The following is a 576,716-nucleotide window of genomic DNA, read 5'->3' on the forward strand; positions in this document are numbered from 1 at the left end:
TAAAATTCCTACCATATCTTGTAACACTATTAAATTACTGTGATTGGTTTTATTATAAATCCTTTCCAAGACCACTCTCCAACACAGATTAAATGACGTGAAATCTGCTGACAAGCCTTGATTAGAAATAATGAACCCGGTTAAAATCAGGAACTACTTAAAGTGTCATGTTTCTGTGCATTAAGAACTTCTCATATAGCTTCTTCTTTCTTTTTCTTTGTGTCCTTGAAATGACTGTGACCCCTTTAGACAAAAACTGAACACAAACCAAAAATCCTGCAAGAAATAATCACCCAGTTTCTGGAGTACTGGGTAACTGTTCTGGTGGCTTGCCACGTATTCAGGTGCAAAATTTGAGCATTGCCCTAGCGTTGCCAAAGACTTCCTCTGCTCTACCCAGTTGTGAACACATACCAGTCGCTTAGACTGGAACGTCAAAAGCTGCCGGTATGATGATTCCCACATCACACCTTTTCGTGGCGCTGCTTGCAGGAACTCCTAGCTTAACTATATACACTCCAGGTAAAGTAAGTAAGCCTCTGAGCTTTGGAAAACACTTAGTGAGGTAAATGGTATGTCTACATGGCTGTCTGAGCACAGAATATCACCCTGCCCACCCTGCTGTATGCGGGACAAAGGGACGGGGCACAGCTCTCGTCCTGCAGCAAGCAGTTCCATGGGGGCAGGTCGGGTGGTCATCCAGCTCCCCACTGCCTCCTGCCACATTTTAGTAGAAGGCAGCTGCTGGCTATAGATGCTCATAAGCCTGTTTCAAGGTGAATTCTTCTAATGTGACCTAAACTTGACTGATACAGATTTGGTCACATTTCATATTCACTTTCAGCTGCCAGAGTCTTAAAAAGCTATTGCTCCTTTCTTGACACACAGTGTTTGAGTGTGACAACAGGAACGTGTTCAACGCACACCAGTACATCAAATGGATGCAAACAGTCTGTGATCTTAAAAGTACCATACGCAAGCCCAGGACAGAAAGCAAACTTCCTACATAGATAATTAGCATGGAGCAAGAGACACCACATCTTTTAGAGGAAGTAAATGGTCACATGCTTAGCTTTTCCCCCTTTAAGGGATTCAAAGTACACCTGTCAGTTTACCAAAATCTGCCGTAAAAGATGCACGATTAATCTCACGGTCTAGAGAACTGCATTTATGAGCAAAAGAGTCTATCTCTGGTTATGATGAGGACGGTATTTATGAATCCAGTTATGATTCCTCTTTTCCTTATTATGAATCCTTTTTTTTTTTACCCCATTTTTACCTTTTTATGGTCTTGCAAGCCTCATAACCCAGTTTGGGAATCACAGCTCTACTTTAGAAGCAACTATCATAAATAATAAAAGGTGGTCATGTTACCAGAAACTAATTTCTCAACTCTGTCACAAGACAAGAGCATTGTAGTTGTGATGACCACTTATAACTTGCATTGAACCTCAGGGGTACTGTGGAGCCTTTAATCTAAGCAATGAAAAGATCTTCATATACCCCTATAACCCAGTGAAATAAACCATTTGGGATGGTGAAAAAAAAGCATTTATGCATAAAGCAGATGGAATTTCCATGGATATGTTGAAAATAAGAGTAGCCCAAGTGTTCTGTTTAAGATAGCTTTTATTTTGATTTGGGCTGGGTTTTTTTTGTTATTTACACAAGGCTTTTCACATCTTGTAAAGAAGAAATTCGCTACAAGGCAACTGTAATGATTCTGTGAATTACTGGAAGAAATATAAAGTGAATACTTAGTAAGTTATCAACTTTGTTTTCTCCTAAGGCAGTAGCCCCTTCAAAGTTGCATATAGTTTTAACTTAAAGATGATACTTCATAGCTAATCTTTAAATATCTGGATATAAAAGATGTAAATTCGGTGCATTCTCCAACACTTAAAAAAATTGCTAAATGGAAGCAAAACACTGCTGACATTTTTAGCATCATCACTTCATTATAGGACAAATCTTAATTGGCAAATGTTTAAAAAACAAAATACCCTGAAATGAAGGATTTCCTAGGAAAATGGTGTTGGAGACTGGAATGCAGGTGTTGTAATGCTTGTAAATAGATTATTACTACACGCTCACTAGAGAATCTTCATGCTGAGAGAGAAGGAAAAATTATAGCAGGTCAGAAAACTGTGAAACATGCGCCCTCTCTTCTCCTACCCTCCCTTTAATTATTGACAGCCTGTCATTTAGGTGCTGTGGTACAATGAATAATAAAACAGAACTCAAACTGCAGTTCTCGCCGGGATTCACTCTTCCAAATCAAATACTGCCATCTTCAGGGAGACCGTGTTTCATGTTTACCAGCTCGAGGGCTTTTTAATTGCTGAGCAGATCATCACCTCAAAGAAACAAAAAGCTCGTTACTTCCATGGTCTGCCAGACAAGGGATTGATACCTTGCATAAGACGGAAGGGGATCTTGAGAGGTTCTCTTCTACCTTAGGGTATAGGTTTACCACTACCTAAACACACCTAGCTGTTATGCTGAGCAAAACATTGATGAGGACAACAACCAACTATTTCTCTTGTTGTAATGAGAGCTTAGCAGTTAAGATTATAGCCATACTTGAGATGCTAACTGCTGAAAGATGATAGCCATACTTGAGATGCTAACTGCTGAGTACTTTCGAGTATGCAGACTGCATGTTGTCAAACACATAAGCAGGTCATTGTAGAAGCAGAGTGTAAATTATTACAGTTAACTGGGTTAAAATTATGTGTCAAATTTACATATTTTTTTCTACCCTTCCAATAAGTAGACCTTTAAGATGGAATTTGAATAACAGATGTTTATCTCTGCAGTACAAATCAGAAAAGGCAATTTACCCCAGCAAACAGGTAAATTGTTCAATATAGACTACCCAAGTATTCAGCAGAGCACTGATATTACCTTTCCTTTTACTTCTACAATGCCCTGAATTGAGATGACCTACTGTATTCAGCCATAAAGATCACACAATGAATTAGACAGTACAATAGTTGAAATGAAGACTAAGTCTGTAAAGGTATAGATAAGCAGCCAAGTCTTTCTTTTAAACACTGAAAAACAGATTTTCTAAATTCCTTATTAGAGTGCAAAATCAGATATTTCTGTTTTCCCCAAAATATTTTTTTCATAATGTGAACCACTGCTGCTCTCTTACTGTACTGGCAGGATATGATATGATAATACATACATATTGTATTCAGTGCAAACACATCAGAATGCCAGCCAGCAAAAAACAAGTCAAGAGCAGCCAGATCCTGACCACTGCTTTCAAACAGGCCTGCAGGCCAGTTTAAATTAGGCAGGCTTTTTATGTTCCTTTATATCCTATGAAGGAAAAATCAAATTCTAGGCTACGTCTTCACAGATTTTATGATGTTTCACGTCTTGTTTGTGCTGTTTCTAACACTGTAATCTGTTACTAGGTGTGAGTTCTCTGATCTCTTATCTCTCCTCTATGCTGAAATATTCTTTCATACTTTCATATGCTGCCTCTGTGTTGGGGAGCTTATCCTTTAAAGTGACTCCTCCCACCCCCCAAAGAACTGCTTTTTTTGCAGAACAAGAATTTTATGATATAATTCATCAAACATATCATGACTTCAAAAATCTTCTTCTCCCCAACTTCTCCACCTAATCCTGAAAAACATACTGAAATATGAAACTTCCACACTGCACAGAATAAGATTTGAATCTCTACTAAGTTTTCAGGATAACAGCCATGAGACATTAGTCCCCTCAAATTCTGTTTCTTCTGTGGGCCTACTGTAAGAGCAGGCCCTGTCTCGTGCCATTTTCCAAATGTTTTTTTACTATTTCTGCTTAAGCCTTTTGTGTCAGAAAAAGATCTCTGACTTCTTTTAGTCTCTCCTGTACTCCCTTTTTTAATTTCCTTGTATTATGAACCAACTTGTAAACTAGATAGAGCTCTCAGGTGTTCAATAGTTGTTCTAATTAGCCCTCGTGGCTGCCTCCCTGCATTATTACAAGGCATGTAACATGTAACATGAATGTTGTTGAATTATCTTTTTGTTTGGAGTTTCCTCATCCTGGAAAATTGCCTCCTGGTCCATCAGGAGCAGGAACTCACAACCGTTGCTGAATCTGACTCTTGCACAGAAAGGAAGAGCTTACTTCTTCAGGTCCTTAGTAGTGAACGTTTTGCTCTTTGAAATATGAAAATTTGACATTGTAAACTGTTGTGAAGCAAAGTCAGTAAGAAATTTCATATGAATTTTTAATATTACAAAATATCAGATAGTGATACTTGATGGGGTGAGGAGGAGATGGAGAAATAAAGTATTCTTGTGTACGCTGAATAAAGGTCCAAGGAGTTTAGTTTTCTGTGAACTAACACATAAAACTTTACGAAAATACTTGCTTTCTCTCATGTTTTCTGTGATACAGTATGTAAGTAATCTAAGTATAATAACCTGTGGTTATTGGTCTTAGTATACCAAATACAATCACCACAGGCCTAAATAACCTTTATTAATCATTTCAGCATTAGAAAAATAACACAAAAGAAAGGCAAATTTACTTTATGAAAATAATGCTTTGAAACTCTGAGCTTAGTACTTGCTTTAATAGTTGTAGAAATCAAAAAGTAGGCAAATGAAGATAGCTGAAACTTATCCATTGTCCTTTCCCTCAGCTGCAGCATTGGGTGAAAAAATGAACATAATCAGCCTGCTGTTAAGGAGTTGCTCAAGTAGCCCAATGCTTTCACTGTGGAAAAATAGGGATAAAGTTTACATGCCCAAATGTACTTCCACAGTTGCAGATAAAATGGAAGTCTGTGTTACTAATAATTTCCAGCCATGATCACAGTTATGACAGGCACTTATGGAGGTGGGTGCCATCTTCCCAGGTAATCTACAGCTAGGTCTCTGTCGCTTCCTAGAAAAGCCCAGCAGTTTCATGCATGTGTACTGCAAATCACCACACATAGGGTATTTGCAGCTTCACAGTGGAGATAAATCCTGCTCTGCTTCCACTCATCTAGAAGAGCTTCTTCAGGATCATTTTACACTTATAGATAAGAATTTAGATCTTCTATTTCATAAGTAAGACAAAATACACTTCCTGTCATCCATATTCTGTAGGATGTGAACGAAAAAGTGCCTTCACTGTCTTACATGATCTTCTGGGAGCTGCTCTGAGCAAATTCTGCTGGATTTAGTCAGCATACAACACAACGGACAGCAATGCCCGTCAGCCTGCACCCCCTCTACTTGCCCAAGAAATAGGCTCACCTCCATTTTTATTCCAGGGCCAGGAGAACTAGGCAAAGTGAGAAAAACATTGTAGAGGGATAATTTGAAATTTGAGGCTGAAGGAAGATCTTGCTCTTGCAATCAGCTCTTGTCTTCTATCTCTTTCCTCCCTTCCCTTTTTCCTCACTCCTGTGCCTGAAGTTCCATACCAGTGCTCATCCAGTACAGCACAGTGGACCACATCTCTCTTACTGCCTTGTTGCCAGCTAACACATGTCTTTCTCTGTGGAAAAAACAGTCAGGAGGAAGAGCACTTTCCCCAACCCCTGCACCATGCTCTTCACCAGCAATAGCTTACTGTTCAGTATTGGTGTAACCTTTGCAGCTTGATAAAAACTGTAGGTCTACAGGAGTGGAGGACTGGGGAACCTCCATTCATACTCATGTTGACTGAGGGTATTGTTGTGGTTTAATCCGGTAAGTAGTTCAGCCCCATGCAGCTACTCACTCAATTTCCTCCCAGTGGGGTGACGCAGAGAATCAGAAGAGTCAAAGTGGGGAAACTCATTGGTTAAGATAAAGGCAGTTTAATAGGTAAATGTGCAAGCTAAGCAGAATAAGTAATTCATTCACTGCTCCCCATGAGCAGGCAGGTGTTCAGCCATCTCCAGGAAAGCAGGGCTCCATCACACCCAATGGTTATTGGGAAAACAAATGTACCCCCTTCTTCCTTCTTCCCCCTAGTTTTATTGCTGAGCATGCCACTATATGGTCTGGGGTATCCCTTTGGTCAGTTGAGGTCAGCTGTCCCTGCTGTGTCCCCTCCCAGCTCCTTGTGCACCCCCAGCCTGCTCGCTGGCGGGGTGGACTGAGAAGCTGAAAAGGCCCTGATGCTGTGTAGGCACTGCTCAGCAATAACTAAAACATCCCTGTGTTACCAACACTGTTTTAGTCACAAATCCAAAACACAGCCCCATACAAGCTACTATGAAGACATTTACCCTATTCCAGCCGAAACTGGTACAGGTACCAAAGGCAGGTCTGTGCTAGCTCTTATTGTTGTGTAATTTATTGCAGGCTTTGTGGCTTATCTACAGACTACATACATTTTTCTTTCTTTAACAGCACATACCCTTCAAAATTTGTATTTCAGTCATGACTGCGGTTCTGTAAGGTTTCTATAGCGCTCTATAGAAACAGAAAGAGAACAAGGAAGAAAGAAGTGAGGCTACTGAGTAGACATCCAGATAACATGGACAAGGTCACCTCTCTGCAAAGGATCTTCTGCCTCTTCCATTGGCTTCTGCTAATGCTTCTGGGACCTTGACTCATGTATTTCAGGGCTGGCCATTTATATTAGACATCATTAATATTTGCTGCTCTGTAGTTTCTTCCTCTCACCCAAGAAGGATTTTATATGACATTCAGCCAAAGAATTCATCCAAAACTCAGTGTTTTTTTTCACGTAGGACGACAAGTAACAACAACAATACTGAGTGTTGGTGACCAAACGGCACACAATGGCATCTAGCAATCCAAAACAAATATGCAGCTTCCATTTGTATACAACTTGTCAGTACCTTGCATCTCCCTCTTAGATACAGTTTTCTATCATCCAATTATCTGCTTAATATTATCTTTTTACATGAAGCACGCACTCAGACTTCAGTCCATTACAGTCCCATGTGATCAACTCATGTTGTTTATCTTAAATTCTTTATTTTCATAGCTGGTCTGCCCATCCTCATTGTATCAATATCATATATGTAGTGTGTACACCTCATTAATGTTTCGAATGTACACATCTTTCTTGTTTAGTCTGTTACCTAACTGCTTACCAATCATCGCTGCAAGCATTCCAGCATATCAGTTGCATAGCCACAATAATTAGACTTCCTGTTTTTCAGGTTTTTTCAGTGTTGTTTTAGCTTTCGCTGAGATAAAAGCAATTGCAAAGCAGTTAACACACTACAGGCAAAAGAAGAAAGCTACGCTGATCCCAGAATTTAACAAACTAAGCTGCAGATCTAATACAAATAAGCTATAAAGGCATGAAATTGGGTTCTTAATGGACAATTAATAAATTTAATCTGATATCCAATCATGAAAAGTGTGAGATTGTAGTATAGCTTTTTCATGGGCGTGGTCAGACCAAAAAAGCTTTAAAATGGAGATTGGTAAATGTAGTCAACAGGATTATGCAATGTAACTACCCATGATTGAATTGACTCTGGAGGTGTCTCACAGACCTGTATTTTCATATAGATTCTGAAAAGATGAAACTTGATTAAACATATGCATATGATCAGAAAACAGGACATAGTTTTTAATCTGTCATGTTAACACTGGATGTCTCAGAACGTGGATATTAGGTCATTATTCCTTTTACACAGAGACCACCTGTTTATCAGGCATTACATCTTGCTGTTCTCAGATGAGCAAATGTTCAGATGAGCATTCGTAGCATAAGTTACTACTTTCACATTACAAACTTTCCACTGTATCATACCACAGATTTCAAGCTCTTCAGAGCCTGAAGTGCACATAAAGTGCCTGGGAAAATGAGGCTTATATCTCTCTTGAGTTTTCTATGAGCACGCTTCCAAGCAGATACCATAACTTACTGCCTTGATAAAAATGTTGCAAGTTATCCATACTATAATTGCCATATACACGAACTTTGATGAGAAAGTTACAACAGATTGTTGTAAAAATAGCAATAAAACCAAAAATATACCAATAAGGAAAAACTTCAGGTCTCTACTTTGTATTTACTTTTATGCTGTTTCTAAACCCAAGGTGCTGGGGTTTAGCAATTCTGCTACTTCCTTCCATCTATTCCTTAATCATGTTCCTAACACACCATTTAAAAGCAAATCCATGCCTTAAGAACCTGTTCTCATGAATTGGTAATTTTATGAACTGTTGGTGGGATCAACCAGCAACAAGCTATGGCAATATTTCTCATAGACCCAGTTTCCTGAAGGTCAGTCCTGAAATCCAGATGAACATGCACTTATGGGTATCAGGCCCAGATAGAATATGATAACTATTTTTTGAATTTTTATTTCTTGTGTTCTTTCGCAGCTCAAAAATTAAATACCATCCTACTCTTGGGTCATCAACCTGTGTGGCCTATTTAAATATGCACAGAGATAACATTGAAAAATGCCACAATCTATTGCTATATATGTAATAAACCTTTAATATCATAAATTTAGGGGATTTTACTGCTTAATTTCTAGATCGTGTTAGTTGTAACTTTCAGGCTTCCAACATTACTGGTTTTATGACTTCTAATTTCATGAAATAGATACAGTGATAATGAAGAAATGAAGTGTTAGTTATATCTTCCTTCTGACATTAATGCGATGAAGATTTCACAGCTGTTAAAGATCATGTAATATTTCATCCTGCTTCTACAGCAAGCAGTTACCATGCTTCCCTTGCATGAAGCAATAGTGACATCCAGTGTCAAAACCCTTGCACTGATCAGAAGCACCATACACTTCTCTATGTTTCTCACTTATCGCTCAACGTTATCATTTAAAATTTGTTCAGCTCTTGCTGGCTATCAGAAAAAGGACAGTCTACCATCTTGAAAAGTGGTCTAAAGCCTCCCTGTATATGTGCATGTTTGTATTTTAAGTCTTGTCTAGATTACTAAAAACAAACTAAAGCTTATTTATCGTACTGACACCATTTTCCTTTTGAGATGAGATCTTGATCACATCGAATTTGTTTTACAGTTCAGAAATTTTAGCGGATGGTGCCTTGAGAGAAATGGGTTTCAACTTCAGATGGAAGAGTGAAAGCAATGGAAATAATCTGGCTGCCTACAAATACTACAAATCCTTGAGGAACTTTGAAAACCTACTTAATTGAAACAGCTAGATGACTAGACACAGATACGTATGTTTAAGTAACAAAGATACTCCAAAAGAATGCTGTTAATTAGGATGTGGGTAAAGGTTACATTTCATCACAGCTGGTGAGTCCCTGCCCTGCCCTGCCTGCCCCATGGGGACCCCCTGTGGGCCCTGATGCCCGGGCCTCCATGGCATCTTGACAGCACCATTGGCTTGTAACTTGCCTACTTACTGTGTTCAAAAGTTCAAATTTCACTACATGGAGCGATTTCAGAAATAATATAATTTCTGATACACATTATGTCTGCTAAATCCTTTGTGGCAGTGGCCCAGCTGTACAAAATATTCCATTCTCAGGTAACAGTGGCATAAAACCACTGAGAGGATCAATCTACTTAGAGGGGAAGTAAACATACTGAATGTATTTATGGTAAACACGGTTGTTGGGGTTCAACCCTGGCCAGCAACTATGCACCACACAGACCCTCACTCACTGCCCTCCTCCTGCTCCCACCCCAGTGGGACAGGGAAAGAATCGGAAGGGTAGAAGTGAGAAACAAACTCATGGGTTGAGATAACAACACTTTAATAATTAAAAAGAAATAATAATAACAACAATAGCAATAATAGTAGTAGTAGTAGTAATAGTAATAATAAATTTGTAAGGAAAAGACGGAGGCGGGGACAAAGAGAGAGGAAAATAGAACCCAAGAAAGACAAGTGATGCAAATGAAAACCACTGCTCACTACCAACCGATCAATGGCCAGCCAGTCCCTGAGCAGCAGCCCCCCCCCCCAACCTTCCCCCTAGTTTTATTGCTGAGCATGATGTCTTGTGGTCTGGGGTATCCCTTTGGTGAGCTGGGGTCAGCTGTCCCGGCTGTGTCCCCTCTCACCTTCTTGTGCACCCCCAGCCTGCTCGTTGGTTGGGGCAGCCTGAGAAGCAGAAAAGGCCCTGACTCTGTGTAAGCACTGCTCAGCATAAATGAAAACATCCTTGTGTTACCTGCTATTTTCAGCACAAATGAAAAACACAGCACCATACAAGCTGCTATGAAGAAATGTAACTCTGTCCCAACCGAAACCAGCACAACAGCGAAACAAATAGGATTTTGCAAAGAAGGCACATGGCTTTCTCTACACAAGAGAATACTGATAGGTAAAAAACCTATCTGCTGAGACTCCATCCATTACATGGGGGCATTCAGCTGTCTAAACAGGGGATGCCATAGAGCAGCTGGTGCCCCTACAGGCCATAGCTATGCCCTCTGTCACATACCCCGTTCCTTTGTGGGCAGCTCTGTCACTCAACACATCTAAGAAAGAGCTACAACTATTCGTAGGCAGTTGAATCCCACCCTCTGAAACTTCATCCAGGTGACCTTTTCAATATCAGATGACCAAAATACATGATTCTACATATAAATGACAGAATTGGCTAAATCCTGATCCTGACAACATTGGTGAGATGAATTCAGTAAATTAAAATAGCAATATAACAGATGTGCAGAGGAGGCAGTAAAAATGAGCAACAGCAGTAGAAATTAGAAACACAGTACTCGAGGTGGGGCCTCACCAGTGCGGAGGACAGGAGGATGATCACTTCCCTAGTCCTATTCACCACACTGTTCCCAATGCAGGACAGGATGCTGTTGGCCTTCTTGGCCACCTGGGCACACTGCTGGCTCATATTTAGCCAGCTGTTGACGAACACCGCAGCTCCTCTTCTGGCAGGCAGTCCTCCAGCCACTCTTCCCCAAGCTTGTAATACTGCATGGGGTTGTTGTGACCCAGATGCGGGACCCCGCACTTGGCCTTGTTGAATCTTATACCATCGGCCTCAAACCATCAGTCCAGCCTTACCACAGCCCTCTGTAGAGCCTTTCTACCTACAGCAGATCCACACTCCTGCCCAACTTGGTGTCATCTGCAAACTTACTGAGGGTGCACTCAGTCTCCTCATCCAGGTCATTGATAAGGATATTAAACAGAGCTGGCCCCAATACTGAGCCCTAGGGAGCACCACTTGTGACTGGACACTAACTGAATTTAACTCCATTCACCACCACTCTTTGGGCCCAGCCATCCAGACTTTTTTTTATCCAGCAAAGCACATGCCCGTCCAAGCCCGAGAATTGAAAACTCTATCATTGCTATGCCCAAGATGGCCTTCAGCCACCACAACACTCACAGGTTCTCTGTTCACCAAAATATAAACCTTGAGATAAGATTATTTTTCTCTAAACCTTATTGTCTCAGTTTCTCACTCCTGCTCCGTGGACAGTTAAAATTCATTTCTTGTATCTCGTGCTGGAGCAGACAAACAACATGTGCTACACCGATTCCGCAGAAGTGGTTCTGAAAATGTTTATGGTTCTAATATCTGCCAATACAACTGCCAGTGGAATAGCTCCGCTGCCATCTTTAGGGCCAAAATCTTGTTACCGGATAAGTGACAGTGCATAGAATGAGTAGCATATGAAAACTGACCATTTATGATCTTAGTTTTCTTTCTTTCTTTTATTCTGCAATCTTTACAGCAACAAAAAAAAAACCCCTCAGGAGCAGTGTCCCAAAGACCAAATTCAAGGATTGAGCTGTAGTTATCAGGAGAAAAATGACAAGAATTACGTAGGAAAATTATCTGAAGGTGAAATTGCTTCGGAAAGACAGATGAGATGAGACGTGTCCTTGTCTGTGTTCTGTGCAAGTCAACTTATTTCAAAAGGAGGTAGCAGAGATGGATCACGTCAAGGTAAATATTAGAGGAATGGGAAGAATTCCATGATATATATGTGTACGCATGGTGTGTATACATCTCAAAATAATGGGTCAATATATATCAGACATGAAAGTGACATGCAGAAGTCAGGCACCCTTGACAGCATTTCTGTAGGAAAAACTAGTATGTGATGATATAAGTAAAGACCATGCCACAATGACTATTCAGAAGCTGCACAGCCAGATTTAAAAATTATATTTATTTTGAATATTTGACATTGCAAACATTTATTCTGAATGCCATTTAGTTTGAAGGCTTGACTTGGACTTCCATCTTCTCTTAATGTTGTCTTTGTTTGTTCTTATTGAAATATACATTTCAAAGCTGAGGGAGGAAAAGACCTTGCCAAATTTTTGCCAAAATTTGCTGCAGTTTATATTGATGGGTCTCAGTGACTTATAAATTCAGATAAAATATTCTACTGCTCTACTTTTATTCAATGGTATATTTAGTATTTTTCTCATAGCAAACGTATTTTTACTAAGCTGTTGAAGACTAATAATAATATAAGTAACAAACAAAAATAATAGCGTCACAGGTATTTTAGTCCTAACATAACTTGTTCCTGGGAAAAAAGCAAAAAGACCTGCTTCACAGTATGTAATACTGGGCATTTCTTTTGCTGCTCTTTGTTATCTAATAGTGGCACTGCACCATACATACTCTAGCTATAACTTGCCTTCTCCATCCTGAAACACCTTTTACTAAAGACAACATTCAATATGTATTTAAACCTATATATGTAAGTCAATTTACACCAATAATTTAGAACTGAGTGCTGAAACATGCAAAGGAATTTTGCTAGGCATTGAGGATAGTCCTAATTGAAGCATTATGGCCCATTTTTGCCAAGCTTTATATACTCTGGGCACCTGCAGGGAGGTACAACATGCTGCATTTGGAGGTGAGCGTCCAAGGAGCAGGGGCGTACAGGGATGGAGGCCCTGGTTCTGGCTGAACAATGATTTAAAACAGCAGAAAACAGGTATTTGCTGGAGCACGTTGGTGGGAAGAAGGCATTGACGGAGAAAACTTGGTGTGGGTCTCAAAGCTTGTGCCACCCTGTCGCTCCCAAATCCCAGCCGTGGTCCTGCACGGATGTGCACCTCAGGCACCAGTGGGCAGGAGCCTTCTCATCCTTCCCTACAAACTGTGACCAAAAAAGCCTTTATTTCAGGTATTCAGAAATGCGTTACGTATTCTATACATATTATATACATATAATAATACACGAACATGCATATGATATGCTTAGATACTGACTCCATACATCTGGATTTATACGCACAGTGCATTTAAACAATGCGTACGCTGCACGCAGTGGCTACGCCCGCCCGCACCCCAGGGGTGTGTGTGGCAGTGAGTGCGTGTGGGGCGTGTATGCGTGTGGGGCGATTGAAGGGGTTGTGGGTGGGATGGGGCAGGGGCGGCCCGCGCCCCCCCCGCGGAGCCGCCACCGGCTCCCTGACGGGCGGCTACGAGGAGAGGCCGCCGGGCCCGCCTCTGCCGCCGTGCCCCTCAAGGCCGCTCCCCGACGCCGCCGCTGGCGGCTGCACCGTGAGGCGGCGGCCCGGTAGCGGAGCGCCGCCCCCTCGCCTCCCCCGAGGGAGGTCAGGGCGGCGGTAGCGGAAGCTTCTCCCTCCCGGCGCCGCGTCCCGGAACCAGCCCCGCCGCTGCCGCCTCCTGTCCTGTGCCGGGCCCGCCGGCTGCCGCCCCCGCCGGCAGCATGACAGCGCCCGCCGCCGCCTCCCGCAGGTGACACCCCGCGGGCCCTTCCGCCTCTGCCGCCTCCTATATGGGCCACCTGCTCTCCAAGGAGGCAAGCAGCCTGAGCCGGGACCGCGACCGCCGCTGCCGCCGGGGGAGGAAGGTGCCGCCGCGCAGCCGGAGCTGCTTCCTGCGCGGGCCCTGCATGCTCTGCTTCATCGTGCACAGCGCCAGCCCGCCCGCCCCGGACCAGCCCCTGCCCGCCGGGGACCCCCTGCTGCCACCGCCGCCCTACGCGACCCTCGCCAGCGCGGAGCAGCGCGCCGCCCGCCGCCTCCTCCGCCTGCCGCCCGCCGCCTGGGAGCCGCGGGGCCGCTGCCAGCGCCTCCTCCTCTCGGGCCTGCTGCCCTCGCCGGTGCGGGGCCTCCTGGGGCCGGTGAGGCCGCCCGGAGAGGTCGCCTCCGAGATGGTGTGTAAGCGCAAGGGGGCCGGCCTGCCCGCCTGCCCGCCCTGCAAGCAACCGCGCTGCGCGGCCGCTGCTGCGGCGGAGCCCGAGGCCGCCGCCTGCCAGTGCCCCGGGGAGGCGCAGCTCTGCGCCCTGCCCGCCGCCGACAGCTGCGCGGCGGGCGGTGGGGGAGCGCCGGCCCGAGGGGCCGCCGGGGACAGCGGCGGCGGGGGGCAGCCCACCTCGCCGCCTCCTCCCGCGCCGGAGGAGGAAGGGGAGAAAGAGAAGGAGAAAGGTGGCGAGGAGCCGCTGGAGCACCCCGGAGACTGCTGCCGAGAGCCGCTGCCGCCGCCAGCCCCGGACATTAACCAGCTGCCGCCCTCCATCCTCCTCAAGGTGGGTCGGGACGGGAGGGCGGGCTGGCCTACTCCCTCCCCGAGGGGAGGAGCGGAGGGACGCGGAGGCCCAGGGCTTGGCCTGCCCGCGGGGTGTCGGTGTCCCTGGGCGGGCTCGGTGGCTTCTGGGGCCCGGCAGCCGCCACCTGTGGCGGCTGCCGGGACTGAGGGGAGGGAGCAAGTTGTTAACTGGAGGTGAGGACAAGGCCATACTGCTGGAGAAGCTGCCCCGTTCTTCAGCCTGGAGAAGGGAAGGCTCCGGGGAGACCTTGTAGCAGCCTTCCAGTACCTAAAGGTATTACAAGGAAAGATGGGGAGGGACTTTTACAAGGGCATGTAGTGGTAGGACGGGGGGTAATGGCTTCAAGCTGGAAGAGGGTGGATTTAGGCTAGATATCAGGAAGAAATTTTTCACTCTCAGGGTGGTGAGGCACTGGAACAGGTTGCCCAGAGAAGCTGTGGATGCCCCATCCCTGGAAGCGTTCAAGGCCAGGCTGGATGGGGCTTTGAGCAGCCTGGTCTAGTGGGAGGTGTCCCTGCCCGTGGCAGGGGGGTTGGAACTAGATGATCTTTACAGTCACTTCCAACGCAAACCATACTATAATTCTATGACATATTTTTTGACTCGTACCTGTTAACTTTGTAACATGTCCTTCACAGATAGCTTATTTATATCGCTGATGGAGTACTCAGCAAGGGGGATAATCACTGTATTTAGTGCTTCTGTGTAGGTCAGAACTACATAGATAAGTTTTCAGTGTTGACTGGGGGGAAAAAGGTTGTATTACTGTGTATTTTGAGTCAATGTTGGGTTTACCGGTTTCACAGTCAGCCTGAGTATTTGTAGCCCTCTTGAATTGCATGCTTTCATAACCTCTTACCCTGTACCTTCAAAGAACAGTCTCGCTTTTTTTCCTGTCCCTTTTGCTTTCTTTTGGTTCCTTTAATACTACTTTTTGTTGAGAACTACTTTTCAAGCTACTCTGTTGATCTAGTCAGTATGCTGCCTTTCTGCAGCTAAGCCTTAGGTAAAAGGATGAGTCTGGCTGTAGCTGAAGCCTGTGATGTTTTCCACAGTTTGATGCAAGTACATCTTTAAATTTTGGGGAACAGAGTTTCAGTATTACGGCAGCTTGCTCTGGGGTAAGATGGCTAAACTTAAAGCAGGGCATGATAATGGCGGAGACTCTTCTTGTTCTTTGCACACTGCAGCTTCTAGAACCCCAGTGTAGAAACTACTTCCTTTACTCTTTTGTTAACAAACAATCTACTTACCTGTCTGTCTTGCAGATAAAATGAATTCTGTGGCATTTTCAGTTTGTTTGTTTTGGTGTTTGTTGTTGTTTGGTTTTGGGTTTTTTTTAGGTACATGTGAATGTGTTAGTAAGGGTACATCATATTTTATAGATGCACTATCCAAATTCCTTTTTGGCAAATATTTAAAACTCTTCTATTATTCTTTCAAACTATTCTTTGAACATAACTTTTTCTTTGATATTCAGTTGTTTTAGGATTTCAAACCGGACTGACTTGATTAGTGTGGCTTATACACTTTTTCTGATCAATGGTATGAGTATTTTCTGTGGTTACTTTAGTACTCAGTTTCACTTTTTCAAAAATAATAACCTGTAACTGTCATAATTCGTTTAATAGTGAAGGTATGTCATGCCCATCTCACTATGGACTAGTTTAAATATTTTTCCCATGTGGTTTTCTGTTTTATATTGACACAGTACCTCATTTGTATGTGTAATTTCAAGGGTTTTCTTTGACATATTCCTCACCTCCTGCAATGATTTTGTCTCTTCAGTCTCCCTGTAGTCCAGCAGCTTCTGCAATGTTTTTGAAAAAGGCTGCACTTAATTCCAGCAGCTGGAAGCAACCTACTCACCTGTTGGGGGGGTGGGAGTGTTGTGTGTGTGGTTTTTTGTTTTTTTTTTTTTAAATTATGTCACACACACACACCCCCCCATTGTTGCCCCCTCCCCCATTTGCCCTTCAGTCCTTAGCTAGACTTGTGGGTTGGGTTGGTTGTTTTGTGGTTTGGGTTTGGCTTTTTTTGGCTGCTTCCAAAACATCCTATTCTGTTATGGGATGTATAATTTCAGATTTCTGATCAGGTGTCTTGTTAACTGTATTATGCGGGTGCCTAAAGGCCTTCATGTGCTAGGTTTTGATACAGATAGACTATCCCAAATAGAATCCTTTCTCCAAAGGTGCCATTTTACTATGAGAGGGTGGGAGACAAATATACCCAAAGTCTTTACTAAACTTTTCACAGTAGGCAGTGGAGACACAAACCTTCATACAGGGACAAGAGATTCCACCTTCAGAAGTCTTGGGAGGAAGGTCCTGGGTTTTTGTATGTGTTCCTTCCCTTAATTCCCATCTCTGCGACCTCCTGACAGCACAGGAGTGGCTATCACACGTGTCTTTATGTGGGCTGGAGAGAAGCCCAAAGAAACATTTTAGGATTTCCTAAGTAACAGCTGGCTGCTTAGAGGTGGCACCGTGGCCTGTCAGGTACTGTTCTGTTGTTAAGCAGTTGTTAAGTCTCCCCTAAGTGAAGGATACGGTGCTGGACGGAAGGGTTTGTCAGACTGAACTTGGCCTGCAGGTCGTCGCATGGGTGCTACTGAATCGGGAAGTTTGTAGTGCATTGTGCCCGTTGATCCTGTTCCCCTGGCTGGGAAGAGGCCTTTTCCTCAGCATGGGGGGCCAAAAGCACAGATCAAACACGCTTACAGATTGCTTTGCTTTTCATTTGGTCACTGAAACATATATCAAAAAAAGTGTTATACAGTGGGCAAAATTTCATCTGTAAGCTTTGTAGATGAGGGTGATTACCTTTGACTAAAGGGTAGTTTAAATCCATAATCTTTAAAATCTGAGGGGAGCTAAGGAGTTACAAATCAGTTGATTTAACTGTAACCTAGAGGGATATGTGAATGAAAGAAAATAAGGGAGCTATTTGTAAGTGTGCAATGCAGAAGATTACAAAATCTTGTGCTATATATCACTAAGTTTTCAAAACTTTGTGCTGTATATCACAAGTGTGGACCTGCTGCGATTTCACTGCTGTTTATTTCTGGAAAGCAGAAATTAATCTTCCTGTTGTAGTACTTGCCTTTTTGCAGTGCTGCTGTTGAATAAAAAAGTTAACTGGTGTAAAATGGTCTGCAGACTGAGTGAATTTGGTAATGCTGATTCAAACACTTCGGATTTTCTTTTGAGCTGTATTAATAGGAATTGTGCATGTAGAACAAGGTACAGAAGTTCTCTGCTGTGCTTGGTGCTTTTAAATCCTCTGGTAGAGTACTGCATTAGATTGTGGGCACAGGGGTCTCCTTAAAAAATCCACAGACAAATTGGAGAGGCATCAAAGGAGAACTAGAGGTCGTGGAAACATGGCCTGTGATGGTAGTTGGAAGATTCTGTTCAAACCGAATGACACTTCTGTTCAGAGGGAAGACTGAGATGCCTCATAATCTCTTATTATGAGAGAATAGATAAAAAGTCCGACTGCGTTCCTGTCCTTTGTCAAATAAAAAGAAATCATAAGCTTAATTTGATGTGAGGGAAATTTAGGTGAGATACTTGGAAAACAACACTGTGAGAAGATTTATGTCTTGACAGAAGTGGTTTCCTGTTTCTGAGTTTATATGAGGAGTTGAGATTTTTATGTATTAATTCCTTTTTTTTTTTTTTTAACAGCAAGGAGGATGCCCTTATCAGGGATGTTCTAGGCTTACTTGAACTTGCTTCAAAACAGAGAAGGGTCTAGAATAGATGACCTTTTCAATGTCATCTTTCTTGGTTTTGCTGCTTTTATTTTTATAAAGCATGGACACATGCTGCTCTGCAGCAGAGACCTTGCGAGTTTTAGCTTAGAGCTAATGCACTATGAACAGACAATAAGTGTGTGTATGTATTTCATTTAACTTAAAGTTTTCATAAATGTATTATTATTTGAGTCACTACTAGCTCCTTTTCTTGCATATTTACTCAACATTTTTTACTTATTTTTCTCATTCTTCCCTTGCTGTAATAACTTGCATGTTTGCTTTTGTTGCTGTAATAACTTACATGTTTGCTTTTGATAATACTGATATTAAATGCAGTGCTGGCATTGCTAGCAGCACTGCATGTAAGATTATTTGAGTGATATGAAGTGGGTTTGATAGACAAGAGCTAGACCTTTAGTTTTGTCTTCTGACTTCTGAATGCTGGCATTTATTTTTAATAAACTTGCACCTGAAAAGACTGGATATACTTGTTACAGTTGCACTGTGATTTTATTTTTTTATTTTTTTTTTAATTTTTTCTGGCCTAGTCAGGAGGCAGAGGCATCAAAATACATCATTTGGATGTATTCATCCACAATTTCATGGAGTCACTATTGTAATACCAGCTTTTTTTTCCTTCTTAAGCTGGCGTTCCTATCAGTTCAGTCATGTAGAGTTTGCGTTGAGCCTTACTTTCAGCTCTAGCACTGAGAAAAATGGAAGGGGTTTTGAAACTTTGTGGCTGATGCAGGGAGGTAGATGTTCTTTTATTTCAATCTTAATTGTTCTGCTGAACTCCTTTTTCTCTAGCAATGGACAACACAGCAAGATCGCATTTCCCCCCCCCCCCTTTTTTCTTTTTTTTTTTTCTTTTTTCCCCATGAAGCTTACTGTCACCCTGTGATTGCAGCAGGGAAATGAACCACCTTTAACTTCACTGTGCTGGTGCTGGGCTTCTGGAAGTGCAGCTGAAGGGTACACTTATAAAGGAAAGGTGCGCCAGTAGACTAGTAACAAAAGCAAAGGTAGTGTATGGACATTACTTCAATGATGAAGTTCTGAAAGATGTCCTGATACATTTTGTGATTTGTTGCATAATTATAAAAATAAATAAGTATTTTGCTTTCTACAGGGGTGTGTGTAAGGGTGACTTTTGTGTAAGCATGTATGTTTTCACATTACAGAACGAGAGTTATGTGATGGAGGAGACAAATATCTTGGAATTAAATTTTTGCTTTTTCCTGAAGGCAGATACCTTGACACTCATCTCACATGGCTGACAAAATTTTCTCCTATTGTTGTTTAGGTGTTGCTTGGCTTGCTTTACATCCCCGAAACTATGTACTATTGCATGGAGAAAACTAATGGATTGCAAGATGTGTAGTGTTTGAATGCAAAGTAAATTAAATATAGGTCTTGCTTTCATTTCCTATTCATTTATTGGGTGGCTGTTTTTGTTCAGGGTGCCTGGACTGTGTTTGGTCTTTCACAAATTTTTTGTATTTCGGTGTCTTCGCTTTTAAACTGTTGTGATTCAGAAGCAACACGGGTGTCTTTTAGTGAGGACAGATGGACAGTGGAGGACATGTTCTTTTGCTGTTAAGGCTATGAACTTTTTGGTTTCAAAACAAATCTAGTTGATGCAATGTAATGAAAACAGTATCATAGATATCTATTATTCTTGGATACGGAAGATTTTTATTGAGAAAACTTGATTTGCAAAAATCTTTACCCTTCTAGTTAGATTGAAAGATCTTTCAAATGAGAAAAATGGACAGAACTAGGAGATGTGTGGATTCACCTTTTACAGTCTGTCTTCTGCCATGAGGCCTATGGTCTATCTTTTGTTCATGTTCTTAAAGTTCATGTTCAGAAACACACTCATCGTTCTTAAAGTTAGTATCTTTAAAGAATGGTAGTAGGAATCAACTGATTTTTCTTGCCTCTGTTCCTAAGGCAAAAGCTTCTTAAGTCTTTGCAATCAATAGTTTTAACGACTTGACTGCGGTTTTTAAAAGTCTTTTATTTTTGAATAAGAATTGTCTTTTGATAAGTTAAAATTCTTTCTTGAACTATGCTTATGTTTATTTCATATTTAGTTTGTATGATGTGAATTCTTGATTTTTGGTTGACTTGATGCTGAGGATATTGTGTCAGCAAACACATGCACAATTTTCTAGTGTTACACTTTTTCATAGTAACATTCATAGGTGTGATTAACTTTTCATTGTTTCCTTTGATTACAAGTGCAGTTAGATATCTCCTCCACTTGATTGAACTCTGTTTGAGAAACTTGATTTATGGCCAAAGTTATCAAATACTTACAGATAAACTTAATTTAATGCATGAATTTATGGTATTTAAATCTTATCTTTAATCTTTTAAGAGAAAATATTTATAGGCTATTTGGATGGGGTTTTGAGGCGGGTTTTTTCTTTCTTTCCCCTGTTCCTGCTGAAATGCTAACTTTGAACTTTTGTACTAAAAAGTAGTCCTTTTTTGATATATAGCTTGAAATACCTAGCATACATTTAATGGAGAAACAGTGGGGAATTGTTAAGGGTGTAATGTCTGAAGCCTGTCACATAGGGACTTGATGGTGAAGGAGACAATTACATATAAGAACTTTTATTTCTAGCTTTTCTGGTTCGACCCTTCAATAATATTTGTAACTTGTTTCTTTTGAGAGTGATGAAGGATATTTCAGTCTCGCTGGTGCTTGGGAAGGGGGATTAGACAGGGAGTTGAGGAGGGGAACAGTAAGTATCGGGCATGTAGGTGTACATGCCTGAGTACAATTTTCAGGAATTAAATGCGTTAACTAGTGCACCCACTGCCCTCAGAAAGTTATCTATTGTAAGCAGGAGTTAAATGAACAAGCTTGGGGGTAGGAATGATTTTGGCTTTCAGCTGTATTTATACAGCCTTCGGAATTAAAAAGTAAGTTAAAACTCAGGATGATTAAGCTGCCATGTTATCAGTACATATCTAGAGAATGAAACTGGTGAAAGGATGGTGAGGGTCATCAGAATGAGTTGTAGAATTGTATCCATTAGTGTGGTATTTTAACTAGCAGGTAAGATAATCCCTTAATATAAGGACGATGTGCCACCAAACTGGAATATGTATAGGCATTGCTACTAAATTCCATTTAGTGTAATTCAGTACATCTTCTTTTAACAACTGCAAGCTCTGAAGAGAAACTGAAGTTTTACACGTCCTGGTTTTGTCTGGGATAATTTTCTTCCTAGTAGCTGGTATAGTGCTGTGTTTTGGATTTAGGATGAGAATAATGTTGATATCACACTGATGTTTTATTTGTTGCCGAGCGGTGCTTATACTAAGTCAAACACTTTTCTGTGTCTCACACCACCCTGCCAGCGAGCAGGCTGGGGATTCAGAAGAAGCTGGGAGGGGACACAGGACAGTTGACCCAAACTGCCAAAGGGATATTCCATACCATGTGACATCATGCTCAGCATATAAAGCTGGGGGAAGTTGGCTGGAGGGTGGGGGCCAGCTGCTGCTCGGGGACTGGCTGGGCATTGGTCGGTGGGTGGTGAGCAATTGCATTGTGCATCACTTGTTTTGTATATTATTTTTTCATTATTATTATTCCTTTTCTGCCCTATTAACTGTTTTTAACTCAACCCATGAGTTTTACGTTTTTTCTGATTCTCTCCCTCATTCCACTGTGGGGGGAAAGTGAACAAACAGCTCTGTGGTGTTTAGCTGCCTGCTGACTTGAACCACAGCAACATGGCATCATTCAGAATCCTTTTATACTTGGAACTTTTATAGCTATTGCAGACAACAAAACCAGCAAGGCCTTCTCTTTGAACCCGTACTGCTTGTGTAGCTTCTGTGTCTGCTCCTGGAACTTCAGAAATTACTTTGTCAGCAGCTACTTTTCCCCTGGTGGGAAGTGCTTAAGTAGGATACGTGATACACTCTGGTTATTGTTTCTCTAAGAAGTCCGTTTGCAACACCTGTACACTCCCTGCTTGTCTCTGCAGCTAGAGTTAAGTACAGCATGGACGAAAACATGACCACAAGTGCTTTCAGGCATTTCTTCCAGAATAATATTATCTGTGCAGAAATACTGTTTGTGTCCAGTTCTGAATCAAACTTGCATATTTTTTTATTTTTTTTTTTATTTTGGCATTGCTGCTGTTGCAGTAATCCATGTATGTATGTAATGTAGTAGCAGTAGGTGGTCTGTGATTTGTGAGGGCTTTCAGCTTTTGGTAGAATGGTAGTTGGAACAAGAATTATTTAAGGGCTTTCATATTCACAGTGGCAGCTGGATTAGCAACAGTCTTTCCTAATTCTATGTTTGCTATGTTCTTATTTTAAGAACTGCAAGCTCTTGTTTCTCAAAGTGAAGGTGATATTTACACAAATAGGCAAACTTATTTCCCACTCTAGCAAAGATTAAAGTATTTTATAATGCCAGCCTTGGAATCCCTTCTTAGTATTAATTAGAGTCAGCCTGATACCTGTCTAAATATAATACGGATCATATTGTCTTGTTCACTTCTGATGTTTTTGTAGCTTATAAAAGATTCAGTCTTCTGTTTCATATTGTTCATGCTTTTAGTAACTTAGAATTTCTGAGAATCATCAGACTGTCATCTTTTTCTAATGCTTAGAATTACACTTTTGCAGTAGGCGTGTCAGATGCCAAATTACCACTTAGTATTTAGTGCGTTTTCCCTGGTTGACTGGGGGTGATGGTATTTTTTGGGTGCTGATCACAGCCACCTCCTTGCTCTGTGCATGGATTCACCAGTTCAGACAAAGAACTGCAGGGTGGAAGCCAGCATTGATTGTCTGCCTGTGTTCAACCGATTCCCTAATAAGAAACATCTATTGACTCCCGTAATGGTCAAGCAAAGGCCTGTGGGGAAAAACAGGATTCATGCACAATCCTTCAGCACTGTGAGGAGTGTTACGTAAAAGGTTGTGAGTTTCTCATAGCTAGAAGATGGGAGTGATAAATCTTGCAAGCATTTACAGAAGGGAGTGAATTTGACTTTTTTATTTGTAAATTATTACTTCCCCCCACCCCCTTTATATTTTGCAGATCTTTTAGGAGAATCAACCAACTCCCCTTTGCCAAGGGGGCTTAGAGGGTTATACACATTTAAAACCACTAAGCTAAACCATCCCCTAGAACAAGGGACAGTAATGGTTTTACTGTTGACAGTTGATTGTCTAGTCTGTTTGAAAGACCACCCAATGATGGAAATTCTGTAAGTTACCAGGTATTATATTCCAATCCTTCAATGTCCTTAGTTTAGAAGCCTAACAAGTTTTGAGACTAATTGTCCAGCCCACCACAAAGAAGATGAAAGTGGTGTTCTCACTAGTTTTTTTACCCCCTTTGCTGTACCTTTTCCTTGGTTACACAGTCCTAGTCTTTTCTTTGAATGTTTTCTAGACCTCAGTGCCGCCTTATGGACAGTCTTCAGTATTTTCAGATTTTCTTGAGCATATTGCCTGAGATCGGCTGTAGTGCTTCTACTTAGTACTTGATGTCCTCATCAGCTGAATGGGAGAACTGTTTCACATTTTACAGTCTGTACTCCTGTGCAGGTATCTTAATCCTGTGATTGCCTTTTTACATTATAGGATGATGTGTAGATTGAAGTTCATTTGTGGTTACAGGGTACCTTCATATGTAACTCTTGACAGACCTTCTTTTTATATTTATTAATAAAAAACAGCACTTCTGAGGAAGGGCTGAATATAATAGACATAACAGCAATTTATAAGCCTGCCATAAAGTTGGAGTTTATTCTTTTGTTTCAGGCTGCTATGTTGCTCAAAACCTTGGGGTATAAAATACTAATTCAGTGCTTAGTTTCCTTGTGTGACACTGATTTGCTCTACCATCTCATGCCCCCTTCCCACAAGACTGATGTCCTGGTTCTGGTGGGGATAGGGTTAGTTTTCACAAGATGGGATACAGCCCCACCTACATACCCCCAAACCAGCCAAATGGATATTCCTTACCATGTGAGCCATGCTCAGTATATAGCTGGGGAGCTGGCTGGGGGAAAGGGCAGAAAGAGTGCATCAGAGTGCAAGCCACCATTTGCTTTCACTTGGAGGGGTGTCCAGTACACCTGGAATTGACTGCCCCAAGCTGGGGTGAAAACACAGCCCTAACATTTGCCATGGAGTGATCCAGACTGCACTGGAACAGGGTGAAGCTCTAGAACACCTGCAGTACGTTGGTAACATCATTGTGTGGGGCAACACAGCAGAAGAAGTTTTTGAGAAAGGGAATAAAATAGTTCGAATCCTTCTGAAAGCTGGTTTTGCTGTAAAATGAACTAAGGTCAAGGGGCTTGCACAGGGGATCCAGTTTTTAGGAATATAATGGCAAGATGGATGTTGTCAGATCACAATGGATGTGATCAACAAAATAGCAGCTATGTCTCCACCAACTAGTAAAAAGGAAACAAAAGCTTTCTTGTTAAAAATGTTGTGTGAGCAGATGCAGGCAGGACGCAGGAACAACCACAAAACCGTGGGTGAAAGGCAAAGAACAAGTTTAATCTTGATACCTCACGGAGCAGGGAATCTCTGAAGCAACACCTGGGTAGAGTCACACAAGCAGGGAATGTGGACACTGCGGAGTGAGAGAGAGTCCTTGTTAGCAAGAGTCCTTGGCAGTGAGAGAGTCCTTGTTATCAAGAGCGCGCACCATCTCCCTGTTCTTGCTGGTATTTAAAGGGTTCAAACAGGCATAGTTTTCCCACTGTGCTTTGATCTTCTTCAACAACAGTCCAGGATTCTCAAGCAGCTAGATAAGGTCTCCCTGAGTGCATCACAGACTTACGTTATCTAAGTGCAAGTGTTTTACTTGCAAGCACCCAAGACTGAAAAACGATTAGTGTGATATGTGTTTCCCAGAACCCCGGGTGTGAATCACTTGAGTGTATTTACAATTCTCCTTGCCGATCTTGCGATCATCCGTTGCTTTCCCACAAATGTGCTGTACACTGCAGCTGGGGAGAACGGTCCTACCTGAAGCCTCTGGCAGAAAGCACCAGGGGAGACCTGAGGTCAAACCCTAGGGTTTTGGAGTTCGAGATACAGAGGATCCAAAGCCTGCTATACTCCAACAGAAAAAGAAATATTGGCAGCATATGAAATGGTTTGAGCTGCTTCAGATGTGGTTGGTACGGAAGCACAGGTCCTCTTAGCACCTTGACTGCCGGTGCTGGGCTGGATGTTCAAAGAAAGGGTCCCCACCACATATCATGCAACTGAAGCTATGTGGAGTAAGATTGCACTGATCACACAGCAAACTTGAATGAGAAACCCCAGTTACGCAGGAATCTTGGGAGTGATCATGGACTGGCCAGAAGGCAAAGATTTTGGAATATCACCAGAGGAGGAGGTGACATGTGCAGAAGAGGCTCCACTGTATAATAAACTTCCAGAAAATGAGAAGAAATATGCTGTTTACTGATGGATCCTGCTGGATTGTGGGAAAGCAATGAAGATGGATGGCCGCTGTGGGAAAGCAATGAAGATGGAAGATCGATGACGAGCTGCAGAACCCAGTGAAGGACAAGGTGAATTGAGCCAGTTTGTAGAGGTGAAAGCCATCCAGCTGGCTTTAGGTATTGCCAAATGAGAAAAATGGCCAGTACTTTGTCTCTATACTGACTCATGGATGGTGGCAAATGCTCTGTGGAGGTGGTTACAGCAGTGGAAGCAGAGCAACTGGCAACACAGAGGCGAATCCATCTGGGCTGCCTGACTGTGCCAAGATATTGCTGCACCGATAGAGAATCTTGTTGTGAAAGTACATCACGTAGATGCCCATGTACCCAAGAGTCAGGCCACTGAGGGACATCAAAACAACCAGCAGGTGGATTGGGCTGCTAAGATTGAAGTGGCTCAGGTGGTTTTGGACTGGAAACATAAGGGTGAATTATTCATAGCTCGAAGGGCTCATAACATCTCAGGCCATCAAGGAGGAGATGCAACATGCAGATGGGCTTGTGACCAAAGGGGTGGACTTGATGATGGACACTATTGCACAGCTTATCCATAGTGTGAGACATGCGCTGCAATCAAGCAAGCCAAGCGGTTACAGCCTCTTTGGTATGGAGAACGATAGCTGAAATATAAATACGGGGAGGCCTGGCAGATTGATGATATCACACTGCTACAAACCTGTCAAGACAAGCACTGTGTGTTCACAATGGTGGAAGCAACCACTGGATGGCTGAAACATGCCCTGTACCCCATGCCACTGCCCAGAACAGTATCCTGGGCCTTGAAAAGCAAGTCTTATGGTGACATGGCACCCCAGAGAGAATTGAATCAGACAACGGGACTCATTTCTTCATAGACACCAGACACCTGGTCCAAAGAGCATGGCATTGAGTGGGTATGTTCCATCCCCTATGATGCACCAACCTCTGGGAAGATAAAATGATACAATGGACTGTTAAAAACTACACTGGGAGCAATGGGTGCTGGGACGTTAAAACACTGGAATACACACTTAGCAAACGCTACCTGGTTAGCTGATGCCAGGGGATCTACCAATCGAGCTGGCCCTGCCCGATCAAAACTTCCACATACTGTAAAAGGGGATAAAGTCCCCATAGTCCACATGAAGAATATGTTAGGGAAGACAGTCTGGGTTAGTCCCACCTCAGGCAAAGGCAAACCCATCTATGGGATTGCTTTCACTCGAGGGTGATGTGGCTGGATGGGAAGTCCAATGTGTACCTCATGGGGATCTGATTTTGGGTGAGAATAGCCAGTTAATCAAATTGTATGATGTTAATTGCTAAATAACCCTGCTATTGTATGTCATTATTACTGTAATTACTAGATACCGTACCAATGGTACAACAGTAAGAATCACCCACACTAATGACCGGTGGACTTTGGTGAAACTGAGTGAAGTACAGTGGTGGTGGGATCAGAACTGACCTCAGCAACTGGCACCCAGCAACATGCTTGAGACTGACATCTTCAACCCACAGACCATGGGCATGGGCTGCACTGGATACACCAGCTGCGGGCTCCAGATACAGCATGCAGCATTCCAGCACCACATGTCATGCCTGGCCTGAGAGACTGTTCTAACAGATGGAGCCTGAGGTCATGGATTAAATGAACACAACAGACAGTTTAGAAGGATGGCCCATAAACTAAGGGAATGGTATCTCTGTGTGTATATATATATATAGATGTATCAAAGACAGGAAAAAGTGGTCATAATTAATTGGAAAGTGTAAGCATAACACAATAGTGTAGGATATGGGGTGGATAATGTCCTGGTTCTGGTGGGGATAGGGTTAATTTTCACAAGGAGCTGGAATGGGACACAGCTGGGTTGGCTGACCCAAACTAGCCAAATGGGTAGCCTTGCTGAATATATAGCTGGGGAGCTAGGCAGGGGAGGGGACAGAAATTGCCACTTGGGAGCAGGCTGGACTTCGGGTTCCAGTTGGTGAGCAATGTGTTGTGTATATTCCTCTACCAGTATTATTATTGTTGTTTTCCTCTTTCCTTTGTTGTTTTCTTAAACTGCCTTTATCTCAACCCCTGAGTTCTGCCTTTTTCTTCCAATTCCTCCCCCTATCCTGCCACTGGAGGGGGAGTGAGTGAAAAGAGTGCTTGGTTCTTTGTTGCTAGCTGGAGCTCAACCGTGACAACCTTTATAACTCTTCTTTTAAATTCAGTTAAGAAATGGAAGGAAAGGTTTTTCAATCTGAGTCAGAATGGGAATGAAAGCACCTTTTAAATGTCTTGCAAATAACATTGAGCTATTACTTGTATTTGTAATTCTTTATGTATGTCATCTCAGAAGCACATTTGAAATTTGGTCTAAGAAATGAGTGCTTAAGTAGGATATGTTCTGTTGTTGGTTGTGCTAATGTCACTTACTAATATTGTCAGCTGTTGTGGGATGTAGGTTTTTTTTTTTTATTGTCTTCGACTCATCAGTTTGGGGGCAAGTTCTAGAACTGTGTGTTGCAGTGCATGCTAACACTTCTCTGTCTTTTACAAGGCAAGTTAGTAATACAATATTTCTTTCTCTAAAAATGATTCTGACAAATAATATTTTTTTTTCCCTTTCTTTACAGATATTTTCCAATTTATCCCTGAATGAGCGTTGCCTTTCAGCATCATTAGTCTGTAAATACTGGCGTGACCTCTGTTTAGATTTTCAGTTTTGGAAGCAGCTGGATCTCAGTAGTCGTCAACAGGTATGAAGGTATCATTGTGGAAAAATTATGTTTTGGCGACTTAGAATTTGTTCACAGAATTTTTACTCTTGAACAAAGGTAAACAAACCCATAAAATGGTGATATCTGTGCTTTCAGGGATTTTTCTGCTAGAGGCTGAAAATGTCTGAATCCTTAGATTAATTCCTTTAAATGTAGCTTCTTTTGACTGAGATCAGTTGTTAAATAGTGTGAAGACAAGGGCTGTTTGAAATGGATTGTGAGTTACTGGTCTTTGGTCTGCATCGGTCGTGGTAGTGCCATTTATCAGAACTATCTGATCTTATAGTAATTAAAAGACATACATGAGCTTTTCTGACAATGCTGTAGTTTGAAGAATGGTCACCTAACTGGTGCTTGCTCTGTCTGTTTTAAGAAATTTTCTTCAATTTGTCTTCTACTGATGTGGCTTCTACTGATCAGCAGGCAGATTGTGTCTTTTTAGGCCTTTTGCCAATCCTAGAATTAAGTATGTCTGGGATTCATGGATTTCACTTAGTGAGGTCCTTAAAGAGCCTAGCCTTAGATTGTTCAGGTTAACTTTCCTCATTGGAAAACTTTTTTAAGGATGCCTGTGCTGCATGGCCACCCCCTTTAGCTTTCTTGTTGTTTAGTTACTTGCAAAGGTTTATAAAATAATTTCTGGAGAGTTTCATGAAAATACAGGGTTCAGAGGAACAACCATTGGAGGGTCCCATTTGAAGAAGCAGCAGCGTGAACTCATCTGTGTTGGACATAAATAGTCTATGTGGAATAATATTCTCAGATCACCAATTCATAAGAAAGCATGCAAGTTCTCTTGCTTCTAGAGATACTAGTTAACGTATTTCTGAACCTCTATGGGAAAGCTATGTAGCAGATGGTCTGAATTTTCTCAAGTGACTCCAAAACACGCTCAGACCAGAGGTCCATCTTTTTGCTCTGTTGGTACTATGCGTCATATAAGTCTTCTTCACTGTCTTGAGGTGTAGCCTGGTTTCTTTTAATGGTTTTGCCTATTAGGCGTGTTGGGATCTCACTAAAGTTTGTCAGTTCTGACATTGGCTTAAGAAACCTATCTTGCAATTTTTTTTATTGAGTTCCTAAACCAATATTAAGCACAATTGTTATCCTTCTCCATGTGTAGGGAGGGTTTGGTGGTTTTGGTTGCTTTGGTTATTGTTGGTGGTGTTTATTTGGTTTTGGTTTTTTGTTTGGCGGGTTTTTTTGGGGGTGGGGGGTGTTTGTTTAGGTATTGTTTGTGGGTGGGTTTTGGTGGGTTTTTTTGATGTTTTCTAGCTAACAGCTCCCTAATGAAATAGCAAGAAAAAAGATTAGACTTGCTGCTAATGGAAAACAGATTGAGTGCAGCAAAGAAAGAGCTTGTTTCTCAACTGTGTAGGAGAAAAACAAAAGGGATTTGTGTTGCTTTCCTGCCCTTTCTAGGCTTAAAGCTAAATCTCATCTATGCTAAGTGGTGGATAAGTATTCCTGAATGGTTTTGTTAGACTTTCATCGTGTGTCACCAGGTTTTTTGAAACTAAACTTTTAAAGTCAGAGAGTTCTATACGTTGTGTCTTACCTGCCTTGGTTTTATTTGTTTTGTTTTAACTTAAAAGCTTGAGCGTAAGGAATATATTATGTTTCTTACCTGCTTTGTAGGACTGGCTTCTCCTAAAAATTATTAGCACGTTAGCTAACTACAATGCGTACAAGTACAAAGTGGACAGAATCTTTTTTTTTTTTTCCAAAGGAGCTCTAGGAAAATAGTGCATGCATCTGATTTAATGGTCTTGCATAGACTAACACTTAAAATATGCAAGTATTCAGTTTTAAAACTGAGCAAATAACAGAAGGAAACTTCTGGGGTTTAATTAGCTTTTTTTTGTTTTGTTTTGTTACTGTGTTCTTTCCTTCTCATCCCTTTCATTCACTGCTACCTTAAGTGACTGTTTTCCATTAAGAAGCCCATTGTTACCTCCTGGTTTTGGATGATTACCAAAGCCTAAGTGAAAACCTGTTGCATTTCAGAGACATGTAAACCCTTTATTTCTTTGTAAATGCTACCTTAGGTACGTGAGTGGAGTGCTGTTATAGAAGGGCAAGCAAATCCTTTTCTTCTAAATGATGGAGGATTCTTTGTCTAAAATATGAAGAGGACCATTAACTGTTATTCTCTCCAAGTGCTGGAGCAGAATTCTTTAAAGATAACTATAAAACTGATTATACCAGTATGCTCTTATCCTGGAAAACAAATCTTTTAATTCTCTCAATAGCTTATGGAAATACATCTGACAAATAGTAGTTTTTGTTTTAATTAGATTAAAGATGTCTATGAAAAAAGTTAAATTTGAATATTTGGATTTTCTTTGCAGGTCACTGATGAGCTGTTGGAAAAGATTGCATCAAGAAGCCAGAATATTACTGAAATCAATATTTCTGATTGTCGCAATGTATCTGATACAGGAGTATGCATATTAGCAATTAAATGTCCCGGACTCCTAAGGTATACTGCCTACAGGTGTAAACAGCTTTCTGACACGTCTATTATTGCGGTTGCCTCTCAGTGTCCTCTTCTTCAGAAAGTGCATGTAGGCAATCAAGACAGACTGACTGATGAAGGTCTAAAGCAGGTAACCATCTATTCCACAAATTTCTTTTGTAAACTTAGTATCTTTCAACTTCTTACCAGGTGCAAAAAGGGACATGAAAGAAGGTACCCTCCTCTAAGGTTTAATTAAAATCAGATAACCTCTTTTACTTTAAAAGTTGGTTTATGGACATACTTTCTTGGTGCAGGGAATGTTGTTCTCTTGAGACTGCACATACTTTTTTTTTAATTTTTTTTAAATAACATCCAGGGATTAAATGATCCCTTTTATAATGAAATCTCCAGTTTGACATCCTGTACTTCAACTCTGGCTGACTGAGTTTTCCTGAGCTTAGTTGCTCTTTGGAACCAGTGTTTAAGTAACAGTTTTGTTGTATCATGAAAGCTGAAGGTGACTGAGACCTTTATTAGTTAGGCATGAGGAAGGTTTCAACAACTCTCTCTCTCATGTGAAGAGTTATGTTAAATCAGATATGCTGTCAATGGCCTAGCGTACAGGCATTGTTAGCTACTTATATATGTGCCCAATAAATAACTTAGCTCTTATGTGCTGCTCTTAGCTCCATTTTGTTGGCTGTAGTTAGCAACTTCATTTTGCCATGCGTGTAATTATAATCTTTCTTGTTTGTGTATAGTACTTACAAAACCTGTAAAGAAAGATAATTTTTAAGGGATGGTAGAGAAGTAGAAAGAAATCTCAACTCCCAGCTGTCCATTTCAGTCAAATCCTGTTGTTTTTTTTTCCTTTATGCTTAAATACTTGCTTTGATTTCATTAATTGCAGCTGGGATCAAAATGCAGAGAATTGAAAGACATTCATTTTGGGCAATGTTACAAGATCTCAGATGAAGGAATGATCATTATAGCTAAAGGCTGTCTGAAGTTGCAAAGAATATACATGCAGGAAAACAAATTAGTAAGTACATATAATGATTCTTTTTTTTCCACAGTGTTTTCATTGTCAAAGCTTTCTCTTGCTTTTTATCTGTTTAAAACTTCCTTCTGAATAGCTGCTTTTTGCCTGTGAATTGCTTAAAAATGTTCTATTGCTGTGAAAATTTAGGTTCTACAGAGATAGCTCAGAAGATGACTCAAAGTACAAGTTAAATTAATGCTACTCCAGTACATATTAACTTTTGGTTTTGACATGACATTCCAGGAGTTAATTGTTAGAGAGATGTCTAATTTGTGTAGGAAAATGCTTAGTCCATTCGGAATCTTTCTTTTGTTTATACCAGTACATTTTTGTACAGTAAAAAGTGCAAACTGATCTAAACTAACAGGTTTTTGGAGGTAGGTTTCTTGATTACAAATGGTACACTGGGCTAGTCTTCTCTTGAAATTTGTCACTTTCTCATCAGGATGCAGTAGAGTAGTGTGCCTGTGCTAGCAGTTTCATTAGTCCTTAACAACTGCCTTCTGTCTTATGTCCTAATTATAAGCAATCTCTGAAATGATGGTTTCTAATGTTGAAAACCGGTATCTACTGCAATGGTATAGTAGAACACTGGCTTTAAATTTTTTATTTTTTCCTGCAAGTAGGTGGAAAAAACACCTTGCAGTTAAATTCTTAACTATGAGTTAATGTCAGGGTTATAACCTTTAGTTTGAAAACTGCTGAACTGGACCAAATAAATCGCATTTGTAAGAAAACAGCATACCTTGTACTCAGTTATTCGATATTTGTCTTCAAACAGACAAACACATACTAATGTGTAAGGTGGTTCATTTGAGAATGGTTCCTATTTAAAAAAAAAAAGAAAATAGACACCACTTACTGGTTTTGTTCGGAATTGCAGGAAGTTGAGAGATAGGAGATAATGGCCACAGCTAAGATCTTGGAATAATTCAAATGCAGGAAAAAAAACAGTGTGTCCCCTCTTCCCTTACTGAAGCAAAGTCTTGAGTACTGTCAAAATTAGTCCTTGTAATATTTATCTTCATGCATTAAAATCTTTCATTAAAAAAAAGAAGTTAAAGTTCTGAGAAGCCTGGAAGGAAAGCATACTCCTGCAAAAATAAACTGGAGAAAGGCAGGGAAATTCAAAGTATTATTTATCTTTGAACGAAGGAATAAAAACCTGTTGTGCATAGTCAAGGTGTGCATGGTTGCACATGAAGGATTACTTCATTGTACATAGAGATTATTGTATATATAAATACCTACATTAAGTGCATTCTCCTTGGAAGGTATGTGGGTAAGGTTAATTTGACCTTTCTTATGGATATGTCTTACGCTTCTTGCCACTGAAGTTTTCATTCTCTTTATAGTCTGAAACATAACCTAAGAAACTGACATTACCATTGTTAGTTAAACATTCTGTGGTTTTATCATCTGAAATGTCATCCAGGGTCATAGTTGGAATGGGACGTAAGAAGTACGTTCTTGTTTTTAAGACAATCAGAAAAGATGTTGCTCACTTGCACTGTATTTGGTTGCCTTCATTATTGGAAATGTAATGTTAATTTTTCATTGGAAGTAAGACAAAAATATGTACTCTCAAGTGAATAGGAAACTTCTCATTATTTTGTCACTTCTGAAAATTTGTCAAGCGACTTAGGAAAACTAACCCTATGCACAACTTTTCATGAATGTAGGTTTTTAATGTCTAATTTTATTTAAAGATGCTGCCCAATCTTAATTTTTCAGGAAAAAATAAACTTGCAGCAAACTTGGTTTAGCTTTGTAAAGTCTAAATTCAGCTCCTTAAATCTTGGTCTAGAAATGTAAACATGAAATAAGTTATAAAGCTGTTATAAACTCCAGGGTGCTGAATCTTTAGAATAAAACAGCACTTCAGTGATTCAACTAAATGACAAAGCTGCAGAAGCTGACATGCTTTCTTCTTGCTAGGGGTAAGAGACTTTCAGGTCTTGCTGGAAGTGTAATTTTGGTGCTCTTTTGGCGAAGAAGGTAGTTTGGGGAAGTGTGTGTGTGTGTTTGTTTTCAAAATAAGTATTCATTCTCTGAAATCAAAATATTCTGTGACAAGAAAAGTGTAGTTGACATACGAGGGCTTGGTTTGTAGATTGTCAGTCTGCTATAGGAAGAAGGCTCCTTTCCTCCCCCGCCCTCTCCCCCTTTTTAAACAGCTTCTGTGAGCGTACTGTAAATTGAGTCTGTGTGTTTTGTTTTGTTTTTTTTTTTTTCTTCCTTTTTCAGAGGTGCTCAAAATCATGTGTCTCTTACAGGCAATTTCTCTTAATTTCAAAACGCATAGTCCATTATAGGTGGTACGTGATGGCTGGGTTTTCATGTAGGCTTGTCTCAGACTAATGGATTTTATACTTCAAAAATACATTTATACAGAGGCAACCAGCAGCTAAATAATGCCTTTGTGAGTGTTACTTTACAATGAAATGTGGATCAGGCAACACAGTTCAGTTGCTTCATCTGTTGCTAAGTAACTCCATTACGAGACTGCTGAGCAGAAACAGAGAAAGAAGAATTTATGTTCTGATTGTTTAATGTACTAGGCATTTCACAGAAAAATAGACTCTTTCCTTTTTTTGAAATGCTGTTTATGTCATGGTAGTAAGTGAAAGATGCAAGTTAACAGCTGCAAAGGATGTGTGAGGAAAAAGTTAACATCTCAAGGTTAACTTAACACAAGGTTGTTGTTGTTTGCATGGGTGTTTATGATTTGTGTATCTTCAAAGTATGTTTATTATTTCCTCTGCCCTTTGAATGGCAGAGTAGTTACATGGAAAGCCTCTTCTCTGAAGCATCCTGGCCAAATTGGGAACCTAGTGGGGAAAAAAAAAAAAAAAGCTGGATTTATGAAGTGTGCCAGTATATTGAGTTGTCTTTCCTTATGTGTCCCCAAGCAGTTTGATACAATCAATCTCACAGAATTTCAGTGTGAATGGAAAACAGATTATAACTCTGTCCAGACAGAACTAGGAAATTTCCTAGCTTGGTTGAGTTTAGTGGAACTTCTTATTTTGTGGTCATGGCTGGAATGGAATGCTGTGAGTATAATTTTCATGTTTGCTTCATATGAATGATTGATGTGAATGAAACTTGTGGAAGATGAATTGGTTAATTTCATTGTTAGCTTGGTACCAACCCCTTTTTTTGTCCTTCCACCCCAGATAGATAGTACTAGCTTCACCTGCAACATCAGAGAACTGCTCTGCACTAACATGCAGTACTGTCACTGAGACGTGGAGTGGGGCTGTACTTAATCTGAATTCTTAAGGAAGATTAACATGTGTCATTGCAGCCTTCCGTAGAGCACTGGAGCCCTAAAAGGTTTTGTGACCTCTTTGTAGAGGGATGCAGAACAAGCTTGTGACTACAGTGCACCAAAGGGAACGGCTGCCCCCAGAAGCAATTTTGTACAAGCAGTGTGTAAACTATCCTTTTCCTCATTGTAAGCAGAGTAGACCTAGATTGGGGAGTTCATTTTAGAGCTGGGAAAACCCTTCTCCACTTAACTGTGTTGATTTTTTTTATGGTAATTTCTTTTTCATTGCCTTTCCCTTCTGAGTGACTTAATGGCTAAAATTATCGTACAATGATTGCTGAAACTTAGCAGGCAGGAGTTACAGACTTGTAGCTCCCTATTGCACGCAGTGTCTGTGTTTTTTCATGATGAAGTAGATATGGATGAGGAGAAGGAGGTTCTAAAGATGAAAGGAGATAAAGTTTTAGATACTGTAACAGGATGACAGCATTGCTATCTCTATACTTTTTTCCCTTCCTCTCTTTTCTCTTTTTCAAGCTTGGTTAGGGATAGATGAGAAATAATAGTGTAACTAAGCTACTACAGTTGGAATTCTGGGAACATTTGTCCCTCTCCAATAAAATGATCTTGTGAATTAGATGACTTAAAGATAAATAATTTGTCTAACGGTTCCCAGATACGTTCATTAAGATAGTTATGGTCTAATGACCACGTTTCTATTTCCTTGTTTGTCTTTTGACTCTGTCCGGGAACAGTGTTTAGTGTGAGAGGTCTCAAGATAACCAAATTTTGGTTCAATTGGCAGTGTGTTTGATAATCCTTTTTTCATGCTCAATGTGTGCGACCATTTTTATATTAAATATTTTACAGATAATTACTTAATGGCATCTTTAAAGATGAGTATTCTGTTAATGTGTGTAGTTTGCAGTTTGTAGCAGAGAATACAGAGTAGAAACTTGAGTTAAGTGTGACACTATATTTGATAGAAACTATGGTACCTAAGACATGTGAATAATATACTTTTTTAGTTTTCGTAAAAAAGAACTAAGATGGACTAAACCATTTCAGTTTTATGTCACATAATTAAATACTTAACATACCCTTTTAAAGCATTGACTGGAATGAACCTAGTGTAAAAGCCTATAGGACAAAATAAACTTAGTTTTCATGTTTTCTGACTAATCACAGCATAGTGTACTCTTATTTATCCATCCATATGTGTTTTACTGAGATTCCCCCCCACCTCCTATTTTTGACTTTGGGAAGCAGTTCTCTTTCTTCTTCACACGTCAACTACAAAACAGTTACTTCAGCAGTGTGCCCAGTGCATGACACAGGGCAAACATGGAGAGGATGCTTTGAGTTTAGTCCAGGCAGATTGTCTGAGGAGAAAAGTCAGTATTATGAGGCGTGTAAATTGCGCATCATCTGATGATGTGAACGACTGAAATTTAGAATAAATAGAAGTAGCTTACTTTTTCACTGGTAACAAGTAAGTGGGGACTTACCCCCAACAAGTTGGGACTACCCCCAACAATACTTTTGGGGAAAAAGTATTCCTAAAGTGTGTCATTTCCCTGCTCTTCTCTCCCTTCCCCCCACCATATTCCATATGCTGTTTCAATTTTTACATACAATTACTTAAACCTGTTTTTCTACATGGAGAAATGTCAGAAAAAGGATTGTTTTCCTATGCTGCTTTGTGAATAGTTTCCCAAAGTACTTGCTAACTAGTTTATTTCATTCTTTTGAGGATTTGAAAAGTACTGTAGTTGTTTCAGACTTTTCCCCTTAATTTTTATTTTTTTTTAATTAAAAACTCATGTTCTCCAGGAGAGTGTTGCTGGTTTTCTTTGGAGACACAGAATGCACATATGGGACTAGTTATTTGCTAAACATATGCATACATATGAGGATGATGCCAATACTGAGATTGATTTCTCTACTGTATATGATAGCTGTGGACAGTGATGCTTCATCTTCTGTCAAGTATTAAATTGGAGATTTCTAAAGCAAAAACTCTTTACAGATGACATTATTGGTACTGTTCACTAGTAACGATAAATTTACTCTTGTATTTTAGTTTGTCAAAGATGTTACATATGCATCAAAAATTACTAATGTACCATAAAAATAATGTTTAGTGCTTTTAAAATGCATTGAATAACTATACTGAAACTAAGCTGAGATACAGGAAAACATGCTTTCATAAAAACTGAGATATCTGTTCAGTATTATAAAAGGCGCATCAGTTTCAATAAGCCCTTCTGAAACATTCACTTTGTTCATTTTTGCAACAAAATAAAATGATTTGATCATTTCTTCAGAAATACAACCTTATTGCTCAGTTTGATAATTTCTTTGCTTTTTTTTTCTATTTTGAACTGTTGCATTTTGAGTTGCACAGTTTCTGTAGTACTATTCTTAAGGTAAAACATTCGTGCTGGGTTTGATGTTAATAGAAGAAAAAAAAAGTGAAGATTGCGTGCTCGTGCATAAATATGTAATTGCTGTAAAGACACTTGAACCATTATGCAGGTGTCAGACTTTTATTTTCTGCATAAATATTTCTGTAGTCTGGCAATGAATACACTACTTAGTCGTCACCCTTAGGTGGCGGTATTGACTTTGTAGTGGTAACAGGTGTTTGAGGTCTTGCTATAGCGGATTACCAATACACAGCAGATAACTTCTGAATATTGTGCTAGTTCCACAGATCCTGTTTTCGATTCGGCTGCCAGGATCACTGTCTCAGTAGTTCTAAATGTCTTCAGACTGTTAGTGTAACAAAGCCTGCTCAACTAAATAGCATTTGACTCTTGCAGTGCAGTTATATGTATTCTTATTGAAGCATTTGAAGAGGTTTGCTTTGTGTAGTTTGTTAAATATCAGCAAAAAGGAGGGAGGAAACTGATAGAATCTGGGGACTCTGTGGGTAGTTTGTGGGGTATTTTGTGTTATTTTGAAACAGAGTGCGTTCAAAGAACATACGATGGAAATGTGTATATCTTGGAACAGGTTGCCCAGAGAGGTGGTAGATGTCCCATCCCTGGATACATTCAAAGTCAGGCGGGATGGGGCTCTGAGCAACCTGGTCTAGTGGAATATGTCCCTGCTCATTTCAGGGTGGTTGGACTAGGTGACCTTTAAAGGTCCCTTCCAACCCAAACTATTCTAGATTCTGTAGTGCTAGATATACTAAGTATGAAGTAAGTGAGTTGAAACTAACTGCTACGGAAGATCCTGAGCAAAACTATGGAGAAAACCACCTATTGTTCCTTGATTTGCTTTTTACTCATTCCTAAATAAAAACATCTTCCGCAATGATAATAGAGTTTTGAACTTGTGGCTTCTTAAAGGCCAAGAATGCGTCTTCTGGGGATGTGTAGTTAAGAATAGAACACCGGAAACTTTGTTTTTTGAAGCAAATTATTTTATGTGCACCTTGTCTAATAGTGTGGATTCTTATTTAGTACATTCATTTTATTTTTTTTTTTATAGTGTAAAACAAAAGTGCTTCAAGTGTCTCGCTTCAGTTATGTTTCAAGGGTACGTGTCAGAGAGGCAAACTAATTCTGGTTCAGCCCTTAATGTCAGATAAATTAGGAGCCCCATAAAGTAATAATTTTCAGCTTAATGCTTAACACCACATTTTGGGTTTTATGCTGAAAGTATTTTTCTGTCTTGTATTGCTCAAGACATCTGCAGGAGGAAGTTTTACTCAAGGGTTGCAAGGTGTGGTTTTTGTGTTTTTCTTTTTGTATGATTTCTGTCCCCATGTCTTCCCCTTACAAACATTTGTCTTCAATGGGGAATCTTTGTATTTAAGGGGAAACTTCCATAAAATGAAAGAAAACTTCATTTTAAGATGAATTCAGTGTTTGTGAAACTCTTCAGACTGACAGCATTGGAAACTGAAGTCCTCTTTTTGTCCACTGAACAGGTACAGCGTCAGCAGCAGTGCAAGCTTCACCCCACTGCCTCACCACTGTGCTGCAAACCCTGACCTAGAGAGAGACCTCTAGCAGGGGTTAAGAGGCTTGTTCAGTCTCCATGCTCACTCAATCGTTACTGTGGCTGCCAACGGGAGTACCCAATTGTGATAGTGGATAGATATCCACATCACAAAAGCACCAGGAACTGGACTGAAAGCACCAGCTTATTTCATAAAAACTACCGACCATCTGTCAAATGATTTAACTTCAGTTACCACAGACCTGGGCCACTGGTAGAAGTGAATGGCTCCATGTCCCATTGCCAATTCCCCAAGTTCAGTCTCTTTATAAATACTAGTACAGCTTCTTTATACTATATACTATGCAGAAACAAAATGTGTGTATAGACTGTAAGTTTCTTGTAAAGCTAGTTGTATACTCATTTCAAATGCTTGACTGTACATGTAAATACTCAGGCTTAATAATAAGGTCAGCTATGTGGTTTCACTACTCTGTGCTTTTTTTGTTTGGTTGATTGTTTTTTTGGTTTTGTGTGGTTTTTTTTTCTTTTTTAAAAAAGCACTGCATTTAGTTAAGTTTTTAACCAAGTATTTGATGTTGCGAGTTGACTTCTCATGTAAAGTGTGAGTGTGTGTGTACATATACATCTTAAAAGGAACTAAGAACTGCAGTTATAATCTGTATTGTTGCATTAATTATGTTTTTTGACTTTTGTTAGGTTACATGTGGTAGATTAATGGCTCTACCTACTCCACAGTTTAAAAAACTTTCAATTTTTATATGGATATAGAATCAGGTATTATACCACTTACAATAATTCTTTAGGCTGTAATTTGTTACCACTTTTTATGAATATTTTATGTATAAAAATGTGTAGTGCATACACTGTAAATTAACATAAAAAGAACTGAGGAGTGGAAAGGTGGCTGATAAACAGCTTTTTTCTACTTCTTGATCAACATTTTAAGATGATTACTTATTTTATACTTGCAGATGATATATTTTGTGTACAATTTTTTCAGAAAAAGCTAAATACATTTATTTATACATTCAAGTGATGTCTGCTAATGCCTGCACGTTAACAATAGGCATGTTAGTGAACTTTACATCAGAGTACTGTAATGAATAGTATTTGCAATAATGAAGATTCAGGTACTGAAAATCCAAATGGATGGACTTAATGCAAAAAACCTAAAAACAACCCACAAGCAAATTGCAGCAAGGTGGGAGTCAATTTTTATGCTTTCTGTATAGTTATTTAAAGAGCCATTGTATATTGTAATTGAAATACATATCAAAGGCATTGGCAATACAGAAATGGATAGTATTTATAGCGTATTTCTGTATTTCTAGAGCATGCAATGTTTTGTTTTTATTAAGTGCTCTGTCAAACTGCAAATAGAAAGTTAAAATGCAATTAGTAGTCTGCTCAGAAGATGCCTGTAGAATTTCTTTACTGTTGTAGTATTTTGTCTAATTTGACCTGTTAGCATTTTGTGGAAAAAAACCAAAAAACCAAACAAACCCAAAACCAAAAACAACCATTGACTTCAAAAGAGGCTTTTACTGAAGCTATAAACCCTCTGTAATAGTATGTAACTGCTGTACTGAAAAAGATATATGCAGTGATTTTTTTTTTTCTCTGGATTCAAGTAATTAATAAATTTTACAAGAAAATTTTTGCTTCAGTCTGCTTACTGAAATGATAAATTTATACTGAACTAAGCAAAATGCTTCAGTTTTATTACGTAGGGTAGATTTATATAAATTTTAATGGATATAATAGATCTTAACAAACTAGAATGTAGGCACTTATTTGGATTCTTTGTGTTTGGTTTTTGTTTTGTTTTTGTTGTTGTTGCTGAACAAGTTATTTGAGCTTTTAATCTAATTTAAAAACTTGGTGACCAGGTATTGGTAGCTGGATATGGAGCCTTTTTGATTGTTTGAAATACACATATTTAATTGACATTTGGGTCAATGGTCCAAGTATTATTACACTACTTCATTCACAGACAGAATTCTATGATGCTAGAGTGAAAAATCCACTAAAATGCATGTTTTAATAGAATGTCTGCTGCTAGATATTAAAGGCACCTAAATTGAACTGTAACAAAAATCTTCAATTTCTGTAGGGTTTTTTGGGGCAGAGGGGATGGTTTGGTTTTATTTATTTATTTTTTTTAAATCTAGTGCTATCTTGTGTCAGAGACCACTGGCAAATTCCAGATGAATAACTTGTAGTTCTTCATTTGTTAAGTCAGTATCTTGACCCTTGTTGTACTCTGTAAAAATCTTCAGCCATTCACTTAAGGACAGCAGTAAATCAAAACTGATAATATTGCTCCCAGTGAGCTGTGATGCCTCTTACTGAAAGAGATCACAAGTATGATGCTGTGAAGCAAGTCCTTAAAACTGTCAGTATCATTATTTTAAAATGGTGGTAATTTGCATCCATCAAAGATAATACAAATGTGTTTTTATTTGTATAGGACAAAGACAAGATTATGTAAAAATAATGAATGACAGACAGGCATCTTTGTTTATATCATCGGTTCCAGCAAATTCCAGTTGAACTTATTATCTTTATGGAGCTAGAAAAATGAACATGTCAAATTTCTGAAGCTGGATGAAAACACTTTGTTTCCCAAAGAACTCGACTGTAACTTTACATAGCTTAAAGTCTTAAGTATGAAAGATCAAACCTTGTATGCAGTTAGGTGTAATGGAAGTAAGTTCTACAAATGTCCACATTACCTCTCCTCATGCTGCCATAGTGACAAGTGTCTGGGAACAAACAGATTCATGTTCTCTCATGGGTGTCGTGAGGTGCTTTCTAGGTGGTTATGTTCACCAAAATATTACATTGTTGGCAAATACATTGCAGTGCAAATCGAGTGGGCATGGAGAATGAACTGATTAAAATATCCTAAATGTTGTCTTTTTTGAGTCAAGGTTAAGTTGTTGTTAACTTTCGAACTGCAACATCAGTACCCAGGATGAATAAATTTTTGGATTTTCACTTTGCTGAAGGTTTTTCATTGTAAATTTATCATCCATGTTTAAACCTGGCTTTGGTGGTCTGTTTTTTATGCACTTGCATCATCCCTAGGAATTCCAGCCTTATTTACTGTAGAATGTGCTATGGTATTTCAGCTGTCACTGTTCTTTTTATCCAGAATGCTAATGCTTAAGAAACTCCCATTTGTCTGGGCTTTAGACACAGGTACTGTTGTACTTACTGTAGCTAATCTTCAACATACTGTTCTCCCTTTCAGAGCTACGTGCAGCTTTTGCCCTGGTATTTTTCTCAGAGCCCTTAGTTCCTCCTTTATTCTGTTTTGTATCATAATTCCTGCCTTCCCGCCCAAAAAAAAAGTCTGAAAATTCAGTTGCGTCTGAGGCTTTCCTTTAAGATTGTCTTGCTGGTGTGCCTTTCAAATACCAACGTGTGACTGTCTTCTGGTCTCTTTGCTCCATTGTACCCAAATGTGTTTTTGTCTGTGTGGGGCTTGTACCTTCGTCTGACATTATGCAGGAATTATTGTTTTCTAAAAACATGAAATTATTTTTAAACCTTTTAAGTTTTCGAGGGGTGGGGGTTATAGATACTTGTCTGCCTGGGACATGAACGCAGTGAGTGTAACTAAACTGAGTTTTGGCTGGCATGGAGTTAAAATTCTTCATAGTAGCTCGTGTGGTGCTAGGATTTTGGATTTGTGGCCAAAACAGTGTTGATAACTGAGCAGTGCTTATACAGGGCCAAGGCGTTCTCTGCTTCTCGGGCTGCCCTGCCAGCGAGCAGGCTGGGGGTGCGCAAGGAGTTGGGAGGGGACACAGCCGGGACAGCTGATCCCAGCTGACCACAGGGATACCCCAGACCATATGGCATCGTGCTCAGCCATAAGACAGGGGGAAGAAGGAGGAAGGGGGGGGACGTTCAGAGTTACGAAGTTTGTCTTCTCAAGTAGCAGTGTGATGGAGCCCTGCTTTTCAGGAAATGGCTTAACGCCTGCCTGCTGATGGGAGTGAATGAACGCCTTAATTTGCTTCACTTGCATGCACAGCTTTTGCTTTACCTATTAAACTGTCTTTATCTCAGCCCCGGAGTGTTCTCACTGTTACCCTTCCACTTCTCTCCCCCATCCCATGGCGGGCAGTGAGTGAGTGGCTGCGTGGTCCTAGTTGCTGGCTGGGGTTAAACCACACCAGTGGAAAAGATTCTGCTGGTGTTCTGTCTCATACCAGTTTGGTAAAATTATGAGGATGGTTTGAGAATATTTTCTGTCTAAACTACAAAAATGTAAATTAGAAGAAAGTCTGGGTTAAAAAATTATGGTGAAAAAGATTAAATGTGAGTGGGAAATATTTCTTTTTAAATGTTCTTCTGCTTAAACATAAACATTTGAGCATTGTATAAGCTGAAATGCAAAACTAGTAACATTTTGAAGGCTGAACAAAAAGTGATTGCTAGTGTTAGTATTATCTAACTAGTACTTAAAGGTGGTAGGACAGCATTGGTATTTGGCGGGCTAATCTATACAATAAATAAGAGTGTTTCTTTTAGGTTTCAGGCTGGTTAATTGAGAATGAAACAAACACACACAAGTAAATGGTGTGAAATGAACTTGCCCTTCTGGTAACTGCTGGGTTGGTGCTGAGCTGACTCTGCAGTCAGCTTAGAGAAGGTGATGGGTCTGTCAGGCAGCATGACCAATGTAAGGGCATGAGGGTAAGCAGGAGTGGGCAGCCGTGAACTGTTAAGTTAGCTTTACTGTTTCATTAAACAATACTATTAATTTTGAGACCCTCCCCATACTAAAAAAAAAAAAAAAGGTTCTTACAAAGTATTTTCCTCCCTCCCAAAACAAAAAAATTATTCTGTTTCGTAAGCCAATGGGCCTGCTTTGATGTGAGTCAGCGTGCAATGGCAACTGCAGTTCTCCGGACAACTTCCACTGACTACTTTCAGGGATGGCATTTCTACAGTGACAATTGCACAAACGATGCTGCAGTTAAAGGGGTAGCTGTGCCACTGCTCTTGTCTCCCTTATTAACATGAATACCGTGTGCCCAGAGGATTTGTTTCGAGGCCCTGTGTGTTTGGATGTGTTTCGCTTCTGATGCTCTACGAGTTTTGCAGCAGGGGTAGGGTTAGACAGTTCACTACAGTCAGGCTTTGCAGCAGGAGTGTAGTTGTTGCAAAGGAGGTGTTTACTTGGCACAGAATGTCAGCTGTGCGACTCTTTGCATCTGTGCAGTTCCCTTCTGTTGTATTTCCAAATCTGTTCGTGTTTGGGGACATCTTAGAGTTTTGAAAAGAAACTATTATGAAGGCAGTTTTACAGTTTTCTTTACGATCGCCTTAGTACTTTTTAATACTTTGTTTGATTTACTATTTAAAATACATGAAAATTAAAGTTTTCCGTTTCACTGAGGTTATCTGATTTTTTTTTTTAGGGGGGTGATAGCTGCTAATCTTGTGAAGCCTCTTGAAAATACAAAAGACTGCTTAAGCATATAGGGAATTTTTACACTGTATAACACAAGTAAGAGGTTTGTAATTGTATTCTTGAAATTGGATGATTTCGATACATACTACATAAATCTGTTTAAATATAGTTGTTCTTTCATGAAAATGTGAATTTCTAGAATGAAACAGTGCTTGAGGATTTCTGTGGTTTTAGGCATTTCTGAAAATAGCTTAATGGTAGATACTTCAGCAGTTCCTATTTTATAGATATCAGAACACCTGTATGTGGTACCATTTTCTTTCGGTTTTAGTACTGCCCATTACATCTCAGAATACTTTCGAAAATTTCTTCTACTTATAGGAGTCATTCTTGTGCTAATGTCTTGTTTTTCTCTTTTTTTTTTTTTAAAGTGACTCTTAGCACTGTGCAGTCTGAAAAGCACTGTACTGTTCCTCTAGCTCATAGATCATAATTTCTCCTGTTTTTGAAGTATTTGCGACAAACTTTCAGTAACCAATGAGTTTTGCAGTGCATTTAAGGAGACAGAAATTGTATGCATCTGAGCTAAAGTTGTTTACAGAATGTACATCTTTTAGATGTTCTTTGCCTTTTTTTTTTTCTACTACAGAAGTTTTATCTCACTTGGGAAAGGTGTTGCAAATAAACTATTATGGAAGAGTTGCTAAACCTGACCTTTTGTTTTTTCAGTTGTGATACTAGGCCTCAGTGAAATGAGGTGCCTGTAGAGATGATTGATTTTTTTTTTTTTTTTTTTTTTGTCTTGCTGGAAGAAAAAGAAATCTGGACAGTGTGTTTTAAACTTGAATTATACTACTTTGATACTTAAGCTGTTGTCCAAACTGGAAACAAAGAACATGATCGTGCTTTGAAGAAAGTAATCTTTTTTGGCACAAGGTAGCAAAGGTCATGTGATTATACCCGGTATGGCTGTGATGTCCTGTGAAGGTCTCTACCCACCTCCTCCATATTCCTCATCTCTGTTGTGGGTGGAGTTGTCCGGATATTCAAAACTTCAGATAGCTTTCAGATAGCGGGAGTAATTTCAGACATTTCAGATAACTAGGGAGTGCCTCATTGCTTTCATGCAGGTGACAATTTAGCTGCATTACTGTGTGGACTCAGTAAAGGAGAGAGTAACGTATACTTATGTTTTTGTCTCTTGTAAAGTGCTCTCTTCTTGGGCTGAAAAGAATTATGTAAACAAGGGATATTCTGTATTGGCACGGTGAGATACTGCTGGTTTAGTTTCTTTTCGTGCTGCTTTTACATGGAAGTAGTCGCTCACTCAGCGGTATCTTGGACTGTAGAAGCAGGTCTAATGTATCCGTGAATCTACATCTTACTTCCATAAAATAAAACTTGGGGGAGGTAATGCAAAAAGTTGCTATGTTAAGTTTTTTTATTTATGTTAACTTGGGATTTGATAGTAATTTGCTCTCATCCTATGAAGATGATGATAGTACCATTTGTATGTCAAATTACACACAAGTAGAAGACTGAAACAAATACTTTAAGCTCCAGTTCTCGAACTACAGTTACTTTTAAGGAAAATTCCAAGTACGTTTTAAGTAGTGTTATAACGATAAATAACTAAATCTGGATACCTATTTTGACCATTTTTGTTGATTTTAAGCTATTTACTTAGTAATGCATAAAAAAAGTGGTATCAGTGTGACACTGATTTCATGATTCATAAGATGCAAATATTTCTTTGCAGAACAATTTTTATTTGTCATTTAGTACTAGCTTTTAAGTTTGAAGATGAACGAGATGATAGAAGTGGCAAAACATATTGAAGATACTAAATGTACATTAAAACCAGTTGAAAGCTTGGTGTTTGTGGTGGTATAAGCATTTTTTGATCTGAAGACTATCGCTGATTGCATTTGGTTTACATTCAGATGCTACTAGCTGTGCAGAAATTTTTGTAGTATAGTATATGTATAAATTTTATACCCTTTTGGCATGTTATTTGAAGAACAAGAATTCAAATATTTCATTCTATAATGCTATTTGGTTTATATTTTTAAAGAAAATATGCAAGCAAAAATGTAATATTTTTGTCTGGTAGTTCAAAAAGAAATTTCAATAGAATCTTCTTGAATTAAACATGTTTTGTATCTTTCTATGGCCAGTATTAGTAGGAAATGCTGCTTTGAAAGAAGATAAAGTTTGATGCATCATAAAAGGCAACAGGTAGATCAAGGATTTAGATACCTTGCCTTAAGACTTTGTGCCCAAAATAAATTGTTCCTTTTATCTGGTAGCTCTATTAATGATGTCATTCTTTTTGCACCCAATCTGCCATGCTGGAATCATTGGTATGCTGTGACTGTGTTTACTAGGACAACTGACTTCTGCACTAGTTAATGTTCATTACAGGAGAGTAATTTGTTTCTGACAAATCTTAAAAGTAACATTCAATTTCTCTGATTTCTAAAAGTTGAAACCAGATTTTTTTTTTTTTTCAGGTGAGCACTGCAAATTATTTTCTTTGCTGAACTACATGGAAAGGGAATATAGTTATTACTAGTTAACCTGTTTGTAGTTGTATTCAGAAGACACATGATTATGGTTTTCTTGATTTAAGCTTGTCATGCAGAAAAGTTAGGCTCATGAGTATAAGGAGTAATTACTAGTCTCTTATACACCACAAAATCAGCATTTTTGTAAAAGCAGCTGTTGATTTTGAAAACAAATATTATTGAAGAACTACCAATTAATCTAATTTTGGTGGCTGTGCAGTTTGTATTACCTACATAAATATAGCACAACAATTTCCATTTTAAGACCTTTCATTTTTAGTTTCATAGAGCATTCCCTCCTTGATTACTTTGGACAGAAATTTCCCTTCTAGTTGAGAGTATGTGTGTGTGCAAATATTTTCTGTAGAAAAGTTCTAATTTTTCACAAAACAAGTAAGAAATGTGTATGAATGTCTGCTTATTAATCCTGAAAATTCAGTTTTTTCTGTACTAATTAGCAGCAGAAACCACCACAATATGAACATTTTCTGTTTAGGATCTGAAAATATTTGGTAAAGCTACCTGAAATTTCTTTCCCTAGATGGTGTGCTGTAAGTGTAGGACCAAGTAAAAGCAGGCACTAGTGGTTTTTGTGTTATTTTTTTTCTTGGTTTTGTTTTCCTCATCTATGTTTTGTACCTGGGTGGTTTTATGTGAGGAACATAGAAAAATGAGGAAACGGGGAGGCTCTTGACTATCGCTCTCATGTAGAAGATGGATGCAATAATTTAAAAAGAGGTCCCACTCCTCTCTGAAAGGCTTTCCATCCCTGTAGCAAAAATTAGTGGAGGGAAAATGCTGAAGAACAGATCAGTGCAGTACCATAACACTCCTTTTTTGGCAACTTTAACTAAGATACCAAACTTTTGTGTTGGAAAAATTATGAATAAAGTTGCTTGGTGGTGGGATTTGAGTGGGTTTTTTTGTTTGGTTGGTTTTGGGGTTTGGGGGTGTGTTTTTTGTGGTGTGTAGTTTGGGGTTTGTTTTTGTTTTTGTTTTTTTTTCTTGGTGATCAATTAGGCTATATTGCCTAGGGATTTAAGGGAATGAGAAAAGTTCTGAAAAAGCCTTGCTGGACACGTCCTCAAGACGAATAAATTACACTTTCTTTCACAGAAGTTATATGTTCTGTGATACTGAAAAGAGACTTTATGAGGGGTTTCTAAACTTCATTACTACTTTTTTTTCCATGGATCCCCTTAAAGTTGAGGCCAGGCCTAATCAGAGGATAGGTCAGTTGTTTTATTGTCTTATAAGTGATGCTGCTCTCCAGCATTTCCTGTCTTACAGCCTGTTCTGGCTTTTCCCTGGTGGAAAAGAATGGAGAGTGGTATCAAATTGCCCCCAACCCAGCTTTTTTTTTTTTTTCCATTTTTGGGACATACTTAAATCATCAGTGTTACTAGTATTATTTCTGACAGTAAATGTTACCTGCTTTTATCACAGAGGGTTACTAATTCCTGCTCCTCATGACCTTATCTTAAAGAAAAAAAAGTTACCAAAGTAATTTATTCCATATGGGTATGGAATAAAAGGTGTAAATTATGAGTATCAGACTTGAAAAAAATCATTCTTGAACATGTTCCATGGTGCGTAGTTTCCTCAAAATGAAAAGGTGGAGGGGGAATGACATCTTAAAACATTGAGGCTGCTGATAGGAATTATGAGAAATTGTTTTGGTTTCATCTTGAAAAGTGAAGTCTCAGACAGCTGTACAGCACAGTGTGGAAAATTAAATCACTGCTGAGCTGGAGTGTTTTTGCAATAGATAGACTTCCACCATATAGATTGCAGGTATAAATTGACACAGATATTTTCCTCCTATGCTACCAAGTGTATTTTATGAGCGTTTACCAATGCATTTCAGTTATACAAAACTATCTTTAAAAAAGACAAATGTGTTAAGTAGAGTAAAGACTAAGAACTGGCTAGTATACAGGTACCCACCCACTCCGTGGTGGCATGTCATTTATAATTTTGGGAACTTTGAACTTAATTTTCATGTACTCTGATGTCTTGATGCAACCCAATCTGTTATATTAACACCGTGATTTTTTTATCAACTAAACAGAAAAATTTTATCGGTGAGTTTTAAAACTATTTCTGTATGAATTTATGAGCCCGCAAGTGCCAAAATCAGTCCTTAGACTTTTTATATGTGAATTACACACATAGTGAAGCTTTAAATTACCCACTACCCATTCACTGCTGTTTGTATAGTTCTTGAATTACTGTTGAAGTTGAAGGCATTTTGTCATGCAGTATTCATCTTGTTGCTTGTTTTCCTCCTTCTAAACACAAACTTAATAGCATGTAAATAATTTCAGTATCAATTCATAAAATGCTTAGATTTGCTATTTTAAAATTTACTTACTTGAAGTAAATTGTATGCATCTGTATAGGGTGAAGAACTCTACTATGTCAAAATTATGGTTTTGTTTTGGTTTTTATTTGGCTTGTGTTTTTTTTTTTTAAAGGCCCAACACGCAACATTATTTGATGAATTTCATGAGTTAATGCCAATGTGTGAGTTCTTCTGATGGTCTGAGACTGACAATTCAGCCTCAATATTCTATTACTGTTATTATGAGTGTGTTTTTCCTGACCACTGTGGACTGTTTGGCGTTGGGGCAGAAAGGAGGAATTTTGCTCTAGCCTAATTATTGTATATTTCAGGGGAACTATTTATTTGTTATTGTAATCAATGTTGGACTGTGGGGTGGTTTTAGAGTCTCTTATGTTCTTTCAACACTCTGCCTACTCCCCAGCTAAGCAAACAAAAACAGAATTCCAAAGTTTCAGATAAAAGGAAAAATCGGGCTCTTGTGTTGATTGAGAATTTTGATTTAAGAGTAGCAGAAATCCTGACCCTAATTTAAAAAAAAAAAAAGTAAACTTTTATATGAAGTATGGGATTTTTTAAAATTTCTTTATATAACTAAACTCTTGTATATCCACATTTCTCTTCAGCATTTCTCCTTTGAAAGCTAAATCATTTTGCAGCAGTTTTATGTTTGTTATTGAATCTAATCTAGTTGTTACAGAAATAGCATGTCTTTTTCTTTTAGCAACTAACTCACTTTTTTCTATATAGTGCAAGTCGTATATATCGAAAATGTTTATCGTTAGTTACTATTTCTCTCACAAAGATTTTTATTTATTATTATTCTGTCTTGCAAACTGTTTGAAGGAGGTAAAGGGCTTCTGCCTTTGCAGACCTTAATTCCTTTTTGAATTCAAGTAGTAGAGTACAATTATGATGCAACTCCATAATTTTTACCTTGCTGTTTTTCTGTGTTACTGAGATCCTTTTAAGTTGACTGAAGTGACTTCTCTTTTTTTTTGTATTTTTTTTTCCCCCTCAAGCATTCCTTCTGTTGAGCACTTTTCTTTTTGCCTCGTATACATTCACAGTTTATTTGCAGTTTTTACTTATCGACACCAAGTTTGTTCAAGGTCAGTTTGGTTAGCTTTAAATCTGTCTGATGCCATTAAGAATGGCATCCTCCCTCCACCCAGTACAAAAAAGTAAAATTTCAAAAAGATGGCTGCTTCCCATCAGAACAAGAGCGTTAAGACTTCTATGAAGAGGGAAACAAAATTACCAGCAAGAATCCCGAGTTAAGGGCACCCGGCTGACAGTAGGATCTGTTCCGCTTTGCACAAAACAGTTATTCGCTAGGATTTGATCTGTAGAGGACAAGCTGGTGGGGTGGGGTGGTGGTGGTGGGGTGGTGTGTGTGTGGTTTTTTGTTGCAGGCTTTTTATTTTTTCCTCCCTCCTCCCGCTGCCCCGAGTGTTAGTAGCAGGTGCACACGCGTTGTGTGCTCCACCATTAGTGCAGTACTGCGTAGGCCTGGCGTACATGTAAGACAGGCTCAGACTTGGCATTATGCCGGTCGCGTTCAGACAGCTTCCACTTAGTCTAAAGTAAAGATTAGCCTGAACTAAATCCTGCATTGACACAACTTTATGCTCAGTCATTGTAAATGTACCTCAATGTCCAGGCTGCAGAATCTGTACGCTGTCCTTTATCTTGTGTGACAGGGATAACATGTCTCTCCTTCTTGCTGTTGGTCGTCTGTTTCCATGAAAGTTATAATTTCAATGAACTTTTCAACTGTTTCTGGAAAAGTATCTAGCAGTCTCTAAATGCCTGCTGTCTTTCTCTATTGCTTTGATTATCTTTCAAGATTGCTAAACTTAGGTTTTGTTCTTTTTTCCATTATCTGAGGGTTTTTTTAATTCTACAATAGTTGAATTATTTGCCTTCTAGGGTGTGTTTAAAATTTTGCATAGGTTGCTGTATGCAAACATGTCTCATCAGTTTGATTCGTGTGCATTTTATTATATTCTGTTCAGACAAACGGAGAAGTAAGGCAGATACTTCTCATGTTTTTTTTTTCCCTGGGTCTTGCAAATGTTTTTGTCCTTCTTGTGATTTTCTTTTAAACCCTGTAGTGTCTTGTTTTAATTCAAATCAGAGACAGATCTGGTCCAGATTAATTCTCACAATTTTGTGTACTTGTCTCCCAGTATTATTTTGTTCTGAAGATCTAATTGTATCCATTATATTCATCCAGTAACCCACTTTTTAGGTTAAAAAAACTCCCATTTGCAACAACGATGCAGGGATATAGGCTTAAATGGTCAGGCAAAATGTGATTGTTTCATTTGAAAATGCTGAATTTTGTCAAGAAACCGTGGTTGTATTAAAGCTTGTGAGGATCATTGTCTTACTTTAAGTTAGCCAGATTCCTTAAATACAGTCATATGATTGCAGTGCTTTAGCATTCCCAATTTGTGCAAAGCTTTGCACAAAGTCTGACAAATCCATTTTCCTTTACCAGTTTGGGGTTTTTTTTGTCTGATTTTGCAAGAATGGACTTCAGGATTCTGTAAATCATGATGTTGTTAATATAGCAGCCTAGAGCTTCTTGATGGAAAAGTGCTGAGCAGAGACCTCATTTTCTATGCATTCTTTCACTTCATTTCAGGATTATTCTAGGATGCATGTGGGGTTGTCAGCAGGTTATGATGCACTGTTGCTGTGCATGATTATCTTACCACATGAACTTCAGCGGTCCCTGACAGACACTGTTCCAGGTTTTCAAACATCAACAGTTAGATTCTAGAGTTCGATTACTACTTTTTTAAGAGGAAATAATTGGAAAAATGAGTTACATTTTCAACAGTACTTAGTTTAAATAGTGAATGGAGGCACTGTTTCTGAATCATGTAAATGTTAATTAGACTTACAGCTCTTTAGAATATCTGATTTCAGTTTTGGAAATGGAGCAGTTTACGTAGTTGAGTTCCTAAACTCACGCTTAGGTCCTCAAAAAGTTATTTCCAAAGACTTTTAGTACGTACGGTTCCTATTAATTTTAAAATATGAGTGTGCAATGCTCTCTGGAAGTCAGGACGCTTTTATTTAGCATATCAAATGTGTAATCTTTAAGAATAGACTCTGATCCATGTCATGCAAATCTTTATTTATGTAGTAGTGGAAAAGTGAGATTGTATCCTTTGAGATGTGAGTTTCAGTTCTTTAACTGGGCTTCCAGGCTGAAAAAGCTTTTGTATCTTTCAAATATGTGTTACCACACTGAAATTCAAACACCACCACCATTAAAATACTTGTAATTAAAAGCTAAAATAGAATCCGTTTTATCTTATTTTACATAGTAGTACCTGTGTAGTTTTTATCCTTTTTTAATATATTCTCCAAGTAACATGACCTGATTTAAAATCCTCCTCTGCTTTTCTTTACCTGCTATTAAAGGACACAATAATTCCAAAGGAAAAATGGATATAAAGAACTCACTCATTTAACTCTCAAAGACTTCTTGTCAATAAAACAAAAATCATATCCTTCCCCTCTCACTTTCTCTGCCCTTCCAGTGCTACCAGCCAGCTGGCCTTTAGTGACCTCCTATAACGTCAGTTGGAAAACTTTAATAATAATAGTTGGGGTAGAAATAGTGCTTCTTAGTTTAACTAGAGGACATTCACTGGCTTTTCTTTTCCAGGGAAAGAGGATTTAAACAAACTTTCCATAACATTTGCTGGACGTGTATTTCATAGTAACCACCATGAAGTTCACCGCATTTAAGGAGACGATGAAGCCGAGATGAAAAGATATAAATTCATGAAGGCTCAGCTTCACAGCTGGTGTATAATCCTTTCTGTTGTCACTGGTGCCCTGGCCCCGGTACCCAGCAGAACAAAGGGAGCTGAATTGGAAATGGTGGGAGCTGGGGAGCCTTTCGCTGGCAGCACATCTCATGGCCATAGGCCTTGTCAGGGCGCAGTGTGATACCCTTTATTCTGGGTGACAGATGCGAGGTGGGTTCTGCGAGGGGGAAGTCATTACTAGCGTGAGGGCAGTGTCAGATCAAAAGTAACCAGCGATCAAACAAGGTAAAGGGCTGTGGAAAACAGGCTTTCTGTCTGGCCTCAGCACCTGCCGGATCACTGAGGGGAATAGTCCTTGTGTGTCAGGTTGCGTTGATTCCCTTTGATGTACGGTGAATGAGTGAAGATGGAGAGTGAAGTGGAGAGGGAAGAGGTTTATTTCCTGTTTTTTCGGGGCAATTAAAGGTGCTTTGCTATGTAATGCTGACATGGACTTTACAGCCGAAAAATCTCTGAAAGACCCCTGTTTGAAGCGAAATGTTCAGGGCTTGGGTTTTCTGTTTCCAGCCCTGTGTCTCACTGACGAATTTTTCAATGGCATTGCATTTCGATGACTGAGGAAAAAGCAACATTAATATTTTATTTTATTGAAGAAAATGATAAATTGTTATAATTCTATTATTTTTTCTAAGCTGTTTAATGAATTACTGCATACAAGAGATTAATACCATGTGAATTTGCTCCGAACTGCAGGATTTAGATTTTTAACTTTTTTTTATTAATGTGCTCATTAAGGCATGTCTTGGGCTCAGTTTCTGCATTCTGTTCAAAATTTCATAAATTGATCAAAATTTATTTAAACATGAATGGAGATGCAGAAGTTATTCTACAAGTACATATTTTTTTTATGTGTGAAGATTTTTACTATAATTCAGAATATAAGGTCTGCCTAGCTATAAACTAATTATAAGTTATTCTGTATTAATATTCCAAGTGTGATGATAATATGCCATACTTGGTGTTCCATAAATAGCATTCCACTTGTTAAGTATTTATCTGTATATATACACGCCTGCAAAACATAAATAATTTTATAGCTTTAGTTTTTCATGGTATTTCATGACATAATTCTGTAAATTATTGTATTTTTTTAAGCAAGCTTGCTAGAACTTAAGCTAACTTCCTCATTTCTGCATCCTTTTTATTCTGTTAAAGATATTTTACAATACTTTACAATAAGCTTTTGTTATGGGTGGCTGTCATTATACAGCAAAAGTAGTGACAAAAAAAGTTTATTTCGTTAGGAGGCATAATTGTAACATTTCAATTAAAAATTTGGTTTTCCACTCTCAAAATAAGAAGTATGCATATATATCTTGTAGAGTGTTTCTTACTGAAAATAAATTTTAATCAAATCAACTACTAGAAATTGTTCCCTAGTTTAACAATTACATAATCCTTTTTTCTGATAATGATAATCTAAATTTTCAATGTTTTCTAAATGAGATTCCCAACTCTATTTTCTTTCTTTTTTTTTCTCTCCTAATGAATATGTGTTGTGGCAGTTTTCGTTAGGTCTGGAAGTGGGACTGTTTGTATATTGCCAGATATTTCAGGGAGTAAAGGGGTCCATTATCATCTCCCTTGATAGCTTAGAATAAAAACAAAATGAAACTTGCTTAAAAAAACTCCAGCAGTTTTATTATCAGTTGGGAAACCTTTACGTAGTTCAGTATTGACTAAGCAAAACTGAAATGTCTGTGCAGCTCTGTACGCATTTGAAGGATAGTGCCAAATTAACAGAATATATACTGTATTTATTAACAGTAATATTTGCGCTATTGCAATGCCTAAAAAAATACTGGTGTTCTGAGATTGTTCTGTACATTTGTGGCAGGCCTTTTGTTCTTGATTGTGTAATAGTTCAGCTTTCATGCAACTTTTTAAGTTCTATATTAATTGACCTCAGTCTTCCATTTCAAGTGACCATATGGTTTAAAGTCAAAATAATTTTCAAAATAATTGCAATCAATGACTAGTATTCATATATCTTTTGGAGAAATACATGTTTAGTTTGGTTTATTATTTTCATCTCTGAGCTACAGAGAAGTAAGTGGCACTCACAATCTTAAGTTCCTGTGAGCAGTGAAGTATAATACAACTTCAGCTGTGGTGCCATCTGAGTCCTCATAGTAATCACTTTGTCATAAAAAATTTAGAAGAACCCCGTTTTATTTTGCCTATAGTTTTTATTCCCTTAACAGATTTATCATTTCACATCTGGTGAACACACACATGATAAACATGACGCATTTAGGTGTCGTGTTTGTGTTCTGAAAGTTTATGTTCTGATTGGCAAAAAATAAAACCCTACCCAAAACAAAAATATCTTCCTAAATTTGTTCTGCATTCTCTCTGGGCTTGCAACCAATGGAAAACAAACAAACAAACAAAAAACAACTTGTGTGAGACCCTTCTGAAGTAAATGTGCTGTTTATACTTTTTTTTTCTTTGATTTTCTTTTTTTTCATCTGTGTAGACTACTAGAGCTACTTAATGTGATATGCCTGTTTTGTAGCTCCAGATTTAGGCTCAAATTAAACACAAAAAAACCCAAATCCAGAAACCAGAAATTGCCTGAATTTTATAAATAATGCAGGCTTCTGTATTACGCTTATTTTGTTTGTTTTGAGATGCTTCTCATAAAGCATTGCATGAGTTTTAGAGGTAGCTTTCATGCCTCTAGGAATTAAGGTATTTTTCATATTATTAAACTATTTATTCTGAATTGTTGTTCCACCTCCCTCCATCAGTGGGTTTTGGTTTTCTTATTTTTCAAATAAAGGTTTTCCTTGTGGAAAGTCTGCTTTTTAAAGTAGTGTGAGCCGGTGCATCTGCTTTTTAATCCACAGTATTTTACACTTTATTCTTCCATGCTTGTCCAACGTGTCTAAAACCATAATGACTTGTGACGATAAATGCATGATTAGTTGCAGGGAATATGGAACTCTCGAGGTTTTATGTTCTTCTGTATACTAACTCTCTCTACATTTGTTTCAAATTTAGGTGCCTTCCTCCTTTTTTTCATAGCATTTCTACCTTGTTTAGAAAGGTAAAGTTGAAGCTTCCTCTCATGTTTACTTTTGAAACCTTCTCTTTTTTTTTTTTTTAAGTCCTGAATGCGCAAAGAATTTGCCTTGCTTTTTTGCTTTACTGTCGGGTCACATTTTTCCACTACAAAGCTAAATAACTGTTTTGAGAGTTAAAATGGAAGTTCTGAATCTTAGCAGAAACGCTGAAATCATCTGAGTTTCTCTGGTTTAGTTACCAAAGAGAAATTTGGATAGATGTAAAGCTGAAAAAAATATGACTAAATGAAGGGTAGAGGGACACTTTTATCATATAAATCCAAGCTAATCGGAACATTAGACTTCAGACATAATAAAAAAGGCAATCAGCCAGCCTTTTTAGCAAATAGTTACTAGAAAGGTCTAAGTAAAATCTTTCTGCTCAGTGAAAATCAACAAAGAGCCCCCCATGACCGTCCAAGTCCCAAAACAAGGGTTCCTTGTTTTTAGGGTGCTGTAATTAGAGAGGAAGATATCACATTAAAAGTGTTTTAGCTAATACAGGTAAAGGTCTTTGTACTTGGGAGAAGAGGAAATTGAAGGGAAAGGTAGATTTAGAACACTGAATAAAAATAGTTCTAGGTACCTAATGTATTAAAAAGTCACTTAAAAGACAAATAACTTGAATATTGAAATATGTACTAACCTAAAGGTAGAAATGAAGTGTATTCTTAAATTTGCAATTCTGAATCACACAGAGTCATGTAATGGTAATAGTCCTACCTATACATTCAAGATTTTTTGAAGGCAGTGGTTGGCTCTTAATCTGGCTCTTAATCTATAAACCTTGTTTATACCACTTACTGTGCAAGAGCATTGCTGTTATATAGGAACAGTAGCAACTAATAGGAGTCAAAATGGTCATTCTGTTCTATGCTAGTTGGCAACATAGCACAAAACTTGCCATAATGGCATTTGAATGTTATGTGTGGTCTTAATCTGGCATTGGTATGTACAGAGTCATCCCTCAGTACTATAAGCATAAATTATTTTACTTACTAAATGAGTTCAGAAGTAGTTTGCATATTGACAGATGTTTAATTCTGTAGTCTTTTGAAACTGGTATGAAGTGATTTCCCTGTACGTTCATGGTACATAGTGTTTTTAACTCTTCTGAGATATCTGATAAATGTATCACAGTTTGAGAAAGTAAATGAAGGTATTAATTTGGGGTGATTCATTACTTTGGATGTCTTGAGAAATGTTCTGTTGTGCCCACTGGATTTGCTTTAAGAATCGTTTTTCCTAAGACTTCTCAGTATGTGTAAGATTGTAATCATGCTTCCAATTTCAGTGTTTTCCTCTTAGCAAGAACTAGAGCATATCTTGCCCCAACTATTGCGAAGTCAATGCTGAAAGTACAACTCTGTGTGTGGGTATGTTGGATACTTTAGGTACTTCAATAAGCTTTCTATAATAGTGATACAATTAATTTCCTGAAACAAGATAAATTTGTGTCACAGGACACTGACATCCTGTTTGTTTGTTAAAGCTCAAGGCCAGAATAATGGTTCAAGTCCAGATAATGGTTCATCTTACATTTTGCAGTACTTGAGGAAATTATTCAACAAAGCCTCCAACTGAAAACCTGTATAGTATCTGCTGATTTCAGTGTGTTGCGGGTTGGGGCTTTTTGGTGCGTCTTCAGTTTTATTTTGGTTTTGCTTTGTTTTTTGTTTGTTTTTCTCCTTAAAGCCACTTCACTGGCACCGTGTGCTTTCTGCATTGTTGCTGTAATGCATTTACACAGGGTATGGTCTTGTAACAGGACAGAGCTCATTGTTAAATATTCCAAATTATTAAAAAAGCACCCATGAAATTTTAAATGTGGCAAAAATTACATTGCAGTTTGGCACATCAGAAATACTGCAGCTATTTGAATGAAGATCCCTTTGATCTGCAAATACATCTTTTTGATGTGTTATTTATGTACTAACTAATGTTAGTACACATACATTGCGTAGATACGTGTAACTGATGAAGTAGTACGTGTTAGCGGGATGAGCATATCAGTAAATTTTTAAGGATTCAGTTAAAATGATTGTTCTAACATAATTTTCATGGATTAAAAAAGGCTATTAACTATTTTGTTAACAGTGAGTACACTAGTGTTAGTACTTCCAGCATAAGGATTTGCAATTACAAATAAAGGCTGCAGACTGACCTTACAGACTATACTGGAACTGCAGCATGCCTTAAAAATCCTGCTCGAGCATTCTGTACTTCAGTGAATAAAACGACTTTGAAATCCTGAGAAAGATTGTTTGTATCTTCTGCGCGTTTTTGAATACTCTTTCACAGTTGGTGGTGTATCTGCTTGCAAGAAGATGTCACTGAGGCAGTAAGATAAGACCCTTGAGGTGTACCAAAGTATTGGCTACCACTTCAGTTTCTTATCTGTTTGCCGGAGTGCAGTCAAAGAAGAGGAGGGGAGGGGTGGGGGAAAAGGAAAGCTTGGACAGTTTCCAAGGCCCCAGTGTATGTGTATGAGAAGTTATAATTACAGGCTCCGCGAGGCTGACTTTTATTGGGCAGGCTTTTCTGGTGGGCTTAAAGCCCCCCTCCATCCCTTCCCAGGTGGTAGCTGGCTTTTCATAGCCAGAATTGCTTGAGGTTCTCAGACATGGCTAAATGGGACCTCTGCCCCGAGGTTCACGTGCTGCCAGCTGAAAGTAACAAATGAGAACAGATGACAAAACAGAAGTGCGTAGTAAGAGAGGGGAAGAAGAAAAGCAAAAACAAAAGGTAGGAATAAGAAAGAAAAGGGTAATCGTAGCGGAGGAAGGGATCGCGAAGAAATGAAATGGCGGTAAATAATGAGCTCTAAGAAGTTGTGTTTGTGTGGCAGGCACTCTTTTTGTTGTGACGAGAAATGCAGTAGAATTTGCATTTAATATTTTGATGATGTTTGTTATATAGTGATAGTGTGCTTTGTAATGATAAAACAGTTATCAGGATGGTGAAATTTGAGGGGTATTTAGTGGTATTTCTTGTCAAGGCCATGTGGTGGTTGACCCTCTTGTAATAATTTTGCAGGGTAGCTTATGTTCCTTTTTGAAAGAAGTTTCTTCAAATATTTGGTTTGGTCTTCTTTCTTATTTCTATAAGATGTGTCTTTGAGGTGGCAAATTCCTCTACAATTTAGAGGTCCCCTTAACTTGCAAAACAGATATTAGTGAACACCACAAAAAATTATTTACAAAAAAAAAGGAAGAAAACTGAAATTAAAGGGAAGGGAATTAGGTCTGAAAATGAATTGAAATAATTTCTGTACTTGTCATGCCAACACGAGTTCCAAATTAGTTGTTTTTACGTTACTTTTAAGTCTTTGTTCACTGTTCTGAAGGCAAAGGATGCCTCTTTTTTAGATTAGATTGTTTTTCACTCAACAAATAACTTAATTGTGGTTAAAGAAGCTGCTTATTCTCTTTGATCTGCCTGAACTGTGTAGTATATAAAGTTCTGCTCCTACTAAATCAAGTCAGAAATTTGCCACATGTTTCAAGTTTGAGTATTGATCTCATCTAATTAACTTTGATTCTTAAGATTAATAACTCACTGTGATTTAGCTTAAATATTAAATATTGTAAAGATCCCATAGGATTTTATTTATTTTTTTTTTTTTAAATGCAGAAGCGTTTAAAGTCTGAAATGGTGTCTGAGCATGGTAAATAGCAGATCATGTGTGTGCAGTCTGCATTGGCTATTTTGAACATGGTGTTTGTGTCCCTTATATTTAAGACTATCTTTTAATATTGGTTGCAACATGAACTGGCTTTATTGTATGAAACTATAATAAATGTGGAAGAGTTTAAAATAATGTACAAGTATTTATGTAAACTTCTAAATGTAAAAGGCAGTAGGTACTAAATAAACAAAAAAGTGCCACGTGCAACCTGACTCATTTGCTTATACTTTTAACTTTAAACCTGATGAGTACAGTCTACACTTACTTTGGCAGTGATGAGACCTTCCGTTAACATCTGCATTTGTAATCTTCAATACAAATCTTTGATGGTTTAAAAAAATAGAAAATAGCTACTGTAGATAAGTGGTGTGGATTGTTCTCATCCATTGTCCTTTTTTCTACATCAATTTAGATGACCAGACTGGTTAGTCTTGCACTGCTAAAACACACATAAGGAAGTTTTTAAAACACCAAGCTGTAATGTGAAGACAGTTGGGAATGTGGAAATCGATCATTTTAAATTTAATTTGAGCACGAGTTAAGTAATGTGAGGGATGGAACAATCTTGTTGCAACTAGTACTCCAAAAGGAAAAAGTAGTTGTGGATGGGAGACGTGTGATCTGGCAGATGAATTTTTAAAATGTGACTTGCTCATCAAATTCTATGAAATCTAATACTACTTCTTCCTCATCCATCTATTCTGTTTTTACTCTTTCTTGAAAAAATGTAATAAACTTTACAGCAAAGTATAATGATGGAATGCTAGTTATACAGCACTCAGGTTATTTCGAGGGTGCTGATTTCTGCTGCCTTATGTACAACTAGCTCATTGCCTCATTAATATATCTGATTACTATTACAAATTTTTACCAGTCATTTTTGTACTGTCAGAAAAGACTTTTGTAGAAGTTAACAGTAAAAGTATGAGCTAAACATGTTGTGTGTTTCTCATCTATGATTTTGCAGGAGAAGGTTGGAGGAGGGTCTTAAATTACAATCTTGTTTCATTTACTTTACGTTCATATTCATATTGCTGGATTACCATTATGTTTCCTATTTTCAAGACATATGAATGAAGTCTTTATTTAAAACAAAGAAAATCTAAGAAAACATTTGATGTGGTAGGCATGCCTCCCCTTCTGCTGCTGGTTTTTGTGAGAGGCAGTGCTTTTTCTTGAACATGTTAGTAAGGTCTCACTTGGCATATTGTTCACTTATGATGATTTGATCCTTATCCCCAGAGTTTTACTTCTATTATTTTTCTATAGTTTTAATTTTAATAGTAAATTTAATAGAAATGTATTATCAGCTATATATATTAGTTGTTAGGATTTTTTTCTTGTACGTTTCCCTGGGACTTACATTAGTCCCGGGTATGTATTTCGTGGCTTTTTGCTCTTCTATAACTCTATTCTATGCTTAAACAATTGTGGATGTATCTAAGATGGACCCGGCTTTTTCTTTTGTAGTTCTGGTAAGTCTAATGAACATAACTAACTTCAAGGAAGAAATGCTTATTTTATTATTATTCGCACCACAAATATCTACAAAGTAAAGAATGAGTAAATTAAAACCTTCAGAAAGGATGTAAGTTACTATCTATATTATGTTTACTAGTTCAGAAACAGTAGTTTGAAGCTGAATGCAAAAAGATGTTAACCAAATAGCAAAGCAGCGTGCTTTCTGTATTTTGAATTTCTTTTTGAGACTGGGTTTAACTATTTGAAAAATTAATATTTTAATTAAACCTCTGTAAGTACAGCCTTTTAGGTTCAAGCTTTTATTAAGGAAATAGTGCTCTTAGTTCAGATTTAACTAGAAAATGCTTTACCATTCAAGAAAATACTATTCTAAAGACTTGTTATTTTGTTGGGGGTTTTTTTGTGCAGTGACTCTAAAGGCTATGGTAAATTTATCAAGTTGCTTGTTTTTAAATTTTAAATAAGTTATTTCACAATTAATCTGTTTTATTTGAGTGTACTTTTACTTATCAATACGAAAAATGTTCTAGTGAGTGTCCGATTTTTCCTTTTAAAATTTTTTTAAATTTTAATTCATTTATTTATTTTAATGAAGACATTAATGCTATTGTGTTTACTGAGCTTCCCCATGAGCAAAAAGAATTTGCAGGTTATGCCAGTCCTATCTGGCAATATGGTTACGTGACAAAAAGCTGAGATTCTTTTTTTTTTTTCCTGTTTTTAATTGGAACGTTGGAGAAGTCAATGGAAGGCTACATTTTGCTCAATGTGCTTAATTGTTGCATTTTGTGAAGCCAGTAAGATGAAAATTGCAACGTCATAATCTATGTGCTTTTAATACTAGTCAGCATTGACTGGTATTCTAAATAATGGTATGTGTAACAGCATCTACTCAGCAGCGTGTTGTTCTGCTTTTCAGTTCATATGAAATGTCATCAAAATCATATCAGTGTGCTACTACAGTAACTGTCTTAAAACAAATCTAATATTTGATAAAATAATACTGCAATTAACAATCTGTTTATAATACTTGCAGTAAAGTCTAGAAAAAAAAGATTGTAAAAATACTCTCTTACTTCAAAATACTTCATCTATTTCTGCATTTAAGTCCTGAATTTAAGAATCTTCTGGTTTCTAAGAGGTGACATGAGTGTGCCAGTGATTTTGCATAACAGAAAATTGTTCTGTCTTTATACAGTTAAATGTATAATTAAATGTGTAGGTTAATGTGAATCTGTTTATGCAGAAGCTATTTAGCATTTTCCGACACAGATTAAGTTAATTTTTAAGTGTTCTGCAATGGTTTTTAAAGACAGAAAAAAACCCCTCTGTATGCAGAATTGTGAATGCATTATTGAATTCCCATCAACTGTATGTTCAATATCTAGGCATGCACATGAGGGGGGAAGGGTGTGTGTTTACTTTAATTTCAAGCTTTGTGCATGTTGCAAATTCTGAGAAATAGAAAGAGAATTTGTAAATTAATGCAAGGACTTGACATTTACTTTCTAATAAATTATTGTACGTAAATTGTTTGGGGGTAAGTACGACTTGTATGCTTATTTCTGCATACAATTCAATAACTGAAAACAAGTCTGTTATAAGCTTTTATGTCTCCTAAATTGAAGATGTGGTATACAGTACGCGTTCTCAGGTAGCTATCTCTTAATCACTGTAGATTGCATGCGTAACAGAGAAAATATTTTTAAATTAATGAAAATAGTACCTTTTACATAAAAAAAGTCTTTGAATAAAAACTGCAGCTAATTAATCAGTATGTAGTATTATTCAGTTATTATTAAGCAGTATTTTTATTTTAAAATTACTCCACATGTTCTGAACAGTAATAGAAGACAAAAATAATAATACAAGCTTAATAAATTTGATTTTATTCCTGAGATTTGTATGTGATTAGCCATTTTGTGGTTGTTCATCAGAATTGTAATTTAATACATAATAAATGCAATCCACTAAAAAAAAAGCAATAGTTTTAATTATTATCAACAGTGCAGTGGCTCTGTAGAATAGTCATTGCCGTACTTCGAAATTGCAGAGCTAGTTTCATACTGACCGTTTGTATATGCTGTTGTCACACGGTTTGCTTGTTAATAGTGCCTATTCTGTAATATTATTCCAATTTAAATAGTTGTACTTATGAAGTATTAAAAATGAATGTATTCTGTATCACGTAGTAATAGAAAGAATATCCAAATATTTTCTATCTCGTTAAATTACAGAAATAATCTTGAGGGGCAATACACAAAGAGTTTTAGGTTTGATGCTCAATAGCTTTGTATTAAAAATCAGTTGTTTGTGCTAACGTATCTAATGTAATATTGTTATAGCTGCAGAACATTTAGGGTGCTCATTAGTTAGCGATGTAGTTGTTGTGAAGATGGTTAAGGTTTATTAATGAGGAGAACAGTAGCATGATACTTGGGTGGTTTTGGGTATCTTGAGGTCCTTAGCAAAGAAAGACTGTTATTTACAGCATTTCTTTTTCCTGTATGTGTTATAGACAATTGTTTTGTTCCTGTGATGAGATAGACTATCTTCTTGCTGCTGTGAACATTAAAGTAGCTTTTTTTTTTTGCATAGCTTTTTTTTAGGTCTTCCTTTGTCTTTTGTGCTCTAGTGTAGCATCACGCTTTAGGTTCACTATTTCGAGAAGGTTATTTAAAATACATGTTTACTTTTGTTTAGGTAAAAGTGACTCAGTGTAGCTGAAAAGAACTAATTAATACTAAAGGTCAGGCTGTACAATATAAAATACATCCTTATGTGATTATTTCATGGTAGGTTTTTTTGCATAGTAGGTAAGTGTTTTGTTTGAGCACAAGTCCCTTTTTATTCTGTTCTTGGCTAGTGTTACACTGTATGATCCATGTGGTGCTGAGAGGGAGTAGCTCCATTTGCTCTATTTATAGCTCAAATAAAACAAAACAGATTGCCACCTTACTATTCACCATTTTTATCTCAGTATAATAAATCTGGAGAAAAAGAAAAAAAGGTACATAAAAGTAAGCACCTCATCACAAGAAAAGGGCTTCTTTTTAAAGAGGGTCTAATCAAATGACACTGATGAAAAGAGGTCTTTGAATCTTTATTATCTGATGTAGATGGCTGAGCTCTCGAATTTTGTACTTATGAGTCACATTTTTCAATGCAGTTTGTCAAACTAGAATGTGATTAATCTATCTGTCATTCTGAATTGATATTGGGGAACCTCGTCACGGTGTACATAATGATGTATGACTTTGTCGGCTTTTGATAGTAATATTATATTTACAACTAACAAAACTTAAGCATGCATCATTTTGACCTTGAAATCAGCTTATTCTGTTGCCTTGATTTGTGAAAACGTGTGGCTCTTGATAAAAAGGAAAACGAGCACTTTGCTGGAAAAATGTAGCTTATTTAACTTTTTGCACTCATTAATTAAGAATACTTCTTGTTGCACACCAACTCATGTGCTAACAATTTGAAATTTGATTATAATTAATTTTTTTTTGCCCTTCCTTGCTCCTTTTCTGTATGTATCACTTGAAAGACATAAAAATATTTTAAAATAGCATTAGTATTTTCAGGTACTACCTAACATACGAAAATATTATTTTACAATTTTATCAGGCAGCCCTGTGCCTAAGAAAAGTTTGGGACTGAAAAGAAGTGGGCAATATATAGGCAATATATATATTTGCCTTGGAAGTCAAAGTGATTTTCTTCACTGACAGTGGGAGCTGGCTAAAAGCCTGTAGAATGTCAAGGCAGAGGAAACATTTGTTCTGTCCCTGTGATAAGCTTTTCTAGATACTGTAACACTGGAGTTTTCCAAACAGGACAAGCTTTCCTTGTCTTCTTGGGTAAATCACCTAACTCCTTTGTGCATCGATTTTTTTTTTTTCCCCATTGACACAACACTGCCAATAAGAGCTACCTCGTGAACTGTTTGAAGAAGAATTAGTATTTTCAGTCTGCTTCAGGATTGAGACCTAAGCCCCATGGAAGGTATAATGTGAATTGTTCGAGTCTTGAAAATAATTTAGCTGGGAGTCAGAATAGCTTCTAAACTGTATGCTAAAGTGTTTGGTAATGTTTAAAAGAAAGGAAAACAAACCTACTCATTCAAGTCCTAGAATTGCCTGTCATAAAATCATACAGATTGGAATGGATCTCCAGAAGCTATCTATTTCAGCCTCCTGGACAAAGCTAGAGCAAATAGTTCAGGTCTTGTCCGGGTGAGTTTTGAATATCTGCAAGGATGAAGATTCTACAGGCCCTCTGGGCAACCTGTTCCAGCATCTGACCACCCTCTTGCTGTTGTTCTCTTGCTAGCACAGCCTGTTACTCATTCCAGTGAGGCAAATACTTGGAATATCCATGCATCTGCTGTGTAGCAATATTTCGTTTCACTGGTGGAGATGGAAAAATTCCAGTCAGACTGTAGTGCTTGATAAATTGAGTGATTTTTCCAAAAATAGGGAATAATTTTGAAAATAAAAAGCATGGATTTTTTTTTCTTCCAGACTTTGCGTGCAAATGGACAGGAGATCTACATATCAGTGATTAAATAATTATTAGCAAGAATAGAAACAGCACTAAAATTTTTATGTTTTCAAATATTAACCTTTATTTATATATAAAATAAATATATTGAGAAATATTTTAATAAAGGAGCATGAAGGATGACGTAGAGATAAACGGAATGGAAAAAAAGTAGTTGCAATTTGTAAGAATGTTATTGTCAGTTCATGTACTATGGTGTATTGTGATGGAACTGTGTCTGAAGAGTTAGTTCATCTGGCAGTTTTGGGGAGGCGTGGTTAAAATAAAGACAAATTAATGAGAAGTTTCTTGTGCATTTTTAAGGCTAATGAGCAAAGGATATTGACCTTTTAAATGGATTACTAAGATACAGAAATATAAGCATTTTAGAGAAAGTTCAGTTATACTGCCTTATTTGGAAGACTTTGTTTGGTAGAGAAATACGGTTGTAAAGAGCGTGAAACAACTGAAGAGATGAGGAACTCTGAAAGTTCTTCCATCAGGTCTGAGACTGATCATAGGTTGTTTGGGTTTTGTTTTTTTTTTTTTAGTAAATGAAGCTTTTGGTAGGGACAGTAGCTGGTTTTCTATCCATAAATTCATTGGATTATATTGCTAATTTGCAGTGTGATTTTGTAGTGGGAGGAACAGCATTTCTGACAAGCCAAAAGCCTGATGCTGTGTTTATGGTATCTCTGTACTTGTGCGGGTGCCAGAAAAGAAAGGGCAGCCTTTTGGGTAGAAATGACAATTTCAGAATACAAAGAACAAAAACTCCACATAACCATGGAAGTACTTATGTAGCAAGCACAACTTATAGACAAAGTGAGAGGTATTATCCTGTACAGTAAGGAAGCCTTTTAGGAAAGTCTTCAGAAATCTTTGAGGAAATGTGGGCCGCAGGAGTTGATCTATGTACAAATTTTACTTTTAATGAAGGTAGCAATACTGTTAGACAAATGCACCCACCTCCCATTATTTTACTGAATGAACCACTGCATTCTTTGCCGTTTTTAATATGAAATACAGGAAAGAGTGGAGGTAACTTAAACAAACCAGCTGAATATTAGAAAGGATGTGTGCTGGAGAATTTATCATTGTATTTGTGGTTGAGAAGCTGCTTTGTTAAGGACATTGATCTGAAAAGAAATGGCAGGGGACTCAGATGCTCTGAAATGTATAGTAATTTTTAATATAAAAATAGGACCCTCAATTACAGCTTGCTGGAACTAAGAATTAGAATGTGTTTAATTATTTTATTGTATTTCTACATACCTGACAAAGAAAAAATGAAAGGAAAATTACGTGAGTAGGTGCTTCTGCTACAGTTAGTCTAAGTTTTTAAGCTCAGTTCACTGGATGAAGAGTGTTTTTAATTATAAAATTGTAATGGGAGACAATTTTTTTTTATGCTGATGGGATAGATAAAGGAATTTTTAATCTCTTCTATAGTGTTTCATTATCTGATTTTAAAGGAAAACTCTTACACTGTTCATTACTCTTTTATTTTGTATATAGATAAAACTGTCATTTTGTGAGTAAACCTCAGTAGCTTTGGTCAAGTAAGATACATTTGACACTGTTCACCCAATGCACTTTGAAAGGTCGTTCTCAAAAAATTTTTTTATAAGGTTTAGCTTATTCTGGTTAGGCCAAAACATATAAAGTGTGCCTCTTTAGATACGCTGCCATTCTGTAGAAGTGTTTTATGTAATGAAAATGTAATAAAAACCCTCTCCGGGAGTTAAAAAAAAAAAATTAAGATCTTCCTTCCAGGAACTGCCATCCAATAATACTGAAAATCCTCTTTTTAATGCATTTGATTTTTTGGAAAAGGACAGTATCTTGTCTTTAGCTTATTGGCCAGAATGCTTTGAATGATAATACCTAGCTCTTATATAATTCTTTGCATTTCTAAAGTACTCTGTAAATATGGAGTAGTTAATCCTTTAGAAGTGTATCGATAATAAACAACGAAAAGCTTAATGAAACCCAGACTTTTTCTGATACCTCAGATCCTCAGGCCCACGAAAATTGAAGCTGCATTTTCCTTCCTATAAGTTGTTTTTCTAATCGTATTTTGATGGCAAATGTCTGTAATTAATGTGATCTTTTTAAGAGTATTATAAATAGATTTATATTCTCAGAATTCATTTGTCTTAGGTCTTTTACAACTAGGGTATTGTATGTGTACTGCCTCTTCTTGTAAACATAGAACTAACTGTCACTATAACAGAATAATGGCACGGACTTGAACAGTGCCTACTAAAACATTGTCTCAGATGAAATTAACGTAACAGTTTTTCTTCTTTTAAGTGGTCTGTGAGAAGATGACTAATACATGGAGATCTGTTAGTGCTCTAGTTCTGAATTTCTGGTGGCCTTTAAGTCATGGTTACTAAGCAAGAGTAAAGGGTGCTGTTATTGCACAATTATGAACATGAACGATTATGGTTCATATGGTTAGCTGTCACTGAATGTTATGTGGCTTTTATGGAAACTACCAAATAATGTAGCTGGAATCAGGTGCAAGCCTGTTGTCTCCAACTTCAGAGAGCTAGCGTAGCATCGTATACAGCTGAGTCAGGATCAAGAGGGTGGAACACCATGATTACTTCTTTGTTCTGTCTTTGAAAATTCTCTTTGTAGTCTACGGTGTACTTGAGGAGGTAAACCCAGGGCTTCAGTTGGACACTCATAGCCAGAGAACCACTATCAATAATATTTGTATTAAATACTTACAAAAAGAAATGTACAGTCAGTATATCTTCTGCACTAGTTAGGAATATTAGACTGGAAATATCATTCAAATAGTTTCTTCCTGTACTGAAAGATGCAGTTGTTATTTTGATCAGGTCACTTCTGAATCATTCTGCTATTGTATAATTCTGTTTCCAAATTACCCTAGCTCATCTGGAAATTTGACAACATATGATATTTTGTGTTCTACAAGTTTCATGTTCCTGCCTTTGTCCACCTTGTGTTAACATTGAATTCCTTTCTTTTTTAGTTCAAAAGTGTTGCTCTGTCATTACACCAAATGAATGAAGGAATAGTAAGGATAATTTTTTTAATTGTGAATCCAATTTCAGTGGCTTCTTGTAGTTATTTCAGTACATAAGTGTTTGCATTCTGGACTTTCTCCTGAAGTATATTTGTGCAGTGTAACTTTCTGGGGTGCTTGCTGCTGCCCCTTCTCCCTGACCTCACCCTCCCACCTTCCCAACCTCGAGTGCAGCGTCATGTAGAAATCAGGGAATAAATCAGTCTGTCACAGGAGGGAAGAAGTGTAGATGCAGTGTTACACCTGACGAAGTAAAACATGTTCCCCTCTTTTTCCTAACTTTCACAAGGCCTTTTAAAAACATATTCAAGAACACCAAAGTTAAGAAGCACATTTAGAGTGTGTAGGTATTTAGAAAGCAATAGAAAAAACAAGGCAAAGATGTTTGAGGTAATGAGTAAGCAGTACAACTTACATTAATTTGAAATTTTATCTGCTTATAATTACTTCCGTGAAGCTAGTGCAAATCTTCATGTTTAGCTTTAGAAAGCTGTAACTTGGTGTTTCTTCTCCCTTTGAGAGCAGCTTTCTTAATTCAAGGCTTTCAGCAGTGTTCTGTCAATGTAAATGTCTTTAACAGCATTTGTATTGTCATTTTGAGTAAGATTTGGAGGGTGAAGGAGTACTGTATTAAATATAACATTCACAGTGGAAAATCTTAAAGTGACAAAATGTTTTGAAAAACATTTTTACTGAGATTTCTAAACATTTTTCGTGTCAGTATATCTTTTTTTTTGTTTCGGCTAAAATAAAACTTAAGTCAGTTCTTCCTATATTGAAAATAATTGACTGTCTCATGTTTTGCTTCTGCTCTGCAGCAAAAGTTGCCATGGTAAAATTTGCATTAAGCTGTGCACCTGTTTTTAATTAAACATATCACATGTAACAAAGCAGTATTTAAAGCAGAGGTTAAAGAAAGTGTTAAAGGTTAAAGAAAATAGCCAGTCTACCACAGTATAAACATGAGACAGATATGGAAAATATTGAAATTGGAAATTACTAGTGTAAATTCTTAGAAGATAATTTCTTTAACAAACTGTGGTTTTCAAATTATCGATTTACCTGTGCTTCAAAAATGCCAATGTATTAATGTATAACATTCAGGGTGAAAACTTCGACTATCTATCAGTGATTGGTTGGCAACATGAATGAGCATCTCTGAAGAATCCTTTTACATTTCACTTTAGTGTACTCATAGAAAGATCAAACAGGCGTAGCTAGGAACGCGTTTGAAATAGTGTAGGGAAAATTATACACCTGTTAATCCATGTTGTTATTCTCATATGAAGTGAGAGTGATAGGTGATACTAGTTATTTCACTGCTCTGCAATATACTTTATGTGAAGTGGACAAAAAACATGGTAGGATTCTTTACAGAGTTACAGCAATGTTTAAAATGACTGCATACTTTGGATTTGTAATGTGTTTATAATTGAATTGTATCTTTAGTGTCAAAGTTGGCTGGTCAAAAATTAGGAAAACATGATTTAAGGTTGTGCATGTATCCTTTCTTAGCCTTCTTGACATGCGTACTCTGATACAGTTTTTAATTTAAAATATCATATTTTCCATTTCTTACTTCAGAACTTCACTGTATTCAAACACAAAATGGATGTTGCTTATATTAGTGGGAATTTAGCCAATATTTTCTTTTCACTTATCTTTCAAATTTTGGCCACTGGTCATATTTAACTGTTTGCTCCCCTGTTCATATGCTGTTCTGAAGGCAGCATTTAGGCAGCACAAGTCTCCTGTTCACTCACAAATGTAAGTGCCTCACAAATCTCAACTGACTAATACAAAAAAAGATGCTGCTGAAGGAGAAAGTGAGGACAGGGTTGAGTCTAAACGATCCAGCAGCTAGGGTGACCAGGTTGGGAGCAACTATGACAAGAAAGTTGCAGCTTCACTTCTGTAACAGTTTGGAGAAGACAGTATAAAAATCTGCTGCTGAACGAGGGGGATCGAGTTTCTTAAGAGATTTTTCCAACCTATTTTGTCTTATTGAGTGGGGCTTTTTTTTGTGATTTTAATCATTTAATATTCTAAAAGGAGAATAACGAAAAGCAGACAAAGCTAGATGTGTCCCCATTTAGGAATATTTCATGATAATCTATCTTTCAGATGATCTTCAATAGAACTGTGAAACTTTACTGCTGTAAATGCTTCAAGAGCCAACTTTTGTGTATTGTTAATATGCTGTAGGCTGGGATTCTGTTGTTCATAAACAAGTCTGGGAAGGAATCGAAAGTTTCATTCAGTTTTTTCTTCATATTCATGCCAGGACTATTTTGTGAGATCGAATGCTTCATGAAAACGTGATAGTTGCTGTTGTAATGGAAAAGAAATGTTATATTTCTGTGTCAGTTTAGAGGAAGGAGTTTAAATTTGGTTCACTGTTGTTGCATGTTTTGACTGAATGTTACAAGAAGTTTAAAAATAGTAATACAGTCTGACTTATTGCGAGAACGACAAATTATTGTATGACATAAGTATATGAATTTGTTTTTTTTATGAAAGTAATAAAGAGTCTAGGACAGTGGATTGATTGTCCTTATGTTCTTGTGTTCACTTAAGATTTTTGTTGAAAATAAACAATAGAATATCTGTAATTCAGATGAATCCTATTTGGTGTGTAAAGATTTGGAGTACTTGTTTTTCCTCAGAATCCTTAAAAAAATCCCAACTTGCTGTGTGTTGCTTTCTCTCTTCCTGTTGTAAAGAATTAAAGAATCATAAAGAATTAAAAGAAAAAGAATGAAAAAAGAATTTTTTTCTTGACCAAAAAACCCTTACTTTTCTAAAGACAGATTTGTTGCGTCTTGCTTTCTCTCTTCCTGTTTTCATTCTTTAAAAGAGTGAAAGGAATTGAAAAAGAATGAAAAGAAAAAGAATGAAAAAATAATTTTTTTCTTGAGGGGAAAAAACCTTACTTTTCTAGAGACAGAGAAGTATATCCCAGAAATGGGGTGCCACTATTTTGGAGAGGTTATTTTTTCCTTGAATAAAATTGCTTTCAACCGTATGATTTATAAGCACAGCTATGGTAATAAAGAGATGTTTTCTCTTTTGAAGTACCACAGAGTGAGTGACTTCAGAGAGCGCATACATGGTTACCTTAATTTTACAGTTCTTGAGTTGTTCCCCCCAACTGTTTTTTTTTTTGCAGTGAGGTACCACATCAGCTTAAACAGATCTAATGTTTATGGTTCCAAAACAATGCATTAGACAGAAAATGACTGTTAACTTCATATGCATAAGAAAGAGAAGATGATGGAGTTCAGAGCAAATAGTCAAATTTTGACAGGGGCTTCCCAAAATGCAGAATATTTCTTTGACAATAGGTATAGTTGAAGATAAGATGATGATGAGTTGATGATTATGTTTGATGATAACGTAAAAGTCTGTGACGTGTTACTGAACTACATGCTTTGAGTTACCTATGGCAACAGGTATAACGTTCAGTATGAGCATGCTCACAAATCTTTACTGTAATGATTCAAAAGTATGTATTTTCCCTATTAGAGCTTCATTTTGCCGTAGGCATAACTCTTCAAACCCTCTTGTCATCTGTCAGTGTATGAGCAAACAAATTTTGACACAAATCAGAAAACTGTGACAGTTGAGTGACAAGCTGTCAAAGGTTCCAGATCAATTGTACAGTTTATTGCCTTAAACTCTGCTAAGCAGATAAATACCAGAAAAAACCCTGAAATTAATCATTACAATTACTGCAGAAATTTCAGTGATTTAAAAGTAACAGATATTTGAGGTTCTTAAGTTATTTCAGCGCTAGAAAGAATGTTGCAGGAATGTTTTTTATAGAAATCATCAATGCTAAATAACACTTCATGTTTTAGGAATGTTACTTTGAATATTTTCAGAGATTGTAATAGAAACACGTGCTAAATTTTAGGGTCTAGAGGAAAAAATGGAAACTAAAAGGTCAGTAGGCCTTTTTCATCTTTTACTCTTGCAAATACTGTGTGTGGTAGCCGAGTCTAATGTTTGGATGCACTTAATGGGAAGGGTGAGGTTGATGGCTGACCCCAGTGTGTTGCTCCTGCACCCTGCTCTCAGAGTCCAGCTGGGACGGAGTTAAGTTTCTTCATGGCAGCCTGTACGGTGCTGAGCGTTGCGTTTGTGGCTGAACAGTGTTGATAACACACCCATGTTCTGGCTGTCGCTGAACACGTGCCTGCACAGCGTCAACGCTTTATGTCCAACCCCATCCCTTCCAAAGGTCAGTAAACTGGGAGTGGGTAAGAGGTTGGGAGAGGACACAGTGGGAACAGGTGACAACTGACCGAAAGGGTTTTTCCGTACTGTATGGTGACATGCTCGGCAGTAAAGCTGAGGGTAAGATGGAGAATGCAGGGACACTTGTAGCTATGGAGTTTGTCTTCCCAAACGACTGGTACACATACATTCTGCTTTCCAGGAAGTTGCTGGGCAATGCCTGCCACAGGGAAGCAGTGAAAGAATTCCTCTTTTTGCTTTTCTTCCATGCATACCTCTGGATTTTTCTTAAATTTTATTTAAATTCTAATAAGGAGTTGAATAATAGATTATTTATTATGAAAGAATTAAAAAGAGAGGCATTTTATTTGCCGAAATATATGCTGACTTCAAATGTACACTGAAATTATTAAAAGCATTGAGAGGTTGCATGTCTTCCAAATTAGTTAATAATCTTCTCACATGATGAGTATCTTTACTAATAACCTTAATACTTTTTCAGTTTAGGAAAATACTTGACAACAGTGTAGCGTCAGCTATTCAGGCACTTTGTTTTGAGGAGATCACAGAAATCATAGAATACTTTGGGTTGGAAGGGACCTTTAAAGGTCATCTAGCCTGACCCCCCTGCAATGAGCAGGGACATCTTCCATAGATCAGGTTGCTCAGAGCCCTGTCCGACCTGACCTTGAATGTTTCCAGGGATGGGGCATCTAACACCTCTCTGGGCAACCTGTACCAGTGTTTCACCACCCTCATTGTAAAGAATTTCTTCCTTGTATCTAGTCTGAATTTACCCCCTTTCAGGTTAAAGCCATCACCCCTCGTTCAATTGCAACAGGCCCTGCTAAAAAGTCCATCTCCATCTTTATTGTAAGCTCCCTAAGTACTGAAAGGGCACAGATGGGGAGGCAGGAATAAATGCCACATAAAAAAAGATGTTATTCCTTAATGACGTTTATATTTTTCATGTGTGAGAAGTTTGGGTTCAAAATATGAATAGGTACAAAAGTTAGTACAAAACATTGGGATGTGTTTTGGGTACAAAATGTCTTGTTTCCCGGGAACAATATAACACTTGAGAAGAGTTTCTAAAAGTTTACTTGAATTCAGAAGCTCTGCAAACCTCTGTGATGCACTCTTCTGTTGCCTAAGAAAATTATATACTAGTGAACATTTTGGAAGAAAATCCCTGCAAGCTTATCACATAAAACTTCCAGCTGATTTTAAGAACAAGGGGAAGAAGTGGTGTGCAGTGGTGGCAGGGTTTTTTTGTTGTTGTTTTTTTGGCATGTTTTGGGGGTTTTTTTTGTGGTGGTGTTTTTTTTGTTGTGTTGTGGTTTTTTTTTTTCCACAAAAGAAAGGCTTGGATGTTATTTCTAATTCCTCGATGTTGCTTAATGATGAGGGGAAAGTAGTTCAGTCCTTCCCTGAGGCTGTATTAGGTCTTTTGGTGTAAGTTTTGCAAGTAAGAAGAGAGGTCTGTGTTCTTCCACCTTGTATCTGCAGCAGTGAAAGGAGATATGATTGATTTGTTTACAACAGTATGTTTTTCTGAAGTGGAAGATTTCTCAAGTTTTTGTCGAAGGCATCTATTTGGGTATCCATTCAAATCTAATTACAAAAGGAGAATAGTGTATTTTTTTTTAAGTAATTTAAAGATTATCTGAATTTTGAAGATAATCAGATATTCACTGAATCTAAATATCAGTGATATCACTGATGTTGATGAATTCCAGTAACTAGAAAATTATTGTCAGTTTTCTGACTGATCTGGTTACAGTTCTAGTGGGCACAGCACGATATGGTCTTTTTTAGGTACTGTCATTGCAGTACTAATTCTTCAGCTATTTGTGCCTTTGAGCTTTGGATTTTCAGCCATACCCGTTATCTGAAAGCACTTGAAAGATGTACGCATACAGGGAAAGAATGTCTTAAGTTGGTAGAAATCAACAGAACTAGCACAAAATGCAAAAAAGGTAAGTGACTTGATCTTCAAAAGTGTTGAGCAAACGAGTAATGAGGTACTTACAGTAAATGTGTTTTTACCCCATTATTAGATTGTATTAGATACAGATTTTAGGTGGACTGTTTGGTTTTGTTCTAGCATCTGCTTTACAGTCTGTGTGCCTCCTGGGATTTCTTTGTAGCACCATTCCATATATCATGCACAGAGCTTGCAGGTTCCTCAAAATTGTGATCCCATTAGAAAGAGAGGGATTCTTAAAGAAACTTGGCTTTGGAAAATGAATAGAAGGAAAAACATCCCTCATACTGTATGCAGAGGTGTCTGAAAATACTCCTTGGCTAATGTGGGGCTAATATATATGTGATGTATTTTATAATGTAGTGTGTATATTATATTTTTATAGTTCAAGGTGTTGTTATGTAGTAGCACAAAAGTGTTTCTTAGGCTGAGATTTCATGTATAGTTTTATCTATATAGCTTTGCAATGCTTTATATAGTTTCATATGCTTAGGAATTCAAAAGCGCTAGAGGGGGAGAGGTAAGATTTATAGAAAAGTATGTGAAAAATTATTACCACCTTGAAAGACCAGGTGTTTTTAATACCGGGGTTGTTCATAGTTTTGTGTTGTAACTCCACTTTGTTCTTCTGTAGTTTAGCTTCTGAAGATACTGCTTTAACCTTTAGAGTAGCCTAATTGAAGTATGTGAAATTATAGTTTATAGTTGAAATTATTAATGAATAGGACACCGTGAATCTGAACTGAGAGGTGTGTAAAGCTAAAGCAGTGCTTCAGTGGTAAAAATAAAGGAGTGGGCTTGAAGAGATTTGCAGTCTTTCGTGACATTGCTTCAGATCAGGTCTGTGACCTGAAACAGCTGAATCTGTGTCTGTGTAATGGAATAATACTGCAGTTTTAGTAAAAACTGTGGAGACTGGCTAATGAAAATCAAAGCTAGGTAATGTTTTTAGCAATATGAACCTATAAATATAACTTTGCTATAAAATGCTTTTATGTATTAGGATCCAGAGGTATCTGTCAGGGCTTGGGTTTGGACCTCGATGTCCTGGACTCCAAAATAAGGAGAAGCAGTAATTTAGAAGTAATCACTATTAAGAGGTCAGCATTTAGTTGCCACCTTCAGATACATTAGGTAAGATCTTTATGTTGCTCCTGGCTGGTCAAATCCCAGACGGTTTGCTGTGTTCTTTTCTAGGTTTTGGGGTTTGTTGTTCATTTGTCAGCGCGGTGCGTGTCTGTGGCAAGGTGCTGACTGCAGGCAGCTGCCAGGTGGCCTCCGTGAGAAGTGGCCGGGGCTGCCCTGAGCTGGACACAGACAGTTCCAACTGGCTCCAGACCACCCACCCCAGGGCACGGAGGAGCCCCTTGGCCGAGGTGGTGGCAGTTCTAGGAAAGAGCATTTAAGAAAGGGTAAAAAATTCTGCACGCATAGTGTGAGAGAGGAGTGGGAAAGGCGTGAGAAGCAGCCCTGCAGACACCACGGCCAGGGAAGGAGGAGGATGCTCCAGAGCAGAGATTCTCCTGCAGCCCCTGGAGAAGACCATGGTGGCACATTTCCGCACTTGCAGCCTGTGGAGATGCCATGAAGAATGTTGCAGCTATGGAGAGCGTGTGCCAGAGCTCTCCAGGAGCTGTGGCCTGTGGAGGGGAACCCACGCAGGAGCAGCTTTTCCGGCAGGAACTGCGGCCCGTGTGGGACCCATGGTGGAGCAGTCTGTTCCTGAAGGCCTGCACCCAGTGGAACAGACCCACGTTGGAGGAGTTCATCAAAGACTGTATCCTGTAGGAGGGACCCCACAGGGGGAAGAGTGTGAGGAAGGAGGAGCGGCAGAGAGGAGCTGTTATGGACGGACCCCAACCCCCATTCCCCATCCCCCTACACCCTTCAGGGAGGGCAGGAGGTGGAAGAGTCAAGTCTGTTTATCCTGTGATGGTGATTGCTCAGGGATCTCTTTAACTTGACCCATGAGGTTTTCCGTGTTTTGTCCCCCACCCTGTTGAGGAGAGGGCATGAGAGAGTGGCTGGAAGGGTGTCTGGCAGCCAGCCACGGGCAGCCCACCACTGTCACTTTTGCTTGTAACAATTTAGTGTGCTATCTTAGGCAATGTCTGTAGCTGGTACAGATCAGTAATTCTCACTTGGTGCCTGAACCTGTCCAAACGTTAAGTTCCTGTTGGAAGCTGATGCCTTTTTGGCTCAATTTTTAGCGAACAAAGTTGATCTGCAGAAAAATTTCCTCTTTCCTGGCAATTCTTTCAACTTTGACTTTGTGAATCACTGAGGAGAGCTCCTTTTAGAGCATTTGGACCTGTGACATTTGTGAACCTGGCTGTGAATGAGAAAGCTTTCTGATCTTGTGTAGAAGATTTACTGTTCTTTATACAGAGATACAGGTGCTTCCCGAGTACCCTATCCTGAAGCACACTCTGTCAGCATGACCTGATTAACAGGGTTCCCATATGAATTAAGATGTGCTGGTTTCAGGGACTGAAAGTAATACATTTCTATCATACCTAGACCCCAAATGAGTAAATGCTCTGAATCTTTTCTGGCTTCTTCAAAGCCCTTCTGGTTATCATTGCATTGTGCAATACACCTGAACTCAGTGTCAGGGAAAAATAGGTCAGGCACACTTGAGTAGCTCAGCAGGACACACTGTCTGTGATCAGGTATGTCTAGAATATATGTGTTGATTACAATTTCTTTATTAATTTTTTTAACTTTCTCTTCTGCCCATTGGGATGACCATGAATCACCAGCACCTGGTACTATTCAGAATCTGTAGGATTCTCTGTCTGTTCATGGTGCTGGCTATTATTTTCCTGTTACTTAGAAATTGTGTTCTCTGCTAATGCTCTGTCACAGCACCTTGTAAGCAGAAAGACTGAAAATACTTGTTGTTGGAATGCAGTATTTTATTCTTGCACGTTATTGATCCATAAACACTTACAATCTATTGTAAGATTGCTGTTGAAAGACTGAGGAAAAAATTAAGAAACTGCACTTACAAAAGTCATCATTATAATGACAGGCAATTTAGTTTGAGGTAACTGGAGCAGTAAAGAATGCAATCAATCATATCAGCAAGTATCTTTACAAATTTTATTAGTCTCTGACAAATGTTATACAGATCATCAAGGTCATTTCATAGTGAAGCTGGGATATTGTTTCATATTCTTACAGCAACAAGAGTGCTTTGAATAAACTGCATGTCCAGTTCCCTGGAGTTCTTGCAGTGCAGTGGAGCAATGAGACAGGAAATAAAAACAGCTGTAAAATGAGGCAGTCACTTTTTCCTATTTGTGTATGGCACGTTTTCAAGCTAATGGTTCTAAGGGCATGCAGTGGTAGGACAAGGGGCAGTGATTTTAAACTGGAGCAGGGTAGGTTTAGATTAGACATTAGGAAGAAGCTCTTTACAATGAGGGTGGTGAGACACTGGCACAGGTTGCCCAGAGAGGTGGTGCAGGCCCCATCCCTGGAGACATTCAAGGCCAGGCTTGATGAAGCCCTGAGCAACCTGATCGAGTTGAACAAGTCCCTGCTTACTGCAGGGGGGTTGGACTAGATGACCTTTAAAGGTCCCTTCCAACCCAGCGCATTCTATTGTTCTGTGATTCTATGAATATGCTGGCAGCCATGACTACAGTTGAGTTATGTTTTTATGCTCTGACTACTTGTCATAGTTTAACCTCTACCAGCAGCTAGAACTATGCAGTTGTTTGCTCACTCCCACCAGTTATGATGGAGGAGAGAATCAGAAGAATAAAACCAAGAAAAAACTCGTGGGTTGAGGTTAAGACAGTTTAATAGGAAGTACAAAAGCCATGCACGCAAGCAAAGCAAAACAAGGAATTCATTCACTGCATCCCTTTGACAGGCAGGTGTTCAGCCATCTCCAGGAAAGCAGGGCTCCATCATGCGTAACAATTACTTGGGAAGACAAGCACCATAACTCTGAACACCCTCCCCTTTCTTCTTCCCCCAGCTTTATATACTGAGCATGATGTCACATGGTATGGAACATCCCTTTGATCATTTGGGGTCATGTGTCCCAGCTGTGTCCTGTCTAAACTTCTTGTGCTCTCCCAGCCTGCTCGTTGGCAGGGTGGTATGCGGCGCAGGAAAGACCTTGAGTGGCTACCAACAGCCAAAAACATCAGTGCGCTGTTCTCATCCCAAATCCAAAACATAGCACTACACTAGCTGCTAGCAAGAAAGGCAGCTCGTTAACTCCATCCCAGCTGAAACCATGGCACTGTTTCAGCAGGGTGGCTATTAGACTACAACATTTCCAAAATTTTCCTGTGTAGTAATGTTCATTGAATTCTGCCAAGTAGTCCAGACTCCTTGGAATTTCTTGTTAAATCTCAAGGTTCCTAAAGTCTAGGAGACTTGACTGATTATATTAACTGGTGTAAGGAATACATGGAAACATATGGAAGAGAGACCTGTTGTGTCAGGGAGGCTCATTGCTTGCTACTGTAGCTAATCATATGATTCAGCGCTGTGCGGAAGTATATCTGTTTTCATCAAAAAAATAGTTACATTGCTTATGCTATTAATACTGGGATGTTTGTTTGAATTCCTAGTCTTTGTTAAGAGTCTTCCCACATAAGATTTGTGGTTATAATTGTCCTTAGCTAAGATAATCTTTCCTTATGTTCTTACCTCCTGGTATATCTCAGGTGAGAGATCAGGTCCTGGCTTTATCCTTGATAAACTGTGCTTTTTTGATTGAAGTCTCATTGGCTTCCATTTCATTCTATGATTTTGGCACCTCTTTTCTCCATTTGTCTGGTGATGAGTGAGCAGAATTGCAAAGAACTTGCTTTACATGCTTTTACTGAATGCGTTGCAGAATTGTGTTCCTCCTCACTTCTAGGAAAACCTTACTTGATACTTTATAGGACAATTTGTCTTTTACGTGGCTGCATCAAATTGGTGCTAGTACTACTAATCTGTAACCAGGCAGTAAGGCAGTATACCCGGTGTTTTCTCCTCTGATGTGTTTCTAGCTGATGGATCTGAGTTTGTGACGGGAGTTCTAGTGCCTTTGTAAATAATGCTCTCCAGTTTCATCCTGTTTGCTTTACTCCAGTTCTCCATGAACAGGCATTTTATTGTCATCTGTGTTGATTATACTCCCAGCTTCACCAGTAAAGTTCATTGCATTCTACTTTTTGGGGATTGCATAGTCTTCTTAATAAACTAATACCTACTTCAAGACTGTTATTTTACAAACTCTGCTTGTAACTGTTCACCCAATCCAGCTCAATTGTTCTGTTTTCAATCCAGTCCGTTGCTATCTCCATCTCAGCCAGTTCCTTTCTTGTCTTTTAATTCTTATATTGATTTCCACCTTCCTCAGTTTAATAACTTATTTTGTGGTATTCTGTGAAGGGCATTACTCCTAGAAATTGTTGTTGCTGCATTTTCTTCATCCAAGAAAACTCCCCCAAACGGTTGTAAAAAAATAGACATGCTAAGTTGACAGTAGCCGACTTTGGGTAAATGTGTGGTTCAGGTTTTTTATTTACCTCTGCATTCCTTTTTCTTTCCTTAAAATTTGTTCTGATAATTGTTTGAATAATTTATACTAAGGAGGTCAGAAGAAGAGGAATTGAGTTAATGAGTTTGGAGAGCCAGACACTGGCTCTCATTTCAAGGTAATGAGACTAAGACAGCTAAGGGTCCAGCTATCCAAGCATAAAGGAACAAGGTAGGAGATGATTTTTATGATTGTCCAGCTGATCATTCTGTTTTTTCTGAAGAATGAGGTTGCCAAGGAAAGCCTGAAGAGGGAGGTGTGAGTCCTCATTTAGATTCTGCTATTTCTGCAGATGTATGAGGATGGGAAAGCGAGTTGGGGATGGAGAAAGACAAGAAACAAAAATAAATTTCTAGCACCTTTCCATATATTACATTGGGAATAGAAATAGGATAAATATTCTTCTGTTTATACTTACGGGTAGGGGGAACTTAATTCTTGCTGTCTCTGTCTCTCTTTTCTCCCCCCTGCCCTCTCCACTGCCTCCCCCCCCAAAAAAAAATGCTGATGCAGTACAACTGGAAGTCATTAAACAGTGTACTTGGGCACTACTGATGATTATTTGAGAGCTGACCTAATTGATTGCTTTGCCAGAAGCTGGAGATGTTGAAGATGCATTGATTATGCAAAGCATTGGATATTGTGTAGTTTGCTGTTTTCACAGAATTGCAGCTGATTTGTGAAGGAAATCATCAAAAGATTTAGGAGGTTGGCAATAGTTTGTGTGTTTTTCAGTAAGGTAATGGCTCATCTTCCCTTATCGATCTATATAGCTTGTTTTACGGCACTGGCATAAAAAATTACTTTCCTGATTGTAATTGTCATAGTTACCAATAGGGAAGGGTGGGGTAAAGGTGAAGAATGTTACACAGGCAAAGATTAGAAAGATCAGAAACAAAATAATTTCTTTCAAAAAGTCTTGTTGATTATCTTCACTAGAAAAAGATGCTCTATGTCTGTTATTTTATGTGTCTGTTTAGAATTGGGTTTATTTGTTTGAAGGTGTATTGGTTTTGTGGTGGTATGTTTTTGTTTTGTTTTTTTTCTTTTAAACTTTGACTTTCTTATACCGAAGTGGGAATTTTTGAAACACTGTGTACTGGTTTCGTCTGGGATAGAGTTATGTTTCTTCATAGTAGCTTGTATGAGGCTATGTTCTGGATTTTTTGCTGAAAACAGTGTTGATAGTGCAGGGATATTTTAGTTACTGCTGAGCAGTGCTTACAGAACCCAAGATGCTTCTGCTTCTCATGCTGCCCCACCATTGAGCAGGCTGGGGATGCGCAAGAAGTTTCAGGGAGGCACAGTCAGGACACCTGACCCCAGCTGACCACAAGGATATTCCAGACCATATGATGTCATGCTCAGTAATAAAATTGGAGGGGGAAGGGAAGTCGGCTAGGCTGCTGTTGCTCGGGGACTGGCTGGACGTCGGTTGGTTGGTCGTGAGCAATTGCTTGGGGATTTTTTGTACAATTTTTTTGTCTTGGTTTGGAGTTGTTTCCCTCTTTACTGTTCTCTTTTCCTTTTTTTTTTTTCTTTTTCCTATTAAACTGCCTACTCAGCCCACGGGTTTTCACACTTCTGCCATTCCTATTCTCTCCCCCACCACACTGGATTAAGTGAGTGGCTGTTTGGTGCTTAGCTGCCTATCAGGGTTAAGCCAAGACATACTGACTTAGTGATTTAAGTAAAGTTGAAGAACCTTAAAACATTTTTTCTTTTTTCCTGCTTGCTTATTTCTTACTTTTGTCCTGTTTTGTGTTTTTTTTTTCCCCTTTCCTTCTCTGTGATGGCCTAGAGACTAACAATGGTTTTGATCTCTATTTTTGGAATGGGCTGAACTCTAGGAAGAGTAAGCAGGTTTTTTTCTTCTCTCCTTTTAAAACGGAATTGCTGAACTTCAGCACCCTCTTGTGCTGGTCCTGCCATTATCACACAGCATGCATTGCTTCACTCAAGCCTGTCAGCCTTTGGGTTATGGATCCATGTGATGACAGGTTCTTCTGCTTCAGCCTCTCTGCATGAAGGTCTGGTTCTGCATGAGGCTTAGTCAGAATTGTAGCCTGCCTCCAATCATAACTAATGCAGCAGTCCCACTTGAATTTTTCATCAGCAAGGTGCTGTTCTTGAATGTGTGTATGCGGTAATAGATTTAAGTAATCTAAACAGATCTTTTGTATGCCTTTAGACAGCATGTAAGGATAAAAAATCAATTCTAACTCATGTTCACATTCACATCATGTCACCTGCTTGCTTCTAATACCTTTTGTAATGTCTCAGTCATAACTTTCTGGGCCTGTTTCAGGTTTTGCCTTGATACGATGACAGAGAGAAACATCCTTCATTTCTAGTTTCTAAATCTGCATGCTTTTCTTGGAGTTGTATATTCCTACTCCTTCTCTTTCTGCTGTGTCAGTTAGGGCCCTTGAGAGTGATTCGTCTTCCTATTTTAGTCTTTGGCCTTGGAAATGTACAATTATTTAATCCAGATGACAAAAAGGCAAATGGCTATCATTAAAATGTTTAAGTGTCTCCCTGACTGTATTTTATTTGTGCTTATTGTTACATACTCTCAGTTTATTTTGCCATCTGCATCCTAACAGCCTCTTCAGACTTAAGTCTGATATATCAAATTTAGTGATATGAATGATACCAACCAGGTAGACTACTGTACATACCATTTTCTTATCAAATAACACTGATGACTTCCTCGTTTGCCCAGCTTTCAGAAAAGAAAAAATCAAGATTGCTTTAAATACTATGAGAACAAATAAAGCAAAACAAAACCCCACTGTTTTTGTGTTTTGAAAAACTACTTGGTGCAAAGGTCTGTTTAAAAAAAAAATCAACTCAAAGAAATAAGTCTGTTATGAAGAATTTGGGTAGATTATCTGTTACCACCTATAAACACCATTTCTTTAATGCTTTTTGGAGGTAGTTGTCTTTCCTTGCTGCTTGGAAAGTTTTGGGAAAAGTTTTAGGTTTTTTGGTTTAGTTTGCGCTTTTGTTTGTGTTTTAATGTTTACTGCAAACATTAAAAAAATACAGATCAGTTTCTATTTCGATATTCTCATTTTTTTTATCACAAGGTATAATAGTGCGCTATTTGTAGCTGAACAAAGAGAGATGTATAATGAATAAAGCATAGAATGTGCAGATCTTTTGCTTAAGAGTTTTCTTTTCCTGGGCTAGAGGTGATTGTTTGCTAAAATTTGTAAATTAGATTTCTACTGAAGTGTATGCAAGAATATGTATATCCTATGCGATATCAATTTTTATTTTAACTTTTTTGAACCGAACTCTGTTATCTGGATCTGGGTCCTTGTGTAAATGCACATTAAATCTCTATTTCTGCTGTTTTAATTTTTTTCATTGTTGCTATGTTTGGAGGTCGCTTGTACCAGTTACTGCTGATATCAAACTGTGATTGTAATGAAGTAGTCAATCACAGTAGTGAATGCTGAAGATTACCATTTTAATGACTAATTTTCCTGCAGCTTTTTGTCGTAGGCCAGTACCATTCATGTAATAACTCTCACAGGGTGTAGCGTGTTTACTTCTTACCATAAAATTTCTTGGAGACTTCTGTACCAATTTGTAAATGTAGGGACAAGACTCTCAAGCTGCTATTAAGAGAATCATGATGTCCAGCCTGTTACGCTAGAATTTTTGCTAATCAGACCATATGTACACTGATTGTAGTTCTGAGTAGATCACAAAGCATGAAAACAAATGTATTTCATACAAATGCAAAAGTTAGAGAATGATATTAAATCACATCCTCTTTCTGTTAGTCTTTTCATCATGTCTGATGCATTCAAGATTTTAACTATTTAATGATTTAAAGCTCATTCTGCTTCAGTGTGATAGAATATGTCGGTTGGCGTACTACTTGATCAGACTGCTGTAACTGTTTAAATTAAATTAGTTGAAATACATGCAGTTCACTAAGAAAAAAATTACAAAGGAAAAATCTCTTCCTGTTGCTTCTAATTATCAAGTGTTTCCTTTCAATGGTAGTTCTGTTGTGTGAAGATCATTTATAAATCAAACCAAAACGATTTCAATTTCTATGCAATGTGTCTCACTGATGAAATATATATAGCTCATGCTATATTTCCTGAGTTCATCTGAACTTGTGATTCCTATCTGTTCTGAATACAGGTGCTTTGAAAAATATGTCCTCTCCAGTTAGGATTTGCATTCTGGCTTTACCTCGTTTTTGTAGGCTGGAGTAGTATGGAATAGCCTAGATTTTTTGCTAATGAAGCTTCAAGACTTCTAGTACTCATATTGAGCAGGATGATTAAGCAGTACTACTGAATACCTACACACTGTCTGTTAGCCAGTAATAAAGATATAATGTTCATTAACCTATATTAACAAGAAGCTTTTCTTCCTGCACATATAATTCATCCTTTTTTCTTTTTAGAAGAACTTCTCATAGGGAGAATCTAATCTCATTTTAACACCTTACAATATCAGAGGGAAATCTACAAGGCTGGTAAAGTTCTCTGTCCTCCCTAAGAGACGCATTAAAATAAATTCAGCCAGTAACCTTGTTTGTGTCTGAAATTTGAGTGACATTCTGAGTGTTTTTTTCTTCTTTGTTTTAAATATAATGGCATATATTGTATAATAAGTATGTTACCCAAGAAGGCTATGTAAATTTATTTGAGCAAGATGTAATTATTTTAAGAAGCTCTTGTGGTATCCCAATGAGTGGTAGTGTCAATTAAAAGGTTTGTATTTCTTGTGAGCTTTGGTCTAGAATGTTGGGTTTAGATATTATACACCCAGTCATTTAATATTTTTCAATAAAATACCTTCTTCCTTTTCTCCTTGTGGAGTCAGGTTATTGAAGTATAGAACAGGAAAAACAACTAATTATGAAAATAATTTCTTTGGCCTTTGCAACTGTTAAGAAGCCCAAGCTTCATGTTGAAGAGCATAATTTGCAATATAAGACTTTTTTCCTTCCCCCTCTTAGCACGTATATTTTTCCCATCACTTTTAACATATGGTGACTGTATGCTTCAAATGGAATCCACATAATCAGAATTTATCAGTTCCCTGGATTAAATTTATTTTTGTGGATTGGGCAGATAAAACTTTTGCACCTGTGACGTATACTGGACAATTTTGGAAAATCTTGTCTTTCTATGCTTGTGAAAGAGGGGGAGGTGATGAATCTGTAAAGAGTGTGTATGGAATGCCATAGGATGGAAATGTCTTGAAGGTGGGTTGCAAGAAAGGTTTTGGTGTTTGTGCCCACTTTCGGCTTCTGCAGTAGCAATCTTTAGATATTTGCTGGTGGCAGCCTTACCTATATGTTACAGCCGATGATATCAGCTTCATGATATCACACTGTATTTCAGTTGTGTAGTTTTATGTATGGATAGTATGAGTAGATTCAACTTAAAAAAGCAATCTGCTTTTTGCGTGAAAAACAGATGCAAGTGCTATGATTTCTTTAGTGGTTTTTATGGTATAGAATGTACTGTGTGTATACATTACACCACATTTCAACTGCTACAGGAGTTTCCCTGCTCACTAAAATTACATGGTATCTCTGAAACTTGAAGGAAAGATTTGAACAGGAGTTGTGTAAATTTTCTAGTTGTACTAAATGTCCTAAGTGTCTTAACTTTTTTAAGAGAAAATGTTCACATTATTTTAAAAAATTACTTTTTTGGTTGTATTCACGAGCTCTTTAAATAAACATGTGATATGAAGGGTTATATCCTACTTTTCCTCTTAAGATTTCTGGATGATTTTGTAGGCATGAGTAAATAGCAGATATTTGCTGTCTTTGCGTGCATATTTGTCTTTGAGGTTACAATGCCTGTGTTATCACTGTTGTGTGTATTAACACTATGTAGGTGTTACAAGCCTGTATTATTGATTTCATTGCATACTAGGAGTATACCTTTTTGTGGGCAAGATGGAGGGATTTGGGATTTTGGTTAGATACATCACCCTCTTATCAGTGTTTTGGCTTTCTTCAGTTTGTTTATCACTTTGTTTCATTGAGCAAACTTCTTTAGACATACTGAAGAATCTGGCAAATATTTATCCCTATAGCATACCACAATGGCACGTATAGTAAGCTTTATTAGAAGGAGAGTTACAGCACGTTCATACTGCTCTGTTGCTCTGTTAGTATACAACTATTTCTCAGTTGATGTTGTGAAATAGCAGTGAGAATGATGCCTAAATTGGTATTTAAATTTCTTACCTGAAATACAAACATTGAGGGAATAATAGATTAGTTTTCCTTGTGACAATGATCTGACAACAGAGCAAGCTCATGCTACGATCGTGGCGGTGCTTTTAACGAAAGGAACATGGATTTGTCAGATTCTTGACCAAGTAAACTGAAAGGGTTTATTTGAGCAGTTAGGAGGCCTTCAGAAGGTAACCAGGGTAATGAACAAAATGAAACAGTTAATGTGTTTGGTGTGTGAAAATATTCTTGGAACAAAGCAAAGGGAAGTAAATTAACAGTGTTCAATAGTTTGCAGGCATAATGACCTAATAGTTGAAGGTTTGTGTGTGAATAAGGCCTCCTGTATTTCTGAACATTAACAATGCTCTTCTGGGTCTGTTTTAGAGGGGAAAGATTGTGAGCACAAAGCAGCTATGTGAATGTCTGCTGTAAAACAATCTTCCATCCCCTTTAGCAGCCTTGAAGTTGTGGTAGAATAGACAGGTCAATGTGCCATAGTACGTAATTTTAATGTGAATGATGAAATTGTGTAGGTGAAGTGAAAATAGAAGTTAATTTATTCACAAAAAGATTTTAAATGGGAAGGAGATCCGTTCTGTTAGGATGAACAATAAAGCTGTTGGATAAACTGGGGTTTTGTGTTGTTTTTCCACTCATAATATAGAATAGGAAATATGCTTGTATAGCTGTGGGGGCATTAGAAGGGGAGACAATACAAAGTCATCTCTGTCACAGAAAGGATGAATATTTGTTTCATACACTCCTTACACAAGGAGGAAACATTAAGTGGCTAGACCAATAAACCATGGACTTATTTTGCAGTTACATGAAAATATTTTTCTTCCTTTGTATTCAGAATGATACTAAATGAAAATTCCTGATATGTATTTCTTAGCATGTGGACACATCAGTCTTTTTGACTCAGTATTATGAATAAAAAAAGATGGTCAGGATATTATTTTTAATTTTTAGAAATTATTATGCATTGTTCTGTTTAAAAAATATGCTGAGCAACACATAGTTTTTCCATAACCTTTTGTGAATCCACAGTATTCATGATGCGTGGTTCTCATTACATAATTTATAATACAGTAGCACTGTCTGCAAAAAAGTGTATAATTTTTAAAGTTTTTCTGAAATTTTAATGGTTATCAGGTTATGTACGCATGCCATTTCATGAAAGATGTAGAGTTTTATTTTGGAAGCAGTGTTTTGCCAATCCACAGTAAACACATTTTGATAATAAATTCCGTCTTTCTGTAGGAGGGTGATATTTTCTAAGCTGGAGAACTGTTTTTACAATTTTATTTTCATCTTGCAACAAACAGATTAGGGTGTGCTGATAGCCCTCTTCAATATAAGTATATTGAAACTGTAGTTTATTAAATTGTGAGTTAATGGGAATCAGAGATAACGTATATTGAGAATTGAGATTTGTTTTCTAATCCAGACATTTAAACGAGTCTGAAGGTAGTGGTTGTCTATAGTTATTTATTATTTCAAACTTAATATGTTCCAAGTGCGTTGTTTTGTTTAGTATTGATTAATTCGGGTTAAAATACATAGGAAGAGGAACTCGCCTGTTTCGATGGCTGTATCAATCCTCTTCACTCTTTTTCTCCTCCCAGCTGTGAGGGTGTGTTAGCACAGCGTCGCACAGAGCCTCATCAAGAGAGTGCGTTCTGTTGAGGTCTGAGGTAGCCAGGGTGCACAGGGCAGAAACTCCAGGAAGACGTCACATTCACATCTCAAAATGAGACAGCCGCAGAGTTAATGCTTCACAGCAAACACATAAGGGAGTACTGCCAGACCCAGTATTGTATTTTGGGATGCTGCTTCAGGCAGCTAAGGCCTCCTCTGAGTCCGTGCTTTAATTAGTTATATTAGTCTTGTGTGCAGTGAATTGTTGATTCTGACGGCATGGCTCATATTGTAAGGTTCACCGTACAGCATGGGCTCTACTTCTGTGTTTCATGTTCACATTTCAGCTTAAATGGTGAGACCCATTTCAAGAAACAGGTCTCTGAAATCAAATAACATTTAAAAATTAAGTTGATATTAAAATACTGTAGAATATTTTTTCCTTTCCTTGTTTGTAAAAAGCCACTTAAATCATTGGATTAACAGTCATCCCTTTCAGTTAATAGTGAAAGAAGTCTTACTGACATTAGTAAGCAGCGGTGTTCTACTTTATGAAAGACTGCACATTTGTTTTGTACAAAATCTTTTTTTTATGATGAAAGGAAACAAATGAAAGCTTATAAACCCAGATTGTAAAAAGTTGTGCTGTACAGACACATATTAAAACACATATTAAAAAATGGAGATAGTTTCCTTTTCAGTTAAATTGTTTTCTTCAAAGATTAAGGAATAGAAATATTTATGTTTCTTAATTTTGGGTGCTCACAGAAATTGGCAGTACTTCTTAAATCTTCCCTTACTGCTGCAAGTTAAAGCTGACAGTAGTTGAATTTCTTTTGTGATTAAGTAAATGGTTACATTTAACCATATATGTTACTGAATGTAAAGAAATACATAATTTGTCCAATGGCATTTAGTTAAGATGAGCTTTGCTTTGCTGCCATTCACTAATGAAATTTGGGTGTCCTGAAAACCTGAGCATGATTAACAGATTACCCTTGCCTTATTTTTGTCAATGTTCTGTAATTGCAATAGGGGGTCATGAATTAAACGCATCTTTGCCAATAATAATTACTTTGTCACAGCTTTTATGACAAATGTCATTTAAGTTGATGCTTGTGGAAAGCGGACTATGTATCACTACTATTCAATAGGGAAAGTCTTTTCCAGTTTAAGTCTGAAATAAGTCTTTTAAATGTAAACTTTTTTTTTTTTTTTTTTTTTTTTTTACCTTTTGTGCCTTTTGTTTCCTGGGCAAGGAGAGGAAAAGAACCCTTTATCAGGATTCGTGTGTGTTTGTGAGATATGTTTCTGCCATATTCCTATTTGGTTTAAAATGAGTTCGTTTTATACTCATGGTCAATCAAATAGTATAATCTATTTCTAATAAATTGTATTATTAAAATAAGGTTAGGAACTGATGCTAATGAGTGCCCTGTAATGTTTTGTGGAACCGTAGGATCAAATCTGTGTGTAAATACTTTGAGTATTGCAGTCTCCTGTAGAAATGAATTTAAAAAAGAAGTTGAATTTGTATTTGAATTCAAAAGTGATTAAATTAAAAGAATTTGCTTATAATTTCTTACTCATTGGAGTAGGAAGGTATATGTAATATTAAATGGTTGTAAGTTTAATAGTGTAAAATTTACTGGTATTGAGCTTCTGGTGTAATATCGTGATCTCTGTCTGACTCTCTGTTAAAAAGTTATTTTAAAAGTGTTAGTCAAAAGAGAGACAATGTTTTCTTTCCCTGTGTGGCAAAGAGAGATCATCTGATCATAATTCTTTGCAATGATTAGCTTTTATTTACATCTTTACCCTTTGACAAAGTGCAATAAATTCACCAACTCTTATATTGCATCATGACAAGCTGTTGGTGGTTACATTTTAGGATAGAGGTAGCAATGCAAATTTTAAGCTGAGCAGGAAGAATCTACGTAAACACACACCTGTAGTGAGGCAGTTTCAAAACTATTTAATTGCTGTGGTTTTTGATTATTTTTTTATTATTATTTAATGACATTTAGTGTCATTCCTGCTGATAGAACAGCCTGGCTGTCTTTGTTTACAGTAGGTACAGATATTTCTGTATATGAGCAATTTCGTTGCATCATGTTTCTTTTTTTTGTATGTATTTCATCCTTGTCTATGTAATTGAGCTCACCTTTAAGCTGGTGATCTGAGTTAGTCCAGGATAAATGCCTTCACTGTGTGTGTTTTGCCTGTATCTTGTGAAATGAATGCATTTCAGGACTTTTGGTAAAGAGGAGTAAAACGAAGTTATGCCTGAGGTTAGCCTAACTGCACGTTATGGTCAGTTATGGCATGCATGGATTTCAGGGAAAACAAACCAGGGAAAATGCACACTGGGTATGTGCTATAAAACACAGTATTGGAGGGCTTGGCCACACGCTTCAGGCAGGGCAGATTTCTGAGTAGGTTGTATGTGGGCCTTGTCTATAGTATCTCGTTTCAAACATAAAACTGAGTTTTGGTAAGTCCTCCCTGAGCCTTCCCTTCCTGTGCTGCCCCTAAAAAGATATGGGTAAACTGGTGTCTGACCAAGACAGGTAAAGAAGGAATTGGGAGAAAAGGAATTTCTTCTACCATTGGTGCTGACTTCTGCAGTTGATACTTAGGTGTTACGTTCATGGAAGACAGACTCTCTACTTACAGGAGAACATATTTCACTCTGGCAGAGTTTATCCTGCTAGGTGTCTCTCTTAGGAATATTTTCATGTTATGCAAACTTTTATTTATATGTTTTATATGGAAATAAAATGCACGTTAAGATGTACTTAGATTGCAGTGCACCTGTTTAAATAAAGTGAACGTGGTGTTCATTCTGTCTGGTTACTATTTATATTCCTATCTCTCTTTTTCGGTTATTTCTGTTTGATCTTCTCTAAGTTTTTATTAATTGTGGGGCTTTTTTATTGGAATTTAAGTAGCTTGTGTTTTTGTACCTCAAACTTTTTTTTTGAATTATCATCTTTGCTTCAGAGCTGTTCCTTTTTGCTCCTCCAGTTATTGAATAGAATGTAAAATAAACTAATACTTGTAGAATCTAATTCGGAATGGTCAAAATATTGAATTTCTGTAAAACAATGCAGAACTGGAATTCATATATAATAGGCTGCAATACATAAAAAGAAAATGATTAAACCATATCTCACTTATCATAGATCTTTTTAATAGGAGCAAAATCTGTGCCATTAGTTCCAGACCAGCGTATTTCCCATTCACAATGCTTTAGTGCATAACTTATAAATCTGTCCTCATCATCCTGTATTACTTTTTCAAAGCAAGACTAACATCAAGCAAGACAGGATGAATGAAAGTCAATGAAGGTCGACTAGGCAATCCAATTATTAAAGATTCTTGGAAGAACAGTACCATGATCTATAAAATAATTGGGTGTGAATTTCTGTATCTTTGTTGACAAGGATTGTTTCTGTAGAACTGCGGTATATTTTCTATGGTATTTGTTTTTAGATTATGCTAGTCTGATCTGTTTGTGGAGTAGGTCTGAATGTCTGTTGTTTATACTCTAAAATATTTGTTAGTTTGTAGAAGCTGTATTTATAATACAGATTTCAGGTACCTGTTCTATCTCCTGGGTGGTGAAGAGGCCTTTGAGGAAAATGTAACATACAGTTACGTTATTGCAATATGAAGAGACAGTGTTAAGATTACGTAATGATTGCATATATGCCATTGCTAATTTTCCATGCATTTTTTTCATCAGTCACTTACCTTTCATTCATTCTGCAGGACAGGCCATCTCTTGGGAGCATAAAACACATCCATACAATAAAAGAGGTTACTATTTCTGGTACCTACTAACAGTAGGAGTAACGAGCTGCCCTGCATGTTGGAGTTTAAATATAAAAGTTCAAGTATGTATGTAAGCCATCTATGCTAGACACTGTAGATCATAAAATAGGAGAAAGTAATTAAGCAGAAGAATAGTTGTTTTCAGCCTTGAACTTTAAATTTAGCTTTGTTGCTTCTATTTCAGATCTGTCTGGAACTTACCTACTTTTTTTCTCCCTTATACAAATAGGTCTAATGAAAAATAATACTTCTGCATACAAAACTTGTTTTATTATGTTTTTTGAGCCGTATATAAATAAGGAGAGATAGCGTTCAGTTACTGATTATTCTAACTGAAGTCTACGTAATTGTACTTGACTATAATGCCATACATAAGCTTATAAATTCCAGACCACTACATGTTATTACTGTGCCCTACCCCTTCAAAAAGGAGAACAAAAAGACCTAATATAAGTTATATTTTTTACCTTTTCATCTGATATTTAGTTTACAGGTGTTTTGATTTGGTATTTCTATACATAGTTTCTTATATTCATTTTATGAGAAGCCATTCTTGTGAATTTGCAAGTGTGCATGTGTATATGTGTATATAGACATACAGATGTATCTTTTACTTCCCAACTAATGCAATCACAGGAGAGTGTGGCCATGTGTTAAGAGTAGCTAACCAAACAGATTATCACGTGGCCCTCATTACAGGCTGGTTGGGAATCGCTTTGATAAAATATCAATTGCTATAAGTGACATAGGGTCTGAAAGAGAAGTAATATATTCCTAGGCACTGGTATAGTAAAGGATGCTGACTGTGAGATTACAGCGCTGATCAAGAAAATTTTTACAGTGTTTCCCAATAAAACTTGAAGTCACCTCCTGCAGATGGTGAAGTTTTGTTGGCTGGTAGCAAAGGATGGGATCTGGTATTGAACTAAAGACAGCAACAGGTTCGATGCATTGCTATTTTATTTGTAAGTCAAGATTTAAGAACAGAAATTGCTATTTGCAGTAGCAAAATGCCTGTCTAAGGTGGTGATTTCTACCACAGAAATTGTAAAGCGTATTCAGGTAATGTTACGCGACTTTTGATGGATAGTAAATGATTTTTCTACACCTGGAAAATCATGAGGCTTGTATGGCATGCAGAGGTAATGAAGAATCTTTTTCTGACTAGATAGGTGCTGCATATCTAACGAACACTGAAATGATTCACTGCTAATCTGTAAACTATTTAATATATATAGTCATAATCTGTTTTTTCACAAATTTTGTTTAAAATGCAGAAAATTCCATAGTACGAACAGAAGAATTTTAAGACATAGTAATTTTATATAGTAATAGTAATTCAAAATGTCATTTTTTTTTTAAGTCTTCATGCACCCAAATTTCAGCTATATGTGAGAAATTATTTGTATTTTGAAGTTTTAAGCTCTGTAATGAATTTGTGATGTTAGGCATTTATGCTATTAATTTTTCATTACTACGTCTTTTTGCTAGCTAGGGTAAACCTGTCTGCAACGGAGAATCATACTCTAATCCTCTGGAGAGAGAGGAGGGTAAGATTTTAACAGGGTCCTCTTAGATTTGTACCTGAAACAGAAGGTTTAGTTTATCTTCTACATAGAAGACAAACTTTTTACTTTTCCCTCCCTGCTGTGTTGCTGGTAGAATGCTAAATAGTACAAATCTTGTAAGTCTTTGATTTCTGATAATATGTGTCAAAGGTTATTAGTCAGTATCTTGAAATTCCCAAATAGTTGGTGTGGCTGTACTCAGCTGAGAGGAGCATGCAAAAATAAAAATGTAAGATAGCGTCAGACCAAAATCAAAGAAACTTCTTGCTACACTGTTGGGTTGGTTTTGGGTTTTTTTTTTGTTAAGTAGATAGACCTGAGACATGGGTCTGTGCAGATATGACATGACTGTTACCCAATTTGTGATTGAATCTGTTTAGCTGACCCTTTTCCCCCTCTTTTTTTGGCCTATTTTCAGTTTCATTGGCTTCTAAATGCACAATCCCAAAAGGCTTGCCTTTGCTCACTGAGTTGTTGTTACTTTGAGAAAACTCCATTAGAACTATATCCATATTCAGTAACCCCAAACCCATACAGATTATATGTGGTGGTGTACCTATAATCTTGTTGGCCTCCCTTATCTCTGGGCTGTCTTTTCAGAAATTGTTTTTCCAGAGTCTTCACCAAGGTCACCATATGCTGCCGGTGTGCAGTTAGTCAGGCAAGTTGGAACTGTGGATAAACGTGATCCGCAGCACACTGGGAATAATGTTCCTATGTATGTATTCACCTGAGGCTCAGCTGTGGACTACATATTTCAAAAGTTGTTTTGCTTCTGAGTTCTGTGATAACAAGAAGACATCCTTACAAACCCAGAATGTCCTCAGTGTTCAGGATGAATGATTCCAGACATGGTGAAACATTCCTGAGCAGTTTGGCTAAAAAATAAAGGCTTTGTCCCAAAAATCAATATGGTGTTTTGCATTACTGTCATTTGCACTGGGAATATATACTTCTCAGGAAAAAACCCACCTTGTTTAAATGAAGATATGCAGGTGTCTTTAGTGTACCCATGTCAATATTATATTGTTCACAAATTTCACAAAATGTTGTCCTTTTTAATATTTAGTCTACCTACAAAGCATTACATTTATGCAGCAGATTGTGTTTCATAGTTATTGAATTTTATTAGACAGATTAATTATAAAGGAAAAGTTGTAGAAACAATTAAATCACAACAATAAAATAGGTAACATCTCCATTCAGTTGATAACTGATACAGTTGTGTATTACCATGAGATACAAGTCTGATGTGGGAACCAGATGTAATATTATCTTTAAGTTAAAATTGTCAATTACTTTGTTTTAGTAAAAATGTTTAGAAAAGGAATATAAACTTAAGATATCACACAGTTCAAATTCTGTGCAGAGTCAATGATGGGTATAGCACGAGTCTGCAGGATGCAATAACAAATTTGTTAGTATTTTCATATTTATGTATAGTTTATGAGAATAGTGAATAGAATGGTCTCTTGGGTTGTTTGCAGATAATATTTGAATTTGTGATCATCATTCTCTCTTTTCTTCTGTTTCTTCTCCTTCTCCAAGATGATGATTCCCCTCTGTTGATGATGATTCTCTGATGTTGGTGATGATTCCCCATGCAAAGATGATCTTTTTCCTTCCTTTTCATGCATGTATATGGATGTGTGTGCATACACGATGTTTTCTTTCAAACTCTTGAAACAAATAATAGTATTGTGAAGAATAACAATGAAAGTATTAATGAGCAGCTTGCCAATGTTACAGAGAAACTAGCTAGACTGTGTTAAGTATCTGTTCATATCACCTATTCAACTGTTATATCTTTTCTGCAGGTGACAGATCAGTCAGTGAAAGCTTTTGCTGAACATTGTCCTGAGCTGCAGTATGTTGGTTTTATGGGCTGCTCTGTTACATCTAAAGGAGTCATTCACCTTACCAATGTAAGTATTGTAACTATTTTTAGCTAGTCATTAGTGTGTTTAACTATTGCTAAATCATAGGTATCAGCCAGGATAAGTTTATACATATGATGAATAACACTGTCATGGATAGAAATGTGACAAGATAAATGAACTTTGCATTATTTGAGCAGACACATTCAGATTTCCCTGTGTAAAAACATTGTAGTAAAAACATATTCAAGGGGTGATACTTTTTCTCAGAAATAATAATACTGTTCAGGTCAAAAGTCTTTAAAATGCCTAATTACATCAGATTCCATTGCAAACAAAACAAAATTCCGTAAACAGAAGTGCAAAATTCTTGGTGCAAGAGATTTAGACAGACACCTTACTGCAACAGTATGTCCCTATGCATGTACGTTTTGTATATATCCATCTTTGTATTTTAATGTAGATAGATATAGACGGGTTATGTAGGTTCATAGATTGATTCATAGATTGTGTTTTGTTGGAAGGGACCTTTAAAGGTCATGTAGTGCAACCCCCAAGGTTAAAGATCCTGTAGTCCAAGGCAATGTGGGACATTCCCACACAGGTCACTTTTGAGGTGCATGCTTTGGTTACTGCATTATTGTGGCCTAGATTTATTGAGCATTTAATAGATGTTTTATCCTTTAACGAAGTGACTTTATAATCCCATTTATTTGATTAAAGAAAAGTCAAGATCTTGACTTTTCTTTAATTAACATTTAGTTTTGATGTTCATGTGGTTTAATAATAATAAATTATTATAAATCCTGATTTACACAAGAGTGACAATGTTATATATGGTCCTTCAGAAAATATCTAGGAGGCCGCTGTGTCACAAACTTGGAAAAGTCATATGGGATAAGTAATTGGGGTATGTGCTTTTTGTTGGGACTTGGGGATTCCAGTTTCCTTCCCTCGGTCTGTATCTATACAAATCTTCATTAGGCTATTACTGCAAAGGCAGTGATGCGGTAACACTGAACATTAGGGATTGTTCAGCCTAGAGATGAGAAGGCTCCCAGGAGACCTTATTGCAGCTTTTCAATACTTAAAGGGAGTTTATAAGAAAGGTGGAGACAGACTTTTTAGCAGGACTTGTAGCAACAGGACAAGGGTAATGGTTTTAAACTGCAAGATTCAGACCAGATAGTAGGAAGAAATCTTTTACAATGAGGGTGGTGAAACACTGGCACAGGTTGCCCAGAGGGGTGTTAGATGCCCCATCCCTGGAAACATTCAAGGTCAGGTGGGACAGGGCTCTGAGCAACCTGATCTAGTTGGAGATGTCCCTGCTCATTGCAGGGGGGTCGGGCTAGATGACCTTGAAATGTCTCTACCAACTCAAACTATTCTATGATTCTATGATAAGGTGCCTGTAAGGTTTGCTAAGTAGTCTTTCACATATGAGTGACTTTCTGTGCACTATAACAAGGTATTTTTTTTATATTTATTGTTACTTTAAGCTGAAGTATATATGCATTTAATATAGCCAAGTGGGATGATGGTATATCTTGAGGCGAAAAGAGCGAGTAGGAGATTTTCCCAGTCATACAGTGAATGGGAAATTGTATTTGAATTCTCAGCCTTCTTTACTCAAGCTGTTGAGAAGTGATATCTGCTTAATCTTGCTGCAGTGACTTCAGCCAGTTTCCACCTGGCTCCTCTGTCAGGTGTTACTTCCTCCTAGTACAGCAGGCAATTTGAACGAAAACTCTGAATTGTACTGACGCATCCGCCACAGACACACGTTCCATTTTTACAGTTCTTTGGAGGAAATAAGCTCCAGCAGGGAATTAAAACAAATATCTGGGGAGAAGTAACATGATCTTTAACTGCTGCATCTGTCTTTTCCAGAATTCATCTGTTGATGACATCATTCTTTGTTGTAACTGTCATGCATTTCTTATGGTCTATTTTGTGTTGAGTTCTTAATTAGTACTTCATAAGTGCTTAGTAATAATTCCGGTCCCATGTTCTTAGAGAATGCGGAATCTGTTCTTTGCTCTACCTGGCCTGTGAGTGTGTCCTGCAAGGCTGTGAAGAGGTAGTTACCTACTGTCCTTCTGCTCCGTGTGTGGAAACTGGAGATAACAGCACTGGCCTCTGTTGTAAAATCGCTTTGAGGCTGATGGATGTATAAAAATTAAGTGCTTTACTATTACTGTATTTTCCCCCTAGCAGTGTTAGCTTTCTTTAAAAATACTGGCACTTGAAAATTCTGAATTACAGTGCTGCTCAATCGCAGAGCTTTTTATTGTGGGGTATGTAGTGAAAATGTTGTATGTTTTAGAAAAAGAAGAAATATTCACAGTTTATTTTCATTATTTTTCTACTGAACATAGTGACATTCAAAAATGTCATGCTTCTTGAGCAAAACCGTGTTATCACACTAGTGCCTTTTTCCTTGAAGTTGTTATTAAAAAAAAAAATGCACCTAGAGTAAATAATGATTATTGGGCAAAATGAGAAGCACTGCATGTACGTACACTGGGAGAGAGAAAGGGGAAGAGGGAGTGTGTGTATATGCAATTCACAGTTAAAACTCCCAATTGAAGCCAGTGTTTTCAGTACATCCCCAGCTATTGTTTCCTTGTTTTATCTTTTTTCTCACTTGTTTTATTATTTAATTATCTTTCTCTAGGTGATTTGTTTTTTCTTCTTCTCTTTCTTCTTCCCCTCCTCACATCTGTGTCTCTCAAGAGTTTATCACTGCTTATTTTTTACTTTTCATTTTCTTGTCCTGTAAGCACAGAGATCTATGCAAACATGCAAACTACCTATGCATGTTAGGTAGTTGCCTTGAAGATGGAATAAACAGATGGGTAATTTTTATTCATTAACCAATTGTGAATAAGAAACTCTGTATGCTAACTAGTAAAGTAATGATTTTTTATTTTATATCTTTGGCCCCAAAAGTGGTGGTATTCTCTTCCCCTCTTGTGTTAATTGCCTCTCAGCAGTTTAATTTTTGCACTTCCAATAGAATATTAACAGCTGACATCAACAAATCGCAACATCTAGATGTAGCTTTGTTTCCAAGGCACTTCCTTGGCTTCTTCCCTTAACTTGTGATACATATGCAAGAGTAATTGCTTTGTAGCGGCATACGTCCGCGCTTCTACACCATGTACTTCTGAGAGACTGTGTCTGGTAAAGTTTATTACAGATATTTTAATCTAAATATGTGTGAATCTTCGGACAACATCTTAATAGCAAAAAGTTCTAACTTATTCTGCTAGTCACCAATACATGAAGTCAGTTTATCTAAGAACTAGTTTTGGAATAATGTGATCTTTATTCTTTCTTTGTGTCGTAATTGTTACCTAAGAGTCATGTCCAATCTAACTTAGTCATAGCTGTGTCTGAGTTGGTGGCCAGTGTGAAGTCAATCAAAATTCAGATTTACAGAGCAAATATTTGCGACTAATTTGGTGCAGACATTATCAGCTTGACAGGTATATAATGATAACCTGCACATGACAGGATTGATCTTGCTAGAGCCTTTTCTAAACTGAGCTACTGTATGGTCCCTTTCTTTAGTAACTGATTTATTTTGACATGAAGTGCTCTTTTTATGGTAACATTTCAGCATACCATCTAATCTTAAAATCATTGTGGTTCTTAGCTAAGAATATGATTGTTCTTCTTTGTCTAGGTCTAGAGAAAACAATTTTTTAATCAATTTACATGATGAACTGTATTTCATAAGATTTCATAAGATTTCCTTCTAAATGTTAGTCTTCCAATCATAGGAAAAAGTCATTAAGTAAGGATTTCTGAACATTCTGGGAGATTCTTTGTGATGATTGGCTTGATACTTTAAATGACGTGGTGCTCCAGACTGTGTAGGAGAATCTTTTTACATCTTGTCAAACTAAAGCTGAGCATTTTGTTGAATGAACATAACTGTGTCCCTCCTAAGAGATTCTTTTCATAATTTTTCAGAATTTGGTAGTTGTGCTCAACTGCTGTTTCTTTCACGTTGAAATGAAGTAAGAAAGGCATTGCAGAGAAGATTGATAGCATAGTTGAAGGGCTTTCAGTGTTCTGTGGGTGTGTGAAACTTTCAAAAAAAAAAAAAAAGGTTCCTTAGAGGTACTTGAGAGTAAATAACACAGAGAGAGAGTAAACTATGACTCACCAATAATGTAATTCAACACAACTTTTAGACTTCATAAACTGGAAATAAGTGTTGTCATGTGGGTACTATATGTGTAGTCTATATGTGTGCGCAAGTAGCTCCTCTACAATGGGCCTTAATGTTAGCAAGGAGGGCAATATATTTTTGTAGCATAATTTGTAAAAGTATGCATGCAATAAATCAAAACCCAAATTATTATTATCAGTTATCTTGGAAGGAGTAGCAGCGTGAATACAAATGTGATTCACTTTCTTATTGTGTTTTGCTGTGGTACCTTACAAAACAAAGGAATCTATTGAATGAACTTGCTTCCTTAATTAAGATAGATTTTCCACTCCCTTTTCTCAGACATGTTTTTTTACAAATACGTATGGTCTTCAAAACAAACTTCTGTTTTATTTTTTGTAAACAATGCATATTAAATCTTTGTGCTTATAACGCAGATTTTGAGTGTATATTTCTTATTTAAGCAGTGGGACCTCAATGTTCTGCGATATTTAACTTTTAAAAGGGAAATTAAAAGTTGTGAATGTGCAGAACGTTAAATCAGTCTATGGGAAAATAGTCTCCTCTGTAACTATTAAATAATTTTCCAATTCTTTAAACCATGTATGATTACTGTTTCAGGAGCAAAGTATATCTCAATAATATAGTTCAGTTACTTTAGCTCTTAAGTAAAAATTAATGTATGTGACCTTTTTAAAAATAGTTTATAGATTCTATTGGTATAATAACAAAAAGAATGTGATTTAAAATTTTTTCAGGTTGTTATTTTTTTATTTCCTGTGATCATACATTTGCTTTTGGGGGCTTAAATCAAGCAGTTTATTCCCTGAAGACACGTATACACAGAGAGTGTCAAGAAAATTAAGCTTAATTAGCAAAAGATGGGAATTTAAAGCTCATTAAGTCCTTGTAAACGCTTTCCTTCAGAAATAATTTGGCTTTACTTCTGAAGAGGATTGAACTTACATGAATTGTTTAGTGGTATACTTGGCAGTGTTAGGTTTGCGGTTGGACTTTGTCTTAAAGGTCTTTTCCAACCTAAAAGTATTGAACAAAAATTATTTTATCATAATTTAAAATATTTGACATCCAAAATAGTAGGCAATTTCTTAAAAATAGTAGTATTTAATTTTTTAATTTCAATATATTTTTGAAAGCACTGAATCTCTGTTTTTCAAACTTTCTTTGTCCAAAACCATTTTGTGATCTAAGCGGTTCTTTTGCATGTGTCATTCACAATGGAATAATTCCCTTTCAGTACAATCTAACAGGCCACCTCCTCACAAAACCTTTAGATACTGGGCTGTCAGTTCTGTCTGTTAGTGGGACTGAGAGGAAGGGGACAACATCCTGTTCCTTTCTAATCTCATTCATCTAACTTGACTCCCTCTGAAATTTAAATGCTATTATTATACTATCTCATACAATTTTAACACTGAGTCAATATTCAGTAATTTCAGCAAGGTTCTGTACTTGTGTAGCACACAAAATTAGCTTAGCTGGGTTTGCTCTCTCTTAGTTCTTTTATTTTATTTTCTATTTCGTATTTTAAGCCCTCTGTCTACTATTTGCGTTGGCTGTTTTATTGTCACATTAAATATTCCTTTCTCGGTTAAAATATTTTGTCTGCTGGAGCTGAGTTTGAAGTTTAAATTCTGCTCATGCTAAGCATTCTTTGTACAGCTATAAAATTAAGAGTTGAAAAAAGTTGTGAATATCTGTAGAGGTAAGGCCCTGAAATTACTCAATAAAGTGGTATTGCTGCATGAAGAAAATTGGTTTTGATTGAAAAAAACCCAACAAAACAGAAAAACTTTATTCATCCTGTTGCCCTAAGATTGAGTATTTAAGTAAAAGAATGTCCTTTTTCTGTGGAAGAATGCTAATTATAGGTATGCTATTTTAATCTTGAGATTTATGCATGCACTGAATATTCGAACATCCCAACTGTCCAGTTGTCTGCTTCAGAGAAATTTATTTTTTTTTTATATCATACTACTTTTAGATGTGAGGGTTAGAGGTAGAATGTAAAACTTATGTGATTTTTCTTGCCATTTTTTTATAATACTAGTGAGTAATAAAGAATTCAGCATTTTTAGTGTTATACCCTTAGAATTGCTTTTTCAGGTAAAATATAGAGTAGGAAATTTGTCATTAAAGTATCCATCCCATTTTTTTTTAATAAAAAATGGTTACATATGTATTTATAACAATTCTCTGACCAGTAACAAGATGTTGATACCTCTGATTTAGATAGGCAAAGGGGTATTCCTTTCATCTGTCATGTTTGGATCAATAAAAAATCATGTCAGAAAGTCCAGTACTTAAAGGAACATGTATCCAGTTCTTCAGCTCTTGAAAGTCATTCACTTATCTGAAATGGCAATAATGAGGTTGTATAGTTCAAATTATACTTGAAGAGTTTGTATCAATCTGGTGCAGTCTCTTCAAACTTTTAAGACAGTAAGGTTTTCTGGACGAAGTATGTTCTGCCCAATAAAAAGCATTACTAACCGACGAAGTAGGTCAGGTGTCAGGTAGGCTGTTTAAAATGATTGAACATGGTTAAGTTACTGTATATTGAATATAGTGGTAGACCATTATTAGTATGAAGGAAAGAAACAATGAGGGAATGATCATTCTCATCTGATGGTAAAGGATAAAATCTACCTTGGAAATCCTATTAATTTGGTCAATAGGAATACTAGGAATTCAGTTTAGTTTTTAAGTCTACCCATGCAATGCAAATGTCTTTTTCCTGCTGCAATCCTTATTGCCTCAATGAGGTAGATACTCTACTGTTACCTCTTACCTAATTTGAAGCCGTGTTAGTTAGGTACTTTTCAAAGAAGCATTGATTGATTTATCTTTAGTGTAAATTCATGGTTCTTGCTCTATATGTAATAAAAATGACAAAAGAGTCACCAGTATTATCACCTGCTCATAAGAAGATGTTGACATGAAAGAAAGCATGTTTTAGTGAAGAATTCTGTTTGGTGGGATTTTTTGTTTGTTTGTTTGTTTTTAATGGGAAAATTTTCTACTGTCTTTGAGATCTGCTAGTAAATATTTGTTTACTGTCATAGAACGTAGGCGTTATTGAATTGTCCAGTAGGTTTATTCCTATGTCATAGGCATTGACCGTGTTATTGCCTAATAGTATAAAGGCTGAAGTATCTAATAAGAATAGCTGTATGAATGTGAAGAAAAGTCAAGTTGGTCTAAGCGTCCCCTTCTCCTTGTAATTTGTGCAAAAAAAATGAGGAATTGGTTGTGATCTTTTTTTGAGTGCACAGAAGGTAAGTCTTTTAAACTTCCTGCTAGAGCAGTATGTGTGAAATGCAGAGAGACAGAGCTTTGTAAAATCTGTCCATTTTACCAACACGATATCAATCATATGTGCTTTTCAATCATTATGGGCTTAATCCATATTTCAATAAAATCAATCTTTATGTGCTTTTCTCCCTAATAGGCAAATAAAATTATCAGAACTTCAGTAGTTTTACAACAAGCACCTCCACAGTACACCTGTAGTAGTATCCTAATAACAGGAATATTATTGTCCTGCTTCCTATAGACATACTCTGCAGTTGTTTCTCAGAGGTCAGGTTCCTTAATTTTATGCTTGTTCTGCAGAGTTTTTGGAAGCAATGTGTGGTTTATCTTCAGCTTTAGTTTGGAGAATGTTAAAAACTTCTGGAACAAAACACCGGAACACCAGCTTCTGTAGAAGACCACCTACATTTGAAGTCTTCTTTTTTTCCTTTTCTTTTTTTCTTTTTTTTTTTTCTTTTTTTTCCCCCCTTAAATACATTGACTTAATAATTAACTACTGAAGTGGACTGGTTATATGATCTCAGTTGTATGCCTTTACTTAAATCCTTAGTGACTTAAATCACTGAATAGGATTATTTTTTCTCTTTTACAGGAAAGGTCAATTTAATTAAAGTGTCAGTATTACCTAATGCAATTATTTTTCCAGAGATTAACAGAGATTATTTCAGACAGTTTAAAAAGAAAACAGCACTTGGAGGTTATTACGACTAAACTGATCTGTTATTTAAGAATACTGCAGAAATATGTAAAAATTTTCTTCTTTGAATACGTAGCACATAAAAGTAGTAAGAAGGTTTTGTTTGCTTTTGAAGGGCATTATAATGATTAACAATAGTAATAAATCAGATTAACCAATGCATAAATCTTAATCATGTTGTGTGACTCCAACTTTTGTTGTTCAGGATATTATTGATGGGTGTGCAGGTGAGACTACAGTACAAATACTGTACTTTCTAGGGAGTTTCTAGTATTTACTTAGTTTGAAAGTCTTAGACTCTGGATTCTTTAATCATGTACATTTGAATCTAAGCACAAAGGTGCTGTCTCCCCTTCCTTCCATGCCCTGTTTTTCTTATAATTAAATGTGTTCGTATCTTAGTACCTTGGTATCTTACATTACATTACACTACATTAAAAGGAGGAGGGTCTAGGACCCTATTTTAGATGTGTTGGACCATGAGTGAAAGTGTCTTGATATCATGGAGTAACTGAGTGTCTGAATTCTGAATTTGCTAAAGATGGATAGTAATAATATCTCTGATATGTTTCCTTTTTGTGAAAAATACAGTAATCTCATCTTTCTTGACTGGCTTGCACATCTTATACATGATTCCAAAAAGTTTACCAGATTTTACATCATTTGTGTATGTGAACAAATTTCTGATTCTTTCTTTTGTCTCTTTGTCTCAATAGCTAAGAAATCTTTCCAGCTTGGATCTACGTCATATCACAGAACTGGACAATGAAACCGTGATGGAAATAGTAAAGAGATGCAAAAACCTTAATTCCCTCAATCTGTGTCTGAACTGGATCATTAATGACAGGTAACTTCATTATAGCATCTAAAAGCAATATAAAGCAAATTTAACTAGTTGTATTAGTTGACAATTTCTCACGGCTCAGGGGTTGGAGAAGATGAATAAAATCAAGCAGTGTTTTCTGAGTGTTCGTTCTTGCTTGTTTTGGGTAAATCATCTAGACATATTTTACAGAGTGTGTGTATATTTCTGTAGTGGAGAAAAGTTTAGTTATAACTGGATGGCAGCACTGATCTGTTTCGTATAGAGTTCATGAGAACGTGCTCTTTACCACGTGCGATTGAAATGTACAGTTGCAATTATGCCTCCTTCAGTAGGTAGCCACGATTTAAACAGATTCATATGCATACAAACAATGATGCATATTTTTTACTACATAAGGAAAAATATACTGCTTGTGGGTTAAGTAGTGGAATTCATGGGGTTTTTTTAGAAAGCAAAAAATTCTTCTTTTTTTGGCAAAGGGACTCTCCAGAATGAGACTGAAAGAATAACAGGGGTATTGCCTTAGGCTTTTCCTTTTGACCAGCTGCTGTATTCTGTCCTTTTGATCAAGTAATTTTAGCATTAAATAAATGTAGACAGGTGATGTATAGTTATATTGCAGATCAGATGAAAAATTAAAAATATTGAGAATTTAAGAAGTGGAAGCTTCCTTTTAAAATGAGAAAATTGAGCAAAGCCGCTACCTCAAGGTGTGCAGGACAGGACATTTTGAATAACCTTTAACAGATTGGTTTATTATAACTGGTGCTTTAAACAAAAAGGAAAAAGACACTTTTAACAGAGACAGTTCTAAAACAGTTTAACATAAACCAGAATTATGTGTTTCAGCAATTGTACTACTTCTGGTTAGATTTTTTTTTTCTAACATACTCTCTTTCAGGGTTTTCTGAAGTCTTTAAGAATGTGCTAAAGTGTAAATGAGCTTAGACTTTGGTGAAAGCATAACGTTCTAAAAATACTAAAATTGAAATGTGTTGAATAAGAAGTGTCACTGAACTTTTACTATAACTCCTTTTAGCCTTTAAGACTGTTTTGCAGTTTTATAGGTTTAGGTCAGACCCTTAACGTAACTTCACCAGTTTTGAAAGCATTTAGTTGCCTCAGATCTTTCTGTCTGTACAGCCTTATTTTCATATGCACAACAAGGCTACTGTAATGGAAAATTTTAGAATATGTCAGAAAAAATAGTAAGAAGAAAATTATTAATTTAAGAAAGGCACGTTCCAGGTTTTAATTTAAGTACTTAGCAATGGTACACCTTTCTGCATGAATGTTTTGAGCAGGACAATCTGCTGAGTGTGATCCAAACTGATGTCAAACTGTTATTGAAATTACTTTACTAGAATTACTAGAATACGAAATACATCTTTTAATCATATGCCTATGACTCTAAAACTTCATATTGAATGTAGTTAGAGTTATGAAACTTAAAAAGAAAAGGAAGCCTTTTTCAGCAATGACAGATAACCTTTTGTTGTATGTGAACTTTTAGGTTGTTGACTTTTATCTCTGTAGTTCTTTCCATTTCGTGTTTATTTCTGATCATACCTGTCAGTACCTTTTCAACATGTGACTAATAACTAAAACTTGACTACAAATTTAAGTTCAGCTATTTAAATTAGCTTCTAGCTAAAAGCAAACAGAGAATTTAGAAAATAATGCCTGTTAAATCTTATTCATAGGCAGTCATTTGGCAATTTGAGTATTTTTCCTATTCTGCAAGTGAGATGAAGCTCTAAATACTAGTCTTAACTGAATAAAGTAATTTCCTCTACCCCTTCTAAATGCTGAATTGTGAATTGCTGAAAATGATATAAAAGGAACGTGATACAACCACTCAACTTTAATCAATGTAGACACCAGTTCAGCAGAGTATTATGAGCATATTCACTTTGAGAATATGAGTGATCCTTCAGAATTTCACAGGACTGTTCAGGTACTTACCTTGAGTAAAAACTCAAGTTAGTTTAAACTAAGTAAATTAGTTATTAATGATTTAAGGCAAGATGAGCTTTATTTTTTTTTTTATTTGATGCTATTTGATGGCTTCTAGTCAGGGGGAATGTCAGGTTCTGCATCTTGGTACCTTTGAGTAAACCTTTGTTTGTCATTGTTTCCAACACATATGAAGTAGCAGCAGTCTAATGTTTTACCTGACTCTTGGTGTTAAAATACAGATAATTTCCACCACCTCATCCCTCGCAGACCCCTTTATCAAGCCTGCTTACTTGTGAGATCCAACTACACAGGGCTTGTATTCCAGACTTTTTTCAAACTTAACAAGACACCTTTTTGTTCTGTCTAGGATGACTGAGGATTGGGGTTTTTTCAGAATCAAGGGTGAAGGAAAACTAGAAGGTTCTCAAAAATACCGGTATAGCTTAAAGATGTATCTGGGAAATATCCCTTAAAGGTAGTTGATTATTGGTATGTTTTACAGCAGAAGTAAATCACTGGTTTTAAAACTTTATTGTAGGTTTCTTTATTGTTTCCAGAAATCCATAAAAATTCTTTCCATAAGCAAGGCTGTGGCCCCAGAACATTTATAGTGCTCTCTTGCTTGTGACACAGTGTTAGATCTAATGCTGTGACCATTACATTTCTTGCTAAATAACTGAAAGGAATGGAAACAGAGTGCAAGATCTCTGCATGGCGGTCACTTGCTAAGATTTTTGGTGCAGCGATTCATTTGCATGTGCAATAATTAACAAGAACTATTATTCCTCTGCTTTGATTAAAGCTATTTTTGTTTTTGAAAGTAAGCATCTAAAAGGCTTATGTAGGGCAGCAAAAAATAATTTATTTTACCTGAGGCAAAAAATATGTTCAGTATGTTTAGTTGAGATCCTCTTGACATTAGTTTTTAATTTAAAGAAAAATAGGTTCTTATAATGACTTGTAAAAAAGTCTTTAAAAGTTGAGAGTTAAGCAAGATCAAAACAAGAGCTATTAAAGTAATTTAACAGAATGATCTTTTCTCTAAGTGTTACAGCTCCCTCAAAAGCTTCATATACTATTTATCATGTTGGTTAAGTATGTTATAGAAACAATCCTACTACTTCTTTCAAATATGAACAAAACCAAACTTGCAAATCCTTTTTAGTATGCATCATGAGATTATCTCAGGTTTTTGGAATTGGAAAGGAGTAAAAGTGAGCTCTCTGTACATGGTCATGTGAGTAACATACTTTGAGGCTTGATTTAAATAACCTTATCACCTTGAAGTTGTTTTAATGGTCGCTGCATTTGTTCTTTTGAATTTCAATTGATATAACAAAAATAGTGACAGTTAGAAATAAATCTTATGAGGGATTCAGGAAAATATAGTATGATGTACTGGTAGAGTTTTCAGGGATGTGTGATTTTTCTAGTATTTGAGGAACATCTGCTGTATATTTTATCTGTAAATGATCAAGGAGCAAGCAGCAGTTAATCTAACATTTTTTTATGAATCTTATCACTAAGGACTTTGCGTTGCAATTCACTTCAATTTCTGTGTTAGATAATTCACCTAGAGATAGACATTTAAAAGCTCTGCAGTGACTGTGAAGAGTATTTCTGCTTACTTAAGTCATCCTTCTTGCTAAAACACTCCCTTAGTAATATTTGTATAGAGGATGTTTGCCAGCCCCTGTTGTGTCTGTGGTTCTTCTAATAAACATCATGGTGCAGGGAATAGTGCAGATAAGGTAAGGAACTTTATCTAGAACTACGGTGAGATTTTTTGATGCCATAGCACTGCTAGTCATTCCAGGATAAGGTTCCACCTGCATAACAAAATTAATGGTGAGTTTTGCAGTCACAGCATAATAATTTTCCAACCATTTGAGAGCTTTAGTCCTCTCTCTGTGGGTGGTGCCAAGTGTTCTTGTAATAATGTATCGAGCACTGTATTTTTTCACATAATTTATCACACACCGATTGTAGAGGACTTTATTAGCAGGTGCTGAGATTTGCAGAGCATCTGGAGGTTGTGGAGAGTAAGCTATGGTTGTGACTTGGAGGCAGATATGCAGTATCTGCATGGCATAGTAAAAGAGAGAGTAATGTTGGTTGTTGACCTTGTAGTGGTATCTCTTACCGACATCAGCCTTCTGATTAGTGAGGTGGGGGAAGATAAGCCTTATGTGTACCTTCTTGAGCATTCAGCACAGGTGGGAAACTTGGGTTTGATCTAATTCTACCAGTTCTGAGAAAACTGTGTCCTTTTATAGTGCTTTCATGAAATATCACTGTGGATAAACCAGAGTAAACATTGCAAAGGGACAGTCTCCCCATACTGTAATGATTAAGACTTGTTGGTGAGGATTCTACTTGGAGTCCACGGTGGATGAACTTGGAAATACAAACTTTTGACAAGGGTAGTAGTCAGGAAGTCAAGAAATGGAAGAAATTCAGAGGAAATGTGGTAAATTGTTGGAAGCCAGGCCATAAGCCTGAAAACCAAAATGTTTGTGCAGCAGCACAGTCATGAAAAAAGAGCATTTTCTCCTTTGAAGAGGCTCCATCTGCTTTATTCTGCTGGGTCACTAATGCAGCATCATTTTCTCAGGATTGGGTGTCATTCTTGTTGGCATAGAGCATATGGGGGTTTATGCATTGTTACTTAGCAGCGTAAATTGTTAACATGGTCTTCCATATGCCAGAGAACTGTTTAAAAAAATTTGTGTTGACTGCCTACCATGAGTTCATGTGAACCCATGTAATCAGCCTTGGGAGCATCTGCTGTGATCTGGATGTGTTGTGGGTAGAGGATACAATGCTGAAGATGGTCTCAGCAGGTGATTAGCTCACTATGTTTAGTCGCAGAGCTGCCGGCATATGTGAATGCCTCAACATTTCATTAGCAGACATGAGCATCAGAATAGCAGCTCAGTTCTTCCAGTATGTCTTTAATAAAATGCACGATTAGTGAATGCTGGAATTATTTTCAAGAAAAATAATAAAATTAATCTTTTACTGAAAGTCTTAAGTCTCTGCATATTTGATATGGAAATTATTTGAATAAAGTTACTTCTAAACTGAAAATTTCTAAAGCTTTCACTTGCCTATATTTTTGCCCAGGCAAAAATGTTCATTTTATCTGTGGTGACTGCAAATGCTAATGTTGCGTCTTAGTATTCATCACCTTTGATCTGACTGAAGTGGAAATGTGCTTCAGGAGCACTGATACTTATTGCTGTCATTTTGTATAATCTGGACTTGGGGATATAGTAGAGCCTTCCAGAAAAGTAACTGTACTTTTATATGATATTTGTCATGAATCATTCTAGGTGAATACTAGCATTTCTTAATTCTAATTTAATTTCATCTCTTCAGTGTTATCTGAAAGATGATCTCCTTTGAGTTCTCTGAATATTTATCAAGTGTTTAGTCAACTACATGAAAAATTGAACTCCATAAAAAGTTATATAGTGTAACACAAATTAATTTTACTTTTAAAATTACTTATTCTTCTGAATGTCATACTTTTTAATTAAATTTGTAAGAAAATTTGCTTCACTCTGCAGATGTGTTTTTTACATTGATTTGAGGCTGACTGTCACTGTCAGGTTTTTTTACATTTCAAAATAAAGCGTAGAATTTGGACAAAAAAAAAATTGGCGTGCTTTCATGAATTATCTACTTTAAATTCTGGGTCTTTTTTTTTTTAATTGATTATGAAAAAACATATGAAAAAATAATCCTTTCTGATTTGTCCGGAGTGGTGGGTTGTGCAGAGTTGGGTGGCTGAGAGATGCCCACCCAGCTGCTCTGTCAGTCCTCCTCCCGCAACAGGACGAGAAGAGAAAATAAGATGGAAAAGCTCATGGGTTGAGATAAAGACAGGGAGATCAGGCACCAATTACTGTCATGGGCAAAATAGACTTGACTTGGGGAAGATTAATTTCTTGCCAATTAAGGTGGAGTAGGAGTGAGGAAAAGAAGGGCAAAAATAAACCACCTTCCCTTCCCCTTCTTCCCAGGCTCAAATTCAGTCCTCTACCTCCTCCCCATGAAGCAGCCCAGGGTGGTGGGGAGCAGGAGTTGCAGTCAGTTCATAAGTCTTCATCTCTGTCCTCACACTTTTCCTCTGCTCCAGCATGGGCTTTTGTACTGGGTCTATGTGGCAAGGTTTTGGGAGTAGAGGGGCTGCAGGGGTGGCTTCTGCAAGAAGATGCCAGGAGCTGATCCTGTGTTGGACAGAGGCAGTTCCAGCTGGCTCCAAAACAGTCCTGCCACTGGCCAAAGCTGAGGCAATCAGCGGTTTGATAACATATTTAAGAAGGGCAAAAACCAATGTGGACAGCAGCCAGGAGGGAAGAGTGAGAATACGTGAGAGGAACAGACACCAAGGTCAGTGAAAAAGGAGGAGGAGCTACAGAAACTGGAACAGCGATTCCTCTGCAGCCTGTGGTGAAGACAATGATGGTGCAAGTTGTCCCCCTGTAGCCCATGGAGGTCTATGAAGGAGTAGATATCCTCCCTTTAGCCCATTGAGGACCCCACACCGGAGCAGGTAGATGTGCCCTGAAGCTGTAACCCTTTGGAGAGCAGGCTCCTGGCAGGAACTACCCATGGAGAAGAGCCCATGTAGGAGCGCGTTTTCTGGCAGAACAGTGCCCCGGTGGGGAGCCCACACTGGAGCAGTCAATTCCCAAGGGACTGTGCCCTGTGGAAAGGACCCACGCTGAAAAAGTTCATCAAGAGCTGCAGTCTGTGGGAAGGACCCACACTGGAGAAGGCTGTGAAAACTATCTCCTGTGGGAGGGATCCCGTGTTGGAGCAGAGGAGGAGCATGACGAGGAAGGAGCAACAGAGACAAAGTGTTATGAACTGACCACAGCCCCCATTCCCCATTGCCCTGTGCCATCTCAGGGGGGAAGGTGAAGGTTGGGAGTGATGTAGAGCCCAGGAAAAAGCGAGAGGGGGAAGAGGTGGGGCGTTTTTAAAGTTTTTATTTCTCATTATCCTACTCTGTTTAATTGACAAGAAATTGCATCTGTTTCTCCAAGTCAAGTCTGTTTTGCCCATGATAGTACTTGGTGAGCTATCTCCCCATCCTTATCTTGACACATGATACCTCAGGGTATCTCCATCCACTCCATCATGGAGTCCTCCACAGGTTGCAGTGTGGATATCTGCTCCAGTGTGGGCCTCCATTGGCTGCAGGGGGACAACTTGCTTCACCATGGTCTCTTCCACAGGCTTCAGGGGAATCTCTGGTCTAGCACCTGGAGCACGTCCTCCCCCCTCTTCTTCTCTGACTTTGGTGTCTATAGGGCTGTTTCTCCCCTACTGTCCTCACTTCCCTCTCTCACACTCTGCTGTGCAGCATTTTTTCATTTTCTTAAATATGCTTTCCCAGAGGTGCCTTCCTCTTGGCCTGATATAACTTTACTAAAGTATTTTATGGTAGTTTCTTTGACCTAAACATACAGAAAACAGAAAATAACACTGTTGTGTCTGTTAGCTACTATTCTTCCATAAATAATTTGTTTTATTCTTGTCATATGTTGGCCTTGTCTAACAGCCAAACATCCACCTAGCCACTCATTCCCTTCTCAGCAGGACCAGTGGGATAAAAAAATAAAAGGAAGCAATTGGCATGAAAAAGCTCAAGGGTTGAGATAAAGACAGGGAGATCGCTTACCAGTTACTGCTGAGGGCAAAGCAGATTTGACTTGGGGAGAATAAGCTCTAATTTATTACTAGTTAAAATAGATTTGGTTAGTGAGAAACAAAAAGGCAAACAACTAAAGCACCACCTTTCCTGCTTCTTTCCCAGGCTTAACTTTATGTCTTCACTCCTGAGTCCTCTACTGCCCTAACCAATAGAGGAGCATGGGGAGAGGGGTGTTACAGTCAGCACATGGTGATTTCTCTCTGCTGTTCCTTCTCACATGTTTCCTCTGCTCTGGTGTGGGTTCTTCATGGGCCACGGCTCCTTTAGGAGTATTCATTTACTCTGGCATGGGCTGTTCCACGACCTAGTTGCACTAGTGCAATGGAGCGCCTCCACCTCCTCCTTCCCTAATCTTGGTGTTTGTGCTGCTGTTTTCATGCTCTTTCTTTTCCCTCTTCCTCTCTGTGTGTAGTAGGATTTTGGCTTATTTTTCATAGAATAATAGAATAGTTTGAGTTGGAAGGTCATCTAGTCTAACCCCCCTGCAATGAGCATGGACATCTCCAACTAGATCAGGTTGCTCAGAGCCTCGTCCCACCTGATCTTATATGTTTCCAGGGATGGTGCATCTACCACCTCTCTAGTCAACCTGTTCCAGTGTCTTGCCACCCTCACAGTAAAGAATTTCTTCCTAATATCTAATCTAAATCTATCCTCTTTCAGTTTAAAACCATTACCCCTTGTCCTATTGCAACAGGCCCTGCTAAACAGTACATTTCCATCTTCCTTATAAGCTCCCTTTAAGTACTGAAAGGCGGCAATAAGGTCTCCCTGGAGCCTTCTCTTCTCCAGCCTGAACAACCCCAATTCTCTCAGCATGAGAAGTGCTCCAGCCCTCGGATCATTTCTGTGGCCCTCCTTTAGACCCACTCCAACAGATCCGTGTGTCTGGAGAAGATCCATGTTTCCTCCTGTGCTGAGGGATCCAGAGCTGGACGCAGTACTTCAGGTGGGGTCTCACCAGAGCAGAGTGGACCTCCCCTCACCTGCTGGCCATGCTTCTTTTGATGCAGCCCAGGGTACAGTTGGCTTTCTGAGCTGCGAGCACACATTGTCGGCTCATGTCCAGCTGTTCATCCCCCAGTACCTCCAAGTCCTTCTCCACAGGGCTGCTCTCAATCCCTTCATCCCCCAGCCTGTATTGGTACCAGGGGTTGCCCTGACCCAGGTGCAGGACCCTGCATTTGTCCTTGTTTGACCCTCATGGTGTTCACATGGGCCCACTTCTCAAGCCTGTCCAGGTGTCTCTGGGTAGCTTCCCATCCCTCAGGCGCATCAACTGCACCACTCAGCTTGGTGTCATCTGCAAACTTGCTGAGGGTGCACTTAAGTCCCACCATCTTTGTCACTGATGAAGATACTGAACAGTACTGGTCCCACGTTACCGGGGGCAGGATTTTTCCCTAACCAATTAAAATATGAAGGTGCATGGTTCTTCTTACTATGCTTATTGAAACAGATATTCTGTAATATTTCATTACAACACTGAGGTAGCATCTAAGCTGCAGAGTTTCATTTGATAGACTTGAGGAGCTGTCACTCATAGCTTATTTCAGTTAAGTGGTATCTACGTGCTTTGTTTTTGCTCTCATTGTGCAACGTGGTGTGAGAATGAATGCAAGATGAACTTCCCACAGAATCTTGCAGTAGCCACACATTTGTACTATTCTGTATAGCTTCGGTTTAGACATTACGTTACTTTTCAGTGCAGTCTGCAAGTGGTTTAAAAAATATTTGGTCTGTGGTTCAACACACGTCTCAGCAGTTATCTGCCAAATCACTGTCCTTATCAGAGTTAGTAGACCTTTCAGTTTCTGGTTATAAGCCCTGAACCCACTTTATAAAGGCTTCTGAGAACAGTTTCTTCGGCATTTCTATCAAAGAAATTATTTTTTACAAACATTTGATTGGACAGATCATTCTCATACTGTCTGCAGAGTTTAGCCAATGATAAAAATCAGAATGCGTTTCTGTAATTGAGTTTAACTGTCAAATTTTTGACGTTTTAGCCTGCTAATTCTGCTTCTCTCTGTAAGTGGTATTAAAATAAATAGTTTTTTAGGAATCAGTTTCTGGTGGAAATGGGTGGATCAGAAAGAGTAAAACTTTCAAGCTATTGTCATGATTTGCCACCCTTTTATCTTCCTTTACATACTTGAAAAGTTGGGAAAATAGTCTACTGTTGTCACACTGCTGAAATGTATGATAAATGAAGCTCTGTAAATAGTGAAAATATGAAGAGGGTGATTAAGTCTGACAATTCTGATGTAAAAAAATCAAGATTATAAATATCTCTGGTGATTAGTTATTAATTTAGTGCAAGAGACTAGCATCAGCCTAAACAATTTTATGAGTTGTGGCATAAAAAAAATTTTGGAAGATAGGTATGCACTGGTTAAACCAAAGGAGAAATTGCTTAGACTTGATTGCTAATAATTAAAAATGGCAGACTTGACACAAATGTGGCTTGATTATTTTCTGTATGACATTCCTTACAGAAATTAAGAAAGTGCAATGTTCCCTGAAGGCACGGAAATGACAATGTGTTATAAATCTGAATCCTTAGTGCATCATGAAAACGAAAAAGTTTTCTATGTGTATCATTTCTGTATAGATAAAATATTTGCAATGTTATAATTCGAAGTAGTACAGACAAATAAAAAATCCAACCTACTTATGCTCAGAAAAGAAAATGTAGTCCTTATTGCAATTACTATTGGATTCTCACGTTGCAACCTATATGTCACCATGCAGCCAGAATAGGCACAGTACTTGAAAAAGAAAGAAAGGAGGGCTGTCTTAATGATTTACTGTGCTGACTGTATTCTTTAGAGTCTGCCATTATATCCATTATAAAAAACAATTAAAAGGAGCATACCCATGTTCTAAATTTGCTTTAAGCTATTCCTTGCTGCATGGGTTACGTGCTCAAAATTAAAATAATTTCACAATTTTTTTGGTGTTTTTTTTTGTGTGTAAGTGAACATAAGACCTATGTTACTGGTGGGACCATGCCATGGTATAAACAGGAAATGCGTTAGATGCTAAATGCTGATTGCCTTCAATCCTGATGAGTTTAACTCAACAATCCCTCCTTTTTCTTTTGTTAAAACCAAAGAAGGCTGGTATATGCTGAATTTTCTATGATGTTAAATGTAGTTATTTTTGTGTGCTTAGAATTCAAGATTAACCAATAAGTACTGACTTGTAAAGGACATGAGAATTTAATATAGCTTTGAGAAGTTGTAGTAAGCTTGAAGAGGAAGATGGTGATGAAGTCAAAGTTGAGCTGACAGAAAGAATGACTAGGTAGTTCTGGAATTGGTAGTAACAATGTGATGAGGAAAACAAGCAGTAACTTAAACGGAAAGTGGTCATCATGATCATGCCTGTAGGGTAGAGGTAGTGAACAAGAAGTGAATGATGCAAAGAAAAATGAATAAATAAAAAGGCTTAACAGTGACTTATGTTTGGATTGGAGTCTTATTGACTTCTCTGCATACCTTGTGATCATGATCTATTGATTTTCAGAACTGTGGTGAGGTGGTCTGAGACTTCTTTCAGTCCATGCATCTAGTTTTTAATCTCATGGAGTGAGGAAAAAACTGGTATGTGCCAGTAGGCGCAAACTGAAGGTAGATTAAGTGAGCTTCACCATAGAAGCCACCTTTCCCACTGGGTCCTGATTTTCCAAGGTTTATCATGAGGTGTTTGGACAGACCATTATCTACTGATTCTGTAAAATGTATTGGCCGAGCAGGACCTGAAGAAGGTCTGCAAGGAACGTAAGACATATTGACATCATCGTCATTGAAGTTATTGCTTACAGCAGAGTGAGAAGAGATTGGTTTCAGCTCTCATAGAATGAATCATATAATGGTTAGGACCTCATAGTGAAATAATTCTTCCTGATACGTAGTCTAAATCTACCCTCTTCCAGTTTGAAGCCATTACGCCTCGTCCTATCACTACCTGCCCTTGTAAAAAGTCCCTCTCCAGCTTCCTTGTAGGCTCCTTTCAGGTACTGGAAGGCTGCTGTAAGGTTTCCCTGGAGCCTTCTCCAAGCTGAAAAACACCAGCTCTCTCAGCCTGTCCTCATAGCAGAGGTGCTCCAGCCGTTTGATCATCTTTGTGGCCCTCCTCTGGATCCGCTCCAACAGGTCCATGTCCTTCTTGCGCTGAGGACTCCAAAGGCGGTACTGCAGGTGGCGTCCCACAGGAGCTGAGCAGCGGGGGAGAATCACCTCCCTCACCCTGCTGCCACACTTCTTTTGATTCAGCCCAGGATGCAGTTGGCTTTCTGGGCCGTGAGTCCTCATTGCCAGCTCATGTTGAGCTTCTCGTCAACCAACACCCCCAAGTCCTTGTCTTCAGGGCTGCTCTCAGTCCGTTCTCTGCCGAGCCTGTATTTGTGCTTGGGATTGCCCCGACCCAAGTGCAGGACCCTTCTCATTCTTTGTCTCCCCCAGTACTAATTACCTCCTCCTACTCCGTCTTGTTTCTTGTCTTTCCTTTTCCTTTCCTTCAGATTTCATCTAATAAGAGTCTAGTTTATCTTGCCAACGGCATTTAATAGATGATTGTGAGCCTGTGGTGGTGGTAGAGTTAAGAGCAATGCCGAAAGCTGTGCGCTGGAACAGGTTTGCCAGGCTGCAGTGAGTCCAGCTGTGGTCTGTAGCCTGCTTCTGTTGCAGCATGCTTGAAAACATTGTTTCCAAGGACAGAGCCTGCCTTCTGTGTGTGGTGTCATCCTTCCTCCCACCTCCCCTGCTGCCCGTGACACTTTCCTACTTTTTCTTTTTTTTTAAAAAAAAAAAGAAAAAAGGTTAAAAAAAAAAAAGGAACAAGAAAAAGCAGGACTACGACCTTAATACCATCATCAATGTCTAATCTTAAATGGTTTTGTTTTTTACCAAAAGAGAACAGATAATACAATCTTTATATGACCTAAAATATTGCTAGAAAAGCATTTTCTTTGTAAATTCTCCCTGTTTCTGAGGGGGTAGAGTTAAAATAAAACTAGTTTACAAGTACTTAGGACTTTCTATTTCAGATTTCCATATTTTTTGATGAGTTTAAAGCATTTTTAAAGGTGGTTGTTGCCACCATGATCAGTCCGTATTTCTGGTGCAAATCCTATCTTTAGAAGAGATGCCACCTGTGCTTTGCTGGGTCTGTTTCATTCTTTACAGTACTACTTCTGTTTCCATTGTGAAAAGAGCTCATATTAACTCTTGAGATGCTGCCGCTAGCTGGTTTTACCAAGACCTGCCAGTTTGTCATTAGTAAAGGCTTTTTCTAGATCTTTGATGATGCATAGGGTTCCCTAATAAATGAAAAGTTCGCTTGAGAGAGATGTATCTTCTGGAGGAATGGCATCGCCACTAGTGTTTTCCTGGCTTCTTTCTTAAGTTTTCCACAGCCAGAGGGACAGCAAGCTACATTGAAATACAAACCTAATTGGAAAGCCGTTTAAATCGTGTGGCTAGTAAAATAAATAGATTTCTCTTTTGTTCACCTTTAGGACAAGAGTCTTCACAAATAGAAGTGGCAAGTCATTAATGATTAATACTTTAATTCCATTCATATAAAATGAACTAATGTACTTTTAGATGAATGTTCTATAGAAGTCAGCAAAAGAACAAGCCATACATGATATGTCTGGCATCACACACAAAAAAATTATGTGTTGAAATAGAACTTACACTTTTTATCTGAGGTCAGTGAAATTAAAGTTTTGGAATGGTTTCTGATATATTTTGATATTGTTTCCATTTTATTTATCTTTAGTTATTTTTGTTTCCAGTGTATGTATTTTAAAGCTTATGCTTTTGTTTCTTCATTTTATTTCATATTTTTGTTGTGTGCAAATGCACACACATATGTATAATATAGTGTGTATGTAACAAAGAGAACTTTGAACATAATATGCTGTGTTTTCTGGGTGGGTGGTAACAGATTTTTGCATTTGGGTAGGCATGCTAAAGGTGTTGAGTGAAGGAATGGTTCCTATTTAAGGATGTCTAGGTTTAGATAAGAGTTACATCTAGGTAAGTTTCTAAATCTGAGTTTCTATAATTCGCTTTCTTCAGGAGTAACATATAAGACAGTCATATTTTTTTAGTTGAATTCCCACCACGTTCCAGTTTCAGACTTAACCAAGAGTTAGGCAAGCCAAACCCTTTGTGCCAACACCTGAGGCAGGGTGCAGCATCTAAAAAACGCATTTGCAAGAAAGATGCAGTCATTTGCTGCTTGTGGACCCTGCCCAGAGCAGAGTAGAATGGAACCCAAAGGCTAAGTGTGGTGATCCACCTATTATTAAACAAATGGGAGTTAGTTTGTAAAACTGAATTTCAAACTCATGGATGTGCACAGTTGTGTAATTGGATGTGTAATCTGTTAATTGTTCTGCTCCTCTCTGGTTGTTTCTTGCTGCAAATTACTATTAGGTAAACTGCGTTGAGTTATGCAATACTGCCAATGCATGATGATAAGCTCCTTGAAAGTCCTCTTCAATGCTGCTGAAGTTGTGCATTGTACCTCAATCCAGAAAATCAAACATGAGTTGATTTAAGAAAACAGGGGCGGGTGGGGAAAGCATACTGGATTGGAAGAATAGTGAGCTAAATTTGATTTTCACAATACTAATGGGCGACAAAAGCCCTTTCATAGTTCTTAATTAATGCTACACTTGGTATATAATATAAAATGCATTAATTCAGACATGTTTTCAGCATGTTTATAAATCATATATTGATTGACCTAGAGTCTAAAAAACTTAATTTTGTATTTTTTTGATTAGTGAGACTGAAAAGATATCTGTTTATATGATTTAGAGTGAAAGGCATTCTTGAATTATTTATTTCCTTACTACAATCTCTTCAGGTAAATTTTACTCACAAAGTCTAGATACCAGTCTATTGTAGAAGTTGCTTTTCCATGCTGATCTTGGCAGCTATCTGGCAACAAGGCATAACAATAAGCCTGTTACACTGAACAGCATATAAAATGTTTCTACGCAAGGTCTGTCAGATGGCATTCAAATATTCATGACGTCTTTTCAGATATTGAACGTACCTTCTTACTGCGAATAAAGTACTCAAAGCAGAAGGTCTTACCTTCAGAATTTTATTGCTTTATTGTTTGCAATCTATGTATTTCTTTTGAACAATGGTTTTCAGTGGTTTATTTTTCTACAAATCTGTATGCAGTAGTTCTGATTTTTCTTAAAGTGATCTTTTAAATTTTGAAATACGCAGGCTATATGGATAGAATTCCTTTCCTCAGGTATTTAATATAGCCTGGATGTTTTGTTATACTTGCATTTTAAAAACTGCAGAAAAAATAAAAACATTAAATAGTTTAGTTAAAAATTCAGATTATTAGTAGTGTATTATGACTATACTTCTGTGTTTACTGATATATGACCCAATTCACTTAAAATAGTTTGTATAGATAGTATGAATCTATGGTCATTTAGACTCTTCTCATATAAACACTTGTAAATCCAGTTTTTGGGTTATAGCAACGTTTGAAACTTTTAGCTAATAGAGCAGAAATGTAATCGATCATTTAGACTTTAAGGAAAGTGTTTCTCTAATCTGTATTGCAAACTGTAGTCCCATTTCTACTTTCAGACATAACAATTAAATATTGGCCAGCTGAATTTGGCTTAGAAAGTTTGTGCCATCCTTTAGCATTTCACAGGGGAAAAATAAAAAGTGTGCGCACAACGTTTCATCCATTAGTTGTCTTCTGGCCTGAGACTGTGGCAGGAATTTAAAATTATATTAGACTCCCTTGGGGCAACCAAACAAGAAGGAAGAACATTCTGTGAAACATAGTTGTGCTCAGTGGTCTCCATTTGGACTGTTTTCCTTCCTGTTTCTGGTCCTTGTGTTGATGACAGTAGCAGCAGAATTGCTAATATCTGTTACAGCTGACTGTAATGGACATTCCTGATTTTACATAATAGCAATAGTAGCTCAGAAATTTCAGGTTACGTTCAACCCTCAATTCATCATTGAACCACAAAAATTTGTTTTCTTTTAGTACTCTGTAAACTTCCAGGGCAAAATAATGTTGTTTTTTTTTTAAATTTAACATCTGGAATTCAAAATAAGAGTATTGAAATACAACTAAAACCTAGATTTTCCTAGTAATATCTTACTTTTCCAAACGTTACTTGAAAACTAAAGCTCTTGCCTTTAGATAGATGAACCTCTTAAACTTCAAGTCATCCCATTTGCAGTATCAATTAATCATTTTTACAAATTGTATTTTATGATATTTTCTGCAGCTCAGTGAATTGCAGTCTACAGGAATTACATTTCAAAGCATAACTATAATATAGAAGTGTTCTTTAGACAACTCATCAGAATAACTTCTTCTGTACTCGCTCTTCTCCTTACCTGTAATGCTAAATGATTGTCTTAATCATATGCTCTAAGCGAAAAGCTAAAAGTTCTTACTATGAGGACATTCTTGTGTCATTCTGTCCTAAAAAATGTGTTTGATTATTCTGATTACTGTATAATTGGTGTAACAAAACATACTTTGTCTCTCTGCTTAACAGATTTCATTTTCTAAGTAAAACATTGTTTTGTTTTGAAAAAAGAAATGTCATGGCGATATTGAAGGCTATTAAGAATTTGGTTAAATATTTAAAATATTGAGGTAAAATTTTAAAATAAGCATTTCAGAAAAATTTTCAATATCACATATGCTTTTATTTTTGCCTGTAACATTGTTTTGATTCATTGCTTTCCTATATAGTATATGTAGCTCAATAGTCAATACTGTCAAATATATGCTGAGTAAGATTTGTAAAAATGTGTTCTGATTAGCCCTGATCTAAATGGTGATATATTAATATATCTATGAATCTGAATACCTATGAGTTTTATGAAATAAATAAGGTGAAGAAATGTGAAAACTGTGATTATTTTTAAAAAGCAGTACAAAAGTTAGAGTTTGAATTTTCACTGTTATATCCATTTTTTGCCAACATACCAATCATAAACATAGAAATTGGGGTCTTTTGGTTTTGTTTTTTTTAAGTATGGAAAGGTTGGTCTCTCCAAGGGCTGTTCCAAACACCTCAATACAATGAATGTACAAATCTGTACTGTAATGTATACTAATACAAAATGCGTACCTTTTAGAAATTAAAGGATATGCTGTTTTCACATTAATTTGATTTTTGTTTTTATTTTTCCTTTTTTTGTAAAATAGTTTTCCATAACTTTGCATTACAAATGGCTGTAAGTGAAGGATAGACTTTGTAAAAAACCTTCCTGAAGCATTTCTTTGTGTTGGCTGACAAAATAGAAACTGCAAGGATAGAAATAATAACAGGTGCAATTTTTTTTTTCCTTCTCCAGATCTTGCCCTAGTCTCTGATCCTTTCATTTACAGGCTTAATAAAACATTAATTATTGTTCATTCAATTTTTAGTGGCTTCAGTTCAGATTTGATTGTTTACACACCTAACAATCACAAAATTTTGCTTTTAAGTTCTCCTAAGTTTATCCTGAATTTCTGAGCATATTTTCCATTTGTATAAATAACATACTGTATAGGCTTTTTGGGTTGTTTTTTTTTTTAGAACATAGATGTCTTTTGGAACAGAGATAATTAGTATGGTTATAAAGCATTATTCAAAATGTAGCTGAACAACGGACTTTTTCCTAGTAAATTAAGACTTTTCTAACAAGTAACTATGCTTTAAACAAGAATTATATCAGGAATTAAAACATGATGTGTTGGATATAGCTTCATGTTGTTAAAAATAAAAATGCACTCTGTGATCTTGAGATCTTGAGATCACAGAGTAGCTGTGGCTACTTAGTTGGACCAGAAGACAGTGACAGTGGTCCCGCAGCTGGGAACAGGTTGAGGGCTGGAGTTGCCCCTTGGCAGTGGCTGTGGTCTGTGGGAAGAACTCAGATGGGTTTAAGGCTACTTGTCTGCTCCGAGCCACTCTGAATGTTATGGATTACAGTGACATTATCTGATAATATTCTGTTAGTTTTGTCTCTGGGATATTTTTTCTCTAGTACTTGTTTTTTTCAGTGTGTCTTCGTGCACTGTCCTGGTATTTCCAGCAGCTTCACTTAACTGTCCTTTAAAAAGAGTTCACTTACCAGTGGTTGTCCTTTCCAATTTGTTTGGACATTTCCCTTTACTTGGCTTTGTTATTTTTTTTTTGTTAGTTTTTGTAGCCAATACTATATCTCTTGTTTGTACAGCATTTAACACAATCTTCATCCCAGTCTTCATGTTGGCAAGACGATGCTCCAGCCGTATGCCCTAGCTCGTGATGGATGAGAAGGCAGGCTGCTATGCTTCTGTGTCTTAGTGAACTTGTCCTTTCAGTCAGAAGCTGTGACTCCAGACCCTGCATGCTACTGTTGGACAGTGGATGAACAAAGCTGGTGTTGCACTACAGTTCACTGGTGGTTTAGGTGATGATTTTCAAGTAAACATTTCCCTAGACCTTCCCAATGCGTATTTTTGCAGCCCGTAGGGCCTAAGACAAGGACTCAAAAATTGAGCTTACAGCTCAATTATGTCACTGGATCTTCAGTTTAATTTCAGGAAATTATGTTATCACACTGCTCTTTCAGGCTTCATTTTACATAGATACTTTGAGTATTCAAAGGGTAAAATGAAGTGTTGCAAAGCAAAATAAAGCTTCTCCTTCTGAGACTACAAATTATGCTGATTATTGTATCAGGAGAAAAGGCCTTATACGCATGCGCCCTTCTTCCTATGCTGACTATTGTCTGTCACAATTACTCCTTTTCAGCAAACGCCTTGAAAATAATGATATTAAATAGATACTTGCATCAAAGTGACTTTTGTTATAGTAAGTCATACGATCATACAAAGATTCATATGTATTGTTCAATTGCATCTTAAAGGAGCTACAGGAAAAGCAAATAGTTAATTTTTTTAGGTACTTTGGATGAGCATCAGCTCTCAGTTTACAGTGTCTTAAAATCCACTGGTGATATAGTTCAGGTAAGTAACCCAGCTATCTTCAAGTTAAAAAACACTATTTGAATATATCAATGCAGTTGTAAATGTCTAGAGACAAGAGTTGCACAAAAATTCCTCTACTTTGGAAACAGAAATTCTTTCAACAAATACATACATTGTTAATTACTCTTAAAACATATTTTCAGAATGTGAGAACTCTATGTGATTTAAACCATTATTTTTACTTACACTGTTTACTTTGTGTAAGTACAGATGACATTTTACAATTTTTACCATAAAGATTTCATCATCTGATGTAAGTAATACTTTAATGTTTCCTGAAATTTCAAGATACTTTTTTTGCACTGAAATATGAAATACTGTATGACATCTATATACATAATATACATACCTGCATACATGTTATGCAGAATTTTTTCAGGTGCTTCAAAGTGAATTTTTGTGCAAAATTTTCCTTAAACACCATATGTTTGAATATAGGAGGGGAAGTTTTACTGATAAATGTTCAGTGTCAAGACTTTTAAAGTCATACATCAAGACCAAATAGTATTCTAGAAATATTAGATTAAAGCTGATAATATTATATTATTAAATCTGTTTTATGAACTTATTCTCCGTCTTAGAAAATTGATGTGACTTCTTCAAGCTCATCATAACATCACTTCTAAAACCAGCATTAAAATCCTGATTACAATTACACATTCTGCAAGACATTCATTTCACTGTTTTTCCACATATGCATTGCTAGTGGTTGTCCATGTCTGTCTCATGAAGAGAGAGCATCCTAAAACAGGATACTCTGTAATTTCCTATTAACAATCATGGATATTTTGTTTAATGGCATAGCAGAAAGATCAGAATATATTATTTTTCTGTCATCTCACCTTTGGTATCAGACAGTAAGTATCTGCGGAGGTAATGAAAGGGGTAATGAAAAATGAGGAGACAGTTCTAATACTGAATTATCCGATGGAAAATCCAACTGTTACGAATTGCTAAAGCCTTCTTAACATGCACAGGTGGTTTAGACTGTATCTGTATAAAACTAGATACATATTTTACTACTTAAAAAGCAGGAGCTCTAAGTGAGACAAAGGATAAGTGAAAGTGTGAATTGTCAGGAAAAAACTCTTTTATTTATGGTAATAACAAAGGGCACAAATGTTCATTTAGGACACAGTATTTGGGAGATTGGATGATGTAGAGTATTTCTAACATATTTGTCACTTTTCCTTATAGTACATGATTTAAGACAATTTTTTTCATTCCAGCTTTCATGAATGTAAGTGTAAAATGCTGTTCTGCTATAACATCAGGATGAAGAGGTGATTGAGAATCCCATACTTTTGCTTTTTATTTAGTATGAGTGGGAAACGATAGAGGTGATGATTTGTCTAATTGCTCTACTGTAGTTACAATTATAGAGAAAAGGTCAATCTAGTCATTGTCAATTAAACTACGAAAGAAAACACGTTTATAGCCCTGGAGAACCATTATGTCAATTTTATGCTGTTCATCAGTGTATAACACGTTTCCTAGGATATATAAATCTTATCTTTCTTCGAATTACAGCAGACTTGCTCTATTACAGGCACTTGGTGCTGCTGAGTAGAGATAACCTTAAGTATTGTCTGTTAATTGCACATTCTTTCATTGTCTCATGTTTCTCAAGATTTGTGTACAGTAAAGCCTGACTACTTTAAGGAATAGAAACGGATGTTCCAGATTGAAATTTGACCCTTCTGTTTTCACATAGTTAAGACATGATGGGTGACAGGACAAAATCTGTAGCTTTTAGCTGCTATAGTTGTGTTGGTATCAACTCCAACAAATTATTATGGGACACTTACTAAAATTGCAAATGCCCTGTTTTAGGTACCCTCCTTGCCCTTCGGGAAAGTTTAGTATCTCATGTGGGTACTATTGCAGGGAGTGCTTCTTTTGTAAGGACCTTGTATACTATGGTTACTCTTAAGTGACGAGCAAGCGCTACAAGGTTAATCAACCAAGTGGAGGCAAATATTAAGTGAAATTCCAGCCTTTATGATTGACTAGTACTCATTTTGTCTTTCTGTCCTGTATTCTAGTATAATTAACAAAGTGACCCTCTTTTGATGTGTTCCTTCCCTTTCTCACTTTGACAGTTTGTTCATGGGAAAAGTCATATTGCCCAGGACCATATTCAGGCATAATGAACAAATGCCTCTGTTGTTGTCTGCCATTCTGACACTTAAGCAACCCTGTTTCTGCACTTTTGGCTGTTATCTGCAGTGGCAATACCACGTCTATTGGTCTGGCTGGCTACTGCAGCCACCTCTAACTGACTTAGTCAAGTTTAGCTCTATATGAGTGGACAATTGTTGCAGATGGAGTGATGCACTTCACCCCTAAGAGAGAAGTAGCAATATATTTATTTATACAAAACAGAGATTTAATAAAGTTTGATAGTAAATGCAACAGTGTTTTAACAAGATTCGATGGCAAGGTGCACTTGGTGATTTACTGCATAGAGGACAGGGTCAGACAGAACTGTCAGGGACAGTTGAGTCCTCCCATTGAGTCACAAGGTTCAGTAAGGACCCCCTTGTTTTCTAAACTCCTTCTCAGAGAGGATTCTAAGGGCAGCTGGATCTGATTCTAGTCCCAGACTTGGTCAATGGTTTATGTCTAAAGGATTATATATGCACAATCAATCCTTTACATCATTTAGTTAAGATTTCAAAGTTTAGCATGCTATTAGTTACTGAGCATCTGTTGCAGCAAGGAATTTCTGCATCTCCACAAATAACTTTGAGAGGTCCCTATTCAAGGGGAGATCCTGATGTGCAGCCCACTGCTCTGCACGACAGCTCAAAGGGCTCTTGGGCTGTTCACTATTTATGGGGGTAAGATGATTGAATTATAGTCATGTTTGCATATTGACCACAGTACCAATATTGTGGTTATTTAGGTGAGTGATTGCTCAAGTTAGCCCTTGGCTATTGTGTTGTTATGTCTCCCCGAAACCACCTTTGAGCCAGGTGCAGCCGTCACGACTGTGTGCATCCATTGTGACCACCATGGGCGGTTATTGCTTGGGCAGGTTTATGGGAGATAAAGGTCAGGTAAAGGTTGGGTTGGTGGTGGAGCACAACCACCACAACGATGTAAATTGAGTTTGCTGTGCTATGCAGCTTTAAGGAACAATTATGAATTTTTTCATCTCTTGTTGCTCTGATAGGTCAAGCTTAGATCGACCCTCACAATCAGTCTTCTGGTCATGGTGGTGCGCACTAACATTATTGGATATGGAAGAGTTTGGCACAACCATAGGAATAATGGGAAATAGTGCCATGCGTTCAAGTTCCATTAGAGCAGAATTTGTCATTAAAAAATGGGAGCTTGAGAAGAAACAGTTGAGTATTTTCCAGCAATCGTGTTTTCCAGTGCTGTCTGTCTCTTATGCAGCTTTTAGGAAGACTTTTTGTCAGGTGGAGGCAACAAAAATGAAGAACATGGTTTCTTGTTAGTAAGCTGCATAATGAACTTTTTGTGAGTCTATTCCACAATTGCATTGATGACATAGTAGAGAATAGGAACAGTAAACACCATGAAACTGTTTCTTACCTACACACTAAAATATGCAAAATAATTTGATAAACTTGTTCTTTCTTTGTTAAAGGGAATGAACAGTTTAATAGAGCCACTCTCACTGTCTTTAAGTCATTATTTTCACTTCTTATAGCTGAAGACACTGTCTTCCTCACCTGCTGTTGGATTTTGTACATAAAAATGATTAAATAGTAAACCTTAAAAAGACTGTGTTATTACCTGAGGAGAATAGATGTATGCAGTATTTTGAAATGTAAAGGAATATATAATAAATTAGCTAGTCTGTTTCTTTCTGCCCTCTGTGGTGGTTTTTTTTTTGTGGTCTGTGTGTTTGTTTTTGTGTAAACAAAATCTTTTACACACCTTTAAGGCAATATTTTGCAGGTTACTCTAGGAACACAAAGATTCAGTAATGCAGTACTCTTTAAATGAGAGTATGTGAGAGAAAAACAACAAACCAGCTCTTGATTGAGAATAAAATACTAAATATCTAAGTAGTAAATTTAATTCAAAATTAAACAGTAAAACTTACTGACCATTTCATCAAATCCATCTGAATGAGACAACAGCACTCAATAATGCAGAGTAAATTCTATTCCAGATTCCTACTTCATTTAAAAAGGTGACATTGATACGGAAACTCATGTGATGCAAATATAAACTTATACTGGATAGTTAAGAAGGCCCAGGTTTTTCCTGCTTATGAAGACTTTGAGACTTAATCTTTATATTGAACTTGCAAAGTCTGAAATGGTTACAGAGTTACAGCAAACATCTAGATTGTAATCTATTCAAAATCTCAAACTGATAATAAGGCTAGACAAAGAGTATTTGTAATGCATAGTAATATTAAATATTGAAATAGTTAAGCTAATTTTGGTGTAGTACATATCAAAAAAGACAGCAGTATCTTAACCATGACACTGGTTTTTCTACTTTTTTTCTTTCCCTTCTGTACTGTTTTTCTTTCACTCTTGATTCTCTCCAGGATACATACACAAAACAGAGGTCAGTTATCAGCATAATTCAATATAAGTACTCTCCTGACAGCCATTTTAAGTGTGGTTATGTTTCTGTAGGTTGTCCTGAAAATGTATTTTGCGCTAACAGATTGTTGAGAACTTTTTTTTATCCAAAAAAAGTTTCAAAGACTGTCAGTGTATGGTAACATGTTATCTGCAAATTCTGTTCTTCTTCAAATAATCATCAAGGAATGAATTAATTTTAAGGAAAATGTTCAGATGTTTAAGACCACTAAAAGTTTCATAAAATTGCTAGTAATTTCAAAGGAGTTGCACCAAAATGGATAGGTTGTTGAGGGGCAAGCTGACAGAAATGAGAACCAATTCAATGAAAACAGAAAAAATGCCTTTTGAAGACTTACAGTTCTAATCAAGGTTAAGGTTGGTATTGAAGTTGCTATCGTTTTTCTTTGGGAAGAGATCAGTAGAGGAACATAAAATGATATAGCAATCTATGATTAAATATTTGTACATTTGAAGTCCTCATTTCTTTTCTTCAATGGAAATCACTCAAGATATAAAAATGTGAAAAACTGTTTTCTACACTGTTGGAACATGGAGAAAAAATAGAGTTTTTCTCCAAATAAGCCAATTATTAATCCACAAGTCTGGAAATACCCTAAGAGAAAAGCTGAGTCTTTCATCGTATCTCAAGAAGAAAGATTCCCACTGTGTCAGACCACAGGTTGTTTTCTTATGTTGCCAACACCTAATAGAACTGAATATGTCAAAATGGAACACTGAATCAAAATTAATTTTAGAAGCAATCTAGAAATTGACGTAACCTCTCAATTATGCCTTTAATGTAAAGAGTTATTTTGTTAATTTATGATAGGAACATAGGAAATATGAACACTGGTAATATCCTGTTGAAAGATGAATTGCTTTTGGGATGCATTTTCTAGCAACGTGGTGGAGATATTCACAGAGGTATTCATAGCAGTGGAGGTATCCAAAATACCTAGAAGCAAAAGATCCAAATACGAAGTCACTATATTTAGAAAGAGCACGTAAAACAGTAACAAAATGCGGAGACATAGACAGCTGCTTACAGCTGGGCCCAGAAGAACAGGAGCTGTGAGTTGGCTGCATTTTTTTTTTATCCAGGTGTGTAGATTGGCATCATTAAAAAGAAAGCATGTGGCAGAATGTCCATGCAGCTGCTGTTTCTTGTGAAGCCTTGTCCATGTGTCGGCTGCCTGACTGCAAGTTCTACTAGGCTCTCCATAGGTTCCTGGACAATCTTACCTTGGTATATTTGGTCAGAGCAGGTTTTGGAGTTATTTCAGCATCCCATCATTTGTTGTGTTTTGAACCAACATCTTTGCCATACAGTGCATTTTTGGTCACTTCCTTTTCAGGGGTCATGGGGAAATCCTCTTGAAAGGCCAAATCAACGTTAGATGGACCATGGTCTTCTCTCTTTCCATACTCAATGTACCTCTGTATAGGATATTTTTTGGTTGTTTTTATGGCTTTGTTTTGATTTTTCATAAAAAAACATATGAAATGGTGAGATCTAATAGAGTTGGTATTACTAGGAGCTATGCCTCAGGATTGCAGGTATTGTGGGTGTGAAGTGGGAGTGGAGTGAAGGTCTTGTCAGACTAGAGTCTCCCACTTATTTTTCAAAGGAACGAATAAGCTGATAGTGTGTGGGTCTAGATACTGTGTCTAGATATTTATATTTGTATTAATTTATGTTTTAGGTCAAGTTGTAGCTGTTGTAGGTCTGTTGTTGTAGCTCTGGTTACAGAGTCAAACATTCTCTCTTTACTACTTTCAGCAAGAAGCTTTAGAACAACAGGTTGCAGGGGAGGAGAATTATGCCAGGTTCTGGAGGCACTATGGCCTTTGCACTTCTGTGTTGTATGGAAAACAAGGGATGAGGTGGAAGCTGTTTTACATTAGTTTCACACTAAATAGCGAGTACCTAAGGAAGAGAGATTTTATTTTCAACATCATCCTGTATTGCAAGCAGAATAAGCTTTATACGTAAGAGAAAGAAGAAAACATTATGTATTTATTTGCATAATAGTTTGGTTAAAAAAGAAAATTAAGAAATGCTGAGACATTCTGGAAAACTGTATGGTCCTGTGAATATGGTATCAGAGTTGAGTGCTATTATAGGCTTTACTGTTACTGTCTTTTTTAGCTTGACTAATTTAAACTGTCAATGATTGTGTTTCTTCCTCTATAAATTAAGAAGGGGAAATTATCTATTTAAGGACTACTAATTAAAAGATCACAAATATTTATTGTTTTATCTACAAAGCACAGCTGAACAGGAGAGAGATCATTCATTGTATAAATTTGGAATTGAATTTAAGAAAAGCAGAAATGGCTATATTTCAGTATCTAATAATTTGAGTCTCTGTCTTAAGATGTAAGAGTCTGATACCATACATTAGATTCGTAGTATTTGTAGCTCTGCAGGATTCTTTTCATATATTGAAAAAAGACTAAATGAAGTAGAGTGTAGTATCATTTATTTATAAAGACTGCATTTTATAGATTAGAGATTTACTGTATTCATTTTTCATTTGTGCTGTGCTTCCCAAAAAAAAGGAATAAGAATCTATTAAATACTTGCAGAAAGAGCTCAGAATGCATCACTTGCTGCACTAGTACTGGGAATTCTCTAATACTTAACAGAAGTTGAGATTTGTAGTTGTAGTATTCCCTTGCAAGGGACATAACACTTGATTGCTTGGGAGGTTTCTTCTTTCTTCTTCATGGGTAGTCTTGTCACGTTTATTTCTTTCTCAAGCAGCAGAATAGGGACTATGAAATATTTATTTATTCATAAATTTGAAGACTAGGCTAGCTCATATTTATAAATTCAATTTTTATATCCTTCAGAAAGAAGTTAATATAATCTTTCTTGTACTTCAGAATCTTACTTTTATTTTTTCCATGCATTTTGCTTTCTTAATTTGAACCTGGGTTGGTGTTATACATTGAAAGAAATTGGTAAGAGATCAATCAAGAGTCATTCATTATTTGTATGTATATCTTCTAGGTGTATATAAAATTACAGCTAGTAAAATCTGTGGGGGGATTTACTACTTCCCTCCTTCCACAAAAAGGAGGGAAGTAGTAAATAACAGTGACGATAGACTGTTGATGCCAAGCCATCTTGATAATTTTAGTGAACTAAGCCCATGCTGAGAAAAACGCATTTCAGTATAGCTGTAGACAAAATTGTGTATTTAGTACTGAAGAATGCAGAATATACCTACACAATGGGGAAGGAGTTACACCTTTGAGAGCAGTGATTGTGAAACAGATTTAGGGATTATAAAGAGTAAAGTCAACTCAAGCCACTATCTAAATATGACAAATCAGCATTTGTTGAAAGGGACAAGTGGGAAGGAATTTACTTCATCTTTGCATAAACCCTTAAAAAGGATAATATTACAATGTGACAAACAATTTCCATATTAATGTTTTTTAAAATGAAGGAATATGGGCTTCTAACATTTCAGAAAGATTCAAAGGCAATTGACTTGCAAAACAGGTGTAGAAGAATTTTCAGGTAACGGTGAAGTTTTTAAATCTGTAAATAGGAATGAAAGAGCTTGTATTTGGAAATAGACATTTAAATCTGAAGTTAACAATTTTAGATAATAATTCTATCTTAGAATGAATTACAAAGGAAAGTGAGTTCTGCATATTTTTTTTTTTTCATTTTCAGATTGTGACTGACATGTCTTAAATTTTCCATAAACCACTGGCTTACAAGTGTACAGTATAATTAGGATAGGATCATTCACCTGGACCTCAGGAGGTCTGTAGTTCAACACCCTGCTCACAGCAGAATAAGCTGTGAGACCAGACCAGGACAGTTCAGTAGAGTATTAAAGTCTCCAAGGGTCTGCACAACCTCTCTGGGCAATTCGTACCACTGCTTGATTCTCCTCGTGGGGAAGAAGCCTGAAGTAGGTGCCCAATTTGAAACTCATTTCAACTTACACATTTTCTCAGTCTACCCACATGCATTCTAACTAAGAGCCTCGATCTGTCCTGTTGTTGACCTTGTAGGTACAGGAAATCTGCTTTATGTCCCTTCAAACCATCTCTCCTCCAGGCTGAAAATGCTCCTCTCCCTCCACCTCTGCTCACAGGGCCTGTGTTCCAACCCCAGACCATCATGGGCCTTCTTTGCTGCCAGGGTGCGCTGCTGGCTTATGTTCATTTTGGTGTCTTCCAAGACTCCAGGTCCTTTTCTGCAGAACTACTTCCCACCCAGTCAGTACACGGTCTGTACCATTGCAAGGTCCTTCCCCTTGCAGACAAGTGCAGATGAAGATAGTTAATAAATTTCAAATTGATTTACTGCAATTATTTCATTGTTATAAACTCTGCTGATGCTTGAAAATCCTCAGAAACAGGAATTGTTGTATAGGATCTTTGTGTGACATAGATGGCTTAGGATTGCTTGGCATTTGTATCAGGAGTTTGGTGGATGCACAAATTTATCATGGCTCACCTCTCTATCATAAGATGACCTTGTTGGATGTTGGTCCAAATAGTAGCAGCTAGTTCAGAAAGTTGTAATAGTGTCTTTTGGGAGGAAGAGAATGCCAGCTGTTGGTACTGTGCCACAGAACTCAAAGAGTGGGTGAATGCAGCATTGTTTAGGTGTATAGAATGTCAAATTTAATTTTACTACTATTCCTGAAAAATATTCACAGTTTTTGCATAGCTACTGCATGCACATTCTTAGCATTTGTGGACATACTTTATAAACAAAAATATTGTACAAAACTCTTTGTCTGTTTTTTATTGGTAAATCCAGAATATTTTCTACCCGTTTTCTGGCTTTTTTTAAAGTGTAACATGGTGCCCTAGAATAGATCCCTGCAACTTCCCTAGGACTCTCATATGCCTGCCAAAATCGGGCAAGAATACATGTAAATTGTTTTATTTCTCTTCATATACTATTTTTTTTTCTTTTTTTTTCATGTAACTGAGAGCGTGGCTATAAGTGGGTATTACATAACCTATAGTAGCCTTTAAAGAAAGTCTCATATAATGTATGTTTTAGGCAGTGATTAGCCTCATAAATTCTGGTTCACAATGCGTCTGTGTAATTATTGTTAAAGCCTTAGGATATTAGCAGGACATTAAACAGGACATGTTTTTTTCTTTATATAGTGTAATGCTTCTGTAAAGTCTCAGAAAAAAAAATGGTATTTAGATATAATTAACCTAAAGAGCTTTTAAGAGATTACAAGTTGAGCAAGGCAAAATGGCATAAGCCTTTCATGTTTTATTAAAGAGCCTTCTTGAACGGTTTGTACTGTCCCATAGCTGCAGCAACTTAAATGTGAGATTCTTCTTTTTTTACTGGGTGTAATCATGATTCTGTTTCATGTTTTATGCAAGCCACGTCTTATGTAATCTTTTCATTTGAGCCTTGTGTTTAACTTATTCAGATTTCATTTTTTCTTATGGGAAAAGAAAGAAATTCAGGAAAGAAGCCAAGTAACTTAAGGAATTTGTGAGAGCATATTTGAAGATGAGATACTCAACATAATACTGACAAGGTGTAAGTGCTTACAGTAGAGTTTATGGATATATATCTTTTCCAAAAATAAAAAAAAAAGAGGTACATTCTGCTTATTGGAACACTTGGAAGGCATTGGCAAAATGCTAGGGCTGATGACAAACTAAATGGAATTAAACATTTCTTGAAGAAACACTGAGGAACATTTATTTTCAGTTTGCACCTCAAGGTGTTTGGTGTGGTTATTTAGAGAAGATGGGCTTAGTACCAGTAATTTTTTATTTTTACAGGAAGAGGCTGATAATAATACATGAGTAAATTTTATTCATTTTTTCATGAAAATCTGGAGCTTTGGCACTCAACTCTAGTAGGCACTTTTTTTTAAAATGAAGTGTTATGAAGAATATTGATTTTATGAAGAATACAGTGTTATGAAGAATACAGATTTTATTAAAACCTTTAATGTTTTTTATTCTCTCTTTTAATGGAGATTAATATGATTAATACAGATAAAGAAATACTTTTGCAATTCTATTTCTTACTGCCACTTCTGTGATAAAAACATTTCCTGGAAAAAGCTGGCAGGATCATTTACGTATGCTTCACCCATATTAAAAATAACTAATACCGTCCTTGGAACTTTAAAATAGCATTTGGTATTGATATTACAAATGTGATGTCTTCTTCTTCCCCCACCTTTTTATTGTATTTAATTTCTGTCCCCTTTGTATTTTGAAATTAATATACGTAGAAATTATTTATGTCTACAGTTGCCTGAGTTTGAACTCAAAAGCTGCAGAGAGAGATTCATCCTGAGTCCTGAAAATGAAGGTGATTGACCAAGACTGAGTAGAAAGAGGATATTCACCTGGTAGCACTTCGGAAAGCAAGGCAGGAAGTTGCCTTCTACTGTGGCGCTACTCAAAATAGTGCTGCCATGTGTTGCTAAGAGGCAATGTTCGGTCTACCACAGAAGAAAAAGAATCACAGAATCACAGAATGGTAGGGGTTGGAAGGGACCTCTGGGGATCATCTAGTCCAAATCCCCTGCCAGAGCAGGGTCACCTAGAGCAGGTTGCACAGGAACGCATCCAGGCGGGTTTGGAATGTCTCCAGAGACGGAGACTCCACCACTTCTGGGCAGCCTGTTTCAGTGCTCTGCCACCCTCAAAGTAAAGAAGTTCCTCCTCATGTTTAGGTGGAACTTCCAAAGTTACATCGTGTCTAGGGCTCTTAAGCAATACCAGGAGAATAAATTAATCTCTGTTACTATAGATTTGCTTTCCAAACTAGCTTGAGCAAAATACTCCTGTGTTGCTGGTTACTCTTGCTGTCTGAAGACTCTGCATATGGAACTTTTATACTCTCATTAGGTAACACCATGGATAATCATTATATGGAGTGTGTGAAAGTAAGAGCAGTGGGGGTCCTTGTTTCATGAAAAGGTGATGAGCCAAGAGCTTTATGGGTGCTGGAAGACTATCACAGCAGGGATGTATGTTCTATTAAGAGATTCTGCCAAAAATAATTCTGCTATGCCTGATAGACATTAGAGCTCCCTCATCTGAAGTAACTAATAATCTGCTTTTTTTTCAGATTGTTTGTATATGACTCCAAGTAACAAAGTTATTTAAAAATAAGCACATGAATAATCCTATACTTCTTTTGATTGCTGAAATCTTGCTAATCTCATTTGGATATATTCAAGTGATTAACTTGAGCATATGCTGAAATATTTTGCTGAATAGACTCTTAATTGGGAGAGTGGAAGAAGGAGTTATAATCTCCTTGTTCTGCAGTACTTTATCTTTCAAAAACTGGACTTGAATGAAATTGCTATTCTGAGGAATATCTAAAAATCAACTTTTATTTCATTGGCGAGCTGATTTAATTAAGAGAATTGCAAATGTTAGTTCACAAAGCTTTATTCTGGGATAGAGGTGCTTGACAATGACAACAAGCAAATGGTTGTGGAATGTCTGTACTAGCACTTATGGTGGTTAAATTTACATTGCTTGTAAGCCCATTAATACCCACTTAAGCTTATTGAATTTTTTTCTGTGGAGACAAAGGAAGCCAGATGTATGTTGGTTCTACGAGATCCAGACACGTGTTTCTTCAGGGCCTAAGTCTTATGACCACAGTTTTTCTTAGTTCTCAGGGATCTGCATTATATTAGTTCTGTTGGCCCAGTTCACTCATCTCTTACTTTATCTACCCTATAAAAAACATCAAAAATTCTGATTTGTGTGCAGTGGATCTGCACTAGGTTCCCTCTCTGTAAATCTGTGTGCCAAATGGCAGCATAAAAGGAGAAATATTTTCTTCAGAAGTAGCTTTCTTGGTATTATTTCCCAAAAGCTTTTTTAAAAAGAGATGGCGATACAAGATTTATGAATTTTGCTTTAGCCTAAACCTGAAAATCTTGTCTTAGAGTTATATTTTAATTGTACAGATACCAGATACCTAGAGGACAAATAGTAGGGTTTTTTTCTTCATAATACTGGTTGAAAAATGGCTGAAGCTACTGCAGTATGCCAGTTGTCATCTTAAAGTGTGCGTGTTCACAATAAAATCATAGCTCAGAGGAATACAGACCCTTAACTTTTATGGATGCCGTTAAACCATGCTGGTGTTTGTCAGTGTCTTTGCTTTATTTCTTTTCTTCGCCAGCTGCTTTCCTAAGCTATGACCCACCCGAGCTGTGGGGTATTGCAGGACCTTGGAGAGCAGCTGGGGCACCCGCCAGCCCGGGCTTTGGCGAGCAGCTCCCCCGTAGCCTCCGGGCTTCCCGATAATGGAGTATGGATATCTGACTAAGCATACCTCCTAATGTAAGCGGGGAGCTTTAATGAAATAATGAAATTTAGCAACTCGCTTGGAAACACGTGTTGAGTGGAAACACAATTTGACTGTGACTTCTCAATAAAGTGTTCCCCAAAAGTTTCTAAGCTGCTGTGTGAAAACAAGTGTCCCAGAAATACATGACGCAACGTGATTTCAGAGAGCCCTCCAAAGGGAAAAAAATTATTTTCTGCCTTGATCATAATGTTCCTGTTTCATTCAACAAAAAGTATAATTTTTTTTGTTTTGTATTACATTGTCTCTACACCATACTGTGTACTAATGTAGTCTGTATACATACCTTTCATTTAGCCATCATACTATTCTATTTTTAATTCTTAAAAACACAACAAAACAAGAAACTATTGATATAAAGTTTTTCTTTGTTCTTTTTTTCAAATTTTAAAGTGTTTTTCAAAAAAGCAGTAATTTCAATTAAAATGCAATTACATATAAAATGTAGAGACAAAATAAGTCAACATACTGTAACAAACTGACATTTGTAAAAATAATTGCCTAGTATTTTGTGGACCGAGATTGTCTCTTGAGTTGCTTTGAGTAGACTTGCAAAAAAGATATGGAGCATTTGGAAGTTAAAACACAAATTGCTTATAATTCTGAAAATTAATACAGATTTAGCTCACTAAACACCTTTTAAGACTCACCTGCTGCTGGAATAAGCTGAGAGAAAAAATTCTCATAAAAGAGGGAGAAGGAAAACATTGACTGCAAAAGATTTAAACTTATAGTATAGCCTCTAACTTTTCTCATGAAGTTGTGATACGGCTTGCAAGAAAGTTGCAATTCTGAAGAAGTACATGAATAAATAAATAGAAATATTTGTGATTAATAAAATTCTAAATATTCCTTCTATTGTCTTACCATGTGATGATTGAGTTAAATCCCTTGTATAAGGATCATACAGCCACAGTGCATTTTGATTTTAAGCTACATCAATGTTTCTTAAATAAAAATCTTCCTGAGAAGGCACCTAATGACATAAAAATAAAATAATAACTAAATAGAACTTTGCTAAGACTGTTTTTGAGTACAAGCTGGAAAATACTTGGGAAAGAGTTTGTCAATGGAGAATTTAGGAATTAGAAGGAGATTTCCAAAGCCTTCTGGAACATTTCATAGGTTTAGGTATTTGAAAGATTTGGAACACATTGCTTCTTATGCAGTGTTATTTTACCCCTTTACCTTTCCAAGAAAGCCTTAGTTAAAATGACATTTATCTTATTTTATATTCAGATAGAGAAGGGGAGGTGCAGAAGGAGGGATGTCTGTCTAGAGGCATTCTAGACTTTCATCTGTGCTGACAGTGCTGGATTGCTGACTTTTTTGGCTCATACTAACTGCTACGATTAAGGATGCAAAGTTAAGGCTGCAAAAGGAGAGTATTCGTAGGTGAAAAGTCTGTACATAAAAAGTGGACACCTCCTGGGTGCATAACTAGATATATATGTCCTGAATCCTGCACATCAGCTGTGTGTTTCAACATTTCAGTCCCTCACACCTACCTCCAAAACCTGCAAAGACCTAGAGGAACTGTCAGCAGTTATTTTGCTTATGCCCATAGAAACCTGTGCTTTTTATTCAATGTTTTAAAATGTAAAGCAATGATAGGGCAGTGCTGCCAAGTGCATGTGTTCTGATCTGCTTTCTGTATCTGCCAGCTGCAGACCAGCTGTGCTGACCTAAGTGATGCCAGGACTGCAGTCAGTCAGCCCTGCAGAGCGTCTCCGTGTGGACAGGCAGCAGCAGGGGGAGCTCAGATGAATGAAATTTGTTTTTCTCTGACCTCTTTTGCAGGAGTAAGGTAGGCAATGTGGGCCCCGGTGACAGCCTGACTTCGTATCCGTGTGAGAAACCAGAAATCATACATGGTTTCAGTAAGAACTGTTCAGTCTGTTCTGGGGTTTCTCAAGAAAGTCAGACAAAATGACTGTGTCCGGTCCTAGTATCCTGGTGTTCTAGTTGGGGTTTTGTGTCTGTATCTCTGATGCTGTCTTTATGATTCCCATGGAAAAAGTTATGGTTTAAGCAGCCTAATTTTTCTTGCTTTTATGATCCGATAGGGTTTGATAAATATCTGGTTTCAAAATTCCATGTTTGAAAATAAAGAATTTTCTGCTTACCAACTCTAAGCTGAATTTTCTCCTCTCTTCCCCCCCACCAGTACATTAGCAACAGAAGATGATAAAAATGAAAGGAGGTGATGAGAGACAGAGGAGAACTGCAAGCCCAGCTGTGTAATTAGATTGTAAATCCTTTCAGGCACAGTGATAAGGCGATAAAGCATAGGAACAAAACAGGTTATTCACTGATGTTACCAGAATCACCATATTAACCTGCTGTCTTCAGAAAGCGTTATAAGGGTCTAATAATTGTTTTGCATCACTTCCTCTCCCAAATTTTTTTACTCTGCTATTGATGTAGTTATTTTTTCATATGTAGTCTTGGAACTTGCTGATGTTGGGTTTTTTTTCATATAAAAAGCATATTGAGCTGTGAATTATGTAAAAAATCATCAAGCATGCTGCAAAGGGCAGGAATACAGTGCATGCCCGAAAAAAACAGAGAGATGATTGAAAGTAAACACCTTTATCACATACTCTAGCTGAAGGGCTCTGCCAAGGATCAAGCCACTTATTCTAGAGTAAGTAGAGTATGTAGTTTCTTTGCCTTCTGTTTGCATGTTTTATACCTAGAATTCTCCTGTCTCGATGAATTCTTCTTCCTCTACTGGTCACATACTGCTTCCACAGTAGAGAACAAGACTGGTAGAGGTCAAAATCAGACCCCTTAGTGCAGCTTATAAATGGCTTACCTACAGTTCTAAATGGTTTCTAGAGCTATCGTATGCTTCACCATGTGTGTAGTAATTGCCCTGAATAATTTCTTTCTTTGTACATCTGCAACTACCACAAAAAAAAAATTATGCCCCAAGGTGCATGTTCATATTCACAGTTTCTTTGAAAACAAGAGATAGAGATATTTCTATGTCACTACATAGTGTAGATGAAAAAAATATTTTTATACTCACATGGGAAATTCTGTGGTGCCCGTACCTTCCCAAACCTATGACTTTGACTCATGTTGCCATTGGATTAGCTGCAGGATATGAGCTTTCCTGTCGTCCTTTCTGCACTTTTTATTGACCCTAGGTATCTGATGTCATCATTGCTACTCTTATGCTTGTCCTGCTATTGCTTATACCTTTTTTCTCTCTGCGTCATAATACAATAGCATTTTCTTCTTGCTTTCCCTTCTCTAAATTTGGTGCGTAAAGATGCTGTTGTGTCAATGTCCAGAATTTCTGGTCTTTGTATATTTCATGACTAGTTACTGTTTTGAGCTTGAGTTTTTCTTGAGTATTATTTTAAATAAACTTCCCTGGATTGATTAACATTCACATACTGAAATCAGGTTTGTATTTTAACACTTTTCCAGCTTCTTCCTGTTAGTTCACACATTCTATTTTTCACACACAGAATTCTTCCTTTGTATGTTTTCTTTTTATCCTTCTCAGTAGCACTATTCTTCGAACTGCATCCTGTAACTTTTACAATTCAAAAATGATGCTGCTCTCTCCTCTCTGCTGAATTTATTTTTATTGTTCCCCTCCATCACATGTATCCCCATAGATTTTGTTTTGCTCACTGTTTTGAAAATAAACTCAGCAGTGTATCTTGATGTTGTGGATCTAGCCATTGGTAGCTTACCTCAACAATGCTAGCTTGGTTAGTCGCATAGTGAGTATGTGATATGGTCAGGTTGTCTGTTTAGATTGCGTTAGTGTGCTTGTGGATTCGACCAAACTCTTCCAGCAAACCTGGGCTAAGACATTTGGAAAAAGGATTTGTGAAATATAGTTAGAAACTCTGATTTTTAGTGGCTAGTACAACTGAAATTCGTATTAATCTCATTATGTAGTCATCAGCCTCTATGATGATGTCCCAATCTATTTTTATTCAGAAACTGGTAGTCTTGATTGTAAATGGTTGCTGGGTTGTGCCTTATTGACATGTATATTGTGCGTATATTGGAAAGCGGGCAGCTTGCATGTCTGTGGTTGTCAGGCAGTCTTATAATACATGGTAGGTTTTATTAACAGCTCTTAAAGTTCTTCCAGCTCATGGCTTTTCCAGCACCAGACGGCAGCATCTCTGTGGGACTCCACTGAAAACTGAGAAACTGCATGAGTTCTAAGGGATTGGTGCCTGAGTTAATCATGGTTGCAAATCTAGTTAACACTTAAAACATTTGTTACACAGCAAACATCACGTGCGATAAGTGTCATGTAATGGAAAAGTACATGCTGCATTCATACTTCATTATATCAGTAAGTGGATTTTTTAAAATAGCTTTTAGTTTTACAGTAAAGAAGAGATGTAGTTTATCCAGAAAAACTCTCCACATGAACTGATCCTATCTTTTTAAATATCAGATAGGGAAATGTATCTTTTAAATTATATTAATTAAACATGGATGCAGCAATTATCATTGTGATAACATTGCTCTGGCATTATTTGATTATGCATTTTGTGAAAATAATCTTTGTATTTTTTGTCCCTTAAATAATTTATAATTAAAAAATGTTTTTCTGAATATATGACTTCATATACTGAAGCTCATTGTTGAAATCATCATCATCTCTGTGCTGAAGTGTCTCCCTATTGCTTCTTTTAACAAGTGATATAGGAGATCAACATCTCATTAAAAGTTAAAAATGCATTGGAATAGCATGGTGCTATGAACTTCTCATGATTTTCAGATATGCTTTGTAGACTTTTATTACATTTGAAATCTCATGACTGAGATGACAACCACCAGAAGAATTTTTGATTATTTTTTTTTTAATATTGAAATACTAGTTGCTTCAGGGCAAGGTATAATAAGGTGACAAAGATGTTAACCCTTTCAGTTCTTCATGTATTTTACAGTGGTTTTGATTTGATAATAAAGCAATGACCAAGCTGGTTTGGCTGCAAGTGTCCAACTATTTACATCTGCACTTATGAGATAGAAGGTGTATCCAGTATTACCCAGGTGAAGCTATTCTGTCATTGCTCATACATCAGAACTTTTGTAATGCTCACTAAATCTGTAACTGACAGGTATGCATTTGGGAAACATCTAAAGGAATTTTTTGTCTTCTTTAACAGGATATCTTCATCCTACTTTAGGATATCAGGATTTTTTTCACATAGTATCTACATAATAAGACTTTTAAGAAAAAGAAAAACAGCCCCCCCCAAAAAATCAAAAACCACTTTTGACAACTTCTGCATGGCTTCTCCATTGTTACTCTCCATAGCACAAGAAAACTTTCTTTAAAAATGCCAGATCTTTCACGTAATGTCAGTTCAGTTTTGAGTGCATCAAGCTTTTCTTTCACTGACAAAACAATTATATGTCTAGTTTGGAGAAAAGGAGGCTGAGGGGTGACCTAATTTCTCTCTACAGCTTCCTGAGGAGGGGAGTAGAGAGGAAGGTGCTGAGCTCTTCTTCCTGGTATCCCGTGACAGGACACCTGGGAATAGTTCAAAGCTGCATCAGACATTAGAAAACATTTCTTTACAGAGAGGGTGGTCAAACACTGGAACAACCTTCCTAGAGAGGTGGTTGATGGCCCAAGCCTGTCAGTATTTAAGAGGAATTTGGACAATGCCTTTAATAACATGCTTTAACTTTTGGTCAGCCCTGAAGTGGTCAGGCAGTTGGACTAAATGATTGTTGTAGGTCCCTTCCAACTGAAATATTCTTTCTGTTCTGTTCTGTTCTGTTCTGTTCTATTCTATTCTGCTCTGCTCTGCTCTGCTCTGCTCTGCTCTGCTCTATCTCTTGTAAAACTTGTTTGCAGACAGTACATCTCATTCATATAAACCCAACCAGTTGTAGGTAAATTCTTTGATTTGATTGGAGGACTCTTAAGGTGAGCAACAGGTTAAGCTTCCCAAAGTCTGCAAGACTCAGTTATGGCTTTTGCAGCTTTGAGTCTCTTAGACAACATCTAGGAGATCAGGTGGTATGTGAGGGTCTTATGTCTTCCCATTCACAGAGTCATGGTAGAGGTCTGCAGGGACTTCTGGAGGTCATCTGGTCCATCCTCCTGCTCAAGCAAGGTCACCTAGAGCAGGCAGCCCTAGACCATGTCCAAATGGCTTTTGAATATCTTCAAGGGTGTAAACTCTATAGCCTGTCTGGGCAACCTGTGCCAGTGCTCAGTCACTGTCACAGCGAAAAAGTGTTTCCTGATGTTCAGGAGGACCCTCCCATGTTTCAGGCTGTGCCTATTGCCCCTGGTCCTGTCACTGGGCACCACTGAAAAGAGCCAGGCTCTGTCCTCTTCGCACCCTCCCTTCAGGTATTTATATATATTGATAAGATTGCCCCTGAGCCTTCTGTTCTCCAGGCTGAACAACCCCAGCTCTCTCAGCCTTTCTTTTGAGGGGAGATGTTCCAGTCCCTTCATCATCTTAGTGACCCTTTGCTGAATTGTCTCCAGTATGTCCATGTCTCTCTTGTACTGGAGAGATCAGAACTGAACACAGTACTCCAGGTGTGACTTCACCACTGCTGAGTAAAGGGGAAGGATCACCTCCCTCAGCTTCCTGGCAACACTCCTTCTAATGCAGCCCCTTAGCATTCTTTGCTGCAAGAGCACACTGCTGGCTCATGTTCAACCTGGTGTCCACCAGGACCCCCAGGTCGTTTTCTGCCAAGCTGCTTTCCAGCTGGGCAGCCCCCAGCATGTACTGGTGGCTGAGGCCATTCCTCCCGAGGTGTTGGACTTTGCACTTACCCATGCTGAACTGCATGAGGTTCATGTCAGCCCATTTCTCCAGCCTGTCTGGGTGGCTCTGGATGACAGCACGACTCTCTGGCATATCAGCCCCTCCTCACAATTTCATTTCATCAGCAAACTTGCCAAAGGTGCACTTTGCCCCGTCATTCAGCTCATTAATGAAGATGTTCAACAGGACCTGCTATTAGGAAGCTCTTTCTCTGACATCCCTGTCCAGAATCAATTCCATTTGGGCTTTGGCTTTCCTAACCTTATCCCTGAATGCTTCGACAATGTTTCTGGATTCCCCCCACATTACCTGTCCCTGCTTCCACCTTCTTCATATTTTCTTTTTCTGTTTTGTGAGATTTTACAGGAGCTCCTATTCCTATTTCTCTTATAGAAAGACCTACACGGAATTGCTGGTATTCCTCCTGCTCATACGGATCTTTAAACAATTATCAGCAAGCATACTTTATTCCATTTCTTTCCAAGAGGAAATAATATTCCACTTTCTGCAGGAGGAATATTGGGAGCCAGCTCCTTCATCTGCTACATGAGGTGTTGAATTTCCTGAGTTACATTTATCCAACTTTTATATAAATGTCTGGGTGTATGAGATTTCTTTGTTTAGTGTCTAGGACTCTTATTTTATATTCTTGTCTATCTTACCTTATTTTTAGTGATCATAGGAAGTTGTGTGTGATCTCATTTGAAATGTAGAGTGGTATCAGAAAACTAGGTATTTCTTCCTTTGAATAATTTTCTATTTCTTTGCATAGCTGGACAAAATCTTCTGTCTTTAAGGCCAGCCAGCTTTCATGAGTAGGTAACTATTTTGCAGAAAGTGAGCATGAAGGGTAATAGTGTCTCATTTCTGAGAGTTTGACTCTCACTCAGATAGTGGGAACTCTTTTCTTTGAACCCCTTGCCAGGAGTTCATTTTTCCTAGCACCACATGTGTGGGCATTTTGTTTGGATGGTTTTGGCCAGTTATTCTTTTATTATTGTTCATGTGTTTCTCCATTCCATATAAACAGTTCTGTTCATATGGATAGCACTGAAAATATCAGACTGTGAAAATACAATGTTAGTGAGTGTAATGACTTATAAATGAACACTTCTATCTAGCAATATTATGCCCAGAGTTTGGGGTGGGTTTTTTTTGTTTTGGGTTTGGTTTTGTTTTTTTTCCACAGGATATGAACTGATATAATAGACCACTGTGGCTGGGACGGTTTCCTGAACAAGCTACATCTGTGGGAAAAGAGTATTTACAGGTTTTAAAAATGATGAGCTTTCTAAAGCTGTATTGGCTAGATTTTGTGTTGTCAGCAGCTGGAATATTGTTTTCAGTTCTTTGTCTTTTAAATACTGCTCTGGGACTTATGTACAGTGTAATTGATACACGCAGAAAGATTTAGAATTTTATATTCTTTAGGTTGCCACACTTATGTGGTATAGAAGAATGAGACTGGGAAAGATATTTTCCTCTGAGGATGATACAGATTATTGCCTGAATCTTTACACCTCCTAAACCTTTTTTACAGTATATTTTCATACAGAGCTAGTTATGTAGCCAAGATGTTGTTATAGAATAATATTTTAGGACAGAAAAAAGCCTTACAGTTGTTTTGTTAATACAGCTTTAACACAAACTAGATTTATGTATGCTATTTTGCTCATAAAATTATAAAAGGTATTCTGGGACAAGAGACACCATGCAATCATTCCTTGCCCACTGAGGGCATTGATGTTTACCACATAAAGACCTCATAGTTCTGCTAACAAACCATAAACCCTTATATTGGCAAACAGTTGTTCTCAGTAGATGATCTACTTAAGGGAATAGATATATAGCGTATGTGTGTAGGGACCAAATGATGCCTCCTCCTCTTTAGGCATTTAAGCTTCCAAACAACAAACATTCCCTTACTCCATTGTCAGGAGGCATGTAAAGGTTTGTCAGCCTGTGAAAAGAGAAAAAACAATGGTTACTAATTAACAGAATCCTTTGCCTATGATAAGAAAAATTTCTTAGATACTTGAATGTGCTGCATATATGTGTGCAAGTGTGTGAGTGTATATGTACAAAGTATTTAATTCTCCTAATAATATCTCTTAATAATGTCTGATTGCATAGAAATTTCCATGCAAATAAAGTCAGTGCATTTTCTGTACATCAGAGTGACATATCGGTTTCAAAATGCTCCCTTCAAGGGCAATACAAACATGGAGAATTCAAGACAAGTTTAGCTGAGTCCTGTGCTGTGAAGTATGAAGAATGGAATCTTTGGTATTAGGGTTGGTGTGTTCTTCCTTTAGTTACCTGTCATTAACATGTTATGTCCCTTTGCAAAGAGAATTAGTGTGACACCCTGGCAGGATTAAAGTATCTAGAACAGAATGTAGATACACTAAAAGTGTATTTGTACAGTCTAGAAAATAATACAAGATAGAAAGGACTTAATGGGTACAGGTAGAACCCACAGTAATAAATGTAAACCTAAGTATTGTCACACAAACAGAAAGACTTGCATCTGTACACTTGCCCAGCTCCTTTAAATATTTTTTTCCTGTTGAGCTGAGATGATATAGATAAGGCATTTTGATATTAATGAAGAGAAGACAAAACAATAAACATGGTGTGTCATATACGACAACAGAAACGGAGGCTTATTTTCTAGAGGGGGAGAGAATAAGTAAGCGTCTTTTGTCAAATCAGACCACACTGACACATCACTCAATAATTCATCATGGCTTTTGCCTCTCCTCCTTTGAATGTTCCCACAAAGTGGAGTAGCAGAGAATATTATACTTGAGACTACTTTTAGTGGGTTCTAGGTTTCATATGTATTTATTTTAAAATTTTAGCCAGGGCAATACACCAGCTAAGGACTGAGATGGTTCAAAACCAAAGTAAATGGAGCTAAAGGAACTAAATGAAAGAATTACAGGATGGAATGATAGTGTGTACTGAATTAAGATATTATGTATTTAATGCTTTATAGAGAATTTTTTCAGATATAAAGAAGCTTAATGGACTAATAGGTAGGCTTGAGGTTCACGAGGACGGCTTTAGTGTTCTAGTAGTTAGGTGGAGTAAAAACACTGTAATCATTCTGCAGCAGAAACCATTTGGCTTATAGATGGAGGCATCAGACTGTGCTTTCCAGCACTGAGAAACTGTGCTTTCCAGCACTGAATTATCAGCATTACTGTCCTTCATATTGAAAAGTGTTACAAAAAAGAATTTATTCTCTTTTCCTTTTCTGATAAGCTTATTGATGAAGATGAGTATGGATTTTAATTTTTAGGTGTTACAATTACCTCTGTTTTTCTGCACTATACATAGGTTAAGTCTGTTTTTTCCCCTTGTACTGGAAATGAGTTGTACAGAAAAACAGCCTTGTTTGTGTATTTATGACCAGTTCCCAAAGTTCCAGTGAAGAGGTTCTCTGGTCTCCTGTAATGCATTGCCATGTCATATTCAGAAAGTTTAAAACAGTTTGGATAGTTGTCAGTTCAGGAAAATATTCCTGTTCAGCAAAGCAAGCAAGCTTCAATGTAAATGCAGTACGAGCCAAGTACTTAATTCAGTGCTTAGCTGAACAAGGATGAACTTAAACATCGTGCTTTCCTGATTTCTTCCCCAAATGAACGAGTAGATCGATCTATGACCATGTTTTTACAATTCCACAATGTCCGGTACTCCTTTCTTAAGTGTTTGGCCCATGTTTCTTCAATTAATGTTCATATATCTTAATCGCATCTTTGCAATGTCAGCCTATTTCCTAGCTTCTCTCTTCTGATCTTTTTTTAACCTGCTTTGTCCCTTGTCTTTACATATAGTAAATGAAGGTGTCTTTCTGAATTTCCTTCCTCTATTTTTCAGTTTAAGGCTCCTTCAGCTGATTGCAGGCAGCCATATAAAACAAGTCTGTCAAGAACAATCTTCTTTGTGAGTGTCTTCCAAATGCTGAACTTGCAAAACACCCATATCTTGAGTTTTCATAAATTTGTCAATTTTTCCCACCTCCCATCAGAATGGGAAGAATCTCTTGTTATCAAGGAGTTTGTGTAAGTGTTACAGAGCTAATTTTAGGCTTAGATTCATTATCTTTCATGCTGCAGCATAAAATGGAATGATTACAGTTTGATTTTCATATTAGAGAATGCATTGGTAGTTTTGCAATAATTTTTAATTATTTGTAAAGTGACTAAAGTTGTGAAATCTGCTAAGAAAAAATAATGATTGAAAACCATTATGCCATTATTTGTAATCAGATTAGAGTATTATCCCCTAGATTATAAGAAAATCTCATTAAATGGAATTTTCTCCTTTAGTATTGCCTACTTTATATAGTCTCTTTCCATTACCCCCAAACCAAAGGGAAAATCAAAAATAAAAGAAAAAGGAAAAAAACCAAATGTAGGAACAAACATTGCTGTCTTTGTTTGCCATCTGCCACTTATGAACTCAGTGTAACAGATTTTCAGTAGTGTTAAATGTGGTTATTGACTTCAAACTCTTAAGTTCAATAAGGCATCATGAGACTGTGTACCAATGGGAATTTAAGAAGGAAGAAGAGAGTACTCCTTATGAGTAGTAGTATCATACTTTCAACTGGACAGAGTTGAGAGTATGATATTACTACTTTTCCAAGTATAATGTTCCAGGAAACCACATTAGACTATGTGGTAAAGTAATTAAAGAATATCTTATACTCCTGCACTCCTGATAGCAGGTACTGGGAAAAGGAAGTTTTATGTTCCAAGCACAAATAGAACTATTATAACTCCTTGTAGTCTCCCCATAGTCTTTGTGTTTCTCTTGAATAGCTGTGCCTGTATGTGCGGTGTTCAGCAACTTGTCAGTAGTACGCTTTCAGACGCAGTGAATCCAGCCAAAATCACGGCAGAGCCAAGGCTCCCAGTTGTTTGTGGCTGATTGTTAGTATTGCGGATTGTATCCCTTTCTAAATTTCTATCTTCTACAAAGCAAGTATATCTATAAGAATAGTTTTAAAGTGTTTCTGTCTTACTAAAGCATATGTTAAGAATTGTGGAGTTTTGAATATAACAGCTTTATTTCCTATTATGGGGTATAAAATTATTTTCTTGTGTAATTCGCTTCCGTCAGACATTATATGATCTGTATATAGCTTTCCTTCAGTAACAATGAAATTCAGTTATGACAAATGGTGATTTATATTTAATTTTCATTAATTTTCATACTGAATTTATAATGATTTTAAAAGGAAAGACTTGAACTTATTTGGAACTTAGTGCAATGGAATGACTCATGAGTAAGTGAAAAGCACCTTAAAAGTAAGCAAATTTTCAAGGTTGCAATGCCACCAAATATTTAAAGGGCACAATAAATCAATAAGCAGTTGTACAGTTTCTTAGAGGTGGTGTAGGCAAAAATTAATAAATTTGTAATTGCATCATGAAGTGCCAACTCTTCTATTAGATTTATTGTTGAGTATTTGCTACAGTGGGAACAATCAGAAAATCAATTAACTTGCCTTCTCTTTTGGCATTAGTTTATGGGAATTGTTGTATTTGCTATTCAATGCAGATTCTTCAGGAAAAAGCAGAATGTAACTAAGAGAGACTTTGATTGAAACATTAATGAATAGGCATGGGTGATTAAAGTAAGATATTCTATGATAGTACAACTCAGATATTTGTGTAACACATTGGCTCAAATTTAGGGTCAGCTGTTTTTATATCCTTCGAATAAAGTCTTTTTGAGTCTTCTTATAATCAGAATGCATAGGGTTTTTTAAAATGAACTGAGTGTATCTCAGCTGAAGCTCTTTGTTAGGAAGTATATAATATATTTTTAAAAATATATAATCCAGGCTGAATTGAAGCTTATATTTGTGCAGCTTTAAAATATCTGCAGATAATTTTTTTCTTTTCTAGAAAACGTTTTAGTCTTAAATTGAAAATAGACGTAGGAACAATGTTTCTTTTCAGAGTAAATCTAACATATTAACGTTGCTTTAGACAAACTTTTAAATGCTTTTTAGTCAAATCTGTGAACAAATACAGACTTTGGGCTTTTCTTGTGTTCAAAGAATACATGTATTTTAATACTTTAGATAATTACGGCATTCTGAGAAATACATTGAATAATAAGATGATTTTGTTCTAACTTAGTACTATAATTTGTTGTGGAAGCCATTATAATACTATTACATTAGCTCAAATTCTCATTTTGTATTTTCATTGGTGTGCGTTAATTGCTTAAGACAATTGAAATTATTCTAAAAATCATATAACATTAAATCAATAATGAAGGACATCGCGACTTCTATTTTTCACTTCAGACACTTGAAAACTAAGCTATTCTTTTATTAGGTTTTAGTCCCTTAACCCTTTTTGGCTTGTTTCCGTCTGTGTCCTGAAAATCGCTGTCTGCAGATAGTCGTTTATATGTATAAATTCACTGGTTCATTCTAGTGCGAAACAGGTAATTCTGGAACAATGAGACATGTTAGTGAATTTCAAGCAGTTTTTGCTGCTGAAATGGCTGTGTTGAAAATGAAAAGAGCTTAGATTAGCACTTGTTCGAAGTTGCGTCATTGTCAAAGCTAGAAACCTAGTGCTAGTATGAATTGTCACCTGACTGTATAGGCACTATAAGAAAATATACTGTTGTAACCAAAGTATTTGACTAGAATAATTTTAGAAGTATTAAAATGTCATCCAAAGTTTTGAGGTTTTTTGTTTTGATTTTCAAAGAAAAATACATGCCCATCTTTGCCACTTCTCGTTTCTGAGTTTTCTCCTAATTTTGACCCTCTAGTTTGCAGCATCTTGAAGAATTGAGCCCATATCTTCTGCATAATTGAATGTCTGTCTTGAGTCCTGATTCTGCCTTTCTTAATGATACAAGTCATTGTGCCTCATTTTGAAATGTGTGATAACTAAGCTCCTGCTTTTTATTTTATCAGTATAATCTTCTGTGGGCCTTTTGTGCCTGTGTTCTTTATGCATATGAATTTGAGAGTGGGAGGAGAGGATGGTAGACTACATAAGTGGGTCTCTTCATTTCAGTCATGCCGTGCTCGGCATGAGCACCTCAACTCAGCATTTCTTGTGACGCTCGAGACCTAAAAGACCATGCGATACACTATTTATCTGCCAGTACGCTGTCCTGTAAGCAAAACCCTGTAGCCTCTCACTACCTCACAGAGAATACTCAAAGCAGATCAGGGACTGTGATGCGAGAAAAAATTTGAGAAATTTAAATCATTTTGAACTTTATTTTCAGATTCAGAAGCTAATCTTAGGGGAGAGGTGATTGGCCATAAATCAAACAATAAGGTACAAATTGTGCCAGTTGTATAAACATTTATTTTGCCAGCAAATTAATTAAATGCTGCTTATTCCTCATAGGACATGAAGACGCTTCCAGGAAACATATTAGTAGCCACATTACACACGTTCAAATACTAACTAAAGTATACAGTGTTCTGTTCTCTGTTCTATTTTTGATTAGATGTAAAGAGATTCAGTTATACCAATTTGATGGTTCATTTGGGCTAAGCTTATTCACTTAGAAGTTCTGAGTAATGAAAACTAACATGTTGCTTACTTGTAAATAATGGATTTGGAGATTTTTTTAGCATCTTCAAATATGATACAGAAGAATAATCTGATTGCCTTTTTCCCAAGGACTATTCTGAAAGCCAATCAAAATTGAGTAAAGTTGTAATGAAGAGCAAGTGAATAGAGACTTCTGATGATTTTTTCACTGTAGTTGCAGATTTCTTTTTCCGTGATTGGATAAAATATATTTGTTAAGTATAAAAATGGAAGCATTATAAAGAATCTGGAAGCCATATACTTAAAAGTCAAGAAGGCCTTAATATCATATATGAATTTCTGCTTTAATTGATTTGCTTGTGCTTATCCTCTAATGAATAAATATTGTTTGTGAAATGAGTATTGTCCAAGTTCTGTCCTTCTCAGTCATATGCCTGCTTACACGCACTTCACAACAGTGCCTGAGTAAAGCATGTATTTTGTCTTCCATAGTATAACGTCTAAAGGTGCATATAATGCAATTTCAAATATATAAATTAAAATGTAAGGGATGCAAACTTAAGGAAACTTTTCCCTTCTGAAATTTGAAATAGACGATCTTTGTTATTTCAGTCATAACATTGGATTAATTGTAGAATTCTTCCATCTTTGTTTTATTATCATGACTTTTTTTAAGGAAATGAAGGAGATGAAGAATTCAGTTGAGAGGCTGTCATCAGCAGATCTTCCACATAAAATACTCCGATCTCTAAATTCAAGCATTTCCCAGCCATTTCTGATTTAGAGAACTTCCATAACCCAATCTGTAAGAGATTACCTGTAGTTGCATTTCAGATCTCTAAAAATCTGAGGCTTTTTCCAGAAATGAGATGCTAAAAAGCTGTGGCATTGAATTAATCTAAAGTATGAGGGTTTCAAGTTGACAGATTTAGATACCACAAACTTCTAAAAACTACGCAACTTCTTCAGTTGCCTTAGTCTTGTTCTCATTTTTCAAGACTTACTGACATGCATCTACACAATCAACACTGAATGTTCTGATTATCTGATGAACTGAATTTGCCAAGGACAACTTCAAGCTTCACTTGAATTATATTTGTTTGATGTTGTAAGAGTAATTTTTAGCTTTTGGACTAAAATGGAGAGTTGCCATGGAAAAATGAATGTTTGGACATTCTAAGTATTTGGTTAGGGTAGACAGTAATTTGGAGCTGAGCTGTAAGCAGACACAAATAATGTCTAGTTTACCGGCGGCACTGTTTAGCTTTTTAGTTTTTATCCAATAAATGCCATTTCAGAATTTAAAGATTAGTCAGATTGCTGTTCAGGATACTGTATGAGATTTTTATTATCCCGTTTCTCCAGCCAGTAATACAGAAATGATCTGGTGCAAACTTTGGGGCCAGGCTGAGGAGTTACCATTGTGGTTGTTACATATAATCCTTTCAAATACCAGGAATATGTTTTTGAAAGAAAAAGGAAGGAAACTGACAGTCTTCTCCAGATCACACAGACCTATATATTGTACTCTTTCTATGCTATAGTGTATAGTACATGTAACTTCTATTTCTTTTAAATTTGTCCTGCTACTATACGGCTTTTCATTTTCCACAGCCCGTTCTGTACTGCAAAGCAAGTAAAAGTTTTTTTAGGATAGAACTTCTATTTCTAATTCAGTAATTAAGTATTTTCCCACTTATGCTGGGTGATAATGAAATTCAAGAGAAAAGTAACTTGCTGTAGTTCAAAAGCCACTTCATAAATCAGAAGAATTAACTAGGAACAGTACTACATCAGCACCTTATGCCAACGTCAGAGCTCTGCATGCAAAACACTGGCTCACAGAATCATAGAATCGTCTAGGTTGGAAAGGACCTTTAAGATTATCAAATCCAACCATCAAGCTAACACTCTTTGAGCTCCTTTGATTGGACCTAGCATTCAGCTTGCACTGAATGAGCTCTGGCCGAAGCTTGACAGGAACCAGAGAATGTCAGTATGTGTAGTAATGAGTAGTGGAACATGGAAAGGCTCAAGTATGTTGGCACAACCAATGTCTCAGTATGATGAGCTAAACATAAGCATTGTTCACTGAGAAGTCTGTGTCTTTTGAAAATTAAGTCTTGGCAAGTGAACATTAGGTCTGTGTACACATATTGAATTTATTTGTCTTTAGGTTGTGGTATTTCATTCTTAATTAAATACTTAAAGCAAAGTTCTAAAAAGGTTCTTGAAGGCGTCGTCCTTTAGCTATGCCCTGAAAGAAGTTGTTGATTTAAGGATGACATAGTCTTCTCCCTTTATTTGGTAGCATTCTTCAGTTCAATTCAATTCGATTCAATTCAATTCAATTCAATTCAATTCAATTCAATGCAGTTCAATTCAACTCAATTCACATCAAAAGCTTTAAGAGCAAACTTACTATACTATCTACATTTGCTACTACAAGCGAGCCTAGAAATGTATTTCTGTTGGTATTATAGTGCCTACAAATTCTGTAGTAAGAATGAAATTTGCAATTAAAAATGTAATGTACAGCACATTTATATCCTGAATAGCCCTGAATTTGCAGTCACAGTTTCAAAGCCCCCCCAGAATAAATTTGAAGAACCTACCTTCTCAACAGAAGTCTGCTGTGTGAGTGCAGAAGAATAAGAAAAAGAAGTTATTGTCTATGGTCCTGCAAACTGATCTGCTGTGATTTATAAAATTCTCCTTCTTGGACATTTTCAGCACTGTTCTTTTTGTGCCCTGAATTTAGTAACTTAACAGTATAAGAGATAATTGAGAAAAACAATCAGGTTAATAATACAAGCCTTTTACCGTGCATTTCAGATATGACTCACTATTGCATTTAGTGGTTCTGCAGTCATGTAATTGTTTGTGGGAAGTGTCAGTCTTCAATAGATCATGCAAGCTCCCTAGATAGTAGAAAAAGTATTAAAATTATTTAAGGAAGCAGAAGTCATTACTATGCATAACTTTTGAACTCTGAGCTAACTTCATGGTGGGGAGGAATTTGAATGTTTAGCAACTGTTCTTATGAGAAGTAGTAATACTTCTTCCATGAAATAAATACACTTTTACAAAATGTGCCAAATCTGTATTCTCCAGAGCCTTACTGAGCAAGTGGCTGAGGCATAGAAGTCATACAGATGCATAGGAAATGTTGCTGGCCTTTGTTGCTTTGAGCAAAACTATATTTACCTTGCAATACTCGCCGTGTAGATTCTTACAGTTGAACAATAACCCAGAAAAGTAAATAATTTGTGTTTACATTTATTTATTTTTTATATATTGGAAACATATTAGTCAACTTCAGCGTTCTTCCGTGAATTCAGCATCTCACAACTGCTTTCTAAAGTGCATCTTTTAGATTTCAAATTTTCTGAAGTTTTGCCATAAATTTCTTTAAATTTCAATGAATAAGCTTGTAATAGCTAAAGAAACATATGAAAAAGAACTTACATACGCTGTAGCGTCAGCATTACATTAAATGCCTAATACTCAGTATTTCAGTTGAAATAGTACTGGCACTGTACTCCTGCTTTCCTCTTTCCTTGATCATCTAAAACACATCTCTCTTTGGCCTGTCTTCAGTGTTCACCCAATGTGCCTTCAATTCATTTAAAGCAGTGTTCTCCAAAGCAACGCAAGCTGATTATGGCCAAACTTTGTATTATGAGTAGTTCAGGATATTGTAGCAATGAGAATCTGTGTGGTTTAACCCTCTCTGGTTTTGGGTTGGTTTTTTTTTTTAGTTAAACTGCCCCTGTGTAAGGTTATTTTCACAAGCTACATACAACAGCAAGAAGAAATGAACTTTCTATGTGTCAGACTCTGTGATCTTCCTTTACACTATAGTGCTTGCATGAGAAGATTGTGATGGAGTTATGATGTCTGTGTTTTATAATAAATGAAGTACTTACTGGAGAGTACTGTGATTTGAATGTGTATACCTACCAAAAGTTGTTCTGACACATTTATTTAATTGCAGTCAAGCAAAATTAGCAATGTTGGATCAGTCCAATGCATATGATGGGGGAATTTGAATTGACAGTAGTCTTCTCGGTCACACAAAGTGACATTATTTTTTGAGTGTGACTATTATGTTATTTACTTATTTGTAGACAAAAATGTTAGTAGAATGAAGCTCTGTAGTGAATTTCCATTTTGAAAGCAAAGTTTGTTTTTCTAAAAGTCAATGGAAAACTATGACTTTTTTTACACTGTTTTGTAATCATAAAATTATAAATGGCATTTGCAGAGATTAAACTGATTTAAAATATTGTGGAGTTCAAAAAAGATAATTAGTTGCACTATAATAAAAAAAAAGTAGATTCACTGTTGGCAATCCTTCCACATGTACGGTGGAAAAATGTGTGCCTGACATGTTCACCTAGGAACAATAATTTTTGTGAACTATTTTCTTTTTATAGAACCATTTTGTAATTAGTACAGATATTACTGGTTTTACTCACATTTTCCCTAACTGTTTACCAAGTTAATGATTTGATAGGCTTTGTAGAAGATTCAAACAATCACCAATGTGTATATAATTCATTCTGTGCTTAAAAAAATCTAGAGGTACTTTTAACTTGCTTATGCAGGAGTGTGTTTCCCATGTGATTCGAGTCTCTTCTTTAAATCAGTAGTCTCGTGACACTCAATTTGTATAGAATAATGGGTGAGGGGAAAGCATGTTTGAGTATTAGAGGTCAGTTTATCAGACCTGTACTTTAATGATGTGAGTCAAGAGAATTTTTATAGATGTCCGTTATTGAATCGTTCCATATTGGCAGTATAATACCGCAAATTCCTTATGAAATCATGATATATTTCTTCTAATTCACTCAGCATTTCAGGTGAAATGAGCTCCTGTATCATTGTAATACGGAAGTTAGGGGTTGATAGGTAGTACTAGTGTACTGAGTCATTTGTGCATTCCACTATCTAATAATCTGTGCTTTGTTACTGAGCACAAATGGAAATTTAAATGCTCATTTTAGGAGCACTGTATGTCTTCTCCTAAGTTACCTAGTGATTCTGATTTCATGTTTATTTAGATTACAGTAAACTATTCAACTGGGTAAGCTCATAGAGCATTTCAGTTACACCTAAAACAAAGTGAACTTTAAGAAGGTGCATTTGCTTTTTCTGTGCTACCTGATCTTCTACAATGTGACTTCTGTATGCTGTGAGGTGGTTAAAATAGGGACATCCTCAGAGTTCAGGATTTGAGAGCTTGTAGAACATTGTTAATGGTTAAATATACTTGTTGTGGGTTGCAGGTCTCTCTATGTAGTCTCTTATTAATCAAAATGCAGCAAGAGTGCCATTTTGGAAGATGTTTTAAGTTGTCAGTACAGTAGTTACGAAAAGTCGTGAAAAAAATCCTGTCAGAAGATAAAAGTTGTTAGACTTACTCATAATTATTGGGGAGGGGGTGAGCTAAAGAAATAGTAGCACTCAAAGTAGTGAGAGTGTTTATAATTTAAGAGTATGTAGCAGTGCAAATTGTGTTTGTGGCTTTTAGATAAGTTGCAAAGGGAGTTTCATATTCAAATTCAAAGCAAATATTTTTTACCATCTTATATCAGTGTGCTCTAGTTGCATCTTTCATAGTTTTTCTTACCATGTCCGATACTTAAAAAAAAAAAGAACAACTGCCATGCATCTTTACTTTGTTACAGAACAGGACAGCAATTCTAAGAAACAATACAGACCTGTTGCACTTGCATTATTTGGATCATATTTGTTTAAAGTGTAACAGTAGCAAATTACTATGTAGTAGCAGGATGAATGGAAAAATAGTTTGAAAATCTTTTTGTCTTATTTCAGCTGTTTATGGTTTTATTGAAGTCAAAGGTGGTTGTTAGCTGCATTTATTTATTTTTTCTTCTAAAATACATTTTAAAATACATTCCAGTCCATCAGTAATACTGCGTTGCCATTCTCATTCCGGTGAAATGCCTCAGGATAACAATTACTGTGCTGAAATTTGGAAAAAAAAAAAAAAAATCAGATTCTAAAAGGCTCAAGTTTGACAATATACTTCAAAACTGGGAAAAAGCTTTTAACATAATTAAAACTTATCAGGCTTTCTTTTCAGGAAACATTTTTTCTTCAAATATCAATGCAATTTGTGATAGGTTATTAGATGCGCTCTTACCTTCTGGTATACTGTAACTCCTGCAAAAAGATTAAATCATCCATCTATATGGGTACAGTAAACACAGTTAAGGACTCCTAAAAGCATACTTCAAGATCAACATGTAGTAAGGGAATTCCTCTCTTGTTCCCAGGAAGAAGACAACATATCTTAACTGAGCCTCAATACGTGATACTCAAGAGATGTCTCTCTTTCCCTTGCCAGAATAATTTTAAGTTTTGAAAAACAATGAATAGAAAGGGCAATATTCCATCACTGGATTCCAGTGGAGAAATTACGGAATATAGAGACAATACGTTTGCTGTACAGATATATTTTATTTTGTAATTATTTTTACTGTCTGTCTATTTTGTGCTTCGAGTGTACATCACTACAGCCGAACGACAGAAGGTATTACAATATGGGCAGAAGAAATACTATCACATACGGAGTTTTAAGGAGTAATGATAATGAGCGACCACAAGTCAAGCACTTATTGAATTGGTTGAAAATATATAAGGGGATATGCAAGAATATAATCCATTGTAACCTGGTATAATGATACTTAAAAATATAATTTTATTTCTCTGTTAAAAAATTGTCGTAGCAAGTGGATGAGGTTGCAAGCTTACTCACACTTATTAATTATACTAAATTTTTAGTTTTAATTAGAGTAGCTCTTTTGAGACTAAACCTTTTACCATTAGGCCGTTTGAAACCTATGAGATAAAAAGGAAGAGTTCTTTCAGAATATTATTTACATGATTTTAATTAATGATTATAATCTCCATGGTCATTTTTGAAAAAGAGCATTTAATCCCTTAACCAGTTTTCATGATTTGCATTTTGCAAAAACATGTAAGCCCTGCAGGCTTATTATCTCCGATTTTTTTCAAACCAAACTTATTATTAGAGAATTTTATTTTGTTCCTGCTCCAAGTCCCATTTCCTATCATAACACCTGTTTCTCATGCAGAGTGAACTGATTGGTAGAAAAGTAAAGTTTACTTCCTTTTGCCAAGACAGAACATAGCCCTTGGCAAGGTTACCTTTGAAAACAGTTTTTCATGCAGAGACTGTATACAAGCACTATTGCTGTTGCCAAGATCCTCTGACTAATGAAGGTTCGGAGCAATAGTGTATTCTTTCTGGTTGCTGGCGGCACGTATATGTAGCATTTCTTCTGAGAAAAGGCACTCTAGTGTTTCAAACAGAAGCTAGAAGTTTAACCTTCTAGGAGGAAGGTCAGTGTTAGCTTTTATTGATAACATAGAAGAAAGCAACTACATAGGAATATGAAAGATAAATTCTACGGCAAGCTGAAACTCTTAAAAACAATTAATTTTCAAATTTTTTTAACAAAAATCAGTTTTCAGTTTGAAAACTTTTATGTTTACAAAGTTACTTCTTTGAATCTTAGAGCAGGCTTATGCTTAATGTTCCATACTGATGATCTGGGGAACCAATTCCTAACTAGGAAGGATTAGCATATAAACTGAATTTAAAGGTCAGGTCTTCAGGAACTCACTCACAGATTTTTTTTTTTCTTTTTTTCCACTTAATGGAAAAATGTGTAGCAAAAAAGATGTAATATTCCTCTTAGTACCAATTTTGTTTAGAGACCCTGGCTATTAAAATTCATTTTTTTCCAATGTGTGCAGCAAATAATCTTGTGTGTGACATAGGATGAATACTCAGGTATCCTCAACTCAGATTTTTAAATAGAAGCTTCCAGTAAAACTTGTTTAAAATGGACAGGCTGTAATCTATTAAGAAGCCAGGAATTTCTAAAGTAAAATGTTATTTAAAATATTAAGTGTCTCACAGCTGTAGAAATATAAAGTATATATTCTAGCAACAACTGAGTAAATGAAAATAAGATGAGGGAAGTTACTTCAGGCAGACAAAGTAGTAGCTACTCTGTGGATGTCCTCAGGTAGTTAATAAAAGATCTTAACTCTCAACAAAGTTCCTAGTGAATTTCTTGTATTATAATTGTTAAGAAATCACAGTAGTCCATTCACATAGAGCACTCTTCAAGAACTTAGTTAACTTATCAGCAGCACTCACGGCTGATTAGAATTGGCTACATATTAATGGCAACTGAATGCTCCTTTTATAGCTGTCTTTTCCCATACTCTTAACTAATCTCTAGGAAAGACTTCTGTGTTTTTTGTCTCAGATTACACTTAACTGGTTGCAGGAGACTTCTTTTTTTTTGTAACATTATATGGCAGAAAAAAACATAAATTTTGTAGTTGTTGTCCCAAATCAAAATTTCTATACTTCAGCTTGATAGAATTTATTTTGATTGTAATAGTAATCCCAATAATTTATTTTCATTGCAAATACATTTTTTTTGGGTATTCAAAGCATCTCTGTCATGTATCTTAGCCTTAAATAATAATTGTGCTTTGAAATTTACTCTTAAAATAGATTTTTGTAAGGAATCTTTGGTTTGTTGTTGTTTTTTTTTTTTTAACTGATATTTCACTTTTTACTTAAACATCATCAGTGAATATGTAAACTGAGGAGTTCCTATGAGATCTAGTTTTGATACTGCACCTCTTCAAGTCGTTACAGATATTGTCACTTTTGCTTTCAGATACGGATTCATTTGCACTCTTTGGCTTGTTGTACAGAAGCAGCACAATGGACAGACAAGCTAAATTTTTTGCCTTCTTTTAAATTGCCAACATAGTGAAAGTGTAAACATCCCATCATACCCAGCTTGCGCGTGTAGACACATGGTGAAATTAACTGAAAACAAGGAGTTACCATCTTTGAAAAATAGTAACCACCAGTTAATATTCCTGTGGGAATATGCTTTAAGAGATGTAGCTAAGGGACAAAATGGCATGCAAAAAGAGACAGCAATAACCCTCCTTACCAGGGCAAGCCTGTGGCTGCAATCCTGTTGAAAACAATAGTATATGTCATAACAAATCTGAAAGTCAACTTTAAATTCTCTGATAATCTTGTATTTTTGAACCTGAGTGCTGCCTTTTCTATTACATTTTAACAGGCCTGTCTATATGGGATATTTGAAATGCCTTGTGTTTGTTCTGTTAGCATTACTGGAGACCACAAAGATCTCACTGGATGGTGTTCATAACTCTATCTAGTTGATCTATCTGTCTTAGAGAGGGTAATATCTCAGTACCTCAAAGGTAGTCAGTCACTACTGAGAAAGTGAAAACTCAAAGCTCAAAGCCACCTTGGGTAGTCAGTGTCTCTCCCTTACCTCTTTCTGATTAAAGAGAGAGTGCTTGCTGAAGTTAAGCTTTGTGACTATCCCTCATGATACTGATAATCTTGCAGGACCAATATTCAAAATGCGTTTTTTAACTAAACACCTTAAGGTGCGTATTTCAAGATTCATAAAATTGCTTACACACTCATCTTATGTAACTTGTAATTTGTGGAAGATGTGGTAAAATTTGCGCATGTAATAGAAATTGAACCCATTTTTTTAGATGCAAAGTGAATGCAACCCTTATTAAGAAGCTGCAGGATGCAGTTTTTCTCTCTTCAGGCTTGTCATTTACTCTTTCAAAACATGGAACATCTCTTGTTCTGATTAAATAAAACTGTTTAATAACAAGGTCACAGATTGGCTGTTGCATTTAATACTTCATTGAACCATTGGTTTGAAACTGTCTCTTCTGTGTTATCTTGACATGTACATACCACAGAGTTAAGCATGTCTAAAATAATTTTAAAGCTTCCTTTGTGTGCTAGTAATGATCTTTGAAATGAAATTTACTTGGGTCTTGACTAGCAGGACAATTAGTTCATCCTTTCAGTTTTTTTCAGAAAGAATTTGGTATATATTTTCAAAATCAGTACATTTCCTTGTTTCATCATCAGTGGTGCAGCAAACATGAAGTGCTTCCTTACAATGAGGCATATATATTCTGTTACATATATGAAAAATGTACTGTAGAATCCCGAGCTTAATTTCAGTATCTTGACTTCAGATTTTAATTGGATGTTTACTCCTGGGGCATGAGGCTGAAGTGAACAACACCGTAGGAACAACACTGTTTCTTGAGCAAAGTTAATTACTCTTTCTTGAGTTTTCTTAAGTCACTTCTGAGTAATGGTTGTGTAAATTGGAACCATTGCTATAGCTGTGTGATAAACAAGGTACCACCCATTATTGTATAACATACAAGGTACCATACACTTGATAATTCTCAAACTTTAATGTGATAACTGATAAAATCTCTGAATTTATACAAACAAGTAACAGGACAAGTTGATTATGTAGCTCCAAGTCATTGAATTAGATACTAAATTTTGTCACTAAATGTTTGTGATAATAGTTTCATATTTTCAGTAAGTCTTTTCATATTGAGTCCTCTACACAACAACCAGTTTTTAACAATCTGGAATGCCATTAATTACTTAAAAGATATTTCCCCATCAACGCCATAGGAAAAAAAAATAAAATTATGCAATCCTAACAGAGAAATAACAGACTGAGGAAATCTTTTGGAAACTAGATAGTTTGTTAGTTTGATACTATGCAGAAATCACTTATCTTCATGACTGTGTCATTTCCCCTCTAGCAAGTTGAGGTATGGCCATCTCAGGTTCAAACAGCAGCTCATCTGTCAATTATTTAGCAGAACCCGAGAGAGATTTGGACAACAGCCACTGAAATTACCCAAATAATTGCTCATCTGATGAGGAATTCCTTATGTAAGATTGCTGGTCTGTCCTCAGATAATCAGTGATTCAGTTTTTTACAAATCCCTGATGCTTCTCTGAGAGATTCAAAACTCAGCTTTTACAGTTTCATTACATTACGGTATAGATGTGTGCATGAACCAATACTCTTTCAGCTATTCTCTAGCTTATCCAGTGATCTTATTTACCCTAACATAGCAAATACATGACGTGGAATAAGTTGCAGACTAACTGAAAAACGCAAGCAACAGAAAAAAAACCCAAATTATTTGGTTCCTTATTTCACACTTTAAAATACAGAAACAAGAGCTGTAGCCCTTTCTTCTTTTACATATGTTAACATTTTCTGCAAGCTTGTTCAACATAATACATTGGATAACCAAGGCAGCTGGTTAAGCTGAGGTTTACAATGGTAAGTTCAATGTTCTGATTTTAATACAGAATCCCAGAAGTCTATGGGGCAGGAATCTGTGTGGATCACCTGGTCCCACCTGCATCTGAAAGCTTAGTTATGTTATCAAGGACCCTGTTGAGCCAAGTCTTGATTATTTCTGTTGGGGGAGATTCTACCACTTTGGGGAAACCTACTCCAATATTTAAGTACTCTCAGGGTTGGCTTAGTCTCTTCCCAGTGGAAGACTAAAAAAAATACAGAAGAAGGAGAGAGGAAGCTGTGAGTTTTATGTCATTCCCCACTATTTCCCTACTGACCCCCCGCCAAAAGAAAAGTCAAGTCCTAAATTATGAGACTGTAACAATTAGCAAAAATGCATTCCAGAGGAAGCAGGTTGTTTTAATATTTCATTTGAATCTGATTAAAATTGCAGCCAAGAAGTGGAGCTTGTGTGTTGGTTTAGTCCTTTATGTCAGCAATGACGAGTTCAATCATACTTTCTGTCATCTTTTAATTGTTAGTAATTCATCAAAGAAAAATCACTACTCTGAACTTTGAACAGCAGTTCTTCAGGGAATTTGTTGAGACATTCCCAATTTCAAACAGTATTGAATACCTCCTGTTGAAAAAGTAATTATTAGGTCTTTTTCCGTTGTGTTTACAGGACAGCCAAAAATACTAATCGATTTTGAAAAACATAGGTCATAAAAACTATTATTTTTACACTTCACATTATTCAAAAACCATTTCTTATTGCTAAAACGTATAATAAAAATGCAGCTTTTCTTTGAAAAATTACAGTAGTTTTGTATACTTAAAAGCAGCAACTAAGACCAAGTGTAACTTAATTTGCAATTTTTTACTGATGAAAGTCTAATTCTGTGTTCTTTTCTAGAAAGAACTAATGTTTAAACTTTTATCACTCAGAGTGAGTAGGACACCCATGAACTAATACTAAACCTGATTTGACCAGAAATTTGCACTCTTGCTTATATTCTATATAATATTTTCAATTTGTAAATTATATTTTAGAGTGAAAATCCATTTATTTCTTCTGTATCTTAATCTTCATAGATATTCCTTTACAAAATGAAACAATACCAATACATTTTTGTTAGTTTTAAACTTTTATAAAATATAAATAAGTTTTTAGTGTTGGAAGAAAAATGCTACTAATGCAGGTAGCATTCAGTAAGTTATTTGGAAAAGTTTCATTCTTGAGCACTTTGATGTTAGAAACCATATGCTTTTTCACGGTCTTCTCAAGTGGAATATCAGGCATAGCTCAAGTATTTGTAAATGGGCTTTATGCTTAGAAAAATCTAACATTGCTTTTGAAAGATGTTTTAGTTTTTAATAGAAAATTGCTCATTAAGAGTAGTGTTTTTATAGGTTACCAGTCTTCCTATTCAATTATTTATTTACAGCACTAAACTTTAACAGAAGTTTATTAATGGAGGCATTAATTCATTTTATATGCTTCTCTGTAAATAATTGTCATGTGTAAAAGCCCGTGTTCTGAAGGTTTATTTATACTGTTCTAGTTTACCACTTCATAAGACCTCTCTCCATAATGTTACGTTTTCTGAAGATTCTTGTTGAGAAGCTGCTTTTATTACAGTTAAGATCCCTGCTATGGTCCCACATTTTGACATAATCGTTTTATAAGAGATTTTTCACAAGATCACTGAAGAAGGTCTGACTAATCAAGTTCAATTTATGCTGCTGCTTCTAAAGCAAAATATATACAACTCTGGAAGCTTGTTGTGACCTCCTGATCTCCAGATAAATTCTCTAGCATTCATGTTAAAATTTTCTGGAAATATTGCATGTCCTTTTTAAAGCTTGTGGATCGCTTGTCTTCATAGGGCGGTCTTAGAAGATTTTGTGTAATGAAATGGCTCACTACCACAACTTTGCAGCTAATTTTTCTAACTTCAGCATCGCAGCACTGTGCTGGTCTTCTTCAGCTCACTACTGTTGTACTCTTCTATTCAAACAAGTACAACATATTCTAATGCCCTCTCCACAGCACTACTGATGTACATTATTGTGTTGCTTTCTCAAATAAAACCTATTGAGAGCAGCCCCAGTCATCAATGTTTTCTCCCTGCAGCTATTTTTAGCCTGGATTTATGTATTGTTGAAGAAAGGCTGAAGTACAAAATTAATTATAGCTATTTGAGGGCAAGAGAATAAATACTTTTCTGTCAATTTATTAGAAGAAGAAGAACGCAGGGAAGTGTGAGTTCATTCCTTAGCAGGAAATGTGAGCAAATAATGGATAATTTAGAGAAAACTGAAATATTTAGTGACTTTTACAAGAATTGGTTGGCTTTGAATTCCTGCCTGAGCATAATTTTTTAAGTTTAGCCTGTGTCTTAGGTTGTTTTCCTGCATAGAGAAGTAAGCTTAGGGGCAGGCTCAGAGGCAAACTCCAATAGCTTCAGTAGTCAATCAGAAAACAGCGGTTGAGGCCAGTGGGCAGCAGGAGCTTTGGTTCTGCAACTGCAGTGTATGAGCAGGCAAAAATAAGTGTCAAGTTAATACACTGGATAGCGTAGCACTGGATAGGCTAGTTATCAGGGAATGAAAAGCAGGATGAAAGAGGTTTGGGAGTAGTAACCATTGGGTGAGACTGACCATTGGGCTGAACAATGTCCTATTATTGATTCATCTTCAGTTTATTACAAATTATAGTTTACTGGTACTTTTTTCCTAAAGTTATTCCCTACTCTGTATTTTCTCTATTGATTATTTTGTAGTGGATGTAAGAGTAATTATGGGAGCTATGTAGGTTTGACTGTTCCTAAACAGATGACTTTTCGCTTGTCTTCATGGAATTTTATTGTATTTTCTAATCATTTCCATAACTGCTTGCTATCATTCTGAATTCTAATTCAGCCTTCCAAACTGCTTTTTGTTTTAAAGAGCACATATTTTAGTCCATCATCCAGGTTAGTCTGAGGCTTTGTTATTGTTGTAATTGAGGTAGCCATCTGTTTGTAGGTGATTCCTTTAGTGAAGTCTGAAGTAAAAAGGGCGTTTAATCCTGGTCTTTCAGCATCACGTGTTGACATATTTCCTTAGCTATTGAATGATCTAGCAGTCCTTTCCCAGGTCTTCCTGTACCTATTGAGTATATTTACGGCATAGGTTTCGCTGTTCTTTGTCCCTTGCTAGTTTTGTTTCAGCTTGTGGCCGGTCCTCTCTGATTTTATCCCTAAAGTGTTAGTCTTTTATGCTTACTTATTTGGCACAGTATCCATTTCTGTTTATTCACTTCTGAGTTCAGGATTGTTGAAGAGTTATGATTTATCCACAATGGCTTTTTCTTGCTATTCTTCTTCCTAATTCTGATAAATGGTGCTTGTTTGACCAGTATATTTGTTTCCCTAATGACTGGAAAAAAAAGAAGGAAAAAGAGAAAGAAAGGAGACCAGTTGGTTCAAGACTTGGAATACTTGGAATATAACCAGTTCGTAGTGACTTTCATTTGACCTCTTACTTCATAATCACTTTCATTAAGTTGTCTTCAACTTTAATTCTCAGCCCTCTAGTTACAATGTGTGCTAAAAAGTCTCAGTTCTAGTTGCCTCCTTTGTTGAAAATAGCCACAAGCACATTAGAAAACATTTGGGAATTTTCTGTTCTCTTCTGCAGTTGACTGAAGTCTCAGGTCTCCCAATTCAGATCATCCTTTTCATAAAAAGCCTTATTTGTGATGTTGTTCTCTAGCAAATTCTTCCCATGAAAATGCAAAGTCCTTGCCCAATCTGATTCTGAACTCCAGAAAGTTTCAACTGAATACTCCTCAGTATAGCTAGTGTTACTTTTTTTTCTTAAGTAACATTAAATATTTTTAGAATTTGGAAATTACTTCTCATCTTATAAGCTCGAAACATTTTATTCGGAGAAAAAAAAAGCAATTGTGTCCACAGCTTTTTATTTCTTTTAAACCCATTTGAGATACAGCGTAAGATAAAGCCATAGATTACTACGTACATGTTTGTAATGTTACTCTCTTATATTCTTTATAACCAGTGAAAAATCAGTAATTAATAGCCTATCTTAGTATGATGATTAACCTTAAGTAACTAAGAATGTGGAATCTTACTCAGATTAGGAGAGCTGTTGACGAGGCTTGTCTCACTAATGGAATCTATATTAAATACTAATTAAATAACTGTGTGAGATGGCCCTAATATTGTGAAAATATAGCTAGGATTCTTCTTTTTTATTCCAGCATTTGTGAAGTGTGGTAATTTTACATTTCCATAAGAAAGACATTATTCATCTTTAATATAGTTTGTGTGTTAATGCATTTTCTTTTTCATGTAGGAGTAAATATAATAATTATCTCCTAAATAATAAAATAAGTATTTTTCAGTTAACAGATTGTAGATAATTTTTTTTTCCCCACAGATGATTTCATAGTAAGATTTCTACTGTCATTTCTTGGCCTAACGTAGTGCAGTCAGTGATTATTTTGACAGGGTTTTACCATAGTGGCAAAACTTGAATTCTTATCATACATAATCTATATTTAATTGCTTTGAGAATAAACTTCATCAGATCTTTATGAAACAATGCCCTGGAATAAAATGCTGTTTGGTTTTTAAATCTAAAATACCCGTGTAGAAGAATATTCCACCTGAATCTTACAATAAAACTTTTTTGGATGGCCTTACTTACAAGAGTATTTTTGTCATTTATATCCAGATATAAAACAGTTGTTCTTAAGTGGAAATTGTTAATTATTGAAGGGTTTCTGCCATTACATAATACAGGACTGAAATAAGTGGGTATCACTCTACTTGAATTTAGAGGCTCTTTATGTTATGAAAAGGGTATCCTCAGGATGTTTTATGTATTACAAAGCATAGAATTAAATTATAAATTAAATAAAACCATTATATGTGCCTTAGTCACACAGTAAAACTGATCTGTCCAACAAACCAGTCAATATGGCTGAACACTGGTACAGTAAGTGTTTTTTAACTAAGTTATACATATGTTTCAAATAGTAACTCAGTTACAGCATAATATTTTTCTGTGCTGTTATTTAAGATAATGCAAGTTGCGTCTTGTTAAGCTTTGTGAAATTAGGAATTAGAGATTATAGAGACTGGATTTAAAAAATTAATGTAAAATTTGGACTGCTTTACAGCTTAAAAACACTGCAAAGGACTAAAAATATGTCTGTGTATATAAACCCTGTATATTCTTCTATGCATGTATACAAGCAGAAGTTTAAAACAATGACCAGTGGATTGCCAGTGGTTGAGCATACTTCTGCTACCGGTTTTCTGAAGGAGCTTTTTGTCTATTGCTGACAGCATTGCTCTCAGAGAAATGGCTTCTCAGGTTGGGAGGGTCGCTGTAAGGCAGGAGGGGATGCTACAGAGCTGTACAGCAGCGTTGCAGCCTACGTGAGCAGGGCTCCCTCCTGCATCAACACCTGCAGCAGTCGTGATACAGCAACCCACGACCCCCATGAGGGGGAGGTGCTTTTGGCACAGTGAGGGGACATCATGCCACAGGCTGTTTGTCCCCAGCTCCCTGGAGCTGCGCTGGCAGCTGAGGGGCTGGAGTCACAGTGACGCTGTGCTGCCATGCTCATGGTGAGGATGCAATATAGAGGCTAATGGGAATGAACTGGTACGCTTGTGCCAGTTCAGATTTCCACGCTACAGTCAATAAGGATAGAGAGTTTCATCTGGAGGTGTAAATGTATCATCACTGTCTTTTCCTTTCTGGAAACACTTTTCCTTACTTACAAAGCAAATACAGTATTTTCATACACTGCTTCTAAGTTTGTTATTAGGCTTAAAGTTCATACAGAGGTCAGGTAGTTGGTCTGGGGAGCATAAAATTTGAATGGTGAATCTGATTGATAGGTTAGGACAAAATGTATGGAAGGACAGCAGGGCATAGGAGGAATTTTTGTTTATACATATGTCATGATGATTCAAATAGCTTCAGTGTACTAAATAAATGTATTCTAGTGTAACTATATGTATGTTTGTGAGGAGGCAAAATAACATATCTCCAGTAAGCTGTAAGAATTTGTATTGAGAACATTAAGTTCAGTGATGCTGTTAGTGAAGGAACAGAGGTATTCAAAGGTGCTGTCAGCATAAGCAGGGAGGGTGATACAACATGGCCCTTCTAGTCATAGCTGTACCAGCCTCCTCCTCCTCAGGGCTTCAGAGCCATGCTTCTAGTGTCCCTGTGCTCCTTTACTCTGCTTTGTAATGAGTTTCTTCTAATAGCTCCTGCGTGTGTGAGAGAACTGCTCCAGGTCAGTGTCACAGAATCACAGAATGGTAGGGGTTGGAAGGGACTTTTGGAGATCACCTAGTCCAACCCTCCTGCAAAAGCAAGTTCACCAAGAGCAGGTTGGACAGGAACACATCCAAGCAGGTTTTGGATATCTCCAGAGAAGGAGACTCCACAACCTTTCTGGGCAGCCTGTTCCAGTGCTCTGGCAGCCTCAAAGTAAAGAAGTTTTTTTCCAGTTTGTGCCCGTTGCCTCTTGTCCTTTTGCTGGACACCACTAAAAAGAGTCTGGCCCCATCCTCTTGACACCCGCCCTTTAGATATTTATAAGCATTGATGAGATCCCCTCTCAGTCTTCTCTTCTCCAGGCTAAACAGGTCTCTCAGCCTTTCCTCATATGAGAGAGGCTCCAGTCCCTTGATCATCTTCGTAACCTTCCGCTGGACTCTCTCCAGTAGTTCCTTGTCTTTCTTGAACTGGGGAGTCCAGAACTGGACCCACTACTCCAGATGCAGCCTCACCAGGGCAGAGTAGCCGGGGAGGATGACCTCCCTCGACCTGCTGGCCGCACTCTTTACTGCACTCCAGGCTACCATTGGCCTTCTTGGCCACAAGGGTATACTGCTGGCTCATGGTCAACTTGTTGTTTGCCAGGACTCACACATCTCTCTCTGAAGAGCTGCTTTCCAGCAGGTCGGCCCCTAAACTGGGGTTATTTGGGGTTATTCCTCCCCAGGTGCAGGATCCTACACTTGCCCTTGTTGAATTTCACCAGGTTCCCCTCTGCCCAACTCCCCAGCCTGTCCAGGTCCCTCTGTATGGTGGCACAGCCTTCTGGTGTGTCAGCTACTCCTCCCAGTTTTATAGCATCAGCAGACTTGCTGAGGATACGCTCTGTCCCTTTATCCTGGCTGTTGATGAATATATTGAACAAGACTGGACCCAGTACTCACCCCTGGGGAACACTGCTACTTACAGGCCTCCAACTGGACTCTGTGCTGCTGATCACAACCCTTTGAGCTCTGCCATTCATCCAGTTCTCAATCTAACTCACTGTCAACTCATCTAACCCACACTTCCTAAGTTTACCTATGAAGATGTTATAGGAGACAGTGTCAAAAGCCTTGCTGGAGTCGAGGTAGGCAACAACCACTGCTCTCCGCTCATCTACCCAGCCATACTACCCACCAGTTATGCCATCACAGAAGTCTATCGGATTGGTCAAGAGTGATTTCCCCTTGGTGAATCTATGTTTATCACTCCCGATAACCTTCTTTTCCTCCACTCCTGATAACCTTCTTTTCCTCCACTCCCGATAACCTTCTTTTCCCCCACGTGCTTAGAGATGACATCAGTGAGATCTTCTATCACCTTTCTAGGAATAGAGGTGAGGCTGACTGGCCTGTAGTTTCCTGGATTCTCCTTTTTGCCCTTCTTGAAGACTGGGGTCACATTGGCTTTTCTCCAGTCCTCAGGCACCTCTCCTGTTCTCCATGACCTTTCAAAGGTGACGGAGAGTGGCTTTGCAATAACATCTGCCAGCTCCTTCAGCACTTGCAGGTGTATCCCATTGGGGCCCATGGGTTTGTGGGTATTGAGTTTGCCTAAATGATCTCTAACCCAATCGTCCTTGACCAAGGGAAAGCAGTCCTTTCTCCAGACTCTCTCTTTTACTTCCAAGGGTCTGGGATTCCTGGGGGCTGGCCTTAGCAGTATAGACTGAAGCAAAGAAGGCATTCAGTAACTCTGCCTTCTCTGCATCCTCCGTCACCAGGGCACCCACCTCATTCAGCAGCAGGCCCACATTTTCCCTAGTCTTACTTTTGCTGCTGATGTACTTGAAGAAGCCCACCTTATTGTCCTTCACATCCCTTGCCAGATTTAATTCCAAGTGGGCCTTAGCCTTCCTCATTGCATCCCTGCATGCTCTGAAAATGTTCCTATATTCCTCCCAAGTGGCCGGTCCCTTTTTCCACATTCTGTAGACTTCCTGCCATGCCTATCTTGTCTCATGCCTGTCTTGTGCAAAGGAAGTCTCTAGAGTTTCTGTGGAACAGTGCTATAGGGAGCAGGCTTCCTTTCATCCCACTTTAAAGCTTCAAGGGCTAAAGCCTTGCCTTAAAGGGGATCCACACTGAGGCTCTTACTGGCTTGTGGTGTTAGTGCAACAGCAAGAACAGGAAAAAAACAAAGTTTCCAAAATTTATTTAAATTACAGTAAATGGGGTGACAGGGCAGAATCACTGTGTTTATTGTTATTGTGTGCTATGAGTGCACAGTAATAAACAGAATATAATTATGGAAGTCTTAATGTGATATGAACTATGTAGTTTCATTTATGTTGTACTATAGCATAATTTTGTATTCAGGAACCCCTTCAGAGACATTGCCTTAAAACCTTTATATTTTTACACACATTGAGGTTAAAAATAAAATTAATTTATTTCTGTAGTTATTAAATTTATAATGCTTCAGGTATCCCTGAAACGTCCTATACCACTGCATCGTAAGTACACACCACTGATATATAGCAATAAAAAAGGAAAAATAGAATAATACCATTTTCTCCAATTGAAGACAATGTTACCATTAAGAGAATCTGCCCCAAAGGTTGTACACATTTCTCAGATATGCCACATGAGTTACAGATACATTTTGTGTTTAACATGTTTCTGTAGAACAGTAAAATATTGATTTTGCCTCTAGCTTCCTTGGGATTGACTTTTCATCCCCAGAGTTAATGTTAAAAATAATATTGGTTAAAGGCCACCTCATGGTCTCTTCTTTTAATTGCACATCTGGGTACGCCAACTTACACTTTTAATGTCTAAGTTGCAGTATGGTTACCTCCGTCTAAAATATTAACCAGATAAGTCACTTCTAACCTTATACTAGCAACACAATGGTCTGTCTCCTTTGATGAAATACAAAATTAAATCCATTACTCAAGACAGAGCTGTAATAACAGCATGTATCATTTGACATAAAGTGCTCAAACTTTGTAAAGTGCAGAAGTAATATCCCTCTTTGGTCTTCGTTTAACAATTGTGTGCTTTCACAGGCTTTTCAAGAGAACATTTTAGACACTGGAAGTGCCTGGAAATCAAATCTTTATTAAATATTTATGGAGGAGGACACCTAATGACTTCTAGGGGACCCTGCAAAGAGATTCAGTATCCATAGAGTGCACTTATCATTGTTTGTTGTTATTATTGTTGTTGTTATTAATTATTTAAGTGCTGGCAATTTGCTCAAAGCTGTACAAGGCACAAAAATATTTTATTCCAGCCTTTAAAAACTTTGTCTCAATCAAACCAATGTGTAAAGTACACTAACTCACTGTGGAACAGACACATCAGAAAAGCAAGCCTGCTTACTGAGGAGAGCACCTTTTCACATTGCTTCACGTTGCCTCTTTTTTCCCTCTGCCATCCTCGTGTATCTGCCTTGGAAGAGCAGAAGCTGCTGCAGGAGGCAGATGCGTGCTGTTGGAGAAGGAGTAAACGAAGGCCACTGTTTGCTTCCTCACATTTACAGCAACTTCAGGGACAGCTCTTTCGTTTCTTTCATTTCCCCTGTGACATCTTGCTGGAGAAGATGGGAAGGGGCACTGTTACTGTCTCCTGAAAGAGGAGGCCTGTGTACCCAAAGGCTTTGCAGACCTAAGGACAGGTCAGGAAAAAAGAAAATGGGGCCAGAGTTCTTTGTGGACTGGGCCCCTTTAGACTCCCTTTTCTACCAGAATAGCAGGGTGTAGTTGTTTCTGTTTAAGAGTTGACAGATATAGTATGCTGTGCATACACTGGCAGATTCGGCTGGGGGTGGGTGTGGGGGTGGGGAGGGGAGATAGAAGAAAGGCATAGTACCCAGTGCTGCTGGTGAAAAAAAAGATATTATTTTTAAGAGCTATTCAACATCTAGGCTAAATAGGTTCTCATAAGATTTTTAAAAGACAAAGCAGACTAAAATTATGATGAGGCTTGTTTTGAAGGACGATACCATTTTACAGAAAGTGGCACATTGTAGCACATGTGTTTCAAAATAGTTAGGTGGGCTTGATACCAAACAAGCAACTAGACATTTTAACAGATTTTGTGGAGAGAAACAGGGAGGAGACAACACTGAATTGAAACATCTGACCTTAAATAATGAGGAAATAGTGCAGAATAAAGTATTATTGTCTCCCTTGAATAATATTTCTGTAGGTTCAGACTTCTGTTTTGCAAAACAAACTAGCAGAGGAGAATGAAGAACAGACTGCAGAAAGAAGTTTGAGAATCATCAGTATGTGAATGAATTTACACAAGAACAGAGGATAAAATGACAAAGAGGTAGAAATGGGAACCACCAGTAAAATAAAATTAGAAGAAAGAGAAAGCATCAAAAGATATAATCACTGAAATCCCAATACAAAAGGGGTGTTCAAAAGCTTTGGAGAAAAAAAGTGGCCTCAAGGATTTTCTAGGACAGGGAAGTGGGACCCTGTGAGACCACTTCATTTGAACTAAGCTGGAGCAAAGCATGCGAAATTGGATTGTAAGCAATTCAAATGAGAAACAGTAGATAAAGAGGTGGATAGGTGTGTATTAGTTCTTGCACGTAGCTCCTCCAAGCTGTGTTTAGTACAAGATAAGATGAACTCAAACCATTGTGTATATTAGGTCTTTTATGTTAATTAGGAATTGATTATGTTTTACTAGTACAGTCCTGATTCATGACGCAGCTACAATGGTATAACAGATCTATGTGTGTTGTTTAATGTGTATCTGTCAGTTGGCAAAAGAAAGACTTTAATCTAACTAAATCAATAAAACATTTGCAGCTTGGTGCACAGTTACTGTTGGTTTTGACCATTATCTGATTTTTCAAATACTATTTAAAAATAGAAAGCTTTAACCTTTTAGCACCAATGGATTCCTGTTTCAGTTTATTACACATTTCCAGATAATTTAATGTTGGAGAATGTTTACTTCTTTAAAAACAATTACACTGATTTTTAATATTCCTTTAGTTTGTAAAGGAGAACAATAACCACAGATTTGAACTCTTTTGTGAATTTAAACAATGTAAGGTTTTTCAGATGTTAAATGGATTTAAAAAAACAACAACTGAAACCGCATGTGTAAAGAATGATCACTTCTAAAATTAGATATTGAAAATCTTAGTTTATTGCAGTTTTACACTGCAAATAACACAGGACTATCAAAAACTTAAGTATGATCTTCTGCCTCAAAATTAGCATGATGTAGTATGTCATGCAAGTTACCTGATATAAATTTGTACCATTACGTGCATGGAGTAGACTTTGGAATATGGTGGGGAAAACTATGGGAAAAAACACAGAGGAAATGGTGATAATTTTAGTTTTATGATCACAATGATAACTAATGGAAGATGAGGTGATGTTCATCATTCTACCTGTAGTTTATATGGACATGAATATGTTGCACTTCTATAAAGTTTACAAAACTGCTTTTGCTCCCAAGTGTCATGTTGCATAATAAAAAATGAAGGCAGAAAGCAGTCACCGAGTTTTGAGAGATGAAATTGTAAGGCTTTATGAAAATTACAGGAACATAAATATGTAAATTTAGAAGACTAATAATTTATTTTAAATTCGTTCTCTGTTTTGAGGCAATTATCAAGTGTACTAGGAATATTCATCACAAAACTATGTCTAACCTCTTATACCACACAACTTCGTAGGAAGCCTATTTCAGTACTTTACTGTTCTGACAGTAATGTGGGGGAACATAAGCAAAACAATCTCTGCTACAAGATTTGTTTTTCTTCCGAAGGTCATGGAGAACAATATATCAGAGTGTCTTTTTTGAGAACTACATTTGGCATACTGGAAATCTGTTGTTACGTGTCTCCATCTTAGCCTTTCTATGAGACCACCTAAACCCAGTACCTTTAACATATCATTTAATTGCTAAAAATCTGTCTAGAGTTGATTTGTCCATTTTGGAAATGGCGGTCCTGGGCTGGAAACAGGAGGTAGTGTGAAACAACTCAACAGTAGGAATCACCTCTTGTGCCTCACACGTCTTACTTCTATTAATACAGTGCTGAATGAGATTCACTTGCATGATGCTGTTGACTCTTGAGTAGTCCGTAATAAGTTGAAATATTGTGCCAATCTTTGTTCTGTTTGGTTTTATCTTTACCAAAGCGGAAACAACAAATCTCTGTTCTTTTTCTCTGCTTTAGTCTGCAGAGGGGTCTAAATTTGTGTATGTTTAGAAAGAAAACAGATGTTGAAATCACAATTTCATTTTATATTATTGTATCTTGAGTAATAAATTACTTTCAATTATTCAAGGCTTGCCCATGAATTCTGAAGTACTTCTGGGCACAATTTGAGTTACAGGAACAGTGGGAAAATAGTGTTTAGAGTTTTTTGTCATATGTAAAATATAATGTTTAACTCCATAACCAAAAAGGATAACAATGTGATTAATAGAAATTTTGTTGTCAGTTTCTTGTGAGGGGTTGTGTAAGAGTAATTTTGGGAAAATTATTGTACTGGAGCATGACAATTGTGTAAGTAGTTTGTAATCAGAAATCTTGAGTCACATAGTTGTTAATAATGTATTAAGTCTATTGAATATATATTGCTACTACAGCTGTCAACGTTGCCATTTCCATTTTCTTACCATACAGACTCCCTCCCTCCCTCACTTATCTCTCTTTCTCTCACTCTTATTCCCCGCCCCTCTTTTTGCCTTTCTGTTCTTTCCCTTTCTCTATCTCTCTTCCTCCCTGTGTTTTTCCCTTCTTGCTGCACACTCAGCAGTACAGCAGAAACTTTCAGACCCTTGGTCATAAGAAAGTGCAGAAGGAAAGTGTCAGAACTTCTGGTGCTCTTTTAATATTTGCAATGTGAAATGCAAGTAGGTCTCTTTACAAATAAGTTACCAGGAAAAACAAAACCAAGTGAAAAATTACTCTTGCTTTTAAATTACTGAATTTAAATAAAACAAAAAGGTTGAGATCAGAGCTGAGTTACGATGGGAAAACTGAAAAAAAAAACCCAGTTTGATTGCCCAATGCTGATAAGAACTGAGAGTTCCACTGAAGCAAAGTCATGATGCCCGAGATTGTCTGCAGAACAAGCCAACAAGATACACTTTCTCATCAGATAGCACCGGTTCAGGCTTATCAAAATCAAATTAGCAAGCAGGAAGCCAGGATTCAAACACTGTTGGTTGCTTTTGTGCTTTTACTTGTACACCTGATGTTTCTCTTTGGGTACTAGTCAACAAAGCATGAAAATTCCTAACTAAATGATTGAGAAGTCTATATTTATATGACACAGTGCAGTGCTCCAAGTCTGCTAGGACACATCCTACGTTAATGCAGCCCTCCATCGTGACTGGTTTGTCCTATTAAGGAGTGGTATCTGCATCTGCACTTCACTGCATTGTGCTATTTAGACAGTACCTAAATTTTATTTTTTTCTTTGTGAGTTAGGAAGATATACTGTATTATATATATATGTTTCATACATACTGAAGTATTCACAGAACTCAACATACACTTAATTGTATTCTTACTGTTTACATTTTATTAGAAAACGATTAAGCATGAGGGTTTTTTTCTATCCTGGCAGTGTGTGGGAAGCTACATTTCGATGAGCATTGGAGTGGTTAAAGTGCACAAAGCAACATTTTCTGATTGTTTTTCAAGTAGTTAAGAGTTTATATTAAATTTTATTCTTGATCTACATCACGTATTCATAGTTAATTTTACATAGCTTTATTTCTGATGCAAAGTTGTATATAGCTAGATTTTAAATAAATCAGAAAGATAATTTGAGATGTGTGTTTATATGTGATTTTCTATCTATATATCTCTCTAAATATATTTTAACATTTAAATAAATTCTGCTTCTCTTCCTCAGGCTGAAAAATACAATCCATGTAAGTGTTCAGCCTAAATTAAGGAAAATCATGTAGTATCAAGTTGCATGATGCATTATGATTGGTTTCCCTGAACAGAATCACTAAGTATGAACTTAGAGCTACTTAGATTTCTATTAAAAGGTGTTCTCTGCAAATAGGGAGGGAACAAAATTGCTTTTTAAACAAAATTTGAACCAGTTGGCTCTTGCATTATTTTTTAACGTTAGAAGTAATGTATTCTGTGGGATGCTCATTGTGCGTGAAAGAGATATACACAAGAGAAAGAATTGTCTTACAAAGAGATGTGAAACCTGAGGTAGTTTGTGGTTAACATTTTAATGGTGTAATTTACAAAGTTGGTCATTTAATTGATCTGTGATCCTTAGCAAGTTTTGAGGATGCAAGTGGTTCCTCATTGGCGAAGGTTGTGCTAAGAAATGCCAAGTTCTTTCAGTACGTTCTTGAGGCACGACAGATTTACTTCTCATCTTAAAAAACTTTCTGTATTATTGATGTTTCATGTGCTGTCACTTTATATTGACACCCTGGGAGGTTGTTGCCTTGTGTCCTGTCCCTGTTTTTCTGATTTGCAGCATTGGAAAGGCTGTAGTGAGACAATTCTTGCTATGTATTGCTGCCTATAAATGTTTTTGGTAATCGTAAGTTTAAACACTGAAATAGGTATGGAAGGGGTACTGCATTGTTACTGTTGTAAGTGGTCTCTTCTAGGATTGCTAGAGGTCAGGTAAATTGCTGAAATTAGCAGGTGTGTTTCTTTTCTTTCTGTACTTTTGACTGGAGATTGTTGATTCATCTGCAGATTACATCTGTGGAAGGACAGGGAACAACTTGGATGTGTTTTTATCTCTTTAAATCTTGTTTTGGAGATTAATGGGAAAGTGCTCATGATCCCTAGAAAAGTTCTTGTGCATGATTCTGTCCTGTGATGCATGTTTTTCAATATTAATCATTTCATGAATAAATAAACATGCCAAGCTGATAACTGAAAAGACTGTAATCATCCAACTACTCACTAGTCTATAACACTAAACAAGTATGATATGGTATTTCATTTAAGAATGTGTTGGGGTTTTTTTATTTACACAGCTTTTATAAAGCTGTGAGCACTGAAAATAGAAAACCTTCTTAATTTTCCTGAATTCATTTGTTTGAAGTGCCAGGAGCAATATCTTTGTGGTGCTGAGTATAGCTGTCCTTCCTATGTTACTTTAACTTGGAGAAAACTTTGGGTTTTCTGAGACAAAAATAAAGTGATATGAATACTGATGTTTTATAAAACAATTGCAAACCTTTGTTTGCATGTTTATTCTTGATATTTTCTTCATTTCTTCTTGGGGTTTTGGTAGACAGTATTTTTTACTAAATCATCATCTTTTTTTAGTTCTTTCATGGTTTACTTTTTTTTCCCCTTCAAATTAAATGTTTTAAAATATTATTGACACAGGCATTAAATAATGTGAATAAAATTATATTAATGAAAAACATTTTCAGATGTTAATGGTAATAAATGAGTTCAGTTAGCATTGAAGAATCAAACGGCTGTAGTAGCCAAGTCTTATCCAGTAGCTTTATTATTACAAAAAAAATGAAACCATCCTGCATAGTATGGATTGCTTATAATATCTGTCATTAAATGACTGAAAGAACTTCCAGACCCTACTCAATGAGATGGCTTTAGAACAAACATCTGTTAGAATATAGCATAATAATTTGATGCCTAATCTCAAAAAACATTATCAGATTTTCGTATATGTCAGTGCATCACACACATCAAGAATATAGTTTTATAAATACTGAAAAGAAGTTTTAGGAGAATGAACATCTTTATAAAATATTTTTAAAATATTTTTTACAGCTACCTGGAGGCACTAATCTCATGTTTCTCTAGGTTCATTCTAATTTACTATTTTTTCTGTCATATAATCATATTTTTCTAACATTTATATCATATTCTTGTTTCAAGGTACATTTACAGTCATGACAATATAAGGGAGTATGCAGCAAGTATTACTTTTTCATCCTTTATACATTCTTTTAGTCCCCACTTTAAAGTTTCGATTAGCCCAATAAGCAAATTATTGTCCTTTTTAAATGTGAGCATAAATAACACTTTGATTCTACCATTTAGTTTTTGTGGACTTTCAGTGATTAAAAAAAATGCATTGTTCTGTTAATTAGTCGCTTGAAAATCAAGTCATTATTATAAATTTACTCAAAATATTGAACGGCAATAATTAGGATGGATAGATGAAATTACGCTTTCTGTTTTTCAGGCAATCCAGGAAGTTCAACAAATGACCTAATTTAGACTTTTGTCACAAAGTGAAAATGGTTGTTTTAAGAGCAGCAGCTATTGTATTTACCAAAAAGAGACATTCAATCTTTTATATTAGACAGTGTTTGTTATGTTGGCTTTTTTCATTTAACACTTTTGTATTGATGAGCAGATATCTCTCTCAGGTGATCACTTGGACCACAAGAGTCATATGCCCTGTTTTTATTGAATTTTATACTCACTGCTTCTTTTATTGATATTGCATTGTCTGTAAATTATTAAGAACATTTTAAGATTTTAATACAGTTGTGTTGTTTTCTGATATGGGATAATACCTTATACTTAGTGACAGACACTGATCTCTGTAAATTGCTTTGTTTTAGTGTATCTAATTTTCTTCCCCACATGATCTCTAGCTATTTTTGTGGCCTTTCCCCCAGTAACTCACGCCAGTATTCAAAGGGACAGTTTCTGAATGCTGTTGCTAGCCCAGCAGTGTATGAAAGATACATCTAAAGTGTAGGATTGCAGGTTTTCTACTGTTGCGACAGAGATTTGTAATGATGTGTTGCAAGGCAGGGGTCTAAATAACTTCTTGTTTTCTGAGAATGGAGAAGTGAACTCTATAAAAAATTTTCATTTTGATGTCTATTGTACGAGTATAGAATCTCAGCGTAGATTACTATATATGCTTGGACCTCCGTTGGTGCTGTTAGCTTATATAACCTCATATCAGTTTACAAGAGTGTATACTGGCATTATTTCTTAGATTTCTCTAGTTTGATCACACTTCAGTATTATTTTCTTTTACTATAATGACTTCATAATCATTCATAGCTCTTTTGTAATTGATTAGCAACTAAAAGAAAAAAGGTGTAATGTAATTTAAATTATTTTTCTTATCATAAATGTATAAACCAGTATTAAACTATATAGTCTGTATTAACCAGTACAATCTTCATGGCAAGATTGCCCCTTTGTAATCTGTCCTCTGTCTGGGGCAGGAAATAATTGCATTGTCCCTTGATGAGAAATGAGGATATGTCATGTTTAAACATGGTTGCCCTTCCTGTTCATGCTTTTTACACTTACATTTTTAACAGCCAAGAAAGCTGAACAGAACTGTTAATTTATTTCAGAATTTTGTTTCACAGTTTCCTATGCAGCTATTTGATGATGCGTTTGGTGAGAAAGGGCAACATTTCTTAGGTCACAGAAATTGGTGGAAGCACATGCATGTTTGAGTTTTATTTTAAATATGAGCCTGCAAAAGACGTCCTAGTGGAAATCGTTTTTGCTTTGGTCTATGAAGCAGATACTATATTACAAAATGTCTGTGTGTTTTGAGGGGTTAAATTTGCACACTATTAAATGAGCTACAGCAGCTTTCACACATGCATTAATTTAACAAATGCATTTGTGGTTAAGTGCTCCCTTGACAATGAAGGGAATTGAATCACCAAGCCCCAGAGCTAAAAACCCCTCCGGATTTAGCCAAATAGCCAATGCTTTGTAACTATGAGTTTCAGCAGATCATAGGCTCTGTGTATTGGGACAAAGAGGGACTTGTATTACGCACTTACTTTTGGAATAGATATCCACTTATACTGGAGCCATGGTGCAGATAGTCATCTCTCAGAGATGCTGTCTTTTCTAAATGAGGGAGCAACTCTTTTAGTAACATGGTGGCCATCACAGTGTGCCCATAGCAATATGGTGGAAGGGTCTTTTGGTGACAGAGATTGGCAATGGAGAAACTTACTCATGGATGGAGTTGTCATGTACACCAGGTGGCAGCTAAATACACTGTTCCAGATACCCTTTAAGAGGGCACTTCAGATCGGCCAGGATGTCATGTTGAGGCATCTTAAAGTTTGGCATGTCAACTTCAACTGCAGCCCAGAAAGCCAACCGCATCCTGGGCTGCAAGAAAGGAAGCGTGGCAGCAGGTCGAGGGAGGTGATTCTGCCCTTCTACTCTGGTGAGACCCCACCTTGAGTACTGCATCCAGCTCTGGAGTCCTCAACACAAGAAGGACATGGACCTGTTGGAACGGGTCCAGCAAAGGGCCACGAAGATGATCCGAGGGCTGGAGCACCTCTGCTATGAGGACAGGCTGAGAGAGTTGGGGTTGTTCAGCCTGCAGAAGACAAGGCCCCGGGGAGACCTTGTAGCGGCCTTCCAGTACCTGAAGGGGGCCTACAGGAAGGATGGGGAGGGACTCTTTATCAGGGAGTGTAATGATAGGACAAGCGGTAACAGCTTCAAACTGAAAGAGGGGAGATTTAGATTAGATACTAGGAAGAAATTCTTTATTGTAAGGGTGGTGAGGCACTGGAACACATTGCCCAGAGAAGCTGTGGATGCCCCATCCCTGGAAGTGTTGAAGGCCAGGCTGGATGGGCTTTGAGCAGCCTGGTCTAGTGGGAGGTGTCCCTGCCCATGGCAGGGGGGTTGGAACTAAATGATCTTTAAGGCCCCTTCCAACCCAAACCATTCTATGATTCTATGATTCTGTGATTCTGTGCATGGTATTTGCAGCAATTCTTGAAATATCGGAGAAATAGTATTGGTTTTGGTCAGTGGAAGGTGGATTACTGGCAGGTTGGGATTTTTTTCTGTGAGCATTTCTGTGGTAAGTTTGCCATGCTATGCTGAATTACTTCTCTGCGGAGAGAATTTCTATTTTATCAATCAGCTTTATCTGGATTTGAGAGCTTTGGGATTCATTTTAAGTAGTAATGGTGTACAAAATAGTGCCCAATTTATTGTGTAAAAGTAGAAAATGCATAGCAGGGTGTGACTCATCATTTCATAAGTCCTCTGCATTTTGGTAAATTCATCTGGATTGCTGATTTTGAGGGGGGGGGGAAAGCTTTTGAGAAGGGAGGATAGGCTAGCAACATTTCCGTGTGTTAAACCAAGGGAGGTTCTTACCGGCTTTCACTGCTTATGTTTTAAGCTCCTTTTCAAAATATTTCCCATCCTAAATCTCAATATTATAATATTATGCCTGTTTTCTTTTTTCAAAAGAACAGATTTACAGTTGGCACCTGTGGCCTTCAGGGAGCACAAGGAACTTAGGTGCAAATTGTGGAGGTAGTTTTCATATCCAAAGACTTACTTGTATAGCTGGCACTTACAAGAGTTATTAAAGGGTAAGAACCTGTAGATTGATTGTTTCTCTGCTCCTTAGAAGGTGATGCATTATATGCTGTGTTTTGCAGAAAGGATGTTACATCTGGACTGTGACCATTTTGTTCTGATACATTTTTATTCCTGCATTTGTCTCTAAAGAGGGTAACATAGGTTTTGATGGCTGATATTGAGGGGCATTTTTTTACTTTGGCTTGGATAATTGCAGCTATAATTCGGAGTTGTTCAAAATTTCTTTCTAAATGGCCTTCCTAGTCTCTTGACAAGCTTTATTCTTCAAAATCTCAAGGCAAGGAGGTCGGCTGAACTGCACTTTTCGCCTGCATTTTTGAGGATTTTCTGTAGGTTGACCGAGACTCCAGAAAGAAGAAAACAGTTCTTCTCCTCGTGTAGTATGTGGGCATTTGATGGCTTTTTTCTGAGGTATTAATGAATGGTTTAACCATTAATCTCTTTTAGGGAGATATTGTGGGCTCCATCTTCCTCTATAGGAAGAACCACTTAATTGTTCTTTAGGCTCCGGCCTGTTAAGAGTACAGATAACTAGTTTGCTCATTCCAGTATGAAGGTGGATGAACTGTACATTTGTTTTCACTGGGATAGAGGAAACTTCTTTATTGTTCATCATGAGTCTAAACCAACAACAAAGTAAATCCACGATGCCCTGGAGGTCATATTGTGGCATTCTTTTTATATGTCTGGCAGGAAGACTTGTCAGCAGTTATCTTCCCCATCTTTCTACTCCAGCCCACTTTATATCATAGAATCATAGAATAGCTTCTTCCAGAGCTTGTTTAGGGAAGGGCAAACTGCCCGGTGGTAAGGTGAGAAGAAAAGAATATAGCAGGCTCAATAGTATGTCGATCAAGAGCTGGAAAGAGCCACTGTTTTTTTGGATGTTTTTAAATTGTTGGCTTGGCCAATAAGTTTGAAAAAGTAAAAGGGTAGTAAAAGGTTTGGGAAACTTTAACCCTGGTGGAAGGAGATATTAATCCATGATCCTCCTTTTTCTAGCATGGTTCTTAAACAGACTGAGATCTCTAGGTGAAGGTCAAGGGTCCTTTATTTGCAATGTAGATTCTGATTGTGCTTGAAGGTATATTGTATTGGTTAATTACAGTGGTGGCCTTCAGTGTGTCACATATTTCTGTGTAGGTGCTATAATTTTGCTGGTACCAAAGTTAATCAGTGTTGTTACATACTATACCTTGTTTTGTACCCTGTGGATTTCTGTACCATGTATTTCTTGGTTGATGACTGCTATCCTTACCGTTTCTGAGCTGAGTGTGTTTGTCTGGAGGCATTGTTGCTCTTTCTGGTAATGAAAAGTAAGAGATGTTGGAAATCAAACTAAAAGAGCCACTTAAATGAAGGAAGAAAATAGAGAGTGAAGATAAGATACACACATGACATGCTCCCTGCCCTGGATTATATGCCAAAGGATCTTTGCATCAGCGTATGCAACACAACAGAAAAGTTGAGTGTGGGAGTCAAAGTGAGGCTCATGAGCATTCGTTCTGTGATGTTGAAAAAAGTTTAGACACTTGCATAATAGAAGGATGAAGGTAAAAGCTCTTTCTTGATGAAAATCTGGGACAAAATACTACTGCAAATATTTTTTACAAGATGTCAGGAGTAATTTTCAGTTTCTGGGAGTGTCCTGACTAAAGGGGAAAGTCTAGTTACCTTATTTGAAACACAAAGGTCAGTATAATTGTAGATCTTCAGCAGCACAGATATAAAACTATTTAAAAGTATACATTTGCAGCTGTATACCCCACTTCCTTCAGGTAATGCTTTCCCACATACACTGAACCGTTTGAAACATTTGAGGTTTGTAGTTTACCATGAAACACTAGAAACAAGAAGTTTTCAATACCCAGCTTCAGGCAAAACGTATCTCCTAAGGAGCATAGATCTCTCTAATCGTCCCCAGTTTCTTCTATGTGGCTTCCTCTGATGAAAGGCCGTTGTCAATCCTATTCTGAAATACCATTTGAGACAGTTTGTACTTACATGAGGTTCTATTAATTTTTCTTTTCAGTGCAAAAGATTCTTCCTGGCTTATTACAATAGCTACTGTACATTAAATATAGGGATATTTTTAAGATTTCAAAAATTCATGAAAAGTGGCTCAAGAATGTTCTACTTGGCATTGTACGTTGAATTATCTACTTAATTTTGTTGCCATAAAATTCTGTTATCAAGATGTTTTCTATTTTGTTCAGTTGGCAAATAACCATACTGTTAGAAATACTACTGTTTTTATACATAAGGTGACTGAAGCATCTGCTTTCAATGCACTTAAAAGTGGGTTTTTTTGCAGAAGGAGCAAAGAATATGTATTTTTCATATCTGAAATAAATGAACTGATGTTAAGAGGTTGTGATTTTTAAAAAGGCATGTGTAGAAGTGAAATCGTATTTGCTGTATTTATTCCTGCAGTAAGCTAATATTGGCTCTGACACATATCTAGATGTATGATACACAATGTGCAGAGGTTCATTTGGAATCTCCATTTTTACTGACTTTTCCTGAGGATTATAAAGGGTGCTTGTGCTCCCACATGAGGGTTAGCTGTATGGAGGAGGCGACCTCTAACGCATGGCTTGAAGCCCTTTGATCTGCTACAGATAGTAGCCTCTATTATTTGTATTGAACTTCCCACTTATTTTGGAAAACTGGAATTATTTTTCTCCTGTCTCATGCATTCCTGCTAGATGTTTTAAGATTCAGAATTTCAGCTGCTTTCATGACTATCGATTGCTGCCACAGTTTTCTGAAACATCAGTGTCAGCATGAAACACTTGAGGAAGTGTTGAGACATCTTTCTGGAGGACTGGGAGGAAATCTTACTCATTTTTGAACTGAACAACACTAAAAGCTCAGGATGCTGTTATGTGTCAGTTTTCTGCAATTTTCTAAGTTTTGAACTTGAATATAGAGTGTCCATTCCTGTCTGCCTACCCCTCACTTGTAGATAAAAGCCAAAGAAAGGCAAGTTCATGTAAAACTCTTCAGATAAATTTAGTTTTGCGTCCCACTTGGGCACATGTTCTTTTTTGTGGTTTCCTGTCACTTTTCACAAATTATTCCATGTGACTATATAGCAACTTATATTTTCAGAACCAAAATTCAGTATTTAATTTACATGTATTATCAGACGAATTTATCTGGCTTTTTTTCATACGATTGCTTGGATGGGTATGGATCTATTTGCAAATGTAGTCAGGTGTGTACAAAGATAGATGTTAAAGTTATTACTCAGTCCAGACAGTTGTCCAAAAACATGGACTGTTAGTGTATTAAAGCCTGTGTAATACTTATTACAGAGCATCTTGTAATATAGCTACTTGTATTCACTGTTCAGTGATGGTTAGGTTAATTACTTGTGTTGGGTTTTTTGCTTGATTTTCTGTAATTGCACAGTAAATGAAAACTATTTTGAACTTCATTTAACATAAAATAAGTGTTTGGGGTTTTTTTATTTTTCAAGCTATCTAACTTGTAACAATTTATTTGTGAGATCTATAAATTCATTTTTCATTATTCCCTAAAGACAGAAGATTTTTTTTTTCATCTTGGAATTATTTATAGTATTTTTGGGGGTACTTTATGTTGTTATTTTTATTTATTTATGTTTAATATAAGGAGCTTGAACAGAGCTGTCAGCAACTATTTTTTGCCTGGTGTAAGGTATTAAAAAGAACCTTGAAACCTTTAATTAGGCCTCACATTATTATGTTATTGTGAAGTATACAGATATACTAAGTAATGACAGGGAAAAATCTGCATTGATAATACTGTTATGTGGTTGCATTTTTTCAACAGATATAAGATACAGTGTAAGCATCTGGGTTGTTAACTGCTAGATTCAACACATGAGTTAAAACAGTCTAATTTTCTTTTTGTTTTTTAATATTGTTGTTTCCAAAGGTATTTTTTAAACATGATTTTCTTTAAATGCTTGTTGAACCTAGAGAATTCTTTTTCCTACATGACACTTTATCTAGCTCATTTATTTTTATACTAGGAAAGATGTTTTTTCCTGATGTCTTAATTTGTTTGGTTTTTTTTTGTGTTTGGATTTTTTTTTGTCACTTGATTAGTGTATTACAGTATGTTATTTACCTCAGTCTGGGGTTTTGGAAGCTTTTCATGGACTATATTTCTCCACCTACTCTCTTTCCCTTTGCTATAAAAGAGGAAAACAAATAACTTTTTGTTTCTCTCTGTTTTTCTCTTTCAGATGCTAGTTTTTGAGTGTGAGTTTGTAGGGGATTACAAAGTATGGTAATAAGTTGTTAATTACCTCACTGTGATTGTCTTCAAAGACCACTGCTGAAGTATATGAGAATTCTTAAGAACAGCTTATCAAGAACCTTTATATGCCTTTGACCCTAAATTGAGTGCTTTTAAGATTAGTGGCGACTTCTGTCTTCCTTGATCTTGTTGGGTTGAGAGGCCTACAAAGAATTATTTGAATGACTGAGGTTTTGCTGGCTTACACAAATCACTGAGATCATAGCTGAATCATTTTATGTGAGGCATAAACAAAATTTAGAACTGTTATATATAAACCCAAGGAGTGTGTTATTTTCTTTGTTCTTTTTGTCCTATGTTTTCTTATAGTAAGAGGAAAAAGAGATTTTAAAAGCTCCTGCGTGTTTGCAAAGCATCTTTTTTTTTCCCATTCCTTCAATTATTTGAGAATTTTGGGTGGAAAGCTTTAATCCTTTGAGTTTATTGCAGTAACAACAGGTACAATGAACTTTACCTTTCTTCCTAGCATTTCCTTTAAGCAGTTGCAGGCGTAAATTCTTCTTTTATGACTCTTTTTCTAATAGACCTAGCAGGTTAAGGAGGTTTTCCAAACTGTTTAGGAAATCAAATACTCCCACTGTACAAACATATCCTGAAAATTCTCCTCCACTCTGTTTGGCAAACATCACTGTTTTCACCTTTAGTAACCCTCAAACCTGACTTGAGCTGTTAACTTGCCATCTCTTACGTTAAGCAAAATTAGTCGGGATAAGTCCAAATGAAAATAATTTTGAATGTAAGTCAACATGTAAGTGGATACTGGAGAGAGACTGTGTGGTTGAGAAAATGAAAAGACAATAACTAGTTTCCCATCCCAACTCCTCAGAGTAGTTCCCATCCCGACTCATCAGATGCCATCCCATCCTAACCATTTCAGATCATAGCCACCTGTGTACAGTGATTTAGTTGCCTTCCTCATTGTCAGGGAGTATGCTACAGCATGCAGTGGTTGTCTAAGATAACTGGGCAGAGACACTGTGTTCCATATCAGGAGCTATTCCTCTGTTGCAGCCCAAGTCCGTCTAGGCTCCTTTATCATTGCCTCTCTGTTTTGTTGTGGAAAAAACCCAGACCAATTAAGCTTCTGGGATGTTTAACAGACAGCATCATAGGCATATATTTAGTATGGGAACCTATGTTGGTGGAATGGTATAGCTAGGTGAAATAGAAATAGGTCTGGAGGACTTTGGCTCATCAAGTGAGTTTTTGTTGCTTTTAATTGAAATATGAATGTAAATGGTCACCTCTTAGCAATAGGACATGTCCTTATCTGCAGTCACAGATCAATTGTGAAAATTTTGATTATATGGTAGTGTAGGGTCATCTTAATTTCTGTGATTAAAATAATTCTAGCTGCTCTTGGTTTTAAATTTAAGCTGCAGTTCAGCCAATAGATCTGAAAAGCCAAAAGATCTTACAGAAGAGGATTTTGTAAGAGCCACAAAGATCTTTTTAAAGGAGAAAGGTGCTACATAAGTAGATACTACTACTGTTAATAAGTATGTGCAGGATTGTATGTGTCAAGGCATTCTGAAATCCCTGTGCCACAGCTCATAGTCTTATTTTTGAAGTAATGAGCCCAGAGGGTGGCAGTGAAGGCAAAGTTATCCAGTTTTGTCCAAGCATTTCTTACAAAGACGAGTCACGCTGAAAAGTAGAGACATTTTAGAAATCACCAGGTTACCACTGGTAAAAAGAAACTGGCTGAGAGGAAAAGGGAAATGTCTTTCTGTTTCCAGCTGCCTACAAGACAGACACACAAGAAACCGAGATCTGAGATTACTGTAATCACTGTGGTGTTTCGTGCAGGGACAGACCTTGGTTTAATAATTTCTCGTACTGAAGGAGAGTAAAAATGTTTCAGAATAATGTATTGGGAGTTGATGGTAGTTATGATAGCTGGTGCCATCTGATGGGCAAGAATTACGGCTGTTTCTTTATTCCTACACTAATGAAGTTATTAAAGGACAGAAAAGTCTTCAAATCTGGATTCAATTGAAGAGGTACCTGGATTTCAGTTAGATAGCTCTCTTACTTCCACATACTTTGTGCGATTTCAGTTTCTTACACTATGGTGCTAAAGATCGTGGATTATTATTCTAACAGCATATTAGAGTAATAAAGGCTTATTGATAATTTTAGGATGCCTTTTATGTTGCATCCATTTCACTGAAACGCTATTCTTCTAAATTATCCTTTCATAACTGTTTATATCCAAAATAAGCTTAATTAAAATTCGTTTTAGAAGAGGGGCTACCTACTTTAAACACTGACCTATGACTAATTGATATTAGCTAATTATCTGGATCTGAAGTCAAGGAAATCTATGGACAGAAGATTCACGCTTTCTCTAGTAACTATAAAATCCTATAGAACATCTGAGTGAGAATGACTCAAAGGCATATACTTTTGAAATTGATTATTTCTGATGAATGCTAAGAGGAGTGCCCCAAAAAGCATTTCTTGTCACCTTGTATATTACTTACAGGTCTTTGTGCTGTAGTCAGAGTGTGACTGCAAGTAAATCCATCCTTGACGTGAAAAAGTTGGTATTCACACTTGTGGCGTTTGTCTTTAGAAGAAAACTAGCATTGTTTTATGGTGGACTGGCTTATATTCACATTGTGTATCTCTAATTTATATACATGAAGTGGCAATGCTTTGTTTGCTTCCTGTTACCAGTATATCTGCACACAGAATGCTACTGTAATATCATTAGCATTGTTTTCATATTCTTATACCAAAAAACATGGGAAAATCCTTCATTAACGTAAGTGTAGAAAAATAAGCAGATAGTGTATATCTGGTATGTTTTCATCTATGTCATTAATTGGAAATATTGATGCATTAAAATATGTTAAAATACATCTTTGACAGCCTAACATTTCAACCTTGAAATATTTACAATACATACAAAAATCTTTATCTGAAAAACTTAACATTAAAGAAGACCACAAAGACAGCAAACTGTGTCATAATCGTCATTTCTATCTAAATTGATACCTGCGTATTATTTAAATTATTTAAATATACAGTTCAGAGGTCTTGATGCTGCAGTGATTATAGCTGACACTTTAATGTTATCAGAAATATTTACATCTTTAGAAAACAAGTTAACCCTCATATGAAGGTCATCCAAGTGAAATATACTTACGTAATTCAAAGATGTTTTCCTTCTTGTACCTTGCTGAGCTAGTGTTGGTGACATGAGCATGCTTGTAACTGTATCATACAATGAGAAGGAATCTTTGTCAGCCAAGAGTAATCAATTATAAATTTTAAGTGAAAATACAAACTGTAACCAGGAATCAAGAAAAGTCTATTAGGAAAATTCCATTAGGAGACAGTCAGTCACATTCTGCGCTATTTGCGGTTTTGAAAGATTACAAAAATCTTACTTTGTAAGGTTCAAATACGTAAGCAACATATTTGTAGGAAACAAATATTTCAAGAACTTCTTCATGAGGTGCAATTATAGAATGAATTTAGTGGTGACTGAATTACAAATTAAAGGTATGGATACAAATGCCTTATCTGTTTTTGTACCTATAATGATCACCATCTTGTTTGACCACATATTAGATTGGGAACCTGCTCAACTGAAAAATATGATTGGTGACAGCCCAAGTTACAGATTCTGTTAGTTTGGGTCTATACTAGATTGATCTAATCTCAGGGGATATGATGTTGGTTTTCCTGTGACATGTAACCTGTACTCTTCATGATCTGCTCCTTCAGCTGGTTGTTCCACTTAGCAGGGAAACATTATTTAATGTTGAACTAGGTTAAGTCTCATTGCTGTTCCCAACTCCACCACAGAGTAGGTAAATTTTACTCAGTAGATTAAAGGGGACAAAATTGTCTTGAAGATGCTCGTACCTTATTTCATCACAATGATGAAAAAAATTGTATCTTGAGGTGCCTAGAATATGGTGATTAATTCTGCCAGAGCCACACAAGTCAAACAGGAGAGGGTGATTGCATTGAATCAACAGAGAAGAAAGATCTCCAGGCGTATGAGCTCTGCTTACCGATACTCCCCTCGGTTTTGCTACAAAAAATAAGTAGAGTGACTGTCATCATTTTCTCAACAAAGCCAGTAGAGATACTGTACAAAAGTTGAGCCGCATACATGAAGAATTCATCCTGATGCCAGAAGGAAATAAGTGAACTCTTTTCTAAATCTGGGATTAAACCCAAAGTCGCTGAAATCAAAAAAGGCATTAGGATTCCACGTAGTAATGGAGTTGCCTTACTGAAAACTTCATAAATGCAATTGTGTAACAACTGGCTAGAACGTGGATGTGAAGAGTCTGGCTCTGCTTTTTGTGGCACAGTTTGGTAGTTATTTGTTTTAGAAGAAACTGGTATCTTATCTTTGGGTGAATCAAAAAATGCTACTTCGTTCCATTCGTGGCCCCAAGCAACAGATTTAGCCTGCCATATCAATACCTATATGTTTCCTGGTACGTCCGAGACCAACATTAAGTAAAATGCATCTCCATAAGCATATATGATGATAATTAGTAACGGAAGTACTTTAAGTTCTTGTCAGCACTTGAAAGTAACCAGTAGTGGAGATAATGAAACCTACCATCAAGCCAGTTTGAAGGCCTAACACTGTTTCTGGCCACATCACAGAGAATCCGTACCTGGAGTTGTAGATTCAAAACTACTTGCCGTGGCAAAGAATTTGCACTTACGTTTTATGGAGAAGTGTGATTTTTCTTTCATGTTGACGATCATTGTCTCTAAACCAGACTCATTCTGTGTACTTGATGCTGTAGCAGACAAAAAATGAAATTGTAGCAACAGGTAGAAACTCAACTTTCAGTCCAATGTGAACACGTTGCCTATGCTTTGTGAATTGCCTTGGCTACCAGTTCACCTCCTAATGGAATTCCAGTCCTGCACCTAGAAAACAAGTGTTCACGTCTCCTGTACATTTAGGATCTAAAGACAAATAGAAACTCAAATTTACCTGTGTCTGTCTTAGGTGCAGGCAGGTTAGTAAGAATATAAAGACTTTTATCCAGATAACCATTTGAATTTATAGTATATTACTAGACTATGTCTAGTAACGAGTAACAAACTCTTTTATGTGTTCTATCAATAATCTGGGAATTACATGAGGCTTCCAGGTGAACCTTGAAAACTAGTAATTTAATCAGAACTAAGAGTGTGAGAGCATAATCTTTTCCAATTATTTTTGTCAGTATAACCTGTGAATATCTTAGTACACGGTGGATGCTACTGAAAACAAGGTGTCCTCTGACACAGTATTTATTCTCAAAGTACGGATTGTGCTTATGTTATTTTAGAGATTTCTTCGTACAGTTTTTCTAACGAGGTACAGCAAATGCAGGGGCAGCCACAGAAATTCTGAACGCAATAGATGTCAGAACAACTTTGGCAGCCATTATCTGCTTTGAATTAATTTCTTAATAACCTGAAACATTGTGTTGAATGGTGGACATGTTTGCTCCAGCTGACCATCAGCATGGTTCTGCTGTCTGGGTTGCTTAGCTGTCTGGAAAGAAAAGTGCAAAGTGAGTTTATGTCATCCTAGTACCGTTCCTTCTGTGATTTCTCAGAGTTGCACATATGGAAAATATGTAACATTTTCCTGCCCCCCGCTGTTTCCATCAAGCGCACACGCTAGTTACTTTGCCTTTCCCCCATCTTCCCTGGTGAGTGAAGAAATGTGCCTGTATTACGTTTATACAGAAATTACTTCTTACACAGAGACTGGCAATGCTAGCTCTGTTTGACCTGCTTTAAGTGACTGACAAGTTTTAGAGCTAAGACTGATGTGGTAACACTGTCCTTTCCTTGGAAAGCTTCAACCATCAGCAACATTTATTACCTTAATGCAATATATTTAAAAATAAAAGGTGTATCTTTAAAGTTGTGAATTAAATAAATGTGGCTTGCTCTAACCTTAATTTAAATATATCACTACAGGAAAGTAGGGAAAGGCAGATCTACCACTAAGTGATTTCATGGGGATTTTTTTATATTTTATTAATAATGGTTTATTAAAAATTCTATGGAATGATAGTTATGTGTAAAGATTTATGATACGTCACAGAATTCTTGCCCAAGTTCTCCAGAGAGGCAAAAATACAACCCATGGAAATTTCCTTGGCTTTTTTGAATATGTAGATTTTAATTGACTACATAATTTCTAATGGTTTAGACAGTTGCACCCTTGTGGGTCCAGTTGGATCAATTTAAGAAATCATTTGAAGCTGTTTCTGATTGTCTTGCAGCAGAACATAATAATCACTGTCATAGCTGAGATGCCATTAAGGAATTAGATGACTATTTCTGTTCTGTTTCAGTGCAAAGTTAGCTGAGGCTTGCCGGAAAGACATCTAAACTTAGACTTGTCAAGATTTAGGGTATTTACATCAATGAACAGAGAAATTCAGCTAGAAGATGATATGAACTGTTGGTTGTGATGGTTTCTAAATGCTTCTCGTACATTAGGAAGAAAAAATTATCAAACTCCTAAAATTTCTGTGAAAGTCCTTCTACTTGTTCTTAAGTTTTTTTCTCTTGTTTCAGGTGGCAATTTATTACATTTTTACAACTAGATAGCTTTTGGGGTTGCCAATGAGACAACTCTGCAGATGCAAGTGCAGGCAGATAACACTAAGTGATATTTCTTGTACAAAAATATAACCGATGCTATGATACACCAAATATTACCAGCATGCTCAGTGAATGCCCTAAAAAAATCAGAACTATCTCTACAAGACTCAGGGGGCCCTAAGACAAGAGGAACTGAAAAAAGTTTCTTCACTTATATCTTACTGTGTAAAGCGTCTGTCATCATATTACATAAAGCTAATTTATAATTCTCTTGTGCTTTAGGACTTCTGAATTCTGCAAAGATGTTCAAGGTGCCAAAAATTGTTTCTGTTGCTGCATAACTGTCTGGGAAACTGCATTTTCTATGAGATTCAGAGTGGTCACAGGGATCGGCCTTCAGGCTCGGTTAATAAAGCAAATTTTTACAAATTACATATACACCATGTAAAAACACATGTCCTTGATTTAGGTATAATAGTTCTTAAGATCTAGGTTTAGTTTACAGGATTTAACTATGAATTAACCTACCTGTTGAAACTTTTCTATTTTTACCTACAACAGCAATTTACACTAATTTTCTGAATGATTTTTTGGTAATACTTTGAATCAGGAACACAAAGAAATGTCTCCTTTATTTCATTGTGTTTGTAGTTGCTCAGTTATGAATTTTCCAGCTACTGAAAATTGTAGTGTTTTCTCACTACGGCTTAAAAGGGTACAGAATATCCTAGTATTCTATCTAGCCAGATTTTCCAGTAAGAGTACATGAAAAGTTATTCTGTTAAGTACTTCTACAAATTGAATAATATTAGGTGAAGTTCATACATTATTAGTTGGTATTAAAATCTGTATTTACAGAATATAATTGGCAATTTACTCAGATTATGACACGGAAAGAAATACTGCTCTTCCAGTTTCTAATAAATATTTTTGCTAGTGTCTTGTCTGAGTTAAAAGGAGGCAATTTTACTTCATACAAGGCACAGACAGTACCATCAAGTCTTTTTTGTTGATTTCTCCAAGCAGTGTACCATTAATAGAAATGCTAGCCAGACAGCCTTATGGAAGGGAGTTCATAATAATTTCATGAAGAGGTTCTGAAATTCGCTGTAAAGCCTTTAAGCATTTTTTTGTAAAAGTCATTGCTATCTCTGGGCATACTCTCTCTCTAGGTTAAAGTGAAGTTTCTAAGAACCTTGGCATTCTTATCAAGATTTATATAGTACTTCATGGCAAATCAAGACTTTTAAGATTTTATTAGGCATGGAGGGTTTTTTCTCAGCTAAAATTTGTACACTAAAATATTTCTGGTAATGTAAGATGTATGAAATATACCAAATTTGACATACAAGCTTTGCTGTGATGATACCCTTTGTATGGGACCATAGCGTACTGGCCTTGCCTGAGAACTGTAGAATTCAGTTATTGCTTGCATTCTTTAATCTCTCGTCTTTACAGCATTTGTCTGAAAATGCATTGATCTTGATTTTTCCTTTCATCAGTTTTACTAACATCAGCAGCATAAAATTAATGTAACATCTACCAGTTTGCTCTATACTTAAAGTATACAGATAATTGCACCCTAAATCAGTTCCAAAGATACATGAATTATGATGAGTACTGGATTATTATTTTTTTTTCCTCTTTGGAGGCTCCTTCCTCTTCTTCTGCTCTGTCATCATTTTATATAAGCAGAAATTCTCTACAAACTTGAATGTCCTTCAGTAGTAGAGGAGAAAGATCAGATCTGATGATAGGACCGTTTTGCAGAAAGCTTCCTTATGTCCTGTAAAAGTCTTTACTATTTTTACTGTCTAATGAAAGAGATTACCTCTCCCTGTAGGACTTCTTCATCTCTTATAAATTTTGATCATGATAACTCTTAACAATACTAGTGCTGCCAAGAATAGGCTTGAGAATATTTATCAAACTTCACAGAACTAAGCCTTTACCAATACTTAATCACCTCTGTTTACAAAAAAATTGTCATGGTTTGGGCCGGGTTGGCCAATGACAAGATGACAGATGCTCTCCCCCACCTCTCGCTCCAAGGAGAGGAAAAAGAGAGATAGAGTTATGAGTTTAGAAAAAAACTAAACTACTTTAATGAAATATTAATAATAAAATTTAAAAAAAGGATATCATTAAATAGATACAATATAAATAAATATATGCAAAACTGTATCAAGTTCCTAGGGAGATGTCACTGGCAGGAACTGGGAAAGTTCCAGACTGGACTCAGTGACAAATGGGAACTAGAACACACTAACCAGGATCAAAAGGCAGATGAGCTGATGGGGTCCTCCACAGATGCCAGCCATTGAAGAAGAACCCACAGGAGAGGAATCAACCCAACCCCTTTGATCCCTCAGCTTTTCTACTGAGCATGGCAGATGGGATGGAATACAAGATTGGTCAGTTTGGGTCACCTGGCCTGTCCCCTCCTCCCCACAGGTGTGACCCCTCCACAAGGTAAACACCCAGGTCAGCCGACCCTGGTTGACACAGCAAAAAGTAACAGCAAGAGCCCCTCACTGAACAGAAAGTTGGCTCTGCTCTACCCCAGACCAGGACAAATAAAAAAAAATATATTTATAAAATGTATTTCCGTCTCCGTGGAAAGGTGAAACTGAAGTAGAGGTTTTGCTGTTTTCTTAAAATTAGCAGGAGAGGCCCTTGATGAAGTCCATTCTCAGTCCACATCACCCATTGACCGTGGTCTACACTGTCATTTCAAGGAAGGGTGGTCTTTAAAGGTATCTATAAAAGAGTAGCTGGTAGTGGTTAAAAAGAAGTAAGTAAGTGGCACAAAGGGGATTAAAATCTCAATAGATTAGTTTAGCTGCCTATGTGCAAGGCTCTGTGCACTGTATGTCAACCTCTGTGGTGTGAAATCAAGAATAAGGCAGTGAATGTGGTGAAATCTTCTTTCTTATGTGTGCAGTCCTTGTTGAGATCAAGAAGTACAGGGCTGTATAAACACTGAATACTTTATTTTCAAAATATCAAGTGAAGTTTTTTCATTTTTATAGAAAGATTTTGAAGTTTATACAAGCATTCTAAAAGGACAGTCTAAAGAACATTTTTGGGAAGTTACAGCACAGCGGTACAGTTCCCATTTCTTATTTTTACTATTAAACTTGGAAGCTCTTTTTATGAAAGAAGGCTATTTTGCATACAATAAAAACAAATTGATTGTGAATACTCTTTATACTATACCTTAATGAGATGACACGAGACTGCTTTAATAAAAAAGAGTCTGTCAAGCCTGAGGCTGCTGTAACTCCATGAAAAATCTTGAGGCCTGAAGCATGTAAATATAATGTCTAAAAGGCCAGGAAGAAGTAAAGCTGCCCCTGCTCAAAGCGCAGTATTTCCATGCAAGAAATAGCGCAACTGTGCCGTTGTATGCCCTTGTGTGATTTGTACTGGGAGAGAGCGTTATAGTAGTACTTCAGGCTTTCCTTCTCCTGAATGTCTCTTCTCCTTTGCACACGTCTGAAATTGCGGTATGTGTGGTGGTGGTCTGTCTCTGAACTTCTTCCCATGCGCAGCATCAATTACCGATCATTTCAACTAAAGATTCAGCCAGAACACACATTCAGCATCTGAGTGTCACCAAACCCTCTCTGTACACTGCAGTACACTTTATGTAAATTAAAGTGAGGCAGTGGGACATCAAGTGTCTTGTGCGAATTCACAAGGATTTGCTTATGCGCATAGAAATAGAATCTAAAATTTGCCAACTCCTGATCCTGTCTGTAGCTACTATGCGGTCACTATTTCCTAGATCTATACATTTTTGCATTTGCAAGTAGATAACATTATGGTAGTTACCTTTACGCTTGTCTTTGGAAAAGCCATCATGAATTAACTCTGTGAAGAAGTAACATGTGTGCAAGCAATAACTTTTTACACCAGCACCCTAGTATAGCAGAGTAATCCAGCTATATCATAACTGTAAAGCAAGAACTTTATCAGTTTTCCAGTGGAAAGGCACAACTGAAACAGTTCAGGAAGGAAGCCATTTGTTTGTATAATACAAACCATAATGCTCACTAAGAAATGTACATTTGTTTGCTGGTAGTTAACAGTTCCTTGGTTTTGCTTATGACAGTGGACAAGTTGCCACAATGGATTTAAGAAACAGTGTTTGAAGTCCTGTATCAAATGTTTTTTTTCATCTCAAGTCTGAATTCCAAAATATTTCAAAGTTCTTAAAACATAAGAGATACCATTTAATTGTTTTCCAGACTTTAGTGTGATTAGCTGTGGAAAATCAGATCCATGAGGGTTTTAGAATAAAATTATTTTTCATAGTTGTTTATTTATGTTAAATCCATTATGGTATCTAGTTCCTCCAAGTCAGAAAGGAACCAAAGGCCACATGGAATAGTACTACATGTAAATGTCAGATAGTGGAACTAAACAATTTGCTAAATCTCTCCTTTCTTGGCTTAATTGCTTGCTGGATTTACATGCAGTCAGGGTAATAGGAATTATAAAGGCATTTAATTTTAGATAAGACTGCTAATAAATATTTGAAAATAGATATTTATTGCTGAAAGACAGGGCATAATAGCTTAAGCACAGTGGTGATTAATTTATCTGTGTAGCTCTCTGATTGGAGCTTGCTTGCACCTGACCAGCTCACAGCACAAGCGGACACTGTGGGACTCGTCTGCCCTTACCTCTGTAGTTTGTGAGTTCCAGTGTGAAAAAAAGCTTATCTATTTCCCCGTGCTGTAAGTGGCAAAACCATTTGGTAAACCTAATTTTAAATTACATTGGTTTTCTAAAGAGTACCTCCCTGCTAATCAGAACTTAATGACTGCCCTAGGATAATTGCTGTTAACTTGTATAACTAGTGACACTTTGCATATTGGCTCCAGACAAAAAGCGCTTTTCAAATTCAGTTTGTGCTTTTGATTGAAGGTCTTACCCTGTTTTGCTGGATGTATGATTAATATTATTTCTTATAGATGCAGTTCCTGGTGTTCAAGTTAAAAAAAAATTAAATTACGTGTTTTGAATGTGATTGGAATGTTAAAATGGCAGTAAAAACTGTGTATGAGGAGAACTGAAAGGCAAGTAAAAATCATACCTCTTATTAGTATTAGGAAATAAATACATTGGAAGAAATATGTTTTTGATAATTAAATCAAATGATCAATAAAAAAGAATAGAAGAGAATTCTGAACCAAGAGTACATATCCATCAGCATGTGAAGTTCATCATTTATTGCTGTGAGGTTTTACAAGGGTTTATAGATCTCTCAACAAAATGTTAGTCCCTTCACTATTTTATCATTCAAATTATTCCAAGTGCAGAAGGCCTCAGATTACATCAGTTTCTTAAGACTCTGTATGTACTTCTGTGGTAATAGGGTTTTTTTTGTTATGGGAGAGACTCGGTTATTATATTGTATTATTGCCTTCCACAGGAATTTTTAAGTCCTCAAAACCAGTGACTGTGAGTATTATTATATATGCAGCTACTATTTTATGCCTGAATTTAACCTTTGAACCACTAATTTTTGAGGAGCTCCGTATGTTTATTTGGGAAAGTTTTCTGGCTTTGCATTGTATATTTTAGTATTCTTGTTCTTTCCAAAGTCTCTTTTGGTTTACAGTAGTGATCTTGGTTATGTTTTGAAGGATAGTCAAGGTGTTCACTTTACTGGTTAGAGACAAATGTATGCCAGTCAAATGCAAAGTTGACATGTAAACAGTCTGTTGTTCATTTTTTATCTTACCAGGGGAGTGTGTTAATGATTTAGGTTTTCTATAGCTCTACAGTGAGTGAAACTCAGTCCCTCAAATTGTGATCTCTTAACCAGTATATGGCAACTCCAATTAGCTTCACTCGGGGCTGAAAAGCATCTCAGACTGTAACAAGGTCTCCCAGGACCACTTATACTACAAATACTGTAGTCATATTTTCTCATTAGTTCCTTTCGGTTGTCACAAATATGATTTTCCAATGTTTTTAGAATTAGACTGAAAACATAAAAGCTGTGTATGTATGTGGAAAAAACAACTATTTTCCATAACTCAAGGATCTTTCATATCTTTTCTTATAGGTAGAAGCTTGCACAGTTTAATTCATTAACCTCAAGCTTTTTATTTAAGTCAAAGAATGTAGGGATCATTTGGCTAAGAGTAGAAAATTACAGGGTTTTGAATGACTTCTTTTCTAATTTGTCTTTTTATTATTATTATTTTTAAGCTCTTATATTGTGCATTACATTATGGAAATTCAGAAGCCTTGACTTTGTGAATTCATTGCACAGATTTGTATGTGGGAGCTGTCAAGACGGTGGGCCTAAATTTGAAGTTATCAGTAGACATATCTGTGTCTTGGTCAGTCATGCAGTTTTGTTGCTTGTGAAGAAGAGACTTGTTTGCAGAGAAGCTTTATACCAGTAAATCTTTGTACACCTAAGCAATTTTTGTGGTCATGTATACACACTAGCTGTGAAGAGTAGTATATGCAAGTACATGTTAATAGACAAATTTCCATAGTTTCTGTAACCCAGATTGAGAGTTTTTTCCTGGCTAATACTAAAATAATTTGAATACTGAAATTGCTGGAATTTTAGCATTATGGTTACATCCTTTTCTTCTTGAGATTTGTTTAGCTTTTCAAGTAAGAAGACATTTTTAGAAATTATGACAGTAAGAGAGAATCTTAGTTCTGTTGGTCCCTGAACATGGAACATGATCAAGTTTGGGGTGTTGGAATGTTGATGGAAACATCACAGTGCTGAGCAAGCTCTAGTTGTCTTACAAACTTCTATGGTCTTGTAACTGTATTTTGTATTAACAGTATATAGGTATGTTTTTAGTTATATTCTTGGTTTCTGATATATTGTTGGATTGGCTTGTTTATGTGAAATCAATTTCTGCTCTTTGCCTTTTTCTTGCTCCTGATTGCACTGTAAATTCCATAGTGTGTGATATTAATTTCTTACTTTCAGAATCAAATGCAATAAAACTGAATTGCACATCAGTCTATTAGAGAATAGTATTCATGAAATATTGACTAATCTAGGGAAAGCTTGGCGTAAGAATTTTTAGATAATATTTTCAGGTTTAAAGACTAAGCAGTTTTTTCCTAAAGTAAGTATTTTATGTTCTCTGTTTTGATATTTTCCTATCATACGTGGTTCTAAATAATACTTTACAAAGTAAGAAATGAAGAGATTTTAGCTTTGGCCAGCTCTGATCCAGACTTGTGTATTATCAAAGCTCCAATTATAGTCTTGTTTCTTTATTCCTTGGCTAATGAACCCTTGTCTCATTTTTGGTAGTAAGTTATTTTGAGTGTGAAAATTACTTTTCTTCCTGGAAGAGTGTTTATATTTTAACACATTTGGAGGAAAAACACTAGAGAAATATCTGTGTCCCAGTAACTTTCACTCCTTCATCTAGACATTGCATGTCTTTTTGTTATTAAAATTAGTAGGATGAGCTGATAATAGCCTGTTGGGTAAGGTTGGGTTGAGAAACAGATCTTCTCTCTGCCCTGGCACACAGCTGTTGTTACCATGTTAACCATGTACCATCGTGTTAGCTCCCTGTGCCATTTTTTTCGGGCTCAATTATCTGTTTTGCTCACTTCTGTCTGCTTGAAGTAATAATTTTGCTTCTATTTACAGCATAATCAGTATTGTGCTGATGTGTTTAAAGTTAGGCTTCTTTGTTGTCTAATACAGTAACATTGTAAATATAAAGACTTCCAAAGATAGATATGGCAATAATCTGATATAATTTTGATGGATTATTACAACAGAATTAACATGACTTGGTCCTTGCTTTCTAGAAAAGGTTAATTTCATTTTGTTCTTTTAACCTTTTTCTTTGCTGTCATATTTAACAAAGATTAAAAGGTAAAAGCAATAAGTCCACAACTACTCTTATTTTTCCTTATGTTGTAAAGAAATCAGTTGTTACGGACAAGTATGTATTGTGTGACCCCACTACAGAGCAGAGGCTAATGAGGCCTTTCAGAGGCTGAAGTTTTTCTTCTGTCACTGCAAGTTGATTTACATGAGCATGATCTATAGAAAGGGTAATAGAAATTAAAACTGAAATTAGATTGACTTATGCAAGTTATAGAAGGCAGGCAAAAAAATTGATAAATTCAATATTTCAGCTATATTTAGTTTTTTTCTTCTCCAAACTGGATGTGTCATTACCTCATTCTTTTAGATGTTAGGTGATTTTAATATTTTCAAAAAAAAAAAAAAAAAAGAGGCAAAGCTACTTTTTTTGCCTTTTTTTTTTCCTTTTTAATGGAAATAGCTAAAGACTGTGAACAGTATTTCATTTAGGCTCCAAGATGTCACTAAGAACAGGATTGGAGTCACTCAATCCACTTGAAAAAACTTTAACCCTTAGAGCAGGCACTATCTGGAAGGATTAAAGGATATAATTATAAAGACCACAGAGGCAAATACTTTTGTCCTTTGCTCCTGGAATCAAGTGACTGACTGTGTCTAAAATTTATTCTGAAACACTGCATTTCTAGCACTTTTTATTTGTTATGACAAGCTTGTAAATATGTAATGGCACTCTTTATGGGTGGGGGTGGGGCAGAAACTACAACTTTCTTTCCTTCACAGTTGAACTGATTTTGTTTGAAGCCAGAGAATGGCCAACATACTGAGATTTAAGTATACAAGGATGCTGAAGTATGTACATGCAGATATGTCTGTGTGGAGATAATACAAATTTGACCCTGATTGGTTGAAAATTTGTGTAATTTGTGTAAGGAAAATAAGGTAGTCTTTTATATCACCTTGACTGTGTTGTGGTATTGTTAGACACTGATCGCTATAATGTATTTTTGATCAATTAATTTCTCGCAGTAAGTAAAAATTATCAGAAATAATTTGAAAACTTTTTATAGGTTGAAAACTATTTTTATAGGTTGAGAGTTTTTATCCAAGGTAAGAAGCGTTTCATAATCTCAGTACACTGCTAAATGATATATGCGATAAGAATTAATAAAAGCTTTTTTTAACTGCAGTGTCCGTTCACTTTTAAATTATATCATATTTGTTGAAATGTATAATGAACATACTAATAATAAAATACAGGATAATGATTTTCTATTTAGTCATATTACTCATACTAGCAATAAATTCTCATTATTAGGAAGTTAGGAAGTATTTTTTTGGAATAAATAACAAAAAGTCTTTCTCATAGCCTAGTTGATCCCAATAAGCCAGTTAACAAAGATGACTATCTTGTTCAAAACCATGTCTTGCAGGAACAGAAGTTTTTCATGTATGTAGAATGTGTTTAATGCTTTAAAACTTATCTGATTTTTAGGAAAAAAACCTGATGAAAATGTGTAGTTCTGAGGTTAGTTTACATTTAAAAGCATAGTCCTGGTGTAGCTTCTAGAAGAAAAATAACTGCCATGCTTGCTAATCTTCTTAGCAGAGAAATTGCAGGTTTAAAAAACTATTGAATCTGGAGGTTCACCCTGTTTTTCTTCCATGTCAGGATTACCATGTTAAATATTTCTCTCCTTTCTTTGTGTATTCATGAAGTAACACAATCTTTTCCCAATGAAAAGCATTGCAAAAATTTTCCAAATATTAGGCTCTTACAGTTTTCAAGGGTTGAAAATTTATGATAGTGGTAAAGGAGATATGATTAAGGTACTCTGTCAGAGGCATGCTGTTTTATTAGTAGTAGTGAATTTTCATTCTAGATGTTAGGAGAAGGAAGCAGAGAGAGGACAAATAGATATGAAGGGCTAACAATCAGGTATTGTGTTATTGTAAGCTGTAAGGATTAGGTGGTTGCTTTTAAAATATAAAGTGGGCAGCACGAACAGTTAAATCAGATTGGGAGATAATCTATTGGTGGTGGTACGTGGAGGAAAAAGGTCCCTGAGGGTGTAGGTGTATTTTCCAAAAGTTATGACAAATTTAGCAATACCTAGTTTTTTCAAAATTGTCAAGTAATTTAATTTTGTATACTGTAGGAGGGTTGATTTAAGAGGCAGAGTAGGTGATTGGGTAATTGATCTGAAAATTAAAGAGGAATATATTGGATCAGAATAAATTTTTATGATTTATCCTATAAAATACACTTTTTAAAATGTCTCTTTGTAGAGAATGGCACAGTAGTCATGTTAGATGATCTAATGAACAGCGGTGCATTTACATTAAGGGGACTGAAAATATAATTTATGAACTACATTTTTGAGTCATACACTGTAAACAATGCAGTTGTAAGCATAACATTAATATAGACTAGATCGCAAGTATATAATAAGTTCCTATTTTACAAGACAATTTTAGTTTTCGTATTAATTTTCTTGCTTACAAGAAATCAAACGAGATTAACAGAAAAAAACTTTTGTGTTTCGTTGCAAATTCATTATAGTTGTGACAAGGCAAAAAATTAGCTGTCTTCTCATGTATACAAGCTTCTCTAGCAACATATTGCAACACCAATGACATGTAGCGTTTCGTGACCTGATGAATACTGACTCCTGCAATAATCACAGAAGAAATACAAACATGATTTTGAAATTACATTTTCTTATCTTTTGTCCTTATTACGGTGTACTTACAGTTCTTCCCTAGAAGGAAACTCTCAAAGCTTAAATCTTGTAATAGAAACTTTCTGAAGTTACACAGTAATGAAGAAATGGAAATTCACATTTGTATTATTTTCCTGTATATATTTCAAGCAACTGACATACTCACAGACTTATGGGAATATTGATATAAAAGCATTCAATATAAAATAATATTTTTCTCCAGTGTATACATGTAGCCATATGCATTTTCAGTGAATTGAACGGAACAATTCAGAAAATGAAGAAATTGAGATACAGTACATTACACTTGTGGATTGTGCTCTTGCTGTTTAAAAACGATCTATTGTCTTTTAACTGTGATTTTACCGTATGTGTCTTCCAGATGTGTGGAGGTGATTGCCAAAGAAGGCCGGAACCTGAAAGAGCTGTATTTGGTATCCTGTAAGATCACTGACTATGGTATGTAATATACCTATATCTTTGGTTTTGTGAAGATTGAGCTCTATTAGCTTTGCACAGGGACTCTTATAAAAATGTTAGAAATGTATAGGTAAAAATTTTCAGAACCTTTATCCATAAAAAGAAATGTACAATAAGTGTTTGACATGCTTAAAAATATCTGTGATTAGAAGTGTGAAAGTCAGTGTACCTATGTGCTGCAAAGTGTTCCTTACAGAATTGACAGTTACAGGGCAGACTGGGTAGAGTGCCCTTTGAATTGTCCTGGAGACCAGGAAAGCATTTGAGAGAAAATCCAAAAATACATGTGCGTTTCTAGATACTGTAAAAGCATAACTAAGCAACTGTGAGTGTGGATTAATTGCCTATTGTAGGCTATAAAATTTGAATGAACTTGATGATCCCTTAAAAATGCTGTTATGATTAAGTAGAGAGGAGCACCTTAGGAATTAGGCTTGCTGTCTGATAGGCCAAATAGGGAGACAGAATTTGTATTTGGAATATGAAAACTTCTTAGCGCTTGAGTGTGTTTGCAGAGGCTGCTTTGGTTTATCTTGGTGGTTTTTTTTTCAAATAGGATACTAACCTCAAACGAGACACTTATTTCTGCAACAAGGCCTAATTCTCAAATGTCTGTTTCCCACTTACGTGCCCAAATTTCGGTAGGATTTACAAACTGTACCTTTGAGATCTGCATTTCAGGCTTTCTGATTATTTTGTTTCTCATTCAGTCTTTTTTTATTTTAACTTTTTACTCCATAGCTTTTATAAAAAATTACTGTGTCAAAGCAATAAATTACCTTTCCAGTGGTCACAAACTCATTCTTTTATGCTCCCCTTCAGATTTTGCTCTTCACTGGGGTTTGCATGGGTGCATTCACGGGTATGTTGGTCTGCAGAGTGCAGCTGGTCTCACGTCGGCAGCATTTGAATGTGAGCTGTAGCTCACATGAGAGGGGGAGCTTTGGGGCATGGCAAAAGAGAGGGAGCATGTGCCTATAGCACCATTTTTTCTGGTCTGCAGTTGTTTATACTTCCATTTGCAGAACGGATCTTGCCAAAGTTGAAAACATAGATGTTCTTGGCTTGATACCACTTGGCCAAGATGAATTTGTGCATTTGCGAAATGGAAACTGTCTGCTGGAAATTCAGGAGGGGAATTGTCTGTAGAACACAAAGTGACAATGAAGGTGCTTCTTATCACTGCTGTAGGGTCAGGCGTGCAGGACCTCAGTGGGAAGTGAGGCTGTCCGTTTGTGTATTGTAGATCTACTAGCTGTACATTCATCCCTTCTGATTTCGACAACCCATGTATAAAGAATTATTATGGGAATAATGGAGTCCACATCTTGCGGAACAAAAATTTCTCAAACTAATTTCACCCTTTATTGGCTGCAGTTATTGAGAGGAAAGCAGGATTTCTCCCAAAAGTGGGGAAACACACACTGAGAAACTGAAGTAAAGCAAGTGAGGATAGGGAAGGTCTTGCTTATGAAAGAATGGAGAGAGGGGAAAGGAAGTGTCCATGGCTAGACAAAAAGTGGGAAGTGTGCTTCACAAAATGAATGCGTGGAGAGTTCATGGAGAGTTTGGATGATTAACATGGCAACCATAGTCATCCAACCTGAGCTTCTGTTGACTTCTGTGGACTAAGGCTCACGTGTCACTGCTGTGTTGGATCCTGCAGTCATTCAACGTTATTGCTGTCAGTTACTGGGACTTTGAGAACATTTTCAGGGGGTAATGTTGATACTAGGTTTTAGTATTCACTTAAAAATAAGGATCTTGCTAATAAGGATCAGTAAGACATCCAGCAAAACAGCTGTGATACTGACTGATTTTGTATACATTATTAAGACTAATCGATTACCATTATAATCTTCAGCATATCTCAGCGTGTCAGCCTGACAAATATGTTCATCTGCTTGTGATATCTGAGCTGAGAATGCAAAATAAACTGTAGAAAAGTAGAATTCATGAGCATAATTTATGCTTTGTTAGGAAGTCAAAACTTTGACTTAGATTAAAAATGTGATAGCAAGTGAATATTAATGAGTTCAACAGGATTGTGGCAGGGTGGAGCCAGGCTTCACCCTTTTCCTTTCTTCCTTTTTCATTTATTTCCTGATATTTTAGTAACAGACTTTCCCACATTTGATTGTGGTGCTGTTGAGTTTAAAAAGTGAGCTCCTTACAGTGGTGAAAGTTCAATTTGTTCTTGAACTTCCTTTATCAAAGAAGCTGCCTCTCTTCTACAAAGGGAGGAGAGCAGCCTTTCTCTTCCTCAGATGCTTTTCAACCTCTCTTGTCCTCCGCACCTTTGTATTTGTGGCAAGTAGAGGAAATCAGCTGAGAGGCATGTGCGTGACTTCTTGTGGGTTCATTCAGGTGGTCTTCCGTGGTCTTACAAAGATTTACAACTTTACACGCATAGTTGTTCAGGCTCCACCAAGAAGCAGGTAAGTAGCAGCTGAAGCTCTGTGAGGCCGTGACTGGGTGGGAGCATACAGCCATACGCAGCTGTGCTTTTTCTGTTTGATAATCCTGAGGGTGAAACACATGATTGTCCTTGCTTTGGAAATTAAAATCTTAACACCCATTTTAAATTATAACTGGACACATTTTTTTCACTGGGTTTTTAAAACGTACCTGGAGCTGGTAACCAGATTTCTTGCAGCTTGATGGAGTACAGATGCAGGCATGGAGTGCAGATGCAGGATTTTCAAAGCTCTCTTTGAAACTGTTCAACAACAATTTTTGATGCTACAGCAGTTAGCAGAGTTTTGACCTCTGGGACAAGATCGTAATTGCTTAGCAATTCAACTGGGAAAAAAAATAGTGATATTGCTAATTTCCAGAAAATTTTGTAATCTTTTAAGGCATTAATTAAGAAATAATAATAATAATAATTGCAGTAAATAAAGAAAATAGTTACAGCAAAAACTGTTATTGTTGCCCTGCAATTAATGCTATAAGTATGTATGTGAGAGGTAATTTCATGTGCTCTAGCGAAGACTATGAAGTGTGAGCTTCATCATTTTATTCATTTCATTCTTTTGTTTTCTGATTTCTACAATAAGACAGTATGCAAAACTGCCAGACAGACATGCTTATATGCAATTCATATTTTTAAAACAGACTAAAATACTAAATTTTATTTGGAAGCCTAAAAGATTAATTAAAAACCCTTCACCCTAATAACGTAGCCACAGGCAGCATTACTTTCTGTGACATTTTGCTGCCCAGAAAAATGTTTTATTATGTTATACAAAAAGACAGAAAGAATAGGATTCAAAGAGGAATTGAAGTATGTGTACGTATTAAGAGTTGTTAGCTTGTGAAAAAAGAAAAGAAGATAGTGCTCTATTTCATGTTACATTACAAAAAGGTTAATTTTGTATTTTTTTGTATACAAAAAAGTATATTTTAATTACTTCTGAAAAATTTATAGAATGATGTCTTTGTTTATGTTTGTCTAGCATCATTTTCTAAAAATCCATTTTTAATTAATGGTGTTTGTTACAGTGTAACATGCTAGGTTGCTGAAAATTAGTTTACAAGTTTCTTTACATCCAGCACATTGTTAAATGCTGCATAATCACTAGAATTTACCTAGACTGACAGGAGAGACTGATTTAGTATAATCTTTGAGATAAATACCTGTTTGCCCAAGAACACAGACAGTGAAGTTAAAGCTGACATTAGTTCCTCAATATCATTTTGCCCTTTTGTTAAACAATCATGAATTAAGCATGGATTGTCATTGTTATCTTTGAATTTCCTGCCTTTTGTTGATTTGTGTCACAACCTTAACTTTACTTAAACATAGGGGGTTTGTATTTAAGCTTTTACTAAGAACTAGTAAGAAAGCCAGGCTTTCTCAGCTGTGGGGAGACTGTGTCAAATGAATTAGGTTGATGTGAAGAAGTATAGCAGTGAGCTAGGGCAGCAAGCACACACAGAATTGTGCAACTGTCTTTTCAATTTTATGCTCTAGTTCTGGGTTTTATTGGTATCCTTAATACTGGGAATTTGGTTTAAGTAAATTATTACTTATAAAGTTTGTAATGGTGCAGAGTGCTGTGCACTCTGAAACACGTGAGATTTTGTATTCAAAGATGAACAGATTTGATGAAGCTAGCCTGTGAAACAGGAGTAGATGTTTTAAGGGTCTGAGCTTGCAGTAATGCTAAGTGTAATTTTACTAAGAATTACTCAAAAAACTGCATTATTACCAGTAATGAAAGATTAAAGTCTCTAATACTTAATACTTTACTTCCACTTTAGAAAAATAGTCAGACCACTGGTTTTTGTCTGTATGTGCAGAAAGTCATTTGAAGGCAAGCTTAAAATTTTAGGCTTCCAGTAAGAGAAAAAAGAAAAAACAAACAAACAAAAAAAACCAAACCAAAACAACCATGACCACCACCACCCAAAAAACAAGTTTTGAAAAAAGTTTGGAAGGAAATGCTCAAAATCAGCACTCTGTACAGCGGCACCATGAGAAATCACTTAAGAAATGCCTGAAAAACTAAAGTACCCAAAATGTCATTAGTAGGAGTGCGGTCAGCATAGTTCGGTGAATATGTTTACCTCACAACGATTCCTGTCAAGTAACCTGCAGAAGATGGCAGTTGTCTCGATAGTTGACTTGTAGAATTTCCATTACCTAGTGGTTCTGGATTTTGCCTAACTTAAAAAGTCTCTATTTCTAGCTGTAAAGTAATTGCACAAAGCTTTTCAGATGAAATGCTTGTCACAAGGACGTGAGGTTTACTGTGGTATTTTACTGATACCTTTCACATTCTGAGTCTTGAAAAAGAGCTCTATAGATATGTAGCCTTTTTGTTTTCTAAAATTGTGAGTATTCCTTTTTCATATTGCCTATTTTCATCATTTACTGATATATTTAGTGTCCCTGAGGACACATGATTTTTTCAAAAGGTTTTTCTTCTATGAGGATGTTTGCTGAAGCAAAAAACAAGCTTCAGCAAGCTATAATTGAATTATATAGTTTTTATTTTAAAACAGCTGTTACAAGTAGATGTCTGAAGGAATAAGCGCTTATACTGAGTCAAGTCCTTTTGTCACAAGACAAAACATAACTGTAGGTTGCATTTTTTTCTTCTTAACTAGATTATGGGTTCTTTTCTGAGAAGTGAGATACAGCTAACAATGTTAAAATAGTTTTCCAAAATGCTGTTAAACTCTAATGTTAAACTCTAGTATTTAGGCTACATAATCTTTCTATTTTAAAATAGAATATTTTAATTATCAGGGGATCAGGTCTTCCTACTGAATAATACAGATAAACCACATGAGAGTCGCTTGAGTTTTCTCTCCAATATTTAGCATTTGTCATTTAAATCGCAAAGAATAAGCATACTGTGGGTATTTCCTCATAACAGAATGTTTCATTTCTGCTTCGCTCTTGGTTTAGCATATCTTTAGCAAATCCTTGATCTGACTAGAACTATTTCTTTCTTAATTTTAACCTTTTTAAATCTATTTTTAAATCACCATGTCTTTTGTGCAGTATTTCTCGGAAGGGAAATACATTTTTTGTGGGATAAATGCAGCACTTATGGATAGACAGAATGGAACATGTAGTAAATACATTTTTGAGTTAAAAAGATTTCATCCTTACACATTACTGGTTTGCAATCTCTTACTTAATAGATATCATTTAAATAAATATAGCTTTCATTTTCTCTTTCAAAATTATTTTGAATTGCTGCTATATCGAGTTCCAAGTTTCCCTTCTTCTCAGAATCCATCTTTCCCCTATTATGTTTTTCTGTGCTGTGCCTATTTTCTGCATGCAAACAGCGATCACACTGAGAACTGTGTGCTTGTGGATAAGTGTACACATAATCTTTTAAGGACCAGGGGCTCTCTTGTTTTTAGTGGTTATGTATGTTATGCATATATGTATGTCTGTGTGTGTATAAAATGGTGGTATTATATTATCTAATTACTTTATATATTTATTACTATATACATTTGAAAGAAAAAGATATATATGTATGTATAAATATATATATATATATTAATTTCCTATAAACTTATTTTTTCTTCCTCTCACAAAAGCATTTTCTCTCTACTTTTTGTTATGTTATTTAATTATTTAGAAACCTGAACTCACTGAAGTAAATCACCAGGACTGATGATGTTTAATGCCAAATTTTGAGGTTCTTTTGGGCTTAGTTTTAAGGTTCCTTTTCCCTGGATAGGCTGCAACTATAACTCCAGTAGATTGTAATAATTAATAACCTGAAGAATAAGTAGGTGGTAAGCGATCTGTACCTTGTTATATGCATTAATGATACTTACTTTGGCAAAACCTCTAGCAGTTAGTAAAGTGGTTTTGTTTGCTTTTATATTAAAATGTTCAGAATTCTGAAGCAAATATTCCTATAGAAACTGTGGAAATTAATAAGGATCAGTGAAAGCTTATTCTAGCAATAGGGTTTTATGTAGTTTAATGAAGCACAGCAAACACAGTATAACTTATTGTCCCTTCCTCCATTTAAATGGCATTACTGTTTATGTTGGAGTGTGCAGAGTGAAGATTTTGAGTCTTTTCTTGTATTTCAGTACCTCTGTGCATTTCCCTCTAGCTAGGAGAAAAAATTATAGAGTATACAGCTTTTGTAAGGACGTTTTTCAGCTTTTTGGTCTGATTTTTTCTATTCCTTTTATGTTGTCGTTTTAGTTTGGAGGAGTTGTTTATACACAGCCTTGCATGTATTGACACCTAATTTTATTTCCAGAAGGGATCCTGTTGGCATTGAAACCAAAAGGATTATTAATGTGAGGAAGGATAGCTGCATACTCATGTGTTTTGGGATTCGAGCCCTATCAGAGGACATCTTCTTTAGTTCTGCTAAGAGTGTTCAAGAGTGAATAGATAACTTTAGTCACCTGTCTGGAGTTTTCAGTAGAAATTGTTAATAAGAAAAAGTCAAATTAAAACTTCACCCAAAGTAATCCCTGAAGCAGAAAAAAGCCCTTGAACAGTATGTCAGCACCATATATTATTCATAACGATCAAAAACCAAATTTTCTTTGTGTAAATTTTATCAGTGTTCCCAATGTCACTAAAATTTCATGCAGTTTTCTTTAGGAGTTGATTTGAGATACCACCGTGCATTTTCAAGACCCATTCAGTGAGATAAATTACTGCAATAGCATATTTCTCAAATAACAGATAGTTGCAAATCTTTTGTCCTGCAGTACATGATAAATGATTTTCTCTTTGAGCAATGAGATGACACAAACTTCCAAACTTTTTCTTGTCATACTAGAAGGTGGGTTGTCCCCCGTCATCTGTACTCTTAAAAATAATGTGGTATAATAGCCAGTTGGAAAAGACTGGATGCACTTTTGAATCATCAAGATGAACAGAGCAGAAGTCTATGATTTCTACACACTTTGTTCCCAATTGGTTGTTCTAAATGTGGAAAATGGAGATGTGTTGTACTTCGGGTTTGTTTTGTGTCATAGAGAGATCCACAGGTACTGTTGTTTTTATTTAATTTCTTCTGTGGGAAACTTAGTGGTTTGGGTTGTTATTTCAATTTTAGGAGACAAACTTAGCAGTAGTTTATCAATCATAATAGAAAGTTTACTTTTGTGCTTTTTCATCTCTAGAGAGAGGTGCTTCCGTTAATCTTTGGAAAAATGCACCTCATTTCTGAGTACCAAAACACAAAATTTATTTCTGATACAACAAAAATTGAAATGGCCACAACCTCTGCCTATGTTGCCAGAAATACATTTTCAGGTTCTTGTTTATTCATTTGCTGTATTTACTGTGTTAGGAAGCTATACTGTAATACTGAACTTTCATTTGACCCAGGACCCAGCTTCTGTTCTCTTGTGATATTTGTATTTCCTGTTTTATATGACCTTTAGAAAATAACATAAAGCTTTATTCTGTCAGTGCTCATGCTAATCCCTGTACTGAAAGCAGTGCACTTGGTGCCTCTTCAGTGAGCTACCACACAGCAAAAATATTTTTGAAATTATAATATCTAAAATCTTATTGCTTGCAGCTCAAGACTGATTTGAAGTGCAAATAAATTATTATACGAAAACTATGTAATTACGATCATATTATGAACATTAAGGTCATTGCAATTTGGTTTTGTACGTTGATAACCTCCCCCCAAACTAACAAATAAATGTATTGTCACTTTATATTTTTATTTTATATTTCATTTCAAATAGTGTCTGTTAATTTCACACTGCAATGGAGAATACCATTGCCAACAGAACATTTGATTTGCAGTCAGTGGTAGATTTACGTGATAAAAACAACTGTGGAACTTGTATTTAACATGAATCTATTTCTGGTTTGGTTAGAATATAATTTAATTTAAAAGTTTGAAACATTTAATACTTTCTGACAATCACCAATAATGGCTCACATTAACACACTGTTGCTATAGTTCAGTTTTAGATTTAATTCATTGAACTCTGAATTAATTTAAAATTTGCCCCTAAACACTTTACTGCTTGAGTAGCAATTACCAGTATACTTCAAAATATTCATACATTATCTATATTTAAAATTATTATTACTTAAGGGTTCCTCTCATAATTCTAAATTTAAAAGCAGCATTTGTGTTTTTCTTAAGCGAGAGAAAACAGAACTCAAAAGGAAAAAAAAAAAAAGGAATTTGCCAAGTATTTTCCTATACAATCAGTTATAATACAAAACTCTGGCTGATATACGTAATCATACCAGTGAAGAGTTGCACCATATTTTAAAGTGACTGTGCTAGTTTGTAGTTGCAATTTATTTCATCTAAATTCTAGGAGCCGGTTTTATGATCCCCTTTTTTATGCACTATAAAATATATTTTAACAAATTACATTTTAAAATTAGTATGTTACTTCAGTGTTGCCTAAATAAAACCAATTAGTTTCTTCAAACATCATCAATAAGGGAGATTTACATTCAGAGGGCTTAAATACGATAACTGTTGTTTAAACTTGTTAGCAAGTAATATAGTTGTTGCAACATAATTACTCAAACTAAGTTAAGACTCTAAAAATATTAATTTTTGGTGGTAGGATTGCCTTTCTGTATTCTATTTTGTAACTTCTCTTGACTAGTTGTTGAATTCCAGTAATACTGAGATTACTGAAGGGAACATTCATTTTGATCATAATCTATCTGACTGCCTGCCTTAAAAAAATATATGAAGAACTTCATGGAGGTACTAATAATGCAGTTATTTTGAATGCCCAAATTTAAGAAAAAAATGATTCTGTTCTTTTAATAATTTCTGTAGTCTCAGGGATTACATTAAGAGACAATACCTAGAAACAATTTTTGTCTTTAAATGCCTGCAAAAATCCTGATTTAAGATACTGATGTAGTTCACTAAAATAAAAATAAAACCAAATGGCTAATATCACAGCAATATGATAAATATTGGTTTAGAGCCTTATGTTTTTAATAAATAATGAAACTGCTTAACAAAAACAGTTCAATGGTTAAATGTTTTTAAGAATGGAAAGGAGATTCAAATTCTATATCTATTCCATCTCTGCCTTGTGGCATATTACCGAGGCCTCATTATGTATGTACATGAATAGATCTGTTATGCTTAAGTATGGCGTCTATGGCAAAATACTTAAATATCAAGAAATAGGTACTGTATCATTTTTTTATTCATTTTAGTTTGAAACATGAACTATGAGTCAACAGCAAAAACAGCAATAAAAATTGTAATAACATGGGTTTTTATCAACTTGTCAAAGAAAGAGGATGCACCCAAAATACAGTTTATGTTAGGTAATGAAGTGAAATGAGTGGTACTTCTGCTCTGTGTTCCTTTGATTGTGGTGGTTCTGGGTTAGCTTTGCTGTGACAAAAACATTTGATTTTTACCTCTGTAGTGGAGCATACGAAGAAGTTCATGTTATCTTTGTAAACTGTAAGCTCTTTCCACAAAACAGTACAAGAGAGTGTAGAAACTGCTCTGTTACTGATGTAGGGAACATGATTCACCTCATAAATAATCTGAAAGGCAAGTAACTATTGTGATTTCAAAAATTAATACTTTGGCATTAAAATTTTAAAGACTTAAAACTTCAAAGATTTGAAGAGTTTTTTTTAAAAAAATTAGCCTCAAAGTAGCTTTTAAGTTATATATTTTAGTTCCTCGTAAGTCAAGTGGGAACATTTTAGCTTTTGAAATGTCAAGTATCTTTCTAAAACGCTGAGAGAACAAGATTGCTTTATTTGCAGTCCTCTTTGGCTTGGTGCCATTGCCCCTAATTTTTAGCTCTATATACTGAACCATATTACTTCTAAGTACAAGATGCCTAATACAGAAGTGTAGTAAAATATGTCCAAAAATATATGGGTACAAGACTGATAGCACAAAGAGAAAGAAATAAAAGTGGATGAAGAGAATTCTTGAATAATGTAAGAAAACAAATTTTATATATATGTGAATTTTTTTAAAATATGCCATTTGGATTCTTCTGTTCATTTTTATACCTATTTTGTAACTGATAAATGAAATAACTTCCGTTACGTCAACCTGTTTAGATGCTTTAAAAAAGAATACAAATACTGGGAATGTATGAATGTTATTAGCGAGATATAATGATTCAGTTTTACGAACTTCTAAAACTTTTCAGTAATCTGAAGGTATTAATACTTTTTAGCTTTTGTCCAGGCCAATGTTTTGTTGGGTTTTTAAAAACTTTTTTAATAGAATTTATGTTATGCATGATCCAACTGTATTATCTCTTAGGAACTTGGTAGTTCTGTCATGTATGGATTTTAGAATAAAAGTGAAATGCAAAAGAAATTTTCAATACTACCAAAATTTGAAAGCACTGAAATTGTAGCTTACATTTTGCATTAATCATTTTAATTTGAATATGTAGTAGCAGCATCTCTCTCTGCTTCAAGTATGGAAGCATATATGTTCCTTGATTAAATCTGTAGGCCTGCATCAATATAATAGTCTAGTGTCAAATTTATGCTTAAAAACACTGAAGCTCTCTTTTTTTTTCTTTTTGTACCATTTTAGATGGTAATGAATACAAACTTGTCAACAGTGCTAACAGTTCACAGTCCCTTACCTGTGTTTTCTTAATGAACTCCTTAGTTTGTGCATCTTGCTTTTCGAGAACCTCAGTTAATGTGCCTTAAACTAAAGGATTTTCTCAGTTTAAGCATCTGTCAGGTATGTTAAGTTGTCTGCTCACTCACACACAAAGAAAGCATCCTAGAACAACTACTTGCTTTTTAAAGAATTGCTGTCCTCTCCTGAAGTTTAGCAAGCAACCAGGAAGCAAAAACAACAAGGATAAAATAGGAGTTTTTCATCAGCTCGTTTAAGGTTTGTAAGAATTTGTGAAAGATCTAGATCTTGCTACATTAGAGATTGAACATGAACATTAACCAAACTACTTACCTGGTATGATCAAAGGATCATAGAAATTTCGGTTGAAAGGGACCTCTGTGAGTCATGTAGTCCAGACTTGCGCTCAAGGTGGGGCCGTTAGCAGTCCTACATCAGGCTGTAGGCTCTGACTGGCTATGTCTTGAAGACCTCCAGGGACAGAGGTTCCACTACATCTCTGAACAATGTTTCAGTGCTGCACTTACACTTCTAAAGCTTTTTTTTTTTTTTCCTAATACCCAACCTAAGCCTCACAAGCCACACTGTGTTGTCATTGACCTTGTTACACCTTTTGGTGAGCTCTTGAGTCAACTTTGATTCTGTCGTTTTCATAACCACCAGTACAACTCAGATCTTAATGCAGTACTGTATTTGTGGGAAGAAGAAACGTGTGTTGGTTTTGCGTTTGAACTGAATCTGGAACTTAATAAATTTAAAAGTGAACAAATGTTAACAAATACTCATTAAAAGAACTTTCTACTTCTTGGGTAGCCAACCAATGGCTTTTCCTATCAGGAGCTTTTTATGCTGCATATTTATCACATTGAATTTTTCCTTAGGCCACGAGCAGTTTTTTCACTATTTCCTTTTAACTTATTAACTTATGATTTTGAGGAAAAAAAAATAATGCCTTGTGAATTAATTGTATTTGTTTTCTTTTTGCAGCTAGCTTGAAATATCATTAAAAGTCAGTGACAGTGTTGCCTATAGCTTTGTTTTAAACCAGTGGGGATATTGTAAAAAAAGTAAAAGCTTCTTTTGGCTGCTTGGATATTGCTATATTTTCATGTTGGTAAACCACAAGTTCTTTAAGTTTAATTTTGGTTTGAAAGCAAACACAATGAAGAAAACTCCTTATATTTGAGCAGCAATACAGCTTAAAGTTCTCTAATGTCCTCACCTGCTAGCCCTGCTGGTAGTATCTCTGTTACGGAAAGTGAAAAGAGATCATAGTACTTAATGGGTACCACCACATAGCATAATTAACTTAAACCAGTTGCTCGTCTGGTGTAACAAATCCCAAATTATATGTATGGTACATCTCCTATTCTCACTTTTCATCTGAATCTCTGCTATTTCCCTAGAAGTTTGTATCCATTTTGACCAATGAAGTGGAAAATAACAGTGGAATGTAACCTTCACTGTTAGTCTACCATTGGGCCTTTCTCTTTCCTTCTTCCCCTGTAAAACTTTGTTGTCTGATTTAGTGTGTCAGTTTTTTCTTGATTTTCATGATTTGCATGGTTTCTTGATGTTAAGGACAAACAAGAACAGTGTAGCAGAGTTTGGAAGCTATTTCCAAACCTAACGATGTCCTAAAGTGGCATTGCCATACCTAAGTTTTCAGAACTTGTTCACATAGAGGAAGCCAGAACTGCTGACTGGGAACAGGATATCCTTCAGGTTTTTGGGTACCTCAGATGGCCAAGCGGAAAGGTGACACTAAATGGAGAGTTATTTGGAGCTACTTTTTTAAGGAAAAATAAGCACAGTAACGTATTTAAAATTTCACTCTCTTTTCTTTGATTTGTATATCTTAGTTACATCACATTCATCAGTCAAAGTGATGGTGGCTGGTGTGTTTTGTGTTGAATCTGATGGCACCGGTACATGCGAGGAGTTCTTTCACTTCTGTACTAGAAATCAGTGGAGGACTTTGTTCTTTCTGGGACATGGGACTGCTTAGATCAGGGTAGTTCTTGTATATGGTCAGAAATTGGAAAAATATATTCATAGGGAATTGTCAGTGAAAAGGAGGTACTTTATCTAGGGTAATAATTTCAGCAGCTACTAAACAGTGTTATTACTTGATCCAAATCTTGAATTTTTTGCCTGTACATCCTTGAAAGAAGTGATAATACCCACAGATTCACTTTGGCTACTTAAATGATCTCTTTTGTTTCTCTTTGGTAGTTTAGGCACAAATCACTTCTTTGTTTTTCCTAATGTAGTTCAACAATTTTATATAAACAGAACTTGTTTTCTCTACCATGCTGTGTTCTTGTCAGATAATTAAAGGAGGATTAAGAAATCGTTCTGGTCAAATGTTATTACTAAGAAAAAAGAAACGAAAAAGAAATCTATTTTGTCCTTTAGTCAATAAATATACAAGTACATCTTGAAAGTACTAGAGACTGCAAACTGAAAGAAACCTAATTTATAGAGGTCTCTATTCCCCCTGCAATCCATATTTTCTTATGAGCTATGATTTATGACCAGTGAGGTTTCACACGGGTTCTGTAGAAGAGGCTAAAAGATACACTGGCTTTGTATCTGCACAAAATCCTTTTGTGATTTTATGTAGAGGGGTTTGCCAACAGCTATGTGTTTGCACATGTATGCATTTACCCATAACTGCACATGTATGTGCAAACATGCACACAGAGAAATACCTTGCATTAATGTTCTTTCTTTATACTTGTTTCTTATTTATTATTCGTATACATTATCATTACTTAGGATACAGAAATAGCACACATTTTACAAGGATGTCTTTGAAAGAGAAAAAAGAGGATTAAATAGCAGTTTAAAATAATTTTTTATGTATTTTACTTACTTGTAATGCAGTCGAACATTTTGTAAGTCAAGATTACTGGTGAATTTCTTCACATGCATTCCTGTTATTTTTTAATCAAAATAAAAAGGTCAACAATGTAGTCTTTCTGGTAAAATAAAGTACAATTTGATTGCTTTCTGCTAATGCATAATGCCATTTAATTTGATTTTAGAAAGAGGAAGGTCTCTAATGGAAGGGAAATGGACTGTATAAATTAGGTGCACCCTCTTATATTTACTTCTTTTCATGCAATTGTAAATATTGCTGCTAGTGCCAAACAAAGAAAAAACAATACTCGATTTGTAAACAATTTTGAGAAATATGTATGAAGTGTGTAGGAACAAAACCTGTTTCAAATTTACGAAGTGCCTGAATCTCATTGAGGTATCTTAACTATGCTATGGTATTTTAAAAAAAAAAAAAAAACAAACAAAAAACGAACTAGAGGCAATTCTGAAAGCTGTGGAAACTAATGATACAACCCATCACACAAGAACGCAGTTGCCCAGTTCCTGGTGATTTAATTAATTATATGGGTCATGTGGAAAGATTGATTGTTTCAGATAACATATAGGTAGCCTGTGATGCTTTTTTAGTATAGGTGCACATAGCTCTTTCTTTATACAGGTGAAATTACCTGTCCACACATCTGTGCTCTGTTCCTTAAGTAAGATGGTCATGATTCTCTAATCATCCTAGTTGCAACTTTGTGCATTGTCACTCATCTGATTACCAAAGATTCCAGTACTGGACACTTTGAAGCACCTCGCAGTTTGCAGATAAAAAGTCCGTAATCTTGAATCAAGATTTAACAAAGAAGCATTTGTGTAGTTCCTATGGGAAGTGGCTTAGAACTGCACGCAGAAAGTTAAGCTTATTACTGTACTTGATAATGGAGCTACTGACAAGTCCTTTGTTGAATGAGAGTTGGCGCACATCAGATCATGAAAGATGGAAAGCCTTGTTGGTTTTTTTGCTGACATAGACTTTAAATCTTGAACATCTGATGATATCACATAGGGAATAAAAGCAGCTTTAGATGAATGGGAATAAAAGCAAAAGAATTCAAAATAAAACCAATCAGTCACAGCAATAACATGTGCAGCCACAGTTTAGGGAGAAAATCCTTGGACTTTTTGCCGTCAGCTGGAACCTTGGTCTGTCCTGGAACTCAGAAAAGATTCTCTCTGCTTTTCAAAGTTTTAATTGACTATGTAAAATATTTTCAAAATCTTCTACACTGAATACAGCATTTATGGTAACTTTCAACTCTGTTGATGGTCTCAAGGCAGTCTTGGTCTGTTTTGGAGACATCGGCCTTTACTGTTATGTTCCAGAATGTTTGGAAAAAAAGGAAAAAAATCAATTGTTAAGTTTTGCCATTGCAAATTTGGATATATGTTGCTGAATTTCAGTCTCTTTGTATGAGGAATGTTACTGTAGGTGCCTTCTTACCTAGACCTGTCCTCTTTTCACTTCCTAATGTTTTCATAAGTGCAGCATAGGTATTTTCAGTCTCTTTCATAGTTAAGAGCCAAAGCACCTTTTCTCTGACGGGCCAGACAAGATAGCAGGCTCAAGTGGAAGCCATTAATAGGTGCTGTTGGACCTTGGGAATAATGGAGGAGAAGAGATGTCCAGGGATTTGATTGCTCCAGCAGTTTGATTGGCTTAAATGGAGTTAGGACGTAGTTTCAGCCAGGGAAATGTGGGCTGTGACATGGGGAGCTCTGAGGTGAGACCCTCAAGAAAATTGGGGAATAGGGGAGTCATGGTCTTGTACATGGAAAGTACTTATATATTAAATAATTTTGTCTCAGGAACAGGAAGAATAGCAGGTATGGATGTTAAAGTGGAAGGGGTGGGACAGGGTCTTCAGCAAGGGTTAGGGGACGCCCAGACCACCCCTTGCTTTGGGAGAAGAATACACACACAGGTATGTGCCCTTATCCTTCTTATTCCCTGTACAGGAATGTTAATTCCCAACCCATTCAGCCTCTCTGTTGCTACCAGAAACGTAGTATGCAAGAGTGCTTTTAAAAGCACACCCTCTTGCCCCCCAAAATTAAGCATTTAAGTCAGCCTTATCTCTACTATGATTACATTCTTTCTTTTTCAGGTAGAGACTGAGAACTAGAAAATGGTATCAATTTGCAACAATGACACATATGCATCATATATTCAAAACCTTTTCTTAGAATCGTATGCTTTAGATGATGGCAGTTTCTAGAGGCTTAGAAGGAAAGTTGCAGAGAGTCAGATCTGTGTTCTGAAGCCATGGAACCTCTTGCTGTCTGATGCATTGTAGAGCCAGTATTCATTTAGTTTTAAAGCTCTGTGTAATAGCAAAGTGGTTTTTTTCTTAAGAAAAGCTATTTTGAAAAAAATAGAGTATTCTAGGCCATCTGGTAGAAATACTGACAGTAAGAAAATTGCCACGCAGTGGTGTGATATTGGAGTCAGAAATTTACAGAAAGCCAGACACTTTTCTTAGGGTTTTTTCATTCTTCATTACTATTGTAATTTCAATCAGTCGCATTCATAAACTCTTTAGGTACTCTTCCACTTTAAGTGTGCTCACTATTTTAGTAAGTCACTTTTTGTGGCTAGATATGAAGAATCTCTACTGTCTTTATACCCTTAGACTGGAAGTTTTAATAGATGTCCACCTCTATTTTCAACTTACAGTGGCAATACAAACATCAGCTTTACCACACAGTCTTGTTTAGCAAATACACAGTTTATAGAACAAGCATTTCTGCTGCCTCTCTGTTGGTTTTATTGTTATTTTCAAATTACAGTTTCTCTTAATTTGCCATTGTTACCTGCATATTTACAGGAAATTGTCTTAGCTTTTGTAGATTTAAACCGCTTGTTCTTCAGATATGCCCCGTGCCCTCAGTTTTAATTTGTTCTTGAAGCAGAAAAATCCCCCGTTCAAAAATGGCTTCTTTGTGATGGTAAAGAAACTTAGTTTTTTAAGTTGTTCTTTCCAGCAGCATGCTTATGTCTAATTTCAGCTTTCAATATTTGGTACTTATATTTATTTTTTCCAAGCATGTGTTTTCCATCTTACCTTAGTGTAGGAGTAAGCAAAACAAATACTTTCACATTTTAGCTGTGATAGTAAGGACAGAATGCATCTGAAGTTGGGTTTTTTTCTGTTTGCAAACAGCAGTAGAAAAAAAGTTACTTAGTTCTGTCTTAAACACTTACATGTGGATTTTGTGACTAGAAAATAAGTAATCTGATTAAAACTAGACACAGTATTTATGGGTTCTGTACAAACTCTTGGACACACAACTTTTAAGCAGATTTCAGAAATACGGTTTGTGTCATCCAGTATTTGAAAGCTGCTTTGTGAGCTTCTTGTGAGTATCAGGGTTGTCAGTTTAAAAGTGGAATTAGCTAACAGACATTTTAAAACAATTCTGTCTATCCAAATAGCATCTGAGCACCAAGAGAGCAATATTGATTGATAAAATATTTGTTGCTCTGTCTAGAATCTTTGGCACCAATTCATTGGTCTTACTGAAGAAAGGATAGGCTAAAATTACATAAAACTAAGTTAGGTGGGAAAAATAACTGCATTTGTGGTAGGATTACATAATATACTTGGAGCTGTTTTATGTAATTATGAAAGTATGGATTGCTCTTATAAAGTATAAGTAGTCAGAGTGACATTTTAAAGGGAAAATGAAGATTGAAAATAAAAAATGGACATAAATGGATGTGATCCAGAAAGCTCACAAATTGATCTGTTACTCTAATAGTTTAAATAGAGAACTAAAAGCTTCTTTCTATTTTGATTCATGAACAAAGAAAAAGTATAAAGAGATGTGAAATATTAGGAAAAACTCTCTCCATTGAAAGGAACCTGGGAAATAATTCTCTAGCTATCAGGGTCCAGGAGACATCTTTTCTGTCCCGTAGGCACAGGTAAGCCTCAAGCTGTCTGGCAGCAAATAAACAGGGAAAATTATGCACAAAATACGTCTGCTTTAGACTCCAAATTAGGCAAGCTGACCTGCCGTGTCGCCACTTCAGAAAGAAAAATGGACACAGCCTAATGTAAGAAGCTTTGCAAATGCGTTAGTCAGAACGGAGTCTCCAGGACAGGATGGAAAAATACAAGCAGCAGAGAGAGGGATTTATTTTCTCTGCTTTGTAGAAATTGGCTTCCTGAAGTTTTGCTTTTGGATATCATAGATGACTAGAATTATTTGGAGCTTATCAAATCCCTCTCAGCCAGCAAAATAAGTAAGCAATAGAACATACGATATAAAGAAGCAGACAGTTTTCATGAGAAAGACCATGATACTTTGTGCCTGGAAAGTACTATTTCATAGTCCCAGATGTCAGCTACACTGTACAGGCACAAAACCAGTCATCCATCCTGCCTAAGTGTTTCTCTATTGTCTTGAAAACTGACATCTTTTATTGCCTGCAAAGTTCTGCATTAATTATCAAGCTAAGACGACTCCTTTTGGTAACACTTTGGCTTCCTGCAGAATTGTAACAAAATTAATGCTGAAATAAGTTCCTGTGGTTTTTACACTTGAAAGATAAGATTGTGTGGTGTGAGAAAGATAAGTGATGCGATTGCAAGAACCCTGAAAATTTTTCTTCTTCAGGTCTTTATATCTTCTTGTCTATTGCAGTGGTAGCACAGTTCTGAAGTCCCTATGCCTTGACATAAAAATCCAAGCCTGCCTGCCATGATTTCATGGTTGTCAGTGCAAAGTAGAACATTTTGCTCAGTTTCTAGCATTTTCTTTGTGCAGAGAGTATTTTTCAGTCAGGTTGTTCATTCCTGCCCACTGTTACTGCATGTTTGACTTCTGCTCAGCCTCTCTTCATGTGGGTGATGCAGTTTCCTATATTTTCTTTTATTGCTGCTGGTAGGCAGGACAAATTATTCATTTTTTGAGATGCATAATAACTGTCTACTCGAGGAGTTAGTGAAAAATAAGATTCAGTTTGCTCTCTCCGTTGAGGGTAATTTTTGGTTTTATATATCAGGGTAGGTCAGAAGAAGGGCAGAATCAAGCCTTAAGGAGAAATAAAGGCAGAGATTGAGAGAAAAGTTTTGAGAAGCAAGAGGTATTTAAAGGAAGGTGGTGGAGGAAGGGAGGGAGGAGGAGGTATAGAATATATGAAAAAAATTAAATTGTGCTTTAACCTGTAATCTACCCTAGTTCTCTGCTTTTGAATTGTCTTCCCAGTCTTGTTACCTACTGGGGAAGACAAATTCCAAAATTGACTGCTGTCACTTTTCCCTTTATTCTACTTCTTACTGGGAGAAAAAATGAATAAAAAATTGATGTTTGGGGATATTTATATCTCTTGTAGCTTACATAATAGAAAGTATATGTCCTCTATTGTTACTAGTACTTTCCATGTACTATTCAAGGAGCTTTAAATGCTTTATGTTCTCTATGTGTGGGATAAGACTGATTATGCATACTTTAAGATGCAGGATAATTGTCTACTCAAGGCGTTAATGAAGCATAAAGTACAATTACTAAATTCATACCCTGAATTATTTTGCTATAGCTTTCCTAGTTAGGCAGACCAGAAGAGTTGTAGAGCTATCCTGCACCTTCTGGATCAATACTATATCATGGACCATCTGCAATGCAACAGCCTGACCTACTTCATATGTAATGAAATGGTTTAATATCATCTCTTAGCCCTAGCACATAATGAGCAAAGTCTTCTTTAGGCTGGACTCATAATATTTTTAAAAGAATGTTTCTGTGTTATATTCATGAATATTAAAATCACCTTTCTAACTTTCATAAGGAAATGTTACGCAGCTACAAGAAAACTGGAAGAGAAGATAAAAAAGGAAACAGTTTATCAAGTATGAAACCTTTTTGTAACATTTTTCATCTCAAGCGCGTAAAAGATTTTGTTGAAGAATTTTTATTTTGTTGTTGATGATCTTTTGTTTTTACAAACAGCTGTCACAGGGTATGCTAGGGTGAAGCCTAAACCCCTTAAATAAAGCTTTAAAATGGAATGGTAACTTACCTGGTCAGCAGTGTTTTGATTTCATCACTTTAATATCTCATAGTCTCTAGGGAATACAGATGTATTAAATTGAAAAAAGGGATGATGATTTTATCAAATAAGCAGTCTCGTAATTGTGATGAGATAGTTCCATGAATGGAACAGTTTTCCAGACGTGCACTGATTCTTCAGCAGATTTCTGCCTTATGATTTAGACAAGTAGAAAAGTGTTTGTTGAACTAGCAAGGAAAAAGACCAATTTCTAGTATTGTAGGAAACATTTTTCTTACAAATAAATGATCTATACTGAGGTAGCAATTTATCTGGCATTGAACAAAACAAGCTGTTTTCAGGATTTTTTTAGCAGTTGAAAAAAATTATTAAAGCTAAATGTCTTCATGCAATGTGTTCACAAACCAAAATCAGTCCTGCTTCTGTTTAAGGCAAATGTAGTTCAGGGGAGCATCCCTGTTCATGAAAATATTGAAGTACCAGCTGCTATGAATAGAGATGGCTTTAAATGCAAGCTTAACTTTTATTTGAAAGTAATGCTTGCATTTGCTACATGTAAGAGTATTTCTAGTTATGTGTGGTGGTGCTTCTTTATTTATCAGCGGTGTTTGTTAATAGCCTTATAGTCAATGTATCTGAACAAGTTATGTACACAGCTACGTATGATTTGTCTCCTTGTGAGGTTGTGTTGTTTTGGGTTTTTTTGCTTTATAAATGTTGTTGTTATAAAATGCAGTCCAAGCACTGGGCAGGTACTCGAAACATTTTCTTCTCAGGTCAGAAAGCAGAGAAACATGGTGTGTGTACTAGAGCAATTATTGACTTGCTTATTTTCAAATAATGATATAATCTGAGGCACAGGGAAACTGAAAGGGTTCATAAGCAAAGATAAAAGATACCTGTGCTTAGAGGTCTTGAACTCAGTAGCTGACACATTAATTTTCTATCTCTATTTTTGTTTCAGTGAATATTGTTTTTGATGTATGACACGTTGTTGTGTTTTTTAAAGTGGAGGATAGTTATTTTCAACAAGTGATAGTTTTCAATGCAGATTTTATCAAATATTCACTGTAAATATTATCTGTTTATAATTTATAAAGATATGTTTTATTGTGGCAATCATAACTGTAATCCAGCTTTGCAAAATTGTCACGATATCATCTTTTACAAAAAATGCCTAACAGCATTTTTATAATAAAAATATGTGTGGACTTGGTAATCCTTTTTCCTCCTACCCATTCAAATGTGCGTACTGCATGCAGACTCACCCCAGGGCTATCTTTCTGTAGCATCTTAAAACTTGTTTGCACAGCTATGTCCTTGGATATTTTGTTCCATGTGCACATCATCTCAAATACATACATACCTCTATCCACGCTCTATTATACTACCAAAAATTCTCCTTTTTGCCTGTATGTATCATGCTTAACCAAGACAACCAAGCCATCCCACTGATTGTTTATCCCTTATTCTGATTGTGTCACATGCAGACCGTCTATTTAGGTTGCTACTTGTATTCCTCCATATGAGAAATATTTTCTGTTTTCTTCTGTAGGATATACTGGGAAATAATCATTATTCTGAATATAGCTGACGTTTTGGTTTCTTGCTGTGGGGAAAGATTAAGAGAATCTGCTAAAAGAACGAGGAAGCAAGACAAAGACTTAAATAAGCAGTGTATCAGTAAACAAGTGCAATACACAAATTAGCTGTACAGAAGCTAGCTGCTTGGCACGAGCAGTTATTTTAGAAGCATATGTAGAGGTTCTGTAGGGAGCACACTGTCTATTCCTCATATGTGGGAGATTTTACTTCTAGTATTTTTGCATTTTGATGTATATATTTGACCAGCTTCTGCCATTAACTTTGTGTGTACTGCTAATGCTGTTACTGTCAGTGGTATAGGCTGTAATGATATAGGCTGTCCATACTTACTTACGCTCAGTGCAGTAGTGGTTCGTTTTTTTCAGGTGGTTCTTTATGAAAAGGTGAGTGACATGCACATGAAATAGTAGGTTTTTCAATACTACCTTAGAAGCTGCAGAAATGACTTTTCACTTTAACCTTGCTGGCAGTCTACTTCCTGGAAGCAAAGAAATAACATAGAATATCAATTGATTGTTTATAAACCTGGAAAAGTTGATGTTATGTCAATAAAAAATAGCATGTTAAGTAGTGCTGTTTGCCACATTACTAAGTAGTTTGTAATGTAAAAGGGAGAAAAGCTCAAGAGGCCAAATTGAGATGCTTCCTAGCACAGTCTCTAACATATCAAGGAATAACACAACTTCAGAGGAGTCAGACTGTTCTCCAAGGTAACCCAAGAATAGCTACACTGTCTGTACCTAATGTACTGGATTTTTAGTTTTCTCTTGAGACAGCTGGCAATGTGCCATAACAGCCTGATGCCAAAAGTAAATGGCTCATCCTCCCTAAACACCCTTATATCTCAGCTACAGAGGTGTGTAAAAATCCTTCAAAAACAGAAATCTGATCACAAGACTGAGACATCTTTTTTCAATTAGTTTGGTCACTGAAGTTCATCAGTCATCTTTACCCTGTCACAAGAATTTGTGATAAACCTGTCTCACATGGATAGACCTAGTTTCACGTGAAACTGGGATGCAATGGTTTATTTTTTTGTCATTTCCTTTTTGACACTTTAGATTTAAAATTGTCCATGTGGTTAAAAAGAAACCTGATATTTGCAAAACTGCTTGAGAAGGAATTGTTTTGTACCTCTGGCGTAACAACATAGTGGGTTATAGTATTCTTCACGTTAATTTGTTCTGGTTCCATAATAAAGTTAATTTGTTCTAGTTCCATGGTTGATTATGTTTATAGGATGAAGGAGGAAGGGCAATGTGGGGAGAGAGAAGTTATAACTCTTCATGTCCTGGTTTAAACCCTATATGAGTTAAACACTGTGATTTATTGTCTCACAAAAAACTGACATTAGTTGCATGATCTTCAATATACCACACTGAATATTTAAAATTAATTTACCAGTGCTTACCATGTATCTGTTTTGACTGGGACTATTTCTGTGACAGAACCATCTGGAATGGATATGGACCAAAACTTAAGTAGACATATTAATTTAATTTTTAAATATGTTAGCATCCTGGTACTGTTTCCCAGCATCTTGTTGTGTAAGAATTAGCTCTGCTTTTAATGAAGATGCAGCATGTTCATATGATTGTAACTGCTGCATATATAACCTATTTTGCAAGAGATGTGTGCTAACTGGGCCAACTGAGCCAGAAATGTTAACGTGACCTTTTTATTGTGTATTAATTAACCAAGATTTGAGTTTCAAATACAGAAGCCTCAGTCAACTTAATCCCATGATACGTAAACTAGAGAATTCAAGACAAATTCTTGAGTGTCCTAAGGCTAAATCTATGATAGAAAGCTATAGCAGTAGGCCTTTCGTTTGGATTATTTCAGTTTGTCTCCCTTTTGAATCTTTCTCACTAAAATGTATTGTTAGAAGTTATTGGAATATTTTATAATCTTTAATTTCCTTTCCCATGAGTATGCTTAAGGCAGAGGTAAATATGTATAGCCGCAGTTATTTCAAGAATTGTCTATATTCCAAAATGTCATAAACAGCAGATGCTGTATCAATAATGGGACTGCTGTCTGATTATGTTACTTAGGCATTACTCAGTTTCTGCAGATTTCCCCCTTAGGTGTGGAACTTCAGTACAGCTTGGCTTCAGTTCTGTATTTGTGTGCATTAATCTTCTTACATCAAAAACAGAAGGGAAAATTGTTATGCAAGGAAGATGGAAAGATGTTTGGTGAATCTGAAGAATGTCAGCATCATAGAAAGAGATAGTTCTTCAAAGATACAAGTTCCAGTGAGGAAGTCCGGCTGACAACTTAATGATTAGGCCAGGAGCTAGTAGTTGTTTTGGGGAGTTTTAAAATTCAACCTTCTCATAGTGATACTGCTTGTTACTAAATCTCATGACGTGCTAGGTGCTGTATGAGTGCATGCTTATTGTTTAAAAGCTAACATTCACAAATTACACATCTAATAATTTATGCCTGGTGTAGGTAGAAAGTGAAGTTGTTTTATAATGGAAATATGACAGAACTTTAGCTGGAAATGCTGTGCAGGGCGTTGGTGTAATTAATCTCCTGTTCTGTACTTTTAGGTTGTTTTCTAGAAATCCATTAAATATGATAGGAAGATGGATTGTGGTCTGTTGCTGAATGACATTATAATCAGTGCATATGGTAATTAAGATCAACTTATAGAAATGTTGTCTGCCAACAGTCCCCGAGTTGGCTAGATATTTGGAATAAACTGAGGTGGGTGGTACCTAGTAATTTCAGAAGAACTTCTAGTTGTAGAAATACATTCAGCATACAACAAATATTTTTCTGAACTTCTGATTTCTGTTCATATACATGCAATTTCTCCAGAACATGTTAAAGTTCATAGCAATGTTTCTGATGCTTAAATGTGAACCAAGGCCTTTAGAGCTGTAAAATCAAACGTCCATTTACAACATAAAGGACAAGATTGCTGTTTAACTAATGATACCTCCTTTGTGAGACGTTTGTATTACTGTCTCTCGAGTGGATACCAAATGGCACAGAATTTATTGTTGTCATCATATTCTGCTTTCTTTAAGGACACTCTAGTGCAAACAAAACACAGAAATACATGATATTTAAAAGGAGATATGACTGTAAGTATATATTCTAGGTCATGAAAACAACTTAAAACTCAAAGTGCAGATGCCTGAAAAATATATCCCTTTTGCTTCAAGTGTAGCTTGACAAACGGGCCAGTAGAGCATCTGTCAAACTGCAGCATGGCTGAGCAATGGCTCTACAGTTGTTATGCATTGAAGGAAATCCACACAATTTGTGCACTAACCATGTCCTTGCTTTCATATGTCTGTAAATATCAGTGGCTTACATAAGTTTGAGCTTTAAAGAGGTTGAGAATTATTTACAAAATGGACACTATGAGTGTGAATGTAAATTTGTGTGTATTCGATATGTGGTCTATAGCCAGCCATCAAAAGATGCAAGAGCGCTGCTTTGTATTACATTTTATTTACATTCTTCACAATTTTTTAAGGGACTGCTTATTTAAGCATCTTTTGTTTGAAAAGGAAAACCCAGCAGCTGAAAAGATACCCAAGATCTGAAATGTGTAGTCTCTTGTAATATTCTTTCTGGCATGTGTCATGGGAGAATAAGTGGTATCAGGCCCTGAAGTTATATTAACACTGAGTATTTTGAACCTGAAGAAGAAGCTTCAAATAATACATTCCTTTGCAATCTTTACTCAAAGAGAGCTTTAAATACAACAGGCATTTGTCATTATTTTGGTTCAGTTTTGTTGCTTGCATCAAGACCCTGTCATGAACTAGGACCCTATTGTGGTGTACTGCAAGGCCAACATTTACACTTCGATCTACACAAAGCAATAGAATTAAAAATAAAATAAAAACAAAACAAAGGATGGATTGTAATTGTGATGTTCATTAAATTGCCCACTCAGAAAAATCAGATGAAAGTTTCTTTATAGGTGGGAATAGTAGTCTCCTCTGTTACTACAATATCTTAGCATTCATAAAACAATTGCTTCATACAGCATTTTACAAAGCAGTAGCTTTAGGATTGCAATTTTGCGATATTTAGTAGTCATTGCAGGCTAACTCTTTTGTTTGTCAAAATGGCTAATTATTCTGCAGAACAATACAAGAAGAAAAATGTTGCTTTCCCCATGTTAAGTGTTTTATAGACCATTCTGTTTGAAATCCAATGGCACCTGTAGACTTCAGAAGAGGGACTTGACATTTAGAATACGGTCTTAGCACCAGAGACTGCCCTCCTCTGGAAAATCCACTCAAGTTAAGCTAAGTTACAAATCTTTGGAGCATTGCAGCTCATACAAGCTTCTAGAATTTGCAAGAGTGAAAAATATGAAGCCTTATTAGTATTAGGCTTAAGTCCCCACTGCTCCCTGACCTGGCCAGACCTACCATGGCCACAGAACAAAGAACAAATCAGGGAGAGTGCTTCAGCGAAGAACTCATCCTGCCTTGCCTGTTCTCCCCGTTTGTGGGCTGAGCCAGGGCTGGGCATTGTGATTGAAAGTAGGGCATTTGTCTGTTCTTTGCTGGCAATAATCCTTTTGCTGACAATTTGGTATCTTGACAAAGAAAGCTCTGTTTCCAAAGCTGAGCAGCCAAAACTATACTGAAGGGAAGGGAAAGGGAATAGGAAACAGTTCAAAGAATATGAACTTCCTCAAGGGGGGCAGGGGCCAGGGCAGGGGGCTTGAAGGGGGAGAGAAGGGGGGAGTGGCAATGCTGATCTGGTGACCAGCAAAAGGACACGGGTAAATGGAATGAAGCTGCGCCAGGGTAAGTTCAGATTGGACATTAGGAAAAGGTTCTTCACTGAGGGGATGGTTGGTCACTGGAACAGGCTCACCAGGGAAGTACTCATGGCACCAGCCCTGTCAGAGGTTCAAGGAGTGTCTGGACAGTGCTCCTAGTCATATGGTTTAGTTTTAGGTAGTTCTGCGAGGAGCAGGGAGTTGGACTTTATGAGTCTGTTCCAACTTGAGATATTCTATGGCTCTATAAATATTTATGAGGTTAGGGTGGATAAAATGTGACAGACTGCGAGAGTGCTGGATTTCATGAAAGGGAAGGCCTTCTGATATGTGTGCTGTGGAGTGGGCACCAGTTCTTCCCAAAGGTGTTGGGTAGGAAATAACTGCTTTTAAGTTAGGACAGCTCTTTGACAAAGGAGTACCGACTCCTGTTTTGAACGCTTCAGGATGTTGGAAGAGATAGAGCAGCACCCTGGCCATCCTTTTAGAATGAGTTGGATTGAAAGTGCTATCAGGTACCATGTGGTTCTGGGATTTGGAATTGTGGCCAAGAAGTGTCAATATATTAGTAGCCAAAGGTGTTAAAAAATTCTGACCAGCCTTTGATGAGGACAAGGTTATTCTTGCTCCTAGGAAGAGATTCGGGTGTTTGCAGCTTAGTAGCCAGATATGTGTGTAAAACCGTTATGAGAGAATTAAAGATGTGGGACAAGCATGTTTGTATAAATAGTCATTCCTTTGGTTGTCAAGATTGTATCCTCTATCACCAGAAATTCATTTAAACAAGTATATGATTTAGCAAAAACATGGCTTAATTTTACTTGCATACCTGTGATTTCTATCAGGCACCATTTGCCTAGAAATTAGGAATACAATCTAAATGTGCAAAAACAACATTTCATTTTTTGTTTTATTGGTTAAATAAAACTATTGTGAATGCATGGAATGCATAAGAAAATAAAAAGGCTTATCAAAACATGTTTCATACGAGCAGTCCAAATACACTGAAATTCTTTAATCTCTAGCTAGAGCAGGATTCACAGTTCACTGCCTACCTATTGCCACAGGTACTAAAAGATGAATGAATACCAAATTGTAGGACTTAAAACATGACAAAACACATCTTAAACTCTTATTTACTGTCTAAAAGATTTTCTGTTGGTTTTGAGTAAATACAGTCCCCGTATGAGGAAAGTGGAGAGTTTCTTTATTCACTCATGTTTCCATCATATTTTCCTATTGTGAATGTTAATAAGGTGGTGCAGGACATTCCTTAGCTATGTAAGAGTTGTCCATAGCACAATGCATTTATTTTGATATATGAAGGTGTTTTTCAATAAGAACTCGTTAGATAAAAACTAAAAGTGCGTTTGTGTGCTCTTGAAGCATGTCTGGGCTTTAACTGTGAAGTGGTGGCACTTACAACTTAGTCATAGATGCTTATGATGCAGTAGCTTCCTTTCTTTCTGACTGAAATACATGATCTCATGGGGTTTTGGGAACTTCTGTTTCTTTCCCTGCAGGGATATTTAAATACAGCAGATCACTTTTTGGCCTAATTTTTCTTCTGCTTTCTAAGTAAACAGATGGTAAATGGCATTCTATATTTTACCTTGAAATCTTTGTGAAAAAACACTGTTGAGTGTTTAGGGAGCGCTCACCCTGTTGCATCTTAGAGTGGGCTCACTAAACTCACTGCCCATGTAGGTATGCTAGGTGACTGACTTACAGCCAGACTTTTAATTAAGGAATGGAAGATTACTTTCACAGATAAAAGCCTCATCTTTAAACTACTTTCTGGATTTCTTATGAGGCTGTGGGCTTGGCTGACCATCAGTTTTGGGGTCTGGAAAAAGTGGGAAACTGCACTGTGGGTCCTACTCGGCATCCAGAAGGATGAGATTTAAATTGCATTGTTACAGTATTTTGGAAAGTCCCGGTGAAATTATAGGAAGAGGCTATTGAAGGGTTTTATGACCCACATGTCTGGTGTTTGGTTCTTCACAGTCACATGATATTCATTTATTGAATATAATTATTACGATAATATAGTCATATTTTTGTTTATGGGCAGTTCTCTACCATCTTCCAAGATACTGACGTTATGACAGAATTAGTTTTCTACCATATGCAGGTATTAAAGCATGAAGCGTTTCACAGTATTTGGTCAATTGTTTCTTATCATACGTATCATTTCTGTGACAAAACTGGCTTTTAGCTGATGTGAGCCCTCCTTCAGGGTGCCCTGCAGCACCTTGTTATAGTTTTTGCTGAATACCACTCATCTTTTCACTCTTCCTTTAAGTATCTGTTGACTACCAAGATGTGTTTGAGTCCCGACTGGTCTGCTTAGATCTGCTTGCAGAACTACAGAGCTGGGAAAAATTCCTTTCTCTTACATTTTTTGGTGTGTCAGATTTTGGTAAAGACTCCAGAGTAAATGCCAATTATCAATGCAAGTGAATGCATTAGATTGCATAATGCAGCCATTCATACCAAGATTATGCACCATGTATCTAATTAAAGAGAACTTCCCAGGTTCTTGAGAAAAAATTTATTTGATAGGCTAAATCATTATGTTTTTTCTTTTGTGTAGATAATACTTGACAACTTTTTGTATCCTTTTCTTATTTCATTATTATTATTTTTTATTTTCTTTCTTAGCATGGAATTACCCGTTGTGAATCCTTTTTGACTATAGTCAGCAAGGGGACAAATAACCTTGAGATACTGGAAAATACTGAAGGCTAATTCCTGTTGTGGTTAGGATGCAAAAGTATTGTTTGTGGCTGGTAATCGGCCTTGCAACCTTGAGATAAGTATTTCAGGGAGATGTTTTGCAAAGTGCTTGATGGTCATCAAGCGTTCTTCTGTGTGGAAACCTGGACTGGGTGGTAACACTGGGAAACGGGAGAGCATCCTTCTTCTCTGCACATATGCAAGAGTTTCTAATGATAGAATTTGGCCTTAATCTCAGTACCTACCATTTGTAAGTTCATTACAAGGTGCTAAAAAGACAGGAAGATGGCGGGGGTGGATGGCTGGGGAAGTGGATACCAGCTAATGGGATGGAATGCACTGCTAGTAAAGCAGGGGAAAATCTGGCAACCTCATCAGTATTCTATCAGAGCATTTGATTTTGTGGAACATACTGATATAACGTATCAGTGTCATGAGCAGTGACGCACCTTTTGCTTTCAAACTGAATGTGTGCCATTTAGGTTTATTTCTAATGCTTGTTACGAGAGTTAATAGGTAAATGTTATTTAAAAAGATGCCCCTAAAATTTAATTATTATTTCAAAGCTGTTTTAATCATGTTTATAAATGCTAAAATGTTATGAATTGAACAATTGAATGAATCATTCCATCATTGTATAATTAAGACTGACTAAAAGTAAAATTATATTTTAATGGCCCTCTATTCCCATTGAGGCCAATGGCAAGAGTCACATTGACGTCAGAAAGTGCAGGATTAGGCCTTAATATGATCTTTTTTTTGAGTAACCTCAATATAAAATGCTCTGGTTTTTTTTTTTTTGAAGATAAATGTTTAGCTGACTGTTTAGTCTCTAGTTCAAAGCTTGTAGATGGAAAAAATGGTTCTGAGCGAACATAAATATTTTTCTTAAAATCTAGCAGATATTATCATTTTTTCAGCCCTGAAAACAGATTATTAAAACATAGATCCCATTGCCTGAGGTTTGTATATCTAACTATGTCACTAAATATTACTAAAAGACTAACCTTTTTAGGCAGTGTAGAATTATTTGGTGGGAGCAACATGAAAATTTCCTGGCTTGCTTTGAGATGCATCTATCTCTGATTCTGTTCCGGTGGCACACAGCTGAGTGAAGCTCAGGGCCATTTCGAAGCAACAAGCTGAACTCAGCCATTTTGGGCTCAGCTCAGCTCTTCGATTGTTGGTGCAAGTTTGGATTCACAAAATTGGAAATCTCAGTAGAATAAGAAAGAGAGAACTACAGCAGGGTGACATTTGTCTCAGGGACATTAAGAATATCAGTCCAAGGGACTGCAGTAAAGTGTGGAACTGAGAGAAATAATATGATTGATGTTGCGGTTCACAATCCTCCTGCCTTTTAGCACATGCCCAGGCTATGACTAAGTGAATGAATTGATTTATTTTTTTTCAATTCCTGAAACAGAAAAGAAAAAAATATTATTTTTTATTTAATAAGGTGAAAGAAGACAAATATGAGATTTGTTTGATGTTATATTCCCTTTTTTTGCTGATTATTCCTCGTATTTATATGAAAAGCAGAGAAAAGGAAGCTTCTGCTCTGTTTCACTCCAAAGATGGATTTCTCACTCCCTTCTAATGTTGCATCACTGTTTTTTACAGCTAACTAAATACACTCTTAGTGTGTAAGCATTTTATACAAAATTAATCAGATCCAACTGGGAAGGACTGGGGAAGATCAAATGTTGAATATTCTATGTAGGGAATGGTTATTATCTGAGAATGTAAGAAGTTTTGTTTCAAACTCATGGCCTGACTCAGGTGGACTTTGAAGTTGTGCTTTCTGTATCTTGGTGATTTCTTGAACTGTGGAATTAAGAGGGACAAGGAAAAGAAGAAGAAACAATAGAAATCATCAATTGCTTTTCTGACAGCCTTATGCAAACAAAATGCCAACCAAAACCACTGGCATGTTCCCAGATACTTTTAGGATGGCTGAAAATGCTTTGTAAGAAAGTTTGTCTCTTATCTAAATACAAATAATTACCTGTTATGAATCTTGTAATCTAAATATACTATTTTGTAGGACTTGACATTCAAAAAAAATATTTTTTATGCTTTTTGAAAGATTTTATATCTGTGACAAATTCCTTAAAATGAAATAAGAAATAGCAGTAGGACATTTTTCCTGTGAAGTGGAATATTGGTGCATAAAATAGTTTGAGTCGTTGTGCTACAGAGATTAAATTTGAGATCAAAATGTACGTTATAAAGAGCTCTTTCTTTCCAGATACTTACTATGAAAGGGCGTTGCTATATGCATAATTTTGTAGCTGTCGTAGTGTACTACATGCAGTTTATTCCCATCACGAAATACATTTTTTCTTATGGAACATTGTAAAATGGAAAATTCTTTGCAGCTGACTCTCACTGCTACTGTGGTGTTAATTCTAAACCTATATTTTTAGGTTTTAACAGTGTAACCCAAGACATAAAGAATGCATCCCTGCAAGAAAGCTAATGGCAGAGTTGACCCACACAACCTTCTTGTAAATTGGGACAGAGGTTTGTAACCCAGCTAGGTGTAAGAAGTGTAGCTTAGAGAGACGAGTGATCAAGACAACTGGAATAAGAATGATTTGTTCAGTTCATTATTCAGTGCGCATCTTATGGCAGAGTGAAAAAAAAACCAGACATAAATCGCAGTTCATCTTTCCCCGTTCAGGATTAAAAAGAAAAGAAAACTGAAAGAGCAGTGTAGTATAACTGTAATCTAATATTGTTTTATATTCTCTCCACTATTTCTTTGGAATCAAAGTTTTTAAAGGACTGGTGAAGGTATCCACACAAGCTCTTAAACGTAGGTAATTTGTTTCATCTGACTTTAACATGTTTTACATATTGTGCATTTAATAATGAGCGAAGTAGCTAGGCCAATAATAAACCAGTACAATATAGACAAAAGAGAACACTGATTTAAGGTCATTGTGTCAAATGCAGCAAAATGCTCTGTTTAGAGCATGTCAGGAATGGCTTTACAATTAGCACTAATTACTGAGAAAAAAATCAAAACAGCAGCTTTAAGGAAGGACACTTTTCAGTGCAACATCAAAGCCATGTCTCTGCAGAATAGCAAAGCTATTTAATTGCACTGAAGTGCTAATTGGATTTTGAGGTGCTTTCATGTGCTTCCCCCAATTAGCCAGTCATCCCTGACCAAATCCACCTAAGAAGAGATTATGAGTTTTAAAACTTTTGTCTGCACAGTTGCGAATGGAGCTACCTGTGTAAAAACAGTAGTGCCTTCTTTTTATGTAAATTGAGGTCTTTTGGGTCATGTTACTAGCCTTGCAGGGATGAATAGATAAGGAGCAAAGCAACCCCACACTATGTGATAAACAATTATCTAGATATTCTGTCATTTAGGTATCAGTGCAAGAAAATAGAGAAGCTATAGCTAACCCCCTTTTTTGTTACTTGTTCATTGGTACCTAGTGTTTAAAGAGAGATTTTGATGCCCGAGGAAAGTCGTGTCTACAGAGGCTTTATCTGTGGCTCTGCGTTTCTGTTAATTACACAGAATGATTTATTTTCAGTATTTTTTAGGTAAGAATTGCGGTCTTTTCCTAACTTTCTAAATAATTTAATTTGTGTTTTTCATATTTGTAACAATTACTGTGATGATAATGTTTTTTTTCACTAGCCTTATTTATGGCTTTAATTAACATCATACACATTTATAAAAGCACAAAAAGTTAAGATAGTGGTGACAATGGATACAGTGACACGGTTTCAGAAAAGCTGTCATTTGTTAGTAGTTGAACTATGTCAAATACTCATAAACCATAGTCCCTATATGCAGGGTGCAGATGTACTGTATTCCTATCAAGATTTCTTCTGTGTCCTCAAGAGTTTTGCCTCTTCCTCCTCCAGATGCTTAGACAACTTGCTGGCATCCAGTCATAACTGTAGTGAAATCTTGAGGAAGCAGAGACTTTTCAACCTGATAGAAGAGAGGAATAAAGCAGGTTTACCTAAATAGGAACAAAGTGAAGTCCTAAATCAATATGCATTTTTTTCTGTGTCTCACTAAGCTGGAAGAGTGACATCATGCATCCTTGAAGAACTCTGTGTGAAATCACATGAGAAATTGCACACAAAAGTCCTATTGAGATTTCCGTAACAGGGCAAAAGGACTTGTGTAAACCAGAGTCCACCCAGATCACCAAGATCTTGCCATACATTGTGGTGGTAGGACTCATCGCATGGCTACTGTGCCAGTTATCCTAGCTGAATTCTGAGTATTCACACTAAATCCCTGGTTTTGTAGTCACGGTATCCTGGATGGTGCTGTCTTAACTCCCTGTGTGCTACAGAGACCTTGGGATGAGTCCACTGGGTTTTTTACTTCTTTAGGATTAGTTTTTGTCTTCAGTTAGCCAGTTCAACTGGGTGCTGCAATGTCTGCATTAAGGGACTGAAGATCATGGAATCAGAAGACTGAATAGGAACGAGCATGATTCTGTGACCCTTGGATTGGAGGAAAACGTTTGAGTTTGGTGTCAAGTGTCCTACTTCCCTCATAAGTTCGTGCATTTTACATTAAACATGCAATTTATATTAAATATGCACCAATGAAATATAATATGGATGCAGTTTTTCCCTCAGACTATGGGATTTTGTGTTGCTCTTGGTTACTTGGTAAACTATGGGGTTTGCTATTGCTCTGATGGTTGCTCGAAGTTGAAGTGCTCCATTGAGAAAACACCCTTGACGTGTCCTTATGTTGCACACTTGATATTTTGTTGCGATTAAGGTCTTTCACCCAAGGCTGCCATAATTTAAGAGGCAATGTAAGCAGCAGGCCTGTCACACTGATTTCAAGATTGTGTTTTTTTTTTCTTTCAGAGCATTGCAAGACAATATATTCCTGATTAGTCATTTGAATATTTGCTTGACTTTAAGGGAACATATAGTTCCCTTGAAACCACTTTGGAGTTTTTGAATTGAGTTTGGATTTGAGAAACATTTATTGTTTTTAGAAACTGTTGACTTCACCTTGTAAGACCCAGTTTCATTGCTTCTTGACTGTGAGAAGACACCCAGCAGAGAATATGACTGGAATGAGTTGGGTAGTACTTGCATCCAAAATACATACTTGCATGTGAATTGTTCTTGAGTTGTGGTTCATTTTTATTGCTCTCACACAAAAAGCTACTATGCTAATGAAATGTGAGAGTTTCAGGGCCCAAAGTACATAATTTTCTTACCAGACTAGACCAATAGGCCAATAAATCCCGCATCTAAGAATAACTAGGATTACGTGCTTTACAGAAAGATGAAAAGGAAATAACATTTCCATAGAGGAAGATTAATTCTAACCCCAGCCCGTTAGCGATCAAGCTACAGCATTTTTTGAGAAGTTGTGGCACGAGGAAGTAAATGCTGTACTGTAATGTTAACACAGTCCAATTGTTTATTCAAGTATTTATATCATACTTTTCTGTTAATTACATATTTTATGTTTATAATGAAAAGTAAATGTCACTGCTTCCTCTTTTGAAAGTACTTAGCAAAGTATTTAGAGTATGCAATATGGCTGTGTAAATGCTATTGTTACTAAATTTACCATTTCATGACTTTTTTATTGTATGTTATCAGTCTACAGTTGTTGTTACCTTACATTAACAGGAAATTGGTTTAAGATTATAGCCTTAGTTTTACTATGTTTTTCCTTTCTACCTATAGCAGTATATTCTATGCTTTTACCTAATGTCATCTGAAATTCTTCTAGCTTTTAGATAAAACATACACTAAATATATGCATATATAAATCTGACAACATGCACTGTATCCCTACCACGTGCTGTATGGCTATGTTTATCCTTTTTGAAAACCAGAACTGTTACTTATCCAAGGAACAAGTATCATGAAAACAGTAATTCCAATATAAGCTTTCAAGCAAAAAGGCTTGTCCCATTTTGTGTTTATTTCTTGTTGAATTATTCCTCTTTTTCATAAACAGTTTTTATATTGGCTGAGCTCTTGGCCTTTACTCAACTGAGACTGGCAACACTTAAGAACCTGCAATTTAGTGAGTTAAGATTATTTGTTAAATAACTTAGAAGCAGAACTGAAAAGTCTCAGTATTAATAAGCGATCGTTTCAAATACAGCTGGGACAGCAGACACACATTTTGTATTTAACGCTTATTCTGCTCTTTCTCATGTAAATAGTTAATGCTTTGTTATGACAGAATACATGCTTTGCACCACAGCTTTTATGTCTACTAATGTGTTGAAGTGGAGTTTATTCACTGTTAGTGCCTGAGTTCAATCAGAAACTGTGTCCTTGTATGACCTTGGTCATTGGCATTTTCATCCTTCTTTGCTGTTCAAAAACATATTTTTAAAGGAAACTTGAAAAGCACCAGCTTAACTGGAGCTATAGTGTTTGGGAAAAATTCTTTCTAAAGTCTATGAAAAAAAGTTAGCTCAATTTGCATTAAAAGACTGAAGTGTTCCACTCCTTTATGCCTTTCTCTTTCTTAAATGATCCAGTTTTTCACAGTGTCTATGTGAACATCATTACCATATTGCTCTCAACACTTCAGATCCTGCCAGGGTCTAAGCACAGTGAAATACAATGGAGGATAAGGGTTTTGCTTTGCAACTGGTAGGAACAGCCTTTGTTTGAAAAGCCCTGAGGATGAGCATCCACTTTTTTGTTTTAAGTTCCATGAGGCCATGGTCCTTTTCAGTTTTCACCTCCCTATCCTATATGTTGAAGGACTGGAAGTGATTGGAAGTACAGGCCATTCTAAGCATTCCTATATAATTTTTTTATTCTTATGAAATTCAAGTCCGCAGCTATTTTTTGTCTTTTTTTTTTTTTTTTGGTAATATAAGTATTCTCAGTGTATTTTGAAGCAGTTCATATGATTCCTGAAGAGCATCTTTATAAGACTAGGTATAGAGGGAACTTAAGAGTAGAGATCTGAATATTATCTTCAGAAAAATAAGCTCACTTTCAATGAAAGGATAGGTTTGAAATAAATAAGCCACAGATGATACTCTGTCACTATGAGGCAAATTTTTTGTTTAAAATAATAAATTACAGTTTTCCTACAAGTTGGGGCATTTTTCATGGAGAAGGGCTGTTGGTGACACTTTCTAAAGTGCTGCAACATTTTACTAATTTAAAAAAGTCTACTTCAGATCGATTGCGACCTTATCAATAGGATAGTCTCATTCATCTCCTAAGCAGGCTGCTGTCGCATTGCACGCTAATAGCTTTCAGCTGCAGCTCCTTTTAGAAGATTCAACACTTAGTAGTGCTTTCAAATGAGCTTTAGAGGTAGGTGTTGCAGTGTGGGTAGCTTCCTTGGAGACAATGGTTTTCACTAGTAAATTCCTAATTTGCAAATGTAACTTACTAAACCTTAAATCACATGGAAGTAAAGTGTTTTCTTAGGGGTGATTAAGAAAAGTATGGTAGATTTGTAGTAAATAGTTTTCTGTGCAATAGTTTATACTATCAATAAGATATTTACTTCAAATAGCTTTCCTAGTTGTACGTAAGTGTAGTGCAGTCCATAACTATGGCTTTTTGGCACTCTTCATTAGATACATGTTTCCAGTTCTTTAAATTTGTCCAAAACTTTGAGATTAATTTCTCCATCGGAGATGTTTGTTTCAGTTTAACCTTCTGAAAGATTTCTGTTCAAGCAGTTTAGCAGTTTTCAAGAATTAAAGTAGGTTGTTTTGTCCATGTTAACCGTTAATAAAGTAATTCCGTTGAGTGGCTGTCATGACTTTGAAATTACATGAAGTTTGAAGGCAGGGTCATACTGGTGTAATTGCTCTCCTTGTACAAATTCATCCACTTATGGCTAAATTATAAACTTTTAAAAAATCTGCTTGGATATGTTCAGGTGAGATTGGCCGTACTCAGTCTGTGGTGGCTATTTTGTATCCCTTCACAGCTTTTCATGGAAATTGTCCTGAAAGAGGGAACATTTTGCGGAATGAGTCTTCAGGGCTCTCAGCTGCTTACAGCAGCTGGAAAGGAACCAGCCATTTTCCAAGTGGGGGAAGAGAGAAAAGAAAATCTTTCCTCTGCACCTCACGCTCCTTCATCCAGCACTCTGGATCCTGGCAAGCCAAAAGGAAGGACATTATTAGGAATGGGGAGGAAAGAGCAGAGAGGTTCAAAGTGGAAGTTAAAGGAGAAGGCATGTAAGCTGGGAAGAGAGTAGAAGGTGGTTGCTGTAAATATGGGAGAAGGGTAAAATCCAAATGAAGGGGAGGGATTAGAGCTACAAAGAAGGCGGCAACAGTTTGAAGTCTAAGGAGAAGAGGGTAGAAAACGTTGGGAGGTAAGACTCAAGAGCTGGTCAAAAGAACAGGGGACAACATGAGCTACAGACAACAAGAAAAGAGGGAGGATCAGGGCAAACGACTTTATACTCACTAGAGCATATTTCTCCAGAATGCAGAGCTTTTGTGTCAGCTTATTCTCAAGAAGGAGAAAAAGGATGTTGCATGTTTTTACAAGTCCTATTGATGGTATTTGAGGATTTTTTACTTTTATAGTTTTACCAGTCTTAAGAAAACTGTGGGAAAAGGGTATTTACCGTTAAGATTCCAAGTACTTTTTAAGATCAAATGCACTGGTAAGAAAAATTCTAAATTAATAGTTGCCTGGATATTTTATGTACATTGCACAATAGATTTTAAATATCTGTTGCATAACGCTTTTCATCATCTCCTTTGAACAGGATGAATTGTGTACTGAGGACCCATTGGGATTGCAATGAGACTGTTGTCTGTAGTACATCTGCTTCTTTTATTGCAGAAGTTGGAAAATATGTAGTGGATGAATTGGAGACTGTAGAAGAAAGTATAGTGTCATGCTAAGGCAGCTGAATGCTCTGCCAGAGAACTGAATTGCTGCATGCCTCTGCCAGAGGGTTGTTGTGTGATGCTGGGCAAGGGATGTATCTGGACTTCTTACAGGCCCCTCTGTGTTACAGTGTATTGAACTACTGTATTTAGGATGAGTAGGTGAAGTCAGGATACTCACATGAGGTTTGGTGAAAACTTCTGTCATCAGGCATTTCAACATTGTTTGATGGTTTCAACCCTCTGGCCATTTCTTCATTAATCTGAATCTCAGATCCCCGTGTGTAAAATTGCGATGATAAACATTATAGTTATGGACGTACCATCAGATCTTAATTTTTGTGAAGAACAAAGATACAGTAGCAGTATCACCATATCCCTAGGTTGTAAGCATAAAAACATACTGTATGCAAAAAAAAAAAACACCTGCTTAGTACATTTTGAGAATAGTAAGAAATATTAAATAGATTCTCATACAGTGGCAAGCAATCTGTTCTGCACATTCAGTGTGGCAGGGGTTTGCTGGAATCTCTTGCTTAATTACCATTCTGTCATCATCACATGGAGGCATGAAGGATGAAATTAAGGTAAGCAGCTAAACTCAGTACTAGTTTATGTGTAACTTATATGTGTTTGGATTTACGGTGTTTCTTATCAGTGTGTGTTTGCTTGCATATTTGCATCTGTTTTCCCCATCTTACAAATATTTTTTATTTTTTTTTTTTTGTTTTTCAGCTTATTTCAGCAAAATCTCAGATATATTAAGTTCCAGAAACTTTAGTGAAAACAAACTTTTGGATAAAAGAGAGAAATGCCAGTAGTTACCCCAGTTAGCAAACTGTGCAAAGCACCATGTGTCAATTTTTATTAGATGTCCAAAGATCGAGGTAAAAAAGAGCTACTGTGAATGCTGTAATTGTAGAGTGAATGCTATATTAGGTGTCAGATTACCTCATAGTCAGAGTTTCTTTTCAGGTTGCGTTCTTTAGTCCATTATGGCTTTTCCTTCCTATGTTGGTTCTCTAATATATAAATATAGTCTCAGTGTAATGCAATTAAAAACTCAATCAGCAACAAGACACATCCTTTGGAAACCAGGCTTCATTAATTCATAAGGTGATGTAGCTATTTGTTTTAATTATCTTTTTTTTGTTGTTTTTTAATTAATGTGATTTTACAATACTTTGGGAGAAACACTGAAAACCCTTTTGCAGTAACAGGTTGTGCACTGCAAGAACTCGTGGTTCTGTGTACACTATGACTAAGGCCAGTAGATCCCATCATCGTGCACATCCCATCCTCAGAGTAGGACTCCTAAAGACTGGGTCTGAGCCCAAACCACTGGTGTATTTGGCACAGTATAATAACAAAATAATGAAACTTGCCATGTCTGAAAGCATTTATCTTTTGTTTATTGAAACAGTTTATTGAATTCGTTACTGTGTGTGTAAGGTATGCCTTCACTACCTGGGGTAATGCCTGCTATCGTGATACTGTTATTTCCCATTCACACTGAGCTGCACAAGAGCAGTCATTAGTCTGGAGTGTTACTGCACTATTTATCACAGCACCATGAGTGACACTAAAACCCCTAGCAGCAAACTGGGGAGTCCACTTATACAAGGCATTGTTTAAAAGCAGAACTAAAAGCTCCCTGAGGTCCTTGCGCTTCAGAGCTCATGCTGCATGTATAAAACTGGAGACCAGAGGTAAATAAAATGGAAACAGAAAATACAAAGAATCAATGAGGCAATCCTGGTCAACATGAAAGACAGCAATCTCAGCATGCCAGTGGTATTGGTGATGATTGTGGTGATTTTTGGGTGATGGTGACTTTTGGGAGTCTGTGGTACTTAGTATGCTTAAACTAGAAAAGTTACTAGAGTCCGGAGGGTGAGAGATGGTAAGAGAAGTCTGACTTTTTTATTACTTGGGTCACATGCAGTTTCTGTGGACTGGTGTATATTTAAAGTTACTTGAGAATGTTTTTTCCCAAGTAGCTGCTCCTGAGTGATTGTGTGTGTGCTACAGAGTATGCTGTACTGGGTCTTTTATAAATGATGGGACCTTTCAGTATTCTGAAAGTTTCCCGTGTGGCCTTTAAACTGTCTCCCCTTCTTCAGATTTCTGCCACTCATGTTCTTGGTCAGGATTTTCTAGGATGTTCAGCTTAGACCACTTTTTTTTTTTTTTTTTTTTTTTGACATTGGAAGAAGTACATGCTAATCCTTATGCTTTAAAATATTTAAGTCATCCAGTTCCAGTCTGTCTTAAAATTTCATCTTTTTCTGGTAAAAAATCTCTTTGTTTTCAGTAGTCAACGGAAATACGAAAGAGCTGTAAACTTCAGAACTCTTCTCTGTAATAAAACCTTAATTATTGACATTTCAGATACTCTTTCAAATCTGAGTGTGCCTGAATGTACGGAAGTGTATACTGGATATGAGAAATCCTTCTTACCTGAAGTCTATCTTACATGATTGTTTAAAAAAATTTCATTAAAAAGAAGATAATAGCTTTTTTGTTCTCAAAGAACATGAAAGAAATATAATGCCTGGGAAGGTGGAGAGATACAAAGATGATAACCTCAGTCTCATTGCTAGAGAAGGCAGTGGGTGAGATTGAAAGCAAAATGAGATAAAATTGGTCAGTGAATCTTGAAGTCAAACAGAAACATGAATTAGATGTACACTATTTTTAGGACAGAAAGAGAAATTGAGAAAATTATGTGACAGAGTCTGGATTATTTTCTGGAATATCCTGTCGGTACACTTAATAACAAAAATGCACACCTGTGTAGTTCAGCCAATTCTAATCTTGATTTTCATATTATTTTTTTATTATTTTAGAATGATGGAAACTAGTTTAAATAGTGGAGGTCCGTGGCAAAAAACAGTCCTTGTTTACTCCTTGTGTAAAAACATAATGTCTACATTGTGAGTGATCAGAATTGTAGAAAATACTGATGAAAGCCCTAGCAAAAATGTGTTGTCAGACTTGGGAAACAGGATTGTGAGAAGTGAGTTAGAATTCTCAAAAACATCACCTTGAGCCAGCGATAGAACTTGCTTTATGGCAATAACCTCTGACTTCATGCATGGATAGGCTGGTATGCTAGCTTGCTACAAGGCAAAGGTCTTGATGGCTTCCTCTGCTGTTAAATATGACCTCAAAAACAGTCAGTTCTTCAAATATGTATTCTTGTGCTACATAGAAAAGGCAACAGTTTTGAAACTCATTGTTATAATTCAGATGTTGCCTGTATTAATATATGGCATCTGGAATTACAGACAGCATGTTAATCAACTAGCATGCCTTTATTTACATGTGGTGATTGTCACAGATAATGACTCATGAATCACTACGGTGCATGAAATATAGCTTACAATTACTCATTACTAATATTCTAGTTATTTTCCAAGTGTTCTTTGTATTTACATCTTTACATACAAAATTACACTTATAAACCAAAAAGCTACCTATACATTCATAAGCTCCTTGGCACTATCCTTGTGTGTTAAATATCTTAAATTTAAGGAAAAACATTGCTAAAATTAGGAAGGTACTATGTAGTGCAGTGGACAGCACGAAGAAGAAGAAGACAAAATTCTTGAGAATGAAGTAACTGCAAAAAAAGCAAACAAGTTTGTACATCTAGGAAATGCTAAGCATCTTAGATTAAATATATTTCTAGCACAACCAAAATGAAGGTGAGGGGCGTATATATATAACTGTGTGTGTGCATGAGTATGTCCGTGGATGTGTATACATATATACATAAAAATTCTCAAAATGATAGTTTCGTATTTGGCAAAGTTTGATGGTGATAATTTCCATCGAAAAATATTTTACTACGTCTTAAGATGAGAGAAGAGGGAAAATTTTCTGACAATTATCTGTAAACTGTCTTAGAGCCTTGTGCTAGTTTTATACCAATTGACAGCTTCAGCCATATCACCTCAGAATATCTGGTGAATTTATGACATTTATGTATCTTTCTTTGTGCAAATATGCTGCAGTCAGGAAATTAAGTAAGATTTATGTTCACAGCAAACTCCCAACATTATGCTTTCTTAGTTTTTACCAAACTTAATCAATTACTTGATGCCAGTGAGTGCTACCTACCACCCTATGCGACAAGATGCAGAATGGGTCTTGTGATATGGTGTAGGTGCATGAACCCTTTCTTCTGCAATTTGCTCCTAGGTGAAAACCAGAGGACTAAAAGTCTTGGGCTACTGTTGGTAACAGTAACTTGAATATTGAAATTATTTTAGGATAGGGAGGATCTATTTCTGTGTACCACAGAGCCATTATTTACTCTCAGCTAAAATGGCCAAGTTATTTACAATTGGGTTTACATCCTCTGCAAGCTGAGATTTTATGAAACATGAATAGAATACCACTCTTTTGTGCATCACTTCAAAGATATTGATGAGAAATATCAAACTTCCACTTTAGTTATGGTTTTCTGTTCCATTTAATTTTTGTATGTTATAGGAGATTGGTTCTAGAAAACAGTTTGTTTTCTGAGTGGTACAGCCAATGAAGCATGGTCTCCTCCATGGATTTGCATTTGTGAGCTTAACTCATGTTGAGCCCTTGAAGTCTAAAAGCAAGGATGAGCTCACCCTGAAACTGTTTCCTCCATGAGGGCATTGATGGGTCCTCATAAAACAGCTCTCAAAAAACTCGTAAGAAGTTACCAACTTTGAGACTCCTCCTCTGTCAGACTTGGTTGGGATTGAGCAATGAGTCATGTTCCAATGGGGCATTGGACTTCGCAGATTTTCTTGTTTTGTGGAGGCTGGGAAGAGGGAAACTTGGGCACGCAGACATACGCAGGCACTGCATGTGCTCAGTTTACCCTCCCTTTCCTTAGGGCATCAGGCCAAAGACCCAGCGCCAATTGTTGACAGGTCTGATCTCAGTCCTACTGCCCCTAGTGACCATGTGGACAGTATACGTAGGTGCACAGTCTGCTGTAGAAATTTATGAAGCCTGGAATTTACCACAGTAAATTTCCTGCAGTGACTCGACTAAATATGGAAAAAAGTATGTCATGGCAGTCTTCATATGCTGTAATCTGTTCCTTTGTCCTAGTAAATTAATTCTGTAGTCAGCTCTCCAAATCAATTTACTTCTAGTTTTCAAAGATTCAGTTTTGGAACTGAGTGGAATGTACTGTCATTTACATTATGATACACAACTATTAAGAAACTAAGATAATCAGTGTTAAAAGGGCTGAAATTAAAAATCCTTTACAAAAATTTCAGGATTGAAACATTCAGCAAAAACACAGGTTAATGTGTTTGATTTGGTTTGTATGTTGGATTGTAAGAATATAAAATAGATGGCAGAAAAGGCTGTTACTGACTGTGATACTTCTTAAATTTTCTTCTAGTAAATTCCAAGTTTGTGGTTTTTTCTGCACTAATTATTTTGTTTCTGAAATAAGTATTTCAGTGACATCACAAGATGTGTGGTGCACATTGATCACAGATTATAAGTAAATTCAAAATCGGAGGATAATATACTTTTAGGCATAATTTTATTTATGGCTATATTTTATAGATTGAAATATTTTTTAAATCTTATTTTAGTAAAATAATGAGTTATTGTAAATGAGATTGGTAGTAATATTTTATCGTTTATCTTTTTGGGTTCTCAAAACAAATAAAGCAGATGTCTGAAATCATAGCATATTGTGTTAATACACTTCAGGGCTTTTCTACGTAGTGATGAATTAGTGTATATAAACACACATGCGTGTGGGAAGTATAACTCAGATTGCATTCATCTTCGGCTGCTGTCATAAACCAAGGGCAGAAGAAGAGAAATAAAATCATGTTTGATCTAGTGTTGAGTTATATATATTTCATTTCTATATTTGGAGTTTAATTTTGCAGATCTCTTCCTATAAGTAGTCCCACTGAAGTATATTATGTTCAGTGTGCAAAAAGATGCATTTATCTGCATTGATAGAAAGTAACTGCAGGTTGTGTAGTTACTTAGGTGTAGAACCTCTGCATGTATTAATTGTGTTTACAGTCACGACCTTAATTGGAAATTTGTGCTTCTTTTGAAGGGAATGGATAGAAGTATAGAGGGAGGCATCAGTTACCGGGCAAAGTTACCTTGTCCCTTAATATCCTGCACTTTTATTATCAATTTCACCTTGTGTGAGCACTAGAAGGAAAGAACACACTGCCTGATAGCGAGATAGATCTCTCTTTAGGAGGATTGTTATTTTAGCCTGGTGTGTTTTAGATGGATAAACAACGGCATAAATCAACTGAAAATGAACTAGCTGATATTTTTTTTAATCCACATTTTGATAGATAATTATTTTAATAATGCATAATAATTAACTTATAAGAACTGTATGCATTTCTAAATAAGGACTGCAACTGCAAAACCTTACTGAGATTAAACATCTTATTAAGTGCATACTAAATAAACTTCAGATAAACAGATTTTTTTTTATCTCTGTGGGAACACATCAAGCAATAGAATAAGAAATAGTGACATAACACTGAAACAGCATGAAAAATGTAATTGTTGATCAATGAAAGAACATCATGCTGTGAAAATGTTATTACAAATGGCAGTAGAGAAAAGAGCTTTTGACTAGACTCTCACTGGACAATTTTAATTTTATATGTATGTTTGGGTTTTTTTATTCCAAACCAATAAATAAAAGTGTGTAGAAAGATCTTGCAAAGTCAATACCAATCTCATCAGTTCTCTTTTCCTTATGAGCACTAACACTTGTTTTTAGTTATACTTTATAATTTTAGACATGGCAAGAAAAACGTGACATGAAAAAGACCATAAGCTCATTTTACTTTTCCACAAGGGCATTAGTTTTTCCTCAGTAACATGGAGGTTCCTCTGCAATTGGATTTCAAGATGAGGGCTTGAGTCTTAGGGGTTCAGAAATAGCTCATCTCCATGACATCTGTTTCCTCAGACCTACAGGAATCTTGTAAGTTAATGCTCTCTGTCATTAGTGGCCTACCCACTACCTTTTTCTATGCCCATCATGTGTCTGAGTCTCTAGAAGAGCCAGAGCTGTACAGAGTGAGGACAGAGTAAGATGGCATGTGAATTGTATTGGTTCCAGCTGTCTCTTTGCCAGTCTGTGTGAGGCTTGCGTGGATTCCCTAACTAAAATGTCAGTCTGCTCTGACAGATGGAGAAGACTATCCTCTTTCAGCCCAGGCCTGGAGAGTACAGTTTTTTAGTACCAAGCTCGTAGCCTGCGCCTGGCCTGATAGGCAGGATGGATGTCCAGAGTCCCACGGTATTCCAGAGTAACACCGTGGCTCCATCAAGATGCGTGCTATTGAATTGCCTTTAGTGGACTAAATTCAAGAGTGAATGTTCTGGTTTTTTGCTCGGTATCACATTAATAAATCTTCACCACTTTTCTTAGGAAGAGAAGAAAAAAAGTGTGCGTAGTCAACACCGAAGTCAAGAAATATTTCTCCTTTTTTAAAAATCATTGCTGAAAACAGCCAACAGTGTGGAAGCACTTCTAAGGATAGCACTGCACAGAGTTCAATATAACATTAATTATTCTCATGCTACTTAATGCCCACAGGTATTTCAAATGCACAGCGAGAACGACTGTAAAAATAGAAGAAAGTCTTTAAATTATACAGGTTTAAAAGTGAAACATATGGCTATTTCCTGGAAGATATGTTACTAGTAATATGGCATATGGGTGTCCATATGGAAAGGATTGCACTGCCAGTGCTGTAGAGATTAAACTAATATATCACTACTAAGGAGATACAAAAATGTGTCTTAGTCACTTGCTGATTATCAGTGTTGGTAATGAAAGTTTTTGTTTTGTTTATTTTTTTTAAAGCTGCAGCACAGATAAAGTGGTTATTTGTAAAGGCATAGATTATAAAATTGTAAAATACAGCTGTAGGGTATTGGGATGGATTCATAACCTGAATCTAATTCAACTTACTGCATTTCTGTAACAGTGTACTTACTGTACTCTGCATCAAAAAATAAATCTGTTTATATTCATTAAAACAAAGTGATTAATGCGGCAGTGATTCAGTTACACTCCACAGTTATGTTTCTTAAGCCACTCCTGAAGTTCTTTCATTTATTGTGTCCTTTCACTGGGAAGAATTCAGTGGGGCATTTGTGTACTCCCCCATTTTCATACCTGGCAAACAACCAATTCTCTCCTGTAACGTTTTTCTCTACCTTATTTATTTCCTTCCTTGTTCAGACTTTGCTCATCTTTCTTGCTATTTTATGTTGGTAACATTAGGAGCAGGAGGGTTTTCCTCTACATGATCTTGAGTGATTAGGAGAAAATATCCAGACTGCCCTGACATTGCGCTGCATCAGGAACATGAGAACTTCCCAGCAGTGTCTTGTCCTGCATTTGAGTTAACAATTTTGAAGGCTAAAATTTGTATTGTTATATATTTGATCCATCACAGACAGTAGGTGCTTCAGAAAGATATGATAGTCAGGTACAACACATTCTTACTTATGCCTAGGGTGGATATCCTCCAGCATAAACGCTTGGCTGTGTGATTAGTTTGCAGCTGGGCTGATTCAGATATTATTCACATTTCTGCCTACCTTTATTTTCAGCAATTGGGGATGTTAGTGATGGTGGCAAAATCAAGATTGCTGGCATAACTTTGTAGCACTTTCATCAAAGATCTCTCAGATTTTTTGTTAGCCTTGCTAAGGTTTTCAGTAATGAATATCATCTTAAAATAGAGACATCTTAGAAAGAAGCATTCATAGGATTTTCTGGAGTGTGTGCTTGAAGGTATTTTTGCAGGTAAGGCTAATAAAAAGTAGTAATATTCCAGTCTGATTATGTTAAAGTCTGTGCCCAGCACAGGATACCTAAGTGCCAAACAATGTACAGCGCATGTTTCTTTTTTCTTTTTTTTTTTTTTTAACCCGTGTAAATGGATTACATATTTATCTGAGGTGTGTATCTGCAGCAGCCTTCTAGACAATGCCTACCTGTAGCAATTAAAGAAAAAAAATACCCTTTTCTGGCATGCTAGAGAAATACTAGTCATGCAAGACTTGCTTTCGGTGCTAGTCTTGCAGTGGTTCATACAAAGTCTACACTAAGATGAATGACAACATGAAATATGGCAATATCTATAATAAAGAAAACATATATTTACTAAAAAACTGGTAAAAATATGCTAAGCAGATTTTGAAAGTGATTAAAGCTCTCTAAATTACATTAAAGTAAGATACAGGGCAGAAAACAATTCTATAAAAGAATCTTAAATTAGGTGGTTCTAAGTTAGCGCATTTGCTCCTTTTATAAAAACGCTACCTGAGGTGAAGTTTAAACCTGTGAACTTTTTTTTTTAAACATGATATTTTAATAATGTGGATTTTGTTAAAGCTGAACAAAATAAATTATACTCATAAAAATTTTAAAAGCATGACATGACTATGTTATGACCATTCCCTATGTTATGACTATATTCAAATAGCACCAATTTTCATAGAAAATACGTAAATAATTGTTCAAGTTGCTTATGTTTGCCTTCCATTTTTAGTCAGATAGTGTGGGATTCTTGTCACCTTGTGTTAGCCATGAGTCTAAGCTATCTGTGCTTCCTCAGCTGGCGAGGAGCGAGACCTAGGTCCCCAGTATGATTCATCTGTTTCAGGCATCTTCAGAAGTACCCCTCCACTGAGCTGAGTACACAGCTTATTTAGACAAACAGCAAAGATGAGACTTCTAACTTCCCATGGCTAAAATAAGATGAGATTAATCCATCCTTAATTTTCATTTTAAATTTTATTACTATACCTTTAAAAAGAGAATACAGCTTTATGTTGGCAAACAATTCATAAAATGTTTAAATGTGAAAAACACCTGATGATATCATAAGCAAATATAGTCCTATCTTTCATAATGAGTAATATCAGTAGCATTTAACATTAACCTTAACAATGCAGTTAGATGCTGGATAATTTGAAAAGAGCCTACCAAAGAATACCAGCATCGGCAGAATGCCAGGACAATTAGGTAAAGACAAAGTTGCTTAATGAAAAAACACTTAAAACACCCAGCCCCTTTTTTAATCACTTCTTTAAATTGCAGATGTATTTTTCTGTACCCTAGTAAATTATCAAATCAACACGTACTGTAGCATTTTTACAGACTTCTTTTCAAAGCACTAAAATTCAGCGATTCAGAATTTTCTTTCAGAAATACTAGCTACAATTGTTTCTTTTATCCTCTTAAAAATTCAGAGGCAATACAATATCTAGTTCAGTTGGTAACATGTTATTAAATTTCTCTAATTGCTTCAGTTTTAAGCATATGCAACCACTAACTTCATTGTGCCTTTGCTATGAGAAATGTCTTTGTGAGAAAGGTAAGTTTGGATGCTAAAAATTAGACCAGCCGAGACTAAGGAAATTGTAATGGTGGTGATATCAGGTGTCAAGGGAAGGATTCAGACATGTATCCTGCCCGTAACATCTTAGCTGATTCATCAAGTAGGATTGGGGTCAGAAAGGCAAAAAGGTATTTAAACAGCTTTTTAGCTAGAATCATGGAATTGCACTCAGAGTGCCAGTAAACTTAAGGAAGAAGAGAAGGATAGCTGCAAAATCATAAAGGAACAGCAGAAAGTAGTCTGGTGGAAAGAGAACATTAGGAGCAGAAGTGTCACATACAGCTGTGCCAGCTGCAGTGAGTTTAGGTTAGTGTCTACTAGGGATTCTTGCTCTGCTGATTAACAGGAACGAAAGCCTACCTGCTGTAGCTTGCCTTCTGTATTCTAGTAGTTGTGTATTACTTTAAAATCTGGAGCTAAGAAAGTCAAGGATCATAGAGTTAAAAAGCTGTTCATGTGGATTTGTGCAGATGCCTTCAGTGCCTGTAGCTGCGCTGATTCTGCTCGTGTACTGCGGATGTGGAATAGAGGTGTTTATGAGACCCAGGGGTACTGCACTCCTGGACTCCACAGGCTCGCTCCCGAGCCCTGAGGTGTGGAGGACTTGCCCTGCACCTGTCTGTAGATCCATGCCCCTCAAGACTACGAAGGATGAGCTGGTATGAAAGCTTGCTGAAAAGCATGCAGTGGCTACTGTTTTGACGGGAAGGAGAAAATCAATCTTGACGCCTTTTGCCACTGGTCATCCCTCTTGTGAGGCTCACTTTAAAATATATGTGATGGAGACTACCACCACGAAATTCCCAGGCTAACTGAATTGATACGTAAAAAAGAAACCCTTTTTGAATACTGCAGTAGCATTTTTTAATGTCTCAAAGAGATGCACAAGTTTCCATTCCGAGAAGTGACTTTTTAAAATGCCATGCTAAAATTCTACTTGTATTGTATTTCTTTGATACCCAGACCGTGTTTCCTTCAATTCATAACTATGTGTTTGGGGTTTGTTTTTGTTTTTTTTTTTTTTCCTTTCTCCTTTTTCTGCTGGTCCTGCAAAATCCTTTGTCATCTGAACATTAATCTTGGTTGTACTGTGCTTCCTCCCAAATGCTGGTTGCACAGTGCATGTACCCTTTATCAGCAGAGGGGTACCCAAGTGGAAGCCAGGACAGATTTCGGTTTGCATGCAACGCAACTGCATATGCTGTTTTGCTTCGCTGCCTTGGGGATTTAAATCTTGCCCATATGAGATGTTACACTGTTTTAATTAAAATGTTTTTAAGTCAATATAGTTAAATCTGTTCAAACTCCTTATACAGAAGCACTTAAACCTGCTTAACCTTTGCTAGAATTGGTTTAGCTAACATTGATAAATTGCTGAAGTAAGCTAAATCAATTTAAGTGAGGTCTTAGCTGGGGTAAGTGCATTTACATTAGATGTTTGCACCAGTTTAACTGGATTTAAAATCAATCAGTTTAGTTAAATCAATGCATTTTTCCTTGTATAGGCATGACCTTACTTAAATAATTTTGTTGTTTTGTGAAGCATGGGTCTTACAAAAAACAAACCCTACCTTTCTGAAATACTTATTTTTGTTTCTAAGTAAATTGGCTGAAGATTTGAGTACATAGTTGAGCTTAGGACAAGTTTGTCATATCTGTAAATCATGTTTAAGGCTCCCTGGCAGTTCTATGCAGGATGGTTTTATTTTAGAAGGGAGGAAACTTATTCACCTTTTTACAACTGAGAGGTCTAGAATTGCTGCCAGCTGACCTGAACTTTTCTCAGTGTTTCAATCATGATGATGTGTACAAAGTAACAAATAATTGCTCACTTTTCTAATTTGTTGAGAAGCAAAAATATGCTTATAGAATGATTTCACTGAAAGAAGCTGTTTAAGTTATTAAAGAAAATGTATTATCTGTTCTTTGTTATCTGTTACTGTGGATTTAACTGGTAGCAGTAACATAATGTAGGCATATAATTTGAAATCCTTGATCTTTTTAAATATAAATTCTGAAAGTCCATCCAAAAAACTGATTGTTGGAATTCTTTTTTGAAAAATTTTCAACACTTCTGCTTTCTGGTCCTGTATGAATTCTTATAGAATAATCTTGGGAACTCAAGTCCAATCCCCTAATGTCCTTCCACATCCAAAAATAAATCCCAAATATCTGAGAAGGAAAAGCTGATGTCCTATTTAATTGTTGTTCCGTCCTGAGATGTGTTATATAAATGTTGCTGTACACTTTGTCAAGAATTAGAATTTTTCAACTTTTCTTACTGTGCTTGGGTTACAGTCACACTCCTTGGATTTAACAGAAAAAGCTGAAGTAGAAATATAATTTGGTTTATGTGAAGAACTTTGGGTAATAATTTGGGAAACTGTATTCAGCTTTATTTTGTAATCCAAAAGTATAACAGTGTACATAATAGTAAGCAGGGAAATTAATTTTTAGGGTTTTTATAAATATATATGTTTAGGTTTTTTTCTGTCCCCTAAGATTCAATTAACAAATATCTACCTGTAATTTTTGCAGGGAACTGAAGTAATCTTGATCTTTCAAGTCAGAGACTAACTAACTGCTTTTATTTTACATGCCAGAAAATTACATTTTAATTGTGGTTTTAACAAAAACAATTTTAATGGATATACTTTGCATAATATGATTACATATGTTGCTAACCATCCATCTATAATAAACGTCAGTATTACTGAAAAAAGCTGGTGTTAGGTGCCTGTGACTTCTTAGCTAGAAAGGCAATAGGTACTTTGTGTCAGCTTTTAAAATATGTTGGAAGATATGTGCTGTGTTACTTAAAAATTGTTTATCTCACTGAAATTGTCAAAGACTGCATAATAAAACTTCAAATTTGTCATCTTTTGTTCCACAAAAAAAAAAAATAAAAAAAAAACAGATAGGCAGTGATCCTTTCTTAGACAAAGGTTCCCAGGGGAAAGTAATAGTAATTATGGAGTGGCACAGCTCTTTGGAAACAGCATTTCCAGGAGAACAGAGGACATCCATTAGTCCATGCAAATGGGTCTGATCTCCCGTAATACCCCTAGGATTGCTCTGTTTTTATGCATAACCCCCATAGTTTAATTCACATCAGGTAAAATGCTAGAGCCCTCACAACTGAAAGACACTGGGGACCCTATGCAAGGGGATTAGGTTTAGTGTTTTGTTTTCTCTTCTCATGAACTACCATCTGCAGATGTGAAAAATCGAACAGACTTAAAATCGTACTGTATCAGCATAAACTCAAATCTCTTCTTCACCTTAGAAAAAGTATATTATATTCCTGAGATAAAAGTTTTTTCTTTATTTTTATATATTTCAAAATAGATCTGTAATACTATCATATTTTAAGTCTTATGCCAAATTATTATCTTCTCCCAACTGTCTATTAGTGTAATTAAGTTTCCATTCTATAACTCTTCTTGATGGGCTCTGGATACTCTGTGGTACATACTGGGTACTGGGTTTTTGCCCAGTAAAGCTGGAAATCTCAGCTATTAAATGAACGATCCATCACTTTTTATTTTCGGCAGATGCACTTTGTCAGGAGTTCTGTTTTCATATCAAAGTTCATCATAAGGAGTCTGCAGTACTTTTAATGCATTTGTGCTGATTTCTGTACTCTGGGTTCTTTTGGTACTACCATGCTGAAATAGCCTTGAAAATGTTCCAATGAAATTTGCAGCTGCACATATATTCATAGCACGACTGAAAAAAAAAAAAAAGTGAAAGTATCCCGGACTCATCCAGTTTGATCCCAGACATGTGGTTAGCGTCTCATTCTTAACTTTTAATGTAGATTTCTGCAGTTGGTTGTGAAGGTGTAGCAAACAATTCAAAATTGTGGCACACTCTGGCGTGTTTGTCACAGTTATTTTCCCAGCTGTTTAAATCAGCCTCTGCCAAATACTCATTGTATATGTATGAATGTTTTTATATAGCTCGGGGAGTGCTCTCACTATATGCCTGTCTTATTATATCTAATTACACTAAACTGTAGTCTCAGTGTTTTATTTTTGTTTACTATGCAGTCTTACAGGGAATTTGAAGGCAGACCATTTAGCTACGCATTTGCTTGAAACTGTTAAAGCTGTTAGTAATTCATGTATTGTTTTGGGAAGAACTCCCAGGACTTAAAGTATTTTGGTTACACAAAATTGAGGCATACAAGAGTTAAGAGTGATAAAATTTTTTGACACACAATCTCTGAATCCCTTTCTTCCCAAAAATTGAAATAGAAAGATCACTTGCTTGGGTACAAAGTACCAGAACTGGTTATTGTGTCTTTTCAGTTGTCAGAGTGCTCGAAATTGTCAGGTTTCTTTTTATTGTTGATATGGTGAGATCCTTTGAGGGACCATATACAGTCAGAAAGAGAGATGGAGAAAGATTTTACCTTTCATTGCCAATATTTTTCGCCCTCCATTAAATGACCTGTGGATATATAAACCATAAAAGACTGTGTTTAACAAAGCAAGGTTTGATTTATTTGGTCCTTTATATCTAAAGTGATTCTATACTTTCAGTATGTAATGTAGACATTTGCCAAATAAAGCGTCTTTTTGAAGAAGTCACTTTAAAATGGGTAACATTTTAAAGCTTTAAAGAAGCATCTATATGCTGTTTGAGTAACTGATGTAATTATAAGTAGGTATGCAACTAACTGAAATGTGAAAGTGCTGGTCTTAGAAATGGGAAAAGATTGATTTCTATTCTCTTTGTAAGAAGTAATTCTGGATCAACAGTAAGCCTGTTAGAGAAAAGAGATCCTTTTTCTAAAAGCATAAACTGTCCATCCAGCTGCTGTCAACTTGTTTTAATGCCACTGATCCAAAAAGCTGCAATCAGTTTTAAGGGCTTTTGACTTAAATTCATTTTTTTACATTAGCATTTACTGAAGAAATAAAATTGCTCTGTGTTTAAAGACAGTGCCTGTGTCTACAGGTAAAATGTAATTTTATTGTTATTGTTTAGAAAAGAAATCTCTTATTGAAAATGAAACCAACTTCCTGCTTGCCAAATCAAATCATAAAACAAAACTACCTTACATAAATACAGCATAAAAAAGTTTTAGAGCCCTGAGTGGAACGGATTGCTACTGTATACTCACTTCACTGCAAAGCTAGTCAAAGGATTTGGTTTCTTTTCCCTTTTTAATCTTGGTAAAAGCTATTCCTGAGAGTTTGAACATGCACCATAGGTGTCCTATTTTCCCATTATTTGCCTCTACATGCTTCTGCTCTTCACGAGACTTTATGATACAACCAGGTTTCCTACACCAGTGGTCAAAGAGAAACAATATATTCTCACACTTATTATTATTTAGAATCTCTTTTGTTATGGATGAGAGTATGTCCAAAGGCTGCTTTTCCCAGGACAACGCTAATGTTTTTAAATGGCCTCTGCAGGCAACCGGAACTTCAGATCTCTGAGAGTGACACATGCAGCCCCGAAATACTTTCTTTTCTGCACTTAAATGCCAAAGAAGGTCAGGAAAAAAAACTAGGTGGAAAAAGTGTAATTCATGCTGTTGCGTGGGAAGAGGGATAGTGCTTGCAGAACAAATGCTCAGCTTTGAATTAAAAAAGTGTTTTATTATTCCTCTCTTCCCTTTCTGGCATTCTGCAGCAAAACTTGGAGTGGCTATTTATTGGTTCTAAAGATGCAGAAATGATTAAAGAAAAACATCAAAATAATGAACAGTGCATAATAATGCCCTATAATTAATGTCAATTAAATTTGATTTTATGTTTGTGTTGCATATGGAGAAGTCAGCATGTCAAAAGACTAAATAAACTGGGGGAAAAAAATCAGGAGAGCCATGCTTTGTTTCTGTCCCTGTCACAGATTTCTTTATGGCTTAGGAATTACATTTAATCTGTCTTGTTCTGTTTTTCTATCTGATAAAAATACCTTTTCTAAATGGGCTTTGAAATGTTATATTCTACCTACGATACCAATGCTACAGGCAAGCCTTTATTCAAGCACGTTTTATTCTAATTATATGTTTACATTGGAATAGTGCAAGAACCTTACCAAGACTGTAATCTCATTTTGGTGCATCACCAGTAAGTGTTCCTAGTATAGACATAGAGAAATTCTTTGACACTGCAACACAGCACATGAACTGCAGACTCCTATCAGTTGCCATAGCGTAAATATGAAATTTAGATATGAGTTTGTTTTTACACTTGTTTCTATTTTCTGTGAGGAAATTGGTACAGTGAAGAAAATGCTAGAAACAGGAGGGCAGACAAAATAGTGGAAAGTTGCTGTGGAATTACTGCGTACATGAAGACTTTCAAGTCTTCTAAGCACTCAGACTTTTTTTTTATGTATTATACCATTAAAAGTGAAAAACAGGGACCAAGTTTTTCCATATGAAGAGTATCGCCCGTGTTTCCCAGTTATATGGATGATACGTGATATTAGATGTACTGCATATGTTGTAGGAAGACACATGCATAAACTCCTTAGTTAACCTTGAAAAGCAATGAAGTTTTTGAAGGGTCAAAACAAACACACTATGCAAAATCTTGAGGAAGCTGGTCCTTCGATAATGGGAAAAATTAACTTCAAAATTGTATTTGTTTTATCTCTTTTTTTTTAATCTTTTCTGATAGTTACTGTATTTACTAGTATAGTTAGTATTTACTGGTATAGCAAAACCTTCAAGTAAGTTGATATTCTTTTCCAAGTTGAACGATAGTTTTTAATTTGTGTAAAATAACATTCAGTTTATTCAGTTTATCCTCTTAGCAGAAAAAAAGATAAATAAATACCACAAATTAATCAGGTGTAGGGTTTTTATTCTTTCTGGAAGCAGACTTCCAAAATCTCTCTAGTCAAAATAAAGAGGACCTGATCCCATTCCTTCAAAAAAAATCAGTGCAAACTTTATAGCTGACTGTTGGAGAGGTATTGACCCCGAACAGAGCACTATTTTTGTAAAGCGATTTTCAGAACTCCACGCAATAGTTCATCAATTGGGGAAAAAGCCTATAATCAAAACCTATGCACATACACAAGAGGGAAATCAGCTTCATCCTGATTCTTTGACATTTTCTTGCTTTTGAATAGATATAAATAAAAGTGTGTGTATCAGCTTTTCAGTAGTTACCCTGCAATCAGCTGGCCTAAAGAGACATTTCACAAGTTACATTTTTCATCATTTTTTCATTGAACGTTGCACTTGGTCTTTTTCTTTCCGTCTGTTTCTGTCTGTATGTGCGTATATTCATAAAATGGAAGGAGGAAAGAGCAAAAATGTAATTAACAAAAAAATGAGTTAACAAAGGAACCTGTTGAAATGGGTTGTAAATTATCATATTCATCGATTACTAATGCAACTATTTGACAAGAATCCTCAAGTTTGCAATTAGAGCAGTCAGAGCATGGTTTTTCTAATCTGTGAAAGCTATTTTATAAAGAACATTCATATTCCTCCAAAATCTTGTTTAAATAGCTTAGTTTGATTTAATCTACACGTATTTTACATTTAGATTTTAATTCTCCAATAAGGAGAATTTTTATTTCAGCATTTTTCTGAATGATATAGGAAATTGCATTTGAAAATAATGCAACTGCACGTGTCTCATTTACAGTCAGAAAAATACTACTACTCAGGAAAAAAATGAAGCTAACATGATTTTTAATATGTTTTGAAATAAATTCTATGGGCTACCTTTTTGTTCTTCAGTTACGGAGATACTAAAACTTTGTAATTTTAAAATGCAATGTCAAATAGAAGATTTTGGGTTTGTATATAGGAAGGTCTTGAAAATCAGGATCTTGATGAAAAGCAGTAGGTTTCAGGAAGAAATCAGCAAGTTGTGCTTAACAAGAACCGCCTTTGTAATAGTCCACATCCCAAATTGTTTTTAAATGGGCTACTATTTTTCATAAATATTCCCCATTAGCTTCTCTTTTGGTCAGCTTCCTGATCTTGATTCACCTGATTATACAGGTTTCCAAGTGGTCTAGTCAATATGTAATCTCTTCTAATGTGAGGTGTAAGGGTGAACTCTTTTATGCCCAAGAACCTTTTTGCCTTTATTTCCACTGCCCTTTTGGAAATCACTTCAGTGAAATTGGCAGTGAGTGGTGCACACATACCTGTTACATTGGTATACCTAGCCAGGCATTAAAGTATTTCTTCTAAGTTCTGGTGTCTGACAGTTTACATTACCCTGAAAGCTGGATTACCCTTTTCAAGAAACCCAAAAAGTTATCTCAAATTTGATTCAGTATTTGTTCCGTTTCATTATTTGTTTGTTATAGTCCCCTGGAAATTGTTTGCCCAAGCTTCAAATTTTGCTGTTTTAGGATTCTGTGCTGATATGGTAACACCTAAAGCAGAGTGAGGAATCTGTTAATGACAGTGGTTGCTCATGAAAGGAATGTTGGTTTATATACATTCTACTTGTCAGTAATGAGCAAAATTCTACAACCTGTTATGGGCATGGGAAAACCTTCCCGCTGAGATACGCGTTTAGAGCAATACAGTATTTAATGTAATTTTATGCAACCACAAAATGGTCCAGATCTTTGGTTGTGAAAACCAGGATAGTGCCATTGAAGGCAATGAAACTTCAGATTATGACAGGTTAGGTCTCTCTGAATGACTGATAATGCCTATTATCATGTACTTGTGCTGCCATACGAAGATACTGTTTTCAGTGCATCTGGAAAATGGACTGTACCTGTGACTGAGAGCAAAAATGTTTAACAGACATGAAAAATTTCTCATGTTTTGCTTGAAGCAAGCTTCTCTGTGTTTCAAAGTGCTCCTGACAGCCTGTAATGCTGAAAGTAACAATTCTTAGCTATGATTTTGTAGAGTACTTCCTCAGAAACAGCTTCTTTTTCTTTGGGAATAACCTTCACTTGTTGCTGAGGAAGAATACAGCTGAAGCCATTGTCTGGATACATCTGTAGAATTTCTTTTGGAAATTTTCATATAAAATATCAGTTCCAGGAGAATTGTCATTTTTGGATCACAAAGATAACGTGTATAACAGAATTGCTTTACACAAATACATTCACACACTAGGATTTTCTTACGAGTTCTTGAATCCCAGGGGGGTCATTAATGCTGAACTCTGTCAGTTCTACTGCCCATTTGGCTACATAACTGATGTTTGATAGTGTACACCTTCAACCAAACAGAAATGGCCACTGTTATCTCTGTAAAGTTGCTTGAAGAGAACAGTATTCTGTAAAAGTATCTTACCTGAAAGGGTCCTTATCATGGTATTGAACACTACTAGGCATTGGTTTCTTGATGATGTATTACCCAGACTGCGGGGGGCTGCATGTGCGTTAGCTGACAAGTTGCTGCAGCGGGAGTTGTACATCTGGCACCATCACTCCAGTGACCAGCATCTCACTTCTGTATCATGTTCGGTCTACACGAGTTCAATCTGAGCTGTTAATTTACTTCAGAACTATAGTATTTCCCACATGGCAGAGAAATTCTCTTAAGTGTTGTTTCAAAAAAATGTGTATTTTACATTTACTAAATTCAAAAAAAAGAAGACAAATCTTGTTATTCTTTTGCATTAGGAAACATCATCTCATTGAGGTGAAAGGCTATAAAATCATATTAAATTATTTTTCCAGTGCCTTTTTCCCCCTAGTATTTGATCTACCTAGTTGGGACAAATATATTAAAAAAACCCAGTGGTTATCTATGCTCACCAGTATATTTCGTGTCCTAGCATTGTGGTTAACCCACTTTTGCTAAGATTATGTGTGAAGTTTATCTGAGCATAGTCTGACTAGCTGAAAGATTTCAGAGGTTAAATAGAATCATGTCAAATGGATTCATTAGTCTATATAGTTTACAGTCCCTGTAGAAATAGAGCTTGCGAACAGATGGAGGGATGAAGTTGGCCTTACATCTGAACTTTCTAAATCTATTGGCAGTGAACATATATTCTAAGGAGAAGAGCATCATCTAACTACTAAATAAAAATGCAGGCAAGTGGGAAATAACATGAAACCTATGCTTGGGCCCTGTGGAACTGTCGAGCATCTCTTCTAGTTGTTCTGACACAAGGAACTTGTACAGCTCCTAGTGGAGCTATGCCGCTATTTCCATGGCTTTAAAGTTGCAACAAAATCTTCTAGCACTGACAGATTATGCTTTGGAGGCCTGTTAAACATTTAGCCATGGTGAACACTAAATATGCCTCAGCAACAGGTTTATTGCTGTATGAGGTACTTGTTTCAGATGACTAGGTTGCGTGTGTGGCATTGATCTGAACTGGTGAGCAGTTCAGTTGATTTAGAACAGGTTATTATATGCATTTAATTTCTGAAAATTGTCTCTGAAGTCTTGCAATGCAGAACACTTATTCCTTTATGAAATTGTTTCTTTTAACAGTACTCATTAAAAGCATTTTGGCTACATGACTGTATTTTCAAAAATTGAGCAGCAAACCCATTAACGTAAGGCTTAAATAGCTGAGATTTTTTTATTCCTAATAGTGTTTGACATCTTTGAGGTATTTAGAATAAACAACAGGTAACATACCTAAATCTAGGAGGTTTTTCCACTGATATCCAAGTTTATTATGTTTTTCAACATAATAAAGTAACTCTTCTTGTACAGTTAATACGCTCCCTTCTTTAAGATCATCCAGTATTTGCCCTTAGTCAGTGGGGAAGATGCCTACATTTTGGTTTATAATAGAACCCAAACAGTTAAAGTCAAGTTTGCTTTTTTCATTGAGATGAAAGAAGAAATTTCTTTCTAATTCAGGTGTATAATAAGGAGATGTATAATAAGAGATAAGGAAGAGGGCTGCCTACACAGCTATCAAGTTATTGAATATAAAAGTGATCATTTTCAGCAAAAGCGATTAGTTTAAAAGAAGAGCTCAGATAATTGATTTTATACCGGATGATACTTACATTTGCTGGTAAAGCGTTCTGTATATGAAATTGTTTCAGTTGTTCTCTGCTTTGAAAAGATTAAATAGAAGTAAACAAGCAGGAATTATGTTTGGTGAGGAGGCTTCAAATTTTTTTTTCCTGGCTGTTGTCTACACTCCATTAACTCTTGTCTTCATCTGCTGTCTTGAGAGCATATTAAGGCAATGTACTCTTCTTGAAGCTATGTCTGAAACCTGTTCTGAGATTCTGACTAGAACAGAATATTGCTGCCTGTTGTTTCAGTGGATTCTTTGCAGAGCTTTTTGCTATATACTCCAGAGTGTGCTCTAGTTTTTAGGTAGTTTTTAACTTCATTCAGCATGTTGATTTTACTGTAAGAGCTCGTATGATTTTGTTTCTCTAGGCATCTTCTGGCCTATAAGTTAAATTTAGTTCAACGGATAACTTCCAACAACTAGAATAGGCAAAGATATTATAGTGTCTCATTGTAAAAGACAGATGATTTCATTCAATGTCTTGGGATCCTGGACTTTAATCTCCCAGTGAACCATAGAGCGTCTGTCTTTGTAAGTGTAATGTTCACATTTTTATCCTTCTGTTGAGTCTTTTCAAAGAAGGAGTGGGTGTCTGTGGAAGGCTTGGGGGCAGGGAGTGTTTCTTTCAATTTTTTAGAAATTTTGAGCCAAGTGATGAAGCAATTGATTCTTTGGATGCGTTGTTAATCTCTTTAGGATGTCCATACAGATTTGGTTATTACATTTATACATTTGTGCATTTAATAAATGCATGCTTTGTTTAAAGTTAGGCATCTTTGATATGTATAATATGGTGTATTTGCTGCTTTAAATGTGGCAATAAAATTGCCAACAAGCTCTTCCAGGCTTCTAATGCATTTATACAAAATATAAATGCACTGTTGTTGTAAATATACCTACACCAATGTACCTGTTGTTTCATACCAGTGGTGTTCGTCCTTTAATTTGTGGATCTCTCAAAATTTTCAAAGGGAAATGTGGACATTCTAGAAATATGTATAGGTTACTGTATGTCGTGTTTGAGTCTGTGGTGGGTCCTTCAGAAGTATTCCAAATCCCTACAGTCCACAGAACACTGAAAACCAATGCATTATACCAACAAAAAGCTAATCTCTGCTCATTCATCTTCCTTAAATCATGAAGTCATAAATTGAGAGGTATTATAGAAATATGGATTAGTCGCTGTTGCATTTGAAAAATATAAAGAAACCTTTGCATTATAAGCAGTTTTCTTCTTTTTTTTTTTTTGTGACAGATTTACAGTGTAATTCTGTTAAAACTGTTAATTGTCTTGGCTGTACTATTTTCTGTTTGTGTTATGCTGTCACCTCTGGCTATTAGAATGGTAAAGGAAATTTGTACCCGATATAATTCAGACTTCTGTCTATAATTCAGGGCAGGTTAGATGGGACTTCGAGCAGCCTGGCCTAGCGGGAGGTGTCCCTGCCCATGGCAGGGGGGTTGGAACTAGATGATCTTTAAGGTCCCTTCCAACCCAAACCATTCTGTGTTCCTATGATTCTGCTTCTCCTTTACTGAGTTTAAAACTGCAACCAAAATATAACTTGATATGCAACAAGATATACTTGAACATGACTGGATTAATTAAATGACAGTCTGTTGCTTACTGTACTATTTATCAGCCCTTACAGGGGCCATCTGTTTATGACATACTTATGACTTGTCTCCTTTTAATTCATCTACTGTTCTTACAACTTTCAGTGTAATTTTTGCCAAGAAAACAGAATCTATTTTGTTTTGTTTAGCTTTTTGAGGGGGGAATAGGAGAAAGGTTACTTTCTATTTATACAGACATCCCAGAAGGGGAATATTTATTTAAAAGAATTTGATTTGTGTGGAAAATTTAATGAATTCTTAGACAAAAAGGGACTGTGACTTAGTGATGTACGTGTAATTACAATTTAAGAGTAAATTCCGAACTTGTGATCTAAATGAAAGGTTTTCAGTAAAGGAATATAAGTTATATTAATGGTATGTGGTAATGCCATTCTCCAACATAGTCAGTCAGAAACGCACTCAATTTTGAAGAAAGCAAGAATATACGTGAGCTAGGGCTTTTTTCACTGAAACAGTTACGTGAAAGTTAAGTGTCTTTTTCATCAATTTCACTAAAGTTTAGAAGACTGAAGAAGAGGTCTTGCAGTTTGGGGATTTCGTTTGTTGAAATTTTCCGTCTTAAAGGCTTCGGGGTAGACTTTGGCATAAAGTCTATGGAACCTGGAAAATAGAAGAGCAGAGAAACTTTGACATCTCCAAACCTCTAGCTAGCTTTTCTTTTTTCTCTTTTTCCTTACCTTCTTTATCATGGATCTATCATCCTTTGAATAGTAATAGGCCAATAGCAAGGGAGAAGAAAGTCCACAGATTTCTTCTGCTTACAGCAGTTTGGTGGCAAAAAAGTTCATGGCAATTAAGTGGGTAAATGAAGATCAGCATCTGTAATGGAGTTTGTGTCTCCCACCACTAGTGAAAGTTAGCTGCTGTACATGTATTAAACTCTTTTTATATGTGAATAAATAACTTTTTTTTCCCCTCCAAGATAAGGCTTGCTTTAATGAAGCAGCATCAGTTTCCTGAATGTTTAATGTGGCTATGTGTGGAGCGCAGTGAAAGAGGATTACGGCTTCTGTTCGGTGTACCGTTTTTAAAAGATGACTCCGTATACCTCTGAAGTTTATATGATGCTAGCTTCTCAATGACATCGTACTCATTTCCTGTGTGATTCTGCAGCTAAAAAAATTTGTGGACATAATTTATTTGCCAAAGTAAATTAAAAATTAGAGGTATGGATACTTTTTAATTATCCTAATTTTAGTGTCACTTGCATTGGAAAAAAGTCAGTATTTAATAGTATATGCTCATTGTTCTTTTGGATTTGGGTATTCTTCTGGGTTTGATTCCATGTTGAATTTTACTGTTCTATTTACAGATGAAGCACTTAGTTTTAATAATTACTTAATACAGTAGGAGCCATGATGTTCTTGAGTATGATTCTGAGCAACAAAAGGGCTGGAAGAAAAAACAAAGTAGCAGACAGAACTGACAGAAAATATTTTAAATGGCTGGCTTCAGAAAGCCGGAAAAGCTATCATAAGTAGACTTACTGGAAGATGCTGTTTCCTAGCAGCATCCTGACTGATGTCCTAGCTAATAATGGAGTTTACAAAGTAGGTTCTATGCAGCAGCATATTTTTTTGAACAACAAAAAAGTTTAAGTGCAAGGGATAGAGGTTTACAGCAGTAAGCACAAAGTTGTAGCACAAGTACTGGTTTGGATGAAAAGAAATTTTAACTTTTTTTGAAACAATTACTGTCAATATGATTGAAGACAGAGATAGTGAGGCAAAAAGCAATAACAACAGAATGTGGTGTAAGTCCATTTCAGGTTTGGGGATGTATTGTCTACAATATAGTAGAACAAAAGACATCCAGAATAAAAGTAATGCTGAGAAAAACAGAGGTATTGATCTATTGCAAGGATCAAAATTATTTTTTTACACTACATGCACAAAGGTGTGTTTGGTGTTGAAAATTATCTGTAGCAGCACTGTTGATATTTCTGAGAGTAATGTTCACAGAAACTTATGGCTAGCAGGGAGAGAGAAGAAAAATACTTCCTTAACTTCTTGACAAAAGTTTGTCTTGCTTTTTTTCCTCTTAACTGTTGAAGAAAAGAGGAACTATGGATTTGGGTTTCAGTGTCATTATACTGACCTTTTCTTTTTGTCTCCTTCATGCCTGGTCAGTAGCTTTTGTGAACATACAATTCAACTAAATAGGAATAGTTTGGGGATTTCAGTAGCATGTAAGTTAGCTATAAATTTGGAAATAACTTAGCAACATATCTCCCACAAGAAAATTGCCTTTATACATGCGTACACTTGGAATTTCGTGACCTGGAATGTTTAGCGAGGACTGGGGCCCTTTCACCCATTCACCAAGTGGTCTGTAACAGAACGTAGAGCCATACAGTCTCTGAAAGCTGTCAGAGGACAAGCCAAAGAAGGGTGAATTTATCTGCTGAGATCATGTATCTCGGAATTTCAGTTGGTAGCAGTTCAGCTTTCACTTTCATGGTCGCTGTTATGCTAACTCTACAAGTGCTTGCCCTTCTGGATTACAAAACAGAGAATGATTCACCACATTCTTCCTCATAAAATTCTAAAATTCATGCTCAAAAGTATAAATAATATTGAAAGGAATTATTCTTCTGGCAGAAAGGAGCAAATGTGTTTTTTCAGCCTGTGTGACTGCTTACACATCAAGAAAACACTTCAAAACTGCTGCAGATGTGCTACAGATAAATGCCTGCCACTTTCTTTCATGTTTCCATGTATACCAGTCTCCATTTGGATAATGTTTGAATGTTTGGATCCTTCCCATGAGCTGAAATTTGCTTAATTTTTAAAAAAATTTACCTGATAATAGAACAGACTGCTTCGACATTCTCAGAAAGATCATTCTTACAGAAGAGGAGGCAAGATTTTGGACTCATTTATCTGAATAATACCACTGTTGAAGGGAAGGACTTCTCCTGTGACAAAGTGAAACAAAGGATTTTCTGAAAGACTTAAAAGTAGATCCAATAGATTTTTCATGGCGCCATTTTTAGAGTGCAAGTTTTAAACTTTGAGTAAAGATACCAGAACCTGAAATTTCCAGTGGTTATCTGACTTAAGATGTATTTCTATGTCACTGTCATCCCTATAAAATGACTTTCACTTAAGCTTGCATTCAGTACTTTATTAATTTAAGCATATATAGAGATATATGCATATGTATATATAACTGAACATGTGTCATTAAAAACTTCCAAACATTATTGAGTACTGTCATATCCACAGTTTATAAGGGACCTTTTTCTTCCTCCCAAGTTTCATCACAGATAATACTCATAGACATTGCCTATCATTTATGGCAAACATGTATTTAATATGGGTTTCGGACCTGCATAAAGAAAATGTAATACTTTGTGTGTCAAAAATTGTTATTGTCATGACAGCACAAACTGTAAAGAAAAAAAATAGCTGACACACAAATGGACTTCATTACTGAGCCATGTAGCTCCCAGTATGTAACTTTCGTTGACCTTGTACTTGGGCCACTGGTTGTATGCCAATTTGCAAATGAAGAGTTATCTTTTTCAGTATTAAGGAATTCTGCTTTTTGGAAAAATTGGTACCTGATACAAAATTTTTATATTTAGAACAAAAGAAGTTTTTATATTCTAAACTAGTGTTGTCTTTGTGCATCCCAATTCTTTATCTAGCCACTTTTAAAAAAACAAAATTACTTCATTAAAAACTTGATTTTTGTTTCAGTGTTTAGTTTCTTTTGAACAAGATGTCCTGAATGAAGTTGTTAGGTAAGCTATTACATTCTTACATAACAACATAAAAGGGAGAAACTTCCATGTTTATATTAAGCAGTCAAAAGGAAAACTAATGCCCACTAAGCAACTTAGATAAGCAGTCACTTTAGGAAGCAGCAAGGCTGTGCATTTTTATTTTGTGGAAACCATATTTATATTGTAAATTTGGAATTTTATTAATGCATAGAAATTACCTAATTGGCATAAACTTTTCTGTATTTTCTGATCTGGTTAGATAAAAGTACCAGGTTTTATCAGAGAGAAAAGGTTCTACTTTGCTAAACTCCTTTCCTGTATAGTTCCCAAGAAAATGTCCTTTGTTATTAAGGGAATAGATTAGATGCCTAAATGTGAAGTACACTGGAGAAATACTTCATAAAACAAGTATTTTTCAAGCCCTTAGGAACTAACATTTTCTGTTTGCATTTCATCATGCTAATTATTGTTTAAAGAGTTCCTTAGGTGATTACACTCAGCTAATTTTATGAAGTTTCATTCCATTCGTTTTACAGGACAGCTAATTAATGCTGAAAATGTTATTCTTCTGAGGAAGATTGTGTAACTGTTCAGCTACAAACATCTTGCAGATGTACTGTAGGTGTCATTTGAAGGCAGTTTGATGACCCCACTGAAATATTCTTTAAGAAATTACAGATAAATTCATTTTTTTCATGGAAACTCAGCTCTAGCTGTCGAACTAGAATATTCACAACACATTTCAGATATTTAACAGGAGGATCTTCAAAATGAGTTCCCTGAAAGTAGCTCCTTCATTATTTTTCAAGCTTGCTTGTGATGATTCACAGTATGGAACCTTTTTAAATTATCTTCATTTCTCCCTGTCAGTTGTACTCACTCTCAGCATCCAGTTGTATTGATTTATATGAACAACTTCAGTTTCATTAGTCATAATGAAATTAATGGCTAGTTACATCACTTTTCTCTGACTGTGTTTTCCAAAGCAGAACAATATAACTGCATTGGAACGTATTAAATGTTATGTTAACAGACACAAAATCCTGTGTTAAAGTTAATTTATGTTGAGCTGTGGAGTGATACATGCTGACAAAAACAGAAAAATGCAAAATTGCGGCTGACAGTCTGTCCTTTCCTGATTGTATAGATTTGTTGCAGCACATGCAGTATGTAACTTCATGCTGTGATTTGAGACCCAAGCAACAATCAGCACAATAGGAAACAGTCAGAGCAGTCTGTCAGACACTGCATCAAATTTTATTGTCCTTTTTTGATATCTTTAAAGATCTAAAAGATACTTTCAGTAATATACTTTCACTCAGCAATTTTAAGAAAAGTATTATGTCAGTTCCAGGCCTCATCAAAGTAAAATACATATAGATTACGTATAAAAGCATCTTATTTTATTTTTAATAAAAAGGTGACATAGGTTTACACCTTGACAACAGCTTAAAATATATTTTGGCAAATATACATGTGATTCTATTGTGTATTACTACACATCTGGAAGGTTAATCCGGACCGTAAATTGGTTGCATGAACCCTCTTCACACCTTCTTCCATGGCTGTCCAGTCTCCTCTGTTTGTGAAGATTCAGCTCTCTGAGAAATGCAGTGCTTGTACTTCTGCTGATCACTGCAAAGCCTTTAATAACAAATGGTATTCCCAGAGCTGTCTTGAACACTCATGTACAAATGTACTCGGGCATAATTAGATAAGAAGTCTGCACAAGCTTAAGGTTGTAAAATAGATACTATCACTGCCTATATTCATTTAATCATGCCATGGCCTAACTTCATACCTTCTCTTGTCCTACTTGGTTTTCCCCCATCAGCAGTGGAAATAGAAAGAACACTGTTCCCACTATACTTGCACTACTTGTATTACTCCTGTGTAATCACATTTTTTGGTGACTGTCTTCAAAAAGAGGTTGCTTCTGGTCAGATTCACTTTGGGAAGAACTATGTTGTCCCACAGCTAGACCTGTCCAAATGCTTTTGAATCACAGAATTATAGAATCATGTCATTTGGAAAAGATCCTTAATATCAAGTCCAACCATAAACCTAACACTGCCAAGTCGACCACTAAAACACATCCCTAAGTCCCACATCTATATGTCTTTTTAATGCCTCCAGGGATGTTGACTTCACCACTTCCCTGGGCAGCCTGTTCCAATGCTTGATAACCCTTTCGGTGAAGAAATTTTCTTAATATCCAGTCTAAACCTCCCTGGCACAACTTTAGGCTGTTTCGTCTTGTCCTATCACTTGCTACCTGGGAGAAGAGACTGACCCCCCACCTCACTACAGCCTCCTTTCAGGTAGTTGTACAGAGCAATGAGGTGTCCCCTCAGTTCTTTTTCTCCAGAATAAACAAAGCCAGTTCCCTCAGCTGCTCCTCATAAGCCTTGTCCTCTAGACCCTTCGCAAGCTTTGTTGCTCTTTTTTGGACGCACTCCAGCACCTCAGTGTCTTTCTTGTAGTGATGGGCCCAAAACTGAACACAGCATTCGAGGTGCAATCTCACCAGCTCTAGATCTTTAGAGAAATTTTCTAAATATGATAGCCATGTTAATGTTAGTTCCTCCGTAGATTTCAAACTTCTTTTTTAAATGCTGTGGAAATGTTGTAATAGTGTCTCAGTCATATCACTAGGTATCTTCTACTATAGCTGCTGTTTTTCAGATTGCTTTTCTAATATAAGCCTAAGCATATCTTCATTTCTTAAATATGTTTTAGAATAATTCTGGCTTTTCTGCTCCCATCTGAAGCTGAATAATTTCTTCTTTCTCTTTATGGATTTCTTGAATCTTCTCTTTTTGAAATAGCAGCTTTCAAACTGTTGTGCTCAAGACTGTGGGAAGTAGCCACTGGACCACTATTAAACACACATGTCTTTTGCAGACAAATTTGACAATTGGGATATGCAGTGATTTATGGGATATATTGAGGCTTGGCATTGAAGTGATTTGTTTGTTCACATTTTTAGCAGCTCACTGCACAGCCAAATTATTGCAGATGTGCATGGGGCAAGTAAAATACAATGTTTGATGCCAACATATTATTTTTTTTTTTTAGGAAAAATGAAAAAAAAAAGTCCAAAAGTAGTTATAGAGTAAACATAATGTGTCAGGGAATGATGTTCCAGGGCTGTAAAGAGTTTTAGTAAAGATGTTAATATTCTATGTTATCATATATTCATGGATTTGTGTGGGCTATACAGATATGTCTGTGTATATACATGTAGAATTTTTTCTCGTTTCACTTTTTAAATTTCATTCTCTTTTCTGTTCTTCTCTTCTTTCCAAGTGTGTTATATTTCACTATCACTCACTTTCTGTCTTGCCTACCCCTTTCACACTGCTAGCTGCATTTTTATAACAATCCATAGTGTCTTGAAGTCCACAGAAATTTTTTTCATCTGCTCAAGTGCTGTTCTGTCAAGCCTGTACTCCTAGTTCCCAGGCATACAACTGTACAATGTTATGCAACAATTCTAACCCTGTTGCATGAATCTCAGTTTTCCAGTCTTCACTTACCATTTTGCAAGAAGAGTAAGGAGAGTGAATATGAACAGGCTGAGCTAGAAAAATAGATATGCAATTCTCTGTTCTTCTAGAGAACTTTAAATAAAGGCATTGGGTGTCTTTCTGGGACTTAAAAAGTACTGCCCACAATATTTGTTGAAGTGCATAAACAGGCTGTCTGATGCAAAAACCTATATTTGAGTTTATTACCTGTTACTTTTTATGTGTTTTCGTGAACAGTCAAATATCTGCCCTCTTGCTAAGTACTGAACAGTTATACACTAGGACTTTTACAATGAAAACCAAAACTTTCAGTAGCCATTTTCTTCCATTTTTAGATTGTATACCTAAAATTTTATTTTTGTAAGCAGTTTCTGTCTTGTAGTAAGTATTTATTTGGCTCCTTTGGCTCCATTCGATTCAACTTTATGTACTAAAAATGTGTCTATTGTACTCTATTTGCTGCTTAGTTCATGGAAGCTTAAGAGTTGTTATACTGAATCATGGTTTAAGTAGTCATTGTTCTCTTCTCACCATCAAACAGCGTGAAATTCTTTAGTGCATGACACAGAAGTAACATGTGGTCATGCACTTATTAGATGTTCTTCCTCCTCCAGTGTTCTAGTCTTTTTGATGTGTAGTCTTTCAAATTGTTAAATTTATGAGTCCTTTTTGAAAGGGCAAAATGCACAATTCTGTTGTTCTTCCGCTCAGGAACTCTGTTCTCAACATTTTCGCTCTGTGGCAGAATGAGTATAGACCTCTGTCACAGATGTCATCCTTTGTTTCAGCAAGTATTTGCAGACCATCAAGCAGCCTTTTCAAAGTCAGTATTTATTAATCAGAAGAATACAGTAGCTAGAGTCTTTTGGTGAGAAGAACAAAGCTAAATTTGCAAAAGGGTATGTTCCCACATCATTTAGGATTACTTTCTGTCATTCTCCAAAGTAGCACTCTCTTATCTTGGCTGATCCCACAATTGAACAGACTAAACAGTTAAATTTCCTTGCTGTGAAAACATCTTCTTCTGTTTCTACCCCCTCTCTTACAGTCCCATGGGACTTAGAACTGACTTAAATTTTGCTTTTTTGACAATTGGCATCTCAACATCCTGATTTTTTTTTCTTCTGTGAAATTTGGACTTGCCAAACCCAACCTATTCACCAGAAGTTTGGAATAATAAGAGATGATAGTAATATAGATAGATAAAAGGTTATTGTAATATTATTAATTATATACATGCATATTATATATGTACAAATATATGTATACTATTATGTAATAGTTTATAATTGTCTATTAGTAAATATTTATTTAATAAGTGATATAAAGTATATTTTCTAGCTTCTGCCAATTTATCATCTTGAGCTGTTCCAGCAGAACATTAAGTCTGTATGTGATATTCTGCATTCCATGACTGTCTCGATAGCCCCTGCAGCGCTCCAAGATCCAGCTTTTTCAAAGCATTCACTGAAGTTCATAAGCAGTGCATACACCAGTTCTCCAAACGATGCCAGATTTCAAAAAAAATGGTTTCTTTCCTCCTCCTCTAGGTTAATGTGTTGCATGAACCTCACATCATTCAGGGTTACAGCCTTTATTTTTAATGTTGTCTAGATCTGGGTTTTCGCTATCATCACTAGTGACTGTCATCTCTGAATGCTACTGAGCTCCTGGGTGCAATAGCAACTTGGAGTAACAGCTTTCATAGATTAGGTACTTGTTGTTTAAATACGCTGAAACCCCATTATGTGTTTTGAAAAGGTTGTCTTTAAATTTCCTTGTATATTTCTTGCTCCTGTTTTAAGGGGTTCAGGTAATTTTTGGGGTCTTTGTTACCCTGACACAACAATGTTTCTGCCTTTGGGCTGGAAAAGAAAGCAGTCATCTTTAAGAGTCTATAGCACTTCTTCTCAACACTCTCCTGATGCAAAAAAAGTTATTTACATGTATTTTGTCATAAGACCATGGGGTTAAAACCAGCGGCTACTACCACTGTCGCCATCCATCTCTGAAATAGGCATTTTTAATTTTTTTTATGAAAAGTCTGCAGTCAGGACAGAACCAAATATGCTGCATGCCTTTCAGTTTCCAGTACTAGTATCTTTGCATCCTCGTATTGAAGACTTTGCAGTTTTCTTTGTTTCCGTTTGGTTTTTTGCTGATGGTATGCATTGAGAAAAAGATGTTGAAATGGTCGAAATGTCACAGAGCCTTTCTTCTGCACTGATAGAGTTTATTTATAATACAGACCTATTTAGCATTAATTCATTGTTGTCAATGTTAAAATTTCATATCATTTTGTCCATAGCTTAGCCTTGTTCCTAGTGTGGACTTCTGGGGAAGTAGCCTTTTAACAATTGTTATGTTAAAGATGATTTTGAACAATCACACTTTTCTGCTTTTTCAATGTCATTTTTAGTTTATGGCAGAGTCCTACATTATAGGACAACAGGTAGGTTTTTTAACAACCTTTCTACAAATATACTATTTTTTGTATGGTTTTAGTCTGGCCAATATGCAAGCTAAAAATGTAAAGCAAGCACTGAAATTAATTCTACTTGGGAAATCATATTCTTCTAATTGTCCTGTGTTTCTAGGGGTTTGAACTGTAGGGCAAGAGCTGATTTAGCAGTTGCCCTTTTTCTATGTACCAGCTAACAAAGTTGGCGTTGAGTACAGCAGTGTATATTGTACCAACTTAATGGTAGACATATACCACAAGTGTATCCTGCATAACTATATACCAATTACTTTTATGTCTCTTACAGAAGAAATAAAATATTTACCTGTATTAAATATATTTTATATAAAAAATAAAATAAAATACTTTTTCCATATAAAAGCAATCTCTGCCATCTTTCCTGTCACACGCTTTAGGTCTTTTTAGGTCCTTGGGACTTTTCTTGCCTCCACAGGTTTTCTTTAGGCTTCTTTAAGTAACCAATACTTTCAATAATGAGATGTTATTTTCAAAAGGGAAGCCAGAAATACATTGTTTTACAATGTATGTGTTATCTCTTTCAAACAGATTTTTAGTCAAACTTAACAGTAGTATCACTAGTTGTGTGCTTTGCCACCATACTTCCAAATAAAGGTCAAAATATCCATCCAGAGAGAAGGGATTTAACCAGATTTCCTAAACTTTTGGAGAAAACAGGTTTGCTCAAGGGATACAGTCTGTCTCCTTTTCATTTCCTTGAGGCATCTTATTAGATTAGTTTCCCAGTGTGGTCGTGCCCCTATATCCTTCTGCATTTTATTGCAGTCCCATACTTCATTCTCAAGAAATGTTACCCATAGCCACATATGCACAAAGATATAACAATAAAATTATCACAGGAGACCTCCATCAGCCTGAGGCAGGTGAAGACAATAGAAAAAACAAAATACACCAAGTATGTTAAAATGCAGGCTTGCCATCCAGAGAGATGATACAGCATTCCATTGGGAAGATTTTTGAGGCTGGGCAACTTTTTTCTAACCTTCTTTAGGATTTACAAAAGCTTAAGTCTTTACCTATTTACATACCTTTCTGGTTGCTGTGTTATGTGAGGACTTGCTATAAATATTAAAATAACATTTGATTACAAGAATAGTGAAGTTCATGGTTACCTCCTCTACTTATGTATTTACTTTTATTTCAAGGGAACTGCTCATACAGCTAAAACCAGGAATGTATTTAAGTGCTTGATTATAAATGAGATTGGCTGAGTTCCCTGGTAGAAAGTCGGGTCTTGTACAAGTTCTGTCTCTCTTGCTTTGCTTTTCCATGGTGGCACTGAAATGTAGCTGTTACATGAGGTCATGTTTATAAAAGAAAAAAATACATGTCATACTACCTGAGCAAAAGCCTGAGCAGAATTAGACTTTTGACTAGGCAACGAGCACAAACTGAAGTTTTGGAGTGATACACCCATGGTAGCCTTTATTTGGTAGCAGATGAAGTACAGTGCTTAATGCATAATTTATATCAGTGTATGATGAACATTTATTTAGTCATCAAAATATCCTTAAAATTTTGAAATTTTATAAGAAGTTGTATCATGCATTGAGTTTGTACAAATGTTTCTCATTTAAGGCAGAAGCAATGTCAGTTGTGAGCTGTGATTCCTCTGCTGAGTGAGCAAAGTAGCAGAGAACTCAAGCAGTGATTTCTTCAACCACTGTCTGTTGTTACAGCAGCAAGACATCCTTTAACGCATGGAAATGGGATTAGGCATGTACTTTGTCTCTGCTTGTAACAGATCAGCTAAATTGCAAGACCTCCTGTAATTTGCATGGCAGATAACCATCAAGCTCATCAATGTAGGGGGTAAACACAAATCCTATCTGTTAGTTTTGCTTATTGCATCAAGATTTCCTCTGAAGAATCAAATTCTGTTGCCCTAATTCAGGGGGAAAAAAAATGAAGTCACTGAAAAGTTTTCTGAGAAGAACTTTTTATAGGTATGCACTTGTAAAGAGCCTTTTCTATGTATAAGCAATGTTTATGATTACTAAATATTCAGTTCTTAATCTGCTGCATGCTGTAGAAGATATTATTAACGCATATAAGTTAATGTTTAATTTGTAAATATAATAATATATTAAAATTAGTTGGCATTATATTGTCTATATAGTCAACTGTCTTTTACAATTGACAAGTGTTTGGTGAACTGGTAAAGCTTCAATGCATTCCAGTGTTTATAGTTCGTATGCATCATTTACATCTTTTTCTTTTGTTATTAATTCAATAGAAAAATGTAAATGAAAGATAGAAAAGACCATTTAAATTGGCTTGTTCAGTCTGCCTTGTACAATATTTTCTTTGCAGCCTCTCCAGAGCTATGTCCACTCGTATTTTTAATAACTCAAGCTAATGAGAGTAGCTCCATAACTCCAGCAACAGGAGAATATTTCACAGTCCACTAAGCTGAACTGTTACACCATTTTCTTAATATCTAAATGTATAGTTTTCTTTGCTAATTTTCTCTTTATTACATCTGCTTATTGCAATTTTAGCTCTCATAAACTTCTCCCAATTCTTTTGTACATTAGGCTCTTCAGGAGCTAGTAGATGGCTATCAAAGCCACCTTAATGGCTTTTGGCTATATAATAAATAAAAGATAATGGAAAGTTCCATCAGAAGACTATTACTTGGTAATACTTGGTATTGTACTTGATTCTAGTCTGTGTAAAATCCTTAGAGAGGTTGGAAATTTTAAATTCTAATTCTTGGACTTTTAAATGCTTTTGACATTAATGATAAAAAGGACTTAATAAACAAATGCTAGAATGTTTTTTGCATGAATGCATATATATGTGTAATGCCCTGGTGTCAGGATGATGTCGATCATAATCAGTTTTTAAAAACATTTCTATCCAGTCAACACTGAAGGCTGACCAAAATGCAGTGCCTTTTATGTGTGCAGTATGTTAGGTGATAGGAGAAAAACAGCAACACAATTAAACCTCACAGAGGTTTATTTTCAGTTAAATTCAACCAGGATTTATTGATTAAGGAAGTGCTTTATTGCATAGTAGGTACATGTCAGTAAAAAATGCTTAATTGGATGTAATTCTGCTTAATACAGCAGATTTCCAAACAATTTTATTTGGTAAAATTATGCAAAACCTGGAGTATTTGTTTCCAGCTTTAAATATACATTAAAATTAAGAGTGGACCAAGTATCGGTTGTTCATACCAAAGATACGTATGGGTCTTTTTTTCTGTTGTAGTGACCTTATGCTTGGGAATGGTCATGACTAAGTTATAAATATGAGATCACTGAATTTTTTTTAACATAGTAGTTTAACATATCTGTTTCGGATTTAATTTTCTTTTAGTATATATACAAAACCAAGGAGGAAAGCGTCAAGATGACACACTGCCAACTATAGTTTCCCAAAACGATCCTGCAGAATGGATACAGCAGTGTCATCCCCGCCGATTTTGTTAGATGTGAGAGCTGAGTGCCTGCCCAGATCAGGTCCAGAAGCAGTTAACCATGGCAACATTCACATCGCGGCCATTGGTTTCACAGTTCACATACAGTTAAACGGAGACCTTCCTCTCTGACTGAAGCAGTCGTTTCTGTCTGTAGTAGCAGATGCATTTAGCTATGTCACTTTAACTTAATCAGTATAAAATAAAATGAGGTTAAATTACTATTTGCTTTTAATGGTGGTGCACTAAGGACAAAATTGGTCTTATTCTTCCAGCTTGTTCCAGCTGGTCGTCTAAAAGGTGCTACCTCTGCCTGCAGACCTGGCCCTGCATGTGTCCTTTCGCCTTCTCAGCTACAGCAAAATATCATTACAACTGGAAAACATTTTTGCTTAATACAGCTCAAGGCTGTGGGGGTGATTTTCCAATTCCAGTTAGAGACATTACACTTTATCTTTTGCTATGTAGGAGCTGTTGTGTCAGTTGATTTCCATTCCACCAACCCAGCGCAGGAAAAAAGAAAATAATGCAATCTTGGTTTTGCCAAAATAAATGGGAGTTTAAAAAAGGAGAGAAAAGAATTGGCTGCGTTGCTAAATATTCACATACAAAGAGGTTCATATGTCAAAGCCAGCATCTTTAAACTACATAGTGAATTTTTGTGTACCCACTTCTACTTACTTTCAGTGCATCACGTTCTCCTGTTCGGTCACTTCCTATGATTTTAAGCCTGGTTTTCATTAGTATTGAAGCACACTTTTGGCTGTTCTTTACAGATGATTGTGCTACAATTTCCTAAGTCACAGAATCCAAACTTACTTTGTAAGGCTTTTACTGTATGTTTCCTTATGAAATTACTGCCAGGCTTTCTGAGAGTAGCAATGTATTCTGATTATTTGGGCAAATGCAGAGAGGAAGAAGAGCTGTTGAGCAATGCAGACATTTCCTTAGCTGAAAGTTGTGGCTTAAAGTATTTTACTCGTACAAGCGGAAGAACTGTGTGTTCTCAAGACTTATAAAAGAACTCAAGGATGGAATAGCCAAGCTTCTAACTGCACTGTGTAATCCTTCACTTAAACCTGCTTGGCTACCACGGGATTGCTTGGCAGAGCTACTTCAAAAAAAGTTTCAGTGAAGATCAGAAAAATATTAACTGATAAACCTGACATCTGTATAAAGCAAATTAGTAGTAATGTGGAACACGACTAGTGAACATATGAATAAATATGGCATATCCAGGAAGAGCTGACACAGCTTTTGTTAAGAGAGGTTGTGCTTCGCAATTGTATCAGAAAGTACTTTGAAGTGGTGAGGAATCCTGCAAGGGAAAGACCAGACAGACAAAAGTACTATCCATTCACCAGTCTCTAATCTAAAATATACCCCAGCCATGGTTAGCCTGAGATATACCTCATGCGCAGATTAGACACACAGATTGATTAAAGCATGAAATTTTATTCAGTTATTTGCTTATACATGAGTGTGGAACACAGGTGAAGACAAGAGATTAACAGTTGTCTGAAAACCAGTCTGGAACTTCTGAACTGCAAAATGTATTCACTTAGAAAGTCCTGCTCCCCAAATGTCACAGACGGAATGTTTTGGTTTCCATTCCATTTTTTATGTATCATATTGATACGTAACAGCATGACCTTTTTTTATTCCATTTTGTGTTGTTCTTCTAAGTATTGTTTCTAGTACCAAAAAACATGGTGTCTGTCTCGTGGTATCATTAAAGTTGTGTCTCCTGATAGTTGACAAATATAGTAACTGACAATGTAGTCCAGAAATCATACATATACACTTCGATATATGGAAAGTTACTCATGCTTTCCAAATCTCAGGGATGACCTTTTTCATTCTTTTAATACTTCAAAGAAGTAACACGAATAGCAGTTGGCTGGTTAAAGTATAAATATTCAGAAGACAAGCAGTGAAGGCCAGTTTTGCAAAGACAGTTCATGATCTGATAATTAGTTTGTAATTATTTCAAAATTTAAGTCCTTTTTCCATTATGTAAAAGGTAAAAATATTTTTATCTTTATATAAAAAATCCGTAAAACTTAACTGAGATTTCGTTAAGGTCCTATTCTAGAAATTAAATGTTTTACCCCCTCAAAATGCAAAAATACAGAGTAATGTGTCAAACAATGAATTGACATATTTTAAATTATATTTTGTTATAAGCTGGTTTTCTGTGAATATTCTGTTACAAAATGGGATATATAAATAAGAGAATCTTTTATTCTTCCAATTTGTTTAGTATCTGCATGTGAAGATACCTGCATGAAATTTCATGCTCTAAGTCATCTTTTTGCCACATTCAGGGCAGCTTCTTGGACTAATGATGCTCAGGTTGTATGTTCAGCTTGGGCATTCTGCGCAGAGTTTAACACCCTTTTTTGGCCTTTCAACAGCATCATCCCCTACTTTCTGTCTAATCTAAACCTTGCAAGGAAACTTTGAGAAGTGATATATCTAACAGTATTCTCTGTTGATTTTCTTTATCATTTTTACATGAAGCATTGAAAATGACAGAATATGATTGTAACTTTACAAAAACTAGCAAAAATATTCAAATACAAACAGTGACTGAAATTTTGTTTAACTGACAATATTCTAATCTAATGGCAGGCTTTCAGTATTCCTGCACAGCTTCAAGTCTATAACATTTTGTGTGGATTACAATAATCTGTAATTGCTGTAGTTTTTTGTTATAGCAAAATATATGCAGAAGGTTTCTGACTCTTTCTATAATTTTTATTTCAGTGATATTTTAAAAGGGCTCTGTAAAAATAAAATGTTCAAAATTTATGTTCTGCTATACCTATGTTTTACGTATTTGCAAAGTTAGGACTTGTTTTCTAGGGCTGAACTTGGAAGAGAACAGGAAGCTTGTATTGTCCTACAAAAATCAATGAAACCATAATGAAACTACATAGATGATTGTATCATAAGTTCATTATGTCAGTTATAAAATTCAATTATCATTGCCCTTTTTGGTGAACTGCTGCAAGAAAAAAATTATATACTACTGCACCTTCCACAGCTTCTGAGAATGTATTTGGCCTCTTTTGGCTGATTTTGTTTGCAAATCAAGTCCACCTAAGTGTTTACAAATTATCAAATTATCCTTACTGCTGTCAGCCATCAGTACAGGTATTTGCAGAACCACTGCAAGGTCAGGTGCGTTCTTTCTTTCTGCTTCTAGATCTGAGTTACACCCTGATTAACTAAGATTGACATCTGACATATCAAGAGTTACCAGCTCTCCATAACTTAGGTGTTGGGGTTTTTTTTGTCACGTTCTCCGGCATGAGCAGAACTGGCTCACAACTGCTGAAAAATCATTCCTTTAAACATACTTGCATTATTTGTGTCCAGTTTTGGGCACCTCAATACAAGAGAGATATCGAGGTGCTGGAGTGAGTGCAGAGGAGGGCAATGAATCTTGTGAAGGGCCTGGAGAATAAATCTCATGAGGAGCGATTGAAGGAGCCGGGACTGTTTAGTTTGAGGAAGAGGAGGCTGAGGGGAGACCTTATCACTCTCTACAACTACTTGAAAGGACATTGTAGTGAGGTTGGTGCTGGTGTCTTCTCACAGGTAATTAGCGATAGAACAAGAGGGAATGGGTTCAAGCTGCAGCAGGGTAGGTTTAGGCTGGACATTACGAAAAGATTCTTCATAGAAAGAGTGGTCAGACACTGGAATAGGCTGCCCAGGGAGGTGGTGGAGTCACCATCCCTGAATGTGTTTAAGAGTCATTTAGATGCGGTGTTACAGGATATGGTGTAAGGGAGAACTTTGTAGAGTGGAGTTGATGGTCGGACTTGATGATCCCAAGGGTCTTTTCCACCTAAATGATTCTATGATTCTACGATTTGGACTAAGTTACTCATTCATCTTCCTTTTCAGCAATTGCATAACTAGAATTAAAAACTGTAAACATCCCACCCCTTGGCTACATGCAGATGGCTGACTTCTACATCAGAAACCTTGGACTTTTTTCTTGGGCTGAGATTTTAGCGGCCAAAGGCTGTTGCTCATTTCTGTTAATAAATCCCAACTTGACTAAACAGTTTCCGAGCCTGTATTTCCTGAAAAGTGTTTGTGTCCGTGGTGACCATGGTGCTAGCGATTTGCATGCTTTCTGTAATTCCAGGCTAACCATGTCCTGACAAAGCCTTCCCAACCTGTTTAGATCCCTTGTGGTTTCTCCTGTCTATCTCCTATCTATCTCCTATTTTTCAGTCCTTTCAGAACTTCCAGATCCTCTTTCCTTTCCTTTCATAAAGGTTCAAGTTTTTATTTTAATTCCTCCTGGCCTTTTTCATTCTTTTTTATTTTTTATTGGAAAAGTGTTTGTGAAGGAGAAAGTGAGACATATCGTTGTTATTACATCATCAATATGAACAATGGGAAACAAATGCAATTTTAGAATATAGTTATAAAATGAATTATATAAGAATCCTGCAGGGTTTTTAAATCAATTTGTTTTATTTACACAGAAAATGTCCTGTTATTCTCTGTGCTGTCTGTGCAATATTATTTTTCTGAAAAAAAAGAAAAAAGTGTTAATAGTATAAAATCAGTTATTTTCTCTGATGAGTGAGGTAGAATTGTTTCGATTCCATAATTATTTCAATTAATTGATCCTTGATCCTTCAAAAAAAAAGTAATTTAAAGAATTCCTATAGAATATCTCTGCTAATTGATCTATTTATCTTGATTGATAGAAAATATATAGGAAGATCTGTTTTATCTATGTGTTTCTATGTGTTTGCACATGTGTGTATTCCTAATTTGAAGAGACAGCTATTTAATAGTTTAAAAGGCTGAAATGCAAGATCTTTTACAATGTACGTGACAACTGCTTCTCAAAATTTAATTTCAACATCACTTAGTGTATACATAGAACTGAGTGTACCACCTCCACGAGCTATAAAGTTCATATCTTTAATATCTTTACAGCTCTGATAGCCATTGGACGATACAGCATGACAATAGAGACGGTGGATGTTGGATGGTGCAAAGAAATCACAGACCATGGAGCCACCCAAATTGCACAAAGCAGCAGGTCTCTCAGATATTTGGGGCTGATGAGATGTGATCAGGTAAGAAGCATTGGTGTGAACTGGTGCCTGCTTCTGAGTGCATGTGAGAGTGAGTGTTCATGAGTGTACGTGTGAGTGAGGGAGAGAGACGGGAAGATTTATGTTTTTCTGTACAAATAGGTACTGTGGTAACTCACTCTTTTAGTGTACTGTGTTCACACGTTTAGCTTAAAAAGTATCTAGAGTACTAAAAAGAGCATTATAAATTTTTGCTGACATGGATTTTCAAAATACACCCACAGGCTACACCTACAGGCTGAGGTGCTCACAAAAGTTTTATGTAAAATCTGCCCTCTGAGAGTTTTGAATATTTTGGGGTAAAAGTGATTGGTATGTCGTGTCATTATTATGACAGACTACTTTCTTTTTTAAAAAAAAGGGGGACCAAAAAAAAACAACAGAAAAATAAAAATATTTCATTGTTACTTCCAGATTGATTTTCTGTACATCTGTGTTCTTCATTATATATAAAGGTTTTGAAAACACAAGGGCAAGGATTTGCGTAAAATCATAATGCTAAAAAAGGAAAAAAATACTGAATTTCTTATTATATAGCTTTTCTACTTGGAATATATTAAGAATTCCTATAAGTTTTATCACTTTATCATTAGAAGAAGAGAGGGTAAGATGATCTAGCTCCATCTCACCCTGCATGTAAGCTTCAGTAGTCATGTCTCTTTCGAGAGAAGAGAGATCAAGAGACCTGGGAACACAGCAGAAATAGCTAAAGGCTGTTGGAGGTTTGGAGTCTCTGATCTCAAATCTTCATCAATACATGCAGGGATTGTTTCTCTTCCAGCCATCATTAACAAAATGTCCAGCTTGTGATGGCCATCATAAGCATATCTCTCAGGCTTGCAAATTTCTGATTGGATACAGCCTGTGGAAACACAGGTTTTTAGTCTAAGAAACTAGCCTTACCTTACCTTACCTTACATTCCTTGCAGTGCTTTATAGAAGACACTTACAAAACCCAGTGTTTCAACTGGTAAGGAACAATAATTTCCAGGTCAATCGTAAAGTTAGAAATACCCTGCTGCAAAACCAGCCGTAGACAGTTTCCAGTTTGAGAGGATGCTGAGCACTTCAGAAGAATTGCTCTGTCTGTTAAAGCTGACTCCACTTAATCTCCTAAACATTAGTGTTTTATAAGAGCCAACAGACGAAAAGAACGTGTGAGTCTCTTTGAAGGATTGTGCTAAGATTATGTACTTAAAGAATGTTCAAAGGGTTACTTGACCTTGGGAATTAGACCTGACCCTGAATCACCTGATCAATTTTACACATATATTTATTTTGTGGATTTAGCTCATGTTAAACAATCAACAAGGATCTAATAAGTGCAATAATTTTATCCTGTCTTCAGCTGCTATAGAAAATCAATTATCTTGATGCTGAAAACAAGTTTTAGTACCTCATCAGTTAAACTGTATGTACTATACTCTGTATTCCTCTAATTGCTGGTTAACGCTTTCCTAGTTCTTTACAAAGGATTACACACCATCTTTTGTGTTATGAAAGTCAACTGCTCAAAGGAAAGAAAGAAATTTTTTTTGAGAAAGCTTCAAGGAAGATAGAAAAGCAATGTTGACAACATGTCTGCAAGCCTGTGTGTGTGTGTTTGTGTGCATGTGTACGAATGTTCAAAATACGGTAGCTAAAACTTGTTAAGACATGAGTAAATGCTGTTACAGCTAGGACTGTAGTAGTAGGACTATCACTGGGAGTTTTTTTCTTCCTTGTAAAGCCTTGATGGGAAAAATAGTTCCACAGGCAGAATGAAGTAAGTATCCTTGACTTAAGAGTTTTTGGCAGCTAGAAGATGCCAGCTCCCTTTTTCCACTGCAAAAGAACAGAGAAATTACTGAACAAAATCATGTCTTCAACTGTCTCTCCCCAGTATCATGCAGAACTAATTTTTTCCAGTGGCTGCTCTATTAAATTAAAAATGTCAGAGTCCGGCACATCATTAAAGAGAATTCTTGGATGGTGCAGAGGGTTTATTTACATGTCCCATTGACTGAAATTCTTGTCTTTGGACTATTGTCAGCTTGCAGTGAAAAGAAGGTTAGAAGATTTGCCCCTTCTATCCAGCCTTCCTTTTCTAAGGTACTGTTATCCTAGTACGAGGTAGCATTTATGGCTTTCTAGGAATTCCTAGGCATTAGAGAGGAAGTACTTAAACACAGTTACATAAGGAACATATGTAAGTAGACTTCAAATGGTTACCACTAAAATACCCTTTATGACCCAGGCTCTTTGGAATTTCTTTGATATGCAGTTGACATAAATTAGAGGCACCAAGGGTCCTCCCAAGAAAGATCAGAGAGGCTGCAAGCCTGGGTAAAGGCAGGCTCTGTTTTATGCCATTGATTATCTGAGTGCCTCCAGGCAATATGTTTCAGTAGATGCAGAGCATTATTGATCCACACCATGAAAATAATCAAATTATTCATTTCTCATCAAACTGCTGTTGCCATGACCTTTCTTTTTATCATGTTTCCTACCATCTAACATGCACACTACAGGAGCAATATGGTCTTTGGCTTAAAATAAATGTCATTGTGTTGAGACGTCTCATAAAAAATGCTGACTTTACCATGAGATCATCATAATGAGGGCATATATTTAAGCTGCAACTTTTCTAATAAGCATTTCAACACTATTTTTTCAACATTTAAGTGTTGCTAAATAGCAATGTAATCACTATTTACAAACCACATACAGAAAAAAGTCAAAAATTATTAAATGCTGAAAGTCTTTCTGAACTATCCATGGGATAATTTTCATTTAGAAAACATGTTTATGCTGAGATACACAAAATCTAAATATTCTTTTTAATGTAAAAATATTAGAGACAAGGCTACTGAGCAAATGTCTCTCTATTTTCTGATTTTGCCTAGCACCTTCACGACTTGGCAAATATGACTTTCCCTGCACTACACAGCAGTAGCGTCTGGGGCCCGGAGAGAGCTCTGAATGAACTGGCACTACTGGAGAGGTGCAGGGCAGTGTGGGCACACAGGCATAAGTCCTGATAGCAGCTTAACTGCCAAAGTACAGCACCTTGCCCAGGACAATTATTACTCAGCGAAGTTCATGAGATACTGTCATATAGATGTGGTCAAATAATGTATTGCTTCCATTTCTGTGAGTCGCTCGGGAAATGCTAGCTTGATCTCTACAGAGTCCTGCGTTGTACAGCATAGATACAGTGAGACACATACCATTGGTTTTCTGTGTCAGATACGCTTCTGAGAGACTATCATCCGGACCTCCAAAAGTATTTAGGCATTGAGAAAGTAGACCCTAAATATTTTTAAGTACCCATATATTTGAACAATCAAATTCCCCTGTTACCCACCTACGAACATCAACAGTTACTCGGAAGCAGCTAGGACTCTTCTCCCTTCTGATCTCTCTCAAGGCACAGGGTATCAACTGTGCGCACACACATACTTGTGTGCGTATGTGTATGTGGGTCTGTCCAGGCACCTGACAGCATTGGGACTGCACAAGTCACAAAAAAGAAATTTTGCCATTCTGAGTCTCCATTTCTTTTGAAAGCGGTAAGAGATAAAATCAGTAGTTATTTCAGGCTTAAGCAGGACATTTTAGAATTTTGTAATTGGAAAAGGCAAAAAAGACATTTCTGTTTTGCATTCTGGTGTTAGCGCCTACGTTTGCCCTGTGCCCGACTCCCAGAAGCGGTGAGCCAGGCTTTGTTCCCCCGTGTTGCCTCTTCCCAATGCTCTGGCAGCACAGTGAAACCACGAACTCCCAGTTTCTCCGCATAAAGGAGTGCTGCGCTGTTGTGGGCTGAAGCCCAAGGTTGTGTTTTGGGACCTGACGTGGGTGTGTGGGAACACGGAGCTGGTTTGTGTACTGCCAGGGTACACTGAAGCTCTGATTTGTCACCTCATTAAATACCGAGACAGGCACAGAGTTGTCTCCAGAACCAGGGCTTATATTCAGTTCACCTCAGTTCAGTCCCCCCATAGCAGAAAACGAACATGACTGTCCGCTCTTCAAACCAAATTTTAATTGTAACTCTGTATCTTTTTGTATCACAGCTTAGAAAACTATGTGTATTTTAAAGTATAATTCGTCCTTTCCTTTAAATACTTTAAATACTTGGATAGAGGTGTGGGCAGTTATGGGGTGCTTTCTTTTCTCCCACAAACACTGACATCAGGATTCCTAAGAGCCATACTTGCGTCCTAAGGGCAAAATACGATGCCTGCATCAGATTTACAGAATCAAATCTACACCTTTCAAGATTCTTTTTCTGAACACAAATGGGTACATTCCTACCCCTAAACTGATCTAGATATTATTTACTTATTGTAATTACTCAATTAATTATTTCTAAATATTTTGTATTTCATATTTCCAAACTACATCTGAGAAAGAGGGCGATGTTCTCTGTGCTATTTATTGCTATAACTCCTTTTAAATATGTCTTCGTAACGCTTCTTTATTGTGCTTTCACAACAACCCAAACAGCTTTAAATAATGGCAGTTTGAAATCTTCACCTTTGTGGAAAATGGCTGGGTATCACCTAGGAAATAGTGGCTAAAAACTTGATCTGTTTTTCTGGCTGATAGCTTTGCTGGTTGAACAATGTGTCAGAATAACCTTTCTGTGGAGTTTGCAACTTTTCTCACACAGATTTTCATATTTCAAGATCCTTTTCCTGTAGCTGTGGTGCTATTTGCAATGGTTATCAGAAGTGCTATCATGTAAATGCAGGAGACATTTCTTGGGAAAATATGCAGAAAAATGACACTGAACAACAGAGGCCTCAAAATGCAACATTCACAGCAACGTGTGAATGAAATGAAGTGAGTCTGACAAAGTTAGCTATGAATAAATACACAACTTCAGTTAATAAATCATCACAGCCTTCATTCCTTGCTTTTTTTCTTTTTTTTCTTTTCTTTTTGAGAAATTCAGGTTGCTTTTCATGAAAATACTTCTGAAAGCCTGTAGCTTATTCCACATTACTTTTTCAGATGAATTGTAGCATGTATTTCCTGTTAGAGTTTTACTGAGATGTTAGAGCACAGAAATTGATGGTCAGTACAACTGACAAAAAGACAAACTCTTTTATATTACCACAGACAGGACGGAAGATAGGTGACCCCTAAAAATAGAAATGGTCTCTCAAGAAATCATGTGCCTCTTAAATAAGAGTAAGATTTTTAGAAAATCAGTAGATTTTTAAAATAATTTATGACTTTATCATTCTAAAAAATCTGTTTTAGAAATACATGTAAATATAATTCCTGTGCAAACTGCAAATCATTAGCCTAACTGGGATGCAGCTTCTGTTGTATATAAGGAAATGCCAGCTAGTGAAAAAACTCACCAACTTAGGGCAAAAAGAGTTTTCCATTTAAAAAAAAAATATATATATATTAGTAAACATGACCAGACATTTTTACCCTTCATCCGCAAACTTTTAATTTACATAGATAGTCTGTAGCTGAAGTTAAGTAAGTGAAGAAGAGGTAAGATCTTAGGTTCTAGAGATATGTCTTTAAATTTCAAATACGTTTTTGAGCTAAACTGTTCTTAATCAACAGCAGAACAGCGAGAGGACAGAGACATGGCTTGTTTTAATATAATTATCACAGCAATTTGCCTTCCACCTTCAGAAAATGCTAACTATCATTAGTCTGATCAAAAACCCTGACAAATTGCTACCATTTCCTCTTTTATATTTTAAGGGGTTCATTTTGAGATTTGAAATGATGGTTTTGTGATACTGAAGAGGATGGAAAATATCCAATCCATCCCTTTAAGAAAAATTCTATAGCACTTATTTTCTCTTAAATCACTATAATTTGCTCAAGTTATGTTGCTGAATATTAAAAAGGATATGCTGTATTTTTTAAAGTTTTATATGTATAATGTAGGAGCTCCATTGATACCTCTCTCTATGAATAATGAAGATTTTAGATTCATAAAATCTGTGAGTGCCATTAGAAGGAAACTTCAGTTATCCTTGCTAACCTACAACAAAAGAAAAATAGCATTTATTTCACTTTGTTTTTCAATCCAATGATTTTAAAAGACTGAACAAGACTTTTTTTTTTTTCCCCAGCCAACTAGAGTAACAGATCCATTACTTGGGTGAACGAAAGCATCTGCTAAAATATAAAAAAGGATTCTTTAGACAAATTGAGCTTTTTGGACTCCTAGTTTAACTGTTTCTTTACCAAAAGATTTTTTAATCTTCCAGGCTGATAGTTCAGAAACATATCCATGGCAGTAGGCAGAAGAGGAAATCTTGCTGAGTTAATGATTCTATCCTTGTTTTTAAAAAGCAAACACCCGACCATGTCATACTGTAGCAGAAAGATGGGCCCTCAAGTACTGATCATTGGTTCAAAATCAGGATAAGGCCAACTATTAAGGAAAAATGCAATGTGAAGTAGTCATCATTTTTATTATTTAAAAAAAAAAGAGAGAGAATTTTTTAGAAGCATTGTCCCCTGGAACTTGCAGTCATTTTTGCCAGCTGGCAACTTCCTGAAAATGATTTCTCTGTTAATTTTGCAGGCTGTCGTTTTGACAAGTATTACAATAATGTCCTCAAATTATTGTTAATGTAGCAGAATAGGAAGGAAAATATTCAGTGCTATTAATTCAACAGGCAGAAAGTAATCTGAAAGAATATTTATCACTGTATAAATAAACACTGTCATTTCACTGCATATGGTTCTTTATTAACTGCAATTTTTACAAGTAAGAACAAAGTAATGCACAGCTGCGTCATAAATTTGAAATACTTATGATACTGGTAATATTTTTACCATTAAATCTTGTATAGGTGGAGTCTAGAAGTTCATCAGATTGAAATAAGCAGAATTAGCAAACCGACCAACCAGCCAAATGAAAAGGCCCCTTTAGAATGGTTTATCTGATTGAATAGAAAAGTAAACCCTCACAATAAGCAAGGAGAATTGAGAATGAAAACTTTATCACTTATACAACTTTAATATCCAATATAGTGTTGTCAGTAATGATTAGGCATTAATGAAATGGCTCTGATAGAAAACTATGAAAACTCACAAAGACCTGAAATGGATTATTTTGTTAGTTTGCAATAATGCAGTGACTGCAGTAATTGTGCAGGGACTGGCAGTTTGAGGCAGTATCATTCACCTGTGTGAACAACCACAGCAATGAATTTCATCCCTCTAGGACTCTACCTTTCTGTTGAGATTTAAGCAAAGAACTGTAAAGGGGCTATACTCCACTAGCAACCTTGCTACATTTTCTGAAATCCTTCCAGAAGTGCTGCCATTGAATATAGAAGGTTTGTGTATACTGTTTGTTTCACTTCACACAGCAGAAAAGATTACAGATATTTCTGTTTACCCGCTCCTTCCCCTTTCCAAATATAAGTGGGAAATTAATTGCCAAAATTTGACACAATTAAGTTGTGGAATGTCATGATAATAATAGTACATCAGACTGTACTTGTCAATTTCATTATTTATGAGTCCACAAATACAGTGTTTGTATGTGCGTGCATGTGTGCTTTTTCTTTTCCTTTAATAACAGTATCCATTAAGTTAAAATGCATTCTTTGCTGACTTTATTTGGACTATAGGATATTGTGCTAATATTGGTAGTGCTGTTATTTTATTAAAGTCCTAAACAAAGGTTCTGCCCCTGGGCATGAGGGCAGTCACTGAAACTCTGTGGAATATGTCTGCCTTAGCTGATCAAGTGCACTTCACACAAAACGTTTCCAGAAATCTTTAATTTTGTTATGGCTACAGGCAACAGTTATAATTGGGCCACCTGAGAATACAATTCATTCAACTATTAGCAGAAAAAAAATCTAACAAAGTGCACTTTTTATAAGACATTGACTTGAGGAAGCAAACTACAGCTTAGTGAAGAGAAAGTGTATATGAAAATGTGTTTCTCAATAACTCCAAGCGTGTATATTTTGGATTTTATTGTTAAAACATTAGAGAAATTAGAATGTAAAGTGTGTCCGAAATCCATCATTGTGGATACACACAATGACTATAGAGTCATTTCATTGTCCACTTCATACAAATTTGGCTTTCCTGTAATACTGCTCTGTGTATACTGAGACAGAAATGCACACAAATTTCAGGACCCTAATGCTGCGATACCACTCCATCAAGAAAAATGTCAGTAACGTGGTAAGGAAGCCCTTTTGGAACAAAGTAATTTGCATTTCTTTTGTGTCAGGTTGGTTTTGTGATCCTTTATATCTACCAATGTAATGGTAATACTTGTGCCCCGTTGACCTGTATTATCAAACATCATGTGTATGGCAGCCCTCAAAATCTTTTTGTGAGAATGTTACTTCTCACCTGCTAACATTTCCCTAAAATTCTCTACAAGTACTAGATTTCTGAAATTAAGCTAGCAGTTCTATATTTTATTGATGCCTTTCTGCACAGATATCGCAGACTAGCCATATTGTAACTTGGCTTATTATTTTTTATTAATGACTGGCCTATACAGTTATATAACTGAAGGTACATACCTGTATTTTCCTCAGAAAGAGAGTGCCCGTGATGTCAGCACTCTCCAAAATCAGCTAGCCACATGCCTGTTCCAAGGGCTAGGTTACATACTATGCAAAAATTATTTCAGCAGTCCATCCCTGTATGATGTTATGAACCATTAAGGAGCGTAGGCAAGTTTTCCTAAGAAGTTCTAATGCTGCACCTTTGCACTAATCCAGTTTTGCAAGTCTGGGGTTTTTGCATGGGAGCCTAGGTTTGAGGGGCTTGGGTTTGTTTTTTTTTAATTATATGGCTACTTATTGATTTCAATTATTAACTCGGAATGGAGGTAACTTTTTATTTTCAATTATCAAGTGAATTGGATGTTACCCTGAAGCTTTTCCTTACCTAGGAAACCTTTTAGATTTGTCAATGTTCTTCCACTTCACATGGACTAGATGGGTATTCATGTTCTTCTTTCCCAGATGAATTCCTAATTATCACGTGAGGAAGTATTCTTTTTCTCTAGTGCAGATAATATTTAAATACTGTCTGCGTAACCACACTATCACCATCAGAGGAGATTAAGGAGGTCCCACCCCAGATAACATTTGTCACAAAGTCAAGGATACTGTCCTAGGAAATAGGTGATATGTGTTCAGATGTCTTTAAGGAAAAAGGATTCAAAACTGTGACTTCTAGGTAACTGCTCTAATTGAGTCAAAATGCGATGATATCACTTGGCCCTGCCAGGTTCTGTAACCCATCATCTCCTTTGTTGTTTTTTTTTTAATCTATTTTTTTGGCCTAGAATAAATTTTTATTTCAGCAAGAAAAAATAAGTCTGAAACCAATCTTTGTCGATGGGTTTTTTTTTCTGTTTGATGACCAGGATTCACACAAACCTGTTACTTGGACTCTGAATGATAAGGACTGCATTCTTTCATGATGTGTTAAAACATAATTGAAGGGCTATGCAAATTCAAATGAATGATTATGTATTAGATAATCTAACTAGTTTGTCTTCAGACAGTAGTCTTCCTTTTGACAACTCAAAAGATGAAGATTAATGAAAGTTCTGTGGAAGAAAAATATAACGTTTTAAAGCACGTTGAGATGCGAAGATTTTTAGTTTTCATTCATTGAACAAGACTGTTCAAGCTCAGAATGGAAAATTGCTCTGTTTGTGTTACGAATTTATTTTGGGAATGGCATTCAGTACTTTTGTTTTATCACCAGCCAGACTGCATCTTAACAAAGAGACAGAAGCTTGTGTTCTAATGGTTAGGCCTAAGACTTCTTTTCGTCTGAATCCTACCATTAGGGGAACTGATGACAAGGATACTAAGGGAATTGACTTAGATATTATTTATCTCATTCATTAATGAAGAATAAAATTTTGCTTTCTCTATTTTCCTACCTTTTAGGTAGTGCAGCTTTAGTCCAATAGAAAAGAAAGTTTAAAATACTAAAAATTTTACACTGTTGTAGTGTTTGACCTCACTTTTCTCATGCTGAAATAAAAACTTTCGAAATCTTCTGATAGGGGATCATTTGTGGCTTAACTTTCCACATTTGTTTCTCATCCAGGGATCCATGTAGGTTGTTCCACTGCCAAATAGGATCTTTTTCTTCCTCTTCTGTTGTGTAACCTTACATTGAATTTATTTTGTCCAGCATAATTTTTAACTAGTTGCTGTTACTTTCTTAGGATTAAAAATATTTACGCTTAACTAAAAGTTACATATATTTGATCATTTGTCATGGAACTTGGTATGATAATTTCTTCCTGTGTCATGAGAGTAAACTACATTTTTTAAACTTTGAGTAATTTCTTTCTGTAACTGTTATGTTTCCAAACGTATATGTAGGATTTGTTGTTACTTTGCTGTTTAATACCACTCAAGTTATTGTCTAGGATCAAACTAATAATTTAAAATGTTCATTTAACACTCTAGGAAAAATGAAAAAAACCTTCTACTATTCATGTATTAGTCATAAAATAGCTGATTTTGTCAGTGTCACTTCTGCAATGGTTTCACCGATCTTCTGCGCGCTCAGCTTTATTTTGTAACTGTATTTGGCGCTCAATACTGGAAGTTTCTTTCTCCTGTTTAGTAAAGTCGCAATAGTAATTATTAACAATTGTATTAAAAATTTTATCCAGTAATAATTGTATCAGAAAAAACTTAGGACAAATGTTTAGTCCTAATTGGTTTACCATAGATTTCTTCATAAGTTTTAAGACTGAAAGATACTGTTGTAACATCATCTGGCTTCCTGAGTATCATGGGCCATGCTATTTCGCTGAAGTTGGCCTGGTAGTAAATACATTAGCTTATATCTAGCTAGACTGTAGCTTCTGTAAATGTCTCGAGTCAAAGACAGCAGGACACAGAGATAGTGTCCACCAGAGCATGGATATCATTACCTATGTTCCTGTATTCAAACATCATCTTTGTAACAAATTTGCCTTATTTCTTGTTTCCTGTAAGAGAAAATCTGCTTATGATATTGGCTCTAAAGCCATAATATCCATACTATTCTAACAAATAAAGCCCAACAGGTATGTGTCAAATCCTAATGAGCTCTGTCTACTAGTAATATTTGCAGATATATAGTAGATAAACAACAACTTTTCTTTAAATTTCACACTAAGCAAGGGCAGAATGAACAGCTGTCTGTGGTGAGCATCTCCGCTGTGGCTGAGTTAACCAATAAGAGAAGTTTCTGGCAGTATGATAGATTCTGCCATGGCTCTCTGCACCACAAATTTAAAGAAAAGATGCTTTTGACTTTTTTTGAATAGGCAAAAAGTAGCAAAGACTGCTGCTTTAGGGGATTCTTCCCTTCCAAGCAGTATTTCTGTGAAGTGATACTGACAGTTTGAAAGTATGTATTCAGCTATAAATATCAAATATTTCGGAGGACTTATGCTCTCTCTGATTTCATTTTGATTTATTAAAAGTCACTTCTTGTTTTTCAGCACTGGAAGATGTTACTGTAAAGTAGTAATTTGCCAAAATGTACAGTTTGTGCTGTGAAGGGTGGTTAAACCAGTTTTCTATCCAAATCAGTCTCAGCTAGATGAAACTTCCAATGAAGATTGAGTGTTTCTATTATCAAAGTAGAAGAACTGGGTATTAAACCTTTCATTTATCCTTGTCATTGAGTGCAATCACTGTTCAGAAGGATGCACTCCTTTTTATGTTTTAAGGACAAAAATATTATTAGATACTGTGGTCACTGTGCTTTAAAATATCATTCCCAAGATGAATCTTTGAAATGGTAGTAAACATTTTAGTCTAGTTTTTTACTTTTGGCCTTGAATGTGGAACACTGTGGGGAAAAAAGCAACCGATGGAGTCAGTTATCCATCCTGCTGATCTAGGTGGTCCAATATTTAAATGTAATATCGATGCATTTTAAAACGCCCAAGTGTTCAGCAAAGATTTCAAAGAGAGCTACCTAGAACTTATGGTTCTTAGGTTAATCTTTTATTTATCTTAAGGCTGAAGAAAGCTGTCTACTTCTGTGATATGAACTGCAATCAGCTTAAAAAGAATTGACAAATTAATCCCCTCACAGCGCTGCAATGGTAAAGGTGTTAGGTTTAGCTGGAGTTGTCTGATTGGCTTGTCTAATCAAGAATAAAGGTGTTACCTTTGATGTCTAAGATTTAGGAGGTACATCCCACACCTGACAAGCTTGTATGTTTTAATTATTGATCCCAACATTTCTGCCCACAAAACCCTTTGTGCAGTGTTAGCCTCACACCAAAAGGCCAAAATGAAGACTTCTACCAGTGATGTATGTGAAGACATGCAGGACTTTTAACCTCCGGTAAAGCTGACCTATATTGGTAATTGGTAAATTGATCTACCTGCAATATAGAATAGTTTGCATTCTTTTCCTGTGTTTAGTCATGTTATCCCTTATTTTTCATTGCAACCACATTGATAGCTACCACACACTGCAAGTTCATTTCAGTAAGGTTAATTGCAGAGTTACTACTTAGTATGTTTAAAAGTATCATGACTGTGCCGTAAATTAATTAATAGATGTAATCAATTTTCATTTACCAAAGCCAAGAAAATCTTACATTTCAAACCTATGTCTGCTTGAACGAGTTTGAATAAATATACTTCTATTTCAAGATAGAAATCTGTTACTCTGCGCAGCACTTCATTAAACAGGATGGCTTTTCTTTCAGTAATTAGGTTTGGGGCTCTGTGAGTGGCCTGCATAGTCAAGCATGGAAGGAAAATAGTTTAACAGGTAGTTAAACATTGTTGCAGTTTTCTAAACAAAGCTGTTTTCAAATGGAGATATTTGCCTTTCTTGTTTGCTCTCAATCACAAATAATCATACACTATTTACTAGGATGCTATATAAAACTTCTCCCTTTACAAAAAAATCGAGGTGTGTTGTTTTTTTTTTCTCTAACAGAGCATTACATTCTTTATATTTGTTTTGCGATAAATGCATGAACACCTGTAGTATCAGTGAAGAGCCCAATCCTGCAAGTCCTCCCAGGAGTCCAAAGTTCGATCATTCCTTTAGCTTGCATAGCGTTGCCCCTTTTATTTGCTTTTTGCACATCACAGATTCTTTTCTTCGGTTGCAGGTGAATGAAGCCACAGTGGAGCAGCTGGTGCAGCAGTATCCACATATAACCTTCAGTACTGTACTACAAGATTGCAAGAGGACATTGGAACGGGCTTATCAAATGGGCTGGACACCCAATATGTCCACTGCCTCTTAACCGCCTATACCAACGTGTTCCACAGTTCCACTCTGCTGCATTCAGTAGATATAATGGGGATTGCAGAGGGTTCACAACCTTTCATATGATGCAATATAATTGTGAGTTTACAGAGGTTACAGTAAAATGGCAAAAGCTGTACACTGATTTTAATGTACTGTACAACTAAGTACTAATACTGAAGCAAAACTTTAGAAATGCGTCGCATTTTTCTTTGCATAAATGATATAAGAGCCTTTGGCAGTTTTCTTGAAGTGGATTGCTACTAGTTCTCATTATAGTTTGAGTTATAGAATATGTTAAGCTTGTTTTCCTTTGTTTACTTTACTTTGCCTTGGCCATGTGTGTTTCCTTTGATTTGTGAGTGGTAACTCAGTGCTAGCACCAGTGCAGTTGATCAACAGAAGCCTGTGTTGAAACTGGGAGATAACTTGATCCTTGTTATTTACTAAAGCTACCCCAGGAGCTTTTAGATGCACAGTAATAAGAAAATCTACAAATAATTGTGATCTTTAATAAACCTCTTTATAATTATACAAATCATTATTTTGAACAGAAATTTTAGTAAATAATGATAATGACAGAATTTATATTTAATGGACAATCTGAATTCTTTTCTTTCTACCACTCAACGGAATAGATATTTCCTTTCATTTTGTTCTGTCTAAAAGAAGAGATGCTGTAGAGATTTCCAGATCTTTCCACCTTGCCATTTTTATAAGTGAGTTAACAGTGCTTAACCTAACACTGATAACCAGCTCCCACTTCATACAGTCAAACAGTAATTGAATACACCAACTATCAGAAATAAGTTAACAGACAATGTTTAAATATCTGATTGAAAAGATTACTTTTTTTTTTTAAAAGTGAACTTGTCTCCTCTGATTATGCTGTTATGTTGCTGAATTGGGAAATCCAGATGAATGGGTATAAGCCAGTAACAGGATTCCTCTCGTTTCCCATGTGGTTGTTACTTTACAACAGATCTTACAATGCAAAGAGTGCTTACCTTGAGAAGGCGGTCTAAACACACGTCCCATCATGGGTATCATTTTGTAGGATCAGATGCTTCATCATACAGTGTATGCAAGAAAATACCCAGAGTAAATACACAAAACGATTAATTTCTGTGTGTCACGTTGCATTCTAAGGACTTAAATTTGACATGGGGATAGTTAAAATACAGACATTGCAGCTTCAATTTGAAGTTGCATTAGCCTTTATAGTATTACCATTTGGTTAAGAATGTTTTCAGGTGTGTAACACTGGATATTTGTTTTCAACATTACAGCATTTTAATCCAAAGTATGAAATGCTTAAGCTGAAAAGTTGCCGTTATTGTCAAAATGTTTTGCTAATCCAGAAGGTCTAATGCAGTATAACCTAGAAGTTTGTTTAATATGGCTGTATAACTCTCTGTAAAACTGTTGATTTCCATAGCATAATTTTTTACAACAGAAACATCAGCTCACAGTAATTCCAGTGAGGGTGTTGAATGTTTTCTTATTAGAGTTTTCAAAATGGGGATGAACTAATTTCTCTGGAAAAAATATATGGTAAAGTTTTCGCTTTAAATGAATGGTAAATACTTGTGAACATGTGTAATGCTAGGCTTTTTATTTACTCAAAAATGGCAACAATATTTTCACAATAAAGCCAATGGAATATATTGCAGATACAGGATAGAATTTAGTCATTTTTCATTTAATGTCTTTTTATGAGTGCATTAAAAATATTCACACAATTTGTAAGTTTCTATTTTTTCGTGAAACCTTTGATCTTGCAATGCGTTTTAATAAAATAAAGAAAAAATATGTGGTGTCTTCTATTTATCTGTGCTGCTAATTGTACTTAGACTATGCTAAGAGAAAGACTGAAATCTCCAACCTTAAATATGCAGAACTCATCTGGGCATGGTCCGTCCTGAGCAAACTGATCCAAGCAGGCCCCGTTGTGAGTGACAGAGTTCGACTAGATGAACTCCAGAGATCTTTTTCAGTCTAAAATACTCTATAACTCTAAGGGGGTTTATGTATTACTGTTCCAGTTGGTCATCTCTTTTCCCTTGTGCCATTAAGTCACTTCCAGTAGTTTTGCCTTTTACTGAGTATTCATCTCTCTCTTATTTTTCTGAACATATTGATCTTTATAGATCTCAGTGTGGCTAATGAATTTCCATGGATCTTGGCATTTACATGATTTGGAAGTTTATGTGGTACAGGAATTCTAGATGGAAATATGTTTTTCTAACTGCAGTGTTGCCACAGATAGCTCTTTAATTTCCTTATAATAAGTCAATGTTTCCTAAATGATTTTATAGGAATAAATAACAGTATTGCACACTCTTTACTTTTTGAAATGTCATTTAGGGGAAATAGCATTTAGGGGAAAAAGAACAGGTATTGCCTCTTGTAAAAAGAAAAATTACCCTTCTTTTCTCATACTCAAAACTTAAGAGTGGATTCAGAAACTCACAGGTAGTTTACATGCTGGATATCCTAGGTTCCAACAGGCCCGCTTTACTGACAAAATGTCTTTGTTCCTTCATGATCTTTGTGCGAACTTGCCATTAAGATGGATAACCTGTGGCTCAGCATTTGCCTTATCAGAGACATTTCTAAGCCAGGGAATCTGGGCATGTTCAGCCTGCAGAAGAGGAGGCTGGGCAAGCTCTAAGTGCTTTCTTAACTAAGCAACAGATGGTTGTAGAAAAAAGACAGATAACCTTTATTTTCAGTCATTCACTCTTCTAAATCCAGGTAAAATTCTGTTCTAATACCACTCAAATAATTCACTTGATGGTCACTCCACCCACCTCTCACCACTTAAAGGCGATGTGGAAGGGAGTGTCCTCACACAACCATAGAATCATAGAATTGCCTAGGTTGGAATGGACTTTTCAGATCATCTAGTCCAACCATCAACCTAGCTCTGACAAAAACCATCACTAAACCACATCTCTAAGCACTGTGTCTACACGTCTTTTAAATACCTCCAGGGATGGTGCCTCAACCACTTCCCTGGGCAGCCTGTCCCAATGCTTAATAACCCCTTCAATGTAAAAATTTTTCCTAATATCCAATCTAAACCTCCCCTGGCACAACTTGAGGCTGTTTCCTCTTGTCCTATGGCCTGTTACTTGGGAGAAGAGACCAACCCCCACCTCCCTACAGCCTCCTTTCAGGGACTTGTAGAGAGCGAACTTCCTCATCAATGTATCAGTGTACATTAAGGGGATGCTGAGCTACTTCCACAATAGTGTCATGAACCTTTCCACAGCTGAACGCGCTCTCAGAGTTCCCAAAAGTAGCTTTCCAACGCCAGTCTTGCTTGCATTTGTCAAGAAACCTAATTACATCTTGTTCAGTACTGAAATAGAGCTTCATTACAGCACATTTGTTATGGCATAACAAGGTAGCTGAGGTAAGGGATATTGCAAGGAAGGGAGGCTAATGGGAAGGAGTAAGTGGAGTTGGAGGAGCAACGCAGCATAATTGAGAGAGATGACCGTGTGTGGCAGAGGAAGAAATGGTAGCACTGACGGGTGTTACCTTAGAATGTCAAGAAAATGCTGAAGAGCCTTCCAAAGGACTAAAAGGGTACAATAAACAGGTCAGCTAGAATCACAGATGACATGAGCATGGAAAGGCTGAAAAGTAATAATGAGTGGAACAAGAACCACCACGTTTCCCCATCTGCTTTAGGGGTCAGCTGCTCTACTGAGGTGTCTTCAGCCATGTGTTGAGGCAGGCAGTTTGCTGACTAAGACCTGGAGAATATCACTGAGCTGGGATTTGGGTAAGCCATCATTAACTAGATTTGACTCTCACTCTCAAATGGGTGAATTGATATTGGGTAACAATTATCAATTGGGATTGCGGAGCGAATCGGAAAAGTGAAAGTGAGAAAAGTCATGGATTGAGATAAAGACAGTTTAATAAGTAAAGCAAAAATCCATACACACAAGCAAGGCAAAACAAGGAATCCATTCACTGCTTCCCATCACCAGGCAGGTGTTCAGCCATCTCCAGGAAAGCAGGGCTCCATCACGGTTACTTGGGAAGACAATCCCAAGATCCCAAGCCATCACTCCAAATATCCCCCCCTTCCTTTTTCTTCACCCAGTTTTATATGCTGAGCACAATGTCATATGGTATGGAATACCCCTTTGGTCAATTGGGGTCATCTGTCCCAGCCGTGTCCTCTCCCAACTTTTCGTGTCCTCCCAGCCTACCTGTTGGCAGGGCGGTGTGAGGAGCAGAAAAGGCCTTGACTGCTTAGCAACAACCAAAAACATCAGTGCGCTACCAACACTGTTCTCATCCCAAATCCAAAACATAGCACTACACCAGCTGCCAGTAAAAAAGTTTGCGCTATCCCAACTGAAACCATGACCTTCTCCACCCCTTATTCCATACTATTTTGTGTCGTGCTCAGGTCCCACACTATCCCATACATCCTCATTAACCACCACCCCCTTTCCCTTTCCCGAGCTCCAGTCATTAAATTGTGTGTAGTTCTGCTGAGGAAAAGAAATAGACATTTAACTGCAAAAGTCTATCAAAATTAAGCTAAGGGCTTAGTGATAAATATTTGTTTAAGCTCCCAAATCCCTGTAATCTGTTATGCTTCAACTGTTCTTGAGCTACTATATCATCTTTTCTCTGCTTCTAGTCAGCCTCATCCTGGGAAGTAGCATTGAGCTGACAAGCGGGTGTATGCAGAGCGAAACATTGAGCTTTGCAGACAGCTGCTTATTGATTGGACAACTGCACACAATTTCTTTTCTTTCCTTTTTTTTTTTTTTTTGAGAGAGAGAGAGACAGAAATGCAGAAAATATTTAATGCTGGACATCAAGTCCGAAGCAAATGAAAATAGTCTCATTCCATTTCATAAAATAAAGATTAAAAAAAAAATGTACATGTATTTCTAGATATCTATAATGTATTTTATATATCTCATGCTTGCAGAGCTAAATTCAAGCAAGAATAAAATAAAATACTGTTTCATAACTACAGATCCAGATGATTAGTCAATGAGAAGAATTTCTGACATTTCACTTCTGAGTTGTTTATTCTGCAGCCAAGAAATTTTGGCCAAACCGACTGCCTCCGCTAAATATCTTCAACAAAACTACAGGCATCAATAACCTCAGGGTAAGAAACTTACACATATGTCAAATATCCACACTTCAAACAAATGAAACGATTCATTTGCTATTGTGTTTCCGTGACATTCTTTGCTTATGCTCCTTCAGGAATTTAAAAACATAACGTAATATCCCATTCTTGAGCTCTTCTGCTTTGCTTGATCTGCTGCTGCAATGCTGCAGGTCAAAAAGGGGACCCAAGGCAAAGAGAGTAAGGAAACAGAGCTGTCACATGGATGAGATGTTACACCGCAGCTAAATCAGAGAACTCCAACATTTCGTATTACAGCATGAAATGTCTCATCCTAACTCCTCATACAAATTAAATGGGCTGCTTCTTTTGGTAGGGAAAGAAGAAAAGAAAATGTGGACAGTGTTGAAGTCAAGAATTCACTGGCTGTTCACTAAACAGTGTTTATACCAAGAATGTCTGTCCTGCTTTTAGCAGACAGCTCATTATTTTATGGTTTTTTATATTTCCAAGTCTTGTTTTACATAAAACTGAGCACACAAAATGGTTTGAGATTCCTTACCTCCCTGTGCTTGGCTCCTTGCATGTATTGTTCACAGATGCAATGGCTGCAGATGATCTGAGCTGCTAAAGAACATTCAAATAGCTCAGCTGTTCCTCTGCATCTTCGTCTGCATTAGGCTCAGATTAAGATGAATAAATAGGCTAAGTCCCACCACTGCAGCTGTGGTTGCTTGACTATCACAAGCTGGAATAAGGTAGCACTGAAATAAAGGTCTAACAGCTGCATCTCCACAGTTGTCAAAAAGAAACTCAGGCCAAAATTTTTTTATTTGTTGTTGAGTTTTTTGTAAAGGCTGTCCAGATTATGTAGGGTAAATCCAAGTATTCCAGCTTTATAAAGTTTTACTAATGGGATTGTGTTTTAGATTTACTTCTGGGAAAAAAACAACCATAACAGCAAGCTGAACTATTTCTACTTCCTTGTTCAGGCAGGTCTTTTTATATGTAGCTTATGAAAAGTGTTTGTGTATAAATAAGCCTTAGAAGTCTTAAAATTGAAAATTTTGCAAGCAGGATTATTGGACATTTCCAGCTGCTATGAAGTTACAAAGGCTTCTGGACTAAAAATTTCATAATCTCGTGCTTTCATCGTGTACCCTATGGCAAAGTGCTACAGCCTTTGGTGTTTTCAAAATACCAACTGTTAGAGAAATCTGCAAGGAATTTCTTAGCAACACTAACTCCCAGTAAGTACAGTTGACTTGTCCCAGGTGCCTTGCTCTGAGTTCTCCTTGAATCAAGATCAACATCTCAGTCCTTACCTTTGATGGACTGAAAAATTGTCTTCATGCTGTTGTTTCAGTCTACAGACACCTTTCTAGACCACAGTAAAGCATGATGTGTGAGGCAAGGGCTTTGAACCAACATAAACTAAAAAATTCTCTGCCCTAAGGGATGGGTTGTGGTTTTTTTCTCTAAAATAGGCAGCAAAGTCATATTTATAGACAAAACAAAATGTTTCATATCCTTCTTTCTTTGGAGACAGATGAGAAACAAATGTAGTGAATGTTAATGGCCTTGCTTGATGCTTTGAAAGATGCTCAAATGCTGAGGTGAATGAGCAAGCTAGAAAATAGAAAAAATGTTTTTCTTGAAGACAAACTTGCTACAAAGGAACGTTTCTGATTAGGAATCAAATGCACCTGGAAATCTTTAATGGCAATGAAAATGGTTGTAACTAAAGAAAAATTACTTTTTAATGACTCTGCAGAAGTGTAAAGAGAATTCCAGAGTCCAAATGCCTTCACGGTCTTCCCAACAGAAGAACAAAGGAAGGGTTTGTTCATTACAGGTTTTCAAATTTTACTCTTTTTTATTAAAGAAAAATAGGGACCCAGCAATGAATAAAGATTAATACAATAAAGTTTAAATTCAACATCTTCGAGGCAATAAAAGTTGTGACAACCTAGGGAAACTGCGGAGCCTTCAGACGAACGTAATTTAAAGGGGTGGTAGGACTGAATGGAGTATAAAACAGGCCTGAAAACCAGGAGATACAGCTTCAGTCTGGTGGTGGCCCTTGACTAGGCACTGTGTTTTTTTCAGCCCATGACATTAGTTTCTGTGCTACACGTCTCCTGGTAACATGAGCAGAGTCAAGAGCGCTGCTGGGCTGTCCCATAACTCCAGCAGCCACCGGCACACTCTTGGCCCACAGCTACTGACTCTCTCCTAAACAAGTTCAGTGTGAGAGATGCCCAATAGCCATGTCCTCAGGATCCCTGGATGCAGCCACCGCTTCCTGAGGGCAGGAGGGTTTAAGGCATGCGTTGTCTTGTGCCCATCAATCTCAGCTTGGTCATCAGTTGAGCCTTCCTGCTCTGGAGTAGAAGTTATCACCAATTCCCTCTATGCTCTGAATGAATCACTACATTTTAGCAAAATTTTCTGAAAGCAGAACTTAAATTAGGGAATATTTCTGTATTTAGTGCTTTCTGCAGCAGTACACATATTGAAGTCTTTCGCTAGCATAAAGAGCAAATGACCTGATGGCCTTTCTGTTTGAATATATGCCATTTGCTTTATGTTCACTTGTGTGTGGCTTCAGAAATAGTTAACAGTAGGAAAACTATTGGTATTGCGTTAGCCAGAGATAGGAGGAAAATGCATTTATGGATCAGTATAATCCAGTCATTGGTTTATGGTTGCAAAGTCCTTCAGGGACTGTCACAAATTCCCAGCTGTCCATGAGTGCTCGATTCTGCAATTGCATCTCTGAGCTGTCTGCAAGGCATGTAAAATCATATATAGCCAGGCAGCTCCCTGTGACTTTGCATCTGCAAAGGCTTGAGAACTATTCCAGCTAGGGTATGCAGTAAATTAAGCTCAGGAAATTTGCCTGTGAAAAATTTGCCTGTGAAAAATAAAGATACTGGGTAAATCTTCTATGGGTGGTAGAACTCTCTAGCAGAGATAGACCTGAGCAAATGCAGATAACTATTAAATACTGAAATGATGATCAGCCCTCAAAAACTTATTTTTCTGACCTTTGTATGTTTGTGAGTATGTGTACCCATCATTTTTTAAATGGAGTTCTGTTGATATTCTTGAAAACTGGAGAGAAATATTACATCTGAATCCATTAAAAAAATATATATAAAGAAAGCCATCTTAACTTTCTTAAATATTCTACAGCTCAATACACCATGACATAAGGATAAGATTTGGTACTTGGCAGAAACAAATATGCCTTGTGTAGGATCTTTGCCAACATGACAGAATATGTTTGGGAAGTGGCAAGGGCAACATTAAAGGAAGAGAAATTCTCCATAGATCAGCCCATCTGTTTGTTTCTAGTCTGGGAAGTTGCCCAGTATACCTGGGGGAGGAGAAAGGTTTCCATGGTGTGAACATGTGGGGATAACAGAAATACAGGAATTGGGAAAAAAAAAAGGGAGGGGGAAAAAACCAAACTTGGGACAGATAATGATCATAAATGGTAACTCTTTGCATCATCAGAGTGTAACAGACAAGAATCACAGATTACTACTAGCATTAGACAAAGGGCAAGAATTTCAAAAGCTTCTGCAGGATTTAGGTGACTAAGTCCTTGAGGCGTTTTGGAAATTTAGCAGAGGATGCCCATATACCATTATGATACGGGCCCTAGAAATGTCTCTCTTGCTCTTTCTCTTTGTAAGTCAAGCCTGCACCAATAAAAGCAAAAATAAAGGACTTTCTTCCTGCATGTACCTCTGTTCTTCCTTCCCCTTGTTTGATGATGTCTAAGAAAGGGATGATTCTTTTTCCCTGCCAGAAAGCACTAGTATTTTTACTAAAATAAATAAGAAACAAGTGATATGCAGATTTTGCTTCCTTTTAGGATGTCTGCAAAACAACCAGTCTAACTTGCTGACAACTACATTGCAAAAACTACTTTCTTAATTCATTGACTTGCCTGGAGTCACCCCTAAAGAATTTTTTTTAACCATAGCCTTTATTGTTTAACACAGTTAAGCCCACTTCTAAAGCTGTTGTTACTATGCTAACATTTTTATATTGGTTAGCTAAAACATAATATGAAGGACACTTCATTGTCATTACATCAATCTATGTACTTATATATGTGTATTTACATATATATATATGAGATTTATCATAGAATCATAGAATCTTCATGGTTGGAAAGGACCATCTTAGTTACACCTTGTTCTTGATCCTTTGCTTAGAAAATACTTAGTGTTAAGTGCTAAGTACACGGCATTAGCATTTGTACTACCATTAGTATTAGTGCTAATACTCAGTAATAATGAATCTTTTTTGTAGGTGAAGTCACAAAGCATTAAGATCCACCATAAACTTCCATAAAAGAGTAGAGCCGCTACCTTTCTAATTTTGAGTGAACTTTTGCCTTAGTCTTTTAAATAAAAATGCCATTAGACACATAGGATATATCTAAAATATGTGATGTATGTTGTAGTTACCCATTAAGTAAAGTAGAGGAGCCCGCAGCTGGAATGTGCCATATCTGCACTTGGATTAATGGACCAGGCTTGAAGGAGTGGTTGAGGGCTACCCATTTGACAATCCTTCAAAACAGAGATATCATCAATTTGGGCTGCTTTAACCTCAGTTACAATCCTAATACTCACACCACCTTGGAACTTACCTCCTTACTTCCCTAGGTCAGGATTTGTCCCTCTAAGTGTACATAGTCTGAGCTGAGGACGTACAGAAGGCCAAAGAGCACTAAAAACCCACAAACACGAGGGTGTCCACTATTCAGTGTAACTTGAGTTCTGTCAATTTCTAAGACTCTGAGGAGGCTCAATTTTTTGAAGCCTGTGAAAAAGCTACTGGAGAGAATAAATAAGATTTTCTCAGTAAGCATAGCTTTTAGAAAGTCCTTGGTGCTGAAAAGAGCAACAAGGTCTTCCTCAGGTCACTCAGGAAGTAAGAAAAGAGTTAATACTACTTTTTACCAAGTTTCCAATGAGACTTAACAATGGCTTATACAAGAGAAAACATTTAGAAATTATTTTCACTCCTAAAATAAACCTATCTCTAGTAGCAGTGCAAGGCACAGTAATAGAGTAGGTATGTAATATAAATTACAGTTAACCTTTACCTGAAATCTTCAGACCAAGAACACGCTATTAATCAGAAGAGAACATTTTAAAGTGCTATTTAAGCAGTTGATTGTATTTTCTTCTATCGAGAGCTGTTGACACTACGATATTAATACTTCTAACAAAACTAACAAGAAACCTTTTAAATTTGATGCTTTTTTGTATTTTAAGTGGTTGCAGAAGTAAGTCCTCTTCCTTCAAGTTGTTCTAACAAGCACGGTGGAAAATCACTTAATCCCTTCTGAACGGAAAAAAAAAAAAAAAAAAAGCTGTTTTCTTCTGCCCTCTTCCTAGATGCTAGGTGCAATCTCTTGCACAATGTTCATGCTCCATGGATGTTTTTTTTTTGTTTTTTTTCCAAAAAAATCACTGTCAGTCATCTTGGTATTCCTTTCTTCATTTCTTACTATTTTAAAATGAATTTTTGTTTCTCAGCTTTGATCTGTTCAATAGGAAAAACAAACTATAAAACAGACAAACAGAAAAGAATCTGCCATAAAGCCTAATCCCACCGAAATCAACAAGACCAAGAATTCACCAGCAAGATCCATCACACGATCCACACCCACACAATCCAAATGAATGGCAGACAACCTACTGTGGCACTGGGATGTTTTCTATGAGTTTGCTGGTTAACAGAAAGCCATGTTACTGCTGGTACTCATGCATTCACTGACAATGAACCTGTTAAATAATACTGCTGGGCACTTGCACTGTTATACCCATTAATCTAAACGAGACTTGGTACTTGAGTTTAGTTGATATGCCATATGCCTGCTGCTCTTTCTGCTGTTTCAGAGTCGTTCACTTCAGACTTCACGTATTAGAGATTTTGGGAAAAATGAATCTTTTGTTTCAAAGCTGCATTTAATAAAGTAATGAAGAAGAAAACGCCCAAGTTCTCTTCTCTGCCTTTCTGGAGCTCAGTCTCTCCCTCTTAAATCCTGCTGTACCTATCTTCAAAGTTAAATTTGTTTGATACATTGGATTCTTTAGCATCTTCCCTTTCTATCCTATTCCTACTCCACTTCCTCAAGGAAAAAAAAAGATCTAGGCAGAAGAAAGAAATGTTTAGGCTCAGCTCAGTACAGTAGTATTTCTTCCATTTCAAACCCTTCTTTATTTTGCTTTGTGGCCTGTGGCTGTGAAAAGGGGAACAGTTTCATGTTGCTAATGGAATAAAAATGATGGTGTGCTGCTTTTTACTACCATTTCTTCATCCCCCAAAACAGAAAAACAATAGACCTTTGCCTCAGAGAAATTATAGCAGAGATGAATTTGGCAACATGTAATGAGATGAACAGTTTTCTCTTTTTAACCACACACACCTTTTCTCTTTTCAATCAAAATTTTAAACTGATTTTTCGATAGCATTTGCATTGATAAGCAAGTGGACTTTTTAATAATTTACCCATGTTGCTGCAAAAAGCCAGGGCGGGGAGGGGGGGTGGGACACAGACTGGAAGTTTAAAACACGAAGGAGAAAAGTTAATTTAAAGTGATGTTTGGTAAAAAGTCCCCTTTGAGATCCTGTTGTGTAATTGAACAGATTAAGAGAACTGACAGTAACTTCACGGTATGCCTAAGTGGAGGTCTCTACGGGTCAACTCTCGGATCTTGTGCCGACACGTTAAACAAGTTTGTCAATTTTCCATCAGATTGATTTTTCTCACAGGTCTGGAAGCCTCGTCTCATTTCATCTTATTTCCACAGGGGTTCTTAACATTGCAAACTGCCATTTACTTTTGTCTCAAAGTGTGAGGAATGATTTTTATCTCCGAGTGGCAATCACGGCAGGCAGCTCCAGCTCTGCTTGTAATGTCGCACATTGTCCTCCCTCACCAACTGGGGTTTCTTTTGTGTTTTTCCCCTCTTTGGGAATGATGTGGATTTTTAGAATACATTCAAAATAATTATTAACAGAATGTACTTAGGGCAGATGTCTGTAGTCTCTGAAGTGAACAAAAAAAGCAACAGAAACCGTGGGGTTTTTTCTTTGCAGTTTTCAGCGTAATGAGGGGTCAGCTTGAGAAAATATGATGTCTCTGGGAAGGTCACGGGGAAGAGTATTAACCTCTCTTTACATTTCCATGTCTATTATCCCCTCCTGTTAATGTCAAGGGAAGTTATGTGCACAAAATAAAGAGAGAGCATGCTTCTGAATAGGTGAAAGCTGCTGCAGATTATAATGGTATATATTTGGATTAATTGCACTAATGACAAGAATCTACTCTTACTCTACACCAAGTTAAACAAGAGCGAAATTTGTCTGCAAGCCTGTGGGATGTGATTATGTTCTCATACGGTTGTACAACCATACAGTCCCCTTGACTCAAATTAAGCTACGCTGAACTTAACCACTTGGTTGACCTAATGACCTCTTGCTGGATGAAGACCACCATTTATATCAGTGGTATGATGGTAAAATCATAGGAGACCCCAAACCCCATGTTTTCTCTTGCCTGCAGCTCTGGTAGTCATTTCACCTTGTGAAAATTGGCAGTAGTCAATCATGAGAGCCATTATCACTGTCATAGTGTTTGCAAGAATTTCTCACAACCATCAATATCTCTGATAAAAAGCAATGAGCTCAATTCTTATTTTTCTTGGTGCTAGTTCTGTCAAAAATGTGGAGATACTCATCATCTTTTCTTTTGGAGCCTTGTACAATGTCAAAGTTTTAATACAAATGAGAATAAGGTCCATTATTTTGTTCTCTGAAATGTGATATACTTGACTTTATTAATTAAGTGATAAAAGACAATGTGAAAAGTTACAAAATCATTTGGTTATAAGAAATTCATCACTGTTTTGAAATATATGCCACCAGTTTAGAAATCTACGTAAAAAATATGGAAAAAAAAAAAAAAACAAAGCCAAAACCAACCCAAAGCCCAAAACTTGTAGTGATGGGTTTTGCCACCAGTATGTCTAGAAAGCAAAGGAAACCTGAAGACTGGGGCTGTTGAACTGGTGGCAAATATTTCACAGGGCTACCCAGAAGGAACTACTGGATGCCAGCCCAACGCTGAGCAGCTGGCATGAGAGATACTGTCCCCTGTCAAAAGTCTTTCCATGGAGCAGGTGTGCCTGTGGCTGTGGTGGTTGCTCAAGGTGTAAGGAAAGAGGTGGGTAACCCAGGAAAGTTGTAGCAGTTGTAGCCACACTAGACTGCCTTTGCACTGCGGAAGAGGTAGTAGGCCTGGCCACCACCTGGGTGAAGAGGTGCTGCATGGGGGGAGGCTGGGGCAAGATGGGGACATGGCCTTGAGATCAGTCCATGGGGCATGGTGGTGGGGAGGTTTGGAGCCAGGATCACATGGTATTGAGGATGTGAGGGGCTGGGGAAAGGTGGGGGGGGCTGAACGGTTCTGCCCTTCTTCCTTCCTTTCCTCCTTCCTTCCTTGTTTAGCCTTGAGTGGACAGTAATGATCCAAGGGTGCTTTTCCTAGGAGAGCTGTTACTCTCTCCACAACCCATACAGAGAGATGCTCTCGTGGAACTGACTTGCCAGAGACAGAAATGTGTTTAATGAGTTAACCTTAAAAACCCCTGCTGAAAAAAAAACTTGCTATTTCTGCAAACAACAGAAAGAAGGGGATATCTTATAGATACATTTTTTCCCCCCAAAGAAATCTATATTTCCCTAGTTCTATTTTACATTCATTTGTTACAGCTATTAGGTGCCCAAAACAAAAAGACCTGAGCAAAAATCCTTCATTTCCGCATTGTATGTGAGTGAGTTACTCGACCATAGCGAGGGATGACTTTGTCGTGCTGTCATGGCTGTGACAGGTCTGTTTGGTTTGCATGGGCCGACTCAGCACATGTTATTTTTTGGCAAACCCTCTGCAGAGTCTCCTGGGTGAGCACTTCCTTTTTGCCTGGATTTGCAAAAGGAACAGGCAAACGTCTGTGTTGCCTTGTTACAGCTTAATATGAAAATACACAACAGCAGACTGTGCTAGTAGAAGGGCATGTAAACAAGTATTTAGAGGCTTTTGATCACGGTGTAGATGCCCCTAACAACACTGCCTGAAATAGTAATCTGTCACAGAGCCAGTTGAGTGAGATAAAGCAAGATAGTTTAATGAGCTTTAAAATATAAAAATAGGTTTTTTCAGCTGTTACCAGTTTGTGTGTAAACACTCCCCAAAGCTGAGCCTTCACCACCTGAATGAGGAGCTGCTTCCAGCACTGCCAGGCTGCCTGGATGACGGGGCTCAGCAGGGTGACTCCGTCTCTACCAGCCCTCCCCTGGGGTCAGGTGCCCCAGCCCACCTCCCCTGTCCCACCTACCTGGTCACCTTTGCCCAAGGGAAAAAGCCCCTTCCACTGTGCCCAGGCAATGGCAATAAGAAGACACCAAGCCCAGGCCCTGGGCTGGACGGTAAGAACCAGATAAGGTCTTTTTTGTGGACTCCATGTGTATCGCAGAAGGAGAAAATCACAGTCTACTGGTTATTTAGGCATTTCAAGCCCAGCACAAGTGTTTAAAAATCTTCTGAAAAGTTCACTGCAAAGTTAGCTTAATAGACACTTCTCACAATTAAATATTTTAGACACCTTACACTTTTCCCATAATTCCAACAATAATTAGATCACAATATGGATTAATTTCTTGTCACATCCAATTTTTAGTGGCAAGATGTTTTGAGGGAGTGGAACACAAAAACAAGTTGCTGACATTCGTAAACTCTCCCTTTTGTAGTACACGTAAACATAAAATAGCTGACATTTGGCTCTTTTATCCTTCCATTCCTGCTTGTTCAGTGCAAATATTATCCAGGCAGACGTGTTAAACAAATATCATATTATCTACAAATACAGATATATAAATCTCATTGCCCAGGTCAGCAGCTCAGGACCAAACTATCCTGCTGAGCAAGTCTGATATGTAAGTGACCTTGAGCTAATTGCTTTCCCACTCTGTTACATGAGGGTCTCTGTATATTCTAATGTCACAAAGTTTATTTATTTATAGGTAGCAATACTGTATCAATACCAAAAAGGTAACCTCTAAATTATATTAATATAATTTTATGGTGTGGAATCGCAGAATGATTTACAAGCAAATTTGTGACACTGTTTTCTGGTCTCTGTAATTGTACAAATGTAATCAAGCTATAACAAATTTTTTCATCTATTTTTGGGGTGGAATGGGGTGCTGAAGTTGGCAATTTATTGTTCAGTGGCAGAACCACAACCTCTGAAAACTAGCATGAGCTATGCCTGTTAAAACTCCATACTTCCCCGTGCAAATATCCTCAGCAGTGCATTTCTTCATAATTTTTGTCTTAGTGCTGTCATCTTTTAAGAAATACTGCAGGAGAGTTGGCTGGTACCCAAAGTGTCTGTCCTGTGCATTCATTGCTGAATACCAAATGCTCCAGTATCTCAAGACCCTTTTAAATAAGAATACTGCTATTTTATGCTTTAAGATTTTTGTTGGTATGTGAAATCATGAATAACCAAAAAACCTTGTACTTTGCTTTAATGGCAAGCTGTATTAAGTAATATGATGGCCTCTGTGGTGACTCCTGTAAGCACTGCCAATGCTCAGCATATCCCAGGATCAAACATCTCATGAGAAAGGACTGAATTGATTCACTGTTTCCTGCTTTCTTATTGAATGCTTTTATTTTCCTGCTTTCTTATTGAATGCTTTTATTTTCTTTCATAAGCAAGTAAAACTCCAATCATATAAAATGAAGTGGCTATGGAGAAATGGCAGAAGTAGCTAATTAGAAGAACCATTCTCCTCTGGGAGCTGATTCTGGAAGAACTGCACAATTTAAGGCCCTGATTCAGGGACATGTGTCAATACTGTGGATAGTGCTTAATCATGAAATCAATACTTCAAATTAAGCGCACGTGCTTACCACTTGGCCAGGAGCTGGTTTGCAACAGCATTTCCATACTGTTTAAGAACACAGTGCTAATTTCCTTTGAAATGTTTTCTTCTTGTCTTATTCAACTCTCTACAGAGCTGCTTTCGCCTCCCAAGCCTCAGTAAAATCTGAAGAGATCATTACCAGTTGTGACTTTGATCCACTTGGAGAGGGGAAAGCTTTGGCGGAACATTTAGCTGTGAACAGGTTTTCAAGACTTGACTTCCAGACTCATGCTCAGCAACTAGACATTGGTGGCAGTGGTGGATTCTTGAACATGTTTTCTTGTGAGCAGCAAGACTGGCCAGAACTTACTTATGTTTGGGATTTTTTTTTTGCCTTTCTGATGGTATCAGCAGACAGGAAAACACACGATACATTTGGCCACTTCTCAGAGGTTTTCTCAGAGTCTGGGCTGTGCAGCCAGCGTAGCAGGTTAGCCACAGCACAGGCAGAGACACGAAAGCAGACTGAAAGGCTCTGAGCCTTTGCTAAAATCTAGCCTGCAACTGCAAAAGTTGAGAGAAAAAAAAAACCCAAATAAAAAAAAACAAACCCCAAACCCATGAGATGCTGAGACTGACCTTCAGAGATCCCAAACTGGTCAGCTTGCACTGAGGCTTTCTTCTTACCTTGCCACACTTTGGCAGTCTCCAATACCACACACATTGTTCATCCTGCAAGCTGTTGACCAAGCTGTTTGTGCCCTAACCCTCTGCATTTACTTCATCTTGGAGACACTGGTCTGATCCTATGCTGGTCAGGAACCCAAGGCACAAAAGTTTCACTGTACAAAAGGTAGGCAGATTGGGGGAAAAAAAAAAAAATGTGTACAATATTTCTTATTCTGGGCTTTGGTATTGATGTGACAGAAATTCAACATGTGATAAAATCTGACTAAGACAAATATGTGTGTGTATAAAGATATAGGGGGATAAAGGTACGCACGAAAGACAGGACAGAGGTCTGACATCTGAAATAATGAGCCACTATAGGTGAGGATAGCAGCAGTGATAAGACAAATATTTAGACTACAGGTAATGCTAGGAGAAAAACACTGTTCTTATTTATTATGGGCAAAGCTGGCTTCTCTTAATATATTAATCTTTTCTCAGACACAGTTGTGCATGGAAACTCTGATAGCATGTAGTTTAAGTGATATATTTTATGGATTTCTGTAGGGCAGTTACTCTTTCCCAAGCAGGACAGTTCATTTTGAAGTGGCCATTGCAGGAAGAGCAGAGGTAAATGACTTACTATTCATATCATGCTTGCAGTATGCATGAAAGCATGCTTGCTCGCAGTGGCCTGACACTGGATCTTCACCTTCTGAAACCCAAGCTGATTCTTCACATTTGCTTCAAAATTAGCAAGTGATTCATTCCAGCATGCTAGCAATGGCAGAATACCATCTTGAGGACACCTGGAGCGACATTTTCTAGAGCTAAATGCAAAATATGTATTAAATCCAAGTCATGATCTCACACCTCAGATAGTATTAATGAAGAAAAAAAATAGGTTGAGCTTACATGTAAAGCCCATCCAGAAATACCAGCCTGTGAAAAATAGTCCCTTATCATCTTATTGGCAGCCTACCCAGCTGCTTGTTGTCTCACCATTTGGAAACAAGCTATGAAGACCTCATGCAGAGACACTATCTGCTTGGTTATTAATAGTTACCTGATATTGCCACTGTTGTAGTCCTAGTGTGTTTCCTCATGTCACTGTACACGCTCACATACTGGAAGTCAAGGAGTAGTGCATAGGTATAGCAAACTGCATTTTTGTAGTGGAGTGTGGTTGCAGCTCTGAAACCATGCCGTGAGGGCCGCAGGGCTGACTGCGGGGTCAGGTGGCTGTGGGGCTGCGGTGGGTTGACCTTGGCTGGCTGACAGGTGCCCACCCAGCAGCTCTCTCATTCCCCCTCCTCAACTGGACAGGTGGAGACAATAAGATGTCAAGACGAAAGGCTTGTATGGGTCAAGATAAAGACAAGGAGATCAAATTCTTTACTGTAAGAGTGGTCAGACACTGGAACAGGTTGCTCAGAGAAGCTGTGGATGCCCCATCCCTGGAAGTGTTCAAGGCCAGGCTGGATGGGGCTTTGAGCAGCCTGGTCTAGTGGGAGGTGTCCCTGCCCATGGCAGGGGGGTTGGAACTAGATATCTTTAAGGTCCCTTCTAACCCAAACCATTCTGTGATTCTGTGATTCTATGATCACTCACCAGTTTCTCTCAGGGACAAAACAGGCTCAACTTGGGGAAAATGAATTTAATTTATTGCCAATTAAAATAAGTTTGGAAAGTGAGAAAGACAAAACCTAAAACACCTTCCTCCCCCCACCCTGCCACCCAGGCTCAACATCTCTTCTTCATTCCCGACTCCTTCACCCCCTCCCTGCAAGTGGTGCCAGGGGATGGGGAACTGGGGATGTTGTTAGTCCATGACAGCCCTCTCTGACGCTCCTTCCTCCTTGGGCAGCTTTCTTACCTTCTCTCTGACAAGAGATAGGCCCAGGCTGCATTTTTGGCCAGCCCACCTGAGCACGTAAGGAGGCTGCACAATGGCCCTGCCAGGGAAAGCAGCACGTGCCTTGCAGACAAAGACTTAGTAAGGGCCAGAACTCCCAAGACCCAAAAAGGAGCCTAAAAGTGAATGTGTGCACATTTCCTTCCCTTCTGGGTTCTGCAGGGCTGTTTGCAAGGAGTTTGGAGAAGTGGGTTTTCCCAGCAGGGAGCAGACCTCTGGTTGGCAACCAATAAAGCAATCCTTTAATATTCCTCTGACTGAGCAAAAAAAGAGGTGTGTACTATAAATTTGTATTGAAAGGACGCTGTCCCCCCTCCTCTGAGGAAGCGCCTGCCTAGAAAAAGATGGATAAACAAATAATCCTCTGGTTTTAATGAACACATCCATTATATCAGCAATAGTTATGGCAACAGGAATTATGTACTTTGAGGCAGCATCTCTTGTGCCTTGTAAACACCTCAGCCTTCTGTCAGGGCCCCCGCTGGGGCTATTTACAGCTTCAATATTACAAGGTAGCTACTGTCTAATTATACACAACTGGATTGGTTTCTACCACTCAGGTCCTTGGTTAACCCTTAATAATAATTAATTTTTTACTGTTAGGCTGTATATCAACTTAAAACTTTCAAGACGCTAAGGTGTCCCAGTAGAGTAGAAAACCTATTAAGATATCAAGACATGCATGCTTTGCAACTTCTGTTTTTGTTAGTGGTAAAAGGCCCCATAGAAAAAAAAGAAAAAGAAAAAAAAAAAGAAGAAAAAAAGAGAAAAAAGGGAGCAGCACAAAGTCATTGGAACTGGGATTCAGAGCTTATACTTGCATTTGCATTGCAAGAGGCCCATTGTCCTCATTTACTTTTAGGGTGTTTTAACGAAGAATTAGCCTGCACTCAGGACTTGGTTCCAACATACGAGTGTGTTAATCAGATCTACATTAGGCAGCCAGTATGTGACATGCAACCCTGGCTCAGTGATTGAGGTTTCCTTGTTGCTAAGCTTGGAGAGATTTTTATTTGTCCTGTCAGTGGGGGCTGCAATCTTTACATGAGCATTTATTTAAGTCTTCTTGTAAACAGACATGGGCTGCTTAGAGGAGATGAGGTGAAGCAAAGGGGATATCTGCTGCTAATATGGCACGGTTCTTCATAGTGATGCCCTTTTAACCAGACGATCAGAATTATTCTCGGGTCCAGACCAAGAGGGCAATTAGGACCTTCTGCTCAACCTGCACCCACAGACTACATTTCTACACTGGGAAAAGGCGAAGCAGTAGAAAAAAACTGCTAATCTATTTCTCCCAGCATCCCTCCCTTTCCTCCCATAGCATTTGATTAAAACAATAGGCTGGGCTCTGCTTTCTTTGTCACAGGTTGTAATCAAGCAAATCAGAGAATATGCATTTCTCTCAGTGCAGGGAACATTCAGGGATACAGAAGAACAGCTGGTGAGAAGTGAATGCGGAGCCATTTGACAGGAAGGAAGATCTACCCCTGAGAGCAATTCCAGAGGAAATAAACATCAAAATGAATGACTTACAAGGCACTGTAACCTCATTTGTTGGCAAATTGAATACTCTTACCACACATATAAATATTCTTGAGCAGAGATCAGATCTTGTGGGCTCACAGCTATTAAAACAGCACAGTTTTAACTGCATGCGAGGAGAGGTTGAACAAACATCTTAGTTGTAAAACTCATTAATGAGCCATCATAAAACAGTGAATTTGAGGGTATAAATGCTAGAAAATCAAGTCAGGTCTCACAGTATTCACACATGGATGAACAGAGGAAATAGCAGTGAGAAGAGCACCCCAGATAGGGCAAAATACCTCTGCTGGGTGAGCTGTAAACCGACAGGGTGCTCTTGCCATACAGAACAGGTCGTAGGTGCTCTTCAGCAGGAGGCAGGCACGAGGACGATGCATCGCTCAGACCTGAAGCGTTTGTGTGCAAGGCACAGGTCTTTGGGGCTGACCCCTGCTGCAGTGTGATAAGCTCAGGGTACAACAGCAGGGAATGATGTCTACGTCCAAAGCTGAGAGTCAGTGAAAAACCAGATGGGCTTCTAGATTCATAGTATGATACCCAGAGTGGGACTCTGGTAGATGGTGGAATGAGAGGCTGCTAAAACACAAGGGATCTCAGTTTCTCTTGCATGTGCTATCTGGCTAAGGTTGACAAAGTATGTCTTCCTTTATCACCTAAAGGGAAAGGAATTAAAGGGAAAACAGCTTATTTTGGGTCTCTCCAGGAAGAGAAATATAGATTAAGTACACAGCTTTATTAGCTCTGGGAGCCATTTCTAGAACTCTGTGTTTTAACCAGGAAAATTATTACATTATTAAATAAACCTTTGGATATTCATTCACATTTGCTTTTCCTCCTTCGTGTTTAAAGCTTCAACAACTGTGGCAAATGCATGTAGAGGTGTGTGTCAGCCCTGACAATGCAATTTACATGACGCTTGTGTTTCATCCTCTCTCTTTAAACCCAGGAGAGAAGGCTATGATTAATTTAATGGTAAGGCTTCCTGCATTTATCAAAATGACTAAAGCTAGGGTTTTTTTCTGTGGACGTGTGAACACAGAATGTTTATTGTCAAATTTTCAAAAGGCATACTTTTTAGAGAGAATAGACTTTTCAGCACACAGTTGCTGTATTTCCGAGCCTAGATCAGACAACGTTAATTGTATCGTTACTCATTTGCCCATGCAAATGTGGCCACTGGATGTTTACACTGATGGATGAATGTGATCGTATGCAAAATGAAAACCATTACAAATTCAGCATGATGTACCTGAAACCATACAAGAAAGAACAGCTATTCTTACAGCTCTCTCTTACCGATATGTTCAGTTTCTATTTCTTTCATTCGTTACAGGGAGATATTGCAAGGTTTATGAGCCTCCCTAAATTTGCCACTGGACTTATCTACGAAAGCATGACCTTGAGAAATGCATGTTCATTTCTCTGAATTAATATTCTTTGCCTTTTCCTCATTTGCAAAGCTGCATATTGTTTACATTTTTTTAGCTAATTTCCAAAATAATTTTGTTTTGGTTTTAATTTTTTGTTCGTATAATGTGAGTCAGAAGTGACAAGAAATAGTTTGTCTGTCCCTAAATATTACCTCACAAAATTTTGCACCAATATACCAAGGAAAAAGCAGAGTAGAAGGAGGACTGGGACAGAAATAGCCAAAAAGCAGCTCCAGAGTGTCTGGCAGTGATACAGTGTGCAGCATTATAATGCCATCATACCCTCTCAGCATGCTCCTTTATATAAGTTGAAGCTGTTTTTTCACCTTCTCAATCGCAACTTACAAAAAGAAAAGAGTGTATGGTAGAGTTCTCCTATCTAACGTTTAAATTCAAACTTTTCCTATGAAACTCCTTTTTTATTATTTGGTAGAAAAGCTTCAGATGTTGCCATTTAATTTTTTTTTCTCCTTCTCCTGCTTTTTCCTTTTTTGCCTATGCCTGGGCAGGCTAGTTTTTATTATTTCCATTTGTGCTTTTACTTTTCTCAACCTTTCCATATTTCGTACATTTTTGTGCTTAGAAAGGTTACAGAGTGTCAAAAGAATAGAGATGCTGCAGAATTTTTACTCTGCAATTTGAAACACTGCAGAATATTTAAAAACTGGCTGAGCAAAAAGGAATGAGGAGATAAAAACAAAAAGGAAAAAACTTATTTTATTTTATACAGAGACAACAGAGGAAAACATACAATAAATACAAATTTTGGTTTTGAGATAGTACAAAAATAATGGTTTTGTTCCCAAATTTTTCCCAAGTCCCTAGGTAAAAATCAACAATTACATTTATAAACCGAAACATATCCATCTCTTAAAAAATGTTCTAGTATGAAGGGAACATTTAGTTGAAAACCCTTGTCCTTCCTGCTAAAATGTCTTATTCCAGTCATGAATACCTAGATTTTCAGTGATGTTCCTATTTCTGTGGTCCCACTGTAGCTGCTAGAGCAGAGGTTCAGTGGTCAGTTAAAACCATAACCTGTTTGATAGATACTGGTAGATACTGATGCTTCATCACCAGTATATAAGTGGGTAAACTGTGGACCTGCATTACCTTCAAGAAAAAATCAAAGAAAAAATTCCCGTATGGTCTAATAAACTACCAGGTCAAAAATTCTTGAAATGTTATTGCTTTAAAAATTTATTTAAACAAAAATTTCCATAAGCAGTCATATAATTGTCAAATCAGAGAGTAACCATGGTACACAGCTTGCACGGTAATTTAAGACACCATCTCAAGATTCAGACAGTCTAATGTATGTGTCTCCTCAGGTTTTGTACAGGGTTCAAATCACTGCATTTTGTAAACTCCACTGAGTAATCTCTGTGTGGGGCAAGTCCAGTCAAAACAAAACACAACTCAACAGCCTGCTACACATTGCAGGCCTTCTGCCTCTATGGGCCCTTGAAAGAAAAGGCTTGTCTTCAGGAATGTTTGGGAAAGCAGAGAAAGGTTAAATAACAGGGTGTTCATTAGGAGACTGTTTCAAGCACAGTACGTGCCTCCATGAGTCAGATTTGGGGCTGGCAGGTGGCACAGGTACAGCACTCCTCTGCTGGCAATCCAAGTTAGTAGTCAATTTGGGAGCCTTGCTTCTCACTAACCATGGATGAAATCCTAGCCCCGCAAAAGTAAGTGGTAAAATTCCCACCTACATAAGCAGGGAGGCTTTTAGGTTACGCCTTCTGCAAAGAAAGGCCAAAGTTTGTACTCTTATTGTATTGATTAGAGCTGCGAAAGCTCAGAAAGAGATACTGGCAAGTCTACGTCATGTCCTTGGCGTGGGTTTCGTCTATCTTGCTGCCATAGTCTGTTTGTTTGTAAGATAGGTGTAAAATTGTCTACTTCACAAGGATCTTCACTGCCTTAAATTTATACTTTGGGATGAAAGTGGCTCCGTAAATGCAAAGTAATAATAATCATGTGAAAATTTCAAATTCTACCCTCAGTGTTCATATTTATGTAGCAGCAGGCTGAAAACATCACAAGATAAAAAAACAAATATAGACCTCCAGAAGTCAGTTTAAACCCCCAGCCAGTGCACTCCCTAGCAATATTCCCCTATTGCTCTGCTGGGTGCTATCAAATGATGTGACAATAAACAGAGGCACTGGAAATGGAGCAACAGCAAAAAAAATCAGGATCTCTTCATTGCCATATGAAAAAATATCCCCCAGTGTTTCAAATAAATTCTCATTTCATTGAAGTCATCTTTCTATGAGATGTATTAATATATTTTTTAAAACAAGCTCTCTGACACACTGCAAGTTCCTTGTTGACTCATTTGGTGGCCCCTGACAGAGCATCAGGAGAGCTTTATTTGGAAGGACGCTGGGGGGGTCAGATTAAACAGGCTTCTGACTGCATTCAATTTTCTCTAGTTTGGGGAGATTTTGCACCTTTCTTGGAGATTGTACCAACTGGGATTAGCACATTCCATTTCCTGAACTCCTCATAAGGCTGAAAACTAAAGAAAATTAAAATAAAGGTCAGTGAACTTGGCTACGCTTTTCTCTTGCTAAAAATTTATCCATATGTTTGCTTCTTTTTGTTTTGATCACATCTTGTTTTGGCAGGCTATACGTATGTGTGCATGTGTAGGGCTTTCATGTTTTTCCATTCCACTACGTAACCCTTGTGCAGATTCATCAGGATTCATCCCATTTCCATTCACTTTTGTTTATGGAAACAATTTGTGACTAACTTTGCTTTCACTCTTTCATCAAAATTGCTCGCTTCTGACGACTGAGGATAGCTCAAGGTGCCCCTTTGTCTGGCTTTGAGTTGGCGGTGCCCCCTTCCTTTCCCCGCTACCCCTGGGAGAGATGTCTTCTCCTGCCCAGGCTGCAGGGCCGCACTGTTCTGCCCGTCCTGCTGTGGCCCCACAGCCCGTTGTGGTTCATGCCCACACACACACCTTGTGGGCTCGCTGAGCAGGCCCAGCGCCAAAAGTGGTCTTTAGGAAATCATCCTAAAGATGGGATGTGGGAGTCTCTGTGGGAGTCTCCCTTTCGCCAGCCCATGGTGCCAGCGGTGGGATTTGGGGGGCAGGGCACTCGTCTCTTTTGTTCTGGACCAAGGTCACCAAACCCATGTCACCGAGCCCATCAGTCAGTCACTTGGTAGTTAATTTGGGTCATTTGAACTGACTGGATTTAAATCAGTAAACTGATTGTCACTACCAACCTCCTGAGCCAGCCGCTAATCTTTACATATTTATACACCTGGTTTTTTCTTATCGTAGTTCTGAAAAAATACACAAAGGACTTTTTTTTCTTTTTTTTAATAATACCAACACCCACCTCTTGGAACAGATCTGAGATCAGGCCCGCCAGCTTTAAACTGTACTTGCTGGCTTATGTACACGCTTTGGAAAGTACATGGCAAGTGCATGAATGATGTCTGTGGACGAGGTTTTGCAGCTAAGAAAACCCCCAGGGGCCGGGCAGAGGAGGCAACTCCTCAGCGATGCCCGCGCAAGCCGAGGGGAGCAAGAGACCATGAGGGCTACCTTAACAGCCACCCACAAAGCCTACACAGAACATTCATCCTGGGGCCCAGGGTCAGAGCACACTCCCCTTTGCTTGCCTGCAGCACACCACCCGTGCCATTTGTTTCTGTGTTCAGAGGCCTGTTGCCAGTTCTCCATTAGAGTATCGTAATGAGGTTCAGCTTCTGTTTGATTGCCACAATGAATCTGAGCAGCAGAGCCCAGAAGTCAAATAAGGGCAGATACTTTATGCAACTGGATCTGAAGTATGGCTGAGCCCAACTAAACCTAGAGGGGACCGCAAAGGGTAAAACAGCTTAAACTGGTCAGGCCTTAGTGCTTGTCTTTCCCCTTCCTCTAATTCCATGTTCTAAGCATCTTGGGCCTACAAAGAGATTTACAGCATATGCCATTAGAGCTTCTTTTAATTTCCTTTTTTCTTCCTCGCTAATATATTTCAAGTTAATTTCAAGTTACATCTCACTAACTCTGAGGCTCCCAAAGCACCTCCGCTGTGCTACTCTGTGTAGGGAGTCATACTCTAACCTGTCACCTTCCCATTTCACAGTGAGTTCAGAAGAGTGAAAAGTCATGGGAATGCTGTTCTCTGGGATATACCACACTACCCATAACTCATAACACAGTAAATCTTGGGAAGTACAAAACATCCGGCTCCCGTGGCTACAATTCTTGCTTCTTGTTTTGTAGCGCAGTTCAAGTGAGCAAACTAATGCATGGATTTGCAATCTGTAATTCCCGCTTAGCTAAGAGATTAAAAAGGAAGATTAAGATCAGAGCGAGGGAGATTTGCAGGTATTATGGGCAGAGAAAATGTTAAATATTTGAGTAAGTAAAATACGTAAATGAATGTATTTAGAGTTTAGGACTTTACTTAATTTAACATATGTCAAGAATACTTCCCAGTCAAAATTCCTGTCAGCAGTTCAGGGGCCTAATAACCACCACTGGAAAACGTACTCTAGTACTGCAGGAGATTAGGAGCAGTCTGCAGACATTTTGTACTCAAGGCCTACTTACCCGCTTCCATTCACGGAAAACCTGGCACCAGGCTGAGCACCATCTGTGAAGCTCTGCACAACAGAGGTCTGGGGAGGCTCTTGGGAAGATGTCTATTTCTCATCACATGTGTAATTTTTACTAGAAAACAGGCTGTGGGGAAAACCTGCAAATCATTGAAACATATGCTACCAGCGGAAGACAGGAAAAAACGCTGCCCATGTCCTATTGCCTGGCTAGCCACTCTGCAGCTGTAATATGGAAAGAGAGGTGAATCTCAAAGGGGTTGCTAGAAGAAGAGATACCTAGCACACTAAACACCAAAAGCATGAGAAGTCAAGCCTGCATGCAGTAGAAATGGACCATTACCAACACACTGTTCAAAGTGCTGAGGCAGGACTAGTGGTGTAAATATATTAGTGATTGAGAATAAAAGAATAAGCAAGAACACTGAGGCATTTTCACTGGTACAGATGGTACTGTGAGACACTTCAGAGGGCATGACAAAGCTAAGGCAATGAACAAATGAAATTATCTGGTGGAAAATATGTACTGGGAGGAATTTTGGAAGCACTTGTGTTAATTGTTGTTTTAGAATAACATCACAGCACATCAGTCTGATCAGCTCATCAAAAGACTCTGTTTGGTTATACAGGTATGGAGAAAAAGCTAGACTTAGAATGTGTAAGAAATTAAATAGAAACTAATATCTAAAATTTCATCATGTCACTATATACAGCAGCACTGAAACACCTCCACTTGGTATTCTGCTCTGCTCATTTTCCTGTGTCAGTTAGACAGAAAAAATTAATAAAGATTCAAAGGCTAGATATGAACTAATATGTAACTGTCCTGACACTTCTGAGTTCAAGTGACAGGCTGTCCTTTCGACTTCTTGGTGAACTGATTAATGTAACTATTAATGAAAAGAAAATGAAGCTGAGCGGCAAAAGGGTAATGCCATCTCTCTCTTCCTCATCTATTGAAGAAATTATGTCTTCAATTACGTAAATTAAACTATGGCCACTTCTTTTCCCAGGTCAACGAGCACCCATGCTACCTCCCTCTCCCCAGTCTTCACAGTTAAGAACGAATACAGCACTGAAAAAAAATCGTATGCTTCATATGCCCCTACAATGTTAAAAAGTCACACTATAAAAAACTGTCTCAAAAAGCCACTGCTTTCACTGCAGACTCATGCAATGGCCTGCAGCGTAGTCTTGGAAAGGGTGGCAGACAGAGCCTGAGTAATTGGGAACTGTGATGTCGATGATGGTGGTGATGCCGCACCACAGTGTGCTAAACTCGTGCCCTTTAGTTACCAGAGCTCTTGAAGAATTCAGCTACGGCAATCACATATATCAGGAGGCTTAGTTCAGCCAAGTGATAAATAGGGCAAATTGGGTGCAGATCAAAGGGTTTTTCGTAGCATCCATTCACAGGCATGGGCAGACAACGGCTTGCTAAGTAAGGACGTGGCAAGGCATGTGTGAAAAATGATTTCTCCGGCAATAATTCTACTGGTGGCAGATAATCAGAAATTTAAATGTTATTCTCATCTTCAGAGTGTTCCTAAAATAATGGAGGATGCATAAAACCATTTGTATTTGAAGAGAGAAGCTAAATAATTTAATGTTACAGAGCAGGATGCACAGAACTGGGCAGATAAATGATGAAATCCCAATGCAGTCTATCTTGTGCAGTTGCCACACTAATTACAGATCAATTACTTCCCAGTTGTTTGCAACCTTATCAAAGAATAGTAAATTTACTGAAAGTAAAATGTGATAAGATGTCTTTTCATTATTACAGTAGATTTGTTGAAACAGCTCTGACGTTGAGATTAATAAAAGCTTTCCCAAAGGTAATATGATCTGTATGTATATAGTCAGAATTTTAAAAGCTGAAAACATGATCCTAGGCACTATCATAAGATTTTTTGCTTCTATTAATTGTTATCATGCAAACATCCTCAACACAGAAGAGGCGGAGGAAAGAAGAAAATAAGCCTGATGATAAACTGAAAGCTTGTTATAGAAATATAAATATACCATTTCCCTTCCACAGATCAGATAATGAATGAGAGTCAAGTACAAAAACTGAGAAAATCTGCAATTCATATTTTAAGGAGGGTTGCAACAATGAAAAGGGAGTGCGGGGGAACAAGGGATGACTTTTATAGAATATTAGCATGGAGAGAAGAAAGCAATGAACCTACAAAATGTTAAAATGACGGAAATACAGTGCTGTAGTTTGAGAAGAGCCATTACACATCAAAATAGCTTGACTTTTTCCTCCAGAAATTAAAATGTCTTAACTTTTTTCCCCAGAATTTCCACTGACTTGCTGTGTAAATCCTGAAAGCTATGTCTGCATGAGTTTGCATATCAACAACTTTACACTCCCAAAACTTGTTCTGAAGGTAAATTTACAAATATTTACTGATCCCAAGTTTTGAGATTCTGGAGAATTATTATGATTGCAGTGTTACTATCTTTCAGTTGTTTTACAGCTTTTTGGAGGTGTTTTGCATTTGGTTTGGTTTTTTTTCTGTCAGCCTTGGAGGAAATAGAGTTTAGCTTGTAGATATCTGACTGCAATAATTTAATCTTTCTTTGTCATTTTAACGACAGGTTAAAAAAACATAGTTGTTACTTGTTGCTGTTCAGCTCCTCGGGGACCACCAAGGCACTCTTACGGGGGTGGATCCTGCTATACCATCTATTACTCTAGGACAGTTTAATGAACTGGTGAGTTCCAATGAGTCTGAAGCCTCATTTGTACATTCTCCAGTGGTACTATGGATATTGGGCTGCTAGTCTAGACAAGCTGTAACACTGGTGGTGTTCAGCAGGAGAAGAGGTACAACTGGGCCTAATTGGTTTCCTGCATGAAAGGGGACAACTTTTGGGCTGAGCAGCTTAACTCAGAGACCTTCCGTGCTGTGTGCCCTCCCTAAGTCTTGTCTTCTGGAGGGAAGACCTGGCACATGGGCTGAAATGGAGCTGAACAATTAGGAGATCAGGATCCCATGGCTCATTGCAGCACTCTCCTATTACTCAGACTAGACATCTTTGAATGTCAATTCTCCCAAATGGAAATAGCAGCACTCCAAGATGAAACAACCTTTCAGGATGCCAAATTGCTGGTGGTTCAGGTAATAGCAGATTTTCCCCAGACCTTTTTAGTGTTTGTTTTCATCAGCTCAATAACTTTTTTAATTCTTTCGGTCATAATGTATGCAATGGAGAAGTACAAGTTTACTGATTTATATTGGTGTTGGATGAGGTCCTCTATCAAGAAGACTCATTCCACTAACTGACCATAGAGATGACTTGTATATTGAAACTAGCAATCCTGGATACCATGGCTCTGAATGTTCAGAAAATAACAATGGAATGATTAAGATGGTTTTTGTTCTATGGAACTCTGCCATTTATGAAAGGGCAATAAAAATTAATTTGTTAATGGTGGTAAAGTGTTTTAAAGCAAAAAATAAAATTTAAATATGATGTATTGAGCAATGCATTTTTCTAATGAAAAGTAATTAGGAAATAAAATTACCTGTTATTTTAGTTAACATATATTCCAGAAAATAGAATAAGGTTCAATTTAGTAGGTAATTTTTTTTAATAAAAAATTGAAAATATGGCTTAATATGCTATAAATTTATGAAGAAGTAATTTCATCTCTTCAAAAAATACAGCTTACTTTAGAATAAGTTAAAAGAATTTGATACAAAGATTCAAAATCTGGGAACCTTGAAATTCAGACTGTCTAATTCTATGGCTCTGACCATATTTTATCAGGATGTGTGGACCATGCTACGAGACTTTGAAAGAGACTTCAAATGGATCCAGATCCCTGCAATCTTCCTCAGCATTTCCTGTTTCACTTAAGCAAAACTTTCTCACAGTTTTAGATCTGATTCTCAGGTACCTAATTCATAGAATCATAGAATGCTTTGGGTTGGAAGGGACCTTAAAGATCATCTAGTTCCAACCCCCTGCCATGGGCAGGGACACCTCCCACTAGACCAGGCTGCTCAAAGCCCCATCAGGTGGGCCTTGAATACTTCCGGGGATGGGGCATCCACAACTTCTCTAGGCAGCATGTTCCAGTGTCTCACCACCCTCACAGTAAAGAATTTCTTTCTAATATCTAATCTAAATCTACTGTCTTTCAGTTTAAAACCATTACCCCTTGTCCTATCACTACATTCCCTGACAAAGAGTGCCTCCTTATGTCTCCTGTAGGTCCGCTTTAAGTACTGGAAATCTGCAATAAGGTCTCCCCAGACCCCCTTCTTCTCCAGGCTGAACAATCCTAACTCTCTCAGCCTGTCTTCATAGGAGAGGTGCTCCAGGCCCCTCATCATCTTTGTGTGCCTCCTCTGGACTTGCTCCAGCAGGTCCGTGTCTTTCTTATGTTGGGTACTCCAGGTGGGGTCTCACGAGAGCAGAGTAGAGGGGCAGAACCACCTCCCTCAACCTGCTGTCTTGCTTCTTTTGATGCAGTCCAGGATGCAGTTGGCTTTCTGGGCTGTAAGCACACATTGCTGGGTCATGTTGAGCTTCTCATCCCAAGTCCTTCTCCTCAGGGCTGCTCTCAAGCCATTCTCCACCCAGCCTATATTTATGCTTGGGATTGCTCTGACCCAGGTGCAGGACCTTGCACTTGACCTTGTTGAACTTCATGAGGCCCACCTCTCAAGCCCGTCCAGGTCCCTCTGGATGGCATCCATTCCCTCTAATGAATCAACCACACCACACAGCTTGGTGTCATCGGTAAACTTGCTGAGGGTGCACTCAATCCCACAGTCCATTTTGCCAACAAAGATGTTAAACAGCACCGGTCCCAATATCGACCCCTGAGGAATGCCACTTGTCACTTGTCTCCACTTGGACATCGAGCCACTGACCACAACTCTCTGAGCACAGCCACCCAGCTCATTCCTTATCCACTGAGTGGTCCATCCATCAAACCCATGTCTCTCTAATTTAGAGGCAAGGGTGTCATGTGGGACAGTGTCAGATGCTTTGCACAAGTCCAGGAAGATTATGTCAGTTGCTCTTCCCTTATCCACCAACGCTGTAATCCCATCATAGAAGGGGTTCTTCTTTTGTACTTATTTCAAACATGCAAGACAGGATTTAGCCCAAGAAAATACCTGGGCTAAGATTCTAAAAGATTGATTGTTCGTATATGCCCCAGCCTCTCCTGTAGATCTGTCCCCTAAGGATCTGGTAACATAACCTTATCAAGGCAACCTTCACCTGTGATTTCTGCCGCTGAGCCTTGAATTTGAAAGACACTATGCAGTCATGGTTGAGATGTCATTACTAGGACTGTAACAACCACTAGCAGTCAAGACACTTGTGTCTCTGACAGAGATGGAAAGTAGTATTATATATACATCAACGTGCATAAAAGGTTACTTTTCACCTTTGCTTAGCTGTGGAGGATGTATCTCACTTCAGGTATTCTCAGAGAGACTAATCGCCTTTTGGGAACTAGAGCTTGTTGTAAGGAACTGGGACTGGTATCCTGTGCCAACTCTGTTCAAGGACCTTGAAGAGTCACACTAATTTCAAGGACTTCAGCAATCCCATGTGCTGTCCTAATTAATTTTTAAAGAGCAAGTGTAGCTATTGACAATTTTGATGGCTTAAGATCACTCTTTTTCTTGCTTTAACTCCTGCTTGTACTTTAGAAGCTGGGAGCTTTTGGAAGAAATGTGCAGTTCTGACTCCAGAACTGACAACGGTGCTTATTGAACTGGTTAGAGCTGTGTTGCATCTGGCCCACAGTTGCTAGTAAAACCTATTACAAAAGAGAGCAATATCAGGAGTTACGTAAAATCTGAGACAGACAACAAAAACTGTTGAAGGGGTGGTAAGACAAGAGAGGAAATTGCATAGAATAAGGTTGTTTAACTAGGCACAAAGAAACAATAGTGAAAACGTGAAGGAGTTTTTCAAGTAATTGCAAGGCACTTATGCAAATTATAGCAAAACTGGAAGCTTTTTTCTTTACCTTTGCCCCACAGCATGATAGCTTACAAGGAAGTACAAGTACACTCAGAACACAAACAAGGAAATCATGATTCTCCTGGTGAGCAGCCAGCCTATGGAGTTCACTGATGTGGCGGGTGTCTGAGTTAACTACTCTGCATATTTGAAAGATCTTTATAAACTTATGACAGCCCACAATATTTATAGGTTTGCAAACCAGAACAGCAATAAGTATAGTATAGAAGCTCGGTGAGCAAGAAGACACTCTCTCTTATGTTCAATGTGCTTGGGGTATCTCCCCTGCTTGCACACAGGCACATGGAGCTCCTTCCAAAGGCTCTGGTGTGGGTCATCGTATGAGGAGGGAAACCAGTCTCAGTGGAACTGCTGCCATGATCCGGCATAGCAAATCCTGTGCTGTTAAATCAAGGCTTTAAAGCGATTTCCCAGTATTCAGAGAGGCCCTTCCTTTTTAGGCAACAATGGAAAATAATCTGGATAGACCCTGATCCTTAACCCACAACAGTGAATGTCTCAAGCATGGTACAGCGGATCAGAGTTGTTCTTAGTGCCCTTTGCCCTTTAGCATGTCTGAAAGGCAAACTTCTCACAGAATCAGAGATAATCACTACTGAATGCTTAGCACCCCTGGGCTTTCAGCCTTAGGGCACGGGGGATGGAAAGATGACCTCCTCAGGACCCTCCAGCCTTTTTCCTTATAATTCTATGATTCAAACTGTCAACTAGAGATATTCCAATGATTTTTGAGCCGAACACAGGATGAATGTGACTTGCATACCAAAAATATTGCCCAAACATTATTCATTAGCATGTAACTTCTATTAACGAGCCACGTTTCTTTCAGTCTTGTCACTCGATGTGCTATAAGCATCTCATACTGAGCAGATGCTGACCCTGTGTGTGGCGGGGCCACTTCACACCCAGGGCACTGAAAAACTGAAGTTGCTCAGAGTTGTCCGAAGTCCAAACAGAGTTTTTCATGATAAGCAGATGAGTAATGGTTCAAAAGTCATAGATCTGATTAAACTGTTTCATACATATTACCTATTACCGCAAGGCATGCAATCACCCTGCCCCAGGGTTTGTCCAGGATTTCTGGAGTTTCCCAGGTGTGTGGAGGCCAGATGGAGAACTATTTAATATGGGTGGAGGCTAGTTGGCTGACAAAGGCCCTAAGTCTGGTAAACTTGCATTTCAGCTCTCTCCTGCAGTTGTTTTTTTTTCTTTTTCTTTTTTTTTTTGTTACAGTCTTCTAGAGGTCCTCAGTTTGGGCTATACGAGGAACAACATTTATAACCAAGTTGCCCTTCTGTGATAAAGGAAAACTATGCACGGCCAGCATTGACAAACACATAGCCAGGGCCTAATGATTCAAGTCTACAGAGGGGTGCTGTGCTGGTCACCCTTGCTTCACTGCTGGCTTGCAGCATGTCCTCCAAATGATCCTCTATAAGCAAAAATCTAGTCAGGAAGAAGTTTTATATGTATAAGCACTTTTTCTTCACTCTTAGGAAAATTAAAGGGCCTGACTTTTACAGCATTTAGTAGTGCAATTTGGCATGGCACTACTGTAGGGGTGAGAGGTTCCTCCCTTCCCTTCTTCCCTGCCCTGCTGTATCCCCAGATACATGTCATTGCTGTGATTACTCTCTGAGGAGTGGATTGTGGTTGCTCCTGACAAGTCCTGGGTGTACACAAGGTAACTTCTCTGTAGCACTCCACACTTTCTTTTCCAGGTGGACTTACAGAATGCACCACCAAAATCTGAACAACAGCCCATTTCACAGAATCACAGAATGTGTTGGGTTGGAAGGGACCTTTAAAGGTCATCTAGTCCAACCCCCCTATTTCCTCACATTTTCACAAGCAAATTAGAAGCCTCTGTATTTTTTTTTCTGCCTGTACAAATATCCTTCCAGATAATGGCTGTACTGTTTTGTGTGCCCTAACGTAAGGAGGGGAGCTCTTGAAAACTTGGTCTCTTCAGAATTTAAGTCTCTAAATTCTGCCTAATTCCTTGTGAGAGGTAATGGGAAGTGCTAGGACCCTCTGACAGTTTCAAGGAGGAATTCAGAGGACCTGCATGAAGCCCTGAAGGGAGGGTCCCCCCAGATCCTAAAAAGACAGATGGGATTTGGACTGTCCTCATGGGACCCAAGGTTTATAGGGTTCACTATCCTGGGGTCTGTTGCTGTGAACTTTCAGTCATAAATTTTTTTATCAGCATGAAAATCACTATAGAATTAATGTAATGTAAGTAGAAAGTTGAATATCCCTTAGCTCTCTGCATTAGATTTATGTATTAAGTTACCTAAATGGACCAGTGTCCAGTCAGGACAGCATTTTCCGGACTCCTGACTCACTGGCGGTCTGGGGCTGAAGCTGGCTAAGTAATATTGTAATAATTCTTACAAATTATTTAACAAATATTAAATTATTTTCTTGAAAGGCTTCTTCCGCCACTGCTGATTTGTATCATGGTGCTTGAAGTGCTCTGCTTCCATTTAAAGCTTTTTGTGCCTAAGCCTCTGCCTTGTGCTGCCCTACCTGTCTTGATCTTTTTGCAGCTGCCACTTCAGAATTTGAAGATAAGGGGCCATCTAACATAGCAGCTTTTTTTTTTTCTTTCCATGGCCATTAACGTTTTTTCTTTTTTAGTTCCTTTTTTTTTTTTTCCCTAAAAAGGTACCTTTGTCTATAGCTTCCTGCTACAACTTCAAGGAAGAGACATTTATCTATTACCTTACTGCCACACTGTGAAAGTCATGAATTATGTTCGTCTACCCAGATAGATTTTCACCCTGCTTTCAGTAGGTCTCCATTAACCCGCATCTGCCAAATTAAACTGACAGGTTTAGAAAAACTTGACACAACAGATTCTAAAATTAGGTCTGCTACAAAAATCAGAGGGATTGAGACCGTGGTTTCCTCCCTCTGTGCAGCTTTAGTTGAATCAGAGTGACATGATAATACAAAGAGGTAAAAGGGAGAAACAATGTTTCAGTCCTCCTTTATAGTAGGGTTTTGTTATTCTTGCTTTAAATTTCAGTGACAAAAGTGGTTCAGAAATCACTAACAAGAGTTTTCTGACATAGATGTGCCTTGTGTTCCTTTACTGGGGGCTTTATTCCTTTTTTCTTTTCTCTTTTTTTTTTTTTTTATTTTCTCACCATTCTGAGGACTCCCAAGGATGGTATGTAGAGCAATTGTTGGGAAAGAAGGGAACATCATTTTAAAGAGAAATTGCCAAGCTTAATTGGCCAAAAATTGACATGAGCTGAAGTTCCAAAAAATGAAATCCCTACAGCCAGTGTGTGTTCACCGTGAAGTGCAGTCAGGGAAATCAGGAATAATATTTTAAAAGGACTTTGGCCACAGTTCCCAAATAATCAGCTGTTTTAGCTGAAGTCTTGGCATTGAATGCATGAACAGGCTTGAAAGCCTTCTCCGTACTGAGAACACTGGGGTGAGCGCCGTGTTTGCCTGGTGCATGGGGACCCAAGGCAGGAACAGTTCCTGGGGTCTGGGGTCTGGAGGTCTCCTACTGCCAACAAAAAAAAAAAAGAAAACTGATTTTGGTGAACTGCTTGAACTCGAGCATACTCTTGTGTGTTGAGCATAGCAGTGTGTGTTGCACATGAACGGACACTTCACTGCTGTGAAACATCAGGTCACCTCAGAGGGATTCTTTGCAACCATGTAAAAGGGAAACAGTATTATTAACTAAGATTTACTGTCTTCAGAAACCAAAGGAAACAGAGGAGCTGGCATAGCAAAACCAGGCTACCCCAAGATTACACACACTGTTTTCTCCCATAAAACTCCAGGAGCTGTTTGAAAGGAACACTGGATTAACAAATATTAACAAATGCCAAATCTTGCCCTTACTCAACATCTCTTAATTTTTACCACAGAGCTCTTTACTGAGCTCCACTGCTGAGGAAGCCCCCCAAATCTTCAAGGAAATGCAAAAGATGAATAATTTTTTGTTTCTTAAAACTTTGCAAACACTGAAACAGACAGCACTGACTACATAGAAATAATATTTAAAACACAACAACTGTCTCTTAATTTTCCCTTTTGAAATTGAAAATCAAAAGCAAAGGAGAAAAATGGGAAAGTTGCTATGTCACAATCCACAGTTTGAAACAGAACTTCTAAACAAACTTTTCTTTCATTAGGTGTCCAAGGAAGACTCCTGACATACAGTGCATGTTCCAGTTTGCAGAACGCTGCACCTGTTTGTTGTTTTCTTGCTTCAAGGACTACTGAGATTACTAAATCCAGGGGACCCAATTAAGTGTTCTCCTTCTGTTTTTTTTTCTGGTGTTGCTGTTTTACAGTTCCTGGAGAGGCTGGGACCTACAGACCTCAGTATATCTACCTAGCAAATTGTCTGGCAGGTTATGTTTCTGTGGAGGTAAGATGCATCACTTCATGGAGGGCTAAACTAAAGCTGCACTTCGGAATAGGGAAAATACCTTTTTATTCCATAATACCACTGTTTTCACTGAACAGCAGTCTTGCACTGTTCTTCACTCGGAGTAATCTTTGATGCACTGAATGTCAACATTTTGGTATTTTTATATTTTGTATTAGCTCATTGTCAATATTTAGTTAGTTTTACAGGATTTAACATTTTCTAGCAACAAGATCTCATGTTACCATGTGTTTTCCCTGCAGTTGGCTACATGGATACAAGTGTCTGCATCCCAGAGAGTTTAATATTTTAAAATTAATGTAACACATGTAATTATCACAGGCTATCATTGGAGTGATTTTAGGTTACTTTTACCCTAAACAAAATATAAAGCTGAACTATCTGGTGGTTTCTTTATCAAACTCCAAATGAATAACAGCAGCACTGAGCAAATGAGTTTTATGTTGATGTATGCTGCAGCACAGTCTCACTGGACTTGTTTCTCTGGGATCACCTGTAAATCTAACATTTTCCCCTGGGTATTTCTAAATACTAACAAAATCATTCAGACTTCTGCCTCCCCTTGAAGAACTATAAGAAATTTTGATTCTAAACCAATAAATCTTCACTCAGTAGACTGCTTTTTGTTTGTTGTTGGGTTTTTTTTTTCACAAAAGTAGTAAGGACTGTGTTGGAGATTTTATTTTGGTCAGAGATCAGTGCCAAACCCCCAGAAACTCATTTTAATAACTTAATCGAACATCTTTAAGAGTAGATTGTTCTGTGTTACCTTTCTGAGTGGCCTCTCACGTACCATACTACATTATAGCATGTGCAGATCTCAGTATGTGTTCTTGTGCACATGCATACACATAACTTGGTCTGCATAGATGTGCATGATTTATCTGTATCTCAGACAGGGTTGCACAGGATCAAAAGCAGATCTTTCACCGAGAATACGTTAATAACCTCTAGAATAGTTCAGATTCAGACCTGTTGAAGCCAGAATTCAGAGAGAGGGATTTTTCTGTTCTGTAATATGTATCTCTGTATTATTGTGTGCCAAGGACACCTTCCTATAGCCCATAGCATTTTTTTAATATATATTTTATTTTACTTTTTTTTACATAGCATATTTTCCTGAGCAAATGTTATAAAAACTATATTCAATAGGTTTATTTTACTATACAGCTAATTTAAAACTGCTATGTGCTGGTCCAATTTAAACAACTGTAGGAGATCAGGCTGAAACGAACAGAAAAAAATTACTTCCTCCAATGTTGACTTTCAAATTGGTTGAAGGACCCTAGAGATTAAACGATGGATGTTTGGTATCTCTCTGTTAGGATCATTTTTTATTTTTAATAGAAAATTTCTGACTGAGACAAAAAGGCCAAGCAAGTTAGTGCCTAGCAAAGTATATCTCATGTGGATAAGGCAATGGGAAAATAAAAAATCCCAAGCATCATACAGCACCTCAATCCTTTTACATGAGCCAAGCATCTTTGGAGCTAGTAGTAATTCATCCATCTATGGATCTACATCTGTTAGCTTAATAGGTGACACAAGACTGGATTTTAAATGTGTCTGACCCAATAACCAGACTTATGTAACAGGCTTTTCAGGAAGACAGAGAAGGAAGCCTCAATGTTAAGAAACCCTAGCTCAAAGTATCAGTTCCAGTAGCTCCAATGGCTAACATTGAACCTTTCTGTCTGTCCGTCAGTATAACTTTCCTTTGTGTTTGCCTTACTCTGGCTATCACATTTGCACTAAGGGTCCTTTTGCCCTGCCGTTAACCTATGTGAATACACAGGTGTGTGCATAATACATGAACAAAGAAACACTATTGTTTCAAAGAATTTCTTTCTCATGGTTGTTGCTGCAAAAAAAATGCACATCACATGCAACTAGTTTTCTTAATCACTGCTGAAATGTTACTGATATTATGTGTCCCACTCTCTGTCACTCAAACTACATTAAAAAGCGTAGTAAGTTTCTGTAACTCGGTTGTTCGTAATAAAGGTTGTATCTCGTTTTCTTTTACAGGGCTGATCAGGCAGAACAAGATTTTGTTCTTCCTGTGTGCTGGTCTAACTCCAGTGACTTCACAAGAATTACTCTTGATTTATTCTGGTGAGAGATGAAGCAGCTGCTGATTTTCTACCTTAGATGAGTTGCTGGCACAATAGCAGAAATATTATATGTGTTGGAGAAAAAAAATATGGTGTGCAGAAGCAGAATGTCCCACACAACTCAGTTAGTTTAACTTAAGAAATGTTTTCTCTCAGAAAATGCCAATAAACTAGAGCAACATTTTATTTAATGGTGTGGAAAAATTCCACAATATAGCCATATGAGAAATGTATTTAATTTTCTTTTTTCAAGCAAGTCAGCAAGTAAGGCAAGAGTGCATATTACTAAGTTTGCTAGCAGAGCCTAGAAGAGCATATTGAAAGATCCCCTGTAATGCAAATTGGACGCAATGCTAAGATGGAGTGCTTTGTGCAGCTGCAGAGCACTTTGCTGAACTGATTGGTTTCAGATGCTGTGAATCTCCAACCTTGTTATTGGCAGACATTAAAGCAACAGTGTAAACCTTTTGTGTCTTATTCTCTGTGATTATACAGGACGTGGTGGGACAGAATAAACATAGCAAGGCATCTTTGCGCTGGAGACGGTTTCAGTGATAAATACAACCCTGGCATAGGGAGGCACAACTCTTGTTGACTTCAGTCAGTGCTACGCTGGATTACTCTCGGGATGAGTTTGATCCTCAGTCTCTTTCTAGTAATGAGTGCTCTGGCAAGAGCATTAAGCACTACAAGCAGAGAATTAGCAGCTCCAGTATTATCCATGTTGTCAACAGACAAGGAGAGCAAGCAGGAGGCAGAAGGAAAATATTGTGTGTGCTTTGCTGGTTTACAAATATACACTGATTGCATCAGCAGCAACACACTGACAAAGTTAGGACTTCTTCCTGCTCCCTTGTAGGTGTACATAGATAATACATATTTAATACATTTTAAGGCATGTATTTAGATGCATTAACCGCAAGGAAAAGTAGGTGGTTACATAGAGAGGACTGTAAGAGGACTAGATGTGATGCCGTCTTTGAGAGTGACGAAAAACATTTCATAAATACCAGTTGCAAAGCAGTATGTATCCTACCTTGAAAATAGATTGTCAATATCTTAACATGAATAAGGAAGCTCACGTTGACAGTACAAGAAGTCTGGGAATGTTTATGTATGTTCTTGTTAAAATTGGCGTGTTTAATTCCTGTCTGAGCTCCAGGTAAAGCCTTTCTGTTCAATATGGTTTTATTTCATGACAGGGCAGGGAGGGCTATGCTCTGAAAGAAAGTACTAAATTTTAATAACCTCCAAATAAAAAGAAAAAGATATTGAGACAGAGAAAAAAGAAAAAAAAAAAAAAAAGAACGAGCAGCTGGGATTAAATGAGACAGAAAGAAGTAACAAAGAAATTGGCAGCCAGAGACAGGTGAGAAAAGAACAGAAACAGGCATACCAGGTTTTCAGAGACATGTCCTCTCTCTCTCTCTCCTCTACACACTTAGCAATGAGACCACTTGCAGCCAGCGCTCCCCATGCTCCTGGTGTATCCCTCTGGCCGGGGTCCAGCGGGAGTTCGACCAAGCCGGGGGCCAGAGGGAGGCACGGGGGAGGGAGCTAAAAGAATGCTGGCTGCTTCCCTTCCTCTCTCGAGTGCTCCTTCCCCTCCGCCCACCTCATAGCAAGTGGCTGTGCTTTGCCCATGGGTCCATGACAGCCCATGCCCAGAAAATGAAGTCTCGATCAGTGCTGTCAGCTGAGGAGGCAGTGTCTGTACCACCAGGCCTTACCCCCCACCACTGCACCACGGAAAACTTAGTCCTGGAGATACCTGTCTTTGAATTTTTCTGCCTTTCTCTGTTCTTCCTCCCTCTGTTCTATTTGCTCTTTTTCCTTTTCTTTTCGTATGTGTTTCTTAGGGCATGGGCCTGATCTTTTCCCCTCATTTCCAGAGCACCAGACACTTCCTATGATTCCAGGTGAACAAGAGTCTTCTGAAAAATCCTTTTGTGGAGTGTGGGGGATGGCTTGAATCTTTTTTCTTTTTTTTTCTTTTTTTTTTGGTGCTAATCACACATTTCCCCCTGAGTTTTGAGCTTAGATGACTATAAAAGAAAACTGAAGACTGCTGTTAAAGTCTGTGTTCTAGCTATGCATGGGTTTCTGATTGAAGCTCAAGGAAATTGTACACTGAAGACAAAGGCCATTACACATTTTCTGACAGAGAGAATATAGCCCTAGGGTTTGTTACATTACAGCACCTGAAAAGAAAGGGGCTTCCAGCTAGTTAAGGTTTGTTTCTGAGCTAGGTGAAGCTATGCAAGCTGTAAATGACCAATAAACTCTTTTCAGTATAACTGCACTGGGAAGTCATTCCAGGTATGTCTGTGGACTCAGTTTTGTAAGTTCATCTGTATAAATGGTTTATAGAAATAAATGTCACATTCCCTGGTAAAATAAGAGATACATGGAGCATCTATCATGAATAATGCAAGCTTATCAGAGATAAAAGTACTGATGAATTATAGCTATAGTTTCCATATTTACTACTGCAAGCTCTAATTTTTTATCCTATGAACAAGTAAAATGTGAAGGGATGGATTGATTTCTGATAAAACAAAAGCTGATAAAAGCCCTGGTACAGAATGAAGTATATTTGCGTTGTTTATAGCATGCAATTAGTTTTTCTCCCTAATCTCCTGACCTTCGTTGCTGCTGCTACTAAGTCAACACTATCCCCTCCAATGAAGTGACACTGCAAAGCAAAATATGCACTTCTTCCTGGCAAAGGTGATATAGGACAAACCAACATAAAAATAGGTTTTATCCTAAGCTATAGGTCTTCTGCCAAGTTACAGAAGCATAATTCCCTTGCTAGTCTTTCCTTTAAGGCAAAAGAGATTTAAAAGAACACTCTGAGACTAGCTTCTGGGTTTTCATCTGAACTAGTCCATTTTGATGCAGTGGAAATCAAACACCATACAGAAAATAAAATCATATACTTAACCTTGAGGTAGTCAGTGATTCAGAGAATGTTTGTTGGAAGGTTCCTCTGGAAGTCATCTAGTTCAGCTTCTCCCCTGAAGCAAAATTATCACCACCTGTAGATCGGGCAAGGCATGTCTTTGCCTTGTCAAGTCATGAAAACCTCCAAGAGTGGAGATTCTACAACCTCCTACTATTCCAGTGCTGCACTTACGATCTTTTTTATGAATTCTTCCCAAACATTTATCTGAACCTCTCAGCTGCAATAGGTGTTCATTGTTCCTTTTGATGTCATTTTCTTCTAATGTAAAGATTTTGGCTCCATCAAATCATAAATTCATTTCCAGCAGTTGTAGGCTGCTATCAGATAACCTCTGTGTCACACCAAACAAGCCTATCTCTCAACTTCTTATTGAAGGTCATGTGCTCTAGGCTCCTCTCTTGGTAGCCTCTATTTGACACTCTTTCTCCTTACGCCTCTTGATATGGGCACAGTATTTTAGGTGCAGCCTCACAGGGGGGGCTGAGAAATGATGTATAACAACTCCTTTTGATCTGCTGTCCAGGCTCTTCCTAATAGGCAGTGTGCACTTTCCCTTATTTGTGATGACTGCAGTGCTGGCTTATATTTTACTTGGTATTCACTGCCACTTCCAGACATTTACATCAGGGCTGCTACTCAGCTAGTCAGTTCCAGCCTGTATTTATGTATGAATTAGGCTTTTATGCCCACACGCAGAATTTACACTTCTTGAACTGCATAAGATGTCTGTTGACCAATCCTCAAGTTTCTTGAGGTCCATCAGGATTGACATTTTACTTTACAGCTTAATAATCTCTTTCCCTTCTTTACCGTCATCCACAAATTGCTTTCTTAGTATCCAAGTTGCTGATGAAGTTATGGAAGCTTATAGACCTCAACTCTATTTGTTCCTAGCTGCCAACCAGATACCAAGCTATTGATTACTACTGATTAGGTTGTCTTCCTCGTTCAACAATAGGCCCATGTTTTATCCAAACTTACTTTTGCTACTAGAATACTTACTAAAGTTGCACTATCCCTTAAGTCTAGACCTGGGTTTAGCTCCAACCTGAGCTTTCGTCTGTCTCCCTAAGTACTTGAGCAAACAAATCTTAAATTCTTCGCAATCACTACAGGTGGCTGAGGCATGTGACGTACTTTTTCTAACCTGTTTTCCCCATCATACCCCCATAATACCCCCAGGGTTCACTGGTCTTGATCCAAAGACCACCAAAAGACAAGCCTCTGATTTCATACTGGAGCTGTACCATCAAGAAGCTCCTTTATACAGGACGCAATCTTCCCTCCTCTTCTCTCCCCAAAGAAGCCTGTGCCCATGGTGCACACTCAGCCTCTGTGACTGTGCTCACACTGTAGCCCTGCAACCAGTTCTGACCTTGCAATTCTTCCTGACTGTTGCTCAAGTTCCATACAGTACTGTAGAGACCCTAGAGATAAGTCTCAGAATGCATTCGCCTCTGAGCACAGAATTGATTCACCAACCATCAGCCTCTGTCACAGAAATACTCTAACTGTGGCAAAGCTAATCAAGAAACTGATCAAAGATCAGGGGCTTAATAGAGAAACACACTAAAGCAGAAACAACAATCTGTTTTTAACAGACAACTCTGATAATTCAGAAACAGTCATTGGCCCTGGATAATGGTTAGTCTTGATCTTGCAGAGATGGCAAAATTTATAATGTACCCACAACTAATACTACTGGTGGCTGAGGCACGGGACACTTTTTTCCAAACATCCTTCCCTTCCCCCTTAAGTGTCTGTGTGCCAAGACTTGAAAGCAGACTACCTATCACTTGGATAAGCATAGAGTTACCGTTAAGTCACAGCGTGCGCCAGCCCTACCTCATGTCTGGATTTCATTCGGTGACCCCAGTCCGACAATGAATTCTACAGGTAGAATATACAGGGCGCAAAACAGCTGCTTCTTCTTTTTCTCTGTGTTTACTGGCCATTATATTCAGTTTCCTCATTGGCATTTCTATTATTTCACACTTTACTTCCTTTGGTACTCTTGGATGAGTTTTATCTGAGCCCTGTGGTTTCCTGTACTTGAATTACAGGAGCTGCTCCTTGGTATTCACTGTAGCATTATATCCATCACTCCAGTATTTGCATACTTGTCTGCCAAGGCCATTATGCTCCAAAACCTATCCGAGTCCCTCTTTTTACCCAGTAACTCTTTTGGCCATCTGTCCCATTGACAGTGCTCCATTCCAGCATGTAATTGAAGCCACAGTATTCTCCATGATAGCTTCTCTGTGTTTTACCTCCGCTTTCTTCACAAAATCTGTCAGGACAGGTGAGGTTTGCTCCAGTCTACAATGTCTCGGACAGACCAACAACTGTTTCATAAATATTAACCTATTCACTTCAGCCCAGTACACCAAGCACATTGTAAAGAAGAACAATCTCTACAAGCATTCCTCATTCTTCTCAAGTTGTTCAGAATAGCTGCTTTTTAGTCGCATAGTCTGTAAATGTAACTGTATCCAGGGTCTGGTGGTTTGTGGTTTTCATCTCACCAAAGAAATATATGAAAGTTTGCCCCACTCTAAACTGTTGTTGGCGCCTATTCAAAGGTGATCATCCTGCCCAACTTAAGTAAGGATTGGTGAAGACTTACTAGAAAGATGTCTATTTATACAAGCAAACGAATCCTTAAAGTAGTTTCTTCAAGAGCTGTTATCATCACGCTGTGTTTTGCAGACTGATTTAAATGCTATTTATGGACTATTGATGTTCTAAATTGCATGAATTTGTAAACACAGGAGCATTATCACCTTATTTTCATCAGGCAATCCTTAGTGGCACTTCGATGAATTATTTCTTTTTAATGGGAACTCTGATACAGGTATACAAATCTCAGCTTTCTCTGGGATCAATTCCTCTGCGCTGGTTGAGAAGAAAGTTTCAGCTTCTGTCCCATCCCAAGGAGCATCACAATGTACCAACATTGAGAAAGTGCCTCGCAAGCTTACACTATTTTTACAAGTAACTTCTCTTAGCATCTGCTTTTTATTGACAGATTTATTGGGAGAGACAAGACACTGTGCTAGATGGTTTGGTCTGATCTAGCAGGACTAATCTCATCTTGTTCTGTTCTTGCCTTCATGACTCAAAGTAGAGCCTGAAAGGGTAATGCAAGGGCCCTGTCTGCTACATACCCTTCGTCTTACTGTGGGCAGCTGCTTGCAACCTACTGAGTTGTGCTCTACTTCTTAGGTAATCAGTTTGCTCTCTGTAGAATTATGATTTTATAAGGAAACAAAAATAATCTGTGAATGAGAAGCCAAATTTACTCCTGTCTGTGTTAAAGGTGACTAAGGCCACAGCAGGAGAAAAGCTGCAGAATAGGGGAGAGTGGCTGCAGTGAGACAAAATGGCATACATTGTTCTTCAATCCGTAGATATGCGGGGAGCTGGGGAAGAGGCTGAAAAGCAGTGCCTTTTGGTAAAAGGCTGCTGTCAGCATGATCAATAGCTGTAGTGACAACCCAAACTCCTGTGGACTGCTAGCAACAAACACAAACTTTCTCCATTCAGATAACTTCCCCTGGGGACAGAGGGTCTGTTTGACTTAAAATATGCATTCTTTCTATTTCTCTGCTCCTGTTGTGTTGAAATAGACAGTATCCCTTTCTATTTTGTGGTAGTAAGGCTTTGGGACTAACTCCTCAGAAGACAATACTTCAGGTAGAGTATTTTGTTGTATTCAAATAAATTCTTTTCCTTAATACTCAGACATATTCTTGGGAAAATAGGACTACTTGTAAAACATAAAAATGCAAGCCAAACAATTTCTTCCCCCATTAACTTGAGAGGTGGCTGTCAATCCTCAGGTTTTCTTATTTAATAGAATACCGATTTATTACTTCATAAAATGTTTATGTTCCGACAGTCTTCCCCTATGGATCTCTCTAACGCACATCACGAAGTCGGCTTGGTTTTTGCACTGTGTTCAGGATTGTCTTTTTATAGCAGAAATAGCAAGCAGTATTTGTGCACTTGGAGTAGTAGTTCATGCTTTATGGTGGTTTAGGGTAATGTGGAGTGAAGGTGGTCCAACTACAAAAGCATTCCGTTTATCTGCTACAAGGTAGCCTATCATACAGTATGTTGCATTGTCAGCAATATTATTGCTTCACGCACTGAGATGACTGTGCCTACCCATTCCAGCACAACATTTTAATACTTATACAAAAACTGATATGTTTTTGTATATTAACAGCCCCCCTACACCCACAAAACCTTGATATTCTTTGCTGTTTTCTCTTAAAATACCCGTGAAATGCTTACTGGATTTTAGACACATCAGATCAACAACCCAATGACCTATGTTTACCTACTGAACTGAACAGGAACAGCTACTGAGCAGATACAGGCACTGTGAAAAGTGGGACATGCTCGTAACAGGTGATCAAGAAAGCCTGTACAAGTTCCCAACAGTCTCTACACACTTTCTTTTGTCTTGTCTACCTGGAGCAAGACCTCTGTGTATGCTATTGAACAGCTGACGCAGCTGAAGACTTGGATTTGATTTGAGACGGTGATCATTGCCTATGAGCATTCACCTGGGGTCAGTTTCTGAAAAGAAATAACATACACTTTCCCAGCTTTGGATGTTCCTGAGGATTCGCAGCACTGCTTTCCTCTTTCACTGTCTGACTGAAGGGTGTTAGTAGTGTGCTGTGGAGGAAATGTTTCCTACCTCTGTATTCCTCAGTAGATACATAAAAGGGTCCCAGCTCCAGCTGCCACCTTCTTTAAGCACAAAATCCTCAGGAAAGAAAGTCTTTCTTTTTTCACACAGAATCAGTCAGCTGATAGCTGATAAACACACAGTGGGCAAACAGCTGGCTCAGTGTACCAACATTCTTGCCACAGTAGAAGCATAGGTTTAAAATGTGCAAGGGTGTATTTATTCACTCGGGCTACAAAGAAATGAGTAAAAGTAACAGAGAGACTCATTTTGTGCCTGGTAGGTTGGTATCTTTTTTGCTGCTGTCTATTATTGACTAGATCACATCATTGACTGTGATGCTTCAAACACTGTAATTCATCAGACAGATGCTGACTAGCTACTTGTTCATTGTTTATTTATGAGCAGGGAAAGATTTCCAAAGGTGTTCAGATAATTTAGAACCCAGCAATCAATACATATATATTTTTTTAGGTTACAAAATAATAAACCTAAGTTAAATTATATTTTCTTGTATGAGAGAGAAAAAAAATGAACCCTCAAGGGGCAAACAAACTGTTGTTACTGAAGGAATTACCCATTCAGGATGGACTTAGCTGCCTAACTCCTCATTAACTATTTATCAGTTCCTTGGAAGGAAAAATCTACTATACAGTGAATTCCCATCAATATTTAATATAGCAGTGCCTGGAGCGCTGCACTGAGTTTCTCACTTGTGCAGACGGCATAAGCAAAGTATATACTGCCACATCTCTTAATGGGGGAAATCTCAGATAAATCCCAAGGCTTCTTTCTTTTGTTATAGTTTACTTTATATACTTCTCAGAATGGTTAATGACCTGTTGCTGAGCATTTCTGCAGGGTTCATGCCAGTCTTTTCCTTTCACACACAGCAAGTGCGCTTATTGATCATCAAGCAGTTTTATCTGAAAGCCAAAAATACACCATATTGACTTAATGCTACCATCTTCTGGTTTGGAAAGTACCTTTGCTAGTCTCACTAGTTGTCCATTTGTTTAAATTCTTTTAAATTTGTTTAAATTGTAGTAAATCTATCACATCTGAGGTTATTTTTGTTTTACTACCCTAGTTTTGGTCCCTGATATAAAAAACACACGCTATAAAAATAATTAGGCCATGTTCATTAATATATTTTCTTTCAGTTTCAGAATCATCACAGTCAGAAAACTTCACCAAAAGCTTTCTACCTCTTTCGCTATTTCTATACCGTCTTCCTGCCTACCCAGTTCCTAATCATAGATATTCTGCCATCACAGTTAAATTTACAGCTGCCATATTACAGCTAATTTGGTTTTCATCACACTTTTAGCCAAGCCTCAGTTCTCAAGCTCTTCCATTTTTCACTGTCCAGGGCCAGTTCCTGACCTAGTGTGACACTGCAGCAGGGAGAAAGGAACATATTAGTGTTTCACTCCGACAGTGTCACATCTGTCTAACCTGTCCTGAGACAGAAGTGTAGGAACTTGTTTTGCACTGCTCTGTGGCAGAAGATTGTCATGACATTTGTGAGGTGGAAACTTCACAAAGTAAGGTGCTGCCTACTGAAGAACACTAAACGACCTTGGTGTCAGTACCCTCAGCTATCCCCAACAACTGTAGCACGGGTTTTTTCAACCTCAAAGCAGCAGAGACTGCCACGGATCGGCCACAGATAGAAGAGAAAGAATCAAATGTGAAATCTCGAAAAGACTAATAAATTAACTCAAATTAATACTATATTTAAGGTTACCCAAACTGCCTTTATTTTCATATTTATTCTGTCACCCTGTTTGCTGCAACCTAACGACTCTGCTTTGAACTGTCTGCAGAAATACCGTGCTCTGAGACGAAGATAACAAAAATATTATTCTTCCCAACAGACTTGTACACAGTAGCCTATTCATTCCCACTTGGGCATGAAGTAATCTCTGTTACCTATCTGCCACAGCAGGCAATGAGGCAACAGACCTAAAGAAAAAAAAAAGTTATTTGCCTATTCTCATAGCTATCTGTCATATACAATAATCTGCAAAAGCCTTAGCAGCCAGTGGTGATGTGAAGCGAGTTTGGCCCTTTTGATTTGATTTCCCTTACAGCCTCAAAATGTTTTGCCTTTAATTCTTTTTCTCTGGCTGCTCATACTGCTCCATGATGATCACAAATTCTCTCCTTGTTTCATTTTGCAGCCATTTGGGAACACAGTGGCAACATGCCATGAAGATTGAGCTCATTCCACTTCATTCCACTTACTCGACTGTTCCACTTCATTCTTTAGTCTCCTCAAGATTTATTAGAAAGTTTTATCTTATGCAGCGCCCAGTCCTTCTGCCAGATGTACACAGAAGCTCTTAAAACTCAAAGCAATCTGTCTGTCAGAGGAGCTGCCAATGACCTTTTTACAACGTTGTTGACCTGTTAATCTAGAGCTGTCACTCAGAATGCAGAACTCATTGTATTTCTGGTAGGAGATTCCCCAAGAGCACATGGTTTGACAAAAAATGGCTAGAATTAGCAAAACATCAACAACTTTTAGGCTACCATTAGAAATAAGGGTATCTTACAAAATTAAAAAAAAATTAATTATGGCATTTACCAATTGCTGTATGTTATTTTCAGATGAGGGACTTGACTCAGAACTCTAGTAATGTCTACATTGCTTTTTACTTAGTTCTTCTTTAGGGGGGAGTACAGTGTATTTCTAGCAGATAAATCAAGCCCTCAGATGATCATACTGTATTTTACAAATTTGAGTTGTTGGCTGGGGAATTCTGTATCCATAAAATTGTGAAAAGACAGTCAACTGCAGACAGAAGGAAATAATTTGAGAGTATTATCACCAATGTCTTCTTCTACTGGAAGTCTCCTGCCCACTTGCATTCCTATCTGCTAACTATGGTTTATAAACCAGACCTTACATTTATGTACACCGGTTTGCCTACTTCACAAATGCACTTGAGTATTAATGAAACATAAGTAATTGTATATGAAATGTTAGTTATGATACAGATTGAACATTTGCTCATCTTCCTGTCTTTCCCTCAGACAGTGAATTACAATGTGCTGAACAATTAGTTTTCATGCACAGCTCATTAATTTGGAAGAAACTTGAAATTATTGTTCTGGCTCTATCATTTCAGATAAACTGTTTTTCCATGGTTTGGGGGCTTGATTAACACCTTGAGTTTCCAGTGAGTGCTCTACCTCTTAAGAAACTAGTAGGACATTTCAGAATGGAAGTTTTATCTTGGAATGAATCCTCAGAAATATGAGAAGGAGCAGGAGTGATGGGACACCCTTCTCTGAAACTGTACTGCCTCTGAGGGATGGGGGTGAAGGAAAGACCCATGACATGGTTTAAATGATGAAGAGTGGCTGCACTTTCCACCCATCAAATGCCACCTGTCTCCCAGGTCTGGTGTGTACAGTTGGGAACTGGAGACAACTTACACACTGTGCTACAGGAGGAGGATGGTAAGCACCAGTGGAAAGGGAGGGTCCTTTTTTATTTGTGAGGATTCTTGCTTCTTCATCTTCATCTGTGACTTGTTCTGTGTCCCAGAATACAGCTTTTTAGCATATATTCACTGAAATGTAGATACATTAATGCATATATTAACATATTCACTTTATAATAACAAGGTCATAACCTCACTGTGGTAGCAACTGTGCCTAGCTGTGTTTGTGTACCACTAATTCACTCAGGCATTACATGTATGTGGTCTGCTCAGGTCTTCAAGTCAAATGTAATAACAGTATTATGCCAGAGGTTGGTGGAATAATTCATTTAGTCTATTCATGCATTTGTAAAGCTATTAGAATAATTCAGAGTCAAGCATACTTCCCAGAGGAATACTGTGGTCTTAGATCAGTATTTACTTTGAGATCTTTGCCTGAAATGAGTTAAAATAAACCTTAGCTGTGTTTTAAGCATATCAGTCTTGGTTTGTTCATCTCTGCTGTTTAAGGTAATTTAAGAAAATGGGCCATAATCCATTTAAGGAACGTATTTCTTACAAAAGATTTTTGGATTAAAACACTTCTCAAGTTTGACTGACACTAGTAGTGGCCCTGGTGGTGTTCCTATTACATTAAGAATGTAAGAACAGCTGCACCAGGTCAGACAAAAGGTTTGTGAAGCCCAGTGTCCTGTCATGGGAGTGTCATTAGGGAAACTTAGGGAAAAAAAAAAAGCATCAGGAAAGGATAAGCATAAAAAAAATCCTGGATGGCAAATGCACTCTGACTTCACTGCTACAAGTACTTAATCATGTATGGATCTGAACTGTATTTTTATTATGCTATCTGCTTCTCCAGCATGGTGTGATATGTGTATAGCAGCCCATGCCATCCCTGCTGCTTTCATTCTTGATGACCTCACTAGTGCATTAGCTAAAGTGCATGTATCTTAACATAATTGTTTTCCTCTCTCTGTGGAAATAACTGCATAATCACTAAGGGTCAGGTCACTGTCAACTGTAACTGATCAATGAGCCCTCACAATGGAAGAAGGCTCAGAGGAGATGGGCAAAGATACATCTTCATGAAGCTCAAGGAAGAACACAAGGAGTGACCACAGCTGTTGTAAAGAAAGCTGAACTTACTTCAACACATAGGGGACATAAGGGTGGCCTTTGTTTAAGATCAATGGCTCTCTCAGTCGAGTGTATCAACTAGTTGTGTAAATGGCCTTCCCTGAGTTAATCAAGAAGCAAGACGTAAGCCAGCCCAGACCAGCATGGGGGAAGTGTACAAGTGGCTCAGCCCAACATAGAGTATAAAACCTGAGCAACTAACAAAATGAACTTTGAAAAGAGAAGCAGGCTTGAGCTGGCTTCAACCCATATATTCCTTCCCAGCAGGTGGGGATGCCCAGCAGTGTGATGGCAAGCATATGAAGACTGGTAACAGGAATCACATCTTTATTGTTATTCAACTGTATATTGCAATTGCTTCATTATCCTTGTGTTATGATTTCAGTATATTGTTGTATCACTCCACTGAATCAAAATGCCATGTAATGTCAAATAAGTGAATTTGGTATTAAAACATGAAAACTGTCCTTGTGTGGAATATCTAAAAGAACCTGGTAAAAGATAATTGGACTCTAACTAATCAATCTGGTCCAGTAAGATAGAGGCAAAACTAATTTTGATCATTTTGATTTGAAACATTCTCTAATTGAATTCAAACACACGCATTGCAAGATTGTAAATCCCATGAAGGAAGAGCAATTTTTTATGGATATGGCATAAGATTAAAGTATAAGGAAATGTAGTTTGAATGTTAGCATAAAAATCTTCATGGTTAGATCTCCAACATTATGGAATAGCTTCTGAAGATAAGGTGAATATTCAACACTTGGCATTTGAAATTTCACTGGCAGTATTCCATTAGGGACTACACCAGAGGAAGTCTGTCTATCTCTGGTTTCTATATCACGTAATTTATTTTAAATCTACTGTATATGCTTACAATACTGCTTCTTTCTAACTGCAGTAAGTCTTTGGTTCTCTTGTCACTGATATCTTTACCATTACCTTAAAAACAGGACAAAGAAAGTCAAGAATATAATTTATGTTATTAAATGCGAAATGTATATATTTTCAGGTGGAAAAACCAGGCTACAGTGATCTAACTAATGTAGAATAAAAAGAACTGAACAAAATGCAGTTTACTCATTGTTCAGATGGGTATGAAGATGGAGGCCCTAGAGGAACAGAGCAAGGTGACAGCGTTCTTAAGGATTGTTCTAGTCAGTTTGAAAGAAAGCAAAGTGCAAGAAAAAATCAGAGGAAAGAAATGTGGTAAAGCAAAAAAGAGGTTCTGTGAGAGAAATTCTTGCAAAATGCAGTTATTGCCTGTGGATCACAGAAGTGCTAAAGCATTTAAAACTACAAAAATGTGGCGCATAGAAAGGCTACTGACTCATACCTTTAGTCTCACAAAAATTTTAAATGCAACCCTGCAATAGGGGAATACATAGATATTTACGTGCCGCTCATGTGAAGGAAGAGTCTGATATTCCGACATATGATGCTTTAGTGCTAATTCATTTGTGCTAATCTTATTTAATGCACAAGCAGCAGAATAGAGTAAAGAAAACATTGGTCATTTTGACAGAGCAATAGGCTATAAGGCTTCTTTAAAAGCCACTGCTTTTCTCTTTAGGGTGAATAATCAAGTGCTTATGAGCCTTTTTATATATTTGATTCAACTTTACTCATAGAGTTAATGCAATAGTCAGAGGCGTAGGTACAGAAACATTTATCTGTGAGAAGTGAGAGGATCTTTATCTGGCTTGCTGAGTCCATTTGCATCCAGTTCAAGTATCCACAGCAAAAAATGCAGAAAATTATGAAATTGTTCTATGAAGAAACAATTCATACAGAAATGAATGGAAAACTGAAAAGCAGGTTATTATTGAGCTCCTAGAGACAGTCAGAAGGAAACATAAGCATCAACTAGAAGATACAGGATGATAACAGAGCACTTATACATAGCAGACAAAGGCTAGATGAAATCAAAAAGGACAAAAGCTGTAGCTCGGCAAATTTGATCCAGTTGTGTAACAACTAGTTTTATAGTATCACTAGATTACAGCCGTCCAGGAACACCAGATTGTCCATCCCTCAAATTTTTTAAATCCAAGACTAGACATGATTTGAGGAGAGAGACACTTCAGCAATCACATAGTCCAAATGCAGTGAATTCATAGGGACTCTAATATTTAAGATCAGATGAATTATTACAATAGTCCTTTCTGGCATTTAAAATTCTGAGCCTAAAAGTAAATTATTTTTTTTAATTTAGTGCCTTACATCCAAGGGATTTTAGGTGTTTAACAAACACTAATTAATTAATCCCCTCAACACTTGTGAAAAGTAGGTAATTATTACTAAATCTGCTTCGCAGATATGTAAGCTGTGGATCAGGGAGGTTAAATGATTTGTCAAAGGTTGTGAAACCAGCAAATATCAGATCTGGACTGCTGGAAAATCTAAGTTGTGAGTAATCTTATAACTATGATAACTGTGTTATATTCTGGATACAACAACATCATCCTTTTAATTTCTTAGCAGTCAGATGGTGTTAACTAAGTTTTTGCAATGGTAAAGAAACAGGTCTGAACAGAGGAGATGAGGGGCTGGAGTGCTGATCTGTGACGCCCGAGAGGTTAGTGAAAAGATACAAATGAGAGAATACAATTTATTTAACAAAACCAAAACCAGCTGTTGATATTAATAAAGTTTAGGGTGCAGTGCTTTTTCTTTGTCTAAAAAAAGATGGTGCAATACATTTGTAAAGACTTTAAAAGGCACTATTTACTGAAGCTACTCACTACAGACAGCAGGCTCTGACTTTCCACTCACTATCTGATTAAATACAGCTTGGTGCTGCCTGCTATCAGCATGCAGGGTGTTCATAAATCCTGGCCTGGATTATTCCGCATTAAACTGGGCAAAATTCTGATTTCACTGAAGTCAGTAGTAAAACCCTTCCAGCCTTCAGTCTTTTAATTTGTGTCACTCCAAACTCTCAGTCCAAATTACAGTTTTCACTGCTATTAAATTTTATTTCTCCCCTTGTGCTTGCCTGGGGAGTAATTTCTCCCTCTTCTTTGCAACATCCTATTAAATTGGCCCATGGAGAATGTGTGAAAATGGAATGAAAGCTCTAAGGCCTACCTTTCACAGTGTTTTCTCTGCAGCATAGTTCCTGAGTTGAGGAGTTTGGTCCTAGTGCAGTTCCCAATGGAAGAGTATTTTGGGTACCCCTGGAGAATGAAGCCAGTACAGCAGTATTCCACAGTTCCGGTTTCTTAATGGGGTGGCTCCTACAGAAACCATGATACCAGTAGGCAAGTATTGCTGTTGATGATTCAAGAACAGATGAGGAAAGTACACAAAAAAGAACTGTAGGTTTCAGAACTGCAATGTCATCATGTTGTATTTGTAGGCAGCAACCAGCTAACCTCGCAGTGATCTGTAATCCACAGCCGTCACTAACTTCAGGGACCTACAGAAAAGTCACAGCTACAGGTTTGAAGCAGATGCCCCCAGAAAAGTACCAAACTCAAATGCCTTGGACCTCCCAGATAAGAAAGGAGAAGACAAAACCCTTCTCTATGTTCCTTTGTAAAATATATTTAAATTTCTGAGTACCTAAGCATGGCACTTTATAATTTTTGTTCCTGTGGGGCCACTCATACTTCAGGGTGGATTGGCAGTGTCCAGTGGTGATTCTTAGAAACACAATACAACAGAGGAAAGGACTCCTAGGACTGAGGCCATGAATTCAATGCCTTGCTATGTGGGGAGCCTTGCTTCACACTACTGCTTGAATAACCATGGGCTAGTTCATCACTGCTAGATTGTTATGACTTCTATGCCTGCTTGAATCATCTCCTGTTTGCATATAATGTCAAGTAAAAATGCTAATATAAGACTGAATGTAATGCATTATTTCACTACAACTCACATTCAGCCTCATATATTTCCCTTGTTTACAACCAACTATATTTTCCACATATTCTCCTGCACACTCCTTGACTAAGCAAGATCTATCTTCATACCTGCAGAATGCAACAAATCAGATAATTTTCTTTTTATACTTTGGAGTGAAACCTGCAAGCTTCTGAAATACATCAATATACATGCATTTTTTTCTGTTTAGCTCCAACAAAACCACAATTATATTAGGAGATCTGGCACGGTATTCTGAGATTTAACACCATTTAGTTGCATACTGCAGATATTCTGTTTGGTGCTGTTAGGTTACTTACTCAGTGTGAGTGAAATCCAGATCTCACTAAAGTCCAGGAGGAATTTTGCCTCTATCTTTCTAAGCAGACCAAATAAAAAACTCCAACAGCAAAAGGTCTAGGCCCATACACACGAGTAAGAAGTTATTGGCAAGCAAGGCTGAATACTTTCAAACAATTGTTATGCATATGCAGTACAAACAATAGTATATTGTGTATGTGGAAACTTTGTGCAAGTCTGAGACCTTTACTGCTTCTGTATCTTTTGATGTTAAACTGCCACTTCTTTTAAAATGCATGCTACCAAATTACAGCCAGGTCTTATAAATCAGTAACAAAAGCAAAGAGAAGCTAGAGAATATCAGGGTAATACAAGCGCAACTATAGCTGTCAAATGTAACCTGACTTGCTTTTTAAGTGCAGTTGCTTAAATGAGTGTAAGAAAAACAGATAAATACAGTAGATGAGGAAAAGGGGAAAGGATAGTAGAAATATTTTAGGAAAATAATACAACAAAGCGTCTGTTCTTTTTAGTTCTCTAAAGGGTTGACATGCAGGGTACTGTTCTTTTTCAACCTTTTTTCTTTTTAAATGCTTCCAAATAGCTTTAATATATTCCATCTATGCTTAGAGAATATAATGAACTGAGGAGTATATGATACTTTGAAGGGATTAACTGACTGCTGCGGAACAAACTAGATCAACTGCAAACTAACCCAAAAACTTAGTGAACTTACTATTTGTAGGTCCTTTCCAACAGAACAGCAATAGGCAAAATTAAGTAGTCTTTCTTTGAAAATTGTAGTTATTTTGATAAACAGTGCTGTCAAAGCAACAAACGTGAATGCCACTAACTCTAGATCATTCACTTTCATGTAAGGTTTACAAGGTTTCTTGCGAGAATACTTCATAGTTAAAGTATGTCTTCCCTTGGGGATCACACAAGCATTTAATTTTCGTTTTGGCATTGGGCCCATTGTGTTTATGAGGTTCTTTGGAGAAGTGGAATTGATGACCACAAAGGAAAAAATGAGAGTTACTTATTTTAAACCATGATTATAACCTTTCAAGATTTTCAGAAAAAATATGCTTGCTTCCAGATATACGTGTATAAAAAGGGACTTTGTGGCAAAAAAGCTTTAGAGTTCCCTATTTAGCCTACCAACATAAACAGTCATATATATGACCCCTTATATACTATAGGGTTATTTATTGTGCTATAATGATATCCTTTGCTGTTTTGCCCAGTTACACTATATAACATGTACTACACTTTCTTGAGCTACGATGCACAATGTTTTTGTTGGCAAGCATAAGTTTTGCAGGTAAAACTTCAACTCAGTTGAATATTCTTTCATTTTTCACATAAGCTTTTCAATTATTAAAGAAAATTTATCAGACATTTTATTAATCTTGATTTCTTGCCTATCACATATTTAAATTTACACTGCAGATACAAGAATCCCTTCAGTGCTGAAGCCTATGCAGTGGAGCATGATCTTACAGCCACAAGCCATGCAAGAGAAACCCTGCTGTGGCAGGTCTGCGTGATATTGGCAGGACTGCGTTAAGTGTGTTGCTATAGCTTTTCTCGTAAGTGACTTGCAAGTCACTCTTTCTGAAAATTTGCATGGATTCTGGGCACAATTGGGTATGTTTTCTAACAATACGCTAATTTTCTTTTACAGTAACTCATGGGAGATTTAGGTGCTGTAGGCCTGATCCTGCTGAATTCAGTCCTGTAAAGAAACAGGCATCCTTTACTGCACCGAAGATAATGAGAAATGAATATGCTCAGTGTGTGACAGTCTCACTCAGTGCCTTCCAGGAGCAGGAAGTTAGCCGAGCGCTACTATACAGCAGTTGCAATGTTAGTCATGCACTCTGTATGAATAAAGAACATCCATTCTGCTGCTTATTAGGTCATGTAGAAAAATGCAGAATTTAACCTCAGGGGTCTGTTAAATGGGAAGACATGGCAATAAATTATGTGGCAAGTTCCTTCTAATAAGGTTCTGATATTCTAATACATGTTAAAGGAATGCCAAACTGGTCAAATCCTAGGTAACTTGTAATAAAAAACCCGACTGTGATTGTTGACTTCAGACATCGAGTGTCACATTCTGGTTTGGTTTATCCGGGGTTTTTTTCCTTTTCCCTTTTTTCTACGCCCCCCCGCCCCGCCCCCGTGAAGTAAGGTTTAATAGTTACACAAAATTAATTGTTACTCCTATTTCTTTGCTCAGAGAAGATGCAGAGACATTTGCACAGCAGAAAACATCAATTGTCACTCAAAATGAAAACCTTTTTACTGTCATAAGTGATTGCAGATCTGTTGATTTCATCAGCAGCCTTTAGAGTAATATGATTTTCCACTCTGTTTCTGCCATATGCCTGTTGACAAAGGATTTCAGAAGTATAAAACAACTACTGTTTGTTTTCTTTTGTTTATGCAGAAATGCTAAATGCTCTAATGCAAAGAATTCACTGCGTATTTTTCAAGATATTAATAATCCCTTCTAATTAAGAAATCTGCTTATAAATTCTTTTCATGATCATATTTCTGCCCTTTCATGATTTATCAGTAATTGCTCAATTCTTGACTTGGGCATTTCCCCTCCACGATTGTAAGATAGTCTTACATTTCAGAACTGTTCTTTAGTCATCTGTTAGCTGGATTACACTTTCTCCTCTGGTTTCTTCACTTTGAAATGTAAGTTTGATATAATTAGTTCTGCGAACACCTTTCCAATGTCAAATATAAGATGCATGTCTTTGGAGTGTGTATGGCAAAGGTCCAAAATGAAGGACAGTAAAAGCAAACGATTGCCAAAAAGTTGTGAAATTAATTTCTTAACTGTACAAGTCTTCTGTAGCTTCAATTTCAAAAAGCAATGTTTTCATGAACAATTTTCATTAAGCAGTGCAAAATCTGTACAAAAGTAAGCTGAGATGGAACACGTTTAAAAAAAATCATAATGAAACAAAAGGGATCATGACTGCCAGAAGAGTACTTTCTCTCATTTAAGTTTTTGACATTATGGCCTAAGAAAATAAAATTCTCATATTTTCTTCTCTAACGGTACAATGCTTTGCAAGGTTATGGCACAGCTGATGATAAGGAGAATAATATTCACTTAGAACTGGCAGAAAGCAGACAATGCCTTTCAAATTTTTGCCATGTTTTCATAAATTCATTCTCCACTACACCCACAGCAGTTTCACTGACAATGAGACTATAATCAAAGTCTTGATAAGCAGCCTTAAAAAATTTTAACCTTATTCCTTTTCTGCTTCTGGCTTTCCATGACCATTCTCAGACTGGCATTTGTCAAGCTGACATCTGTTTTGTTGGCATAGATCACACATGGCAGCTAATTCTGATGTGTTCTTGTTTGGCTGAGTCTAATCTACTGGAATTTAAGAGTCAGCCAGACTCGGTATACTGTATGCCATGGAAAAGGCTGCATATGAAATCTACAACAGAAGTGCTATGTTAGTGACCCTCTCTCATTTAGGAATACAGGGTTAAGAAAATGTTCTCCTAGTCCTTTCTCTCATGCCCCTGTCTTGAAATTTGCGGTTTAGCTGCTTTCCAAAATGTCTTTGATAATTCTCCTCTTTCTTTTTCTTTTGTGTCTTGGAATTGACACAAACGCAGGACTGCAAATGCCAGGTACCCAGTCATGAATGTGAGATCTGCTATTTAAAATACACTTAAGGTTCACTCTACTCTGCAAACTGTGCAGAAACATATTTTTTAAATGAAAGGGTGGATTTTCTCTTAGTCACATGATTCTAAGAATGGGCTTTTTCATGGAAAACACCATTGTAATACAAACAGTACAGCTAAAGACACCGCAGGTGTCTTCCACATTGCCTAAAGTAAATGTGTCTTCAGCATTTCACCACTGAAGCCTCTGAGATTTCCTTTCCCCAACTAAGACCTTCCCAGGTGCATAGCTGCACACAGACTTCTCCAGAATTTGCTTGGTAATTAATTGTAATAATATATATCAGTCTTGTTTCTGTTTGTTCTTTTAACCAGATAAGATTTTCTCCACAACACAAAGGACCTTGTTTCACTGCTGCAGTACTAGTGTAACTGTTGTTCTACAAAGCAAACAGCTCTGGTGAGAAGCTACGCCCAGTACCCACTGAGGTAACCTCTATGCCATGCTGACAGACGTCTTGAAGACCACCATCTGCATAGACCGTGTGCCGCCTGCGGCACGTAATGACTCACTGTCAGGTCTGTTGCTTCTGTTGAGAAAGCAGCTCCTCTGCAAACGGCTCTCCAGCATGTAATGCACACAAAGCCTGCATTAGCAAAGGAGCTCTGAAGCTTCCTAAACGGAAAGACTATCCTGTGCCATCTAGCTAGCTTTGCATACAAACTTCTTAGAGCTGTCTTTAGACTATAAAACTCCACTTATTACTTGTGCTACCTATCAGGGCAAAAGCCTCCAGTGCTAAGGGAGCGGAGTTGTAGCATGAACTCTAACAACCTACTTTGCAGCTCTTTGTTGTTGGTTTTTTTTCCCCCTGTTGATTCATTTTCACTAGTGTGAGTAATGTTAGTTGATGGGTGGTGCTGTGTGAGGAGGGAATGGTGTCAAAGTCTAAGACTTTGCTATGCACTGGAAGATACGCACAAGAAAGCACAGCGTTTTGCAACAGATAGGAACAGTTTATGATTTTCCGGCTTATGATACCTGTGTGAAATGGGCAGCAAGAGTAATGGTTACAGTTTTGCAAACTTAAATTGAAAATGATCCTGAATGTTGATTAAATTCTGAAAAGTGTTAAGGGATATCTTGGGAATTTTTTTACTCTTGCAAAGTGTTTTATTAATAACCAAAATTAATAATCATGTTTACTACATAGGGCCTGAAGGCAATCAAGTGGAGGGTTTCCATCATGTTTCCAGGTGATAACAGTAGTCCATGCCCGCCTTGATCTTCTAACTTGTTTTCTTTAACTGAACACAGAAAAAAAAAACCCTGCTAGCTGTCCATCCCACACAGCAAGACTTAAACAAGCAACAAACACAAGACAGCATGCCCAAAACCAAGATCAATGATTTGTCCACTAAACAATGTATTGCTACAAAAACAAGAATCACATATACCTGCAAACACCTATTTCTTGTCACATGTTATTTTGAGTTCGGTATTCAGTTTTACCTGCATGTGTACCTTTCTTGGTTTTCTGGATTTTTGTTTGTCTGTTGGTTTTTTTGATCTCCTTCTGTCTGTCTAGAAAAGACCGTTTAAAAACAGGGCTCCTAAGCAAACACTGATGTTCCAGACCAGCAGCTGCAGTTACTCAGTGCAGAGAAAGCATCCTGAAAAGCTAACTTTCATCAAGTGGACTCTGGAAAAATGCACGCTCAGCACAGGCATTTTGAGCAGCATGCAACATAAATATCATTTAAAAATATCCCAAGGTCAAACGGGATTATTATTTACCTTAACTGGTTTCAATCCTGCCACGTCATCACAGGAGATGCACAGATGCTGAAGTGAGAGCCTGCTGATGTAATGTAATATGTATAACATGTATAGTGTATCTGCTCAATACGGAGCTTTTTGCAGGAGTGAACAGGAATCTTTGGGATAGCTATATTCATTCTGTCCACTGTATCTGATTGCTGTTTTTTGTCTTGTACCTTAGTTATATACCTTATACCCAGTATAGTACTTAATCTTTCTTGCACCTACAAGCTTTAAGTACTTTTTTCTACAGTGATAATACCAAAACTGGAGGTTTTGTAAGATACTGGCTCTGTAATAAATTAAGATTGAGCAATAGTTTTCAAAAGTCTTCTAAAAAGATCTTTAAATTAACATCTTCAATTTGGAGAATGTGGAAGAACTGAAGTGGATGGCAAAAAGGAAACCTATAAGTTTATCCTAGGGCCACGGATTCTGTTGCTTTGACTTTATCCCTGGGCTATTTCAGTTATTCTTATTGACTCAATATTAACAACAAATCAGTGCAATGGGATTTACTTTTTGCAAAGCCAGCAACTGCACGTAGGATCTTGACAGGATAGAAACATATGCTTTTATTTGGACTTTCAAAATGACTGTATTTAAAATATTTTAACTTCACATAGGCATAAATTTAGAGCTCTTTAAAGTGTGTCAGCAAATAAATTCCTCATAATTAGCTATTTAGCAAACATGAAAAAAAGTATTTGTAAAGACAAACAAATACGAATTTGAATGGCAACACACTATAGCTAAGTTATTACCTATATACATGGAGGGAACATTACACTGAACTTCAAAGTGGATTTTTATATTGTCTCAAGGGGTAGATAAGTACCCTGCTTCCATTTATGTTTTTGAAAATCTCCTCCCTTGTAATTCTTTTTATCGCAAACGTAAAAAAAAAAGAAAATATCATAAAATGTCGATATGACGCCAGGAAATCTTTTGTTTTCTTCTCAGAGTTTTCCTCAATGTATTAAACTTCTGAAGTTTCCAGAATAACATCCAAATAGTGACGTGCTGAAGAGGTCTTGCCTAATTTGTGACCTGAATCTCTTTTGACTGCTCAGCCAGACACGCAGATTTTGAACTGACAAATTGAAATGGAAGCAAAGCTAATAACTGTAGATAATTTTAATTAAAAACAATAGCAAATTCTTTAGAATCATACGCAAAAAGAAGTATGGATGATTTCTGGACACAATAACAAGACTGAAAATGCTGAAAATGTCTCTGGATGATATTTCCTCCACTGCTGCCCACCCCCAAAGTTGCCTAGAATTCATTACTGTATTTAGTGTTAGGGCATTTTTTTTTTTTACAAGGATCTCAAAGTTACCCTTTTGAACATCTGAAAACGTGAAGTTATTGAGCTCAGTACATCACAGTAAAGTAAGCATATACGTTATCTCTGGTTGGTAGAGTGGAAAATGAGGGTTAGAGAAGCAAGGGAGTTGCCAGACAGTTTAATAAAAATAATACTGAGAATCTCTGTTCTAGCCAGCTGAAAATACTCACACACACAAGTAGACACTGGGTCAGGTTCGTTTGCAGCCATTTCATTCTGTTCTCTTCCATAAGATTATTTCTTCCCCTCAGGACAAAAAAAAAAGGGGGGGGGCGGAATATTCCATGTATGCAGTACACACACACAGTCTCTCACGGGTAAATATATCTGAGAGGGGAAAAAATACCTCTAAGTTAGAGAAAACACCTAGAAAGAGAACTCTTATCTTACTTGAGAATATTTGCAATCAAACGATGAATACACTTCTCTATAAAGAATTCAGTGATTCTCTCCAACACTATTATTTATGCCTTTGGTACCTACTCCTCTCATATGGAAATTAGTCTCAGATTTTTGTTCTGTATTACTCTTTGACAGCTTATAGTATCAGGGATTACAGTAAAAGATGAGAGAATTTGTAATGATTAACTGTTCTATTCAGTTATTAATTTCCAAAACTTGAAGCTGAGATTGCTTCTAAGTCATTTTTCAGCAACATATTTATGGGATCAGAGAGTGATTAAAAACATAAGAAAGTGTGATGCTTTCCAGGTCCTGAAAAACACATTTCTAGGAATGTCACCGATAAACAAAAAAGCAGTATTTTTGTACAGTCCTTTTAACAAAACATAAAAGATTATTTAAACACAGAGCAGCCAGAAGTTTATATATTTTTCTGCCTGGCTACCTTTAACAAAATTCTACTGAAAGGTAAACACAAGATTTAAAAATTCACATTTTCACAAAATTTAGACAAAAAAGTTTTGAAATGCAGCTATATTCTTCACTGATTTGCAGCACACACCCATTTTCCCAGAAAGGTCGTTCCTTAATTCTTTGGGTTTTAACTAAAGGAAAAAAACCATGAGATTTACTTCTTTAACTCACTTAAAGTTACTGGAGTTAACATCAGAAAAAGCTGGACTGGGCCCTACCACCTAGTTTTACTTCTGTAGTACTACTCAAATTTATAAAAGATAAAAATCATACACAAAAGCTATGGAAAAACGTAGAGAATCTATGTTATTTTCTGCGTTTCATGGGTGTTAAAGTATCTTTGAATGGCAAAGCAAATCACTTAAATTACTTAACAATACTATTGACATTGCAATGCCAAAAGTCATTTGTATCTGTTTAAGATACTAAATAGTGCTGAACAATGATAGAAATACTATGTGTATTTTAAGGGAAATTGGGGGGGGGGGGAAAGAAAATCTACAGATTTATCACTTTTCCCTGAGACAAAGTCTTAAGCTGTGCTTAGTTTAATTATTTTGAGGTATGTGATCAATTAGCCTAGTAACTGCAGCACAGCGTATCAATATACTGAAATTCTGTGCATTTACCAAGAAAGTATGTGCTGTACAGTGTCTGCTAAAGATGCCTTTATGCTGTGAAGCTGCAGATCCGGGGGCAGCTACAGAGGCTTGTCAGAGGCAGTTTCAGGCACTCACTGTGCATACGTACTTTTTTTTTTTCTAAACACCGTATTCACAATAGCTGAACCGACATTGAATCACTTCTTAACAGCCTCTACCTTTCTGCCAAATGAAGGCTAGTGCCAGAGGCCATTGGTACACAGAAGCAGTTTACAACTATGATATCAGTAATTGTTTAATCATGTAACCACAAAAATGGAAAGTGGACTAGACGTTGGCATGCTTCTGGGTATTGGGTATCTGGTGGGTTCACATGAATTGGTTATGATGCAACAAAAAGCTCACTTTCTGTTCATTATTGTTATTTTACTTGCGGAATTAATTTATTTCTTATTTTGAGTCCAAAGGATTTATGTCTTTGTATTATTTATAAACTAATAAGATACAGCGACCTACAGCTTGCTTGCTAACTAAAGCTGGAAAAAAAAAATACCTTCCTGCTATAGTCAGTCTTTTTGGAGGGTTTTTCAGTTATTAATAGTTTGAGTCCTTTTCATAGTTTTGTATGTGTTAAAGAAAAACCCAAGTACTATAGTCCTGCAAGGATATTTTATATAATAGATTAAGCTCTGGCTCTGCTATTAAAAGGCGTTTTAAGTTGTAGAAACTGACCCCTCACTCTTTCCCTGTGATGCTTCTCACAAGGGCTGAACAAAGAGGGGAAAAAAATATAAATCATTAAGCTTTCCTTACAAATGTGGCTGAGGAGATTCTTCAGGAAAAAAAAAAAGTATTATTTGTTCTGCTTCCTGTAATGGCAGTGATTTCCACGTCTGTCCGTGCTGCAGAAAAAAAAGACTAAGGAGACATTGGATGTGCCCATTCCTATTCAAAGAACTCAGTTCAAAGATAGCAAAAAATTGGAAATGCTGGGGTTTTTTTAATGAAAAGGAATGAAAAAGTTTGGGTTTATGGTGCCTGTTATACCTGGGGTATTCGACCGATGTGCTTCATATCCTACTAAGACTAATCTACAGCCATCAACATATTATAAAAAGAGGGCCAGAGGAGACCACAGGGAGACAAAATTTAGACAAGTTTTTAGGCCATTGATAATAAAGATTTGGAAATCATACATATTAAAAATAAATAACATAGACTACAATGAAATAGAACAGAATGAAATAGAATAGAATGAAATAAAATAGAATGAAATAAAATAGAAAAATAAAATAAAATAAAATAAAATAAAATAAAATAAATAAAATAAAGGATCCGAGCGCTTCTTTTTAACTTCAGCCTGTGCTCCCTGGCTTCAATCACTTCAGAGGGGAGGGCAAAGAGCAGGAATCACACTGTCCTCCGGCCAAAGGCTGGACAGATTCGGTGGTGCGACGGGTGAAGATTAACCTGGAGCCTCTTTCCACGCTGAGAAAAACCACACACGCAAAAAAAAAAGAAAAAAGAAAAAGAAAGAAAAGAAAAAGAAAGAAAGAAGAAGAAAAACATAAAATGAAATTAAACGAAAGCCGAGAAGCCCCGGCCCCCACAGGCCCGTCGCCTCCGCACCGGGGGACGCGGGTCCCCGGTCCCCGGCGCCCCCGCTCCCCGCGGCGCCGCCCTCGGCCGCTGGGGGGCGTCGGGGCGCTTCCGAAGGGCGCGCGGGCGGGTGGCGCGCCCCGCCCAGCCCCGCCGCGCCGGCCGCCGTCACCCCGGCAACGCCGGCGGCGGCGGCAGCGCCCTCCCCCCCGGAGGAGGCCCTGCCCGCCGGCCCGGCCCCCCCCGCCCCGCTCCGCCCCGCCGCAGCCGCTCACCTGCCCGCGCCCCGCGGACCCGCGGCGCTTGGGTGGCGGCCAGCGGCGCCTGGCCGCCGCCTGCTCCTCCTCGGAGGCGATGCGGGTTTTTGGCGGCGAAGCGCCGGCCCCGCCGGCCGCATCCCCCAGCCGCCGGTGGCAGAGGGACGCGGGGGGCGGCGGAAGGGGACGGAAGGCGAAGCCCAGCCGAGCGGAGCCTCCTCCCCGGCTGCGGAACAGCCGCCCGGGTGTCGCCGGCTCGGGCGGCGGCGGTTTGCGCGGCCGGTGCCCCGCATCGCCCGCGGGATGGAGCGGGGAAGGAGTTTTCTTTTACGGTTGAATTACTCGGCGCGCTGTTTTCCGTGGGCAGACGGAAACTCATCCGTAGGCAGCCCGCGTACGCCCCTATCATAGCACCCGGCGTTGAAACGGTTACGTTTAGCAGCAAGGCTGCACAGGAACCACTCCGATGTCTTAGTAATTCAATTAGTCAGGTTTCCAGAAGGTGGGGTTGGGTATTTTTTTGGCACGGAGGAGGAGAAGCTGGGGACGGCGCCTCCCTTCTCGTGTTGCAAGCCAATCAGGTCGAGGTGTTAAAAAAAAAAAAAAAAAAAAAAAAGGCAATCTGTAAGCAAACAGCAGGCTGTGCCCTGACTGGCTGCGCCGGCAAATCCCCCCCTTTCCCAAGTAAACTGCATGCAAAAATCCCACATGATCAAGCAGCAGCGCCCGTGCTGCGACCTGGCTGCCTGCGCCTCCTCCTCGGCTGCATCCATCACGCACACCGGCGCCAGATCCCGCCTCGGACACGCGCGTGTGCATGTATGTATGCGTGTGTACCTCTATATACCGCGTATCTGTCTCTGCGGCTGCCTGTCGCACACACGCATGCACAGAGCCAAGCCAGGCTCCTAGCTTTTTCCAGGCTGCTGATGTCGGATTTACACGCAGTGAAGGGACCGGTCATTGCAAAAGGGGGCGTGACTGTTTAAAGATTTTTTTTCCCTCCCATAAAGCAATTTATTATTTTTTTTTCAAAACTGACTTTTGCCCCTCCAATCCTCGTCGCTCTTTACGATCCCTCCCTGCCTGCCGCTGCATTCAAGTTTATTTATTTGCCTGCTGGCGTGGTATATTTTTCCTTGCTGCTCTTGCTGCTGCTTCAGAGGGAAAAGGGGAGCAGCTGTTGGGCAAGACCGAGAAGAACTGGGGTTGTGTGGTTTTTTTTTCTCGATCTCCTTATGTAGTCATCTGAGGGGTGGATTCTTTTTCTCCCTCACCCCCCTCCCTGCTCTTTCAAACTGTTTTGTCCTTCCGCAGAAGTTGATGTTCCCGGGACTGGACCCTGCTTTATCAAAGAGAGGCTCCGGGAGGCTGAAGCAGGAGATTTCCGCACCTCGCCGTATCGCTCCGTTCGTCCCCCGAGCAGGAGAGGCCAGCCAAGACCAGCATCATCAGAGGAGTTTGCAGGCTTGATTTTCCACTTCTCCGAGGTTTTGCTTTTTCCACGCCCTCTCATAAAACAATTTTTTTATTTCCATCTCCTTGGTTTCCACGCCGCAATATTTATTGGATTGGCCCTTCTTTTTTTTTCTGCCCCCCCCTTTTTTTTTTCTTGCCTTTTTTTTTTTTTTTTTTTTTTTTCCGCCTTTGCTGTTGCTCAGTCCTTGGTGCATCCACCGCCCAGGAACAGGAAGGACAAGAAAACCACTCCACAAAGTCTCCTTCAAGACACTCTCTGTGCTGCAGAACAGGCTCCCCAACTCCATCAGCGCACCAAACAAACTCCTCAGGGCTTTTGCTCTCCCTCCCCCCCCTTTTTTTCCCCTTTTTTTTTGTCCCTTTTTTTTTCTTTTCCTTTTTGTTTGTTTTTCATTTGCCGGGGGGCGGAGGGCCAGGAAGGAAGACACAAACTTTGTACTTTAAGAATCTGCTGATACTTCTCGCCTCTCTCCTAGCCGGCGGCCTTTAATTTACTGCCAGGACCCCCCGTGGGCTTCCAGGGGGAAGATCTCCTTCCTCTCCTCCCCGCTCCTCTCCCCTCCTTCTCCCTCTCGCTCCCTCCATCCCCGCGTCCCCCGGCCGCCCCCGAGCCGCGGGGCCGCGCCGCCGGGGCCCGCTCGCAGGGGGCGGAGGACCGGCGCCCCTCGCCCGCCCGCCCGCCGCGTCGGCGGGCCGGTGTATGTCGTGCCGTGGGCTCCTCCGTACGGGACTCCCGGTGAATGAGCACCGCCCGCCGCTTGCCGCCGCCGCCGCCGCCCGCCTCGGCCCCCACCTCCCCTTGCCGGGGTGAGGCTCCCTGAGGGACCGCGGATCGCGCCTCCCTGCCGGCTGCCCGTCTGCGGCGGCAGGAGCCCTCCGCTCGCTGCGGCGCGGCTCTCCGCGGAGCCCTCCCGCTCTGCGCCTGGCTTTTTTATTTATTTATCCCCCCCTACCACCCGCGCCCCGGCTCGCCCCCCACCCCCACCCCCATTTTTAATTTTTTTTTAATTTTATTTTATTATTTTTACCCTTTTCCCCCGCCTTTTTTAATTCTTCCCCCCCGCATCCCGGGCGCGATGCCGCACGTGGAGATGCTGCTGGTGGCGGCCGCGGCGCTGTGGGTGTGCGTGCGCGGGCAGGAGCCCGGCGCCAAGGCGGTGGCCGACCGCTACGCCGTCTACTGGAACAGCACCAACCCCAGGTACGCGGGGCGACCGCGGGCGCGCAGCGGCGGGCGAGGGGCTCTCGGCGCCGGGAGGGGGTGAGGAGGGGGCGGGCGGGGAGCGGCGCCCCAGCGCCGGCGGCTCTTACCCGACGCCTGCAGAAACTACTCCGGCAGCAAGATGGGGTGGAAAACTTTTTTTTTTAGGAGGGTTAGGGCCATAGGCATCGGCGGTGGGGCGGGTGGTCGTGGCATTTCTTTCATCTTCCCACCCTCCCCTTCCCCAGCGCTGCACCAGGTTAACCGCTTCGCCGGGCTCCGGTCCGTGGGCGCCGGGCGGATGCGCCCCCGCTGCGGCGTGGGCGCCCCTCGTAGCGGGGCAACCCGCGCCTGCGGCCGAGCCTGCTCCGGGAGTTTGGGTGGGATGAGGGGGTGCAGCTAGCGGCCCCCGGCTTGTGGCCCGGCGGGCTCCTGCGGTAGCGGGGAGCCGGCCCCGAGCCGCCCGCCGGTAGCGTGGAACCGGCCCCGGGCACGGAGGCGGGGGTCTCCCCCCCCGGCGGGACGGAGCCGAGCCGGGACAGCCCCGGGCAGCATCGCTGTCGGGGGAGGCAGCCGCGGCGGAGGGTTGGCTTTCCCCCTGCCCTGCCCTGCGCTGCCCGCCCGGCGGGGGGCTCCCCCGGGCAGGCTAGAGGTAGCCGTGAGGAAGCGAGGTAGGTACGGCGTCCCGGGCCAAGGGGGATGCCGGTGCCGCCGGGGCCGGGACGGCTCATCGCCGGTGTTCCCGTCGGGGCTGAGCGGTGCCGAGGCAGCCTCCCCGCTCCCGTCGCGGCCAGGCGCGCCAGAGGTTTTCTGACAGCAAGCTCTGCGTGCAGTTCAGCGAAGCCTTCTCCTGGAGAGGCAGGTTTCGTTTAATGTTTCTGGAGTTTTCCCTCATGTTTAGCATCAGGAAATTTCAGTCTTGCTCCAAATGGTATCCATGTGTTTGGGTAAAAAGTCACCTGGGTATTAAATTTTTTGCCTTGCTAAAGTGCGTGTGAGCAGACTTACTTTTTTTTTTACTTCCCCATATAACTGTCAAGCTAGTCTAAGTAAATTTGGGGACATTTTATCTTAGGTTATCTCTTTTTTATGCTTCTGATACTGCTGTTTGGTTCGAGATTAGCACATTGATTTTTGTCACAGGTCATGTTTTTTAATAGATCTGTGTTGCCTGCAGAAAACTCCTCTACTCTGTATTCCGGAGTGGCTTCAAAATAGGTGATGCAGAAGTTAACGGGCAGAATTTTCAAGTGCCCAGAGTTAGCTAGTCTGTCCAGCACTTTAATGCTGTGTTCCTGGTAACAACACCTCAGCAATAAATAGTTGGCACAAAACGCTTGAGACAGAGGATTTATCCAAAGTCACAATAATGCTTGGGAATGATGAGCATCTGTAATTTTAAATAGTGATCTCTACATTTTCCTCTCTTTATGGGAGTTACTTGAAAAAAATTGCTCAGAGTAAATAAGACGAAAAGTTACATTTCACACCAAACACATCAAAGAACATGCGTCTCAAAAAATTGCTTGTCTCTCAAAATCAGAGTTTTTTCTGTTGTTGAAATGAAATGTAACTGCTAGGAAAAAAAAATAAAGTAATATTCACAAATCCCACTGGGCAGAAGGAGGATTGTTGAAAGAAATAGGCTTGACTAAATGCATACGTTGCTGGCATAACAGCTAGAATACTTCAAAAATAAACTTACGTTCAAGATTTTTCACTTCTGCTCTCTTGTGTGTGATGAGCTTACACAATAACTGCACATAGGTAAAGACAGTTGAAGGTACAAGCAATACTTGCCTGGTCAGTAGGTATTACGCATTGAATGGATTTGTAAGGATTCCAGTAAGTTTAATCATATTTTATTACTCTTAATGAAATTTCTTCTTAGTCCAACATTAAACAGCATCAGACTGCAAAGAAAACTTAGTTTTGTTATTCTTCCAAACACTAGAGGAAGAGTTAATTGTAAGATGTTTCTAAACCTTCCCTTTTAAAAACAAACATTTTTTTTCTTGTCTTAAAATACTCACTGGCTCTCACAATGGAAGTAGCTATTTGGACATGTCATATTTGTCCATGAGTTAAACATATGAGAAAGAGCAGGATGCAGATCTATTTCTCCTTTGTTTTATACAGTGTACGAGTTTTTGTGTGCTTTCCAAGTTACATGATAATTACAGAAAAACAGGCAAACACCGGAATGGTAGGTGTAAGAGACCCAAAGAAAAGAAAACATTTCTGTTTTGAATTTGTTTCATCAGAATCTAACCTGAAGGCAAAATTCACTTTGGTTATCAAAATTTTTAGAGCAGTTAACAATGTTGCAGGAGTAACTTCACAGTGATTGATCTGCTTCCAGAAACAGACTCAGGAGATGAACAATCTAGTTTTTATACACATAGAAGTAAGTAGGGATGCTTACTTGGTCGTAACCATTTGAAATTAGAAGACAAAATATATTGTCGTAAACAAAAATGCCGCCATTGTGCTTTAGCTTACTTCTTTATTGCATTTATTCAGAATTAACAAACTGCTGTAGAACTAATTAATTCACTTAAAAAATGAAGTGTTGATAATTGTGGTAGTGATTAAAGGCACTCTAAATTAAGGTTTCATCAAAACTTTGAAGAATTTAATAATGATTGTATTTCCCTCAGATACGATGGTGTTTAGGTTTTTAGTAATACACTCCAGCAATTTATTGAAATACGTAAAGATCTAATCCTTATTAAAAGACACATTAGTAAATTGATGAGTGGCCCAATTGACAAGTGTTCCTGGTGCGAACAATATTTGGTAAATAAAAAATCCTAAGAGTCTATTAGCAAAATTCATATTACATTTCTTGGTTAGTTGCCAAAGTTCTGCTAGAACAATTAAAAAAAAATGTTCTATGATCATAATTGTTAGCATGTATGAGTAACAAAGTAGTATATTCTTACAGAGCCTAAGTCTTTTCTTAGAAATGTTTTAAGTATTCCCGTGTCTTATTTTTGTTATGTATTTAATTATCAACATACACGAAGTACCATAAATGCTGTAGTCCAGTTCCAGGTGAGGATGTGTTTAAGAATTAGGATTTCAAAGTATAATAAAATAAGGTTTTTTAATCCTTTCCTTGTGGATCGGAACTTAATCTTCAAGTAAGCTTGAAGATGTGTCCTAGTATTTTTATTATTTATGTAGGCTTAGAATTAAGTGTACATAAATTCTACTTATCACCTTAAAAGTGCGTTAGTCTTTCAGCACTGTTTGTTATGTGTTCTTACATAGGACAGTGAAATAATATCATCAAAGAATATTATTCTGAATCCAACAGTTAAAATAGTTTGGGGAGTTTGTTTTGTAATGGAGCATATTTATTTAATCCTGATTACTAGTGTCCTTGTAAATAGAATTCAGCCAAAATGACGTGTAACTGGGCCAAATTTTGAAGCGGTTTACGTGCTTGGTGCTTGCTACTGCTTTTAATCTTGTCAGAGTTCAAGCTGAACTACTTGCTGTAATTTTGCTACATTTTTCTGCTTGCAGGTTTGTGCTTCAAGATTGTGGTTTATATTTAGGTATTTCCCTATAAGTTGTTTCAGTGGCAGGTTATGTAGCTTCATAAATTGTTACTAGTTTCAAGGTAGTTAAAAAATGGTTGCATTTCAAGTCTGGTTTCTGGTCATATATAGACGCCAAGCCTTGTAGTCTCACGAAAGCAAATATTTTTTTTATTAGGAGTATTACTGGGTTTGGCTGCATCTTACACAAGAAAACTGTATAAAGTTACATCCACAAGAGAATTATTATAAAGACATAGGATGCAGACATATTTTCTGTTTGTGTATTTGTGTGGATAATAAAATCAAGAAATCAGATGCTAATTAGAGAATTCAGAGACTGAAAAATCATTTCAACTGGTGTGTTCCCATAATTAAGCTTGATACTACAATTTGATCAATATCGCTAGAGGTTTTTTTTAAAGATGGATAACTTGGAAGCAGCGAACAGAAAAAATGAGTGGATGCTTCTGAAAATTCTATGTATAGACCAGAATTGCACAACTTGGATGTCTAAACTTAGGTGAAATTTGTATCTGAGTATTTTAGGCATTAATTCATAAAAGTCTATGATTTCCCCAAAGTGCGTACTGACACCCTTAAGTTCTGCTGTGGTTGTGTGGATGAATGGATGTGTACTTAAGTGCCTCCCTGAACCAGCCAAATGCATAGACTTAATTTTGAGAAGCTCTGGCCGCGGCTGCTCAGGCACGCCTGGCACTTCTCGAGAGTACGCTGGCCGGCTGGATGGATGTCTGAGTATCCTACCATCCATTTGTACACGTTTGCAGATTTCACCATGGCATGTTGGTTGTATGTGCTGAAATCACATGGCTGTTTGTTTGCTTTTTTTCTTTGGTTTGGCTTTTTTGTTTTCCATCCAGAAATAGTTCTGCCCAGGTACGGAGATGAGGGAAACCATGCAGAAATGGCTGGAATAGGAAGGAGGCAGTTACATGTTGTCAAGAACAGCTAAGAACCTGGAGATGAAGAGGGGCAAAATCAAGGCATTTGCTTTGGTTTTGGTATTCCATGTAATTGTTACTTGTCAAGGGAAGCATAAAAGCTTAAGTGTTAGGGATATACACACGTACACACAAATATATGTATATTAGCGGCCATTTGGAAACAGCATAGCTTGTATTTTGAGAATATTTTATCCAGAAGCTTGCTCTGAGAGCTGAAGAAATCTCTTACTGATTTCTCATAATTAAAAGATCAGCAATAGAGCCTTCAATTCTTTACACCTACTTTCTGTGCATTTAGTAGTTTCACTAACACCGTGTGTCTCCAAAAGAATATTGGTGTTTATTTTAAAAGTGGGGTTTTGAAACAGTTTGAGTCATTCTATGGAAAAAATACACAAAGAACAATAGTTTCACTGGCCTCCACCTTCGTATGAAAGGCACCTTGTTAAGTGGTACATGGTCTTCATGAAATGCTTCTTATTAAATCTTTTCCAAATGGACATAGTGAGGACACTTCATTGCATTCTTTCTGCTCTCCTTTTGGAGAGGGACTGATAAAGATGAGCCTTCCTCTCTCTCCCCTGTTGCTATGATCCCAGCAATCTACTAGCTTCATGCTGGGCTGAGAGAACAAATGAATGCAATTAGTCCTTCAGGAGTCATGGTCTTTGCATTCATACGGAGAGGCATATGTAATATATATGCATTCGTATGCGAATGTGTATGCATTTCAATGTATGTATATGTATACTTATGCATATATGCATATATATGTATGTATGTATGCATTGAAGTGTGTCATTAGAAGGTGATGTAGTGTAGAGTAAATCATTAATGTTGTGTGAGGAAAAAAAAATCTCTGAAAACGCAATTTTTTAATTTGTGAGCTCTTAAAGGCTTAGAAAATTAACAGCTTTATGAACTAATTCGCAGGTCCCACCTTCCAGCTAAGACCTTTCGTTTTAAAATAAAAAAAACAACTAAAAAATTATTTGCAGAATCTGTGTTTTAGTTCTTGGCCATCTTTCCATTGTGCTGTTTCTTCGCACACTAGTAGTCCCCGCGTCAGTAGGTGGGCAGGTAAATAAGCAAGTACTAAGGCACGCAAACATAAAATGAATGAGAGAAGATTGCAGGGATATAATTTAAGAACTCCATGGGCTTATTAAAGTACCTTGTTACTGCCTCTTCCTAAACCACTCCTGTCGCTGGGCAGAGTCCTTCATCCTTGAAATGTTAAACTCTTAAGAAAGCGCGTAAAGAAAGCTGGTCATTTGGATCACCTTAAAGAAGATGCTAACGAAGATGCAACCTTTCACGGAGAAAGCATGGGTAGACAGTAGTTTGTCCATAGCTGTGAGACATACCTCTTTTGCTTTGGATCACTGCTTCTTTTTCAGGTTGTTATTTTTTAATGCTATTAGAAGTATTTTGGAACTGGGATTTTCTTCCAGTAATCACTCTTTGCTGTCCTATCCAGTTCTGAGCATTGTTTTTTAAAAAAAGTCTTTAGTCTCATGATTAATCTAATCTTCCAGTGTTTCTGAATGGTGTAATTCACTGTTGAGAATAAAGGGCCCTGTTTTGTTTAAGTTTTCGTTGCACTCGTGCTTAAAATTTAGTCAGTCAGCAGCACACCAACATAATGAAATGGAAACATTTGGTTTAAAATAAACAGACACATTATTGAAATTGCTTTCTGGTGGTATTACAGTTATTGTGAGTAAGCTCTACTGTAATGTGCTTGAGCATAGCTGAATGGAAGAATAGAATCCTTCACACATTAGAAGTCTTCCTTGCATTTTTGCGTACTCCCTATTCATTGTAGTCTCTACAAGCCAGATTATAGTTGAGCTCAAGTAAAATGGTGGGTATTATTTTATAGTGTGCAAACATGTATAGATGTGTGAAATCCTCTTTTTTAAGAAATTGAGCAGAGATTGTTACATTACAAAACCACAAATTCCCACTCCTACACATTTTTTAAAATAATTTGTGTTAAAGTCAAGTATTTGAAAATATATAAAAAAAGGTTGCTGTTCCACAAGGATTGAGATATTTCTCTCGTAGCACGCCAAGGTTTCCAACAAAAGAAAAATACCCCCACCCCACCCACTTTTTTTTTTTTTTTTCCCATCTGGGGAAGCATCCTTCATATTTTACTGTTGACAGGTGGATGAAAATACATTGTTAGATCCTAGTTTTATGAAAAAAATGAGTTTGTTTATTTTTGACTGCTGCAAAATGTAGAGAAATTGTTCGATGCCCATGTTCTGTTAACTGGTATGCTAGGAGCTTCATGGCCATTTTTCTGTTAAATTGCATGACCAGTAAAAACGCTGTCGAAAGAAAAATCAGCTAATGAGAAGATACAAAAGAGTCCTGTTAATTAGCAAGATCTGCTTCAATAGCTAATATCAATTTATAGCAAATTCTTCAAGTTCGGCAATTTTTACTTGAAAAACCTTGAAAACTACAATTCTTATTGTCACTTGCATTATAATCTAGTGGAAGAATTTACCCATCTATGCTGATATATGGTGTGGAAAAAAATGATCTTAGACTGACAAACCCTGTAAGTACAGTATTAATTAATTTTCACTTTGTTAATTTTCTTTTCTGTCATTAAGTCAGCATATTAATCTAACGAGGAACTTTTCAACAGTAATACCTTCAATAAAAAATTTTACTTCATGTTTATCACTGAGTATTTTTTTTGTTTATTTTCATCGAACTCTTTAAAGAACCATCTTATTTGATAAGGCGCCATTTTCAGTTTTTGATGACAGTAATAAAATGTTCCTGGAGTACAGAGTAGGAATGATTTGCTTCTGAATCACCTGGTGAGGCTAAAAACTGGAGTAGGAGATACGTTTGCTTTGACTCCGATCAGCCTCTGCTAAAATATCTTTCTGTTCCATTCCTGAAGATAAAATTTGGTCTCATGACATTTGAAAGGATGTGTATTTTGACAGAATGTATTTTGTGCCATAATTAATGTTTGCGGTGTAGCACTGACATTCTTTGTTCGTTAAAATAATGTAATTTTTCCTCCCCAAAATATCTCATTTTTTTGCTTGGGGATGGATCCTGGCCCATGGCGAGCACATTCACATTGTGTGAGTTGTTCATCAGTAGTAGTTGAGCGCTGTGGCCTTTCCCTAGTGGGTAGCAATGTAGCGCTACCTTTTTGCTTTTGTGGACTTCAAAGTAGTATTTTTTGTATTCATATTACAGTTCAGAATAACTTCCTTCTCTCTACAGACATACAAATCACATTATCTTATCACACAGGGAACTGCTAAGAAATATATATAATTTTTTATCATACTAGTGCTGTACATGGGATTTTTAATTTTAACTTTATGTTTGGTTTAATTTTGTAAATAAATTTAAGTATCTTGTCTTAGTCTGTGCCTTTGAAACTGGAGCTGAATACATTCTAAATCTTTTCATCAAAACGAAACAAAAAATACTAAATCTCTCAATGTCTAATATTTTGTTATTTTGGCAGTGTTGTAGAAGTAAAATATAGATGCATTTTTTGTGAAGAGACAGAAAAAAGTAAATACTGGTAGATTTGATGATGATCTTTGAGCACAGTGATCAGTCTGTGATGCTGGTTCATCAGCGTTAGATAAGGACTGCTAGCAGCTTTAATGATGTTGGGTCCCCTGGAATTGTTAAGCGTTGCTGCAAAGAAATTTGCTAATTAATGTTGTTAATGAGCAGGAAAACCAGCTGCATTGTTTTTTTGGTTTTTTGGGTTTTTTTGGTTTTTTTTTTTTGTTTTTTTTTTGTGATTTTGTTTTTTTTTACATAATGTCTAATCATATTCTTAAAAAACGGTTATGTATTCATACAGGCAGGGCGTTTGGTGAGCAGAAGTTAACAAAGTAGGAGCTATCAATCCTGCTCTCTTTCCTATTGTTTCCAGAAAAAAAGGAAATAAAGAGAGACTCTGGAATTTGAAAGTATTGACCTTCTGACATGCACACACAGCATGGTCATTGCACTGGCACACAAAGTGCCTTAAGCCACCATAATGGCAAACTGCATTTTTGAAGTTACTGATATGAGAGCCAGCTGGATGGGGGATGGACAGCCAACATTGATTCTGCAGCTATTTGCAAGTTACCACTTCAGAGCCAGACAGCTTCACTTTTATATTCCCAAATTTACCACTTAGGAATAATGTTGCTTTGTTCGGCTTAGCCAGGGGTTTGTGACTGCTACATAGATTTAGAACCGTTTGGTCCAGAATTGTGTGGTCATTCTTCATAGAGATCTGCTTCACAGAGTCATTTCATTCATCTGGTGGTGGGGGAGGGATGAGAAACAGTGAAGGGACATTCAGATATAGCATTCTTCGAGGAAAATGCGCATCCACATTAGCTACTCGCTTTTTTAAAGCTTTTTAAAGATAAAGGCAGAGATTTGGATCAAGTAGTTGAAAGCCAGTTCAGACCCTTGTCTTCAGACTACATGTGGTCTCCTGGATAGCCTCTCCATGCGTAGTCTGGAAAAGACCTAATATTTTATATACTGCAACAGCTCTTCCCTCCCCTGCTCCGCACCTTTTTATTTGTTGTTTTTGTTTGTTTACAGTTATTGCTCCAATACACTTATACATCTTTTTGCAGTTCTCTTGGGGCTTGGTTTATTAAAAATTAGTGATCCATCACTAAGCGAAGTACAGTACAAATACTGGTGCTCCCAAAAGGGAGTTTTTGTGCCAAACCAGAAGAAATAATAGGGATACAAAAGCTGCCAAAAAGCGTGTCTCCCAATTGCTAATTAATCAGGCGAGAAAGCACCTCAGCAACTGCAGTTGAATGTGGGACAGTTTATTGTAAATATTGAATAAAGATATGTTAAGAGGGCATAGTTTCTTTTTGTTCATAGCTATGTATAATTAAAAAAAAAAAGTCAGCTGTGCCAAAGTTAGTGGGGATTTCTTTTACATTGATGGCATTGTCAGTGGATAGACCTCTTTCAAAAAACCTCATGCTACTTTTGAATAAAAATAATTACCATTTTGTCTATTTATTTTTTCTATCCGTTTTTAAGGTGGTGGTTATTAATAATAGTATCTGTAGACAATAAGCAAAGCTTTAGAAAAGACATTTTAAAAAACTCATGTCTTCAGTAATCTGGGTTACAAGGTATGGGAGAAAAAGAACCATTGCTGCGAATATCTGGTATCCAAAGCTGCCAATCACTTTTGGCACAGCTCCCATCATGGTCGCTGTGCCCGTAATTAAATGCCTGTCATTAGTGTATTTTTCCATAACATTTACAATGGAAAAGGCAAGGGGTCCTTGCAGAGCTATGGCTGTCAGGGGAACAATAAAAACTAATTACACACTCTGCTGTCACCATTGTCAGCTCTGCTTTTGGGGGGAAAGAACATGGAAAGTGTGTGCCTAATAATTATATATATAAAATTATATATATACAGTACCCAATTGGGGAAACTCAGTCATAGTGAAGTGACATTTACTTGGAAGTTTATTATTCCCGCATTCAAAAGATCTTAATTCTAGGGTTGTATTTGTCCCTTCACTTACGCCTAAGTTGCATACACTTTTGCCTTTGCATTTCAGTCAGTTTTGCCTTTCTCTCTTTCTTTCTGTCGTGCACACTTTCTGGTGAACGGAGCTTTCCAATAAAATTGCTGAGATCAAAGCCGGTATTTGCCTGCATTTATTAAGTGGGTGCAAATCATCTTATCCTTTGTATGCTTTTGCTTGTGTCCCGCACAGTAAACCGGATAAAAAAAAAAAAAAAAAGCGCGGAATGAAAGCAGCTACTTTGCATGTTCACCTTTTTTTCTGGTTTCAGCCCATGATGTGCAGGTCATCTTCAGCGAAATCAGGTTTAAGATTTTGGAGTACTGCAGTGGTGGCTTTGGTGAAATGTGTGCCAGGTCTATTTATCAATGCATAATTATTTCCAAATGTTATAAGCATAAGTGCATAATTGCAGAGTGAATTATCTTGAATGCTGTCCTTAAAGACATTGAAAGAGTGAAGTTGTGCCTTCACACTAGTGTTTACTTTTTTTTTTTGTACTGTGTAAAATGAGTAATTTATTTAAGCATTTTTTTTTAGCCCACTGATGTAAGGAAGAATAGATCCTTAGAATCAGAATTTAGAATATATTTATGTACTTAGAGTTGCAGACAGGAGCCTTGTGGTATTTTTGAGACTGCTTGTTGCCTAACTGTCATAGATTTTATTTCTGCTTTTTTACACCCATAGGTACTTAAAAACCTTTCAAAGAATGGTCTGTAAAGCTGATTATGGAAAGTAGTTTAAATAAATATCCTAGTTTTTAGAAGTTGCCGAAGTCAGTAGGAACTGGTGGGTACTAATGAGGAATGGGATTCTGTCTATTTATTTTATTCATTGGAATTGTATGCCTCGATAGATACTATAGGATCTAATGTTGTTTTGGTTTTTTTTTTAAATACACCACCTTTTGATGCTTTTTTATTGCGGTATTTTCGGCTGCGTTCAGATCCAACTGTATTGGAGTAAAAAGATTCTCCCACTGCTTTGTATGGGAGTTGATACAGGTCCTGTATTGATGACTTTATGACATAGTTAATGAGTAAGAGTTTCAGTAGTTAGCATTGTCAATTTTTGTGGAGCCACACAATTTGTGTGAATCAAATCTAGTGAGAGCGCACAAGAGCATGGGACCCTGTGTGTATTTGTCCGATTAGGTCCAAATAAGTTCTAGACTGAGATTTTTTTGAATAGTTTTTGCAGAATTTGGACCTCCAGCTTTCCAGGGATGAAGGGGGTAAAAGTGAACCTGGTGGAATGGGTAGTTACTTTGCCATCAGCGGTTTCAAAAATGAGAATTGTCTTATCATACATGATTAGCAGATAGGCATTAGTGAAACTCTGAGGTGTTGAACGCCTTTTACAATGGAGGACAATTTGTTTATGCCAAAAAAATCATTAATTTAAGATCACGAAGGTAAAGTTAATCGGGTATAGCAGTACACCACTGGGATACAGGTTATGTATTTTCCAAAGCACTTTATGCCATATACTGCTGTCTTCCTGATAAGATATTCCTTAAAGATGGGATGGATCTTGTGAATGCCCAAATAGGTTAAATTGTTTCCTCACTGAAATAATTAAAACACTGTATTAGGGAAAGAAGTCTCTGTTTTCTAGAAAATAGAACAACAGTTTTCTACAAAACAGAAGCCTCTATTTGGCTGTAGAATGCTGCTTCTCCTTGCACATGTAAAGTCTTTAATATATAAAACATGTAATCATGTAATTTATTACCAGTTTATCAAACTAGTGAGCAGGTATTCTTGTCCTGTGGCATGTCACTGTATTCTGAGGCTGCTGGACGAATCAGAACGAATTTTTCTTGACGTAATTTCATTTAATGAAGCACCAAGTATTACATTTTTATTGATTTCCAGTGGACTTTCTGATATCTAGGGGCTATGAGATACAACGTAATGAGAAGAAGATGCATCTTTCAGGAAGCGTGGTGCATGTTTTATTTGAGAAGGCACATGTTGATGAAATAAACAATTTTTCTTAAAATCGAGGCACACAAAAAAATCAAGTTCTACTTCTTAAACTGTATGCATTGTGCATACATTTGAAATTTGATCATGTTTTGCAGTCTCTGTGTTGGTAGATCCAGTTGTAAGACATTAGGCCCAGTTTAATGTTACTTATATGTATTTGTAGTGAGTTGCCTGCAACGTTCCCAGAAATTTTTGAAAATTTTCTGTGAAGTTGATTTTTAAAATATACTTCAGAAATGCCCTCTGAATGTTTAATGGCTTTTTGTGTTGAGTTTACAAATGTTGTAAAGGAATGCACAGAATTTTATTGAAGAACTTCTGTCTTAAACAGCCCTCAGACAAACCACTGTTACAAAAAATAGTAGGAACACTTCCTGCAGAGAACATGGTAATTTTGTAACATGCTTAATAACATAATCCTCACTTAAAAACATGAAATATAAATGAGTCTTTCAAAAGTTGTATTGTAGATAGGAACTTCACTAGTAGAAGTTCAGTACATTTGTTGAAGGTTTTGAGAGTATAAAGAGATTCTTCATTAAAATAAAAACAAAAGTGTTGTTATTTGCAGTATCTTTAATCAAGGTGGTATGAAATTTCTCATTAAGGTTAAGATTCACATTATCATAACAAGTGACAGTGTGGGTGAAGAAGAAAAATTAATTAGAGAGGTAGATCATACTAGTTTCTCATTATATCATGGATATTCACTGCATTCAAATTCCAAGCAAACCTTTTCTCTATATCTCAATTATATAAAACTTACTTGCAAAGAACACTTTATGAAGAGAATCTCCAGTTCACTGTTTCTAGTCCAAAGCATGATAGTTAGCTTTAAAAAAAAAAAGAAAAGTATTTTTAGTGATTTACAGCATCACTTTAATATTACTTTTTCAGACCCTGTCTCTGACTGAACTTCATTTTATGGCTTACTGTAAAAAGAAATCTCCGTTTTCCATTTTTCATACTAGCTGTCTTGATTTAGTGCTGATATAATGGCCTTCTTCAGAACAAAGCATTTGGAAGAGTTTCCTAAGCACTTTATTTTAGGTGTAGAGTTTGGAGCGAATATATTATTACCGATGAAAGCAATTTTGCCTTTCTAACTTCTGTGAGTAAATCAGACCATTGCAGTGCCCAATTAGTATTTCTGTACTGTTTTTTTTCTTACGTGCGACAGGAATGATTGCATCTTCTTTGTGTGGTTATTTTCTTTGTAAAAGTAGTACAGCAGGTGCCTACAAGACTTGATTTTTAAATTAGAATTAGTATCAGGTAGGTGTAACCCAATCTTCTTGAATTGTCTCTTTTCTTTCATATTCAGCACCACTCTTAAGACAAAATGTCCTCTGCTTTCCACACTGTAATGAAAATGTCAGCGACAAAGCAAGTCTTGGTAGTGTCTTAGCCCCAAAAGTATGGTGATGTACCCAGGTAAAAAAGTTCTGTGGTTTTCAGTTAAATGTGCTAGAGATTAGTACTGTTACCCGTGATTCCTATTAGGGATAGTAGCCTTAATGGCTTTGGTCTGAGAAACATTCCCCAGCTCGAGACAGAAAAGAAATAATTACTTTTTTTAATATAAGTGCATAGGTTTTAGAGAGAACCTTTCTTGCAGTCTCTACTTATTGTGGTCCACTTCACTGCAGTAATGTTCTTACCGAAATAATATATCAGAAGCAAGCATAGTGTTTACACAACTATGCCTTGTCAGTTGAGAAATTATCTGATTAATACAGAATATCCTGATTTGTGATAATGTGGGATTACTTTTTTCAACAGTATTCCATAATAAGTGATTGGGAATAGGCTGTAAGTAATATCCTGCAATATTTATCTAATGAGCAGAGGGTAAAAGAAATAGTGTGTTAACACACTCTGACCAGACGCTATGCTGTACTTGCATGAAATTCCCATTGAGTTTACTGAATCGTTGGGGAAGTTATTTTTTTTTAAGTTGCAGTAATACAAGAGAATGAAGGTAAGTATCAATCGTTCAGTCAAAGTACTTCACTGTGCCTCATTCTCTTTTATTCCTCTCCAAATTTCAAAAACAATATTAGCAATGCTAAACTATTTTTAAAAATACAACATAATTAAGTCTCTCTAAAAAGATTTACCATGTGTTTTCACCACTTCTGCAAGCGCATTTTACTTTTTATTTCAGTTGTTGTTAACTGAATGTTTTTTCCCCTTCAAAACTTTGGTTCCATCTTAGCTACTGTTTCGGGCATGGTTATGTATTTATTTTGTATATATGTTAAAGCTTATTTGGCCATATATTGATTAAAATTCTCACCCTGCATATGGGGTTAGGAGAAGGTAATATAAAAGATGGGTAAGAGAAATTTGTTACAAACTGATTATTGTATAAAGGAGCCTGTACTTGTTTCCTTAGGACTGGGAAGCCTTGTAACTTTATTCTTTTGAACTCTGTTTTGGAAACAAGCATTTCTCAGTTACTCAGGAGTCTTAGGCCTGTTGCAGGGGTGTTGGTGTCTTCCTTTAATAGTACTGATTCTTTCTACCTGTATTTTGGTGCTTACAAGCTTTCCTGCATTCCCTTAAAGTGAGAGGAGTGGAATGGAAAGCGACTGGGAATCAAATTTTAAAAATTAAACAAATGTGATGACAATAATGCAACATTCTCAAATAAAGCAACTCAAACAATCAAAACTCCGTGCATCTGAAAATTGAACATGCGAGGTGGAGAGGTGCGTCTCTTCTGCTGTTGCCTGCCCTTTAACCCCAGGGCTGACATAAAATGTGTTTTTCAGAAGATCCTGACACATCTGAAGCTAAAGCTGTAATTTTTCCTGTTTTAACAGTGGCTTGTCAGACACTCTGACTCAAAACTTTCAGTGGAGTCTAACATGAGAAAGCATGCTCAGACAGGACTCCAACCACTCTAAACAAAAAAATCATACAGCTGCCTTTCAGTTTGAACAGGTAAATGGTGATTGTCAATCCAGTTGTATTTCACTGTCAGAATCGTGGTTTTGGGAGGTTGTTTTTTTTTTTTTATGTGGATGGTTATGGGTAGTAAGGGAAGAAGCTGAAGAAGAAGGAGGGGGGAGATTCTACAAATGACAACCTTGCTTTTCTGCCACGACGCTTCTTTTGATTTTGTTGGTTTTGCTGCAGTTCTGCAAGCTTCTGGAAATAGATTAATACTTCAACAGAAGCACGAGTGCAATGCAAAAAGAAAACACAAATCCTGAGATTTTAATTAGAAAAATGTTTATTTGAAAACATTTAATTGTACTTCCATTGCATATGAAGTCATCCCTTTATTAGGGCAAGTAATTACATCTTGCATATGACTTATGTCCTTAATGTGAAAAATGTCAATTCTTAACCATTTTTGTATCTTTGTTTTCTTGATAAGCTGGAAGTGTGTTTTTTACTTATGGTTTTTAAACATCTGAGCAAAAAGGTGCATTGCTATAGTGTATGGTCATGCTTGTGACCTAGGTGTTGCAAAGAGAACAAGAGCTTTGGATGGTTGATGAGCTGGGTTTCTTTGCATACTTCGTTTGCTTGAGTCACTTTAAATGGATTTGCATATAGTAGCCATCTGATGTGTGATTTTCAAACTCTGCTAATCAGCTTTAGGGGAAAAATTACTTTCCTAATTATAAGCTGATTACTGTTCAGACATAGGTTGTGGTATTATTCGGTGTTCTCTATACCTTTCCTGTCCCTCTTCCCTTTTTTTCTTTTTGTTCTGTGACCATGAGCATTTCCAAGAAAAAGTATTTTTGGTTGTAATCTGTTTATCCCCGTATTTTTACGTTGTTAGAATAAAATCAAGAAAGGTCTCGGGGTTCCCGGCTAGCGCGTTCCGCTTGGAAGGAGCCATGAAACGGTGGCTTCAAACTGCAGTAAATATTGACTGGGTCTCTGAGCTGAGCCTTGCTCAAAGCTCACTCTGAAGACTTAAAAGGCTCCTATTGTTCCTTCTCAGTCAGCACTCCATAGCCAAGGCTAAAGTATGCATGTGTTAGGAGAAGAAGAAAGGCAGTGGGGGAAATTAAATTGTGAACGCAGCTGAAGGCGCAACTGCTCAGTGCAGAGGAAAGGGAAGCCTCCAACAAAACAGGAGCAAGGACTCAGTGCAGGTTGCATGAAGCTTTGCAGAAGTGGAGTGTCCCAACACTGTCCACTGTCTTTCTGAGCGAGGTGCTAGATCAACATAGCCTTAGCATCATTTGGGTAGGGTGTGGAGAGAGGGGGTACCAACTTTTTCCTTCAGGGGATGGTACCTGCCAAAGCTTCTGCAGTCCTTTGTAAACAACTAGGCAACGAAGGTGGATTCTTGGGCAACTCTCTCTCCCTCACTGTTTGAGGCCCTAATCAGAACAGCGATGGATGAAGTATTTTGGAGAGTTTAACTACTGCTGTTCTGTTCCGTGTAGCTCTTGTCTTGGCTGTGCAGAAGGAAGGCAAGATGCAGAGGATGTAGTTTCATTAGGCCGCCACTTTTTATTAATTCATTAGGGAACACAGCTTGGCAATAAAACACAGCCTGCAGATTGTTGTGCTTTTCTTGGCCAGTCCTTTCTCACTGGAGAAGCTTCTGCCAGCCAGTCCCGCGTGGGTGATGGACCCTTGCTCTAAGGTGGGATGGGGAGCTGTCTCATCTGTTTATACCCTCCTGACTGCTTTCTGTTTTCCTTAGGAGTGTTTTTTCCTAAGTTCCTTCCAAATTCTTGTTTGCCAGGATATTTCACCTCTTTATAGGATGAGTACTTGTGTTGGCTGGGTGGGTAATACAGCCTACTACATTGCATTCACCTGAACTGAATCTCCGTATGCATATAGATCCCTGACTTGCTGTGATGAAAGTGAAATTCATCTCACCAGGCTTCCTAGCTCCCTCCCTCCCTTCCCGCCCAAGAAAAGCCTTCAAAGAAAAATATGATTAACATTGTACCTGCTGCCAATCTTAAAAAAAAAAAAATCCTGCTGATTAATTTTTGCTTCTAGATAGGTGCTCCTTGAATGTGATGAGAGATATGTGTCTCTCACATTTCACAGCGGCCAGCTGTCCTCCTCCCTTTCTATTTTGTCTCAGTTATGTTCTCCGTTCCCTCCTGTCCTTCAGTCTGGATGATGTAAGGAAACTTCAAAGGACCCGTGACCTCCTTTTCTTCCTACTCGCAAGACAAAGCCTTGCCCTCTGCGTTTAAGATTACAGAAATGACAGTGTATCTATCTCATTATTGTAAAGCATATTGAGAGATTTTGAATATGAAAGGAGCTGTATAAAAGCAAATTCTGTTTACTCTCCTCATATGGGAATAGGATTGTCTTGTTACTGCACCGGTCCTTTATCTAGGAAGGAGAAGTGCTCTACACCGTGCTAATAACAACAAGTTTACACTGTGGTTTTCTTACACCCTCTAGCAGCCCTATAGCAGGAAAAGAACCAGTCTTCAAGGGTGGGGTAGGAGAAATTAAAACGAGGATGGGGAATTACCTGAAATATGAATGTACTGTTGATAAGAAACTTCAAGAACAGTGCCTTAAAGCTAGCAAAAGCATTGTTTTTCAAGCTTATAGAGAGCAGTACTATTTCAAAGCCATAAAAAACGTCTTTTGTAAGTACGTAACACATTATTATAAATTGCTGTGGAGCAATGTGGTTGAATTTTAATTAACCAGGATTTTCATTTCACTAGTGATCAGCCGATTTGGCATGTAGAATACTTAAGAATATAAAATCTGTTAAGTTGAAGTAGATCCCTCCCCCCCCACCCCCCCCCGGCAAACATTTTTTTCTTTTTTTTTCCCCCAATGAGAAGAATACTCTACGTAAATATTGTATACTGATCACCAGATCCTGTTCAAGTTCCTTTATCTGTTCTGAAGACAGAAATATGTAGTTGAAGCATTTGTAGTTGTGGTCCAGAAGAGGAAGGTTTATGATTATTTTTTTTCTGCAATGACTCTGTTTTCCTTTGACCTAGTATTTTAAACACATAACAGATTTACATCTTGTTAGTTTTACAATTTTAACCATTACTTATGTTTTCTTCTGTCTTGGAGTTTAAACCAACATCTGGAAAACATATTTTACTGAAAACCACTGTATCACAAACACCAACTTGAAAAAGTTAAACATCATTAGAAGGAATTTTTGTGTATGCCTTGAATGCAAAGTGACTTTCAATAAAGCCAGTAGAAGGAGACAAGCAACCAGACTCTTATCTAGGCCACTTTTATTTTTTTTTAATATCCTCCTTATTTGCCTGTATGCCTCCCTTCCTCGTTCCTCACCTAAGACGATTTTAATATTATGATTGATATTTTACAAACAGGAAAATTCAGAGCTACTGCTTCTGCAACAATTGGGACACTTCTCTATTACAGGAGCTGTAAGATTTTTATTTTAACCTTAAAGCATGTGTGTATGAGATAGCATAAAACGCCTGTGTTCTGGAAGGGCTTATTGTTCAGACCGGAGAACAACATATTGTTGTACAAATTATCCCTCCTCTACTTTTGAAATTCAGTGTAGAGTTGTTTCTTTGTACTCGCCAAAGTAACTATTCTAAATGACACTCATTTGTGTATTGACTGGCTTTCATTAAAAAAGAATGACCAATCAAAATTGTAATGTATTTATATGCTCTTTTTCTTCATGATAAAAAAACCCTAAACTTGTGTTCCTTCACTACTGCAGCGGATATTTCAACTGTAACCATGAGTTTTTTAGAAAGCTTATAAGTCTTGGTAGAAATATGGTGTTGCTTTTTTTTTGTGTCTGTAATGCTATGTGTGCCTGACAGCTCCATAATGCAACTTTATTTTGTATGCTAACATTCTTACCAGCTGTTTTCCCATTTTAGCAGAAGTCAGTTTGAAAAACAGGTAGTTGTTGGTACTTAACACTGTGCACTGAGTTGCATCTGTTTTCTTCAAACTTTTATTCTGCAAACATTTATCCAAATTTCAAATGACAACAGAAACTACCGTATTAATGCAAAATATTCTCCTTCATATGCAGTCATGCCCTCTGTTTCTCTTAAAAGCTGTAGATTTATTTTTCCTGTTTTATAATAACAAAATTTTATAATGACAAAATACCACAAAACGGAATGGGTTTATTGCAATCTTTTAATTTTATTTTTTTAAATCTAATTCTGCCAGTGTTTTCTTAAAGGAACTTAAAAGAATTAAAGTGTTGCAAGGGCTGGGAGGAGTTGAATTTCTCCAACGTTCTTCTCAAGAAGAGTGTTTTATTTTACGCTAGGAGTCTGCAAAGAACAGAACAAAATCGTGCAAAGACCTGTTAGGCACGTCTCCATGAAGACTGAAGCAATGGATGCGGGGGCAGGTGGTAACATAGAGTTATATTGCTTAGTGCACTGCTAACCATTTACACCTTTCACATTGAAAAAGACAGAACAAAGGGAAGAAAAACCCTCATCATCCGTGCAGGTACTGATTTTCAGTTCAGCTTCACCATAATCAGTTTCTCCGTTTGATTGGTACAGCCCGTTTCCTGTGGCAGAGTGGCCTTTCAATCAATTACTTGAAAGCAGAAAACACGATAAAGAGCTGTTCTCCTAGAGCACGGGGTTTGCACCCAGCCAGTCTGTTGCTTTAGGTAGATTAATCAGGGATGTACACAACCTCCTAACTGAACACAATTCACGGGTCTTTGCCTTTGTGTTTCGGACTCAGAAACGGGTTGAATTTTATGTTCTTCTGTATTCGTCTGTTAACCAGGTTCTGCATTGACTTGTTCATTTCTGACTAATGAGAAATGTAAAATTGAGGTTTTGTAGAACTAAACTTAACTTGGCTTGATTAGTCAGAAAGAATAGCAAACAATGGTACTGTAACTGGGCAACATAATTTTATTTCTTGACAATCCAATACTGGGTTTCATTGCTATATTTTAATTGTAACGAGAGGATAATTTAGGACATGAAATTAGGACCATATGCAGGTGTGTATTTTTATTATGATTCGTTTCAATTATTCCTAGGAAGAATTACCGGAATTGCTGCTTTTGCCCAGACTGAGGATATGCATATATATCCTATATGTATATTATATTTCATATTTCTATTTAAAAAAAGGTTGTGACTTATACCAATGAAATAAAAGCAGTTCTTAGCAAACTGTTACGTCTAAGCCAGTTTCCTTCTATTTTTCTGTATTCTTCACATTTGTGTGTATGCCTTGCTTATTTCTCATCTAACATAACAGTTTTATTATTATGATTGGTATTTTACAGCCAGGAAAATTCAGGATGCAGCAATGAAAGTTCTTTTTGAAGCGTTAGAATTTGCTTCTTTATGGTATAGAGTCCACAACATGCATGGGCATTTTGTTTTGCATAATTACTTATCCTATTGCAAAGTATTAGAATGGCTGTACTAAACAGGGCATAACAAAGTGTGAACCCAAGGGGTTCCTGAGGGTTTCCATTGTAGTTTATAGTCTCTTAAAAGTTCAGGACAACATAGTTTTAAGTCATTTTTGTAAATGGAACATGAAAATGCTTATTTAATCTCTGTGGATGTTAGATACAAGCCCAAATCATCCTTAAAAAGCAGATGCCTAGAGAGATACTCACTGATTTGACACAAGGATTCCTGCTAAAAGCTGTGGTAATTCTGACTCGTGGAATGTCAAAATTGGCGCATGTGTTACAATGACCTGTGCAAGTTTCAGCAGATGAGGTTCATGATATTGGGTCTAGCACTCTGCCTTAATGGAGAATAAAGAAAATGATACAGACTCATATATGTACATTTATGCATGAGAGTTATTCTTATTGGTCACATTTTTGAAAAAATGTCTTGAAATTATGGTCTAATATCTGTAAAAATAATTTGAACGTGTCATATAAGTGCCTGTCTGATCAAGCAGCTCTCTATAGTACAGGGACATTGTAGTGTATTAGAAAAGTATGAAATTGTGGAGGGGCGGTTTTATTTGTATTAATTAAATGATTGTGATATTTCTGCTTAAAATAAAGAAACTTATAATTTTTAATAGGCTCTGTCATGAATAGTCAGGAAACAGAAGCGATTTGCTTTTTTGATCTTCTACTTGAGCAGTCAACCTCTGATATAGTGTGGAAAAAATATTTATTTTCAGAAATGGATTTTGCAGCTATTATGCCTCAAAATACAAAATTTATAATTTTCAGCTAGAGAACAGATGTATAATTTTATCCTTAGGGCCTTAGATGATGAATTACATTCATTCATAGTATTAAAAAAACCAAATATATGTAATGGCTTTCTGTGTTATTAATGCAGAATTTTTAAATTCTGGCCTCTAGAATATTTTTTAAAACTGTTCAAGTTATAGCAGTTTCTGAAGATATGCAAATTGCACGTTCAACTTCAGTTCTGAGTGCATTTTTGTACTAAAATATAGCAATTGACCAGTTCATATTCTTCATTTTCCACAGCATCTGTTTTCCAGATAGGTGTTCAATAACACCTTTTCAGCAGCTTGTCTAAATAATTGCTGAAATGAGAGAAAGCTTTCATTTACTTGGTGAATTATAAAACACACACACACAAATCCCTGCGCTTTGGAAGGGTTAAAGCCTTTCATGAAGGTTAATAGAAAATAAAGAAGTGTAGCAATGTAGTGTTTGTTTGAAGAATTTGAGCCAAGGTGTCTATTTATCTCTAATGGAGGATGACAACGAAGGATTTAAGAAGTCATCCCACTTATTGTCTCCAACACAAAAACCTTCCGCCTGCATCTTTCAACTTGCTTCACCACTTCTGAAGAAGCAATGGGCAAACTGCTGAATTTTTATTAATCAGCTTAACCTAATGAGATGAAAAGACCTTTTCAGAATTACAGGGGGAGAGATATGCACATACAGAGAAAGCTGGTTTTGAATGCTTTCACATCTAGAAATTTTCATCATACCAGCTGGGAAAAGACAGCCCTCAGTTCTGCTTCTGGCTCCCTCACCTGCTATCCTCCTTTCACTTTCCTACCTAATTTTAGATCCTCTGTAAGCATATGTTCATGAGGTGTTCCCCTCCCCCCGCCTTCCCCACCCCTGCAGGAACGAGTAAAGGGAAGACTTAATGCGGGTTTGGGGTGGAGATACCTTTGGGAACTGAGGCAAGAAAGCCTAAGCTGATAAAACATGACTCTTCTGATGGGGGCCCTGTTTGGATAACTTGCCTCTTCTAAATTCTTCTTTTCCTTTCCCTCCCTCCCCCCCAGCTCCCTCTCCTTTTCTCTCTCTTGTCAAGCCCACTTCATAAATGGTAGCAGCTGGAGATCTTTTTAGTGGCATTCAGGGATTACTGCCCTTCAGGATTTTAATAAGCCCCACTGCCTGAAATGCCTGTGAGGGTGCTCTCTGAGACAATTACCATTCAGGGCTGGGATTGAGGGCCCTTCATGGCCCAGATGGCCAAGGGGCTGCGCACGGGCAGATAGCATTCCCCAAACAACAGATCACTGGAGCAAAGAGAGAGTGCTGCTTTTTTTTTTTTTTTTTTTTTTGTTTTGTTGCTGTTTAGGATGAAGAGTGGGGAGAGGGAGGAAAGGAAGTGAATAAGGGGGTTCTATCACTTTGCAGCTAATCAAAGCTAAGTTTGCTCATCCTCCTATACATAACTGGATTTAAACTGTGACCTCTTAAGAATTGCAATTTCAGGCTACGTATCCCTATTCACTGTAAGGCAGCTGCTCTTTGTAATTTAAAAACACAATACCCCTGATTACGAAGAGTATTTCTTAGCTGCCCCCACAGGAAGAAATAACCTGCAAAGGGCTAGAATGAGATCTCTTCTTACTCCAGTACTGGGAACAGAGGACAAAAATTGCAGGCAGAACTAATTGGTAGCTGTGGATGTCTGGGACAGTCTGGAAGGTCTGGAAAATACAGCTGATTAACAGAAGGGAAACATTTAGCCAGAAGGAATTGCTCGTTTAGGTTTGCTTTTACCTGCAGTATGTCACGGCTTCTAGGTGAAGCACATGGAAATGAAGTGGTGGACTTCTGAAATTTCAGCCACTGAAGTAAGGGAAGTGCAGGGTTTAGGAGAGGAAGCTTGAAGTTGTTTTTGCAAGGAGCACTCCTTAGTGACATAAGTGCTTGCAAAGCTAATTTCAGTACAGCAGAGCTTGTTGGTCTTGCAGTCCTGTGCAAAAAGTGGGAAATGTGGCTTATTAGCCGAACAGCTGTTCTCTGTCTGGATGGACAGACATTAATTTTTTAATCCTCGGACCCCCTGATGGCAGAAAAACCAATTTGTGCCTCTTCACATTAAAGTTAATATTTTTGATACAGTGCTCAGTTGCTGCCCATTTGCTTTTGACTTCTAGAATGAATACTTCATTCTTTTAAATCATATTTAATAAGAAAATAAAATGCATCATGTCATAAAAGAGAGAAATTGCCTTAAATAAAAAGCATACAGCTGGACTGTCTTATGGCTGAATAGTTTGGATGAATGGGACTAATTCTGTAGTTATTGATCTTGAGGTTTCTTCTCCCATACCCCAGTAAGCTGTAGCAAGTTAATTTGTGGAATGGCTGAAACTCCAGTTCAAACTTTAAAAAGAGTATTTGATTGGCCTCCAAGAAAAATAACAGATATAAATTGGTGGTGGATTTTTGCATGCTGATAATCTGTATGTAAACAGCTCTGCTTCGTAAACAGTTTATTTCAAATAATTACACCAAATTAAAGTAGGATGAGAATTTCTTACTCTAGAATGTGTGATGATGGCTAGGGCACAGACACGGGTCCTCCTGTTCATTATAACGCTACTGAACTCTTCCTTCTTTCTCTGAATATTCAGACTTCTCAAGTAGAATAGCTGTGTGGAGGGGATACCTCTGTGGTTAAGAAATCATTTGTAGCAGAAATAGTAATACAGTTCACCTGAAGATGATGTTTCATTAGCCCCTTTCAGACTGATAAGCATGATTGCTTGGATATGCTCCTATTATGAAGCTGAATAATCAGCTTTGTTTCTCTCCTGCAGTCCCATCAGACCCTTTTTTTCCTCTGCACTTAAGTGTTACTAGGATAACAAAATTAAAAAGAAATAAAATGTTCGTAAGTCTGAGAGAACTTGACTTTAGTAATGGATGCAGGTTTCTGACATGTTAGCGACTCTAATATCAATGGCCAAGTGAGCCAGACAGTGTAACGCTTGTGGTAGCTTCTAAGTGTTACAGGTATTGAAACAAATTCTACTTGCCATACTCTGATGAGTAGACTCATTGAAATAATTGGGATAATCATTAAAGTGGGTAAGATGAGTAAAATTTGTGCAGTTTAAAGAACTAATACCATTTTACATACTATCTTTTGAGTCCTCAAATTCGATTTGTATGAGAGACAGCATTATAAATTAGAACAATTTATTTAAGATTGAAACTTGACCCTTCTGTTCAATTTGAATTGATAAGACTGGAAAACTTCAGCTAGAGACTACTTCTGTATATACAAACAGTGCTTCAAACAGTCTGGTGTATTGTCTGACACGTCTGAGAACATCCAGCGCATGTGCTGATGCATTTCACCTAAGGGTTGCAGGATGTGTAGTCGTGCCAGAATATCTAGGCTTTTATTTTCATAATAGATATGTGTGTAATGTTACATATAATAGCGATTGTGCTCTCCAGCGACATCAGTGTGAATATAAGGCTGGACTAACAATGTCATGGCGATACAGGCTAAAACTTTAGCTAGGATGTGCAGAACTATTTAGAATAATGGTAGATAGTTTCTGTGTGTCAATATAATGTTAAAGTTGATTTATGGCCACTTGGTTTTGATTATCAGTTTGGATAATTTCAAGATATTTTCATTTTCTGATATGTGTGATTCATGTCAGGAATGGTGTATTTTCAGAAGGACTTCTGGTATGTAAGTTATTGCCACGTGCATCTCCTCACCTCTGAGCATTGCTGCAATGGGCAAATATTGACCAAAGTAAATATTTAAGCTCCAAAGTGATGTTTCCTATATTACGACCTATGATTCCTCAGACTATGTTCCACATCTAGGTTCCTCCTCAATGTTCAAAGTTTTGCTAAATTGTTTTTGGTCCCTTATTTTTTCCCAATACTAGGATAGGTCTAATTTTTAAGACCATTAAGAGATAAATTTCTCATTCGTTGTTTTCTATCAGGATTCTTTGTTGATAACAAAGAATGCTAGAGATACATGCAAAGATAAGACTTGAAAAACAGATACCATATTTGAAGGCCTATTTGTAACATATAAAGCATATAGCACTGGAATATTTTTATTCCCTTTCCTCCATCTTCCAGCATGACGTGTCTGATTTTAGCCTTTTCACATTTTCTTATTTCAGTGTCAGCAGACAGTGTATGCGCGGTAATTTACCTGACAGTGTCTACTGCTGCCAGGTCTAGAAGCCTGATGGAGTCATGGAACAGCATTATAGTGCTTGTCACTCTAAATGTCATGGGCGTTTAGCTAAGGGCTCCTACAGCCTCTCCAGTTTCTGTTTTAAAATAGGCACAACTTTTAATTAGAAGTTATGCATTTTTCCTAGTTGTTAATAATATATGCCATGAAATAATTATTGGATCCTAGTATCATAAAGGCAGGTGTGTAAAAAATTGTTTTCCTTTCATTTATCAACAATGTTGACCATCCTTCTGTGTGTTTTTATTCCAGAAATCATTGTGGAAATATTTTTAATAAGCTTAGATCAGCTGGATAAAATAAAAACAGTTAAAAGGTGGTTGATAGACCATTACCATAATCTTTAGGTACTATTTATAAACTTAACCAGCAGTTTTGAATCTCCTTCTATTTGAACTAATAGTTTAACATTCAAATATAAATTAGTTTATTATTTCCTTCAACTATCGTTCTGTTAAGTACAGAATTGCATTCTGTAAGTGATAAAATATTAAGTAATTTCACTTCAGAACTTCTAAAAGTTTGGACATCTGTCTCATGTCTTTAATGAAGTCTGTGTTTTTAGATTTCTGTTAACGGAGAAGGGTGTTGCTATCTAAATGTCTCCGTGAGCACATCCAGACCACGCTGTTCAAAGTGCTGTCCCGCAACACAATCTGATACACTGTAAATGGCCAATATTTTTAGGTGTCCTTTATGAGGACATGAGATGAGGACATATGAAGTGAGATGATAGTGTTACTCGCAGTATGTGGGAAAATTAAGGCAATCTTAAAAATATAGTGAAATTTAGCAGTAAATAGGAATCTTTTTTTGAAGCATTTCGTGGATATAGTTTCCCATTTGTATGTTAGGGTGGGTTTGTTATATTAGCAGTGCTTTTTTCCATTTTATGAATTAAACCCGTTTTCTCATGAAAAAAAAACCGAAGAAAATAATTTTTAATGGTATGTACAAAGCTAGGGGGAGAAAATGTTTCAAAGAACACACCAGAGTAAAAGTCCACTGGTAACTAGTTGGGCCCTTCATATTGGGTCTGGTTTTATGCACCGGTGAATAAAAGGCACTTAATTGGTGTTTATTCACTCCAAGTGTCCCAAACAGTAAACAGGAATAAAAGTGTTCAGAAGTGTCTGCACGTCATTTCCTCACAACTTGCCATGACTCCCTGGCGCTTCTGGTTTTGTCGGATTATTAGTCTGTGAAGGAAGAGATAAAGCATTTCCTTGTATTGAATTTGAGCACGCTCTGTGCTTTGGGCTGAATGAAATATTAAAGACTGTTTGCGATCTCACAGATGAGTAGGGCAGGCAAACTTTCGCACGCACATGGAAGGGGGGGCAGATGGAGGTAGAGGCATCCATAGATTCCCGAATTTTGGAGGTTTGGTCATGGTGGTTGGTGGTATTTCCCTCCCACGTACAAGGACGCTCCACCCACATGGTTTCAAATTACTACTTTTAATTATTTTTGTAAGCATCTCTGGACCATATATATGTACTTGTTAATCCTTCCCTTGACTGTGACTACTTAAACTATTTCATAAACACAGTAAACATCACTAATGGTAATGAACTCTCCCAGTGTAGCATTCCTGAAACTACTGAACCTGCAAGACGTGCTCCTGCAAATGAGAGGGTGTGGATGTACTGCTCTCGTTTTCATCAATAGAACAGATTAATTACAGTTGGAAAGGAGAGCAATAAATAATAGAGTCCACTTGGGAAAGTAAAATAATTTGGGATACTGTAGGGTGGTTAAAATGTAAAAGGTTGAACGTATCATCAATCTTTTTTTCTCATTTTTTGTAAATATGAATACTTTGTATACACCCTTACATTATAGCATACTGTCCTTACATGTATAGCGAGATGGTCAGAGGATTTCTATAGTGTTGACTAGTGTTCTCAATACTGTATAATACTACACAAATGGTAATTGTCCTATAGAGAGATGTTGTCCATGGCAATCCTTCTTGATTAAAATTACCTTACACATTGGCTCACTGCTGAGACCTTTCATCCCATGGATGGCTGGTTTTACAAGTCTGGCCTTATCTGTCAGCCTGCCTGTGTGGAACCGAACTGAAATGTATCTATATTACTTAATGAGAAACTTTGTCTTAAGTGTAGGGAAGTCTCCCACTATGAGGCTGTCAGCTACCTAAGCCCTAAAATCCATGATAATTACCATGTCTATAAAATGCCCCTCATTATGGCACATAAAATGCTTGGCTGCAGAGAACTGCTGCGTGAAGACTGTGTGCTGCATACCAGTCAGCATAAAATAAAACTCCTGGGTAAAAAGTAAATAAATAGACATTATACTTGGTTTCATTTGCACATTTTTTTGATGAAGGAGATTTCCAAGTTCTCTGGCAGTGGTACAGCAGCAATTTCATGCATGCAGTCTTCACCACAGAGGAACTTAGTGGCGCCCCTAGAGTCTGGTGTGCTCGTCTACTCTGTTGCAAATATAAGTGTTGGCCCTGGGAGAAAATGGTGCACAAGGAGTTAAGCAAGGCTATTTGCCATCGATCAATACTGGAAAAAATACACAGTAAGAACCTAGTAACCTTCCAAAGAAGTTGCTTTGAAATATTCACACAACAATAAAGGTGCAAATCCTCCTCTTTATTTGAGAGGAACTTAGCAAAGATGCATCTAACAGGAGGAAATATGAAAACACTTTTCCTCAATTACCAATCGTTAGCTCAAAGCAAGTAATGAAATCGTTTCAGAAAATAACTGCATGATTATTTATTGACTTTGGCCACATTGATTTGCTAAGTCATATGGATGCTATTAAGGTTTGCTGTTTTAAGCAACAACACCCACTGCCCCCCTTCACCCTTTTCTTTCAACTGACATGGTCAAATCCCAACACAGTTTTGAAACCACAATTTGAAAGATTGTGTATTTCGGTTATACATGTAATGGTTTCATATTTCTTAATTCTTTCCCCTTGTCCATCCCCACCCTTTGTATTTTGGACTTTTTCTGTGTAGCATAACCCTCAGCTCAGATGTGAAACTCTGAACTGGGTTATTGTATGTGCGCTTTTGGTTCAGAACTCATTTAACTGGAGTGTGCACCATGTTTTTCAAGTGGAAACATTCCATGTATCCTGCATTACAATGTCAAATTACTGGTGGATTCTCAAAGCAAACAAAAAATGTAATTTAAAGCCATCTCTCTCAACTGCAGGTTTTATTAACAGTCCCCTGGTTGTTTTAAAATAGCATATGTTAGAGCTGTCCCACATCTTATTACTGTGAAGGCTGGTGACAGAAATGCTGAATCATGCAAAGGATATTATAGAAAACTCAGAGCCTACTTAAACTAATCCAGGTATTGCAAACTTATTCCTTAGGCATTTTTATATGAGGAGGGCCCCATTTTGACCTTTACCTATGCATTTTGAAGGAGGTATCAGGTGCTTGATTTTGGGCTCTTTGTGAGATAGCTCTGAGTCGCATACTGGGAGCAAAATGAAACTCTCTGGAATAGAAGTTGCAAAATGCGGCCTCAGTGTCTAAGTGGCAGTAGTAATGTGCTGAACGGCCTAGCAGAGGAAAATGGACTTTCTATAGTTAATAGTACAAAATCAATTTTTCTAATATGCTGTTCCTTAAAAAGGCAGGTTTCTCTTCCTCTCTTAAGTAGCCTAAGGTTGTTTTATAGCTGCCTTTTATAACATTAACATTGCATTCCCAGACTGAAAACCCATTTTTAACCTTTGCTTTGAATGAGTTCGAGGTGAGGGAGTCTATGCACCAGATATATGTAAATAGAGTATGCCAACTTTTCTGGACCATAGACTTTGAAACTTGCATCTTCTTACATGTGTGACTCTTCGTGATTCTCTTTTCTCATTAAGAAACTTTTTTAACCCTCTCTGTTGTTAGACCAACAGCAGCTTTGCAGCAGGCCCTCCCCATCATCTGAATGGGGGAGTTGTCAGTACATTAAAAGGCTGAGCTTTCCCTATGAGTGCATCGCATCCACCAGCCACGTATCACTGCTAAAAGAAACATGGCACGCAGGTGTTTAAATTATTTACACTCATAATCGGCCTTTATGTTACATTGCTGAGCCAAGCCTCTGTTATTCTAGTGCATAATTGATGGTGCTCAGTAGTGGAAAAGTTAGAAAAGCGGAAGTAATGTGATGCGAAAGTTGAGTGAGGCAGCTCCAGCTGGCTCAGCCTGCCCGGGCTGAACCGCCCGCACGGACGCCTGGAGAAGGCAGGCACCGGGCATCGTGTCAGGGGCTTGATTTGGCATTTGAGAGGGAAAGGATTTCTTTAGCAGAGCCGAAGAGTGACTAGCGAGGACTTGAAGGCTTTAGCAGTTTGTTGCAAACTGCCTCTGTGAAGCTTTCAGAGGAATTGGAAGTTGTGCTCACAGAAAGGGGTAGTTTACCATGAATCTTGCTTGATTTTGGATGGTGCGATGACAGGTATCAGTGGGTGGCAAAAGGGTCGTAGTGCCCTGGTCATTCTAGTACAGAGAATTGTGTAACCAGGAATATTTTCTAAAGGCAACAGACCTGCAGAAATTCTGACCGTTTTATCATGCACAGGAATCTCTCACGCACAAAAATAATCCAAAGACTGCCCTATTTTGGAATGACTCTTGTAATATTCTGGTTATCTTGGATGCAAATTAATGCAATATGGAATACACCCAATTACTTAAAAATACCAATTACGTTATTTTCAGAAGCTTCTGCCAATTTATAGAGCAACTTAATATCTCATTTCTGAGACAAATATTGAAATATTTTGTAAAGAATGTATGTAATTTACAAATATGAGCTAGTTTTAAAGATTCATTTCTGCCCTCCCCTCTCTTTGTTGGGCTTTTTTAAATTTTAAGTCAGCAGTTTTATTTTTCTGTCTCTCCAGCATGGTACATGTGTGCCTCGTATGGTAATGCACCTCACACTATGCTATGACAGAGGAGGAATGATTACTTCTCCAATATGAAAAGAAATAACCTTTTTATTAAACAATAATGATCGTTGTTTTGGGCTTTGGCCTGTATCTAATAAAGTCTGTAAAAGTTTAGTACTAAATTATTTTGGAACAGCAGCAATTCCTTTGTTGCTAGTTTTTCTGGATGAATGTCCTAATCACTGAACCCCCCAGCATTTCTTGGTTGTTATCATCAAGATAAAAAAGGATATTTCATTACAGAAACAAGGAAGATGGTCAGAGTAACAAAGTAAGTTAGTTGGGAAGTTATTGTGGTTTGTACTATTGATCTCTAGGTACACCAAAATGTTTTTTTCTAGCAATATTTGCCTTTGAGGCAACCAGTGTTTAGCCACGTGGTGCAATTGCAAGTAGACCTCTTGTGTAACTGGCAATGAATAGTGCTAATGAGCAGGACTTTCTCCACTCTTGTGAAAACAAGGGCTGCAGCTTGTGTAAACACTAGTGGTGTAGCTGAAATGGACATATTATGACAAGGGATGCATGGCTGAAATAACGAAACATTTATGCACCTCACTTTTGTTTGGATGGAAATTGGTGCACTTCTAATAGTTGGAGCCCTTTATGCAAACACAGTGTTTTGATGCACTTGAACTCATTATATATTTTTATACTAAGTAACACACTTTCTTGTGTGCAAGTTGGAAATGACCACACGCTATTTAACTAAACCTCTGCTTATGTTACCTTCATACACAGTGGTAGTGCTAATGCTGGCATTTGCATGCTAAATGTACACTCCGTGACAATTCTTCAGGTGATAAAGTGGCTAATAACTTTTATTATTATCTCTAAGCAGAGAAAGTGAATGTTTCATCCCCGTTCGTTGTTAAGAATAGTGCAGAGATCCCAAATCATTTCATCCCTATGCTTTAATAAGCTTGTCTCATTAATATTTCCTATATTAAATCTGCCAAAAAGGCCCAAACAAACAGCAAGAAAAGAAAAAAAGAAATGAAGGAAATCTTGCAAAGATTATTATGACAATAAAAATGACAAAAAATATACAAAATTATACTTCATATAGGAAACGTGGCCTTGTAACATTTAATGAAACAACACAAATCCTTACAGCTTCTTTGATGATGGTGCTATAAAATACCCTAATAAGCTGTAAAAAAAGGAACCTGTGTCCTGTTGGAAATAATAACTATAGTCCTGTGCCACAACATTAGGGAGGCAAAACCAGAGAGAAAAGTAATTAGACACTGAGGAAGAAAAATCCTCAAGCAATCTTTTTGCCTGGCACTGCATTAAACAGGAGCTGTAAGGATATGATATTAAGAAGCACATTCTTTCATTTAGAAAACATTTTGAAGAATTTCATTTTGTCCAAGTTATTTGCACACTGGAAATTACTTTTGTGTTCCAGAATAAGGAAATCAGTGGTTTTAGATAGGTACATCCCATTTATGTTTATATCTGTTTGTATAGATACGCAATCATGTGTTTGTGTATATAATTGCTATACAAGCTCACATTTTTGTAGTTTCTTTCTGAACCACAAGTATGTGAATATCAGTGTCTAAATCAAGACTCCGGCCTACCTTTGGCTTTGGAAGAGAAGGAGGAAGAAAAGAATGAATCGGAGGAGGAAGCAAAGAATGAATGAAATATGAATCGAGGTCTGTTTTTCCTTGCCTCCCATGTTTTAATATGTTATTCAAAACACCTACTTTAAAGAAAAAGATTTGTAGTCGTCTAGGTGAGTGAAGGATTTAGCACTGGCAGAAATTCATATCCCAGCTACAGAGGTGTAATGGCAATAGTGACAGGCTGAGTTTTAAAGGTTGTGTCAGGGAAGTTCTTGCATGCCAGCACTTAAAAATCCAGATGTGTAGTCTGCTTTGATAATCAAAGTGCAGTTAGCACTTCATGTGTATTATACAGCTTAGTGAGTCAGCAGATATAAGTAGTTGCAATTTAAGAAGTTGGGTATTAGATCAAAAGTTCTTAAAATGGGATGTATCAATCTATGAAACATCTTCAGGTATGGGCTACTGATATGTGTGGCTTTCTTAATAGAACATTTATGTCCCACGGCTTCAGGACTCCAAGGTTTTGTGGCTTGTTTTTGACTTACCTTCTGTTTTTGGGACACTTTTTTTTTAATATGTGTGTGTGTGTATATATATGTATACATGGCTATATATATATTATTTGTAATAAAAATCTGTATATATCTATATACTTAATGTATATTTGTAAGGTAGATATATATTTAGTAGCTATAAATAGTTAAGGATATGAAATTAAAGAATCTCCTTCCTACTTCTCCAGAAATAAAGATGGGCTCTATTCTCTCAAATCTGTCCAGTCATGTTCCTTGTTAGACTGTAAGGAGAAGGCTTCAATCCTTTAATATTTTGTTGTAATAGTTAATTAGCACTAAGTTATAGTGAATCTGTCTTGTAGAATTACATTTCTTATTGATCCAAAATTAAACTGTTAATCAGAGAATCATAGAATCGTTTAGGTTGGAAAAGACCTTTAAGATCATCAAGTCCAAATGTTAACCTAACACTGCCAAAACCACCACTAAACCATGTCCCTAAGCACCACATCGAGCCATCTTTTAGATACCTCCAGGGATGGTGATTCCACCACTTCCCTGGGCAGCCTGTTCCAACACTTGATAACCCTTTTGGTGAAGAAATTTTTCCCAATATCCAATCTAAACCTCCCCTGGCACAACTTAATGCCATTTCCTCTTGTCCTATCACTTGCTACTTGGGAAGAGACCAACACCCACCTCGCTACAGCCTCCTTTCAGGTAGTTGTAGAGAGTGATAATGTCTCCTGTCAGCCTCCTTTTCTGCGGGTTAAACCACCCCAGTTCTCTCAGCCACTCCTCATAGGACTTGTTCTCTAGACCCTTCACTGTGCTTTCTTTAGGCATGCACCAGCACCTCAGTGTCTTTCTTGTAGTGAGGGGCCCAAAACTGAACACAGTACTTGAGCTGCGGCCTCACCAGTGCCAAATACAGCAGGACGGTCCCTTCCCTAGTCCTGCTGGCCATGCTATTTCTGATACAGGCCAGGATGCTGTTGGCCTTCTTGGCCTCCTGTGCACACTGCTGACTCATATTCAGCCAGCTGTCAACCAATACGCCATGTCCTTTTCCACCAGGCAGCTCTCCAGACACTCTTCCCCAAGCCTGTAGTGCTGCATGGGGTTGTTGTGACCCAAGTGCAGGACCCGGCACTTGGCCTTGTTGAATCTCATACAACCGGCCTCGGCCCATCGATCCAGCCTGTCCAGATCCCTCTGTAGAGCCTTCCTACCCTCAAGCAGATCCACACTCCTGCCCAGCTTGGTGTCATCTGCAAACTTGCTGAAGGTGCACTCGATCCCCTCGTCCAGGTCATTGATAAAGATATTAAACATAACTGGCCGCGATACTGTGCCCTGAAGAATGCCACTTGTGACCAGCCACCAACTGGATTTAGCTCCATTCATGACAACTCTTTGTGCCCGGCCATCCAGACAGGTTTTTACCCAGTGAAGAGTACGCCCATCCAAGCCATGAGCAGCCAGCTTCTCCAGGAAAATGCTGTGGGAAACGGTGTCAAAGGCTTTACTAAAGTCCAGGTAAAAAACATCCACAGCCTTCCCCTCATCCACTAAGCAGGTCATCTTGTCATAGAGGGAGATCAGGTTAATCATGCAGGACCTGCCTGTCACAAACCTGCGTTGACTGGGCCTGATCACCTGGTTGTCCTGTACATGCCACATGATCAAGATGATCTGCTCCTTAACCTTCCCAGGCACCAAAGCCTGTAGTTCCCCAATCCTCCTTCCAGCCCTTCTTGTAGATGGGTGTCATGTTTGCTAGCCTCCAGTCAACTGGGACCTCCCTGGTTAGCCAGGACTGTGGATAAATGATTGAAAGTGGCTTGATGAGCTGCTGTCAGCTCCCTCGGTGCCCTTGGGTGGATCCCATCCAGCCTCATAGACTTGTCTGTGTCTAAGTGGTGTAGCTCGTCACTAATCATGTTTTCCACTTAGTAAATAGTAGCCAGTATTTATAAGTGGAGTTAACAGATGGGAAAGTTATGAATTCTGCCATTTTTGGTTTGGTTGGAGAGGTGTGCTGGTGAGAGTCTGGCCTGGGACATGGTGGTAGATGGCTAATGAGCTTTCTGTCAAAAGGATGACAGTTAAATCTTGGATCACAGGACAATCCGTGCTGGAAGGGACTTCAGGAGGTCTCTAGCGCTGCCAGGTGCCCCTGCAGCCATGATGGTCTTTGTGGCCTCCAGCTCAACTCAGTCCAGTCTATCTGGAGTAATAATACATGAGAGAATTACACATAATGTACATGAAACACAAGACCTTATAGTGCTGTGCCCAGAGGGGTCTGTGCAAGTTGTCCAGACCACTCATCCATCTTGCTGAATTAGGAAGGGGCTGAGTGTGTACTTCTAAAGATTGTGTCACTACCTCCCAACTGCCATTTTGACCGCTCAGGCTCGCTCAAGCATCAAATCTTTTCCTGAGTGCAGGGCTTGCCCTCTGCACGCTATCAGTGCAGAGGGAGTGTGCTGCTGGCACCCAAAAAAGAAATTAACATGGCATAGCCAGTCCTGCAATTAGTCAGCTCACTGTGCAGGAGATGGAGGCTTCTAAAAAATGTTTTGCTCTCCTTAAGTAAGTTTAAATGTAATCTTTGACTTTAATCATTAGGGTTGTTTCGGGTCTCTTTTATGAATTTTTCACGTACCACCTCCCATCCTGCTTGGTGTAATCCACTCTCAGGTGTAAATCTCAAAACATCTTGATATCAAAAGTTGCTCTTGTTTTGTTTGTGGGTTTTTTTTGTGTGTGGGTGTCTGTGCTTTTTTTTTTTATGTGTGCTTCCTAGGTCAGAAAAAAATTAAAATTGAGACAGATATTTCCAGAGCCAGGCTAAATTACAAAATCTGCCAGTTGCCTTCTTGGATGCTTTTAAAATTATACTAGTTATCTCAGAAACTTGTAGCCAAGATGTGGTTTTGAAAAGGTACCTTCTATCACACATAGTTTTCCTCTTTTCCTTTCTTGATCCTTGCATTTTTTCTTTTTGTGTCCAACAATATAGTTCTGTGCTTGATTTTGGGGAGAGAGGGGTGTCTTTAGGGGGAGGACATACTTATTAAAGTGTATAGACTGTTTCTAGGGAATTGCATATCTGGATGGTCCGGATAGCTCTGTGGCACTTACCTGAATTCATACCAGCCTTATTTATGACTTGTGTTCGTGGAGAGAACATAAATAGCCGGGGAAAAAAACATGCAGGGAATACTGTCCTGCAGATAAAGGGAGGTGGTGTATTTCTGTATTTAGCTTATCTTTTTCCACTGGAGAAGGAAGAATTAGTGCATCCTTCAGGGACATAAAAGATTTTTCTGCCAGAGTAATTTATAGCGTGGACTAAGTATTTTTTGTAGCTGCCAAGTGCTTTTTTTTAATGTTTTTGGAAGTAATAAGGCAGGATTACGAACTATAAATTATTATAGTGGTAGCTGCTCACAAGCTTGCCCACCCATTCATGCTGCATAGTACTTTATGGAAAGTTATGTTTAATTTCACTTAATGAGTACTTAGGACTGAGTCCTCTCAAATGCTTTGATGGGCTGTTAAATTTACAAATGTCCTGCAGCTATAAATTACCAATAAAGATTAGTAGAAAGAGTACATTGCCATATATTTCACATGATTTACTTAATGTCACAGTCTTTTCTTCTTTTTTTTTTTCCCCCAAACTGGAGGCCCACAAATGGTGCGGCAGGATATGCCTACCATCTGTGACAATTCTTACTTCTGCATTAACGTTTAAGTACTTTTTCGTGGTTTGGTTTTTCTTTCTGTTTGTTTTTCTCATAAGAAATGAGTAGAAGAGTGTGTGTACGTTTATTAACTCATGGACAAGAAATGGGAATATGGTAATTGCTGTAATTAATAATATGACATAATAAATAGATCGGACAAAAATGCCTTTTAACCTACAAATGTATTTGTAGTATAGTATTTTTTTATTCTCAAATACTAGTGAATGTTGTGTCTAAAAATAGAACATACTAACCAAACTTAATTAAACGTTTAGTCATGAAAGTCATCTGTGCTATTGAGTAGCCATTATCCTTTGACTTCACTGATCCTTTTTAAGTGAAAAAGGATTATTTTCACTAGTATATGGATTTTGGAGGTGGGCCCAAAAATCATTTGCTTTGTATATGTAACTGAAGGGCAAAAGCAATTTGTACCTTTTTGAAACAGATTTTTTTTTAATCTGTGGAGGGGACAGCTTGGGCAGCAGATGAAATAATTCCATTTCTTTTCTCCTGATTATTTTCCAAATTTGTATAAAATATCTGTCAAGCTCTAGAATGAATTGTTCTCCTTATATTCTTGGATTTCAGTTGAGTTTTAGATAAAGAAATCTGGCTGCTTTGATTACTTTTTATCTTGAACATGTCATTTTGTCCTCCCTTCATCCCTTAAAAATAATCTTTCATTGCACTTGCTTTAATAAATGTAAAAGCTGTGGGTAATAGATTACAACTAAAAATGGTACTGATTGATAACTGTGTATGAATAGCTCACTTAAGGAGTAACAAATGATCTTTCCTAACAGTATTTTAAATAAGATATTTTTAAAAAATTTTTTTCGTTGATTATTTTTCTATAAATGTGTATCTGAAAACAAGTGATAGCTCTGTAGTTTTGCATGACTGAGATTTTGTGGAGGGGAAAGATTGTTGTGGTTAAGTGCTTTCAAGGAGAGCCCAGTGTGCCTGTGAGGACTTTTTAAAATTATTGCTAACTGTCTCATTTGTAGGACAGTAGGAATTTGTGGGAGTGTGTTATATGTTATAAAATGTGAGAGCTGGAGAGTGGTTAATATAATTTTTTTTTAATTAGATGAATCTTAAAATTGTGGTGCTATTTCTAGGTGTAAGTTAAATTTCTGCTCATGATCCTGTCTATACTTCCTGTGAAGACAATAAAAGTTACAGACAGAATGTAAACTCCTACAAAGAAATCATATGAGAGATAAATGTTTCACTGGTCATAGATTATGTGACAGAATTATTAGCAGGGTCTTACCACAGGAATAAGGTTATTAAAGTACAGTAGTTACCTTTCAATGTATTCATAATTAGATTAAATTAAAGAGTTTTCTGATTGTTGTCGTCAGAAGCATTTTTAAAGCCATTTTATATTATGCACTACACAAGAACATAGACTCCCTTATTATTCTTTTCTCAAGAAAATAATCTTTATTGTCTTTAGGAGAATCTAAGAGAAAAAAAGAAAAAAAGCAAAGCAACTTATTAAAAAAATGCTGATTTGAAAGATATCCCATATATGGTTCATCCTCCTTCATTTGATCTAGATGTTTTCAGTGCTGTTTCTGATTTAAAGGACTGTTCTGGAAAGATGGTATGTAATTTTTCAGGGGAATTGTGTGGCATTTTTTTCAGTTTGTATGGGGAGTGTAGCAAAACGCTGCAGTTTTCCGTTTAAGTACTGTTTGGTTATTAAGTGGTACGTAGTGGCGAATCCTTCTTTGTATTCAATGTCCATCTAAAGGTTTGACACAGAGATGTGAGATGTATTTCGGATATATTTCAAAGTTTACTCAAGCTGAGATTTGGTTCTTTGGATTGCTTAGACAGTTGGCCTGAGACAAATATGTATTGCTATTGCTGACATAGAATAGCAGTTGGGAAGCAGGACTATATGGCAAATCATCATTGGAAACTGAAAAGGACACTTAACATGTACCAGAGGAAACCTCAGAAAGGACAATATTTAAAAGTATTTGTAGGTCAATATATTAGGATTGCTGGCAAGTTAGTAAGGTCGTTGAACTGTGAGCACCTCCAGATGTTCTGATGAATAACTTGCTGAGTAAACTATTGCAAGTCACTTGAACTTCTCCAGGCATCTCTGCTGCCAGGAATCTCAACTGTAAAAACTGACGTTAAAAGCAGGGCTTTATACAGTTCTTGAGAGCTGCTGCCAAATAATGATTTTAAAATCCTGTATTTGTGTTCTGGTATCAGTAAAAGAGTGGGAAATAGATGGTAAACGAGATGGGTGAAGTGAGAAACCCGTTTAGGCTAATCTGAGCCTGGTAGATTTTTCTAAAGGCAGGTAATTCTTTGGAGTCTGTTAAAATAAACCAGGTGGAGTGATATCCGAATATTCTGAAATCTGCACGCTAGACATTGGAATTTGTCTCTTCATTTAGTTAAGTAAAACAACAACAAGAAAAGACCATTTTTTGACCTTTGATTTTGGAGGGAGAGAACCTATGGAGAAAGCTAACTGTATTTTCTCCTTCCTAAAGATGCCGTTTTCTGTAGTTGTGGTCTGCCATTTTTGACAACTGTACCTCACAGTGATCATTTATTTCTGAAAGAGGGTAACTGAAGATTAACTAAAATACCATTACTGTCATTAACCTACAGTTTTATATCTTAGATCATTAGCAGTAGAGTTTTACTTGAAAACAAAAAAAAGTTCTGCCTTGTGGGTAGTTTCATGCTTTTAAAAAGTGTCTGAAAGTATCCCCACATTTTTTTTTTATTTCTGGTAATGTCTAATTCAATGTTGCTAATTGGAGGTATCCACCCAAGGGAAGCCACACCTGTAGTGATTGCACCTTATGGAAAGCGAGAATTTAAATGTTGCGTATTCTAAGTCACAAGTGCAGTGTTTAAGGTCCAAGAATTGTGTCTATTGAGGTATGTTTTTAGTATCTTCCTTAGGGTATGAGAGAAGAGGTAGCAGTTTGCCCCACTTACACAGTTTGGCGAAGATCTGATCTTTTTGAATTCATTGCTTGTGAGTTATTATTTCTAATCACACACTTGATTGACTCCAGCTAAATGGCTCTGACTGAAAAGGCAGGGAGTTAAATCTGAAACTGTAAGTATGTATTTTAACTGAAAATAGGGATCATCATGGAATGTGTTCTCAATCAGCACTTGACATTCATTTGAATATATAGCTTAAAAGGAAAAAAAAAAAGGTGAGCACTGTTCTATCCTTGGGCAGGAGCAGTATGTGAAAAACTGTGATTGAGCTCTAGGATGAAAATGAAAGCCCTAGAGGGTACATAGAAATAATAAAACTGAGGCCCCTGATGGTGTTATTCTAAGTGTGGTTAATATTGCAAATGTACTATGAGAGGAAAATCAAGTGACCCTTTGAAATCTTTTCTGAAATTGTCAAGTCATTTTGAAGTTTCAGAAAGATACCTATAAATGAGCTAACGAAAGAACTGATTTTTTAGGATAAAAAGGGACTACATGCAAATGTTATCAATGTTTGGAAGGTGCACACTGTAGTCTTGCCAAACCGTTTCTCAGACAAGAAGATCTTAGACAGATAAGTGGTCTCATTTTTTCCATAATGAGAGGAACTCCTCAGGAGAAGCTTTTCAGTTGGTCCTAAATTGAAAGGAGTTAGAGATCATGACACTGTAATAGTCAAAATGTAAATTGATTTTTTTCAGGAAAAACATGTAAAAGAGATGGTTTTTTGTTTTCTTTTTATTTATTTATTTTAAATAAAGGAAAAGTACTGATACTTGCAGATTCTTTTTTTACAGGTATTGGGAGTTGGTTTTTTCCCATGTCCTTCTGACATTTGACTTTGTAGTTTTTGTTTTATCTCATAATGCAGATGGAGACTGAGTTTTTAAGATACTGATGGAGCGTCCTCTAGATTCAGCAATTTCTTGTTCTATTATTTTACAATTTAATGGTGAACAAAATTGGTTTTGTCCCTGCAAACCTGTGTGCTATGGAGTATCCAAGATGACAGAAGGAAATTGGCTTTTATAAAACATGTGAATGTATTTGCAATTGGTAACCACAATTAAGAACAGAATTGGCAAAGTGAATCATTTACAAGGCCTAACAATTAAAGTTTTTTTCTGTTTTCTTTTTAAGGGAGAAAATTGGCAGCAAATGTGGGTAATAAATTACAAGATGTGTTATTTTGCAATTTTTAAGTCCAACTCATGATATCATTGAAGTCAGTGGAAAAACTGCCATTGCCTTAAGTAAAGTCAGGAGGATGATCTTTTCTGAGAACAAAAATTGATTTAACCTCTAATAATTGCAGTGTATTTTTTTTTTCTTTTAAAGCAAGTCACACATGCTCAATTTTTGCTTTGGCAATTACTGTTTCTGTGAGTTTTAATAATTAAAAAGTGAGGTGATTTATAAAGACATATCAGATGTTTTGCATTTCCTGCATCTCATAAGTGAGAGTAAAATATGGATGATGTTAGTGCATGTGGTAGATGGTCCCATACACCAGGAAGAGTATTTTTGTGAACGTTGTCAGATAGTGACCACGGACAGGTGCTTGAGTGGCTGCAGGTTCCCCTGGGATCAGAAGGTTAGACAAACTGCCCCTAGGATTTAAACAGGGCAGTTGTTTCATGTCAGTTTAATTATCCGTATGTTTTGTGAGGCAGTCACTCAAGTGGTCTGGAAATATTAGGAAATTGGAGGCTTTCACAGCTTTGAGGGCAAAGTTCTGATTGGGTTTGTTTGGTATTCATTCACTTGGTGACAATCTTAATGCAAGTGATGGGGCTGTTAGAACCACAAGGCATGCTTAGTGCCAGTACAAGATTTAATCGAGACACTATCATTCAGCGGGAAATGCCTTTCAGTCCAATTTTATTTATATGAATTTACTCTGCAACTCAGTAATCTCTGCTTGGGGTCATTACTTTGATTTTAACTTAGCAATTTAACTCCTGAAGTGCTTCAAGTAAAAATATCCTTGAAGGAATAATAAGTTTAAATAGTTCCGAATCGGTTGAAAATAGTTTTTTAATTTCTTTCAGGCTGGGAGCGCAGACTGGCAGGAAAACAAGTAGATGGAGGAGGGAAAAAGAGATTAAGCATAAGTAGTCACACTGTGCCATACAGCTGAAGAATTTAGAGATGGGGCAAAAAGGTTAAATATACTCCTTTCTAGCATCATGGTATTAATAAATACCTAGTGGCAATAAATAAAAAGTAATCGCCCAAATAGTATTTACTTCAGTACTCGGGGTTTTTGTTTGTTTGGCTTTGATTATTTTGATGGCATTACTAATACAGGAGATATAAAAATGTAACTACCGCTTCCTAAATTAACAATTTACTTACTAATTGAGGAGAAAACATTTTAACATAAATAAAATAAAAATCTCTAGTCATTTCAGCCAACCCCATTGCTTTTATAAAGCACTTGAGATTTTATTTTCATTAGCACTGAGAGGCACTTTGAAATGAGTAACTAGCAAATAAACAAACTGAGATAATTCAAGTTTATATTGTTGAGTTAATAAAACTAATAAAATCTGTACATTTCCCAAGGTTTCCCATTATTACTATTTAATTTTTTTTATTGCAGAAGAAAATTGTTAGGGTTATATAGTCTTAGGCATCATGGAAATTTTCTTTACTGGTTTTATGTTCTTTTATGACTTGATGAAGAAAATGAGGCTTGTTTTGCAGCTTGTGAACAAGGAAAATGCGTCTTTTTAGTGGTTTCATCTGGGTGATTGTTTGGTTCCTCATTGTCTTTTGCCTGATGGTGTGTGCTTGAAGGTTCATTTTTTCAGCAGCTTTCCCTCTAAGAGGATTCTGGCAGCGTAGTATGGATTTTACAGGATAGTAAATAGAAAGTTTCTTAGGAGCTCCTTTCCTTTGGCAGTTACTCCATTGAGTTAATACTGTGACCGATGCAAATGCCGGGAGCTGCAGTTCCACGTAAGGTGCCCCAGTCAGTCCATTCTGTACAGTTTTGTGCTTTGCCATACTCTTGGCAGCTTTTCTTATGTGCAGCTGCAGAAATTTGTAGATTTTTATTCCTTTAATCATTGCTTCTCTGCCCCCATCTTCTTTCCCCGGCATTGTTTTTGGGGCTGTGGTGGCTTTTTACTTTTTTACTTTTTTACTTTTTTACTGTTTTACTTTTTTACTTTTTTCTCTTTTTTCTTTTCTTTTCTTTTCTTTTCTTTTCTTTTCTTTTCTTTTCTTTTCTTTTCTTTTCTTTTCTTTTCTTTTCTTTTCTTTTCTTTTCTTTTCTTTTCTTTTCTTTTCTTTTCTTTTCTTTTCTTTTTTTCTTCTCTTCTGTCTCATGCAGACTTGAAGTACACTGAAGAAGGGGAAGGTCTTATGTCAGTTAGAAATACGGAAGCCTGTTTTAAAAGTACATTGATATTTATCTAACAGAAGTCTAAAAGAAGCATTTTTTTACCTTGCCATGTGCCTTTGTTGTGCTTATTTGGATCACTGCCCTGTAATACGCACTTTCTAGAAACAAGAAGCCTTCTCTTAATCTCAACAAACAGTCAGAATAGAACAAATAATTTGGAAATGTGATCTAAGGATTGTTCAGTAAGGTGTGATATTGAAGATATGTAATCCTTTTATTTTATGAGAGGATATTTTGCTTTATGCCAGGTGGCTTTTTCTCTGATTTTTTTTAGTTTTACCGCAATTTGCCTTCATTATCTGACACAGTTATTAATTATGTGACACTTAAATCTCAGTAAATATCAAATATGAAGAAAATATGAATGTGGGCAGAGCAAAAATGCGTGCAAAATAGCCTAGCAAAGTTTAAATAATCTAAAAATATGATCTATACATTATGCAGAGAAATATATTTGTATATATATGTCTGTCCAAGTGTGTGTGTGTGCATCTCCTCTGATCTGTGTGTATATGTATATATTAATTAAAAAATAACAAATGAAAATAATTGTTTTTTTCTAACATGGTAATGACATTGATTTTAAATATATGTAATTTGTATATAAATATACAAATTATTTGTAAAACATGATAATTATTTTCACTGCTTATATGGCAGCATTTCAGAGGGAGGAAGTGGAAGAGCTGAAACCACACTCTGTTTAATGCTCCTTATTTTGATTTTCCTCCGCTTATTGTAGCCAAAATCCAGAGAGAACATTTTGTGCAGAAGAGGGAGAACGTCACTTCTTGAATGAGCAGATGTTTTGGTTCTTTCCACTTTGTCTTACTGGTAGCAAGGTGGTACCCTGAACAAAGGCTTGGCTTGGGATGAGCGAGCCATTGAGTGGAGAGAATTTCATTTCAGTGTACAACTGAATAAGAGATTTATTTTTTTCCCCCCACCTTTTTTTGGGTGCAGGTCAATTCCGATGTTTCCCATTTCACCCCACGCTGGATTGTGAGTCTGATTTACGGCTCACGCCCCATCGTCAGTCCCCCCTCCTTCCCCCCCTTTTCTTTTTTTTTTTTTGCTTTGTTTGAACAACACATAAGTCAGTAAGGAGTTAATTTCCAATGAATACCAGACAGGAGCTCCTCCACGGTGTTTCGTGCAAGGTTTCGTGTCTGTCACTGCCCCTCTTTCATGCTTCTGTGGGTATGGAAATGATTGGAGACAGAGTGGGGAGCGGGCGGCGGAGCCCCGTGACCGCCCGGTGCATCACCCACCGCCAGTGCCTCCCTCACGCTCCTCTGCCGTTCGTGGCACGCAATGCTCTGGGGAGCACGGCGAAGGCAGCGCCAGCCCAAATCCACCCTTCCAGAAATTTCTCTCCCAAGCCAAGACCTCCTCCCTCCCGCAGAGGGGGAACACCCCCGGGTGACAGCGTCGGGGTGACTGTAAAAGTGCCAGTCAACACAGTGATAAAGCGTGGGCGATGGCCGCGGCCGGTCACGTAATTGTGTTTCATAGCAGTTGGTTTTTAATAGTCTTGGGTTTGGTGCCTGAAACCTGTGTAGCTGCACTGAAAATGGCAGCTAGCCTTTTTTGTGAAACTCTCAGTAAAAGCCTAGCTCTCGGCAGCCGTGTGTGTTTTTTATCCTCTGTCTAACTCCCGGTGAAGTAAAACCCAAAATACTGGGAAAGAAGCACCCACGAAGCAATGAGGAAAGGGAGTGGTTCGACATTTTTTCATGATAAGATGTAAAAGGTAATAGCTCAGCAGTTTAAGGGGTTGTTTTGCTTTCTACCTAGATTTCTTAGTTACAAAGACTGTCTTTGAATCGCAAAGCCAGTTCATGCGTTTGTTACACTGTTTAGGCTTTCAAAGCCTCATTTATTGGAAAATATGGAAATACCAATGATGCAGTGTTTACTAGCTTGTCTGAAATGGGTATTGTAACCTCTGAACCTAAAAGAAAAAAATAGGTCATACTTCCTAAAACTATTGTGCTCAGCAGAAATTCTCTTTATATTGTATTGTCTTTGTATGTTCAGAAATGGGAGAATCTAATAACAGTATTGTAATGAAACAACAAAAAAAAGTCTGAAAGTCTTTATAGTTGGCACAAAGTGCTATAATTTTTTGTCCCCAAGCAAAAATTGTCTAAGTATGTTGTTTCCCTCTATAAAAAATTACAGTGCTGTGTGGTATTTCGTACCCTTATCAATCTGTCTATTTAAGCCTAGAAATGAAAGAGAGTATAATTTAAGCCTGTGTTTTGAACAGAAGGGTGTTGTTTTTCTTTTATGTTGCCGTCCTTTTGGGCGTTACCTATCCTTTACTCTCACTGTCCTTACTGGTCACATTCATTTTTCAAAATTTGTTATTTTGCTCTTATTCATGTTTTTTTCACTTATTTTTTTCTTTTGGCAAAACAAACTGTATTTGTTACTGTAATCTTCTGAGATGTTCAACTTGGTCATCTTTTTTTAATTAGCTGTTGAGTGTGGAAATAAGGGAAAAGTAGAATACAGGCTAGTTTTGCACACAAATATTTTGTTGTCTAGAAAGTTACATACAAAAGGAATAAATAAAAAGCGCCTTTTTTTAAAAAAACAGTGTTTCTTATGATTGTTCAAGATTAGCTGTGGTTGGCTGTATGCTGACAGAAAGCTGTTTTGCTGGTGATTCAGCATGATGCTGAATCTCCCAGCCATACTTTTTTGTTGGGATTATTTGGAGTGGTAACTACAAAAGTTGTTATTGTTATTACTGTTATTTTTTCTGAACAGTTCAGGCTGGCATCTCGGCTGCTTGCCAGTTTCAGCTTCATTCCACTCAGGAATTATTCGCTTCATTCCTACTTGAACCTGCCACTCCTGCGGCTCATGTTTGTAACAGAGATGGACAGATCAAAGGAGTCAGAGCCCCAGGAAGAGGGAAGTAGAGCAGTCCTCATTGGCACAAAAGGCAATTAATTTTAATTGTTAGGATTATTATTTCTTTAATCTATAGGAAAGCTTTAGTAATGGAAATTGTGTGAATTAAGTAAGTATTCTCAATGATAAATCATGACGGCTTAAGAATAATAGTTTTTTGTATGCAGACTTGGAGCCCTATCCCAATCCTGAAAACAATGTGAGCAAGGCTGCTGGCAGCCCACCCGGTGAGCAGGAGGATTCAGGCTAGTAGGTGCCATGCTGGACACCATGAGGAGTTATCACAGGGCCAAGTCCGCAGAAACTACCAAAGAGGCAGGCCTGTCTGTAATGTGTGTACCAAGTGCTGGAAGAACCTGCTGTGGAGGAGCAAGGTTTTAGCCAAAACGGTTTTAATAACTGTTTTAGATTAACACCAAACAAAGAAAGGTACTTGGTTTTGCAATGATTTGTCCCAGATGCTGTTGTGCATAGGTCTGCGGTCTGCGTTTTCAGCGGATGTTTTGGTCAGAGCCAAAACCAGAAACGGACAGTAAGGAGGAAGAGCCGCATCCTTTGGAAGAAGATGGAGATCCTTGCCTTTAATTAGCAAGCCTTCTCTTCTGTCCAGTAAGTGACACAATCAGCTTCCTTTTTAAACTGTGTCTTTGTTGTTTGAGTAGTAGTGAAAGTAGTCCAGTCATTGCCCTTCTTCAGTCATTCGGCATCCCAAGGTGGGTTGCAGTTGTGCTGCTTCTCTTTACTGCCACGCTGTGGAAAAAGAAGCCTGGCTTGGATGCTGTACTGTGTTTTCCACAGCATGGCAGTAAAGCAAAACATTGCAGCTTTATTTCATTCACAAGCAGGGTTGGCTTTTCTTTTTTTTTCTTTTTTTTTTTTTCCTTCCCACTCACAATGAGCCACCAGTAGACGCATCCTTACAGTTTTTGTCTGGGGTAGGGATTGTTCTGCTACTCTCCTCGCATTACCGTGGCACTGTGTTGACTGATAAGATCACTGTGGAAAAAAATGTTTTTTAAATAAAGCAACGTGCTTCTGGATTAACTGTGTAGATGTGAATTTAACCATCAGCAGCCTAGGAGGTTGTCTGTCTGGGACAGAGTGGCGTTGGGAGTCACATTTCAGAGCCTGGGACTGAAAGGCGTCACGTGGCGAGGGGTGCGTGCCGAGGGAGGGGAGCCTGGTGCTGTGCAGGCGTGGGACGGCTCGGCCGTGGTTTTGGAAATCTCCCTCACGAGGAGGAGTCCGTTTGGGAGGGAGCGAATGTGCTCGGAGCGAGGTCTGCATGGGGCAAGGTATTTTTGATTCTTGAGCGTTGGGGTCTTGCCAGATTAGCTTTTGGTGAGCAGCCGGACAGATTTACTGTATGACACTTAGGTAATAAAGAACTGAGTGTTAGCTGTTTAAGTGTCTGATCCACTGCATCTGTACTGTAGGTGTAACTCGTCAGACAATGAGCAGTGCTTGCCAATGACAGTGGCAAATGCTCCCGTTACTTTGTTCAGTGAAGAAAGGTACTGCTAATGTCTGCTTTGGCTGCTCTGCTGCTCTTCCCTGCACCGTTTTTGTGGTTATTTGTTTAGGAGTTTTTGTTTTATTCCTATTTTGTTTTATTCTTCTGTTTCCCCTTCCTCCATTTCTGCCTTCCCTTCCAACCAGTGAAGAATCTGAGGAGTACAGGAGTGAGGATTGCCGGAACTCTCAGCCTTCCCAGCCAGGCTGTTTTGGTCCTTTTCAGGAGGGGAAGCAATGCAGGAAATGTTTAATAGGTCAAGCCTGCTCTAGGTTACTGCCATTTAAAGGCCATTCATATGCACATGAAAAATTTTTGTTTCTCTCACTCCCTTGCAGCATATTTCAGTGACACTAGCTTATATTTCTTTCCTTTTGATTAATCTCATGCAGACAAGGAATAATTTATGCCTTTAATGTAACAACAATGGGCATAGCTGTCTAGAAAAATGTAAATTTGCTTTGTCACAAGAAAGGGTCTTTTCAGGTTTCAGCCTCTACAGCCTCTGGGAGAATAAATACATGTGATGACAATGCTAAGACAAGTACAGGGTTTTGGTTGTTTTGTTCTGTTTTGTTGTGTGAAGGTTCTTTGGTTTGGGTCTGGTGTTTGTTTTGGTTTGGTTTGATTGGTTTGGGTTTTTTGGTGGTTTTTTTTGGGGGGGGGGGTTTTGGTTGTTTTTTGTTGTTTTTTTTTTCCTTGAGGGTGATAGGGATAGCTTAGTGGCTTAGCTCTCATACGGGTTTTTTTGGACTCTGTCAATCAAGTCTTAATTAGATGTGCGGCAGAGTGCTTTCTTGAACATTGCACCCTATGATGGTGAATGGGTTCATATAAATACATGTACTAAAAAGACTGAGAGGGCATGGTGTTTTCCTGTATGAGTATGTAGAAAATGCTGCTCCTTTTTCCCAGAGGTTATTAGGTGTCACCTTGGAGTGATAGTTCAGAAAACACATTTAGATCTTTTAGAATTACTCATGCCTCATAAAAATAACAGTAGGAATGGTAGTTACTGCAAGAAGAACCCATAATTTGGTGTGGAAAACAGTCTTTTCTGTTATGTCTGTTCTTAGTAAGGAGAAATACCTTTCCTGCCTAAAGTCATTAAGGGTGCTATGGTGGGATTGTGAGTTAGTTAACTTTCTCAAAAAATGGGAAGCTAGGTGAATAAAATGAAATCATTAGCTCTGGGTTTGTTTTCTGTTGTTTATTGCAAAGGACGTGAAAGCAAAACGTTCAGAAAAAAATCTTTCTAATCTTCCTTCTTCATCTGTCATAAACTAGATGCTTTTTGTGTTCTGTTTTTTCTGCCTAAAAATTTGGTTTTGAGGACTGAAATGAAAGGCATGATTATTTGTTTCAAAAGAAATGAGAATATATTTAATCACAGACAGTAACAAACGGAGGAGCAGCCTCTGACTGGGGTCTGAAGTAGCTTCCTGTTGGCGATACTGGATTTAGAACTTTTTGACAAAAGGAAGGACAAAACCTCATCTTTTCTTTTGTTCATATGACTTGTGGATATGCTCATAGCAAACTAGAGCCTACTTTTAGGTGACTGCTGGACTGCAGAAATGCGTATCGTTATAGCATTGTCTTTGTTAGCATCACCTGTTGAGGCGCTTAATGCAGTAATACACTGGCAAGCTAGGACCAAAGTACATAATTACGCAGAAAATATGGACTGTGAAAGGCACATGCCTGCTACTAAGCTATCTCTGATTCATTCACCCAGCAGGGAAAGTCAAACCATTTGAACAGCTAAAGGAAAATCATTCGTGATTGCACCTGTCAGCTTTGGCCAAGCATTTGTGTTTTGTTTTTCTGTGATTGCACTTAAAACTTTTCATGCTCTTTTGCCTCTAAATACCTTGATCACCCATGGAGTCAGATCGGCTTTTCTGATGTATTCTTTCTTAAGAGGAATAGAAAGAGCGAAGGGGACTTCTGTGGCTCTTGTATAATTTGGTTTCTATGCAATTATGATTTGCCTGAGGTTTGAAATACAGGTATTTGCCAATTCACTTCTGGCTTCATAGGCGCAATAAGCACAGAGGGAGAAGCAAGAGGAAAAATGGGAAGAGGCCGAACTACCTTTGGAGGAACTGGGGATTGTCAGCTGTTCAGTGGTTTGGAACAAGCAGCCTGTGCTGTGTCCCATTCATTTGTTCCTTCTGTCTCCTGTTCTATTATCTGTGACTTTGGTGTTCATCCCACCCTAAAATGACCTGAGCTGATATGACATGAAAGTGAAGATTGTGATAAGGGATGGGGGGCCTGATATCCCCAGGAGTACTGATTTAGCTATTAGTTAACAATAGCTACTGAACTTGTTCTCCTTGAGTGCATTACGTGGAGTATTACAGTAATAAGTGGGGAAGTAGTCACGAAAAGTTGTGAAAGGGAAGAATTCCTCCAGGGGATGAAATTTTCTTTTTTATCTTTTGTATTTTTGTTCCTATGTATGCATTACTTACTGTATGTTAAAGTTAAAAATCAAACTACTGAGATTCTTTCTTTTTCTTTTTTTTTCTTTTTTTTTTTTTCTGAATAAGCACCACTTCTTCTGTACATGGCGATGTGCCTTGTTAACAGTTGGTGTTTTGGTATTTAGAGGGGGAGTTGGATGAGGGAGTACAAGGAAAGTTTGATCCAGCAACAGGACTGCCATTCACAAAACTGAAGTGGAGCATTTGGTCTCCAGTTCCAGATTGCAGCTCACTTAATAATTAAAACTGATGTTCTAAAATTGCAATTTTACAGCATGCTATGGTACTTGGATAAGGAAAAAGTTAGTTTTTTCTTAAATAAGTGGCTCTACCAGTTGTTTTTATTTCTACGACCAGGTTGCTTCTCTCATACAGATTACATTATATTCTCATGCCTTCTGTATGGAGAAGGGGGATCAGTGTTGCATGCTTTGCTTGTGCATACACACATACACACGCTTACTTTCTATCATAATATCCATAAGGGGGTTAAGGGAGGGAAGGAGAAGAATACAAACAGAAAAACCACATCCTGACAGCTGCCTCCAGTTAGTCCTGTTTTTCCCCCAGACTTTTAAATCTTACAGTGGCTCCTAATTTGTCCCACATGAGTCTTCTCCCAATGGGGCTGTTTTCCGTTTCCTTTTTGCTTTCATTTGATCCAAAGTAAACAGTTAACAAAGAATAAACCAATTCAGGCAGCTGTCAATGGACCATCAGCTTTCAGGTGTCTTGGACAGGAAGAAGAGGGCATATTATTTTGAAGGTAAGAAGGGAAAATGGGACTGAAATCTGATGCCTGTGTGGACCAGAAAAGTATTTCCAGGTCAAGTCTGCTTAAGACAATGTGGTCACAGTGTGTCCAGGAGATAAATTTTGGGAGGGCTGATTTTGTTTGTTAATATGTGTACAAACCTCTTAATGAAAAAAGGCTTTTAGATTAAAAATACACAGGGTGCATGACCCAAGGAAAAAAAAATCACAACACTTAACAGTAATGAGATCTCAAGACCCTTTTCACAGGGACCTGTTGGAGTATGCAACTGCCAAATACAGTGATGCTGCATTTGTTTGCTGATTTTTAAGATAAGGTTTCCTACAGTCTGAATGTATCTTTCCTTTTACGTAAAGGAGTGTCTAAGAGCAAGGGAGATAACCCACCTTTTTCTTAGAGATGTATAGAGCATGTCAGAGCAGCTTTCTCCTGCCTGTCCAGTTAGGTTAATCTCTTCTAAGTACAAATTGCTTATCATGACTGTAAAACTCAACAAAGTAATTTATCATTTCACTTGAAAACTTCTCTAGTCTATGTTTAGGAAGGATATAAAGGATTTCCATGGCATTTCCTCCAAAAAAACTCCAATCCAAAACAAGAACTGATGCCAAAATAATACAATTTATATTGACGTCTCCAAAATAAATGGCATTGTAGCTAGTTGCCTGCAGGTCATTATTGGCTCTGCCTTACAGTATTAGAGTAAAACCTACCTGCCAGCTATCTAGGTGTGTTTGTGGAAACCTATCACTCTACTATTGAAGCTCTGCTTCCACTGAAATTTGAAGGTATGTCTACATAGACTCTCTTCCTGTAATTTTCTAGCTTTAGTGGCTTGGGTTTGGGTTTTTTGTTGGTTTTTTTTGGGTAGGGATAAGGGGATAAGGGTTGAATGGAGAATGGGAAGGAAGACCAGTTAAGATTTTTTTCCATCTTGTCTACATTTTGTATGAGAACCAATTTTCATAAAGGTGATTCCTGCTGTAATGATATATATAATGATATATGGTGCCTTTGCAGCTCTCGGGGCTTAATGCAGTGTTCTGCAGGTTCTCCCATTTCTCAAAAGAAGTCATCCATTAGAAGAAAGTGAGCCGTGTTTCTTAATTTTGCTTCATCATTTTCCATTATGTTGAAATAACTAATACCGAAGTCATTCTCTAATGGTAAAGAATAATGCAATTGGCTTTGAACGCCTAATTCCTTCTTAAGCAAATAGTTCTGTTGGCTTCATCTGAACTTCAGGGACAAGTGGGATCCAAGGGCGATTCAGGTTCCTGAAGGGTAAAATAAGCTCTAGTCCTTGCAGTAGTGGAGGAAAGCAACATAGTGAGGACCAGCTGGGGCTTGGATGTATTTGCCCAGAAAAGTTAGATCTGCTGAAAGTGAGGAGAGAAATGTATGGCAGAAATGGACCCTGAGATCAGTCAGGCCTTGTTAGACAGAACAGGCAGGTTAGAGGGAGCTTGGGGTCAGGACACCTCTGGGAAGGCTTTAGGGGGAACGATTGGAGCTTGGCAGCAGCCAAGGTTATGAACAGACAGACAGAGGCGAGCTTAAATGAACACTGAATTTCAGAGGAAGAAAGCAGTAGAGCCTGTAGGTGGCATAAGGTGCCTCGTATGTGTTTTTTCATGAAATTGCAGGGCTGCCTAGTGAAATGTCAGAGAAACCCAGAGGTCTGTGCGTGTTACGACTGCTGCTGGGATGCCAGTGGGAAGCTGAGCTTAGGGGCAAATACAGATGTCTTCTGGGGTGGGGGCAGCTGAGGTATTGAACTGTAGTTCAATATAGACAGTAGGTGTGCTATCTGTATGCTGCTCACTGTTAACAGTAACAATTTTTAATTTTACTCTACTTTTTTAAGCAAGGATTTTGGGCTTTTTCTATTTGGAGTGACTGGTGAAACCAACACATTTCATAGCATTTGCTGTGACTATTTCTGTTACCGTGTTGCCATGACATCTATCTGTGTAAATTTTTATCTCAGTAAAAATACTCCAAATTTCTCCCTGCCCTCCCAACATTTTGCAACTGTCTCAGTGTTTGTTTTGGTAAAGTACAGTAGTATGGTTACCATTTTTCCTCTTCACAAAATTATATAAATGAAAGAGCAGTTCCTGTGCAGTTTCATACTAGGGAACAGTGTATATGTATGGACATTCTGATTATTATTTTTAAAATTGTGTTAAGGCATAAACTCAGTCCGTACCTTATCAGAAACACAGGAATTTCCAGTTTTCTGTTGCCTTAGCAGTTGTAAAAAGAGAATATATATATGTCTCTTTATCCCATTGAAAATTTCTTGTTTAACATTTATTGAAATGGATCTTATTATGCCTGATGTGGATCTCATGGACAAGCAACAAGGGAACTTTAGGGCCAGAGTTGCTCTCCCTGAGGTTTTGGGTTCATTTTTTAACTTTTACTTAACCTAAGTGCTGGACTGTTTTTCATTTCTGACACTTCATTGTCAAAACTGAGTGTCTGTGTATGCTGTGATTTGATTCTTTTGCTTTGGAGAGAGGATATGGCCTATCAGCGCATACACCAAGAAAAGCACAGTCCTGGGGAAAAAAACCCAGAAAACAGGAGTTAGAAAAAACTTCCAGTAATCAGATGTCTAAGTTGAAGAAGTATTTCTGCTGGAGGTTTATGTCTAAATGAACAAGTTATGTTGTGAACTATACATTAATTTCCCTAGTTACAGTTTTTGCTAAAGAGTTAAAGGAAATGTGAGCGAGAGGGAGGGGGCAGAGCTGGCGAGGAGGCTGGGAGGGAGGGAGAGGTGTCCTCTGCAGGAGTTGGGAGCGGGAGCAGAAATAAGGAGGCAGACATGAATGAATACGCACGCATCACATGCGCACAAAATGTGTATATGCAAATGTGTTTATTTATGCTACTGTGAAGGGGCGGTGTATATTAATGCTACTATGACAGGGGTAGGTGTTGAAATAAGCATCAATGATGCACAGTTTATGGGATTTTTATCGCTGGCACCACTATTTGCCCAACTGGCTATCGTAACACATGCTTGTCTCCTGCAAAACATTCCTTTCATCTCCAGCTAATGCTGTTTAATGGGCCTGGATAAGGACGGCGTGAACAGAAGCAGAAGCTGCGTGGTTTGTGTGTGTGTGTGTATGTGTATGCATTTAGCTTCACTGTTTTTACACTCTCTCTCTGTCTCACTGGGTGAAACAGCAATTAGAAAAACGTCGCCTGGAATGGAGGAAGGGCCTTGTGTGGCTGTCATCTCTCACCTGTTTTTACATGCTTTTACTTCAGCTGCATCATTACCTTCTCTTGACTTGCCTTAGAAGTAAACACAGCACTGCTGGAATAAGAGGAATAAATCAGCTGTATCTTTACATATTTGCTGATTTCTATGCTAAAGCGTGGGAAAAGAGAAAAGGATCAGGTACAGATACTGCCAGCTGATTTTTGAGAAGATGCATGTGAGGCACTTAGTTGGGAATGAGATCTTTTGCTCTGTTATTTATTTTTTTCCCCTTAACATTTTTACAAATAAAACATAGTCTGGGTTCCATTCTCGACATGGCAGAAGCTTAATAAGAAAACAAAATATTTGCTGAGATCTTTGCTTTGGATTTGTGCTTTAGATTTTTCTAAGATGGTATTTATGCCCCCCCACCCCCCCCACCCCCGTCTACTCCCCCCATCCCCAATCTTTTCCTCCATCATAAAGAACAAAAATGCCCCTCCTGCTCAAGGTATTAAAAAGCCGCCTCCTGCCTCCTACTCTGTCTTGCACCCTAAGCTGTATGAGGGGAAGTCAGTCCAACGATGAAGGTGTGTGTCTACTGCCTTGTGGTATTTGTTAGAAGGACAGAGTAATGCAAGTTTTTCAGACATTTCCATGAAGTTGAAGCGAAGGTAACTGAAACAGCTTGAAAGAAATACAATTTTCTGCATGGTCTTTCTGTGTATGCTAAAGCTGAGAGTGCAGTCGGACCACAGCAGTCGTGTACAGTGAAAGAAACTGCCACTGTTTGCTGTTACTCTTTTTTCTTGTCTGTTCAGTGTCTTAAGCTGCAGGTAATAGATCTTGGCCTCCTGTGTGAGGTGCCTCTATTTCTCAGCGAGTCCCTGGTCTAGTTAGTTGTTTCTGCATTTATTAAATGACACAGAGGACCTCCCTTTGCAAAGAGTTGTTGCCTTTCCCACTCCTTACGAAGATGAATTAATAATTTTTCTCTCTTAATTAGGTTCCATCTGCTGTTCCTGTCTTGAATTCTAAAGGTTATAGTTATTACCATATTCATAAAATCGCCCAACTGTGTAAGAGAACTTTAACAACAATTTTAAAGCCAAGTTCCTCTATTATGCCTCATTCAGTGTACGTTTTGCCGTCAGTGATAGGGAAGCTGGTCATGTGGGGCAAGTCCTGCAAATGCTTTTCTGTTGTTTTATAGCCGAAATGTGCCACCCTGCCAAGAGAAGTATGTCTGTATTTCAATAAAACTCATACAAACTGGAGCTTACAAACACAAAATGCTTAAATATGCATTGCTCTGGGAAGAAAATCTTTAATACTCTGGCTTCTTCTAAATCTGTAGTGCTTGGTATCTTGTTGCTCGGTAATATAAATTGAATGCCTAAGAATACATACTGGCTTTTAGTTGAGAGTGGATTTGGTGTGAACAGGCAGCCTTGTCTTTCTGTCTCAAGAAACCTGGGAAGAAAGCCCGGTAGACCAAGGTGAATACTGTGTGCATGTTGAGTGATGATTTATTTTTCCGCAAGGGATGAAGGGCACTGGAGATCTGATCTTAATGTGTGTGTCACTTCAGGTACAAGAACTGCAGCTACAAGGTAATCACATTGCAGTGTTTGGCACCAGGTTGAATTTTCCTTCTCTCTCAGCCTACATGTACACACCTTTTCTTACCTGTCTCTAGTCTCTACTTTTCTCCCCTGTGTTCTCACTTAATCTGTAGCAAATACCTGAAAGTATAGTTTACTTTCATCTGCTTCCTAGCCATCCATTCCTTCTGATCTAGGCTTACAGTGGTTATCTTTTAAATGATAGTAAGTTTACAAGAAGAAAGAAAATAAAGACGTCTCTGGATTGCTTCCTTGACATAATCCCTTTCTTTAAGGAATACCTGGTTGTTCCACTGATAGCTAAATAGTATGGTCACTGTCTGGGATCAGCTTTTAGAAATCAGTTCTTCATCTTGCCTTGTGGGTGATTCCTCACCTCATCCAGTGGGTGGTTGTCTTTGTTTCTGCCCCAGCTTCGCTTTCCCATCACAGTCTGCAGTGCTGTGCAGTACGCTGTGCTCCTAGGAAGATCTGAATGAACGTGGAACATGACAGATGATCTTCGACATGAATATCGCACAACTCCTGCAAATCAGAGATTTGTGGGTCTGAGAATTGAGATCTAACAGTTCTCCTCTGGTCAATTTTAATAGCTTACTTCCCCCAGCAACCTGCTTCAACCCGTCACTCAAAATTACTGCCTGTTCAGTGTGATTTATTCACTTAACCCTGTGCCAGAGGTTACCAGCTTTGTACCTAAGTGCTAAAAGGCAACATGGGCCTCTTCCCCCTTCACAGGTCAGTGCATTAGTCCGAGCCGCTGAGGAGAGCAAGTGCACTGAAGGCTGTGGATGAAGATGGCTGAGAGGTTGCTCAGTGATGGAGGGGCATGCAGGCAGCTGGTATTCAGCCCTCCCAGCATGGTTTGCCAGAGACATCTGTCAGTGCCCTCAGTCCTTTGTTATAAAGGTGGTAATTTTTTGCCTGCCTGCAGTGGTGAATTACAGTGCTCAACCCCTGCCTGTGCTCTTGTTTGGATCTAATTCAGAGATTTTGTCTTCGTGTTATTTGAGAATGGCCAGGGAGCTCGGGAGCAAAGTGGGTTAAATGTTTGTTAATCGCTGTTAATACTCTTTTTGCAGTTGAAAATGATGCACACTTAATTCCACTCTACCTTACATCTCAGTTGGTTCCCTACCATGCTGCCTGCCATGTTCTTGACAGAGACAGGCAGCGATATACACATCATTGCTGTATGTGGACTGAAAACCAGTATGAAGTGTGTGCATGTGGTGTGCAGGCTGAGTCAGTTTGTATACTCGAAGTGACAGTCCGTTCAAGTATTGAGGTACTGGAGGAATAATCTTAGCTGCGTCGCGATTTGGTTAACTCTTGATGTAGCTGGGAAAGAGCGCACAACTGTGTAATTTACATACTGACATCTCTTTCAGAAAGTAGCAATATATTACGGGAGCTAAAAATGAGATCACATCTCATTTCAGCCTTTGGTGATAGGGTTGGGGTGATTTTTTGGAGTTTGTTGCTAATGGTAAAGGAGCCGTGGACATCTCCTCAGTAGATTTCTTTGTGTAGCATAAAGTGCACTCACACTTGCAAAGAGAGCCCTGGGACATGGATATTTGACACTGAGCTATAAATTTCCTTTCTCTAAGAGGCATTTGAATGTATTTCTTCAAACACTTCAAGAATCCCATCCTTCTCAGCGTTGGCCTTAGAGTTTAAGATTTTGTAGAAGAAATGCGTCCCAGGAGAAGGGCCAAATTCTGTTTGCATTTGTGAAGCTCAAATATATATTTAGGGATTGGTAACACTCTGCAGTTTGTGTCTGATTATTTTTTTAAGCTTGATGAAAAATGTGGTTATTGGCAAATACATTTTTTCCCTAAGACCTTTTGTGGGTGGGTAATATCTGCCTCTCCTCCTATTCTCAGATGACAGAGTATATTTGGATCCCATTTACAAATTAGTCAAAACTGTCTTGTTGCTGACCTTGTGGCAAGTTGCTGTTTTCATCCCTATCTCCATTGTCCCTTGCTGTCTTTAAGGAGCTCTTGGAATTGCAATAATTTTAGGAAATATCTCTTGGGGGGCAGGGAATAAATATTAAGTACCTCAGCCTCCCTACATGACCTTAATTGCAGTTATTCTCAGGATTTGGATTTTGCTGTGTGTCTTCCATGTCTAGTGTGTGGTTGTTATTCCAGAATTTGGTGAGGAGCTGCTTTAGCTTTCCCCATTTTACTGAACTGTGAAAGTCCGCCTGGGGGGGGTTCAGTGCATGTGTATGTAGGCAGGTGATGGCTTTGTTGGTTTCTTTTAATTCGAGATGCTGCTGTAGCAACTACAGATGTTGGGGATTTTTTTGCATGGAATTATCAGATCCATACCTTAGGAGGCTGAAAAGCTGTTGAACTTGTCAAGGAAAATATATTTTTTTAATGTGGGTACCTTTTATTTGGAATTGAAAATGATAGCGATTTAGATCTTTTTTGAAATGTAATGTCCAAGAAAGCGTAGATTAACACTCCTTCTTGTGTGGCTGGTGTCTTTCCTTTTTTTGTGTAAAATGAACGGATGGAAAGCAAACTGGTAACACTTCATTTTCTCTGGCTTGGCTCATAGGTCAAGAAAATTACGAATTAGCAACTGTGAAAGACTAACATAATTTTTGGCTTACTTACTGGGGGAGTTCTGGTGGGGATGATACCCAGCAACGGTGACTGGTGGCATTTGGAATGAAAGCCTTCTTTCTTGGAATTGGTAGCAGTTGCTGAAGCAATGAATAAACAAGGACCTAAAGGCTGGTCATTTTTGAATGTTTTAGAACAATAATGAGGAAACAGCAGCAAAGGATGTACCTCCTAGCCCAACAAATGGAAGAAGTGCTGCCCCTCCTTTGTTCTGCTGGAGTTCTTGTAAAGCAGGAAAGTGTTACCCAAAACCTAGGGAGAAAAGCGTGTTTGTGTTGCACTGAAATGTGCTGATATAAAATCATCATATATTCTCTGCCATAAAATGTGCTAGCAGGTTTAGGTACTGTGTATAGTTTAAGGCCTTGTGTGAGACTGCACATGTTGCTGATCGTAGGAGAAATAAAAAATTTTTCCCCCTCTCCCCCAAGCGAAGGGGAATTCTGATGCAGAGCAGGTCAATGAAATGCTGCCTGCGCCATAAAAGCCAGAATGGCGTATGCATTTCTGCTTTGCCATAGAGGCAAGGCACCTGCTCCACAAGAGCGATCAGTGAAATTACTAGACGTAATTGATGTTTGTGCAAAACAGGGAGCATTTATTTTTTTCCTTCTTGTGGTTAATGTTCAGTGTGATAATGCAAATGAGTCCTTCATACCGCTCCCGACTCTGTCCTGTCACATGTACTTTTTATCTTTTTCCTTTGTCTTGTGGGTACTAGCAGTTGCTAAATGGCTTTTATGGAGGATAATATATTTAGGAAGCAATTTCCATTTGAGATTTTTACTGCTACCTCTCCCTCTCTGTGACCTAGGGAGTGGAAGGCTGATATAATACAGTTATCTTTCCAAGCTGAGTCACTTTAAAGCATGTGCTCGTAATATATGGTTTTTAATAATCTCTCCTGCCACAGAGCAGAAACTGGTCTCTGAATGAGGACAACCAGATGAAACTTGCTTCCGTGTAAACATGGCTTGGTCAGAATCAGCCAATTTCAAGGCGGATTAGTGTCAGCACAGTGAAAACAGGATAAGGAAAGTATGAATATGGGGAGAACTTGAGCTTCACTTGCAAAAAAAAGAAAAACCTGCATGGGATTGTTTCCCTTCCCTTCCGCCAACTCCAAAATCTTCTTGTCCTGTCTCATGAGCCTTTTGTTCTTTAAGGGTAGGGCAACACGACAGGACAAAAAGCTGAAGGGAGAGCTGGCCTCCTGCGCAGGCGAGCGGAGCTTAGCACTGGCTGCTGTCTCGTCCTGGTCTGCAGGACTGTAGGTCCACATCAACAGGTTTCTGTTCCTGATGCTCCTCCCAGGTGCTACCTCTGCTTGCTGTCCTCTTTTTTGACCAACCTTGGGTTTTTGTTTTAAGCGTGTTAGTGTCCAGGCTGAGGAAGATGTGTTTTAAAGAAAAAAGGCCTTGTAGGGTAACATATTTTGAGAGACCCGTACCAGCTGCACCGGCTGAGTGGATATCTGGATACCCACTGATATCTGGGCACCTGCAGAGACCTTTTTTTCTTAGGAGTCCATCCTGTAAATGCCCTTTCACTGGGAATGCTGTGTTTGGGCTGCGGGTACACCTTTTTGGCTCTTGGGAGATATCCCAGGAGCTGCTGCTCAACTTGGAACAGTGAGTTGTATAAAAACTTGCACGTATTTCAGATTTACCCTTGAAAACCTGGCTGAGCAGCCCGGAGCTCATGTTGTCGCTAACTTTTGTCTTACCCTTTACACCTGCATTATGATAGTCCAGGACATGCTGTCTGATTAAATGGGTTTCTGTTGCAGGTTTGATGCGCGATGCTGGCTTAACAGGGCCTTTTTATTCTGTAAAGTATATAGTGTATCTGAATATTTTGCTCCTCCAAATTATCTTTATCCATGAAAAGAGTAAAAAGTGCAATTTACCTTGCAAATCTTATTTTATGGGGTGTACAAACAGCTTACTCATTCTTAGTACTTCTCTGAGATGTGAATTTTTTTTAAATGGCCTGCTAAAATTATCTGAGAATGAAGCTGTAAAAAGCTGAGGGCTTGCACATCTGAAATGATGAAGAAAACGAAACCCACAGAAATGTCATTGTGATTTCCATGTTGGGAATGATGGCTGGGGTTTTGCCTTCAGGAGCAAAAGATCAGCAAGAAGCAGAGCTTTTTGTAGGAGTTTTGAACTAATGATGTGGTTGTCCCAACTTGTGGCAGCTCATTGGAAAGCATAAAATATATTTCTGGATCAGCTTGCTTCTAAACTATGTAATTTAGGATAGCATAAATGTGTTTCATATTAAGTGGGATCTTATGTTGATTTATTACCTGACTAATGTCATCCTTCCTATCCAAAGTGGTGTGTTTCCAGATTCCATTTCCTACTGATGGTTAGTACATAGTTTCTCTAGGGCTGTACTGTGGAGGGAGTTTCTCTTGGGATGAAACATTTCTGGAAGAATGCTGCTTTTTGCTGAGAAGCCGCATGTTGATTGGCAATGTTTTCTAAGCAGGTTCAGCCAACAGCATCCGCATATTTGAATCTGCAGAGATTTCTGTGAAACATCAATTCTTTTTAACAGTTGCTTTCAGTCCCCTCAGCTTTCATTTTGATTTTGCCCCTCTTTGCGAATGTAAGTCATCCCAAAAAGTTTCTTTTTTTTTTTTCTCCTCCAATAAAAATGTATGCAAACCAAGAAATGAGGCATTTCTGCTGTAATATTTTGATAAGCTTCCAGCTTTACTAACCCTATTTTATTTAAATCTTCTGTCACACACTGTAGATCTTGGCAAGCTGAACAGTTGTGGTTCAGCTGTTGTTTCCATTTTATTTTCTAAAGATGTGATATGTTTACCCAAATAATGAAAAGCTGTGAAAAAAGCATGATAAGCTCTTTTCATCACCTTCTTTCCTACACTGTAGTATTTAAGGAGTATATAAAATATGAAATAATTGCCTTGCACTTCAGGAGGTACCCAACTATACTTTCTTAAGATGCTGTAGATATAGCATGGGGACTCTTCTTATTCTTTAAAACCATAAAAGGAATCCTTTTTTAAGCTGTTTGTCCAAAAAGCCAGAATTCTCCTTGTTTGTTGTTTAGAATGACTGGATGACTGTTCATGAGCCTTGTTTTGTTTTGTGTCTCTCACACTTCTTTAATACAGCAAACTGTGGCTATAAAGTAATTCTCTGTTGTAATGTGGAAGCAGAGAAGCAGTGATTTTACAGGAATTATTTTTTTCAGAGCAGAATCTCTCGAGCAGCTAAGCTTGTTGTCATTTTAGGATCGAGTGCATGCACCATAAGCAATAAAATTTCCAATTCAGTGGTAAACAGTCTCTTAGAACTGAGCTGGGGAGCAAGCTGTCTCATTTAACTCCTGATCATGACTATTGGTAAAGGTAGGAAGACATTGTGCTGCAAGGGTTATTTTCAAGTTGCGTGATATCACTGAGGTCTCTGAAAGGAGCTCAGAGGAGCCTAGTTCTGTTCTAGCTATTCTAGTGTTATGCAAAACTGGTAGCAGCAGCTTGCTTTCTTCTGTTGCTAATTTTGGTCTGTGCTTATGCACCTGGCAGTACTGCAATTGCTTTCTAAGTTTTATAAACTTGCAAGGAAGGAGTCATTAAGCATCTGTTTGTAACTATGGAAGAAACGCTGTCGATGCTTTCACAGAGAATCAATTTATTTTTTTTTTTACTTCGGGTGTGCAGAGATTACTTTGGATAATAAGAGCAGCAGTATCGGCTCTGTCTTGCACAGAATCAGATCTTTGATTCTGGTTGTAACAATACTGGAGGCTTCTAAGAAAGTTTAGAAAAATGTTGCAAATATAAATCAGTATGCTTCCATGCTGTGTGCTGGCCTGTCCTTTGGCAGTTGGCGACTTAGAATAAGAAAAAAAAAAATATTGTTTGAAATGGAGATTCTGTTAAAATATTGGTTAAGAATGAGATTTGGAAGCATTTTAATTTCTTGCAATTTTGAACAGATACTGGGTTTCTTCTCTGTGCGGGAATACTTCTATGAAGACTTATGATGGCCTGAAATTTCACAAAATCATTCTTTTAGTTGCCCATAGGCTGGAAGGAGTTAAAAAAGAGAAGGTAAAACTGCTAGGGTGCTAGTGAAAAATTTGACTAGTCTTCCCATGTGCTTTATTGTGCAGAGTCTTCTGTAAATTATTTCATGTATCTCATTTTCTTTATGAATTGTTCATATCTCTATGAACTATCTCTCTAGTTCATAGAGATGAACTATATGAATTGTTCATCTCACTGAAGTGTGTTTTGATTTTGGAAAAAATGCTACACAATTTGAAAATACCTTCATCCCAAGGTCAGTTAGTAGACAGATCCTGATATTTTGGTGGCAATAAAATTTCTGAAACCAAAGATCTAAAGATCGACTTTGAAAAGCAGAGAAAATTCAGTAGAAACAGATTGAATGTTTAAAATGTTATTTTAGTGATTTTCATTTTGAAATTAAAACAGCTGGGGAATAGAACTTCAGTACAAAGTTAATGCAGAGTGGAGTACAATTGAAAGTTATTTATATGGGTAATTTTTTAATTTGTATTTTTAAATCCATGGACCTTCAGTAGCAAGCAGTACTGTGGCTGCTGTGTGGCTGTCAGAAGCTGTTGCATGGATGTCTGTGTTGCTATATATGCTTTCTTGGAGCTTCAAGAATTGATTACATAGCTGACTAATGTGTTATCTTTATGACAGGACTGAGATATGCTGTACTCCTTGTCCAGAGCATGTAAGATCAGTTTTTGTGTTCCGTGTAGTCAATGATATACTTTAAACTTACGAAACATTTATTAACAAAGAGTGAGTATTCTGTGTTGTTTAATTGGTAAGGCATTCTCTCCCGCATAAGTTACAGTTGCAAAAAGGAGGGGAGAGTGAAAATAACCATCATATAAAATTATTGAACAAAGCAGCAACAGAATTATGGCTTAATACAGTCTTAAATGCGATGTTAGAGATCACAAACTATGTCTTTTAAAACAGAGAGGTAGAGTGCAGCTGGTGCTACAGTAGCCTCCTGGGGCTTGCTGTTGCTCCTTTTCAATTTCCCGTCATCCTGAGTTTCCAGTTTTAGTCTGGTGAGGATTTGAAGGACTTTCGCAGCTCACTGCAGGGATCTTTCAAAGATATGCATGGGAGCAGCTGAGCCATTTGAGCACAGAGAAAGCTTGAAAATGAGCTGACCTTGAACAAAACATTTTGCTTTGGTTATCGTTGAAGGTAGGAGGGCTGCCTGTTACTTTCTGCCAGACAGCTCACCCATTGAAGTGAGAACCTTAGCTTCCCCTCGGATTAGCTGTGAAGCTGGCGTACTAAGCACTCCACTCCAGCATGTGTACAGGTTTGTGCTTACTAGTGCAAAATCAATTTTCTTGTCTCTTCCCAATTTGAAGGTGGTCTTTTGCCTGACCAAAGTTTTACAAAGTGTTTAGCACAGATTTCTGCTAAGCAGGATGAAGTGGTGCAGTTCCTTTTTTTCCTTTAAAAACAAGGTGTTTGATTATACAAAGAGAACAACGCTTTTCTAATGAAAGGCATACCTGGAATCTGCAGTTAGAAGAGGGTGTCCCCACCCTCCAGTGCAGCCAAATCCCAATTGAGAAGCATAGCCTGCAAGTTTGAATTGGGGCCCTTAGGTTGTTTTAATCTTCAGCATGCTGAGATTTTTCTCAGCTTTTGGATGCTAAACAAGATCTGTGATTTCCATCAATGATATAATTTAACTTTTGGCAAGGTATATGGCTTTGTTCAGAAAGGAGAGGTGAGCTCTGTGGCTGAAGCTACTGAGGGGCACATTTTACATTTAAAGATCAACCAACTAATCTCTCTTTTCAGGTCACTACAAAAGCAGCTCTTTAGAGAGCTCAGCAATTTCAAATAAAATAATCTTTGCCTTTCCAAAACTTGGCAAAACACTGTGCCCAGATTTCTTCTAAGTAGGGAGAGGCCAAGTTGATCTCTCTTTATATTTTGTAATGATATTCTTTCTTGTTCTGTGTTGGGCAAGAGGATTTTGGATGCAGTCCATCTGGAATGTTAGGTGCATCGTACAAACATCCCACTGTTGAGAAGAGCTGCTCTAATTTCCAAGTGCTACTAGACAAATTGCGACTCTGGTTCTGTCAACATTATCTCTGGGGGGTTTAACAGATAGAGGTCATCATCCTTGAGACAAAGGCAGATGTGCTTTTTCTGTGTACTGAAAACATTGCTGTATAAGCAGCATCTATGTAAAAATACACAAACAAACCCTTTGCCAGAATCGCAGGGGGGTACAGTTCATATATTTGTGATTCATTTGTTCAAGAAAACAATAACCAAATACGAGTGATGGCTTCAGATGAACTCTGAAGGACACAAGAAATGAGAATGCTGTTTGCTGCTTTGAAAGTGAGGAGGATCTTGGCTTAGATTTTGTGACCTGAAAAGAAGTGCTGGCAATGGAAGGTGAAAACCTGTTTGATTGGCCTGTGGTCTTTTTGATCTGTGAACACAATTTAGCATACCATCTGGGGAAAATGTCTTCTACTGGCACAGAGAGGAAGTAGAGGAACCAAGAACAGTGTCCAAATATACTTTAATTTCTGTTGCTCGTGATTCTGTTCAGTCTCATTTTGATTAAGGGACTAGAACTGTACATCTGCAAAGTACAATGCACAGCTAACCCAGGCACTGGATACTAGATTACAAAGATATATTTAATCATATCCCTATTACAGTCTATTACCAGGGCTTTAACAATTCCTCTCCCCACCTCGCCCTCAGCTTCCCCCCTCCAAAAACCAGAAACTTGTTTTACATACTTGTAAAGCTGCTTTTTTTTTTTTTAAAGGAGCACTACAAGCTAGCCAAGAAAAATTGGTATTTGCTACTGTTAATATTACTTTTTTTTAGCTAGTCATTATTGATGTGTGCATTGCTGTCTAGATTGCACAGGAATCGTATTTTAACCTTGCATCAAAGTATGTATTAGTTAATTAGATAAACTGAGTTACCAGGGTTCCTTTGTTAGACTGCACTATACTAGCATTGGTTTTTGTAGAACTTTAGTTTTGTTTTTGTTTAATTTTTTTGACAAACAAATCTATAGCTCTCTTTGTCAAGAAGGAACCTTCCAATTTAATCCTAAAGGAGACTGGCTTTTTGGAGATGGAAGGCAAAATATATCCAAGGCATTTCCAGCTGTCCCACTCATCTCTAGAATCTAGTGCTCCCTCAATAGCAGTCAAATACCAGATCTTTTCTCCCTATAAAATTCCTTACAGACATGGAGTAATTTAGACTCTCTTTTTCTTCTGTTTCTGCACTTTTCTGCTGAGTATGCCTGGAAAGCATGAAATAAACAATTATGAATTAGAGAACATAGTAGAAATGCAGTACAATGTAACTAAAGAGAAAACAAGTGGATGTATAGAAACTGAGGGATATATGAGAAGGAAAAGGGGAAGAACTTAAAGCACACTTCAGCAGAGATGGAGCCGAGTCTTCATGAGGATCTGAAGAAATTTGTCTTTTCAAAGGGCACTCGGAAATCCTAGGCAGATGATGCATTGTTGAAAGCAGAAAAAGAGGCTGCCCACATAAATGAGTTGAACATTAAAAGGCAGTTTAACATTAAAAGCTCCGTATGGCTTTCTTCCATCCTCTACAGTGCTGAATTAACCTTCTACATTTTCCTTATTCATTAAACAAATCAAATCCTCTCTGAGCATTTGAGAAACATCAGAAACTTCGTGGTTTGTCATCAGCTAAAGCTCAGCAAGCTGAGGCAATTGCTCCTCTAGTTGCTTTTCGCCACTTCGATGTTCTTAACAGAAGGTACTGGTGCCACAGAGTGTTTGGAATAAATGCTTGTGCTTTGGTTGTGATAGCCCAGGTTTAAAACAAAATCATACCAGTAAAGGTGTACAAACCTGCCTTGGACGTACTGGGGCTGTACCAGGCTGTATGGCAGAAGCAGCAGAAGCGGCGTGGGGTGGGGTGGCACTAGCAGAGGGGCTGTCACCTGGAGCAGCATCGTGGGCAAAGAGTGAGAGTTTGTTTCTGAATCGTCATGAAACCCATTTACCCCTCGTACTTGGTGCGGAGCATCCTCTGTTAGTGAGGAGGCGGGGAGGGGATTTTAGGAGGATTTACTGCCCCCACCTGCTGGATGGGATCAGTGTAGCCCGAGACCAGCCAAGGGTGGGACTGAAAAGAAACGTTGTTTAGGAGTATGTCAAACCCTTCTGTTTTCCTAATGTGGTAATCACAAAAGATTCCAGAATTGGTGCAAAATGTTAAAATACTGTGCCTGCAAAAAAAGCCCAACCAAACTCCTGTCTTTTGTGTGAGACCACTTTATGGCAAATATTTTTACATCCCTGAGCCCTACTATGAATTCTAGTATTTGATGATTCCCCAAATTATTTTACAAACAAAACTCTATATTTTACTCCTTCCAGAATGAAGTCTATAAAACGTTTGCTTGGTATATCATACAAGTTTTTTCTCTTTTTATTTTCCTCTTTTTTCTCTCTTTTTTTTCTTTTCCTTTTTTTTTTTTCTTTTTGGACAATCAAGGAAAACCTGGCACTATGATGTAATCCTCATAGCTCACTTCCTTAAATAACATTCTGAAGTTATATGATTGCAGGACTGTTCTAGCATGTGAGTCTGAGTGACACAATTGTTATGTGGAAAGTACTATAAATTTATCTTTGCCGGTTTATATGTTTGAGAATGAAATATGATCATGTGTAAAATGACTTACCAATGGTGGGGGGGAGGAGAGGGTTAGTTAAAGAAACAATGTCATGGTAATAGTTGCTCTGTTTCACCACATCTTGGACTGAGCCAAAACGTTGATCGCTTTAAAATCTGTTCTGTGTAGAGCACTTGTTGAGCTTACATTTGGAGATGATCCTTTAATGGCTGAGGTCCGGTGTGCGCCGAACACTTGAATTTACTGTGCGTCTTCAGAGACGAGTCAATTTATACGGCACAGCAGAGGAGGTGTTGAAGGCATGTGCTGGAGGGGGTGGTGGCCCCTGGGGAATATTTCTTGCAGGGGAAAGGTTACTATGGTGATGCCAGTAAAGCAAGAAATGAGGTAATACTTTGTGATGGTTGGAGGGAGAAGTGAACAGCTCTCACAGATGACTTTTTTGATACCTTGGGCACTGAAGAATATGTTTTGGTTTTTTTTTTTTAATGTTTAATCTGATTAATTGGTTACAAATTTCTGTCTGCAAGAGTTACGTTTCACACAGTATATTTTCACCTTATGGTCCACTTTGATTAATCATCCGTGTCTTCCCCTGGATGAGAAGCTATGAAAGACTCCAGTTTCCCTCTTTGCTGTATTTCAGGGACTAATGGGAAATAGTGTCATGCTTTGTCAAGGGACGATTTTTCATATTAACGCTTGCAAAGCAGAGACAGTGCCCTGTGCTGTGGCTCTTTACCATATTAAACAGGAATGTCCTTCAAAGTCTTTGTCAATGATAGGTATAAATCAAAGTGAGAAAAATGGTACATACTGAATTTAACATAACTGCATTTTTTAATATGTAAGTAGGCTTAACTTTTTCCCCGTCTTAAGTCCATCAAGATCAAACTCAAGCAGGCGTTCACATCCACAATTGAAACTTGCCAACCTTTTCCTTTAAGTTAATGATAGTCCAAACTCTCCCCACTGCTTTTGTCAATATATCCTTTAAAGGCAAGCATTAAACTTAGGTTTGCCTTAGTCTTTCTTTTCTTTATTCTTTTTTTATTCTTTTTCTTCTTCACAGCTTCAGGCCCAAAGACTTCTTTTAATAGACATTAGTTAAGGCCTGGAATTGAGTAGACATTTGTGAAGGAGACTTGAAGTTTGGAACAGAATTGTCCTTTATAGTTTTTCCATGGAGGAAAAAAATCTTCTTATGAGAATAAAGACTTTAACCTAATCTCTTGCCATCTGGAAAATGTAGAAGCCAGAGGTTGTTGGCACTAGGTCACATCCCTTATGTAAACTGTCAAATTCTTTTCATATTAATGGCATATCAAGTTAAACCCATGAGGTTTTTCATTGGCCAGAGCTAATTTATTGATTTCTTTTTTTTTGTTTGTTTTAATTCTGTCCTATTAGTACTTGATAGCATTAACTGATTTTTGATAAATGTTCATCATCTCAGTTTAATACAGAATTTTCTAGTCTCTCCCAGTTCCTCAGTTCTCTAGTAGGTGATGATGTTTTTTAGAATCCTTTATGTGAAATCCCCATGAAGGGGGGGAATTTTCTCAAGTGACTTTTGCAGCTAATTAGCTTGAAATGAAGCTGGAGACAACTGTTAGGTGTAGTGAGATGGCCTGACACATGCCACCATATATAATTCTAGTGCTTCAAATTTCTGGATGCTTGCCAGGATCCAGTGTGGTCGTTATCTGTGGAGGACTCCTCCACAGATTGAAGCACAATCACTCAAATTAAGGGGGTTTTTGGCCCCTCCCCCAGAGGATTTAGCACGATGTTTGTTGTTGCCTTTTGTTTGTTTGTTTGTTTGTTTTATGAGCAGGCAGGCTGGGGGGAGTAGGGTTGCCATCACATCACACTCCCCTTCTTTGTGCTCGTAACATGCACGTAAAAGTGACAGGTTGCCTCTGCCGATTACCACAAGAAAACAAAGAGTGAGGGGATGGGGCAGAAACAAAGAAAGAATGTTTATAATCATTAATTTTTTAGTCTGGGAAGGTAACTCTCTCTGGAAATTGGCCCTTAAGCTCTTAGCTATATTGACAGCTTTTTTCAAAGACGGAACACTTGCCAACAGCTGCTGTTACCAAAGTTGATACGTATTGATTTATTTTTTTTCTTTTCTGAAATTTTTAACAGCTTCGCTCCCATCCCTAAATAAAAGAGAAATCATGAACTCTGTTTTAGACCTTTCAATAGGCTAAAACATTGCACCAGTGAAACCCTCAAAGACTTGTTATTGCAGAAAACAGACTTTATTGTTGCATGCTGAGAATAATGACCAATAGAAGGAAACCATGATGTTTTATTGCCAAACACTTCGTACCCAGAATATTTTGCCAGAAGGTAAGATGTGTTTGGGAGAGAACAGCAAACTTCCTTTCGCTAGTACTTTCTTCTTCCCTTTCCCCCTTCCCACGTGATTAGTGTCTTATCTGAAGTAGAACAGTAAAACACGGCCAGACGAACCACAGGTTGTTACAACTGATGGTTTGGTTTAGCCTTTACGTCTCTGCTCGCTTGTAGATCCCCCCCTTCTCTTCGGGATGTTTGGAGGAGAGAGATGGGAGCAGGTGCAGGGCAGAGGTCCGTCCCCAGGGCAGCCACCCCATCCTCACCCTGGGACAGGTTGTTCTCCCACGGGTGACGAACAGGAGTTGGTTTTTTTTTGCCCTGGGATAGCACATCTGAAGTCGGGTGGTTAAGAGAGCGAAAACTTCCCAGGGTGGCAGCGGCAGCGCTCGCAGTAAGTTGCCCAGTGCTCGTTTCCAGCAGCGGCGTTGCCGTCAGAGCGGGAAGAGCCGAGTGGAACATATTGGCAGATTTTCTTAAGTAAGCGTTTCCAATTGATGATGGTGGGAATGTGCTGGCGGACAAGCTCACTGCCTGTGTTACACAGGATTTTCTGTCAAAACCCTGAGGTACTACAGGGGCGTTGATAAAAGGGCCCCCACTCTGGTGGTGCAGAAAACTGTTGCTACAAAATATCTTTGTCAAACCCCAGTCACAAAACAATGTGAAAAGGGAGGGTGGAATTAAGTGTGAAGGTGGGATGAAGAATAGGAGCATGATAAAAGGGGGAGACAGAGATACAAAACTCTTATGTTGCTATACAGAGCTCTTAGTTTGTATTACAATAACTCCAAATAATGTGCCCTAGTGTTGACTAGCGGGATGTAAAATTGTTTCGTGACTGCGCCGCATAAATATTTGCTTATGAAACTTCAGCATTTGCATGACTTCCTACTTTTCAGTGAACGAAATCTGCGTGTTTCTCTCGGCGCTGTGGCTCTGCTCCTCGGGTGCAGAGCCATGGGGCTGCCATCCGCTTGCTGGTGCCAGCTTGGGTTGCATTGGCTCTGAAGGGAATTGGGGCTGGAAAAGTCTTGTGGCTTAAGGTTTGTATTTTACCGAGCCATTATCTTTTCTTTTATCCTGTGGTAAGATCTTGCAGTGGCACAGTTGGTCAGGATACAGCCGATCAAGTTGAGGATCTCTCTGGCAAGGGAGAGTGTCCATGTTGAGGAAGACAGCAGGAGGTGCCCTGGGCAATTAAAGACAGATGTGGGAAGAGTACCGGATCAGCAGAGAGAGGAGGAGTTCACACAATCAATTTAAATTTCTCTCCTTTTACTAAATTAGTCATCACTGAAGCAATTCCATATTTTTTCCCCATATTTCCCACCGCTTCCTCCCACTCCCCCTAAGCCCCAGTGATACTGTTTTGCTCTTGACAGAAGCCAGGGAATTGTGCATTCTTTATAATATTTAGTACCCCACGTCGGTTCAAAATACATTTCAGTCGGCAGGTTCTCTATTGTACCGCTCTCACAGAGATTTTGCTGGGCTGTAGGGAAATTGCTGTGTATGAATAATAAACATCATCTTTAGGGAACAACCATTACTTTTCAGACAGTAATATTCCCAAGTTATGTTGTGTAGTTGCTAAAATATGTCAAGCCTTTCATTCCTCTGGAGTAAGGGAAGCTTGTTCCTCTGCTGTGTATTCCTCCACATACAAGGGTGTATGTACACTCCCTTGTCAGGATGAGAACCATTCACTGCCCTTGCATTTGAAACGTGCTAGAAATTCTAGCTGGAGATCCCGCTGTATTTTTTTCATGTCGCCTTGGGGGGGAAAGTAGGTTATTAGTTGTGGTACGATTTTATTCAGAAAGTGAAGTGGTGACATAGACTGTTTGCTGTTACATTTCAGTTGGCAGATGTACATTTCTTCCATTGCAGTTCGTAAGGTGAATGGCATAATTTAGCATCATCCCCCCAAAATGTGAGTCACACTTAAAAAAATAAAACAAGCAAAATAAATAAAAAACATCAAATGAAAGATCTCTTTTATTGGCTTTAGGTGTGTTGTGCCGTACCCAGACAGCAAGCCATCTGCACAGTGAAAAGTTCACTGATTGTGCGCTTCAAGCTTGTAACCACAGCGTATTGCTTTATCACTGAGTGCCTTGGCTTGAATGACCGACCCAGTGGGTTCCCATGCACTATCCCCCATGTCGGATTATGCGCATCCCTGATGCTGGAGCGCTTCCCATTCTAACTGAGGCAAACCAGAAGAACAGAAGCCACGCAGCAGGTTGCACAGCTTTTGATGAAGCTTTTTGCACAGACCACTTTCTCTTAACTGGGAATGATCCCCAATAACAGCTGCTACCAGTTCTACTATTAGTCACTCAGTTTCACTTACAGACAAATCTAATCCAAGAAGATAATGTTAACAAAATGTACATACTGGCGGAGCAGTTGAAATTACATGCTGCAGACAATTAGTTACTCTTTCAGTGTTTTTTTTGTTTTTGTCAGGTTTTGTGTATATTGTTGTTGCAAATTTCTTCTTCTTTAATTTTTAATTGTTTCCCTTTGGAAATAGTCTTGTGAACACTAGTAAGTCTGGGTCAGGCTCACACCTGTTGCTCCCTCATGTGCTCACAATTAATGAAAATGTGTATACTGTATGTAAAGTCACCTGTTAAAATTCCCTAATACACAAGGTTTTATTGTTCACAAATTAATGTCATGAATCCATTTGGACACCAACCAGGAACTTGTAATTGCTCACACATAAGTAAAAGCTTTCCCTGTGTTTTAATTAGTTGATGCAAGGGATTAAGATGATTATATGGAAGGCAATGCAGTTTCTCTCTTAATAAATCAGGCAGTGTGGGTGCCAAATCAGCCCTCGATCCCATTTGGGCAGAGTGCTTTGATAAAGGTACCAATCAGACCGCTAAGGCTTCCTGTGGCAGCAGCGGTGTAGATCATTTGGGTTTGCTGATACTGTTGATGTGCAATGTGGGATATTAATCAGGACTAATTATACACATTGGCTATGAAACAAATTCAAGGCCAGTGCAGGGCATGCTTCTGTATGTAATTACTGACTTTAAGGTACTGGGTTAATTGATAGAAATTAAGAGGACCTTCCATTTACTGACATAGCATTTCAGAATACCAGCTCACCACAATGGCTCCTTCTTTGCAATTTGGTCCAGTTAGTTTTAAACATGTGCCAGTATATGGTTAAGTAGACATCCACACTTTGTCTGTTTTTTGCTTTTCTGCTCTGTACTTTTAAATTTTTTCTTAAACCCTACCAGAGACACGGCAAACAATGAAATACTTCAAGTAATGATAGGCAGCATGCTCTGAGACTGCTGTGTAGAATGTCATTAGCTTATGTTAGACATTCAGAAGAATCGCAAAACCCTGTTTTGTGAATAACACTAAGGGCTGCTTTTTTGATGCAGATTAGAACGTGTGCATGTTTACCATATGCATCTGATAACGCAGTTTATGTGCTTTGTTAGGCCAGCAAATGTGTATAGGAGATAAAATCTCAGTCTAATGCACTCTTGTATCTATGTAGCTATATATAAATTTGAGTCAGTGCATCTTTCTAATGTATGGTGCAAGTGAGCTTATTCAGGAGGGCTGAAAGGTGATCTTCAACACTTGCCTGTACAGAAGGGAAACGGGAATAAAGAAAGTTTGAGTATTCTTTGAAGGAGATGATTGCAGATGCTTTTGAGTTTTTACTATCTTAGTGCATCAAAGGTAAGCTAAGATTGACTAGAGAATTGGATAGGACTGTCATTCAGGGCTTTAGCCAGAATAATGTACCGAGAGAAGAGAATTCAACAAATATTCCTCTTGCTATTTATTAACTTTACGTTTCTGCCACTGTAATTGTACATGGAAGAGGGAGATCTGAGTATTTGAGCTAAAGGGGATATTTCCATTTGAGTTTCATGTTCCTGCTTCCTTAGTGCATATTGTGTGCTGCATGAACTAAAGAAAATGTAAGAATCGGGTTTTTCTTTTTTAATGTGTTTTGTTGTCATTTGTGCAGCTACGATAAAAATGCTCTTCCGTCTCTATCAGGTCTGTTTTAATAATAATTGGTGCTAATGGTAATAGCGCTATTTTCTTTTCGCAGAAATATTTGATTGCAGTTCACTCAGCGCCATCCACAACAAGCAGGAAACTTGCTACTGTCAAAGCCTTTTTTCTTTAAGTCTGAACTTCTGTGGCATAAATTGCTTGTAGATGGGGTGTGAGCCAGTCCATTCCCATTGTCTGTGCAGAACTAGCCACGTGAATGCCACAAATTAATCACATCTAGCGTGAGAATAGAAAGCTCTCACACACTAACACGTTTGTGAAAGCAGCTTTGAATCCAAGGGAAAGAACCTCTCAAACGAACATGAAAAATGTTGGGCTTTTGAAGGCCAGGGAATTGTGCAGCCTGACCGGACCTGCCTGCTACCATGTGGGGGGAGTGAGGGATGGGAAGACGACCAGCCTGGGAGGTTTTCTGCTAAATGATCTGCTTTCACTGACTGATGCTGGGGTCGTAAATGAGCTGCTGGCTGCGGCTGGGTTGGCGCTCGGAGCGCAGTGCCAGCTGTCTGCCTTGCTGGGGAACAATAGCAGTACCCTTTGGCGTGTGAGAAAGGGACATTCAGGCATAATGTTTTATTAGACTTTGGGATAACCTTTCCTTTTGCAAACCTCAGGATTCTTAGATAGGAATTATACAGTGTCATTTATAATTAACCTTTTTTCTCCATACCCATTTGTGCATAAGAATTCCTTAAAAGGTATCCGTGAATGGCGAGCATTACGCATTCTGGTCTTGTCTTTCTTTTTCTCTTTTATGTTTCCTGTCTGAAAACTGAGGTGATTTTGAATCATTCTCGTAATTTAGGAGGGGGAAAGAAAACCCAAAACAGCCAACAACCAAGTCAGGAGTACAGGCAAAAAAAAAAAATAGTATATTTCTTTGGGGCATGCTTGTAATGCTGAACCTGAAGAGAAGGGTATTGATGTCCTTTCCCTCCCTTCTCCTCAAGTCCCTTGGACATAAAAGGGATGATAGATGGAGAACTTTTGAGCCCCTTTGTTTCACGGGATTCTTGGAGTACAAATTCTTTGGAACAGAAACAGTTTCTATTTAGGTGCATGCATGAAAGCAGACACATAGCAGCCACTGTCAGAGCATATACGTCATTATTATATTTATAGTTTATGATAACAAGGCTGAGCATGAACTGAAACGGTAGCTAAAGGACAAGTTTTTAAATGGTGTGTTAAAAGCGTGGTGTTTGCCTCATCAAAAAACTGCAATTGAATGCTGTTTTCCCTAGTCTTTTGTTTAAACATTTACCCTGAGATGCTAAAAAATCTTTTCTAACAATAAAAGTGTACTTTTGACAAACACAAACTTCACTGTGCAAGGCCAGAAATTGTATTAGCAGAGAAAATAAAAGATACCGTGACATTTACATAAAGATTATAACAAATACAAAGCATCAAGCGTGCATACTTTTTCTGTTCTTTTTTTTCTGATCACCTGAACATCCTACCGAAATTCAAAGTCGTTTCTAGAACTCTAGCCCTGAGTTCTTGGGCTTCAGGCTTTGTACTGTTTTCTTCCTTAAGTGTTCATAAGGCTTGTTTTCTGCATAATGTGTACTTTTCTTCCTTCTTTCCTTCTCTGTGCGTAGAAAGTACACAGAGCCTGCGGCAGGAGGTGGGGGGCGCACACGTCTCCTGTGCAGCATCATTTAGCCCCATCGTGGAACGTTCTTCGTGGCTTTGCCTTGGATCTACTCTCAACACCACTGCTGCCTTCAGATCTGCTGCAGCATCTGTACTTCCCCAACCTCAAGCCTCAAGTCACGACGAAGGTCACGTTACAGCTAACCCCAGAGAGTAAAACACGAAGTAAAGGGTATACAGTTTCTCAAAGAGATGACCCTTCTGCACTTGGCCTCTGGGAAGCTCTGGTATAATGACAGAGCTTAACAGCTTGTGCAAGCACTAGTGGCTCGGGGTTAGCCCTGTTAAACAAATGGCTGGCTCACATTACTCGCTGTCCCTATCATATTCATAACTTGATATTCAAGAAGCACCCTTTAGGAACTGGTGAAAAAGGAGGAAACAGATAGAAGAATTGCAGGGACTTGGTGGTTTGTTATTCACAGATGTTATTTAGAAATTGGCCTGTGTATTTTCTTTACTTCTCTGTCTGAAAATACCTTCTGGAAAATCTCGTATAACAAAGTGAGCAGCACTGTTGTCTGGAATGCTGAAAATGTGAGAAAAGCATGCCTTGCAGGTACTCCAGAACTAACTGAAAGACATAGATGTCTGAAACCTGAAACCTGTCTGAAACCAAGTCAGGCCTGAACCACCACCTTTGTAGATACAGAATTTTTACCCGAGATTGTATCATTTTAAGGAGGAATATATTAGTCGAAGTGAGGAAAGGTCGATTTTGTCACTGACCGAGGTGGAGTTCTCTGTACGATAACAACTACTATTAGATACTCCTGTCACCAGAAGAAGTTCTGCACTGCATGCATCTTCAGGGCTGTTGACAGCTGATGCTTGCTTTCTATTCATAAATGATTTTGGACCACTCATATTATCACAAACTCTTATTAGTCTCCTTATCACTTCTTGTTGAGAAACCGTGGTATTCAGAAAACTATGTGGAAACACTGATGGTGCTCTAAAGGCATGAAATACTATCTTAATCACTGATGAACAGTAATTCCTTTTCCCTAAGTAGACTAATAAATCTAGAAACTAGTACCAGTTTCATTTGCAGCGATCTGAAGGAATCCTTGACAGGTCAAAAGTGTTGTTGACATTTCAGAGCAGTATCCAGCGTCTGGACTTTTAGGATACCTGTGAAAAGAAGAATCTGGAAGATTTTCACTTGCTAAATAGCTCATGCAGTATTTTACCGAGAATTTGGTGTAGTCCAGCAGAGTAGAGTACGTGGTAATGTAGTTCTGTAGTAAAATGTTCACTACAAAGTGGTGTTGCTACAGCAAAAGGCTATCTTCTCATCCCCTGCCTTCTCCCTTCTCATTACCTCTTCCTTCGTGTCAGCAGAAACATGTGTGCAGCAGTGTGGACCTATGCCAGTTCAAAGGGATTGTGAACCTATGTCACAAGCTATCTCTGTAGTAAATAGCTACTGCAGTAGTCCAGCATGGTCTCAAAGCCAGGAAAAGAAGAATGTTTATTATTTCAAAACCCCCTTGTCTAAACTTCAGAATTTTGTTCACTTAATCTGAAAGATTTGTTTAGGGTTTTTTTTGTTGTTGTTGCTTGTTTGTTTCTTTGGGGTTTTGTTGTTTTTTAAGCATGGTCAGGAAAAATGTATCAGATGATATGTAATCACTGCACAGCTGTCAGAGGACAAAGTAATTTTTTATAGCCTGATGGGTGATTTATTGCTGTGTTTGTTTTTTTTTTTTAAATGTCGTTAAAACTGAAATGTCCTTTTACAACTACTTACATTTCTATGGTTATATTTATTTATATATTATATTTTGGTTAACTGTCAATGATTCTAGCCTTTACAAAAGTATGTTTGCCTTTTGTAGATTACGTAGATCCTGAGGTAGTAGAGATCTTCACAGGCGTGCTCTCAGACTGAGTAGAATGCTGTTCGGCAGTAAGACTTCTCCATGCTGCTGTTTTAAAGCAAGGCTGTATTATAGGGACTTATACAGTATGCGAGCTGACTACCTGATTCTCTCCTGTTGCCCATTATGCAAATATTTCTTATGTCAGTGTTGTGTTATGAATAGATAGATTTGTACTGTAATTTGGTTCATAATGTAAGAAAAGTCTTTTTTGTTTAAAAAGTTAAGTGCAAGGAACTTACACCACAGTGGTAGGAATCTAAGGACTTTTAAAGTAAATTTTATATAGCGTCTTTCAGATTTTTTTGTATCTCAGAGTACTTCACAAGAATTGGTTAGTGGCTAGAACCAATCTGAATACGTTATATCAAAATCTTGTAAATTCCAAAATACATGTTGAGGTAAGCTATATATGTGCATTTCAGTTTAAAGCATTCTGTATTTTTCTATTTCGAAGTTGCAAATCTAAATAAGTTTCTCTTCTAAAGGATAATGGGCTTTCCAGATGTATCAGCAACTATCTTTGCTGTTTGTGTTTGAGTTATAATGCGACTGACATTTTCTCTCAGTAATTCCACTCGTTATACTGCAGAGATCACTACGGAAGAATCCCTCTTCAGTGCAGCAGAGAGTTGTTTTAAAAAAACTTCTTTTCAATAATTTATTTCCCCTGCTTTGAGAGAAAATATTCTTTCTACTCTTTATGTCATTTAACTCTATGTACATGCTGATGAAATCCTTGAGAGACAGTCACTCTGCATTTAGTCACAGATGGATCAGCAGCGCCACAGATTATTACTAGGTTTTGCACTAAGGAGTTGAAGAATTCACTGTATACATGTTTTCTGAAAAGGACAGATGGCACTGGAACCATGTTTCTATGTTTGTTTTTAAATATCCTTTAAGCAATGGTTATATAGGAAAATAAGTACTTAGTCACATTTGTTTCACAAATCTTTGGAAGCAAGCACATTGATTCTCATTATTAAAACTCCATGGAGCAGAACCCCCACATGGTTACACTTGACCTTCTCATATTCTCTAAAGACCCTAATTTTTTTTTTCCTTTTGAAAATAACGTTACTATATTATTTCATTTCTTTAATAAAAGAAGGGAGTTGTTGGGGGGGGTATTCACTGGCTAAAGTCATGGCTTCCCAGGTTCAAAATGACTGTCATACCTGATATTTGTATGCTAGGTTTCTGCGTATTTGATGGTCTACTGTCTTAGCTGGTGAGCTCTTCCAGATCTTGTTTATCTTTGTAGATAAGACCTACTCCATATGGCATATAGCATGAGTGGACAACTGTATGGCTTTGAGCTTTCTTTCTTCTTCTGTTGTGTAAAATGCTTACCATTGATATTCATGCTGTGCTTGTTTCTTCAAGAAACATGCAAATGCAAAGCTCAGAGCTGAGGAGTTAGTAAAAATAAGGGGTAGTTATAAGATGTTTGTCATCTTAAAACCCATTTGGGTTTTTTCTAGCATTCTGCCATCATGCCCCAAAATCTTTTCATGTGAGACTGCTGTCCACTCGCCTGCCCTCAGCCTGGATTTCTGTAAGGTTTCTCAGTGCCACAGGCAGAACACTTTTCAAAGAGAAGTTACACAGCTGCTTTCTATTGCTGTTGAGCTATACCCTCTGCCAGAGTAGTGCGTACTGCAAGATCTTCTTTAGACAACTCTCATCCCTTTTGGTATGGAAAGAGTGTGAGTGGTTATGAGGATTTTACCCTAGCAATCCAAGGCATGTGCCCCACAGAGCAGAAGTGATGCAGCTATTGTTTTCTGAGTCCTGCTGGAGAAAGAGGAATGTTCATATAGGAATAATCAGGCTATAATAGAATATGGTGCTCTTTTTTTTTTTTTTCTTCTTTCCTTTCCTTCTTTCCTTAAAAAAAAAAAGGAAGGTGAGAGAATGTGTTAACTTAATTAGTGTCAAGGGCATGAATGATCTTCATCTCTGCAGGTTACAGAATAAGGACAAGCTTTTCTAACCGTTACTCTTAGCTGGGATCTAGTGACATTTTGTCTGCAATACAAAGACCAGAGTATCTTCACTTCTCAGCAATCAAGAGGAAAATACCTAATATCTGTACATGTTCATATTTCACATCCAGTCCTCGTCAGTGCTACATACGCACCAGTTCCTCAGCAGGCAAAAACTATAACTTTGTTTCCTTACAATTTATATAATACTTAGTAGCATATTAACTTATCTTAAGATGTCTGAGCCTGATAAAATGAGGTAGAAAGCCTTTAAGCTGTTGATACTCACTTTAAATACAATGTCACATTGATGCTCCAAGCAGCACCTTTGTTTTTGCGTCAAGGATGTCAACTGGTAAACTGCTGCAGCTCTGCAGGCTGAGTTCTGTTTGTTGTGGGTAGGAGAGACAAAGAAATAAGTCACAATAAAAACAGTTAGAAAGCTAGGAGAGAACAGACCCACGCTCCTGGGACCACACAGATTTGCTTGCTGGATGTCCTGCCAGGCAATGGGGGAGGATAGCTGTCTGAAGGTTTTGCAGGTTTTATCGGAGCAGGGTAATGGAATTGACTGTCTGGCAGACAATCTGATTTGGGAATTCCAGCCAGCCATGCACCCATGCGTTGACTAATAAGTCAGTGCCTCCCTAAGCCTTGTCGTTACCTAATATGTTTTTGTTTAACAACTTGGGGCCTTGCAGGAGAGCCCTGTTTGCATTGTAGTCCCTCCCTGTTCTACTCTCCCCTGCCCCAGAGCTCTGCTGGGATCAGGAGCTCCCAGGCGACGGCGCTTGGCAGGAGGTGCACCCGCATTTCGTGTGTGCTTGCCATACAGTTGTTTGATGGTGTTTCTGAGTAAGGAGGTCTGAGCTGTTGGCATCATACAAGTTAATTACCTGTCTAGAGAGCGGAGGCAATATTATGACCAGTATCATCACTTGGAGACTTTGTAATTACTAAGGCAATATAATTGCTTGATTCGTGTTACAGAACCAAATAGCTGTTGGCATTCATTTCTATAAAGTAGGAATTCTTTCAAAGCATTGTAAAAGGAGATTTCTTACTAACCAGATTTGAAACTTTGATTTGGGATTCTTGGTATGAGATGCTATGAATATGCATATATAGTCTGGTATTTTTCCAGATCTGCTTTTGTGGCTAAACTTTGGCATTTACAAGCAGCTGCACAGTTTTTGATAGTGTTTTTTTGTGCTTCGATATGCCAGTACTTTGACATATAAATGCTTGTTCGCATGCCTAAGCCTGATCATTTTAGTAACGTGTCACTGATTTGTTACAGACAGAAAACTTTGAGAGCAGATATTTGTGCTTGCAAAATTTAAGGCCTGGTCAATTCCCATTCAGAGTTCAGACATTTGAGTCAGACATATGATTCTATGACTCTATAATTTAATTGCTTGTGTATTTGCTCTCCTTCTAAATTAACTCTCTATTGCATGGGAAATAATTTTTCACATCCTATCAAAAAAATGAAAATAGTATTCCTTCCCAATAAGATTTTTTTCTTTTTATGTGAAATGCTGAAATGGCTGATGTTTTTCCTACCAAAGAGCAAGGTAGCCAACAGAGGGAGCACAAATTCTGTCATGTTCCCAGTCTCGCATGCCGGTGATAGCCTGACTGGTAGGACAACCAGGAGCCAGGTCTCAGATGTAGCACAGAGAACAGTGTTAAAATATTGCATGAGTGCAATGATAGTTCAGTACATACAGAGTGTTGTTATTTTTCATAGGCAAAATCTGTCTTGATTTTTACTATTTCCTTTTTGGATGAATCATCCTTAGGACACAAAGTATTACTGAAGGAAATAACACCTGAAAAAAAACATTCATGGAAGCAGAAACAGCACACGTACTTGGTTCTGAGTTTTGTTGCTGTCTTTAGATGGATCTGACTGAATACAACTCGGCAAATGTAATGCATGCATTATTTATTAATTATTTCATTTCAAGATTTGTGAGGGCAGGTCAGGGCAGATAGCATCTGTGCATAATTTGAATACATGATTAAGAGCCATAATCTCCTTTAATTTATATTCCCAGAAAAATTGGAAAAAAATGAAACTCTGTGACCCTTCCGTTGAATGGACTTAGGCACAAATACCTGCCATCCATAGGAGTTGTCTCTGGTCACTCTGATTTGTTGTTACTATGACGTTCTGAAGTCAGAAAGTAGTATATTAATGTAGCTGCTATCATTGTTATTATTGCTATAGTATTTATTAAATGAATTTTCCTTGAGAGTGTAAGGTTTTCCTTTCGACTTTATATTCAGTTGCATGCAGCGTTTATGCACTTGAGTTTTAAATTATTATTTTGACAGTCTGCTTCACATTTACTCATTTTAGCCTAATCATGCAAATGTCTAAGCACGTGTATGACTGAACTCACATGCGTCGTTTCTCTGAAGTAAGTCAATAAGGACTGCTTGTATGAGCAAAAGCTTGGGCATGTGTAACTTAAGCAGCAGAACTGTAGTATGCCTTACAGAGACCAGGAAGACAGGTCTATTAACTTAAATGTAAAATGATACATTTCCCTATAGATGGTTTTCTAACCTATGAATTTACAGGATTTTGTGATGAGTTTGTAATGCAGAGCTGGAACAGAGGCTTGCCAAACTCATCTCTCATGTATTTAGAGAGACTGCTAAATATAGAAAGGGCTGAATTGGGCTGGTTTCAAACTGGGAAAATCCACAGATGTAAAAGTCTTTGTAGCTTGCTAGCAATGCTCTGAGACACCCAGCCACCCAGCGAGTGCTAGTGTTAAACCTTTGAGAATGGAGTCTGCTTTCTTGGCAGGGAATTTATTAAATCAAACACTGACCTTTTTAAAGCCAGTAAAGGCAAGTGTTTCCTCTATCTGGATATACAAACAAAATCTCCAGCATTACGGTCTTGCAAGCACACTGCACAACCTGCTGCCCTACCCTTTTGTAAAAGAGGCGCCACACGGTGACGACACAAATAGTGTTGAAATCCTGTAATGGTCTCCTGAAGACCTTCCTATCCCAAGTGTGCTATTAATTTGTTCCAAAGGAGCAAGTTTTGGCTGCACAATAAAAAGAGGAAAACATTGCTAATAACAATAAGGGTTCCTGTTAGTTGTAGTGAAAAGTGATGGCAGTATTTTCTGGCAAGAACTCAAGGTTTGTGTGTGTGAGCAGCGTGGTTTAAGCTGTAGTTTTATAGGTCAGTTTGGTGTGTTTATTCTGAAAGGTAGTGGCTACGGGTCTTAGTCTTGTTCTACAAGAACATGAGGAACTAATTTCAGTTCTCCCTGAATGAAATTGATGCAATGTATTAGCTTCCTTAATTGTGGGAGAAATGTCAGTTTCTTGCCTCCTGGACAGCTGTGAAAATTCTGTCACTGAAACAGGGGTATTGAACTGCACGATGTTTTTCACATTGCTCAGTAGAAGAGATGAAACCATAAGTCCTGGGCTGCAAAGCAGGCAAGAACTGTGCTGCAAGTGTATGGAGCAGATATGCAGGTATTTTTGCCTCAGTGTTTTTACCATTGCAGTGTTTTCACCATTGCAGTGTTTTCCTTTAGCTTGTTTATCTGAAAGGCAAAGAGGAAGAAGCTCTTTGCATTGCTGTAGCATGTAGAAAATAAATAGATTCTGTATTTCTAATTGAATTGGTTTCTTAAGGTCAAATTTTACTCCTCTGATTGCATGAGCAATGATGCTAAACTTGGAGAAACCACAGGGCTTAAATTTGACACTTAGAATGTTATTTAAGTACTTTCTCATATCTACAGGCTTTGGAAAACAATGGAAATAATTAGTAACGAGTGCTACAGAGCTATAATGGACCATGGATAATGTAGCCTGCAAGGATAGCTAAGGTTTAGAAACAAGTGGCAGCTTTACCTTTAAGTTAAGTTTATAAGGAGGGCATTTTATATTTCATCCCCTTTCAATACTTGGATCATTTATTTCCCCCTGAGCAGTATGAGACTGTAATGTGAAAAGGTTCTGGCCCTTCTTCCCCATCCCTATTAGTGATTAACAGAGTGAGTAATGACTTCAGGCGCCTTTGTGGCACAGTGATCGCAGGAGGAGAATCCCACCATAGTGAAATGTGGTAACAAATGTAGTAAAGTAGGAGAAAGGCAAACTAACATCTGCTTTGCTTTTTGTTTGTATTTTAAGCACTGTCAAAGCCCAGATAATATCTCTGTTCTTTTGTTGTTCTTCACTAAAAGAAATAGTGATTCCTTAAATCTGTCTTTTAAAAAAAAAACCTGAACTTCCCTGTTTTGATTGTCCAGGGATTCTCAAACCTTTTTATTATTGAATTGTTCTGTAGAAGTCCTATTTTCTCTCTACAGTCATTTTTTAAATTTTGAGAAATTTATTTGTGTGCAAGAAATTCTCTGAGGAAAATCCATATTAACCTCATGCTAGGGAAAAAGCCAAAACAAACCTGAAAACATTTTATTTGAGGTCTAAGAATAAGCAGGAGGCTGGAGTGGGAAGAAAAACAAAGTAAAAATGCCATTTTAGCAAAGCATCATCTGTGTAATGGAAATTCCAGTTGAAATTCTAATTGGAGAAAACTGTAACTATGCAGCACTACACACATCTGTTTTAATAACTTTGAATTAATTTATATCAGTAAGTCATGTTCAAAATTGCTATGGAAGAGCACTGAACTATGTGGTTGGCACTGGTCAGTGCTAAAATACACAGGCAGACTGTGCAGAATTTCATGGTTTCCTTGTGTGCTGAGCTATCTTTTTAAATGCATTTAATTCCTCTGCCATTTAAACCCCACTTCTCAGTTAGGATTTCGGAACTCAATTATATACAATTGTGTGCCCAATTTGCAGCCGTGACTTCCATCAGAACAGGAAAAACTGGTTTACTATTTGCATGCCTATGTAGTTTGTGTGTACAGACAAGTTTGTTAAAAGTTAACAGTTGACATGTTTCTAGAAGTCCCTCTGAAGTGGGCTGACGTGTTTAGATGAAATGCAAGACACATTCTTGAATTCTACCTTTTATCCACAGACTATGTTCATCCCAAATACTGGAACAAAAGGCTCAGCTCACTGCACTGCTTTCCTGTCTGGGTTTTAAAGCACTTATTTGAATGAGGGAAGTGGGAGATCAGTTTATTCATGCCTTGTCTTCTTTGCAGAAGACTATTAGCAACACTTATGACTATTTCAAAAGTAATGGTAGCTCCTGTGCATTGGTACCTGTCTGCATGGATGAAGACCACCAACATACTTCTGACAGTTACTAAGGAATGTCAGCTGATAGGAGACCTAATGCGTTTTGTCACTGTGCTTGAGGAACTTCTTGAAGTAATATTGCATTGCTTCTAAGCACTTGTGTATCACTTCTGAGCTGCTAGAGCAGCTAACAAGTTTTATTTTTCCATAGACCCATGTTTCAAGAAATGTCAAGGCTAAAAAAAAATTTTGTTATACCTTTATGGGAAGAATGTACTTACACCATTCCTGCGCATTACCAGCATTAAGTCCTTTTGCCTAAGAACTCATTAATTTTATTTATTTCTTCTCTTTCGTATATATTTACAGGCACGTGCAGTAGACAAGTGTAACACAGGATTAATAGCCCTGGGGTTGGTGCCTTGCTTGCATGTATGGTGGCTCTCTGCCTGCCTTGTGAAGTATACACTGCTGCAGCGTGCTGCGTCACTCATTCACTCTCTGCGGTCCATGGTCTGCCGTTGCCATTGCAGGATGTCATCCCAGGCCCTCTCTGCAGCAGAGGGTGTGGGAAGTACAAGTTACTTGGCCAGTGAAGGAAGCTCAGCCTGTAGGTTCATTCTGTTTTGTGTTGCTTGGCAAAGTTGTCTTATAAATACGCCAATTAACACCACTGCTTTGATTGATTTTTTTCTGTGCCATGCGTTCAGTTTCCTGCCAGGAGGAATAAGATTGAAATCACTGATGAATTTCATATAGGTCAGCAGCCTGTATTTCTAGCCATATTTCATTTGGTACAGGACTGTACTGAGATCAGGTGCCTAGAGATTACTCCGTCTCTGAGCCCTCCTGCACCCCATTAACTGTGTTCTTACTCCATATGTTCCACCTCTTCTCAGGAACAAAGCGGATTTGTCTCACTGTCAAAGAAAATTTTTGCTAGATATGCTTGGATTGCACTGATTGCAAGTATCAGTGAATGCAGGAAGCTAAAGGCAGTAATTAAATATCACAGAACTGCCTTGGTGGCAGCTAATGCAGCTTCCCTTCTCCAGCTCTGAGCCTCCCTTTGGGACCTTCCTCCTCCCTGTGAAAACTCGGCTAACATTGGTGGCAAGACTCGTGGTTTTGCCCTGGAGGTCATGCCATTACCGTATAGTAACTACTACTTCAGTGAAGACACAAAAAGAAGTGCAGTTCTTGATTCTGGTGACACAAAATCTGCAACTCCTGCTCCTCCATGCTGGATGTGGGTGCTGAGAGAGCACACCATGGGAGGCACTTCTGACCACAGCAGAAACTTGCCCATCAGGCATGAACTAGAAGATGCTAGCAGGATTTTATCCTCTGTGAAGCAGAGACAGTGGATCAAGGCAGACCATTGCCCCCTGCCCCAAGACTGCCTGACAGCTGTGCAGTGTCACCAGACTGCCGAGCAGTGACCTCTCTGCTGTCATAGAATTGTGGAATGGTTTGGGTTGGAAGGCACCTTTAAAGGTCATCTAGTCCAGCCACCCCTGCAATGAGCAGGGACATCTCCAACTAGGTCAGGTTGCTCAAAGCTCTGTCCAGCCCAATCTTGAATGTTTCCAAGGATGGGGCATCTACCACCTCTCTGGGCAACCTGTGCCAGTGTTTCACCACCCTCATCATGAAAAATTTCTTCCTTATATCTAGTCTGAATCTACCCTCTTTTAGTTTAAAACCATTGCCCTTTGTCCTATAGCTACAGGCTGAATTAAAAAGTCCATCCTCATCTTTCTTATAAGCTCCCTTTAAGTATTGAAAGGCTGCTAGAAGGTCTCACCGGAGCCTTCTCTTCTCCAGGCTGAACAACCCCAACTCTTTCAGCCTGTCCTCATAGGAGAGGTGCTCCAGCCCTCGGATCATTTCCGTGGCCCTTCTCTGGACTCACTCCAGCAGGTCTGTGTCCTTCTTGTGCTGAGGGCTCGAGAGCTGGACACAGTACTCTAGGTGGCATCTCAGCAGAGCAGAGTAGAGGGGTAGAATCACCTCCCTTGACCTGCTGGCCACACTTCTTTTGATGCAGCCCAGGATACAGCTGGCCTTCTGGGCTGCGAGTGCACGTTGTCAGCTCATGTCCAGCTGTTCACCCACCAGTACGCCCCCGTCTGTCTCCACAGGGCTGCTCTCTAGCCCTTCATCTCCCAGCCTGTAGTGACACTGGGGGTTGCCCTGACCCAGGTGGAAGACCCAGGGCACTGCACTTGGCCTTGTTGAACCTTATGGCGTTCATATGGGCCCACTTCTTGAGCTTGTCCAGGTCCCACTGAACGGCATCCTGAACCTGCCTCTAAGCCCTTCTGTCTGAATCCCCATTAGAAATAGAGGGGTGCATACGTTTAGTGGACAGTGCAGTCCATCTCCTAGTAAACAGCTAATTGGATCTCAGATATTCCTGTTAAATTTCTTTCCGTTATCCGTGAGGTGTGGAATATGCATGGCATAGGCACTAGATTGTAGGATATAAGTTACCCGGCTAGTCTAGGAGAGTAAATATTACTTTGCACTTAGAAACTAATGAATCCTTGTGTACCCCAGCATCTTTGTTGGCATTACAAGCAGGTCACAACTCGTAAGTCAGGGTTTATGTGAAGCTGCCTTTGTTAAAAGTGTCTTCTTTGTGTCTCAGGGTGTGCAGGGTGACCATTTGTATTATTTTCAACGTGTTACAATTTTCAGACAGAGAAATGCGGTGCAGTATTTCCCATGCTCTATGTTTGCAATAAGAGTACAAGACTAGAGGAATAATACAAAGAGCTGCTTTTTCTCACAGTTTGATTAAAACAATCCTGCTTATATCTGCTAGGTTGTCAGCTCAGGCTGGTCTCCAACTCTTTTCCTGCCACATTTTTCCATCCATCATTCCTGAAAGCACAGAAAGAGGAATAGATATAGTGTTCTGTGCTTGCTTAGGCCTTGGCAAATAACAATTCATCAACATCCTAGCTTTAAAAAAGACCATTCTTTGGCTTGCAAGAACATTACAATTTACCCAGTGTCCCCTGGTGTCAGGCAAATCACATGACCGGATCTAAAACAAAAAGAATCCTGCAATATATTCTTGGAGTTATTCATAAAAATAACTGCTGTGTTGAAGGGAAAGTGCATGAAAACCTTTGTTGGCTGACCTTGATATTTTGTGGATATTTTTCGGAGAAAAATGTTCAAAATAGTATTCCCCTTGCACACACCCCCAAAGCAAGAAGAAGAAATTAAACCCCACAAAATGTTGGTAGAGGGTCTTCTTTCTATAAAGGCTCCTTTATTATTATTGTTTCAGAGCTGTTGTTACACGGGGGAAGAGTAATGTAATCAAACCAATTGGCTGCCGGAGATCTTTTTTAATGCACTGCTTTGGACACAGTACATATGCTCTGCAAATAAATACAGAATTAGTGTTCCTGTTGGAAGCACTTAGTGAGAATGAGTGATTTGTCTTCCTTATGAAAGGTGCATATATTTCTTCTGTTAGCTGTTTATCAGACTGCTGTTTTTCTGCTTATGGATTCTGAGATGGGATTCATCATTTGTCAGCTTGTGAGCAGATGTTCTGGAGACAACCAAATTGATCACAAGGATGAACTGCACAGCAGTACCAATGTTGGAGGGCAGCCTTTACAAACTATATCTCTCTCTTGTTCTGGTCCCTCCATCCTCTTCCTATTTTCAGTCATTAACTGTCCTCCAGAAAGTTACAGGAGGAACGAAAAAACTCGTTCGTATGGGGGGGTGTGTTTGTGCACGCGTTTTTTTTTATTTGGAGAGACACTCTCCAGTACAAGACAAAAAAGAAGACAAAGACTGAGTCTGTACTGAAACATCTCTGCTGCAAACCAATCTATAATGCCATGAGGGAAGGCAACATTTAGTATTGCTAGTCTTTTTTTAACAAAACACAACAAAATCCCCAGCATGCAAAATGCAGAATTATATAACTCTTTAGGAAGTATTGCTTGCTGTTTTATCAAGCTGTTGCTATGATGATTTACTTTAATTGTTGTTTGCCTTGCATGCATATCATTGTTTCAGCAAAGTTGATGGGAAGCAAGAGATAACATATTACTTGTCAAAATTGACTTTGAAAAGTTTGATTTGCTCTTAGCAGATACAGAAAAGAACTGCTGGAGCTGTGATGATTACACAGCCATTAAGGACCTTTCTTGCCAAAAACCCCCTCCTTTTGTGCTTGTGTGCTGTTGAAAATTGTGGGCTGGTGCCAGAGGATTGAAGAGCTAAACACATGCTGCTGAAGAGCTACATGTGGCTTTCAAACCACAGGTTTCTGACCCCAGCCTTAAGTAATTAACAGCAGCCTCTGGAATGATGCAGTACTCAGTAAGAATTGCTGAGAAAAAATACCTGTCCTTCTTCAAAAAATGGAAAGGTTTGGAAGCAGACATTCCTTTTTATTTAGAGACGAGAGCAGAAATGGAGTTCTTTGTAACCTTTGTAAATGGATTGGGGCGGCAGAGTAGAGGGGTTATTGTGAAATGTCCTGGCCAGAATGGCGGATGAGGGAGCATATTGTGTTCAGTTCTCTTTAAACAAGACTGGTATAAGAAATGTGCTTAGAAAAAGTTGAATATTTTTCCTTTAGACACTGGAAACACCATACTTAGTTGTGTATTTAATACAGGTCTGAATGTTTTCTGCAGCATGGGTTTTTTATTTCACAATGGTTTTCTTCATTTATGCCCAAAAAAGGAGGATGAACTGCTTAACCTTTGTGATACCAGTAATGTTTCATGTTCCACTGAAGATGCACAAACATGAGGCTTTTCATACAGCAGCTGATGGAGTAAATATATACCCGGTAGCTGAGATCACAAAATGTGTGCACTGTTTGGCATACCAAGGCCTGATGTCTTGACAGACAGGTAATGTTTGTGAAAGATGTGGTTTTGATGCATTAAGAAATGGGAGAGGTTCACTGCATAGGTTTTGTTTCCTCATTTACTGGGGAGTGAAGAAAGGGTTTAGACGACAGGGAAGAACATATGTTCCAAGCCTGTTGTTCAGTTTGGGATTGCTGCAAGCTGTCAACTTTGTTTGTTACCACTGTACTGAAGCACATTAATTGCAAATAGTAAATATCATAGGTAGGCTTGTGTGAAGCCACAGTTTGAAAATTAGGAGGAAATTATCACTTTTTAAGTGTGACTTCTAAGAATTGTGTCTGTCCACAGGAAAATAGTGTCTTTCAAAAGGTTTATTCATGTTGTCTTGATCCACAGTCTGGTTTTCAGAAGGTTAAGAAGAATTACTTTTGAAGTTTACAAAAATTTAACATTTGTTTTTTTCCAGGCACTTCTTGTGCCTACTTTAAAGCCTGGAGTTTTGCAAGCAGTCGCGAGAGTCTCTGAGGAGCGGGCTTTTTCACGTGGGGAGAGGAGCGGATGGGGTTTGGTACCCACACAGGTAACAGAGGAAGAAGCCCATCTGCAGTCCGACCAGTGGCGGGGCTCTGGGAGGCTGCCGTGGGTGCCAGATTTCAGGAGCTATGTACTGCTTATTGCTATGCTCTTTAGAGGTAGAAAGGCCTCTTGTATGTAAAAGCACTGTGGTTTTCTCCCTTGCCTGCCTTTCTAACTCAACAAATACCAGATTCAGTGTGCACTGACTGAACTGTGCCGACCGGCCATGACTTAGTGCTCTCCATTTCTCCATGGACTTCTTCCTCTGTTCCCTAAATTGTTTTAGTTGCCTAGCACAGAGGCTTCATTCAGAGGTTTCTTTCATTGCGAGCTGTCTTTCCTTAAATGAATGAATATTAAATTCAGTGTCTTGCATTCAATTTTAAATTAATATCAGGCCCAGCTCTGTCTCTGACTCATGTGTATCAATAGCAATCCCTTCCAAAATGTTTCTAAATTCTAATGTTTTTATGTTTTTATCACAGTGCTAAACTTCAGATATTTTTCTCAGATGCCTTTTTTATGGCTGGTGCTGGCTTTCTCAGGAGCTGAGGGTCCTCGGAATATCTTATGGCCTCTTTTTCAATGTCTCAAGTTGGGCACTCCAGACTGACACACGGAATTAATGGACACTTTGGAAATACAGCTTTTAATCTCTGTGCCCTAGTTTCCTCTTGTAAAATGCAGGTTTATAATACTTGACTGCATCAGATGGGAATATGGGGTTGTGAGGATTAATTAGTTAATTTTTAAAAGTAGTTTACACGTGTGAAGTGCCATATAAAAGCTGATAGGAGTTCTTGCTGTTGCTGTTTTTTTTCCCTTCTGCCTCCTACCTTTCGTTAGTTTGACCTGGTTAAAAGAGAAAAGAAATTAGTCATCCAACCAAATTCTCTCTGTGCGTTCCTATATGTCTAAGCTATCTTACACCTTTTTTATTGTTCTTCTTCACCTTACTATGTAAGATCTTTTCATGAAAGATTAATAGTTATAGACAAGTGCTTGGGGTTATCTGAAGGATTCTAGGGTCCTTCTCTTTCAAGGTAAAAATGCTGCTTCTGTTAGAAATTTTGTTGTTGAGTGGTTTATTATTTTATTGATTTCCTTTATGAAGTAGAATTGGTTGCAGTGGCATCTTCTTGGACAGAAAGTGGTACAGTTTATTATATGGTAATAAGCTACTTTATCCCCATTCTTACCTAGTGCTTGGAATGGCTGGGCATGGGAAGAATACAATTTATTGAGTGAAGTAAACTTCTTAAAAAGAGTTTCTGGCTGGTTTTAGGCAAATGGCTTTACCTAGACTTTTCACAGTTGATTACTAACTACATGTTCCTCATTTTCTGGGTGACTTGAGTTGAAACTATGGGATCCGATCTGCAGAAGTGCTGAACTCTCACAGGTGCAATTGTAGTCAATGGAAACTATGCTTTGAACATGAGTGACAAAGTGCTAAACACCCTGAACCACTGCAAATCAGGGGGCCCAAATTATTGGTCACTCTTGGCATTAACCTTTTTCTCCCTCAATTCCACCTCTGTACAGTACAGTTAATAATACCCTTCAGCTGACACAAGTGTTAAAATGTAAGGTTTGTCAATACTTGCAACCTAAGCAAATACTGCAGTAAGAGGCAATGGGAAGCTTCTGCCATTTTTTGTTGCAAGTCTATTTTTTTTAAATAAGGGGGAAAACCCCTCAGTTCCATTAATTGAAAAGTTTTCTACTGAAAAAAGAATTAACTCTTCCTTGAATAGACTCTTCTTACTCTGACTGAATGATGCAGGGGTCCCATAGAACAAATAGTACTATGATCATGTAGTTGCAGACTGTATTGTAGTAGATGAAAACTGAGACCAAGGTAAAATGCCAACTTTTCAGCATTTCCTAACTTTGAAAAGCTTGACTTTGTAACCTGACAAATGTTTTTAACACTCTTCTGAAGTATGCAAGTGCATCTTTTCCATAACAAATAAAACTGTCAGGGATCATCGGGAATGTTGTGATTTGTAATGCACTCCATAGTTCTCTGCTATTTGAGCTAACTGAATGAATGGGAATAGCAGCAGGTTGTCATCTTTTGCATAGTAGCACTTTGCAGGGAGAGATTTGCTGATGGGCTTTGATATGTTCTGACAGCAGAGTAGTGGTGGGAGTTGGGAATCTCCATGCCAGGCTCTATAGGGAAGCATTTTCTAATGGTCACAGATTCTGCTATCCTTCCTTCTGCCTTCTCATCTGTACTGTCCTGTGTCAGTCTTTTTTCTGTTTAAAATACCCAACAGAAACGTTCCAATTGTGTAAAGTTGAGCAAAATAAGAACCATATGAAAAACTGGATTTTATAAATGGGAAACACTGGATTATCTTCATAGATGTTGCCTCTAGTGTTACTTTCAATGTAAAATGTCTTTACTGAAAGGTCTGATGTATTTCTCAGTTGCAGTAGTTAGTTCTGTATGTTATTGTTCAGTCCTGATACCAGGATTGTAGTAATAACAAGGAACAAATGAATAAAGAAATGAATGGAAACCCCAGATATCATCCCATCTGCACAATAGTAGGTGATCTCCCACTGTGGACGCAGATGTATTGCCCATGTTATTTAGCTTGTTGTTTTGGGCCGTGAATTACTAAGACTACGCTCAAATGTATATGGTCCTAAATTTGAAATAATAGGCAGAATCCATAGCAATTAATATACCTGAAGATCATGTACATTTTCCAAACAAAATCCTTAACATAACTGTTTAAAATCTCATTCTTCCCCCTCCCTCCCACCATTTAGATGCAGAGATGAAGTGCAGAATAGCACTGTAGGCAGGGGTTTTGTAACAGAAAGTGGACACATTAAAATAAATTACAAAGGTGCTGATGCTACTTGCAAAACATTCCAAGAGTAGGACTGATTGTGTTTTTTTTTCCTGTCTTCTATTTTTATACATGCAAGTTAGTTTCGTACTCATGAAAGTGAGAGACGGAGAACACCTGTGTTGAAGAGACACCTTTGCCAATGCACGCTGATTCTGCTCTTCAGAGCCCCAGCTATTTTCATCCTGGACCTCTCCTGAGAAGAAACTGCCAGATGTCAGCTTGCTTTAAGCTTTTTCTGTTTTTTTCTTTCTTTCTTTTTTTTTTTATTTTATTTATTTGGCATGAGGTACACCAGTGAAGAATTAAATTCGTCCATTAGTATGCCTTCTAATTGTCTTAAGCCTCAGTCACTCCAATGTTTATGCGTGAGCTTGACTGAACAGTTTTCTAAATGAGTTCTGCTAAAGTTTCTTACGTGAACAAACTTACAAGCCTTTGCGTTTGTGGGATCTGAGTCAGGGAGAAAGACGAAGGGAGCAGGGAAGACAATTTGAATTCAGCGCTTCAGTCCTGAACAATGACAGTAAAGAATGCTATCTTGCCCCTCTTAAGGGACAAGGATAGATACTTGAATTGAATAAAAAAAAAATCCATTAATGACATAAAATTGAGAAATGGATATCTTAGGTATTTTCTAAGGTGCTGCACAGAGTTTCTGAGTCTTGCTGCATTAATATGTCAAGTGTTTTTGAACCATGCTGTCTGGTAATTGAGAGAATGCAGGCTTGTATTCTGTTTCCTTGGTTCGGCACACGTGGAGGCTGTTTGCTACTAGTAGAGAAGGCATGTGTTTTTCTATTTGCCTGCATGATGTAGGCTTTTTACATACATTTGAGTTTAGCATTCCTGTCTTCACTGGAGGACCAGGTCCTGGAATCTACACAGCACTCCTGGTCCTCTGCACAGCAAGCTCTTCATGTGCCTAAAGGACTACATAAAAAAGAATATTTTACATTCCGATCTCTTCATCAGTACCATGATATTATTTTGTCAATGTATTTTTTACTTGCTTCCTGAGGCCATTTGTCATTGCTTCCCACAAGTCTTTTGCAGTCATAAAACAAATACAGAGACAAAACTGCTTTTTCAGAAGAAAATGGTTAAGAAAATGGAAGAATTAAGATATAAAATACACTCTCTTACTATATTTCTTTATTCTTCTTTCATCCTTTCATTGATGAGTTGTAGCCCAGGGCCTCTGACTAATATCTAGTTGAGGCCATAACCTGTGAAGATACTGACAGAATAGTGGACGACAAGGAGGATTGTTAACAAAAGTGGAAAGTTTAATGTTGAGGATGGTAGTCACATGAACTTGTAGTCCTCATTACTGGACATCATTTACACCAGTCTTCACGTGCCCAATACTGTACTGAAATTTGTGTAGTGAAAACCTAAGAGAATAGCCTGCAGACTTAGCCTTAAACTGGGATATACAACATTGTTTTCTTCAAACTTCAGAAGGTAACAGTAGCACATGAATGAAACTTCAAGAAGATCATGAGTCACTCAAATAAGTCTTCTGTTGGAAGGTGTGGCTTGAAAGGATTACAACACCTGTGAATTCTGGAATTGTAATTGAAGATAGTACTTCATTGATAGCATGTGATTGTAGTTCTGCTTATATCTACGTGCATAGGAATTGTATTTTGGCATAGGCAATATTTCGTAGTATAAGAAGGGGCTAGAATTCTTTTGTTCTTTCAAATTCCCTTGTTTCTGTTGTTTCGTCTCAGTCTGTCAGGCCATCTGTCTCAGTGCACAGAATTTCCTAGCCTTCCTAAAATAGTCTGAAACAAATAGTCATGTCCATAAGATCGTTAATGAGTCTTTTAGTGTGAAATGCTGTGTAAGAGCTGTGGCTGGTACCTGCTGTAAGTGTACTGTGCGACTAAAGCTACAGACTAATTTATTTTTTTTAAAGGTTATTTTGAACACTCATGGCATGAAGCTGTTCAAATAGCAAAACAGCAGTAGCATGGCCATTGCCTGTAGTAATATATCCATACTCAGTATGGGTTTGTCTAATTATTTAGAGTATAAATGGTCCAAATCTTTTCAAGATCTTTATAAAGCCCAGGAGGATTTTTCTTAAATCCCTTTTGTGTATGGGAGTAGTTTCTTTGCAAGACAGTGATCGTGAATTAAAAACACTCCCAGCAAACTGAACTGATGTTCATTGCTGCCTCTCGCAGCTCGGCCATTAGCTCTTGAAAGATGGGCATAATCCCTTGTGCATGCAGTGCAAACCATAGCCCCTTGCATTTTCTCTGTAAAAGCTTCAGCTCCCCTAAAAACATAAATTAAATTAGCATGTGTTGTGCCCTTAAACAGTCCAGACATGTAAAGCGTAGTTATCTTGCTGAGAAAATTATCACGACAACATTCAAAGATCCCAGTGTCTCCCAGCAATCTCCCAAGGACATCTCAATGTGGCATGACCTTTTCAGGATAAATGGGATTTTAAATTCAGCCTTTTCATTAGTGTCCTCTCTGTGTATTATGTCCTGCAAGTCGGAGTGAGCTTTGAAGCTGTGAATGTTGTGACAGTGGCTATTGTTTCTGTACGTGCATTGTTAATTGTAATAGCAGAAAATGTTCAAGCCATATCAAAACAAGTGAGAAGAGGGCAGAGAGGGGAGAAGCCTGAAGGGAGAAAAATTCAAAGTGAATGTAAACAGAAAAGGTGCAAAATCTGCAATTATGTTATAGAGGAGTAAAACTCTGTATAGACAAACCAAGTTGTGCCCTGCTGGCCCCCACCCCCGGCCCCCCTCCCCCCCCCCCCGCCATAAGAGGGTAATATGGAAGCATTAGCAGCCTTAGCAGCCAATCTTAATTCCTGAAACGTGTTTTGCTCTGAAGGGAGTATTTAATTCTCTCTGAAGAGGTGAAGAAGAGCAAGCCATTGATCTCAATAAGATGCAGAGCAATGGTTTGAATGCTGAAGAGATGCAGTATATGTATCTGAAATAGTGTATTGCTCACCGGGTTGCACTGCCTATTTTTGTAGTTAAATGAGCAAAACTGGATTCGTAAAATAAGTAGCTGGAATAGGCCACTAAGCCTTTCTGCTGGTCATATTTTTGGGAAAAGGCATAGTAATCCAAGAATTATTTCACTGATTCAAATGAAGCAGACCAGAGGATCGAAACAGATTAAAAGAGGAAGGCATGGTGATACAGAAATTATACCAATACAGACAGAAATAGTGCTATTATTTTGATTAAGATAAAAGGAGGTACTTAAGGAAAAGCAGAATAAATGGACTAAAAATATATGAAAACATTTTAAATTAACTATACTTAATAGTAAAACTGTAGCTCAAATGTGACATACATTCGCAAATAACAGAGTTGTAGTTCTGTTAAGCTTTTGTTCATTTCTCATCTGTATTTTGATTTCTGTGGGCTCAGTGAGAGTGTGGATAATGAAAGTTAGGGCACTGTGCTTCTCAAAGGCTAAAAAGAAGAAAGAAGAGATGACTGGGATTTCAGGAATTATCTTTAAACAATGTCATCAGTTTTAAAAAGCATTCTCGTTTGTATTTTTAAGGCCAGTTATAACATGCTCAATTGCTTCTTTTCCCCCTTTCTGTTCTCTGAGTGAGTTATGCTCACAAGGCAAGTCCATTTGGTAGGCTTGGACAAACAAGATCTTTAGCTATAGAAAAAAGATAAGTTTGGGGGGGGGTTGGGGATTTTTTTGTTTCTATTTAGATGTTTAGGTTGAGTATTTGCAAGAATGGTTGTGAAGAAGGAGAAAAAGTGACTATTCTTGCTTTCTAATGTGGGCAAGCTTGGTCTGAAAATGACTGAAACAGTATATAAAAGATTGTCTACGTTGTGTCACTTGGAGTATTCACTTTGCAAGGTTTGAATAACATTAGTAAATGGTTAAATAACATCACAGCAATGCAGTATTAAAAAAGGGAAAGAATCAGAAAGAAAAGAAAATGGGAGACAGGACTCCGTTCTACTTTTAATTCTAGTACTGTTAGTCAGTTTTTAATGGAGAGCTCACAGTTAAACAGAGATTAGTAGCACTAAAAAATAATGTATGGATATATTTCTAAGTTTTCTTTTCACTGTTTAACTCAGATGAGATGAACACCTTTTCTAATGACTTCTCAGTTACAAAGGTCTAACTGAATTCTGAGAGAAACTGGGGGAGGAGGGGAAGGTGTTTTACGCAACACTATGCTGCGTGGTGCTGTTTTAGCCTTTCTTTGGTTAAAATTGAAATTCTGTTTCTTAATGTCCACAATTCATTTAACCAGATTATCCTTTTTAACACTAGTTCCCAGCAGTCAATTATGGTTTTGCCCTGTGGGATCCATTAGTCAGATTTGATACCAGCCCTCACATTTTGCTCTATTCCTGTGTTTCTGCCTTTTCCTGCCAAACGAACAAAATTTTATACACTTACTAAGAAATTCTTATTCACAGTCCCTTTTATGTGCAACATCTTCGCTGTGTTCCTTAGTTGTTGAGTGTGTAAAAATTGAAAGCTTGTGGCCTTATCGGAGGGTTGTGGCAGCAATACTGAGAGATAAATCATGAAGCAGATTAGGGTATGAACAATACCAGACAGAGATGCTCGTGGAATTGCATGAACTGGAAAGCAGAAGTTGCTCAGATGTGAGGCAAAAGAAAAATATGTGCCCTGTAGTTCTCTTGGAATACTTATGCTGGTGGGTGAAGCTGTAAATATCTTCTGAAATTTAAAATGAACCTCTGTCTGCTATTGGTATCAGCATTTGCAACCCAGCAGTGTTTATAGAAGTCATTAAGAGCTGCTGTGTTTAGTCCTGAGTATGCAGTGTTTGCCTTCACTCACACTATGCTATTCCCTCAGTTCTACGTATGCCTTCTTCCAGTGCAGAAGAAGAGTTAGGTCCTATGCTGTTGTTCTTGATGTAGCAGAGTGCACATTACATCTTGCCACTTACATGTGTTAAACTGTATTTATGGCGAAAGTCAGGGTCTTGATATGCTCACTGTTCCTCATTTTAATTGGTTTTATCTGCTGCAATCATAACAGTCTTATCTCTGCAGACAGTTGCATGGATAATATTTGGAGATCAGAATTCAAGCCCAGCCACCCAGTGTCATCCAGCAATTAAGTGTTATTTGATAGTTCTGTCTGTGGCTCAGGTGCTGAGGAGCTCTCGTCTCTGGTTGACAGTCTTTATAGCATCATAAAACATTTCTCTGGGGAAATTTGGATATGGAAGGCTTTCCGAATGGAAATGGGTTGAAAAGCCTGGGCAAAGTGCAGTTCAAGCTCTAGTGGCGGTTCAAATCATTGACTGTTGGTTAATGACTATGCAGTTCAGGTCTGGAAGATGTTTAATTATTTCTGTTATTGCATTCGGTGAAGGAATAAAAAAGCTTCTGCCTCCGTGACATGGGTGCTTATGTATACTATGAGGGAGAACGTTAAATGTTTCAGTATTGCTTTTCTCATGGCTAATTTAATCTTTCATATGAGAACTATGTAAAAAAAATACTATGTGTATGGGAATACTGGATGCCTGCAGTCCAACTGCATAAATCTAATTAATTGCACTTGCATCTCCCCAGGTGATTCACTGGCTGATTAGGTAGTCACTCTGTTATTTTGTTGGTGTTTTGGCTTTTTTTTCCTACTGTATGTTGAGAGAAACAAAAACATTTCATAAAGAAGCCGTGAAGGGAACATGACACTTGACATATGTAGGGTTTGCAGTGACTGTAGCATTTCTTTAGCTCCTTTTTGATACTAAGGCTGTTTCGCAGTTCTCCCTGCCTGCCGTATGGTAAGATACAAAAGCACTCACATATGTCTGTTTTTGAGGTAGACATTCTAAGGGTTCTGTGCCTTAGGTGTTTTAATTGCTCATTGTGCCTTATAGGTGGATTAACTATTGTAGAGCCTGATTAATTTCCTTCTTTTTATCTAGTGCAGATGAGGGCAGAGACAAAAGAATGACAAATGGGATTGCTAAGTGGAGCACTGATCAATAGAGAGTGCTGTCCATTTGGGTAATGGACATCTCTGTCATATCAGCTGTTAAAGAATTCAGTTGAGATGGGTCCCCATAGATCTACAAACCGTAAACCATCCAATACAAGAACCGTTACTCTACACCCCTAATATATAGAGGTAGATCTCAGGAGCTCTGTCTTTGAGATGCTAGAAGCCCTCATTTGCTAAATTTATTAGGTTTTTGGTTTTTATTTTAAACCATCCTTTGCTTGGAGACAGCACTTCTTTTCTTGAAAGGAAAGATATATTCACATACACGTTACAAAGATCATTGTGCTTGTTTTGTTTAATAGAAGCGATAGCTCTCCAGTTCCCCTGTAGTCAAAGAAAGTAATAGTTTTCTTTAAGAAGACTGATAAATAGCTTTATCCTCTCAGAGCAGTTGTGAATAACTAGTACGACAGATTCTAGTGATTGTTCAGCAGTCCCCTTTGTGTCTGAAGGTGGCTACATTCCTACCAAGTTTTGCAAATTGGGCTTTCATCATCACCTTTGTGAAGTACATTAGGCAATGACATTGAGATTGGCTCTAGAATCAGTCTTTTCTGAGGATCATCACATAAATCCTTCCGTGTCCATGAATGGACAGATTTTCTGGAACTGCACTCTCCATGGCCCCACTGGACTGCACAAGCTCCTTGATCTTGATCCTTTGAAAGGTCTTGATCTGTCAAAGGTCTTGTTCCTTTCCTCTGTCTCCCCCGTGTTTCCATTCAACGTGCTACTGCTTCTCTCCTTTATCATTGTTCATTTCTTGGGTCAATATATTCCATCAATGGCTTTCCTGTAGTTGCTCTTCCACAATTGGGAAGGCAAGAACCAGGAATAATATTCTTTCCAGATCTTACTAAGCAGAGCAAATGGAAGAATTCCCTCCTGCTTCAGAAATTAGTACACCAGGATACGGGGTGTTTTTTTCTAAATTTGGTGACAAATCTGCAACAGTCCCAAAGATCTGCCAAGAAAGGGTCCTGTAGCATGTAAGAAAAAAAAAGTTTTGAGAAAATCTGAAAACAAAGGGGGCTAAAACATGTAGGTAAAAGTTTAAATATACCTAATTTTGGCATTTAATTTCAGTAGGAGTGGATTTGGATTAGTGTTACTACATGCTATCATGCCAGTTTGGAGGGGCTTCTTGTTGCATGTGGTAACTGTTTTCTGTGCTGATTATTCTCTCAAGTTCAAAAGTTCAAAATGGCAGGGTTTTGTTAGGAGGTTATTACTTAGCTATTGGGTCACACCTTATTTTTAGGACATTGTCATTTAATCCTAAAATGATAAATGGAGAAGGAAGTGAAATAAAATGCGCTGCATAACAGTGAAGAACCAAAACTGAGCTTTAGTTAGAACCTTTTTTGTACCTTCTTTTCCTTTCCTTACTTCTTTTATTTCCTATTTCTTTTAATCTGTCATCCTTTACTGTTATCATCCTATCTTTCTCTGATACAGACACAGTTAGCCCCAGACTACTGTGTTCATATATAAAAAACTGTCTTAGAAATTACCCTAGAGGCAGAGACGACACTCTCACAATGTTGCAAATATGATGTTGGTACAAATTAGGAAAAAAGGGAGGGAAAAGGATCAAGCAAAAGGACTGAGACGTTCCTACTCATTTTTGATGCTAGCGGCTAAATTTTTGTGTTTCCCTAATTCAATTCAATGGGATAACGTTTTAGTTTGAGTCAGAGAAAATAGTAAAAAAATTAGATTTATTTTATTTTTATCAAGTTTTTCCCTACCTCTATCTATTTTTCCCTTTCTCTGTTTTTTCTGCATCAACTGATTCAATTAGAAACTTTTTGTTTGAGGACATTTCTGCTTCTGTTCATTAGCTGGAAAATCCAGGTTAGAGGGATCAACTGAAGCAAAGGTAGGTTAGCAGTCCGAGTACACAGGGTATGGTTATTGGGAAATAATTCTACTATAATGATTATTTGTTTATTTCATCACTTTAAATCATAGTTTATCTGAATGAATGAACATTATGTTTACACAAAAAAATGCTTACCTGTAGGTTAATAATTATGTAGTACCCTTGAACCTTAAGCAGTTTAAATATTTTGGTGTCAGCATAATGCCAAAAAAGATATGGTTAGTATTTTTGTGTTTAATGCAACACATTGTTACCGTTTCCCTCATGCTTTCTGATGCATTTTGATGTAAAGCATCCAGTTTGCTGTGTACTTTGTCACTGATAGGCTGTAAAGGCCTCCAGAGTGTTGCTTACAGATTACCTGGTGTGCGTCAGCGTGTGAGGCGTTGAACATCATACATGGTTTTGTGTGTTCTGCAATGAGGAGCTGTGCTGCACTGAGAGCTTTCATGAGCTTTATGCTTGCGTCTCCATCCAAATCCTTCCACCTTCTGCCTTGCAAATTATGGAGTACGCAGAACGTAATTTTTATTTCTTCTGCCTTAATGCTTTCTAGTTAAAATCAGTTATTCTCAAATAGTCTACAGTAACTGCTAAATCCATTCTCAAATGTAAACGTTGTTGGGAAGAGTAGATTTCACTGGACAGTCAGATGCAGGTCATTAATTTTCACCACTGCTGTTTGACTGTTAATGAGGTTGTGACCCAAATGGCAAGAGTGGTTTTACCTATCAAATGTCCTACGTATCCCAACAGGCTGCTCACTTTCAGCCAGGGGTCTTCACCAGTAATTGTCCCATGTAGCGTTCACACTCCATTGCTTTGTCTTTTAAGCCTACCTTCAAAATAGAAGAGAATTCCTGATGCTCCTCTCTACAATCATTTATCTTCGGCAGGACCCATAAAACAAAGCTGTCCCCATACTCCATTAACCTCCATGTCCTGAGCCTAATTGATATACATACTTGTTTTGTCTAAGGACAACCTGTTTGCCATCAGTATATTTCTTAGCTGTCCCTTAGTTTGAGGAGCGTCACTCCCCCTTGTTACTCACTTTATAAAAACGTGCTGTTCCCTTGCTAATATGGTTGACATTTATTTATGGCTGACACACTAGGGGAAAAAAGAAAAAAAAAGAATGATATGAACAAAGTGGGGTTTTGAGACCTTGCAGAACTCTTGGAGATCTTTCCTCTGACGTGCCCTGAAGGTCCAGGGATTGTGTCAAAGTATACTCTGAAAAGACAACCTCCTTGTGATTTTTCTCTTGCTGATTGTGTTTTCTGTCCCTTTTGCTGCGTCACGCATTTTTGTACACTTGATATGGATGGTGCATATTACACTCTCATTGTTAAAACTGTTTACACTGAAAAGGGAACAGAAGGGTGGTGTTGTGTATTCTGTGGCTAGAACAGTGTTGGAAATTACTTGTTTTGCTTTGCATTCTGTAGCAGACTTGCTGCATAACCTTGGATAAGCCTCTTAGTTTTTCTGTTCCTCAATTCTCTGTCTGGCAAACCAGATTTTAATTCCTTTTTTCCACCACCAATAGGGTGGGACAGTTCATAGATGCTTGTGGTAATTGAATGATAAGTATGGCAATGGAGCTATGCAGATCTCAGATGATCTTAAACTCATCGTACGGAGATCCTGAAGAGACAGTCCCAGCAAAAGAGCATCCCTTTCCCACAGCAGTAAGCAGCATTCTGCAGCTCTGAACCAGAGCTGCAGAATTTTAAATTATGAAATATCTTGATTTAAAACAACCAACCAAACAAACACCACCACCCCCACCCCCGCGCACACACATCCCTCCCCCAAAGCCCCCAAAACAGGTCTCTCAGATGTGGCTAGTAAAATGCAAACACTTTCTCTTGTGAAAAAGATGGAAAGTAAGTTTAAGGCTAAATTTGCCTTGGAGTTAGAGCCCCTGCCATGCTTTTATAATGAAAAGAAGACTGGTGCTGTAAGACACACTAGAATCCTTATATTGACTTTCCTCATTAAAAACATGCGATATCCAGTAAAAATTGCTTTTCCTTATGGCTAAGCATGTGCAGTATAAAGAAAGAGTAATGAAAGTGAGATATTTGTGCATGTGGATTTGGCCTGTTTTTCAGCTGAGCTACAGTATATTTTTCAGCTGAGTGCATTACCGTTTCCCAGTTAATATACACCTACTTCTGCAGTACTGCTCTTATAAGTAAGTCTGATAGAATTTGTACATTAAAAAAGGCTTCGTCATGCAAATACATTGTAATCTGGAAAATAAAGACAATACAAACAATAAATCTGTATTATAAATGTAGACCGTATTTTATATATATATACATAACCAAGATTTTACATGTCAACAGTGCATACGTATGTTTAAATTATTGTGTGTAATACTGTCATGTGTGCTATTTTAAGCATACAGGAAAGGTGTCTCTTACAATAATTATATTTATGGCAAATATTAAACTTTTTTTTTAATATTACCATGGGAACTATTACTGATCCCTGTATATATTACAGAATTTATTTTCTAAAAGAGAATTAACAAGTTTAAATGGAGCCCCACTTGTATTATTAGGATCTATTTATATAGGTAAAACCAAATTTATGGCAGAAGAGGAAATAAAAATATGACTAATAAAAGCATAAAATCTCCATATTGGGAATTCAGACTTAAGTTTTCATAATGAAATTCCAAAGAAATCCTAAATACAAGTATTTAAAAATTCAATTTAGATTTATATGCCTGCATTCCAGCTTACCTTAGCTCAGCTGCAAAATAAAACCATTACTATAGTTTTATTACAGCTAAGCAATTTGGAGGTGAGCTTTCCTAGCATTTGTGTGATGTTCTTCTGCAAGTGCACTTAGAACAGGCTGCAGATAAATCCACTTAATGATGACTGCAGTGCAAAATGAAAAAAACAAAGTTTTTTGTTTACCTTGCAGAGAACACTTGCTGCATGCAGTGTATAGTATGAAAATTATGACATGTCAGTATTTTTGCCTCGCCACACTGTTCAATACATTCTATAATTTATGGAATGCTGCAGTTATCTAATTTTCTGTTTCTCTGTAGCTTCCCATAGCAAGGAAAGACTCTATTTAAAATTCAGAACTTTCCTGTGGGAGACCTCCTGTTACCCTTTTTTGGAGCAGTCTCCCTGTAGTGATGATTTGACATTATATTGCGTGACAGTAGCAGCTTTGGGTCAGCCAGTTTTATTTGCTTATAAGAATATTTTCCAAAATAGAATAAACTAGCTCTGATCATGATCTTTGAGAATATATGTCTTTCACAGGTTAATAAATACATTAAGAAATCCTGTTTTGATTCCAGTATTTCTATTCTGTTCATGCTTTCCCCATTCACTTATGTTCTCATGAGAAATAATGCTGTTCCATTTACCGTATTTGAACTTTTAATTGTCATTTTTAGTCTTAAAAGAAAACAATTGTAAAGGACTGTCCACACCTATTTAGCATAATATGTGCTGTTCTGTAGAATCAAATTTTGATAAAGGAGGAATAAGAAAAATCTGGAAAACAAGGTCCAAAAAATCATTCTGAAGGTGTCATCAGCCTCAACATTGGGTACATTTTCAGGAACTTAATCCCGCTAGTGACTGTGAAGCCTAGGCTGTTCCAATAACACGGGAGGTCACTTGCTGGAGTAGAAGATTTTTGCTGTTGTTGGAAAGATGATACTCATGCTGATGGAGGTGAGCGGGGTTTCCTCCAGAATGTGACAAGCGTTTACTATATCTGTTGTGTGCAGGACATGCTTAATGATTAATGACTTTTCCAAGTGCTGTTCTTAGGAGTTCCAGTTCAACATATGTGACCTATCAGTCGCATGTGCTAACTTCAGGGCTTAACTTCTGACTCATATGCTACTGATTTTTTATCTTCTGAGCGCACAGCTCAACGCTGTGCAAAAAATAAAAGCAAAAGGAAATCTTTAACAATAGATATGCTATAGCTGAGAGCAGTGTTGCATAAAGGGAGGTGACAAAAGCTCCAATGCTCTGAGAGCACAGCTAGTTAGGAGAACAGAAAAATGTCAAGAGAATTTTAGACTTGCTATTTGTATGGTAAAGGATCATAAACGGAGCAAAAATGACTTCTAGATGTCTGCAGGTCTGTCGAAAAAGAGAGCCTGGCTATTGCCACCTGTGCCCCCAGCATCAAATGCGGATTAAATATTGGTTTTGCCAGTACTTCCTGAGCTCATGGAAATTTCAGCTTGTGTGGGATGTTTGGGAGGTAGAGGAGATGGATTTTTTGATTTATTTTTTTTAAATATGTCTGCTACTGTCCTTTTCTTAACTTCATGAGGTTTACTTTAGGCTAGACTAAGGCATAAGCACAGCAGATGTATTCCGAGGGTCTCAGCTTCTGGCATCCTATGTTTACATTTTCCCCTCATGACTGCGAAAAAAGGTTTGCCTGAGTATTAGTCTCAATGCAGTGGTGTTTGCTGAAGTCTGTAGCTGAGAGCTGTGAACTGACCCATTCATCTCAGTGATGATACAATTAAATTGTAGGACCTGCTGTGTAAAGGGAGAAGACTACGCTATTAGAGAGACAAGCCTGTCAATTCAAAAGATTTTTTTCTCCAGTCTCTGCAATACACGCTATGAACCTCTGCCTTTTAAGATGAGAAGGAGGCTCCCAAGCACTGCATTTGCTGCTTTCCGGAAGAGCGGGATGCTGGTGATATTTCAGGAGGCCAGAAAGAGTTCCTTGATTCACTGTGAAGCACAAGCACTCCTGTGACCTTCCACTACCCCTGCTGGGAGACAGAGAGTCCGGGCTGCACTGGCTTTACAGCTTCGATCACATCCTTCAGCCCTCCAGAAGGTTCGCTGTACTGAGAAATTTCATCAGAGTTTGGATTTAAAATACACTTTACCGATTTGTGTCACAGTTCAGAGTCTGTTAATATTCACAGTGAAAACCTATTATATAGCAGCACAGGCTTGATTGCTTTCATGTCTGAGCTCTTACAAACTGAAATTCTAGGACAGCCCCAAACATCACATTCTAATGGGATGTTTCGGGTCCAGAAGCATATAATAGCTTTTTAAAATGCACTCTTTAGCATAAAAAATTATCTGCCTGTTACTTTTAGACTAATGGCTATGGGCCTAATTCACCTGCTCTATAAACATATGAGTTCTTACAACATGAACAATCTGAGTTTGATTGAAGACAATGAGTCAAATTCTCAGACATGTTACTAAATCTGTGCATTAGAATACTGTAATTGAGGCGATTCACAGTAATGTGTCTTTCTTAGATATCACCCTACAGACTGTAAATGCTGAACAGGTAAACAGATTTATTTTAAACAATCATTACGAAAAAATGCAACTCCTCAATATCTGATTTGAGTAATGGTAGCAAAATTAATTTCCTGAGGCAGATTCACTGATATTTTAGTCCACGGTGTTTGGGTTATTTTCAAGAGACAAATGTTATTGGTATGGAACAGTATTTTGTTCTGGTGCAGACAGGAATATTTTATGCTAGAAATATTTTTGCAGTTAGTCTATATATATCAACCATTCCATTCTAGACAGAATGTTTTATATGTTTCTTGCAAGATGAAGAAATGGATGTAGAGAACAGGGCACCTGTTGGATGCATCTATCAAAATACTGATGCTACGGGCAATCGTATATTACTTGGATACTCTACATCTTGATAAGACGTCAGAATATGACTAACATCTAGACCCTGTAATTTCTTTCTGATAATGATGTGTATACTAGGAAAAATGTTTGCATTTTTTGAAGTTTTTAGGCTGTGTTGGGTGCTAGATAATTATGCATATGAGTATTTTCATCAAATCATAATTTATGTTGATCGTAGAGGGAAGTGATCACCAGTGTAATTCTCTAAACCCTTTCCAGATGCAATGTGCTCAATATTCAAACAGTCCAGTTGTATCTGTAAGCGCAGATGTCAAAATAGAAAATATAAAATGTGACTGACCAGAAATTTTTCAGGCATCACAAGTGTACGGAAGGAAGGAAATACATTAATGCATTAAACTCTAGATTGCATGTATGGAAGGTAGGTTAAATGTGCTGTTTCAACTGCACCTGATTGAGGTTAAAGGGGTTATTGCTTCTAATTGTGCTCCTGACATTACTGCATGTGTGGCTACACTCCAACATGGTTCTATACAACTATTTTTTAAAATGCTACTAAGCATATAAACTAACCCAGCTGATATGGAGGAATCGAGGGCTGGCTACACATTGGATTATGCTAGAAGGTTGGAGGAGAAGGTCTTGTGTGGGAGAGAGCTGGAAGTGGCGACTGCATGAGATGTCTTCTTTATCTGGCTCAGCTTCAGCTTCTCATCATTCACATCATCTATTTACAACAACAGTATTACTGAAACAATTACGCAGCTCCAATTTACTCGTATGAAACAAGACCATATACAGGTAGGACTAAAGTTACTGGCTGTCATAGTACTTAAAGTCAACCCTTTTGATGATGATTTTCAGATAAGAAGAGCTCTCTGGTGATTCAGCAACACAATTCAGTTCTGCTTGCATATGCTTTCCTTTCCTTTTACAAAATTGAAGACAACTTTCAGTGTTTCTTCAATCATTGTTTGGAGAGAGAAATAAACTTTTCTATATATCTTGTTGGTAGCATGTTTAAAAAATAAGAGAAGTGGATATCTGTCATATGCAGCAAAACCGTGTGAGTTCAGGGCACTAGAAATACACAATTCAGGAACTTTCATTATTAGTTTCTTTAGTTGTTCTTCACTTGAGAATCCAAAAAACTCCCTCAAAGGTGTTACAGATGGTCAAGTAAATATAAAGGAATCTGTGCTGCCAGTCTTGCTGTCAGTATATTTCTGTATGCTGATTGGGTTTGTATACTATGTTCATAAGATTTTATAGGCTATTTTAACTGAAAGAAGATGTACAGACACTGTAGTCCATTACTGAACCCAATTGCATCTTTTATGTTAAGAGTACCCATGTTAAGCTGGACAAAACCCAATTTGATTATATAGTCCCTTACCAAATAAAGAAATGTTAGGGTGTTTTAAGAATTAAATTTATTTATTTTCCATATTATGGTAGAATACATGAAAAGGTATCTTAAAGCTGAATTAAAATGCCTGTGTTTTGTGGATAGGTAAATTACTGGTTTCAGTGATAGTAACATGTGTAAGAGTAACAGCAGTTTCTTTCAGAAATTAGTCCTGCATCCCGCTTCTCCGCTTCTCCAATTCTGTTCTCCAGGAACTGGGCAGTTCTTGACTGCAAGGTGTTTCCATCAGTCTCTGCAATCACAATTCTTATTAATCAACAGACATGCAAGTAGAAATAAGAAAGTCTGAAATGACATAGGAAGTGAAGTTTCTTCCAATTGTGGCATAAAAGAAGAAGAAAAAAATCTTACAAATATTTTTAGTGATTATGATCTCCTGCAGGGAGGAAGGTTGTTACACTGGCAATGCAATGAAGGACAGATTAGGGAGTCTACTAAGAAAGCGTAGAGAATAAATTAAAAATGTTACGTTTTTATTTCACATAAATATGGTAATAAATAGAATGCTGTTTTAAGAGAAGAAAAGGATGGAAAGAAATTCCAAAACACAAACTTGTGTTGATAACCCGCATAAATACCTAACTTATTTTTAAATTCTGAAGGCAGAATAAATGGTAAGAATAATATTATGGTATTAGAATCAACATAAAGGGTGGGGGACTTTGTTTCTACTTTTAGAAAATTCCACATGTACTTAGGAGCCTTACTGAGCCCTTTATGATTTCTGTGTGTGGTTCAAATTTTAAGTCTTTATATAAATACTTACTAAATGCTTAAGAGAAGGAGGGTAAAGCCATGTTTATCTCTTAGTTTCTTTATTTTTTCTTAGTTACAGAGCTTTTAAGGTTATTTAATTCTTAGCATGCATAGAGTGACTTACTAATTTTGAGTTGTTGGTGTGTAAAACATTAGAGCTTATAAATCGCAGAGGAAACTTGTGTAATTTGTTTTATAATGGACAATTCAGCATTTTGGAACTAATCCTTTATCATCTTTACTCCTGTGAATGTCCTCTTTGTCTTCAAGCCCCACGTGATAGAAATCACAGATGCAGTCAAGACCTCTGTGCCCTTGCTGTATGAAATCTCAGGCTATTTCTGTAGCTTTTAAAATATTTTAAAATTATTCCAATAGGTTTTTTGTAACTTTCTAATTTCTATGTTTACTGAAAAATACATAATTTATGAATTGCCATCTAAGGAACATGTAAATACATTCAGGAAATCCTTTTTCTGTAATAAGCTTTTGGTCATCCCTCTTCCTTTTATTTCTAATAACTACAATGAACATCTGTATTCCTCTTCACAGCCAATTTTTAAAAGCATTCCTAAGCTGGTGGACTGTAGGGTATCCTGAACTCTGCAAGTGACTTACGCCTTTGAAAGCGTATGGCAGGACTGCAGGAGTTGGTACTGTATAAATAATCTGCAAACACTGCCCTCATTCCTTGTTTCTGCCCACTCCGAGTCCAGGAATGTGTTCTTAAAAATCACTAATTTTAAAATAATTTAAATAAAACTGATGTAGAAATTATGTAGAAATCTGTAGCATTAAATCGCTGTGTATTGAAGTTACTCTGTTATAATAAGAAGGGTTAAAGAACTTAGTGGGGGAAGTGGGGAAGCAAGGAGATCCATTTAGTTAATTTTGTCTGTAATCCCTAAACAGTTCACGCTACCTGTATGGATTGTCTTTTACCAGCCAAATGTAAAAGCAGCTCTATCCCTCCTCATCTGCATACAGGCTAAGTAGCAAGTCTCGTTTGTTATTACAAAGGGATTTATTTCAATGAAGAAATGAAGCAGGGGGTTGGCAGATAAGGGCACTTAAGCCCTTTGAGCATTACAGCAAGCTTGTAGAATATGGGCACCAAGCACGATAAGCTTTGGCTTCTTTGTTAGCGATAGAGCCTTGCTGAGAAAATACGATGTGGCCTGGCCTGTGGTCTCCTTTCATGCTTCTCTGGAAGCATTGATCCTTGCAGAAAGCCTGGTCTGCAGGTGCACTACTGAGATTTCCTTCTGCTTACCTTTGAAAACAAGGACATGCTGCTTCCAGTGACATAATCCACGGTGCATGTTTTACATACACAAATATATTTCCTTTTTTTTTTTTAATGTTGTGTCTTAGTTTGGGACTTTTGGAGGAGATTTCTTCATTGCAGAGCTCTCTATGTGGCAGGCAGATTTAAGTGACTGATGAAAACATCTGATGGCTTGATCCTTATGGAAAAGGGAAAGTCTTGCAGGTGCTTTTTGACTCTTCAGCATAGTCTCAGAAATGTAGTAGCTGAGCTGGCATAAATCACCTTGCCAAAACCATACATGATGCAACTGGCCTGTGGAAGGAGCCTTTCCCTGTCACTCACTTGGTTATGGTAGGATGAGCATAGCTCCAAAAATTCAAAAAAATCAAGCTTTCTTGCCTTTGCACCCCTCTCCATAGAAAGTAATTTTTTTTGTTTTGGGTTGTGGAAGGAAAAAATGTTGCATATGTGAAGGGGTGATCTGGCTTTAGCATTTTGTGTTTGCAAAATGAATGGCATCTTGAGTTATGGCAGCACAGGAGCTAATCTTAAGCACGTTGGTACATAAGTTAGCCAAAGGCACTAAGAAAAGGAAGGATTGTCAGAATTTTACAAAAAGATGTTCAATGTAAGGGCGTCATAGAAGTTTAGAGCTATTTCAAAGTTAATTTGGACATTTAACACATTCCCCAAAAATATATGTCTATTTATCCTGTTGTGTTAAGAGTATTTGTTCAGTTTGAAAATGACGACAGCCTGCCTGTCAGTTGCTGTTACTTTTAAGTTCTCAGACCAACATCTGTTAAGTGATCTGCGCAGATTACTGTAAGGGATTATGTGGCTTTCCAGTCTTTATTTTTCAGAAGAGAACTGATAAGTCATCTTCATAGATGATATGTTTGTATTCTACTTCAGCTGGTCCACCTGCTTTAAATACCCGATAAAATACATGTGTAAATGTCACCAGGAGTAGAAATAGAATAAAACCATATTTGAATAAACTTTGTACATTAAGGCAGGAGTCATTTGTTAATGTCAGAAGAATGTGAAACATTAATATCTAATTCAGTTTGACTGCATCATTTTTCCTTTAATGTATCTTTGTTTATTTAATTTTAAACAGGTATGCTTAAGTATACATATGTTCTATAAATACTTCTGCCGTGTCTGCCAGCCACACTGCTACCAGAATGTTGTGGCCATGGGGCAGCTTCAGATAATGGACAAAGTCATGTAGCTTTTAGTTACATGAAAGAAATTTTACATAATTCTAGAGGGTTTCATGGTTTCTCGTGAGCTTACCATAATTGGTTTTGTGATAACTGAAAATAAAAAAGAAAAATCTAAAATGGGTTCTCTACATTGAAAAAAAAACACAAAAAACCCAAAAAAAACCCAACAACAAAGGACCCTTATCTTTAAACTATCCAGGGACTGGAAAGTGATGTTTTTCCCATGACATAGAAATTTCTAGCTAGGAAGGGCTGCAGGAAATCAGACCCTTAAATCTGTCACCTTTGCAGGACAAAATTATGCTGGGCTAAACACTAGAGTAATTTAGAATGGATTTTTTTTCATCTTTGGAAATGAAGACAAATTTCTCTGTTGGTTGCAGCTACTCAAAGACTTGAAATTTAGGGAAAGGTAAAATATCTAAATGGGCAGGTCAGAATGAAGTACTCGGAAATGAGTCGTGAATCCAGTTTACTGCATGTACATGACGACCATGTGTGTGTGCGTGTGAATAAATAAACAACCAAGACTTGGAGAAAATAGAAGTGTAGTGGAAATAAAAAATAGACTAGAAAATACAATTTGCAGAAAAGAGTGAAAGTGCGTTTTTTCAATAAACTTGCCCCAAAGTGGCATATCATTTATTTCTGCAATATGGGAATGATTTTGGAGAAGGTTTCTTTTTTTACCTCATTTCTTCTTCTGTGCTCGATATGTTTAGGTAAGTTTTCCTTCTAGACTACCATTTTCTAACTGGTTTACCAGTTAAATATCATTAAATATTTTGAAGTGTGTGCTATGGTGTGGGCCAGAGACTTTGGAGGAGGGGAAACCAGGGCCCTACTTGCAAACTTTAAAGTGCTATGTTTGAATGTATAAATAGCTTGAGGCAGCTGATGATTACCCATGCTAGGAGCTGGAATAACAGTGAATTTTCCAAACAAGTACCATGGAGACCCCACCCATCCTTTATCACTGTCAAACTAGATTAGATTGGATGAAATTAGGTAGAAAAAAAAAGTGCTTTAAAATGAACAGACTCAGGTGGTGACCTTGGCAGGAGTGCTCATGGAAGCGCAGCAGACCAGGTCCATGACAGTTACCGTGGTGTGAAGCACGCTGACGAAACCGGCCTTTGTACCCTCTTGAGGGTCTTGTAATTTGAGGCATTATCTTGAGCCTGGTAATCAGGGCTGGTAATACCTCATGTGGTCTGTGTCTGTGAAAGCTGTCTGTCACAGAGCGTATCAAGAACTGAGGAACAATCTCTTGGTTTATTTCATTTATAGTAGTTAGTGACAGGTATTTGCAAACTATATCAACTAGCCCATACAGAGAGGGATAACCCAGAGTAGCTTAGGGGAGAGCGGTTATTGTTGTTGTACAGTGACACTGATTTATGAAACATCCAGCAAACATGCCACTGAATGAGTCTGTTCTTTGTATCTGTCTTCTGTGCTTACTTGTGCTGTCCTGGTGACATCCTGTCCATCTACCTCCTGAAATACTTCTGTGCCCCTGTTGGAAATGAATGGAAGGCCTTCTCTTTCTTTCCAAGTAGGAAAAACCAAGCTATGAATGAGAAATTGGGAGAGAGTGGGAAAGTGAGTCACTGTGCTTTGTCACAGCTGCACTCATTTTATCACACCTGACACAAGCTGAGCAGTACTTACAGTTCAAAGGAGAAAACCAGTCCTTACTCTGGTATCATTTAGTTTAAGTTCCAGAGCTGCTGAAATACTAAAATGCTTCTCAAATGTGTTCATGTCCTTTTTGTTTGTTTGTTTTTGCTTTCAGAGAAAATATCCAAATGAAGCTGTTTAAGCAAGACTCCATTTTTCTTTAACCCCAAGCATTTTTAGCGAGTCTGTGAAATAACTGTGGCACTTATTTAAGATGTTAATTTCATTTTAAGAGGTACACCCATATTTTATTCTTTTCTTGTGTTACATGCTTTTCCAGGAATGCCTGTGTTTTGCCAAAAATAATTACCCGGCCAAGCCTTCTAACAATACCTTTTTTTAAAAAAGGTATAACAAAGAATAGACTTTGCGGGCTCCGGCATCAATTTTCTTGTAGTGTCGAATGTATTATTTCTTCCGTGGAACTTTGTTGCTCTACTTATCTCTGTCTTGTTTTCATATCGCACTTGAACAGCACACTAGGCTTTCACAACAATAGGTGAAATGAAAGAGATGAAGAGCCCAGCCCTGCCCACTGAGATCAGTCGCACAACAGTGGTGCTCCCATTGTCTCCGGTACTGGACCAAGCCCCAGATCCTTTCTGGACAGAAAAGGCCAGCTGTTGGTGAATGGGAGAAAGATGAGGGCCCAGCAGGTCTTTGAAAGATAATTGTGCCAAGGCTCCATGATTTTTACTAGATTTTTTATATTTTTTTTCAATTTGTCACACTAGCACTTGAAAAAGTGCATGAGAAAAGAAATGAACAGTAGTTCTTTGTGCGGTAATGGTATCCTGTATGTAGATGGTGATGCCAACTTCCTTTGTAAAATACTACTGAGTTTTACTAGTGATAAGTGCTAAGATCAAAGTATTATTCTTACTACAAGTGCCGTGCCTAAGGTGATTTCAGTAAAATAATATAACACTCTTTTTTTCTTGCTGCTTACTGTTGTTGCAAGTTTAATCACATTTATATTATTATTCCTCTAGCCTACGTAGAGATTCACTAAAGCTTGAAAAGCATAGTCAATATTATCGGTCAATAGTTCTGTTCGTTGAAGGTATACATTTAAACACTGAATAAGGCTGTTTTTCCTTTGCTAAACAGACACAGCTGTCTTTAAAACGCTAGCTGAAGTTAGATGCAACTTGAGGTGTAACCTAACAAGTTACACTATGCCTTCAAAACAGCAAGGAAAAGTTAAAACAGCTGCAGAAGCAGAAAAGCGCACACACACAGGAGGACAAATCTGTGGAGTCACATCATAAACCACCGTTACAAGCGCGCCTGTGGAAGCAGTTTGCTGTCTTGAACCACACATAGAGCAAACACACGAACTCCACAAGACCTAGCTCAGAAAAAGTTAGAAAAAGGAGGGTCATCATTTGCTTCCCCGGTGGTGCTTCTCCTCCTTCACGCTGCCCAAGTTGAAGACTAGGGACCGAACGGGGAAGCACCGAGAGCTGCTGGTGCCTGGCGATGCGCTGGGCGGTGTTTGTGCCAGGCTGCAGTGAGCGACTGGGGTGGGATCCGTGGGGAAGGAGCCTCGTCTGGCTTGAGGCCGTGGTTTCCTGTCTCTGTCACACCTTATGAAACCCCAGTCTTAGCGCTCAGGTTATAGTAGGATGTAGAAACTCAAGCCTGTGTGCCGTGGCTCAAATTGCTTTTCTAAACAACTTTACTGCTGTGGTAACACGTACAGCAAATTCCCTCGTGGGAGCCCAGGCATGTGTGTGCAGCAGTAAGGTGCATGCTAAGAAGTAGCAACAAAGGTAGCTTTATGAAAATGCCTTTGAGTGGGGAGAGATCTTTATTTGCATGATATACTATACCCTCCTGCTTTCTAATTGGTACTAATTGATGGAAAATGTAATTTGCAGTCTTTCAGCCACCCTTAGTTCACGAGGGTTTCCTTGCTGCATTGTTCAGCCTACTGGCTGCCCGTTGCTTATTAGGCATGGTCAGTACTCAGAGCTTGCCTCTCCAGCGATATGTATGCATTAGCAGCCCTCCTACAGGCACCAAAGGCTTGTCAATCACTGTGACCTCCAGAGCCCTCTAACAAGCCCAGCAAACAAGGCATTGAGGTCTGCAGTGGTTTTTTTTTTTTTTTTTTTATTTTTCAGTCAGGCTTTTTGGAGTGGGTTTCTCTAATTATTTGGAAGTGTATGCAAACACTGAAGGAGAATTAGGAGCATCAAGTGGGGCCTCTGCTTTTATTAGAAGACTCCTTTTTTTCTAAATAGATGTCAAACATATTCTTTACTCTTTAGACAGTTAACCTTTCATCTCTCCTGTAGCAGAAATTCCACTCTGAGGTATGCTAATTTGCTATTTGCAGCATTCTAAAGTAGAGGGAAAATGTCATTTGCAGTGCCTTCATTAAAAAGTCCTTTATCCAGATTGTACACATTTTTTGCATTCTGGTTAGTTACATTTTATTAAATAAAAACACCTATCTAGTTCCCTTCTCCCAAAAATAATAAAAAAAAGGCAAATCAAAACACACACACACAGATTGAAGACAAATCCTCACCATAAATGACTCTTTTCCAGACTTGAATTCAGCACAAAGTACACCCTGGCTTCATTTACTACTAAGAGGCAGGATGCAAAAGTCCCCCACCATTTCCAGTCTTCCTTCTATCCTTACTCCAAACCGGAACTACGAGGCCTTCTTACACAGCTCTGTTACTGTTATTAAATAAATGTCTTCTACGCAAGACAGGGTGTTAGAAGGGATAAAACTGGGAAGCAGGAGGCACAACAGGGCAAAGCTTGTGGGAAGATGTGAAGATTCTGCTGCTCCTCTTTCCAAAGCGACTTCCCCCTCTTTTCCCTGTTGGGTTGCTCTGTGTGATGCAGTAAGATGTCTGAGCCAGCTCTGGCTGCAGAAAGGAAGCGACACCTGTGCACCCAAACCAGTCTGCTCAGACATACTACGCTGTTTGAGCTAGCCCAGGTTTCCCTGTATGATACTTTGCCACCAGTAGTACTGGTGTCATGTTGTCCGTTGCAGAGGAGAGAGAAAACTCATGCGCCGCAGTGTGTTGGCAGTGCTGGACTTCTTACAGCATCGGGAAAACCTGTGCTGCCTTCTTCTCATTTTAATTTTAGTTGGCTTGAAAAAGGACAAGTGAAAGGAGAGTGAAAAAGGACTCTCCGGTCATTGTCAAAATTGGGCAAATATGCTGTGGTGTCCACCAAATTAGATAGCGTGTTACCTGGGGCTGCCTCCAGCACAGGTATTTTTGCATGTGCGTAGAAGTTTACAGCTGCCGTAGGGAGAGGGCAGCTGTTTGAGAACTTTCTATGTGCTTGAGGGGTAGTTACAGGCTGTGGTCAGGCAGGCGGTGGGCAGGAGACTACTGAGCTGGGGAGACAGACCCTTCAAACTATGCTATTGTTTGTGGAGGAGTTGTGCCTGTAGAAAAACAGTAGCCCTTGCTGCATCTTTGAGGTCATCCATCAAGAGATAAATGGAGCAGGATTTGTTAATTTTTTATGCTCTTTCCCTGACATTTTCCATACTCCTTATAAAAGAACTCGTGTTCAGGGGCAGCTGTGAGCTATTCCAACTTGTTAGGTGCCCGGATTTTATCTTGAGGGAGAAAAGATACCAGCTCCCCAAACCACTACGTAATTTGAATGACTCTTCCTCTCAGTCTCCTCCCACAATATAGTTATCTTATTCATAGTACTTCCTTCTTTCATCCTTTTTTTTGTTTTATAGTAAGTAAACTGCACATTTTTCTACCAGCTTCTGTTGGAAAGCTAAGCCAGATTTGTGTTTTGAAAGCGTGGTTTTGTGAGAATCCTTTCATTTGTCAGAATAGAGCCTTTTGGGAGGTGTTTTGTTAAAAAAAATAAATATATATATAATTTTAATAAACACTTATTCATAGATTTTGTGGTGTTCCTAGCTGAGGTATTTTTTTTTCATTTACCACAGATAGTTAAGGAAGGCAGTAGCAGCCGTATGAGGGGAAAAATAATGAAAAGTCAAATTTTTAAGCCCAAGTAGTTAAAAAAATGTTCTGACCATTAAAAAGCAGTCAGTCACTTGGAAAACATCAGGTTCAATAAACAGGTTTGAAGAATTTTTAGGGTATGTAGGTTTTTTCTTCCATTTTTTTGAGCAAGGAGTTTGTTTCCCTGACAAGGTAAGAGGACCTCTAGTTTGGGTTATTTCTGTTAGCGCTGAAGGCACTCACGTTCTTGGCAAATTAATTTGGCCCTTCACATGCGAACGGTCATTCCTCAGTACCTTTGCTTTGTACGCAGCTAAGTGAAAAATTAAAGCTTTGTAAATGAATTCAGTTTGGGGTGCTGGTATGCTGTTTCGTCTGCTTACCCTGGGAATAGGAAGGATGAAAGGGGGAGGAGAAATAATTACGGGCAAAACAGTAACCTTTTCTTCTTCTCCCAGACGTTCTCATAGGCAAAGAAAAACACACAAATGACTCCTTGCCTATCACGTACTTGGACATTTTGTTAAGATAGATCTTTGTGGATTCCTAGGAGGAGACTCCAATTTGTATTTAGTCTGAAGTACTCGGCGGCGGGGGGGCCGGGGAGGGGCAAGCCAGAAACCCTCTGCAATGGTCCTCCTTTGTTTAGGTCTGGAAGACTGGCTCTGTTAAGATCTCAACAGGGGGATGTTTCCAAACAGTTTCAGGGAAAGCAGAAGGATTATTATTTTCTTTAATGATGTGGCAAAACACACAGCTTAAACCAGGAAATTAGGAACAGAGCAGCCAGTGAATGCGATGGTCGCAGAAAAAACTTTTTTTTTTTTCCTTTTGTGTTGTTCTGTTGGTTGGTTTGCTCCATGCAACGTGAGATGTGTTATTTTTTCACCCTCCTTGGTACTGGCAGTTATTTTTTATGTTTGCTGCAGATGTTCAGGAAACTAATTCCAAGGCTTGCACCTGTGTGACACTGACCTAGGTCTACCTTGCCACATCCTGCTTTTATTCTGCTGCACAGATCAATTTGCAGTTTATTCCTCATCCCTCTCTCTTTTGTCCACAAAACCATCCGTCAACCCCCTCCTCCCTCCCCGCACCTCCTGGGTGGGGGCACACGGGGCGGGGGGGACGGGGGACGGACTGCTTGTTTCTGTGTCTCAAGGCTTCTGTGGCAGAGGAACCGAGGCCAAATTTCTGTCAGGTCAAGGTGCCGTCTATTAAGACCGCGTTCACATTTTCATTATGAGTCCCTGTTTGAGGGATTTATAACTTGGCTGCACAAACTTGCTGCGGGCTGGACTTGTCATACATAGTTTCATCTGGGGAAGGAGTTACTGGTCTCTCGTCGATTCTCAGCCAAAACCCGTGCATCGCGGCTCGGCATCTCCCCCCACCAGGAGGTGGAGACAGTGGCATTGCTAGAGAGCATTTTCGGGTTTGTTTTGTTCTTGGTTTTAGGCATCCGGGGGGCGGGGGGTGTCTCAGATGTGCTAATGCTTTTAGCTGAGATTGTGTTTTGGCAGGCTCTCACAGGCTTTCTGAAGCCTGAAGTCAGGCTGCTGCTGCCAGCTTCCTCCTTCTGTTTTTATGTTGCTTATAACCTGAGCCTAAATTACCTTTATTTTACATTGACGTCAGGATAATAAAGAACAAAAAGTAAAGCCTTTGCTGGAGGCTTGCTGCGTGAAGCTGGAAGTGTGCTGAGGCAAGATGGCTGCCGCTCAGTGCTCTTGTGCCTGGGCGGCTTCAAAGCCTCACCAGAAGCGAGGTGGCCATGGAGGGAAGCCCTCCCGCCAGCGAGGACTCCTAGGGGGGACATCTCCTCCCACCAGGCAGGCACCCCTTGCCTCCTCTGCAAAGCACTGACATGGCCAGAGCCAGAGGTGCCCTCTTAAGACCCCGCAGAGGCACATCATATACCGCATTTTTGTGAAGCAGCCTGGTTGTGTGGCATGCGAAAGAAAGGAGCCAAGCTGGGGGACCAAGGCGAAACAGGAGGGAGTGACAGAAAGAGGCACCTCTGCTGTGCTACTTGCATGCCTTTTTGTGGATCCAGTTACGCATGAGACCTCAGGGAATGCAAGCGAGGAGAGATCAGCATCGCTAAAAAATTGTTCACTGATACCACAACTAAAGAAACAAAGATTGGGGTTTCATTAGCCAATTCCTTATCTTCCTAAATGCCAGCTATCGGGGATTTAAGAATGGGCAAAGGAAAACCTCTGCACCCTTTACACTGGAAATGTGCTTTTGAACTTGCCGGGGGCTGTGTGTGTTGCTGGCAGATCCACCTACCAGGAATTTAGTAGCAAGCTGGTGATAATTCTCCTTTGACTTCAGATGAGCAAATTGTCTGTGATCACAGCACGATAGCGGAGCATCTCAAGTTGAGGAGTCTCCTTATCCAAGGCTACAAAGCCAAGCCATACTTCCCAGAGAAGAGGCCTGCTTCTTTAATTACTTTCTCAAACAGAAGGCTTTTGAGTAAATTTGTATGATTTTGCTGGCTTCTTTATATTGGCACACACTTTAGTCAAAGAGTAAAAACTATTGCTAATGGTTACATAGGCTTGCTAACCTTACACATTTACAAAGTTAAAAGAGAGAAAATTATTCAATGCCAAATTTAGTAAATACCACAAAGGACACTTTAATTTCCTTTTTTTGACTTGGGAACAGAAAAATGGCACAAGTTACAGAAAAACCTACCTAGGACTCATTTATGAAACAGCTTTATCATTGAGATTTTGTAATCAGATAGATGGATGGTAGGTTTTGCATTTACAAATTGCGCATTCCTTAGGTGGATTTTGTACATGATCTGCAGTTTACACACAATACATCTCAGGCTGCTCTATGCAGTCTTGAAGTTATTACTTTATTACCTTTTTTCCCCAAGTAAGTGGTAAGACATAGCTTGGTCTTTTTACTCCACTACATTAAATTTATGTGATAATACTGGTGCTACAGAGGCAAGACATCATCTTGCAGAGTGTTCTCCAAGTGTAAGCATTCACCAGTTCTCTTCATACAAAATTAATTTTGCTCTAAAAAGAGAACATTAATACTCGTTATAAAGTACATGTGATAAATGTAGGAAAACTTATACAGCAATGAATATAGTTCCAAATCTGAAACAGATCTCTCTCAGGGAAGATGTCCTTCTCAGCCTTATTTTCTGTTATTCTGGCATGTAGCATTCCTACAGTTCCTTTTCATTCAGTTGGGCTGTCCTTGTCACTGGCTATTAGCATCATGCTAACTCTTGCTAGAAACTTTTTGCTTTTACTCAGAGGCTTGTATTACCCAAAGCTGCACTTGTATTTGGCCACGCGTTGTACGTAGTGGACAACTAGTCTGCACCTCTTCAATGATTTGAGCGTGGCTTCCAATCCAGAGTAAGCTGGCTTTAGCCCGTGTTGAAGCTACAGGGGTCACTGAAGATGGTAGCTGTTGCCCATCTGGGGACTATTCCTGAAAGCATCTTCTTTTCCATAGCTTACTAGGAGCTATCAGGTCTGCCTCTGGTATTCATGAAGAATCAGGGGCTGCGTGAGGGATTTGGCATGGAGCTCACCTTTTCTGTCAAAGTACTTAAGCGTCTGCCAGAGTTTCCATTATAAACTGAGAAACATTTATTATCAGCTAAGTCATAGCACTTAGATCTTGACTGTTTTAAAGGATAAATATCTATAGCTACTTTTAAAAAAAAAAACCCCAAACTTACGAGATAAAAGAAGTCTTACACTAGGAACCTCTTCTGATTTGATTTTAAAAATATTTCTGACATTGACAAATATTTAGATCAAAGTCAATTTTTGTTACATAATTAAACTGAAGAAGAATGTAGTTGTGATCTTGGCAAGGATTAAAAATCGCCTTTGTAGTTTTTTGGGTTTTGTGTTTTTGTTTTTTTTTTTAAATAAAAATCCACAGTTGTAGTCATTTGCAGTGCAGGTATGCGTACCAACTAGATGCAGTAGATTATAATTACGCAGAAGAAGAGTTTCTGGTCCGTAAGGGCAGTAAGCTCTGACCTAAAGTTTTACATGGCAGAAATGGTAACTCTGAAGGAGGTCTTGATGGCAAGCATTCAGTGCTAAAAAGGGGTTAAGCAAGTGACTGCACAAATGGTGATTCGAACTTCAAGGCTCGTATTGTGATGTACGACCCAACCCTGAAAGTTCTTTTCTAAGCCACAGCACCATGGTGTGAATGGTTTTGGCAGATCTGCTGGTTTTAGGTCTAGTTTCTTAGTCCTTGGCTGACTGCTGAGATCTCCCTGTGGTTGTGCATTTGTCATTCTCAGTTGTGCTGACAGCTTGCACACTATGAAGAGGATCAAGGGATTGATCAAGATCAAAAATAACTCTGCTATGGGCCACCAATTGTTGTTTTAACCAAATCACTTCACGTATTGCTGTCCCCTGTCGTAGCCCCAAAAGCAATTGTTTTGGCACAATTAGGGGGCAGTACACTGCCCGGAGACAGAAGTTTTGGGACTCCTTCAGTTGAGCAACAGTGCTGAAAAGCTTGTGTTGCTGAAGAACTACAGCCTCAGGAGGCAGTTTTCATCAATGTGTAAATAGCCTAAAGGTACTTAATTATTTCAAAGCTAGTATCTGTGCTTTCACTGTTAAGTCAGATTTTGCCATCTGAAGGCAGTGGGATCACACAAAATGGAGAAATGTTACATTTCATATGGGTGGTTTTTAACCTCACAGCAGCACTAGCATGTCAGCCTCAGCAATGGCACTCATGACTTTGGTATTCCATGGGTTTTGTCACCTGGACAATTTGCCCTTCAAGTGAACAAATCAATACATAAAACGGTGGTCAGTTTTGCTGGTTTTGCTACAAATGAAATTTGTCCAATCACTGACACACAAATGCACATTATTTTGCATGTAATTACTGTATGAAATCCATTGGTGAGGGTAGATGTGCAGTTATACTAGTGCAGCCTAATTGCACAATGTGTATTTTCTTATGTGTGTATCCCAGTCTGTAGAAGAGAACTGATTTTTCTCTCGTAAAATTTGCTAAAGGATTCTTTTGAGGCAGAGGAGGCTGTTACTTCTATTAAAATTTTTTTTATATGCAGTGTGACTACAAGAAGTTAGCCATTTAAAATCTTATTTTTGTCATTAGAGTGAGCAGATAGGTCTTAACATCTCTAGCAGCAAGATAACGTTGTCCAATAAGGTGATGTTGTATAAACTTTTGTTTAAAAACATTTATTTTCTGCACAGTGAATGTAAATTCCAATATTAAATCTCGATACAGAACTTGTGTTTGAAATCAGTCCTTTTTTTTTTCCCCTTCTGCTTGGAATTGCTATTAGTATATTGTAACAGGGCATGATTCCAAACTTAAATGTTGCATTCAACAAAACAGCAAATAACTTCAAGGTAATGATGCTTTCAAGGCATATACACATCCAATCCTATGTTATAACATAGTTTTTTGTCTTGGTAAAGGCTTTTTCAATTTCAATAGTAGTTTTTATTTTCTTAATGGAGTTAAAAGTTGACATACTGAAATACTCATGAGCGGAAGGTGATGAAAGTGTAGATTTTGCATTAAAACATTTTTAGCAGAGTATATCCTGAGGGGAAAAGAGGACTGTAGGAGGTAAATGACTTAATTAGGATGCAGCTAAAAATTCTCTCAAAATAAGCATCTATTGTATAAGCTGAGACAATAAGCAGCATGAGTATAAATATGCAACTTCAGGGCAGAGCTGATTTTTGCTGACAACTTTAGATCGCCAGTTTGGGATGTACTGGTGTTAACACTGTCTGTACCACCCAAGTTCCCAGTTCAGTTTCAGATTCAGCAAAAGCCTGTAATTCTATTTGTTTGGAGTAAATTTAGCAAGCTGCTCCTGATTATACCTTAGCCTGGGACCATCTGTTGATGGTGAGTATCTCAATGGAGTCGTTCCTGCAGGCAATGAATGGGAAAAGGAGTGGAGCACCAATGCTGTTAGTAAGCAGATGCGTGCTATCAGTGAACGTCCTTCCCGCCTTTCAAGCTGCCAGCTCTCAGTATTGATGGAGTGTGGTATGCCTGCAAGCCATTGCAGCTGAAGGCAAGGAGAAGTGCTCTCTCAGGGCCCGTTCATCAAGTATTTCTGCTGGGGTTTGATGGAGAGGAGTTCTGAAGGCACAGTTTTGTATGTGAACAGAAGAAACGGCCTGATTCTTCTTGTCTGTTCCCCGACTTGCGTGTGAAGGTGTGTGTGCTTTCCAGCAGCCGGCTGTCAAAAGGCTCCCATCACAAATAACAGGATACAGCTGCTATTCATAACAAAATGAGTAAACCCCCATGTGTCAGGGTTAGGTTATTTTAATTCCATTTCTACTACTGAGGTTCCTGCTAGTTAATTTACTTCAGAAGAAAAAGATGCCAGATGAAATATTCCATTTTAGGGGATCACGTTTAGGAAATCCATCCTTGACATGCTGGAGAAGTTGTAACTGCTTGTTGCTGATGATAGCACTGTTAAAGGTGCTGTGAGTAAGTCTGCTGCTGGAGTGGGGTTTTTTGTTTTGTTTTGGAGTGTTGTTTTTTTTTCCCTTCAGTCCACTGTGAGCAGCAGCTTTCTTTTGCAGGCAGACTCAGAAAACAGGTTTTGTATAAGATAGCATGGTGAGTCGCTTCATCCTGTGTCTTGAAACAATTGGAGGAGAGAGGTAGACAGGCAGTGTGATGGAGTGGATAATGAGTTGTCTGTTAAACTCTGGAAAGCCTGAATACGATCAGTGAAGTGAAATGACTGGTTTACAGTTTGATTGTAAGTGGTGTATAGCTCACTTCAGACAACCAGCAGTGTGCTGCTCATTAGAGTTAGCAGCTTCATTTAAATCTCCTTTCTGAGTCAGCAAGGGTGGAAGGAGAATTTACCAGTCCAGATAGTGTTAATCCTGCTCAGATAACAGGGTATGGTGTGGAGGCTCTGCTTGATCTACAGTTTCTGTTGATGAACCGTACAATCTGGGCACTTCCATTAGCTCTCAGCTTTTGTGAATCAGGAAAGGCAGGGGAAAGATACAAGAAAGAAACTGTGCATCCATCAAAACCTTCCTATATCATACACACTGCATACATTTACACTCTATGCATCCTGGTTCAAGGAAAAGGAAAGTGGTGAGAATCACAAAATCTTATGCTGCTGCCAGAAGTTCCTGGAATCCTGAATTACCAATTTAATGAACGTGTATTTGATTTAGTTTTATGACAAGATGTTACGAATACGTATTTAATATAAAATGGGTAGCTAAGGAATTAAGATTGCTGATCTGTATTCAGTGCCACCTGTCAGTGGTTCAGTTCGCCTTCTTGAAGGAGAGTAAGAGGTGAAAGTACTTGGACTTTCTGAATAGCCTGAGACAGTTCTGTTTATAATGCTAGAATTTAACAAATGCGGGATTTAATCTTCAGTGATGATTGCACTAGTCCAGTAAATGAGCACAATTTCTGACACAGCACCATGGTACAAGGTGTAATTCCATGCAGAAACTGCTCAAGTGTATAGAGTGCACAAGAGAAGTGAGACAAGTTAAGTTTGTGGGTTGGAGCTGATTCTTCAATAGCTTTTTCATTTTTTCTAAATGAAGTTAAATCTTACATTTAATTATGGTAGACAGTGATTCCAGAAGCAAATGTCAAACTTGAACTATTTCTACAAATTATAGGGATTATTTGTGTAACGGTGTCCTTTGGAATCATAAGCTGGATTCATTTGTGGCAAGTGTGCTGCCTTGAAGTGAGGGGCTGGGCAATGTGCAGGAGAGGCACAAGGCAAGGCAGGGAAACAGGTATAAAGCAGCATGTTATCCAGGGTCATAGAGCACGTTACTGATCAAACTGGGATTTGGAGATAGGTGACTATGCTGAATCTATTGGCCGATTTGCTAGGTTACATGCCTTTCCTATCAGGTTGTACATCAAGCAGATAGAGAGATAATCAGAATTTCTGTAATAGAGCGTTTTTGACTGTACAGCTGCTCACTGACTCCAAAACAGGGCATTTGTAGGTGTGACTGTTAGTTGGGTTTGCACCTCCCCACTAATCCCACTGTGTTTTATTTGACATCAATATAAAAAATCCCTCTGATTTTTGGATGGAGCTGGTCTTGAGCTCTTTTTAGATTTAACTGTGGCATTTCAGGTCAGTTCTAGCTAATGATCCTGATGAAATGGTGCTCAGTAGCTTCCTTGAAGGCGTCCATAGGCAATAACCTAAATCATAAAACCATTTGAATAATTTTGTGCAACAGGCCATGCTTGAAAAGTCTCTTAGCTGCATCAAAAGGAATTGTTTTTTTCCAGGTCATGGCAGCTCCCTGTTCATGAGACAGTTTCTGCAGAGCTCTGTTGTTCTGCTGCATCTGGTTTGGTGATGCATGAGGAACAGTTCAATCTTCATTTCTGGTACGGTAGTGTCAAGGTTACACGGTGCAGCATGGCCCTTACCTTGACATATTTAAAACTTGTGGTTGTAACACAGGACTGCTTCTCAAATTCTTGACTGTTCAACACAGTGTAAAACAGTAAACAATGCGTGTGCCATTGACCTTAAACATGGGTGAAGGTCTAGCATATTTGAGTTCAGTTTTTGTGCCTGGCAGCATGATACAAAAGAGGAAAGAGAGATACTTTTAGAAATGTTAATAGACAACAGCAACACAAACCCATTGTTTTTGGACATTTCTTGAAGTTTCTGTTGAATGAAACAGAATACACATACAATAGAACATAATGGCACTTGGTTAGGTAGGAAAATACAGATTAATGACATCCTGCTATTTTCATCACAATGGAAACACACGATAGAAGTGCCAACATGCATTCTGTACCAAGTTATAAATGATAATCTTTCTTTCCCCCTCTATTCCCCTATGTGGCCTTTTTTCAAAGAACCCAACCAAAACAAAGCTCGAAAAGCAGACTATTTGTTTATGATGAGCTGTTACAATCAGGAGGAGATAATGTCAACATCTGCTGATGGGACCTTGCAGCCTGGGTCAGGCTGCAAAAGTATGGCATTTGGATTAAGAAACAAAAAAAGGCTCTAGTCAATAGACTGTCACAGAGCCAAGTCACAGCTGCCTTGGAGCTATTGATCAGTACGATTTCACCAGGCAAATTATCTCTACCAGGATGGCTGTAGACCACCACAGAACTGAGTCACTGACCTGTTTTTGTTTATTTAGCTTTCTCCAGATACTCTGTTTGGTTTACCTGCTTTGTGATCTGTATGTCATTCCGTGCTTGGAAGATTGATCCGTCTGTGTTGGTAATACTTCCACCTTAGGGCATTCATATCTTTTCTCCCATGTTGAAATAAAGCATTACAATAAAATGACTTATCCTGACAGCGAAAAGAGTGAGTGTGGAAGAAATAAACTCCCTGTTATGGCAGCTTTAATTAAAAACAGAAAAAATGTTTTATTCTGGTGTAGTCATTAGTTGATACCTCTATATTTAGCATACATCTGGGCTAAAACTTTTGCCAGGCATTTGCTTCAAGTGTTAGGGTTTATGGGCTTTTTCGTCATTGTCTGTGCCTGTTAGTTTCAAAGGATGATGATCACAGCTTCAGGGTGAAAATATGTCAGGATTTTTATGCCACAAAAGGCATAAAGCAAGGGTGATGTGAACATGTGGAGAAAATGCCTCCGAATATGAGAAGTACAAACAAGTACTATTAGAAAATAAGCAAAGAGGATTATGTTTGTGTGCCAAATTTAAACTGCTGGTTGCAGATGCACTGTATCTCTTTAATATGAATTAACCTGCATACTGCTGAGTGTTCCCTGATGGCATCCTCCTTGACCCTATGAGGGAATAGTACATCGTGGGTGAGAAACAAAGTTCTTCAACACTAACAGCATGTGATTTTTGTCATGGGATTTAGAGGAGGACTGGCGGTGTGCTATTTTGGGTCAGCAGGTATTGTGAAGTATAACCTGCATAATTATTATTTAAAGCAGATCCAGGCATTAAACTGTTGCTAAAGACCCCGCGGGCTGAAGTCATAAGCTGGAGAAAACGTTACAAAACTAGAACTGCTGTTGTAATATTTTTTGTGGAGCAACTGGCAAGCCTGAATATTAGGTCTGTTATGCCTGATTTTTACAGTGGTAACATAGCTCCTATATGCCATCTGGAAAAAACAGAAAGGTTTTTCTCATTCAAACAGAGCACCCTGAAAAACAGAGGGGCAAAGAATATGCCCTCAGAAAAGTGCTATATTTCTATTGTAATTGTCACTGTTTCTAGGTCTGCTCTGTGACAGTGAAACTGGAAATGATATTTTAGTCCCCATGCTGTCTTTTTGGCATGTATTTGGAAGTATCTTCCATTGGAAGGGCTACTTTACTTTATAACACTGGCCTGGGCTCCAGAAAGGAAACGTAACACACCTTGTCTTGAGAAGGCTTCTCACTGGGGGCACTCAGAAGTGGACATGAATAATCTTTGTACTATAAAGCCTTTTTGAATGACACCGCCCCCCCCAAAAAAAAACCCAACAAAACACCATAAACAGACCAAAACCTAAAAAACCAGTGTCCTATGGAGTGTCTATTTTGGAACACCTACTGCACTTCAAATTCATAGCCTGTTGTATTTGGGAATATTTTTTTCATGTAGACAAGACCCAAGGAAGATGGAAGCAGCTGCTCGGTTTACCCATGCGATTAGGAAGATATTTCTTTGATTGCAGAATTCTTCATGCAGGACAGACACTTTACAAGTATTGATCCAGGTGCAGACCAAAGAAGAACTCGTAAGCTCCAAATGTAATCATCCGAAACAGAGCTTTTTATGAACCAGAGGGTTCTCTTTTTTCCCCCTAGATCTCTCCCTCATTTAACAAGCTGGGATGGGAAAGAAGTACCCAATTCTTTCAAAGAGAAATTCAGTGAGAATTTTATCTGAAGATTATGGAGTATTTTTCAGGAGCTCTGGTTTGTGTCTGTGTATCAATGTTGTGGAAACTTGCTTTGGGTTGCTTAAAAAAATTGTGTCTAAACCCAGTACTATATCCTGCTAAATATTAACAGTTTTATAGTCGGTCCCTTTTGCATTTCATGTAGGCTCTTAAACAGCTATACGTAATTTTAACAAAAGAAGTGTTCTGGAGGATTCAGAGTAGTGGTGAGATAAACCCCTCTTATTTAGAATGCATATCAGTTTGACATTCGGGATTTAGAGAAGGATCATTTTGACATTGCTAGAGTTTGTTTGTGCAAGAAATTTTACTGATACAAACCCCCCTGAATTTAGGCCATTCAAGAAAACTTATCTGACTTTGCAGGAGAAGGACTCACACTTTCCATACTGTTGGCTCAGCTGTGGGAGTGACTACAGGGTTTTGGCTCACCAGTGCACATTCTTATGACAGAATAAAACAGATTAATTTCATTGCTCTTTTAGTTCATGTTGTTCTGGAAGCAGTGTATGCCGTATCAGAAAAACAAACCCCAAAATATTAATGCATTTCTATTCTAAAGCTCTTTGTACAGGAATTTCTTGTAATATAGCCATAGTTCTGTGATTATTCTGGTGTAGTAGTATGATTTGATTTCCTCAGATAGATAAATGTGAATGTAATAATCTTTCTGGATAACAACTCCTTTTATAGCAGTAGGTTGTCTTGCCAGACAGATGCTTGTTTAGGGGTTGTCTTTAGGTGCTTACCTCTGAGTTGGTGCTAAGCGAATTTGGGTTTTTGGGGGAAATGCTGTGCACCAGAAGGTTTTAATAAATCTATGAAGGAATGAAGCAGTGGTTGAAAGCAGAGAAAATTATGCTCTTGCAAATGTGGTGTGGGATTTGTTGGGAGGGTTTTTTTGTTGTTGTTTTTGTTCTAAAATTTTATTATTGTTACTTCTTTTGTCCATCAGTGATTTCCAACCTCAGCTGTGATTGATACTCAGAGAGAATTGGTTTAGCAGAGAGACAGAGCAGATTCAGAGATTCGGTAGAGAGACAAAGAGGTGTGGGAGATGGGGTCCAATTACTTAACACATTCTGCTGCCAAGCCCTTTAATTTTTCTTATCAGTTATTCACTTAAGATAAGAATTCTGTAGATAAAGTTGATCTTCAAGGGGAAGCAAAGGGGAGGAAACAGAGGGTTTATTGGCCTTTAGCAGCTTATTCTAAAGAGCATTTTACTGTAACATTTAAAAAACCCTCAAAACTATTTTGTCCATAGTAAATAAAGTGAGGGCAGATACGGACTGAAATGTGTTTTCCTCTCCGTGGTCTCGACCTATCATTTCTTTGCTCCTTGTCACTATGGTTGCCTTCATTTCTAGCAGTCCAGTGAACAGATACTTAAAGTTAACTCTTTTTTCACTGGGGCAAGACATTACGACCTGCCCTGCTCTTGCTCTTATTTGCATTCACTTCATTTTGTTCTCAACTGCTCTCAAATCAGAGCCTTGTCTTGGGAGAAGTGCATATGAGAGAATCATTAAGCAATGCCAAGAGGTTCCTGTTTTGGACCTGCAATTATGGTGATACTTAAGTAGTTGAGGAGAAATTGCGACGCTACATAAAGATTAATTATGATTCTCTGCACATTGATAGCTTCAAATAAGAGTACTTACCTAGCTTTTTTTGTCGTTTTTGTTGGAAAATAATGATTATAGTGATCATGTAATCTTCCTTTTTCACACGATGAGATGATGCTTGTGATAGTGTAGGGGTACTTGGGATGATGAGTGGTGGAAGGATGTAATTAACAAGCAGGTAATTTCTTAATTTACCACATAGAGAACTCTGTACCTCTCTTGGAGAGCTGAGATATTTTTTCTTTTGCAGGGCTGTTGCAGTTGTTAGGTTCTACAAAGACAATACAGATTCATAAATGCAAGCCAGCCAGCTGGCCCTTTTCACCCACTGTTTTGCATGTGGTGCTTCTTTACCATTTTTCATCTCTCTTGTTGCCTCTTTGCATAGTTTTATAAGTTGTGCTTATTTAAGAACTGCAGCTGCAGTTAGAAAGAAAAGCACATCTTCTTTGGTATTGCAGTCCACAAGTGCATCTGCTCTCCCAACCTTTAGTTTTGCAAACAGGAAGGACCAGCAAAGAGCTGAATTATTTTCTGTCATTTATCAAAGGTAATGAAGTTTTAGAATTTGTTTCACAGACAGTTTCTGATGGCAAAAAGCACCTGTGCATTGACAGTAAAAATGCACAAGTGTTTCTATTGCTAAATTTTCATTCACCCAGCTATTTATTGCTACTGATGATGACTGAGGTATGAGGATCTAAATCTAAAGGGGATTCTAAATACAGGACTGGCATCTAGAAAAAATAGCTGTTCAGTACGCACGCTGCTCGGGTTTTCTCTGAAAGACATTGAAACACATACAAAAAGACAAAATTGGAATTTTTCAAAGCTGTCTTAAAGCTGACTCACATACTAAGCCAAAATATTTTTTCTGTATCATTAGAATGTCTTTGAGTGAGATGGTCCAGATAATTGGAAAGGTAACTTGGAAATGAAATTGCGTTGTGAGTGTTCTAACGTATTCTAAGCAGAACATGCTTATTGGGTACTTAAAAAAGATTAAATTCTTTGTCAGCTGTCTATCATATGTATGAGATATGGTTTAGATTCAATCATATGAAATACCGAGAGAGAGACAGAATATTGGAGTCAAGCTGAATCCTTCCAATTCATATTGTGACATAAAGAAGGTGAGAGATTAGAATATTCCATTAAATCAAAAGGATCTATAATATCAAGGAAACAGTATGTTCATATACTGATATTTTTTTTCTTTTTTTGAATGTTCTCAAACAAGAAGGGGAAAAAATACAGAAAAGTCTGTAGTTGATACAGTCTACAATGTAAATTTGCAGAGTTACTACTTCAGAATTTTTATGATCAAATGCACCAAATTCTCAACTCACAGGGTGCCTGCTGACATAAAACAGTTCACAATATCCTAGTTTGATTCACAAATATATTGTAACTTTTTTTTTTCAACGATAAGAAGAGAGGGTTTAGTACAAGAAAACACTAAAAGTAAATCCATATCTACACACATATTGGAATATTAGGAGTTATACCCAATAGGTTGTTAAGGTAGAAATATTATTTCTGATCACTGTTATCATTGACTGAAGCCACAGATAATGGCTAGTAGGAATATAATTGTTCTTGTGACTTATTCACTGGCAAAATAAGGAATTATGCCATATTGTTACTACTCTAGGCTCACTAAATTTGTGCTGCCAAGCATTTCAAGTAAAGAAAATGCCTATTTATTCTCTGTTTCCATTCATATAGTTCTTAAATATTTTTAAGACTGTTCTTCTTCACATGCTTGCAAATGGAAGGGTGTTTAACATGTAATTGCTTAGTGATGTTTTTAGATAAACCTTCTTTATGTCTCTTAACATTTTTAGCTTATGTTCCCTTTGTTCCTGAGACCTACAATATCATCTTTTTAGCAACAGTAATTGCTACATGAGCAGGTAAAAGTAATCAGGTTGATGCATTAAATCCTACATTAGCCACCACTGGTGTTACGACCTAGCAGTTTCCTTTTTACCAAGGTAGGAATAGTACCAGACAGAACTTATTTGGAATAGTTTGAAAAATCTCAGAGCATCAACTCAGACAGAAACACAATTCACAGCAGCAACTTCAGTCTAATTTATTGTCTTTTGAGCTCTCAGCTTTGAAGAGAACTTGTACACATCTGAATAAAGTCCTGCACTTTTTCCTAATGGTAATGGTTTTCAACAAGGGACTTTATGGAAAAGAGAAGACGGTATGTTACTGAAAATGCAGGGGGGATAGATTTGATGATGTTGTTAAAGATCAAAATACAGCTTTGAGAAGCAAGTCTTACTGTGGGAGTGCTGCTCTTCATTTGGTAAAAAGCATATAGTTTTCAAATACAAAGTGAAAAGCTGAAATGAGGCTGTATAGGTAGATAGCAAACAGCAGTAGACAGGAAGTTTGAGTGTTTGAATTAAATAAGTTTTTTTTAAAACATCTTGCAACACTTTTTACTTCCATAATCCGTTGGGGAAAGTATGTGGGACCAATTTTTTTCTTGTAGGTAAAACTGTAATAACCTACAGACTGTTATGAGTGTGAGATTTTTATTAGTGTTCAACAAGCACCTTTGACTAATACTTGTGAACCAGCTTGATTAGTAATTAACGATCTGATGCCCGTGAACGCAGAGTGCAAACCCCAGTGGTGTTGCTTTATGATAAAACTGCAGCAGGAGAGGACAAGTAACAGTTCCTTGTAGTCTTTCTCAATTATTTCACAATTACCTATTTATTTCTTTTTTAGATTTTTTTAGTAATGTACCTGAGGAGCTGCATTTAGTTGCCTTTGCCACTAGTGACTAGGGATTTACTGATGTGTGCATAACATTTGAGTAAGAAACCATTCAGAGCTGAAATAGGTGGCAGGAGCCTCTCCTGCTGATGTGCAGAGTGCAGCCGTCCTGCAGTGCTGGGGGGAGATTTTCTCTAGTGAAGGGCAAGCAGAGCTTGTAGCATTCGCCCTTTCAGGCAGAGGTGTGTGTATGTCTTGAGTGTGACAAGAGAGTGAGAATTCCTTTGGGAAAGAGCAGCTATAACATAACATCTGTAACGCAGAGCTGTGTAAAGGATTTCTTAGGCAAAAAAATGGTGGATTTTTTTTCAAGTGTAATCAAGGCTGAAATGCTTCCCATCTGTAATTGTGCTCTACATCATTCAATTTATGTTGTATTTCCTAACTTTGTGCATTGTATAGGAGTAGGTACAATAGCTGTGAGTGGATACATCTTTTATAATAACAGCTCTCTTTGGAATATAATTTGTGGGCTTAATCTGTAGGTCTCTGTTAGCAATTCTTACTGGAGTTAGTCTTGAAGCAGACCACTGTCGGTCAAGGGAGGAGGTGTTAGCAGTGGCGTCTGCTGGCTGGGAGAGGAGAGTTCCAGGTGTAGTGCACGCACTATGATTTAAACTATGATAGCACGCGCGGTCAAAGCATACAGTCATCAGGTACAAAACACTGTCTGTGCTTTGTGGAAAAAAAAGAAAAAAAAAACCCACAAAAAAAACCCCAAACCCCAGAAGGTAGGAAAAAACCTCTGAGAAAAGGTAGCGGGACATCACACACATGGAAACTAGCCAGGCTTTGGCTAGTGATTTAAAAAAAAAAAAAAAAAAAAAGATGATCATGGAAATGAGCCAGATATTGACTAAGTGGTGTTTTTTGGTTGACTGAAAAGTAGGTAGGTTGAGGGGCTGCATTTAGTAGGAGCAGTGTTTGATGGATTTCTGTCAGATGGCCATTTAATGAGAAATCTTGTTTGTAGACTTCTAACTGAAGAGAAAAGAACATGGGAGCTCTTCTAGGTATGCATAGAAGTTTTCTAGCCACCGTAAATTATTTAACTATTTACTCTTAGGTAAAACAAACAAGCAAACAAAAAAACAGAACACAAAAAACTTACCAGGAATGTGACAGGATGAAGATGAGAAATAAAACAAAATATGAAATGTTGTATAAGAGTATTTCAGCCCCTGGAATACATTTAATATGACACTTCATAATATTTTGTTATTCATTATAATAGGTTCAGAAAAATCAGGGAAAAAACAAGCTAAAAGACTCATCTGTGAACATGAGCCTAGAGAGACTTGACTTTTCTGCTGCAGAATGAATTTTCCTGCTGACCAGAAAAAAAATTGTTGCCAAACTGGTCTTAGCCAGTCTTAGCTGATGCAGTTAATTCTCTTAAGAAGTATTGCAAACATCAGAATTTTGCCCATTTCATCAGCTCCCATGAGTCATAAACACCATTTTTTCTATGAAAAAAAACTCTTCTCTTTACTTGTGAACTAACAGTTAAAACTGTCTAGAGGATGTTGGGATACATTGGTGGATTATATTAAGAGTAATAACGGTTCTACTTCATATATTCCTAAGCATTATATAGAAGTTGAAAAATACAGGCTTTTTTGCTTTAAATGAGAGAAAGGAAATGGGAACAATCAGACATCTTTCATCCCTCTCCAGTCCTCATTAAATTAGTCCAAAACTAAACCATAAAATGAGGAAAGAAATTTAGAAGCTTGCAAGCTTCCCTTTGAATAAAGGGTTAAAGATTTATGTGCTTATGCAGCTTCGTCATTTCTCATCTTTCATTCTCCCAGCCTGTTTACTGGTACCAGTCTGTGTTGAATAGAAAAGCCTGCATATATATAACATTAGACAGTTCTGGGACTGCATGTATTCTTAACGAGAAAATTTTTAAGCAAAACTTCAACCCAGAAAGTTTTAATCCAGTAGTTTAGGATGTAAATTGAAGGTTAATGGAAGTTAATATAGCATTAATATTTGTCACGCTTTTCTCTCATTTACAACGTTTGTTCCTGTAACCTTTCAGGCATTCAGAAATAATGCAAGCGGTCCTGCTAAATCCCCGAGTAGCTGGGAGATTTTGGGTATCTTCAGCTAAGCAGCCTGCGTAGCTGCTAGCTCCCAGAGGAGTTACAGGCATTAACCTTGGGGGAGAAGGGAGAAATCGCACAACCGGACGGAGCTCTCGCTGGTGTTCTTGCGCTTCTGAAGCCACGGCGGTGTCACCTCTCTGTCCTAATTAAGGGTTTCTGGCAATCTGACAACTAAGGACAGCGTGAACTTTAATGTGGATAAGCAGAGGGGGACAGCGGACAGTTCTAAAGCAAACAAAGAATCAGAAAGGAAAATAATGTTGACTGTGTGGACTTCAACAGTCTGCATGAAATAAATGTCCAAGTAGAGGACTTGGTCACTGTTCACAAATGACGCCTCCTTGTAGGAGGGCAATATCAAGGAAAGGGTTTAAGCACTTTACCAACTAAACACTGAGATGTCTGGCATCTTGCTTAGAGATAAAAGCTGTTAAAAAGCACAGAGGAATATTTTTTTCTCTCTCACCTTGTGGCTGGAGTATCGTTTCCCGTTTCCAGGATGGCTTGTGCATTTTACATCAAGCAGCCTTTGTGTAAAACCAGAAATAATACCAAAGGCAGGAATTATACCAGTAATGTGCACGTTACTGGTAGAACATGCCACTAAAATGCTGTATAAAAGACATGTACTACAACCTCCCTTTCCATACTTGAAATCAAGACAGTGGCTGTGACTGTGTTGCAAAAATTCCAATCCTGGCCCTACGTGTTGGGCATGAAAGACAATCCTCCCATGATCCTGTCTGGAGTCACTTAAAAAGCTGCTGTCCCCAGCTATCCATTAATAAGCTTGAGCATATGTTTTGACTTAAAAATATAACTAGCTTTTGTAGAAAATCTAATCTTTCAGTATGGGTTTACTTAACCCATCTTCAATGTTGGTTGAAGTTAGCCTGGCTGCCTTGACGCGGTTGCAGCTCAGTATGCACCTGGCTGGTTTTTGCTGATTTTGCTTATCACATGGTAATGACAAGAGGCAGAATGACCAGGTGGGGACAGTAATCTGCAGATTTCATACTGTGTCCCTACTGGGTCAAGCCTTTTAAAGGACTTACTCATGTTTTTGGATGCCAGTGTGAAATAGGAAGAGTGGTAGTCAGGTGCTGTGATTGAGCCAGACACCCTCACAGTCCTGGACATCACCAAAGGAACTTCTAAGGGAATTAGGAAATAGACACGTTTCCAGGCTCCTGAATAGGGGTTATTTGGTTTATTTGTTTGTTTATATATATATATTTTCTTCTAATTGAAGCCAGTCCTTGCTGATGAAAATAAAAAGATTAACCTGTTTCAGATTTAAAGGTTTGCTTGGTTTATTTCTAACTAGTTATTATTAGCTTTTCCATTACTTTTAAAAACAAGTTGAACAAAGATTTTAAGCTAGGGACAATATTCTATTACTAGGACCCATGAGGGAGAAGAGCAGTTGTTTTATTTTCAGAGGAAGGCAAACACAGTTGTTTTCTGAGGGATGGCTAAAAATGAGAAATTAAATGAACTGGGTAAGATAAAAAAAAAAAAGGTATGGCATAATTGTGAATATCTTTGAAAAACAAATGAATTGGTGCAGTTTATATTGTTGTCCCCAAGAAGAAAAATAGTAAGGGAGGATAGGGTAGTTTGATGTCTAAATGAAGTAATCTCCAGAAAAAAAAAAGAAAAGATTATATTTGTTAAACTGTATAAGAAAAAAAGTCAGAAGATAATATGGCTTTGTTCGCAGTATTACATAAAGAAGATTAAAGACAGGAAACAAGCTGCTTAAACACTGTAAACTAATTAGTTCGACGAATTGTTTTCCCGAGGTTCATGAGATATGAAACATTGGCACCAGTGCGTGAAATACACTCTGCCTCAGTGCTCTTTTCAATTTATTTTTCTGTTAGTGTCATATGTGTATATAAAAAAAGAGCAGCCAAAAAGAAAGAGGTTACAGAGGGAGACCAGAGTCTGTCAGATCATTGGAGCTGACATTTTGTCATCTTAAGCCTGAGACGGGAGGACCCCCTTCTAATGCCTGTGTATAAATACCAGTTTCATTTTCTGCTATCACAGGCTACACTGCCCAAATGATGTCGTGATGAGGCCCAAAGGGATTTCTGTTGTTGCCCTGTGCCCAGCTCCGTGCTAAGCTATGCGCAGGCGAGGTGACAAGTCGCTAATTAGCTCAACCCAGCGTTGGGGTGACTGGCGGGGAGGCAGGCGAACGGGGACACTGCACGGGCTGTGGCTGTGTGTGTTGCGGGAGGTTGGCTGGACAGGGGAATAGCAATGGCAGGTGTTAGGCATGGTAAGTGTTTCAGCAGCTTTGTATTTTTGTCTTTTTCTGTCAGTTGACACATGAATTGGGTAACAGGCCAAATCGTGCAAATGTTCCACATACTGTCTAGAACATACATTTGTCTGTGGACTGAAGTGGCTTTCCTTTAGGAAGCCAGTAGCTTTAATTAATGTAATTATTTATCATTACGATTTGATAAATATAACTTGATAAATTATATTTAATTTGATAAATTATTTTTGTTTTGCACCGTACCTAAGCACTGGATCAGATGTGTCCAGTATTGTCATGTTTGTAAGAAGATATTCCTGTATCTTGATATTGGACATAATACCCAGGATTTTGCCACTCTACAGAAATATAACAATACAGATTCCTCTTTTCTAACTTTTTTTTTTTTTTTAAATATGTATAGCAAGTATGTGGGATATGACCATATGGAACCCTACATAAACTTTCATATCAGATGAGAACATCAGAAAGTAGTGCTTGGGGGTGCCCGCGCAAGTATAAGAATAGTTTTGCTTAGAGACAATGAGGAGGGAGAAATCCCATTGTGACTTCAGGTTGTATTTTTAATAGTGCTGAAATACTGAGGATAGCGAACGTTTCAATTTGGACAATAGCCCAAGGGGTTTTAAGTAATATCTGAGGGGCACTGAATATATAGCTGAGATAACATAATAAGGACATAATGGATACATCATTTAGCTGAGGCTTCATCAGTTGCTTTCTGGAGGTGAGGGGAGGAGGAGATTTGATTTTTCCTCTGGGTTTTGTAATGATTTTTGCTTTCCATGGGACACACATGACATTCTGTTGTATATAACCAGAGCAGAACTTGGGAGTTGTTGATATTTACACTATTACTTATGAAAAAGAAGTCTATCTGTCTAGCTTGTTTTGTTTTGTTATGTTTTTAATGAATACAAATCTTTTTGCAAATGTTAAGTCTTAGGTGGTAATCATCTGCTGTGTTTGAGGTCAAATTTCTTAAGTATGCTACTATGGAATATAGGTTTGTAGCTTGAAAAACAAAGCAATGGGTTTGGAAGGGAAAAAAGGAACCAGGGAAAGGAAGAGAGGAGGGAAAGAATCTCAAAATCAATTACTGTGTCATGTCCTACTTTCTAAAGCTCCCTGGTAATGCCCTGTTTGGCAGCAGTGGTACCTAGCCAGTTCTTTAGTGGCACCTTCAGCAAAAACGCACCACACGTGAACACAAAATATTACTTGGCCGAAGTAACAGAGGGCAGGGGTACATTTACAGACCTCTTACTCCCACTTGCTCTTTCATTTTTCAGCTGTTGCGGTCAGTGCATGAGCTCCTAAAAAGTGAAACCAGCCTGGGAGTTTTGGTAGCATGGGTTCTGCTCAATTACAGCTTTTAAATAGTCAAATCAGATTCTAATTAGCACCACAGTCAGAACAAAGTGCTATTTTTATTACCCATTACAATAAATTTGCTTACATGTGTACCCTGCAGTTACAGATGCTTTATTCATTATTTGTTTTTGTTGGTCACAAAGGTCACATTTGTTACTTATGATTTCTGAAGTTACCAACCTGAGCAAAGCTAGAAGATCATTGATCACAAAAACATGAACAAGCAGCACTTGTCAGTTTTATGTCAGGCCCAATGAACTAAAAATCTGCCTAGTGAGGAGGATGATTGCTTCCTTGTAAGGGTGACAATATAGCCTTGTCTTTCACCAGGCAAGTTGATAGAAAAGACGTTTTTGTAGTAGAAATTTAGTAGTAAAGTAGAAATCTAGAATTGAAAGCTCTTGATCTTAATCTGACATTTTCTTCAGAATCTGGAGCTACTATATGGCCTGATGCCATGACCGATTTTTTTTATGTACTTCTAAGAAACACATTTTGTGTTACTTCCATTAGGATGTAGTGTTTAATATTGCTTCGTAATACTCCCTCGGAAGAACACATGGTACATAGTATTCTATTGTGTCAATAAGAAACAAACCTTAGCTTCTTAAAAGGAGCATATTTAAGTTTAAAATGGTATCTGATGAAGAATGAGCTAATCTGTTGAGGAACAGAAGGGACTAAAACCTCAGACTTTTTTTTTCAGAAATAATTAGATACTTAGGGACCTTTATGGGTTCCAGAAGTAAACCCGTGTGACCCTGTCCTATTTATTAAGACTGATGAACTCTTGTTAGTGTGTTTACCATTTCCCTCTTGCATTACCACTGTTTTACAAGCTGACTAGAAGTTTGCAACTTCTATGCTATATATTTTTTTACCATCTGACTTTCATGACTTTTTCCATAAAATTTATCGGTTGTGGGAGTCTTAGAAATTCTAAACTATTTAATGGTTCTGGCTGCATCCATTATATAGCCCTTCCCCCCCACCCCCCCTCCAACATCTGTGTAGATATCTTCTGAAATTTACAAAACCTTTGTGACTAATCCCATAGGCTGACCTACACACTGAAATCCTACCAGTGTTTGTTGCTGCTAATTATTCTGGGTAAACCTGTGGGAATCAGGCCCTTTCTTAATGAGTTTGGGAAAGCAACTAAAAATTTCGTTCACGCTCAAGAAGATTACTTACCTCGCATTTGTGGCTTCCATTCAGGGTAAAACTTGTGTTCTGCATAGAGGTGGTGTCCACAAAACTGCTAGTATAATTTTGTTCTTGCTTAATTTAGAGCAAGGAAGAAGGAAAGAGAGAAGAGGACTGTATTTGGCACTGCAGTGTAACAAAAACAGCTGTGTAATGTGGCACAAGTGGGTTATTAGATATGACATAATGTGTAGTATTTCTGTCATGGCATTATATATCTGTCACGGCTTTTGGCAGTCAATTTTTTCTGAGTTTGAAATCCTTCTCATGTATTTTCAGTGGGTATCAGTTAAAATGTCCAGAAATCCCTCTGCAACCAATCAGTTTTCCTTCCTCTAAATATCTGCCTTTAATTGATGGGTTGTTAAACTGAGCTAGGAAGCCATGGGGAGCTCAGCCTACACTGTGTGGACACAGCCGTAACTTGACACAGAGAGTATGGATTTGAAAAGGTTTAGGCAGCATGGCTGCATCTAGGTAATTTTTTTGTAATTAGAAATCTGTGTAATTGAACACCTGACAAAGTTTTAATTCCTCTTCAGGTCAGGAATGCATCCTGTACCTGCATGTTTTGAAAATGTTATGTATGCGTATTTTCTAATGACCATTAAAGAAGAAACATGTTAACAACAGTTTTTTGTTTTGTTTTGTTTTGTTTTTTTGTAATTGCACAGACACTTGGTTTTGAAAGCAGTTGAAACAGCCAGCAGTCTCTGGTGGTGTGAAAGAAAAGAGATTTTTCTTTCCATAGGGAACACTTTTTTGGCTGAATGGAGATACTAAAAAAAATTCCAAACTCAAACCCTTGAAAAAATCTGTTCCTACTTTTGCATTGCTTTAAGGATCCTGTGTATTAGCAAGTGTCTTGTCTAGGTACCTCATTAAGTCACACGCTGATATCCTTTCTGCGGTGGTGTATGATGCAGACATTTCAGAGTGGCAAAAGTGATCTGTAAAAAGAAAGCTTTATTCCGTTTCAGCACAGGCTATTGGGTTTCTTCCAGGATGTGCCTTACATGTAATAGAATATTAAAGGAGTGTCTGAATACTAAGGTCCTTCTCGAATTCCTGCCAGGGATTCGAGGGACACATACTCCAAATTTGAATGAACTGCTAAGATTTTGCCCATAGACTGCTCATGGCATTTTTTTTTAATGAAAATGAAACACAGAAAACCATAATCTTTGCATTCTGTGCAACCACTCTGCACTTCTGTGTTGCTGCAGGTTGTGCTACAGAATTCAGTAACATTCGCACTTGGAGTTATCAGTAACCAAAGTGGGTAAATCTTTGCAGTCTTCTGTTATTAGCTCCCCAGCTTTACCAAGCACTAATGTGGCTACTTCCAGCTGTTATTTCATGCAGCTCTGTATACTGCTCTTAAGGACTGAGATCTTTTCTTTTACTTTAAAAAAAAAAACAAACCCTTTTTAAAAACTGGATGTGTCAAAATCTGATAATTAGTTGTTTAAGTACCATGACTATAAATTGTTAGTTGGCAATGTGGTAATACAAACCTGTTAAGTTTCCAAGTGGTTGAGCAGAAGAAATCAGGATTGAAACAAAAAAAGAGCAGTGTGAGGAGTAAGTACAAAAGGACTAAAGAAGAGCTGGGACTTCTTGAGCTTTGAAACAGAAGGCTCTCTGAAGTGGGACTGCTGGACATGAGAGGGAGAGAGGAGGACTACAGTTAGCAAACAGGCATTCCTCTGGAAGTTTGGGGGTGATCTTCTTTGACAAAAATCCTCAGGGAAATTAGTATTTCTAACAGATTACCTTCAACAAACGTAGCTTGGATGATCTGAGGTCTTGCCACCCACAGCTGGCCATCGTATTTTGCTGCCAACCCTGGTGCAGCAGGGGAGGTGGCGTAAGGTGCCCATGCCCTGGGACTCGGGCTTACCTCATTAGGGAGCCCATGAAATCTGCTTGTGCTACGATTATGGACAGGGATGTCCAAAAGCGTGGACCTACTGATTCATGGGCAAGTGTTTCCGTATGCCATGACTCACATAGTAACAGGGAGCTTGTGAGGGATGAGGTGCGCTGGGGCGACAGCCACCTAAACAGCTGTGACTGTTTGCTTGGGGAATATGTGCCGGGGGCCGAAGGGGCAACAACATATCAAATTACAATTAAGCAGAGAATGAATGCTTCACAAAATGCTTGCCAAAAATTGTTTACAGATTTATATTTCGATCCTGTGATTTGCTTATGCAGTTCTTCTGGCTCACTTCGAGGACTCTGCATCCTGTTTTTCTTTAACCGTGTATTTTACAGATTAAACAAAATAGATTTTTTTTTTTTTTCACTTTGTTTCTTTTGTCTGACAAGTTTTGATGTGCGCAGGCATGGAAGCTTTTGTGTGGTTGAAAACAGGAGGGATCACCCTAAAAGTTTGCAGCTATCCTGTCCCTAATTTATTGAAAGCTCTTGGTTTCTAATGGGGATGTAGGAGGGCAGAGTTGTAGGAATGCAAAGTTCTCTGATTTGTAATTTTGCTTGTGCACAACTCTGTCAAGCTCTCTTTCAGCCATAAACTTATTTTACTGTTTGAATTTCTTGAATTCTCTCTGGCGTATAGTATTCAGTCATTCAGCCGCTAATTGTAGCACATTATCTTAGATAGACTGAAAGATCTGTGCTTCGGGAATGGGAGAAATAAAAATTCTAGTTCCACCTGTAGCAGAGACTTTTCCCAAAGTACATCTCATTTTGGGAGGGAGAAGGGAGTTCACAGTTAAAAAGATTTGCTTGCCATAAACTGCAGCAGCAGGAATTGTGATTAAACAGATTAGCATTTTTAGCTTGTCGTAAGGTCCTTAGCAAAACTATAAGGTGAAGGCAACATAATTTGCTTTTCAGAAGAACACGTGGAGCAGCCTACGCCATAATGTCTGAACAGATGAATGGCATTTTGCATGTCATTGGAGACTTGTTCTCACTGTAAAGATTCCAATAAGTCAGTTTGCCAATGTTACAGTTAAGGCTTTTCATCAGTCTTGCATTTGCGTTACTTAGGTAGTTTTATTTCAGAAGTGCATATAGCTCAGATAACTGATCAGGTTCATGTAACTGATCTGTATCTGTTTGTGATTCTACCTTCTTTACCTCCCACATGAGTTGTACCTTTCTTGTGCAAATAAGCTGCCGCTACTGCCTCTGCTTGATCTCTATACTACAGATGTTTCTAATTAACTCTACTGTGACAGGCCAGGAGGATATAGTTACAGAGGTTGACAGGTCCCAGAGTCCTTGGAGGCACTGTTCTGTCACCTGACGCATTCCTTGTGCTAACATCTTTTTGGCAAGCTTTCCTAATTATTACAGCCAACTAGTACCTCTGTGTTTAATATGGAGAGTGTGGAGTGATAGCGTCTAAAAGTCAGCAAAGAATACAGGCTTCTGAGCACCAAAGAGTTTCAGTATCTGCTTTGTGGTTAGAGGCATTGGTGCTGCCATCATGCCCGATTTCAGTTTTTTCTACATTCTGTTTTGCTTTGCACCAAAAATGCACTTAGGCTTTCTTTGTTCTTTATCGTCACAAATAAGATTGCCCCCCAGTAATTTATCAAAGCTTAATTACCCACAGGAAGGACTGTGATATTCTTGCTTTCTTGGAAGATTTAGATTGTAAAGATCATTGGCAGACAAGCATTGGTATGCAAGTTACTGTGAGCCAACTTCTTTGTCTTGCAAATTTTAAGTGGTGATTGTGCTATGTGATGCACTTGTACCTGTCCCTGCATAAAGTTTTTCCTCAGACTGGGTCAGAGAACCATCAGTTGGAGAGTACTTGTGTACACATAAGGAATCTCTTGTGCTAAATGAGCATGAGTGTTCCTTGGTTCTGGGTGAACCTCTTTGCATTGGAAGAGGTGAACAGTGTTCACGAGGAGGATATTGCAGCTGCACCTGGAGATACATGGATAACCTGAAAATGTCTTCAGCTCACTGCTTGATACTATCAAAAAGAAGTGAAGGTGCATGCATGCTTCAGTAATGAAAGATAGGAGATACCTTTCCAATAAAGACAGACTGATTCTTTCTTAGGCTAGGAAATGAGAGCTGCCCGTCTAATGAATTTAAGATTGGGAATCTTGTTCTCTTAGATCTATCACTTGAGAATAAGAGTAATTATTTCCTATTGCTCTTCATGGAATACAGTTATAATTGCCTTACTGTAACAATGTTCACATTAACACTTAATTGTTAATGTCCTCCTAATTTGAGGAAATCATCACCTCTTCATATTTCATCACCAGAGAATGTTCTTACATTGGAAGAGCATTTGGAATCACTGAATCAGAAAAGATTACATATGACATATCTTTAGGTGGAAAGGTATAATTTAGATATATATGTTTATTTTCTTGAAAATTGTGTCTGTTGTCTTTTGGGTAGTTAAACTTCTTTTAGAGGCTAAATTGCACTGACAAAATTGTTTATTGTACAGAAACAGGAACTCCTGTGTAGTATAAATACTATAGTGATGATCACTGGCAGAGATGGGCACTGGCTTTCTTTATCTCATTTGTACATTCTGTCTTGTGCTGAAAGACACATCAGTAAGGATGGAAATATTACACATGGGCAAGGTCAGGCTGACAGTGGTGGTCTGCAGTTTTCCCCTTCCAGATGGCTGGAACTTCTTCCTTCATACCAGATTCAAGTTCTTTATGAAAACAACCCTTAGGAATGGATTTGACTGTCCACTGAGCTCCAACATTTATATATTCAGATCTACTGTAGAAACATAGGGAATGGTCACAATGTCCCTTCACTTTATCAAAACTAGCACATACTTGCCTTGAAAGCATTGGAGGAGTGCTATCTTCAGTCATTAAAAACAGTTCAGATAATAAGATCCTCTCATCAGCCTTAGCAATGTCCACATGGTTCGAGTGCCATTTTGTCTAGTGAAACTGAGAAAAGAGAAAAAGAAGTGTGAAAGTCTGTAAGTATAAGTGGTGTTCACCAAAGCAACACACATTTAACACAGTCCACTTCCTAAAGGCAGTGAAGAGAATATTCGTGAAGATGTCAGTGGAGCAGCATACTCCTCATGTTTTTGTGCCACTCTGTAGACTGTGCATTGCTGTCCAGTGGGGTGGAAGCTTTGTGCCAAACTAGCACCAAGTACAAATTGGTGACAGTTTACCAGGTGTTTCCCTCTTCTATTCACTGGTTCAAAAGAAAATTATTCCAAAATATAGGTTGAGCCTTTCCCTCTAGCAGGACAGAAGCCGTAGGAGGCTGTAAAGGTAAGTGGAAAGAAAGACTCAAAGGAGATTTCTTGACTGGAAAAAACTCCTTCCTTTGCCTTCAAGTTCCCTTACCTCTTGGCTGCAGAGGTTCCCTGAAGGGGGTGCCCTTTTGTTGTGCTGTTTCTTCACTTCCTTCACTGGGAGGTTCTCCCGTAGCTGTCCAAGATGGGAAGACTACAAAAGGAGCAGAGCTTTCCAGCACAGAGGAGAACAGGAAAGAGAGGGAAAACAGAGGAGAGGGAGAAACTGTCCTTGTCGTGCTCTGTTCACGTCCTTCCTTCCTGGAGATTAGCAGACATCTTCTTGTGAGGATATTAACATTATATAAAAAAAGGTGTTTGTCCACCAGCTGTCTAGATACAATACTCCATAATGCTGTGCATACTAGTGTTCAGTTATATTTCAACAATTCCCTTTAGGTCTATTTTCACTAAATTTCTAAAGCACATTGCAGCTGTGTTCTCTTTTGTTGGAGTACAAATGGTTAATCTTCAGTCATGTGTATTTTAGCATATAATTTCAGTCCTTAGATCTGTCAGAGCTGATGATTCAAAGTTGGTTCCTAAAAACAAAATACATGTGTGTGTAAAAGGGAGGAGGGAGGAGGAGGAGGAGGAGGAGGAGAGGTTTTATTGTAGGACCCCAGGGAACTCCTTATATTGTAGGAGTGTGATAGCTGAACACTGCAGTATTTCAAAAACACCTTTGGAAAGTGATCCCACTCCTCTAAATAATGTTGATTAGCACAATTATGATTCAGGAATGTCTGTGAAAGGATGGCTTCTAGCATGAGCTGATATCTTATGAAGTAGTTTGCTGACAAGTAAGAAACTATAAAATTCATTTTCTTCTGCTCTCATGATAATACAATCATTAGTTTGTTTTCTCATAAACACCATCTCCCCCCTACCTCCCTTTTCTTGAAAAGATAGGCTAAAAATATTGTCATTAAAAGCAAATTTTTTCTTCTCTGCCTAAAGAAGATTGTCTAAAATTAAGTCTTCATTTTTTGGATTATATGGGTTTTGCCTGTTTAAATCCGTGTTATAATCCCATTTTATTTGGTGATAAACTGGTTTTCAACTTTCAGACTTTGGAAGAAAAAACATTTTCAAGAGTTCTCCTACTTAAATAAATAAGCGTCTGTGTTTTAATGTTCCTTTAAATATCATTCATTCAGGACAGATTTTATGTAGATATATTTGTTCCATCTAATCTATACTAGCTGTGCACCTGACATGCATATTAGTTTTCTGTTTCAAGGCAAACACAACTGGAATTCTGCAGAGACCAAAAGAAAAATAGTGAAATACATCCTTCTCATCAAAAAAGCCGGGCAAGGCAAATAATCCCATATCAACAACCTAGCAAACCTGTTTCTTACAAAACACATGTAAAAGAAGCTGGGAAGTAGGTGCTAACCACATGAGATATGAAATGAGAATTTAAGTAATAGGCAACATACATTTTTCTACCTTCAGTCCTTCAGTAATATGTGCCTTTCTACTCTACTATGTGCAGTCTGGAAAAAATCTGTTGCTGTAAAACAAGTGTTTATTTCTTTTCCTCCTAATTCTGTATGATTTGTGCTGTACTGTTGCATCTGCTGGAACATTCTTCTAACATCCATGCAAATTACAATTTGTGCTGGCTTCATGATTGTGCAGATGATTGTCACAGCAAGTACCAGATGAATATGCTCTGTGTGTCTGTGTGCGTGCGTACGAGTGCAATATATCCTAACCAACATAAAAGAGAAGTAATCCCCACTAAGAAATATTAAAAAATAAAGATCAGTACATGCACGTTTTGGCTTTCCATATTTGAATTAACAGATTTAAGTGGGATGTTGAATTTTACTTTGGCTGTGCTTAGGCTTTTTCACAGCCCCTGACAAGATATGTATGAACTCTTTAACAGTTACAGGGAGTCTGACCTGAGGTTTTCTACCATAGCATGTATGTAAATACATATCGTTGCTCATTCATTCAGTCTCAACTTCTTCTTTTTCTGGGCCCCAGTTGCAGTTCGTAAGTGTTATTATAGTCACAAGATACACGATGTAATCTGTGCGACTTTCTCCAGTGGATGGTGTAGGAGGCAAGGGTTGTAAAGAGCATGGCTATGCATTCCCTCCCCAGGAATCTGGGAGGACTGTTTTGCCGTGACCTTGGTCTGGTTTTTCTCTGCATTCTTTGCTGTCCCCAAGCTGTGAGGCTGATGTGTTTGGACAAACTCATTTTGTTAAGTGGAAATCCCCTTAGAAAACTAGGAATAGAAATTGATGGGAACTCTACATGATTAAGTGTTCAGTGATTTTTTTCTGCAACCTATGATGAATTTACTTAGGAGCAAAGTCTAATAAGTATTTTGATTATCTGCTTCATATGCTTTCAGCTTGAGTGGTCTGAATTCTTTCTATAGTTACTATGATAAGATAGTTAACAGTTGCTTGGCCAACGTGTTAAGCCGTATTTACAAAAAGAATACATCAATGATTTTCCTTTGACAATGGTTTTGTTTTCAGTTTTAAATAACTATCATAGGGGAATCTTAAATATGTTGTTTTGTTCTCTTTTTAAAGAGAAAGAAGCTAAAGAAGTTTTCAAGGGAATAGGAAGAGGGATAGAGAGAAGTGACAGTTCATTTCTGTGTAATTCTTAAGCCAGTAAAAGACTTTGCTAGCCTGTGGAAACAATGCAATCAGTAGAAGAAAGAGCTGTATTTTTTACAAGCAACAGGCTCAGCAATATTCCTGTGTTTAGGGAACACATGTAATGACCTGCGTGTTCTGTGAAAACACCAGCCTGGTGGAAAGCAGAAATGTGTATTATGAAATGATCGCTGAAGAAAACGTGGTTTGGTTATGTTTGGGACACAGGTACAAACCTTTTGATGCTGTTTTGCCCACAGGTCCATGAAATGACACCAAGGACTAAACAAAAGAGTCTTTTACATTGTGAACAGATATCATCATGCCTCAGTCATGGTACAGGCCATGAAGTGCCATCCCCGTCCCTGTTAAACAAAAGAGCTTGGAATGAGAAGCAGTAAACTGTTTTCCAGATGTTTATCTCTTCGGTTTACGTTCCTTCTTTTGTGTGTGAGACACTTACCTGCCGTGTACGGTATTTGATTTAATCGCAGGTTCTACTGAAGCAAATAATAATTGAGAAATTGAGGATGGAAGTTTATTTCAGTTGAAGTTTGCTTCAGTTACGTTGAGGAGAGGCAACCTGCAGCAACTTTCTTTCCGAATTTAGGACAGCTGAGAGTGTGGTGGAAGCCTGAGTTTTATTGGATCACTCTAATACCTCAGTCAAGAAGTGGAATTATGTGCCAGGCAGGGAACGGAAAGCTACAACATTTTAGAGGTGAAGCCAGGGCCAAAATACTTCGTGGTAACTTCCTCCAGTGCAAGAGTGCCTCTTATTTGTCTCTCAGTGATATTGCGTGTACTAAATTTCCTACTGATGCTGTATCAGCAAGTAATTGCTTTTACTGTATCTTAAAAGCTTTTCATACTTTAAGTTCGTCAGTGCTCTTTAAATTTTATGTATTGCTTTGAGTGACTTTCCTTCACACTTAAACCCCCTCCTGCTTCCAGCCTTACTGAAAGTGGATCCTGCATAAGAAAATTACTGCTGTGCTTAGAAGAGGTTTGCCAGCTAAACACTTCATTCACAGATATATAGCTCAATAACCGCATCCTTATACCTTTAAAACAGATCATGACTCATGTACAATTGTAGCATTTTCAGATGGAAGTCTCTCAGATGAAAGTTTCCGCTCCATGTTGCTTCCCTCCCCCTTCCTCAAAAGGAAAGAAAAAATGGGATGTGGGGAGGTTTGTGGATTTACTTAAAACTATGTAAAACATAATATTCAGCTGTTGTGTGGGGAAACATATCCAGCAATATCATTCATAGATCAATTCTGGCAGGCGTTTTCTCAACCACATACTCTAGATCTAGTCATTCTATTGGTTATAGTTCCATTTTATATCAGTATTACATTCTTATACTGTCTGCAGTATTAAGCCCAAGTGAGTTTATTTCTGAATGTTTTTTTTAGAAAACATATTTTTAGCTTAATCTATTTCCTTGCTATATAGTGATTTAAGAGATATTCGATCAATTTCTCTAATTTTTGGCTGGGAAGAGGCTTTAGGGATTGTTCAGAGAAAGGTCATACAGTTAAAAGCAACAAAAAGTCTCAAAGATACAGAAAGAGGATCACTCCTTAAGGGAAGCAATTCAATGTGAATACTTCCTTGTATTTGTTAAAAGAACCTAATTTTTTTTTTTTTTTGTAGGCACAGTGTTAGTGTCCAGCTGTTTTGAATGAACTGCTTGGGTTATGTTGGTTTTCTGTTTTCCTTTTTTTCAAACCGCTTCATGGAAAGAGAAAAGGTTTTTCCATTTTGTAAAGTGACTAGAGCGTACTCTAAACATGCAAGAAAAGCGAGCTTTAAAAGCATACATGAGGATCATCTGGAAATCACAAGTAGAATTATAGCCACCCAGGTGCTAATTATTTATTTTATTTTATTTTATTTTATTTTATTTTATTTTATTTTATTTTATTTTATTTTATTATCTGCAGCCAAAAAGCAGAGGTTTTGTGGAATCTTATTTAAGATAGTGGTAGAATTCCCAGTGACATTAATGGAAACAGGTTCAGACTTTCTGTATTAAATTGTTGTCTCTTATGCAGCATTGTGGGTGGCTCGCTTGGAACAAAGTTTGCAATTGAATTTACAGTACTAATACCAGCTCGGCAGTGGAGCAGATGTTTTATTTTCTGTTTATTTGCTACATTCTTCAATGCAAGCCTTGGTTCTTTGTCCAAAAGCTTATTACGTGCATCGAAAAAGCTTGTGTCTTAGTCTGTCAAATAACTGCATGCAGTTAAGATCTTCAGCATGAACTACAATTTATTGTAGTTTCACTGATCACTTGATATACCCAAGGCATGTCAAGGCAAACCTAATAAAGAACATTTTGAGAAGTTGCAGGAAATAATTGATCAAGAGGTTACAGTATATAGAACACACTGGAATTTTCGTAGCCTGAAGCAGAAGGTTCCTTCTTCCTGTCAAGCCTTTTTGGAAACCTTTGAATTTGGTGACAAATTCAGAACTCAGTTTAGCTTTGAGTCTACGATATTGCAGGAGCCGTTGTGTAAGTTAGATGGTTATTTAAAGGTATTGACTGTATTAGATAATTGACTTTTTTACAAATCAGCTTGATTAAATCAGTTAATCAGCTTATTGCTGTATTTGTTTTATGTCTATTGTGCTTTAGATTGATTGTTACTATAGTGTTCTGCATAAGAAGGCAACCTTGATTCCATCGTTACTTACTGCACTATTCAGCGGTACTACACTTTTCAGCTAAAGTGGCAGCTGATACCATGGGATGATGAGTGGGGGGTCAATGGGGATTGCTGGGATGCAGGCATGGCCAGCTAGCCGAGGACAACTGGCATGGTCCCGGGATGTCCCCTCCTTTCTGGAAGGCTCCTGCTGGTGCAGGGGGTGAATGGGGCGAGCAGATCTCCTGGTGTTGAAGCTGGATGGTTCACAGTCAAGCCAGTTACCTGGTGCAACACTGTGAGCTGTGTGTGGCAGCGGGAGAGCTGGGCTGAGCTGCAGTGTAGGAAGCTGTGCTACCTTGGACCATTGTCACCCCATTGGGCTGGGGGTTTCCTTCTGGCCAGGAGGCTAGTCAGTATTTCCAAGCATGAGCTACCAAGGGGACAGCATTTCTGGGGCAGAAGGCTAGCAAAAAGAGACTTGTTCTCCATTTAAGTCTTACCTGATATGTCTAAGATTGATAAAAAGGCGGCTGAGTGCCTCTGAAGGCAGTGTAGGCTGACAAAGCCGAGCTAATGCATAGCTAGTAGGACTTTATGAACCCAAGTGAATATATTGAAGTAAAATACCCTGTGTTACGTTACCCAGGCTTTTCTATTACGCATAGTATTTGTTTGCCTCTTACCTTAGATAATTCAGAGATGACAGTAGTCATCTGAACTACTATTCAATTATATTGAACATCTTGAATGGTTAGTCAGAGGAAAATACTGTCCATGAGTACGTAAGAGGACTACATCCTTGGCTGAGAATGAATTGGTGTCCAGTGTGCATAGCCTGTGAATTGGTCAGAACGAAATAATGTTGCTTGCAGTTCTCATTTTGAGCAATGACCTTGTCTGAGTTTAGAAATAGCTGTGAAGGATCTAGATAACTGGAAATTAAAGACTGAAGATATTCAGATGGAGCTGCTGCTTTTTCTGGAGTGTTTCACACCAATGAACAAGCTCTTTCAGAAGAACTTGGAATTTATCTGGTAATAAAGATTACCTGGGCAAGATGGTTTTAGTTTTTCATTTGGAGTTACCAGAGTTACTTGTAAGGGGAATATGATTCAGGTAACTTTAAATACTATGTTTCCCAGCAAACAATTTCTTTAAAATGCAAAGGAAAATTATATCAAGAGTAGATTTTATTCTTTGTATTTTTCCTTCGGTGAACTATATGTTACTCAGTCAACTTTTCAAAATATCAGTTACGCTGATATGTTTCTGTGTGACAGGCTGCAACTGAAGCTCATTATTCATACAATATGTCTTTGTGATGTTACCAAATCAATTTGCGCTGTATCCATTTTGCACTTATGGGTACTTTGCACTCTCTTATAAGCAGAAATAGTCATCTGGCAATAGTAGAAGACAAAGCAAAAAATGGATGGAGTCCACAACCTCTTTCTGTGTGGCAGTAGGTCCTTCTTTCATCCACTTTCAGTTTTTTTCCTTATCTCATCAATATGTACAAAGCAGATGCTAAGTCAAAAGGCAGATACACTCTTAGTTCTTTATAAATCAATCCTTTTACATTGTAACAGGCAGAAAGTTAAATGAGGGTAGGGAAAGGTCTCTATCTTGTCTGACTGGCAGAAAAGGGCCATGCCTAGCTGTAATTGCTTATTGGATGTAATTCTCTTCAAAGGCATTGACTTGGCAGGCCAGTCTTGCCAGAGCCCAGGCAACAACAAAGCACAGGGTATTTCTTGTGTGCTGAGATGCCGTTCATAGCATGAATGAAGGAGCAATATGTTGTTACAAGCTTAGTAAATAGGAGAGAAAGAAATCTAGGATGCATCACTTGCTGGTGTATTGCTCATGTTCAGGAATTGGGGAATGCATGCTCTGTGGTAATTTCATACTCTTACTTTCCAGTTCTGTTCACTGATTTATCTCAGAAACATTTTTTTTTTCCACGAGTTGGAAGTAAGATGGCAGCCTGAAAGGACAGAACGCGAAATCAATCAGAAAAGGAAGTCAGAATGACTTCTGCAGTTATGTGACTGCAGTTGGATGCAGTGCAGTTACTGTTCCTCTCTGCATCGTCCCTTGTTTGCTTGCCTTGTAAAGTACACAGGTGCACTCACTGACCTTTGGCAGCTGATGCTATAAATGCATCCACTGAGTGCAAATTCCAGTATAGTCCTTCACTGCCAGTTGTCACCCACCTCTTGGATGCTTGGAGCTAATGCATTCCTTCTCTCGAGTGGGCTTCACCATTCCTCATTAAAAAGACAAAAAGTTTTTTCTTATGTTCCCTCACTGCCTGATGAAACTTACTCTCTGAAACTTAGTTTGATTTTATTTCTAATTCTCAGCTGTGCTAAATGCACTGGGAATTAAATTACAAAGCCGATGTTACCTCATGTTCTGCAAACTAGCTCCCTAAGGCATTTCATCACTGTGCACACTTGAGACTTTACAGTGTTGCAGCAGGGTTGTAAAGTGCCTAAACAAAACATTACGCAGTTATTAAAAAGAAAAGAAAATAATAGTAAAAAAATAGGTTGAAAGGGAGAGAAACTCTTCCAGCCAGGTTTCTAGGCAGAACTGCCAAGTGCCACATGTCTCCAGTGATGTGCATTTGGCAAGCGCTGCCTGGAGTCCTGATGCAGCCTGCAGGGAGGCAGCAAGGATTCCCCTGCGATTCATCCTGCCCACCGAGCAGCGCTGTTCTCCCCAGGGGATCCCAGACATCGTGCCAAAGCCACAGCCCAGGGTGTGGAGGGAGTAGAACAGGGGGACATAGGCTGCTGCCCTCTGCAGGGGTCCCTATCTATGAAGCAGGAAGGCAGCTGGAGTGGAGGTTAGCTCCAGGCATCGCGTCTGGGGTGAGACACAGTGCAGAAGCAGGCACGGAGAAAGAATCATAGAATCATAGAATCTTCATGGTTGGAAAGGACCTTTGAGATCATCGAGTCCAACCATACACACACCAAAAAAAACCCCAACCAAACAAAAAAACCCCACAACCAGCCAACCTACAATCTCTGCCACTAGAGCATGCAGAGGAGGTTGCTTTGGACTCCTTTTGACCATTGAGCACATGCCCAGCTGAGATCTCTGATCTCTGTCACAGGAAGTTCTAGTTCTCTGTTAACAAATCTTATGCTCCAGCTTCTCATTGTTCCTTCTATGTATTATGATCACCCACTAATCCGGATCCTGGATACCTTTTTGTTATTTCTCCTATGAAATTCTCACCCACATTCTCCACTTGATTGAGGGGAGTTCTGCCTGTTGTGAAAGGAGCTGACTTCTGTTGTGTTTGGTCCCTGAAGTGTCTGTTTAGAATTTATTGAGAGAAGAAGATAAAATCATGTATTTCATTGAGTTCTATTTTTCAACTGTTTTTATTTGCATAAAAATAATAATTAAAAAATCAGATTCAGGTGGACTAAAGGTGTTCATAAATTTGTGTTCAATTCATTGAGTGGTTTAGGAAAAATGGTTGCAAAAGGTGAAACAATCATTTCAGCATTTAAAAAGAAAATTTAGTTTTTAAAGAGGGTTAATTAAATTATAAGAGTTAAGTTTTTCCCATGTCCCAAACCGAAAAGTTACTTGCACAGCAGTAATGCTTACATGTGTATTCGTCCTGCATACTACAGCTAGTTCCTTCCAGCTGATTCCTGTGGTGATTGCTTTCAGTGAGGAAATGGTCTTGTGTAAGCCCCTATATCTTCTGACTATATGAAGAGATTTGGGTGAAGTTCAGGTGGCAGAAGGTACTCCTGCTGTTGGCAGGTCTCCTCCCTGTGCAGCTGCTCAAAATTCATCGCAGAAAACAAAACTGGGTGTTGAAATTGCAGGAATAGCAGATAAATCTGAAAGTTGGATGTACAGCTCTTCTCATCTGCTTAATTAGATATTTATGTGGCCTCATAGTATCCAAATGACTCAGTCATCAGTGGTTATTTTCCCACAGCAGTGAAATACTGCTGTTTTTATCAAGGAAAACCTGAGGTAGGACACCATACAGGAAATCTGTTATTAGGCCAACACTGGACCATGTTGCTCAGGTCCCTAATCTACTGCTCCATGCCTTGTTTTCTCATGGAGGCTATCTACCCACCTTTTTGTTGCAGACTATAATGGACAAGAATGAGTAATATTAGAGAAATAATGTGGGTAGTTATTAACACATGCCGCTCTTCCAGTCTCTCAAAATGCCTTGATGAGCTCCTTCTTCATGTTAAAGTTGTGGAGAAATTTGTTTCTTTGCAGGAGAAAAAATGGCAACAGGGAGCCCCTGCGGTAACAATCTCATCATGGTGCTGTGACACTGTGCTCATCAGCTGATGGGTCTCAGAGTAATGTGTAGTCAGGTGCTAAGTGGCCAGGAGGTGCATGCAAGTTCCTGATAAGAAGTCTGTAGGTGTGGGAAAAGGTTTCTTTGCACTTTGTCAGTTGGCAAGTTAGAGGGGCAGAGCAGTAAAAGCTGTCTTCTGTCACTTACCTTTCCTGCTGTGGGAGCTTTGTTTAAGTCAAATGAGCTCTGCTCTGGAGAATGCTGTCTGGATGGAAAATAACACAGACTTCAGTTGTCAAAGCCTTAGACCAAAACAGAGAGAGTGTGGAACTACTGTCTCCAGCCTAAGGTTAGAACACTGTATCTTATAGCCCCTAGCTGCAAATAGTGAAATAGTAAGACTCTATACAGGTTATTCTGCTGACTGAGTGTCAATGAAAAAGTTTGATGCTGACCTGAAAAATCCTTCAGAGCAGTCTGGAAACAAAAACAAGAGCAGTTTTGTAGATGCTGGATGTGACCTTGCTGGCCCAATCCAAACCAGCTCTGCAGAATGTTTGTCGGTGATGTAAATCTAAGGCTTAGTGATGAGGGGGATTTGCAGTGCAAAAACCTACAGTTATTTCCTGAAGTTGTAATCAGTCAGCAACAAAGGCAACTCTTCTGCACCGACTCTTGTACGAGACTGCTTTTGGGTCATCAGTGGTTTGGTTAAGCTCATAGGAACATGTGTTTACACTGAGATTTTTACTATTTGTTCCAAGAGGATGTTTAAATTTTCTGCAGTTTTACGGGGTACTGAAAGGTCTGGGACGTGTCCTTAAGCTGAGGCAGACATTGATCACATGCTGCTACTGTTACGAACCTTGAAAGTAGTGCAACTTCATGCTCTACTTGTTCAGACGAACCCTTCTTGGCTACATGGCAGTTCTGAGAGCAGCTGACTTTTCTGCTGTCTGTAGTGTTGCCGTGTACTCCTGTGACCGTAGAACTGCTTTCAGGGGGCAGGGGAAGCCTTTAGCCCAGATACCAATTTTTGGAGTTCAGGAGAGGGCTAAGAACACTTTTGCAGAAGAGGTCCAACAGCATCTCTGTGGAGACTAGGAACCAGGTGATGGACAGAGAAGCAAGATCCTGAGCTGACTCAGATTCTGGCAGCAGCCAGGATTTGTAGGAGCATAGACAGTGCCCTTGACTACTGCTATCAATCACATCAATGTAAACCAGCAGGCATCAACAAAGTTAATAAATGAAAAAAACAGTGCAATCAAAGGGTGATTTAATTAGCTATTAGTTCTAATTACAGTGTTGTTGAGTGCCTTACTGGATTTCATATCAGAGGAGTAGTTGCAGTAATATATATAAGTTTACCAAGGGAAGGTATAGGTGGTGTGTGTGTATATATGCATTAGAAATGATCAGAAAATCCTGCTAGTGAAACAAAATGATGCAGGTGAAATCTACACGCTGAAGACTCAAAACCGGAGGTTCTGCTTCAGTAAGTCAGTGTGGTCATCTATTATGGAAGCTGGGATGCCGATGTTAACTGAACCAAAATGTTGGTTTTACAGTTCATTAGCAGCCTTGGTGAAGTGAGCAGCTCACACTGAGCCATCTGAAAAAGTTTCTGTTTCTAGAATACTCTGAGCCCCAACTACAATGTTGAGGAGAGACAGCTGATCTTTTGTCAGTCGGCATTTGTTTGGATGGAGGGAGTTGTGGTTGGGGAAAAATGTATTTTTTTCTTTCAGTACTTGCACAGCATTCTGAGAGCAGGGGATGGTTATTGTTTCAAGCAAATTTCTATTTGGCAAAGACATATGGTCTCCTGACACGTAGAGGATGTATGAACGAGGTCTGCAGTAAGCTCTTTCACACGTTTACTCATTCCTTCTTTGGTTAAATGATTTCCGGCAACACACTTGACAGCTGTAAATGTAAGGGTCCTGCGCATCTCTCCCTGGACAAGACCTGTTAGCAGTGTGAGCAGGTTTGGGCAAGGATACGCACAGCTAGCTGATTCTTGCTTATCCTGACAAGAAGAATGTAAAAAATGCACCAGCTTTCAAGGGTCAGAGGCTAAAATATGGATGTGTTTATTGCATATTTTGGTTGTCCCTTTAATAGACAGTTTGACACATTCTTTCGGTGAACTTTCTGTAAGATAAATAGCTCAAAATGGACACAGGAGAAATCGCTCCTGTAAGGATTCCCATACATGTAATTACCTTCAGGTGTCAAGTGTACTCAGTGACTGTTGATTTTAATTTTTTTTGCTGTTCAGAGATTTATACCTTGTTGTTGGTGAGGTATTTAATTTTATTAATGTGGACATTCTTGAAGGGGGGACGTGAAAGATCAGTTGTTTCAGACTTCACTTTCCCTTATGAAACGGCTGGTATCACATTGTAGATAATTCTTTTGAAGACATGCGTTTGGTCTGCTTTTTCAGTCAGCTGTGTGGAAGGATGCCTAGATCTCCTTGCATAACTTAAGCACTGAAAGCTGCTCTTAAGCCTTTCCTTCTGTGTGCATGATAGCTAGACGGTTATGAAAAACTGTTTTGAGCTCCTTTGTTCCTTTGCTTTTAAGCTTTTTGTGTGTGATATGCTTAACAGTTTTGGAAGTTATTAAATCAGCTAATCTACCATGGTGCAAAAATGGTGGCAAGACGTGCTTCTTAAAATTACTAGCCTGGGAATGTAATTGTCAATACATATTACCCTGCATTCAAATGAATACTCGCATTTTTTACAGCAGCAAGCAACTAATGGAAGGATGAAATTATTGTAGTTGGAAACCAAAAGTCTCAGAATACCGAAGAGAGCGGTACCAAGAAAATGAAGTATGAAATCTGTTTTGAGTATGTCTGGCTTGAAGTTTTCCTGGTGACTGGGAATGTAAATTATGTAGTGAAAAAAACTGGGAGAGATGATGTAGTCAATTACAGAAAGGAAAATGGATGTTTTATTGTGGATGGACATATTTAGATAAAATCGGTCAAAACACTGATAAAAAAGAATTCAAATTGATTTGTGTCATATGCAACCAGCTCTTAATAATTTAATTTAACATGAGGTAACCTTTTGCTGATCCAGGAACTGCTGTAATTTCACAGCTCTTGTTTTTCAGTCACCAAGTATGACTGGTTCTCCATATCCAAGAAAAACTAGAGATCAGCATTTTTTTAGTCTATATGAATGCAATCTCAAAATGACAGAAGGAGAATGTTCAAGCTAATTACAAAGGGAATTATTGGCCTTGTTCATATAGGAACCCCTTTAATATTTGGAAGAGTGGTTTAATGATGTGATCTGGCTTTCATTCTGCAGTGCATCATCATCAAACAAACAAAAAAAAAAAGCCCTCGGTTGGCATTTTTGCCTAAGGGCTGCTGAGAGCTGATTATTCTTCTAATCAGAACCATCACAATCAAGGGAGACAATTAGCTAGGTTAGGTCTCTGCTGATTTCTCCTGTGGCCCTAAGCATCAGATGGCCTTGAGCACTCTTGAATCCTATCAACAAGTATTTGAGTAATACCTGTTTTGCTCCACCTGTTGTCATTAAGACCCTCTTTTCTTCTACTGAAGTGCTTGGTTCTGTGCATGCTTATTTATATTACACTGATACTGGAAGGCATTAGCTATCCTACAAAAGAGAAAGCTTACTAGCCTAGACAATAAATGCAGAGTTTAAGTTTCTAGTGTGTAGTATAAAACTATAGACATTATTTTGATATACCATGGATGTGTTTGTGTATGTGTACTTAATTCTGTATTTTTATCAGCAACATTTATTTTCACACATAGAATAAACAGATATATTTAAACAGTCAGCTATGTAATCAAATATACAACTTGGGTGTGTCATGTGGTGAACCTTTGCGTTGTAAATGGCAACGTGCTCCTTCTGCCAGCAGCTGGCTTCAGTCATTAATTCCGGTTTTCCCCTATTATTTTTGCACACAGCCGATGCTGTTCGGCTTAACTGGAGTTTATCTACCCAAGTGGTCTACTTGATGCCTAAATGAACTAAATATTATAGTTAGTAGGCCTGGTTTTGTCCTATTCATCCCATGTATTTATGTGCTGAAACGAAGGAGTTGCTCCCTGCTTTGCCCTACTGCAACAGAGGTGAAACCTGATCCAGTAGCTCTTGTGGGGTGGACATTTTTGTCTACAGACCGTGTGTAACTGAAGTAAATTGCAAGCTGTCACATTAACTTAATCGTCCCTTTTCTCTGCTGTATTCTTAAAAACGCTTAATGACTCAATAATGCTTTTCTTCCCTCAGCTTCTAGTCTCTTTCTGTATAGTGTGTGGTTTACTATTGTTAAAAAAATAAAACAAGCCCAATGTATTTAAAATATAAAAGGCATGTTTAGCTTATACCTAACACAGGCAGAAGAAAAAGTAGAGCACAGAAGGTGACTGAACTGGTAATTCCCTTCAACACTTGCCATGACTCTCTGAAGCTTGTTGGAACTATTAATGTAAATTAATAACATTTCTCTAGCATAAAAATCAGTATGGAGTGACAAAAAATTTTTGAGATTTTTTCAGAATATGGATTTCTTCAGATATTACTGAATATAAGAATTGCTTCTTGGGACAATCTGGTAGCTTTGCACCAAATTTAATCCATTCTTAAAAGTAATTATTCATGTCAAGATGATTCTTTTTCTGTATTTGTTGATGGAAGAACTCGGGTTGCTGGTTTTTAGCTATGTGATCTTGCTACCACTGTGACTGAAAAAATTTTGGGAACAGGAGCTGGTTTTTGTAGTTTTAGACAGCAGTATGGAGATTTTTGAGTTTTATCTACTTTGAATAATTTAAATATCAATGTTCAGCAGACAAAAAATCTAATTTTAAGTGTATAGAAATGAGTGAAACAATGTTTAGCCAATCAACCCCAACATATTAAGAAGTCATCTTCTCTATTGTGCTGCACCGGAAAATGATCTCTGTGTTTCAGGTTGAGAAGTTTAAAATAATTGATTTTGAAAGGAAGAACAGGTTTCAATTAGCCTTAATGCAAGTTTACTCATTTGTAATGCATTAACGAGAGGAGATATTCCATACCCCATGTGTTATGAGCACACACGTTTGAACAGACTGTGTTTCTATGCAACACACACATGCATAACTGATACTAACCAGTGGAGACGATTTAGTCTCTTGCTGTCTGGGTATTTAAACAAGAGCATCACTGCAGCACATAAAAGCAAGAAAATCAGATGGGGGAAGTGAATTAAGCGTTAATGTTTGAACACACAGGAATTATGTGCTGCCACCTATGTTCAGATTACTGGTAAAATCAATGGTAGCATATTGATAAAATCTCAGGTCGTTTTTTATCTTGCTTAGCGTGGGGATAGTGGTGGTGATGTCATGACCTTCTAATGGACCAAAGAACCATATTTAAAATGTTAATCCTGGTAAGAATTTTGTCTTTTGTGCAATAAAAAGTGCCTGCTCATTAAAGTAAAAGCTTTTTAACCCTTTCCCTCTGTGGATTAAGAGTCAAGTATTGACTGCTAAGATATCTGTAGTTCAGTTTCCCGGAGATAGAATAATTAAATGAAAGTCATAAGAGGAATTACTGTAATAATATTGGTAATGAATGATTCTCAGTATGAAGTTATTCGTTATCATGTTTCATATCATAAAATGCTGTGTTCACACATTCTTCTTTGGCTGAGGTAGTTTTTGTCTGGCATCAGCATAATAATGAATAATTTTACACCACTGTGTAGTCCATGCAGATTCACTGCTTTGTTGAATGCTTTCTGCACAGTTAGGCCTCAATTCAGGAAAGCATTTAACCATTTACCTAAATCCTTTGGCTTAGTATGTGCTTAATTCTAAAGCATAAGCTTAATTGCTGTCTTGAACAAAGCTACTTATTAGAACAGAGGACCTTAATAGTCACATATCTGTAACCTTTTGGGAGCTTTGGAGCTACTCTGTCAGGATATATTTTTTACATCAGTCATAGCTGTGATTTAAATAAAGAATAAATATTCATGCCCTGTTACTCAGACCATTCTGTAATCTAACAAAAGATCTCTTAACATATATTTAAGTGCATTTAAATGCCTGAGTTAAAACATGCCAAGGTGTGAGTAAGGGGAAAAATGCACTAAAAAGCTGAAGATGCTTGATCTTTAACATAACTAGTTCATAAACAATGGCAAAATAACTGATGAAATGGAAAAAAAACCACAATTAAACAGCTTTGTTGAGCAACTCAGCAAAAGCAGTCTAATAGCTTAGCAAAAGGCAGTAATTTTCTGTCAGTTTATTTCATTCTGTAATCCAAGGAACTGTTAACCGTTTTTAAAGGATTTGGAAGATTCAGGCTGCTTTGTTTCTTTGAAGTAAAAGCTAGATAGATCCATTACTATACTTAAGTTATTGTCTTAATAAATCAAAACTTATTGATAACATATTTTAAACTGTGATTTGTATTTCATTTGACATATTTAATGTAGAAAATAACTAAGTTTTTTTTTTTCACTTCATTGATGAAGGGAAAATTTAGGAAAACAAAGCAAATGACCTCCAGCTGTTCAGCACGTTGTCTGCAAGTTTGCTGAACACCAAAGTCTTAAATTGCCTTTTGCTCCTGGGAGCTTGGAAGGCATAATTTAGGAGAAGATTTTTCATTTGAGGGAAGGAAGTGGAGGTCTCTACAGATATTTCTTGCCATGTGGTAGGAAAAAGCAGGTGCAAACCAAGTTTGATTACATTTGCTTCACTGTAAAAATTCTTGCAACATGTCTTTGGGTATAGATAACCTCTCAACAACCTTAGAGAGCGAGCTTGAGCAGTAGAAGAGTGTTCCTAAAGAAATGACCATCTCGTTATGAAGTGTACATCCCTAAAAAGATATCTTTGAAGTGCAACAAAAGATTTTTCAGTTGTATTATTTTTGTTATGAGTCAGAACTTACAAAATAAAAGGACAAATCTTGAGGTCTGTATTCTGTCTCTGTCAATCCTAAGGTAAACTTGTATTGCAGACAGAAAACCAGGCAGCCTTCATTTGTCTAGGCTTTTTTATGTGGCAGCCTCCTTGCAGAGCTGGTGAGATGCATTTAAACAGAGATTTTAATATATTCTTTTACGTGAGTGTTTATTTTGATTAAAATTGCAAACTGGGATAGTGGAAATCAAGACTTACTTTTTCTCCAATGTGTAAATTTGTCTCCAGAAATTAATCTTGTCTCTGAGGGGTTGATGAGGTGCACTCTTGCCTCTGACTGTTACAGGTAGCAAAGGTGAAAATGTTGAATTGGTAAAAATTTGAGGACTACTGCATTTGGTTAGACACTTGTAATCGGATGTATCATTTCTTATCACTCTTCTAAACAATGCAGCACATCATAGATTATAAATTACTTTCTTAGCTATGAAATTTATGATACAAATTGTGTCTCTGGTAGAAATTATAAGGTGTCAGGCTTAGAAGCGCAGAGGAGCAGGTACTTTTCCATTTGGCAACCAAGCTGTACAGCTCAGTATCCAAGGACTGTAGTTCACCAAACTCCAAAAGTTTCCAAGGGTTCAAAAAATGATCAGACCAACTCATGAAGAAAAATCCATCATTCTCTGTTAAGCACAAAGAGCCCGAACCTCTGGCTATGCAAAAGATTGGTCGCTGTTGTGAGAATATGTTGGGGAGGTATGACTATGTAGGTATTTGGTGTAATCTAGCCATCTTCAGTTGGTAGTGTTTGGAGTATTTTGTTGGCCCTGATGGGAATTTGCTCTGGCCCTGGACGACTGTTCTCATTGCTTTTCACGTTGACGCTCTGTAGCTGGGATTTTTCCCAACGCAATTGGTCTAAGTTGTATGTGCTGTCTCGTTAGTCTCAGTTTATGTGCTTATGCCCCAGCTATATGCTTAAGCTATGAACACTTCATTCTTGAGTTTTAGGGTTTGGGTTTTTTTTCTTTATTGCCAAACGAGTACTTAAAAGTAAGAATGAAAGGAAGATATAGTTTTTATGCTCAATAATTCACTTTGACATCTGAGGAACGACGCGAAGGCTTCCCAACAGGCAATAATGCTTCTTGCTAGACCTGTGCAATCCCTTCCTCACACCTGCCTTCTGTCTTTGTAATAAGTAGGGAGAAGAAGGGAGGGCAGGGGAAGAAACCTTTGGTTTAATTTGTCTGTGATATTCTCTGCTTCTTACCTTAAACCTTAGTGTCTCTACTTTTAAAAATAGTTACTACGTTTTATGCAGACAAGATCATCATTCAGTTATGAATGAAGCAATTTCACTACAGTTTGAAGATTAGAATTTGTCTAAGATTAATTTGGAAACACTTTTAGGAAAAATGCAACAGGAAAATTAAGAGAATAGTTTCAGTTTTACCTCTCTGAAGTTTCTGATTGATCTGAGAGCAATGAATTTTTTTCCTCCTTATTTTTCTCCTATATGAATATTTTACACATGCATTTAAAATTAAATGAGCAGGTTTTGCACCTTTTATCAATTCAAGCTTTATTTATACATATTGAAAAACTGTTTCGGCCACTCTCGAAGAAATAAGAATTCCAAAACCCATAACAGGAACCACATTATGGGAGCTTCATAATTTGGAAAGAGGTGGGGAGGAATAATATAAAAGCTGCATTGAATTCCAACATTTGTTGATCTCATTCAGTTAAAAAAAAATTGTTGCCCATTAGACTGTAATCTTTGTAATGTCTTAGGTGTTTTACAGACTGTCACTTTATAGTGCAAAGCTTTTTAGATCATATTTCTAAACAGAGAAACCAGTTTGAATCAGGACCCAGCTTGTTCATATGATATACAAAGCTTAAGATAAATTTCTCTAGGTGAAAAAACATTTTAAGTCTTATTGTTCAGAGACCATGTGTATCAAGATTAAACCTGATAGAAAATTCTATTGTCTATGTGCTGTAAGTCTTTAGAAGAAACTACAGGAGTGAAAAGAAAAAAATGCTAACATTAATAATAGCTGTGCTACTTCGTGCTGCTGCAGTCTGCAGTCTAAAACTCTGCCTGTTCTTCTTTTGCTAGTTTGCCTAGCATAAGAGAGAGACTAATATGGAAGGGTAACAGGAACATGGTTAAATTATTAGATTTCTCCATAGAACTTTCTCTAAAATGCTGTTTCCGTGTCAGGAAAGGAAGTATTTTTCCTATGGGTCTCTTAAATAAACACAAGGCAATTGTGTAGCAAGAAATAAATTTATTGATTGAAGCTTGCTTACCTGATAGCAAATTGTCTGCAAATATATTTATGCACTTGATAGCAAGTTGAAATAGCTTTTGAGAACATATTTGAATATATAGGTTTTTCATGTTAATAGCAAGTTGTGGTTTGATACTGGAATTTCTTGTTATGTTTCTGGGTCTGTTTGTGTGGGTCTGTGATTTATTATTTTTTTTCTCTACATTTTGCTTAGGCTATTTTATATTACATCTGGTTTGATTCCTTTTAGCTGGAGGATGTGGATTATGACCATAGCTTCTTAAAACATACAGTTTATTAAACATAAAAAAACTGTGAAACATCTTGAGGATTATTTTCATTTTATACACTTGAATATTGGGAAATTAAGAGGTAAATTTTACCAGTTACAAGTTATTAAGGTATCTGAGTCTCCAAATTCTAATTTGATCACAAAATATTTTAAATTAAGTTTGTTGACAGATTGAGAGATTAATAATAAACAGCTATAGCTTAATGTCAGAGAAAAGCATTTCTAATGCAACAGCAAGAGTACATATTCATGCAACAGATAGGCACTTTTATCAAAATATGTTTTTCAAATACTGCCCGTATATTTACTGGTGCGATTTGATGCGGCATTTTTTTCCCTAGGAGTATGTAAGAGATGGAGGTTTCAGTTTTTACAAGTTAGCCATCGCTCTGCTTTTAATATATTAGTGGGAAAATAAATTTGCAAAGCTGACTTGCATTATGTACGCTTCCTCATGGAAACAGACTGCAGTTTATCTCTATTATTCAGCGTGCAGGTCAACATGCTTGTTGGGCAAGTGTTCTTTTCTTTCATTTTGTGAGTGTGAGAAGCAAGACCTTTCTGCAGATAGGGCATTGTTCTCCATATCCATTAACAGATGTCAGCACATGCCTGGGGCAGGGTTAGCAAATACCAGTCACAGAATCACATTCCATCAAGGCTGATAGACTGTGTCTTCTGGGTTAGACACATGGTCAACACATGTTGTGAGAGTCCAGTTCGGACTCTGTAGTAGTACTCCTACCTGTGGGGTTTTACTATTATTTTTGTTTGTTTTTTTTAAGAATTTAAACTCTGAATAGGTTATTTTCTCCCAAATGCATCTGATAGTAAAGCGCGTTAGAACAGCAGAGATCAGGTAAGACCTGCTTGCTTTTTTAAGAAAGGTACATATGCTAATGAATCAGCAAACTGCAGTTTTTCTGGTATAGGCCAGAGGTAGATGGGGTAGGTTTTGTATTTTCAAGCAAAAGCGTGGAATAAAAGATGAAGCTGACATCTTGTGTAGTGTTAGTGTCTAAAGTAGACAAATGGAGAGTCACTCGTGGATGGTATTGATGACCACATTTAAAACTATGTGAGTAGTAATTACCAGATCTCCTCATTCCACCTCAGATAAAGTGGGATAAATGTTGCTGGTGAGCTCTAGAGTAGTACTAATGTGAACACGAGTAATGAGCTTGTGTCCATAAATCAACTTAATAAAGAGACTGGCTTCAGCCCAGACACTTTGGATTCACAGAGTGGATAGAGCCCCCAAACACAAATCTCAGGCTGCCTTTAGTGTCTGTTTGGGTGTGGTACTTTTCAGATTATGTTACTGCAGTCTTCAACACTGAAGTTTGTCCTGCAAGGCAAAGGGATGCCTTTGACAGAATAGTAACTCTTCCTTTACCTTCCCCTCTCTCCTCTCCTCATCCATCTCTGCAAGTTAAATGCTCACAGCAATGGAAAATCGATAGCCAGGTAGACTCTGTAGTCATGGGGATTAAAGCTGTCAGAGCTGGGACAGCTGAGAATGAGAGCCTGACCTCTTCAGGAGCAATGCGGGGACTTGTTGTACCCCTTTATCACCCTTATCATCCACAGCATGACTGTGTCACTGAGGCCCCCAAGATGCAACGAGTGCTTTGCTTCAGATGTTGCAGCAAAATAAAATTCTGGGTGATCAGGTGACATTCATGTGTACCAGCTTGGAAGAAATTTTGCAAATGCAGAGTCTGAGGAAACAGTTTTAATAAACAGAATGAAAAATGTCCAGCTCATCGATTAGGAGGTGCAGAATGATGGGAAGTTAAGTGGGTGAGGGTGTTGCAGTACTTGAAAATCTCTGGAGTACACAGATTTATAGGTGGGAAATAAATGTTGATTTGTTTATTCCCTCCCTTCCTCATATCTACTCAGGGAAGAGCAATTAGTTTCTATTTTTTGATGTTTGCATTATCATTGAACATATATCTTTCTGCAGTGCTAGCTATAAAAAGTCAATACAGGACCCAGCTGTACAAATAAACACAGTTATGAGTGTAAGGGGGCAATTATTAACAGTAAGTGGCGTAAACACATTTTTGCAGAATTTATTTCTTAAAGAGCTTTTAAAGCATAAAAATAAATAAAAGATGTGTCTATACTTTAAATTCAATGTTATTGTTAACTGTTATGATGCAACGGAAATTTTTGTTCATCAATAAAATCAGAAAAAAAGGTATCTCAGGTCTCTCAGGTTAATGGAATTAACACAACATATGTCATTCAAAGAACTCTTACATTTTAAATAGGATATATCCCTTTCCCATTCAAGCCTATGTTTTTTTTTTTTTCCTCCTGTGTTTTGCAGTCTTTGTTGCTAATAGAAACCTTCTCCTTCTTGATGTGGGGCTTTCTTTGTTTTGCAAAGGGTATGTTTCAGTCAAGGCACATTAGGAAGTTTTCAAATGAAATCAGGTTTTATTGAAAGAAAAACAAACGACAAAACCCAAACCAACCAACAAAAGTGGAATGTTGGGTTTTGTTTTTTGTTTTTTTTTTTTTTTTTTTGTTTTGTTTTGTTTATTTTTTTTTTTTCCCCAGAAAGGTGAAGACTTTTACCAGACTCTGTTTGAGGAGGTTTCCTGGTTTTGGAAGTTAAGAGAATTAAAAGGTTATAAGTGGTCACCTGCAGGATAGCTGTAAACTTCGAAAGCGTGGGGAAAATGAAGTTTGAGAAAGTGAAGCTTGAGCAGTTACTTCACCAGTGTTGTAGACCTTGGTCTGTCCTATCTAAGGACAGTTTCCAGATCAGTTGCCTATGCAGGGGCAGGTGCTTCTGACATTTCAAAAGGTCTAGTTTTTGTATCAGCACAGAATAAAAATAATTATCATGAGTTTGGTATTTTTTGGTGAATTTCTTCTGTTCTGGCCAAACATTCTTTGATTCTTTAGAGCTACTCCATGCTTAATGAGTTCTTTTCTTTAAAAATCTAAATGCTAGCTCAGACTGATTTGTTTCATGTTTTTTCCCATGTTCTAGTCCCTGTAGCAGATCACTTGTTCGTCTCATCTAAATAGGCACGATGAAGTACCACATACAATGGTAACTAATCAGAATCCTGTTATTTAACAAGAAAAAAATCCCAGACCTCCAAATAGGAAGGCACAATGTCTCTCTTGGACCGTTGGCTGATAATAAGGGGTAGAAGCATGAGATTCTCCATGGAGACAAGACACATAAAACTGACGCTTTTACTCATAAGTCCAGCTTAATGCAGCTCTGTTCTTTCTGATTTTCACTTGTTTGTCATTTATGCTTTTGGACTTATCCAAGCAGTGTGAAAAATCTCCCAGGCAAGAGGGACATAGGTGGAATAAAAAGGGAAGGTAGATCTCCAACAGATGCATGTGAAGTGAAACGCGGGGAGATCACTCAGCTCTTTCAAGAAATGTGATAGGCTCTTGCAGCCGGTTGTGAAACAGTAATTTGAAGTCTGATGAACTCGTTCAAGTGCAGGAGCCTGATTCTGCTCAGCTGTGTAATTGTGATGGAAGGGAGCCAGCCGAAAGCAGAGACCAGGGTGCAACCTTTCGGGAGGCTTGTTCCGGCAGAATGGGTGGGAGAGTAAAATGAAGGTTACAAATAATAAGTTTCTCTGCCTGATTGATAATGAACTAGTAATAAGTGGCCTTATTATAGTAATAAGTTTCCCATGGAAGCCCGATGATTGCAGAGAAGCTTTAGCTGAGTGCGTGTGACCACATCTTATTTTGATCAGCTGTAGCACAGCAAAGCTGTGTAATTATCATAATCTAACAATTAGCCTGGCATCCTTTCCCAGTGTTTAATTACTCCAATAAATGGTAATTGAATAGAGGACTTAATGACAAGAGAATAAGTTTCTCTCTGCATTGTGTACTTAACTTGCAGTCTTTTCTAGGCATAATTTTTGAATACTGTTTTTTTGAACAACAGCCTTGATTAGTTGTTTGTCTTTTGTCAGTCAGTATTTTGCTTCTGACATAGTGTTTTCTCATGGTGTTTTGAACTTGTCTTAACTTGTGAAACTGTAACCTAAGGACTAAAAGGTCATAGACAGCTCCTTTATATTACAGGAGTTTTTTGTTTGCTTGCTCAGGGTAGCAATATCCTGCTAGAGATCTGAAATGTCACTGGCTTGCTACTGTTAGCAAACCCACTTCTCTTAGCATCTGGAAAATGCTGGATTTTCTTTTGGTTTGAATAGAGCTAAAATTAAAATAGCTCTTTGATTACTTCATTGTTTGTGCATCAGACTCATTGTTGATGTCAGCAGAGCTATGGGAACAGAGTTTATTAAATGTTGTGACAAAGCCAGTAAAAAGAGCAAAAAAGCATTAAAGAGGTTATTTTTGCATAGCACAGAAATAGCATCTTTAAAATTATCTGCAGTAAAATGGTACACTTAATCCCACAACCCCTCAGATAATTAACAACCACACGATTTCCCCCATCACACATAACAGCTTTAAGTTAGTTGAAATGAGGAGGCTTGGACTGTCTCAAAGAATAACGAGGCACAAGTTACCCTGCTGTATTCCAGTCACAGCGTGTGAGTAAAGCTAGGGACGGTCTAATGCACTACGCTTGCAACCTAAACAGAGGCAAAAGCTGTGAGCAAGCTCAGTAGTGTGGAATGCTAAATAACTGACATCATCACATCCTAAGGGCAATTACAATGTCGTCCTTTTAAAAGATACTAACACTTTCCAGAAAATGTTTGGGTTTTGTGTGTTATTGCATATACAAATGCCTACTATATACTCATCCCTCTGTTACTAATAATTTAAGCAAGTAGTTTCATAACTAGCTAATAGAAATAAACTAAATTTTCAATCTATTTCTGTATTTTTCCAGTTGAAGCTTTTCCCGTGTCTAGAGCATTTGTAAGAGATATTTATACTGTCAAATAACACTTAATCTACTCGTGGCTCAGCCTTTGTTGAGATACTTAGGGGATCTTCTCACCTGGCTGCCTTTTTCATGATAGTTGTAGGAATGGGCTTATCTCTGAGACCTCTCTGTCTCCATTAAATTTAGTTAAAACTGTCCTAGTGGCCGTGAAAGTAAAAAGGAGGAGCTGAGTGACCAGCAGTTACAGGGTTATGCACATGTGCTGCTCACAGAAGCCTTTTTTCCTTAGCGAACAGAACAAGTAAGTTTTTGCGGTGCTGCTTCTGAAGAACTGTACATAGAATAAGTCGATTCAGTGCATTTTGTTGATGTTGCTTTGGATTTCAGATTATAATTTGAGAGCAAGGCAGCTGGTGTGAGGCACTGAGCAGTGGCAGTGTCCTCTGCGCATTGGTGTTATGGGCTGTGCAGGCTCCAGGCAGCAGAACTGGGGCCATTTGCATCTGATCCTTTCTGATGCCAGACTGAAGACCAGAGTTTTACCAGTCATCGTTAGAGCAGTTATTTGCAGTCTTTCCTGGTTCCCAATGAAGCCTTGCTGCATGCACCTGACTGAACAGACTCCAAATAAAGAAAGGTCGACGTAGTAAAAGGAACATTTTCCAGTACGCTTATCTTGAAGTAGAGCATCTGGTGTGTCGATTTTACAGGAAGGGTTATAGAATATAACTAATAAGATTTGTATGGGAAGCAACAAGCAGAAGCTATTGAAATTTTTTATCTATCTAAATGATAATGGGCAATTAGTGTTATTTGTGCTGTTCTTAAACTGGATTTTTATAGTGTTTATTCCAAGAAAGAAAGGAAGAAAAAAAAACCAAACACACTGTTGTTACATTCTAAATATCTGTTTAAATAAATCATCACTTGTTTCAGTGACCAGCAAAGTTAATAAATTCAAGACAAGCCACATATGCTTCAGAACTTAAAATGATGAAGAGAAGCATGCACACAGACTGTGTACTTTCACTTTTGTTAATGGGTAAACAGAATACAGAAGGCATTAATTACTTTGAAAATGTTTTTCTAGTCTTGTGTTTCTGTGGTTAAAATTACCATGAAGTTCTTTCTCTGTATCCTGAATACCTGGATATTTCATCAGTGGCACTTGGGCACAGAAACATTCCTATGACTGTGTGCTGGAAGCAGCATGCAAGTTCTCTGTAGCAAGCTGATGTTTGTTGGTTATGGAAATGTTTAGGTTTTGAAGCTACTTAACTATCTGTCTCTGTCTTCAAAATAGCTTTTATAGCCCAACTGCCTAATAGCTAGCTTTGTAGTATGCAGTTTTTTGAGACACTGTTTGAATGCCACCTGACACAAAACAAAGGTTAATTGTGCTTGAAGAATAACTATGTTTGCCTATGTGTAAGCCAGAGTGCATGGAGACAAATGACATTATTTGCAAGAAGGTTTGTAGATCCTGTCAGAGTTTTTGAGAAGCCTTTTTGGTTGGTTTCTACCACAACGCAATGTTCTGTTATGCAAAGCATAGACAGGACTGGTTTCTTCCTCATAGTGGGATTTATGTAAAGATCCAGGTTATTGCTTGGTTCCAGAAGGGCATGGGAGTCCAGATGAGGATCTGCCTGAACAGGATGAAGACCTAACTCAGAAAAGGAGAAGTACATCAGTAGCATTGCTAGAGAGCATAGGAAAACAAGCTTTCTATTCTGGATGGGAGAAAAAGAGACAAACTCCTTAAACCTTAAATGCAGTCAACAGGAGATCTGCTGTTCCTGTCTTTTTTACATATATATCTGTTAACGGATTCCACCTTCCCTTTACGTGTTGTGCTTCTTACCCTATGTAGGTGGCTAAACATTGATAAATGCTTTCATTTGAAGTGGAACTTTCGTTTCACTCTAACACCTGACATTACACTAATAATAAGAGGTTTACAGCCTGTAAATGTTAAGTGTTTTCCTCTCGGATGTGGTTTAAAATTCTTGTAAATGTGCTTCTGAAGTGTTTCTTTTAATAGCTTTGAGGAGTCTGAGCTGATGATTTTTTTTGTGACTTACTCATGGCCATCCCTTGCCTTTCTATTCAAGTTAGAGGCCTTTGTGTTTCCTCTCCAAGAAGGTAAATACAACACCCTGCCTTGTAGCTGGAAAAGCGAGAATGGTCTCAGTTCACTCCAAGAGGCATGCTGGAGATGTCGTAGCCTCTTTTGCAAAAATAAAATTAGTTCTACATCTCTTCCGTATGCATGCTGAGGTTTTGATTACCGAGTTCTTTAAGATACTACAAGAGGGGAAATAAATACCGGCTTTCTGCTTCTTAGTTGGCTTATAATTGCTGTTCAGTATTGCTGTTGCTATATAGAGTGAAGAGACTTCACTCAGAGCAGCTTGATAAAATACCTTGGTACATGTTTTCCCTGGAGCAGGTTCACTGCTGTGCCAGCAGTGTTGGCTAAAGGCCAGTTTAGATCACTTGAAATATGCACGATCTTCTCCCTTTTTTAGACATGTAAATGTAAACACTTTCCGGCTATGGCAAATGACTGTGGAATGAAAATATTGAGAGAGCAGGGGAGCGGGAAGGAAAGGACACTGGGATAAAAAGGTCTTGGTTGTGTGCTTCACCCTCAGACCTGCTTTGCAGGCAGTGCTTGTCTCTTACTTCCCATGTGTTTGACTGGCAAGAGTGGGCTGCGGCGAACGAAGACACTTAACTGCTCCAGCAGTTAATGAGTCTACCAAAATACCAGTGGCCAAAGAGGACAGTTGTGTTGCAGTTTGGTTTGATTAACAAGAATACAGTTGGGGACTTTGCCAAAAGGGAGTCAGGTGAGCTCTTTGTGTGCAGTATTGGGTAGAACAGCTCACTGGTGCAGATTACAAGTTTGATTTCATTGCTAATTCAGTGGATTTGAGGTGTGATCAGAAATTTAGTTGTCTGTCTCTTGGTACTTGTCATCTCTGTTATCATAGACTGTGGTTGGATTCTTCCCTTCAAATTCAGCTGTTTACAGTACAGACTGTCTGGGAAGTGTCTGTCTAGACTCTTATTTTGGTTAAAGGAGAGAAGTAGCTGCTTCTGCCGTGTGATCCGTCACATCCCAGTGTACCTTGGGCCTAAACAGGCCAGATGAATTGGATTTGGGAAGTTCCTGCTTCTCTCCATTGACTTAAAGGGAATGTGGAGAAGCAGTTCACATAAGGTTGGTTGTGTTGTGAAAGTCTAATGTTAAGGAGAACACTCTGATTCTGAACGTCTACAATTATGTAAGTGTAGTTCTGAAAGCATATAGTTTCTGTCACAAAACTGTAATTGGGCATTATGGTGAAGGCACAAGCTGATATAAGAGATGACCTTGAGAATCCCTTGAGAAAACTGCATTGTCTGTCACCTGCAAGGTTAAAAAAAAAAGGCACGCACACACAAGCACATGCATATATAAAAAAATACATATATATTCATTTTTACTTACTAAAACTGTAATTAAAAAAAAACCATAGTGATACAATTACCAGAATGTGGCTTTCCTATTCATAACTTTTAAGATACTCTTTTTCATTACCTGTAAAAAATGGCATACAGTTAACTGATACAGAGAACAGACACCAATTTGAAAACAATACATTTTTGCAAATGTGTTAAGACAGTATCTATTCTGGTGACAGGTTTTGAAAGCAGTGGAGTACAAAAATATATTTTTAACTGATGATTTAGATAAATGTAAATTCTCCTGGAAGAATCGTGGTTCAGAGAGGCTTTTCCATGTTACAGAAAGGAACCGTAAGGCTGTGCACTGGCTGAAATTATACAGATATATCATGCTTTGATGCGTGTTCAGTTTTTCCCCTTTAAAAAGCTATTTTATTGAAGTTAAATTATTGTAGGGATATGAAAAGGTGTAGTTTGCTCTGAATTTATCCTTGGAGGGCCAGCAGATCATTGCTTTTTCTCTGAAATTAGATAGAAGGATCCAGATGGCAGATTTCAAGCCCATCAGGTGTTTAAAATATGCCCCTCAGCTAAAAAGAAGTATTATAGTTAAATCTGTCATGGCCTTTTTATTGCTCTGTGGTACACTTGACAACTGCAGCCGTGAATGAGAGAAGCTACAAGTAGCCCAGTCAGCCTGAAGTGGAGTAGGTCAGTGGTTGGTTTCTTTGCCTGCCCCGGGGAGTTTGATAGACGTACAGACCTGGTTTATGGAATCATTAAATCCATCATGGTATAAGCTCCCATGGAGGCAGTGATTTTGTTCCTGTAGTTTCTTCCAGATACTATGGTAGGCATTAGAGAAGTAAGTGAAAAATGGAGGGGAGAAAAAGGGACGCCTTCCCCACCCCCAACAAAACAAGAGCCCCACATCTCTAACGAGTCCTCAGTAATAATAATAGTAATAATAAAGTGCATCTGGTCTCGTGCCTTGTGCTGCATTTCTTAGCTGGCACTCATCCAGAACTGTCACATTAGGCTGAGTGCTGATAATTCGTATCCCAGAATCCATTTATCTGAACAGAGCAATGTCTCCACTGTGTACTTTGGGCACAGGAGATGCACTGTTTTTCAAATATCTTTAAAAAGCGATACAGGCTTTTCTTTGCATCTTGACAAACTGCTGCTATTCTTGAAGACAGAGGAAACCTGTTTGTGCTCTTATAGTAACTTTAAGTACTTGCAGTCAAATCAGCTTTCAGCACAGGGGTGATTACTGCCTGATTCAGAGAAGAGGATGTGTTTGGGTTATTTATTTGCATGCATATGTAGATGTTTATTTAGGCAGTGATTTGGGGAGGCTGATACAGCTTTGGCTTCTTTGCTTCTTCTTGCTCTTTCTCTAATTAAAAAAAAAGACCACAACCAAATAAAGCAGATACTTTCTTTGTTGTTTTTTTTTTCTGTTTTAATTCAATAAACCATACGAAAAGAAAGCCTATAAGTTGATGTGTGTTAGCAACGGACTCATTTAGTAAGAGAAGAGACCAAAACCTTTACCCAGAAGGCTGTATGATCGTAGTCCTGCGTAAGCAGTCTCTGATAGCTCTGGTGAATTGTAAGGGTTATTTTTGAGAGTGAATATGCATGGCTGGAGTGAAATGAAGCACTATTAGTGATGCCCCTTTTATGAAAATGATACCCTGCAACAAGGTCATCCTGAGTTAACTGTGCTTATGCCTGAACTCTGTGTGATTTCAGATTCCAGCGGGGCGACTACCACATCGATGTCTGCATCAATGACTACCTGGATGTGTTCTGCCCTCACTATGAAGACTCAGTGCCAGAAGATAAGACCGAACGCTATGTTCTGTACATGGTGAACTTTGATGGCTACAGCTCCTGTGATCACACCTCCAAAGGGTTCAAGAGGTGGGAGTGTAATCGGCCGCATTCCCCGAATGGACCATTGAAGTTCTCGGAAAAGTTCCAGCTCTTCACGCCCTTCTCGCTAGGATTTGAGTTCAGGCCAGGCCGGGAATATTTCTACATTTGTGAGTATATAGAGTTTTACCACTGTCGCACAGCAGGTGGAAGAAACCCAGCTAATTTTTCACCTATGCTCTGTGGAAATACAGAGGGCCAAACGGTATATAATGCAGATGTCTTACAGTGAATGCAGGCTTCACTATCCCCAGATATTAGCTAGGAATCTAGCTAGTGAAAATGAGATTAAATCACAGCTTCTTTTCTCACATGAAATAGCGTGTCAGCCTGTTCACTGAACCGTGGCTGACTTTTAAAGCAAAACACACTATTACATTTATTCCAGCACTCCGCTGTCCCCAGATATGAGGAAAAATAATTAATCCTTTGCATGTGAAACTCCTGGATTTTCTTATTTGCTCAGATGAAATACTCTTGTCTCTGTAATATTTATCACCCAAGGGAAGTGAGGTCTGTGTAGTTTGTAAATGGTATGGCCATTGATGTCCGTAGTCCAGTGGTATTTAAAGTTGTAATCTCTTAGGGTGAATACTGCAAGCATCAAGCCAAGTGGTTCCTTTTTATTTTTTTCTTTCTTTCCCCACCCCTCACTCCCCACTTTTTTCTTGGACGAGCTGTTTCTGTCAGCGTAGGCGATGTGGGGTGCCGTGGGAGGGGAGTGTGGATGGGCTCACACACCTTCCCGCCCACTCCCCGGAGCAGTCGGGAGTGCTCTCCCAGAGCTCCGCGCTCTCCTCCGCGGGGGCCCGCGCCGGGCACCCAGAGGAGATGCAGGATAACATCTGGGACTAAGGAGTGAAAACATCAGGAAGTTAAAAACCCGCGGGTGAAGCAAACGGATTCCCTGACTCCACTGTGGAGTTGATGTTGCTTCAGCTGTCTCGTTTGTTTAATCCTCCAACAAAGATCTTATTTCATCAATTTGTTTTCTACCTGAATCTTCCACTCCTAACAAGTTTTGACTGCTCCAGAAGTAGGTTTTTTTTCTGTTTTTAGTGTAGACTAGAGTTGAAAGCTTCAGACAGACTGTAGATCCCAATAAATATTGCCTTCATATGTGTGGCTGGCCTTTCTACTGTGAAAAAGTCATTCCACATCATTTCACCAGAGAAACTGAGTATGTATGATCCCTGTTTTAAAGCTTCATTTCTTCAGCGTTGAGATTTTTCTTTTCCCCTTCTAAATTTACAGGGAAATACATTACTAGTGGACAGTTTGCCATTCATTTCTTTTTCTTCCAGCAGATAAAAACCTCTAATGAGTGGTGGGTCAGCATGAGAACAGTGCCTTGTTCTTGTCCTGAAGCATAATAATAATAATAAAAATAATTTTTAAAAGCAAACCATAATGTTACTTAAAACTGCTTTTTAATATGATAATGAGAAATCATGTAAAGATATCAGAGTGAAGTGGATAATTTTCTAGGATAAATAAATCTGTACTGTGTAGGCCCAGTCCTATTCATGTCACTCACAAAAGCTTCCCATTAATGTCAACAGGAGTTTTGTGTCATTCAAAACTCCATTATCAGGCTCCTCTGGAGCACTGGATTTTTTGGTGGTTTGCGGGTTTTTTTATTGTGGGAGTTTTTTTGTTGTTTTTGTGTTGTTTTTTTAATTCAGTTCCTGAGTGTCATCGGTAAAACAAGCAGGAATTCTTACGCTAAGGAATGCAGTCTTTACCATCACATGGTCACAATAAAATGTAGCAAAGGGCTGGCATCAGTAGCTGCAAACATAAAAAAAAAAAAACAAAAAATTTGTTTTCTAAATTGTAAAAAAGAAATAGGTATGTTTAATAAAGGTGAAAACCAAACACGAAAATGAAGGAAAAAAATATGAGAAATCTGAGCTTGGTCTGTCTTGCTAATAGCTTCGTTGTTAGAACATACAAAATCCATTGAACTCTCAAGCAAGACATTATTATTCAAATACACCCAGGTTGCTTATGCCTGGTTTTCCTCATTTGTAGTTATATTCAATATTTCACTAAAAATCATTATGTATCTTCTATAACATTCATTTAACTGAGTCATTTAACTGTCAAGGGCTCTCTTCAAAATAATTGTTCCAAAGTGCTTTAAAATATGAATAGCTTTATGATATTCAGCTGCATTTAGATGGAATTATTTTTTTTTAATGAAAGGTAAAATAGGAAAAAATTGGTAGCAAAGAGTTGTTCATTTACTAGTAGCTTATTGGCCTGGTATTCATGGAAATTGAATTTTTCGGCATGTTTCAGAGGCACAAAAGCATTTTTCCCCTTTTTCTGTAGCTTAAGAATTTTTTGCCTTCATCCTTCACTCTGCTGAGGACAGAAGCAAGGTTGGCATTACAGCAGTTGCAGGGAAGCACTGTTAACACGAAGTTAACAATTAAATGCAAACCTTCTCAGGGGAGAGCTGTCCATACTGGAATGTTTTTCTCTTAGTTTGTGCTGAAGAAACAAGATGGTGAAACGTTGCTCCTTGTTTCCTCATCAAAATTGTAAGCAGACTCTATTCCAGGCTACGGAGACTGCCTTTATTACCTTTCTATATCTGCATGTTAAAGAAATTACTGTTTCGACAGATTTCCTTTCTCCAGCAGATCTGAAACCTTTGCCCTCTCTGCAGGAGAGGGGAAAGGCTAATTATGTAGCATCGGTCTGGTATATTCTATTTAAGGGTTACAAAAAAACTTGTGTAGTCTAGGCCTCTGGAAATACAGAAATATTAAGTGGTTGGTTAGGTATTTAGCTGGTGTTTTTTTGAAAATCTTCGCAACTTACATTTTAAGGATGTTAGTTGCCCTCTGGCTTCCATTATTTTCAGAAAATGCAATAATTTGAGAACAACCACTGTCTGTCTTTCTGAACTGTTGGTTTTGAAAAAGCCAATTTTCTTTATTGTGCCATTGCCTTCATATATGGCTCAGATGAACATGGATCTCCTTTCTTTGCATGTTCATTCTAGGAAAATACAAGAAAAAAGAAGTCTATCTTTCTGATATCAAATTTACATTGAAAAAGTGAATTCAACATTGCAGACATGCAATCAACAAGTACTGATTGAGTTTACTTTTGAAAGAATAAAAGGTTATTAAATATTTACAGAGAAATTAACTTTTATTTAGTTAGGGAGTGCACAGTGCGAGGGGAAAGTAAATAATAAATCATGACGTGAAGTCTCAATTTTTACTTAGTTCTTAGCAGGTGCTCACCTCAGTTTACTGTATGTTAGCCTGAAAACAGACAAAATAGTATTACTACTGAAACAGAAGGAAATGAAATATAGACAAAGCAGATACTAAATACTTAGTGGTGTGACAGTGATTTTAATATCCTTTGGAAGGGAACGTAAGTTTTGGGTATGCAGGTTAATGTGGGTTACTCTACAAGGGTGATGAACACAAAAGCAAGGAAGGAAAAAAAAACAGTCCTAAAACATATGATGTTAAGTAGCAGATATTTTGCTTGGAAAGTGTAGGCTGGATTTGTCTTTCAGCGAGTGAAAAAAGGCTGTCTGTCTTCAATTCGACAGGTGTTAGTTAATGCAAGTACTGCTGGTGTTTGTGTTTTCTCATTGCTTTTTGAAGACACGAGGTTAGAAGATGCCTTTTGGAACTCTCTCTCTGGACATCCTGGTCCGCACCAAAAGCTAAAAAATGAAGGTTAACTAAAGAATGTTATTAAAGGATGCTGAGGGAATTACAAACATTTTTAGTGTGTTAATTGCACTTTTCTTTTGGGGAAACATTGTTTATTGCCAGGTCCCCCATTAACCTTTCAATCAAGATCTGATCAGCATAAACACTGATGCTACTTTGACAGCAGTGGGCTCAGACATGCCACTCTGTGATGAATCCTGCTTTGATAGCTGGTTTACCAAAATCACTCAAGATGTTCTGAATGAAATCAAAGCAATTGAAAGGGTTTGATAAATGTGTACTTTAAAAAATATTTTTGTGTGATAATATTAGACAGACAAGGAAGGTGACCTTTGAAAGGGAATTCATGCTTAGCCTAGTGTGTAGATTAAAGGACTGGTTTCTGTTAGAAAGCATCAGAAGGATTAAGTGCTGGTCCTGCTAAAAAGAAAGCAGAAACAATCACCAGTGTCTAATAGATTTTGACGTTGGTAGTGTTCTTAGAATCCTCAAAGGGAGCCTTAAAAGCTGTTGAATAATTTGGGACTCAGGAGAAATCCATATAAGAAAATGAAGAGAGAACCCACGGAAGTGCTGGTCGCTATTGTTTGAGTTTTTCAAAGGGAATGAATGTCTTTCAGATAACAAGTTGAAAGAAGATGATTTGGATTCATGTGCTTCAAAAATTCAAGTGCCATTAAGATCCTGATAGCAAGAGAAATATAAAAGAGGGGAGGATATACTAGATATCTGCAACTTTGAAAGCTGTCTCATGAGCGTATCATGTAAGGTCTTTGCCCCTGTAGGAGGACCAGTGACTCGTCTTGCTTTCTACTGAAGTACTCATTTTGGACTTCAGACAAATGAGGGAGTGCCCACAGACAGAAAGGATGAGGGACAGGGTTTTCTTTACTCTGTCTTTTTTTCTTTCTCATCTAACATGCTTGACAAAGGCCAGTTCATTTTGGAGGAAAATAAAACATGTATTGAATGTTGTTGTGTGATCGTCAAATGACAAATGTTAAAAAGATAGCTCTGTTAGAACCTGGATAAAAGACCTCCAAGGAGCAGTAGGAACTTGATAAGGCCATATGTGACACACTGCCTTAAGGGAAGTGGTGACTAAATGTTCCATACTGGTGGCTATGGATTGCTGTAATTTTTAACATTTGTGATTCTTGTAAAAATCCCAGTGAAACTTTCTTAAAAGCAAGTATTTAAATTCCAGTGTTCTGCTGGAAGTACAATTGAATGAATTACACACAGCCCTTTAAATCCTGATGGACCATTCATCATTCCTTGCTTTAAATCAGTTTTGATGTTCAACAGCTACAACTTAACAACTCAGAGGTGGCTGCACTTCAGTGGTGGGTGAGGCTCTTTGCAGTGGTACTTCCCTGTGATGTTATGAGATTAATAAGGTGAAGCATGTAGATTCCTTGGATGAAAGAACTCGTAGAAGTGGAGAGTATTATTAATAATTATCTGAGGACTTATAACTCTGTAACAGTGTTCTAATTTGATTTCTGAGCAAACTGAAACCTGTTTAATGAGCTGCTGTATTGGAAGTATGCGTTTTGTAACATGGAGCAGATGCCAACAGAAGTGGAAATAACGTAGCAGTGACATTTGGAATAACAGTGTTGTACTTCATTGCCTCCATGTCATCAGCATGTTAGTCTCCCTGTTCCTTAGACTAACTCACCAAGGCAGCATTTCCTCTGCTGATACTATCTGTGTGTCATGATACAAACTGAGTATATATCCATGCCCGTAACCAATAGACCAAAACCAAACTCCCTCAATGAAAAAATGCTTCTGCGTGCTGAGCAATTGTCTGATGATCATGTTTCGTAAGTTCATACTCAACGTTAAACTCCATATTTTCATAAATACTCTGATTTAAAAGAAGCAAATTTGTTCCTAAGCTACCTAACCCTCTGATATTAGAGGAGGCTGTAAAATAGGAGAATGTTAAAGAATTCTCAGTAACTTTTTCTTTTTATTCCCTGGTGAGACATGCTGTGTAGACAAGGTGGCCAAGACTCTGGGCTCCAAATGGCACATGCAGTTCATACTCCTGTCTCCAGGATTCTTGGCAAGTCAACATAAATCACATGGAATAAGATTTTTCGCAGAGTATTCAGAAATGCATGGAATTGCTTTATTCTGAAAAATTACAGAAAAATCTCTTCAGACTTCCAAATGTTTCCACTTTCCCTCAGGACAGTAGTAGGTCATCCTCAGATCTACATTATTGGCCAAATGAGATTTTTACTGCCTCTAAAATCTCCCTGGCTTCTCTTTTACATCATGGATATTTAATATTTAAAGTATCAAGTGGTATAGCCAGCTAGATACAGCATTGCTTTGGGGAATTAAGAATGGCTTGAAGGTGTATCAGAATCTCACTCGTGCCATACCTCTATACACAAAAGTAACCAGGCTCCTGATGATGGATATGGGGAATAACATTGCTGTTGCTGATCTTCTGGGGGTGAAATGATCTTAATTATTTGAAGTATAATCAGAATGGCAGTATATTAATCAATTTAAAGAGCCTTGACAATTCAGTCGTAATGGCGTTCAAAATGTGTTCAGGGAAAAATACACCAGAACGGCTTAATGTACATTATGTTTTAATAGTTTTAGGTGGGGATATTATGAAGATATGAGCTTGGATTTCTTCTTATGTGTTTTTGATACATCTGCTTTTAGTAATACTGGCTCATCTTCCTGTATCTTGATGCCTGTATCATTTAAAAGTGCACGTGGACTACCTCTGTCTAATATTTTAGGGTTTTGCAGAAGACGTTCAGCTGTGAGGCACTGAAGAATGCACTATTCTACAGCATAGAGCCCTGTATTGGGACTGAAGTCAGGATCCCTAGCAGCAGCTGCAGCAGGGCTTGCTCTCTGTGTACATGTGGATGTATTTCTGCCTGAGAAATCTCGAGAAGAAATGAAGTAGCCCCAGGCAGGAAAAGACGATGTGTCTTTCTTCAGCATCCTAGGTACTGTAAAAGAATGCAGCTTCTCATCTTGAAGAGGCCTTAGTATTAAAACCTCGCTGCTGCTGGCTGGTGATGCACAGAAAAGTCATGAACTTGTTTTTCCCCAGGGGAATGGAGTTATGTGTGCGGTTCCCATCGGTACTTCATGGAGGTGGGATCTGACTTCCTTAGGTCATTTCTGTAAACAGGATCAAGAAGTAGAAGGGGTCAAAGTAGAAGTAGAAGGGAGTCAAAACTCCATAAGCACATTGGCAAGGTAGAAAATGTATTTCTTTCTCGGAGAGATGTGCAGAAGCAAAGCATAGGTTTGTTCAGAAATAAAGGTTTCTTGTTCCAGTGAGGTTGATGACAGTGTGTGTAGCTCAGATGTGAGCAACTGACATGGGTAGGTTATTGTTCAGCAGTCTCTTTTGTTAATTTTTCATATACTTAACTTTTAAAAGACTTTTAAAATTATTTTATTAGCAGTTGGATATAAGCAGGAAAATTATAATGCTACTGGGGTTTCAAATTAATCACCATGTGTAAGAATACACTTAAAGTACATTTATAAAAAGTCACAGATATTAGTTGTCAAACCAGTTGTCTGAAGCCTTGAAGTACGGATATTATTTATTTTTTACCATTGATTGATAGTGCTGTGTCTCTTACCTGGGTCTCATTGGGGCGATCTGTGTGATCACAAGACTGCCTCTGAGGAATGAAGCGTCTCCTTGACAGCTGTGCTGTGGAGCGCCCACATTCCAGCCCACACGCTTTGCTACGGTACTGAGTTTCGAACTTAAACCGGGAGGAGTTTGGCTGTCTCCCATTGTTGCGCTAAAAAATGCTGCCGACTAGGTAGCAGAAGCAACAGCCACCTCACAGTCTGTTGTAACCAGCTCCCACGCCTGTACGGAATGTGCCACTTCCACCTTACAACAGGAGACACCCTCCTAGGTAGCTTTCACCACTGACCCTTTTTCCCCCCGCCCGAGCAGAGCGATCAGGCAGTATGGTTAGAAATAATTGCCAGAGATAAGGTTCCTCATCTGTAGCGCTGCACCTGTGGTATCTTTGCTTAGAAACATACACCAGTGCAACAGCTTTTTTTTTTTTTTTTTTTTGTTCACGGTCCCACTTGAAATACTCAGTGGCAGCTCAAGCGAAACTGTGTAAATTAGTCACTGTCACGTTTAGGCATTAAAAGTGGAATTAGTAATTTATATTAATCACAAGTGTTTCTCCAGGTTTTATTAACAACCAGATTGGCTGCCAAAATGCTTTCTGGAAGACATTTTTTTCTCCCAGCTGCCACAGAGAACAAAACAGTTATTATGGGCATTTAGATAAAGATTAACGGTTTCAGCAATTCATTTGAGGAAAACTGTATTTTACTATACATTCCACTTCAGCACAGACCGTCACCGCCAGCATGATTTGTCGCCTCCTTGATAAAATTATACAGTGGAGACACAAGATGGTGTAATTCATTCTAAGAGCAGAAACAGGTTAATCAACAAAGCAGAATGAGGTTAAAAAACAAACCAGACCCACATTTCTTAATTTATTGGCAAGTCCACAAAATTTCCAATAGGAGAAGTGAGATGTCTATCTAACTGCTGTCTTACTACATTTTGGGTCATTTTGTCTTCATGCTTTCTTCTTTCTTTGCCCACATCATGCCTTTTTTTCTTCAAGATGGCTTCATGTGCCCTATTTAGATCTCCAGGAAAAAGTAGTACAGGTGGCCGCTTCCTATTCTGTGCATCTGCAAGCAGTTCTGTGGAATACTGTAGGCGTGGTCCATGGACTCAGTAGAGGGTGTGAAAAAACGACTAGAATGGTAAGGAAGAGGTCAAAATTAATATTGCAGGGTTTAACAGCAATGCAGGGCAGACTGCCAACGTGACCTTCACACTTTCATGTGTTTTGGACAGACAAAATCAATTTCCTAGCGTACTACTTTTTGCGCTTATCGTGTTCCAAGGAATTACAGAATAGACATGCTATATTTTGTTCTGTTATGGCTAGCTTCCTTTTTTCTCCCACTTTTGCGTTTTAGGACAGTATAAAATGAAGGAAATCAAAACACAAGTGAAAAATCAGCTGTTTGCTACAGAGGAGACAAACAAGGGTTGAAGGAGAAAAAAGCTCATTACAGAGAGATTAGAAAATTAATTGATTGGTGGCTCTGACAGTTCCCATTGGATGTCTAAGGATCCTGTGAAAAGAAAGTATAGTCTCAAACATAACATTTCTTCCTATTATTTCTTTCTCTCGTGTAGAGACTCCTCTGAAGCATCATTAGGTTCCAATTATTTTCAGTGAAATATTTCACAAGAAAAGGGCATGATAAAATCAGTAGAGGTACTGTTATTCCCCTGAGAAACTTAGTATGGCTCATACTCAAACAGTAATAGGGAAGGCTTCTGTTCAGCGTCAAACTTAAGAGATTTCCGCAGGGGTGATGCTGTTTCATAGAGGTTTGGAACTCCTGTGATATGGAGTTCATGTGCCCCCTCTCTCCCCCAGATTAGTGTGGGGCAGCTGATGAATTCACTGGGGTCTGAGAACTTGATCATATCCATGGCTTAAGATAAGTGTGTGTGAAACTTGCAGTGAATCTATTTAGTGAAGGTTCTATTACTATTTTTTTCTTCCTAAGGTAAAGTGTTGGCTTAGAGGTACTGTTCTTTCAAAAATGACAAAATATTTGTAACAATGTTTGCTTCTCTACCGTCTGACCATTTTTCCTATATTTATCATGTATTTATGTAGCAGCTATGTGTGTATGGATTGTGCGTTTTTACATGTACATACATATACACATATATAAAAAATAATAATATGAAAAAGTCACATATTGCTTAAATCTTGGATTAAAAATAATCTTTTTGTGTTAAAGGCTTTAGTTATTCTGATTATAATGCTAATTTTGTCAAACTAAAAATATACATAATTTTAACTCCAGTGAAGGATAAGATGTTTGTAATATAAAATGCCAGTGAAGTGCCTCCTGGGCGTTGTGTTATACTTGCAGTAGATTGTCATTCTCCTTTATGGAATGAGCTGGCCAGTTGTTCTTTCTTGTCCTCGATGTGGCATAACTATGCCATAATCACTACACATCACTTACACTTTCCAAAATGAAAATGAGGTTCAATTCAGTCCTAGTTTAGATAGGGACGCTCCTTGGGGTAGAGGTGTGACTGTCCTCTCTTTACTTCCCTGCTGTGCTTAGTTCCCCTTTCTTTCTTCCTGGTAACTAATGTGGTAATGGATGTGTATTAGAGCAGAAACATTCCCACTGAAATCTCTCCTGTTGAAGAAAATGGCAAGAAGGAGCCATTCCCTACAAATGTGCTCCAGCTTCCATGAGTAAATATGTCTGCTTTTCAGAAAGTTTGCCACCAAAATCCTTGGGATGCAAAATATAAAATGTTCATTTTCACTGGAGTTCTCCACACTATGTGTCATGCCATGTTATTGCTGTCGTCTTAAGAGAGGGAGAAACTGCCTTTTCCAGTAGCTTTGCAGTTACCTGGCACCTAATCCTGTGTAGTGGCCAGTGTTTGCTGTGAGGGGTGATTTGAGGGTGCTGTGCACTCTCAGACCCTTGGACCGCTCTCTGCTCGGACACACCAGCTGCTTGTGCTCATCGGAAACAATAGCATTGCTTCTAACCAAAGTACAGGATAATTTGGAAATCCAATAGTCTGTCCCAGATTTTGCACAGGTTTAAAATGTACATTAAGAGTTAGCTTGGGAAAAGCTCATACAAAGGACTATCTAGGGAGAATATTTCTTAATATGCTAACTTAGCTAAGAAGAGATATTTCTGCCTAGGACTTTTTAGTGAACTAAAGAATATTTTGAATGAAAAATAGTCTTAAACCAAAAATAAATCTCTTGGGATACCTGGTACCACATCGAAGTTGCAGGCAGAAAAGGAAGAGAAAATTTTTGGAACTGTATTGACTATGAGGATGAGGAACATCATGCTTTATAAATGTAAATTAAAATTACACTTTTGATACTTGCGCGAGTACAGCTGGGTTTTCACGAGGTTTTCACGAGGATGTATGCTGTTCCACAGAGTGCTTGTGAACAACATATGGTATTCTGTGTGCTAATATATACATGTAAGTCTGCACTCCACCCATATAAACATGAGGTGAAATTATAAGCACATGTACATTGTACAAAGAAGTCAGCAATGAAAGCCACACAAATAAAACATCAGCAGAAAGTCCCATGAAATTGCCCCGTCTCTTCAGCAACTGTGTTTTAGGCTGAAGAAAGGCAGTCCTGAAATAATAGCTTTTTATAAGGGGAGGGGGAAAAAAAGACTAAAAGTAGCAGTAAAGGGTTTTTTTCTGTGCTGTTTCATGAAGAAGCATCTTTTTTTTATTTATAGACATAAACTTCCCACTGACGGTTTTTGCTCCCATTCGAAAAGTAAAAAGAGATTGTGTATGTACATTGAATCCTAAAAAAATATGAATTTGATTCACTTTAACTGGACTTCTGAAAAAAAAAATCCTGACAACTGTGCTCACAGATTACTTGATCATCATGGTCTTTTTTGAACTTGACCATCGGTGCAAATGACATTGATTTCAGTGCATCTACATTTAAGTGGAATCTTTATCTAGGCATTAGGGAACTGATCTGAAATGCACCCGAACACACAAATTTTCAAAAAAGAAAAAAAAAACAAAACAAAAAAACAACAACCCACCTAAACCCAGGGGAGTTACAATATCTGTAATTTATTCTATGTAAATTGCACATATGCATCGTCAATCCTGTTCTTCCTTGATCCCAGTCCAAAAGTAGGTAAAATAAATAGATTGCATATTACAGGCCATATGTCAGAAGTGCTTAGCATTCCCAATTAGAGTCATAAATTTAGAAGTACTTAGCTGTCACTTAGGTATCCAAATAGTTGGCCAGATTTCTAAAATGCTTTGCACATGAAGCACTGAGTTCTTATGAAAATGTGATCTCTATTGCAGATTGTAAGCATCTTGAAAGCATGTCAGTAGGTTCTTTTGAAGGGTATGTTTGTATTTTACCAGGTTTTTATGTTTGGGATGTTGTTTTTTATAAGTGTAAATACAATATTCTTATCAACTTGAGCCCCATTTCTGCTCTCCCATAATCAAGGGCCAAGATAGTCTAGCATTGTTAGCTGTTCCTTTCTTTTAACACAAAGTGCAACTGTTAGCTTAGAAACACATAAAAGAGTCATTGTAGTGTTGATGTGGATGGAAACCGACTTGAAAGTACAAGGTTTCTTTTCCATTTAACTGGTGTTTTCAGCAGATATCTCTCAAGAGCACGTGTGTGTCTCTAGACAGCTAATGCTTTAATCAGACGGAAACGCCTAGACAGAGAGACCAATACCAGAGCAAGCTGGAGCATTGGGCTATCTTGGCCTTTTGCTCAGATGCCAGCGGAGGCTTGCCATGCTCCTCGGAGGTGGTGGGAGCAGGGCTCATGTGAAGGTGCTCCACTACTCAACAACGGGATTTCCTGTTGGGCTTTGCTGTAAATTGTGTAGCAGAGCCCTGACATCAAGCTGATGGATTTTTTTTGTGAGCCTGTAGGTGGGTCTTTTATCAGCAGTCATGTCGCTCAAGTGGGAAAATTTTAAAGAAAAATCATTAAAAGAACCCCACTTTTGTCATGAGCCGCTAATGATCATGATCTGTGGATACCATATGAACCTCCTTCTTCCCCAAGCGAGTGCACACGATTTCTGCAGTTGGAGCTGATGGAAACTTGTCTTTACAAATGCCATCACCTTTCATTGGAGGTGCCTCCCACATGTCACTGCTGAGGCTTGGGCTGAAAAGCAGACCTAATGAAGGAGTTTTCCAGCCCTTGGTGCATCTGTGGCACTTGCTCTGCCTGCTGTGCTGCATAGCGCACTGGCCATTTGTTGGCAAGTTCATATTTCACACTGCAGGGAATTGAAATGATTGAACAGACAGGAGCAGAGTTTTATTTGCAGTAGCCTGTGTATCCCTAGACTCTGATTTGGCATAAAACATCTGCTTCATGATCTGTTTCAAGGCCAGTTCCCTTCCGCCAACAAAGGTTACGACTTCAGGCAAGCTGTGCCTTCGCTGGCAGGGGGAGATTTGCCTGAAGACTTGATTTAGTCAGAATCAAAGCATCCTGCCACAGAAATCCTTTTTTCGATTACTTCTGAAAAAGCAGCCAGACGGTAAATGTATTAACATATTAAACAGTGAGTAAAGGAGGCCACTGATTTCTGTTGTATGGGTTTTTGCAAGAAGTTGATATAAACCATATCTGTGTGTATGTGTGCATGTGTGGCTAGGAATAAACATTCATTATTGTTCTGACAGTAAGAGAAGTGACAGATACTCTACATGTACTTGCTTAACTCTGCTGCAAATGAGCAGAGTAAGTAAGTAAATCTATTGGTTTCAGCTACGGTTTATGCATATTTTCAATTTGCAAAGTTAATTGGTATAATATTGATGCAGCTTGTGTTAAAATCTTAGGAAATAGGCCCTACAAGATGCAGTATTTGGAGATAAATTGACGCATTAAATCTTTTTTGTATTCATGGTGGGGACCTAATTTCAGGGGGTTTTGTCTCCTACCAAAAAAAGTCAATTTTTGAAAGACTGGTACAGATTTCTGTGCAGAAGTGTCATCTTGATCAGCACTTACATAAGTACCAATAAAATCCATGTTCTTTCTTGCAATAACATAGAGTCAACCTTTATTAGAGTGACTAGCATATTACCATCTATGTACTTCACTGCCATTGATGCACAATCTTTGCAACATATGGCTATATTTCCTCCTCAGAAAAAATCCTTTCTCTAGCTTAAAAAAAAAAAAAAGTAATTGAATATTTGCATATCTCCAAGGAGCCATGCGGGTTAAACTTTGCATTCATCTTCTGCAGTTCTTAGGCCGCTTTTGGTTTAAGAGTAAGAACTATTGCTTTTATGAAGTGCCTTTTTCTATAAAGTCAAAACCTCACAGCAGTGCACAGAAAGCCAGTGCTATAAAGGAGCTAAGTAGAGTTTTTAATAGAGAGAGCTAGGTTGTAAGTGTTTTTGTTCCTATGGAGCAGATAGATTTGGTTCCATCTGTTCCATATTCATAACAAAGGAGCTCACTTGCAGGAGGACTGACTTCCCGGGAGTAGCATGGTAATGATCTTTTCACCACAGATTGAAAGGATCTGAAAATGGTCACTTCAGCTCAGCAGAAAGCAGCTAGCACTGATAGCGCTTCAGACCCACTGCTTTTCTGCAGCTCTGTTTCAAGATGCGTGTTTTCTCTGAACAAAACAAAACAAAACAAAACCATAAACCTTGATCTCCACCCTCCCACACCGCCCCACCATGTCAGTTCTCCTTCTGAGGAGTTCAGGATGTTTTCTCTGACAAAAATGGAATGACATGTTACAAATACAGGGTCAATTTTTCTTTATTTGATCTTGGTATTAAAGGCAGAAGTGAAAAATGATTTACTGCCAGTCTGGATTCTGTCTCCTGAACTTTTCTCATGATCTCTACTTTCTCAGCAAGAAGATTCTGTGAATGAGAAATCCAAAGTCCACAAAATGTGTGCAAAAGTTCCTTGCTGGGTTTCGTAATTAGGATGCTCCAGTGCCAGCTTTGATTACACACCTCGTGGGCTTTCAAAAACAAACAAAAAAAAAATCCAGCTTGATCCAAGAAAAAAATATTCTTGTCTCTGCAGGGTATTTCACAAGGGGAGAACAGAAAAATGCAGGAGTGTACCACAAGCACTCTTACTTGGCTAAAGAACAGATTATTCAGTGACCCCTGAAAGGTGAACTGGAAGTTTACTAAGACCTAAAAAATTAACTAGGAACACAGACTGAGAGAATCCTTCTGTGTCGTTGGTCAGTCTCCAAAAGAGGCCAAAAGACAGGCCCCAATTTACCGTGGTCATGGCTGGAAGTCCTGCTGGGGCGTGCTGGACCCCATGTGTCTCCGTGTTCCAGGACGGTTGGTGCCTGGGGCAGCTGTGGGAGCGGGATGGGCGAGCAGCAGGCACGCATAGCCTGCCTTAGCTGGCACTGCAGCATCCGTGTAGGCATGCTTGGGGGGTTTTTTTTGGCCTTCCAGCCAGACAGTACTGTATTGTATAATTCATAGATGTGTGTGAAAGCGTCCACTGCCCTGCTTGTTTAAGGCTCCAGATCAAACAGTACACACCTATTTGCAGATCTGATGCTTCCCCCCACCCCAAAGTGAGAGATTTAGTCTCAGACTGGGTTTTGTTGGCCGGTTGGTTGGGAGTTTTTTTGAGTGCTGCATGTTTTGCTGCAGTAACTCAAGGAGAAAACACATGCATTTCAAGTGACTCTTTTCCTAACAAAGGTAAATGAGGGTGTACCCGGGCTTCTTCGGAGAAACTCAGTACACTGAACGATCTTTCAGACATGAGAGGAAAGAAGCATCTGATGCACACTGTCATGCAGCTCTGCACAGCTGCCAGAACTATATTCCACTGCAGATGTTTGTTGATATGGACTAGCCAGGACCTGAGATACAAATGTAAGTAGCCCTTCATGGTTACAGAATGTGGGACAGGGAGTGTGCACTTCACTGTCAGGGTTGCTTCAGTATGACCAGGCTTCAGATCTCCACCCGCTGGGGAGCGGAGACATCACATTAGGTTAGAGGCGCTTAAATCGAGCCGTGAAGGATACTTTGTGGTTGAGAGAAATTAATTTGGCAGAGTTTTTGTCCATCTCTTTTGAAGTGAAATATGCGTCAGCAAGGACGTTTCAAGTAAGTGGTTTTGTGTTATCCCGTATTGTTTTCCATATGTCTGATCTTAGATACACATGGGAAGCACCACTAGAAGCTGCTCACAGCTTGGTTACGCGAGTTCCTTAACTGATTAATGTGTAAAAAATAGAGGAGCAAGCTTGCAGTGGGGAGGTGCTGGCTTCGATCAGAAAATAGCGGGTGGAAAAGAGAGATGAGAATTTCCAAATCTGCTTGGAAAGACTGTTAGTGTGAAACAGGGACTTCTCTGGAAGAGAGGTGGAGAAATGCTTCAGTTCTGAGGGAACAATTGTTACAGCATTCAGGAAGAAAAAAGCTCGAGAGGTACCTGTGAGTTTCAACAGTCTGATGCAGTATTCATTGCTTTTAAGAAATGGTTTCCAAACAACCAGGGCTTTTGAGTCCCACTTATGGAAAAGCATACACATATATATCTAATTTTGAGTTCATCTGGGAATGATCACTGGAAATAGGGCTAAACATCCTGTGGTATACATTAACCTAAAAAAAAAAACGCGCAGAAGGAAATAATTTGTGGCAGAGTAAAATGAAAGGTTAGCTATCCCGTGGGTGTTTTAGACTTTCCCACAGTCATAGTTACGACAGTCTACAGTCCTTTTCTGGCATAGGTGAGACATGTCAAATTCCTGACAAGGCAGAAGTTCTTGATGAGGCTGAGGCTATTCTCACATACAGGTTGGCTTTTTTGAAATACAGATTTCAAAGCACGAGTGCAACCTGTGGCACTGAACACAAACTAGTCAAGTGAAAGAAAAAAGCAGAGATCTAGAAGTTTAAATAAAACTTCTATCACCTGATACACTGGACAAATTTTGGTTAAAGAGAAAACTTCAGCCTGATGTAATCCATAATTTTTCATAGTAAAGCTGACAAATTGAAGGGTTAAGGAAACCCTTCTTAAGAACTGAAGAAAAAATTCTGACTGGTATGGTGGAGTGATTGAAGGTTCAATAGTCCCTCTGCAGGACTTGAGCAAACTGGGAATTCACCTGATAAAGATGTACTGTCATTATTATAGTTCTGGCATCTGTTACTGTGTTCGTTTTCTACTCGGTCATGGCCTGGGACACTGCCGTAGTAGGTGTAACAAAACAGAAGGTCTCTGCCCTGAGAATCTTTACTTGTCAGAATCAGAACTTGAGTTACAGTGGATTGTCGTGTGTTTTACAAACTTTAGCTTTTCAATTTCATATCTGGTTTCCATCCTGCACAAATTTGGATTTATCTGTGTAAGCGCATACAGGCGTTTTTTGTGAAGGCTGTGCCAAGGTGCTATTAGAACTGTGCCAAGAGAAAAAGCCCTTCAGAAATCTTTGGAGCAATGGTATTCTCTCTAAGCAGTGTGTTTGCAAACTTTGGGTGTGCATGTGCACTCAAACACATTCAAACTCACATTATTTTTACTGTTTGCCTTCATTTTAAATAACAACAAAATATAACCCTCAGTCTGTGCTTGTTTTCTAAATTTCCCCTGTCCTAAGGCAGCTTCTTGAAGATCTTTTCCTGCCTTTACATCTTCTCCCTCCTCCACAAGACATAAACAAGATATTTTGTTGCTTTGCTTGGGTGAGTCAGCAGAAGCAACTTTTTGTGTCTATGTACATGTCACACTCCTAGCACAATACAACATTTATAATTACTTCTGTATTTTTATAAACTGACAGAATTTTCAAGCATAGCATAGGAAGCTAGAAATGTTTCTAAATATTTTAAAAGTAGTGGCAAGCCCATGAAGATGGAGGAGAATGGAATGCTTCTCTATGCTTTAATTATAGTGTCAGCAGTGGTAAAGCTAGACATGGATAATATGAAGTCCATTAAAATATATGAGGTTTAGTAACATGATACAATACCCACAAATTCCATGTGGGTGAACATGTTGCTTTAAAGATCAAAAAGAGAAGGTCATTACTAACAAGACTATAATGTCTCTTCAAAGGATTTACTTATGTCTAGTTCTTAGAGATGGAAATTAGCAAAATGGATAGCCTGCTTGAAGAAAAACATTTTATTTCTAGTGATACCAAGGGAAAATCAAAGTACAAAAGTGCTTATGAAAAGTATGAGGAGGATATATTTTTCTTTAAGTGCTCTATTTGATAGTATTAACTTGTTTTATTAGCAATTTACTCTAATACAGTCTTAATGTTGTACAATAACTGTATTTGGTTTTGTTAATGCCACTGAAAACAGTAATGAGATCTGAGGTTTTTATTTCATTCTAGTTAATAAGTGTTGGTTTTTTGCAATAGAAAAGTATGACATCAGTCATTTGTATTGTGCTAGTGCAGAAATGTTAGCCCTTATTTTATGGTATGTAATACAGTTTGCATTTATGAAAGAGAAACCTGCATATATGAGAGAAAGCCTGCAGATATTTCATGTGTGAGCAACTATATGATCTACTCATCTATACCTCCTTATATTTCACATGAGTTTACATACAACAAGAAGTCCATTCAAAGTAGCATATGCCTTTCATGTATTTGCAGCTAAGCTTTGTCTGTTCTTTAATGAGAAGAAACACCATAGAGGCAAGACTGATTCTCTGGGAAGCTCAGGCTGCAGTTAGATGACAGCTTTGCACTGGTTCATAAACAAACGTAACTGTTCTTTCTTTTATGGAAAAAAAAAAAAAGGTCTTTGCAAAGAACAGCTGAACTTGGTTCTCGTCTTGGTTGAGGGCTTGGTTCATAGGAGCAGCTCAGACAGGGTTGTTTTTTTTCTGCAGCTGAAATGTCTGCTTTGTTTTCTCCTGAAGGTGTGAAGGGTACAGGCTGCCCTGCACCGAGGTGATTTTGTGTTTTCCTGAACTCAACTGGACTTGGCAACTTGGGAGGACAGATGATAACAGTATGACTGTAATAAACCTTTGGACTGGATCCAAAAGCGATGCTGTCTGCCTCGTGTGAGCCCTCAGCAGCTGCTCACCTCTGGAGGTGCCCAGCGCCGTGAAGGACTGGGCTTTGGGATGCTTTGGTGTTCTGCACTAAAAAAGTCTGACTCCAGTACACCAGCCAGGCCAACAACAGAGAGGTCTTGTCATTAAATCATCCTCCAGAGCAGATAAACCGTGCTAAGAGGAAATAGTGGACAAATGGCTTAATTAAACTCGAAGTCCATGTTTTACATCTATTATCATAAACAATTTGTTTTTGTTTTATATGACTTTGGTATGAAACCTACTTTCAATCCATGCAGACTTCAACCAGATGTATAAACTGGAGTGGATTAGAAACTGCAAGAAAAATTATATTCTTCCTGGCTGAGCATTTGCAATGGGACGGTTAATTCAGCATTAACTGCTAATGCAGAAACAGTAACTGTGTATTACTTTCTTCCAAGAGCTCTCACTAAAATAGCATTTGTCTGGCAAGTCATTTCCATTTACTAGGCTATTTTTAGGGGATCTGTGAAATAGAGTCACTTGTGAGATAGGCCATAGTAATCTAGTGTTTTTGCACAGTGCAAAGCTAATGAAAACTAGATATAAGACATTAGGAAATAAAAGCGGTATTTCACAATCAGCTGCTTGTGCACACAGCTTTTATCAAGTCTTTTTCTCCGTTGCTGTGCAGTTTGTGACACCTATTTTGCATGAAGTACAGAATGTAAGTCTGTGTACATGTGTAGGCACGTATGTACACACACACAGAGATGAGTACAGAAATACGATATGATTGTTTTTACCTTCACTTCATACAGATATAGTTGAACATGCCAGAGTAAAGCAAAATATGCATTTGCATTAAGAGCCTTTTAATACTGTGGAGTTTAAAACGTCATTTGGAAATACTAGTACCCATAGTACTTTGCCTGTATTGAGGCACAGGCAGTATTAGCTGTGACCTTGCATCTGTTTCTTTGATTGTTTATTTATTTATTTTACTTGTTAGATATATTTTTCTTAATTTTCAAGTGGTGTCGGCAGTCCTAGATGAGGTGGTTTTCCAGACGAGATTCTCTCTCTTTCTGTTGGCTTGAGATTTCTGAGACTTTAACTTGGTGAGTAATTTCTTTTGGTGATGTCATCGCGGTGATGACTAAATACAGCGAGATGGTAGACTCGGCAATAGCAAAGGTACAAATAAGTCTAGGCACTTTTTTTTTAGGTTTTTTTTTTTTTTTACTGAGGTAAGCGTGCCTAATTATTAGGTATGAAAAATGAGTAAGTCATTCGATATTTTAATTCGCTCAAAATGGAGTTGTGTTTATGCTACCAAGACAAAACTTTTGCTGATATGTTGGAATGAGAGAGCAGACATGCAAAGACTCTGTTTTAAACTAAACTCAAGTATTGGTGAAAGCTGGGATTTCCATAGGACCAGTATTTATCTACTTTTAATTTTTTGTTTTAACACTTAAAAGGAAAAAATGAAAGGTAGATCCTTTCAGGTGGCTTCTTTTTTGATTAATAATTTTGAAGACCCCTTTGCTGTCCTTAGATAGGGGTCTTACTTCATGTAAGGAGTGTTTTATTAATTCATTAAATTCTACCTGACTTTTTCAGTTGTACTCTTTATGCTAATTTGTAACTTTTTTCAATCTAAACTGTGAGAAGAATATTAATAACTAATTCTGCATTTACCTTGCTAATTTGCATACATTTGTGTTGTATGGTAAATCACATGAAAACCTACAGGGGAAAGGCTCAGCTCTTCCAACAACTAATAGGCTATTTTTTCTTTTGACTTGCACAAATTGAGAAATATTGCCTGTGGCAAACATAATGGAAAACTGCATTTTTAATGCTCTCACACATACTCATTTCTTTACAAAGAAAGAAGCAGATGACTGTTCTTAAAAATAAAACTTTCTAAAGCTCTGTAGCTGACACAGGATATTGGATGCTAAAACAGTTCAGGTTGGTGGAATTATGTTTTGCAGGTTGTATAACGTTACCTGGATATTGGATTTGACTAATGGGAGTGGTATTGTTCCTGAAAGGGCTAAAGGCAAATCTCAGCTATAAATATTTTCTCCTGAAAAGATTGTCTTTAACTTACAGGACCAAGAGAGTGGAAGGACTGTGTAAACATGAGTTTCTGATTTGCAACACGTTGCGCCCTGCGTATGGGGTTGCTGCAGGTTCTCTCTTTGTGGTGTTTCTCCAAGTGATTACAGAAGTTACACATGCAACCCATTTGACTGGGCAATAAGTGTTAGGTGTTTATTCCAGCTCTATGCATGTGCCATCTCGATTTAGTGTGCCTGGGAGAATTAATTCTCTATTGGCTTCCCAGTCTGAACCAATACTTCTGTTCAGTGCTTATGGTTGGGGTGCACTTGCCAGTGCCAGAATTTGTGTAACACACAAAGGGTGCAGGTAGTAGTATATCTGCAATGAACTGAAGTGAGATCTTGGTGTGATTTCTCAGACCCTGTTTGCTGGACATCTTAGAAGAGAGCAGAAGAAAACATTCATCGCAGTTTTCAAAAAAATAGTGAGAACAGACTTGTCTCCACAGTGTTTCGTGAACACTACTTTATAATCCTTCAGAGAATACTCCAAGTGAACTGGTAATAGAAACTTGAAATACAAAATAGTAAGAGAATTATCATCTGCAGAGTATCTGCAGTATGTTATACCAGGACCATGAGGAGACATGGTGGTGGGTGGTGGGTTTCTGCATAAGGAAAGGATGCTTCTTTACCGTTGTCCCCCTGCTCTGAAACAAAGGTGCCGTCTGAGTGACTTAGATAAACGGAGTGCTATTTGTACAGTGAACGGTTCTGGTTTTGCTGTCTAATAGGGCTCACAGTGGATTTTGCCTTGAATATGAAATATATTTGTAGCGCTAAATGACGATTTGAATTGCATTTGTGATTTTTTTTTTCTATATCGGAACTTGCGTTTTAGGAAACAATGCTGTGATTAGAAAGCTAAGAATGAGTGAGGAGGCAAGCAGAGAAAACCACTGATTACATGTGAATAACAATAAATAGGATGGTGGAGACCATTTTTATATGTGGCATCCCAATAACTTGCTCTTAGGTTAGAAACTGAGCCTCAGTTGCCAGCCAAACTGCTGCCTGTCTCAGGAAAGGAAATACTTAATTACGGCTTTTGTCACATGGCTAGCAGGTCCTGATAACCAAGTTACTTTTGAAATTTTAATACCTTTTATTTTTTGTACATATACTTTTTAATTAGCTTACTTTGTAGGTTGATCGGCCCATATTTTGATGACTCCTTTAAGTAGTCTTTGGGATTTAACATAGTAAATTCAACTGGTTGGGGAAGAAAAACTTGCATCGTTTGCTGTGTATGTTACTTTTCATTCTCTATCCGTGGCTTCCTGCAGTCATTGAAGAACTCTGCTAAGCCTTATCAGGCTGAGGAAGGACCTAACCTGTTATTTATATCTAATATATTAATAATGTACCATGTGTTTTCTAGCAGAGGACTGCTTAGGAGCGGGATGAAGGGAGCTGGATTATTATTTTTTTTCAATATTTAAATATAGCTAGCAAATACTGAAATATTTATGGTTTGGCTCATAGGAGGAGGAGGAGAGAATGATTTTTTTTTTACTCTCTTTCCTTTCCTTACAGGGTATAAAAATGGTAACCAGAAATGTTCAGAGAAGAGAAATTTTCTCATCTAATTTGTCTTTATGGGCCATTTTTGGATCCAGCTTGGATCTAGTCCTATGTGCAGTGCTTCATTGCATTTTATTTTTTTTTCTAGTTCAACTAATGGAGATGGAATTTTCGTCTCAAGAATACAGAGATCATGACTTGAATTTCTTCTGAATTGTGGAATTTTCCTATTAAAAAAAAATTAAGAGACCAAACCAGTTATTTTTATAAACATGGAGGTGTTTTCATATGTCTTGTGATTTCAGAGGGATTTTAGTGTGCGCTTCTAACCCCAAGTCTTTGTGTAACCAACCAAACAAAATATGTTGTTAAAAAGAGAGACCCAGGAGATTGTTATGAAGTTGCTGGTAAAGGTGAGGTAGGGCAGGGGGAAGAGTGAAGTATCATAGGAATTGTAATGAAACATAGGAACTAGCACCACTGCAGAGTTCCTCTTCTGTTTTTCATTGTAATTCTTCCTGACACAAACTAAACCAGTCAGACCTTTTCTATTCTAATATCATTCATGGCAAACAGAGGATATAACCTCTTTTACTTCATATAAGGGGTCTTTTTTTCAAAGGTTTCTTTTTGTTGTTCAGCAAGCTTTCAATTGCCTTTTTTTTTTCCTTGGGAATTTCAGCTTTTGAAATGGAAAGTGTTGCTTGGGACAGGTTCCATTAGCATCAGAGGCTTCCTGCTCTCAGAACTGGCCTCTATTTTATAGCTAATATCACCTTTAAAATGGGCGAATAGAAAAGCCTTATACCAAAGCCTTAGGGGCTCACCTGGTTTTGTGCAGAACAGAGAATGAAATTTCTCTTTGTACCACCTAGAAAGGACATTTTTTCCTGTATTATAGCTAATTTCAGTGGAATGTAGCAACAACAGCAATAGTTTGCCTGGGAAGCAACTTTAACAGATCCCAACTGACGAAGAGCAGTTCTCTTTCTCCTTTCCAGAGTTCACCAGATTTGCTCTCTTGCAAGCGTGCAAGAGAATGTTGGGGAGTTTGCCAGACTCTGCTGCTTTGGAAACCCACCTTTCCTGGAAAGTAACACACCTGTAAAACCACTGAACTTCCTTCTGCTAACACTTTGCTCTTTCCTAGCCCTAGGTCCTGAAGCTAAGACTTGTATTTCTCCAGTTGCAGTCAGTTTGATAGGAGATTTTTGATTCAACCTGATCACAGAATTTTTTCATGTAAGCCTCAGCTTGTAGGTCCTAGCTGCAGAATTACTTCTGCGGCAGAAAAAGCATATTTAGCATTTATTCTTAGTAAATGTTAATATGTGCCATTTATTCTTTTACTATGTTGCCTTGGTCATTTAGTGTTTCTTTGCAGCTGTTAGTTAAGTGCTGTCAACCATGTCACCCTGACTTGGAGTTTTGTCCTCTTCAGCAAGAGTTTGCCATTAAAGCTACTTTAATGAAGGAAAAAAAGGACTTCAACTTGAGTTCAGCTTTGAAGCATTAACTTACAAAAAAAACCCCCAGATTTAATGAGTAGAAGTAATCTGTAGTAGAGAGCAAGTGTGGTGTGCCTAATATTCAGAGAAAAAATATCTGGAGCTTGTTGCTGAAAGAGGGGAAAAAAGAAATCCCAGTTGTTGCCATCATATCCTGGACATCTTAATTCAACAGGTAGAGTTTTCATAGGATACTAGTGAAAATATTGCAGAATAAAGAAGACAGAGAAGAGAACAAACTGCCAAACTTTCTTCAATGTGTGTGAGAGGAAGACAGATGATGTGAGCCAACCTGACTCTTCCCTGTGGGTGATACAGGTCTTAAGGCAAAAAACTGCAACTGGTCAGTGGTTTTTCTTTTAAGATGAAAAAGGGAAGGGAGAAGGAGGGAGAAGAAGAAAGAAAGGGAAAAAAAAAAATTATTGCAGTCATCCAACTTGCTACATAGTTCTTAATTTCTCAGGAAGGCCAAAGAGCAACCTCTTTCGTTGTATCCCTTCATCACCTTAGTCTTGGTTGTTGAGGCAGATGGGAGACTGGAACAGTATGTCACTTGATTATTGTTTTTTTATTCATTATTATTTCTTCTGAAGCAGTAAAACACTAATTGAAGAGGAAGCTTTCTGGGTTTACTGCAAACATTGACAGTACATAATTTGCCTGGAAAGGAAAAAGGCACTTTTTCATACTTATCGCTGAAACTGCATCAGTTTGTGTGATGATGATTTAAATGCAACTGCTATGGCTGCAGTAGGATTGCAGTTCATGATATAGTCTATAGTTGCAAACACCACACTGCTGGAAAAAAAAGACTTAAGCAGGGAATGGGTTTTAATATTTTTCTCCAAAGAACATGGCCAGTCACTAGCTGTTGTTTGCTCTTAAATGTGTGCAAATATTGCGTAGCTCTGTACACTTCATATGCACAAAGGATTAATTTTCTGTTTTTTCCAGACAGAATATTATTAGCTCCTAGCTATCCTAGCTAGTCAGTGGTATCGTAGTTAGTCACTGACTAACAGAGTATTGTAATAAACATCAGTGAGCAAAATGTGCTTATTTTTGGACGTAAGCAACAGCATGTAAGCATCAAAGCTAAAAATTGCCTATAAATAAATGTATGTCATGATCCACTTCTGAAATGATTTCTGAGCAGGAAAAATCCGTTAGTTCTAAAATTACTGTAGGGACTCTATTTTGGCTAACGTTGGAAATACTATTTTCACCTTTATGCTGGTAATGTGGTAATGACTATGGAATTCTTATCTTTTGAGAAATCCACAAGTGTCTGTTTAGTCTGAGCAAAGCATTTAGCCAGTTGCATATATTCAATGAGGGCCACAGAAAGGACACAATTTCCTGAATATAACCACAGAGTGCAAATATTGTGCCCTAAATAACACACCAGTTACTGGAAATGTCAGTAGAGGGAGTTTTTCTGACTTTGATTTAGTAAGAGCCTATGGCAAAGCCAGCTGTTAACACTTCTTAAGTGCTTGTCATTGAGAAGGGGAGAGCATCATTTCTACACACTTTTGTCTTTTGATTAAAAGAGGGAAACAATTTTTCAAGGACTTCCCAACAGGTGCAGAACCACAGCATTAGCTGTATTGGACTCTTTACTTTGCTCCTTTTTTGTGTTTGTACTGAATTTGCTAGTTCCTCTTGGTAAGTTCTTCCAGGAAAAAGATGATGCCTGCTTGGAAACACATCATCAAAGACTAAGGGAATTTATTTCATGTTAGTTGAGGAGCCTTTCAAATGTGAGCTTAGCATGAAGACAAAGAGTGTGCATTCATATGTTTGTGTATAAATCATTTTAGTTATTTGTCACAAACGGGGACAGAAGTAATAAAACTGGATGAAACAGTTGATAAACAGAACAAACTAACATCTTCCCAGCCCAATCATCCTTTTAAAATCAAGACAGCTTCCAATAGTTGCTATTTTCTGCAAAAGGCAACTTGTTCTGCCCTGGTATGTAGCTTTTTGAATGATGGGGGAGACGATGCAATGAAATAAAAATTACTTTGCAGTGCTTCGGTCAATATTTTTCAGCTCTAGCTTTTGAGGGTTTTTGCAAGGGCAAAAATAAATGTGTGTGTGAATGGTCTTTCACAAGTGAAAATCTGCATGCCCAAGTCAAGTTGCTTAGTTGCCAGAATGCATGTTGAACTGCAGGCCGGTGTGCAATTTCAAAATTGCAGACATTTATGAAAGATACCAGTGTGTTCAGATTGGCCGACAATACACTAGGAAGTCTGGTCTGTGGTGAGAGGCAGGTGTATTTCCCTATGATCGTGTATTTTGAGGCAAGAGCACTTCTAGAAAGGAAGTTTTCACAGCAGCACTTGTTCCTGGGAAATAAGTAGGTGCTGACACTAGGCTTATGTGCATGATCTTTTGCATTAGTGCTAGACATGTTGTTTCCACTTACTTTTTTTTTCTCCTAATACAGTAAGTACTCTTAAAATGAAATACTTTGAATGGGAAATGATGAGGGAGGGCAGAAAGGAGGAGTAAGCGGTTTTTGGTTTTTTTAGTCGTGTAACATGGGGAATCATGTTTTGACTGATGCAAGATAAGTATTTTCTCAGCAAAGGTGGATGTGCTGGAGCATATGGAGGCTGACTTTGCTGTAAAATTTAATGCTGTGCATTTCTGCTTTTGTGGGAGTATATACATAGCCCTATTTTTAGCATTGTCACCTTCAGTGTCATTTTGTTTCTTCATCTGTTTTGGGGTTGCTGAGGCCTATGGCCTAGCATTTCAAGACTGGCTTTTCTCTAAATGATCTTAATTACTCTGAAGTGTAATTTTTCAGAGTAGACACCTGCATTACAGCAGAAACCATATGAAGCAACCTCTTGAGAAAACGGTGTGGAAAGGTGAAAGGAGATAATGAAACATTGAAAATACCATGTGCTTCGCTTCTTCCATGTAAAATAATCAAAAAAGGGTTTAGAATAAAATCTGCAGTTCTTTCCCTGCTTTTGCATGATCAAGCTACTTTGTACACTTGAAGTCCTTAGAAGCAGAAGCTGAAATGTGTCCAGCCCTTCAGACGAAGGGAAGATAAAGGATATTTTATTTTAGCACAAAAGATGATTTGCATTTTCACTCTCTTACTCTTCCACTTGTCTTTTCCTTCTTCCCCATGTACAGCTTCTGCGATCCCAGATAACGGAAGGAGATCCTGTCTAAAGCTTAAGGTCTTTGTGCGGCCAGCAAGTAAGTTCTTCAGATTAAGCTTTCAAGGGTGGCTTTGTAGCGCATGCTTTACTGTGTGGTCTAGTAAACAGCGGTAAATCTTTTGGGTTTTTTTTACTGTTAAATCTTGTGTATCTGTTCTGTACAGCAACATTTGTGTTATGATTTTCATCGTATTTTCTTGTCATTTTTCATAAAGCTTTAATTACATGGCAGTTGCTAACTTGTTGTTTCTTAAACTGTTGTACAAATGGAAGACTATACTGGCATTTGGACAAGTGCCACAGATTTTAAATATAAATATGCTTAATTATATAGTAAATAGAGAGAAAAAAAAGAGAAAAAAAGGAAAGTGGGGAGTTCAAGGGTGTCTCACTAACATATTTGGCTGTTATCTCTATTTTTATTATAGACAGCTGTATGAAAACTATAGGTGTTCATGATCGTGTTTTCGATGTTAACGACAAAGTAGAAAATTCATTAGAACCAGCAGGTTAGTATGCTTAGAGAATCTCTTTTAACAAATGCGTGTGTCCCTCTGGTGCTTCAGTACTTTTTTTCCTCTTCTCTCTGCATGCTTTGCATGGTACAACTGCTCTGCTTTTGCACATTTCTAGCAGTGCTAATATCACTTATGGTATATTTCCTATATCCTTATTTAATGCAGGGGAGGAAAAATGTTGCTTTATTTGCTTTTTGGGTGATGTGGTTTAATAAAATATGCTGTGTGCCAGTGTAAAATTTTCACCAGTATTCTGAAGTCACTGGCCCATCCAAGCCAAACACCCAGCATGTTGGCAAAACACTCTATTTACTAAATGGGCCCAAAGTTTTAGAAATAAAGTCAATGGGCACACTTCATTTATTATGTGGTTTCAGAAGACTTTCAGAAAAGCAGAACCACTTCTTGTTTAATGCTGGTGCATGACACAGGCATGCAACTGCCAGTGTTTAAGAAAGAAATTAGTCCTTTAAAATTATATACATTTGTATTTCGTTAGGCAATGTATCATTTTTACATATGTGCACACACTCTGATATGTATAAATTCCTCTCCTCTTTTTATTGAAGCAGATTTAAGTTTTGGTGGGGTTTTCTGTCTTTTTTTGCAAAACACTGCCTTAAGAATAAGAATAATGCTTGCTATGATAAAGCCCCTCATCTGCCCAGGGCAAAGTTATGTTAACCTTCACCATCAGTCAAGCGGATGTGTCTCTGTGTAGAAAGTGCACGCGTATTGTTCGTATGGCTCAGGTTTATGACAGATAGAAGCATGTTTACTTCTAGGGGTGTGAGTAATCCCGCCAGCTTCAGTGGGATGGCTCATGACATTAAAATTAAGTGGATATCTAGGAAAAGTATTTGCAATAGCAGTATTACCTACACAATGTATAGTACCTACACACTGCTCACACGTGGTTGTATTCAAGCATCAATAATTAAAATATACAGTTAAATAACCAAATTATACCAGAAGAGAATTACACACATACCATTTAGTACATACCCTAAGGACCAGATTACCAAGATCTTTTTTTTCTTTTTTTTTTTTGTTACTCTTATGCTATTTGACAAAGACTTGCCCTTTGATATGAAGCAACATACCATTTTTTTTGCTCTTTGTTATTTGCAGTTCATTTAAATAAAAGTAATTATTTATACATAATTATAAATAAGGCTTTCACATGTTATCCAGTTTGAATGATTTACCTACGGATACACAACAGATTTTATTATTTTTCTTTAAGAGGACTTTCAGAACTCTCCTAAAAATTCTGGTTTTGAGAATCAAAAATGTTCTCTAAGCAAATCTAAATGCAAGGAGAGTGCATTTTCATTAGCTACATTTGTACCTTTATTAACAGCATTCTTCCAGAGAAGACATTAGGATGATCTTTTGCTACCTCTAGGTAGCCTATGAATCTAGGAACTCAATGCACTTCTTTATGCTAATTAATGTGTGTTTCTCCTGTTACTGGTTTGCAAAAGAGATCATCTAAGCAATAAATGCCTCATTTTAGTGAACTTGCTGAGCATTCTTTTCCAGCAGTGCTGTTCACTTCCCATTGAATGGCTATACCTAACTAGCACCATCACAAAAGCATATCATTAGAAAGCAGCAGGCAAACCAGGGAACCAAAATCGTACAAAGAACATCCTGCAGTCTAAGAAGAAACGCTGTTTGTGTTATCAGGAGGAAATAATAGCTTTAACGAGAAGGTTTGGTACTGAAAAGTTCCCACTCCTGACATCAGTGTATATTTGCATTATTATTTGGACCAGTCACCATTAGATAGTCATTCCCCGATCTGCCGACTGCTGTCATGCTTTTCTGTTATTAGTCTGTTAGACTTGCCGCTGCCTGGGTGGATCTTACTGCATGTGATCTGTGTGGTGTACTAATTTACCTGCCTCTGACGTGCATCTTCTGCTTCTTTGCTCTCCCCTAGCCTGCCACTGTCTTCTTCCACAGTAGACAGAAGAATTGGGAGGCAGGAGGATCATGTTCAGCAGATTACTTGCTCTCACATTTCTTTCAAAAATCAGCATTTGTGTGACTTTTGAACCCTTATAATTTCACTGGTTTTGTTCAGGAATTTGTAGGAAACTGGTCTAGAGAGATCCCACTTGTTTCAGAAGTGGTGAAAGAAATTGACCCTATTCCTGTCCTCCCCTTCTCTTCCTCCTTAATAATAAAAATTAAAAGTCCCTAAACAAAAATGGCAGCTGTGCATATCTGGAAAACTTATACCTGAAGCATATGATATAAAGCTATGTGATCTGGAAAATTCATGGCTGTCAAAGTAGTTTTTTCTAATTACTGCTGGTGTTCCCAGTCTTTAGCAATGACCTTACAGATTTTACTCAGGAATTTTGTCCTCTTCATCACTTGCCTTCGGTGTTTAAAATAAAAGAAATCCTTTTCCCCTAGCATTAAAGATTGTGCAGTGTTATAACTCTGCACCTCCAAGGAAAATCATATTTGTAAAGTGATTTTGAGAACCACAGATGAATCGTGCTCTAACTATATGAGTGCAGAAACCTTGGGACTGCATTGACAGAAAACCCAGATGGTTTCTTGAAAGGAACCCCTTAATGTTACATGAAAATTAATTCTTGTGAAGGATGGCTTTATAAAAATGACATCATAGAAGATCTCCATATTTTTCATCTAAGAGAAGTAATCTTTTTAGTTTAGGGCTTTTTTGTTGAGGGTTTTTAGCAGTAGCCAGCGTTCCAGTCATGGCAGTATCTGATAGTCAAAGAGAATGAGGATTTATTACTGCTCTACTCTAGTTCTGCCCTATTGTGTTTTAGTGCTGACTCACGGATGTAATTAGGACAAAACTGTTGACATTCAGTGTTGCAAATTCAGACTTATTTGCAATTCTATTGATGATGCAAGAGGTAGAAGGTAGTGCACATCATTCTCCTCTGTAGTTTTAGTTCATCAGCAGTGAGTAAACATTTCCAAATCGGGAAGAGCTGACTAAATATATGAAGGACGTAGTGGTGACAGTTAGAACAGGAATATTTTTTCCCTGTAACTTCTTAGAGTATGATTTGATTGTGAAGCTGCTCTTGCGAAGTACTTTATTCTCATTGCAGTGTCACCAAAGTACAAGAGTGTAACTAACTCAGAACCATAGAATCAGAATGGTTCAGGTTGGAAGAGACCTTAAAGATCATCTAGTTCCAACCCCCCTGCCCTGGAAGCGGAATATGAAACAGCTTTTGGTACTGACAGCCACTGGAACTGGAACTTTTCAGTAGCCAGCATTCACTGAAATTTTCAGATTCCTTCGGAATAATTCTTGAGGAAAAATATTAAGGCCTTGTTCAGGGCCAGAGTGCCTGGGAGGGTCTCCCTGACATACATGGTAAGGAGCTGTAACCAAAGTCATTCCGACCCATCTTTCCCACTGACATCAGTAGGACTTTGATCTGATGGTATCCCTTTCTTATTAATGTGAACTTATTTATGGCTGATCAGTGCTTGCTTTTCATACTCTTGCCTTGGGCATCACCTCTTGATAAGCCTGAAGCGATTGTAGCATCATTTAGTGCTAGACAAAAATGTGAAAAATTGCTAATCCAGTTTACTGTGCCTCTTGCTGTGTAACCAAACTGGGCCTGAAGAGCCTATTAACCTAAATTATGCTAAGTGCTCTACCTGCATGTGTGCTGGGTGTCAAGGGTATGAAGGGAAGGGAGCTTGTTTCCAGCTAAAGCCAAGTAACGTGAAAGGCTCCACGCTGGAGAGGCGTGGTGATCCCAGTGTCCTGACTCCTGTTTCCCTTAGTGCCTTTAATTGGAATTGCACAGCTCTCACCCAGTTTAATCCTGGCAGTGCAATTTGTTGAGATGGGAGCTACGAGACAGATACATCATAGATATGTCGACATTTCTCATAAAATGGGGGAGCTTATTACACCAAGTAGTGAGATACTATTAATTTTCCTGGAAACTTAGGCACTCTAAAATAACTTAGGAATACACTTTGAGGCCACTTCACACTTCCTAAAAAGGTTTATCTTATTTCATTCATTTAGTACTAAGAAAATTCAAACCCAGAGCTCACTTTTTATGTCAAGCCTCAGACAGATTACTTCTAAAATATCCAAATTAGATAGATGGGGATATGGAGGGCTTTCCAGAGAAAAATACCACACCTATAAGAACACTGAAGTTGAATTTGACTTTACCTACCTTTTTGTATGTTGCAAGCTGTGGCTTTAAGGCTGATCTTAGTTTATAAAAACTAAACAGGGCTTTTTTTGGTATCATAAATTTATTATTTGCTACTGTGTTCTCTCCTGCCACTAATGCATAAGCATATTTTCCCATCTCAGCCGGTTCTTTTTTTCATTAGTTTTAGCAGCCGTATATGTAAATCTGTATTTTGTGTACCATAAAAGGTAGCCTGTTACCTGTGAGGTTTTCCAGATGGAGTGTATATTCTATAAAATTGGAGATTGTCATGTGTTAGCCTTTAAAATTCTTTTTCAAGAAAGGGAGGTTGGTCTTATATCCCCTGCGCATCTCCAGATGTGGTATACTTCAGTGGGAATTTTTGCGTGGAAGTGGAATATATGCTTGGGCTTACAGGCTGTCATTTCAAATCCAGAAGCCAAAATCTGTAACTCAGTAAGGGGATTAACTGTGAAATTAATTCTGAGCACGTGCAACTCTTCTTCAAGCCCTTTTGAAAATCAGGTGTTTTTATTTAGCTGCCTCCCTATTGACATTGCTATCTAATGAGCCATCCAAAGCTAGAGCTACAGTGTTTTATTAGAAGAGGAATCTTTCATTCCTCAATCTGCTGAAATCAGACTTACTTTCTGCTCCTCTGGTCTTCAGTGGGAGTTTTGCCAGTAAGAAATGCAGGACTTGGCCCCAAGTTGGTTACATAATGAGGTATTACACGCTTGTGAAAGTCAATGACAGCACAAGGTTCATTGCCCTATTTCATAAAGGCACTGAAATCTACTTACAGTTGTCGGCTCAGTGAGAGTTTATTAAGGATGCAAAATCTCATTGGAATGTATGCTTTCTGTTTGAACAGATGATACCGTACATGAGTCAGCCGAGCCATCCCGTGGTGAGAACGCGGCACAGACACCAAGGATACCCAGCCGGCTTTTGGCAACTCTATTGTTCCTCCTGGCAATGCTTTTGATATTATAGCACAGTATGCTCCGGCAACCTGTCGCAGAAAATATCAGGGTCTTGGAACATCAAAGATCCACCTAACTGCTCATCCCAGGAAAGGGACTTTATTGTTTTTGCAGATGTCAAATTGTTATTTTTCCCTTTTCCCTTTTCTTCTCCCTTTTAGCCTGAACTCAGCAAAACTTTGAAGGGGATAACTAGCTTCAGCACCCATCCCTACCTACCCTGTGACTTTCTTAACCCCTCCATATAAATAAAAGGACTCCAAATGAAAATGCCAAACTATAATAGTGACACTAGTGATTCTTATTTTCCTCTGCATTCTCCTTTAAGAAGTCACCTCTGTTAGCTCACTGTGTCATCTGTATGTGGACAAGGAAGAACAGTGGCAGATGCAGTCAGTGAAGGATAAGGAAAGTGAGTGAAAGCCTGGGAGAGTTTTTCTCTCTGATACAATATTTATGCCTTCTCGTTCAGCACTGTAAGATGATCATGCAAGGCATCGTGTCACCATGTCAGGACTGGAGGGGAAATATTAAGAGTAGATAAAATATAACACCATTTCCTTCAGGAGTTTCTAAATGAACAGGCTCCTGAAAGGGAAAGACGATGTTTCTTATAGGACTGTCTTGAAACATGTTTGACAGCAAAATTTGTGCTCATGAGTAGACGTGCTGTCTTTGGTGAGAGGAGGAAGTTAGTATTTAGGAATGTTAGCACACAGCAGGCAAGGTCAGATTTAGGAAACTTCACTGGGGGTGTGAGTGCCTCTGTTATTTCGTTTTAAGGGGATAATGCACACCGGATTATTTTATTTTAAAACAAATCACCGTGGTGCTACAATTTTTTTCTTGAAATGCAGAGGCACTTTTGAGAATAAAGTGACCTTCCCCAGCGCTGACTTAGTAGCGGATAGCCTTGGATGCTGCTCTGGGTGTCAATACATGCTAAGAGAGGACATCAGTGGCCAGAGGAAACATGTTTGGGACACAGGATCTCCAGTGTGCTCTTGATTTGTCTCTCCTGCAAGTTCCTCAACCATGGGAATAAACCACATGTAGAAGAAACCAGGACAGCCTAGTAGCATTGTTTGGTGGCGGGAAAGAAAAGAAGTGTGAAATATGAATTCAAGTGTTGATTTTTAATCTTTTCCCCTTCCAGCACAGTTTGAAGAGTAGAGGAAACGTGTTTATCAGCCGGAGATAAACTAGATGGGCTCCCAAAGACTTAACAAAATATTTTTTTAAAAATCCACTAGAATAGAAAATACATTATTTAGATATACTTTATGCTGAGAGTGAGTATATATGCTTGTCCTATTTAAACATGTGAGAGAAGTGGTAACCCTTGATGCAATTAGGAAATGGGACTGTCTTGTTTGATGGGATTAGGAGTGACCCTGTTTAAGGAATCTGAGCCTTGGCTAAGTAGAACTTTAAAAAGTCATTTGCCAGGAAGTGCACACCTTGGGGTATTTTTTGGCTAGGCTGCCATGAAATTTGGACTGCTAAGCATAATCAGGGAAATATCAGACCAAGACTGAAACAGAGCTTTTCTAACAAAAACTGTGATAATTATGTTAAATGCGAAACAAAACCTGGAGCGTATTCAAGCAAAACAAGGGTTTTCTATATGAATCGTGAAGAGGAAGTCTGAGTGATACCATTAATGGATGGGACTTCGTGGGATTGATTGTTTTTCCTGAAGAAAAGCTTTCCAGAAGTTGAAGCAGCCCGCCATTCAAAAAAAGGAGGAAAGGGGGAAATAAATTTAAGATGTAGGGGGAGGTTTATGCATGCTAAACTGTGATCTGGGCTTGCCTGATATCCTACAACACAGTCATTAATGCAGGGCCTGTGCTTACAGAAGGAATGTAGGAAATTTCCTCTGGCGTGAAGTGCACACAATAAAGATACGCAGTCTAAACAGTGAGGGAAGTCGTCATCTCATTACAGGCTATCTGGTACTTTGCTCTCTTTAATGTGGATGTGCTTGGTAGACACACTAATACTTCCTGGTGGTAGGAATTAAAAAGCTTTGGATGAGGTGAGCTTAATCAAAACGCACCTTATCAAATGGACTATTAACCAGAGTACAGATAATATTGCATGATAGGTAACCATATTAAAATGATTCATAGCAATTGCAGGCAGTCATACCAGTAGCGCCAATTTAATGTAGAAATGGTGACTTCATTTTTTATCCTTTGTCTCTGAATGATGTCGGAGTTCAAGACGTACATTTATCCATGGCAAAGGATTTTTCACTAGTGTTACTCCTGGTGAAATTCACCCCTTCGTTTTATCACAGAGTAGACGAGGAACAACACGAGTGACGCAGCTGCGAGGCAGGTCCCTGTGCTGCCTGGCATGGCATGGCTGGGAGCGTACCAGACACTCTCCAGTTTGATACTCGGTGGCATCAGGCAATCCCAGTCATACCAAGTACGTAAGTGCTGATGGGCTTCATGTTGCGTTGCAAATCTCTGGACGCTTTAAATGCAGGTGTTGGTGCAAATGCAGGAGATGTCTTCTCCTTTCCCCTTTATCTGCCCCAGCGCGAATCTGAGGGACCGATTCTCCCTCAGCCTAGGTGGGTGGCTTGCTTACCCCCATGACCTGCATTCCTGGATGCCAAGTGCACTGCAATGTGAAGCAGGGAAAATAGGGATCAGTCAGTTTAGTGGATACTGTGTATCCTTTAATAGACAAGGTAACATTTCGTGTTAGTTTAGAATATTGTTTTGTACTGTACTTACTTGGATGGCGAAGGAAAGACAAGTAAAGCTATGTTCTTTAAATTCTGTATTATTAGCAACCTCTGTTGTATATAGTGTTTGATAATAAAGTATTAATTTGATTCTTATGTCTTTTGTAAGTGAGAACAATAGACTTTCAGGATATTAAAATCATGCGTTGATTACAAGACAGAGCTTTGAAGCATCAAGTGTGATCATGGCTGAGAACTGAGAGACAAGTGGCCATGACACTGCAGCATACAGGACTCATCTTTGAAAATCGTTCATCTATTGCAAGACTTCACAATGTCAAGACCTGGAACAACATGACTTTTGATGATCAATGTTTTGTCCTCAGTGTTTAAAGGTCTGATGTTGGAGCCCTGTGGTTTCTGTGTTAGTTTTTGTTCTTTTGTATCATGTTTGTTTCTAAAAAGGCTTTGGGGATATAACAGCTCTTCTGTTGTTTTATTTGTTTGTTTCTTTTTTCTTTATTTTTTTTTGTTCCTGTTTTCCTTCTGGTTTTGTTTCCATTAATAGTTTTTTCCAGAAAGGATCTTGCCAGTGTCATGTGCGATATATGTATGTACTTGGTTCCAAAAAAACTAGAAAGACATTTGGGAGGTACTGAGAGTAGATGAGTAGATTGTTTCCTTTCCTATATAATTGTGGAAGGAAAATGGTTGTATTTGTACCTGTTGATTCCCAGCCCTAACCCTCAAAACTGAACTTCATCCATTGCCTTGTGAGAGCAATTGTTCAGTCACTTTCAGAGGCTTAGAGTGTTAACTCTTCCCCTCCTTTCATTACACTTGGATTTTGTAATCACCAGTTTTAATGTACAACCATCCGCACTTCTCTTCCCTCTTCCTGCCCTTCCTCCTCTCCCACCCTCCTCCTATTTTAATTTGGAGCTGTGAATGGGCAGATCTGTTTCTGGTCTGGCATCACTGCGTTTTTCCCATGCATTCGCCCTCGAGCTTCTCGGATGTGAGACAAATCTCCCTACAATAGGCTTGCTGCCATTGTCTGTACAGTTTAATAGATGCTGGCATGTTGGAGGTTACCCATGAGTCTGCGAAATCCGCTTTCCATGCTTACTCTTGACACCCCATTGAAGACACTCATTGTGTATGCATCTGGGTATGAAAGTCCAGCTCAGTGTGGTCCTGTGCTTGTACTGCCCTGCTTTGCAGTTTCTTTGCACTTATTCATTGAGTGCTGTTTTTGAAATGCTTACATTATATGAACTTAAAAGAAAATGTTAAAAAAAAAACACAACAAAACCCACCCAAAATCCCTGCCCTATAAGATCTGTATTTGTATATACACGTGTCCGTACAATTATACTTAAATAAAATTAAAGATTTTCATCATTTTAATTGGTTCTCTTAGGCTACATTTTTGTTCAATGAATTACGTCTTTATGTGGGGAACTATTTGTACCTACCTGACATATTTGTGGGCAATGGAAAGCAGTGAGGAGTGGGAAAGTGTGAAGAATGCAGTAGGCACAACGACTGACTATCTAGAGCTGTAACTACCACTATCCTGGCTGATCTAAAGTGTGGCTGCTCGGCTCTTCACTTTTTTTTTTTTTAATGTGTTCATAGCTCTTCCAAATACACAGGAGAGTAAAGAACTATGTCAACAAACTGCTGGAGCATTACATGGTTTCCATCATCTCTTCTGCCCTGCTCTGGGCCTCTCAAGCAGTCCTCCTTACTCCCCTGGGTAACAGGTGGTTGTATGGCGTAACTCCCGCTTCTTGAGGAACGGAGCCAGCCCCAGAGATGTGCAAACAGGGCAGCTGCACATGGTACCCCTCTACCCAGGATGCCCCTCAAGCTGACAAAGAGATGGGGTTGGAAATGGCTTTGAAATCTCAGCCATGTTTTTCTTTACAAAAGGAAGGAAAAGGGCTGAGAGCAGTGGGAGCCATGTAGATGGGAGAACTTGAGCAAGGGTGCCTCCCTAAGGGAAGAGGAAGAACGGGGAAGCAAGCAACTGGCTGGCTGTTTCTCCTCCTCCTTCCTTCCACCCCTGCCCCCAGAGGCTGATGTAGTGCCTCTAAAGATGCACAGGACTGGATTGGTGTTGGCTTGTATTTAGGTCTGAAATGGTTGTCTTTGGCAGGGCCTGCTCACTAATCATATGATAGGTTTAACCTGAGAATTTAGGTCATAGAAGGTGGGGGGCACACACTGAAACCTATAATACATGCTCTGTGCATTCAAAACTCAGCTGTAATTACACCATGTTACCATTAAACTCACTGAAAGCTTTTTATTACATTTAATTAGTTGACAGGGCAGCAAGTACTAATTATAACTTACTCTAACCTTCTTTACAAATGAGAAGTGACAGCTTTGTGAGAGGAGAAGTGTGTGTGAATATTTGATACAAAGAATTGATGCACCAGACTTTTTTCCTCTGTAGCTGTGATATTACAACCAGGGCAGGGTTATAAGTGACACATGTTCAGTATGTCTTAACATAATAGCCATGTCCAGAAAATATCCTGCAGTCTGACACACTTAATAGCCTTTGCTCAGAAGACACTCTGCTTTTGCTGAGAATGGTATTTGATTTCATTTTTCTGCATTATTGTGCACAATGGGCCTTTGTGCTCCCTCATCTTTCCTTCTGCAGAATAATTCTGCTCACAGAGTACCTCTGAGGGCATTCTTAGGAATATTCAGGCATGCATCATACCACTATGATATGGTTGTGTGCCAAAGTGGTTTTATTCATTCAAAACAAAGCTTTGATTTATGTAGGTTAGCGATGTGGTAACCAACTGGGATGGTTAAATTTTTTACAGGCTTTAACAGCACAGGATTGAAAAGTGCCTCTTTCTTTATAACTCTTATTTTTGTTAGCATTTGCCCTTACTGGGAAGTTTAGTTTAAAACATGATTTAACGCTGTATTACAGGTGTATGCCTGAGAGCCCAGATCAAGACTTAGTCTTCACTGTAAAGGCACTGTACAGACAGCTCTTGTACAAGTCAGCTATTTATGTTTGTTTGCTTTCAGCACCATTTCGATTTGCTGCTACAAATCAAAGCAAGCTGAAGTATCACCCATTTAAAATTTTTGTTAAAATTTTCTCCTAGACCACATTGAAGCTTTTAAAATGAAGTATTTGTTAGATGCAAAAATATCCTTTAAAGAAAATTCAAAATGTTCAAGTGACACTGCAAAAATGTTGAAGAGCTAAGCAGGTTTTTAGTTGGTTCTGTCCCTCCAGATAAATCTGTAGCTTACTGATACTGTCAATCATGTTTAGTTTGGAAGAATTCAAACCACAAGATAACTCCCGCAGCCACCAGCACATCTTGAAACATTCATTTTTCCTATGATGTTCTTCAAGCAAGTTCTCATGTCATTTGGTTACATAAGGAGGAATATAAATAAAAAAAATTGCAGGAGAACAAGCTAGATGTCTACTTGGAGGGAAAGAAGGAGAATTTTCTGTTTTACCTAGAACTTATGAAAGCATACACTGCATTCAAGATCAAGAATATAGAGTAATTTCTATATGCTTATCCACCTTGTAGTGTATCCCTGAAGTAAAGACAGGAAGGAAGGTACCTCTTTCTGTATATACAATCTTAAGTGCGT

The 576,716-nt window shown here is 37.9% G+C and overlaps 2 protein-coding genes across 8 annotated transcripts; both read left to right on the forward strand.

The window, feature by feature from the left end:
• The first annotated feature begins 13,433 nt into the window (after positions 1-13,433).
• Positions 13,434-297,433, forward strand: FBXL17 (F-box and leucine rich repeat protein 17). 6 transcript variants are annotated; one of them, XM_054185937.1, is made up of 9 exons: positions 13,435-14,418; positions 28,333-28,455; positions 30,828-31,085; positions 31,848-31,979; positions 96,150-96,257; positions 105,145-105,275; positions 204,023-204,099; positions 283,276-283,418; positions 296,551-297,433. In XM_054185937.1, the coding sequence occupies exons 1-9, from the start codon at positions 13,666-13,668 to the stop codon at positions 296,686-296,688; spliced, it is 1,863 nt and encodes a 620-aa protein (XP_054041912.1). In that variant the 5' UTR covers positions 13,435-13,665; the 3' UTR covers positions 296,689-297,433. The 6 variants fall into 6 exon arrangements, with proteins under 6 accessions (XP_054041913.1, XP_054041912.1, XP_054041917.1 ...); XM_054185938.1 differs by lacking the exons at positions 204,023-204,099; positions 283,276-283,418; positions 296,551-297,433 and adding an exon at positions 138,733-141,469 and having other exon boundaries at positions 13,434-14,418; XM_054185942.1 differs by lacking the exons at positions 204,023-204,099; positions 283,276-283,418; positions 296,551-297,433 and adding an exon at positions 123,195-123,776.
• Positions 297,434-364,631: 67,198 nt separating this feature from the next.
• Positions 364,632-574,526, forward strand: EFNA5 (ephrin A5). Of its 2 annotated transcripts, XM_054185124.1 has the most exons (5): positions 364,632-364,787; positions 537,712-538,004; positions 564,636-564,701; positions 565,093-565,173; positions 570,247-574,526. In XM_054185124.1, the coding sequence occupies exons 1-5, from the start codon at positions 364,663-364,665 to the stop codon at positions 570,366-570,368; spliced, it is 687 nt and encodes a 228-aa protein (XP_054041099.1). In that variant the 5' UTR covers positions 364,632-364,662; the 3' UTR covers positions 570,369-574,526. The 2 variants fall into 2 exon arrangements, with proteins under 2 accessions (XP_054041099.1, XP_054041100.1); XM_054185125.1 differs by lacking the exon at positions 565,093-565,173.
• The last annotated feature ends 2,190 nt before the right edge of the window (positions 574,527-576,716 follow it).

Source organism: Rissa tridactyla, chromosome Z, assembly GCF_028500815.1.
Source record: "Rissa tridactyla isolate bRisTri1 chromosome Z, bRisTri1.patW.cur.20221130, whole genome shotgun sequence".
Taxonomy (NCBI): Eukaryota; Metazoa; Chordata; class Aves; order Charadriiformes; family Laridae; genus Rissa; species Rissa tridactyla.

Excerpts from the sequence above, each read along its gene's own strand:
- EFNA5 (XM_054185124.1), top strand. The coding sequence starts at position 364,663 with ATGCCGCACGTGGAGATGCTGCTGGTGGCGGCCGCGGCGCTGTGGGTG. Across the intron at positions 364,788-537,711 it reads TGGAACAGCACCAACCCCAG|ATTCCAGCGGGGCGACTACC; the intron begins GTACGCGGGGCG and ends GTGTGATTTCAG. Across the intron at positions 564,702-565,092 it reads GGTCTTTGTGCGGCCAGCAA|ACAGCTGTATGAAAACTATA; the intron begins GTAAGTTCTTCA and ends TTTTTATTATAG.
- FBXL17 (XM_054185937.1), top strand. The coding sequence starts at position 13,666 with ATGGGCCACCTGCTCTCCAAGGAGGCAAGCAGCCTGAGCCGGGACCGC. Across the intron at positions 14,419-28,332 it reads CGCCCTCCATCCTCCTCAAG|ATATTTTCCAATTTATCCCT; the intron begins GTGGGTCGGGAC and ends CTTTCTTTACAG. Across the intron at positions 31,086-31,847 it reads CTGATGAAGGTCTAAAGCAG|CTGGGATCAAAATGCAGAGA; the intron begins GTAACCATCTAT and ends CATTAATTGCAG.